The sequence below is a fragment of the Hyperolius riggenbachi genome, chromosome 12 (assembly GCF_040937935.1).
Source record: "Hyperolius riggenbachi isolate aHypRig1 chromosome 12, aHypRig1.pri, whole genome shotgun sequence".
Lineage (NCBI taxonomy): Eukaryota > Metazoa > Chordata > Amphibia > Anura > Hyperoliidae > Hyperolius > Hyperolius riggenbachi.
Window position 1 is genome coordinate 49,014,294 of NC_090657.1, and position 413,932 is coordinate 49,428,225.

The 413,932-nt window shown below is 46.8% G+C and overlaps 2 protein-coding genes across 4 annotated transcripts; both read left to right on the top strand.

Annotated features, from left to right (window-relative positions):
* The first annotated feature begins 7,123 nt into the window (after positions 1–7,123).
* ANKRD60 (ankyrin repeat domain 60) lies at positions 7,124–320,712 on the top strand. Of its 2 annotated transcripts, XM_068264080.1 has the most exons (7): positions 7,124–7,273; positions 188,559–188,718; positions 189,721–189,826; positions 190,682–190,764; positions 302,644–302,774; positions 316,131–316,296; positions 319,550–320,712. In XM_068264080.1, the coding sequence occupies exons 3-7, from the start codon at positions 189,765–189,767 to the stop codon at positions 319,975–319,977; spliced, it is 870 nt and encodes a 289-aa protein (XP_068120181.1). In that variant the 5' UTR covers positions 7,124–7,273; positions 188,559–188,718; positions 189,721–189,764; the 3' UTR covers positions 319,978–320,712. The 2 variants fall into 2 exon arrangements, with proteins under 2 accessions (XP_068120181.1, XP_068120180.1); XM_068264079.1 differs by lacking the exons at positions 7,124–7,273; positions 188,559–188,718; positions 189,721–189,826; positions 190,682–190,764 and adding an exon at positions 297,727–298,129.
* Positions 320,713–329,167: 8,455 nt separating this feature from the next.
* On the top strand, positions 329,168–363,458 carry LOC137541088 (7-methylguanosine phosphate-specific 5'-nucleotidase A-like). 2 transcript variants are annotated; one of them, XM_068262228.1, is made up of 10 exons: positions 329,168–329,437; positions 330,909–330,951; positions 338,793–338,891; positions 339,666–339,735; positions 339,828–339,874; positions 346,990–347,075; positions 351,878–351,967; positions 355,446–355,608; positions 358,259–358,459; positions 361,578–363,458. In XM_068262228.1, exons 3-10 carry the CDS (start codon positions 338,823–338,825, stop codon positions 361,686–361,688), a joined length of 837 nt encoding a protein of 278 aa, XP_068118329.1. In that variant the 5' UTR covers positions 329,168–329,437; positions 330,909–330,951; positions 338,793–338,822; the 3' UTR covers positions 361,689–363,458. The 2 variants fall into 2 exon arrangements, with proteins under 2 accessions (XP_068118329.1, XP_068118328.1); XM_068262227.1 differs by lacking the exon at positions 330,909–330,951.
* Positions 363,459–413,932: the final 50,474 nt, after the last annotated feature.

Sequence of the window (413,932 nt, forward strand, 5' to 3'; positions counted from 1 at the left end):
ACCTGTGGCTTCCTCCAGCCCCATAAGTATGGTTGTGGCCCTCACTTTCCTCCCGAGTGTCTCCGTTAAGCCGCAATCTTCTCTGGTATTTGGCTCAGTGACGTCAGCTGGGAGCCTTCTGCGCATGTGCGGACCTTCTGCGCAGGCGCAGAAGACCCTGGCTGATGTCACTCAGTCAGACTGAGCCTGACTGAGCTGAATATCAGGGCTTGATTGCGGCTGAACGGAGGATTCTGTGAGGACTGCGGGAAGAGGGCAAGGGACACATCCATGTTTATGGGCTGGAGAAAGCTCTGGGTAAGAAAAAAAACGGCCACTTGACTCATCTCTGAGTCTCTTTATAGTTCTTCTTTAATATCATGTCAAGCAACGAATTGTATCTCAGTTCTACAGTGGTTTTTTGTTTTATATTGCTCTTGTTTTTCTCCCTTTTGGGGGGGTTGTGCTTATGTGGCATATCATTTATGCAAGCTGAAGATCCAACAATACTGCCAGCAATTAAATATGCATAAATTCATTGCGTTAAATGTCTGAGTAAGCCATTAATTACCAGTGAGGTTTCAGTAGGTATGTGTCTCAATAATATCCTCTGCACATGCCAGGGTTGTGTGCAGATAACAAAGAACGCTGAATTATTAATTTCATTGCTCAGTGGTTGACAAATGTAATCCCGACACAGATTGCACTTTATAGTAGTTTTGGGGAGGATTAGTGTTTGTAAATTGCAGTAGATGACATGACGAAATTCAATTGCTTTGTTCATGACTCGCTATGCAGGTCAGAATGGAGAAAGTGACTTGACCCCAAAGAAATAGGGATTTTCCATAGGATCATCTAGCCACATGCAGACCAGAGATTGCATTTTTCCAGAAGCTCTATCTTGTATAAGTTGGAAAATTGCTTTTGGACATCTTTATGGAATTGTAATAGTTTACTTTGCGCACAGTTTATGCGAGGTCCCATTGCAACTTACTCTATAGCTGAGGTTATTTCAGTAAACTCCTTTTAGCTCTTACCTTCGTCACATTTTGTATAGAGTTAAAGTATTTATTATTATTGATCTACAAAGCGCCAACATATCCCGTGGTGCTGTACAAAGTAAGAAACAAATGTGGGGTACAAAATAATACAAGCATGGGGTACTAAATCAAAGGGCAAAGGGATAAACCAAAATACGGAGTACAGAGTTGATCCAAAATACAGAATCGGTACAAAATACAAAATTGGTAATTACAGGGATAAAATTAATATAAATATAATGTGTAGCAAATTCCAAGACACAAAATGCTGAGAGAACCCTGCCCTTGTGAACTTACAATCTAAAACGGATGTCAAACCGGTCCTACGAGAGCCGAGATCCTCAGACATTTTTGACACAGCTCAAATGAATTGAAGGGTCTGAATCAGGAAAGGTGTGGTCCATCAGGTAGAACACATTCTTCTCTTTCTGAGTCCGTCCTAAACACTGGCATGGATCTGGCCCTCCAGGCCTGGAGTTGGACACATGTGATCTAAAAGAATGGGGGGAGGGGGGGCAAGAGGTGGGGTAGTATACAATATTCATACTAATATTCATACCTAGTATACAATATTCACACCCAGTTTTAGGTTTCCTAGTAGTAGGAGTACAACTTGGCCATAGGTCAAAAGGGAGATGACCTAAGGTAGAGCGTATGCTTGAAGGATTAAAAAAAGTAAGTTTTGAGGGCACGTTTAACGATATAAAAGGTTGGAGAGTGATGGATGTGTTGTGGCAGGGAATTCCAGAGGAGGGATGAAGCACATGCTAAACCTTATATATGTGAATGCGAGGAAGTGATTCTAGAGAAGGACAAATGAAGGTTGTGCAGATCTGAAATTGCGGTCGGGTTGGTATCTGGAAACTAGTGACAAGAGATGTACAAAGGAGAGAGATTGTGGAGAGCTTTGTAGGTTGGGGTTAATGAACTGCATCCTTTGGTTAATTGGCAGAGAGGAGCAGCAGAGGAAGAGCGAGAAGAGAGATGAATGAGACCACCAGCCGAGTTCAGTATACCTCACTGCAAAAAAAAAAAAAAAGGTTTCAAATTACTCAGGAGCCTGTGTTCAAGATTAATGTTATGGCAGGCATACATTTCATAATGTATGCTTGACCAGGGAAATTATCAGTTTTACCACTGTCCACTTCCTATATCGATCAGATTATGTGCAAGTTAACTAAGGCAACTGCCTTGGGCATTGTGGAACCATCCAGCAACAATGAGGCCCGTTGTGAGGCTCATGGATACCTGCAAGGGGCCTCCTGAACTGCAGAATGGTAATTTGAGTGTAGGTGTAACTCGCTTTTCCACATTCCACTGATGCAAGCCACCTTATTCCTTAGCACCCCCATCCTCATGGCTCCAGTGCCGTCATCTGCAGGCAGGTCATGGGCACATCTGGTTACCTACTACAAGTGGGAGTGGGGGCATCTGTCTACTTACTACTTTCTGTGGGTTCATAGGACTACCTAATAATGCTTGTTGGGGGACACAGCTGTCTACCTAATATCTAAGTACATAAACAAAAGAGAGGGAGCACCGTTTCCAAAAAAGAGTATGCAGCGTGCCCAAGGTCTCTCCCCAGTGCCTCCTGGGAAGTGCAGTCCAGATAAAACAGAAAGGACCGGCACCGCTGTCTTGTATCAAAGCTCTTTTAATAGCACCAAAGTGGCAGCAGTGACAGACTGCTGTTTCGGTTTACACCTTTATCAAACTGCTCAAAGCCATAAAAATTGTGACAAGACAAACACCTTTAAATACCCCCTTCCTGTATGGGAGGGGCCCCAGAGCGGACCTGAGAGTGAACTTCAATGGTAATATGCAAATATGCTCATGTTTCATGCACACTGAAAAAAAGTGTAATACCTGAATTAGCTTGTACACCACACCCCCAAGCTGGGATGGATGGATGGATGATCACTTCCAAAACAGGGAAACACTTTCTCCTCCTGTCCTTCCTCCAGCCAGCCACTCACAGCTGTGCAGGCAGTGCTCTGACAACTTCCAGGTCAACCCGGAAGTAGTCAACACATTATGGTCATTGGAGTGATCAGGTTGCAGCATTACCAAAAGTGTGGAGGGGCCCCCGTTCGAGCCTGGATGAGTTCGTATCGCAACTGCACAGTGCCTGCCCCTATATTCGGTTTACGACGCATAGTGACCCCAGTAGTGTCTCCTTTTTGGACACTCGAGTCATTTTGCAAGATGGTCACTTCGAGACGGATTTATTTGTCAAAGAGACTGATAGGAACTCCTTGTTGCACTATAGGAGTTTCCACCCCGACGGCACCAGAGATACTATACCACTAGGGCAGCTTAAGAGAGTGGCGGACATTGTCACAGATACTGAGGTCAGGGAGAGGAGACAGGAAGAAATGAGGAGTAAGTTTAGGGCCCGGGGTTACCCTGAAAATACGTTCCAAACTGAGAAACGTGATAGAATAGGTAGAAGGAGAAGCCTTAGGTTACCTTTCGTATCCACATATAATACCTGCAGTAACATGATTGCACGTACAATTCGCAAACATTGGCACATTTTGAGTGAAGGATTCCCATCGATTCCAGAACTACGATATCCCCCGTTGATGTCCTTTAAAAGGGCACCAACAGTTCGGGACAAAATTACTAGGAGTGGGGGCCCTGTTGGGGACACGGGCAGAAGGGGCATGTACCCTTGTTTATCATGCCACATGTGTGGACATGTTATCAGGGGGGACACTTTCTGCCATCCCTCAACGGGTGTCCCCTTTAAAATACGTGGCCGATACGATTGTAACTCTCGGTACGTCGTATATATGATTAAATGCCCATGTGGTTTTGGCTATGTAGGCAAAACCACTCAGCAACTTAAAGAGGAACTGTAACGACAAAACGGCCCCTGGGGGGTACTCACCTCGGGTGGGGGAAGCCACAGGATCCTAATGAGGCTTCCCACGCCGTCCTGCGTCCCTCGGGGGTCTCGCTGTAGCCCTCCGTACAGCCGTGACGCAATATTTACCTTCCTGGCTCCTGCGCAGGCGCTCTGATGCCTCTCGGCGCCGAAGTAGGCGGAAATACCCGATCGCCGTCGGGTCTGCTCTACTGCGCAGGCGCAAGTTTCCGGCGCCTGCGCAGTAGAGCTGACCCGACGGAGATCGGGTATTTCCGTCTATTTCCGTGCCGAAAGTCGCCACAGCGCCCCCGCTGGAGCCAGCAAAGGTAAATATTGAACTGACAGTCGGCACAGTCGCCGGCTGTTCGGAGGGCTGCGGCGAGACCCCCGTGGGACAGAGGACGGCGTGGGAAGCCTCATTAGGATCCGGAGGTTTCCCCCACCCGAGGTGAGTACCCCCCAGGGGAGGTTTTTGTTGTTACAGAGTCTCTTTAAGGAGCGTTTCTCGTCGCATAAATCGAATATACGCGACCCGAATTGCACTTTGGCGGTAGCGCAACATTTTCATTTGCATAAACATGCAGTGTCACAATTGCGCATAATGGCAATCGATGGGGTCCCGGATACTTGGAGGGGCTCGGATAGGGACAAGGCCTTACTTAAAAAGGAGGCCTTTTGGATCAGGAAACTGAATACTTTTGGAGTGGGTGGTTTAAACCGCGAATATGATCTTTGGGCTGGTGCACACCAAAACCCGCTAGCAGATCCGCAAAACGCTAGCAGATTTTTAAACGCTTTTTTTTATTTTTATGAGGCGTTTTGCTAGCGTTTTGCGGATTGCTGCTGCGGTTTTCAGTATAGTAGATTTCATATATTGTTACAGTAAAGCTGTTACTGAACAGCTTCTGTAACAAAAACGCCTGCAAAACCGCTCTGAACAGGCGTTTTTCAGAGCGGTTTGCGTTTTTCCTATACTTAACATTGGGGCAGAAACGCATCCGAAATCCAAAAAATGCCTCACCCAGGCATTTTTCGTTTCTGCAAAACGCCTGCCGCTCTGGTGTGCACCACCCCATTGAGATACATTGACCAAGCAGATCCGCAGCCGCAAGCGGATCTGAAAACGCGGAAAAAGCCGCTCGGTGTGCACCAGCCCTTAGTTTTTGTATCTAGTGACATCAGAACCTCCTGAGTTAATCACGTTTTCATATGTTTATTTTATGCTCTTTTTCCAGATTTTGCTTTTAATGTCCACCCTCAGCGAACCAGGTAGGAGAACAACACTGCTTTTTGTATTCTTGATGCGACATTTTTGTCGCACTTAAAATATACTTAAACTCATTGTCTATGCGAATTATTGACTGCATTAGAATTTTTGCACACACTGACATCTTGTAGCTTATTCTTGAACTTTTCATTTTTTACTGCAGGGTGCAACTTTAATGTCGCACCGACCTTTAGTGAGCCATCTCGTGGCCACTTTTGGTAATACTGCAACCTGATCACTCCAATGACCATAATGTGTTGACTACTTCCGGGTTGACCTGGAAGTTGTCAGAGCACTGCCTGCACAGCTGTGAGTGGCTGGCTGGAGGAGGGACAGGAGGAGAAAGTGTTTCCCTTTTTTGGAAGTGATCATCCATCCATCCATCCATCCCAGCTTGGGGGTGTGGTGTACAAGCTAATTCAGGTATTACACTTTTTTTCAGTGTGCATGAAACATGAGCATATTTGCATATTACCAGTGAAGTTCACTCTCAGGTCCGCTCTGGGGCCCCTCCCATACAGGAAGGGGGTATTTGAAGGTGTTTGTCTTGTCACAATTTTTATGGCTTTGAGCAGTTTGATAAAGGTGTAAACCGAAACAGCAGTCTGTCACTGCTGCCACTTTGGTGCTATTAAAAGAGCTTTGATACAAGACAGCGGTGCCGGTCCTTTCTGTTTTACCTAATATCTAAGGGCACACCTAGCTAGTAGCTACCAAATACTACAATCTGAAGACGTGTGTGTGTGGGGGGGGGGGGGGGGAGGGGTATACATGGTTTTCTATTATTGTTGTCTGAGAGCTCACAGGGCTCAATAATATAGACAACTGGGCAGCTGGAGTTGCATCTGGTTACCTATAGCTGACATTTTGGGGCGCATGACTACTCAGTTATTTTATTTGGTGGAACATGGTCACTTAAAGCCGACCCAAACCAAACATTTTTTTAATCCAAAATATTTAGTTGCAGCACTCTGACTCATACAAAGATAAATAAACACTCCTTCAAGCCTATGAGCAATTCAGTGCATGCTTTTCACCCTTCTCTTTCCATAACTAGGGTTATACAGGGGGGCAGCCATTAGCAATTCCTCCTTTGCTGGACACCTTCTACTCCACCACTTTGCTGGATTCTGTCCCGGCAATATGAAAGGAAGGGAGGGGTTCCTCCAATAAATGTAAAATATGTTATATTTGTCATCATGCAGCTGAAAAAAGGCTGCTATTTATTATTATAATTTAGAAAATACATTTTATTTCTGAAATCTTGTATTTTTAATTTGGGTCCACTTTAATTTAGCGGAACATGGGCATTTAATTCTTGTATATTGGGGCATGCAGCTACGCAGCTACGCAATTCCTTTATCTGAAGTATGTGGCTTCTTAGCTGTTGCATCTGGAGACACATGGCTGGTTGGCTGCTTAATTTTGTATGTGGAGGGGCACATGGCTGCTTAATTATTTTATCTAGAGGCACATAGCTACTTCAATGTTTTTTATCTAGGGTGCCGTGGTTACTGACTTTCTGGCTAACTTTAACCTGTGCCTAGTAATGCCTCCTCCTTCAACGTTAATGCCTTAAAAACAAAACAAAAAAACATTTTCTGATGCATAACTAAAATGTCCTTTTACCACTAACCTCATCCTTATAGCCTAACCTTGACCTCTGGGTTTCAATCCTTTTACTTGTGTGATCATATTCCCTAGCAGGTAGTTGTTATCTTCACCAATTTTTATTTATTATTTAATCGCTCAGCCTCCTGTGGCTACTTGTTATCCTGTACTTTGAATGCTGCAGGTAGGAATGGCCAATATGGATCAATTGCAGTTACTAATATTATTGTTGCAGACTGTATTATGTGTGTACACTGCCTATACTGTACGTAGTCTAACCCTAACCTTCCTCCTTAAAGGAAACCTAAATTGAAAAAAAAATGCCCATTTACTTACCTGAAGTTTCTTCCAGCCTCCTGTAGTCTTCCTGGTCCCTGCGGCCCGGCGTGTGGCCAGGCGACTCGTCAGTAGGCCGGATTACAGAGGGGGACAGTGGAAGAATGGTTGGGCGTGGAATCACTGCGATAGAGCAAGAGGGCTTCAGAGGGCTGGAAGAAGCCCCAGGTAAATAAATGGGTAATTTTGGTAATGTTTACTTTAAAGAGGAACTCCAGTGAAAATAATGTAATAAAAAAAGTGCTTCATTTTTACCATAATTATGTATAAATGATTTAGTCAGTGTTTGCTCATTGTAAAATCTTTCCTCTCCCAGATTCACATTGTGACATGTATTACATGGTGACATTGTTACTGTGGGCAGATTATGGAGCTGTTTCTAGCTGGTCTGGCTTTAACAGACAGCTATTTCCTGTCTGAACATTGTTACATTGTGACAGTTTGCCCAGAGTACCGTACGGTACCAGAGCCTCTTGTGGGAGGGGTTTCAGCACAAAATCAGTCATACAGCGCCCCCTGATGGTCTGTTTGTGAAAATCATTATTTTTCTCATGTAAAAGTGGGTATCAGCTACTGATTGGGATAAAGTTCAATTCTTGGTCGGAGTTTCTCTTTAAGGTTAGCCCATCCTTGTCAGTTGTACCCTCCCTTAATGTTAAACCTTTTCCTGTGTTAAATTCCAAAAAATATTAATATATAGCCCCCACTCTATCCTCTAATCCTAATCTACATATTTGATTCCTAACCCTAACCTCGCCACTTTACATTAAGGTCTTCCTGGCACTTTACTTTTTGTTAGACATTTAACAATATTATTACCTTAAACTGCAGTATAGTAAAACAACCACAAGACGTCACTTTGTATAAATTGTGATGATTACCTTTATGGAATTGTTATTTCCTGTATTCTTTGTCCTCTCTGTTCTAAGTAAACTGCGTTTCCTGATGGTGGTGTATGATATATCTCTGCATGTTATTTTTCAGTAGAGAGTTCTAATTTGTTATACTGAGTGCCTATCTGAGCATATTCCTACCCTATTCTCTAAACATAAGTCCGCAAAACTACGGCAAACACTAACCGATATTCACCACTTGTAGCCTTCAATTTCAGAGCAGTGATTTTGCTGCATGCAGTGATGGGCAGATATTTTCCGTGATCACGGATTAGCCGTGATTCATGAGTATTTCTCCACTATTTGGCTTCGGTATTGGATGCCGTGATCGATTCTGGATCACGGAAATCGGCCACGGAAATTCCGTGATTACAAATACTCGGAATGCAATCACTGTCGTGATCGCGGGGATCCTGTTAAAGAACCAACGGGGAGCCTTGGAGCCAAAATTTAGAGATGTTTTTCAGCTTTACACTTTAGTATAGCTGAGAATCTCGTCCTATGCGGACGTATATAGCCGCTGCCTCCCGCTGTCCTCCCCACCCGCCTTCTCCTGTCACCCTCACCTAGCCTGGCACCTGGTTCACCTATGGGTGCGCCAGGTGAAGGCAGGCGGGGAGGATAGTGGGAGGCAGCGGCTATACATCCGCATAGGACGATCTCAGCTATACTAATTAGTGTAGCTGCGCGAGGGGCGTCAAGTGTGCCGTCGGGGTGGCAGAGATCTTCAATCAGGTTAATGAAGATCGCAAGATTAGAGGATATTGGTGTGGGATATTTCCGAGGATATTGGCGTGGGAACTTTTTTTTTAAAGGTACAGGTAAGTATTTATGGTTAATTTAGAATAATAAAATATGTTTGTTGTTGTGTTTTTATTTCATTTAACCCTTTGCGAAAATGGGTAAGGGATACTTTGTACCCCTATACTCATTTCTCCTGGGAGGGGGGATGGGCATCTGGGGGTCCCCTTCTTAAAGGGTACTCCCAGATGCCACTATGAACCCTTCCAGGAAGTCGTCGCCCTCACCTCCTCCTGGGGCACTGGAGGTGGGGAAGAGCCCCTTGTCCATAGATTGGACATGGGCTCTGGGGGGGAGGGGAAGGCTTAGGCGCCATACCATTGGCCATGCGGGCTGGTATAGCTCAGGGTGCGAAGCCCCAGTCAACCGGGGCTCCACATTCTGGCTATCCCAGCCTGCATGGGGGACAAGGGGCTTCAGAGGCCCTGGAAAGGGGGACCCCACCTCTTCTTTTTTTTTTCCTTTTTTTCTTTTTGAAATTTCCCACTATCAGCACAAAAAAAAAATTTTTTTAAATATTGTTTCCCGCTATCTTTTTAACATATGCTGCAAATTTGGTGTCGCTAGGATGTAAGGGGCCTTTGCTATTAACTGCTAAAGTTGGCGGGAATTGTTTCACTAAGAACTGTCATTTGCCGCATTTAAATGTATACTTTTTTCCTTTAAAATTTTAAAATCGATTTTCTTGAAAACTATAAGGTCTTTTTGAAAAAAAATATCTTCCCTCTTGTTCCCACTGTTCTTCTTAACATATCTGGCAAAATTTGTTGCTACCATGTAAGGGGGCTTTGCTGTTAATTGCTAAAGTCGGCGGCTTTTGGCGGCTTTTTAATCACAAATATTTTTTTGTTTGAAATTTTAAAATCGATTTTCTCAAAAACTAAAAGTTGTTTTGTTTTTTTTAAGTTGTAGCCACATCTCACCTTTATAATCCATGCAATTTTGGTGATTGTAACATGTATGGGGGCTTTGCTATTAGCTAAAATGCTTGTCTGTGATCATGGCTGTGAAATTTAGTGATTGCCTCATTCACAGGAAAAATACGTGTCCAATACGTGAGTCCATTCCAAATCCGGAAATTAATCACGCCATTTCCGGATTTTTTTTCAACCACGGCCGAATAGTTGAATCCGTGATTGGAGGGTATCCGGGCATCACTAGCTGCATGTAGCTGAACACTGGCGCCAAAATTAACCATCCCGAGTCCAATATGTTCTGGGCTGACTTATGCAGTGCTGTCATTGCCACTTTTAATTGTCTTGTAGCAATTGGTAAAAATCAATCCAACATGGGTAAGTTCCAATGGAAGATTAATGTCTGCAAAGTTAGACTGTAATCCCATCTAACCATAAATGAATGTAACAGCCGATCATCACCTTATGCCTCAACAAGACCTTACTTTAAAATGATTGAGAATTTTAATCACTAAGTGTTTAGCATCTTGGTAAAATAACTATGTTTACTTTTTAATTGGTTCAATGTCAGAGCTTATTGAGGCTGACTCATACAAGCCTGCTCAGTGAAATAGCGCAAAGTATAATAGGCAAAGTGCAGCCGTCCGAAGCAGCTAAAAAAAAATCCGTGACAGATAAGCAATGACTGTATATTAGATTTGCCTTCCAGAATAAACCATTAAAGTGGACCCAAACTAAAAATACAAGATTTCAGAAATAAAATCTATTTTCTAAATTATAATAATAAATAGCAGCCTTTTTTCAGATGCATGATGATTTATTGGAGGAACCCCTCCCTTCCTTTCATATTGTCGGGACAGAATCCGGCAAACTGGTGGAGTAGATGGTGTCCAGCAATGGAGGAATTGCTAATGGCTGCCCCCAGTATAACCCTAGTTTATGCAAAGAGGAGGGTGAAAAGCATGCACTGAAATGCTCATAGGTTTGAAGGAGTGTTTATTTATCTTTGTATGTGTCAGAGTGGTGCAACTAAATATTTTGAATTAAGAAAATGTTTGGTTTGGGTCCGCTTTAACTGTGTGATCATTTTATGCTGGCTTCTTGTGCTGTCGTCTTAAACAGAAGAACTAGGAGCATTTTTTGTTTTTTTGGCCAGACACTCCTCCCGTAAACATTCTCATTACCTAATCCACCTGCTCTTTCTCTACATTTGCAAAGAGATACTTAGAGTTTGGAAGATAGTAGACCTTCTGCCATGAAATGGGTCATTTCAGCGCCTGGCATTCAGCGCAGAGCACCAAACCTGATGCTGTCATAGCACCAGTGCTATGCTGCACTCCCCACGCAAGAGTAATTTGGGGATATGGCCAGTGGCGTAGCTAAGGAGCTGTGGGCCCCGATGCAAGTTTTACATTGGGGCCCCCCAAGCACTCTATATATAACAATTGATACGGAGCACCAAAACCTGCCAAGGACAACCACAGTGTCAGAGGACCAAGAAGGGGATGGGGAACAGTTTATTAGTGATCACTACTATTCAAACTATCTATAGAAGTGATTATTGCCAGCACAGGACCAATAGAGAGCTAATACTGTAGTTGAGAGAGGGCCCTTTGGGGCCCCTCTGGCCCAAGGGCCCCGATGCGGTGGCTACCTCTGCACCACCTATTGCTACGCCCCTGGATCCGGCGTTTGCCAAACCCCCGAATTACACCTCCCTCCTGGTTGCTATAACTCGAAGAGGGAATAGTATTTAAGGCTGCTAGGGATTTGAGCGGCAGCAGGGTGAGCAGTCATTGGGCTCACCCTGTGCCCAGCTCACTGGCGGCACCATAATACGTACGCCTTCTGTCAACCTTTGAACGCGTAACATTAATGATCTTATCTCACTGTATAAAATGACATTTTTGAGTCAAAATTGCCCCCAAGGCTAAACGGCGCAGATCTAACCTCAGAAGACCCTGAATAGAGTTACTGACTGCTTCCTCTGGTCATAGAAGCAAGCATAAAAAGGGAAGGTCTCTCTTCTTACTATGTGTTTCCTACCTACAGAAGACCAGGTTGATGGGGGGTGGGGGAGTGAGAAGCTTGACTTCTTCTGCGTGTCCTCCTTCTTCTTCTCCTCCCCCCTTTATCATCTTCTCCTCTTTCTCCTCCGGGTCCATCTAAAAATGGCGCAGGGAGAAAAATGGCGCACCGTTCTGCCGATAAATGTATCATAAAACGCTATTTACCGAAAATACATTAAAACGGTAAATAGCGTTTTATGCTACATTTATTTCAGCACGGTACGCCATTAAAGCAAGCAAGGGGCTGCGGGTCGCTAGTATAGGCAGCGGGTGTTGGGGGAGAGAGGCAGCGGGGGTTGGGGGAGAGAGGCAGCGGACACTGGAGGGCATAGGCAGCGGACGAAGATGTGTTCAATATGCATACATTACCTTGTCCCGGGCCGCCGATCGCTCCTTCCCTCCGCTCCTTCACTTCCTAGTTTGTTTGCTGTAGTCCTGCAGCCGGCCAATCACCATGCGGAGAATGAAACCGCATGGTGATTGGCCGGCTGCAGGACTACAGTAAACGAATGGAGGAAGTGAAGGAGCGGAGGGAAGGAGCGATCGGCGGCCCGGGACAAGGTAATGTATGCATATTGCACACATCTTCGTCCGCTGCCTATGCCCTCCAGTGTCCGCTGCCTCTCTCTTCCCCCCGACCCCTCTGTCCTCAGAAATTTTTAAGCTTTATAACGCTATTTAGCGTTATAAGTGTAAGGCACACTGCCTGCGCCATTTTTTAACACTTATAACGCTAAATAGCGTTATATAATGCAAGTCTATGGGGCGCCCTTCTTATTCATCTGGCGCTGTGCGCCATTTTTAACTGTCCCGTTCTCATCCTTCTTCTTTTTCATTCTTCCTCTTTCTCTATCTTCATCAATGGAAATGTGTTGAAGCTCCAAACGATCATAGAGCCACTGATGAATACCTTGGTGCAACAATGCATACTCCTAATACACTTCACCTTTACCCATTACTTGGTGTTGGGATAAGAAAAGACACTGGATGTGATTACTGTTCATTACACGTCTATACTGCACTATAACTGTCACTTGTTGTACTGTAAGTTGGTGTTTTGTATTTTGCCCTCACAGGCAGTTGTTAAAAAAAATCAATAAACTGTTTTGTTGAAAGAAAAAACAAAACAAAACCTATGGGTTTCACCTTAATGACAAGAACCTTTTGGCCCATATTCAGTTCACTTTTTCTCCGAAGTTTTCTCCTAGAAGATCATGTTTCCTCTTCTGTTTAAAATAACTTTTTGCCACTCGGCAGTTGAAAAAGTACCCAAAAAGTAGGGGAAAAGTACTGTAACAATGATTGACTATTTTCTTGCTTGCTGGTGGCTCAAAGACAGTATTAGTCTGCAAATGGCTAAAAAGCGATCTCTGAAATGCTAGCAAACCACCAGGCAGTCATCATTTCTAAATGAAGTTAAATCTAATTTTAGTGCATTACTGGTCAAACACAAACTGGCTTCCTTGCAGTAATTTCAGATGAATGCAAATGTGTCTATTGATACTATACATGTGGATATAGGATCACACATACACTGGAATCTGCTTACAAACATATATAAAAACAATACCCTATAAAATGAGCAGAGTTGCTCATAAAATACGCTAGCGCGAATCTTAGTGTTGTAGTCCGCAACTACGCATCGTAATTCATAGACCAAGTTTAAAAACGTTGCGTACATATTTCCGCGTAGTTGTAGTCTCTCTATGCGAAGCTTCGCCCGCTACGCGTAGTTGACGTATGTAGTGCGGAGTCAACTACGCATGCGGTAACTGCGTCTATACGGGTCATTGCGCATGCGCAGAAATATTATTGCCCTTCTATACGTATAGAATTCCGCATTGGAAGGTGATATGTACGCATATATTCGTTCAAACAGGCGCATAGTTAGCGGATTATTGCAGACATTTTTTCCGCATAAGTGCATAAGCGTCCGCATCAACTACGCTTCGCACTATGCGAAGCTTCCGTATTTTAACGCGTAGTCTACGAAATGCAAACATAGCAAAGCTGCTAGTTTCGTAGCCGTAGTTTGCGAAGCGTATTCGCGGAAAACGCGTAGTTCCAGTGTAGCGAAGTTGGCTGACTACGACCATCCCTGAAAATGAGCTCTCTAAAACAAGTAGTATTTTTTTTTCCTAATTGTACATCAGTATAAGTTATGTCCAAGATACAATATCATATTGTCATCACTATAGCCTTATGAGATGTATCATATTACAACATGGGCAACAAACGTGCAACCCACAGTCAAATAAAAGCCATAAGGTTAAATTCATCTTCTATAAAGACCACATTGCAGAATGCAAGAAGGTGTTCAGAGAAGAACTGTAACCAAGGATTGAACTTCATCCCAGTCAGTAGCAGATACCCCCTTTCCATAAAAATCTTTACCCTTTCTCGAATAAATCATCAGGGATGTCAGTATCCCTGATATTGTGGTAAAATCCCTCACACAGCGTGACATCAGGACCTAGGTTCTGACAGTTTCCTGTCTGTGAACCTCGTTGCATTGTGGGAAATAACAGCTGCTTCTAACTGCCAAGCAACCAGTATCTCCCTCTGTGCCTATGTATATCTATTAAAAAAAAACTGCCATTTATCCTATGTTAGGGGGTGTGGCTATAAATAATGACAATTGGTGCTGTCTAGTTTTTTTCTTGTCTAAAGGATGACGTGCAGGTTGATTGTTATTAAAACAATATATACAAATTATATGGAGAATATCAATCATTTCTTGATCTCTCCTCTATTTTTCAACTTCTTACTTTGCAATATCTCGATTTATCTTTTCCCCTTTTTGCTAAAGTTCCTTTTTATAGGACACCTGAAGTGAAAGGATTATGGAGGCTGACCCATTTATTTCCTTTTAAACTACGCAAAATACCAGACTGTCCTGCTGATCCTCTACCACTAATACATTTAGACATAGCCCCTGAACAAGCAAGCAGGTCAGATGACCTGAAGTCTAACTAGATTAGCCATATTAGTGTGATTCAGACACTACTGCAGTCCAGGAGATCAGCAGACAACTGGTATTGTTTAAAAGTAAAAATGGTTGTAAAAAGTAAAAAATGGATAGCTCTCACAATGTGCTCCAAGTCTGAGGTGCACAAGCAACAGACTTTGTATTTTTTTACCCGAAGAATCAGGTCAGGCCTTCAAAACGTGTCGTCCTTTGAGTGTCCAATCATTTGAATATTTCTTACTATCCTTCTTTTACCGAGGTAAGAATGTTTATTTAATGCAGCTTCCCAGCTGTTCACAATTATTTGGGGTGCCTCCTCCTATTTCAGATTAAAATACTTAAAATGAGATAATATGGTAACTTTGCTGTGGATGTCCTTTAACCACTTGAGGACCGCAGTGTTAACCCTCCTAAAGACCAGGCTATTTTCAATTAAATAGGCCACTGCAGCTTTAAGGCCAAGCTGCAGGGCTGCACAACACAGCACACAAGTGATTTCCACCCCCCCCCCCCCCCCCCCCAAAAAAAGTTTTTGGTTTTTTTTCCCCAGAAATATTTATTCTTATCTATTTTCATTAAATATAAGTTTTTTTATATTATCCCTCTCCCTCCCGTCCACCCGCCGCCAGCCAATCACTGCGATCGGCTGTCATAGTCTTCAGCCTATGAGAGCCGATCGCTCTCTGGTGCCCCAGGGGGACTGCCGTGTCCTGGCTGTCCCCAGTACAGCACTGCTGCGGATCGCAGCGCTGTACAAAGTAATTAGATGGCAGTTTCAACGTCTAACAGTCTCCCGAGCGGCGATCGCCGCTCTGAGACTGAAGGCGGGGCGCAGCTCCGCCTTCCGAGCAGGAGATGCGCGCGCAGCCTGTGCGTAATCTCCTGCTAGCCCCATAGACGGCCGTTCACGCCAATCGCCGTGGAGCTGTCCTGGGGCTGCCGCACTGCTCACTCCAATTGGCGTGGAGCAGTCGGCAAGCAGTTAAGGTATTCTTCAATTTCAAATAATATACAACTACATTAATGTATTTAGCTAAAATAGCAGGCCTCAGCACCAAAGCTAAAAATACTTATTTGAGTGTTTTTTGTCTGTCTGCAAAATCACCACAGGTTACTATATCAGGCATCTGTAGACTGCTGATCCCTCTTGAACCAGAACCATGGTGGCAACCTAAAACTGCATCACATGGCAGCAGTAGTCTGGCACTGAAGCAACATTTACTCCGTATGGGATGGGCAGCTGGACTGGTTTCTGTGGTGAGTGATCCTCAACTGCTGGCCTTTGCCCAGGGCTGGATTTCTGGAAAGGCCACAAAGACCCAGGCCTTGGCCTGCTGTAGCCCAAAGTGGCACCTGGACATGAAAGAGGATTTGCTACATATGAAAGAGGAGGCAGAAAATGGGGATGAACGCATGAAAAAGGGAAACTGATGCCTAAGGGAGCGGTTCATGAAAGAGAGGAGCTGCTGTACATGGATGATGCACTTGGAAGAGGGTCTGCACATGGAATGTGAGGGTAACTGCTGCACATATAAGAGAAGCCACAACATACCGGGCCTAGGGGTACAAAAAGTGTAAATCCGGCCTTGCTTTTGCCTCACTTATCAGTACTTTCAATATAGTGGATACCTGGTGCTATAAACAGACTTTCCATGCATATATTTTACTTTTATTTCCCTACCTAGTCTTGATATGATCCTTATCTCCTAATCCAGTATCTACCCACAGCTGGTCTCACTCTCCAATCATTCACCCTGCGTCATCAGCTTGGAGTTGGGTGAGAGTCGCTTTATTATGGTTGGAGAATGGAGCTTCAATTTCTTTCAGGTTAATGCTAACCCCTGATATCACAGAAATGGCAGATGAGTCATGGGGTCCCTTTTCAACATATCATTTGTTGACCCTATGGTAACAATTTGGGATGTGCTCAAAAGATGACCTACCTACAAAGCTTGCTTGTCCAGACTGAGGGAAAAAAGCAAATTGAAAGTTGTTTTTTTCTTAAGCAAGATAAATGTATAGTTTGTTTGTTTTTTTCACACCACATCTGTTTTCTTATGAATAAACTAATCTAATACTGTCATATAACCCTTGTTTATGCATACAGAATGAAGATTGTGTGTTCATACTGAATGTTAAATAAATAATATGGTTAATTTACAGATTTATTTGTTACATATGTGTTGAATTGATTTCTCAATTCCGTGAGAAGAATCTGTAAACGCATTCCTATTTTACGTTTTTCAAAGATCCCTATCTTCTCCTCTGGTTAGTGGCTGCCATCTGCTCGTTTCCTTGTGGCTAAATGCTATTCTGCTACCATGCAGAAAAGCTTTTGACCTTTCTGACATTTTTTTCCATAGATTCATTGGCGCATTTGAGTCGTACCTGAAGTGACATGATGAGATAAGCATAGGTACATATAGTACTAGCCCTACTAATACATTTTCTGAAGTTCCTTTCTTTTTTTCTAGTACGGAAAGCATTAAAAAACTAGAGGCGTTACCTATGCAAATAGAGCTTGTCTTAACAGCTTGTCGAATTCAGCCCACTTCCTGAAAAGTAAAAAGAAGCTCTGTGAAGGAAATAGGCTAGGAATATATGATTAAATGGATTCTGATAAGATTTTTCTTTAGAAAAGTTAAAAGGTTCAATACTTCTGTTTCTTTTTCAGCTCAGCTAGGCAGAGTTTGATTCTAAACAACAGCATGACGGTCTGATGCAATCTTTAAGCCATGATACTGAAAATAAAAATATGAGTCTCTGCTTTGTCACTGATGTTATATTTTATTATAAATATTGTACAAATAATTATTTATCTCATAAGTTCATTTTCACTTCAAGTTTGCTTTCACCTATTGGCTATAGCTTATAATTTTATTTTTATTTTTATTTTACATATATTTTTTTTTAATACATGTGTGTGTGTGGGGGGGGGGGGGGGAGGGGGGCTGATCGAACACACACACATGGAGGGGAACTCGCTCCCCCCCTCCAGCAGAGTTGCAGCGGACGGCTGGGGATTTTACTACTTCCCGATGTGGAGGGAAACTCTGCATGCCGCTAGCGCGGTCTAGTCAGTGACGTCACTAGACCAGGCAGTGGCATGCAGAGTTTCCCTCCCGTACCAGGAAGAGGTAAGCTGTTCGCTGGCGGCTGCCACCTGACTCTGCGCTCTGAGTCTGGAGGGGAAAGCGAGGAAGGGAAAGCAGGAGCCGCAGGTGAGGGAAGGGGAGACGTCCCCCTTTCCCCGCTCTTGTGTGTGCCCGCTCCCCCTTCCAGGGCAGGCTACCTAAACTGGGGGCACCTGTATACCTACTACCTAAACTGGGGGCACCGATAGACCTGGCTATTTATACTGTACTTATACTATTTATTTATTTAAGTATTTATATAGCACCAACATATTACGCATCGCTGTACAGAGTATGTATTGTCTTGTCACTAACTGTCCCTCAGAGGGGCTCATAATCTAATCCCTACCGTAGTCATTTGTGTATGTACAGTATGTATTGTGTAGTATATGTAATGTAGTCTAGGGCCAATTTTTAGGGGGAAGCCAATTCACCTATCTGTATGTTATTGGTATGTGGGAAGAAACCGGAGTGCCCGGAGGAAACCCACGCAGACATACAAATTCCTTGCAGATCTTGACCTGGCTGGGATTCGAACTGGGAAACCAGCGTTGCAAGGCGAGAGCACTAACCACTACGCCACCGTGCTGCCATACTACTGTACTATATTGTACTGCCATCTTCAGCAGTACTTCACAGAGTACAAAGTCATGTCACTGACTGTCCTCTGAGGAGCTCACAATCTAATCATGCCATAGTCTAATGTCCTACCATAGTATTATGTATTTATATAGCACTGGCACACAGATCAGGTAAAAAGAAAATAATGGGGGGCATATAGGGACATATTTAAAAAAAAATCCATATAGTTTGGGGGCACTAACTATTTTTGGCATTTTTTAATTTTTGGATTTTGAAAATCCCTTTGATAAATGAAAAAAAAACAATCTGAGCTGATCTAATTTTCTTATCCTTTCCTCTTGCAGCAAAACAGCAAATCTAACATCTGAGAATGTTGATACAGCTGTCTGACACACTGGAGTGATCTAGACATTGACAGTGAATGACTAAAGAAAAAAAAATGATAATGATGTTTTAGTTAACGCCTTATCTGCTGATTATTTAAGGTGCGGCTAGCGCACCTGATAAAAGTCGGTGCTGCTATTTCAAGATATTTGTTAATGCTTTCATTTAAATTGCCTGGAGTCTTTTTCTTCCCAAGGGATGCCTTGTAACAAGCTACACTTGCCGAGAGCGACACCGTGCATACAAAACTACTATACAAGAACAGTGGGTCTAATAATCTAGTTACAGTGGGGAGATAGAGGGGGGGAAATCAGTAATACATATATATTACAAATTTAAAGACCTTGGTGCTTGAAGATATAACGCGATGGTGAATATAAAGACGATGTACAAATGATTTTTCAAGTCCTCAAAATGTTATTAATACATGTAGGAAGAAACGCTTCAATCACTTTTTTTTCCCTTTTTTGAAAGTCGTGTCGCTCCCATGAATGCCCCAGATGACAATAGAAACTCCAGATCACAATGGATGCCTCCATAGCTGTTAATGATTAGGATGCTAAAGTTGGTGCGAACAGCTGCATAACCAACTATGAAAAATATAATCTCTGGCAAGTACTGACTAGCGATGGCCCGAACGGTTCCAGGCGAACTTTTGGTGGGTCGCGTTCGCCAGCGAAGGCAAACTTTTGCGGAAGTTCGGTTCGCCCCCATAGTGCGCCATTAGGGTCAACTTTGACCCTCTACATCACAGTCAGCAGGCACATTGTAGCCAATTAGGCTACACTCTCTCCTGGAGCAACTCCCCCCTTATAAAAGGCAGGCAGCGCTGGCTTTTACACTCACTCGTGTACCTGCATTAATTAGTGAAGGGACAGCTGCTGGTAGACTATCATAGGGAAAGATTAGTTTGGCTCTTGTAGGCTTGTTAGCTTGCTACTGGCTGATTGTTATTGCTAAAATAGCACCCCTCAATAGCTCTTTTGAGAGCTAATGTTCTCCTGATGTTTTTTTTTTTTTTACAGCCCTATCTGTTGCAGCTGGACCTTGGTAATTGCTATTACTGTGCCAGACAGGCCCTGCCTAACTATCTATACTGGGACACCTACCTATGCCTATATGCGTACCTACCTATCTATAGTAGGGCACCTACCTATGCCTACCTACCTATACTGGGACGCCTACCTATGCCTAGCTAACTACTGGGGCACCTACCTATGCCTATTTTCCATATACTGGGACACCTACCCATGCCTACCTACCTATACTGGGACTCCTACCTATGCCTAGCTAATTACTGGGGCACCTACCTATGCCCATCTACCTATACTAGGACACCTACGTATGCCTACCTACCTATACTGGGACTCCTACCTATGCCTAGCTAACTACTAGGGCACATACCTATACCTATCTACCTATACTGGGACACCTACCTATGCCTACCGACCTATACTGGGACTCCTACCTATGCCTACCTACCTATACTGGGACTCCTACCTATGCCTAGCTAACTACTGGGACACCTACCTATGTCTATCTTCCTATACTGGGACACCTACCTATGCCTACCTACCTATACTGGGACTCCTACCTATGCCTACCTACCTATACTGGGGCACCTACCTATGCCTACCTACATACAAGAAGATAATAAGTTTGTTGCTTCATTGTGGACAGACCAAATTTGATCAGCTGGACAGTCACTGTTGTTCTATCATTGAGCTACCACAGCCCGGCGACCATATGGGCTTGAAAACCGCCACGGCCTGCACTCTCGTCATGGTGCGCACCAGTCCAGCACGGCCGTCACTACGCAAACAGCTGTTTGTGGTGCGTTACACAGTGCGTTTGGTGTATCAGTGTGAAGCAGTACTCTAATTACACTGCCTGATTGATGTATACACATGCAAGATGTTTTAAAGCACTTTAGGCCTGCAATTTAGCATTCAATGTGATTTCTGCCCTTAAAACGCTGCTTTGCGTCAAATCCAGATTTTTCCCCGGGACTTTTGGCATCTATCCCACTCATCCATGCCCCCCCCCTCCAGGTGTTAGACCCCTTGAAACATCTTTTCCATCACTTTTGTGGCCAGCATAAGTGTTTCTAGTTTTCAAAGTTAGCATCCCCATTGAAGTCTATTGCGGTTCGCGAAAGTTTGCGCAAACCCAACCATTCGTGGAAGTTCACGAACCGAAAATGGGAGGTTCAGGCCATCTCTAGTACTGACATCATTGGCCATCATCACATTGAATCTATGCATTGCTGAATAGTTTTTTCATTAAGATTCTTCATGTTAAAGTCTAGCCGCAGTCAAAACTTATTTTTAATATTCGATACAGTGAAGATGACAAATTCAGAAAAAAAGTTAGTACGAATGGGCAGAAGCTAAATCAAGTTTAGCCTGAGGCAAAACTGAAACTGAGTGTTACTTGATGTGGGCCATGGGAGTTGGGGCAAACTCACCTTGATCGCCACCTCTGGTGCCTGCGTTCCATGCCTCTATACATCCTCTCAAAACTTCCTCCTTCATTCCAGCGGTTCTGGAGGTGTGTTTAGCTTCTAAGGGTACAATGGTTAATTTGCATATATTCAGTAGAGATGGGGGTTTGGGGGTTCGCGTTCGCCTGCATCAGGCGAACTTTTGCGGAAGTTCGATTCGCCCCATAATGCTGTATTGAGCAAAATTTTTTGCCTCCATTTCACTGTCAGCAGACATGTTATTGTCAAACACACTGCTTTCAGTGCTAGAGAACCCGCCCACCCTCCCTTCAAGCTAGGTCCTTTATACCATTTGACTCAGTTGTCTGGCTACACTAATTAGTTATGGGACAGCTGCTACACACTCTGCTAGGGAGATTTTAATTGGCCTCCCTCCTCCCTTCTCTTCTACCCTTCTACCCTTCTACCTATTCCCTCCTCCCTCCTACCGGAGGGAGGAGGGTCTCTTCTGCCAGGGAATTATACTATTTTAAAAACCAGTATACATCATACCATAGCTGGGAATACATACATGAGTATACATCATACCATAGCTGGGGATACATACATGAGTATACATCATACCATAGCTGGGAATCGAACCCAGATCTCACTGTGTGGTGGGCATGTCACCCTAAGCACTGTACCACTACAGAAGTAAGTGAAGCTAGCCTAAAATTTAACATTTATGCTCAATGCAATAGAACCATTAGGTTGCTTAAAGGAGAACTGTAGTGAGAGGTATATGGAGGCTGCCATATTGATTTCCTTTTAAGCTATACCAGTTGCCTGGCAGCCCTGCTGATCTATTTGGCTGCAGTAGTGTGAATCACACCAGAAACAAGCATGCAGCTAATCTTGTCAGATCTTACAAAAATGTCAAACACCAGATCATACCATAGCTGGGAATCGAACCCAGATCTCACTGTGTGGTGGGCACATCACCCTAAGCACTGTACCACTACAGAAGTAAGTGAAGCTAGCCTAAAATTTAACATTTATGCTCAATGCAATAGAACCATTAGGTTGCTTAAAGGTTGCCGGTAGGAGGGAGGAGGGAATAGGTAGAAGTGTAGAAGGGTAGGAGGGTGGAGGGTGGAGGGAGGAGGGTGGAGGGTGGAGGGAGGAGGGTGGAGGGAGGAGGGAGGAGGGTGGAGGGAGGAGGGTGGAGGGTGGAGGGTGGAGGGTGGAGGGTGGAGGGAGGAGGGTGGAGGGTGGAGGGTGGAGGGTGGAGGGTGGAGGGTGGAGGGTGGAGGGAGGAGGGTGGAGGGAGGAGGGTGGAGGGTGCAGGGAGGAGGGTGGAGGGTGGAGGGAGGAGGGTGGAGGGTGGAGGGAGGAGGGTGGAGGCCAATTAAAATCTCCCTAGCAGAGTGTGTAGCAGCTGTCCCATAACTAATTAGTGTAGGCAGGCAAATGGTATAAAGGACCTTGCTTGGAGGAGGGAGGGTGGGTGGGTCCTCCAGCAGTGATGTGTATTTCACTAAATTAGGTGTGGCTCCAGGTATTAGAGCTTTTGAAACATGTTTTCTATCATTTTTCCAGTTGATAGAATTTTTTTAAACTTTCAAAGTTCGCCTCCCCATTGAAGTCTATTGCGGTTCGCGAACTTTTTCGCGAACCGAACCTTTCGCGGAAGTTCGCGAACAGGGTTCGCGAACCTAAAATCGGAGGTTCGGCCCAACTCTAATATTCAGCAGTGATGCTCTGGGAGACATCTCAAGCTCACTCCAACTTGAATTATCGCAAATTCTTTCTGTTTTAGGAAAGCAAACTTTTGTTTTTACAAACGGAAGGAGGAAGGGTACTTGCTTATTATACTTTCTGAAGAGTTTGGCAGTTCCTTGTTTAAGTTTTGTTTTCTCCACTACCAAGATTTTTAACCCTTTTTGAAAAGCTGAAAGTCCTGGCTTTCCATTACACCGGGTCCCGTGTCAGTGTAATGCTTGGTTGCCAGGTTAAAGGGTTTTGAAGGAGGGGTGACCCCTGCATCTTGGCTGCAGAAGTACCGGACAAACCCGACATTGATGATTAGCAGCACCCCCGAGAGGTTATCTTCTGTCGCAGGGGTCTCATTACAGAAGACGAAGGAGCGGACAAGCTATACACCCTCCTGACCTCTCTCTGTATGTTACTGGCCAGGGCTATAGACTATAATAAGATGAAGGAGCAGCCCAGCTATACAACCCTCTTTACCTCTCAAGATGCAGGGGACACCCCTCGTTCAAAACCCTTTTATTTAACAATGGAGCATTAAACTGACACTGAATCTGGTGTAATGGAAAGCCAGGACTTTCAGCTTTTCAAAAAGGATTAAATCTTGGTAGTGGAGCAAACAAAACTTAAACAAGGAACTGCCAAACTCATTAGACGGTACAATATGTAAGTGCCGGAGGAAGTATCTGGAGCAGAAGAAGAAAGTGTTGGGAGGATGTAAAGCGGTGAGGAGAACTGGTGCCAGAGGCGGTTACCCCCCTTCCCAAAGCCTGCTTCAACTAACACACAGTTTGTTTTATCTCGAGTGAATTTTGGTATTGCCTTATTAAAGAGACACTGAAGCGAAAAAAAAAATATGTTATAGTGAATTGGTTGTGTACTATGAATAATTACTAGAAGATTAGCAGCAAAGAAAATATTCTCATATTTTTATTTTCAGGAATATAGTGTTTTTTCTAACATTGCATCATTCTGTAATATGTGCAGATTACACAACACTCAGCATTCAAAATGATTCTTTCAGAGCAGTCTGTGAACTAATGACCTCTCCTTTGGCAGAGAAAAAGTAAATAGTTCAGGAACAGTTGAGATAATAAAAGTCAGAAAACAGCCCTCTCCACGACTTTGAAAGTCGTAGAGCTTAATCGCTTTTTTGCATAGAGACAACAACTGGAGTTTCTTAACTCTTCCCGTACTGGAAACAATTAGACTGATGTATCTGATCTTAAGGTTTTATTTCTTAGCTGTACTACACATACAAATCATAATATCATCATTTTTTTTTTTGCTTTAGTGTCTCTTTAACGATTTGTTGCTTCTGCTTGTGCCATTGTTTATGATAGCATGCAAAAGTAGCATTTTGTTTCTCTACATTTTTCCTAAAAATCAGACAGATTGTTGTTTAGTTGTTATATCAGTCATTTGTAAATTTAAATGCTTCGACGCCTAGGTCACTATTTATAGAATGTGATTGTCATGATATAGCAGCTAGTTATGAGGTTGGGATAATACAGGAGTATATTTCCATTTTTCTATCTGCTGTATATTATGTATGTCAGCCAGTCTGGCTTTGAGGCTGGTTTCACAGTGGGACGTTACAGGCGCACATTAGAGCAGCCTGTAACGCAGCCCACCACACAGTAATGAAAAATCAATGGGGCTGTTCACAGTGCCGACGTTGCGTTACATTGTAACGCTGCGTCACAAGGCAACGTACTGCATGCAGTACTTTAGACGCGGCTGAGCCGCGTTAGACTGCTTGCACATGCTCAGTAACGTTGGGGAGGAGCGGAGAGCGGCCAGGCACATGGCTAATTAATATGCACTGCACGTTGTGACGTGCAGTGTTTACTTCCTGGAGCGGCCGCTCTGTGCAGCGATTGGCCGGCGGGACTACGTGATGCCGCATGCGCACAAGAGTGCGCATCACGGCATCACTGACGCCAGAGTGAGCTGCACAACGCGGCTCACTCTGACGTCCAGATCCAGAACCACCAGGCGTTCCGTTAGGGGGACGTTATGCGACCTTAACGCCCCCTCTAACGCAACGTCCTGGTGTGAAATTAGCCTGAAGGTATTGGCAGCTAGCTTCCTGGAGTTCTGTATATACATGTGAATTAACTCTATCTTTGTCTGCTGCCAATTAGGGAACACTTAGGAGCAGGGAATGCTAAATGGATTTGCTAGCCCCTGGCAAGGAGATGGCTACTTAGTCAATAGCCAGTCAAATCCTTCCCTTTGATATGCTAGGAAAAAATGTCACCCATGTGTTGTCACCTGTAACCGGGAGTAAGGAAGTCTTTTGTTGTGCGTGTGCTATAATACACTTTCTACATGTGGAAGTAGATCTCTGGGAATCAAATTATATCTGGGGATGTAATTAAAACTAGTTCCATCCCGTCCAAACAGGCTTGCAGCCTCAAGGAAAATATTCCACCATAAAAGGCAGGGGGCAGATACCTAAAATCAGTCCACTCCTGACGGTAGCTAAATCTAAGCGACTCCTGGTCCAACCAGAACTGTGTCCGTCCACAAAACCCAAGTCCAAGGTTCTTCTATCTTGAATTGATCCCTGTTTTATTGGGTAAGCAAATCGCCTTGTGTGTATCTTTGTAGCTTGTATTTTGTAACTATTACTGTTCTTTGTACATCTTTTGTATATATTATTTTCTGCATTGTTCCACTTTTTTTCCTGGAATATTAAATCGTTATTTAACCTTCTTGGCGGTAACCCCGAACGTAGTTCGGGGTAAGCCGCCGGAGGGTGCCGCTCAGGCCCTGCTGGGCCGATTTGTTTAATTTTTTTTTTTGCTGGACGCAGCTAGCACTTTGCTAGCTGCGCCAGCACCCCGATCGCCGCCGCCGCGCGCCCGATCGCCGCTATCCGGTGCGGCGCGCGCCCCCCCCCCCCCAGACCCCGTGCGCTGCCTGGCCAATCAGTGCCAGGCAGCGCCGAGGGGTGGCCCGGGACTCCCAATGACGTCCCGACGTCAGTGACGTCGGTGACGTCATCCCGCCCGTTGCCATGGCGACGGGGGAAGCCCTCCAGGAAATCCCGTTCTTTGAACGGGATTTCCTGATCGGAGATCGCCGAAGGCGATCGAAGAGGGCGGGGGGATGCCGCTGAGCAGCGGCTATCATGTAGCGAGCCCTGGGCTCGCTACATGATATAGAAAAAAATAAATAAAAAAAAACCTGCCGCGCTGCCTCCTGGCGTATTTTTTTATACCGCCAGGAGGGTTAATAAGTTTGACTTCTGCTGTACTAAACTAACACTCATAGCCTAGAAGAGACTGAAGTGTAACTGTGTACAAGTCCATGCCTGATTGTATGATTAAGCAACCCTACCGTATAAGATTGTAATTGCATTGTGTGTATGGGGCACTTCTGCGCTCGACAGCAGAGTGGGAAGTCCCGGAGTGGCTAACAGTATCGTTCGGAATGACTGTTAGTGGTTTTGCTTCACTACAGTGTAAGATTACAATTGTGCGTGTGTGTGGGGCGTTTGTCATACGTTGGCCTAAAGTGCGCAGCTGACCCAACGTACGAAAACGCCAGTGCGAGTAACTCGACAGCAGAGTGAAAGTGTCTAGCAACAGCTAGTGGTGGCAGTGAGAAGTGTTCTGAGGGGTCACAGCCTTGTTTTAGCTTGACTAAGGCTGCTTCCCCTCTCGATCTGGTAAAACCCGCAGTCGGGAACCGTATACGCAGGCGTGCCGCAGGTCGGTTCCTGACATAATTGGCTGGTAGTGGTGGGAACGGTTAGTACATTAGTACACAGTTTAGCTCGCTATTCTGAGTACTAAAGGCTGGAAGCTTGCTAGAAGCGACTAGCCTACAGAAGTCTACTCAGTGCAGAATCTATATACTTTTTTTCACAAAGGTACACACTTGGCATTTTGCTTTCCCTTCCCCCTTTTTCTTTTTATTTTGCAACACGATGGCTCAGAAAGCATCCAGCTATGCAAGGCAAAGCAAAGAAATACTGCTCAACCTGTGTGAGCACAAAGGCATTGAGACGGCGAGTGGCCAGACTAAGGAGCAGTTAGTTCGTGCCCTCGGAGTATGAGGCAGAGCAAGCCCGTGCTCCAACGCCAGCGGATACAGCTCACAACACGCCAGAGGAGGAATCGCTCCCACTGCAGGATGCGAGGGGAGACGATGTCCTGGAGGATCCACCGAACACGAAGATGACATCTCTGGAAGCCCGACCTACAGCTACTAGGTTCGGCTGAGCCCGAACTGCGCCTAAAGCTGATCCTGGAACATCGGCAAGCAGAGAGGGAAATACGACAAGCCCAGAGGGAACAAGCTGCACAGCGACTCCAGGCTGAGAGGGAACAAGCTGCACAGCGACACCAGCTGGAGCTGGCTAAACTTCAGCAGCAGAACCGGTCTGCTGGACCCGCAGAACGCAAAGGTGAGCGAGTCCACAGAATCCCCCTGGATAAGTTCCCCGCTATGAACAAGGACTCCGACATAGACACTTTCTTACAGGGGTTTGAAAGGACTTGTCGTCAGTATGGGGTGCCCCATGAGCAGTGGGCAAGGTATCTCACACCAGGGCTGAGAGGCAAGGCCCTGGAGGCGTTTGTGAGTCTCCCCCAGGAGGAAGAAACAGACTTTGAGGCAATTAAGAAAGCCATCATTGCGCGATACCACCTCACGCCAGAGATGTATCGCAAACGTTTCAGGACAGTGCAGCGAGGTCCTAATGACAGTTACCTGGATCATGCGTGCAACCTGCGCACTGCCTTCCAGGAGTGGCTAAAAGGACTGTCAGTTGAAACCTTGGATGCCCTGCAGGAACTGATGATAAAAGACCAGTTCCTCCACACTTGTCCTGTTGATGTCCGGCTGTTTGTGCTGGCTCGAGAACTAGTGTTGGGCGAACACCTGGATGTTCGGGTTCGGGAAAGTTCGCCGAACATGGCCGCGATGTTCGGCATGTTCGGGCCGAACCCCGAACTCCCCGAACATCCCGCTTTTGGGGGCCCTATGGGGTCGCAGGCATAAGGGAGGAGCATGCCCCGATCGCGGGGGGGGGTCGGAAATTCCCCCCACCCCCTCCGCTAGCGCTCCCCCCTCTGCCCGCTTCCCCATACAAAAGTTTAAGGAAGTAAAACAGTACCGGTGGTAGTGGGTGGCTGGCAGTGGGTGGCACTATGAAGTGAGTGACTGAGGAGGAGGAGTCCGGAGAGTGACGCGTTGAGGGAGGCCGGGCAGCGGGCGGTTCAGCAGTAGTACCGTACTACTGCTGAACCACCCGCTGCCCGGCCTCCCTCAACACGTCACTCTCCGGACTCCTCCTCCTCAGTCACTCACTTCATAGTGCCGCCCACTGCCAGCCACCCACTACCACCGGTACTGTTTTACTTCCTTAAACTTTTGTATGGGGAAGCGGGCAGAGGGGGGAGCGCTAGCGGAGGGGGTGGGGGGAATTTCCGACCCCCCCCCCGCGATCGGGGCATGCTCCCCCCTTATGCCTGCGACCCCATAGGGGGGCAGTATTCGGCTGAACAGGGCCCTGTTCGGCCGAACTGGGGCCCTGTTCGGCCCTGTTCGGCGGCCATTTAGTAGTTCGGGGCGAACCCGAATTTAAAAGGCCGAACACCATCAGGTGTTCGGCCGAACGCGAACATCACCCGAACAGGGTGATGTTCTGCAGAACCCGAACAGTGGCGAACACTGTTCGCCCAATACTATCGAGAACCAAAGACAGTGGATGAGGCTGCGGAAATGGCCGATTCCTACACAGCCCATAGAGCACCCGAGTCCCGGAGAACTACTCCATCCAGCTGGATGGGAGAACAGATTGCTAAACCTGTTTCACCCAGCACCCAGAGGAGGCAAGCACTGCTGTCTCCTGGATTCCAGCAACCAACCACTGACACTCGGAAATGCTTTGTATGTGACAGGGTGGGTCATATCAGCACGACTTGCCCAGAGAGGAAGAGGGAGGCCCCAAAATCCAGTGAGGCCTTAAACCCCAGTGAAGTCCCAACTGCTTTGTGGGCTACCAGAAATGCCACTGGCTATGCAGAGAATCTGCAGCTGGTCACGGTTGGGGTACAGTTGCCACTGGGCTGAGAGACACTGGAGCAGAAGTGACTCTCATACATCCCCAGCTTGTGAACCCGGAGCAGTACATACCTGGGAAAATGATTGCTGTCAGAGGGGTTGGGGTTGTCACCCCAGCCATACCCACCGTCTTGGTCCACCTGGATTGGGGGGCCGCAGTGGAATGAAGGAAGTTCGGGGTAACTGAAAAAAATCCCCACCAACGTTTTGCTGGGTACTGACCTGGGATGATTAGTAGCCCGGTATGAGCCTAATCCAACCCCCGTGGAGCCCGCCTCCCCAGCAGAAATTCAGGACTCTTGCAAGGTACTGTTTGATAACTCTGTGTAAGTGGGGGGTGCTGGTGGGCCCCCCGGGGCTACGGACTGTATACTAGGAGGAGCCAGCCCTAGTGATTTTCCAGTGCCTAGGCCTGGAGTGAGACATGTTGATACAGAAAATGCAGAAACTGATGATGTCATTTATGACGCACGGACTATCGAGGCGATCGATGCAGGAACTGTTGATGCTACTTGTGAAGTGCTGAGTAGCACTGTGTATAATACTGCAGATAATGTTGATGTGGAATGTGATGTTCTAAATGTCAATATGTGTAAGGCGGATAATGTTAATATCATATGTGTTGTGCTACATAATGATGCTTGTCCTGTGGACACTCCGTCGGCTGCAGGAGTAACCAGCAGTGGTCGCTGGGCTGCAGCAGGTGGACTGCCCACTGAAGGGGCAGACGGCACCAGGCCAGATCTTTCCCCTTAAGATGTTGTTGAGATCAAATGTAGGAGCAATAATATGTGTGATGCAGACACTCCCTCCACTACAGTGGTAACCAGCAGCGCTAGTGGGTCTACAGCAGAGGGACTGTCCACTGAAGTGACAAATGTTGCTGGGTCAGTAACATCCACTTCGGAACCTGGCCCTGAGAGCCCAGGAGCCTCTCCGTCTGCAGCCTTCCTGGAATGTGTGACAGGCAGCACTGAGCTCTCTGGGGCTGTTCGATTTGACAGCAGCCTGGAAGAGCTTAGGGGTCGGGCCAGCAGGTCACCAGCTGGGAGGGGTGGGCTGAGAGGGTTCTGGGAAGTTATTCCCTCGGAGCTGTCGGAAGTGGAGGAGGCAGACCGGCAGACAATCGTTCCCCAAAGGGACCGAGAGATAGCCCCTGCCACTACAGAGAAAGTGTGTGTAGCGACGGTTGGTACCCTTCCCCAGCTGTAGCACTGTCTCTATGGTCGCGAACTTACGGTCGTCACGGACCCTCATTCCCCTGCTTGGTAACGTCAGGTTGCCAAGGGCAATGACACATTGCAGCAACCTGACCTAGCTTTCCAGTCATGTACCTGGAAGCTAACTGACAGGTGGGGAACCCTCCTGAGATTGCTAAGGGGTTACCCCACCAGGCCAGGGCATCAGTGTTGGCTTTGGCAGGACAATTCATTAGAATCATCTGCCAGCGTCATCTGGAAGAGGGGGTGTGTCATGATATAGCAGCTAGTTATGAGGTTGGGATAATACAGGAGTATATTTCCATTTTTCTATCTGCTGTACATTATGTATGTCAGCCAGTCTGGCTTTGAAGGTATTGGCGGCTAGCTTCCTGGAGTTCTGTATATACATGTGAATTAACTCTATCATTGTCTGCTGCTAATTAGGGAACACTTAGGAGCAGGGAATGCTAAATGGATTTGCTAGCCCCTGGCAAGGAGATGGCTACTTAGTCAATAGCCAGTCAAATCCTTCCCTTTGATATCCTAGGAAATAATGTCACCCATGTGTTGTCACCTGTAACTGGGAGTAAGGATGTCTCTTGTTGTGCGTGTGCTATAATACACTTTCTACATGTGGAAGTAGATCTCTGGGAATCAAATTATGTCTGGCGATGTAATTAAAACTAGTCCTCCCCCCCCCCCCCCCCCCGTCCAAACAGGCTTGCAGCCTCAAGGCAAATATTACAGCATAAAAGGCAGGGGGCAGATACCTAAAATCAGTCCACACCTGACGGTAGCTGAAGCTAAGTGACTCCTGGTCCAACCAGAACTGTGTCCGTCCACAAAACCAAAGTCCAAGGTTATTCTATCTTGATCCCTGTTTTATTGGGTAAGCAAATCGCCTTGTGTGTATCTTTGTAACTTGTATTTTGTAACTTTTACTGTTTTTGTACATCTCTTGTATATATTATTTTCTGCATTGTTCCACTTTTTTTCCAGGAATATTAAATCATTATTTAATAAGTTTGACTTCTGCTGTACTAAACTAACACTCATAGCCTAGAAGAGACTGAAGTGTAACTGTGTACAAGTCCATGCCTGATTGTATGATTGAGCAACCCTACCGTATAAGATTGTATTTGCATTGTGTGTATGGGGCACTTCTGCGCTCGACAGCAGAGTAGGAAGTCCCGGAGTGGCTATCAGTATCGTTCGGAATGACTGTTAGTGGTTTTGCTTCACTACAGTGTAAGATTGCAATTGTGCATGTGTGTGGGGCGTTTGTCATACGTTGGCCTAAAGCGTGCAGCTGACCCAACGTACGAAAACGCCAGCGCGAGTAACTCGACAGCAGAGTGGAAGTGTCTAGCAACAGCTAGTGGTGGCAGTGAGAAGTGTTCTGAGGGGTCACAGCCTTGTTTTAGCTTGACTAAGGCTGCTTCCCCTCTCGATCTGGTCAAACCCGCATTCGGGAACCGTATACGCAGGCGTGCTGCAGGTCGGTTCCTGACAGTGATGTTCCCCTGAGACCCACAGTGGTAGTTTTAAGTGAACAGATCCTTGGACCTCCCACAGTTGTCTGCCAATCCTCAACTGAAAAGGAGGCAGACCCTCCCAAGCTAACCCCTTTTTATTTGATAGCTAATATGGAAAAGCATGGCCCTTACGCTCTATCTGACCACTTTTCCTAATAACCACTAGCCCACATTGATGTACACAAGGCCGCATTTATACTTTTTGTGTGCCTAGGCCAAGTTGCGGCTCTCCTTTTATGTGCTGTAATGCCTCCCATTCCATGTGCAGCCCCCTCTTCCATGTGTATCATGCATCTATGCAGCCCTTCTCTTTCATGCACAGCTCTTTTAGGGATCACTTTCCCTTTTTCATGTGTTGCTCCCCATTTTCAGCCTCCTCTTTTATGTAGAAACCCTTTTTAATGTTCAGGTTCCCCGCTTGGGCAGCAGCCACCCAACGCCTGGGTCTTTGTGGCCGTTCCAGAAATCCAGCCCTGGATGTAGTACAGTAAAGTGGTTGGCATTTTGGGGTGCAGAAGCACATTATTTATTTTTCCTCCATTTTTTTTTATGTGCACTATCACATTTACCATTAGATTTTTGGTCCCAGGTGATTACATTTCTACATAAATAAATGTGATGTCCATTAGAGAGAAATCCTGAGATCTGTCTAATAGGATTATATCTGATGACTCCCTGTCAAAACATACTATGGGGTTGATTCACTATAACAAATAGCATGCCTTATCAGTGTTAACATGCCTTATCAGAGTAGCATAGCGAGCGCTACAAACTTATGCATGCTAATTGGCAATGACGAGAGCTCTACTTGTCCTGCCCTGAGCCCCTGCGGGTCCAATCACTTTAAAGGACATTATCCCCACACTTTGATTGGCCCAATAGGCTGCCTGTCAAATGACACCACAAACACATAAATCCTTTAGCCCAAGTGAGGGTATAAGTCACCATTGTGCATGAATCTTCAGACCAGAAGGAAAATGTCTTACCAGCCCACTTGGAACCCAAACTATAAGGTTGTCTATGAAAATAACAGAGGCGCCCAATAAAAACAAGTGTTGGTTTACCTCGGAGAAGACAACGTGTTCAAGAGTCACAGTTTAATAATAAGCACCTTTCCTCATTGCTCATACAGCTTCATTGAAAGGCACATGAAGCTGTCCTGAGAAAGTGGAGTGTATGCCGTGAAAGGTTGTCTACATTGTGCTGCCATTATTTTACTGTGAATGTTGAACAAGATGTCTTCTTAGTGGTTAACCAACACTTGCCTTCCTTTTAAACTGTGTTTAAGTGTTTTGTTTTTATTGGGTGAATGAGTTCCTCTGTTTTTTTTTTCATATAGTTAGTCACCCTTGTTGGGGCGGTTAATTTTTTTTTTTTAATTTCCATCCTATTTTGAAGAATCACCACCCTCCCCATACAAGGCTGAGTGGGGACAGTACTTCCCCGCATGCGATCAGAGTGTTTGTTTGGACTATGAATGCTTGATATACTACACTAGATTGGGCTCCCGGTGTTCCTGTACTTTTGTGTTTGGGGCAGGGTTCCTCTTTTCCAGTATGAGGTTGTTTCATAAAGCAATGCCTCAATTCTGGGTGCTTATCTCCACAATGCCATCTGTTCTTCCTCCGCTGTTAATCCTTAGCAAATATACTCTGCTGGATATAAAAGTAGAGAGTGGGTGAGGGAGTGTTCTAAGCAGGCATGTAACAATAGCCCCACAACCCCGTGTGAGCCTTTGAGGGCCTGTACCTCCTCCCTCTCCCCACCCACATGCAGTGTAACGCAGCTGAGCACTGTGTAAATATAGTTACCTGCTCTTGCCACATCACGTCTCCTCCTCCTCCCAGCAGTCACTTGCTCTATGCTGCCCCCACTGGCTCCCGATTTACAAGACATGCCTCGGGAGGTGAGCGTTCAGCAGAGTGAAACTGCCTGGACTCGAGAGAGGCCCGACGAAAAGAGAGCAGGTAAATATTTTTACACAGTGCTCCACTGCACTCACACTGCCTCTTCGAAGAAGAGGGGAGAGGTGCGTTGTGCTGCCGGGGGCCCCATGATGGTTTGTTTGCAGGGGGGGGGGGCAAAGAGCAGTGTTTATATGCCCCTGTTCTGAGTGCAGACTGATACGTTTTTGTTCCAAAAGAATACAATTATACAAAAACAAACACAAAAGTGTCTCATTCCAGGACTCTAGAATTTCTAGAAAGTGCCCTACAGGGCCATTTTTAACCAAAGGCATTCCAGGCCATTGCCTGGAGTGCCATTAGCCCTGGGGGGCGCCATGTCCCTCGATTAAATCCTGCCCCCAAATAAAACCCCACCTCCAGTGGGTGTTTGAACAACCACTGGCTCCCTCTTTCCCCCTCTGTCCCACCCTATCTCCCCAACGTGCATCCCTCTTTCCCCCTGTCCCTCTCTCTGTGCCCCCTTCTGTCCCCCTGTGCCTCTTTCTGTCCCACCCCCTTCTGCACCCGACCAGCTCAGTGTGTAAGTGCAGAGTATAGGGCAGCAGAAGCTGTGTCTCACCTTCCCGCTGGAACCCAGGGCTGTGCCTCTGCGACCATCCTGTCTGTCTTCTGCTCCCTCTAGTGCTCCTCACTCTTCCTATGTCGTATGTAATCACGTGACATACCGAGTGCTAGGCCAAGCAGTGAGTGGACAGGCGTAAGCTTAGCATTGGACTCTGGCAGGAAGGTGAGAGCACAGCTTCTGTTGCACTATACTCTGCATTTATACACTGGCCTGGAGTAGTGTAGGAAGGAGGTGTGCAACAAAATGCGACAGGATTGGCAGGTTGTTTGTATCTCAGGGACTCCCTGTATTATGCATCTACCTTAGACGGCACATGGTTTATATTACTAGTGTATGTGTATGTGAGGGTTTTTTTGGGGGTGGGGATGGGGGGGGGGAACCCTGGATTTCTTGCTTGGTGTGACAAAAGGCTAGAAACTGTCCTGGTGCTCTATAAAGTATGAATCTAGCGCTGCCTGGTTTTTATTACTTGGTAGGCGGTGGATGAAGTTTACTCAATAGAAACTTACACCCTCACCAGCGCTAAGGGATTTATGTGTTTCTAAAATATTATTTAAAGGGATACTGTAGGGGGGTCGGGGGAAAATGAGTTGAACTTACCCGGGGCTTCTAATGGTCCCCCGCAGGCATCCTGTGCCCGCGCAGCCGTTCACTGATGCTCCGGCCCCGCCTCCGGTTCACTTCTGTAATTTCTGACTTTAAAGTCAGAAAACCCCTGCGCCTGCGTTGCCGTGCCCTCGCTTCCCCTGATGTCACCAGGAGCGTACTGCGCAGGCACAGACCATACTGGGCTTGTGCTATACACTCCTGGTGACATCAGCGGGAACGAGGACACGGCAACGCAGGCGCAGGGGTTTTCTGACTTTAAAGTCAGAAATTACAGAAGTGAACCGGAGGCAGGGCCAGAGCATCAGTGAGCGGCTGCGCGGGCACAGGATGCCTGCGGGGGACCATTAGAAGCCCCGGGTAAGTTCAACTCATTTTCCCCCGACCCCCCCTACAGTATCCCTTTAATTTATGTGTCATATTGACTTTTTTTTCCTCCATCTTCCGTTTTGAAATTAGCCAAAAGTTAAATATGAATTGCTGGGAAATTGCTAGCCTGTTCTCCAATTCAAGTTAGAACAGTAAACACCAGAAGCAGTATCATAAGTAAACACAATTACCAAGGTCCCAATGCCCAAAACATATCTCATGAGCTACCTCACATTATTATTTTCTCATCTTGTTATTAAAATTACTTTAAAGACCTTGCAAGCATAACAAAAAGTTGTTCTTGACTAATGTAGTGTGATATTACTTTTCTTTTCACACTTTCAGGACATTTCTGCTTCCTCAGTACTTCTAAGGAACTACAGTATATAGAAAATGTGTAGAAAAAAAAAGATTTATAGTGTACTGGTTAAGGGCTCTGCCTCTGACACAGGAGAACCGGGTTCAAATCTTGGCTCTTCCTGTTTAGTAAGCCAACACCTACTCAGTAAGGAGACCTTGGCCAAGAGTCCCTAACACTGCTACTGCCTACTGAGTATGCCTTCTGCAACTCTGGCGCTTTGAGTCCGCTAGGAGAAAAGCACAATACACATGTTCTCAGGGCCTGTTCTCTCATGAAGCAAGGTAAAAAATTTGCATCAGGTGCAGAGATTACAAGGGCAGCATGTTTGTACTGTGTTTACATTAACAGCATCCCGTCAGAGTAGAAGGAGAAGCTAGAGGAGAGAGAGAGTTGAAGAGGTCATCATTGGGAAAAGCAGCTTGTTGTGCCGTGTGAGAAGTCTGACAGTGAGTGAGGAGGGGGGCGGCAAAAGAGGAGGAAAGGTAATTCTGTGTCTTGTCAGTAGTCAGGGCCATACTGCAAAGAAAGGCACCTAGATGAATGTAAATGTATATAGATGTAAATTTACCATCTCATTATCGAAACACTACCCTAAAGATACCTCCAACCTGCCACACAGTGAGGAGAGCTACCAGCCATCCGCTCCACTAAACAGGCATGAATATCTATACAATTGTATAAATGATCTATTTCTTAGTACCGTCTTCATGTATAAAGACTTAAAAAAAAAACACCTAGTGAGAGGGGTATGAAGGCTGCCATATTTATTTTCTTTTAAACGATACCACTTGTCTGGCGATCCTGTTGGTATTTCTTGCATCAGTAAAGGATGGGCTTTAGCATCAGGAGACCATCAAGAGGGCCTTTGGTATCACAGAAAAATAGGAAAAGATGTCTGTTGTGGGTCCATGAATGATGAAGTTGATCATTTGAGGACTGGAAGAAAGTAGCCTGGTTCAATGAATCTATTTTTTTGCTCCATCATTCAGATGGCAGGATCAGAATATGGCACAAATAGCACGAATGAATGGACCCTCCTGCCAAATTACAACTTTTGAGGCTGGTGGTGGTGGAATTATGGTGTGGGGAATGTTTTCCTGGGGTACACTGGGTCCCCCACCTTACCTCAACATCATTGCCAATCACGTGCACTCGTATATGGCTATAATGTTCCCTTACGGAGATGGTCACATTCAGCAGGACAATGCATCGTACCACCCTGCTTGATCAGTATCATATTGGTTTGAGGAACATCAATCAGAGTTTAACCTGCTTCAATGGCCAACTCAGTCCCCTGACCTCAATCTTATTGAGCATTTGTGGGATAAAGTCAAAAGATCACCATCCAGTCTGACCCAACTTAGAGCTGCCATTATGCCAGCATGGGCCAACATTCCTCAGCAATGTTATCAGCATCTTGTTGAGACAATGCAAAACAGAATATCGGAATATCGACTTTAGTACAAAATGATATGTAAAATGTCTTATCTTTACTCATGCCATCTTATAACCAAATACCATTCAGGGCTCAAACCCACTAAAGCAATTTTGTGAGCGTTTAGGGAGCGATTCAAAATGCTAGCGATTTCCCTAAATGCTTAGCTAATGTTAATGAATGGACGAAATTCCACTGGATCGATTGCAATTGCCAAAATCACAAACGCAGGACATGCAGCATTTTTACCATTTAGCGTTAGCATTTCTATTGCAGAAATGCTAACGCTAAATGGTAAAAATGCTGCATGTAAAGTATGTAAACGCTGGCATAATCGCTCATTCAAACCCAGTGGTGTTCCTACTGTAGGGCGCAGGGGGGCGTGGCGCACCGGGTGACAGACAGCTAGGGGGGTGTCACCACGACCGCCCACAGCAGCAGAGCAGGAGGGGAAAGCAGCCCTAGAAGGAGGGGCAGTGGGGGCAGCAGTGGGGAGGGAGGAAATATCCCCCCCTCCCTCACCTGGGATCCCTCCTTCTGCCTATCTCCCCCTCCATAGATTACCGGCGGCAAGTGCAGGGGCGTTGAAGAGGCATGCAGAGAATTACTCACCACTTCCGCATTCCAAGCGCTGGCAGCGTCATGTCGTCACAGATCTCCGCCTTCAATGCCGCCCACTGTGCTTCCTGATTAGCGGAAGCACAGTGGGCGGCATTGAAGGCGGAGATCTGTGACAACATGACGCTGCCAGCGCTTGGAACGTGGAAGTGGTGAGTAATTCTGCGCATGCCTCCTCGCCGCCGAGCTCGCACTTGCCACCGCTAATCTATGGAGGGGGAGAGAGGCCGAAGGAGGGGTCCCAGGTGAGGGAGGGGGGGGATATTTCCCCCCTCCCCACCGCTGCCCCCACTGCCCCTCCTTCTAGCACTGCTTCCCCTCTCCTGGGGCATCTATACTGGGGGCAAGTGTACTAGCTATACTGGGGGCAACTAAACTTGCTATACTAGGGGCAACTAAACTAGCTATACTAGGGGCAACTAAACTAGCTATACTGGGGCAGCTATACTAGCTATACTGGGGGCAGCTATACTAGCTATACTGGGGGCAGCTATACTAGCTATACTGGGGGCAGCTATACTGGGGGCTGCTATACTAGCTATACTAGGGGCAGCTATACTAGCTATACTGGGGGCAGCTATACTAGCTATACTGGGGGCAACTAAACTAGCTATACTGGGGGGCAACTAAACTAGCTATACTGGGGGCAACTAAATTAGCTATACTGGGGGCAGCTATACTAGCTATACTAGGGGCAGCTAGACTAGCTATACTGGGGGCAGCTAGACTAGCTATACTGGGTGCAGCTAGACTAGCTATCCTGGGGGCAAATATACTAGCTATACTGGGGGCAACTAAACTAGCTATACTGGGGGCAACTATACTAACTTCATTGGGGGCAACTAGTTTCACTGGGGGCAACTATACTAGCTCCACTGGGGACAGCTATACTGGGGAAAACTGTACTAGCTATACTGGGGGCAACTATACTAGCTATACTGGGGGCAACTATACTAGCTATACTGGGGCAATTATACTAGCTAATACTTTAAATTACAGTTAGCTCCGCCCTCATCCGGTCATGACCACGCCAATTTTTTTGCCGCGAAGCACGCCGCAGGTTGTGGCCACGCCCATTTTTTTAGGGGGGGGGGGTGTTTTAATACTCAGCACCGGGTGCCAAATGCCCTAGGTACGCCACTGTCAAAACCTACACAGAACGATTTTGCTAACGTTTTTACGTTACTGCACACTGTAAAAAAACGTAAATTAATTGGAAGTATCAATCAGAATTAAAAACGCTAATTGCTACACAATCGCTGGCAAAACGCTTACACTTTTTAAAATCGCTAACCAAATTGCCAGAAAACGCTCATGAAATCGCTTACAAAAGGCTCATACAAAACACTAGAGACTGCGATTAGCATTTTGTAGTGGATTCCAGGCCTCAAATGGACCTGAACTCTTGCACAGGACTGCAGAAATACATAGAGAAATGCACCCGGTGTGTATTAAAGAAATCATCAGGCAAATCATCAAAAAAAAAAGCTTTACTCACCTGGGGCTTTCTCCAGCCCCTAACAGCTGACTGTACCACGCCGACCGCTCATCTCTGCGGCACCGTCCAGGTCTCTGTGCTGGACCGGGATGGCGGTGCAGAGCGGAGCAGTCCCGGTAAAGCTTTTTTTTTGATGATTTGCCTGTTAACTCCCTTAAAGGGACACTTAAGTCAAACAAAAAAAATGAGTTTTACTCACCCAGGGCTTCCAATAGCCCCCTGCAGCTGTCCGGTGCCCTCGCCGTCTCCCTCCGATCCTCCTGGCCCCGCCGGGAGCCACTTCCTGTTTCGGTGACAGGAGCTGACAGGCTAGGGACGCGAGTGATTTTTCGCGTTCCCAGACACATTAGCACCCTCTATGCTGCTATACGGTATATGATATATGCTATAGCAGCATAGATGGCGCTATTGTGGCCAGGAACGCGAAGAATCACTCGCGTCCCCAGCCTGTCAGCTCCTGTCACCGAAACAGGAAGTGGCTGCAGGCGGGGCCAGGAGGATCGAAGGGAGATGGCGAGGGCACCGGACAGCTGCAGGGGGCTATTGGAAGCCCCAGGTGAGTAAAACTCATTTTTTTTGTTTGACTTAAGTGTCCCTTTAAGAAAGGCCACATACACACATCAGACCATAGTCTTTGGAAAATGAAAGATCACAGACCAATCTTACCATCCTTCCTGTAGTATAAGAGCCATACTCTACACAGTCTTTTCTATGGAGCTGAACTCCACATCAGGAAAAAATCTTTGCAAGATGCTGCACACACAGATGCTGTACAGACACAAAAGATCAGTATCTGCAAAAGATCTGTTCCTGCCAAAAATCCATTTCTGCAAATTGCATTCATAGTCTGTGAGATCTGCAGATCATCATACACACATGATTTAACTGACATTCATCTGCAGATCTGCAGATCTGAAAATCCATCCTGGTGGATCTGATCTGCAGATGAATGTCAGTTAAATCATGTGTGTATGATGATCTGCAGATCTCATAGACTATCATTGCAATTTGCAGGAACGGTTCTTTGGCAGGAACAGATCTTTTGCAGATACTGATTTTTTGTGTCTGTACAACGCATGCAGTAAAAAATGGCGCAGGGGAAAAAATGGCGCACCGATACAGACTAGGGACAAAGTTTTGCAGGTTCGAATCTGCTCTTCACTGCCTTTTATTTTAAAAAGTTACAATAATATTACAATAGTGCCGTTTTCTTAAAAAAAAAAAAAAAAAAGGCAGTGAAGAGCAGATTCGAACCTGCAAAACTTTGTCCCTAGTCTGTACCCTTAGCGCTGTGCGAAGTGAGCTGCAGGAACTTGTTAGAAAATAGTAATTAACTACTGGTGTCCGTAGTAGCAAGTGTCTGTGGAACGTCTGTGCCTCTGCCCTCCTCCTTTGTGCTCCTTATTGGCCGGGCGGACTGGGGAAACATCTACCGTAGCAGAGGCTGCCTCGGATTCCTCTGTTGCCATGGATTTGGACGCTAGCAAGGATTACCGGGAACGTGAGGCTGTAGCTGTAGTGAAGCCCCTCTGCTTTTTCTAACGGCGCACCGATCCGCCGATAAATGTATCTTAAAACACTATTTACCGTTTTAATGTATTAACATTAAAACGGTAAATAGCGTTTTATGATACATTTATCGGTGCGCCATTTTTTCCCCTGCGCCATTTTTTCCTGCTCCCTGTACAACATCTGTGTGTGCAGCATCTTGCAAAGAAGTCTGTCTGATGGGGAGTTCAGCTCCATAGAATAGACTGTAGAGTATGGCTCTCATACTACATGAAGGGTGGTAAAATTGGTCTGTGATCTTTCATTTTCCAAAGACTATAGTCTGATGTGTGTATGTGGCCTTTGGCTTGCTTAATTCCTCATCATTTGCATCTAATCACAAATTCTAATCTGATCTCTCCCCGTGTCACATGTCTGCCTATGCCAGAAAAGGCCATTTGAAAATACAGGATGTTAACAATATGTCTGCTTCCATGAATCAGGAAGTAGTGTTGGGCGAACATCTAGATGTTCGGGTTCGGGCCGAACAGGCCGAACATGGCCGCGATGTTCGGGTGTTAGACCCGAACTCCGAACATAATGGAAGTCAATGGGGACCCGAACTTTTGTGGTTTGTAAAGCCTCCTTACATGCTACATACCCCAAATTTACAGGGTATGTGCACCTTGGGAGTGGGTACAAGAGGAAAAAAAAATTTAGCAAAAAGAGCTTATAGTTTTTGAGAAAATCGATTTTAAAGTTTCAAAGGGAAAACTGTCTTTTAAATGCGGGAAATGTCTGTTTTCTTTGCACAGGTAACATGCTTTTTGTCGGCATGCAGTCATAAATGTAATACATATAAGAGGTTCCAGGAAAAGGGACCGGTAATGCTAACCCAGCAGCAGCACACGTGATGGAACAGGCGGAGGGTGGCGCAGGAGGAGAAGGCCACGCTTTGAGACACAACAACCCAGGCCTTGCATGAGGACAAGAAGCGTGCGGATAGCATGCTTTGTACCACCATGCAGTCATAAATGTAATAAAGATAAGTGGTTCAATAAACAGGGACCACGCGGCAACGCTAACCCAGCAGCAGCACACGTGATGGAACAGGAGGAGGCGCAGGAGGAGAAGGCCACGCTTTGTGAGACACAACAACCCAGGCCTTGCATGAGGACAAAAAGCGTGCGGATAGCATGCTTTGTACCGCCATGTAGTCATAAATGTAATAAAGATAAGAGGTTCAATAAACAGGGACCACGCGGCAACGCTAACCCAGCAGCAGCAGCAGCAGCAGCACACGTGATGGAACAGGAGGAGGCGCAGGAGGAGAAGGCCACGCTTTGTGAGACACAACAACCCAGGCCTTGCATGAGGACAAAAAGCGTGCGGATAGCATGCTTTGTACCGCCATGTAGTCATAAATGTAATAAAGATAAGAGGTTCCATAAACAGGGACCGGCAACGGTAACCCAGCAGCAGCAGCAGCAGCAGCAGCACACGTGATGGAACAGGAGGAGGCGCAGGAGGAGAAGGCCACGCTTTGTGAGACACAACAACCCAGGCCTTGCATGAGGACAAAAAGCGTGCGGATAGCATGCTTTGTACCGCCATGTAGTCATAAATGTAATAAAGATAAGAGGTTCCATAAACAGGGACCGGCAACGGTAACCCAGCAGCAGCAGCAGCAGCAGCACACGTGATGGAACAGGAGGAGGCGCAGGAGGAGAAGGCCACGCTTTGTGAGACACAACAACCCAGGCCTTGCATGAGGACAAAAAGCGTGCGGATAGCATGCTTTGTACCGCCATGTAGTCATAAATGTAATAAAGATAAGAGGTTCCATAAACAGGGACCGGCAACGGTAACCCAGCAGCAGCAGCAGCAGCACACGTGATGGAACAGGAGGAGGCGCAGGAGGAGAAGGCCACGCTTTGTGAGACACAACAACCCAGGCCTTGCATGAGGACAAAAAGCGTGCGGATAGCATGCTTTGTACCGCCATGTAGTCATAAATGTAATAAAGATAAGAGGTTCCATAAACAGGGACCGGCAACGGTAACCCAGCAGCAGCAGCAGCAGCACACGTGATGGAACAGGAGGAGGCGCAGGAGGAGAAGGCCACGCTTTGTGAGACACAACAACCCAGGCCTTGCATGAGGACAAAAAGCGTGCGGATAGCATGCTTTGTACCGCCATGTAGTCATAAATGTAATAAAGATAAGAGGTTCCATAAACAGGGACCGGCAACGGTAACCCAGCAGCAGCAGCAGCAGCAGCAGCACACGTGATGGAACAGGAGGAGGAGGCGCAGGAGGAGAAGGCCACGCTTTGTGAGACACAACAACCCAGGCCTTGCATGAGGACAAAAAGCGTGCGGATAGCATGCTTTGTACCGCCATGTAGTCATAAATGTAATAAAGATAAGAGGTTCCATAAACAGGGACCGGCAACGGTAACCCAGCAGCAGCAGCAGCAGCAGCAGCACACGTGATGGAACAGGAGGAGGCGCAGGAGGAGAAGGCCACGCTTTGTGAGACACAACAACCCAGGCCTTGCATGAGGACAAAAAGCGTGCGGATATAGCAGCAATGCTTTTTGCCGCCATGCAGTCATAAATGTAATACAGATGAGAGGTTCAATAAACAGGGACCGGAAACGCTAAACCATCCCAGATGTTCATCGGTCATGTTACTTGGTTGGGGTCCAGGAGTGTTGCGTAGTCGTTTCCAATCCAGGATTGATTCATTTTAATTTGAGTCAGACGGTCTGCATTTTCTGTGGAGAGGCGGATACGCCGATCTGTGATGATGCCTCCGGCAGCACTGAAACAGCGTTCCGACATAACGCTGGCTGCCGGGCAAGCCAGCACCTCTATTGCGTACATTGCCAGTTCGTGCCAGGTGTCTAGCTTCATGCCCGGTTTCAGGTCCAGCGGTGCCAGCCACAAATCCGTCTGTTCCTTTATTCCCCTCCAAATTTCCTCCCCTGTGTGCTGCTTATCCCCAAGGCAGATCAGCTTCAGCAACGCTTGCTGACGCATGCCAACAGCTGTGCTGCACTGCTTCCACGATCCTACTGCTGCTGGTGCTGGGTTAGCGTTTCCGGATGAGGTACAGCTTTGAGATGCGTTGGAGGAGAAGGAGTCAGAGATGGTATATAGTCTGGCTGAGCGAGCGGTGTACTACTGTTCCCAGCAGAATCAGAGTGGCAGTAAACAATGGTATATAGTCTGGCTGAGCGGTGTACACAGAGTGTCAGTAAACAATGGTATATAGTCTGGCTGAGCGGTGTACACACAATGCTATATAGTCTGCTATATAGTGTCAGTAAACAATGGTATATAGTCTGGCTGAACGAGTGGTGTACTACTGTTCCCAGCAGACACAGAACAGTACACAGAATGCTATATAGTGTGGCTGAACGAGCGGTGTACCACTGTTCCCAGCAGACACAGAACAGTACACAGAATGCTATATAGTGTGGCTGAACGAGCGGTGTACCACTGTTCCCAGCAGACACAGAACAGTACACAGAATGCTATATAGTGTGGCTGAACGAGCGGTGTACTACTGTTCCCAGCAGACACAGAACAGTACACAGAATGCTATATAGTGTGGCTGAACGAGCGGTGTACTACTGTTCCCAGCAGACACAGAACAGTACACAGAATGCTATATAGTGTGGCTGAACGAGCGGTGTACTACTGTTCCCAGCAGACACAGAACAGTACACAGAATGCTATATAGTGTGGCTGAACGAGCGGTGTACTACTGTTCCCAGCAGACACAGAACAGTACACAGAATGCTATATAGTGTGGCTGAACGAGCGGTGTACTACTGTTCCCAGCAGACACAGAACAGTACACAGAATGCTATATAGTGTGGCTGAACGAGCGGTGTACTACTGTTCCCAGCAGACACAGAACAGTACACAGAATGCTATATAGTGTGGCTGAACGAGCGGTGTACTACTGTTCCCAGCAGCGACACACAATGACTGGGGGGGACCCTGGCTAGCGTGGCTGGAGCGCGAACTACCCTGCCTGCCTACCCAAAGCTAAACCCACAGACAAATGGCGGAGATATGACGTGGTTCGGGTATTTATTTACCCGAACCACGTGACAGTTCGGCCAATCAGAGCGCGTTCGGGTCCGAACCACGTGACCCGTTCGGCCAATCACAGCGCTAGCCGAACGTTCGGGGAACGTTCGGCCATGCGCTCTTAGTTCGGCCATATGGCCGAACGGTTTGGCCGAGCACCGTCAGGTGTTCGGCCGAACTCGAACATCACCCGAACAGGGTGATGTTCTGCAGAACCCGAACAGTGGCGAACACTGTTCGCCCAACACTATCAGGAAGTAGAAACAGTGCAGATTTATTGCAGGATTTGTATCAGCTGTAAAAAAGATTTTTGTGTTTGTTTTTGTTTAAGGTTATTATGATGTTGTGTATCTTTTAGAGCAGAGAGGATGTTCTGAATTCAGGTCCGCTTTAAATGTTCTACCCCTACCCTTTAGATTGTAATCCTCTGACAGACACCAAACCCACATTTGCACGATCTTGTTTTGTCGTTAGATCCTCTCTTCTTCTTCTTTTTTTTTTTTTTTTTAATGTCCTTGTATGTTAACCCATTTATCTATTGTGCAGCACTGCATAACATGTTGGTGCTTTATAAATACTAATAAATGTTATCCATGTATCCCCTGTATGACATGCATTGCAGTATATAATTGCCTTCTTAAATAACAAGGTATCTGCAATAATCCTGCAAGTTGGATTCCCCATGATGTATCGCTCTCAAACATGCAAATCATTTCTTTATGCACCTAAACCCAGGCACACCTCCAGAGCCGCTGGTGTATAGTGAGCTCACAGATTATACATCTTTCAGAGCCACACCAATCCAACATGCCAGCAGTTCTGGATGTGTGCCTGGCTTTCAGGGTCATACAGAGGATTTGCATATTTGGGAGTGATGCGTCATGGGAAACCACACTTGCTCACTTAAAGAGACTCTGAAGCGAGAATAATTCTCGCTTCAGTGCTCATAGTTAGCAGGGGCACGTGTGCCCCTGCTAAACCGCCGCTATCCCGCGGCTAAACGGGGGTCCTTTCACCCCCAATCCCACCCCCGCAATACTTGGTCGTAGACTTGGTTGTGAAATGAGGCAGGGCTAACGGCTGCAGCCCTGCCTCCAGTCGCGTCTATCAGACGCGCATCGCCGCCTCTCCCCCGCCCCTCTCAGTGAAGGAAGACTGAGAGGGGCGGGGGAGAGGCGTAGGTACGCGTCTGATAGACGCGCAGGAGGCAGGGCTGCGGCGGTTAGCCCTGCCTCAATGCGGAAGAGATTCCGCTCTGTACGGTGGTGGGTTTGGGGGTGAAGGGACCCCCGGTAAGCCACGGGATATTGGAGGTTTAGCAGGGGCACACATGCCCCTGCTATCTATGAGGTCTGAAGCGAGATTTATTCTCGCTTCAGACCAGTGGCGTAGCTAAGGAGCTGTGGGCCCCGATGCAAGTTTTACATGGGGCCCCCCAAGCACTCTATACATAACAATTGATACGGCATGCCAAAACCTGCCAATGGCAACTACAGTGTCAGAGGTGCAAGAAGAGGCTGGGAAACAGTTTGTTAGTGATTACTACTATTCACAGCATCTATAGAAATGATTATTATGAGCACAGGACCAATAGAGAGGTAATAATGTAGATGAGAGAGAGCCCTTTGGGGCCCCACTGGCCCAAGGGCCCCGATGCGGTCGCTACCTCTGCACCCCCTATTGCTACGCCCCTGCTTCAGACTCTCTTTAAGGCTCCCAGCATACTGCATGCGATTCCGATTCCGCTTTTTAATCGGTTTTTACTTCCGATTCCGATGTTTAATCTTTACTGCATGCTGAATTTTTTGATCCATGTTTCTGTTGAATGTATTCAGGGAAAATCGGAATTGAAAATCGATATCGGAAATGGAATCGGAATCGAAAAACAGATTTGCTGTGGGCAGGGAGCCTAAAGCTGAATTATTGCAAATCCCTTTTTGTTTCAAAAAGGCAAAATTATATTTAGCATGTTTTTTTTTTAGTAAGAGGGCTTTTCGTTCTCTTTTAGCCCCTCACACTCTCGTAGTGGTTTTGGGTCACACTAAGCTGGGTACAGGGGTGTAGCAAATAGCAATAGCCATAGCAGCCATAGCAGCTGTAATGGGGCCCTAGAGCAGTAGGGGCCCAGGTGATACTTGATGTATTCATTAATTGCTAAATTGCTTTCCAACCTCTGACTTTGTCTCAGTGTTTATGAACTATGTGTAGTGCTGATTGCATGGCAATGTAAATTGCCTAGTCAACTCATATCCATAGAGTTAGGGGCGGGTGGTATTGGTCAAGAGTGCCTATATCTGAGGGCCCCATGAAAGTTCTGCTATGGGTCCCCATAATCTCTAGCTATGCCACATATGAGGAACCAATGTTTTTTTTTTTTTTTTTTTTTTTTACTTTTCAAGAGCTATATAAGTCGGTTTTCAGCTCCTGATATATTCATGCAGAAGAGGCAGTTGCACAGGCTGTGCCTTTAGACTTTAGACAAATAGTATTTTAACCTGGAGTTCTGTTATAAGTTGACAAAGCAGCTGCTCGCGTTATATGGAAATGTGAATCTGCTAGACGTTTCAGACAAGAGCTAGAAGTGTTCTTCGATTGTTCAGTCCCCAGGATCCCGTTATCGAGCCGACTCTCAGGGTATAGGCTCCGTGACATTTCACACTGTTTGCCTCTTCTGTGAAAGCTAAAAGTAGACACCACTGGCCTCTCCATTTCATTACGGAACAGACGATGCGCTTTCCTTCGCTTACAATAAATTGCCTTGCATTCACTATAGCTTAGCCATAACCCAAGCAGTAGAGTAGAAAAATAGCATATTCATATGCTAATATACTAATACATACCTATGTGCTCTACATGACAATGCTGCCTATTCATGGTAGAAAAAAATCGGATTTATGCTTATTTCATACCTATCAAGCCTTATTCAGGTGCTTTTGGGAATTTAACTTTTCCTTTATTTGGTATTATTAAATCTTAGATAATTATTTATTTATTTGGTGTTTTATTTCTTTGCTTGGAGTTTTAATTCTATAGTATTTATATTTCTCATTTATTTGATATTTTTAGATATTTTTTTTGTTTGGTTTTTTTGTTCAGAGTCTTTTAATCTTTCCCTAGTTAAATGTATGTATTCTTAAAGAGACTCTGAAGCGAGAATAAATCTCGCTTCAGAGCTCATAGTTAGCAGGGGCATGTGTGCCCCTGCTAAACCGCCGCTACAGCGCCGCTAAACGGGGGTCCCTTCACCCCCAAACCCCCCACTGCAACACTTGGTCGCTCCTGGAGGCAGAGCTAACGGCTGCAGCCCTGCCTCCCAGCGCCGTCTATCAGACGCGCATCGCCGCCTCTCCCCCGCCCCTCTCAGTGAAGGAAGACTGAGAGGGGCGGGGGAGAGGCGGAGATACGCGCTGACAGACGCGCGTGGGGCAGGGCTGCGTCGGTTAGCCCTGCCCCAACCAGGAAGCGCTCCCCCGCTGCACCGAGGAGATTTGGGGGTGAAGGGACCCCCGTTTAGCAGCGCGATAGCGGCGGTTTAGCAGGGGCACCCATGCCCCTGCTAACTATGAGGTCTGAAGCGAGATTTATTCTCGCTTCAGACTCTCTTTAAAGACACTGAAGCGAAAAAAAATATATGATGTAATGAATTGGTTGTGTAGTACAAATAATTACTAGAACATAAGTAGCAAAAAAAATTCTAAATGTTTTTTACAGAACAGGCAGTCAACTTTTGACCTGAACTGTAATCTGATCTGCAAAAGAAAAAACAATACAGTTAAGATAACAACCTTCAGAACACAGAGCTCTCTACAACTTTAAAGCCCAATCTACACGATATGATTCTTTGTACAATTTGATTACGATTCTATTTACGATCTGATTAAATCTGACATGTCCGATAGGAATTCGATTCAATTCAGTTTGATTTGCCATTGCAAAACAGTGGCAAATCGAATTGAATCGAATCCAATCCCAATTGGACATGTCGGATTTAATCGAATCATAAATAGAAATCGTAATTGAATCGTACAAAGAATCGTATAGTGTAGATGGGGCTTTTAAGTCATGAAGCTCAATGGCAATTTGCATAGATAACAAGTGCAGTTTCTTAACTCTTCTTGTACTGGAAACATTAGCTCTGCTCCTAATGCTTTATTTCATAGCTGTACTACACATACAAATCATTATATCATAATTTTTTTCCGCTTCAGTGTCTCTTTAAGTCATTTAGGATTTGTGTTTGCAATATATTAAGAAAACTTTAAAAAATGCCAATTTCCCTTCTTTAGGAATTGAAAACCCAAAAGAAATAAACTTGCCTAACATCTTTTTGCTTGAATAACGTTCAATAATAATACATTATTATTAGCTTCCCTGCAGTATAAAGTTGAATTAATATTGCTTTAAGGAAAAAATCTACTGCTTTTAGTCAAATGTATTCATTTATTAAAATCTTTGCAAGTTTACAAAGTAATGTTTTTAATTGTTGGTATCAAACTGTGTTTTGCAAATCAGTGTTTAACCTCTGTCATACCAAAGTGCTCTGCCCCCTTAAAGGGAACCAAGTGCCACTATTTTTTCTGCAGTTTGTCCTGGTTTCTACTAGCTACCGGTGCTGCCATGTTCCCCCCTTCCCTTCTAGCTGCCCATTATTTATACTGGGGAAGGTGTGAAGATTGCAACTGTGGCTTCTCCAAAATCCTTGAAGCATGGTGTGTTTTCTCTCCTCCACCCCTGCTGATAAAAGCTTTTGTTTGCTGTCTGCTAGTGTGTGTGCAATTAAATAATTACCTCAGCCTGAAATTTCTGTGGTCCGGCAACCCTCGGAAGGTAATAAAGTAGCCACTTGTTTAGTCTGGCATTTATGAACACTTGACTTTTTCCTCTGTAAGACAGTCCACCCTGCAACCCTGTATTGATCTGAGACAGGTCTATGCACTTTGAGTCCTATGGGAGAAAAGCACTTTACACAGGTTATTGTATTGTATAGTTACCTAATGAAAGGTGAGTTAGCAATGGCGCATGCACGACTTCGTGGCAGGAGCGCATGGAATTTGTGGAGTTAAGTCTACTGAATGTTTAATCCTAACATGGCGTAGATTTAAGTATCATCTGTCTGGAGGAGGTCAAACAAGGTCCAGCCATATGACTGAAGGTGCTGCACAAGCAAAATTATTGTCACCTGTACAGATCGGGACATGATCCCTCGGGCAACATTTTGGAACTAAGTGCTTTACAGCCTGGAGGAGGAGGAGCCTGGAGGGGAGAAGGTAGGACAAGAGAGGTATTGAGGAGAACAAATGACTCGAGATGTAGTTGGCCAAGATGATCTGGCATTTTTAATCTCCTAGCAATGCACAGAGCCACCGTATACATGCAGTGGCGTAGCTAAGGAGATGTGGGCCCCCATGCAAGTTTAACAATGGGGCCCCCCAAGCACTCGATACATAACAATTGATACGGCGCACCAAAACCTGCCAATGGCAACTTCAGTGTCAGAGGTGGAAGCAGGGGATGGGGAACTGTTTGTTAAAGGAATACTATTGAACTTAACCCATTTCTGTCAGTAGTATAAATCAAAATTGCATTAACAGCTAGTGCAAACACAGCATATCTTTTTGCTGTGCAATGTTTCTATTTCTTTTAATTTACCTTTTAAACGGATCCCCTGACAAGCTGACGGCGTCGGCTAATGGGGCAGCTCATTATGTCAGAGGGGATTCCTTTTTACAGTGCCGTAGTGTATTATACTATTTTCACGTTTCCCCATGCTATTCATTATTATTCATTACCATATTCTAGGTTTCCCCAACACTATTCAGCATGCCAGGCATCTGTCACCGTAGCCTGCTATGAGGAGCGAGAGACAAACGCTCTCGCTCCTATTCTGCCCAGCTAATCTCCCCAGAACCAGAAGGAGACTTCCGTGTGTCGGGCTCTGGCTGCCGCCGCATTAGTTGTGTTGTCATCGCTACGCAACGGCAACCATATACGCTGGAGGAGGGCGCATCATTGCTCCTTCCCTTCGGCTCCTGCTTCTGATACGCAGCGATGACAAAACAACTAATGCGGCGGCAGCCAGAGCCCGACACACGGAAGTCTCCTTCTGGTTCTGGGGAGATTAGCTGGGCAGAATAGGAGCGAGAGCGTTTGTCTCTCGCTCCTCATAGCAGGCTACGGTGACAGATGCCTGGCATGCTGAATAGTGTTGGGGAAACCTAGAATATGGTAATGAATAATAATGAATAGCATGGGGAAACGTGAAAATAGTATAATACACTACGGCACTGTAAAAAGGAATCCCCTCTGACATAATGAGCTGCCCCATTAGCCGACGCCGTCAGCTTGTCAGGGGATCCGTTTAAAAGGTAAATTAAAAGAAATAGAAACATTGCACAGCAAAAAGATATGCTGTGTTTGCACTAGCTGTTAATGCAATTTTGATTTATACTACTGACAGAAATGTGTTAAGTTCAATAGTATTCCTTTAATCATTACCACTATTCAAAGTATCTATAGAAGTGATTATTACCAGCACAGGACCAATAAAGAGCTAATACTGTAGTTGAGGGAGGGCCTTTTGGGGCCCCTCTGGCCCAAGGGCCCCGATGCGGTGGCTACCTCTGCACCCCCTATTGCTACGCCCCTGTATACATGCTAGATTTTCACTGGCGGTGGCACAACTGATAACCATCTACAGAAGCATGTGAACAAGGCTTTAAGGCTGGTACACACCATGCAATTTTTAATTCAGTAATCACATCAATACTCAGATCTGACATCGATTATATATATATAGTGTGAGAGAAATGCTGGGTTAGAGGTAGAAGGTGTGTATATTTCTCCCAGATTTCTCTCTTATATATGTTAAAACTCCAGGGCAGCAAGCATTTCAGCAGTGAAAGGGTGTTCTTTCACTGCATTTGGCTTTTTGGAAAAGCCAGAAAAAGGGGCCCTGGAGTGAATGGAAGTGAGCGGGGTGGGACTTCCATTCACCAGGCTATCCAGGCTTTGAAGAAGCCTGGCTAATTAATTGCCTCATTAGGCTTCAGGGGAAACCCTTTAAAGAGACACTGAAGCAAAAAAAAATGATGATATTATGATTTGTATGTGTAGCACAGCTAAGAAATAAAACATTAAGATCAGATACATCAGTCTAATTGTTTCCAGTACAGGAAGAGTTAAGAAACTCCAGTTGTTATCTCTATGCAAAAAAAGCCATTAATCTGTACGACTTTCAAAGTCGTGGAGAGGGCTGTCTTCTGACTTTTATTATCTCAACTGTTAGGGAACAGTTTTCTTTTTATCTTCTAGAGGAGAGGTCATTAGTTCACAGACTGCTCTAAAAGAATCATTTTGAATGCTGAGTGTTGTGTAATCTGCACATATTATAGAATGATGCAATGTTAGAAAACACACTATATACCTGAAAATAAAAATATAAGAATATTTTCTTTGCTGCTAATCTTCTAGTAATTATTCATAGTACACAACCAATTCATTATATCATATTTTTTGTTTCGCTTCAGTGTCTCTTTAAATATGGTGTCTCCAGTGTTAGTCTCTCTCTCTTCCTGGGATCTGCCTGTCTGCAGTAAGGAGAGAGCCAGACACAGTGAGTAACCCAAACTTAAAGGGAAGGTTCAGGGAGGGTGGGTAAAAAATAAAAATCAATTTCCACTTACCTGGGGCTTCCTCCAGCCCGTGGCAGGCAGGAGGTGCCCTCGCCGCCGCTCCGCAGGCTCCCGGTGGTCTCCGGTGGCCGACCCGACCTGGCCAGGCCGGCTGCCAGGTCGGGCTCTTCTGCGCTCCAAGGCCCGGAACTTCTGCGTCCCACGCCGGTGCTCTGACATCATCGGACGTCCTCAGGGCTCTACTGCGCAGGTGCAGAACTACTGCGCATGCGCAGTAGAGCCCGGAGGACGTCCGATGACGTCAGCGCGCCGGCGTGGGACGCAGAAGTTCCGGGCCTTGGAGCGCAGAAGAGCCCGACCTGGCAGCCGGCCTGGCCAGGTCGGGTCGGCCACCGGAGACCACCGGGAGCCTGCGGAGCGGCGGCGAGGGCACCTCCTGCCTGCCACGGGCTGGAGGAAGCCCCAGGTAAGTGGAAATTGATTTTTATTTTTTACCCACCCTCCCTGAACCTTTCCTTTAAACATACTGTTTGTAGAGCTGGATGCTAGATCCTCTCTATTGCATAGAGAGGGAATCTATGTATGTTAGTTAGAGCCGGACAGGCTAGGGTTTATTTTTATGTTTTATTTTTGTTGTACTCCTGTGTTTTGGATATGTAAATAAAGCTGATGCTATCAGCTTAAAACTTGGTCTGCTGACTGAACTGTTGTTTCTGAGACCAAACTGGTCCCTGCAATCTGCCTAAATCCCCTGAGACTACACAAATAGGACTCGTTCCCTTACAATATATATATATATATATAAGTTTGCTAGCATACACACGTATGCAGTTTCTTAAAATTGTGATCCGATTTCTTATCAGTTTTCCATTTGGAAATCAATTGAAAAAAATTATCGAAATTATGTACACACGGAACAACATCCAGTATTTTGATCAAAACATTTTCAGCATGTCCAATCTGCTTCTGATCAAGAAAGGGGTTGATTTTGAGCTTGGTATCGGTCGATGGCAGGGCCGAATTTACCATAAGGTACTGTAGGCACGTGACTACAGGCACCTTATGTGGCAGTGGCGGCTCCCATTTTTTCCCAAATATCCCCTCTCTCAGCAGATCCGGAGGGTGATGTCACTCACCACCCAGCTCCATTTCAGCAGCCGCAGGCAAGTAGTTAGGGGAGGAGATCTGAGGCTTAATCAGTGCCTCCTATGAAAGTGAGGGTAGCGTGTAGAGGTGTAGCGAACTGTTCGCCGGCGAACGGTTCCAGGCGAACTTTGGGGGTTCGCGTTCGCCTGCACCAGGCGAACTTTTGCGGAAGTTCGATTCGCCCCATAATGCGCTATGAGGGTCAACTTTGATCCTCTGCATCACAGTCAGCAGGCACATTGTAGCCATTCAGGCCACTCCTTATATAAGGCAGCCTCCGGCGGCCATTACAGTCACTCGTCTGCCTGCTATTAGACAGACTAGGGAGAGCTGCTGCAGACTTGTTCTTCTAGGGACAGATTAGTTAGGTTCTTGGCTGCTTAGCTTGCTCCTGGCTGATTGTTATTGCTTTTATAGCACCCCTCAATAGCTCTTGTCAGAGCTCATCTTGTACTTTTTTTTTTTTTCTGTGTGTCAAACTGACACTTTTGTTGCATGCACAGCATTGCTAATTGATAGTGTGTGTGCCACTGCCAGCAGCCCAGCACATTCAGTGACTACCTGTGTGTGTGACAGGGAGCTGCACATTGTACTACCCAGTACTGCATATACCCCGGTACCTGTTGTGTATACTTAACCCACCTCATCACTGCATATACCTAGCGTTGTGTTGAGTGAACCCAGCTCACTGCATCTAAATACCTGTTGTGTTGAGTGAGAACCCACCTGGCCACCTCACTGCATCTAACTACCGGTTGTGTTGAGTGAGAACCCACCTCACTGCATCCTAAGTACCTTTACTGTTCAGTGGACCCAGCTCACTGCATCTAACTACCCAGTACCTGTTGTGTATACTTAACCCACCTCATCACTGCATATACCTAGCGTTGTGTTGAGTGAACCCAGCTAACTGCATCTAAATACCTGTTGTGTTGAGTGAGAACCCACCTGGCCACCTCACTGCATCTAACTACCGGTTGTGTTGAGTGAGAACCCACCTCACTGCATCTTAAGTACCTTCACTGTTCAGTGAACCCAGCTCACTGCATCTAACTACCCAGTACCTGTTGTGTATACTTAACCCACCTCATCACTGCATATACCTAGCGTTGTGTTGAGTGAACCCAGCTAACTGCATCTAAATACCTGTTGTGTTGAGTGAGAACCCACCTGGCCACCTCACTGCATCTAACTACCGGTTGTGTTGAGTGAGAACCCACCTCACTGCATATAGCTAGCATCCCCCCGAGATGGACAAAATTGACAAACCAGGTAGAGGAAGAGGTAGAGGCAGGCCCAGAGGAAGGCCACCAGGCACCGGCAGGTCTGTGCGAGGTGGTGTTGCTCTGATTTCGTGCGGACCTGCCCCAAAATACAGTGCTCAGAAGAAGGCACGTGCCATCACTTCCCAAAATCGTGAGGAGGTGATTGAGTATTTAACACAGAACACCTCATCACCCGCAGCCACCAGCACTACAACAAGCACCACATCCACTGCATTTGACACTTCTCAGGAGTTATTTGGTGGTGGTGGTGAAATCACTGATTCCCAGCCACTTCTGCCACAACAACAAGAAGGCGCAGGTACACCACCTCATACGTCTGAGTTAGGTGGCGATAATATGGACGTAACGTGTGTGGATGGGGATGATGGTGGACCACCTGAAGTTGGTGCACTTGAGGAGGTGTCTGAAGAAAGCACAGCTGGCCAGGAGGATTATGATGACGATTATACGGATACCACATATGTTCCCGGTAGAGGAGATGACCAGGGAGACAGTTCAGAGGAGGAGTCAGAGAGGAGTAGGAGGAGACGACTCCATGATAGAAGCAGAGGGAGCTCGTCCTCAGAAACAGCTGGGGGCAGTGTCTGGCGCCATTTATCGCCAGCTATGGCCAGCCAGCACACATGCCCTTCAACGTCAGCTGCTGATGCTACCGTAGCGCCATCAGCCCAGGGGGGCTCAGCGGTTTGGAAATTTTTTCACATGTGTGTCTCAGATCGGAGCAAAGCCATCTGTTGTCTCTGCCAGCAAAAATTGAGCCGTGGAAAGGCCAACTCTCATGTAGGGACAACTGCCTTACGAAGGCACCTGGAGAGAAGGCACAAACAGCTATGGCAAGAACACCTGAGAAAAGCAGCACCCCTCAAAAGACAAGCCACCCTCCTTCTCCTCTTCCTCCTTCAGGTGCATCGTCTTCATCCACTTTCTCCCTTACACCTTCACAGCCACCCTCCTCCACACCGCCTCTTCCCTTCAGCGGTTCCTTCTCCTCTGCCCACAGCAGTACCCAGCTGTCCGTGACGGAAGTATTTGAGCATAAGAAGCAAATGTCTGCCAGTCACCCTCTTGCCCGGCGTCTGACAGCTGGCGTGGCGGAACTATTAGCTCGCCAGCTATTACCATACAAGCTGGTGGAGTCGGAGGCTTTCCGTAAGTTTGTGGCCATTGGTACACCGCAGTGGAAGATACCAGGCCGCAATTATTTTTCACAAAGGCCATACCCAAACTGTACCGTGCAGTTGAGAGGCAAGTGGTGTCATCTCTGGCACACAGCGTTGGGTCAAGGGTCCACCTGACCACGGATGCCTGGTCTGTCCAGCACGGGCAGGGCCACTACATTACATACACAGCCCATTGGGTCAACCTGGTGACCGATGGCAGCAAGCAGGGAGTACGTGGCTGCGCAGCAGACCGACTTGTCACACCTCCACGGCTTACAGGCAGGCCTCCAGCCACCTCCTCTCCACCTGCTACCACCGCTTCGCTGTCCTCATCCTCCTCCTCCTCCTTGGCTGGTGCCACGATCTCCTCTCCAGCTACACAGCCCCAGCACCCCAGGGCCTATGCTGCATGCCAGGTACGACGGTGTCACACAGTGTTAGACATGTCTTGCCTGAAAGCGGAGAGTCACACTGGAGCAGCTCTCCTGGCTGCTCTTAACAAATAGGTGGAGCAATGGCTGACCCCGCACAAGCTTGAGATCGGCAACGTGGTGTGTGACAACGGCAGCAATCTGATTGCTGCGTTGAATTTGGGAAAGCTGACACACATACCCTGCATGGCACATGTGCTGAATCTGGTCGTGCAAAGATTTGTGTCCAAGTACCCAGGCTTAGAGGACGTCCTGAAGCAGGCCAGGAAGTTGTGTGGGCATTTCAGGCACTCTTACAAGGCCATGGCACGCTTTGCGGACATTCAGCGTAGAAACAACTTGCCAGTGAGACGCCTGATTTGCGATAGCCCGACTCGCTGGAATTCCACCCTGCTGATGTTCTCTCACCTGCTAGACCAGGAGAAAGCCGTCACCCAGTACCTGTATCATTACAGTACAAGGACACAATCTGGGAGGATGGGGATGTTGTGGCCCAACAACTGGACACTGATGCGAAATGCATGCAGGGCCATGGAGCCCTTTGAGGAGGTGACCAAACTGGTAAGTCGCGATGAGGGCACCATCAGTGACTTGATCCCCTACGCCTACTTCCTGGAGCGTGCCGTGCGTAGAGTGGTGGATACAGCTGTGCAGGAGCGTGAATGAGAAGAGTTACGGCAGCAGGAGTCGTGGGAGCCATTTACACACGAACCCGATGTTCCCACAACACCTGCGGCAGCACAGAGGGGTGAGGAGGAGGAGGAAGAAGAGGAGTTGTGTGGGGAAGGAGAGGAGTCAGACTCTGATGATGGTGATGATGAGGAAGGTGTTTCTGTGGAGGAGGAAGAGGTGGCGGAAGAAGAACAACCGCGGCAGCCGTCACAGGGGGCTTCTGCTGCTTCACGTTCCCGTGGTATTGTTCGTGGCTGGGGGGAGGAAGAGGAGTTGCGTCCCGTCACTGAGGAAGAGCAAGAGGAGATGGAGAGTACATCTGCATCCAGCTTCGTGCAGATGTCCTCTTTCATGTTGTCCAGCCTGTTGAGGGACCCCCGTATCAAAAAACTCAAGATGAATGACCTGTACTGGGTGGCCACGCTACTAGACCCTCGGTACAGGCACAAAGTGGCGGACCTCTTAGCAACTCAACAAAAGGCGGAAAGGATGCAGCACTTGCAGAACAAGCTGTCGATGATGCTTTACAATGCATTTAAGGGTGATGTGGCTGCAAATCGCAATCAAGGTACCACTGGCAGTAACCCTCCTCCTCCCAAGTCCACGCAGGCAAGGACAGGACGCTCCAGCGATCTCAGGGTGATGTCGGACATGCGGACGTTCTTTAGTCCAACTCCTCGCCATAATCCTTCCGGATCCACCCTCCAACAACGCCTGGAGCGGCAGGTAGCCGACTACCTGGCCTTGAGTGTGGATGTAGACTCTGCGAAAAGCGACGATGAACCCTTGGACTACTGGTTGCGCAGGCTTAACCTGTGGCCAGAGCTGTCCCAATTTGCCATACAACTTCTCTCTTGCCCTGCCACAAGCGTCCTGTCAGAAAGGACCTTCAGTGCAGCTGGAGGCATAGTTACTGAGAAGAGAAGTCGCCTAAGTAACGACAGTGTTCAGTACCTGACCTTTATCAAGATGAACGAGGAATGGATCCAGGAGGGCTACTGCACGACCGAAGACTAAGTCAGTCCCCACACACAGCATCTCTGCCTGCAGGCCGCTTGACTGCCTTCTCCGCCACCACCAACAAGGTCCAGGACTCTAGGCGGATTCCTGAATTTTTAAGGCCGCTGCTAGCAGCGGCCGCTACACTAATTTTTCTGGTGCGTGTACATGCCTGCCTAATTTTTCTGGCTGCACTGCGGGCGGCTGCAACAACAAAACAAAAGGCATGTACATGTGCCCATCCCCCTTCATGATCATTACCTTGCCGCGGTGAAGGAGCTTGCGCATCACAATGAAGCAATGACCGCCGGCTATTTGAGTGTCTCGGGTGGGGGTGGCACACAAAAGATAATAAGGTCGTCGCTTCATTGTGGTCAGACCAAATTTGATCAGCTGGACAGTCACTGTTGTTCTATCATTGAGCTACCACAGCCCGGCGACCATATGGGCTTGAAAAACGCCACGGCCTACACTCTGGCCACGGTGCACACCAGTCCAGTACGGCCGTCACTACGCAAACAGCTGTTTGCGCTGCGTTACACAGTGAGTTTGGTGTGTCAGTGTGTAGCAGAACTCTAATTACACTCCCTGATTGATGTATACCCATGCAAGACGTTTTAAAGCACTTTAGGCCTGCAATTTAGCATTCAATGTGATTTCTGCCCTTAAAATGCTGCTTTGCGTCAAATCCAGATTTTTCCCCGGGACTTTGGGCATGTATCCCACTCCGCCATGCCCCCCTCCAGGTGTTAGACCCCTTGAAACTTCTTTTCCATCACTTTTGTGGCCAGCATAATTTTTTCTATTTTTGAAAGTTCGCATCCCCATTGAAGTCTATTGCGGTTCGCGAACTTTTCCGCGAACCGAACCTCCCGCGGAAGTTTGCGAACCCGGTTCGCGAACCGAAAATCGGAGGTTCGCGACATCTCTAGTAGCGTGGTGGATGGTGTGGGTATTGCATTCTCCCTGCAGCGGTGTATCAGCTGCAGTGCACTGCCATTTGCCGCCTGCTCTTCTCATCTTGGGGGGGTGGGGGAGGGCTTGAGACAATGTAAGGTTTTGACTTAGTTGCGTGTAGCCCCACCATGTGTAGCGCTGCCACCAATTGTGTGCAGCCTTTTTTGTAAGATAACTAGGGCTATATATATATATATATATATATATATATATATATATATTCATTTGTTTTATTATTAAATTAGAGGGGCCTTGTACTACATTAGAGGGGCTTTGAATTACACAGAGTGGCTAGATTAATTTACATTAAACTCTTTAGGTGATATAAGAAAATAAGGGCCGAGATTGGGTGTGTGGCCTGTTGAGGGGCGGAGTTTATAGCGCTAGCATTTCTGTGCCTACATGCTCCTGGAGTGTACATCCTACATCCGGCCGTGGTTCAGTAGGTTGTATTTGTATTTTTTTTTTTGCCCTACCTTTTTCTTGATCGGACACAGAGATGGATTAAGATGTAGTGGAGCCCTAGGCAAAGTAGTAGATTTGGGCCCCCCTTGGGATCCTTTTGGTAAGCTGAAGTGGAGAACGGTCAGAGAAAGTGGCTGTTGGGCCCCTTGACGCCCACTAGGCCCAAATCGCCTTCCTAGGTTGCCTTGTGGAAGATCCTACTCTGACCAGACATATCAGAATCTGAAGTAAAATTGCATGGTGTGTACCAGCTTTTAAGGTAGCCATACATCTAGCAATGATGGGCAGATTCGACCAAGAGACAAATCTCTCTCTAACCGAATTGAATTAGAGAGAGATCTGTCTGCTGCACGTACACCGCAGGCCAATTCCCGATCGATTTTCGCATGAAATCTCTTGGGAATCGGCCTTGTGACGCCACTGCTCACGTCATCCCTAATGTGTAATGTGCCCTCCCCGACCCCTTCCCCGGTGCTTTATACAGTACCTGTCCTCTGCTTGTCCCCCGCAGGCTCCATGCACAGTCCTAATTCCATACACGTACCCCGTGTGGCTGCCTGTGTGTATGTGGGTGCGTGTGATGCCACACACTCGCCTACCCCCCCCCCCCCCCCCCCTCCGTTACTCATGTATGGCGCTCGGAGCCAGCAGAGGACAAGTGGGTACCACGGACAGGTAATGTATAGTGCAGTTGAAACCGGGGGGGGGGGGGGGGAGGGTTTGGCGGCTACACTACACATTAGGGGCACAGCATCTGCGGTCTCATGGCATTCGTCGCTCATCCCGATATCGCTCTTCGTTACCGCTGCGCGGTAGCAAGTCGGCTCTACATCTTGCAGCATGTCTGAACAACTAATACAACCAATATCTGCCCAAAATTGGTCGCATTGTCGATCGAGCATGTACTTGGCGGCACCGATTTTCATCCGATTAGAACAGTCTAATCGGATGGTCCGCCAAGTCACCTTATATATGGGCACATTTAGTTTGCAAAGCCTCAGAGGATCCAAGTAACAAAACACGGCATAAGGCAGGTCTTTACATTATTGCAGTGAGATTGTGTCAAGTTGTCTAGAGATGGCTCAAACCTCAGATTTTGGGTCCGCGGACTCGAACTCCCGCAAAAGTCCACGGACCGCCGAACTCAGGCAAACCGCAATAGACTTACAATGGGCAGGCGACCTTGAAAAACTACAAACATTGTTTCTGGCCACAAAAGTGATCAAGGGGTCTAACACCTGGAGGGGGCATGGCAGAGTGGGATACACGCCAAAAGTCCCTGGGAAAATTATGGATTTGACGCAGAGCAGGGTTATAATCCCTAAAGGGCAAAAATCACATTGCATTCCTAAATTGGAGGCCTAAAGTGCTTGAAAACATCTTGCGTGTGTATACATGGATCAGGTAGTGTAAGTAGTGTACTGCTTCACACTGACACACCAAACTCACTGTGTAACGCACCGCTAACAGCTGTTTGTGTAGTGATGGCCGTGCTGGACATAAAATTTCAGGAATCCACCTGGCGTCCTGGACCCTGTTGGTGGTGGCAAAGAAGGCAGACAAGCAGCCTGCAGGCAGAGATGCTGTTGGGGACCGACTTAGTCTTTGGGCAGGCAGCAGCGGCCTGCAGGCAGAGATGCTGTGTGGGGAATCACTTAATCTTTGGGCAGGCAGTAGCCCTCCGGGATCCATGCCTTATTTATTTTTAAATAGGTGAGTTTCTGAAGACTTTTTTGACCTAGGCGACTTCTCTTCTCAGTGACAATGCCTCCTGCTGCGCTAAAGGTCCTTTCTGACAGGACGCTTGAGGCGGCGCAAGCCTGACTTTTCACCGTAGTTGTAAGAGATACTCAACGGCTTTCTCCTGTTGTAGCAGGAGGTCAAACATGAGGAGCGTTGAATTCCAGTGAGTTGGGCTATCGCAAATCAAGCGCCTCACCGGCAAGTTGTTTCTCTGCTGAATATCGGAAAAGCATGCCATGGTCGTGTAGGAATGCCTGAAATGCCCACACACCTTCCTGGACTGCCTCAGGACCTCCTGTAAGCCTGGAAACTTACACACAAATCTTTGTATTATAAGAATCAGCACATGTGCCATGCAGGGCACATGTGTCAAATTCAAAGCCGAAATGAGATTGCTGCCGCTGTCACACACCACGTTACCGATCTCCAGTTGCTGTGGGGTCAGCCACTGATCCACTTGTTTGTTCAGAGCGGCCAGGAGTGCTGCTCCAGTGTGACTCTCAGCTTTGAGGCAAGACATGTCCGAGATGGCATAAAACGGTCGTACCTGGCATGCGGCATAGGCCCTGGGGAGATGGGGGTGTGCAGTTTGAGAGGACGCAGCAGTACAGTACCACTCAGCCAAGGAGAAGGAGGATGACAGTGAAGAGGATGTAGTAGGAGGAGAAGAAGAGGGAGATGGCAGCAGGCCTGCCTGCAAGCCGTGGAGGTGTCACCAGTGAGTCTGCTGCACAGCCAGGTACTCATTGCTTGCCAACGATCACCAGGTTGACCCAATGTGCCGTATAAGTAATGTACCTGCCCTGACCGTGCTTTGCAGACCAGGCATCCATGTTCAGATGGACCCTTGACCTAATGCTTTGTGCCAGAGATGACACCACTCACCTTTCAACATCACGGTACAGTTTGGGTATCACCTTTTTTGAGAAATAATTGCGACCTGGTATCTTCCATTGCCGTGTCCCAATTGCTATAAATTTTTGGAAGGCCTCGGAGTCCACCAGCTTGTATGGTAACTGCTGGCGGGCTAACAGTTCCGCCAAGCCAGCTGTCAGATGCCGAGCAAGGGGGTGACTGGCAGACATTGGTTTCTTCCACACAAATATTTCCTTTACGGACACCTGGCTGCTGTGGGCAGAGGAACAGGAACCGCTCAAAGTGAGAGGCGGTGTGGAAGAGGGTGGCTGTGAAGGTGCAAGGGCAGCAGAGGATACAGTGGCTGAAGATGCTGCACCTAGAGGAGGCAGAGGGTGGCTTTGTGTTTCAATGCTGCTTTTCCTCATTAGCTCATCCCATTGGTGTTTGTGCTTATTGATCAAGTGCCTTCGTAAGGCTGATGTCCCTAGGTGGGTGTTGCTTTTTCCACGACTCCGTTTTTGGTGGCAGAGAGTACAAAAGGCATTGCTGTAATCTGAGGCAGAGACACAAAAATAACTCCACACTGGTGAGCTGTGGGTTGATGGCATTTGGGTGGTGGTGGCAGCAGCTGACATTGGCTGGCTGTCCCTAGGTGGCAATACATGCTGCCAGACACTGCCACAAACTGTTTCCGACGAAGAGCTCCCCCTGCTTCTTACAGAAACTCATCTCCTCCTACTCCTCTCAGACTCCTCCTCTGAACTGTTCCCCTGGTCATCATGTCTATTGGAAATGGGACCCACGTGACATCCATGGCAGGATCATCATCATCATCATCCTCCTCCACAGCTTCGCTTGTATCACACACCTCCAAAACTGCACCAACAACAAGTATTTCATAATCCTCCTCACACCTTACGTTCATAGTGACTCCTTACTCAGACGTACAAGGTAGTGTAAAATCCTTAGTGCCTTCATCTTGTAACAATAATGGCAGTGAATCAGTTATTTCCCCACCAAATAACTCCTGCGAACTCAAATGGAGCGGATGTGGTGCTAGTAGTAGCAGTGGCTGCTGCCGGCTGAGTGTTAAGTGGTGTGCCTGCATCAGAGCAGAAGGAGGAAGATCTATCACGGATCAATGTGGAAGCTGAGGAAGATGAGGTGTTCTGTGTTAAATAGTCAACTATGTCCTCAGAATCTTGGGGGTTGAGGGTACGTGCCTTCTGAACACTGTACTTTGGTCGAGGGCTGCAAAAAATCACGTCAGCATGACCTCCAACAGACCTGTCGGGTGGCCTGCCCCTGCCTCTGCCTGTTATTTTTTCCATATTGGTGTATGTGTGTGTGTGTGTGGGGGGGGGGGGGGGGGGTTATGCAGTAGTAATCACAGTGTGTGTAATCACCAAGAGGCTCATAATCAGTGTTAAATACACAGCAGCTCTGTGTGTGTGTGTGTGTGTGTGTGTGTGTGTGTGTGTGTGTGTGTGTGTGTGTGTGTGTGTGTGTGTGTGTGTGTGTGTGTGTGTGTGTGTGTCATTGAGCTGTGTACTTTAACACACACAGAGAAATGTCCTATATAGTACTTTTAATCACAATTACAGTTGCAAGCTAAGCACTGCTTATGATGATAGACAGTGTGCTGGATTGTAATAGACAGAAGCTATTAGTAGAACTGCAAGGCCCAGCAATGACTGTGCCCTGCCCTGTATGCAGTGCCTGACACACACACACACACACACACACACACACACACACACACACACACACACACACACACACACACACACACACACACACACACACCCTCAAAAGGGTTTTTGTTTTGGGGTGGTTTCAGCAATAAAGAACAGCCTAGCTAACTGTCCCTGTCTCTCTGTGGGTTGTATGCAGTGTCACCCACAAAGGGAACTATGGTATAGTATGTTCAATCACAGATACAGTGGAAAGGTATGCACTGGTATAATAGAGAGTGCTGTCACACAGGTACAGAGGAAAGGTATGCACTGATATAATAGAGTGTGCTGTAACATAGGTACAGAGGAAAGGTATGCACTGGTATAATAGAGAGTGCTGTCACACAGGTACAGAGGAAAGGTATGCACTGGTATAATAGAGTGTGCTGCCAGTGGTGGAACTACAAATCCCATGTGGCCTGGCTGGCAACTGTCTGTGGGCTCTATGTATATACAGTGTCACCCACAAAGACAGCTATGCTTTAGTAAGTTAAATCACAAATGCAGTGAAAAGATATGCAATGGCATGGTAATATAGTGGTGAGACTACAAATTCCAGCTAGCCTGTCTGGCAACTGTCTGTGGGTTCTATGTATATGCAGTGTCACCCACAAAGACAGCTATGCTTTAGGAAGTTAAATCACAATTGCAGTGAAAAGATGTGTGGGCCTGGCACACTACAGAAAGGCCCAGCTGTGACAGGGCTGTATGTATGCCTGTGGTCACACACACAAAATAAAAAAGATCAGAAGAATATTAGCTCTCAAAAGAGCTTTTTGTGGGGTGCTTTCAGCAACAAGATTGAGTGAGGAGCAAGCTATCACCAGCCTAACGCTTTCCCTATCTCCAAATGTCTCTCCCTTCCTCTCACTATAGCAAGATCAGCAGAGTGAGAACATGGCCGATGCTGTAGCCAGCCCCGTTTCTTGCCCCATGCGGAGCGTGCCGCCGCCCGGGGCGCTGTTGGGAGGGGGGCGCTATAATGGAGGGGGGAGCCGGAGCCGCGGGGAGGGCAGCCCGACCTCTCCCTCCCTCTCCTCTCCCGGGCGCCCTCCGTGCTCCCCCCTCAGATGCAGAGTCCGTGAGCAGCAGGGAAGCGCTGTTTACAACTCACCGGCTGCCTGACTCCAAGCGCTGCTCTGTCGCCGCTGGTCTCCTCTCTCTCTCTGTATACGTACTGATACACGCTGCTTCCTGTAGCCGGAAGCAGCGTGTATCAGTATGTATACAGAGAGAGGAGACCAGCGGCGACAGAGCAGCGCTTGGAGTCAGGCAGCCGGTGAGTTGTAAACAGCGCTTCCCTGCTGCTCACGGACTCTGCATCTGAGGGGGGAGCACGGAGGGCGCCCGGGAGAGGAGAGGGAGGGAGAGGTCGGGCTGCCCTCCCCGCGGCTCCGGCTCCCCCCTCCATTATTGGGGGCATCTACCTATCTAACCTATTCTGGGGGCACCTACCTAATCTAACCTACGCTGGGGGGCAGCTGCTAATCTAACCTACGCTGGGGGGCACCTACCTATCTAACCTACACTGGGGGGCACCTACCTAATCTAACCTACACTGGGGGGCAGCTACCTATCTAACCTATACTGGGGGCAGCTACCTAATCTAACCTACGCTGGGGGGCAGCTACCTATCTAACCTATACTGGGGCAGCTACCTAATCTAACCTACGCTGGGGGGCAGCTACCTATCTAACCTACACTGGGGGGCACCTACCTAATCTAACATTTGCTGGGGGGCAGCTACCTATCTAACCTACACTGGGGGGCAGCTACCTATCTAACCTACACTGGGGGGCAGCTACCTAATATAACCAACACTGGGGGGGCAGCTACCTATCTAACCTACACTGGGGGGCAGCTACCTAATCTAACCTATACTGGGGGGCAGCTACCTATCTAACCTATACTGGGGGGCACCTACCTAACCTATACTGGGGGGCACCTACCTAACCTATACTGGGGGGGCAGCTACCTTATCTAACCTATACTGGGGGGCAGCTACCTAATCTAACCTATTCTGGGGGGCACCTGTCTAATCTAGCCTATACTAGGGGGCACCTACCTAATCTAACCTATACTGAGAGGCACCTACCTATCTAACCTAGGGGGGGGGGCGCAATTTTTACACCCTCGCCCTGGGTGCATTTTAGCCTAGAAACTGCACTGGCTGTAGCGTTTTTATAGGGGAGGGGGGGGGGGGGGTCCGTGGGTGAATGCAGGCTGATTGGCTGCCATGTGTCTGCTGACAGTGATGTAGAGGGTAAAACTTTAGCCCAATGGCGAGGTATAGGAGGCGAGTCAAACGTGCTATGTGTCCGCTACCTGCCACAGGTGTGGGTAGCTGATATCTGCGTGGATTACCCGCCGGGCGATCCGTTCGGGCCATCTCTAAAGCTGTCAGCTCCTCAAAGCTGAATTCCTAAGATAAGAGTAATTGAATTTGAATTACAATATTTGGTAAATGCCTGTCTGCTTTAAAGCGGATCCAAGATGAAAAACAAACCATAACAAGTAACTTGTCTAAATATCTTATCTTAAGTTTAGATAGTTTACACAGCAAATCTAGCTGCAAACAGCTTCAAAAGTTTGATTATTTATTCCTGTGATACAATTAGGGCAGCCATGTTCTGTTTGTCACATTGTCACAGGCTGAGGGCTGGAGATGCTATCGGCTTGCATGTGTGTAAATTCAGTCCCCTCTCCTCCTCCCTCCTCCCCTCTGCCTCTGAAATCAATGGCTAGAAAACGCCTCCTCCTCCTGCCAAGACTGAGCTCCTATAAGCCCTTGCTACAGTACCAAGGCACAAAAGGAGCTGTGGACCAGGCTTGTTTAGTTTATAGGGAGTATTAAAACAAAACAAAAAAGTATTTGGCTTGAGGAATGCCCTATAAACTATATAAAAGGAACATAATTATGCAATGAGTAAAAGTTTATCTTGGATCCACTTTAACCACTTGATTAATCTCAGTTTTAAATAACAACAGAAACAACCAGATTGTCCATTAAAGGAAAGATAAACTGTCATTGAAGAACATTTGAAATATATTAGTTCTTCACAAACTGTTTTTTTAATTTAATGTTATTAAAAATTACCTTTCCGTTTGTAGCCAGCCATGATTTTCCATACATGGTAGATGATTTAAAATATGCATATGAGCAATTAGAACCGCCATATAGTTTTTGTGAATTATTAGCAGTTCATCTCCAGACAAACACAGGTGCCACATTCATTACACATGGGAATTATGGTACATATGGACTGAATGTAGGCAGAGGCATAACCACTAAAAAGGAAAGTTCCCTAAAGATTAGTGATGACGATACATTTTGCATAATCATAATTTTGCAACGTTATTCGCAATTATGATGCAAATTACGCTTCCCCCCAGGATACATTTCTTTAGGCGCTGTTCTCCCTAGATATGGCTCTAGACGTGCATCAGGGAGCTGCCAGGAGTTGCACTGTATGGCCAGGCTGAAGAGAGAAGCAAAGAGGACATGTCGCTAGCTCCACTGACAGATAATGCATGAGGCTTCTGCTGCCATGTGCTTTCATTCTGGCTGATCCAAATTTTTGATCCGGGGGGGGGGCTTAAGGGGTTTAGCAGGAGGCCTGGCTGGCTAAGTTTAGCTGTCAGGCCTGCACTGAAAGCTATCTGGTCTAATTTCTGTTAGTGAAGATGTTTTATTATTATTTATTATTTTTGTAGTATTTACATAGCGCTGACAACTTCTGCAGCGCTGTACAGAGTTTATCGACTGGTCACTTACCTGTCACTTAGAGGAGCTCACAGTCTAATCCTTATCATCGTCATATGTCTGTTGTAGTCTAAAGACAATTTTAGGGGAAAGCCAATGCACTTATCTGTATGTTTTTGGGACATGGGAGGAAACCGGGGTGTCGGAGGAAACCCACACAGACACGGGAGAACATACTAACTCCTTGCAGATGTTGACCTAGCTGGGATTCGAACCGGGGACACAGTGCTGCAAAGCAAGAGTGCTATCCACTAAGCCACCATTTTGCCCGTGAAGATACAGTATAATGTCAAGGAAAAACTGCAGCCATCCTTTAGAGACCAAGGCTGGTCGTAAAGTTGCATTTTTCAGTAGGTGGTAAACAATGATAGTTTCCACATTTTCAATAAATATCACAGATTTCTGAAAATGTCAGAGGCACATTGTGCATTGCAGAAAAGCTGTGCTCATAAATGTAATGGTTAAGTCGCCATGATACAGCCTTTTAAGTTCCCTGATTCTCCTTCCCGGAATAATTTCTCGAGGTTTAGAGTGAGCAGACAATCCCCGATGATACAAGTTTATGACTCGTCATCTGTGAAGGTAAAATTGCCCGTTTCAGTGCTTCGTAAATGTTCATTATAACCGCCTTACCACCAGCAACATTATTTGGGGGGTCTACTTCTATTTCTTTCCCAGGGAAGTGACATTCACCAATACTTTTTAGATTATGAGATCAGCCTTATATTATGGAGATAATATACGACCTATTCACGTCACGTCAATGGTTGCAGTCACGTCTTATAGTATGGAGACATCTGATTACAGAGGAATGCCTGATCTCAATTTATGCAGCATATATGAACCTAGTGAGGTTATTATATGTGAACTATTGTTTAGAATCGGTTATGTCTGCATTGCGCTACGGAAAACTGAATTATGTTGTGTGCCAAATCTGCTTGTATGAAAGTATTTACGGTAATGATAGTCAAAAACAAATCCTCTGACCTCTCCTCCTGTAAAGCAAACCTGAAGCCCAAAAAAATTATGATATAATGAATTGTATGTGTAGTACAGATAATGAATAGAACATTAGCAGCAAAGAAAAGGGTCTCATATTTTTAGTTTCCGTTATATACCTTTTTTTTTTAGATAACATTTCATCATACTGTCACAGTTGCAGTTTTAAAACCACACACTGTCTCTTAACCATTTCTGCCACCCGGACGTGAAGCTCTACCGATGATCCTCTCCGCTGACCTAATGATCCTCTGTAGTTTGTGCCGGTCGCTGGCGGTGGCTCCCACATACCAGACCAAGATGGCGGAGCAGAGGATCGATTCAATGGTGGCAGTGTAAAAGCATGTTAGAATCTCCTGTGCCATGCCAAACTTCCGCAGTTGGCGGAGGAAGAAGAGTCTCTGCTGGGATTTCCGTTGGGTTGACGTGATGTTGACCCTCCAGCTGAGGTTGCTGGAGATGGTGGTGCCCAGCAGGCGAGCGCAGGGTACTCTGGCTACCTCGGTGCCGTCAATGTAGATGGGGGGGAGGGAAAGGAGCCGACTTCCTAAAGTCAATTATAAGTTCAACGGTTTTGGCCGTGTTGAGCACCAGGCTGTTCTCCTTGCACCAGTGGCATAGTCTTTCCACCTGTTGCTGGTAATCCTGGATGTTGTCCTTGGTGATGAGGCCAACAATGGTGGTGTCATCCACAAATTTTATGATTTTGACAGAGTCTACCATAGATTTACACTCATTTGTGTAAAGGGAGAAGAGCAGCGGGGACAGGACGCAGCCCTGGGGTGCCCCTGTGTTGGTTATCACTTCACGTGAGTAGATGTCCCCCAGCCTGACAACTTGGGATCTGTTAGAGAGAAAGTCAACGATCCATAGACGTCGGGTGGGGTGGACCCCAAGTGTGGCCAGAACATTCTGAAGAGTGCGTGGGCATATAGTGTTAAATGCCGAGCTGAAGTCTAATAGCAGTACACTGGCATACACGTCCTTCCTGTCTAGATGGTTGTAGATGTATTCCAGACAGATGTTTAGGGCATCATCAGTGGACATATTTGCCCTGTAGGCGAACTGGAGTGGGTCTAGTAGGGGCACGGTGGATAGCTTGAGGGTGGATAAGACCACTCTCTCTAGGGACTTCATGATAACGGACGCCAGGGCCACAGGCCTGTAGTTATTGAGGTCAGAGATGCCTTGCTTCTTAGGAACAGGAATGATGGTGGACCTCTTGAAGCACGCAGGGACCTTGCCCTCTGTCAGTGACCTGCTGAAGATGGTGGAGAGGATGGGGCAAGTTGCTCCGAACAGGATTTGAGGCAGGCTGGGGACACGCCGTCGGGTCCCGAGGCTTTCCTGGAATTTAGCGTGGACAGGAGGTGACGAACGTCTGCCTCCCTCAATTCCAGAGAGAGTGAGTCCCCACTTGGGTCGCTGTGTGCAGGGGCTTGGGGGGAGGAGGTGGTGGATGCCCCCCAGGCTCAGCCTGCCTTTCAAACCTGTGGTAGAATTTGCTAAGTTCTTTAGCTAATTCAGGGCTGGGTGTAAAATGTTGCGGGGGAGGCTTGTAGTTGGTGGCAGCCTTAAGCCCTTGCCATACAGCTCGGGAGTTGTTCGAGCGCAGGTTCTGCTTCATCCTCTCAGCAAACTCCTTCGCGGCTCTTAGCTCTAGCTTCAGAGCGTTCCTCGCCTTCCTGAATTCCTCCTGGTTTCCCTCCTTGTGAGCCGCCTCCTTGCATTTCCGCAGTAGCCGTAGCTTATTGGAGAACCACGGTTTGTTATTCGGGTAGACCTTGAAGGATTTGGTTGGGACACAGGAGGCCTCGCAGAAGCTGATGTATGAGGTGACGTTGTCCGCCCACTCGTCCAGGTCTGGAGCTGCCAAGGATTCCCAGTCTGTGCAATCAAAGCAGGCTTGAAGGTGGAGCTTGGCCTCGCTGGACCATACCTTGGAGGACTTCACGACCGTTTTTTCCGAATCCAGGATCCTCCTGTATGTGGGCATGAGATGAACAAGGCAGTGGTCGGAGGAGCCAAGTACCACCCCAGGGATAGCCTTGTAGGCATTTTTCAGTGGCGTGTAACAATGATCAAGGGTGTTCAGGCCTCTGGTTGGGCAGGCAACATGCTGATGGTAACATGGCAGCTCTTGTCGAAGGTTTGCCCTGTTGAAGTCCCCCATGACTATGAACAGTGAGTCTGGAAGGGATATTTCCCACTGCGAGATGGTGTCGCTGAGGGTATTCAGGGCAGATTTTGTGTCAGCATCAGGGGGAATATACACTCCGACAAGGACATAGGAGGAGAACTCCCTTGGTGTACCATTCACCGTTTATTGTCCTTCCTACTTGTTTTTTTCTATATATTTTGGTGATTGGACATGACCAATAAGAGATAGAATTTAGTAGACTGTGTATTGCTGTCTGATTTTAGGAGGTATACCCGGTTTATTTGGGTTAAATCTGGATTTAGATATCCTGCAGACGCTATCCAACAGTCAATCTGCATATACTTGGAGTTGGTGCTGGTTGAGCATGCTGCAGTGGGAGAAGCTGGTCACCCAGGTGGAGCAGGAGTGCTCCCGCACACAGTAGAGCAGGAATGCCCGACAATTAATCAATGGGGGCTTTAAGAAATTGAATCGATTATACGAACAAAAATCACGATTATGGTGGAACATTAAGTACAATTGCGAATATTTAAATGATCATTTTGCACCCTTGTGGTTATGCTTCCAGATCTTCCCGCATAGGAAGAACCTATCAGCAGAGTTTAAGAAGAAATGGTAGACTACCTTTGAGGCTTGTGCAAATGTTTGTTTGACTCTCATGAATGAATTAGATGAAGAGGAATTAAAAAATATTGAAAAAGAAATTATTAAAGTCACTGATTCTTTATGTTTATGTAGTGACGACCCCCTCTATGAAAGGCGTAACAGTGAACTTACCAGCCATATTAAACATTTTAATCAGGAGTTAGTGATCAAGAGGGATCAAAAAATCCTGAGAGACAGGCTTGCTTATAAACTTGGAACTGCATACAGATGGGGCTTTAAGCCAATACAATCTGGAGGAAGCCTCATAAGCAAAAAAGACTGGGACAACCCCCGTCGTCCAGTGCAGGGGAGGAATCAGAAGGATCACAGGGATCCACAGCCAGCGTTAGCTCGGCTAGCTCTGCCTCCCTTAGCTCTGTATCGACCAAGGGACAACCTAAAGTTTATAATACTCGATCCCGTCCAGATGCTAATGTACCTAGTAGGACAGATAAAATCAATAAACGTAGTAACAGAGGCAAAAAGACTACACCTGCTGCGCAATGTCTAGACGATGTGGATGCGGGGAGAGTGGACGAGGGGCAGAGGGATGGTGGAGGTCTTGGGGCCTGTGCCTCCACACCGTCTTCTTCCTCTGGCAGTTTTTTAGAGTAACATCACAGCAGCCGACTGTCTGTGCACCCCCTGGTGGCACCTACTCGTCTGATCTACAGGTGATCAATTTGACAGGGGAGGTAATTCCCAAAGTTATGAATGATGTCCTTGCTCGTGGGTTGGGCTTTTGCCCCACCCACAGTATTGACAAATTTGAAGTTCTAAACAATCTTCATTTGTTCGGTGGAAAGATACTGTTGCGATCATTGTGTGCACAGACAGACGGTGGGCGTCGTCGCGATATATCGCGGCCGATTCAACATAGCCTATCCGAGACCGAACAGCAAGCATTACAGGATTTATATGACCTGTTAAATTTGGAAGATGAAGTGCCGGGGGTTGATGACTTAGGTGCGGTTGTGGGGGCCCCCATGGTGTCCGCCCCTCGTCTCCTCCCACCTCAGATTAATAGTGAATTTTTTAATAGAAAGTCTCAGAAATATCCCCCCCCTGTCTCTGAATTCAAATCTACAGACTTTTGTGGCCTCTGTTGAGAGAGAATTAATGCAATTACACGGACATGTTGGTCCAGCTAATCTCACAGAGGATGAAATCCAGGCTTTAGAGGCCTTGCAAAAACACGATGACTGGGTAATTAAGCCTTCGGATAAGGGCGGTAATGTGGTAGTGATGTCAAAGTTGGCCTACAAGGATATGTGTGCACAAATTTTGTCACAACGTGAATGCTATGTCAGGGTCTCGGCGTCCTCGGTTGAGCGTTGGCGGGAGAGACTGTATGCCATCTTAGATGGGGCACTGCACAATGAGTTAATTTCTAATGAAATGTATGACTTTTTGAAAGTTCTTCCTAAGGTGCATAAAAGGTTATTGAATCCACAGGGACACCCAATCGTGTCGGGTTGTGGCTCCTTAACTGAAAAAATCAGTGTTTACATAGATAAGCACTTACAACCTCATGTGCAGTCTCTTCCATCTTATATTAGAGATACTTCTCATTTTCTTAGAACTATAGATGGCGTGCAGGTCCCGCCCGGTACTCTGCTCGTTGCTTTGGACGTCGAGGCCCTGTATTCGTGCATACCACATGAGCTTGGTCTTCAGGCAGTTGGCGGTTTCCTTGCTGAGCTGGGTCTGGAATCGGCCATGCACAATAGATTCCTTTTACGTTACTGGAATTTTTGCTAACAAACAATATTTTGTCTTTGATGGCGACCACTACCTCCAGGTGCAGGGGGCTGCGATGGGGACGATGTGTGCCCCGTCGTATGCTAAACTGTACCTGGGGGAGTGGGAACGCGAATTTTTCGCAGATGAGGCTCTCTCGGTGTACCTGTGCCAGATCTTGGTCTGGCACAGGTACATAGATGACATCTTCGTACTGTGGACTGGAAGTCGTATGGACTTGACTAAATTTGTGGAATGTATAAACACGAATTGTCGTAATTTTAGATTCACAATGAATTGCAACTATCACGAAATCCCGATCTTCGCGTGAATTGTGATGAGTCGGGTTTGATCAGCACGGGACTGTTCAGGAAGGAGACATCCACAAATGCCCTATTAAAGGCAGACAGTTGCCACCCTAAGCACACAATTAAAGGTATCCCTGTGGGCCAATATTTAAGGATCCGTCGTAACTGCACTAGGGATGAATCCTTAGTGCAGGAGGCTGGTCAGCTACGTGCACGCTTTCTAGCACAAGGTTATGAGGATAAAATCTTGACAGGCTTATCAAAGGGGAGAGTGACAGAGAGAAATTACTCAATACAAATAGGGTGAAAGGGTCTGGTCAACAGCAGACCAGATTCTGCACCCGTTTTTGTATGTAACATAAGGAAATTGCACAGATATTGGATAAGTATTGGTACATACTCTGTAATGATTCGCGGTTGTCGCTTCATGTTCCACCACGACCCGATATCTCTTTCAGGAGGGCCCCATCTCTGAGGGACACTTTGGTAAAGAGTCATTTTGAGGACACCTCACGACCACATTGCCGGGTCCTTGGGACCTAGACTTGTGGGGGGTGTAGTTTTTGTAGATTTATGCATGTGGGGGCGTCTGTGGTGCTCCCGGACGGGAAGCAGTGGAGACTTTTGCATTTTGTTAACTGTACCACGAGATTTGTGGTTTATTTACTTTTATGCCTCTGTGAGGCTTTTTACGTAGGAAAAACAACACGTGAACTCAGAGAGCATATCTCGGAGCATGTTAAGAGTATAAGGAAGGTGAACTTCACTGCTCCCGTCGGGGTACAATTCAGACAATACCACAATGGTGACCCTACGGGACTTAAATTTGTGGGGATTGATCGTGTTCATGGATCAATAAGAGGAGGCAATCTTGATAGATTGCTATGTCAGAAGGAGTGTCGTTGGCAGGGGCGCTTCTAGCCATCTTGGCACTCCAGGCGAGAAAACCTGTGGTGCCCCCCCCCCCCCCTCCCCCCATGGTGCCCTGACACGCTCCTCCATCCTCCCCCTTGTGGTGCCTCCCTATGAAAATAATCGTGATGCGGCTGCGTTTCACTGGAAAATAATCGTAATTCAGTTGCCACCCTGCTCTGCATGCCGCAGACCCCGCAGGCTGAGTCCTAGGTTTGAACATTGGTTAGGGCAAAATCTGCATGGAGTTACTATCTTCCCCAGGAATTAATTTAGGCACTTCATATTCCCCAACATCCCTAAAACACACTAATAAGTCAACTGGTTTCCCCCCAAACAATCCTATATTGAAAATATTAGACTTTAACTATGGTGGGATTAGATTGTGAGCTCCTCTGAGGACAGTCAGTGACATGACTATGTACTGTGTAATGGGCTGCAGAAGATGTCCGTGCTATATAAATACATAATAATAATATAGTAGGACATTAGACTGTGGCTATGGTAGGATTAGAGTGTGAGCTCCTCTGAGGACAGTCAGTGACATGACTATGTACTCTGTAAAGTGCTGCAGAATATGTCACTGGTATATAAATATACAGTATAATAATAATATGGTAGGACATCAGACTATGGCTATGGTAGGATAAGATTGTGAGATCCCCTGAGGACAGTCAGTGACATGACTATGTACTCTGTAATGTGCTGCAGGAGATGTCAGTGCTATATAAACACACAATAATAATATGGTAGGACTTTACACTAGGACTATGGTAGGATTTGATTATGAGCTCCTCTGAGGACAGTCCGTGACATGACTATGTACTCTGTAATGTGCTGCAGAAGATGTCAGTGCTATATAAATACATAATACTATGGCAGGACATTAGACTATGACTATGGTAGGGTTAGATTGTGAGCTCCTCTGAGGACAGTCCGTGACATGACTATGTACTCTGTAATGTGCTGCAGAAGATGTCAGTGCTATATAAATACATAATACTATGGCAGGACATTAGACTATGACTATGGTAGGGTTAGATTGTGAGCTCCTCTGAGGACAGTCAGTGACATGACTATGTACTCTGTAATGTGCTGCAGAAGATGTCAGTGCTATATAAATACATAATAATAATATGGTAGGACATTAGACTATGTCTATGGTAGGATTAGATTTTGAGCTCTTCTGAGGACAGTCAGTGACATGGCTATGTACTCTGTAATGTGCTGCAGGAGATGTCAGTGCTATATAAATACATAATAATAATATAGTAGGACATTACACTAGGACTATGGTAGGATTAGATTATGAGCTCCTCTGAGGACAGTCCGTGACATGACTATGTACTCTGTAATGTGCTGCTGAAGATGTCATTGCTATATAAATGCATAATAATAATATGGTAGGACATTAGACTATGACTATGGTAGGATTAGAGTGTGAGCTCCTCTGAGGACAGTCAGTGACATGACTATGTACTCTGTACAGTGCTGCAGAAGATGTCAGGGCTATATAAATACAGAATAATAATATGGTAGGACATTACACTATGACTATGGTTGGATTATATTGTGAGCTCCTCTGAGGGCAGTCAGTGACATGACTATGTACTCTGTAATGTGCTGCAGAAGATTTCAGTGCTATATAAATACATAATAATAATATGGTAGGACATTAGACTATGGCTATGGTAGGATTAGATTGTGAGCTCCTCTGGGGACAGTCAGTGACATGACTCTGTACTCTGTAATGTGCTGCAGGAAATGTCAGTGCTATAAAAAAATAATTATCACTTGTATATGAACAATTATCCATTATTATACCTTTGTAAGATCCTTATAAACCACTGTGAGATCTACAATTACCAGCATTTCTTTGTGAAGATGAACTATAATTCCATACATGACACATACATAATCACAGTAGGACATGCTGGTACCTGTAGTTCCCCAGTGTGCACTGCAGTCTATGATTTGGTCAAGGAATAGGCAGCCTGTCTGAGCAGCACCTTATACAGCAAGTAACTATATTCACATCCTGATGACCTGGTCTCCCACTGTGCTTCCCCCTCCCTGAGCTGCAGCCAGAATTTAACCTTTTGTGTGCTCAATCAGTGACTAAAGCTTTTCATTTAGCTAGTTGACCTGCTATTCACACAGCACCTTATCAGTGTGGAAGCCATCACATTCAGGTGATGGGGTCTGGTGAGGAAATACAAATGTCCCTAGTGCTGCAAAGGACAAACAGTATGGCTGGGGAGATGGTCTGGGCCCATTAACGTAACTGTCTGGGGATTGATTTTCTCACTCCTGGCATGTCTTGCATGCCTTGTTATTACCTCCTCCAAGGCTCCAACAGACATGCTCTTCTGCTGTTTTTACTTTTCCTCTTTGGCACAGGGAGGGGCGGGAGCCTCCAGCAGTCACACATACACACTCTAGATCCCGAGATAACACATTAGGGAATGCCGTACAAAGTGTTGTAGACAAAAGGTTTGTAGATTCCTTATTTGAGGCTGAGCAGTAGAGGCTTTCATTAGAACTTTTTATCTCCGTTCCCTGAGTTTTCAGCCTCTAGGGACAGGAAAAATAAACTTTTTTTTCCCTCAAAGCCGCCCTGCAATAAATCTGGCGCTCTAGGCAATTAGCTGGTCAGCTGGTCTCTAGGAGCGCCTCTGGTCGTTGGGTTTTTAATTTGAGAGCTACTCCCCCCTAGTGTTGGGCCGAACAGTTCGCCTGGCGAACCTCTCTGGGCCTCTTACTACTTCCGGGTCGCAATGACCCGGAGTAGTACGCCTGCGCTGCCCGGCGGAGCGCGTCCTAGATCGCGCTCCTGTTGCCGGGCACTCTCTGCGCATGAGCGTGACGTCACGCACATGCGCAGAGAGTGCCCGGCAACGGGAGCGCGATCTAGGACGCGCTCCGCCGGGCAGTGCAGGCGTACTACTCCGGGTCATTGCGACCCGGAAGTAGTAAGAGGCCCATGGATTTAGAGATGTTTGCCAGCGAACGGTTCGGGAACCGTTCGCCACATCTCTACTCCCCCCCCCCCCCCCCCCCCCCCCCCCTGGATTGAATGAAATTGAGGGCTTTGCCCCCTTTCTTCCATTATAGACAAGCTACTTCATCCAATAAGAGGGTATGGGCAGGCATTAATATGTTATTCGTCCCTAAACACATGCTGCAATTGAATGGTTAATCGCACAGGCATACACCGCCTCTGCTAGACTGAAAAATGCATGCGCTGCATCCAAGACAAGTGCTAACATTTATTAAACTAGGAGGAACTTTAGCTTCCAATATGGTTTACATGCAAAGTATATTATACTAGACACTTGCGCCACGGTGAGGCAAACCTCCGGGCAAGTGACCTAACCTAAATTTAAAACCTTGGGAGCAGCTAAGCAAAAAAAATGTGTAACTTACATTTCGTTGAACAGCGAGGAGAAGGCCAGCGCATACCACTAATGCTGCATCCGAAATGACCACCAGCTCAGTGTGCAGCACCTAAATAGATTTTCTGCACACTTTGCATTCAATTCAGGTGCAAATCATATGCAAATCTGCTACTACTTATTATGCAAACAGAAAACTCAGGAGGAGGGGCTGGGAGCAGCTAACCTGACAGTGCCTCCCTAAACACATGCTGCAATTGAATGGTTAATCGCACAGGCATATTGGAAGCTAAAGTTCCTCCTAGTTTAATAAATGTTAGCAATTGTCTTGGATGCAGGGCATGCATTTTTCAGTCTAGCAGAGGCGGTGTATGCCTGTGCGATTAACCATTCAATTGCAGCATGTGTTTAGGGACGCGCAGCCTTTCCCCCACCTATTCTTAACTTTGTAACTATGTAACTGTCAGGTTAGCTGCTCCCAGCCCCTCCTCCTGAGTTTCCTGTTTGCATAATAAGTAGTAGCAGATTTGCATATGATTTGCATCTGAATTAAATGCAAAGTGTGCAGAAAATCTATTGCCGAGGAGATGGGGGGCGGGTGGGCTCTGACGTCAGCTGAGCGTACTTCCTGTCGCTTCCTCCGCCCGCCGGAGTGTTGTGGGCGGATGTGGAGCGTGTGAGGGGGGACTTGCTAGGGCTGGCGCTGGGCTGGCGGCGTAGGGGGGCGGAGTCATCGGCATGTTATTCCGGATAGGATACGAGGGCTCTCATAAGCAGCCGGCTACTGATTGTGGTGAGCCACGCCTCCTGAGGAAACAAGCAGACGCTCGTGAAACATGTCGAGGCTGTAAGTGGCATCACCGCTTGTTTGCTTGGCTGCCCGGCCACCCCATTACACTGGACTCGGTGCTACCCAGCATGTCTCCGCCTCCATCTATGGAAGGAACCACCAGGATTACACGGCAGCCTGCCTGAGGACATTAACCTCCCTGGCGGTAAGCCCGAGCTGAGCTCGGGCTATGCCGCGCAGGGAGCTATCTCAGCCCCTGGTGGGGCGATTTTCGTCATGTAAAGTGCTGTGCGCGCAGCTAGCACTTTGCTAGCCGCGCGCACAGCTCGATCGCCGCCGCTCTGCGGCGATCGCCCGCACGCAGCGGCAGAAGAGCCCTGCGCTGCCCGGACCAATGAGTTCCGGGCAGCGCTATGGGCTGGATCGAGTGCGCCTGACGTCAGGACGTCGGCTGACGTCCATGACGTCATGCCGATCGTCGCCATGGCGACAGGAGAAGCCAAACAGGGGAACGCGTTGTATACGCGCTCCCCTGTTTGCCATTGATGCCGGCGACGATCGCACTAGAGGGCCACATGTGCCCTCTAGTGGTGTTTCATGTAGCTACCACTCTGGTAGCTTTACATGAAACAAAAAAAAAATTTAAAAAAAAATGATTTTTTTTGCCAATTTTAAAAAAAAATTAACCGCCAAGGAGGTTAAGCAGCAATTTGTGGTGAGCAGTTTTCATCAATATATGCCAGCAAACACTGGAACTGGTTATACTGAGCTCATGTTGTTGAGCTGCTCTACTTGCTTGTGCCTTAGACCAACGGACAGTGCTTTGACTCCTGAACTTGCTGTGTGCTAACTACAGGCCTGCATGCGGCAGTATTGATTTGCTGATTGCTACTTTGCTTTACACCACTCGTGGCTGTGTTATCTGATGTGATAAGGAGCCTGTTATTTGTCTTATGGAGCTCTAATGAATGGACTGCTTGCACAGCAACCATTACGCTACACCGCTCGGCTGTGTTATCTGATGAGAGAAGGAGACTGTTACTTGTCATACGGAGCATTAATGAACAGACTGTTTGCATAGCAATTATTATTCTACACCGCTTCTGCTGCTTTTTGGTTCTAGCCACCATTCTGCTACAACGCTATGGACCAGTGTCCGGACTTACATATTGAGATCAATAGGTTGCAACCTGTATAGATACATTTGGTGCCTTTTTGTTATTTGGAGCTCCATTAACATTCTACCAATATCATTACGCTCTGTGTCGCCCGGTATATCTGGTTTGGGTATGTGTGGTTGAATGTTGAGTCTGCCGTATGGGTTGTGGGGGTCAGCGAGGGTGGCAGTTGGGATATGTGGCCAAGCTTTTTTAGATATGTTTTTGATACAATAAAGAATTATACGATATTTACAAATATGTGTACGATTTTGTTCATTGGTGTGTACCATTCACCGTTTATTGTCCTTCCTTCTTGTTTTTTTCCCTTAGTGAGTATGCATTGAGACAGGCATAAGAGCATACATTTAGAGCATAGGGACAATAATTAAGAACTGTAAAACTCGTGTTTGAGGCAGCACTTCCCACCCAGGGGTGCTGTCCAATGGACTAAAGTGCAGCAGGGAGGACTGTAGTTTAGCAGGAGGACTGCTTGGGGTAAGAAGGTGCTCTTGGTGGATCTGGAGGAGATGGTTCTGTAATGGCGGCCCAATGGGAGCAACTCAAAGAAACGACTGCCTGGGTGGTAGGGGTTGTGCAAAATCCTGGTGGCCTTCATCTTCCTCCTAGCAGTGTGGAGGAGGTCTAGAGGTGGCAGGGTGATCTGATGATCTTTTCCGCAGCACTAGTTACTTTTTGGAGCGGAGGCGTAGCTAGGGTTTTCAGCACCCAGAGACATAGACAGGTTTTGCGCTGCTCCTCCCCTCCGGGACAAAATGGGTGTGGCCATGCATTAGAATGTAGTCGTGGTCATGGAGGGAGTCAAATGTACAGATCCTGTGTACACACACACACACACACACACACACACCACACACCACACACCACACACCACACACCACACACCACACACCACACACACCACACACACCACACACACCACACACACCACACACACCACACACACCACACACACCACACACACACCACACACACCACACACACCACACACACCACACACACCACACACACCACACACCACACACCACACACCACACACCACACACCACACACACCACACACACACACACACCACACACACACACCACACACACACACCACACACACACACACACACACACATATATACAGAGCCATATGTGCCCCCCTTCCCCCTGTTTGGATAGCCAAATGTCCCCCCTTCTTCCATTCAGATAGCCGAATGTGCCCCCCTTTAGAGAGCCAGATGTGCCCCCGTTTAGATAGGCAGATGTTCCCTACTTTAGATAGCCAGATGTGCCCCCCATAGATAGCCAGATGTGCCATGCTTTTTCTGCTGCTGTTAACGTATCTGCACTCCTGTGCAGAGTGAGAGAACCATGGGCACTTCTGTCAGCCAGTGAGCCGCTTCTCATGCATGTGGAGGTGCAGAGTCTGTTCTGAGCGCCCCCTCACAGTGCTGTGCTCGTGGGCATATGTCCCCCTTTGCCCACACCCATAGAAACGCCTCTGCTTTGGAGTTTGTACTTTTGGCTAGAGGTTGCACCTGCATAAGAGTTGATGATGGAGGAGCAAAGGATGTATTCAATAGTAGCTGTATAAAAGCTGGTCAGCTGCTCTCGTGGTATTCCAATATTTTTTAGTTGGTGCAGAAAGAATAGCCTCTGCTGTGCCTTTTTCAGAATCTTGGTAATGTTTTGTCCCCACTTAAGGTCGATCATTATGCAGAGGCACCGAATGCATGGAACGTTCCTCATCCTCAGTCTGTTATGTTTTGGTTTTAAAATGGGAATATGCTCAAAGTCAAACTTTTGCTTTAAAGGATACCCGAACTGACATGTGACATGATGAGATAGACATGTGTATGTACAGTGCCTAGCACACAAATAACTAGGCTGTGTTCCTTTTTTTCCTTCTCTGCCTGAAAGAGTTAAATATCAGGTATGTAAGTGGCTAACTCAGTCCTGACTTTGACAGAAAGTGACTACAGTGTGACCCTCACTGATAAGAAATTCCAACTATAAAACACTTCCCTAGCAGAAAATGGCTCCTGAGAGCAAGAAAAAGGTAAAAAGGGGGAATTTCGTATCAGTGAGGGTCACACTGTAGTTACTTCCTGTCTGAGTCAGGACTGAGTCAGCCACTTACATAACTGATATTTAACTCTTTCAGGCAGAGAAAGAAAAAAAGGAACACAGCATAGTTATTTGTGTGCTAGGCACTGTACACACACATGTCTATCTCATCATGTCACATGTCACTTCGGGTATCCTTTAAAGCAGGGATGGTCGTAATTGCGTCAGTTTACGCAATTACGCTTCACCAAACTACGGCTTCAAAATCAAATATTCACTTCGTATGCATTTCGTAGTTAAAATATGCAATTACGCGTTGTGTATGCGGATGCTTATGCCCATATGCAGAAAATGTTACGCATTAATTCCTCTGTTATTCGATTATACTGGGAACTCTTCTATGCATACATTCCCCTTTCCAATGCGTACATTTGTAAGCATACAATCACACGCGGAAAATTAGACGCGAGTAACGCATTCGTAGTTCACTACGCAATACACATGTTAACTACGCATAATGGGCATAAGCTATGCATAATGGTACTTCGCTACGTGTAAATTCGTAAGCGTAGTTCTGAAACTTCACCTACGAACTACGATGCATAGATGCGAACTACGATGCGTAAATTCGCACTGGCGTAGTTTCTGCTCATCCCTGCTTTAAAGAATTGAAGAAAAGGTTTTCTCAGGATGGAAATTATATATAGGAGTGACCTTGTACTAAAAAACTATAGCTTTAAAAATAATTGAATGGCCTGTTTCCACTTGCTATACAAGCAGAACGCTGTCCTATTAAAAGTATTGATGGAGTCTTAGTGTTGAAGAGCCAGTCGCTCCACAGGATGCACTGCTCTGTAAAGAAATGTGTGGAACAATCCAATAAGTGGTCCTCCACGCTGCACTCTGCAAGTCGCCTGCACGCAGCAAGATAGCCAGCTCACGCCTCTATTCACAAAGAGTGTAATGCTCAAGCATACGAGCAGTGCTCTCTGATTGGATGCTTGAATCACCTGTGAACCCACAGGAAGCCAAATCTGAATACAAAAAATGAGATACTTACTAGATCCTCCAAAGGCTTCCCATGTCCTCCTGGAGACCACCACAGCTGCTCGGGACCCCCTTTATGATTGCAACCACACTCTTCATGCAAGAGCATGGCCATACTGTGCCTGTGTGAAATGGCCATGCCTGAGCAATAGCACCGAGCAGCTCATGTACAAGCGGCTTCGGTGTACTGCGCAGGCATTGCTGTAATCCACCACCTGCAGTACGGCCGCAATCCTGGATAAAGAGGAGCGGGGCCATGTAACATATCCAACAAGTTCTGGGGGTCCATATGTGGCAACAGTAGAGGCCAAGAGGAAATGGGAAGCCTCTGGGTAATCCCTTTTACTAGGTAAGTATCTAATTTTCATCTTTAGGTTTGTTGAGGGTACACTTTAAAGGACAACTGTAGCAAGAGAGATATGGAGGCTGCCATATTTATTTCCTGTCAAACAATACCAGTAGTGTCTGAATCACACCAGAAACGAGCATGCAGCTTATGTTGTCAAATCCAACAATAATGTCAGAAACACCCGATCTGCTACATGCTTGTTCAGGGTCTATGGCTAAATGTATTAGAGGCAGAGGATCAGCAGGACAGACAGGAAACTGGTATTGCTTAAAAGGAAATAAATATGGCAGCCTCCATATACCTCTCACTTAAGTTGTCCTTTAACCACTTGAGGACCCACCCTTTACCCCCCCCTTAAGGACCAGCGCTGTTTTAGCTGATCTGTGCTGGGTGGGCTGTGCAGCCCCCAGCACAGATCAGGGTGCAGGCAGAGCGACCAGATCGCCCCCCTTTTTTCCCCACTAGGGGGATGATGTGCAGGGGGGGTCTGATCGCTCCTGCCTGCCTGGGTGTTGCGGGGGGGGGACACCTCAAAGCCCCCCTCCGCGGCGAAATTCCCCCCCTCCCTCTCCTACCTGGCCCCCCCGGTGATCCGGGCTGCACAGGACGCAATCCGTCCTGTGCAGCCAGTGACAGGACGTCCCCTGTCACATGGCGGCAATCCCTGATCTGCCTTACGGCGCTGCTGCGCAGCAACGCTGTACAATGTAAACAAAGCGGATTATTTCCGCTTGTGTTTACATTTAGCCTGCGAGCCGCGATCGGCGGCCCGCAGGCTATTCACGGAGCCCCCCGCCGTGAATTGACAGGAAGCAGCCGCTCGCGCGAGCGGCTGCTTCCTGATTAATTAGCCTGCAGCCGGCGACGCAGAACTGCGTCGCTGGTCCTGCAGCTGCCACTTTGCCGACGCGCGGTATGAGTGCGCGGTCGGCAAGTGGTTAAAGCAGTAGGATTAGGCATACTATGCCAGGTAAAAAAAAAACACATATATAAGTAGATACATACTTGATCTACTTACATAACACATGTATTATACTGTCCACATTTTGATTTCAATGAAATTTATATAGTAAATGAAGAGAATTCTGTTCCTGGTGGGAACCATGTATTGTGCCTACAGTTTGAGGCTAAATCCTGATGTCATTTCTGCCCTTAACTTTTTTTATTTTCTCCTCAGCCTTGCTTGTGAACACAAGTGATAAAAGAAGCGTGTTTCAGCTAGGCAGCTAGGCAGGGAAATACATGGAAGAGGAGGAATATATTATTGATAAAAAGAACCCCCATCATGCAACTGTTTGGCACTGACTATTAACCACCTTAGCGGTATGGACGAGCTCAGCTCGTCCATTACCGCCAGAGGGTGCCGCTCAGGCCCTGCTGGGCCGATTTACATGAAATAAAGAGCAGCACACGCAGCCGGCACTTTGCCAGCCGCGTGTGCTGCCCGATCGCCGCCGCTCTGCGGCGATCCGCCGCGAGCAGCGGCGAAAGAGGGTCCCCCCAGCCGCCTGAGCCCTGCGCAGCCGGAACAAATAGTTCCGGCCAGCGCTAAGGGCTGGATCGGAGGCGGCAGACGTCAGGACGTCGGCTGACGTCCATGACGTCACTCCGCTCGTCGCTATGGCGACGATCTAAGCAAAACAAGGAAGGCCGCTCATTGCGGCCTTCCTTGTTTATTCCGGGCGCCGGAGGCGATCAGAAGAACGCCTCCGGAGCGCCATCTAGTGGGCTTTCATGCAGCCAACTTTCAGTTGGCTGCATGAAATATTTTTTTTTTTATTTAAAAAAAACCCTCATGCAGCTGCCCTGGCGATCTTAATAGAACGCCAGGGTGGTTAAAGGGCCAGTGCTCCTAAAGTATGTGATAACTCCAAACCATAACAGCAGAAAATGTTTTGAATGCAGGATTAGCATCTTTATCACTTAATACACTCAAACCGATTGCTGTTGAAATTTGATTTTTATGGTGACAATCCTGCTTTAAAGCGTACCTCAGATGATTTGAAAGTAACATTTTCATACATACCTGGGGCTTCCTCCAGCCCCCTTCAGCCTGATTGCTGCCTCGCCATCCTCCTATGAATTTTTACTTTTTAATCATCTCTCAGGTTTCCTTTAAGGACTCCACACAACCTGAGACCTTGCCAAATTACAATTGGCTTCAGTTTGCTGTTGTGCTCCCTGTATTTCTGGTCATTAACACTGTGACTGTTTTTTCAGTGGAGGCATTGTTATGAACATATTGCCCATTTCTCTTAAGGTGCGTACACACATCCAACTTAATGCCTGATTGTTGCTTAAACTGGTCGTTTGAACGACTTGAAGTGCAAACAACAAGTCGTTCAAACGTCATGTACACACTGACCAACAAAGCGGCGGATATCCTAATTTACATGTCGTTTACCCAACTTGATAATGGAAAATGGACTAGATAGAACAATGGACTAGTTTAAACGACTGATCAAATGACTGTATGTTTGAACGTCTATTAGTTGGACAAATGACTAGGAGTCGTTTGTACACACATACGGACCTGACTGTTGTTTGAACAACAGTTGGTCCAACTGATCCACCAAGACAAAGGACAAGTCGGACGACACGTTGGTAGAAAAAGTTGGACGTGTGTACGTACCTTTAAACACGGTTTGCTTCATATCTGTTTCAGATCTTGTATTGGTTGCAGAAGCTTATAACACACATAATCCAATTTGCAACCTGCAACAGCTATCTGCTAATTAAATGATATGGTTCTGTAAAATTAATGAACTATATAGAGGCATGCTGTTACCCAGCGCTTCTGGTCTATATAAAGTTCATATATCTGCAACGAATCACTTACCTATGATGAAAAGGGCTATCAGCATTGTAATGGATATTGTCAAGCTGTGGACAGACTGAAGCCAGCCCTTCAACTAGGGGTGTAATTATACGGGAGTAGCCCCTCCGCACACGGGGGGGGGGGGGGGGGTCAAAGCAGTGGGGGCCCTACTACTAGAGTTGAGCACACATTTTGCATAATCGTAATTTGCAATTTTCGGGTAAAATCAAAATTGATTTTGTTTGTAAACTTAAAGAACAAGCGACACCCATGCTAACCTAGAAAGAAAAAACACATATATAAGTAGATAAATACTACTTCTACTTACATAACAGATGTTTTGTGCTATCCACGTAATGATTCCTGTGAATTTTATTAAGGAAAAGCAGAAAATCCTATTCTAGGCAGTGGCCATCTTGCCAATCAGTGGCGTAGCTAACAAGCTGTGGGCCCCGATGCAAGTTTTACATGGGGCCCCCCAAGCACTCTATACATAACAATTTATACGGCGCACCAAAACCTGCCAATGGCAACTACAGTGTCAGAGTTGCAAGAAGGGGCTGGGGAACAGTTTGTTAATGATTACCACTATTCAAAGTATCTATAGAAGTGACTATTATGAGCACAGGACCAATAGAGAGCTGATACTGTAGTTGAGGGAGGGCCCTTTGGGGCCCCTCTGGCCCAAGAGCCCCGATGCGGTCGCAACCTCTGCAACCCCTATTGCTATGCCCCTGTTGCCAAGCTAATGCTGACATCATATCCTCCCTGACTCTTGTTTTCTCCCCTCCTTTCTCTTGCTCATTGTGTATTCATTCATTCAACAACTGCACTGTCTTATCCTCCAATCGCTGAGTCACCTCAGCCTTGCTTGTAAACACAAGTGAGCAGGTAAGAAACTAGGCAGGAAAGTAAAGGGAATAGGAGGAATACATTATAGATAAAAGAACCCCCAGCATGCAACTGAATGGCAATGGCAATTAAAGGGCCAGTGTTCCTAAAGTATGTGATTACGCCAAACCATAACAGCAGAAAACGTTTTTAAAGTTTTGAATGGATTAGCACCTTTATCACTTAATACACTCAGACAAGTTGCTGTTGAAATTAGATTTTTATGGTGACAATACCGCTTTAATATTGTGCCGACTAGTGGTTAATAGCCAAGCCCCCATGTATGCCATCAGAAGCGGACGGAAGGGGGTGTTCCGGGTGTATGGAACACATCCCCCTGCACCAAGACCGGAAGTCAGGGTATTCGCAAATGTCTCCTCTAAATCTGAGCAGCAGCAGCCACAGATGCGCAGCTGCCGCCTGCTCATATCTGTGTGCTGCGAGGAGGACTCTGACTAGAGCGGGGGGGGCAGAGCAGATACATTACCTTATCGGCGGCGGCGGCGGCCGGTGATGGCATCCCACTGGTCTCCATGGCTACCTTCCGGATGACGTGACGTCACCACGCCATGCAGCGTCCGGCCCGCGCTCCTCCTCCTGGCCATGATTGGACACGTCAAGTCCAGACCGTGGAGAGCATGGAGAAGTGAGGCTTGTTTGGAGTAGTGATGCTGATGAGCTTGGTCTCAGTCCCCTCAGGCAAGTGCAGCCAGGGCGGGGGGAATGTTTGGAAGCAAGCCATTCTGGCTACATATACTGGGACATATTCCCCTGCTGGCTACATATACTGGGCACATATCCCCCTGGCTACATATACTGCGCCCCCTGGCTACATATACTGGGACACATACCCCCTGGCTACATATACTGGGACATATACCCCCTGGCTACATATACTGGGACATATACCCCCATGCCCTGGCTACATACACTGGGACACCCCCTGGCTACATATACTACGGCCCTGACTACATATACTGGGACATATACCCCTGACTACATATACTGGGACATCTACCCCCTGACTACATATACTAGGACACCCCCTGACTACATATACTGGGACACCCCCTGACTACATATACTGGGACATGGGTCCCCTGACTACATATACTGGGACATATACCCCTGGCTACATATACTGGGGACATATACCCCTGGTGACATATACTGGGACATATACCCCCTCCTGGCTACATATACTGGGGACATATACCCCCTGGCTACATATACTGGCCACATATACCCCCTGGCTACATATACTGGGGACATATACCGCCTGGCTACATATACTGGTCACATATACCCCTGGCTACATATACTGGCGACATATACCCCCTGGCTACATATACTGGCCACATATACCCCCTGGCTACATATACTGGCGACATATACCCCTGGCTACATATACTGGGGACATATACCCCTGGCTACATATACTGGGGACATATACCCCTGGCTACATATACTGGTACATATACCCCCTGGCTACATATACCCCCTGACTACATATACTGTGGACATATACCCCCTGACTACATATACTGGGGACATATACCCCCTGGCTACATATACTGGGACATATACCCCCTGGCTACATATACTGGGGACATATACCCCCTGGCTACATATACTGGGGACATATACCCCCTGGCTACATATACTGGGACATATACCCCTGGCTACATATACTGGGACATATACCCCCTGAATACATATACTGGGGACATATTACCCCTGGCTACATATACTGGGGACATATACCCCCTGACTACATATACTTGGGACATATTCCCCCTGACTACATATACTGGGGACATATTCCCCCTGGCTACATATACTGGGGACATATACCCCCTGGCTACATATACTGGGGACATATACCCCCTGGCTACATATACTGGGACATATACCCCCTGGCTACATATACTGGGACATATACCCCTGGCTACATATACTGGGACATATACCCCCTGAACACATATACTGGGGACATATTACCCCTGGCTACATATACTGGGGACATATACACCTGGCTACATATACTGGGGACATATACCCCCTGACTACATATACTGGTCACAAATACCCCTGGCTACATATACTGGCGACATATACCCCCTGGCTACATATACTGGCCACATATACCCCCTGGCTACATATACTGGCGACATATACCCCTGGCTACATATACTGGCGACATATACCCCTGGCTACATATACTGGGGACATATACCCCTGGCTACATATACTGGGACATATACCCCCTGGCTACATATACCCCCTGACTACATATACTGTGGACATATACCCCCTGACTACATATACTGGGGACATCTACCCCCTGGCTACATACACTGGGCACTATTACCTCTGGCTACATATACTGGGGACATATACCCCCTGGCTACATATACTGGGGACATATACCCCCTGGCTACATATACTGGGGGGTACTAGAAGAGGTGCAGGCGGAGCAAAGTTGCACAGTTACAGAGAAGGTGCAGGCGGAGCAAAGTTGCACAGTTACAGAGGAGGTGCAGGCGGAGCAAAGTTGCACAGTTACAGAGGAGGTGCAGGCGGAGCAAAGTTGCACAGTTACAGAGGAGGTGCAAGCAGAGCAAAGTTGCACAGTTACAGAGGAGGTGCAAGCGGAGCAAAGTTGCACAGTTACAGAGGAGGTGCAAGCGGAGCAAAGTTGCACAGTTACAGAGGAGGTGCAGGCGGAGCAAAGTTGCACAGTTACAGAGGAGGTGCAGGCGGAGCAAAGTTGCACAGTTACAGAGGAGGTGCAGGCGGAGCAAAGTTGCACAGTTACAGAGGAGGTGCAGGCGGAACAAAGTTGCACAGTTACAGAGGAGGTGCAGGCAAAGTAAAGTTGCACAGTTACAGAGGAGGTGCAGGCGGAGCAAAGTTGCATAGTTACAGAGGAGGTGCAGGCGGAGCAAAGTTGCACAGTTACAGAGGAGGTGCAGGTGGAGCAAAGTTGCACAGTTACAGAGGAGGTGCAAGCGGAGCAAAGTTGCACAGTTACAGAGGAGGTGCAGGCGGAACAAAGTTGCACAGTTACAGAGGAGGTGCAGGCGGAGCAAAGTTGCACACTAACGGAGGAGGTTCCAGCAGAGCAAAACACAGAGCAGACACAGAAAGAACAGAGCTGCATCGAAAGAGGGCATGTAGAGAAGGAGTCTACTCCAAGACTAGATATAAGCCATGTATTGACCAATATTTTGACAGACTCGGAGAAGTTTGATTTTTTGCACAACTTCTATAAACCACCCGTAGACTTTAAATTCCCTAAGAAATTAATGTATGGAAAACAAATTTCATTATGGGTACCTTTCTAACTACAAATGGCTAGCCTATTCTAAGTGTCTAGATGCTGGTCTCTGTGTTTATTGTTCAATTTTTAGCCCAAAGACTTCGTCAGCAGCAGAAAATTTTGTTTCAGTCCCCTATGCTAACTGGAATAAAATGATCACAGCATTAGATAAACATCAAATTAGTGTTACACACTGTAATGCTGTTGCCATCGCCACCGACTTTGAGAGTGTCTACCAGGGAAAGCAAAAGGCTGTGGATCATTATCTCTGCCAAGAGAGAGCTGCACTGTTTGAGGAGAATAGGGCAAAACTTAAGACCATCATCAGCACTGTAATCTTATGTGGTAGACAAATTATCGCACTGAGAGGACACAGAGACAGCAACAAATGTGAATCTATAAACAAAGGTAACTTCAAAGCCATTTTAGAATACAGAAGTGAAGGTGATTCTGCTCTTAAAGCACATTTGAAAAAGGCAGCAAAAAATGCAACATATACCAGCGCAATTATCCAGAATGAAATAATTGAAATAGGTGGTAACATTTTGACTAGAGATATTGTATCTGATGTCCAAGATTTCTTTAGTGTCATTGCTGATGAAACTGCTGACTTCAGCAATAAAGAACAATTAGTCTTGGTAATTCGTTTTGTGAGTAAGCAGAACTGCATTAAAGAGGAGTTTCTACAGTTTATCGATTGCAGTGATGGTGTTACTGGGCAGCATATTGCTAATCAGATTCTTAGTGGTATTGAAAAATCTGGACTGAATGTAGATAAACTTAGAGGCCAGGGCTATAATGGTGCTGGTTCAATGGCTGGAAAAGTTAAAGGTGCTGCAGCCATCATATCTGCAGCTCATCCTAAAGCTGTATATGGACACTGTTGCTCACATGTTGCAATTATGTCAGCTTCAAGCCTGCCTATAGTTAGGAACATGTTTGGGTTAACAGCTAGGGTACACACATTTTTTGACTCCCATCCAAAGCGACAGACTGCTTTAGAAGCTGCCATCATGACAGAATGTCCTGTAGCACAAAGAACAAAATTAAAGTCACTTTGCCGAACCCGCTGGATAGAGAGGCATCATGCATTAGAGACTTTCTTGGACTTATATCCAGCAATAGTTAACTGTTTTCAAGACATTTATGATCCACCACCTGAGAGTCTTATGTCATGGAGCAGAGACACTGTTGTTGATGCTAAAGCTATCTTTCTTGCCTTGACCACATTTGATCACATCATCGCTTTAACTGTGGTACAGTACTGTATGTCTTACATAAAGGGACTTACTGTATCTCTACCAGTGCTGGGCCGAAATTACGCATGAGCGTAATTACGCATCGTAATTCAATGTAAATTTACGCGTAAGCGTTACGCGTAACTTACGGTCTTACGCGTAATTATTTACGTGTAAGACCGTAAGTGGTATCGTAATTACACTGTCTACCGTAATTGCTAGGCATGCGTAATTTTACGAACACTTACGCGTAATTTTACGCGTAATTACTAACGTAAAATCTTTCATTTTCTAAGAGTAGCCAATCAGTCAACATCCTAAGCAACCAATAGTATCTTCTCCCGCCCTTCAGTATAAGCGTAGGTTTTGACGCATACGAATGATATGTACGCAATAACTGTCACATTGACGGCTATTGCGTACATATCGTCCGCATGCGGCAAAAAATACGCATTAATGGGTATTACGGCACTACGCATAACATCGTAGCGTAAGTGCCTTCATTACGGTATCCTTACGCGTAATTGTGTAAGTTTACACGTAATTACAGTGATGTACTGTAGATAATTTCCTACGCCGTAACCATAATTGCGTAATGTGTAATAGCGTAAAATTACGCGTAATGATCCGTAAGCGTAGATTTTTCCATTACGACCATCACTGATCTCTACAAGCCAAAGCCAATGATATTGTAAAAATTTGTTCAAGCCTTGATGGAGTAATTTCTACTATATCAGCAATTAGAGAAGACATTGACAATGTACATTCAGAACTGTTTAAACAAGCTGTAGCTCTAGCATCCAGATTTGGTGTTACACCATCTATCCCTCGCCGCTGTCCTAAACAAACTCTGAGGAGTAACATTCCTGCTGAAACTACTGAAATTAATTCAGGCTTATCCTCTCTGTTCCATACCTTGATTACCTAATTACCGAATTGAAATCACGGTTTGCTAACCATCAGAAGACATCAATGATGGCACTAACCATTGTTCCATCAGTGATTGCAACAGCTACTGACTTTCCTGGTGAGGGTCTCCTAAACTTCATTTCAAAATATGAAGATGATCTTCCTTCTCCAAGAACATTGCACGCTGAACTGCAGCTATGGAAAAATTATTGGAAGACACAGGAAAATCTTCCTGCTACACCATATGAGGCTCTTTTAAATGCTAATGATTTAGCCTATCCAAATATTACAACACTTCTACGGATTTTATGTGTTCTCCCAGTTACCACATGTGAAGCTGAGCGGAGTTTTAGTTCCCTGAAACTCTTGAAAACTCATCTGCGCAGTACTATGGGTCAAAACAGGATGAATGGCTTGGCTCAGCTTTACATTCATAGCAGTCCCCCAGCAGTTGAAGAAGTCTTAAAATAATTTATGGCATTGCATAAAAAAAGAATGGAACTTGGAACAATAGACTTATAAAGGGAGGGACCTGGCCTAATTGAAATTTCGAGTCATGCTCCTTATACCCATCTTGCTTTCCAGCCTGTCTTAAAATGGCGGATGGCGGCACTCATAGCTCTCTTTGTGCTCCGGAGGATGTCATGGCCGGTTGGATCCAGGATGGGGGCACCGCATCACAAGACTTGTAGTTGAATATGAGAGCTTCTGTGAGTTGGGACCTGGACACATGGGGGTTTCAAGCGGTCCACATTAGACTCTTTCCTGCTTTCCAATTCGTCCTTCAATGGTGGACAGTGGAGCCTGTGAGTCTCTTTGCATTTTGGAGGAAGCCTTGGCGGGTTGGATCCAGTAAGGAGTACCGGTTTGGTCTCACATCTTTGTTTCTGCATGGGTCATCGATGCCGACCCTCTCCTCCTTCTTTGCTCTTTACTTGAATGTTGGACAATGGGCATCCTGCCCTTGTCTCTATTGCTGTAAACATGCATTGCTGAGATACTTTGCATTACTTGCTGGCCTAGATTGCCTACCCATTTCATGTTTGGAATTGTTGTTGCTTCCAGCCGATTTATGTTAATTTATTTTTTTTCGTTCTGTTTTTTGTTTTTTTTTTACACTCAACGATATGTTGTTACTTGAAAAGCATGTTGATGGTTTAACAAATGTCTGTACTGTGGAACTTTTATCTCAAGTTTTCAAGACAATTATTAGACCATTGGTGCCGTCATATGGCATACACGGCTTTATGGGATGATAAGCTGTCTCATAGCTTACTTTCATAATTAATAATGAAGTGTTTGTGTCTATGCATTAGCCATATTTTCTCATATACAGTAACTTCTATATAGTTCTCCTTGCACTTCAATTATACATCAGAGTTGCTGTATCACTGTTTATTGTTTACAGTTCTGAGGTTTATATACAGTTTTGCTTATATACCTGTGAATTACTACTCTTGTAATAAAATTATGCATGTGGGGGTTGTTTTGCAGGGGTTTTGGTTAGTGCCTGTTGACCTCACCTGTCTTCTCTATGATTCAAACCTTGGGGCATTTTACACCGCAAACTCATTGAGTCATTGATTTTTACATGACTGCCACTGACGATGGGTGTTATGCACCGTAGTGGGCAAGCTGTGCCTTTCTTATTTCCTATATACATGAGAATCAGCAAGAACTTACGATGGTTACTTATGGTTTACTATGTGACTTGTATTCATCCCCGCAGGCAATATACCTAAGTAATAATACTTTGGTAGTTATGTTATGGGATCAGACATTACCTCAAGTTTGAGGTGAGGATGTGGGGTTTACCCTTTTTAGGGAAGATACTGTTGACTTACTGTACTCTAGGTGTCTATCTTTTTCTTTCTTCTCACCCTTTCTTTCTTCTTTAGGCCCAGTCCTCTCTCATATACCTCTGCATTGTTAGGTGGGTGTTCTTTCTCCTATTAGCCTATACTTCTACAATGCTAAATATATCTGGTATGACTATGGTTAAATTTATATCATGGAATGTGAGGGGGCTTAACTCTAAAATCAAACATTCACTGGTTGTTCATTTACTCAAGCATATAGCTCTCACATCATCCATTAGGTCATATAGGGTATTGAACAAGGGCACTGCTTCCTCCCAAGCTGAGTGAGATGCCACCAAGGCTTTAATTCAAGGCCAATATATGAATGCTATCAAAGATGCATGGGCACAGTCTCAAATCACCCATCAAAATAAAGAACAAGAGGTCACCAATAGAGGTATGGGTTCTAACATGACCTTAGCCATGAAAACGACTTTCACCATACATAGGCTTTGAGTTAATCCTAGACTTTAACATTTTTTTCTTCTGTCCTGGATCCTACAGTGTGGACTCTATTTTATATTAAAACTATTAGCCACATTCAGTCTCAGGAGGGAACTTCTTCTTTTGGCAATCTTAAATGGCAATTTAACTTGCTTAATTCAGTATGCAACCCCTTGAGATTGAGGATATAGGATAGCTCCTCTTTACACAAGATCTGGAGTAACCCCTGTTGGAAGTATTGCCTTGTGGTAGCTCATTATACATTTTCAAGTTACATAACTGATATTGGATTTGGAGAATGATTGTTGAAGATCTGAGCTATATGGGAGAATAGGAATATGGACCCAGTTGGTCTGTACTTTATCCCAATCCTTGACTGATATGGATCCTAACCATGTGTACACTTGGGTTGGTGGAGGTGGGGTTGCCTATTACTTACCTGTAAGGTGTTGAGGGACTTGGGACTGGATAGTCTTTCTCTTTTTCTTTCTTTTCCTCATTTCTTGGTTACTGACATGTATCACAAGTGAAGATCTTACTAGTACTTAGATGGATTAATGTCTATTTCATGAAAAGTTATAGTATACTGCTGCATGACCACACTTGTTTTCTAATTGGCGAACAGTAACCTACTATTGCTGCTGCTGTTTGGACAGCTTTATTATTATTATTTATCAATATACTCTATGTTCTAAATTGATTCTTATTGTGATTTTCACTGTACATTGTTACTGTTCCTTGCAAAAAAAATGAAACTTCAACTTAAAACAGGGGTCTCAAACTCAATTTACCCGGGGGCCGCAGGAGGCAAAGTCAGGATGAGGCTGGGCCGCATAAGGGAGTTCACGTGTCCCCGCCGCAAAACGAGGGCTGCAGAGCCCCCAAATTGCCCCGGGGGCAATCCGCCGGCATTTCCTGGAAGGGGCAGAGCTTTCAGCTTCAGCTCTGCCCCTCCTGACGTCAATCGCGGCGGATCGCCGCCTCTGCCCGCCCACTCTAAACATAAAAAAAAAAATTGGGAAAATAGGAAAAAATGCCAGGAATCTTCATACAGCCATATTACGGCTGTATAGCGATACCTGGCCAAAGCGCTGCGGCTGCGTATGGACCCCCTGGAAACTCTGTCAGGAAATGTATTGCTCTTTCTTTTGATACATGTAAAATTACACTACCGTTAGGCTTGCTACTAAAAGTGACATTTACCGCATTTAAAAGTATACTATTTTCCTTCGAAACTTTAAAATCGATTTTCTCAAAAACTATAAGGTCTTTTTGAAAAATTGTTTTTTCCTCTTATTCCTAATGATCTCCTTAACATATCCTGCAAATTTAGGGTTTCTAGCATTTAAGGTGGATTTGCTATTAACCATTAAAGTCGGCGGGTTTTTAAATGTGTATTTTTTTCCTTTGCAACTTTAAAATCGATTTTCTCAAAAACTATAAGGCCGATTTGAAAATTTTTTTTTTCCTCTTGTAGCCACTGGGGGCCCATACAAGCTCTGGGGCCTTGGGGCCACAAAATATTGTATCGCGGGCCGCAAATGGCCCGCGGGCCGCGAGTTTGAGACCCCTGACTTAAAATAAGAATTATAAGTCTACAACACTATTTCTTGCTATATGGTGTTTATTTTTCATGATTAGGTTTTATAAAGGAGAACACCAGTGTTTAATTTGGTTTGTCATGCAATACTTTTTTTCCCTTTCTTAAGTTATTAGTTTCAAAATGTTGGTATTGCCTCTTCACTCCATATAGCTCTATAGCAGTTCTCTGCTCTCCTCAAACATCTTGCATCTCCCTTGGAGGAGTGATAATTTATAGTATTTTGATGTACACTGTAGGTGCTTGTAAATTAACTGACAAAACAGTAGAGTAGAATAAGTATTAGTGCTCAAGGCCACAAAGACAGCGAAATCTAACAATTGAAAGATTCCTTATGGAACACCAGCAAGAGAGAGATTACTCTCACACAGAGTTTTGTCTTTAAAATGGTGTACTAAAAAAATTGTTGGAGTTCTCCTTTGCATGTGAGCATTTTATTTCATTCACATGTACTTCTTTTTATTAGAATATCTAATAGGTGTTTAGGTCATTCATGATGTGAATGACATCACTATAGCAATCTTGCAGTCAGAGGGAGAGTAGGCACACCATCTAAGTAAATCAGGGTGCTTGGCAATGTGATGTAGGCAATACAAAGCCGGATTAAGGCTAAATGGGGCCCTAAGCAAAGTAACTGATTAGGGCCCCCCAACATGTCGTAATAGAATCAGAAGATGCAGCTGCACAGCAACATGCTGCACACACCGGGGCAGCCGAGCTACTGGTTGCTATGGGCAACAGCCCGCTTTCCTCTGTGGGTGCACAATGCAGGGAATAGCAGCGGCAAAATGCAGAGTGAGAGATGAATGGCTGGGACATTTGCACTCAGGGACTGGGGCACCCAGAGGTGTCCGAGCCATTAGGCAGCTATAAATTTTCGCCTAAGGCGACAGGAAGAGGCAAGGGCGCTTCTGCACTGAGTAGTGAGAGAAGAAATGCCTCTCAGCTGACTCAGGTGTCAGTTTACACAGCAGCAGCGGGGCTGACTGGACTTCAGCTCAATGATTCAAAGAACCACAGTAATGAATGAGTCAGTGAGAGAAGGCACTCATCCTAGTCAGGGATCCGAGGAGTACAGCATCATCAGCTCCTGAGTCCAACTCCTGAGAATTGAGTCCCTCTCTCTCTGCTACTGCTAACTGCATGGATGTAGAGACTGTGTAGCAGCCAGGCATTGACTTCCCCCCAGGCCGCCTTTCATTCAATGATTTAGGGTTGGTCCTGTGTCTGCTGTATTCAGGTTTGTTGATGTAAGGCAATGTAAAATACTAGGCTAGCTGATAAAAGTGCAATTAGAGGGCTAGGCTAGCTGGTAAATATACACAGCATGATGTAGAACTCGTCTGGAGGGTCAGTGGGAAAAAATCTGTCTGGTCTCTCTCCATTGTTATAATGACTGCATGTGCAGATAAGGTCTTAAACAGGTTGAAAAGTTTTGACAGTCCCTAGACTCCAGGAGGGCTGCTTGCTGACTTGTGTAAGAGATTGGCAGGGACAGCAGTCCTATTACCAGCAACTAGTCTCTGTGTGATGTGGGACTGCAATACAGATAAACTGCTCCATCTCAGGCTATTCTCAGTCTCACTACACTCCTCCTATCTCTGTATGTGTATAGTGTATGTCTAGTGTGTGTGTGTGTGTGTGTTGTGTGTGTGTGTGTGTGTGTGTGTGTGTGTGTGTGTGTGTGTGTGTGTGTGTGTGTGTGTGTGTGTGTGTGTGTGTGTGTGTGTGTGTGTGTGTGTGTGTGTGTGTGGTGTGCAGTGTGTGTACTGTGTGTGTGTGTGTATGTTGTGTGCAGTGTGTGTGTGTGTGTGTGTGTGTGTGTGTGTGTGTGTGTGTGTACTGTGCTGTGCGTGTCTAAAGTGTGTGTGTGTGTGTGTACTGTGTATAGTGTGTATGTTGTGTGCAGTGTGTGTACTGTGTGTGTGTGTGTATGTTGTGTGCAGTGTGTGTACTGTGTGTGTGTGTGTGTGTGTGTGTGTGTGTGTGTGTGTGTGTGTGTGTGTGTGCGTGTATAGTGTGTGTACTGTGCTGTGCATGTCTAGTGTGTGTGTGTGTGTGTGTGTACTGTGTATAGTGTGTATGTTGTGTGTACTGTGTGTGTGTGTGTGTGTGTACACTGTGTGTGTGTGTGTGTGTGTGTGTGTGTGTGTGTATAGTGTGTGTGTGTGTACTGTGTGTGGTGTGTGTGAGTGCATGCCACAATAAGTATATTTTATGGTGAAACGCTCTGCTGCATAACAACTATTTTCTGGTGAACCCATGCCGCAATAAGTACATTTTATGGTGAAACGCTGCTGCATTATGATTTTCGGGGGTCTTGGGGGTGGGGTTCACCACAGGAGCGGTGTTCACCATGAGGGGTGCGGGGTATGGGACTGGGGGCAATCACGGGGGGGGGGGGGGGGGTGCCACAGGATTTCTCGCCTGGAGTGACAAAATGGCTAGAGACGCCCCTGGGGGCACCCCTGTGAAGAGGGCGCCAGATATCACAGCAGCTGCACTTTCCCCCTGCATCTCCAGCCTGGCAATAGCAGAAAGCTCTGGACACCGCCAAACCGGAAGCCGTTCCCCAGACAGAATTACATAACCACCCCCACCACCGAACAACCGATTTCCTCCCAAACTAGACAGCCACCATGCAGCCTCCATCCCAGTGAATACGATAGTCCAGCAGAGAAGGCAACCGCAGCGGGGGAGAAGGACAGCACCAGATGACTCACATTCACCTATTGCGATCCAAGCAATAAAGGTCCCGTCATCCGGAACCCATCTGTCTCCTCTAGAGTGCTGCCGCTCTGTTACTACTACTATTACTACTTCCTGTCTGATCTGAGAATCAAGAAGTTCAGAGCGAGCGGCTGCACTGTAGAAGAGACAGATGGTGTGAGAAAACGCGGAAAAGCCGCCGCGAGTACTCAGAGTAAGGCGGCTGATTCCGCGTTCAACATGGCAGCTGGCGCACATGGGCCTGCATCCACTAGCCTGACGGAGCGTGGAGAAACCGCCGCATGCCCAGTGAACAAGGCGGCGGATTCCGCGTCCGACGCAGCGGTTTGCACGCATGGGTTTACCACTAGCAGTATGGCTGAACGCGGGGAAACCGCCGCATGCTCTGACAGTGGTGCGACTGGCCCCGCGTTCAAACCTACAGATGCATTACAACACATGTCTGGTGTGGCTGGGACTGATGGTCCACACAGGTTCGGAAGGATGCGCGCGCGCGCTGAGAGGCAGAGCCTTTATGGCAGTCAGAAGGGTGTCAGTTGATCTAGCCGATCAGCTGACAATTCTATCAGTTTTCATTGGTCCAGCACTTAGGGGAGGCGCTGGAGAGCGCGTGGGTATATCTACTGGGTGCTGGTCATTTCTCTGGTGTCTGGCGTTGCGATCACTACGTGGTAGCACTCAGACCTTGTCAGTATCTGTGATATTATCTGTGTTATTATCTAGACCAGTTCCTAGGTGTTGATGATCAAGGACCTCACACCTCAGTCTAGGAAAAACTATATATTATCTGTGTTATTGTTTAGACCAGTTCCTGGGTGTTTATGACCAGGGACCTCACACCTCAGACTAGGAATTAGCTTTACCATCAATTTACTCAGACCAGTTCCAGGGTGTTGATGATCAAGGAGTTCACACCCAAGACTAGGCATTGTTGATTATTTGTTATGACCTTCTGCTTTCCTGACTACTCTTCTGATCTCTGATTAGGTACTTCGCTATATCTGATACTCTGTTGCCGAACTCTGCTTGTCTTAGGATTCCGCATCTGTCTCTTGTCTCTGTCCCTGATCTGTCTGTCTGTTGTCGACCCGGCTTGCCCGACCTCGAGAGCTATCTCCTCAGTCAAGAGATAGCTCACAGACCTGTGGGTGACACCCTTCCTTGGTGTCACTCACACTCTGTCCTTCCTACTCCTAGCCTGACCCCTCCCTCGGGAGAGTCTCAGGCTTGTGGAAGGAACGTGTTACAGTGCAGTACTCCTTACTGCTGTGCACCTGCTCCTCAGGTGCAGTCCTCAAAGTATTTCTGTTGCACCAAACACTCTTATTACCCAGGTGTCCAGAGGTTAGAGATATATCTGATTATCGGTGATACTGCAAATCGTCAATAATCAGGTATATATCTGTATTCTCGGTGATACTGCAGATCACCAGTAATCAGACCCTCTCTGTGTTACACCGATCGTTATAGATGGGTTTCAGATGACGGGATCTCTATCGCTTGGATCATGGATAGGTGAGTGAGCATTTGCCATCTGTTGCTATCATTCTTGCTGCAGCTGTGGTTCTCTGTGGGAAGGGAGGGAGGAGTGGGCAGCATCAGAGCGCACAGTAGCAGGAGGGGGATCTAGGAGGAGAGCCTGGCTCTGAAGACAATCAGCAGCGCACGGCATCATTTGACAAGACAAATAACATTTATATCGCGCTTTTCTCCTGGCGGACTCAAAGCGCCAGAGCTGCAGCCACTAGGACACGCCTTATATACAGTATCAGTGTTAGAGAGACTTGCCTAAGGTCTCCTACTGAATAGGTGCTGGCTTACTGAACAGGCAGAGCCGAGATTCGAACCCTGGTCTCCTGTGTCAGAGGCAGAGCCCTTAAAGGGACTCCGAGCAGTGCCTGTGGGTATGCCTTTAAGCATACCCACAACTAATTAATTACATCCTCACACCTACCAGCATGATGTTTGTAATTATATCCCCCTGGGTTCCTTATATTTCATTGCATTGTGCTGAATCGAGCTGCCGACTTTGGAGAAAAGTCGTCCTGTGGCCGCGATTTCAATCGATAAAATAGCGAAAACTAAAAGGCGTAAGGCAACCGTTTATATATCATTGGAAAGAGGAGAAAGAGAGCTTTAAAATGATATGCATCTTTCCATAGTTACTGCACTGCTCAGAGTCCCTTTAACCATTATACCATCCAGCCACCGCTGACAGGATGGCGAGGGCTGGTTTAGGTGCTGATGGGGCCCCTTTGACTCTGAATGGGGCCCCAAGCGACTGCTTTTGTTGCCTGGTTGGTAATCCGGCCCTGAGGTAATACCACTAGTTACCTCCAGGGAATGGGTTGTCAACACACCAATTTCAAAAGTTGCAGAACACTCTTTATTGTACCAGTTCCATGGTTAATCCAATAGTTGTAGAGCCTTACAGGGTCTCCCTTTCTCAAGGCGTGTGGCATATGCATTGGGAAATAAAGACCCTGCGAGGCTGCCAAAATAATTGTCGTATTAACTGTAGAATTTGCACAATGAAGAGTGTGCTGCAACTTGCAACACTAGTAATCTTTATCAAAGACATAGAAAACTAGTATATGTGTGTTTTGATTTACTATGAACTCCATATTGTTCTTAGCCGAGATAAACCTTTCAGGAACCCCCCCCTTGAAAATCCTGGATTTGCCCCTGGCCATCATCACCAAAATTGCTATGTTTGTTAAGGGGAACAGTGGGAACAAGGCAGGAATGTCTCAAAAAGGCCCTGTAGTTTTTGCGAAAACCTATTTTAAAAATGCAAACGAAAAATGTTTTTTTTCAAACTGTCATTTTTCTGAGTTTAAAAACGATTTTTCCTTTGCATATTTACAATCCCTTTTCACAAAAAAAACGACAAGGTCTTTTTGAAAGATGATAGCAAGAATAGGGGCTTGGATATTAACCTCTAAAGTTGGCATTCAATGATGCAAAAATTACATAAAAATGATGTAATATTATGAATGGATTACACAAAATCAGTTGAATGTCTAAATCGTAATTACGTAAGGCTGTAATTGCAAAAATGTATGGAAAATTTAGCAAAATTGTCTATAGCAAATACAGTGGACCATGCTCCAGATCAGGTGTTTTTGTGGCTATGCTTATTACGAATGTGAAGACCATAATGGCCACACTTGTTTTATGACAAGTGCATGACGGGCCCTTAAAGAGAACCCGAGGTGGGAATTTATTATGCTAGTGGGGCACAGAGGCTGGTTGTGCACACTAACACCAGCCTCTGTTGCCCCATGGTGTGCCTCAAAGACCCCCCTGCGCGCTGCTATACCCCCGCAGTGCTGGCGACACACAGCGCGTCGCCAGAACAATGTTTACCTAAGCTAGTGATGGGCGAACACCTGGATGTTCGGGTTCGGGAAAGTTCGCCGAACATGGCCGAGATGTTCGGCATGTTCGGGCCGAACCCCGAACTTCCCGAACATCCTGCTTTTGGGGGCCCTATGGGGTCGCAGGCATAAGGGGGGAGCATGCCCCGATCGCGGGGGGGGTCGGAAATTCCCCCCACCCCCTCCGCTAGCGCTCCCCCCTCTGCCCGCTTCCCCATACAAAAGTTTAAGCAAAGTACCTGTAATAGTGGATGGCCTGGCAGTGGCACTGTGGAGTGAGGAGGAGGAGTCCGGAGAGTGACGCGTTGAGGGAGGCCGGGCAGCGGGCGGTTCAGCGGTAGTACCCTTGTGGTACTTCCGCCCTTTCTCTGACCTCACGCTCGCTGCCCGGCCTCCCTCAACGCGTCACTCTCCGGACTCCTCCTCCTCACTCCACAGTGCCACTGCCAGGCCATCCACTATTACAGGTACTTTGCTTAAACTTTTGTATGGGGAAGCGGGCAGAGGGGGGAGCGCTAGCGGAGGGGGTGGGGGGAATTTCCGACCCCCCCCGCGATCGGGGCATGCTCCCCCCTTATGCCTGCGACCCCATAGGGGGGGCGTATTCGGCCGAACAGGGCTCTGTTCGGCCGAACAGGGGCCCTGTTCGGCCAGGTTCGGCCAGGAATTGAGCCGTTCGGACGAACGCGAACAGTTCGGCCGAGCACCACCAGGTGTTAGGCCGAACTCGAACATCACCCGAACAGGGTGATGTTCTGCAGAACCCTGAACAGTGGCGAACACTGTTTGCCCAACACTAACCCTAAGCGCTGTCTGTCAGCGCCGCTCCCCCGCCTCCTCCATATCGGCGCTACCCGCCCGCATCACTTCCCTCCAACCAGCGGGAGGGAAGGGACACAGGCGGGTAGCGCAGATAAGGAGGAGGCGGGGGAGCGGCGCTGACAGACAGCACTTAGGTAAAAATTGTTGCCAGCACTGCGGGAGTATCGCGGCGCGCAGGGGGGACATGGAGGCACACCATGGGCAACAGAGGCTGGTGTTAGTGTGCACAACCAGCCTCTGTGCCCCACTAGCATAATAAATTCCCACCTCGGGTTCTCTTTAAGCTGTGAAGTGAACCAAGGGGAGACAGGAAAAGGGGTGTGAACACTTGTGGGTGGTGGCAATAAAGTCTTGCTGGGGGTGGGGGCATGAGTTGTACACCACAGAGGCAGGGAACACACTTGCAGGGCCGTTTTCCCCTGCGTTTCCCAGGTTTCCGTCGGGTTTTGCGGTCGCGTCTAACGCGTGCGTTTTTCCGCGTGCGTTTCTGCGTTTCTGCGTTTGCATGGCATGTAGTCATGCAATGTGCGGAAAAAAGCAGAAAACTGTGCGGCTACAAAACGCGGAAAAAAACGCGAACGCAAACGCGCACAAACGCATGCGGCGCAGCGTTTCCCGAGCTAGGCTATTATTTTCAATAGCCTCTAAAATCGTGCGCGTTTTGCCGTTCGCGGCAAAACGCGCAAAAACGCATGTAGTGTGTTCCCTGCTGTTATTTTTAAGGCTGATGCACATAAGTATGCATAGAGAACTCTCACACTGAGCTTGACAATTATTTCTGGAAGAGTGCAATTTCCTTATAGCGTTGCCTGCAGTTTTGCCATCATCCTTTTCGAGATGTACAACTGAGCACAATTTGCGCTAGATGATAAAGTAGCTACACAGATCACATCATTTACAAGCATTAAGGGGGCACTAAAGTCATTTTTAATTTATCTTGCAGATGCATCATCATGTAAACACATTCATTTTAGCTGGGCTGTCACACAGTTATCATGTAGCAGCTGTCTGTCACTAATAACAGAGTCTGTGTTGTATCTATGTTATGGATTTTCTACTTTTTTTACTTTCTGTTTTCCTTGTGACTTTATGATGTACATGTAATGCTCCCTGAGCTACTGATATTCATTTTATTAAAAGGGCAATTTGCAAATTTCACCACTTTCCAAAAGATGAGAGACAGGGAGAGGAACAGCAGGATGTGGAGAGGAAAGCTAGACAGGCAGGAAGAGGGATGGAGGGGGATGTGGAGAGGAGAGGGAAAAAGGTGGGGAGAGGTGGCAAAAGAGAGTAGAAGGAGACAAGCAAGGGATTTGGAGATAGAGAGGAGAGGGAGTGTCAGGCTTGTCTTGTCAATGACTATAGGTCAGGCTGTATGCCCAGATGACTGACCTGTAGCCCAGCATGTAGCACCTGCACACACTCCTACCTAGCACAGAACTACAATAACCCTGCAGGTAGATGTAGCATACAGACTGACAGATAGTGTTCACCAAACAAAGTAGTATGAGTAATACAAGGCACAGTATTCACAAGTAATATAGTCACCTGAAGGCAGTCCAGATGATGGGCGGACAACTGCAGAAGATAGGTTTAGGCAGTTCAAACACTTTAAAGGTAGCATTGTCGGTTCTAGCCAATGTTGGTTCAGGCAGAGTGGAGAGTGGATATGGAAAGGGGGTGAGGCAGGGGATGTGGAGAGAAGACAGAGACAAGCAGGGGGTGTGGAGATGGAGAGGAGAGAAAGACAAGTGGGGGATATGTAGCGGTAGGCAGGCAGGGGGGTGTGGAGATGGAGAGGGGTGTTGCTAGCCCCAAAAATCAGTGGCACGTGCCCTGGATCTATTTTGCGGTCAGGGAGCTGGCAGCAGCTGGGAGCTGTGGTGAATAGTCAGGGAGCATGCTGGGTGCTTTGATGCCTATGGGGTCATGCAGAAAGCTGTGGTGCCTTAATGGCAGGCCAAGGAAAGGTATGGGTGGGCTTCCAGACAACCTGGCGGCAGGCCAGCCCTCCTAGCAGAAAGCCAGACCAGCCAGCATGGGTGAGAGGGGGCTGCATTCAACATTTTGCTGGGCAGGCTTCTTAGACCGCTGTTAGGTTTGTGTAAATTTGGCTCCACCTATGGAAGTTCAACCCAAATTCTGGTGCATGGCCACACCCATTTTTTTGACTGGAGTGCTCAAAAGTGCCCTGGTTCTCTTAGGATCCTAGCAACGCCCCTGAAAGGGCGATAGGTGGGTATGTGGAGATTGAAAGGGAGGCCGGGGTGTGTGGAGAGGAGACAAAGACAAGCATATAAGGATATGGAGAGGGAGACAGGCAGTGGAGTGTGGAGATGGAGAGAAGAGGGAGACAGACAGGAAGGTGTGGAGATGGAAAGGAGAAGGAGACAGGTAGGAAGATGTGGTGATGGAAAGGTGAGTGAGACAGACAGGAAGGTGTGGAAACTAGAGGAGAGGAGAGGAGAGGAGAGGGAGACAGGCAGGAAGGTGTGGAGATGGAGAAGAGAGGGAGACAGACAGGAAGGTGTGGAGAGGGAGATGGGCAGGAAGATGTGGAGATGGAGAGGAGAGGGAGACAGACAGACAGGAAGGTGTGGAGACTAGAGGGGAGGAGAGGGAGACGGGCTGGAAGGTGTGGAGAGGAGAGGGAGACTGGCAGGAAGGTGTGGAGGGGATAGAGAGACAGGCAGGAAGGTGTGGAGATAGAGAGGAGAGGGTGACAGGCAGGAAGGTGTGGAGATGGAAAGGGAGACTGACAGTGACCCCACTGGTATAAAATAATATGGAATAGGACGATTATGCTGCACTTGAGACAGGGTAATGTGATTAAAACCGTCTCCCAGTTAGAAACAAGATGAATATACCAATTAAACACTTTATCACCTCACATTAAATGCAAATATAGACCTGAATTATTTTATCAGAAATGAATAGTAATTTTTAATTTACCTTTTTTACTCTTTTATTATCTGATCCTACTAACATCTTACTGACCTTGTCCAGATTTTATTATGTGTCTTATTGTATGTAATTCAATTTTATTCAATTATACAATTTTTGCAAACTTATGCATGTTAGACATTGCATAATGTTGTTTTTTTAAAATTTGTCCATACTGTGAACAATTTCAAACTCCCCATTACTGACCTTGTCTGGATTTTTTTTATTATTTCATTATGTGTCTTATTCTATGCAATTCAATGGTATTCATTTATACAGTTGTTGCAAATGTATGCATTTTAAACATCGCATAATGTTATTTTTAAATTGCCCATACTCTAAACCATATCAAATTCATTTGAATTACCTGGCTGGCAAAAATGGTTAATTCATGGACTGGAAGGGGCATTACTTATATAATGGGACATGCAGCTTTAAATCCTTTAACCACTTATCGACCACGGTGAGCCGATCAGCGGACCTAGGTGTTAAGTGGGTTTCCATGGAAATGGCCCTTTCCATGCCAGTTCACGGAGAGTGTCTCTGTGAACAGCCTGCGAGCCTCCAATAGCGGCTCGCAGGCGAAATGTAAACACGCGGGGAAGAAATCCCCGCTGTTTACTTCGTACGGTGCTGCAGCTGCAGCAGCGCCGTAAAGCAGATCGGCGATCCCCAGCCTCTGATTGGCCGGGGGTCGCCGGCATCTGATAGGCTAAAGCCTATTAGAGGCGGTACAGGACGGATCTCCGTCCTGCGCCGCCCATAGCGAGAGGGAGAGAAAGGGAAGGGCAGAGAGGGTGTAAATCGCTGCGGAGAGGGGATTTGAGGAGACACCCCCCCCCCCCGCAGCACGCAGATAGCCGGCGGCAATCAGACCCCCCCTAGTGGGAAAAAAAGGGGGGAGGAGTCTGGTCGCCCTGCAGCAAACCTGATCTGTGCTGTGGGCTGGAGAACACACGCAGCACAGATCAGGGAAAAGGAGCCTGGTCCTTAAGTGGTTAATGTGCAATAAAGCACGTTTTTGTCCAATAAGTAGCAGTATCTGTGTGGAGGATTTATTTCCAATGCAGTCTGCACTATTTTTCCCCTTTATTTTTCCTTACTTAGAGAAGAGCAGCCTTCTGTTTAGTGGAGGGGTGAAGCAATAAGTGGACCAGGAAGTATCCCAGCAGCGTGCATCAGGAAGTCTAGCGGCTCCTTGTGCTGCATGGTTGTCAGCAGCAGTTATCAGGATTACTGGAAGTTATCCCAAGCATTGGAATCTGCGTGGGCGGTGCCAAGAGGTGACCAGTCAGCTCATCAAGTGGTTTGTACCGCTTGTCACAGACCGCTAGGCCGGTCTGCGGGTGGGTCAGTCGATCAGCGTCAGAAATCCTCTTACACGGTCATTTGTTCACGGTCATGAAGGGTAACCCGCGTTCGCAATTTGATGAACTGACTCGCGAAGGGAGCGTTCTGATACCAACCGAATCACTCCACACACATACAATTCAAAGATCTGCCACCAAACGAGTTACACAGCCCGCTACTGTAATTATACTAGGATTTCGAGAACGCTCTATTAACCCTTAGCAGTATGCAAGAATCTGGGTCAGATCGTTATGTCTGGGCCGGGTTCACGCATACGGGTTAAAAATGTATACTTCGATTAAACACAGGGTAGCGATTTCAGGAGAATAGGTACGATTGTGTATGTTCAGCAACAGGTCATAACCGCTAAACGATTTTTAAACGTTTAATAACACAAATGCTTTACATACAGTTATATACACCTATTAACATATAAAACACAGAGCTTAAAAATAAAAAGGAATAAAATCAGAAAGTTCTTACTTAGTTAGCTGAGCAGTCCATTTGAAGAAGGAAGAAAATAGTCCAGTTTAAAAGTAGGCATTCAGGTTAAAAGTCTTTGTACACAACATGCGCCCGGTTCTCCGTGAGCACATGTCTAGACTTCCCTGGTAGATGGAATTTTGAGAACTGAGGAGGAATTCCTTGCAAACGCTTTTTACTGACCAGAGTTTTGGGGCGGTCACTACCTGGAAAGTAGGTGTGTTTGAGGCAGGGTTACCTCCTGGCAGTCAGGTTGCCACCCACAGACTCGGAGCAAGGAATGTACCAATTATTAATAATTTGTGTAATTCCGCCCCAGATGGGTGCATCGCAAATCCGAGACCATATTCATAAGCAGCATGCGACTCTGTATTAAATGAGGCTATACACGCCTAGTCTGTCGCACTCGCTCTACGTAGGCCGAATAAAGTGGTCTCTCTATTGATTCCTGATAGCCAGAAAATTATAAATCATGTGAGTGATAGAACTGATTTCTGGGTATCAGGAAATGTGTTTGTTGTCTTTCTGTGCCAAACCTATTTTGAATTATTAATAAAGTAAATGTTCCCATTGTGTGAAGCTATGAGCTTGGAGGGAAATTTGAGTCTCAACCAGTTTGAGCTGGTTTGGTGGGAACATGAGCTGTGTGACCAAATGGCTTCTGCCCAGGTGGTCTGGCCACTTGTGAATTCTTTCCTGACCTGAACAGGATGTGGGGGAGGGCTGCCCTCTCTCAGTAAGAGAGAGGGAAATTGACATCTATTGTGCATTTACCCAAGACTGACAGGAACTGTGCACGGCCATGCGAAAGTCGATGGCGCTAGCGCACGACTTTTCCGTAATGTTCGTCACACCGCTATTCAAGTACTCTGATTGCTCCACATCTTTGGTCACCAAACCATTGCATAGTTACTCATATGTCCTGTGGAAACTTTCCAGACACAGCCATTGGAGTGTTTAGCCTGCAGTATCACAGTCACTGAGGCATTGGAAGTTTGATTACACACTGTGGAAACATATATTGTTGTTGCAGTTTCTGACACCCCATTGAACATTAAAGGGACGCTGAGCAGACATTAAGATGGGCAAATGAACTTACCTGGGGCTTCCTCCAGCCCTCAGATGAAGTCCCTTGGCGTCCTTTGGGCTCCCTCTGTTCTGCCCCCAGTGGCTCCATTAATCGGCGACTTTGGTCAAAGTCATGGTGGCAGTGCGCATGCGTGGCCCCTCTGTGCACGCATCTCATTCGTGTGCCTGGCACCGTAAGCTTTCTGCGCACGCGTAGTTCTTGATAGAGTAAACTGCGTGTGTGCAAGATGCTTACATTGACGAGCACGCAAGTGAGACAGGTGCGTAGAGGGGCCACGCGCACTGGCCCACAACATTGGCCAAAGTCGCCACTTAACGGAGCCACTGGGGCCAGAACAGAAGGAGCCCAGAGGACGCCAAGGAACTTCATCAACTACGAGGGGCTGGAGGAAGCCCCAGGTAAGTTAATTTTCCCATTTTAATGTCTGCTCTGGTTCCCTAAGTGCCATATTTCATAATGGCGCGCATTGCAAAATACGGTAACAAATAGTGGACACTTAAAGTTTTTTTTATTTTTCCTGTGGAATGGTGGCGGGGGATGGAATGTTAAGGTTCGGATAACATATCCTAGAGCAAGATATAGTTATACCCAATCTAATAAAATACTCTGTATACAGTGAAAACATAAATATGCTGGTTTCACTGTATTATTTTATATTATCTGTATACAGTCAAAACACAACATGCTGGTACCTCTGTATTATTTTATATTATTATCTATTCAAAGGCACATTATACAGAATAGCCACACTATAGCCTAAGTAAGTAAGAGAAATAATTAAATGGGTATGCGCGAGAAATATATATTTAAAGAGAACCCGAGGTGGGATTTAATTATGTTACTGGGGCACAGAGGCTGGTTGTGCATACTAAGACCAGCCTCTGTTGCCCCATGGTGTGCCTCCATGTCCCCCCTGCGCGCCGCTATACCCCGCAGGGCTGGCGACACGCAGCGCGTCGCCAGCACAATGTTTACATAAGCGCTGTCTGTCAGTGTCGCTCGCCCGCATCGGCGCTACCCGCCGGTGTCCCTTCCCTCGCGCTGGTAGGAGGAAAGTGGCGCGGGCGGGTAGCGCCGATGCGGAGGAGGCGGGGGGAGCGGCGCTGACTGACAGCGCATAGGTAAACATTGTGCTGGCGACGCGCTGCGTGTCGCCAGCCCTGCGGGGGTATAGCGGCGCGCAGGGGGGACATGGAGGCACACCATGGGGCAACGGAGGCTGATCTTAGTGTGCACAACCAGCCTCTGTGCCCCAGTAACATAATTAAATACCACCTCGGGTTTTCTTTAAGAAATATTGTTAAAACATGAACACAGCAGGCACAATTATCCCTAAGCCACTGGGCATCCTGTCGCCTAAGTAGTTAGCGATAGAGATGCCGGCACTTGTGGACCCCACAGTTACATAGAGAGGTGTCCACAAGGGTAACAGTAAAAAAAGGGCGCAGGAGGCTAGTGGACAAATCGGGCGCCACCATTCACTCCCATAATACTATAACAAAAACACAGAACTAGAAATCCCCCATATAATGGTAATAAAACCAAGCATTGAACGAAAATATATAAATACACACAGGATGTAAGGAAAGTACAAAATCTTTATTAGGGGGGGGGGGGGGGGGGTAATAAGGATAAAGTAAACAAGTGAGAATTCAACAACCAAGTATATAAAGGGAATTATTCCATTAAGGTGCACACAGTGAATAAAGGTGAATCGCAGTAGCAGCAGAAAAAAAGAGAATATCAGCGCAGGGCTTACCTAGTTTAGGCGGAACTAGTCGGACGGCGCGGACAGCGCCCCTGCAGCCAGTCCTGAGACCCTTTCATCTATATCACTAGGTAAGCCCTGCGCTGATATTCTCTTTTTTCTGCTGCTACTGCGATTCACCTTTATTCACTGTGTGCACCTTAACCTTTTCGGGACCGCCTCTGAGATCCTACGCCGCACTTGTGACTGTTCTAGCCTGATGTGGCGTAGGATCTACGCCGGCCCGCAGTTTCCGCTCCCGACGCGATCGTACGCACCCGGAGGGGGAGATTAAGCTGTCATATGACAGCCGACATCTCCCCCGAGTGATCAGCAGCCATCGCGTATGGCTGCTGATCACGTGATCACTACAATCGCCGTCAGATCGTAGTGATCAGTTTGACAGCTCGGCGGCAGGGGGGAAAGAAGAGGATCCACTCACCTCCCTGCCGTTTCTGCGATGATCGGCGCCCCCCTCTGCTCTGGCCGGCATCTCCGCTCCGTCTGACGTCAGTGCCGGGTCTCGGCTTGATGACGTCATCAAGCCGCGACCCGGAACTGATCATCAGATAGAACGGAGATGCCGGCCGGAGAAGAGGGTCCCGTGCGGCTCATCGCTGGAGCCTGGAAGGTAAGTGAAGGCTGCGGGCAGAAGGGGGGGCACCTGCCACCATGGGGGGGACACAAATCAGGCAGCCACAGACGGGTACCGGCCGCCTGACCCCCCCCAAACGCGCGCACCCCCTTCCCGCGCAAAATGCCTGGTCCTTAAGGGGGGTAAAAATATATATACCTTAGCGAGCTCCACCCCTATATTAACCTCCTCACTCACTGTGGGCTTGCTGCAAATTCAAATGTTACACAAACACAACAGTCTCAAATTAAATAAAAATTTGCGCTGCCTCATAGTCCACTCATGAGCAAAAGTCCTTCACCAATTGGCCACCAGATATACTTCCACTCGTCTTCACATCCCGTGATCCTCAGAGAAGAAAAGAAACAAACGAGATCATCGCATAGACTATCAGTCCAAGCTCGATCCTCCACCAACTAGGCCCCGTGTGATGTTTAGAGGTTAACACCTTCCTCTCGTGCTCCACCACCCGAAGGAACCGCCCTCACCTTTGGTCGTAGCTGCCCAGACCTCACAGACAGCCAACAGCGCATAAGGTAACCACCAGGTCCACGTTTCAACTTGCTTCAAATTATTCCCAATACTCACAATGATTCCAGGTTTAGATCACAGTAAGAGAAATTTTTTTTTGACATATCATTGTGTAGGCTGCTACACATATATTTCCGGGGGGGGAAAACCAATCCCACACTGATTAAACCGTGCTTATGACTCTATGGGGACCACCGCTTCACTCAAAGGTGATCGACCACCTAACAGGACCAAGCTCACCTCTGATACCGGCTGCCCCTCTCACAGACAGCTGTCTAGCTTATTGGTGAGCGATCCTCACAACAGTATTTGGCCAGTGTGTAGTCCTCCAGGACACTCAGTGTATGCACAGCCCACTGCAACTAAACAGGCTTAGATAGTGTAAAACCATTTAATAAGATCACTTAAAAAAGAGTACTACTCACAAGTGTAAAAAGTTTACAGGCATATCATAAAACAATCCTGAGAACGTCTCCTCTGCACACTGCCGCCTTCTGCCTGCTTAGCCACGCCCTACGCGTTTCGTCTTAACGACTCATCAGGGGCTTGCAGTCAGGATTGGCCAGCAGTGTTTAAATACCCTCCCCGTGTGCATACCAACATCAATCCTCAGTCAGGATTGGCCAGCAGTGTTTAAATACCCTCCCCATGTGCATACCAACATAAATCCTCCCCCTAATCACCCCCTTACATAGTCATTACCTCATATCTGGATGATTAAGTATTGCACGTCCGTTGCCAAAGTCTTTACTGCATATGCAGATTCCTCTCTACTCATACCCATCGCGCGCATATGACAGCCGACATCTCCCCCGAGTGATCAGCAGCCATCGCGTATGGCTGCTGATCACGTGATCACTACGATCGCCGTCGGATCGTAGTGATCAGTTTGACAGCTCGGCGGCAGGGGGGAAAAGAAGAGGATCCACTCACCTCCCTGCCGTTCCTGCGACGATCGGCGCCCCCCTCTGCTCTGGCCGGCATCTCCGCTCCGTCTGACGTCAGCGCCGGGTCTCGGCTTGATGACGTCATCAAGCCGCGACCCGGAGCTGATCATCAGATAGAACGGAGATGCCGGCCGGAGAAGAGGGTCCCGTGCGGCTCATCGCTGGAGCCTGGAAGGTAAGTGAAGGCTGCGGGCAGAAGGAGGGGCACCTGCCACCATGGGGGGGGGGACACAAATCGGGCAGCCACAGACGGGTACCGGCCGCCTGACCCCCCAAACGGGCGCACCCCCTTCCCGCGCAAAATGCCTGGTCCTTAAGGGGGGGTAGGTGGCCGGTCCCGAAAAGGTTAAGGGAATAACTCCCTTTATATACTTGGTTGTTGAATTCTCACTTGCTTACTTTATCCTCATTTTCCTTCCCCCCCCCCCCCCCTTTTTTCACCTCATATGTCCTTTTTATTATCACTTGTATTAGACATCATATATATTGTCTATATTGAATTGCACTTGCACCTTATCTGTACTAGTGGCAGTTCTTAAAGGAGAATCTGATATTTATATACATATGTGTGTGATCATCTAGGGATATCTCTTTGCTATACGGTGCCACTGTATTTCAACATTGCTAACACACTCTGGATTTTTCCATAGTGGCACTGTTCTTATTAATTATATATCTTCTGCTATAGAGACCCCTGGGTGAGACACACACAGGTTTATTGTTAATAATTGATACGCAGGGTTTACATTGATTATTGTATATTAGGGGCTTAAGGCCCAGGTCTGGTTGCCTTGTTTTTAAATTGTTTTTTAGACTATGGTTGGCTATGAAAGATTTTGTACTTTCCTTACATCCTGTGTGTATTTATATATTTTCGTTCAATGCTTGGTTTTATTACCATTATATGGGGGATTTCTAGTTCTGTGTTTTTGTTATAGTATAATGTTTTAGGTCGGCGACCTATTTCCCCTAGCCTATTATGGCAACTTTAGTAACATTAGTTACTTAGTTAATGCCTGCTCGCTTGTTTTAGTGTTAAAATTCACTCTCATAATAAATATCGTTTACTGGGCGCCGAACGGGAAAAAAGGGCACCCGAGAATAATAACGTTTTCCAAGGGCGCCTGAAGATTTTTAATGTTTTATAACTGCTTGTGATGATTTACGTTTCCTATTTCAATAAAACATTATTTTAAATGTTATCCCTTACTGTTTGTAAAACATTATTATTCACAAAATAAAGCGATCAGTACGTAACGTAAATTGTAATATATTTTATCCCTTACTGTTTCTAAAACATTATTCTACACACAATACAGTGATCACTAAGGAGGGTCTTAGGTTTAGGCACCACCAGGGGGGTCTTAGGTTTAGGCACCACCAGCAGGGTCTGAGGTTTAGGCACCTCCAGGGGGGTCTTAGGTTTAGGCACCACCAGGGGGGGTCTTAGGTTTAGGCACCACCAGCAGGGTCTTAGGTTTAGGCACCACCAGGGGGGGTCTTAGGTTTAGGCGCCAATACGGGGGTCTAGGGGTTAGGGGTAGGTACAGGGAGGGTTACTTACTAATTTTTTTTTAAACGTTATTATACATTTCACTTTTTAAACGGAAGATTAACGTTTTCACAATTGCCGATTTCATGAACATTATTTAATGATTTATAACTTTATAAAAACGAATATTTAAACGAAATATAGTACATTATATTTTTAAACGTTATCCATGTTTATCGTTTAAAACCCCGTGCCCTTTTTTCCCAACGCCTTTTTTAACGTACGCGTCCACAAGAGACCCTGCACGAGTGCCAGGAGCCTCAGAAGCTATGCTGCTAGTACACTGCTAGTGACAAGGAGCATAGCTAGTATGAATAGTTCGGCAGCAGTGCGAGGGATTGTTGGATGATTGGAACAGTTCCTACCACATCTCTGCAGGAGGCAAATTCTCTCTAAAAATGACAGTAATATTTGTCCGAATTAATGATGATCGTAATCGGCTAATTACGATTACGCAAATGTTCATGTAAAATTTCGCCTATACATAATTATGATTTGTACATTGAATTGATTTTGCAGTCATTCATAATTTCACGTAAAATTTCACATAAGTTTTGCATAATTTTGCGCAGACTTTGGCAGTGAATAGCAAGCGCCCCCACATGCTATTGACACCCAAATATATTAAGAAGAACCGTGGGTACAAGTAAAAAAAAATAATTTTTCTAAAACACCTTGTAGTTTTCGAAAAAATCCATTTTAAAAATGGAAACTCAGAAAAAATGACAATTTAAAAACAATTTTTCAGAGTTTGCATTTTTAAAATCGATTTTTCTCAAAAACTACAAGGTCTTTTTGAAAAAAAAATGTTTTGGGCGTACCCACTATTCTCCTTAAAGGACTTCCGAGGCCAAATGTTTAAAAAAAACATAAAAAAAGTTATATACCTTTTTAACTTTGTAGGACATGGAGGACGCCGTCCGCGCCCTCCGTGCCGTTCTGCCGGGTCCCCGCCGCTCATAGCCCCCCCGGACGGCTCCCGACCCCACGGCCAGGGTCGGGCTCTCTGCCTGTATCAAGATGGCCGCCGGCCCTGGCCGCGGCTGCGCATTCCGCATTGACGCTAGTGCGGCTGCGCAGCTCCAGGGCCAGCCCTCCGATCCACGCATCCTGTTGCATCTTGAAACAGGCAGAGAGCCCGACCCTGGCCGTGGGGTCGGGAGCCGTCCGGGGGGGCTATGAGCGGCAGGGAACCCAGCGGAACGGCACGGAGGGCGCGGACGGCGTCCTCCGTGTCCTACAAAGTTAAAAAGGTATATAACTTTTTTAGTTTTTTTTAAACATTTGGCCTCGGAAGTCCTTTAACATATGTAGCAATTTGGCAATTTTGGCTGCCCAAAATTATGTGAAATTTCACAAACATTACATGAAAAATTACGTGAAATTATGAAATATTACTATTACATACAAAATTAATGACGATTTTCCTTGAAATTTTGCATTACGATTACAATGCTAGATTTCGCATATGCGAAATTTCGGCCCACCTTGGACTGAATGACTGCTCTCCCTGCTGCCATTAAATTCCCTGGTGGTGTTAAAAGGCAATTGTAGTGAAAGGAATGTGGAGGCTGCCATATTTATTTCCTTTTAAACAATACCAGCTGCCTGGCAGCCCTGCAGATCTATTTGGCTGTAGTACTGTCTGAATATCACCAGAAACAAGCATGCAGCTAATCTTGTCAGATCTGACAATAATGTCACATGCGCGCGCACGGAATTGCCCGTGAGAATTAGCTTTGCCTACCTATAAAAGGCAGCCTCTGACTACACACTGTGCTGATACCTCTGTCAGCTAGTGTGTGGTTCTCAGAAACCTGAGCTATTTCCATTGCTTTGTTTGATTACCCGTTGTGACCCGGCTTGCTCCTGACTTCCCCTGAATTGTACTTCTGGTTTTGACTTCGGCTTGTTCCTGGAAATTCTCTGTCTGCTGCCTGCCCTGACCTGGATTATCTCTAACTACGTCTGCCTGCCACCTGTACCGAATTCGGCCTGATAACCGTCCTGCACTTTTGCAGCCTATACTGGACTTGGCTTGCCTTGGCTTCTCTCTATTGAAGACCTGTCCGACCTCCACATTGGGGTGTCAACTGTTCTACGAACCACTGTTGGGGAACCCTGGAGTGCAACCTGGTGGGCACTAGGCAGCTGAAAGTTCATTGTCCCTTGCGGGGCGCTCTTGTGAACACCCATGGTCACTCAGACTCTGTGCTTTAAGGGCTGCCCTAACCTCAGTAGAACGGTCAGCGGAGGACCACCTTACAAATAGTATGGCTGTCCCTGCTGCTTTAAATAAACTTGTTAGCTCTTCAGTCCCTGACTTGTGGGGCCCGAAGGAGCTTGGATCCCTGGAAAATGGCCCAGCTTGACCCTATAGAAGTGCCAAACCTGCTCCAAACAGCACAGATCCAATGTCAAGCAGTGGCGTTTACAGCTAAAGCAAAGACATTAGGCAGTAACAGATTCCACCAATATAAAGATATAGAAATCAACAACAACAACTTTATGTTTAACTATAAATGTCACAAGAAAGCGATATTGCACATCTCTGGCGGTGATTATAAAAGGATCGCTACTAGGCATGATAATGTGATATTGTAATTCAGGATTTCTGTACAGCATCTGGCAGACCTGTCGGAAAAAAAGCCATCTCGTTTCAGATCATAGCAATAGAATCACAAAAGGCGAGGAGTTGTCGCTAGAAACGCTTCCTGCGGTCTTCTGCTCCATAATGACGATGAACCAAACAAATTATTTTTCTTGCTTTCATCCAGTGCAATTCATAACACTTTGGTAATTTTCCCTTATTATGCTGCGGAATGAATAAAGTTTTCATGAGACTGAAGCAGCAAGCCACATCAGGTTTAGTAAACATTGAAAGGAGCGCATATAATAGTCAGTGTTCTGAAGCAATGGCGGTATGAAATAATACAAAATGCAGAATATTGTTGAAGGAATCACCAGCCAAAATATGCTACCCACTGATTTTTCTCTCCCTATGGAGTGTGCTCACTAAATATTGGCAAAATGTATGTGAAGCTACAACAGCACGAGAACATTTTTCCGTACCTCATGCAAACTATGTAACAGATGTTGCGTTGTTTGCATAACTTGCCTTTTCCACATACCACGTTTTTCAGACCATCCAGACTCTATAAGATGCCCCAGGTTTAGAGGATTAAAACCGGGGAGGGGGGAACTGTCACAGTCTGTGGGAAAATCCAATGTTCTGTACCATTCCAAATACACCAATGTGTTCTAAAGCATCCGAATTACCCTGATTAATTGGGAACAGCTGTTTTAATCAACTCAACAGGTGAAAAACATCAGCTCTCTGCAGTTGGTTTGTGGACAGGCATAGCTAAACCAAAGGAACTCAGAGAGGACCTGCAACTGCGCATTGTAGCTGCTCACAAGTCCGGAAAGGACTACAAGACCATTTCTAAATGTTTTCAAGTTCGAGTGGCTACAGTCAGTGTTAATCGGATACCTCATTATCCTATTCAAGTTTGGTCGAATTCGGATAGTAAACGATCCGAATTCACTCGAAGTTCGATATTCGAGTTAATCGAATATCCGATTCAAACTCGGATATCCGACGTCACTATCCGAGTCTGTATTCGAGTAAAATATTCGAGCTGGCCTTAAATAGCTTTTACAACTTGTATTGGAGGTCAATGATGCATGAAACCACCTTTTTTATGAAGAAAAACATCAAGTGATTATGTGGTGATGTAGTAGTTATAAAAAAAAGTATCAATAATAGTAAATTAACTTCATGAAAAGTGTTTGCATTCATGAGAAGGTGTGTCCAAAATGGTTGTAAGTTGGAAGTCTTCATTTACGTCGTCTTCATCTTCTTCTTCTATATCTTCTTCTTCTTCTTCTATATCATCTTCTTTTTCTCCTTCTTCTATATCTTCTTCTACTCGAGAATCTTCTACTTCTTGTATCTTCTTCAATTATCTTTTTCTTCTTCTATATCTTCTTCTTCTTCTTCTATATCTTCTTCTTCTGTATCTTCTTCTTCTTCTATATCTTCTTCTTTGTCTTCTTCTTCTATATCTTCTTCTTCTTCTTCTTCTTCTTCTATATCTTCTTCTTCTTCTATATCTTCTTCTTCTTCGTCTTCTTCTATATCTTCTTCTTCTTCGTCTTCTTCTATATTTTCTTCTTCTTCTTCTTCTTCTTCTTCTGTATCTTCTTCTTCTTCCATATCTTCTTCTTCTTTGTCTTCTTCTATATCTTCTTCTTCTTCTATATCTTCTTCTTCTTCATCATCTTCTTCTATATCTTCTTCTATATCTTCTTCTTCTATATCTTCTTCTTCTTCTATATCTTCTTCTTCTTCTTCTATATCTTCTTCTTCTTCATCATCATCTTCTTCTCTATCATTATATTATGTGTCTTGGTTTTCCTTTCTTTTGTAATATTTTTTTTACTTCATTTGTGGAAATATTTTATTTTAATAACACCATAGTTATATTTGTGTTGATAGCATAATAGATACTAGTGGCACATTGCAAGCGACAGCGCCTTTTTCTGTGTACCCTGGCGGTGGTAAAACACAGACATCAGCAAGAGGAGGAAGTAGTTGCAGCTATTGTAGTGTGGTAATAGCTGGTAGGAGAGTGGGTGGCAGCAGAAAATAGTTCTTCTTCTGTTCTCCCTGGCAGTGGTAGCAGCACACAGACAGCAGAAGCTCAATGCAGCTACAGGAAGAGGAGTAGTGTGTGTCAGGCAGTGTGATGTGACTGACATAATAGGCCCTGGTTCCTAGCGGTGGTACCAGGGCCGTAAATGAACATCATGAGGTTCCAGACAGCGGTCATGAAGCCCACATTGTGTCCAATACACAATTGGGACAGCACAGTTTTCAACCCGGACACCTCTAAAATAATTAAATTTGGGTTTTTTTTGAAATAATGCAGCTATTTGTGAGCGTAAATAGCTGGTGGCGCATGGGCAGCAGCACCTTGTAATGTGTTCCCTGGCAGTGAAAACATACAGACAGCAGGAGGAAATACAGCAGCAGGCAGCGTGAGGAGGTTGAGTGTGTGGCAGACTGGCAGCAGGCAGCAGGCAGGAGGGCAGGCAGCGAGACATAATAGGCCCTGGGTCCTAGCGGTGGTTCCAGGGCCATAAATAAACACCATGAGGTTCCAGACAGCGGTCGTGAAGCCCACATTATGTCCAATACACAATTGGGACAGCACAGTTTTTAACCCGGACACCTCTAAAATATTTTTTTTTTTTCAAAATAATGCAGCTATTTTTGAGCGTAAATAGCTGGTGGCGCATGGGCAGCAGCACCTTTTAATGTGTTCCCTGGCAGTGAAGACACAGGCAGCAGGAAGAAATACAGCAGCAAGAAATTAATGCGTACAATTTTCACAATTTTCTGCATACGGGCATAAGTATCCGCATACACTACGCTTCGCACTGCGCGTAATTGCGTATTTTAACGCGTATTCTACAAAATGCATATGAAGCGAAAATTTGCTTTCGAAGCCGTAGTTTGGCGAAGTGTAATTGCATAAAACTATGCGTATTTCCAGCGTAGCGAAGTTGGCTGACTACGTCCATCCCTGCTCACCTCAGTGGAATGGTCAACGGAGGACCACCTTACAAATAGTATGGCTGTCCCTGCTGCTTTAAATAAACTTGTTAGCTCTTCAGTCCCTGACTTGTGGGGCCCGAAGGAGCTTGGAGCCCTGGAAAATGGCCCAGCTTGACCCTATAGAAGTTCCAAACCTGCTTCCAAACAGCACAGATCCAATGTCAAGCAGTGGCGTTTACAGCTAAAGCAAAGACATTAGGCAGTAACAGATTCCACCAATATAAAGATATAGAAATCAACAACAACAACTTTATGTAATAATAATTCTATTTTAAGGTTTCTCTAGGGTCCCATGCAGCAGGCAGTGCCCTAGGCAGCTACCCACATTGCCTGTACCTGTACCAGACGTATGCATGCATTGTGCTGAAAGCATTGGCACAACTCATATGCAAAACTAGCCTTTTACCATTGTTACTTTTGATAGAATAGAAGATATATGAAACTTTACTTATGACGGTTTAACTATAAATGTCACAAGAAAGCGATATTGCACATCTCTGGCGGTGTTTATAAAAGGATCGCTACTAGGCATGATAATGTGATATTGTAATTCAGGATTTCTGTACAGCATCCGGCAGACCTGTCAGGAAAAAAAGCCATCTCGTTTCAGATCATAGCAATAGAATCACAAAAGGCGAGGAGTCGTCGCTAGAAACGCTTCCTGCGGTCTTCTGCTCCATAATGACGATGAACCAAACAAATTATTTTTCTTGCTTTCATCCAGTGCAATTCATAACACTTTGGTAATTTTCCCTTATTATGCTGCGGAATGAATAAAGTTTTCATGAGACTGAAGCAGCAAGCCACATCAGGTTTAGTAAACATTGAAAGGAGCGCATATAATAGTCAGTGTTCTGAAGCAATGGCGGTATGAAATAATACAAAATGCAGAATATTGTTGAAGGAATCACCAGCCAAAATATGCTACCCACTGATTTTTCTCTCCCTATGGAGTGTGTTCACTAAATATTGGCAAAATGTATGTGAAGCTACAACAGCACGAGAACATCTTACCGTACCTCATGCAAACTATGTAACAGATGTTGTGTTGTTTGCATAACTTGCCTTTTCCACATACCACATTTTTCAGACCATCCAGACTCTATAAGACGCCCCAGGGGGGGGGGGGGAACTGTCACAGTCTGTGGGAAAATCCAATGTTCTGTACCATTCCAAATAGACCAATGTGTTCTAAAGCATCCGAATTACCCTGATTAATTGGGAACAGCTGTTTTAATCAACTCAACAGGTGAAAAACATCAGCTCTCTGCAGTTGGTTTGTGGACAGGCATGGCTAAACCAAAGGAGCTCAGAGAGGACCTGCAACTGCGCATTGTAGCGGCTCACAAGTCCGGAAAGGACTACAAGACCATTTCTAAATGTTTTCAAGTTCGAGTGGCTACAGTCAGTGTTGATCGGATACCTCATTATCCTATTCAAGTTTGGTCGAATTCGGATAGTAAACTATCCGAATTCACTCGAAGTTCGATATTCGAGTTAATCGAATATCCGATTCGAACTCGGATATCCGACGTCACTATCCGAGTCTGTATTCGAGTAAAATATTCAAGCTGGCCTTAAATAGCTTTTACAACTTGTATTGGAGGTCAATGATGCATGAAACCACCTTTTTTATGAAGAAAAACATCAAGTGATTATGTGGTGATGTAGTAGTTATAAAAAAGGTATCAAAAATAGTAAATTAACTTCATGAAAAGTGTTTGCATGCATGAGAAGGTGTGTCCAAAATGGTTGTAAGTTGGAAGTCTTCATTTACGTCGTCTTCATCTTCTTCTTCTATATCTTCTTCTTCTTCTTCTATATCATCTTCTTTTTCTCCTTCTTCTATATCTTCTTCTACTCGAGAATCTTCTACTTCTTGTATCTTCTTCAATTATCTTTTTCTTCTTCTATATCTTCTTCTTCTTCTGTATCTTCTTCTTCTTCTATATCTTCTTCTTCTTCGTCTTCTTCTTCTATATCTTCTTCTTCTTCTATATCTTCTTCTTCTTCTTCTATATCTTCTTCTTCTTCGTCTTCTTCTATATCTTCTTCTTCTTCTTCTGTATCTTCTTCTTCTTCCATATCTTCTTCTTCTTTGTCTTCTTCTATATCTTCTTCTTCTTCTTCTTCTTCTATATCTTCTTCTTCTTCATCATCTTCTTCATCATCTTCTTCTATATCTTCTTCTTCTATATCTTCTTCTTCTTCTATATCTTCTTCTTCTTCTATATCTTCTATATCTTCTTCTTCTTCTATATCTTCTTCTTCTATATCTTCTTCTTCATCATCATCATCTTCTTCTCTATCATTATATTATGTGTCTTGGTTTTCCTTTCTTTTGTAATATTTTTTTACTTCATTTGTGGAAATATTTTATTTTAATAACACCATAGTTATATTTGTGTTGATAGCATAATAGATACTAGTGGCACATTGCAAGCGACAGCGCCTTTTTCTGTGTACCCTGGCGGTGGTAAAACACAGACATCAGCAAGAGGAGGAAGTAGTTGCAGCTATTGTAGTGTGGTAATAGCTGGTAGGAGAGTGGGTGGCAGCAGAAAATAGTTCTTCTTCTGTTCTCCCTGGCAGTGGTAGCAGCACACAGACAGCAGAAGCTCAATGCAGCTACAGGAAGAGGAGTAGTGTGTGTCAGGCAGTGTGATGTGACTGACATAATAGGCCCTGGTTCCTAGCGGTGGTACCAGGGTCGTAAATGAACATCATGAGGTTCCAGACAGCGGTCATGAAGCCCCCATTGTGTCCAATACACAATTGGGACAGCACAGTTTTCAACCCGGACACCTCTAAAATAATTAAATTTGTTTTTTTTTTTCGAAATAATGCAGCTATTTGTGAGCGTAAATAGCTGGTGGCGCATGGGCAGCAGCACCTGGCAGTGGAAACATACAGACAGCAGGAGGAAGTACAGCAGCAGGCAGCGTGAGGAGGTTGAGTGTGTGGCAGAATGGCAGCAGGCAGGAGGGCAGGCAGCGAGACATAATAGGCCCTGGGTCCTAGCGGTGGTTGCAGGGCCATAAATAAACACCATGAGGTTCCAGACAGCGGTCGTGAAGCCCACATTATGTCCAATACACAATTGGGACAGCACAGTTTTTAACCCGGACACCTCTAAAATATTTTTTTTTTTCAAAATAATGCAGCTATTTTTGAGCGTAAATAGCTGGTGGCGCATGGGCAGCAGCACCTTTTAATGTGTTCCCTGGCAGTGGATACACAGACAGCAGGAGGAAATACAACAGCAGGCAGCGTGAGGAGGATGAGTGTGTGGCAGACTGGTAGCAGGCAGCAGGAGGGCAGGCAGCGAGACATAATAGGCCCTGGTTCCTAGCGGTGGTACCAGGTGCCGTAAATGAACGCCATGAGGTTCCAGACAGCGGTCGTGAAGCCCACATTGTGTCCAATACACAATTGGGTCAGCACAGTTTTCAACCCGGACACCTCTAAAATAATTTAATTTTTTTTTTCAAAATAATGCAGCTATTTTTGAGCGTAAATAGCTGGTGGCGCATGGGCAGCAGCACCTTTTAATGTGTTCCCTGGCAGTGGAGACACAGGCAGCAGGAAGAAATACAGCAGCAGGTGTATGTGTGTGTGCCACTTCATGTCCCCCTCTCGCCGACAACAGGGGCCAGGAATTCGCCTTCCACCCAAGCCTGGTTCATTTTAAGAAACGTCAGTCTGTCCACAGACTTGTGAGACAGACGAGATCGCTTCTCAGTGACGACTCCACCGGCTGCACTGAAGCAACGCTCTGACAGTACGCTGGAAGGGGGGCAGGAGAGCACTTCCAGGGCGTACTACGCAAGCTCGCTCCAGATCGGCAGGTGCTTGACCCAATACTCCATGGGATCAACAGGGGCAACGCTGTCAAGCCCGCTGAAGGACCCCATGTAGTCAGCCACCATGCGGGTCAAGCGCTGTCTGTGACTGGAGAAGGATGCTGCTGCAGGCACCTCCTCTCTAGTCCCTTGCAGATCTACACTCATGTAGAGCTCGTTGGTCAGAGACAGCAGGTCTGTGGTGCGCGTGCGCTTGCTGCTGGTGGATGCAGGCACCTGCTGCTGCCTCTGTGCTGGCTGGACAGTGGGGGTGGATGGCTGGGGGAAGGCTTCCTCCAAGCGCTCAACAAGGGACAGCTGCAAATCCCTCATTTGTTGCGCACGGTCTCCTCCTGCAGGCAGGAACTGGCTGAGCTTTCCCTTCAGACGTGGGTCCAGCATCATGCAGATCCAGATGTCCTCCCTCTGCTTCATCTGGATCACCCTTGGGTCCTTGCGCAGGCACCTCAGCATGTGCGCTGCCATTGGGAAGAGTCTGGCCACGTCTGCTGGCACATCATCGGCATCCCCAGAGCCGACAGTGCTGTCCTCCTCATCCTCTGCCTCCTCCACCTCATCCTCTCTCCACCCCCGCACCACTCCAGCTGCGCTCTGCTGCTCCCCCTCATCAGCAGCAAGGTCAGGGACCTCCACCAACTCCAAGCCCTCCTCCTCAGAGGTGGCCTGTGAAGCTGCCTGCAGCTCCTGCTGGTCCAAGGCTGCCGCTCCCTCTTCCAGCAGTGCATACAGGGCCCTGTCCAGCACACACACCATGGGGACCCACTCGCACACCATTGCATGGTCCCTGCTTACCATGTTGGCCTGCAGGAAGGTTGCCAGCACTGAGCACACCTGCTGCATGTGCCCCCAGTCCTCCGTGGAGATGATGGACGGGTGGTTGGTGGCGGCACGCCCAGTTGCAGTGATGGCGGCAACTGTTGCTCGTGCAATGTACTGGCTGACAGCCTGCCTCTGTTCAACCAGATGCTCCAACATCGCCAGGGTGGAGTTCCAGCGAGTTGGAACATCGATCATGAGCCGGTGCTGTGGCAGGTGCAACTCCTTCTGCACCTCTTCCAGGCTCGCTACGGCTGCAGCCGAGTGCCGGAAATGACACACAACCTTCCTTGCTGCCTCAAGGAGTCGGTCCATCCCCTGGTAGGTCCGCAGGAACTTTTGGACTACCAGGTTCAGGACGTGCGCCAGGCAGGGGATGTGGGTCAGGACTCCCCTGCTGATTGCAGCAACCAGGTTTGCCCCATTGTCAGACACCACCTCTCTGACTCTGAGGCCTCTGGGGGTCAGCCAATTCCTCTCTTGCTCTCGGAGTTTGGCCAGGACATGGTTCGCCGTCAGTTTGGTCTTCCCCAGGCTGACCAATTCCAGCAGCGCTTGGCAGTGGCGGGGCTTCACGCTGCTGCTGAGTTGGGGGGTTTGGGCTGTTGTGCCGGAGGATGGAAGCGGATCAGAGGAACCTGCTGCAATTCCGCTGACCCTGCATGGTGGCACCACCCACTGCATTGTTGCTGCTGCTGCTCTGACAGTGCCTGATGCTGCTCCCCCCTCCACACCCCCTTCCACCAAGCTGACCCAATGCGCGGTGAAGGACAGATAGCGGCCTGTCCCAAACCGGCTGCTCCTCGAGTCCATGGTGACGTGGACCTGTTGACCCACTGCGTGATCCAGCCCTCTCCCGACATTGGCCATCACAGAGCGGTGAAGTGCAGGGATGGCCGTCGGCTGGGGATTGGCCAATCGTGGGCTGCACACATCAGGAGCACACGCATGTCACTCCCCTCCTGCACAAGGGAATAAGGCAGGAGTTGGGAGCACATGGCCCATGCCAGCAAGCCGTTCAGCTGACGCACGCGACGGCTGCTGGGGGGCAGAACCCTGACCATCCCCTGGAAGGTGTCGCTGAGCAGGGTCTGGCGACGCCTTTTGCTGGCACGAGAATCACTGGAGGGAGCAGAGGAGGCCACTGAGGACTGGCTGCCAGAACGAGTTGCAGAGGGAGGAGGAGCAGTGCGTTTCTGACGCACTCCTGCTGGTGCTGCTGGAGGAGGTGGAGGAGGGCGGGTGGCTGCTGCTGACGGCTTCGCAGTGGTGGCGGGTCTGCCACTGCCAGCTTCCTTCAACTTCATGAACTCCTCATGCTCATGAAAGTGTTTCCCTGCCAGATGGTTCACCAGAGAGGTGGTGCCGTACGCAGAGGGCTCCTTCCCTCTGCTGAGCTGCTGGCGACACTGGTTGCAGGTGGCATACTTGCAATCCACATATGGCAGGGTGAAAAAAATCCAAATTGGGGAGGTGAAGTTTCCCCTTCGGCTCGAAGGTGCTGCTGCCGCTGGTCTTCCTGTGGTGGTTGGGGGGGGGGGGGGGAGTTTCTTGATGCGGCTGGTGGCACTGGCAGAACTCTCCGGATCAGCACGCTGTGTGGCCTGCATACCACGCCCACTTCTGATCCTGCCTATGTCTGCGATGCTGATCCTTCTAGCAAGGCCCGCAGACGCATCCTTCTCCTCCTCCTCAGAGCTGATGACATCCCCAGGATCTGCCACCCAGTCTCTGTCCCTGTCATCATCATCCTCCCCCTCCGCAAACATGTCCTGCTGGGATGACCCCACAAACTCCCCTTCTGCATGCATGGGCTGATGGACACTCACCACTGTCTGACTGTCCAAAGCATCATCCCCCAAAGTGCCCATCAGCATTTCTTCCTCCTCCAATTCTGCCGCAACAGCACTCCATAGCCTCGCTGTGCTTGGGGATAAAAAGGTGCTGAGTGACAGGGTGCTGGTGTTGCCCGCTGGGGCTGGAGAACTGCACTCCTCCTCCTCCTCCTCCCCAGGCAGTGCTGGGCGGCTGCTGCTGCTCTTGCGAACAGGAGTGGTGGCGGGGGTGGAGGACTCGGTTCTAGAACTAATGGTGGCCTGCTCATCCACCATCAGTTCCACCACAGAGTCTGCGTCCTTCTCCTCAATAGGACGGCTATGACCTGGCGGTGGGAGGAACATCTGCGCCACACGCTGCTGCTGTGTCTCTGCAGCATGACTCCCAGCTGTTGGGCGGCCAAGGCGTCCACGACCAGAGGCTAATGGCGGAATAGCCACTGGTGCAGACGCAGAACTGCGCATGGTGGTGGTGGTGGCGCGGCTACCACGACCTCCTCTCTTGCCGATGCCCTTGCTGCCCTTGCTGCCCCTGCCCAAACCGCGGCTGCCAGTGCCAGACATCGTATATTTTTAAGATTATACAAATGAAAAAAAAAAGTTATGTATGTAAAGGCGGGTGGGACAAGTGGGGTACTTTAAGGGGGTGGGACTGGTGGTGGTGGGTGTGTGAGGTGACGGACAGGTGTACTCTACAGCAGAGATCCTAGCTGATGCTGACTGACGGTGTCCCTATACACAGACTACAGTACAGTACAGTACAATTCAGCGAATACACAATACAAGTAATATAAACAATAGGATGGGTGTAGCACTAACGAGAGGGTGCGGACAGCGCAGACGTGCACTGCGCACACAAAGACCCTAGGTAACGTGGTGACGGACGGTCCCTATACACAGACTAGAGTACACTACAGTACTAACTAAACAATAGAAGAATCTAGCTAAACAATAGAACAGGTGTGACTAGATTACAGAGAGCAGATACAGCACAGGTATAGCAGTAAAGCTGGGCCTTGCTAACTACAAAATAGTACAGTACAATAATCTATCTAACACAGAAGTAGAACAGTAGAGAAGGTCAGGTGAGAGCACAGGTAACTAGAGACTAGAGCACAGAGCAGGGCAGGCTGCCTTGCCTAGGCACAGGGCCTAGCTGCTGCAGCTGCAGCCGCAGCAGAACCAGTGACAGTCTCCCTCCCTAGTCCCTAATCACACTAACTAAACTGCCTAAAATACAATCTATCTACAATACAAAGCAATACAGGTGAATAGCAAGTGTTGGAGTGTAAAAACGCTTGGTGTATTGAACAATAAATGCACTACTTGCACAGACAAAAAGCACTGGAGCAGTCTCTCAGTACAGTCAGTCAGTAAGTCACACGCAGGACGAGTGAGGCAACATGGCGCCCGCTATAGAGGGGGGCTTGGCCAGGCTCCCCCTCTGTGATTGGCTGCAGTCAGAGGGCTGGGAGCCTTCTGATTCGCTTGTGAGGACTCGAGGTGACGTCACCCGCTGATGACGCTATCCGAGCTCCGTATTCGAGCTCGGATATCTCCGGATAGCTGATTGCTATCCGAATGCGCTCGGATAGCACAGCCCGGATAGCTAATACTATTCGAGCTCGGTATTCGAGCTCGAATAGTGAAAAAAGAGCTAGGCTATCCGAGTATCTCGGATATCCTAGCTCGGATGAGCATCACTAGCTACAGTGCACAGTATTATTAAAAAGATGTTCCGCACTGTAGAAAATCTCAGAGGACCTGGTCGGAAGCCAAAAGTGACACCTGTGCTGGCCAGGAGGATAGTGAGAGAGGTGAAAAAGAATCCAATGATCACCACCAAGGCCATCTTGGTGAATCTGGGCTCTGCTGGTGGCAATGTCTCAAGGCAGATAATCCAACAGACCCTGCACACTGCTGGGTTCCACAGATGCTGACCAAGGAGGACGCCACTTCTCCAGATAAGGCACACAAAAGCTCCTTTGGCCTTTGCAATTGCAAATGCTCATCTGGACAAAGAAGACTTATGGTCAGATGAAACAAAAATTTAATTGTTTTGGTCACAATGATGCTTGTTTCATTTGTTTCCCACTGTCAAACATGATGGTGGGAACCTAATACTTTGGGGGTGTTTTTCAGCCGATGGACCAGGGAACCTAATCACAGTAAACAGCACCATGAAAAAAGAGCAATACATGAGGATTCTCAATGACAACATCAGGCAGTCTGCAGAGAAACTTGGCCTTGGGCACCAGTGGACATTTGAGCATGACAATGACCCAAAACACACAGCAAAAGTGGTTAAGAAATGGTTAGCAGACAACAACATTAATGTTTTGGAGTGGCGCAGCCAGAGTTCTGACTTTAATCCAATTGAGAATCTGTGGAGGGAGCTAAAGATCAGGGTGATGGCAAGAAGACCCTCCAACCTGAAAAATTTGGAGCGCATTGCTAAAGATGAATGGGCAAAAATACATGTGGAGACATGCAAAAAGCTGGTCTGCAATTATAGGAAGCGTTTGATTGCTGCAATAGGCTTTTCTATTGATTATTAAAGGGGCACTACACCGAAAAACTGTTAAATTTAAAATAAGTGCAAACATATACAAATAAAAAGTACATTTTTTTCCCGAGTAAAATGAGCCATAAATCACTTTTCTCCTATGTTGCTGTCACTTACAGTAGGTATTAGAAATCTGACAGAAGTGACAGGTTTTGGACTAGTCCATCTCTTAATAGGGGATTCTCAGCAAGGCTTTTATTCTTTATAAAGATATTCCCGAAAAAGGATTTAAACAATGATGCTGGCCAGCTTCCCTGCTCCCTACACAGTTTTTTTTGGCAGTTGGACAGAGCAACTGCCATTCACTAAGTGCTTTTGAAAATAAATATATCCCTGAGAATCCCCTATAAAGAAATGGACTAGTCCAAAACCTGTCACTTCTGTCAGATTTGTACTACCTACTGTAAGTGACAGCAACATAGGAGAAAAGTAATTTTTGGTTCATTTTACTCTGGAAAAAATGTACTTCTTATTTGTATATGTTTGCACTTATTTTACATTTTACAGTTTTTCGCTGTGGTGCCCCTTTAAGAAGGGTATGAATCATTTTAGACTGGACACTTTTTGCTCAAATATAAATAAAAGATAAGATTTTTTTCCCCCCCACAATAATGCCTTTTTTACATTGTCTTATTATCTTTTGTGAGACACCCATGTCATTTCCCGTCAAAAAATTACTTGCTGGTTGAATAAAAGTAACGTTAAGTCAAATTTTGCCGGGGGTATGAATAATTATGGCCAGCACTGTGTGTGTATACAGTAAATATATACTAAACCTGATACCTGAGTGAGTGAGTAATCTCTCATTTATGTGCTGCTTGCTTAGGACTCTCCATAGGGAAGGATGGAGAGAGGCGCTTGGCAAGGGGAGTGGTGCTGCCTTTCCATCATCAGACACCTGTAGGCATGAGCCTACAGTGCCTTATGGTAAATCCTGCCCTGCTTATATTGCATAGAGTCAACAGCACAATCAGACACAGCACTGCTCAGTGCAAGTTGCCAGTGTCTTAGATCCTGGCCATGTATTGTAAAGCCAAAACCACTTCAGCATTTCTTTGCCGCCTTCCCTCAAATCTTTCCTATCAACAACAGCATTGTGGGCACTTCTCCCCCAATGCTTCCCCACTTCCGTTCCTCATCTTCCGCAGGTCACTATAATGATGCCTCCCATGGTGACATCTGCAACGGGATGTAGCTGCACCACCTTATCCCCTCCCTTTGACAACTGTTAAAGGGCAGGCATGGATGGCATGGACGGCTCTGACGGAGAACAAGATTAACTCTAAGTTGACTCCTGAAGTTTATGTGTCAATCCTGAAGTCCCCCCCTAAGCCCCCTGGTCTTGAGGGCAGGACGATGGCTCCCATTGTGGCCAATCATTGCACTTGCTCAGTACAACTCAAGCTGGTCCAAAGTGTATTATTCACACTATAAGACGCATCTGGACAGTGTGCTCCGAGGCTCTTAATGTCTCGGGTGAGATCGCCGGCTGTCACGTGATGACAGATGGTGTCCTCCCAATAAACCTAGAGCACCCCCTGGAGGACAGAAGGAAGAAATGCAGCACGGATCTGGATCCCAGGAAGGTGAGTTCTGTGGAGGGCTTCCTAAATTGGGGGAAGGGTCTCTCTGGAGTATGATTAGTTCTGAATTTTAGGGTCTTATAGCAGGTGCATAGCAATAGGGGGTGCAGAGGTTGCGACTGCAGCGGGGCCCTTGGGCCAGAGAGGCCCCGAAGGGCCCTCCCTCAACTACAGAATTAGCACTCTATTGGTCCTGTGCTCATAATAATCACTTCTATAGATACTTTGAATAGCGGTAATCATTAACAAACTGTTCCTCATCCCCTTCTTGCAGGGACGGATCTAGACCAAGTTGCGTCTGGGGCAAGGTCAGGTTTTGGCGCCTAAAGCTCAGGTTTTGGCGCCTAAACTGCCATTCCCCATTCAGTTTTGGCGCCTAAAGGTCAGGTTTTGGTGCCTAAAGATCAGGTTTTGGCGCCTAAACTGCCATTCCCCATCCAAATTTTGCCGCCTTTTTAACAATTCAACAAACTGCGCCTGGGGCAAGAGACCCGTCTGCCCCCCCCCCCCCCCCTAGATCCGTCCCTGCCTTCTTGCACCTCTGACACTGTAGTTGCCATTGGCAGGTTTTGGTGTGTCATATCAATTGTTATGTATAAAGTACTTAGGGGGCCCCATTGTAAACTTGCATCGGGGCCCACAGCTCCTTAGCTACACCACTGTCTAATAGCAATGTTTTTAGGCCATAAAATCCACAACTAATCAGAACACCAAAGAGGTTGAAGCACACCTGAGCTTACAGGAATATGGAGGCTGAAATATTTACTTCCTTATAGACAATATAGGCGTGTGCTGCAGAGGGCTTCCTGACCAGTAGCGTTGAGCAGAAAATTCAATGAATCTGAGAATTTCTACTAAGCAGGAACAAAAATGACATCAGCTGAATGAAACACAGGAGTGATCTGGTGATCTGCAGCGGATACATTTACAGGTGAGCACCCCCAAGCTTTGATTTAGCTGTTGTCATGCTCCCTTATGGTTTAATTCAGTACATTTTAACTCCTCCCTGCTAAGGAGGAACCTTAAAAGTGATGTGATTGACATCAGCTAATCAAGGAGTTTATACACAGATGAAAACGTGCGCTGCCACTAAGCTCTTACTAATTAGCTGCCATTACTCTTTATACAAAATGTGCATGTACTTGGCACCAGTACATCAACCGCCTCAGGGTAACTGGTAATTTTTTGCATCACATGCAATCAAACTTGATACATTTTAAGGTTCTCATAAATGGAATAATTAGACCATTTAATTTATAATTAAATTCATCTACTTTAGAATGAATTAGCTCAATTTCATTTATAGTTTCATCTCTTATACCCTGAGGCATTGGCTACAATAGCAGATTGTTCAATGGTTTAATTATATATCGCTTTTAAATACACCCTGCAGCTACTGGCAAAAGCAGCTTTTCGTGCAGAGATCACCCCAAAGCAATTGCCGGTGTATAGTTAGGTTCAGGAGGGGGCGTGGCACTGATTGGAGCCACACCCTCATACCGGACTACACCTCTGACTCCGCTAGGGGCCTGTGAAACGCGTTGCCTGTGCTTTTGTTATTAAAAATTCTTTGTCTAAGAATTTCATCTCTGAGGTAAGCCACCTCACTTGTTCCTTTTAGTTGGTTTTAACGTATTTTATACAACCAGGGCGCCTCTTTTTCCCCTATATCTGCCTCCGCTAGTCTACAATGAAGAATTGCAGTGAACCTAAATCAGCAGTGAACTCAAATAGGTGAAGATATGTCAATATTGTTTGCACAGATCTTAGTCTTAGTAGCTTTTTGGCTGTTTCAGCCACTGATAAATTCACTCTACTAGTAACTGGCAGAGAGAGGAGAAAGAAAATGGAGAAAGCAGCAGGAGAGGGAGAAAGCAGCAGGACAGTGTGCTTTAAAAGATTTGTCACACACAGACAGGGCTGTTTTAGGCATAGGCAACCCGGGCAGATGCCTGGGGTGACAAATGTAGGAGGGGGCACCACAGAGATAGTCTTAGCACACTGTACTTTATGAAATTCGTATATCCAACTGTTCCACTAAGAAAGGCATGGATGATAAATGTAACACCTAAACGAGCACTGCTGTGTCGATTGTTGCAACTCTGTTTGGATTTCCAGGACAATATTGTAACTTGTAAAGAACCTGGGTGTACATAATCATTATAAGGTTTATAAATACCAAGAAAAAATCAGACTTTATCTCGCACAAAATATCTACAGCCAACAACAGAGCTGCTCAACTCTTCCACACAGTGGAATCACTCTGCAATCCTTCCTGCCTAAAAGCCCCAACCACATACTCCAGGGAAAGGTGTGAAGAATTCTCTGCCTTCTTCACAAACAAGGTGTCTACCATCCGTGCCAGCATTACACCAACTACATCAATTGACCACTGGACGTTGCATATGCCTACTACCGTACCACCATGGCAAGTCTTTGACACTCTGAGTGTAGAAGATTTTGGAATTCTCATTCAAAGTCTCCGCCCCACTACCTGCGACCTGGATCCTGGCCCAACTGGATCCTTAATGCAGTGCCCAGAGCTGATCAGGCCAGCACTTCACAAAATCACTCAGTGCTCCTTGCAAAGTGGTCTTTTCCCAGAAGAACTAAAGAAAGCAATCATAAAACCCCTCCTGAAGAAACCATCACTAGATCCTGATTCTGTAACCAACTACAGACCTGTGGCGAACTTACCATTCCTATCAAAAGTTATCGAGAAAGCAGTCGCCAACCAGCTAGAAGCCAGGCTTACAGATAACAACATCTTTGATACTTTTCAGTCAGGATTCAGGAAAAGGCACAGCACTGAAACAGCATTAGTCCGAGTAATGAATGATCTACTTACTGCAAGGGACAAGGGTGATTGCTCAATTCTGATTCTTCTTGACTTGTCAGCAGCATTTGATACTGTGGATCATGAAATTCTTATCCAGCGACTGAAGAATTACTGTGGCCTAAGGGGTACTGTTCTTAGATGGTTTCAGACCTTCCTATCTGGCAGGACACAGCAAGTATGTCTTGGCACACACTACTCTAATCCAGTGCCACTTGCCTATGGAGTTCCACAGGGTTCTGTACTATCACCATTACTCTTTGCAGCTTTATGCTCCCACTGGGCAAAATAATCCAGAACTATGGCCTAGGATACCATTGTTATGCAGATGACACACAACTGTATCTGTCCTTCAAGCCTGGCACCCAAGACCCATCAGCATCCATAAATGCGTGTCTAGTGGATTTACAAAATTGGATGAACACCAGCTGGCTGAGGCTGAACTCTGACAAAACAGAGGTGTTGGTGGTAGGTGGTCCACACATGATGGATAAAGTTCAAAACGCTCACCACCTCAAACTAGCAATCGGGGGAGATACTGTACAGTATAAAGACTCTGTGCGAAACCTTGGGGTGATCCTGGATGGAAATCTAAAACTCAGACAGCAGGTATCAGCTGTCGTCAAGTCTTCCTTCTTCCATCTAAGAAATATAGCGAAAATCAAACACCTTATCCCAGCTGAAGACCTACCTGCCCTGGTTCACGCATTTGTATCCTCCCGCCTAGACTACTGCAACGCCCTGTTCATCGGATCTACAGATAAGGCTCTGCGCCCCTTACAGCTAGTACAGAATGCTGCAGCCAGACTCCTAGCCAATGCCCCCCGCAGCTCACACATCACCCCAGTACTGCAAACTCTTCACTGGTTGCCAGTAAAATGGAGAATCAATTTTAAGATCTGCCTGCTGACATTCAAGGCTCTACACCACATGGGACCCAAATACATAGCGGATCTATTGGAACTTTATGCCCCTTCACGCACCCTCCGCTCTGCCAACAAGATGAAGCTGGTTATTCCCAGGATACACTTAACATTTGGTGCTCGGGCCTTTTCCTACGCAGCCCCTACTCTATGGAACTCACTTCCACAATCAGTACGAGAGGCTCCTTCTCTGGACAGCTTTAAAAAAAGGCTAAAAACTCACCTCTTTTCCCGAGCCTTTGAGACTGCATAATGCAGGGTCACAGCGCTTTGAGTCCCCAGGGAGAAAAGCGCTATATAAATATTATTGTTATTGTTATTGTTATAAAGTGGATACACACACCCTTCAAAACCGTTATTGGAAGGGTTTGTTATATAGGCTCAGTGAGATGGAGTTAGTGTGATAGATATGGCCTGGTAATAATTTGTTTATCCTTTTACAAACCGATTTTGAAAAAAACAAAACACTTCTTTCCTTCACTCCCGTCACCATGGAGGAAGCCAACTAGCTGCTGCCAACTTCACCTGCCACTTCCTGCCCCCTAGATCCAGTCCTATCCATCTTCCTCCGCCCACACACCTTCCTGATATGGCTCCTGTCATCACCCATCTGTTCAACCTCTCCTTCTCCACTGGCACCTTCCGTTCCATATTCAAACAGTCCAAGGTTCTACCCCTGCTGGAGAAACCTTCACTCGACATCGCATTACCATCCAACTACTGCCATTCTCCCTCCACCCCTTTGCCTCGAAAATCTTTGAACGCTTGGCCCACCAACACTAGACCCACTTCCTCAGTTCCAATTCCTTTTTTGATCTCCTGCAATCTGGATTTCGTCCGGCCTATTCTATCGAAACAGCCCTCAACAAAGTGTTCAATGATCTTGCCCTTGCCAGAGCTGAAGGTAAATACTCCCTGCTCCTCCTGGACTTCTCCTTGGCATTTGACACTGTCGACCTCTCCCTTCTCCTCCATTCCCTGCAGTCCATGGGTGTATATGAACTAGCCTTAGCCTGGATCTCCTGCTACCTCTCCAACTGCTCCTTCACAACATACTTCAAGGCTCCTCCTTCACTCCCACATTCCTCTGTTGGTGTTCCCCAAGGCTCTGTCTGTACTGTTTTCACTCTACACTGCCTTGTTTTGAAAAATCATCTCCTCCATGGTATTCAACTACCACCTCTATGCCAATGACACCGAGCAGAACGTTTTATGACACTGATGCGGGAGAGTAAGCAAGCATAAAAAGGTGAGTCTTGAGGGCTTGTTTGAAGGTTGTGCTATACTCCCCCTTATTGGTGTGACTTACGACACTGAAATACGGACGTATTCAGCATACACCAAAAACATAGCATTTCTGAGTGGTTTGGCGCCCAAGGTATACGGTGTCATGCAGAGCACATGATTAAAGATGCAAGTCCTCTGTTCGATTACCAGACTCGGTATCAGGTGCGTAACTAAACAATACTGAGCACTTCTAATTATTGGGGTCCCCTTAGAGCCCCTCCTACCACTACCATGTTACCCTCTGAAGAAGTGGTCATTGACCACGTAATGCGTTAGGTTTGTGATTCATTTACTTAACGTCTGTTCCTGCAATGCTGATCTTTTTTTTCCTTCCCCTTTGGTCTCTACTGGTAACTTTTTCATATCTCATGTCAATTTTGTGGTTTACTTATGGTGTTATGGTGGCTTTGCACGTAGTTCTCCAAGTTTGTTTTTAAAGGGAAGAATCACGGAGTTGTTTAAAAAAATAAAAATACTAATCCACTTACCTGGGGCTTCCTCCAGCCCGTGGCAGGCAGGACGTGCCCTCGACGCAGCTCTGGAGGCTCCCGGTCTTCTCTGGTGGCTCACCCGACCTGGCCAGGCCAGCTTCCTGGTCGGGCTTCTCCTTGCGCTCCAACGTGCGTCTCAGGCGGTCACGCTGGCGTCATCGGATGTCCTGCGGACTGTACTGCGCAGGCGCAGAACTACTGCGCCTGCGCAGTACAGCCTGGATGATGTCCGATGACGTCAGCGCGACCGCATGAGACGCACGTTGGAGCTCACAAGAGCCCGACCTGGAAGCCAGCCTGGCCAGGTCGGGTGGACCGGGAGCCTCCGGAGCGGCGTCGAGGGCACGTCCTGCCTGCCACGGGCTGGAGGAAGCCCCAGGTAAGTGGATTAGTATTTTTATTTCTCCTTGAACCCTCCCTTTAATGGTTTCTTATAATGAAGATTGCAACAGTCTTTTTGGACACGAAGTACAGTCTGTTATCAAAGTGTATATGTTTCTGCTATAAATAATTATATATTCATTTATTCACCTACAATGTAGCTTTTTTTTTTTTTTAATTGATTGGTTATGTAACTATAATATTATGGGAAAGCATATTCGGTGATGTCCTGGTTATTTAATGGGGATTGCCCCAGTTTGTTCACATAGCATAGCTAATACATTATTTGGGCACAGCGCAGTTGTCCTTTTGAGTTCCTCTTTGTTTCTTCAGTGCAGATGTATATTTTTAATTAGAAGCTGTATTCCATCTTCTTTCCTGCCTTTATCCCTCTCCTCCTTTTCTTATTGTAGCTTTCTCTTCTCGGAGGACCATCTATATTTGTGGAAACATTAACTTTCATTTCTTTCACTATTCCATTCCATTCAGGGTGGCCTTCCTTCTCTTCAAGGCAGTTTCTAGGCTAAATTGCACCCAGGGCGAGGGTGTAAAAATTGTATAGGTACAGTATAGGTAGCCAGGTATAGGTGCCTTCTGTATAGGTAGCTACCGTCTTTCCCCGAATATAAGACACTGTCTTATATTCTTTTTGGGGAGGAAATGTGTGCTAGGGCTTATTTTCGGGGGTGGGAGGGGCTAGACGCTGTGTGTATGGGCAGGTGCGTGGTCTCTTACCGCACCTCCCTTGTGGCTGCGTCCCCCTCCGTTCCTGGTAACTCCTCCGGTGGCGGCGGCATAGTAATCCATCTGTGAGGGCGCCCTGTGACCCTCACGCAGTACGCTAGGCCGGCTCTGCGCTGGCGCTCTCTTCCTGTCATCATGTGCGCCCGGCAGATGCGTCCCAGGCGCACACTGATTAATCAATGTGCGCCTGGGACGCATCTGCCGGGCGCACATGATGACAGGAAGAGGGCGCCAGCGCAGAGCCGGCCTAGCGTACTGCGTGAGGGTCACAGGGCGCCCTCACAGATGGATTACTATGCCGCCGCCACCGGAGGAGTTACCAGGAACGGAGGGGGACGCAGCCACAAGGGAGGTGCGGTAAGAGACCACGCACCTCCCCATACACACAGCGCCCCGCCCCCAGCTAGGCCTTATTTTCGGGGTAGGCCTTATATTTCAAGCATGCTTGAAATATAAGGGAGGCCTTACTTTCGGGGTAGGTCTTACTTTAGGGGAAAGACGGTAGGTATAAGTGCCTTCAGTATAGGTAGCTAGGTATAGGTGCCTTCAGTATAGGTAGCTAGGTATAGGTGCCTTCAGTATAGGTAGCTAGGTATAGGTGCCTTCAGTATAGATAGATAGGTATTGCTGCTGACAGGTATAGGTGCTGCCAGTATAGTTTAGCTAGGTATTGGTGCTCCCAGTATAGGTAGCTACTGTAAGTATAGGTGCCTTCAGTATAGGTAGCTAGGTATAGGTGCCTTCAGTATAGATAGATAGGTATTGCTGCTGACAGGTATAGGTGCTGCCAGTATAGTTTAGCTAGGTATTGGTGCTCCCAGTATAGGTAGCTACTGTAAGTATAGGTGCCTTCAGTATAGGTAGATAGGTATTGCTGCTGACAGTATTGTTTAGCTAGGTATAGGTGCAGCCAGTATAGGTTTGTTGGATATAGGTGCCCCCTGTATAGGTGATGAAGGGGGGAGCTGTGGCCACACTGGGACACAGCTTCGGGGGGCTAATCAGGAAGTAGAGAGAATAAGTGGCTATGCAGACAGAGGGCACTTGAAGTGGGGAGGAACGTGAGTTACTCCTACGGTCTTCTGCTGCATTTACTCTGCCAAGAGGGGGGGGCCATGGAGGGGGAGGGAGAAGTCAGCCCACCTCCTGTGGCTCCTCCCTCCATCACTGTGCCTCCTCCCACACAGCACCCCGGGTGGAGCACCACCTAGCCCGCTTATAGAAACGGGGCTGCTTCTCTTGATTTAATTTTTTGAGCAAACTTCATTTTTGGGGATTTTCCTTCCCCTTACCTTCTCGATTTGACAGGGCCAGATTTTCCATAAGGCACTGTCAGGTCCAGATTTATATCACAGGAGCCTAAAGGCACAAATGTTCTGGCACCCTAGACCTCACCTTCAATGAACCACATGTAAGTGTGGTCTCTGGCCCAGCTGTCATTTCTCTCTTACTTCCCTGGTCCGTGTGTCCCTTAGCAATAGGTAGGCGGAGGTACCCTCAGAATTAGGTAGCTAGTGGTGCACCTGACTGAAGGGAGATCTCATCAGTGGAATGCCAAGAGCTGGATGAGTATCCTTTCATTTATGATCTTCTCAGGACTCTGCATAGGGATGGAAGGTGGCATTAGAGGAGGGAGTGAGCCACCTTTCCATCATCAGGCGCCTGTATGCATGTGCCTACAGTGCCTTATAGTAAATCCAGCCCTGGGCACTGTATTCACATGCCCAAAGGTGCATTATGTGGGAGAGGAGCCCCCCCCCCCCCTCAAATCACTGACATCAGGAGTTTACAGTCTAATCCCTACCTCATATCACTGGCCTCAGGCACACCCTAATCCTAATCTCATGTCACTAAGGATGATAAGAGACAGTGATTACGGTGTAAAGGTGGCCATACACTGGTCGATTTGCCATCAGATCGACCAACAGATAGATCCCTCTCTGATCGAATCTGATCAGAGAGGGATCGTATGGCTGCCTTTACTGCAAACAGATTGTGAATCGATTTCAGCCTGAAACCGATTCACCATCTGCTGAACTGCCGCCTGAATACCCCCCCCCCCCCCCCCCGCATACATTACCTGAAGCCTGGTCCCAGGCATCTTCTCCGCAGTACGGCATCCGCGTATAACTTTCTGTCACTCCAGTGACAGCGGAAGTTCAAATAGAGCGCTCGCTATTTGTACTTTTGCTGTCACTGCAGTGACACAGGAAGTTCTACACGGATGCCAGATGCCAGCCGGAAGCCGGGAGGTGATGCGGAGAAGATGCCTGGAGCCAGCTTCAGGTAATGTATATCTGCGTCGATCGTACGCCACTAGCGATGCGCTCCCTGCCCGCGGGCGATCAACGGTAATTTCCCGCACGGAGCGATCGACGGGACCGATGTATTTCGGGACGAAATCGAGTGAAGTTTAGCGTGAACGATTTGACAGCAGATTCGATCCCAGTGATCGAATCTGCTGTCAATCGGCGGATAATCGGCCTAGTGTATGGCCAGCTTAAGATTCTAAGGACAGTTATTGACATAAGGCAGGGTTTATAGTTCAGAAGATTTGTACTTGAGGTTGTAGCCTGTGCTCAGGGGCGGAGTTTAGTGCGCCAGAACGCCTATGCCTACAGGCCTCTGAGTTGAATATCTGGCCCTGTAATGTGGATTCATATTTTCCAGTTTTTTTTCCCCTGATTAATTTTTTTTTCCTTATTATTGTCTCTCTCGTCTCCACACTCTTGACTGATCTAAATTATTTCACAACACCCTTCGAATTCAGTATTACTTGTTTGATCTCTTTTTATCTTTTACTTGCAGTAATCCTCTTTTCTTCCTCTATTATAGTGTTCTCTATCTTCTCCATATAAAGCCTCAATTCAGGCAAATCCTGGAATGGGCCTAGCTTCTCTCTTAATTAATGTTTCTTCATCTGCATATTGTGTTGCTTTATTATGTTTTGCTGTTATTTATTACATTGTGTCTTGCATATTTATCAAGACTTGCCTGACAAGTACTGTATTTAAAGAGACACTGAAGCGAAAAAAATGATGATATTATGATTTGTATGTGTAGTACATCTAAGAAATAAAACATTAAAATCAGATACATCAGTCTAATTGTTTCCAGTATAGGAAGAGTTGAGAAACTCCAGTTGTTATCTCTATGCAAACAAGCCATTAAGCTCTCCGACTAAGTTAGTGGTGGAGAGGGCTGTTATCTGACTTTTATTAGCTCAACTGTTCCTGGACTATTTACTTTTCCTCTGCTAGAGGAGAGGTCATTACTTCACAGACTGCTCTGAAAGACTCATTTTGAATGCTGAGTGTTGTGTAATCTGCACATATTATAGAATGATGCAATGTTAGAAAACACACTATATACCTGAAAATAAAAGTATGAGAATATTTTCTTTGCTGCTAATCTTCTAGTATTATTCATAGTACACAACCAATTCACTATATCATTTTTTTTTTTTCGCTTCAGTGTCTCTTTAAAAACTAGGCCTCTAATCATACACAGTTTAATTATTATAATTGCATTGTACATATTTATCCACTATGCATTGCAATCAGTGTTGGTGCAAGGTTATGCAACAGGTCTGTGTCTTCAACCATTAAATAAATGAGAAAACTATATTTTTAACCAGTAAGAGATCGAATGTATGGGGTGCAACTCTGTGGAATGCTAAAAGCCACACGATGCAACAGTCACTCACCCTGCATGAAAATGTCAAAATTGAATGAAATGGAGATTTTGTATTGGGTGGGAAATGGACACAATATAACATAACTGCTTGTATAGTAAGTAAGGGAACCAGAGAGGATCAAAGAAAGCTGTTATACATACCTGGGGCTTCCTCCAGCCCCAAACGCACGGATCGCTTCCACACCGCCGTCCTCTGCTGCCTGGATCCGCCGGTACCGGGCCCGTCACTTCCGGCGGACGTGGCCGATTCTCCGCATCACACGGAGCTCCCTCTATACAAGTACGCATAAGGCTGCCTACTGCACAGCCGCATGCGTACGGGTATGGAGGGAGCCCCTGTGATGCGGACAAGTGACAGGCCCGGTACCGGCGGTTCTAGGAAGCGGAGGATGGCGGCGTGGGAGCGATCCAGGCTTATGGGGCTGGAAGAAGCCCCAGGTATGTATAAAAGCCTTTCTCTATTTCCAGGCTCCATTCCTCTCTGGTTCCCTTTAAGCTGTGTACATTCACTCCTAGGATTGACAGTTCTCTATGTTGGTAGTACGATAAGGCAACTTGAGGGACAGTGTGACTGTGCAGTATCTACTTAGTGGAACACACACTTCTCCCTAAGTTACTGAGTGGGCGCTGAATTAATCAGTACTAGGCGCAGTTACAGTACAGCTAGCAACAAACAAGCTGGACAAGCTGGAGGACTGCAAATACACAGACATCAAGCCAACATACAGTATGTTGATTCAGGCATGGTTCTGACCCACCTCTACACATAGCAGTGGCTGGATAGTGCAATGGTTGAGGGCTCTGCCTCTGACACAGGAGACCTGGCTTCAAATCTCAGCTCTTCCTGTTCAATAAGCCAGCACTTGTTCAGTAGGAGACCTTGGGCAAGTCTTCCCAACACTGCTACTGCCTATAGAGTGAGTCTAGTGGCTGCAGCTCTGGTAGTTTGAGTCTGCCAGGAGAAAAGCGCAATGGAAATGTTCTGTGTCTGTATAATGCCTGAAGAAGAAACTTAAGGAGTACCTAAATCAAAAATTACAGTTTGCTTTAAACCTAATAAGTTGCCAAAATATATAAACTCACACATGGTAAAGTGTGATTTTGATGTTTTTCACCCTTCGGGTCCGTATTCCACATATGGTCTTGAAATCCCTGCCCCCAGTGTGAAATTGGGCCTGGGGCATTTTTTTTTCTTTCCAAACCATAGGTGCAAAGGATGCTGGGGGATTGATGTTATAACTCCACCCCTCATATCCATGTGATCTAATCTAAGCAGGCAGTCAGACATCTGAAATAAGAATTATAGCAAACAGACATGATAAGACAGGCTGTTGCAGTTTTCCTGTCTTTTCTCTGTACTACAGTTTGTGAAAAGAGATGTAATTTGATCCAGGAAGGCAGACAGCAGGGGAGGGAGGGGCAGGGGAGGTAACCAGACTGAGGTGGTGGGCACAATGCTTTCAGCTTCAGGAGTGTGAGAGAACGCGGAAAAGCCGCTGCGTGTGCTGACAGCAAGGCGGCTAATTCCGCGTCCAGCGCGGCGGTTTGCACGCAGAAGCATGTGTCTGGTACTGTGAGAGAACGCGGAAAAGCCGCCGCGTGTACTGATAGCAAGGCGACTGGTTCCGCATCCAGTGCGGCGGTTTGTACGCAGCAGCATGCGTCTGGTGTGGCTGGGGCTGTTAGTTCACACAGATTCAGGAATGCGCGCGCGCTGAGAGGCAGAACTTTTATGACGGCCAAGGGGGGGATCAGCTGACCAGGCTGGTCAGCTGACCTCAGAGCAAGTGGCTATTGGTCTATCATTTAGGGGTGGCGCCAGATAGCGCTACTCTATATATAGTTACTGCTGGGCAGTCGCAAGTTGTCTGCCGTTTCGAACATTACGTGGAAGCACTCAGACCATAGTCAGATCCAACAGTGTGTTTGAACCAGGAGGACCTGGGAATTCACACTGACCTAGATTATTACTGTGTTATTATTGTGTTATACTTCAGACTAGTTCCAGGGTGTTGAGACCACAAACCTCACACCCAAGATTAGGGAACTTGGGTATCAATCTGTTATACATCAGACTAGTTCCAGGGTGTAGAGACCACGGATCTCACACCCAAGATTAGGGAATTTGTGTATCAATCTGTTATACATCAGACTAGTTCCAGGGTGTAGAGACCACGGACCTCACACCCAAGATTAGGGAACTTGTGTATCATTCTGTTATACATCAGACTAGTTCCAGGGTGTAGAGACCACGGACCTCACACCCAAGACTAGGCATTGTTTGATATCTGTTCTGACCTATTGCTTTCCTGACTACCTCCCCGCTCGTTGATTCGGTACCACGCATATCTGATCTTCTGTTGCCAACCCTGCCTGCCTTGGATACCGAATTAGCCTTCTGTCTTTGTACCTTGTCTGTCTGTGTGTTGCCGACCTGTCTTGCCCGACCTCGAGAGCTATCTCTCTCCTTTAGGAGATAGTCTTCACATCAGCTAGTGACACCCACCTTCAGGTGTCACTCACTCACTGGTCCTTCCTACCTTCAGCCTGAGACTCCACCCCTTGGAAGATCTCAGGCTGCTGGAGGGTTCTCGTGCTTCTCAAAAGAGCAGTGTTGCCCACACTGCCAAGGACTACCTGCTCATCAGGTGGATTACTCAAAGTAAATACTGTTGCACCAAACACTCACGATATATACAGGTGTCCAGAGGTTAGTACTATATCTGTATTATTGGTGATTCTGCAGATCATCCATAATCAGGTATAGATCTGTATTCTTGGTGATGCTGCAGATCACCAATAATCAGATTCTCTCTGTGTGCTGACACCGATCATTACAAGGAGGAATAAAGAAGTGCTCCTTACAGATGTGAATGCGAGTCTGTTCTATCAAATATGATGTACCAGCTGTAAACTTTATATGTTCATCTAACTGTACACAGTGCGTAGACTACATATATGTATTGCCATTCAGACTTTTTTTGTCTGGAGGTGGTCTTTAAAGTACACCTGTAACAAAAAACTTACCTTGGGAGGGGGAAGCCTCAAGATCCTAATGATGCTTCCCCTGTCCTCCATAGCCTCTGGGATCCAGCACTGGCTCTCAATTCCCCCGACAGGCACAAACAAGCACTGCGTAGGCAATATTTACCTACTGCGATCCAGTGGAAGCGCAGTAGTTGCTTTCCAATGGGCTTCAGCAGAAATAGCCTATCCCGATCGGGTCTGTTCTACTACACCTGCGCCATAGAGCGGACCCGATTTGGCTATTTTCGCCTGAGCCCAAAGAGAGACAAGCAAAAAAAAAAAAATAGATGAAGGCAATTGTTTATTCATGGTGCAGGGCTGCTTTCATCTAGGTCCATGTCACCAAAGGTAGACTCATGCTGCACTGGTCCATTCAGTGTAGGGCACATGCAGCCCCAGACATCTAAGGGCAAGGGCATCACAAAGCCGTTAGTGCTCGATCTCAGGTGGCTGAACTGTCGTGTAACTAGTTAGCATTCAGGGAGTCTTATTCATTATCGGACATTCCATGCAGCTGGAGGGACACGACAGACAAGCAAAGTCACCCAGCACACAGCAGTCAGTATCACAACATGCCATTTAATCCCACTCATTTTTGGCATTTACGTATGAAAAAAAAAGACCTCTGCATAAAATACGTCATTTTTTTGCGGAACATTTTGACCTTGATCCCCCTCCGCCATGCCACTGTCTGAGTTTGGTACACTTTGTTTACCTTTTGTAAAGAAATTGTGGCTGCAGAGCAGTGATGGGCCGAAATTTCGCATATGCAAAATTTCGCATAGAAATTAGCATTTTTGCATCGTAATTGTAATGCAAAATTTCAGGGAAAACCATAATTGATTTCATATGTAATAGTAGTATTTCATAATTTCACATATTTGGGACTGCAATCGTTATCTTCCCGTTTAATTGGTATGCTTGCTGCATACATTGCTACTAAGATTGTTTAATATAAATTTAAGTAGTTCAGCAGTGTTTTTAAATTCCCATATTACATCCTGTGAATCCTTGTGTTCCAGCCCAGTGACCACCAATTATTTATTACAGGCCTGTTTTTTGGTAGCCACTCCCATCCCCAGCTGAACTGTTTTCTCAATTTCTAATTGAGAATCACTTCCATTTCAGCCATGGCAGCTATCATACCTATTTAAACGCTGCAAGAAGGTCACTTGTGGCCTAGGTCATTTGGTGCCATTTAATTCCTAAGTGCCATTTATTACAAAGTGCTTTGCAACAACTTACCAAGAATTTACCAAGAATTCACCCAGGAATTCAAACAGAAATCAACAGCCAAAGGACTCTGCTGGAAACTACTACTCTGCATCCACAACTGCCTCCAATGCTGTTGCTCAAAATGCCACTGCTGGACATATGTTGCACTACCAAGTAGACTCTTTATGTACACAGGTTTGCTTGCACTAACTGCATACTCATATAAACTGTTTAGGAGTTAGAAATTTCCTGCTGATAATCATTGACACTTACCATGTTTACTGCACTTTTTCTTATGTTCTGCCTGTCTGCAAACATCTACAAGTTGCATTGCAATATGCATCCTCCCAGTGTACCTCACTCCATATTCATTTCATCTGCTCTGCTTTGCTCACCTTACTCAGCTTCTCATGAACTGTTAGCTCTCCTGAAATCTCTCTCTCCCTCCAGCAGCTCAAAAACCTCACAAACATTTAAATCCCATTCACATTTGCTTACTCTCTCCCTCCTACTCTTACTTGCTGCTGGTGATATATCGCCTAACCTTGGGCCACAGCCTGCTGCCAGACAAGCATCCCCTGCTGACCCGCTTCACAGCCCTCTGTCCACAAACAACTTCAACACCCATCCTCGCCCCAACCTCATTTCCATCCATCCCACTCACAAGCACATGCTCCCCCTACCCTGCGGTCTCTGGAATGCCAGATCCGTCCGCAATAAACTTACAGAGGTCCACAACCTCTTCCTCTCCAAATCCCTCACCATCCTCGCACTCACTGAGACATGGCTCACCCCCTCTGACTCTGCCGCAGAGGCTGCCCTCTCATACGGGGGGCTTCTGTGGAAGTCACTCACTTATCAATACACCAAGATTTCAAAAATACGTCAGGAGATGAAAAGGAAAGCAATAAGGCTTTATTCAAAAGCTTCACATGTATACATGGAGAAACCAGGTAAGCCAAGTAAAAAAAGATTCTGGCAGTTAAGGTTTCTGAAGGCACTTCCGCTGTGTACTGATTCTTATACCACAAATTACGTAGTCATGATGAGCTTTACTAGTCCAATAATAAATGCATGACACCGAGAGTTTTTTCTTCATTGCACAGCAGGGTGGAGTTTTCTCATAGCTTAGCACCTGGTGTTGTTTTTCGCACGTAGTCCAAGTTCTCAAGGATGCTTCTAAGATTTCAGCTCGTGAGAATGGAGACATCCTACGCAGTGCCAGGCACAGCACATCTGTGGAATTTCCTGAAAAGATAAAGCCACACACAGTACTTGCTCTTGACTACTCATTTTCAGCAATAGAAGAATCTGAGGCCAATGTTAAAGGGTAACTCTGTTCATCTGTATTACATTGGCCTTATTAAACACTAGTGTCACCTTATATCTATTAGGTGCAAATCTATGAAACTTGGATTAACATACAGTTATGACATTACCATACCCCCCTGTTGCACATATATACGTATAAGGTGGCAAGGGGTTCAACTACATAGACTTGAAACACTTCTTAAGTAATGTAAGCTAGCAGTTGCTTTCTTTGTAGCCTTGTAGCATTGCAAAGTATATATGTATTTATATGACGCCTAATGCTTCTAGTGTACTATCTTATCCACTATCAGACAATCTACACAACTGAGAAGTAAATTTTTGGGAATTTGTGCTTCCCCATAAAATTGTCCTCCTCCTCACTGTCATTGTATTCCTCATGTTGGAATGAAAACATGGCTGCATCAGTTTTTTGCTTTATGAAACTGCCCAAGTATTTCCGGGCCAGGGGTATGACACAACAAGCAAAAAAACTGAACATGAGTATCACAATAAATATCATGATACCAACATTTTTTAGGAAACCCTTCCAGTCTCCAAACCAGTCATTGAACCATTTTGTAAAGGAATCTGATACACCAGAGTTTCTTTTTAACTCGTCCGATAGGTCAGTCAGTTTCCTCAAAGCTTCTGTCACCCGTCCATCAGGGCCAGTTTCACTGGGAATATAGGTACAGCAGGCCCCACCCAGTCCCAGAAATTTGCAAACTCCTCCTTTCTCAGCAAGCATCATGTCCAGGCTCATTCTGTTCTGAAATGTCATTTTGGAGTTGGGGCCTAACTCATTAATTATGCCCTGCAGTGCATCACGTGTGAAATTTACAAATCTTTGCTGATTGTAATATATGTAGTTTATCCACTCCACATTTTTGTTAATAGTGATCTGTGGAATTAAAGACTCAAACCCTGCCCACACTGGGTTTCTGGCTTTAAATTCATCTGGAACCCCTCTGGGGATACTTATTGCATCCAAATAAACATGTGGGTCCAGGTTACCTTTAAGTTCTCTCTTAAAGATCTTGTGGGCTTCTTTTTCAAAATCTTGGTCACTTTCTCTAAACATATGTATGGGCATAATGAGTTTGGCCAGTGCACAGTGACCTTTCCACACTGGTGGCAATCTAGGACGTAATTTAAGATCACCGCACAACCAGTAGATATCACCAAGGGAGTGTGTCTGATGAAATAGTAGGAAAGGGTCTGCTTGTTTCATTACAGCACAGTAACCAGGGGGAAATTCACCCACATCTACTCCACCTGAATTCGTACTGTTATAACAGGTATAGTTTCCCTTGTACACAGTTGCTGAGTGGTCTATTTGATCGGGGGTACCTTCCTTCAATGGGTATCGGTCTATCCACATTTTACAGAGTGGATCTGTTGTGGCTGGGGTTTGACCCTTACTCCTATAGAGTGACAGAAAACATGTCTCACCCCCTTCTGGAAGGGGAAGTGGCACAGTGCCAAGGTGTGGCCTTGCTCCTGCACATACATAACAATCTGACATATTGTTTTGTTTGGCTGTGTACCTCATCCATTCAAGCCACATGTTAGTATCTGAATATCCTGTCTCCATGGCAATGGTCTCCTCAAATGTAGGGTTAGCCAGGGCCTGTACCCATGGTTCCTGATCTTCATGCTCCATGACTTTGAACTCAGGGTTTTTTTACATGTCCCTGAGCGAAAACTTCCCCAGAGGCCCCCCTGTATACCCTGGGACATGCATGCCTATCACATATGTTCCTGCATCTCCAGGGCTTAGGTTTTCTATATTCAGGGTCAGGCGCTGGGAACTATCTATTTGTCTTCCGGGCATACAGGCTCCCCCAGCTGTTGTTAAGGTCATCCTTGAGCGAAGGGGCACCCCATTTTTGTCCACCCGAGTCATGGCAGGATCAGGTCTATATCCTCAGTCAGTACCTGTGTTCCAGGCAGCTGCTTTCCAAGAACTACATTTATACCCCCAATGGTCATCAGTCACGCAAATGAAAAATTGTCCTTTTTCATAAAGGCTGCAGTGCCAATTACAACGTTGCACAACCTGGCAGTAGTCAAAGGTGTAAGTCGCCACTTGTATTTGTGAAGAGTTATACCAGAACACTAAGCTCTGGTGTTCTCTTGTTACAGCAACCTGGCCTCTTCGCATCAGTTCTACATTTATGGCATCCCGTTTAACTCTTGGTCGGTTGAGAGTTATATTATCAGTTTGTGGAAAGGCTGAAGGAGGTGTTTGGAAATGCTCTAGGGCTCCTAACGCCATCCACAATGTCCCAATGAAAAGCATAGCAATAATGACTCCCTTTCCACCTGGAGTGTTAAAGTATCCTGTATCCAAGATCCCCATATTTTTTTTTTTTTTAAAGACAAGAACTCTGAGAATTAAACGGGCCCCCAACTCTCCCTAATCTAGCTCCTCAGTTATCCTGTTCAGGGCTTGTGCCCGCTTTGAATAGAGGAAAATCTCTAATATTACCTCCACCCGCTGTGACGTTGTCTTGACTGGAGCTCAGGCAAATGTTCCTCACACTCCAGGGCCCAGGAGCGTACACCTCCCGTCACAGGATGCTGTCTATTCTGTCCCTGAACCGGGAATGGGTGCCCTTTTGCAGTGAGTTAAATGTATCCACGAACTTTTTTCGGCTATTCTGACCGCTGTGGGTGTGGCCAGCAACACCTGGTAAGGACCCTCCCACCGTGGGGTGTTCCAATGTTTTCTTTTAATTATTTTGACCCAGATCCAATCTCCTATATTTACAAGGAGATCCTCACTTACATTCGGCTCTTTTGGAGGGTTCCCCGGTACATGAGATCTTTGTTTACAGGTGCGTCTTAAGTAGTCTGCAAGTTCCCACTCCTCAGGGGGATCCCAGATTACATCAAAAGCCGGGATTCTGTAGGATCTGCCAAACACAATTTCATATGGTGACAACTTGCCTTTCACTGTTACTGTTCTCATACTTAGCAATACCAAGGGTAAACACCATATCCAACTCTTCCCTGTTTCCGCCATAGCTTTAGTAAGCTTGTTTTTAATTGTACCATTTGTTCTTTCCACAGCTCCTGCTGACTGTGGGTGATAACTACAATGGTGTCTAACGTTTATGCACAAAGTAACTGTCAACTGTTTAATGATATCATTCACAAAATGGCTACCATTGTCACTGATGATTTTTTCTGGTATTCCCCATCTCGGAATAATATCTCTTGTCAGCGCTTTTGCAACTGTGAGTGCATCAGCTTTTGCAGTGGGAAAGACTTCCACCCACCCCGAGAATATATCTAGCACCACTAGAGCATATTTCTTTCCCTCTGCAGGGGTGAGTTCAATGTAATCCAGTGCAATGGTATGAAAGGGGTAATATGGTGTAGGTGTTTTACCAATAGGTGGCTTTAATCCCTTTCCTGTGTTGTGCTGAGCACATACAGTGCATTGTGAGACAAACTTCTTAAAAAAGGTGCTTATGCCCGGACAGTAAAAATATTTGGTGGCTATAGCCATCATACCAGCCGTTGAGACATGGGTGACCCCATGTAACACAAGAGCCAATAATCTGTACAAAAGTCTGGGAAGGCATAAGGCATTATTGACACAGAGGAGGCCGCTATCATTAACTGTTGCATGTGCTCTTTGCCACTGAGACTTTTCAGCTGCTGGTGCATTGCTCTGGAATTCCACTAAGAGATCAGTGGTGATCGCTGCAGAGGATGGAATGATGAGAGGGGAGGGGGCTGATGGCAGAGGGGGATCTGTGTCAGGGAGTGAAGGGGAGGCGGCAGCTGTGGTGGGCAGAAGGGATGGGATGTGATGGGATGGCTCAGAAGTTGGGAGAGAACGTAGCGCCGCCAATTTCGCCTCAGCATCTGCAAGATTGTTGCCACGGGTAACGTCAGAGTCATCACGCATGTGTGCCATGCATTTTACCACAGCTACCTGCAAGGGCAGCAGTATACTATCAAGGAGTTGTTGCAATAAGTCTTTATGACGGACTGGTTTTCCAGCCGCAGTTAACATGCCACGGTTCCTCCACTGTGCAGCGTAGGTATGACAAGCAGAGAACGCATACTGGCTGTCAGTGTAAACAGTGAGAACTTCACCCTCGTGCAGCGCACAGGCTCGAGTGAGTGCATGAATCTCTGCAGCTTGTGCGGAGTAGGAGATTGGTAAGGGACCAGACTCCAAAACAGTATCCAGGGTAACAACAGCATATTCCACTCTGTTCACTCCTAAGGCATCTTTGGAGGCAGAGCCATCGACAAAGACAAGTGTACTTCCGGGTATTGGTTCGGACCTCAGGTCTTCTCTGGGCAGAAAGACCTTTTGTGACTCTGTGACACAATCATGCTGAGGCTCATCACACTCTGCAGCGGGGGTCGGGAGTAAAGTTGCTGGGTTGAGTGTGGTACAGCGTTTCACTGTAAGGTGAGGCTGACCCAGCAAAGTGGCAGTGCAATACAAGTGACGGACAGGAGTAAGTAACGTCATTTTATCCTGCAACAAAAGAGCATGCACTGCGTGGGGAACAAGAACCTCTAGTGGATGGTAGAGGACCAGGGTGGCCGTTATGTCGACAGCCATCGCAGCAGAAATAACAGATTGTACACAGGACGGCAAAGCACATGCAACCTGATCCAAAGGCTTAGAATAAAAACCTAGCGGCCTCTGTTTGTCTCCCCAAGTTTGTGTCATCACAGCTGTCATGCATTTATCTTTGCAATCAACATACAATTAAAAAACCTTCATGTAATCAGGGAAGGCTAAAACCAGGGGATCTTGCAGCGCAGACTTACACCTCTGAAATGCCATAGTCAAGTCATCTGTCCAGGTGACTTTGTCAGTCATTGCCATTGGGTCAGTGTGGATGGCAGGTTTTGGTATATTTTGGATAGCTCGTACCCGCGTATCCTCAATAGTACGTCCTGCACCTGAAATGAGTTGTCCTTTTTATTTAACAGTGGGCTGACAGAACTGTAGTTTCTTACGTGAGGCCTTGTTGCCCTGTTCTGCTAAGAAACAGAGCAGTTACACTGTGGGTTGCAGACACCTCTTCTCATCTGGTGCACCTTTATACAAATCATTGACATAAATGAGGAGTCTGCAATAGCAACTACAATTACCTCCTCTGAATTTGGTATCAGGCCCACGTCAGTGTCAGATTGTGCCCACAGCTTGTCTGGGACACTGGACAACTCATGTCAGGACGCATCTGCAAAGTCAACATTGTCAGATTCTTCAGGTCGTTTAGTCAGGTGTATCAGCATTCCCGTGGTCTGAAGGTGGCGTGGGCTGTAAATGCCCTCACTACTTCCTTCTTTTCACTAGTTCAATAGAATCCCGGCCGTATCCCAACGTCCCCACTTCGGTTTGTACAGTGAAGCATGAGGGGCGGAGTTCGGGACAGCAAACAGCTCATCCTGCAGGATGCCGTCTGTCTCAACACTGTCCCAGCCTGGGATTGAAACCTCATACAGAACATAACCTTCTGCATTTTCCCATAGTCCGGTGATCTCTACACAGACTTGTCTCCTCATTGGGAACTTTTGCTCATAGTCCAAATCCCTGCGTCCATTTGCTATGTAATGTGTGGTGACGTGTGCCACACATACTACCTCCTAAAGTGTATCAGCTGGACCGGCATCCTGCTGCATCCAGTTCAGGAGTGAATTTGGCAGAATAATACCGTACCAATGCACGTCAGGTGCGTCTGCCATAGGAGCACGATGGATCTGCAGTGACTCTGGACCGGGAGCAATTGTCAACTTTAAATCACCAATCAAGTCTCTGCCACACAGATTAATTGGGCCCCTTGCAGAAATTATAAAACTGCAAAACACAGCTCTGCCTGATTTTTTATCTTAAACCTGCAACGGTTTAGTAGTTGGGGACACTTCAAACCCACCACCGGCATTCCGTGTTACAACTGTACCCAACCTTTCCCACGGGATATTTAAACCAGTCCCGAGGACAGACCTACATGCACCAGTGTCAACCAAAACTTGATTCTAACACTCGATACAGACAAGAGGATTTCAGGCTTTTTTGTGTCAGCATAATCAATCTCAATCATAACAGTGTCACGGCTCAACTCTTCCCTGCCTAGTCATGCAGACTGGGGTTGTTACTTGGTTTGGTTGGCCGTGTTCTCTGGGCAGTCTCGTGCAATGTGATCCCAGTTTCCACAAATGAAACATTCCTCCCTTTCTCGTTTTCCAGCAAAGTCACGCACAAATCTACGTGGACGGGGACGGGGACGCGAGACATCTCCGCTGCATGCACCCTCCCCTCCTGCGCCCTGGTTGCAGGTGAACAAGGAATAGGAGGCTGCTGCAGCAGGATGTCTCTTCTGTCCCCGCATCTTTTTTTTTATCTGAATTTTCTCTTCATGCCTGGCATATTCCAAAAACTCTGTCACACTGCACGTATGCCATGTAATCAATTTTTTATGGATTGTCCATTGTAATTCTTCCTTTAAAGCCCTATCAATTTGTGCTTTGAGCTGTTGTTCCCATGGTGAAGTGCCATCAAGCACTGCAGGTTTCTGCAACCCACTATATTTTTCAAAAGCATCCATGACCCGTGCTGCCAGATCATCCACACTTTCGTTTGCTTTCTGGGAAATCATAGAAAGCTTGGTAAAATCTGGGGTGATCTTGTAAAATGTTATCATTCGTTGGATCAATTCATCCCACCTGGTGGTTAAGGTTGTGCTATCCCACCCCAACTCCGCAAACGGGTCAGTCACAAGTCGTCCAGGCCCCCAAGCACTCCAATTACCCTCTACATTAACCCATCCAGTTCCACAGACTCCTCTCACAACTCTCTCACATTCAGCGGCAGTCAGCTTAAAACTCTGTCTTAACTCAGTCAGTTGTTTAACACATTCAACCACATCCTCTCTCGGGCTAGGTATAGTCTTAATTGCATTCAACATGTCATCCTCTGTCCAGGGTCTGTAAACATGTATGGTTTGCCCTGCTCCGTTTGGGAGCTCTATCATAGGCATTTGCATTGCGGGCTTAGGGTTGCACTTTTCAGTAGGCACTGAAATGGTCACTGCTGGCTGTCGCAATGCAGTGGAAGATGGGTAAGGTAATAGGGCAGAATCCGGGAGCTGTGACATGGCTGCCATCGGGTGCATAAAGATGGCACCTGGATTATAGGAAGGAAATTGAGGGTGTGGAAGTGGTGGGTAAATGTTGGTATATTTCGGTGGGGTCTGAGATGGCTGTTCTTCACTATTTGCACTTATTCTCAGATCTCCCGTTGTCACAGCTAACTGATGAACCTCCTGTTTGATGTTCGAGGCTGAGGATGCTCTGCCTCGGGCTTCTGATGTTTTTCGTTCCCGCAACTGTCTATCAGACGTTGTCACCTCAGTTTGTCTATTAACAGGTTTGGACTTTGTGGGCTCACTTATGTTTCCTGTACTTGAGGTGCGGGCTGTAAGTCCTGACTTGTGGTCTGGAGCTCGCTGAGGGGATTGGGATCTCTGCCTTTGTGCTGCTCCAGCTCCATGCACATCTCCACTTTCACTTTCACTATAGCTCTCACTCGCTTTCTTCCCAAAATAAAAGGAGCACAGCTCCCTATTACGCTTGTCAGCTTCATCTCGCCATTCTCTCGCCAATTGCAAACCATATTTATTCTGCAAAGTTAATTTCCCTTTACTTCTCTCCTCTATAGCCTTTATCAATGCCCTGCATTGTTTTGGGTGCAAATGACCCGGGAATTTGAACATCTCATGCCAGACCTCGCATTTCTCTGTTAAGCGAGGGTCTTTACGATGCATGAGAAGTTCATCATCTGTTGCACGGAGAAGTTGAGCTTTAGTTGCATTTTGCCCCATCCTGCCTAACAATTCTATTCCGGGGCACCTGTGATCTGTTTCCTATGATATAACTACTCAGCCGCCGCTGCCCCCCAGTGCACCGATACTGTGCTGGGGCCGACTTGCTGAATAGTATGCTTCACTGAATGCCGCTGTAACTCGGGCGCGCTTTACGAGAATTACTACCCAGCCTAGCAAATCAGTGATGATAACCACGGCTATTATCCGGCTTGCACTTAAGCCCTGAATCCAACCCGGCTTTGGTAGCCCTGGATTAAATTTGGCTTGCATTTAAGCCCTGAATCCAACCCGGCTTTGGTAGCCCTGGATTAAATTCGGCTTGCACTATGAGCCCTGGATTACTTTTGCCCTGTGGCTATTACATGGTATCCGCTGTTTCTCCTCATTCGGTCACTGAGGATCTATTCCACCTCGCAGATACCATGACTGACAATTGGTAAAATTGTCAGCTTTTTTACAGATCACAGGTATTCCCCGGCTAACTGAACCGTCATGCAGTACTTGAATAAAATCAAATATCTACTTACTTTTTGATGCACCTTGATAGCTCTCAGTGTTGACAATCAATGTAATCCTCTCAGTCCGTGGCCGGCCACACATTCACACACAAACATACTAAAAAGAAAAAAAAAGGTAAAGCCCTCTGCTCTTCAAAGCATCTCCTGAAATCCTGGTTCTTGGATTCGAGTTCCGTCCCGTCTGGGTATAGCACTCTGAAAATTTGCCCCTGTTTACAGGGAATTTTTCACCCTGGAGGACTTATTTTGTTGGGATGACTGGGATCATCACCCCCAGTTTTCAGAGATGCACCCCAGGCCAGACAGAATCAATTTCGGTTCGAAGGACCATATGTGGAAGTCACTCACTTATCAATACACCAAGATTTCAAAAATACGTCAGGAGATGAAAAGGAAAGCAATAAGGCTTTATTCAAAAGCTTCACATGTATACATGGAGAAACCAGGTAAGCCAAGTAAAAAAAGATTCTGGCAGTTAAGGTTTCTGAAGGCACTTCCGCTGTGTACTGATTCTTATACCACAAATTACGTAGTCATGATGAGCTTTACTAGTCCAATAATAAATGCATGACACCGAGAGTTTTTTCTTCATTGCACAGCAGGGTGGAGTTTTCTCATAGCTTAGCACCTGGTGTTGTTTTTCGCACGTAGTCCAAGTTCTCAAGGATGCTTCTAAGATTTCAGCTCGTGAGAATGGAGACATCCTACGCAGTGCCAGGCACAGCACATCTGTGGAATTTCCTGAAAAGATAAAGCCACACACAGTACTTGCTCTTGACTACTCATTTTCAGCAATAGAAGAATCTGAGGCCAATGTTAAAGGGTAACTCTGTTCATCTGTATTACATTGGCCTTATTAAACACTAGTGTCACCTTATATGTATTAGGTGCAAATCTATGAAACTTGGATTAACATACAGTTATGACATTAACACTTCACCTCAGTCACACCCCCAGACCAGACAACAGGACCGGGGGAGGGGTGGGTCTGCTCCTCTCCCCATCCTGCACATTCCGTGTCCTCACTCCACCTTCCTCTCTACAATTCACATCATTTGAGGCCCACACTATCTGCCTCTACAATCCCCTCCCAGCCATTGTTGCAGTCTTATACCGCCCACCGGGCTCCACACGACAATTTCTCGACAACCTTGCCTCCTGGCCCCCACACATCCTCTCCTCTGACCTCCCCACCATCATCCTCGGGGATTTCAATATACCCATCAATGAACCCAAGAACTCTGTTGCGACCCGGCTACTCACCATAGCCAACTCACATGGACTAGTACAACACACCAACGCCCCCACTCACACTGCACGTCAAACTCTCGACCTTATATTCACTAAATCCACCACCATTGCAGACCTCGACATCGCACCATTTCCACCCTCAGACCATTACCTTCTCGCCTTCAACCTCCTCACGGAAGGCACCTCCAAACTACCCGCCCACCCACCTGGTCGATGGCAGCGAGACCTACGCAAGCTCAACCCTGGCGTCCTTGCTGACTCCCTCCATGGCCTATCCTCCACTCTCCCCACCCTAACCTGTCCTAATCTTGCTGCAGCTCAGTATCACCAAATTCTCTCATCAGCCCTAGAGAAAGCTGCTCCACCAATATTCCGCCGCAACCGACCCCCTAACCGCCAGCCCTGGCGCACTACCCATACTCGCAACCTCCAGAGGAAAACACGCGCCACTGAACGAAAATGGCGGAAAACTCGACTAAACCAGTATTTACTACAGTACAAGACTGGCTATGATTAAGGGCGTGTAACGCCCGAAACATGTCAGCGTGTGGTGATGGATTTTAGCCTGTCATGTGTTTGATTCAATAAAGGTATTTCGACTCTACCTACATCGTGCGGAACTCACTTCCTACAGATCAGTACAAGACTAACCTGCAGCAGTTACACACTGCCCTTGCTCATGCGAAGCAGGAATACTTTACCAAGCTCATCGGAGCACAAGCTTCCAATCCCCGGCGTCTTTTTAGCACCTTCAACTCCCTGCTTAAGACCCACCCCCCCACCTTCTGTTTCCTCCCTCTCTGCCACAGATTTAGCCACCCACTTCACCAACAAAATAGTCTCCATCCGTCAGGAAATATCCAATCTTCAATCTTTACCTCCCACCTGCTCACAACCTACTCCTTCTCCACCCTATCCTCCCCTCACCTCCTTCACGCCTACTACCACTGAGGAGGTCAACCACCTACTGCAGACTTCCCATTCCACTACCTCCCCCCTTGACCCTATCCCTTCTGATCTACTTCAGCCTCACTTCACGGATCTGGTCCCAGTCCTCACTACCATGTTTAACCTCTCCCTATCCACAGGCACCTTCCCCTCAGACTTCAAGCAGGCCACTGTACTGCCTCTGCTCAAGAAACCCTCCCTCGACCCCTCGCTACCCTCCAACTACCGCCTGATCTCCCTCCTCCCCTTCGCCTCAAAACTCACCCAGTACCTCAATGCCAACTCACTACTAGACCCACTGCAATCTGGATTTCGGCCTGCCCACTCAACCGAAACGGCTCTCACCAAAGTGGTCAATGACCTTGCCTTAGCTAAAGCTGAAGGTAAATACACCATTCTCCTCCTCCTTGACCTTTCAGCAGCTATTGATACAGTAGATCATCCCCTACTCCTCCAGTCCCTCCAATCCATGGGCATTCACGATCTCGCCCTGACCTGGCTTTCATCCTACCTCTCCAACCGCTCCTTCACGACCTCCTTCAATGAGTCCTCGTCCACCCCCAACCACCTCTCAGTGGGAGTCCCCCAAGGCTCGGTCCTTGGCCCCCTACTGTTCTCCCTATACACATCCTCCATTGGCAAGGTTATCTCCTCCATGGGTTTTAACTATCATCTGTATGCAGATGACACCCAAATCTATCTCCACACCCCTGACATATCCACCACTACCATGGACAAGGTCTCCTCCTGCCTATCTGCCATCTCCTCCTGGATGTCCGCTAGGTTCCTGTGATGTATGCACAGTCACCCACCAATTCCTGTTCCCTTTGCTGCAGTTTACCATAAAGCCTCAGACCCTGAGGGAATCCTGAAGACAGTCAGAACTGCAGGCAAAGTAACCTTTTGGATTGGTTGGTGAGTCCACACACAGTCCAATTTCGATTGTATATACAATCGATACAATCTGTGCTCTCATATAGAGGCCAGGTCGCTGCCACCAATCCGCAATAAAAGCGTGCGAATGCGCTAATTCTAACTCTAGCTAAATCCTGTAGAAAAAAGGGTTAATTAGACAACCTTTCTAGAGATAGCGAAACTAACAATATTTAATATCAAAACAGTTATGGTAACATGTCTCTCTGAAGATGTGAATTCTTTTGGCGGAGATTTGTTTCAGAACAGCACTTAGACGAACGATTTTTAAATCGTTTATTTAAAGAAATAATGCAAAACAAAATATAGCAATAGAAACAATTTGATACAGAAATAATAAGAGTTCAATATGAAAATAATAGCTGATTACAGTCTGAGCAGTTTGTCAAGTTACCGTGTCCTTTGCGGTAGGTCCCACAGAGATATATAGTCCAATTCTGGAAAGTTCTGTGGAATAGGTATTAATCCTTTTATCATCCAGCCCAAATCCGTGATGGTACAGGATGGCTGGGCAAAAGACTCTCCCTCCAGGCTGAGTGTCAGTCAGTTTTAGCTCTTTCTCTGCCAGGGGGTGGAGTTGTAAAAGGAGATGTTTCCCTGCTTAACAATCTGACCTCAGGCTGCTGAAGTCCGCCCCTATTGTCTGAGGGACAGAATTGGCAGTTTCTCCAAGTATGCCATAACTCAGCGGATATCTGACATATCATATAAAACCCAACATTTTACATTCCGTCAGCATGCGCTGAACCAATCGATATCAAACTCGCTTGGAGTGCCACCTTCCCTGCCTATGTAATAGATATCTCAGGCTGTGAGATGACTAGGTGGTCGGTTAACGTCTCAGAAGGTGTGCTGCTCTATTCGCATGGCGTACTGTGAGTTGTGGACCGCTGGGCCCAAACGGTTCCGCAATATCCATCGAATTATGGACTACTATGAAATGAGATATCAAAAGCTCATTAAGCCAGAGACATGTCTCTGGGTGTTCTCAAGACAGGCAGGAATGTCACCTAATGATTTTACAATGCGTTCCTGTATCCTGCTTCTTATCAGCAATTCTTCGTAGTAGATCTGTGAGCTATGTGAATGCTCTGGTTTCTTGGGTTTTATTGGGGATCGTCAGGAAGTGTAAATAAGCACTCACATTCCTCATTGCAGGGCTGGTGAGCTGGAAGAACACTCATTTTTTTCTAAAAGCAGGCTAATGCATTTAAAGGGGTACTCCAGAACCGATTTTGTGCGCAATTACATGCGCTTGCCGCAATGGCGTTCGCGGAATCGTGACAGTTCCTAAAACTAAATCTAGACAAAACGGAATTTATGATCTTCCCACCCTGGTCATCCCTGGACCTCCCAGATGTGCAGGTCACTGTTAACCACACTACTATTCACCCTACCTCTCAAGCCCGCTGTCTAGGTGCCACCCTGGACTCCGCACTCTCCTTCACTCCCCACATCCAAAACCTCACAAAGTCCTGCAACTTCTACCTTCGTAACATCTGTAACATTCGCCCTTTCCTGACCCCTGCCACCACCAAACTCCTCATCCATGCCCTCATAATTTCCCGCCTCGACTACTGCAATGCCCTTCTGTCTGGACTCCCTAAGACCCGAATAGCCCCACTGCAGTCCATCATGAATGCGGCTGCCAGAATTATCCACTCCTCCCATCGCTCCACCAGGGCGGCTCCCCTCCGTGAATCCCTCCACTGGCTTCCTATCCAGTCCAGAATCAGATTCAAGATATTGTGTCTGACCTACAAATCCATCCACAAAACCTGTCCAACCTACATTTCTGATCTTACTCAGAGATACACACCAAGCCGCTCACTCCGCTCCTCCAATGAACTTCGCCTGACCGTCCCCCGCATCACCCAGTCCCATGCACGCCTCCAAGACTTCTCAAGAGCCGCTCCGACACTATAGAACTCCCTACCTCCACCCATTAGGGCAGCCCCCTCCTTCAACACCTTCAAGAAGGCCCTCAAAACTCACCTTTTCACTCTTGCCTACCACCCCTCACAATTGCTCTAAACCCACAGCCGAACTCTGGTCCCCTACCTCTCGTGTCCCTACCTCTCCCTCTAGATTGTAAGCCTTTGGGCAGGGTCCTCACTCCTTTTGTGTCCTACCTGATCATGCACCTCTATTACTGTGCACCCATGCTATGCATTTGAGTGAACCTAACTTGCCTAACTCCATGCTCCCATCCAGTGACTGACTAAGCATTACCTTGTACTCATACTGTGCTGTGTGATCTGGTTTTCTTGTATTCCTGTATTGTCATATTGCTGTTTGTCACCCCTAAATATTGTCTGTAACCTAAATTAATGTCCAGCGCTGCATAATATGTTGGCGCTTTATAAATACAACAAATAAATAAATAAATAAATAAATATTTTTTGTGTAATTCGGGCGCAATTTCGCGAAATTTTGTGCCGACTTTGGCAGTTAATAGCAAAGCCCCCATATGTGCTATTGCTACCAAAATTAGTACATATGTTAAAGAGAATATTGGGTACAATTTTAATACATTGTAGTTTTTGAGAAAATCGATTTTAAAAATGCAAAGAAAAATGGTTTTTAAACTGTCATTTTTTCTAAGTGTAAAAACCATTTTTTCTTTGCATTTTTAAATCGATTTTCTCAAAAACTATATTGTCTATTTGGATAATTATTTTTTTCCCTTGTACCCACTAATCGCTTTAACATAGGTAGCAATTTTGGTGTCAATAGCTTGTATGGGGGCTTTGCTATTAACCTCCAAAGTCGGCACAAAATTACATGAAATTTTGCAAAAAATTACGTGGAATTTCGCTAAAAATTACGCGAATTTTAATGCAAAATTATGAATGACTATGAAATCAATTTAGTTTGCAAATCGTAATTACGTATAGGCGTAATTGCGAAAATGTATGCAAAATTTTGTGAAATCGTAATTTTACTGATTACGATCATCTATGCCCTGAAGGTCTCAGAAGTTCGCCCTGCCATGAAAGTCAATGAGGCTCACCGCGAACTATTGATTCACAATCATGACTACTAAGAGTAGCTTAGGTACTAGTGGAGCCTAAAGATCAGGACCAGGGTCAGCACTGCCATTGAAGCAAAGGGCATTCGCCCAACCCTCCCCCCCAAACCTCTCCTGGTGACACAAATGCCGCTTAAACTGGCCCTGATCAGCACAGGAGGCCAGTTGAAAGTCCTACAGAAACAGGCCTGGGACAGCAGCTGGTGGAGTCACAGCTGGCACCATAGATTGGTCTTGACGGCAAACCTTGAAACCAGAGCTCATGGGAAACTTGTCTCATATGAACACATCGCAAACGAAGCGACTCAAACAAGGATTACAAATAATAGAATGGAGCGCAACTGATGAATACAAATAATGCCACACACTTCAAGCACAGAATATACAAAAGCAAGAAGAACATATCTATGAAAAATATTTACCCTTTAATATTAAACGGCTGCTATAGATTATCTGTTCATTTCATCTATCCTGTGTAACCTATATCATTTCATGACTGACATATGCTAGACCTGTATCAGCTCGAGGATTGCTCTGTTCAGCTTTTATTAATTCTTCATTCCCATAGTTCCTCTAGAGATCAACAAAACTGATGAACTGGAGTATAAATATGTATGGGCAATGGTGATGTGGAACAGAAGCATCAGCAAAATGAAAAGGTCTTTGCATCACCGTAATAAACACATTCGACACTTACATGTGGTCATTTTCAGAGTCAGAGAATATTATCAAGTTACAACATACATCATGACAGGTATATGGTTGTCCAAGCTGATCATTATGTTTCTGTACAGCTCTGAGCACAAGCATCTACGTTCATTGTGCAGCTGTTAGAAAATACTGAACACACGGGGTGAAGTACCCAACTTTCATGGGGGGCCTACCCATGTCAACAACATGCAACATCAGTGTTCAGTGGTTGTATCTGGATAGAAGCTCTACCATGAAGAACTGGGTTTTGGTACCCAGAATGTTGGATTAGAGCTTTTTCATTCTGTTGAGATCTTACACATTCTTTTCTGACTGCCATATTTTTTAGAATCAGAATCCGTTGATTTTGCCTAGCACAAGGTGAGCTGCACCCGGCATTATTTTTGGCACATAAAGGGTCTGTGATGGTACGGTAAACAGTAAAATATAAATAGGTACAGCATAAACATAGAGTAGGCGTATACACCCGAGTAGACCACAGTGGAGAAGGGCCAGAGGGGGTGGTCTGAGTGCTATGTGAGCAGAGTAGCTATGTATCCAAAGCACTTGACTGCTCTGTAGCGATTCAGACGCCCTGCAGTGTGCCCTTAAGAGAAAGAGAGAGAGAGGAGGGAGAAAGAATACAGCAAGAGAGAATGGAGAGAGAAAGTAGAGGAGAGAAAAGAGAGAATGAGAAAGAGAGATGAGAGGGGGATGGAGAGAAAGAGCACACATAAGAGAGAAGGAAGGAGAAAGAGACAGTGAGAGACACTTGTGAGCTGCTAGGTGATTGGCTGCACTGCGGCTACACTAAAGAGGAAGTGAAGAAAACCTGTCCCACCACCAGAATATGATATAGTATGAAGTACCCATGCCACATTTCTCTGCACCCCAGGACTGCGACCCCTCCCCCCAATGCAAGGGGTTGCGGAGGCTATTATTCTGCCCCTAATCCTGATACCATGTGGAGGAGGAGGAGGCAAAGCTGGTGGCTTCGATGCACGGCCTGAGCACCAAAACTAGGGAACACCGTAGCACTAATGTTATAATGGGAGGGCATGCAAAGATAATTTGGAGTTCTGGCAATTGCCGGACCCCCAATTACATCTCCCTCTGAGTTGCGATGACTCTAGCGGGAATAGTATTTTATGCCAGATTTGAGCGGCAGCAGGGTGAGCGGTTATTCATCTCAACTTGCGCCCAGCTCACCGGCAGCGTACAAATACATACGTGGGAGTGGAACCTGCCATAGTTGGGCCTGGGAAATAAAACATCTTAATCTCACCAGATCACCACAGCATGTATTCATGTGTAACACAGCAGTATGGAATACAATATTTTACATAAAGGAAACTGGCAGAATTCCCGCTCATAGCACTTTATGGAATGATTTCACTGGTGTTGGCGCACACATGCTCTTTAACCCTAATTGTTCAAAGAACAAAACCGTTAATTAGCATTTGTCATTATGTGAAGTGTATGTAATACAGGCTTGTCTGAGCATGAGGCAGCCCTGACCTATAATAATATGCAAATCTGTGGAGATAATAGATGCTTTCAGTGACAGCTGATATTGCTTTTTACATCCCGTTTCGCTTTCTAAAAAAGCCTTTCACAAGCAAATTAATTCATTAGCAAAGTACAGTCTGATTTATGGCTACCTTTGTTGTAATTAATCACAGCCATCGCAAATGAATAGTCATCAGCCAAACAAGCTTCTATTAAATCTGTCCCTAAAACTAGTCATACATGGGTAAAATTACAACACGGATCAGAATGTGATCAAATCCGCTGGAAAAAAATCAATGTATACTATGGCATCCTTACAGCAAACCTGTGAAGGAAAAGTTAGATACTTACCTAAGTAGTAGAGAGACTAGTCTAGATCACAGGTGTCAAACTCATGGCCAGATTCCAGGCAAGGCCGCAAAGGCCATGGCCTAGAGCCCCAGGAAAGCAAGGGGCGGGCCGTAGTTGCAATTAGCTCTGCCGAACATTCGCCCTGCTTCAAAGAGATCTCACATAGCGGTTGGTGGCTAACAACAGCTGCCTATCACTCACCAACTGTGCTGCTCACCAAGGAGCTTACAATCGAATCCCTGCCATCATGTCACTAACTGTCCTCAGAGGAGTTTATAATGGTATCCCTGTCATCACTTCACTGACTGTTCTCAGAGGAGCTTACAATCTAATCCCAGCCATCATGTCACTAACTGTCCTCAGAGGACTTTACAATCTAATCCCTGCCATCATGTCACTAACTGTGCTCAGAGGATCTTATAATGGTATCCCTGTCATCACTTCACTGACTGTTCTCAGAGGAGCTTACAATCTAATCCCTGCATTCATGTTACTAACTGTCCTCAGAGGACCTTATAATCTAATCCCTGCCATCATGTCACTAACTGTCCTCAGAGGAGCTTATAATGGTATCCCTGTCATCACTTCACTGACTGTTCTCAGAGGATCTTACAATCTAATCTTTGCCATCATGCCACTAACTGTCCTCAAAGGAGCTTATGATGGTATGCCTGTCATCACTTCACTGACTGTTCTAAGAGTACCTTACAATCTAATCCCTGCCATCATGTCACTAACTGTCCTCAGAGGAGCTTACAATCTAATCCCTGCCATCATGTCACTAACTGTCCTCAGAGGACCTTACAATCTAATCCCTGCCACCATGTCACTAACTGTCCTCAGATGAGTTTATAATGGTATCCCTGTCATCACTTCACTGACTGTTCTCAGAGGAGCTTACAATATAATCCCTGCCATCATGTCACTAACTGTCCTCAGAGGGAGCTTATGATGGTATCCTTGCCATCACTTCACTGACTGTTCTCAGAGGAGCTTACAATCTAATCCCTGCCATCATATCACTAACTGTCCTCAGATGAGCTTATAATAATGGTATCCCTGTCATCACTTTACTGACTGTCTTCAGAGGAATTTACAATCTAATCCCTGCCATCATGTAACTAACTGTCCTCAGAGGATTTTACAATCTAATCCCTGCCATCATGTCACTAACTGTCCTCAGAGGATCTTTTAATGGTATCCCTGTCATCACTTCACTGACTGTTCTCAGAGGACCTTACAATCTAATCCCTGCCATCATGTCACTAACTGTCCTCAGAGGAGCTTATAATGGTATCCCTGTCATCACTTCATTGACTGTCCTCAGAGGAGCTTACAATCTAATCCCTGCCATCATGTCACTAACTGTCCTCAGAGGAGCTTACAATCTAATCCCTGCCGTGTTGGGGGGAAGTTTAGGATGCTGTTGCCAGGGGGCAGCTGGCGATAATGGGACTTGGGCAGTAAAAAGTACAAATCCGGCCCTGGTGAAACTCAAGGCCCGCAGCCTGAATTAGGCCCTCCTTGCCATTTTATGTGGCCCTCGAGAACTCCAAGTCATTGTAAGTAAAAGAATAACAGCACACTGCCTTCCCATTTAGAAGAGCACACCAGTGACAGTGTTTTTGGTTGAAACATTGTCAGTTTGTACTGGAGTGCAGCAACAGCCCACGGCATCCCCCCCCCCCCCCCCAGCAAAATGACTGTGGGGCCTCCTACCTGGGATTTAAACCCCTTCATGGTTGGCTGGTGAAGCACACACACCTACACACTTTTTCCCCATCACTATCTCTTGTCCTAAGTTTTCTACTAGTGACATGTGACATGATGAGATAGACATGGGTATATACAGTGCCTAGCACACAAATAACTATGCTGTGTTCCTTTTTCTCTTTCTCTGCCTGAAAGAGTTAAATATCAGGTATGTAAGTGGCTGACTCAGTCCTGACTCAGACAGGAAGTGACTACAGTGTGACCCTCACATGCACTTTGCTAGCAGTAAATATGTTGCCTCCTGTGCTACATCTATGAATGTAAATCAAATGAGGAAAGACATATAATGGGCAAACGAATTCAATTTATAAATAAATAGTGTAAAATGTAAGGCATTTTATTTATGAAGTTACAATCAGTAAAGCCCCTCCTTCTGCTTAGGACTATCTAGAGTGACGTTTCTTGCACCTCACTGCATCTTATGCAAGTAGACTATGTGCACAGAGCTGAGACAGTTCTATGGTACAGCAGCTCACTGGAAGCTGATGTGTGAAATTGCACAAGCTGCTTTCTAGATGACGTTAAACACTTCAGCTGTAGAAAGGGGCAGCTCTGCTCACACATTGCATTGACATTTAGAACCATGGATTCTGGAAATGGGCACTCATCAGCACTGTGACTTAAAGGGGCACTACAGCGAAAAACTGTAACATTTAAAATATGTGCAAACAAACAGTATACAAATAACAAGTACATTTTTTTCCAGAGTAAAATGAGCCATACATTACTTTTCTCCTATAATGCTGTCACTTACAGTAGGCAGTAGAAATTTGACAGAAGTGACAGGTTTTGGACTAGTCCATCTCTTCAAAGGGGATTCTCAGCAAGGCTTTTATTCTTTATAAAGATATTCCCGAAAAACGATTTAAATAATGATGCTGGCCAGCTTCCCTGCTCGCTACAAAGTTTTTTGGCAGTTGGACAGAGCAACTGCCATTCACTAAGTGCTTTTGAAAATAAATATTCCCTGAGAATCCCCTATAAAGAGAAAGACTAGTCCAAAACCTGTCACTTCTGTCAGATTTCTACTACCTACTGTAAGTGACAGCAACATAGGAGAAAAGTCATTTATGACTCATTTTACTCTGGGAAAAAAATGTACTTCTTATTTTTATATGTTTGCACATATTTAAATTTTACAGTTTTTTGCTGTAGTGCCATTTTAAGAGATCTGTGTGGTGCCCTGTACACAACTGATAGCTTATGTCAATGGTTCCGGTGATTATAACAACCCTAGGTTCATTTAAAAGACAAAAGGAGACCAGGAGCCCAATGGTGCAGAATCGTGCAAGATGCAGGAAAGCAAATTGCTAAGGATATACTGTATATACTCACAAAGGCGGGTTGCAAATCCTTGCAACCACCGTCAGAGCAGGCGGGAAATTAACCTTCCCCACTCGGGTTTCCCAGGTCTGTGACAGGAACTGGCCGGAAGAAGTTCTTTAGGACAACTAAAAAACTGTCACATCTAAAAGTGGTATGACAAGACACTTAAAACAGGGGTGGAGGCAGGGCCGGCCCGCCCATGAGGCGGGGTGAAACTTTTGCCTCAGGCGGCGCTTCTGGGGGGGCGGCACCCGCCCGTCCGTGGGTGTGGGGGACCGCCCGAGCTGGAGGGAATAGCGGGCAGCAAGGGGGTATTGGGCCTAGCGGCGAGGAGGGGGGTTGGACCCCCCCCTCCCTCGCCTGGGTCCCCCATCCTCCGCTCCCCTCCAGCTTTAAAAAGTTCCGTGCTGGCTGCAGCTATGTGTAAGAGGCAACGGGCGGGGATCACTCACCTCTTCCTCGTTCCAGCTTGCGCTCCAGTGACGTCACTTCCTGCGGTGTAGCAGGAAGTGACGTCAGTGGAGCGCAGGCTGGCCTGGAACGAGGAAGAGGTGAGTGATCCCCGCCCGTTGCCTCTTACACATAGCTGCAGCCAGCACGGAACTTTTTAAAGCTGGAGGGGAGCGGAGGACGGGGGACCCAGGCGAGGGAGGGGGGGGGTCCTGCCCCCCTCCCCGCCGCTAGGCCTAATACCCCCTTCCTGCCCGCTATCCCCTCCAGCTCGGGCGGTCCCCTACACCCACGGCTTGGGGGGGGGGCGGGGGGCGGCGATTTCTTTGAAAATTGCCTCAGGCGGCAAAAAGTCTAGGGCCGGGCCTGGGTGGAGGCGCCCAATGCATAAAAGATAGGCTAATAAGCAAGTAACCTTATAAACAGAGAGGGAATCTTACCTCTCTTGAAGAATTTGGAGCAGTTTATTGAAAAAAGTTTTTTTTATTCAAGCACATAAAATTAAGAACGCGTTTCGCAGGTACTTGCCCGCTTCTTCAGGTCAGTGAAAAAAAACAAACAGGTGCCTTAACTGCTATGGCTGTATAGCAAGCATGAGCGCCTCTCTGGCTACTCAGCCATAGCAGTTAAGGCACCGGTTTTTTTTCGCTGACCTGAAAAAGCGGGCAAGTACCCGCGGAACGCGTTGTCAATTTTATGTGCTTGAATAAAATACCTTTTTTTCAATAAACTGCTCCAAATTCTTAAAGAGAGGTAAGATTCCCTCTCTGTTTATAAGTTTAATAGCTTATTAGCCTATCTTTTATGCATTGGGCACCTCCACCCCTGTTTTAAAGAGACACTGAAGCGAAAAAAAATATATGATATAATGAATTGGTTGTGTATTATGAATAATTTCTAGAAGACTAGCAGCAAAGAAAATATTCTCATACTTTTATTTTCAGGTATATAGTGTTTTTTCTAACATTGCATCATTCTATAATATGTGCAGATTACACAACACTCAGCATTCAAAATGATTCTTTCAGAGCAGTCTGTGAAGTAATGACCTCTCCTCTATCAGAGAAAAAGTAAACAGTTCACTTCCAGTTGAGATAATAAAAGTCAGATAACAGCCCTCTCCAAGACTAACTTAGTCGGAGAGCTTAATGGCTTGTTTGCATAGAGATAACAACTGGATGTGACAGTTACGTCCTGCAGTAAATGAAGCCGCTGCGCACTCGCGCACGCCCCTGTCGTTACTGCCTGTGCATGTGTGTATCCCAGTTAAAAGTGAATGACTGCTGTTCCTTGAAAGTGTCACAATAAAAAGTGTTTTTTTTTTCCACCTGTGGTTACGTTTTAGACCCTACCTTACCTAATTAATTAACCTCCTTGTGTCTAGTGTTGGGCGAACACCTAGATGTTCGGGTTCGCGAACGTTCGCCGAACATCGCCGCGATGTTCGGGTGTTCGCGCCGAACTCCGAACATAATGGAAGTCAATGGGGACCCGAACTTTCGTGCTTTGTAAAGCTTCCTTACATGCTACATACCCCAAATTAGCAGGGTATGTGCACCTTGGGAGTGGGTACAAGAGGAAAAAAAATATTTGAAAAAGAGCTTATAGTTTTTGAGAAAATTGATTGTAAAGTTTCAAAGGAAAAACTGTCTTTTAAATGTGGAAAATGTCATGTTTCTTTGCACAGGTAACATGCTTTTTTTCGCCATGCAGTCATAAATGTAATACAGAGAAGAGGTTCCAGGAAAAGGGACCGGTAACGCTAACCCAGCACCAGCAGCAGCACACGTGATGGAACAGGAGGAGGCGCAGGAGGAGAAGGCCACGCTTTGTGAGACACAACAACCCAGGCCTTGCATGAGGACAAGAAGCGTGCGGATAGCATGCTTTGTACCGCCATGCAGTCATAAATGTAATAAAGATAAGTGGTTCAATAAACAGGGACCACGCGGCAACGCTAACCCAGCAGCAGCAGACGTGATGGAACAGGAGGAGGCGCAGGAGGAGAAGGCCACGCTTTGTGAGACACAACAACCCAGGCCTTGCATGAGGTACCGCCATGCAGTCATAAATTTAATAAAGATAAGTGGTTCAATAAACAGGGACCACGCGGCAACGCTAACCCAGCAGCAGCAGACGTGATGGAACAGGAGGAGGCGCAGGAGGAGAAGGCCACGCTTTGTGAGACACAACAACCCAGGCCTTGCATGAGGACAAGAAGCGTGCGGATAGCATGCTTTGTACCGCCATGCAGTCATACATGTAATAAAGATAAGAGGTTCCATAAACAGGGACCGGCAACGCTAACCCAGCAGCAGCAGCAGCACACGTGATGGAACAGGAGCAGGCGCAGGAGGAGAAGGCCATGCTTTTTGAGACACAACAACCCAGGCCTTGCATGAGGACAAAAAGCGTGCGGATAGCATGCTTTGTACCGCCATGCAGTCATAAATGTAATAAAGATAAGTGGTTCAATAAACAGGGACCACGCGGCAACACTAACCCAGCAGCAGCAGACGTGATGGAACAGGAGGAGGCGCAGGAAGAGAAGGCCACGCTTTGTGAGACACAACAACCCAGGCCTTGCATGAGGACAAGAAGCGTGCGGATAGCATGCTTTGTACCGCCATGCAGTCATAAATGTAATAAAGATAAGTGGTTCAATAAACAGGGACCACGCGGCAACGCTAACCCAGCAGCAGCAGACGTGATGGAACAGGAGGAGGCGCAGGAGGAGAAGGCCACGCTTTGTGAGACACAACAACCCAGGCCTTGCATGAGGACAAGAAGCGTGCGGATAGCATGCTTTGTACCGCCATGCAGTCATAAATGTAATAAAGATAAGTGGTTCAATAAACAGGGACCACGCGGCAACGCTAACCCAGCAGCAGCAGACGTGATGGAACAGGAGGAGGCGCAGGAGGAGAAGGCCATGCTTTTTGAGACACAACAACCCAGGCCTTGCATGGGGACAAAAAGCGTGCGGATATAGCAGCAATGCTTTTTGACGCCATGCAGTCATAAATGTAATACAGATGAGAGGTTCAATAAACAGGGACCGGAAACGCTACACCATCCCAGATGTTCATTGGTCATGTTACTTGGTTGGGGTCCTGGAGTGTTGCGTAGTCATTTCCAATCCAGGATTGATTCATTTTAATTTTTTGTCAGACGGTCTGCATTTTCTGTGGAGAGGCGGATACGCCGATCTGTGACGATGCCTCCGGCAGCACTGAAACAGCGTTCCGACATAACGCTGGCTGCCGGGCAAGCCAGCACCTCTATTGAGTACATTGCCAGTTCGTGCCAAGTGTCTAGCTTCGATACCCAATAGTTGAAGGGTGCAGATGGATTGTTCGACACAGCTACGTCATCTGACATGTAGTCCTTGACCATCTTCTCCAGGCGATCGGTGTTGGAGGTGGATCTGCACGCTTGCTGTTCAGTGGGCTGCTGCTGCATGGGTGTCAGAAAATTTTCCCACTCCAAGGACACTGCCGATACCATTCCCTTTTGGGCACTAGCTGCGGCTTGCGTTGTTTGCTGCCCTCCTGGTCGTCCTGGGTTTGCGGAAGTCAGTCTGTCGGCGTACAACTGGCTAGAGGAGGGGGAGGATGTCAATCTCCTCTGTAAAGTCTCCACAAGGGCCTGCTGGTATTCTTCCATTTTGACCTGTCTGACTCTTTCTTCAAGCAGTTTTGGAACATTGTGTTTGTACCGTGGATCCAGAAGGGTATAAACCCAGTAATTGGTGTTGTCCAGAATGCGCACAATGCGTGGGTCACGTTCAATGCAGTCTAGCATGAATTGAGCCATGTGTGCCAGAGTCCTACCAGAATCCTCATCATCCTCTTGTGAGCGTTGTGATAGTTGTTGTGATGCATCATAGTCGTCACCTTCCTCCTGGTCTGCTTCTGCTGTGCTGACCATTCGCGCTGAATTGTGGAAGTCCAACGTGCACCACTCTGGCCCTCGTCAGTGGTGGCATGAAATTCCTGCTCCAACTCCAGCTGTTCCTCCTCCTCTTCTTCGTCATAGCTGCTGGGGCCAGCGTTCCCTGAGGCGGATGGCCTGATGTTGGTACCATCACGCTGATCGTTTTCTCCTTCAGATTCCCCCAGTTGCATCATGACAGCTGTTTCCTTGATTTTCAACATTGACCTCTTCAGTAAACATAGCAGTTGTATGGTAATGCTGACTGAAGAGTTGTCACTGCTCACAAGCAACGTGGATTGCTCAAAATTTTGGAGGACTTGGCAGAGGTCCAACATGTTGGCCCAATCGGATCCACAGAAGCTTGGCAGCTGTCTGGATGCGCCTCGGTACTGCGCCGTCATGTACTGGACCACTGCACTCTTCTGCTCACAAAAGCGGGCTAGCATGTGCAGCGTAGAATTCCAGCGCGTAGGGACATCACACAGCAAGCGATGGTGGGGGAGATTGAAGCGCTCCTGCATCTTGGCGAGTGCCCCCGAAGCAGTACTGGAATTTCTACAATGTTTGGCCACTCGACGCACCTTCAACAGAAGATCGGCCACGCCTGGGTATGTCCTCAGGAACCGCTGAACTACTAGGTTCATCACGTGCGCCAGGCAAGGGATGTGTGTCAGCTTAGCCAACCTTAAAGTGCGAATGAGATTACTCCCATTATCACACACAACCATGCCCGGTTTCAGGTCCAGCGGTGCCAGCCACAAATCCGTCTGTTCCTTTATTCCCTTCCAAATTTCCTCCCCTGTGTGCTGCTTATCCCCAAGGCAGATCAGCTTCAGCAACGCTTGCTGACGCATGCCAACAGCTGTGCTGCACTGCTTCCACGATCCTACTGCTGCTGGGTTAGCGTTTCCGGATGAGGTACAGCTTTGAGATGCGTTGGAGGAGAAGGAGTCAGAGAGGTAGGTGCTGCTGTTGTTATCCAGTGGGAGGGACGGCGGTGCAGCTGTTTGCGGCGTGGGCAACACCCGCGCCGTAGCAGGTGAGGAATTGCTGCCAGGCTCCACAAGGTTCACCCAGTGCGCGGTAAGGGAGATGTTCCGACCCTGGCCGAACGCACTCGTCCAGGTGTCAGTGGTGAGGTGAACCTTGCAGGCAACGGCATTCTTCAAGCTTTGGGTTATTTTGCTGACCACATGCTCATGCAACTCAGGCACTGCAGAGCGCGCAAAGTGGTAGCGGCTGGGAACCACGTAACGTGGGATGGCCACTGACATCATGCCCTTGAAGCTGTTTGTCTCCACCACTCGATATGGCAGCATTTCGCAGGCCAGAAGCTTGGCTATGCTGGCTGTTACTGCCACGGCCCGGGGGTCATTTGCTGGCAATTTCCTCTTGCGCTCAAACATCTCCGACACAGACAACTGAACCGTAGCGCTGCACACGGAAGGGCTGTTGGTTGTTGTGTTTGATGAACACTGGGAGACCTCAAGAGCACTACTCCGGAAAGTGACAGTGTCAGCGTCGTCTGATGTTTGTGAATGTTGTGAACCACGCAATGGCTGGGCTACTGCTGCTGCTGAGGCGGGTCTGGTGGTGAGTCTGGTGAACCCAAGGGAGGCAGTGTTGCTGGTACCCTGTCCTGCCGCGTTTGCCCACAGAGTGGGATGTTTGGATAGCATGTGGCGGCTCATGCTGGTGGTGGAGAGGTTGTTAATACTTTTCCCCCTGCTCAGGCGGGTCTTGCACACCTTGCAAATCGCCATGGTAACATCCTCAGTGCAGTCTTCAAAGAAAGCCCAGACTTTGGAGCACCTGCCTTGCTGGCGATTTCTGTTTGCTCCTCTTTTGCCTCTCACTTGAACTTCCACGCTTGTGGTGCCTGAAATTGCGCGCCGCCTACCTTGTGGCACAAGGCGAACTCGTGCAGCAGTGGGTTCTTCAACAGACTCATCTGTGCTGCTGCTACGACGGCGATGTTCTCGTTCACAAACAAAATCTGGGTCTCTGTCCACATTGTCCATACCCTCCTCTTCCATCTCCTCAAACTCGTCATATGTCATTGTGGGGGGCCGCCGCCGTGGAGTAGAGCTCCCCAGAACAACCTCTGCGCAGCTCACTCCAACGTCATCTTCCAGATCTTGTCGGCCGACCTCCTGCAATTGCAACCCCTCCTGCCCAACTTGCTCTGGGATTTGGGTTTCCGAGTCCTCCTCGGACTCGCCTTGTATTTCAGTGCGCGGTGCATTTCCCACAGTTAATGGTTGTGAATCTGGGCACAACATTTCTGGCTGTTCCTCCATTGACCTTTGAAAGGTGGAAGTTTGTTGGGCTGGGAATAGCTCCTGCGAATAACCCATTGTGTCCTGAGGTAATTAATCGGACTGGTTATCTGGCAGTTGTGTGCGTGGTGTCGCTGCCGGTTGTGTCAGCTTTGTGCCCACTGGCTCCTTGTAACTGTCTGAGGACTCGGACCTCGTGCGTGATGTGCTGGTGCTGCTTAACCCACTGCTGGACGCTTGAGAGGTCATCCAAGTAATTATCTGGTCCTGTTCTTTTGGATTTGTGAGGGTTGTTGTCCTGGACAACATGGGCGGTATTGAGTGGGTTTTCTTGGGTGCTCCCCTGTGGCCTGTACGTGAACCGTCAGGGGAAACACCTCTTCCCTTGCCCCTCCCTCTTTCACCGGATTTCTTCCTCATTTCACTTATCCTTACAGTACACGCTGACTGGCAGCAGTACAGTGGCAGTACAGAAATGCTATACAGTACCACTATTCCCAGCAGCGACACAGAGCACAATGCTATACAGTGGCGGGTGAGCGGTGTACCACTATTCCCAGCAGCGACACAGAGCACAATGCTATACAGTGGCGGGTGAGCGGTGTACCACTATTCCCAGCAGCGACACAGAGCACAATGCTATACAGTGGCGGGTGAGCGGTGTACCACTATTCCCAGCAGCGACACAGAGCACAATGCTATACAGTGGCGGGTGAGCGGTGTACTACTATTCCCAGCAGACACAGAGTGGCAGTAAACAGAATGCTATATAGTGTGGCTGAGCGAGGTACACAGAGTGGCAGTAAACAGAATGCTATATAGTGTGGCTGAGCGAGCGGTGTACTACTATTCCCAGCAGACACAGAACAGTAAACAGAATGCTATATAGTGTGGCTGAGCGAGGTACACAGAGTGGCAGTAAACAGAATGCTACATAGTGTGGCTGAGCGAGCGGTGTACTACTATTCCCAGCAGACACAGAACAGTAAACAGAATGCTATATAGTGTGGCTGAGCGAGGTACACAGAGTGGCAGTAAACAGAATGCTATATAGTGTGGCTGAGCGAGCGGTGTACTACTATTCCCAGCAGACACAGAACAGTAAACAGAATGCTATATAGTGTGGCTGAGCGAGGTACACAGAGTGGCAGTAAACAGAATGCTATATAGTGTGGCTGAGCGAGCGGTGTACTACTATTCCCAGCAGACACAGAACAGTAAACAGAATGCTATATAGTGTGGCTGAGCGGTGTACCACTATTCCCAGCAGCGACACACAGCACAATGCTATACAGTGGCGGGTGAGCGGTGTACCACTATTCCCAGCAGCGACACAGAGCACAATGCTATACAGTGGCGGGTGAGCGGTGTACTACTATTCCCAGAAGACACAGAGTGGCAGTAAACAGAATGCTATATAGTGTGGCTGAGCGAGGTACACAGAGTGGCAGTAAACAGAATGCTATATAGTGTGGCTGAGCGAGCGGTGTACTACTATTCCCAGCAGACACAGAACAGTAAACAGAATGCTATATAGTGTGGCTGAGCGGTGTACCACTATTCCCAGAAGCGACACAGAGCACAATGTTATACAGTGGCGGGTGAGCGGTGTACCACTATTCCCAGCAGCGACACAGAGCACAATGCTATACAGTGGCGGGTGAGCGGAGTACCACTATTCCCAGCAGCGACACAGAGCACAATGCTATACAGTGGCGGGTGAGCGGTGTACTACTATTCCCAGCAGACACAGAGTGGCAGTAAACAGAATGCTATATAGTGTGGCTGAGCGAGGTACACAGAGTGGCAGTAAACAGAATGCTATATAGTGTGGCTGAGCGAGCGGTGTACTACTATTCCCAGCAGACACAGAACAGTAAACAGAATGCTATATAGTGTGGCTGAGTAAGGTACACAGAGTGGCAGTAAACAGAATGCTATATAGTGTGGCTGAGCGAGCGGTGTACTACTATTCCCAGCAGACACAGAACAGTAAACAGAATGCTATATAGTGTGGCTGAGCAAGGTACACAGAGTGGCAGTAAACAGAATGCTATATAGTGTGGCTGAGCGAGCGGTGTACTACTATTCCCAGCAGACACAGAACAGTAAACAGAATGCTATATAGTGTGGCTGAGCGGTGTACCACTATTCCCAGCAGCGACACACAGCACAATGCTATACAGTGGCGGGTGAGCGGTGTACCACTATTCCCAGCAGCGACACAGAGCACAATGCTATACAGTGGCGGGTGAGCGGTGTACTACTATTCCCAGAAGACACAGAGTGGCAGTAAACAGAATGCTATATAGTGTGGCTGAGCGAGGTACACAGAGTGGCAGTAAACAGAATGCTATATAGTGTGGCTGAGCGAGCGGTGTACTACTATTCCCAGCAGACACAGAACAGTAAACAGAATGCTATATAGTGTGGCTGAGCGGTGTACCACTATTCCAAGAAGCGACACAGAGCACAATGCTATACAGTGGCGGGTGAGCGGTGTACCACTATTCCCAGCAGCGACACAGAGCACAATGCTATACAGTGGCGGGTGAGCGGTGTACCACTATTCCCAGCAGCGACACAGAGCACAATGCTATACAGTGGCGGGTGAGCGGTGTACCACTATTCCCAGAAGACACAGAGTGGCAGTAAACAGAATGCTATATAGTGTGGCTGAGCGAGCGGTGTACTACTATTCCCAGCAGACACAGAACAGTAAACAGAATGCTATATAGTGTGGCTGAGCGAGGTACACAGAGTGGCAGTAAACAGAATGCTGAGCGAGCGGTGTACTACTATTCCCAGCAGCGACACAATGACTGGGGGGACCCTGGCTAGCGTGGCTGGAGCGCGAACTACCCTGCCTGCCTACCCAAAGCTAAACCCACAGACAAATGGCGGAAATATGACGTGGTTCGGGTATTTATTTACCCGAACCACGTGACAGTTCGGCCAATCAGAGCGCGTTCGGGTCCGAACCACGTGACCCGTTCGGCCAATCACAGCGCTAGCCGAACGTTCGGCCATGCGTTCTTAGTTCGGCCATGCGGCCGAACGGTTTGGCCGAACACCATCAGGTGTTCGGCCGAACTCGAACATCACCCGAACAGGGTGATGTTCTGCAGAACCCGAACAGTGGCGAACACTGTTCGCCCAACACTACTTGTGTCACCTGCCGCCTGTAAGATGCGATTGCTAGGGCAACACTTCAAGGACCCAACGCTGTAGAGATGCATCGCTAAGCTGTTGCCTAGCAATGTATTTGTACAGCATTGGGGTCTGCAAATTGTGCGCCATAGCAATCACATCCAGTCACTACGGATGCACAGACTGGTGATAATTGTACACTACATGCACAACTGGGTAGGAAATATGGAATATATGTGGGATCATTTTATTCAGGACGAGCCAAATATTGTATTTTGAGTTATTTAATAACGATGGCATTTGTCATGTGAAAATTAGGAAGGGTGAAACATAAACAAAAATTGTATTTTCTGCATTTTCTCATATTTTTTACCTCGTAAAATGCCTATAATTAAAAAATTGTTGGAAAAAAAATATTGCCTAAAGAAGGCTTTGATTCTCCCAATAAAAAGAATACAGGGAGTACAGAATTATTAGGCAAGTTATATTTTTGAGGAATAATTTTATTATTGAACAACAACCATGTTCTCAATGAACCCAAAAAAACTCATTAATATCAAAGCTGAATATTTTTGAATGTAGTTTTTAGTTTGTTTTTAGTTTTAGCTATTTTAGGGGGATATCTGTGTGTGCAGGTGACTATTACTGTGCATAATTATTAGGCAACTTAACAAAAAACAAATATATACCCATTTCAATTATTTATTTTTACCAGTGAAACCAATATAACATCTCAACATTCACAAATATACATTTCTGACATTCAAAAACAAAACAAAAACAAATCAGTGACCAATATAGCCACCTTTCTTTGCAAGGACACATTCAAAAGCCTGCCATCCATGGATTCTGTCAGTGTTTTGATCTGTTCACCATCAACATTGCGTGCAGCAGCAACCACAGCCTCCCAGACACTGTTCAGAGAGGTGTACTGTTTTCCCTCCTTGTAAATCTCACATTTTATGATGGACCACAGGTTCTCAATGGGGTTCAGATCTGGTGAACAAGGAGGCCATGTCATTAGTTTTTCTTCTTTTATACCCTTTCTTGCCAGCCATGCTGTGGAGTACTTGGACGCATATGATGGAGCATTGTCCTGCATGAAAATCATGTTTTTCTTGAAGGATGCAGACTTCTTCCTGTACCACTGCTTGAAGAAGGTGTCTTCCAGAAACTAGCAGTAGGACTGGGAGTTGAGCTTGACTCCATCCTCAACCCGAAAAGGCCCCACAAGCTCATCTTTGATGATACCAGCCCAAACCAGTACTCCACCTCCACCTTGCTGGCATCTGAGTCGGACTGGAGCTCTCTGCCCTTTACCAATCCAGCCACGGGCCCATCCATCTGGAGATATTGTAACTGTCCTCGGATCCTTGAAAGACTTTAAGAACATACCGCTGGTACAAAAATAACTTTCTTTATTGGTAACATCATCAGGATAGGGAATCAGGAATAAAGATGATCACAGTTTTAGTAATATTGGTGGCTGAACATGGTAGAATGTGATCTTAGCAGTTTCAAGTGGTAGAAAGCGATTTCAAGCATAGAAAGCGTAGAAAGCAGTAGAACTAGGGGCAAACATACAAAACAGTATTCAGTATAGACTCTAACATATAACCACTAACATTGTCATTAGCAGCATGAATCAGTACACATAAATCAAGATAGCTCACCTATTTTAGCCTCATAGGATCTTAAGGGCAGTTTCTCTGCTCTGTCTCTCTCATAAGCTCTGAAGATTCTGTCTGTAAGATGGCTGCTGGCATGTCTGGATAGAAGATTCTAGAAGATCTCAGAGTGAGGCTGGGTTCTGATTGGACTAGAGTGTCAGGTGACTGGAGTACTCAGATTAACCCTGTAATGTCCTGTGCTTAGCTAGCTATATTGTAGCTGATGCTGCAGGCTGTTACTCTACACACAAATGAACTTTAACAGCAGGCTAACTTTTCTGCTTATCATACAACAGACCTATATAGGTATATATATATATATTGTTCTGTACTGCATACTAGCACTAAATTGCTATAAACCTCTCTTATTAGCAATGACTATGAATTATGCTGTTCAGATGTTTGATTGGCTTGGGCGGGCAGCTACACTCCCACCAAATTACCTCTAATTTATGCTTTAATTGTTGAGTTGGGTTGCATAAATTAAGGGAATTTTACTTCTTCCTTCTTGCTAGGCATTTTGGAATGGCCTTTATTATTCTCGATAAGAACAACTAATTTTTGGATAGGACGTTCTAGTATGAGTGGAGTGGTGAGACGTTCTCCTCTCTTACTTAATTTGGAATCTCCCATCTGTAATTTCACTCTTCTCACCATTCCATCTTTGTCTTTCTGGACTTCAAGAACTTTAGCAATTCTCCATCGATTTCTGGGTATGTCCTCTTCTTTGACCATCACTATGACGTTTATTTGAACATTTTTCCTAGGAGTATGCCATTTTTGTCTGAGTGTGAGATTAGCTAGGTACTCCTTTTTCCATCTGTTCCAAAACTGTTCGGTCAGATATTGTACACGTCTCCATCTCTTTCTGGCATACAAATCTTCCTCCAGGAACTTGCCAGGCGGTGGCTGTATGGGGGTGGACTTTAGGTGAAGCAGATGATTTGGAGTCAAGGGATCCAAAGTTGTTGGGTCATTGATATTATCAACTGTCAGTGGACGACTGTTCACGATTGACATAGCCTCATAGAATACAGTCCTCAGAGAGGCATCATCAATTCTTCCAGCACTCTGCTTCAGTACTGAACTCAGAACATTCCTTACAGTTCTTATCTGACGCTCCCAAACACCTCCTGTATGGCTTGCATCTGGAACATTCATGCAAAAGTCACATTGTCTCTCTGCCAGAAATATGGCTATCCTTTCTTCGTCTACTTCTTCTAAAGCTTTTCTCAACTCATTCTTAGCTCCAACGAAGTTAGAACCTTGGTCAGATCTGATTTCTCTTACGGCACCTCTTATGGCTATGAAGCATCGAAGGGCATTGATGAACACATCAGTTGACATATTCTCTAACATCTCTATGTGGATTGCTCTGGAGCTTAGACACGTGAAAAGTAAACCATATCTTTTGTGCTCCTTACGGTCTTGCTTGGTGTAGAAGGGACCAAAACAATCCATGCCACAATAAGAGAAGGGTGGCGATGGTTCCACACGATCAATGGGTAAATTTGCCATTCTTTGGTCTTCTGTCGGCCTTCGAGTCTTCCGACACACTACACACTGTTTTATGTGTTTAGCTACAGTTGTACTGCCATTCACAATCCAGTAACCACAATCTCTCAAATAGCTCAAGGTTAGACCTCTGCCTTGATGTGAGGACCTTGTGTGATGATGATCAATTATCAGGCTTGTAAGAGTAGAATCCTTTGGAAGAATCACTGGATGCTTGACTCTGAAAGGCAAAGATGCATTTTCCAACCTTCCTCCTACTCTTATTATACCATCCTGTAGGATAAGATTAAGTTGATGCAAAGGGTGGTTGTTGGGAAGCCTTCCAGGTTCTTGACTGAGCATCTTCAATTCTTCCTTGTAAAATCTCTTATGAATGAGTTTTATAACTGTATCCTCAGCTCTCATTCTCTCTTCAACGTTCAAGGGTTCGACCTTCTTAGTTCGTCTTGCCAGACGCTGAATTCGTGCAACTACATTTACTACTGTAGTCCATTTAGAGAATCGGGATAGTCTTTCGAGCATGTCATCTTGGCACTTGGCTGTTGTGTTTAAGGCTTGAATGACTTTCACTTCAGGATCACACATTGATAGCTCTAGGAAACCTTTCTTAGGTACTATTTTCCTTTCCCATAGGAACTTTGGGCCTGTGAACCAGTTTGAGTCCTTCATTTCTGAAACTTTAAGACCTCTTGAAGCATGATCAGCTGGGTTCTTTTCTGACTCAATGTAGTACCACTGGTCTGGATTAGTAATTTCTCTAATTCTTTGAACTCTGTTCGCCACAAAGACATGAAATCTTCGAGCTTCATTATTTATGTAGCCTAGAACCACCTATGAGTCTGTCCAAAAGTACTCTTCATCTATCTTGAACTCTAATTCATCTCTCAGGAACTTGCTCATTGAAGCAGAAACTACAGCAGCTGCTAGTTCCAGTCTTGTTATTGTGAGAACATTGATAGGTGCAACTCTGGTCTTGGCCATGACAAGGGAGCAATGTACCTTTTCATCTCTTATCACCCTGATGTAGGAACATTGGCCATAACCGTAAGTACTAGCATCTGAGAAGTGATGCAGTTCAATTCTGTCATACTTTCCAAAGTTGTAGGATGCGAAGCACCTTGGTATTCTGACCCCTTTAAGATCTGGCAAATCCTTAATCCAACTCTCCCACCTTGGCCTCAGTTCTTCTGTTATAGAGTCATCCCAACCTAGCTTCTGCCTGCACAGCTCTTGGAGTATTCCTTTTCCTCTGAGGATCACTGGGGCTAAGAATCCCAATGGATCATACACAGAAGCTACCATGGAGAGAATATTACGTCTTGTTGCTGCTTTCTCTTTAATAGAGACCTTAAAGAAGAACTCATCCTTTTCAACATCCCACCTCAGGCCAAGTGCATTCTGGACTGGAAGATCATCATAGTTGAGGTCTACATTTTCCATTGCTGATGCACGTTCAGATTCACAAATGGATTCCAACACTTCTCTGTTGTTTGAGATGAATTTGTGAAGGTGCAGATTTCCCTTTGTGCACAACTCTTGGGTTTCTTTCACTAATTTGATCGCTGAGTCAGCAGATTCCAGGCTTATAAGTCCATCGTCGACATAAAAGTTTTTCTTAATGAAGTTTGCTGCAGATGGATAACTTCTTTCGTTTTGACTGGCAAGGTGTTTCATACCATAATTGGCACAACCTGGGGATGATGCTGCTCCAAACAGATGAACTTTCATGCGATATTCTACAGGCTCTGTATTAGTATCTCCATTCTCCCACCATAGGAACCTCAGGAAATCTCTATCTTCTTCTTTCACGTGAAACCTATGGAACATCTTTTCAATGTCACACATGACAGCAATAGGGTATTTCCGAAATCTACAGAGAACTCCAGACAGCATATTCGTGAGGTCTGGTCCCATTAGCAGATAATCGTTCAATGCAACACCATCATACCTTGCTGAGCAGTCAAATACCACTCTGATCTTGTCTGGTTTCTTCGAGTGATAGACACCTTGATGTGGAATGTACCAAACTTTTCCCAGGTCTGGTTGATTGTCAGCTCTTTCTGCATCTCCGTCTTGGATGATGCCTTCCATAAACTTAAAATAGTCACTTTTGAATTTTGGCTCTCTTCCCAGCTTCCTCTCCAAACGTCTTAGTCGTACCAAGGCAAGATTCCTATTGTCTGGAAGGTAAGGGTGTTTTCTGAAAGGTAAGGGCATCTCTAAATGTCCTTGTTGGTTTTGCTCAATGCCTCCTTCCAAGATGTGTAGGAATTTTATATCTTCTTGAGATATGCTCCTTTCTTTTGAGCTGGTGTCTGCAAAGTCAGACTCAAGAATCTTGATTACTGTAGCAGGACTTGGAGTTAGTGACATCTTGACAGATATGCGATGACATAACCCGGTTACTTGTCTTGAGCATGCAGCCTGTTGTGGCCCTCCGACAATGCTCCATCCTAAATCAGTTTTGATGGCATATGGTTCATCATCCCCTCCTGCAATTATTTGTCGTGGCATCAGTGCTTTAGAACAGTCATAACCTATCAGGAGCCCAACACTGTACTCCTTCAGAGGGGGTATTTTATGAGAGATGACTGATAGGTGCTTCCACTTTTTAGCTGTTTCACAGGTAGGTATGTGTTCACGATCAAGGGGTATGAAGTCTCTTGTATAGACCGGAGGTAGATCTATTCTGACATCTGAGCATAGTCCCTTGACTTTTAGTCCTGTGACTCTTTGACTATCTTCCAATGAGTCTTTTCCCATAATTGTTGAGAGCTTAAACTTCACTGGCTCCATGGCTACTTGCAATTTCTGACAGACCTCTTGGTCAATAAAAGTGTTACTGCTTTGTGTGTCTAGTAGTGCATAAGCAAGTACCTCCTTACTTTCTGTTCCTGGAGATGAGATACACACTGGGATGATCATTGAAGTATTCTTGCTCTCACTTTCAACCATACAGCAGGATAGTGTGGATACGCTTTCTCCCTCAATTGGAGTACTGGGTGTTGAAGCTTTATCCTTCTTTGGGTGCTCCTCATGTAATGGGGTTGGGTGACGTCCTTTACAAATGCCACAGGTGGCTCTTCTCTTACAGTCCTTAGCACTGTGTCCCTTTCGTAGGCACCCAAAACAGAGCTGGTTATCCAGTATGAATCTTTTCTTCTCCTCTACAGACCTTTCCTTCATTTGTTGACATTTGTAGATGGAGTGGTTCTCTCCACAGAACATGCATTGAAGAGGTGTGTGACTATCCATCTGTACTTTCTCTCTGTTCTTCACATCAGTGACCTTAGGCTTACTCTCCTTGGTATCATTGCCTTTATCCACTGCATTGACTGCAAATGAAGTTGCCTTTGCACGCTTTACCTCTCTTGTTGGCTTTCCTTCCAAAGGTTTCAGAATGTGGAGGGATGACACTGGATTGCATGCTATGCGTGCTTCTGTATTGACAAACGAAGAAAACTCTTCAAAGCTGGGATACTCCTTGCCTTGGTCTAACTGTTTAGTTACATGACGATTCCATCTTGAGGTCACCCAGTCAGGTAGCTTAAGTAACATTTTCTGATTTTCTTCACAGTCATTCAGTACTTGCAAACCCTTTACGTGTGGAATGGCGTTGCTACATGCTTGCAGGAAGTCACCATACTCTCTAAGCTTAACATACTCTTTAGCGCCTATCTTTGGCCAACTGTTAAGTCTTTCTCTGAAGGCTCGCTGTACTACAAAGGGATGACCATACCTTGCATTCAGTTTTTCCCATGCTTGTTTGTAGGCTTCTTCATCTTTCCTGTAGAAGCTACCTTCAAGAGCACTCTTTGCTTCTCCACTAACATACTTCTGTAGGTAGAACAACTTGTCTGCTGAATTGGGGCAGCGACGTGCAATAAGTGCTTCAAAGCTTGTACTCCACTCTATGAACTTCAGTGGGTCTCCTGAGAATACAGTAGGTTCAGGAGTTGGAAGTCTTGTAAGAACCATTGTCTCATGTATAGCTTGGGCAATAGCTGCAACATTTTCTTGGTCACTATGATGACTTGTGGGGATAGAACGACAGGAATCTGTTCTCTCACTGCACACGGATTTAGATTTCTTTCTATTTTCCTCAGTGAGGACAGAAGGACAGGGATCTGTTCTCTCATGTAGTGCTGCTCTGGATCTATCACAATTCTCCTTTATTTCCTCCTCAGCATACACCCTACGTTTAGCTTCCATGACCTCAATGTCTCTTTGGTTTTTCAACCTTTTTAATTGTAGACGTTGTGCATCGATTGCAGCTTCCATCTCAATCACAGCCTTTTTAGCGGCAAGTTGTGCACATGCTTCTACCCTTTTTGGCTGAGGTACTTGTGCACTTAGATAAGTGGCTAGAATGTTTGCTGGAAGAGGTTGCTCTTGAAACTGTAGATCCATATACAGACTTGGCATAATCCCTTTTATAAAGCTGTAGTAGCCTTGTCCTCTCTGTCTCTGCATCAAAGTCGGTTTCAATTGATCGTATTCTCATAAGCCCTAATAAATCTGCTGTTATTGCAGTGCAGGTGTCAATCTTCCTCTTAATGTCCTGGGAGGGTGCTGTGTGTGACCTTAGCTCATCATATATTGTCTTCATATCTAACTCCTGCTTCTGTACAGCATCCATCATGTTGGATAATTCATCCTCTGCACACTCTAGCTTTAGCTTCATGCGAACCTCATTGGTGTGCGTCTTCCATTTTATGTACATTTGGTTGAATTTCCTTTCTCTTTGTGCAGACTCTTGTTGCATATATTCTAGCATTTTGGGGGTGAGTCTTCTCTCACGAGATGACTGTCTCAACTGGCCTATCTGTTCTGAGACTGCCTGAGACTCCCTAAGCTCAACTTCTAAATTCTCTATCTTAGACAGGTACTCTTTTAGGTCACAATTTATCCTTTCTATCTCTTCAGGATTTGTCTCTGCCTCTAAGGTTTCCCTCAACTCTAATACCTTCTGCTGTAAGGAATATCTCTCACTATTTAACTCTTCACCCTCTAACAATGGCATTGAAATACTATAAACAGACATTTTGACCTGAAATAGTTAAATAGCAGTTAAACACAAAGGAATAATAACTTTTTTCAAATACACATAAAGTCCTTATAATGCAAATGTCTCTTGATGTGCCAAATTCAGCACATAATCATCAATAAGGAATAAACAGGAAACTCTGACCTTATTATGAAGAGCAGGATACAGTGACTTGACTGCTGATTTAATATTAGTGTCTCTTTTGAAACAGAAGTTAGGATTCACTAAGGATCAGTCTTTACAGATGTAGATGCAAGGTGAGGGACTTTGACTTGCTTGTAGTTGCTTACAGGATGCAGACTGTCTGTGTCTTTACTTGCAGAGATGCAGCTGTGAGGATTGTTGCTCTGATTGTGTGCAGTTGCTCGAGGTAAATTGCAGCATGTGGTTGTTTCACTCTGTGCGTTGGCGCGCCTGTCGATATGTGCACTCTCACTGTGGCAATGTTGTGACTCTGAAGGCCGCAGGAAAGGCATACATCTACTTGGGTGCAATACTTGGCTCTATTTCTGCTTCTACTGTGGTGTTTTGTGAACTCTGTGGCCACAGGGAAGGCAGGTTAGCTTTAAAGTGCTTTTTGACCTTTTGTGCGCTGTCACTTTAAGGGCTTTGCAATTACACTCTGAGGCACACTTGGTATGGCTTCTGCTCTAGCTCTGATGAGGTGCGTCTTCTCGCCTCCTCAGAGGGTAATAGTTCTACTGTAACTGTCCTCGGATCCTTGAAAGACTTTAAGAACATACCGCTGGTACAAAAATAACTTTCTTTATTGGTAACATCATCAGGATAGGGAATCAGGAATAAAGATGATCACAGTTTTAGTAATATTGGTGGCTGAACATGGTAGAATGTGATCTTAGCAGTTTCAAGTGGTAGAAAGCGATTTCAAGCATAGAAAGCGTAGAAAGCAGTAGAACTAGGGGCAAACATACAAAACAGTATTCAGTATAGACTCTAACATATAACCACTAACATTGTCATTAGCAGCATGAATCAGTACACATAAATCAAGATAGCTCACCTATTTTAGCCTCATAGGATCTTAAGGGCAGTTTCTCTGCTCTGTCTCTCTCATAAGCTCTGAAGATTCTGTCTGTAAGATGGCTGCTGGCATGTCTGGATAGAAGATTCTAGAAGATCTCAGAGTGAGGCTGGGTTCTGATTGGACTAGAGTGTCAGGTGACTGGAGTACTCAGATTAACCCTGTAATGTCCTGTGCTTAGCTAGCTATATTGTAGCTGATGCTGCAGGCTGTTACTCTACACACAAATGAACTTTAACAGCAGGCTAACTTTTCTGCTTATCATACAACAGACCTATATAGGTATATATATATATATTGTTCTGTACTGCATACTAGCACTAAATTGCTATAAACCTCTCTTATTAGCAATGACTATGAATTATGCTGTTCAGATGTTTGATTGGCTTGGGCGGGCAGCTACAGATATTTCTTGGCCCAGTCTTGACGTTTCAGCTTGTGTGTCTTGTTCAGTGGTGGTCGTCTTTCAGCCTTTTTTACCTTGGCCATGTCTCTAAGTATTGCACACCTTGTGCTTTTGGCCACTCCAGTGATGTTGCAGCTCTGAAATATGGCCAAACTGGTGGCAAGTGGCATCTTGGCAGCTGCACGATTGACTTTTCTCAGTTCATGGGCAGTTATTTTGCGCCTTGGTTTTTCCACACGCTTCTTGCAACCCTGTTGACTATTTTGAATGAAACGCTTGATTGTTCGATGATCAAGAAGCTTTGAAATTTTAAGAGTTCTGCATCCCTCTGCAAGATATGTCACTATTTTTGACTTTTCTGAGCCTGTCAAGTCCTTCTTTTGACCCATTTTGCCAAAGGAAAGGAAGTTGCCTAATAATTATGCACACCTGATATACGGGGTTGATGTCATTAGACCACACCCCTTCTCATTACAGAGATGCACATCACCTAATATGCCTAATTGGTAGTAGGCTTTCGAGCCTATACAGCTTGGAGTAAGACAACATGCATAAAGAGGATGATGTGGTCAAAATACTAATTTGCCTAATAATTCTGCACTCCCTGTATATGTATCAGTTTAATGGCATCAGTATTAAAAAAAAAAGTTATTGCTGTATCAAGACAGCTGAAATGCCAAAGTTGTCAGGAATCTCAGAGCTGGTTCAGGCGTCTGTCTGCATTTTTTTTATGTTGTTCAAGCGCCACGTTCCCGATGTTGTTCTATGGGAGAGTTTTTGCGATCTCGTTTGTCAGCGTTACCGATAGTTTTTGTAAGAGTTGCGGTTGATAGTGTTCTCTGAGACATCGCATACGGCTTCTGGTGGCGGCTGCATTCAGTGAACGACAGTAGCAACCGCTTGAAATCGTTGCTAACAGCGCGCAAACGTTTTGGTTGTCTGTAGTAGGCGTACTGGAGGTATGCACTTGACAGGAAATGGACCATAATTCATAGGGAAGGGAGTAGACAGGAAACAGACCACAATCCTCTGGGATAAGGCGAGATGGCGACCAATGCTTCTTTAGAGAATGCTGTGGAGCTGTGCCAACTGTTGGACCAGATCCAGGGCAAGCCAACAATCTGGGACACAGGCAGTGCAGAGTACAGCAACAATGTACAGAAAAGCAGGGCATGGGAGAGTGTGTGCGTGGATTTTTTTCCCTGGATTAGCTGCAGAGATCTCCAGGCACCAGAGAAACAATGAGTGAGTACCAGCTCTCAGGTCATGCCATGTGCAGACTTGGACCTGAACTGTTTAGCACTGTAGATGTGTATTATAGCCTGTGCAATCCCCTGTAGTGGTGGACCAGAATAGTTGTGCTGGGCAGACGGAAAACTAATCACTAAGTAACTAATCACAAGTTGTAAAATGACCCCTCAGCTGAGTCACCTGACTGCCACAACAAAGAGGATAAAGAGGATGTTAAAGGGAACCTTAACTGGTGGGGGGAAAAAAATCACTTACCTGGGGGCTTTCCCAAGCCTCCTGCAGCCGTCCTGTGCCCGCGCCGGTCCTTCGGTGCCCTCCGGTCTCCCTCCGCGTCTAAGTTTCGTTTTTGGACTACTGCCAGTCGTCCTCGGGCAAATCGTCCTCTTCTTCCGCATTCCCCGTCGTAAAGAGCCGTAAAGCGCGTCCGCATGATGCGTTTGGCGTCATGCGGACGCGCTTTACGGCTCTTTACGACGGGGAATGCGGAAGAAGAGGACGCTTTGCCCGAGGACGACTGGCAGTCGTCCGAAAACGAAACATAGCCGCGGAGGGAGACCGGAGGGCACCAAAGGATCGGCGCGGGCACAGGACGGCTGCAGGAGGCTTGGGAAAGCCCCCAGGTAAGTGATTTTTTTTTTCCCCACCAGTTAAGGTTCCCTTTAACAATATGTCTGCTGCTTTTCTTGTAGTGTTTAGAGGTGGTTCGGTGTTCAATTGTGCTTTTATTTTAATTTATTTTTTATTGGGGGGGGGGGGGGGTTAATGTCAGGACTGTGACATATATTTTTCAAATATCATATTGAGGAATGCCTTTTTATTTGTATTTACAGTGGCCATTATTAAGAAAAAATGGAAATCTTTGAGAGATCATTTCCAAAAAGACTTGAAGGTGCAGCGTTCTTCAAAAAGTGGACAGGCTCCATCCAAGTACAAGTACCATCCTATGTTTGACAGCTTGCTGTTTCTGATCCCTTTGCTAGAAACCAGAGAGTAAGTATTTTTGTATTGTAATTTTTTACCCCACCTTAGAAAGGAAATCTGACTTCAGATGGATATGGAGTCTGCAACATTTATGTCCTTGTAAATAATGTCACTTGCCTGTCAGTCCTTTTTACAAAGCCTACAGCTAATCCACTACAGCTTGAGATCAGATGCATGCCTGTGCACAGCCTATGCCAAAAAGTATTGCATACTTAGGATCAGGAGGACTGACATTGTTTACAAGGAAATAAATGTCAGCCTCGGGCGTAACTATAAATCATTGGACCCCCCTGCAATACTTTAGATGGGGCCCCCTCCTCTTCCTCGCTTTCTGCACAGGTAAACTGAGAACCAAAGTTATTCAATTAGCTAGTGCACACTTGAATGTGTTTTCCTCATGCAGATAAAAATGGACAGCAGTGAAGCACTGCATGCATTTTCTCTATCAATTACATTAGCTTCTGTGATAAAACGTGTATGTTTTCACACATACAGACACATATGGTGTGCAGAAAACACAAACAGAAAACCGACAGATAAGTGTGCTCCCAGCCTCAGCTTATTACACTCACTCTGCCCATCTATGATGGAGCAGAAATGGCTCTGCAGACTCCTCCAGCATCACTACAGTACACAGCACTTGGGAAGGGGTAGAGAGGATGGGGGCTGGGCGTTGTACACAAGACCTTGCTGAACACTGAATAGGGACTGTCTACAAATTTTAGTCTACAAAACTTTGTATGATTCGTTATCAGTGGCTGAGCAGATGCAGTCATTAGAACAATTGTGTAGAGAGCAGAAAGTGTTTTTTCTCTCCGTGCCCTTAGTTGTCAGTCTCTTAGGACAGGGAAAAGAAACTGCTTTTAGGAGCCCCCTGTGGCTTTTGGGCCCCCTGCTGCTGCATCCCCTGCAGGGTCTATTGTTACGCCCCTGGTCAGCCTCCATATCCCTCTCACCGTAGCACCGCTGATATTATATTTTAATACATGTTGTTGTTTGTTATTACTATAGGACTTCAGGCAATGTGAGGTTGGTTCGACAGGAAGAGGAAGAGCATGATAGTGGGTCTTCGGGACAACCCGAAGAATCATTTTCAGGACAGTCAGCAAATTCATCGGTACGTGATGGTGGTGTTGAGGACAATTCTGAGTGCTCCTCTGTGAACCAAGATCCTACTGTAGTAATATTTCTCCTCAACCTATCTCTCCTCAGCCAACCTCACCTGTTTGTGTTAACCAATGTAAAAAAAAGAAGTAGAGCTGCTGCTCAAACAAATACAGAGAACAATAATGAGGACGTGATTAAAATGAATGATAAAGCACATGTCTACTTGTGTAGAGAATGCAATGAGACCTAAAGATGATATAGCATATTTTATGCAGTCTCTGGAATGGGATGTACGTAAAGTACCAAAGCAAAAATTGGGGAAGTTAAAAATAGATTTGACTGAAAATAGTTGATTTTTTTCTTGACCCTGATGTTCCTGTACAGAGAGAACAGGCCACCCCCCTCCCCCCCCCCCCCCCCCCAATATTTTCAATCTCTCCAGCAATCAATGCAATCTTCCCAACCCCCACCATCTCTGTATCCTTTCACTACATCCTCCTCTCAACCTGCATCTTTTTCCTACAGTAACTATCAGGCCCAGTCTATTTCTTGCTTGCAACCAACGGCAAGTAATAATGTCCGATCCCAGCGTATCTCTAGTCACACTGCATCTATGGATTTTGGTGCAGCAGAGGCCTGGCCCTTAGGCTCTTCCTTACAAATGTTGTCCAGATCCTCAACTCCTTTCATTGAAGATGTCTAAGTGCGGGTGTTGCAGTAGTACTGTTCAATGTAAAAAATAGATTGGTAGTTTGTTATATATCATATTGATGAGCACAACCGTTAGTTGGATATACAATTTTCCATAATATTTTTTTACCTTTATCTTCTTCTACTGAACCTCTGCCTGAAATTTCATCTATAGGTCAAGAACAAACCTACAGTACAACTGGTGTTTCCGGTTACAGTACAACCAGCGTTTCAAACATTGTTGTGTGATATGTCCAGGTTTGCCTCATGCTTGCATGAACCACACTACCAAGATAGGGTAACTGGTACAGCACAGAAAGAAAATCATTAATATTTTTTTTTCCCCCCAGAAGACTAACAAATGGTCATATTTACACCAAGTGATGTGTATAGCACATTGTACAGTGCAAACCAAGCATGTAAACATACCTTCAAAAATTTCCATTTCTTCTTAGCTTTGTTCATAAGGAGTAAATGTATGTCATAGTGGTGAAAAATGCCATGTACTTAACCCCGGGCTTCCTCTATCCTCTAGCACATACATGTCAGACTCTCGCCCGTGGGCCAAATCTGGCCCTCAGAGCCATTAAATTTGGCCCTCAAGTGGTTTCCCCACTTTGCATTATGTTTGGCCCACTCTAGACCACCAGGGAAGCTATATTGGAGGCGAAGTCCTAGATCACCAGGGAAGCCATATGGGGGAGGTAGGTGGAAAGCACTAAACACTAGGGAACTTTACAGGGGAGGGTGAGGGCCACTAGACACCAGAGAACTATATAGGGAAGGGAGGAGGGACATTAGACACCTGGGAACTTCATAAGGGAAGAAGATGGCCACTACACATTGAGGTTGGCCCGCGAATAGGTCCCAGTGTACAATTTCGGCCCACTTTGTATTTGAGTTTGACATCGCTGCTCTAGCAGTAGATCTGTCCCCTGCTGCTGTGGTCACGTCTCTGCGGCGAGGACAGATCAGCTGCTAGGGGGTGGAGGAAGCCCCGGGCAAGTGCATGGCTATTGTTGTCCACTATGACAGTGAAGAAAAAGATGTCTGCCTTGAATTTGGACAAACCGAATATGAAAGGTGTAATCCACATTTACAATCAAACATGTATGTTGTTAAAGTGAATGTGTACCGTTTTATATTTTGTATTTTTGTATAGGGGACCACTTACCGTATTTTTCGGACTATAAGACGCTCCGGACTATAAGACGCACCTAGGTTTAAAGGGAAAAAACCAGGGGAAAAAAAAAAAACTAAATCTAGGTGCATCCTTGGTCCAGGAGTCTCCTATAGACCTTTAACCTTCCCCTAAGATGTTTCTATCTACTAAGTAATACTGGCCAGCTACACTAACCACTTCTGCCCCCACCAACTACATTAACAACTGATGCATCACCCCCAGCTACACTACACTTCACTAACCCCTGATGTACCCACCCAGCTACACTACACTACACAAACCCCTGTAACCTCCCCCTGCCTCCAACCTAGCTACACTAATTTACCACCATTACAATTAAACTGAGGGCTCACCCCTTCGTGGCAGCAAAGTTATCCAGAGGTGTTCCATCGCAGCATAGCAGCAGCTGCTGCAATGATCTGTATGCTGTTTCCATTGTCCAAACTTCTCCCCGGAGCGGCGGCAGTGCAATCAGCGTTTAGGACTTCTTGGGTGGCATAGCAGCAGCCGCTGCAATCATCTGCGATGCCTGTGTGTGCTTGCCAGCGTGTCCCCCGAGCGGCTCCAGCAGCAGCGTGATTGTTGTTTACTTCCCGGGAGGCATGGCAGTAGGTCCAAATAATTTCGCTTATGCATGCGGCTCTTCTTTCTTTTTCTCCCCGCATGAGCCGCGCGTCAGTGTAATCCGGGCACAGCGGGACATCTTCAGCCACGTTATTGTCAGCGTCTGATAGAGACCTCTGAACTGCTTCCTTATTGGCGCCCTCTGATGACCTGCGTCGCACGTGCGCCGGGGTCATGTGGCAAACCAATAAGGAAGCAGTTCAGAGGTCTCTATCAGACGCTGACAATAACGTGGCTGAAGATGTCCCGCTGTGCCCGGATTACACTGACGCGCGGCTCATGCGGGGAGAAAAAGAAAGAAGAGCCGCATGCATAAGCGAAATTATTTGGACCTACTGCCATGCCTCCCGGGAAGTAAACAACGATCACGCTGCTGCTGGAGCCGCTCGGGGGACACGCTGGCAAACACACACAGGCATCGCAGATGATTGCAGCGGCTGCTGCTATGCCACCCAAGAAGTCCTAAACGCTGATTGCACTGCCGCCGCTCCGGGGACAAGTTTGGACAATGGAAACAGCATACAGATCATTGCAGCAGCTGCTGCTATGCTGCGATGGAACACCGCATGGACAGGTATATTGTTACATTCGGACTATAAGACGCAGTAACTTTTTCTGCCCACTTTTGGGAGAGAAAAAGTGCGTCTTATAGTCCGAAAAATACGGTACCTCATTGCCCTCTATTGTTCTGTCCCCATTTTGTTGGTTTTACTGAAGGCTGGCCCCCAAAATCTACGTTTATATTTTTTTACCAGTTTGGTCGAATATTATGGCTAGAGAGAGGAGGCAGAGCTTCTTTTCCGTGCTCTGTCACTCCTCCGTCATCTCCGCCCCTTTGCTCCGCCCTGTCAGTCGCGCTCCCGCTGATGCGTGGCTCCCCTGCTCTCATTGATGTTCGTGCGTGGCTCTCTGCTGTTCGATAAATGTGAGCGTGCGCGCACTGTCTCACGGCCGCGCACATGACAGTCTCCATTGTCTCGCTCTATTTTATCGGCGCTTGAGACTAGGAGATTTTGGGAAGGAAGAGGCTGCCGACCCGGAAGATGAAGCAAAGGTCGGCAGCCATCTTGGATTTATACCGAGAGGGTTTGGGGCTATATTTCACGAACCGGGGGCGGTGGTGCGGCGAAAATAAGGAGAGGTACAAGTATTTTCATTTTGGAAAACGGACATGTCATTTTAAAAAAAAAATGTATATGCGATTCCCAATGGCTTTAAGAAGATATAACATATGGATTGTATATTTTTGCAAATGTTGTATTGTTATTACAATTTTATTGTGATATTTCTATTGTTGAAAATTAAACGATTCACAAAGTTGTACTATATTTTGCTAAATTGCAATAAAAAAAAAGTTCTGTGTACTTTTAAATTATTTACTGAACACACTTTTTTTCACTAAAGTTGGGAAATATTAATAAAAGCCTGTGAATTACAAAAAATCTAATTTTGGTGTACTGGTATGGAATTGAACCATCTTCAGACACAAAATAGTTTGCAAATCTTGTACGCACATCTCCTGCTTCATTGCATCCTCTCACAGAATTTGTGTCGGTATCTGTGAAAGGATTATCGGGGACCTCTTCTGAATTTATACCTTCCCTCATACGTACGAAATTATGTAGAATGCATGCCGCCTTCACAACATTGTCCACATTTTCTTGTGTCATCACTAGGGTGGTGTGGAATACCCTCCATTTGTTAGATAGCATGCCAAAGGCACATTCTACATACCTTCTTGCTCTGGTGAGGTGGTAATTTAAAACACGTTTGAGGATGTCCAAATCTCTTTGAGGAAATGGCTTCATGAGGTTTGTATGTATAGCAAAGGCCTCATCTCTAACGAGCATTTGTGGAAAAGATTCTCCGCCCTCAACAATGGGACAGAGTGCGGGGAGGTTCAACTGTCCTGCATACAGTTTTCTTCCAATACTTGAGGATCTGAAAATATGGGAGTCTGCGTAACTCCCATAGAACCCCACATCCACTGCTGGAGAAATACTTCTTGTAATTGTAGTAATTGTAGTATTTCAAACCTGATCCTGTAGGTAGCTGAATACGGATGTGCTTTCTGTCTACGGCACCAACACAGTTTGGAAATAGAGATGGCCCGAACGGTTCGCCGGTGAACGGTTCGTGGCAAATTTCGGTGGTTCGAGTTCGCACGCGAACGCGAACTTTATGGCGGTTCGATTCGCCTCCTATACTACATCATTAGGGTCAACTTTGACCGTCTACATCACAGTCAGCAGGCACAGGGTAGCCAATCAGGCTACACTCCCTCCTGGAGCCATTCCCCCCCCCCCCCTTATAAAAGGCAGGCAGCATCAGACATTGGACTCACTTGTGTGCCTGCAGTAATTAGAGAAGGGAGAGCTGCTGCAGACTCTCATAGGGAAAGCTTAGTTAGGCTCTTGTAGGCTTGTTAGCTTGCTCTTTGCTGATTCTTATTGCTAAAGAAGCACCCCTCAACAGCTCTTTTGAGAGCTAATCTTATTCTTGTGATCTATTTTTTTTTTTTTTGTGTGGGGCCCACTTGCATTATATTTAGCCCTGTCAGTCAGTCGCAGCTGGCCTTTGGTGTAATTCCTACTGTGCCACATTGTTAATACCACCAGTCATTGCACCTGTTCACGGCGGTACGTGTGTGTGTGTGTGTGTGTGTGTGTGTGTGTGTGTGTGTGTGTGTGTGTGTGTGTGTGTATGTGTGACAGGTGCACATTTGCAATGCCCATCACTGCATATACCTACCTGTTGTGTTCAGTGCACCCACCTACCTACGTGAGCGCACGCATTGTTAATACCAACAGTCATTGCACCTGTTCATGGTGATACCTGTGTGTGTGTGTGTGACAGGTGCACATTTGTAATACCCATCACTGCATATACCTACCTGTTGTGTTCAGTGCACCCACCTACCTACGTGAGCACACGCAGTGTGATATACCACTCCGTGCATACCTGTTAACTGCACCTGTGTGACTGCACATTGTATTAATCAAGTCAGTGCATACCTTTCACTTCATTTCCCCCCCCCCCCCAATATGGGCAAAATAGGCAGAGCCAGAGGCAGGCAACCCGGCAGGTCTGTTCGAGGTCATGCTGTCGTGATTTTGTGCGGCCCTGGACCAAAGTACAGTGTTCAGAAGGCGCGTGCCATCAACCTCCAAGATTGTCAGGATGTATCTTTCTCAGCTTCCGCACGGAATCGTGACATATTTTCCTCCATGTGTGTGTGTGTGTGTGTATGTGTGTGTGTGTGTGTGTGTGTGTGTCAGGGGCGGAGCTTGGGGGGGTCGGGGTAGGACAGGTGCCCCCGGGCGCTGGATCCCTAAGGGCGCCCAGCGCAATGTCCTTTTTTTTTTTTTTTTTTTTAAACAAAATCTTCTCCCTTGCTTGGGAGTCAGGGGCAGGCTCACACGCGCCACCGCGCAGCGTCCAGAACATGTGGAACGCAGAGCCAGCCGCCTGAGCCAATCGCTGGTGAGGAGGAGGCTCCGAGGCTGGCAGGGAAGTGTGTGCGAGTGTGGAGGGGGCGGGGTAGAGCGGACCAAACAATCTGAGTTGTCTCTGCAGCTGCTGCTTGCCCAATGCTACAGGTGTAGGAATCAGTATAGCAGCCGAAGCGGCTGCTATGGAGCTACAAGGGGGCCTCTTGTGTGATGTGGGGGGTCTGTAGCGGGCTCCGAAGTGAATATCAATTATCTGTATTAACGGTAGGAGCTACGAGCTGAAGTCTCCACTCTCCAGCGTGCACACAGGCTCAGGCTTTTCCACCCCCCTTCCCTCCTCCCATCTGTGTTTCCTCACACAGCATGTAGCCGTGCACAGAAGTTCAGAAAACCTGAGGTTCAGCGACTGGCCCCAGTGAAGATAGTACTCAGCGGCTACTTGATTTATGGCCTGACTTGTCAGGTCAGTGTCTGTGTGTCAATGGAGCAGGGGGAGGGCAGGGAAGCAGCCCGGACAGCACAGGAGTGTCTCAGTGAGTCTGTGATTCACTGTGCAGAGGTGATCATATTCACTGGGCCTGTGTGCAGTTCATGTGCAGAGGTGGGAGACACAAACCATCAGCACTGTTTTTCACAAAATGGGGGAAAAAGAGTGCCCTGTATGCTGTATGTAGGTAGTCAGTCAAATAGTGTCTACTGCCTAGACTTCAGAGTAGTATTGCCATGTACAAACAGGGGCGGAGCTTGGGGGGGTCGGGGTAGGACAGGTGCCCCCGGGCGCTGGATCCCTAAGGGCGCCCAGCGCAATGTCCTTTTTTTTTTTTTTTTTTTTAAACAAAATCTTCTCCCTTGCTTGGGAGTCAGGGGCAGGCTCACACGCGCCACCGCGCAGCGTCCAGAACATGTGGAACGCAGAGCCAGCCGCCTGAGCCAATCGCTGGTGAGGAGGAGGCTCCGAGGCTGGCAGGGAAGTGTGTGCGAGTGTGGAGGGGGCGGGGTAGAGCGGACCAAACAATCTGAGTTGTCTCTGCAGCTGCTGCTTGCCCAATGCTACAGGTGTAGGAATCAGTATAGCAGCCGAAGCGGCTGCTATGGAGCTACAAGGGGGCCTCTTGTGTGATGTGGGGGGTCTGTAGCGGGCTCCGAAGTGAATATCAATTATCTGTATTAACGGTAGGAGCTACGAGCTGAAGTCTCCACTCTCCAGCGTGCACACAGGCTCAGGCTTTTCCACCCCCCTTCCCTCCTCCCATCTGTGTTTCCTCACACAGCATGTAGCCGTGCACAGAAGTTCAGAAAACCTGAGGTTCAGCGACTGGCCCCAGTGAAGATAGTACTCAGCGGCTACTTGATTTATGGCCTGACTTGTCAGGTCAGTGTCTGTGTGTCAATGGAGCAGGGGGAGGGCAGGGAAGCAGCCCGGACAGCACAGGAGTGTCTCAGTGAGTCTGTGATTCACTGTGCAGAGGTGATCATATTCACTGGGCCTGTGTGCAGTTCATGTGCAGAGGTGGGAGACACAAACCATCAGCACTGTTTTTCACAAAATGGGGGAAAAAGAGTGCCCTGTATGCTGTATGTAGGTAGTCAGTCAAATAGTGTCTACTGCCTAGACTTCAGAGTAGTATTGACATGTACAAAATTATTCAGAATGGTGTTTTCAATGATTTGGAGCAAAACTTGAATGTTACACATGCTGATTGTGTGTGTGTGGGCTAACACACCCTTCTCACCACCTCTGCCGCATAGCGCTCCATTCTACTGATATCAAAAGTATTGGAGAGCTGGAACATGATGTGGAGTGCAAGGGGCAGAGTTAGTGACAAGGGTTTGTTAACTTCCCCCTGCCACAATCCGCATGTGTAACATTCAAGTTCTGCTCCAAATCATTCAATACACCATTCTGAATAATCACAAACATGACTCCAGGGTCTCCTGGCTTTTATTTTCCTGACCAGCAGGGGCGCCTCTAGGCATAGGCAGTACAGGCCATTGCCTGGAGTGACATTGGTCCTGGGGGGCGCCATGTTGCAGAATTAAGCCCCACCCCCAAATTAAGCCACACCCCTGTGGCTGTTCTATTACTTGCTTCTGCTGAATCTACTTAGCGTAAGTTGCAGGCAGCTGACACCTCTGTGCCATGTCCATCCTTCTTTCCTCCTTTGTGCCATCTCTGCCTCCTTCTGTGCTCTTTGTGCCTCCTTATGTCCCCTTTGCCTTTATTTGTCCCCTTGTGCTACCTCTGCCCCCCTGTTCCTCCTTTAGTCCCACTCTGCCTCCTTCTGTCTTCCTGTGCCTCCTTCTGTTTCCCTTTGTGCCTCCTTCTGTCTCCATGTGCCTCTTCAGTCCCCATGTGCCACCTCTGTCCCCTGCATCTTCCTCTGTCCCCATGTGCCTCCTTCTGTCCCCATGTGCCTCCTTTAGTCCCCCTGTGACTCCTTCTGTCCCCCTTTGTGCCTCCTTCTGACCCATTGTAGAGGGTGCCAGGCCGACCAGGCATGAGTGCTGTGCAGGGAGGACCGTGGTCAACCCCCGCCAGATGTTGTGTCCCCAGATGGTGAACAGGCTTGCAGCTTCAAATAGACTCCGCATCAGTTCACTAGCCAACAGCCTGTAAGCTCACTTCTGCAGCCTTACATTACGTGTATTTTCTGGTGAAACACTGCCCGCATTGCGAATTTTCTGGAGAAACACTGCCGCATTATAATTATTTTCATGGAAGGGCGCCATGGGGGTGGGGGTGCCGTCATGGGGGTGGGTGGGGGCGCCACAGATTTTCTCGCCTGGAGTGACAACATGGCTAGAGGCGCCCCTGCTGACCAGTCCCCAGAAGCACCCGCAGCTGTGAAAGAGAGCATTTTCACTGGGCCTGTGTGTGTGTCCCTGGGACAGTATGGGCTAGTGCACACCAAACCCCTCTATCAGATCCGCCAAATGCCAGAGGTTTTTGAGGCAGATTTCAGAGCGATTCCTAGTCATGTTTAGGCCGGTTACACATTACAATGCATGCAGGAGAACGGCTCCTGCACGCGTTGCGGCATGTCGTCTGGAATCTACGGTGCGACGCTGAGTAGTGGCGGTAGTATCAATTAACCCGACGGGGAAACGCCGATTCACGACTATAAAATGCGCTGGGATGCGTCATATCGAAACACAGTTTCGAGTGTGAAAGGTAAAATGAAAGTCTGGACTTATAGACTTTGCGTTAAAACGCTGAAAAAGGGCTCTGGTGTGAAAGAGCCCTTGGAGAGATTTTCTAAACATGCCTAGCGTTTTTTGGAGCGTTTTTGTGTAGCAGATGTCATATTGTTACAGTAACTGAACAGCTACTGTAACAAAAACGCCTGAAAACTACTCTGATCTGGCGTTTTTCAGAGCGTTTTGCGTTTTTCCTATACTTAACATTGAAGGCCGAAACGCCTCAGAAATCCAAAAAATGCTGCAGCCCGGGAGTTTGCGTTTCTGGAAAAAACGAGCCGTTCTGGTGTGCACCAGCCCATTTACTTTCATTAGCCAAGCGGTTTTCCCCCTGCAAGCGTTTAAAAAAAACGCTGCAGAACCGCTCTGGTGTGCACCAGCCCTATGTTCATGATGTATAATGTACCTGTGCTTTACTCTTAACATTTTCTGCACACTGATTCCAAAAGCATCCGTTCCATAGCTTGCTAATATTGTTAAATCTGTAAGTGCCCTCCTGTCTTCAGCCACACTCCTGCTCCACAGTTGCAGCCATGAATGAGCACATTTGTACTCAACATGTATGAGTTCATGAACTGCATATGCTCTGTAAAAAGAAGCGCTTGCACATCTTCTTTTGTTTATACGTGAAAGAGGAGTTCCTTTTACTGAGCATGCACAGTTAGTGAACCCATGCATGCTTCGTACAAATGGGCTTATTCACAGCTCAGACTGTAGTGCAGGAATGGATCTGAATATGGGAGGGCATTTACAGGCAGTCAAGAGAATCGAAAATAACAAGAAATGAGAGGCATTCTGGAGGACACAGAGCGCACAAAGGTAAGTACCCTTAAAGAGGCACTTAAAGGGAAGGATCAAGCAGCGCTTAAAAAAAATAAATACCCAAATCCACTTACCTGGGGCTTCTTCCAGCCCGTGGCAGCCAGGCTGTGCCCTCTGCGCCGCTCCGCAGGCTCCAGGTGGTCTCCGGTGGCAAGCCCGACCTGGCCAGGCCGGCTGCCAGGTCGGGCTTCTTCTGCGCTCCACAATGCATGTCATTGGTGCGCGCTGACGTCATCCGACGTCCTCCGGGCTGTACTGCGCAGGCGCAGCAGTTCTGGCACAGCCTGGCTGCCACGGGCTGGAGGAAGCCCCAGGTAAGTGGATTTGGATATTTATTTTTTTAAAGCGCTGCCTGAACCTTCCCTTTAAGTCATGAAAAAAAGAGTTTTACTCACCTGGGGCTTTCCTCAGTCCCCTGCAGCCGATCGGTGCCCTCACCGTGTCTCTCTGATCCTCCCGTCCCCGCCGGCGACCACTTCCGGTTTCGCCGTCAGGACCCGACATGCATGGGAACGCGAGTGATTCTTCGCGTTCCCAGCCAGGCCAGGAGGTCGCAATAGCAGCATAGGGGGCGATATTTTGGCTAGGAACGCGAAGAATCACTCCTGTTCCCATGCCTGTCGGGTCCTGACGGCGAAACCGGAAGTGGTCACCGACGGGGACGGGAGGATCAGAGAGACACGGCAAGGGCACCGATCGGCTGCAGGGGACTGAGGAAAGCCCCAGGTGAGTAAAACTCATTTTTTTTTTTCATGACTTAAGGTTCACTTTAAAGGGTCACTTAAGCCACCTGAAAAAAATGAGTTTTACTCACCTGGGGCTTCTACCAGCCCCCTGCAGCTGTCCGGTGCCCACGTAGACTTGCTCCGATGCTCCTGGCCCCGCCGGCAGCCACTTCCGGTTTCGGCAACAGGAGCCGACAGGCTGGGTATGCGAGTGATTCTTTCGCGTTCCTGGCCTTAATAGCACCCTCTATGCTGCTATAGCATATAGTATATAGCAGGGGTCGGGAACCTATGGCTCGCGAGCCATATATGGCTCTTTTCACCACCGCATGTGGCTCTCTGGCTCGCTAAAAGACGTGTGACAGAGCGGCCAGAGAGCCTGTGTTTACTTTTAGTCAGCGCGCCGCCTCCGTGCCCGGCCTTTACATTTGCATGCGTGCCTCCTTCATCGGCACCGCATCCCGCCTCCCCACACATTGCACGCTGAGCGCCGCCTCCTCCAGCCGCCACGGCCAGCGTACTGTAGCTCCGTCCCCACGGTGACGCGGCGTGCAGGGACTGGAGGCCTGAGAGTGTTGCGGCCAGTTACGTCAGCCGAGCCTGCGCTTTGGAACTCCGCGGTGAAGCTGACTGGAAGCTGCGTGGTCTGGTAAGTGTGAACCGCTGTCTTTCTTGCATTTCCTGGTGAAAAGCTGTCTCTTATGTACATTTACTGGGGAATCGCTGTCTGTCATTATGTGCATTACCTGGTGAAAAGCTGTCTCTTATGTGCATTTACTGGGTAAAGGCTGTCTGTCATTTTGTGCATTTACTGGTGGAAGGCTGTCTGTCATTATGTGCATTTACTGATGGAAGGCTGTCTGTCATTTCGTGCATTTACTGGTGAAAAGCTGTCTCTCATTATGTGCATTTACTGGGGAAAGGCTGTCTCTTATGTGCATTTACAGGTGACATATTGTACAGTTCTCATGGAAATTTCATTTTAAAATATGTCGTGTTTATGGCTCTCTCAGCCAAAAAGGTTCCCTGCCCCTGTTATATAGCATATAGCAGCATAGAGTGCGTGTTGCAGCTTAAACGTTTGGATTGAGTGCATACCTGTCTATGGACTGCTGTGTATTTTGATAACGCTTGGACAGCTCATTGCTATACAGGAGCAACTTAAGTCTACTCCACTGCTGCTTTTTTGTGTCATGTAGCCTTTTGCTTATTTCTTTGTATGACTCTCAGCTGGAGGAGCTCACAATATAATCCTACCATAGCCATAGTGTAATGTCCTCAGTGTTCTCCTCAGAAATTTTTTCCTGCCGGGTGGCATGAAAAAGTAGGCGGGTGAGCCGACATGAAAGAATGCAGGGTCGGTGCTTCTCTGCACATTTCTGCTTACAGCAGAAGTGGAGTTGAACCGATGACAGCCGGGTGCTCATCAAAACTAGCTGGGTGGAGCACCAGGCTAAAAGAGCCTGGGGAGAACACTGGTCCTACCATATTATTATTATTATTATGTACTAGTAGACCCAGCCCGTTTAAAAACGGGCTCTAGGTCTACAGCCGCCGCCAGTGCGCATGCGCGCACACGCTGCACATGCGACCGCCACACGCAGCGTGCGCGCCCGGTGTAGGCGCGCACCCGCCCACCTCGCTCGCCCGTCCAGCTCCCTGGTCCCAGCTGTCAGTTACTGCGCACATGCGCAGTAACAAAAATCCTGGGACACGGACAAAACTGCTGGATGCAGCGACAGTCAGCTTTTATTAGGTAGGATTTATATGGCACTGACATCTCCTGAAGCACTTTACAGTGTACATAGTCATGTCACTGGCTGTCCTCAGAGAAGCTCACAATCTAATCTCTGCCATAGTTATAGCTCCACCCAAGCCATGCTCACATTATGATGCATGGTAATGCCCATTTTTTTGTGTGTCGCAGGACTGTCCGGGGTAGGGCGCAAAAACTTTCTTTGTCCCCGGCCGCTGAAAACCCTAGCTACGCCTCTGGTGTGTGTGTGTGTGTGTGTGTGTGTGTGTGTGTGTGTGTGTGTGTGTGTGTGTGTGTGTGTGTGTGTGTGTGTGTGTGTGTGTGTGTGTGTGTGCGTGCGTGCGTGCGTGCGTGCGTGCGTGCGTGCGTGCGTGCGTGCGTGCGTGCGTGCGTGCGTGCGTGCGTGCGTGCGTGCGTGCGTGCGTGCGTGCGTGCGTGCGTGCGTGCGTGTGCAGCCCTTAACCAAAGTACAGTGTTCAGAAGATGGAACGTGCCACCAACCCCCCAATATTGTCAGGACGTAGTTGACTATTTAACACAGAACACCTCATCTTTCTCAGCTTCTTCACGGAAGTGTGACATATCTTCCTCCTCCTTCTCTGATTCTGGCACCCCACTTAACACTTAGTCGGCCACCACCACCAAAGTGCCATCACCCCAGGGTTCAGCGGTGTGGAAATTTTTTTGTGTGTCTGCCTCTGATCAGAGCAATGCCATCTGTACTCTCTGCCACCAAAAATTGTCCTGTGGAAAAACCAAGACCCGCGTAGGGACAACTTCCTTACGAAGGCACATGATGACAAAGCACAAACTGTTATGGAATGACCACCTGAGTAAAAGCAGCACACAAAAGCAAAGCCACACCGCAGTGGAAGATACCAGGCCGCAATTATTTCTCAAATAAGGCGATACCTAAACTGTACCGTGATGTTGAAAGGCAAGCGGTGTCATCTCTGGCACACAGCGTTGGGTCAAGGGTCCATCTCACCACATGGTCTGCAAAGCACGGTCAGGCCTGCCCGAAAACTAAGTCAGTCCCCACACACAGCATCTCTGCCTGCACACCGTGCCATTGCCTGCCCCAAGACTAAGTCGCTCCCCACCCAGCATCTGTGTCTGCAGGCCGCTTGACTGCCTTCTCCGCTACCACCAATAGGGTCCAGGACTCCAGGTGGATTCCTGAATTTTTAAGGCTGCTGCTGACAGCGGCCACTATAATATTTTTCTGGTGCGTGTACATGCCTGCCTAATTTTTCTAGCTGCACTGCAGCTGCAACAACAAAACAAAAGGCATGTACATGTGCCAATTCCCCTCTGTGATCATTACCTTTCCAGGGTGAAGGGGCTTGCATACCACAATGAAGCAATGACCGCCGGCTATATGAGTGGGCACACCCACGATACTAAGGTCGTTGCTTAATTGTGGACAGACCAAATTTGATCAGCTGGACAGTCACTGTTCTGTCATTCAGCTACCTCAGCCCGGCGACCATATGGGCTGGAAAGCCGCCATCACATGCACGCTCGTCATGGTGCGCACCAGTCTAGCACGGCTGTCACTTCACAAACAGCTGTTTGCAGTCACTGCATACCTTTAACTGCATCTTTGACTGCATATTGTATCATACCTGGCAGTCAGTGCATACCTTTCACTTGAATGGATGGCAGACTTGCCCTCCATAACAGATTCTCGTTAAAGGATTTAAAGTTGATTCATCTCATATACAGCAGGGCCTCGAAAGTCCTCCTGTATTGTTATTTTTGGTCACTACCTCAGGACGTGCATGCCATGTCTGCAGCCTTCCTTGGATGTGTGGTAGCCATTCCTGCTCCTTTGCCCACAGCATGCCTGCTGCCTTCCTTGGATGTGTGGTGATGGTAGCCGTTTCTTAGGCTCCCACTCCGGACCGTAATCGAACCAGGATTCCCCGGCCATTACCCGTGGTCACCATGATACTGAGAAAGTACAATCGAAAGTTTCACACTGTTGAATGAATGGCAGACTTGCCCTCCATAACACATTATTGGTAAATGCTTTCGATTTGGTTCGTCTTGCGCTGTGTCAAGGGTCCATCTGATCACAGATGCCTGGTCTGCAAAGCATGGTCAGGGCAGGTACATTACTTATACAGCAAATGGGTCCTTACTTGAATGTGTGGTGGTGGTAACCGGTTCTCAGGCTCCCACTCTGGACCGGAATCGAACCCTGATTCCCTGGCTAATACCCATGGTCACAATGGCAGACTTGTCCTCCATAATAGGTTCTTGTTGAAGGTACTGAACAGCAAGTAGAAAATGTAATAAAAAAAAATAGATGTAAGCTTTAACAATGGTAGAGAAAGAACCATCGAAAGTTGATAAGGCAGTCAGAGCAATCTCGCCATGGTGCGCACCAGTCCAGCACGGCCGTCACAACACAAACCGCTATTTGTAGTGCGTTACACAGTGAGTTTGGTGTGTCAGTGTGAAGTAGTGCTCTAATTACACTCCCTGGTTGATGTATACCCATGCAAGATGTTTTAAAGCACTTTAGGCCTGCAATTTAGCATTCAATGTGATTTCTGCCCTTAAAACGCTGCTTTGTGTCAAATCCAGATTTTTCCCTGGGACTTTTGGCATGTATCCCACTCCGCCACCTGGGGGTCCAGGTGTTAGACCCCTTGAAACATGTTTTCCATCACTTTTCTGGCCAGCTTCGTGATTTTATCAATTGCCAGATGCCATGGGTGATTTATCTTCTTGAATGTGGTTGCTCCAAGAGATATGTTGGTCAAACTAAAAATCCTCTTAAGTTTAGAATTCAACAACACCGTTCTAACCTCAAATTGGCATTTAGGGATTATCAAGATAATAAAGTTCTAACTACTGTGGCAGCACACTCTCTGACATGTTCCTTAAGTAAGGTAGAAAGATAAAAGGTCTATGGATTACAGAGATTACAACCTAACATTAGAGGAGGAAACCATATTACTAAAATGTTACAATGGGAGCTACGCTGGATGCATAAGCTAGGTACGCGGGTCCCAGTTCGACTGAATGAGGATTTTAATTTGGGCTGTTATTTACCACAATAAATTATATGTCTTTCACTTTTGTGGAGCTTTCTCTATGTGGGGATTCATGCTTTTTTAGATCTGCCCTTCTAAAGTGTTCTATGCTCTACGACCTTAAAGAGGAGCTGTTAGGTATAAGGTCTCAGAGAAAATAAACACATATATCAGTAGCTAAAGATTGGCTGTACTTACATTACATATGCATTTCACTGTCCACGTTTGGATTTCACAGAATTTGTATATAGTATATGCAGAGATAGATGCTCCTGACAGCTCATGGCAGGCTCCATGTTTTTCTGTCAAATGTGTCGTCATGTCCTGCCTGCTTCCTGATCACAGATAAGCTCCTACTTGAACAACACAGTGTGCAGTGAATATTAATGAGCCATGTGGCTAGGAACAATAGCTGACTCCTGCAGTGTACTCTGCCCGGATATTTATCAGTGCTACGAGCTGGACTGATTGGAAGCTCCTGTACCGTCTCATTAGCAGCCGAGGGGAGGGCCCCAGAATGCTTTGCAGTTTAGTATGCGGCTTGCGTCCTTATGGGTCTATAACAGACTTGCTGATAAGCACACATCAAAGGTAACTGAGATTTTTATCTTCACTAATTGCTTTATGGCTTCCTTCTAAACTGTTTAACACAGGAGAATAGAGGTTTACATTAGTTTCTGCAGCCTGACAGTTACTCTTTAAGGTGAGGAGGTCGGACTGTTATGTATTTTGAGTGTGCACTCTTTGGTTTGTAAGCATTTTCTTTTTGAATAGGGCTTTTTGATAATTGACACTTTAGATTACCTGACCCTCATTTTGTGAGTAGATTGAGGTCTTTGTCTATTATTCCACGGTCCGAGGTAAGAGGACTGGTCTTGCTTCTCCACTCCTCTCTCTTTTTCTAAGAATTGTGTTCCTAGTATAGGGGATCTTTGTCCCTTATTTTTATTAGATAACATCTTTATTCATATATTTTGTTTTTATTGTTTGAATCTAGGATCAATTCGACTATGCCTTTGTGATCAAAGTGTGGGATTTGGATCATTATGGTTATCTGGGATGGAAAGACCCTCCTATATGGATTGTCTGGATTGAAAGGACTTTACTATATGGATATGGAAGATCTTATGTTGTTTTATTTCTATTTGATTATCCTTAAATTTGGACTTCATTTATTATGAGGGCTATCCTCTGGAATACTTTGTACCCTTATTTAGGAATTTAAATGTATAGAGAGATATTCTCAGTGTGGAATAACAATGTATTATCTATATAAAATATTTATGTTACTCCAGATACTTATAAAAACAAAACAGAGGACACCAAGAGCCCAATAGTGCAATATTGTCTGGTAAGCTCAATATATAATGTAATGTCAAAGGTTCTTATACTCACAAAGGTGGGTTACCATCAGGTAACCACTTGACAGGCAGGTGGGGAGTATTAGTACCTGACCCCACTCAGGTATAAAAGTCGCTCTCTGTAGATAGGAAAATGGGGAAAGAACCCCTCCACCAGGGGTGGACTTAATCGTGCTGTAATATGTACGAACAGAGGCGCCAAGCAGAGTAAAACAATGTTCTAAAAATAATAAAAAGAAGGAAGTCGAGGTGGACTTACCTCCCTCTGGTAGTGGACATATACTCAAAGGCAGAGTAAAAATTTACAATTTATTCACAGCTCCATAAAATCGCAACGCGTTTCGCGGTCAACAGTCCCGCTTCATCAGGCGGATCGCTCAAACTCAGTCTTATCACGCGAACGACAGTCTGTACACACGCCCGATTTAGCAGGCGAACGACTGAACGACAAGACGTTCAAACGACACGTCGTTCGTGAAAATCAGACGTGTGTTTGTGCCTTAAGGCTTGAATGTGTGGAATGTGCAGGGCTGCTTGTGATTGGATAGAAGCGATACACACCCTCTGCAGGCCCCCTGCACACTCTGCATGACTCACACACTCTGTTTATGTGAGCCTATCACAAGCTGGTTAGTTTGTTTGTAAATACTGCCTAAAACTGTTAATTACAAGCCAGGATTGCAGTGGCAGAAACAGCACAGAGGGGCACAGGAGAAAATAAGGAATAGAATGGTATGCTTTTTAGTGTAAGAATATTAGAGTACAGATTCTCTTTAAACCGCGCCAGCTTCCTTTTCAAATTATCCCTTGGCAGCTTCGGCGGAACTAGTGGGACAGCGTGGGTAGCGCTGTGCAGCCATTCCTGGTCCGTTTACTTTTTACATTAGGTGAGTCTTGTATCTCTTCACCTTCTCTGCTAACTTATTGCACCTTGGGCGGTTTATAGACTTGCTGTCTGCCGCCATTACTTTTCACTAGCTGCTCTTTTTTCTTCATGTCATTATATTTGTTCACTGCTGGGTATTTTTGTATTTATGAATTTGCACATTTTTTGCTTTTTTTGAATACATATGTTTTTGGTGTGCCCTATGGGCCTTCATTAAATTTTTTTTTTTTTTTACTTTATGTATATTGATTGAAAGTTTTATTCATGTATTTTGCACTTTAACCACGGTGAAGATTTGTACAATAGAGTACTGGTTCAATTTTTTACATAGCACTGGCACTTTATTATTAGCACGGAGTTGTTTGAGATATTCATATATTTATATTTTGTCGTATACTCCTCCTGGGATATTGTTCTGTGAAGCAGAAGTCTCTAGTTTCATATTATTGTTTACAAAATTGGGACACTGCTACATATTGAATCACAGGGATACCCAGGAGAACCATTGATTCATTATTGTTACTACACTCGACTCAATTATTACCGTTGTTATTTAGGGACTTGTGTACCAGGTCTGGCTGTCTGTTTTTAATTGTTTTTATTTTTTAGCTGGTATAAATAAAGATTTTTCATGGATCTTGGTGTCTTGAGCTCTTTCTAAGTAATTGCTTGTTGCTAGTCATCATATTATAAGGGAGGGGGTTCTTAGTTCCTTTTGCTGTGAAATCCAGATTTTTCCCTGGGACTTTTGGTGTCTATCCCACTCATCCATGCAAAAATCCAGATGTTAGACCCCTTGAAACATCTTTTCCATCACTTTTCTGGCCAGCATAAATGTTTCTAGTTTTCAAAATTCGCCTCCCCATTGAAGTCTATTGCGGTTCGCGAAAGTTCGCGCAAACTCAACTTTGGCAGAAGTTCACGTTTGCGGTTCGCGAACCGAAAATCAGAGGATTCGGGCCATCTCTAAAAAGCCTATGAGAACGGACACTGTCTGTTCTCACTAGGTTAGTCACATCCGCATTGCCCATTTTCCTCACATCTACGCCACCAACATGATGTAATACTCGTGTGTCCGGTCACCCATCACCGCCGCTGGGTTCCTTCTAAACAGCCCGGTGGTTGGGAATTCTCCATTGAGCTGCAGCAGATCAATGGGAATCATCAGCAACTGGGAGAATTCTCATTGTTTATGTTGGACCAATGAGAATTTTCCCTGTTGCTATGGAGACTTGGCCTGTTGCAGCCCCGTTTGAGAAATCCTGGAGGGGGCCGGGCGAAACACGTCACATGATATATTGGTAGGTGAACAGAAGCGCCAGAAGGATAAAAGTACATAAAATTTTTAAAAAATTGCTGGGAGGAAGTGGTGGACTCGCCTCCGTTAAAGCAGACACCAAGGAATGTAAATATATAGATATACACATTTATTGAAAATACCCCAAAGATGCAACGCGTTTCGCGGGCACAGCCCACTTCTTCAGGCAATAAGCAGGGGATAAACAACAGCAATTCAGTTATAGCAAGCAGAGCACCTGGGTGCTAGAAAGGGAAACTTTGACAGAGGTGCTCTGCTTGCTATAACTGAATTGCTGTTGTTTATCCCCTGCTTATTGCCTGAAGAAGTGGGCTGTGCCAGCGAAACGCGTTGCATCTTTAGGGTATTTTCAATAAATGTGTATATCTATATATTTACATTCCTTGGTGTCTGCTTTAACGGAGGCGAGTCCACCACTTCCTCCCAGCAATTTTTTTAAAATTTTATGTACTTTTATCCTTCTGGCGCCTCTGTTCACCTACCAATATATTTGAGTCCACCCCAGGTGGAGGGGTGATCTACCCCTTTTCTTCCTATCTACAGAGAGCGACTTCTTAATCCTGAGTGAGGACAGGTCTAATCTCCTCACCTGCCTAATGAGTGGTTACCTAGGTGGTAACCCGTGTTTGTGAGTATTACCATCTCACTGTTTCATTTATCCAATCAATTTTGACATACTACACCATATTGGGCTCTCGATTTCTCTTCAACTTACGTCACATGATATGGCCCAGCCGGTCAGCTGATGCTCTTACATTGTTGCTTCCACGCTGGTCTGGACATCCGCCCCAGCGTACTATTTGCTCAAGGCATTCATCGGCACAAGTTACACTATCCGGAGATTACAAGTGTGGACCACTGCAATCTGGACACAGGAGGCGAACAGGAGAGTTCCTTGAGGAGCCGAGCCCAGCGGTGGTGAGAGCCTGCTCGGGCGATGTGTGTCCTTTGCTGCTACACGTATGTGATGCATTAGTACCAGTGGCAGACACAGCCAGCAGTGGGCCCCTGTGCAAAATTGTAATTGTGGGCCCCCTACGACCTGCGGCGCGCGCAGCGCGTCGCGGCAAAATATGGGCGTGGCTACAACCTGCGGTGCGGGAAGCGTGCCGCGGCAAAAAATAGGTGTGGATAGAACCTGCGGCGCATAGCGCCGAGGCAAAAAATGGGCGTGGCAATGACCGGATGAGGGCGGAGCTAACTGTAACTTAAAGCGAACCCGGGGTGAGGGTTTATTTCCTTTTAAACAATACTAGTTGCCTGGCGGCCCTGCTGAACTATTTGGCTGCAGTAATAAACTGAATTACACCAGCAACAAGCGTGCAGCTAATCTTCTCAGTTCTGACAATATTGTCAGAAACCCCTGACCTGCTGCATGCTTGTTCAGGGTCTATGGTTGAAAGAATAAGAGGCAGAGGACCAGCACGGCAGCCAGGCAACTGGTATTGCTTAAAAGGAGAGAAATATGGTAGCCTCAAGATTATTCTCACCTCAGGTTCCCTTGAAAAGTGCAACGCAAAGACAGTGGGCCCAAGTTTTGGTGACCCTTTCCCCAGAAAATTCACATAATTGTGCAGGTTTTCTCAAGAAAATACACATCATGTCGGCAGATATGCCCAGAAAATACGTGCAATCAAGTCGGCAGATATGCCCGGAAAATACGTGCAATCAAGTCGGCAGATATGCCCAGAAAATACGTGCAATCATGTCGGCAGATATGCCCAGAAAATACGTGCAATCATTTCGGCAGATATGCCCAAAAAATACGTGCAATCATTTCGGCAGATATGCCCAGAAAATACGTGCAATCAAGTCGGCAGATATGCCCAGAAAATACGTGCAATCAAGTCGGCAGATATGCCCAGAAAATACGTGCAATCATGTCGGCAGATATGCCCAGAAAATACATGCAATCATGTCGGCAGATTTGCGCAGAAAATACATGCAATCATGTGGCAGACCTGCCCAGAACATACACCTGCTAATATAAATAAAAAAACAAAAACATTTACTCACCTGCAGCAGCAGACCTCCTGTCCCAGCCTCCATCCGGCGCGCAGCTCCCATGGGTGGTTGGGTGGATAGGTAGCCTGGTGGGTGGGTGAGTGGGTGGGTGAGTGGGTTGGTAGCCTGGTGGGTGGGTGGGTAGGTAGCCTGGTGGGTGGGTTGGTAACTAGCCCGGTAGGTAGGTAGCCTGGTGGGTGGGTAGGTAGGTAGCCTGGTGGGTAGGTGGGTAGGTAGGTAGCCTAGTGGGTGGGTAGCCTGGTGGGTGGGTTGGTAACTAGCTCGGTAGGTAGCCAGGTGGGTGGTTAGGTAGGTAGCCGGGTGGGTGGGTGGGTAGGTAGGTAGCCGGGTGGGTGGGTTGGTAACTAGCCCGGTAGGTAGCTGGGTGGGTGGTTAGGTAGGTAGCCGGGTGGGTAGGTAGGTAGCCGGGTGGGTGGTTAGGTAGGTAGCCGGGTGGGTAGGTAGGTAGGAAGCCTGGTGGGTGGGTAGGAAGCCGGGTGGGTAGGTAGGAAGCCTGGTGGGTGGGTAGGTAGCCGGGTGGGTAGGTAGGTAGGAAGCCTGGTGGGTGGTTAGGTAGTCGGGTGGGTAGGTAGGTAGGAAGCCTGGTGGGTGGGTAGGTAGCCGGGTGGGTAGGTGGTTAGGTAGCCGGGTGGGTAGGTAGGTAGGAAGCCTGGTGGGTGGTTAGGTAGTCGGGTGGGTAGGTGGTTAGGTAGCCGAGTGGGTAGGTAGGTAGGTAGCCGGGTGGGTAGGTAGGTAGGTAGCCGGGTGGGTAGGTAGCCTGGTGGGTGGGTAGGTAGCCGGGTGGGTAGGTGGTTAGGTAGCCGGGTGGGTAGGTAGCCTGGTGGGTGGGTAGGTAGCCGGGTGGGTGGTTAGGTAGTCGGGTGGGTGGTTAGGTAGGAAGCCTGGTGGGTGGGTAGGTAGCCGGGTGGGTAGGTAGGAAGCCTGGTGGGTGGGTAGGTAGCCGGGTGAGTAGGTAGGAAGCCTGGTGGGTGGGTAGGTAGCCGGGTGGGTGGGTAGGTAGGTAGGAAGCCTGGTGGGTGGTTAGATAGTCGGGTGGGTAGGTAGGTAGGAAGCCTGGTGGGTGGGTAGGTAGCCGGGTGGGTAGGCGGTTAGGTAGCCGGGTGGGTAGGCAGGTAGCCCTTTTAGTAGCTATCCGGGTGGGGGGCCCGACTCCCATCCTCCCTCCCTCCCTTCCTTCCTCACCTCGGAGGGCCCCCCTCCCGATATGCGCGGCGGGAGAGCGAGCGGCAAATACAGGAAGTCTTCGGCTCTCCAGGCAGACGCTAGAGGGCTCCGCCGCTTGGTCTCCAATATGTCTCCAAGTTGGAGACATATTGGAGACCAAGCGGCGGAGCCCTCTAGCGCCGCTCTTTGCCGCTCTGCCGCCGTGCATACCGGGAGGGGGGCCCCCGAGGTGAGGGAGGATAGGAGTTGGGGCCCCCCGGGGGAAAAATAATAAAATATATATATATTAAAAAAAAATACTTAATGGGCCCCTGAAGAAAACGGAACTTCAGGGGCCCTCGTGCGGCGGCACGGCCTGCACGGCCGTATGTCCGCCACTGATTAGTACATGCTTTGCTGCAATGAAGGCACCTGTCACTTATAGTGTTATCCATGCCAAAGCGCTTGGTTGGCACATGAGTTTCACAGTTGAGGCAGTGGGTATTCTGCATTATGCTTCAAATGACTCTGTCTTGGATGACATAGCCATACACCCGAATGGACAGTAAATAAGTACTTGTACACTTATACACTGAAGTAATAATGTGAATACATACTGGGAAGACAGACTGTGTTGTATGCACTCCTTGCATCTATAGTCATTATATTGTGAAGTCTAGTGGAATGTTTGCAGTGGTGGTCTCACCAACATTCCATCTATAATGAATTCAGCAATTTGATCTTGACTCAAGCTAGCTAGCGATGTGCGGTTTGTGTGTGGATGCGTGTGAAGTCAGCTGACCAGGCAGAATTACACGGCCGTGTAATCGTTTTTAAGGGGGGGAAAGGGTTTAATCTGTGTGGTTGTTTGTGAGGTTCAATAAACTTTTCTGATATCTGTATGCGGACTCCTCCTATAGTATTTTTTGTAGGAACCTGGTTGTAATAGGAGGTAGCTCCCCGTACTTGGGTTACGGATTATATACATTATCTTCTAGCGCTCCCCATTCAATAATTTTTTTGCAGCTTATGGAGAGCCTTGCTTCTGCCGGCTTCCAGGCTGCTGAAAGGGCCAAGCGGCGGCAGCGAGACAGGTGAGCGGTGATGTGAACGGGCCGATGGAACGGACCCAGAACAGTCTGGTATTTTGCTCAAGGCGGAGGCAGAATAGACGGAATGCATCCACCTCGCGGTTACACTACACTATACTTTCAATTATCTCTCAATTTATCTGCATCAGAAAACATTACAGAAAGAACATGATTCAGCGCTGCACAGAAGATGCAAAGACTTTCTGGTTGGAAATGATTTGTATTCAATGCACAAATTCCGCTTGCTTTCTGTCAATTAAAATGCTGAAATGTTTTTTCAATAGGATGATTCATATCCCCATAACCAGCGTTCAGCATTCTGGGTGCTTCTGTGATTAAGTTAAACCTTCAATTTGCAACCTTTCGGGAGGTAATGAAATGCCCCAGGGATGTAGCCAAGAAACTTGACAATAATTACCAGCAACTATGCATAAGCTTTAATTCACACCTTTCAACACGCCCGCTGCAGCAGAACAGCCAACGTATAGCACTGCAGATTGGAGTTTGTAGAGCTTTTCTTTATTTACGGTTTCGAACACTGGGGCGCTGCAAATGAGGTACAGAGAAACGGAATCAATTCTGTCAAACCTCTTGGGTGCCTAGCAAATGCTTCTGGTATTTATGCCTTCAAAAAAAACCCATACTTTTTAAACAGTCCATAAACATCGGAGGTTATTGACTATGCATGACCTGCTCCTCTGAATTTCTATATCTTTTCATCTGTACTGCTTGTAACTGAGATTGGGCAAGCATTCCTAATTATACAATGGTGATGTAAGGGGGAGCCACACAAAGGTTACATATAAATTTGCGGATCAGTTCATTTCGGCGCGTGGCTCTGAGAGCCGGGCGCCGAAACTGGGCGGCGTCATAGCAGCAATGCTATGATTCGCACCCCGCGTAGCGGTAATTCGGGACTCTGGCGGCTGCCAGACCCTGAATTACATCTCCCTCCGAGTTGTGACAACTCTGAGGGGGAATAGTACTTAATGCCGCCTTGGAGTTTAGCGACAGTGGGGAAAGCCATCATTCGGCTCTCCCCGCGCCGTACTGAGCGGCGCCGACATAATATGCACCCATAAATTTGGCACCCGGTAGCTTGGCATTGGCACAGAGCAAAAGCCTTATACACATGCTAGGTGACCGATAACGACCACCTTTGCCAAGACTCCAGCTTGTGTACAGTGACCCCCGATGCTCGCCGACACCTGGGCTAGTAATCAATCTTGCGGATTGATTCACCTAAACATCGGGCAAGAGCATTGTCTTCCCTACTCACCCTGCTGGCTGCATGACCTCCCTTCCATGCCGCTCAGCCAGCCCTCCACCTACCTGCATAGCAACAGAACAAATCGCTAGCCTGCAGGCTAGTGATGCATGTACAGTATCGGCCCTACAATGCCTCATACAAATGTATCATGTATCTGTGTATATTCGACTTTTGAAATAATCCTCTGGAAGGAACTATTCTTATATGCCAAGATTTTTTATGTTACATTTTAACTTATGTTTATTGTTACAGCAGGTTTTTTTTTTTTTTAATACGCTAGGGCTACATGACAGAATGGAGGTTCCCTTTCTAGCACCCATATTGTGGACAACCTTGGTGGAATCATTTGTCACATGATCCCTTGGGAATACGTTTTTTTTACATTTTCCAAAAAACTTACAAAACACCGGCCCCTTACTAATTGTATTGAATTTACATGTTAACTGATTGGAATTATTTGCCCAAGGGAGCCTAACTGCAGTGCTGACAATAGCTAGCTTGTTTATAGTATTTCGCAATGAACGTCAAATTGATTTGATTGTGCAGAAATGGACTTACTCTATTCTTTATTGTGAGAGCTGGAAGGTTAATTACAGTCCTGCCAAGAGGGATATTGAACCAGTCGATAAACATGGTTATTATCCTGTCAGGCATCAGAAATAACAGACGGGCATTATGCTGCATAATTCGTATTTATCGCACAAAAATCATTTTATTATTTAAGCCTGGTTCTCGCATTCCCCATCATTTTTGAAATTAATAAAGGCAGGTCTCCATTATATTGCACTTGTTCCAGCAAAGCTAGGAATTATCCCTGGACTGAAGTAGACCTGTGGTACATAGTAGATTAGTTTCTGCTCTTCATGTCTTAGTCAATAGTCAATGCATATCTGCCATAGAGGAGTGCTCTCAACCCCTTCCTTCAGTCACATGATAAACTGTCTGCCATGTAACCTAGAACCCTCATTTAAAGGGGCACTATGGTGAAAACTGTAAAATGTAAAATATGTGCAAACATAGACAAATAAGAAGTATGTTTTTTTCCAGAGTAAAATGAACCATAAATTACTTTTCTCCTATGTTGCTGTCACTTACAGTAGGCAGTAGAAATCCGATAGAAGCGACAGGTTTTGGACTAGTCCATCTCTTCATAGGGGATTCTCGGGGATTTACTTATTTTCAAAAGCACTTAGTGAATGGCAGTTGCTCTGTCCAACTGCCAAAAAACTGTGTAGCAAGCGAGGCCAGCATCATTGTGTAAATCCTTTTTAGGGAATATCTTTATAAAGAATAACAGCCTTGCTGAGAATCCCCTATGAAGAGATGGACTAGTCCAAAACCTGTCACTTCTGTCAGATTTCTACTACCTACTGTAAGTGACAGCAACATAGGAGAAAAGTCATTTATGGCTCATTTTACTCTGGAAAAAAAACTTACTTCTTATTTTTCTATGTTTGCACATATTTCAAATTTTACAATTTTTCACCACAGTGCCCCTTTAACCTCTTAAGGACCCACCCTTTACCCCCCCTTAAGGACCAGCGCTGTTTTAGGTGATCTGTGCTGGGTGGGCTCTGCAGCCCCCAGCACAGATCAAAGGGCACTCAGAGCGATCAGATCGCCCCCCTTTTTTCCCCACTAGGGGGATGATGTGCAGGGGGGGTCTGATCGCTCCTCCTGGCTGGCATTTTGCGGGGGGGGCACCTCAAAGCCCCCCTCCGCGGCGAAATCCTCCCCCTCCCTCTCCTACCTGCCACCCCCGGGAGATCTGGGCTGCACAGGACGCTATCCGTCCTGTGCAGCCAGTGACAGGACGTCCCCTGTCACATGGCGGCGATCCCCGGCCGCTGATTGGCCGGGGATCGCCGATCTGCCTTACGGCGCTGCTGCGCAGCAGCGCCGTACAAATGTAAACAAAGCGGATTATTTCCGCTTGTGTTTACATTTCGCCTGCGAGCCGCCATTGGCGGCCCGCAGGCTATTCATGGAGCCCCCCGCCGTGAATTGACAGGAAGCAGCCGCTCGTACGAGCGGCTGCTTCCTGATTAATTAGGCTGCAGCTGGCGACACAATACTGCGTCGCTGGTCCTGCAGCTGCCACTTTGCCGACGCACGGTATAAGCGTGCGGTCGGCAAGTGGTTAAAGAGAGTCTGAAGTGTTTTTTTTCCCCTCTTTTTATTAATCAGTCATCTTCAGCATTAGGATACAAGCTGATTCGCTGCATCCCTGCGGCAGAACGAGATATTTATCCCATTGAAATAAGGAGGCAAAAATTCCATGAATTTTGAAGTCGCAGATTTTGCTGCCGGTAGAGGCAGAGCAAGGGTCGGATTTACCATAAGGCACTGTAGGCACGTCCCTACAGGCGCCTGATGATGAAAAGGCAGCTCACTCCCCTCCAGCAGTGCCTCCCTCCCTCCTTCCCTATGCAGAGTCCCAATGAGAGTGTAAATAAGAGGTCTCTGCATTCTACTTACGGGATCTCTACTCAGTCAGGGGCACCTCTAGCTACCTAATGCTGAGGGTACTCCTGGCTACCTAATTCTAAGGGGCACCTGTAGTTACCTGTGATGGGCAAGGGAAGTAAGGGAGAAGTGACATCCAGCACACTTGTGGTGCGGTTCAGCAGGGGTTTGTAGGTTCATGGCGGGCGAAATCTAAGGTGCAAGAACATCTGTGCCTATAGGCTCCTCTGAGGTAAATCCAGGCCTGGGCAGAGCTGTGCGCAGTAGCTCTGCCCCTTATCCGGTCAATCTTCGCCTCTCTCCGCCCCTCTCAGTCTTCTTTCACTGAGAGGGGTGGGGGGAGGCGGAGATTGACTGGATAAGAGGCAGAGCTACTGTGCACAGCTCTACCTCTACCAGGCAGCAAAATCTGCGACTTCAAACTTTGTGGAATTTTACCCCGTTATTTCAAGGGGATAAATATCTCGTTCTGCCGTAGACTCTCTTTAAAGCCTACCTGAAGCAACCTGAAAGATAAACGATACTTACCTTAGTAGAGGCAAGCCCCTGGAGATTCCAGAGGCTTCCGTGATCGTCCTGTGGCCCACCGTTTCAGCGCAGGGTCCCTCTAAGCATATTAGATGAGCTTCTCAACTATGCTTTCGTAGCCTTGCATACATTTGTGTACAAGCACAACCGTACTGCACAAGGACAGGTACTGTGTGCCTGCGCAGTAGCATGAAGTCGCTTTTGCATAGCTGTTTCTTCATGTAGGAGTAGCAACATGCTACTGCGCAGGTGGGCTCTGTATTCGTACACAGATGGGAACATGGGTATGACCAAGACAATGGTCTTGGGCAGCAGTGAAGGCAGGGGTGGGGTTGTGGAGGATCGGAGAAGGCTCTGGAAGATCCAGAGACCAGACTCTTCCATCTCACTTTTTTGTTTACTTTAATAGTTGCTCTTCTAGTGCCACGTGTTTTTGTATTCGAGGTCTTTTTTAAAAGTTAAAGAACAACTGCAGTGAGTATGGAGGCTGCCATATTTATTTCCTTTTAAACTATACCAGTTGCCTGGCAGCCCTGCTGATCTATTTGGCTGCAGTAGTGTCTGAATCACACCTGGAACATGCATGCAGCTAACCTTGTCAGATCTGACAATAATGTAAGAAACACCTGATATTCTGCATGCTTATTCAGGGTCTATGGCTAAAAGTATTAGAGGCAGTGGATCAGCAGGATAGCCAGACAACTGGTATTGCTTAAAAGGATATAAATATGGCAGCCTCCATAGCCCTATAGCTTCACCTGACCTCAGGGCCGGTTTCAGACTTTTTGCTGCCCGAGGCAAACTTGTGAGGATGCAAACCCCCCCCTCCCCCCCCCCTCTGATTTGGAATGATCACACAGAACCGGACAATTTACTCTGCTTCATTTAATGTTCGCACAGGCTGAAGCTCAACACAATAGCACACTGGCTGGTTGTGAGTCTGTGCCAAACAAACTGCTCACCCTCAGCCAGTTGGTCGGCCTCCATTCCTCCTCAGTCAGGACAGCAGTGCCACCTCCTCCCTTCTGCTGCGCAAATCAAATGACACACTGCTGCTCTCCCACCTCACCCCTTCACACTCACTGTCAGACTCCTCACACAGCACAACAAGCTGCTTTTCCCCAATGATGACCTGTTCTCCTCTCACTTCTCCTCCTGCTCTGACTGAACGCTGTTAGTGTAAACACAGTACAAACATGCTGCCCCTGTAATCTCTGCACCTGATGCAAATGTTTCACCTTGCTTCATGAGAGAACCAGGCCTGGCTGTTCTTTAACTTCTTCTGACTAGACAAGAGACCTGTATAAGGAAAACTAGGTCCCAGTTTTCAATCGCCATGTCAGGGGACTTTACTCTTGTAATGTTTGAAACTTGTTCGTAGCAACAATAGACCAACAGTCCAAATCGCTACCAGGTGGATCACTAGAAAACTAAAAGGTTTCACTGTAATATTTGTATTTTTATTCTGATTCCAACTCAGTAGTTATATTTTTTATTCTAGCAAAAATATATATTTTTAAATAATGTATGTATTTTTTTTTAGCACAAAACACAAAAAAATACAACTTGTAAGCTAAAAATAAACTATAAAAAACAGTATGCAATCCCATTACTAGCCTATAAATATAACATCACTGGACCACAGGGTTCCTTACCCCGCCCTCTCATCACAGATGACTAGTTGCTTCCAAACATGTACTAATGGCTTGTGACTGTATTTAGCATTTAATTACCAGCATGCATTTGTTGATGGTATTCTAGAATGCTCACACTCACCAGTCTCCCCAGCCCCTCTGGCACTTAAGCTAGCATGCTGCTTTCTAAATGCGGCTGCCTGCAAATAATGACATTGCTCTGCATGGAGATATTTACAGAGGCTAATTAAATACTTGTAAATAGGGAAAAGGAAACTGTGCTGTAACAAATTAAACCTCAATTTCCCTTCCCCCATTGAACAACACATTGATGGTTGTCTATAGATTACACAAAGCAACAAGCGCAGGTGAATTCTGACAGCGAGTCACAACGTGTCGCATATATCGAACAGGAAATAATATCAGAAATGGGATAAAGATATTAATGCACGTTGGTTGGCTTGGTCAATTAATCATTCAAGGCAGGCTTTCATTTGTTAGCGCTGTCCTTCTATGATGTGTATATTTTTTTTTAGTAAGACATTTGTTTCCGGAATCAGTCTGAGATTGGCTGTTCTTTGAATTTTGTCCATATTGATTTATACTGGCATTTCAGAGGTGGTGGATTGCTGGCTCCTTTTTCCTGACTATAAATCTTTGTAAATGTCATGTGTGTTGCTTTCAACATATGTTGTAGCCAGGGGCGTAACTAGAAATCACTGGGCCCCCCTGCACAACTTTGAATCCTGCACACTGAATAGGGAATGGCTACAAATCTTTGTCTACAAAACTTTGTATGATTAATTAGCAGTGGCTGAGCAGATGAAGTCATTAGATCAATTGTGCAAAGAGCAGAAAGTTTTTTCTTTCCATGCTCTCACTTGTCAGTCTCACAGGATGTGGCCCCCCTGTGACTTCTAGGCCCCCCTGTGGCTGCATCTATTGCAGGATCTATTGTTACGCCCCTGGTTGTAGCTGTTGGCAGACATGTATTTTAATATGTGATATACTTAAAGTGAACCTCCAGACTAAAAATCGACTCACCAGCACTGAAAAGGCCTGGTGTTTCTTTAACAGTTTCACAGCATCAGAACTTTGTTTCTCTTATACAAGCCTCATTTTTAGCTGCACAGAAGAAAACTGCCCGGGCAGTTTTCCCCTATGCTGTGCAAAGCATGATTGGATTTTTGATTATGATGTTCTCGTTCTGCTGTTTTGGTGCAATTTTTTTTTTAAACATTTTTCATTTGACATTTGAAGCCGGGAGGGTTTATCAGGACACAGGGCAGTTGGAACTGTGTCTCCTGCTCCTTGTCACCTCCTTTCAACCAAAAAGATGGCTGCCCCCATGAATCACAAACATTTGCTTGTTCTTTTAAAACAGGATGGGTAAAAGATTACATTACCTATCTATTCTAATTAACATAACTAATGTAACTTAATAACAGTATGTTTGTTTAGGCTGAAGTTCCCCTTTAAAGAGAAACTGTAATCAAGAATCGAACGTCATTCCAATCAGTAGCTGATACCCATGCTGATTCCCCATGAGAAATCTTTACCTTTTCTCGAATAGATCATCAGGGGTGGGGGGGGGGGGGGGGAGGGGGTCTGTATGGCTGATATTGTGGTGAGACCCCTCCCACAGTGTGATGTCAGCACCTAGGTCCTGACATCACACTGTGGGAGCCTCTTTGCATTGTAGGAAATAATAACTGTTTCCAACTTCCAAGCAACCAATATCATCCCTCTGTGCATATGTATGTCTATAAAAAACAGCATTTTAGCCTATCACATTATTAAAGCGGTTTATAACCCTGACATAATATTCAATAAAAACATGTTTTCCTACTTTTTATATGCCATATGGTTATCATATTTGCTTTTGCGCAGAAGTATTATTCATGTAGAAATTATACGTTCCCAAAGTACACTTTTTTTGCTCTGAAAGCTGACTTTGAATTTTATTCATAACTGCTCAACTGCTCATAACTGCAAATAACGGTTCATCTTCTAACATAAGCAGAAATGCTTTGTGATTGTCTCACTGTCTTCAGTAGAGATTGCAGTGTCAGAGAAGGGTTTCTTTACATTTCTCACTTGATACAATGAAACACAAGATAACATTATCTCTAGTTGGTATTGGTCCAGCTTTCCCTGCAGGGGGAGCTTCGGAGGCCTGTGTTTAACCCTTTGAATGCTGTTCTAGTAAGAAAAAAATGCTGGTTGTATATAATATGCTGTAAATAATCTATTAAAGCAAAGAAGAAATGCTGGGTTTCATTCCGCTTTAAGGTATGTTTATAAATAATAGCAGTTGGTGCTGTCTGTCTTTTTTCATGTCTGCCAGTAGTAAAGATGATTATGGGCAGGCTGATTGTGGATCAAACAACATGAACAAATTATGGGGAATATCAATCATTTCTTGATCTTTCTTCTATGTTTTAACTTCTCATTTTGCAATGTATTGATTTATTTTTACCCCCTTTTTGCTAAAGTTCCGATTTAAAGAGGACCTGTAGTGAGAATAAAATAATTAATAAAATGTTTTAATTTTTTACCATATTAATTTATCATTCTTTTCTCCCCCTGATTTACATTATGAAATTTATCACAGGCGGCGACATCTTTAGTCCTGTCAGGTGGATCACTGTGGAATGTTTGTTTCCTGAGAGTTCCAAAGCCAGTAAAATAAATACTTGGTCTCCAAGACTGCTCTGGGAGGAGAATTCCACCTAGCTACACAGTGACATCACTGGGAGGGCAGTGCTGCACACCAATATATAGCAATATAAATCTATAGGAAGTGTTTCTGATGCTAAAACCAGAAACATTACTGTGCTGTCTGTCCACAGCCAGATTCTATTAATCAGTATAATTGAACTCTACTTCCTCTAGTGGACACTTTCAAAATAGCATTTGTTCCTTGCTGTATTATCCAGAAGTCATGTGACAGGAAGGAAGTAGATGCTCTGTGAACAGGAAGCAGTTTGTGGTACAGGCCCATCCAGATTCCCACTGTGCTGTTGCAATCCACATCCATCTATCTTTCATCCACACCAATCTAAGCATCGTTGGTATGTCAAACCTCATCTTTTAGCTATATCTGCAATGTAGAATGCATATTTGTTGTATACGTGCATTTGTTAGAGCTTTATAGCTAGGCCATAGCTCATGTATGTTGGGAGATGCCTGTCACATGCTCTGAGATCTGTGCATTTCTACTGCACTCAGATCCATTCAGCATGCTGTTATGCATGTTCTGATCCATAGTTCATGATGTGATAGTTTCCTCATCTGCAGCAGCATTCTATGTTGTACAGTGTATTCTCATGCATTGATGTTTGATAGATGCTGTATTGTATGAATCCACACTCTTGCATTGCATGCATGGTCTGATACTAAGCTTTTATTTGCATTTACAGTTTTACCTTCTTTTGATCATTTACATTAAACAAGTTAGCGGAACTTACACAGTGTGATTATTGAAGGGCGAGTAAACTACCTGTCGAATTATTCTTCACAATAAGGGGAACAGGACAGTAAAACAACGGCTTCCACGGAGAAGGCCCTTGAATGCGATAGAGCAAGGCAAGCAGAATAAGCACTTCATCCGGGTGCAGCAACACTGCACAGCATCACTGTGCAGCCACAGCTTCTACTCCAGAGGGACTGAAGGTACCGTCTCATAGACCCACACCTAGCAACACAAAGATGTCTGAAGTTTCACACAAGACAAGATCCAGAGTGTCACTCTCATCCAGACTCTCACATCGATCCCGTGCTTCTGAAGCTTCAGCACTAGCCAGAGCCGAAGCAGAGGCCATGAAAGCACAGATAGCATTTGCAGAACAAGAAGCAAAGATAAAGCAAGAAAAGGCATGTCTAGAAGCTTCACTAGAAGTATTCAGCTTGAAAAAGTCAGCAGCTGCAGCAACTGCAAAAGCACAAGTATTAGAGGCTGCATTAGAAACTGACAACCACTTTAACGACAAACAAGACATCCAGTCTGACTTACAGCAAGAAGCTGCAATACGGCGTGCTGAGGAATACGTGAGAGAACATTCACAGATACTCCATCAATCTGATCCAATCGCAGAAGATGGAAACGAGTACCCACACAGCAATGCAAGCTTTCCACTTCAGCAAAGTTTCCATCAGCAGAACGCTTCTTGCCAAAACCCTCCCTTTACTGCAGACGCATCATGTTATGCCCCTCCAATGAGAAACTCCAGAGGTCAGATCTTCCAGGAAGATCCTGCGATGAACAGCAAGCGATGTGACACTCCATGCTACTGCTCAGATCCACCTGACGGCTACAGTTATCCTAGACCTCCAGTGAAAAAAGGGACTTATACTCCTTCATCAGATGCGAGAATGATACCACCAGCTAATCACTATACAGACTCACTAGCTCATAACCAAGTCACATCAGATCTGGTAAGATATATGGCAAGACGAGAAATCCTTTCTAAGGGACTTGTGCAGTTTGACGATTTGCCAGAGAACTTTAGAGCTTGGTGGGCTTCATTCAGAAATGCTATAGCAGATCTTAATCTCTCTTACAAAGAAGAAATAGATCTTTTGGTGAGATGGTTAGGCACTGACTCACGCAAGCAGGTAAAACGCATACAAGCTGTACATGTGAACGACTCCAGAAAGGGTTTGCGGATGGCATGGCAGAGACTTGACGAGTGCTATGGGGCTCCTGAGATTATAGAGGACTCTGTGGAATAGAGTAGACAGCTTTGGGAAAATCTCCAGTAAAGACCACATCAGGCTCAGAGAGTTAGGAGACCTGCTAATGGAAATGCAAGCTGCAAAGGAAGAAGGTGACTTTCCAGGTTTAGCCATTCTTGATACAGCTAGAGGTATAAGTAACATTGTTCAAAAATTGCCAATTTCCCTACAAGAGAGGTGGATGACTCAGGGTTCCAGATACAAAGAACTGCACCGAGTGCTTTTTCCACCATTCTCTTTCTTTGTGAGTTTTATTACACAACAAGCAAAGATGCACAATGACCCAGGGTTCATCCTGTCCCCTCAGAGCTCTGATTGTCAGAGACTAGAGAAACACCATCACAAGAATGCTACTCATAGAACTTCTGTCTCAAGACTGAGACTTCTCCAAATATACCATCACAGAAAGAGCCTTCCCATGCCAAGACAGTGAACCTTGCCCAAGGTTGCCCCATTCATCGCAAGCCCCATCCTTTGCATGAATGTCGTGGCTTCAGGGTAAAGCCTTTAGTCCAAAGAAAGGCCTTCCTGAAGCAAAATAACATTTGATACCATTGCTGTGCATCAACTTCACATTTTTCAAAAGACTGTGATAAGACTATTTGTTGTACTGAATGTGATAGCAATAAGCATATGTCTGCTATGCATCCCGGTCCCGCTCCATGGACTGTGAGGGCTAAAACAGAGGGAGAGCATGGCGGGGAGGGACAGGAAAGTAGCTCAGCACCAGATGTGTACTGAAGTTTGTAGAGAGAATCCACAAGGCAGGTCATGTTTGGTCAATGTGTATCCTACAGGGCATAGGGAAAGAGCTATCAAAGTTTATGCAATCTTAGATGACCAGAGCAATAGATCTTTGGCAAGACCAGAGTTATTTGAGCTTTTTGGGTCAAAAGGTCACCAATTTTCCTATTCCCTCAGAACATGTGCAGGAGTGATTAACACTACTGGGAGAATGGTACATGGCTTTCAGTTGGAATCCTTTGACAGAAAGGTGTCCATTCCACTACCCACGCTGATAGAATGTGATGAAATCCCAGATGTTCGATCAGAGATCCCAACTCCAGAGGTTGCACTTCATCATACACATCTGAGACAGTTAGCCACTCAGATACCTGAGCTCGATTCTAATGCCTCCATTCTCCTGTTGCTAGGCAGAGATATTATTAGGATCCACAAGGTCAGGGACCACATTAACGGGCCACACGACTCTCCTTACGCCCAAAGATTAGACCTGGGGTGGGTTATTGTGGGCAATGTATGCCTAGGTGGGGTCCACAGACCAGAGACAGTGCATAGCCTCTATACCAACACCTTAGACAATGGCAGGAGATCGCTGTTCACACCTTGCCCAAACTACTTCACTGTGAAGGAAAGCTTCAATACAAGCACACCCTTGACCCTGCAGACCTCATCTGTATGGAATTCCTCTTGTACGGAAGACTGTCTTGGGCACAAAGCCTTTGAAATTACCAAAGAAGATGAGAAAATGGCTCCTTCCCATAGTGAGCTTGCTTTCATGGAGATAATGAAGAGCGGTTTCTACAGGGATGAAGACAACAGTTGGGTTGCTCCACTGCCTTTTAAAGCACAGAGACAACGGTTGCCAAATAACAAAACATAGGTTTTGCACCGATTCAGGTCTCTTCAAAAATCCTTCAAGCAGAAGCCTGACATGAAAGAACATTTCTTTGCCTTCATGGATAAAACGATACAGAATGGCCATTGTGAAGTAGCGCCACCCCTTGATACAGAAGAGGAATGCTGGTATCTGCCTCTGTTTGGGGTATACCACCCGAAGAAACCCTTGCAAATCAGGGTGGTCTTTGATTCAAGTGCCCAGTGTGGTGGGATATCTCTGAATGACATCCTTTTAAAGGGTCCAGACCTCAACAACAATCTCTTAGGAGTATTACTTCGCTTTCGAAAGGACGCCATTGCCTTTGTGGCTGACATTGGTCAAATGTTACATTGTTTCCTGGTTAGACCTGAAGATAGGAACTTTTTAAGATTCTTCTGGCATAAGGATAATAACTAGGGATGGGACGAATCCACAATTTCTTCGAATCCGAATCCGGATCCGAATCTAAAAAGGTTCTCGAATATCTCGAACCTTTCGAATCCCGAATCTAACGAATCCTGCACATAAAAATTGTGCGATCCGTGGTATAGTTGCCCGCAGTATAGGTACCCAGGCACAGGTAGCGAGGTAAAGGTGCCTTCAGTATAGCTAGCTAGGTATGGGTGCCTTCAATATTGGTAGCTTTCAGTATAGGTAGCAAGGTATAGGGGCCTTCAGTATAGGTAGCAGGGTTTATGGGCCTTCAGTATAGGTAGCAGGGTATATGGGCCTTCAGTATAGGTAGCAGGGTATATGGGCCTTCAGTATAGGTAGCAGGGTATATGGGCCTTCAGTATAGGTAGCAGGGTATATGGGCCTTCAGTATAGGTAGCAGGGTATATGGGCCTTCAGTATAGGTAGCAGGGTATATGGGCCTTCAGTATAGGTAGCAGGGTATATGGGCCTTCAGTATAGGTAGCAGGGTATATGGGCCTTCAGTATAGGTAGCAGGGTATATGGGCCTTCAGTATAGGTAGCAGGGTATATGGGCCTTCAGTATAGGTAGCAGGGTATATGGGCCTTCAGTATAGGTAGCAGGGTATATGGGCCTTCAGTATAGGTAGCAGGGTATAGGGGCCTTCAGTATAGGTAGCAGGGTATAGGGGCCTTCAGTATAGGTAGCAGGGTATAGGGGCCTTCAGTATCGGTAGCAAGGTATAGGGGCCTTCAGTATAGATAGCACAGTACATGTGCTTTCAGTATTGGTAGGTAACTAGGTATAGGGGCCTTCAGTATAGGTAGCAGGGTATATGTGCCTTCAGTATAGGTAGCAGGGTATATGTGCCTTCAGTATAGGTAGGTAGCTAGGTATAGGGGCCTTCAGTATAGGTAGTAAGGTACATGTGCCTTCAGTGTAGGTAGGTAGGTAAAGGGACCTTCAGTATAGGTAGCAGGGTATAGGGCCTTAAGTATAGGTAAGTATGTAGGTAGGCAGGTATAGGTGCCTTTAGGTAGGTAGGTACGTATAGGGGGCCTGTAGGTAGGTATTGAGGCCTGTAGGTAGGTATAGTGGCCTGTAGGTAGGTATAGGGGCCTTTAGGTAGGTAGGTAGGTATAGGGGCCTTTAGGTAGGTAGGTAGGTACGTATAGGGGGCCTTTAGGTAGGTATAGGGGGCCTTTAGGTAGGTGGGTATAGCGGCCTGTAGGTAGGTAGGTAGGTATAGCAGCCTGTAGGTAGGTAAGGATAGTGGCCAATAGGTAGGTAGGTAGGTATAGTGGCCTGTAGGTAGGTAGGTAGGTAGGTATAGCAGCCTGTAGGTAGGTAGGTATAGCAGCCTGTAGGTAGGTAAGGATAGTGGCCGGTAGGTAGGTAGGTAGGTATAGTGGCCTGTAGGTAGGTAGGTAGGTAGGTATAGCAGCCTGTAGGTAGGTAGGTATAGCAGCCTGTAGGTAGGTAAGGATAGTGGCCGGTAGGTAGGTAGGTATAGTGGCCTGTAGGTAGGTATAGTTGCCTGTAGGTAGGTATAGTGTCCGGTAGGTAGGTAGGTAGGTATAGGTGCCTTTAGGTAGGTAGGTAGGTATGTATAGGGGGCCTGTAGGTAGGTGGGTAGGTAGGTATTGAGGCCTGTAGGTAGGTATAGTGGCCTGTAGGTAGGTAGGTATAGGGGCCTGTAGGTAGGTATAGTTGCCTGTAGGTAGGTAGGTATAGGGGCCTTTAGGTAGGTAGGTATAGGGGCCTTTAGGTAGGTATAGGGGCCTTTAGGTAGGTATAGGGGCCTGTAGGTAGGTAGGTATAGCGGCCTGTAGGTAGGTAGGGATAGTGGTAGGTAGATAGATAGAACCCCCCTCCCCCGCCAACCCCCCCACGGCCCCCTCCGTCCCCCGTGCCTCCTCCGCTCACCCCTGCATAATCTACTCACCTTTCCCGTGGAGCGCAGAGCGGCAGACCTCTTCATTACTTCCCTGTTCCCTCTAGTGGCCGGACCGGCTCTTACTAATGACGTCATTGTAAGAGCCGGTCACTAGGGGGAACCAGGAAGTCGGCGAGAGGTCTGCCGCTCTGCGCTCCGCTATGGATAGGTGAGTGGATGCGGGCAGGGGGGGCGAGCGGAGGAGGCGCGGGGGGGTCGGAGGAGGTCGGAGGAGGACGAGTGCGAGCGGCGGATGCGCGGCGATGCGGCGTCGGGATTCGGCGGATTCGTGTAGTGGAAAATGGCGTCGGGATTCGAATCCACGAATCTCGAATATTTCCTAATATTCGAGGGATTCGTGGATTCGCCGGATTCGTCGTCCCACCCCTAATAATAACCCAGCAGAAGATGCCATCGAATGGCGGATGAAAGTGCATATTTTTGGCAACAGCCCCTCACCAGCAGTAGCCATTTTTGGCCTCAAACTCGCAGCACGCGAAGCAGAAAGACAGTTTGGTGCAGATGCAAGAGAATTTGTGGAAAGGGACTTTTACGTTGATGATGGACTAAAATCTCTTCCGACTGCAACACAAGCTATCAACCTCTTGAAGAGAACTAGAGAGATGCTGGCATGTTCCAACCTTCACCTACATAAGCTAGCATCAAACAGCAGAGAGGTCATGATGGCCTTCCCTTCAGAAGATCAGGCAAGTGACTTAAGGGATCTTGATTTCAGTGCTGATGCATTACCCATTCAGAGAAGCCTTGGCATTAGCTGGGACCTCAAAAAAGATGTTTTGACATTCCGAGTATCACAAGAGAAAAGACCTTTCACTCGTCGCAGAGTCCTCTCTACCGTGAACAGTGTATATGATCCTCTAGGTATAGCCGCACCAGTCACCATAAGAGGAAAACTTATTCTTCATTATCTCACTGCAGATAGTCAAGATTGGGATGCACCTCTATCTGAGGAAAAGAAACAGCAGTGGGAAGATTGGAGAGAATCCCTACAGCAGTTGAGACATGTTGAGGTATCCAGACCTTATGGATCGATTTCCTGCTCTAATGCTCAGTATAAGGAACTTTGTGTATTCTCAGATGCCTCTGTCCAGGCAATAGCAGCAGTAGCCTACTTAAAGGTTGTCGATGCTCAAGGAGAAGCTCACATTGGGTTCCTCTTAGGAAAGGCAAAGCTAACCACACGTCCAGAACTCACCATCCCACGGCTGGAGCTTAGCGCAGCTGTCCTTGCTGTGGACATTGCTGAATTCATCACCACAGAAATCGACTTGAACATAGACACCGTTAGGTATTTCACTCGAAGTAAAATCATTCTGGGCAACATTTTACGACAAGGAAAACGCAGTCATTATCCCAGGTCGACACCCCATTGCCCAATTACACAAGGTAGAAGCACAAGATTGTCCTGAACACTACAAAGCTTGGCACCTCTGCAGAGGACTGCACCTTATTGAGTTCCTCAAGGCCAGAGCAGTCATCGTGAAAATTGTACAAGAAGAAACCATTACTAAGGACATTCTTTATACCCAGGCACGCACCAAGTATGGCATGTTACTGAGAGAGCGATTGCTAGAGTAGAGGTGCCAAAGAAGCGGCTACCAGACAGGCCTAAAGTTCAGCCAGGTGACGTCCTTTTCAAAAGCCACCAAACTAAGAAGACTAAGTGGCCAATGGGACGGGTTACAAATCTTCCCCTCACAAAGATTGCAGCTGGGGTAGAACTCACTAGAGAGAGAAGTTCAGGTTTGTTCACTAGTCCAGTAACAGAACTTGCCTTGGTCCTATCTCCTGCAGAGTAACTTTCAGTGGTTTGTTAAAGTGTGGTATCTTATAGATACCAGGCGGGGAGTGTGCTGTCTGTCCACAGCCAGATTCTATTAATCAGTATGATTGAACTCTACTTCCTCTAGTGGACACTTTCAAAATAGCATTTGTTCCTTGCTGTATTATCCAGAAGTCATGTGACAGGGAGGAAGTAGATGCTCTGTGAACAGGAAGCAGTTTGTTGTAAGGCCCAGCCAGATTCCCACTGTGCTGTTGCAATCCACATCCATCTATCCTTCATCCACACCAATCCAAGCATCGTTGGTATGTCAAACCTCATCTTTTAGCTATATCTGCAATGTAGAATGCATATTTATTGTATACGTGCATTTGTTAGAGCTTTATAGCTAGGCCATAGCTCATGTATGTTGGGAGATGCCTGAGATCTGTGTATTTCTTCTGCACTCAGATCCATTCATCATGCTATTATACATGTTCTGATCCATAGTTCACAATGTGATAGTTTTCTCATCTGCAGCAGCATTCTATGTTGTACAGTGTATTCTCATGCATATGATGTTTGATAGATGCTGTATTGTATGAATCCACACTTTTGCATTGCATGCATGGTCTGATACTATGCTTTTATTTGCATTTACAGTTTTACCTTCTTTTGATCATTTACATTAACCTCCTTGGCGGTAATCCCGAGCTGAGCTCGGGGTATGCCGCCGGAGGTCGCCGCTCAGGCCCTGCTGGGCCGATTTCCATTCTGAAAAAAGCAGCACACGCAGCCGGCACTTTGCCAGCCGCGTGTGCTGCCCGATCGCCGCCGCTCCGCGGCGATCCGCCGCGTGCAGCGGCGAAAGAGGGTCCCCCCAGCCGCCCGAGCCCAGCGCAGCCGGAACAAACAGTTCCGGCCGGCGCTAGGGGCTGGATCGGGCGGCTCTGACGTCAGGACTTCGACTGACGTCCATGACGTCACTCCGCTCGTCGCCATGGCGACGAGGAAAGCGATCGAAAGTACGCTTCCGGAGCGCCCTCCAGTGGGCTTTCATGCAGCCAACTTTCAGTTGGCTGCATGAAATATTTTTTTTTTAAATTAAAAAAAACCACATTGCAGCCTCCCTAGCAAAATAAATAAACCGCCAGGGAGGTTAAACAAGTTACCGGAACTTACACAGTGTGATTGAAGGGCGAGTAAACTACCTGTCGAATTATTCTGCACAATAAGGGGAACAGGACAATTACTGTAAAATAGGGTATCTAGAATAATACCATTATCATGAAAAACTGTCACATTTACAGCAGTCCCCCATAGGTAAGTAAATGCCTGCTTTACCCCCCAAAGCCCACACATTTACAAACGTCCCTTAGGTCAGGGGTCTCAAACTCAATTTACCTGGGGGGCTGCAGGAGGCAAAGTCAGGATGAGGCTGGGCCGCATAAGGAATTTCACAATCGCGGCGCATCGCCGCCTCTGCCCGCCCCTCTCACTCTTCCTTCACAGAGAGGGGCGGGGAGAGGCGGCGATCTGTGCGGCGATTGACGTCAGGAGGGGCAGAGCTGAAGCTGAAAGCTCTGCCCCTTACAGGAAATGCTGGCGGATTGCCCCCTGGGCGATTTGGGGGCTCTGCAGCCCTCGTTTAGTGGCGGGGATGCGGCGGATTACTTGGGAGCACTGAAGCGAACTATAAAGAAGCTTTTGCCGGCGAGGGCCACAAAATATTGTATCGAGGGCCGCAAATGGCCCGCGGACCGCGAGTTTGAGACCCCTGCCTTAGGTGGAGGTTCATTTGACATTTTTGTTTTTTTAAATGGAGCTCAGTTCCCTAAGGGCTCAAACCCACTAGCAGCCTTTTCTAAGCACTAGTGGTGTGAAAAAGCTCTTGCTAATGCAATGCTATGGGAGATTTTTATAAAATCACACCGCTCAAGTGGGACCACACCCATAGTATTCATCTTTAACTGATTCTGATAGACCTAAACGAAACTGGGACTTGAGTACTGAGTCCTTCCAGTCCAGATCACCAGACCAACGACGGAAGTCAAGGACATACTCCTCTACGGACCTTCGACCCTGACGAAGGGCACGTAAGGCGGCATCAGCTGAGGCTTCTTTACTGGGATCATCATATAATTCAGCCATTTCTTCAAAAAATGATGTGGAAGTCTGTAAACACACATGACCCTGTTCCATCAGTCGAAGGGCCCAGGCCTGCGGTTCCCCTTGAAGAAGGGATATGATAGCACCAACTCGAATGCCTTCATCAGCGTAAGTTTGGGGTAGCAAGGAGAAGTGCAGATAGCAAGCACTCCTAAAGAGTCTAAACTTGCTTCGGTCACCGGAGAAGCGTTCCGGAAGAGGCAACTTAGGTTCAGGAGCAGGTGGCTCAGGATTTGCAGGTAACTGAGCCGGACTTGCAGCAGGAGCTGGAGCTGGAGCTGAGGCAGAATCAGCAGCTGTCCCAGGAGCCGGTAGATTAGCAAATTGGCCACGAATCTCAGCGCATTCTCTCTGGACCATTTGCATGGACAAAGTCAGTTGTTGCACCAGATCGCAGAGGGCATCAAACGGAGTTCGCTCTCCGGAGCCGTCCATGATGGCTGTTAGTTACTGTTAAGGTTGCGGGATAGGAGCTGTTGACTGCCCCACTGTGATACGGACTACCCAAGCACAGAATCTAAGTGACCACGGGTCTTCACCCACGATCCCTTGAGGGGGAAGCAGGACCACAACCCTTTGAGAAGGGAGTGGAACTTCGCTGCCTAGTGCCCACCAGGTTGCGCTTAAGATAATCCCGCAGTGGTTTGGAGAACAGGGGATGACTCGATGTGGAGAGCCAGGCAACAGAGTATCGATGTCGAAGTACAAGCCAAGGTCAGGGCAGGCGGAGATCTGGAAGGTCGGAGACAGGCTGGAGGTCAGGGCAGGCTGCAGACAGATGTAATCGATAATACAAGCCAGGGGTCCAGACGGGCAGCAATCGGGAGTAGTCGGGGTCACAAGCCAAAGGTCAATACCAGGAATACAACAGAAGATAAATAGCAGGTTCACCAGGTACAAGCTGCAAGAACTAACTGCACTGCTCTAAAGGGCAGAGCTGTTTAAATATAGGCTTGGGCGCCCAAATTAATGCATGCACGCAGCGCAGAGCGCAAGTGCGCGCAACCTTATGCGCACACTGCGCATGTGCGTGACCTTGAGCGCGCATCACACAACGCTGTGAGCACCATGACAGGATGCAGGGACTATAAATCCCAGCGTGCTCGCTCGCGCGCATTAGGGCGTGCCCGCGGAGACAACCAAGACGATAAGCATGACACTTCCCGACTCCAGATGGCAATCAGATAAAATCCCCGGATCAACACCACTGGGCATTACCTAGTAATTGTAGCCATGGATGTCTTTGATCGCAAGGAAAACCTCTAAGCTTCCTTTAAATGCAGATATAGAATTTGCCATAACTACTTCCTGTGGCAATGCATTCCACATCCTAATCACTCTTACTGTAAAGAACTCTTTCCTAAATAAATGGCTAAAACATTTATCCTCCATGCGCAGATCATGTCCTCTAGTCATTTGAGAAGGCCTAGGGACAAAAAGCTCATCCGCCAAGCTTTTATATTGCCCTCTGATGTATTTATACATGTTAATAAGATCCCCTTTAAGGCGTCTTTTCTCTAGACTAAATAAACCCAGTTAATCTAACCTTTCTTGGTAAGTGACACCTTCCATCCCTCGTATCAATTTTGTTGCCCGTCTCTGCACCTGCTCTAAAACTGCAATAAATGTCCTGTAATGTGGTGCCAAGAACTGAATTACATATTCCAGATGTGGCCTTACTAGAGCGTTACACGGGGGCAATATTATGCTAGCTGTTAGTGAGAGGTTGATGGTACCACAGCTTAAATCTGTGATGACATTTTGTCTCTAACAGCTTGTTTAATAAGAGCCAGAACTGTAGAAGAAACGTTCCTTTTGTTCTTTGAATTTTATTCATAACACCTTTCACAGACAATCTTTTTTGACTTCTCATCGACCTCCTGCCACACATCCAGCAACTAGATTTTCCTGGTCTAGTGTGGGGAGGCAAGTCACAAGCAGTTTTAGAAGATCAATTGATCTTGATCTACACTCTCCTAAAAGATTATTAGGAACATCATACTAATACGGTGTTTGACTCCCTTTCGCCTTCAGAACTGCCTTAATTCTATGTGGCATTGATTCAACAAGGTGCTGAAAGCATTCTTTATAAATGTTGGCCCATATTGATAGCATCTTGCAGTTGATGGAGATTTGTGGGATACACATTCAGGGCATTAAGCTCACGTTCCATCATATCCCAAATATGCTCTATTGGGTTGAGATCTGGTGACTGTGGAGGCCGTTTTAGTACAGTGAACTCATTGTCATGTTCAAGAAACCAATTTTAAATGATTCGAGCTTTGTGACATGGTGCATTATCCTGCTGGAAGTAGCCATCAGAGAATGGGTACATGGTGGTCATGAAGGGATGGACAAGGTCAGAAACAATGCTCAGGTAGACAGTGGCATTTAAACGATGCCCAATTGGCACTAAGGGGCCTAAAGTGTGCCAAGAAAACATCCCCCACACCATTACACCACCACCAGCCTGCACAGTGGTAACAAGGCATGATGGATCCATGTTCTCATTCTGTTTACGCTAAATTCTTACTCTATCGAGACTCATCAGACCAGGCAACATTTTTACAGTCTTCAACTGTCCAATTTTGGTGAGCTCGGGCAAATTGTAGCCTCTTTTTCCTATTTGTAGGAGAGATGAGTGCTACCTGGTGGGGTCTTCTGCTGTTGTAGCCCATCCTTCTCAAGGTTGTGCATGTTGTGGCTTCACAAATGCTTTGCTGCATACCTTGGTGGTAACGAGTGGTTATTTCAGTCAACGTTGCTCTTCTATCAGCTTGAATCAGTCGGCCCATTCTCCTCTGACCTCTAGCATCAACAAGGCATTTTCGCCCACTGGACTGCCGCATACTGTATGTTTTTCCCTTTTCAAACCATTCTTTGTAAACCCTCAAAATCGTTGTGCATGAAAATCTCAGTAACTGAGCAGATTGTGAAATACTCAGACCGGCCCATCTGGCACCAACAACCATGCCACGTTCAAAATTGCTAAAATCACCTTTCTTTCCCATTCGGACATTCCGTTTGGAGTTCAGGAGATTGTCTTAACTAGGTATGATTCCGTTCCGCCGGAAATCACGGATTCCGTCAGTGTTAAACAACGTCGCTATGAAAATTCCGCCGGATTTGTACAAAATTCCGCGGAATTCTGGATTCCGTCGGAAAAAATGAAAAAAATCACTAAATTAACCTTGTTCATCCTATATGGTGGCCCATAGTCCCTATTAACTATTCCCTTAGTCCTTTTCTCCCTCCTTCCTCCCTTTCTCCCTATTCCCTCCTCCCGGAGGAAGGATGGTCTCATCTTCCAGGGAATTGTAATATTTCAAAAGCCAGCTTACATATCGTGGCTGGGAATTGAACCCAGGCTGGGCTGGGAATTGAACCCAGGCTGGGCTGGGAATTGAACCCAGGTCTCAGTGTGTGGTAGGTAACTCACTTAACCACTATACAACCACCAACACTACATGCTGAAGCCAGCCTAGCATGTACCATTATGATCAATCCAAGAGAAAAATTAGCTTGCTTAAGAATTTGTAGCATGTCAAAAGCCAACTCGCATTGGCTGGAAATTGAACCCAGGCTGGGCTGGGAGTTGAACCCAGGTCTCAGTGTGTGGTAGGTAACTCAACCACTATATCACGAACACTACATGCTGAAGCCAGCCTAGCATGTACCATTATGATCAATCCAAGAGAAAAATTAGCTTGCTTAAGGATTCGTAGCCAGGCATGGCCTTGCCCTTTGTGTTCAACAGTTGTCCGAAGAGAACCCCAGATAGCCATGTAGATTCATCTCTCTCTCTCTCTCTCTCTCTCTCTAGTAGGGATGGTCACCACTTTCCGCGGAATTGTATTTTCCGGAATTTTTAGGCGGAAATTGGTCATTCCGTTCCGTTTGGTCGGAACGGAATTGCTTTTTCAATCTGGCAGAATTCCGAAATTGCCTGTGAAATTCTGCTGGTATCCGTTGATGATTTTAAGCTGAAAATTCACTTCAATGGCATCAAGTCCTAGAGAGAGAGAGCGCTAATTTTTCTCTTGGGTATATCACAATGGTACATGCTAGGCTGGTTTCAGCATGTAGTGTTGGTGGTATAGTGGTTAAGTGAGTTACCTACCACACACTGAGACCTGGGTTAAATTCACAGCCCAGCCTGGGTTCAATTCCCAGCCAATGTGAGTTGGCTTTTGAAATGCTACGAATTCTTAAACAAGCAAATTTTTCTCTTGGATTGATCATAATGGTACATGCTAGGCTGGCTTCAGCATGAAGTGTTGGTGGTATAGTGGTTAAGTGAGTTACCTACCACACACAGAGACCCGGGTTCAATTCCCAGCCCAGCCTGGGTTCAATTCCCAGCCAATGTGAGTTGGCTTTTGAAATGCTACGAATTCTTAACCTCCTTGCCGGTTTTCCCGACCTGAGCTCAGGGTAGAAAAAACAAGCTATTAGCGGTGATCCCGAGCTCAGGTCGGGGTATGCATTGCAGAGCTTTACTTGAAGTTGTGGAGTCCCGCGCGCGATCTCGCTGCGCAGCGGGACTCCAGCCTCTCTCCCCGGCAGTGTGGGGTCTTTCCCTGGCCGCCGGGATCCCCCATGTCCCCGCTATTCTTCCGGGGACCCGGCAGCCAGTTGGAGCAGCGGAGCCGTGGTGGCAGCAGAGCAGTGGTGGCAGCGTGACGTCATCGGGGGCGGGGCTAATATTAAAAACGAACTTCTCTATATTAGAGAAATATAGAGAAGTTCGTTTATATGCATATTAGCGCCATCTTGTGGGCAAAGAGAAAACTGCAGCACAGGAGCCCAGGAAGGTACATTTTTTTTTTTTATTTTGCTGCAGATCTCCCTGCCAGAATGATTTTTTTCAGGTTTTAGGGTCTGAAAGAGTGACAAAAAATTGCACCGCTTTTAGACCCTAAAATCTGGAAAGAATCAGACCGCCAAGGAGGTTAAACAAGCAAATTTTTCTCTTGGATTGATCATAATGGTACATGCTAGGCTGGCTCAGGAGGGCACAAGAGTGTCACACTTCCAGGACTCACCTCCAGCAACTGGCTCCATTCAGTCCAGGAGAGCAGCACCTGGGGCATAATTTAAAGGGCCATTACCATTTTGTTGAGCGCAAGTTTACTTTGTACGTTCTTCGCTTTTTTTCTACCACACACTGAGACCTGGGTTCAATTCCCAGCCCAGCCTGGGTTCAATTCCCAGCCACGGTACGTAAGCTGGCTTTTGAAATACTACAATTCCCTGGAAGAGGAGAGAATAGGGAGAAAGGGAAGAAGGAAGGGAAGAGGGAGGAGGAGGGGAGGGAAGAGGGAGGAAGGGAGAAAAAAGATAGGAGAGGAAATAAATTTGAATTCCGTAAAATTCCGCGGAATTAAAAAAATTTCTGCAGAATTCCGGTTTAGAGCTATAGGAATTCCGTTCCGACCGCCGGAATCGGAATTGGCCCAATTCCGGCTGGAATCATGAAATTTAGAATTCCACGGAATCCAGCGACCATCCCTAGTCTTGACCAGGACAACACCCCTAAATGCATTGAAGCAACTCCCATGTGATTGGTTGATTAGATAATTGCATTAATTAGAAAATGAACAGGTGTTCCTATTTATTTATTTATTGTATTTATAAAGCACCAACATATTACGCAGCGCTGACCTAATAATCCTTTAGGTGAGTGTATATGATGATCTTGAAGGAGACCTTCTCAAACTTCTTCTAACTGAAGAGCATGATCTCAAGGAGAAGCACAATGAGCTACAGATTGTAAGACTTTGGGACTTCTTGACCTTTCTCCAGAGTGATAATGTTATCACTGTTATACATGTTATAAAGGGCTAGAGGGGCTGAAAAGAATGCATATTAGTATTCACACACCTAAATAACCCTCCTGAGAGTCCTGAGCGTTTTGTAAACAAAAATAATTCTCTATGGCCAAGGCAATTTCAGTACGGTCAGATTGAGATGCTAGAAGATGGTCCTTCTGTTGCCAATTGCCATACTGAAAAGGACAGCCAACGTTCTGGATGGTAATATAAACTGAATTGTGGTCCGACCAAGAACAGTAATCAATGAAGAAGTCAGAAGCATTAGCTGTGAGGTTAGGGGATAAATAAATATAATCCAACCTGGCTTTAGATTTCCTAAAATGTGATTAAAACATGAACTCTTTAAAGCCCACATTAAAGGCACACCAGACATCAATCAACTGATTAGTTGATTATAACTTTGTTAACCTTCTAGGGAAACATCTAGCAAAGGGGGATAACATACTTCTGTCATATGTGGCATTTGCAACCACATTAAGATCACCAGCCACAATTATATCTGAAGAATTATTTTTTTCTTGGAAAAAGTTGGTCATTTGGAAAAGGTTTCTTTTGGAAGGTTGGACATTTTCCATGCATGATGTGCCTTTCTTGCAAAAATATTAAGACACCGCCCAGCTGCTTATAGTTTGTGAAAGCTTTGTGTCTTTTGCAGGGTTAATTAAAGCGGACCTGAGATTCACTTACCTGGGGCTTCTCCCAGCCCCCTGCAGCCGTCCTGTGCCCATGCTGCACTGGAACGTTCCTCCTGTCCCCCGCCGTGACTCACTTTCTCTTTTGTCGGTCGTCATCCATTGTGCTTGTGCGACATGTCCTCGTTTGAGCTCCTGTCACCAGGAGCTTCCTGCGCCTTCGTACTGCGCCTGTGCAGGACACTCCCGGCTACGGGAGCACGAACAAGTGGCCATTGACTTGTATGTCAGCGATGAAGAAACGGCGCCGTGGCGGGTACAGGATGATCTTTGAGTACCGGTGTTGGACAGAATAGCTGCAGGAGGCTGGGACAAGCCCCAGGTAAGTGAATCTCTCTCTCTTTTTTTTTTTTTTTTTACGCATCTTCAGGTCCGCTTTAAAGCCCTGCACGTTATGTGTAATAAGCTTAACGTGGAGAGTCCACGCAGATCTGTGCTGCGTGGGCTCTCCAGCTCACAGCACAGAACAGCAAGCAGCCAGGGTGACCAGACTTCCCCCTTTTTTCCCCAGTAGGGCGATGTTCTGCTGGGGGGGTCTGATCGCCGCCGGCTATTTTCTTTCAGCGGGGGGGGGGGGGGGGGAGCTTCTCAAAGCCCCCCTCCGCATTGATTTTCCGCCTCCTCCACCTTCCCTCCCTCCCCTCCTCGTTGTGGGCGGCACAGGACGGCGATCCATTCTGCGCCACCTCTGATAGGCTTCAGCCTATCAGATGCCAGCAATCCCCGGCCAATCAGAGGCCAGGGATCGCCGATCTCCTTTACGGCGCTGATGCGCCGTATGATGTAAACAGCGGGGATTTGCTCCCCGTGTGTTTACATTTACCCTGCAAGCCGAGATCGGACACTCGCAGGTTGTTCACTCGAACGAGCAGCCGTTTCCATGGAAACACCACTGCGACCTGCGTCCGCCTATCGGCGGACGTTGGTCGTTAAGTGACCCAAATTAAAAATACAAGATTTCAGAAATAAAATCTATTTTCTAAATTATAATAAAAAATAGCAGCCTTTTTCAGCTGCACGATGACAAATATAAAATATTTTACATTTATTGGAGGAACCTCTCCCTTCCTTTCATATTGCCGGGACAGAATCCGGCAAACTGGTGGAATAGCAATGGAGGAATTGCTAATGGCTGCCCCCTGTATAACCCTAGTTATGCAAAGAGAAGGGTGAAAAGCATGCACTGAAATGCTCATAGGCTTAAAGTGAACCTAAAGTCACTTAAAAAAAACGAGATTAACCAGCTGAGCGGTCTGGACGAGCTCAGCTCGTCCAACACCGCCAGCGGCTGCCGCTCAGGCCCTGCTGGGCCGATTTTAACGAAATAAAAAGCAGCACACGCAGCCGGCACTTTGCCAGCCGCGTGTGCTGCCTGATCGCCGCCGCTCTGCGGCGATTCGCCGCGAGCAGCGGCGAAAGAGGGCCCCCCTAGCCGCCTGAGCCCAGCGTAGCCGGAACAAAAAGTTCCGGCCAGCGCTAAGGGCTGGATCGGAGGCGGCTGACGTCAGGACGTCGGCTGACGTCGATGACGTCACTCCGCTCGTCGCTATGGCGACGATATAAGCGAAACAAGGAAGGCCGCTCATTGCGGCCTTCCTTGTTTATTCTGGGCGCCGGAGGCGATCGGAAGATCGCCTCCGGAGCGCCCTCTAGTGGGCTTTCATGCAGCCAACTTTCAGTTGGCTGCATGAAATAGTTTTTTTTTTATTTAAAAAAAACCCTCCCGCAGCCACCCTGGCGATTTAATCAGAACGCCAGGGTGGTTAACTCACCTGGGGCTTCCCTCAGCCCCCTGCAGACGATCGGTGCCCTCGCAGCTCCGCTCTGATGTCCCAGGACCCGCCGGCGAGCACTTCCGGTTTGGCCGTCACCGGCCGACAGGGATGGGAACGCGAGTGATTGTTCGCGTTCCCAGCCTGTATATCGCCCCCTATGCTGCTATTGCGACCTCCTGGCTCTCCAAAGGGGCGCCCTACTGTAGCCGAAGGTAGCCAGATAAAATATGGGCTACAAAGGGGTGCCCTACTGTACCTGAAGGTAGCCAAATAAAATATGGGCTACCAAGGGGTTCCCGCTTGTAGCCGATATCAAAACTTTTCACCACCTTGTAGCCCATAATTGCAGAAATAACATTAATGTCTATGGAGGCGCCTTTTTCATACAGGCGGCTCAGGAGCCCTTTTCAACTGATTCCCCCTGGCTATCTGTACTGAAGAAACTAATTCTGGCTATTTAATGTAGGGTGGGGGTCCAAATTCCACATCGGGGCCCCAAGGTTTGTAGCTACGCCACTGTCAATCCACATACACACAAATAGACTGAAAACTATCTTTTTCCCAGCTGCCATAAACTTGTTAAACTCTGAATCTTCTCTGTAGTAATTAACTGAGTACAACTTGATTAAATATTTGAAATACCTGGCATGCTTGTATGATTTCTCCATTTCTACCTTTGTTACTATCACTTTTTGGTCTCTACCAGGGGCGTTGCTAGGTCCCTGGGAGATCCGGGGCACCCTTGGGCACCAAATGGGAATGAATGTGCGCCGCGGTGAAAAATGGGCGCGGCCATATCTTTGGAAAGTGGGCGTGGTTATGGGTGGGGTCAAATGTACATGAACATAGCAGTGGTGTAACTTAAATATATTAAATAGGCAGTATTTCACGTAAATAAGCCCCTCACCTGGATTCTGTCTTGTCTTCGGCAGGCTGGCCTGTGTGCTGTACTCTGGCGGTTATGCTAGGCTCGCATGCTCTGTGTCTGGTTGCCACCGATCTGAGGTTTGAGTGTAGAGGCAGTGGGGACCAGGAGCCGACACACTGCGGGGGGAGGGCAGTTTCTAGGCTAAATTGCACCCAGGGCGAGGGTGTAAAATTCTCCCTGTCCCCGGAGCCAGGTAAAAGTCACCCCCAGTAAAGGTAACCAGGCATAGTTATTATTATTATTATTTAGTATTTATATAGCACCGACATCTTCCGCAGTGCTGTACAGAGTATATATAGTATTGTTGTCACTAACTGTCCCTCACAGGAGCTCACAATCTAGTCCCTACCATAGTCATATGTCTGTATGTATTGTGTAGTGCATGTATATTTTAGTCTAGGGCCAATTTAGAGGAAGCCAATTAACGTATCTGTATGTTTTGGGGATGTGGGAGGAAACCGGAGTGCCCGGAGGAAACCCACGCAGACACGAGGAAAACATACCCCATATAATTGCCACAGGTATAGGTTAGATAGGTAGGTGCCCCAGTACAGGATAGATAGGCAGGTTCCCCCAGTATAGGTTAGATAGGCAGGCGCCCCCAGTATAGATTAGATAGGTAGGTGTCTCCAGTATAGGTTAGATAGTTAGGTGCCCCGAGTAAAGGTTAGGTAGGTAGGTTCCCTCAGTATAGGTTAGATAGGTAGGTGCCTTCAGTATAGATTAGATAGGTAGGTGCCTCCAGTATAGGCTAGATAGGGAGGTTTCCCCGGTATAGGTTAGATAGGTAGGTTTCCCCAGTATAGGTTAGATAGGTAGATTTCCCCAGTATAGGTTAGATAGGTAGGTTTCCCCAAGTTAGATGGCTAGGTGCCTTCAGCGGCAGGGGGAGTGGGCACAGGTAACTTTAAACTCACCTTCCTCCGCGATTCCCGCACAAAGCCTCCAACTTCTTGCTACTTCCTCCCCCGGCGTCCATCCATTGGTAACAGTGCCTCCTGTGATGACATGTGGTTATGTCATCACAGAAGGCACTGTAAACAACGGATGGATGCCGGGGGAGGAAATAGAACGAAGCTGGAGGCTTTGTTCAGGGATCGCAGAGGAAGGTGAGTTTGTAATTACCTGTCCCCGCTGCTCCGCCCAGCGTTCCCCCTCCTGTCGCTCAAACTGGCCAAAACGACGCAAGGGGAGGATCCAAGGCACCATGGCAACAGGTTCGGTGGCGGTGCCCCGGATCAAACCCACTAGCGACGCCACTGTTCCCTACATGCACCGCGGGGATGTCATAAAAACAAATTTTGTTGTGTTACAGAATGACAATAAAGTGCTTGAATTGAACTGAACTATTATAACCCTTGAGAGATGGGTCCCAAGGCCCTGAAGAGGACCAAGGGGAGGCAAGGGAAGGGGTGTGAACATTGGGGGGAGCCCAATCAAAGCTTCGATGGAAGTCCCCATGAATTGTAGTTACACCACTGACTGGGCCAGAGCATTTTTAAAAAAGGACTAAAGGATTTACTATTTAAATTCCCCATTCACATATTAATAAATCTCCAGTGGTGTAATAACCAACGATGCTGTGGTTTCCTGAGGGCACAGGAAGCACTCGCATAAAGAGATACACACAGACAGCACATGCACAGCACATGGGGCCACTTGAAGTACATGGGAGCCTGATGAACCATAATGGCTCTACGATCAGGGGAATTACGGGAAATTCATTGTGAATAGCAGCAAACCTTATTGAAGGCAATCTCTACCAATATTAGATAAGATCATTCCACAGCACAGCAAATGCTAGCTTCATGATGAAATACTTCTCATAGTACATCACCGAATTATAAGACAAATGGGCAGAGCGTGCCAATGCGATGTGATACAGGATTAAGTTAACTGTACTGCCGAAATCAATTTAGAGGAAATAATGTAGAATTCACTTGGAGACATGAAAGGCGCACGGAAGCGATACAGACTTCGCGATATGCAAGTGGCAGGTCAGGATTTCCATAATGGAACGCGGGGAGGAAATTAGATTGGGAACGTGAAACATTTGGCTATTTATCTTATAAAAAAGCAACAGATTTCTTTTGATTCTCTCAGTACAGCACAATAGCGCAGCAGATGCAGTGTCTTGCTGTACGATAATATGTTTTGATAAGATGTGAATTTCCAAGTAATTGTGTGTGTGTGTTTCTACCCCCCTCTCTCTCCCAGTGGATCATTTTTACCCTTCACAGGCAGGTCAAACAGAGCATATTCAATATTTCATTTCCCTTGCATCTCTCGCATGCTTTCAGATGGAAAGGAGCAGCTAACATCTGCTGGTATTCCCGCGGGTGAGAGGGGATTAGTAATGAAGAGGTGGATGATCAGGGATATTTTCCCAACCCATAAACGTAGCAATAACCGAGTCATTGACTGCAATGCTTTGATAATGTCTCCGGTTGTAGTTGTTTTATTTTGCATTCTTGCGCCACAATGACCAAAAAAAGAATATATTAACCACTTTACCCCCGCGCGTACGTATTTCTCCGCCCCTTTTTCCATCCTTTAAAAACCAGGGACGGAGAAACACGTACTTTCCGCGTTCCCGACGCTGCCCGCGCTCCCGCTCGTAAACACGCCGCCCGCCGCTAGTAAACACGCCGCCGCCCGCTCGCCCAGAGATCAATGAACGGGAAAATCCATTCCCGTTCGTTGATCTAAGCCCCGCAATGATCAGCTGCTCTCCTATGGGCAGCGCGATCATTGTGAGAAAAAACTCACGTGTCCAGCCTCCTTATTCTTCCTCCAAGCTTCCGGAAGGAAGCTTGGAGGTCGCATTAAAACAAAAAGTTACTGTGGCCATCTTGTGGCCAAATAGTAAACTACACCCTACACATTTTTCACATACAAATAAATGACTTTTACACATAAAATTAACTCATTACCTCCCACACTCCCCATTTTTTTTTTTTTTTGTAATTAAAAAAAAATTAAAAAATGTACAATTAAAAAAAATACATAAATAGTTACCTTAGGGACTGAACTTTTTAAATATTTATGTCAAGAGGGTATAACACTGTTACTTTATAAACTATGGGCTTGTAATTAGGGATGGACGCAAAACTGAAAAAAATGCACCTTTATTTCCAAATAAAATATTGGCGCCAAACGTGATAGGGACATAATTTAAATGGTTTTATAACCGGGACAAAAGGGCAAATACGTTTCATGGGTTTTAATTACAGTAGCATGCATTATTTAAAAACTATAATGGCCGAAAACTGAAAAATAATTATTTTTTCCCCACATTTTTCCTATTTTCCCATTAAAACACATTTAGAAAAAAATTATTCTTGGCATAATGTCCCACCTAAAGAAAGCCTAATTGGTGGCGAAAAAAACAAGATATAGTTCATTTCATTGCGATAAGTAATAATAAAGTTATAGACGAATGAATGGAAGGAGCGCTGAAAGGTGAAAATTGCTCTGGTGCTCAGGGGGTAAAACCCCTCAGTGGTGAAGTGGTTAAGGCAGGAGAAAGTTTGAAACTCGCTGCAATCAGAGATCAATTCAATGACTCCCACAGTATAGTGATGTCACGAACTGGTGAACAGTTCACTATGTAGCTACTTTCGGGTTGGTGAGGTCGGTCAGTAGTGTGCAGGCACTGGCCCGGTGAACACTAAGAATCCAGCGCAGGAGACTTGGGCGCAGCTGGCGCCACCATAGGCCGTAATAGGAATTACGGCTATAGCAGCGCACAGAGTGTAACTTCAGAAGACGGAGCTGAAGTTAGATTTAAAACACTGTAATATCGGCTTCCAGCAATAGCTGGAAGCCAAATTACATCATTCCCCACTATCCATGGCAGCCTGGAGGGGGAATAGTAATTAACGCCGCCGGGATTTGTGCAGAAGCAGAATGAGCCATATACCGGCTGTATCCTGCGCCCGAGTCTCCCACGCCGATTCATCTCGTACGCTGGCCCGGTGGTGCACATCCTTGATCCCGTACTCCACCCATGACGGCACGATTACTCGTGCTTCACGTAGTCCTGATTTCAGGCGCAGAGCATTGCCCGGCCAGGGCCTGTGCACTACTGACGGACCTTGCCGACCCCGAAGTGGCTACATGTGTGCCAGCGAACAGTTTGTAACATCATTACCGCAGTATAGGTAGCCAGGTCTGATTATTATTATTATTTAGTATTTATATGTCACTGGGCGAGGGGCGTGCGTTATGCATATGACCCTGTTGGCGCATCTGCCGCAGGGTGATACGATTGACGTTTTATGTGTTGCGATGTGACAGGGCGGACATCGTACTGTAAATGCGCAGGCTAGGTGTGAAACAGGTCTCAAAATATATAGACTACAGCCTGCATCCTTTCTTATAGGTGCCTTTTTTTTCTGTGTTTATGCGTTCATGCACAGTGTGTAAAAAGTGTGACTTTCAATACAAAAGGAATACATTTTGTTGTTTTAACACAAAATGAATGACTTCTAATTAAAAAAAATAAATAAAAAAAATAAACATCATGGTGGTTTACAAAAGAGCTAGCCTCTCCCAGCAGAGCAGCTGATACTTTCCCGGAAGTTCGATTCGCCCCATAATGCTCTATTGAGCAAAACTTTGTCCCTCTACATCACAGTCAGCAGGCACATTGTTGCCAATCAGACTGCACCCACTGGTGGAACCTCACCCCCCTTATACAAGGCAAGGTCCTTGAGCCATTTCACTCACTCGTCTGCCTATACTAATTAGTTAAAGGGCAGCTGCTAGGGAGAGTTTAATTAGCCTCTTGTAGGCTTCATCTCCCTCCACCTCCCTCCTCCCACCTGCCTCCTCCCACCTATTCCCTCCTCCCTGAGGCAGGAGGGTCTCTACTGCCAGGGAATTCCAGTATTTCAAAAGCCAGCTTACATACCGTGGCTGGGGATTGAACCCAGGTCTCAGTGTATGGTAGGTAACTAACATATCCATTATACCACCAACACTATTAGCTGAAACTAGCCTAGCATGTACCTTTTATGCTCAATGGAAGAGAAAAATTAGACAAGACAAATAACATTTATATCACACTTTTCTCCTGGCGGAATCAAACCGCCAGAGCTGCAGCCACTAGGGCATGCTCTATAGGCAGTAGCAGTGTTAGGAAGACTTGCCTAAGGTCTCCTACTGAATAGGTGCTGGCTTACTGAGAAGACAGAGCCGAGATTTGAACCCTGGTCGCCTGTGTCAGAGGCAGAGCCCTTAACCATTACACCATCCAGCCACTGCTTAAGGATATGTAGTCAGGCATTACCTTGCCTGTTGTGTTCAATAGTTGTCAAGAGAAAAATTAGACAAGACAAATAACATTTATATCGTGCTTTTTTCCTGGCGGACTCAAAGCGCCAGAGCTGCAGCCACTAGGGCACGCTCTATAGGCAGTAGCAGTGTTAGGAAGACTTGCCTAAGGTCTCCTACTGAATAGGTGCTGGCTTACTGAACAGACAGAGCCGAGATTCGAACTGGTCTCCTGTGTCAGAGGCAGAGCCCTTAACCATTACACCATCCAGCCACTGCTTAAGGATATGTAGCCAGGCATGGCCTTGCCTTTTGTGTTCAACAGTTGTCCAAAGAGAACCCCAGATAGCCAGGTAGATTCTCTCTCTCTCTCTCTCTCTCTCTCTCTAGTAGGGATGGTCACCGCTTTCCACGGAATTGTATTTTTGTGCGTAAATGGATTGAGCATAAATGGTACATGCTAGGCTGGCTTCAGCATGTAGTGTTGGTGGTACAGTGGCACTGTACTACATGCTGAAGCCAGCCTAGCATGTACCATTTATGCTCAATCCATTTATGCTCAAAAATACAATTCCGCGGAAAGCGGTGACCATCCCTACTAGAGAGAGACATGAATCTACCTGGCTATCTAGGGTTCTCTTTGGACAACTGGTGAACACAACAGGCAAGGCCATGCCTGGCTACATATCCTTAAGCAGTGGCTGGATGGTGTAATGGTTAAGGGCTCTGCCTCTGACACAGGAGACCAGAGTTCAAATCTCGGCTCTGTCTGTTCAGTAAGCCAGCACCTATTCAGTAGGAGACCTTAGGCAAGTCTTCCTAACACTGCTACTGCCTATAGAGCGTGCCCTAGTGGCTGCAGCTCTAACGCTTTGAGTCCGCCAGGAGAAAAGCGCGATATAAATGTTATTTGTCTTGTCTAATTTTTCTCTTGACAACTGTTGAACACAACAGGCAAGGCCATGCCTGGCTACATATCCTTAAGCAGTGGCTGGATGGTGTAATGGTTATTTGTCTTGTCTAATTTTTCTCTTGGATTGAGCATAAATGGTACATGCTAGGCTAGTTTCAGCTAGTATTGTTGATGGTATGATGGATATGTTAGTTACCTACCATATACTGAGACCTGGGTTCAATCCCCAGCCACGGTATGTAAGCTGGCTTTTGAAATACTATAATTCCCTGGCAGATGAGACCCTCCTCCCTCCGGTAGGTGTGGAGGGAGGAGGGAGGAGGAGGTATTAGAACCCTTGAAACATGATTTCTATCATTTTTCCAGCCAGTAAATTTAAAATTTTGAAGTTCGCCGTCTAATAACCTTGTGCAGCGCTGCAATCTACAGCCGCGCTGTACTGGGGACAGCCGTGTGACATTGCTGTCCCCTTTAGGGGATCATAGGTGATCGACTGTCATAGGCTGAAGCCTGTGACAGCCGATCTCAGTGATTGGCTGGCGGAGGGAGGGAGGGCGGGTCTGGTAAACCAAAAAAAAAAAAAATAAGCAAGAATATTACAAAATAAATACAAAAAATATTTGTAAAAAAACAAACAAAACTAGGGGAACGATCAGACCCCACCAGCAGAGAGCTCTATTGGTGTGGAGAAAAAGGGGGGGGGGGGAATCCCTTGTGTGCTGAGTGTGCCGCCCTGCAGCGAGGCCTTAAGGATGCAGTGGCCAATTTCATGAAAAACGGCCTGGTCTTTAGGGGGGTTTAACACTGTGGTCCTCAATTGGTTAAAAGTAAATATGGCAGCCTTCATATCTGTCTCATTACATCTGTCCTTTAACACACTCTAGCATTCTCATTTGGCTCCCTTTGTTACCGCACTGCAACAGCGCGAGTTAAATGCTGTGAGGTGCACTTTTGATGCAGCGTAACGTAAATATCCCTCATGCACGCTATGTGCTAATGCCAGCATGCATACCTAAGCTGATATTTCACTAGCGCGGTTGCTACTATGTCAATTCATGTAGTAGTGGCTGGTGCTTTCATTAGCCACGCGGTAGTGACTTATCTCTACCGCGATACTTCACTAGCGCGGCCGCTACTATGTTAATATAGTAGCAGAGGCGCTAGTGAAGTATTGTGGTAGCGGTAAGTCACTACAGTGCAGCAAATAAAAGCATAGGCTGTTGCTTAGGTATTAGGGATGGTCGGAAATGCCAATTTCCGATTCCGCGGTAATTCCGCATTCCGCCATTGCCAAATACCGATTCCGCTTTCCGCTACCAATTTCCGCATTCCAATGCGGAATTTCCGCCGGAAATCGCGGAAATTCCGCCCGACTTTAATATCGATTTCCTCAAAAACTATAAGGTCTTTTTGAAAACTTTTTTTTGCATCTTGATCTTAATAAACCCTGAAATTTGGTGTTTCTAGGACATACGGGGGCTTTGCTATTAACCGTTAAAGTCGGCGGATTTTTCCTGTAATGTAAATGCAGAGAATAGACAGAAGCAGATTTTCTGCTTTTTACATTACAGTAAAAATCCGCCGACTTTAGCGGTTGATAGCAAAGCCCCCGTAAGTCCTAGAAACACCACATTTTCAGGGGTTATTAAACTGAATCTTGTGAACAGGATGAAAAAAAAGTTTTCAAAAAGACCTTATAGTTTTTAGAAAATCAATGTTAAAGTCAGGCAGAATTTCAGCGATTTCCGGCGGAAATTTCCGCGATTTCCGGCGGAAATCCGCCTAGCGCACTTGCATTACCGATTTCCGCATTCTGATGCGGAAATGCAATTTCTGATCGGAATTTCGGAAATTGCATTTCCGCGGAATCCGAATGAGCATCCCAATTAGGTATGCACGCAATGCTGCTACAAGCGCATAGTGTGCAAGAGGGATAATGAAGTTGCGCTTCTTCGGTAGCACACATCACAGCATTTAACTTGCGCTGTTACAGCAGGGTCACCATAACGAATCTACCCCTTTGTGATTAAAGTGAAACAAATCCATTTATTATGCCATAGACTTTCACCAAAGGGATTTATATATAGTTCTTAGATGATGTCACACTGACTTCTTTGAATTATAATTTCATGGCCCTGTGTGAATGTTCGGGCTGCGGACGTAAAACGCAATTACCTCAAGTTATACATTTCACACTACAGCACGTATTTCCTTTTTATTATGAGAAAATTGATGGGCTGTTGGCAAAGAACTGAGCATTACTAAAATGACTTCATTTTAGTTAAAGCTGTGAAATTTCAGGTCTTACAAGAAAATCCATGTAGCTGCGTCAGCGGTAACTACTGAGCACTTGTCTTTGTGAATGGCTCATTTCCGTTGATCGACAATCGGCCAGGAATCCATGAAACGAACAAGCTCAGTGACATTTGGAGTCATTCGCACAACTAAGTGTTCCAAATAGACACACTTGACCTATACAACTTACAAGCTTCAATAAAAAAACATATTCTCCTACCCGTTTCCTGCATTGCCAGAATGATGTATGCAGTGTAGATTATCTGAAATGGCCTTCAGGTGTAAACCTACAGGCAGATATTCAATTATTGTGGTCAGTTCCATCATCTATGGTCAGACTGAGCAAGGATTGTATGCAGTGGCGGACTAAGGGGATGGCAGCAAGAGCTGACCGCTCTGGGTGTCACCGTGACAGGGGGTGACACCTGAGACCACCGCTGGAGTCCAGCGATTTCCGAACCTCCTGTCACCATTCAGCTCTCCCCCTAGTGCTGGCATCCACGTGATGCCAGAAGACATGCCGAGAGCTGAGACAGGAGGACGTATCTGTGGACTCCAGCGGTGGAGCTGGTGAGTTAACGTCATGGCTTGCTTCCGCTTGCAATACTCTGCAGTAACAGAGTGTTAGATGAAGGTAGGCTGAGGGCAGAGCCTAAGACATAGACAGGGTGGGGGTACTACAGAGTCTTCATTGCTGATTGAGGTACCCCCACCCCACCTATGCCTTAGACCAGGCATGGGCAAACTTGGCCCTCCAGCTGTTGAGGAACTGCAAGTCCCATAATGCATTGCAGGAGTCTGATAGCCACAGTCATGACTCATAAAGGTAAATGCATTGTGGGATTTGTAGATCCTTAACAGCTGCAGGGCCAAGTTTGCCCAATGCCTGCCTTAGACTCTGCCCATCTTCACCTAACACTGGCTGGGTCCCCACATGTGCCTAATGCTAGCCTAACCACATACCTACACCTAACACCTCCCCCTATACCTACACTTAACACTAACCCCCCCGCCACCACATACACCTAACACTAATCTCCCTGATACCTACACCTAACACTACTCTCCACTATACCTACACCTAAAATTATCCTCCCCCCATACCTACACCTAACACTACCCTCCCTCACCTATGCCTAACAATAACACCTCACTTGGGGGGGGGGTTGGGGTGTCTTTCAATACCTAGCACCGAGTGTCAAATGCCCAAGGTATGCCACTGCCCCTCCTTGATGTATTACAGGAGACCATCTGAACATATTCGACAAGCCTTATCAAATATGTTCTCGTGGCCACACTCCCTTTCGTGTACAAGCGCAGCCACACTGCTCAGGCACAAGTACCTACCTCCCAACTTTCTGAGATAAGAAAGAGGAAAATTTAAGACATGCCCCTGCCATGCCCCTAATCAAATCCCCAGCGCACCCCTAGCCACGCATTCCAAAAAGGTTTCATAAGAAAAATATGTTGTTTTATCATTTAAACCACAATATTCCTTTCTATTCTGGTTCATTATCCTTCATATTAACATTTGAAAAGAAGAAATATATCGATTCAAAGGATAGGAATAAAGTTTAGAGTCAATTAAACACATTTTCCAGTAGATAAAGTACATATATTTACATAGATCTGTACATCGGTCCTGAAAGAGGGACAGATGAGGGGGAAAGAGGGACAGAGGGACTGGGTTCCCAAACTGGGACTGGCCCTCCAAAAGAGGGACAGTTGGGAGCTGTGCAAGTACGGCCTGCACCTGTGCAGAAGCACACAAGCTGCTTGTGCATGGCAAGGACAGGAGTACGGCCTCAAAGTAGAAAAATCGGGTCCCAGTGAGCAGTGGTGGGGTAGAGAAGGATTGGAGAAGCTTCTGGTTCAACCAGAGGCTTCCATCCACTGAGGTAAGTATCTAACGTGCCTCTTTTTTCCCCCACGTTTGCTTTAGGGTGTTACACTGCATCAATTGCATTGCAAAATAATCCTGCATGTCACTTCACTGCCTATACAAGTCTATGGTACATCTTCAAGATCCGCACCATCAGATAATTCACTTTATTTAAAGGTAAAATTTAAAACATGATAAAACGCATGGGTCACACTAGATATCTAGTGTGTGACCCATGCTTTTTATCATGTTTTAAATTTTACCTTTAAATAAAGTGATTTATCTGATGGTGCGGATCTTGAAGATGTACTGCTGATTGCTCTTAAGGCTCATACACACATCAGACCATAGTCTTTTAAAAATGAAAGACCACAGACCAATTTTACCACCCTTCATGTAGTATGAGAGCCATACCTACACAGTCTATTCTATGGAGCTGAATTCCCCATCACATAGAAATCTTTGCAAGATGCTGCACACACAGATGCTGTACTCATTCAAAAGATCAGTATCTGCAAAAGATTTGTTCCTGCAAAAGATCCGTTCCTGCAAATTGCATTCATAGTCTATGAGATCTGCAGATCATCATACACACCTTGTTTAACAGACATTCATCTGCAGATCAGATCCACCAGGATGGATTTTCAGATCTGCAGATGATTGTCAGTTAAACAAGGTGTGTATGATGATCTGCAGATCTCATAGACTATGAATGCAATTTGCAGGAACGGATCTGTGGCAGGAACAGATCTTTTGCAGATACTGATCTTTTGTGTCTGTACAGCATCTTTGTGTGCAGCATCTTGCAAAGATTTCTGTCTGATGGGGAGTTCAGCTCCATAGAATACACTGTGTAGGTATAGCTCTCATACTACATGGAAGGGGGTAAAATTGGTCTGTGATCTTTCATTTTCAAAAGACTATGGTCTGATGTGTGTATGAGGCTTTACTCCAGAGTGGATCCTTGCACGTCATATTTAAACATTGGTGCATGAACATTTCTACCATTATACAAGTCTATGGGGCTGTTCACATCTCTGTGTTGCAATGGATCTTGTTTTTCTAACTTGCGGCTTGAGGCCTTGTATTAAACTCTATGTCCAGTCTCCATTACAGTTCACACTCATTAGAACGCGTGTGTCCACTCTCTGGTGGCAGACTACGATAACATTTTTGGGGAGACCAGAGAAATCTGATCGGTGTTTCCCCCTGATTGATAAATTTGAAAAATCTTACCAATATACCATACGATTTTTCCAACACGTGATCCATCTTAGGGCCGGTTATGGCAGGCGGCTTCCAGCTTCTCCTCTCGTGTCGTCTGGCAGCGTCTCGTTCGGGGGCTTTTCTGCAGCGATCGTCCGCGTCTGCTGCGATCGCCGGTTTTCATCCAAGCAAGGGGACATAAAGACGTGGCGGTGAATCGACCCTAGAAGCCGTATGAGGCGTCCAGGGTCGCCTGAAAGGATGGGGAATATCGGGATCGGAATGCCTCATTCGCGTAATCGATGCTAATCGCACAATGTTAAACTCTCCCATTCACTTGAATGGGAACGTTTAACCGATGAGTCATGGACGCTTGTCAGTAAACGCCGCCAAGCGTCCATGCGAACCGGCCCTTAATAATACAATAAATGTGAAAGTTTGGATGTTTGTTACTCAATCACACAACAATGGCTGAACGGATTTGAATGAAATTTGACACACATATAGTACATTACCTGGAAAAACGTATAGGATACTTTTTAGTTTAGCAACTCTCCGCAATAAAGACCGTCACGGTGGATCAGATTTTGAAAATCCACAATCTTTTGACTTCCCGTTCACGCCCGTCATGAAACGTCACATGATGTCGCGCATACCCGCCGGCAGGAAGATGGATCGGGGAATGCTCGTCGTCGAGAGACATCGCTGGATCTATCTTCCTGCGTTGCTATGGCGAGTATTCAGCTTGCTAATCCAGTAGATGCCAGCAATCCGCCAGGCGGAAGGTTACCGGCATCGTGCCCCCTTCCCCATCCATTATACTGAACAGGCATGCTTGGACAGGAAGTATGATAATCAGTGCAGAAAGGCAAATCATTTTGTAAACTGTCCATACATCTTATCCTCACAAGTTATGCGCAGTTTTTCATTTTGCAGTCTTGTAAATGAGTGCGATCAATAAAACAGAAGAGTCATTTAATTACATTTCCCAGTATTCATTGCAGTAAAATAATTTCGGAGTCATTTAACGTCTACCAGCATCTGCTTAAACAAATAAAGAAATGAGCGCGAGTCAATAAGGAATATTTACCTTTTTAAAAACGATGGCTGTCTCTTGTCTCTTAAAGAGACTCCGACCAGTACTGCAAATTACTTAAAGGGGAGGTTCAGGGAGGGATAAAAAAGAATAAAAATCCACATCCACTTACCTGGGGCTTCCTCCAGCCCGTGGCAGGCAGGAGGTGCCCTCGGCGCCGCTCCGCAGGCTCCCGGTGGTCTCCGTTGGCCGACCCGACCTGGCTAGGCCGGCGGCCAGGTCGGGCTTCTTCTGCGTTCCAAAATGCGCCTCACGGTGGCGCGCTGACGTCATCGGACGTCCTCCGGGATGTACTACGCAGGCTCAGTAGTTCTCTTTTGGGCTTGATTCACAAAGCGGTGCTAACCTACTTAGCATGTCTAAAGTCTTTAGACGTGCTAACCAGGGTGCTAAGTAGGTTAGCACCGGATTTCTCAATCAGATCGCGCACAAAGTTTTACGCGCATAAAATTTTGCTTAAGCTTGTTTAGACGTGCTAAGGGGGTTTTCACAGGCGTGCTAACAGTTAGCACCGCTTTGTGAATCAAGCCCTATGTTGCTGTCACCTTAAGTAGTCAATAGAAATCTGACGGAACTAGTCCATCTCTTCATGGGGGATTCACAATATTTCATTTATTCTTTACCAAAGCACCCCCTGGAAAGGATCTTTATAAAGATGCAGCCCCCCCCCCTCCATCTGTTTGCACACTTTTTTAGCAGTTGGACTGAGCAACTGCCATTCACTAAGTACTTTTGCAAATAAAGAAAACCCTTAGAATCCCCCATGGGGAGATGGGCCAGTCCAAAAGCCGTCCGTCCTGACAGATTTCTACTACCTACTGTAAGTGGCAGCAACATAGAAGTAATTTCTAGCTCATTTTACTCTGGGAGAAAAGTACTTTTTATTTATGTGTTTTCATGTACTTCACATCCTAACTACTTGCCGACCGCCTAACGCCGATCGCCGTAAGGTCTTGCGGGCCTGTTTTGCAGGAGAACGCGCGCGCTGATGGCGATCACCGCTAAGAGACTGTTAGACGTCATCTAATTACCCCGTACAGCGCTGCGATCTAAGGCAGCGCTGTACTGGGGACAGCCGTGTGACACGGCTGTCCCCTCCAGAGGCTCAGGGGTAATCGGCTGTCATAGGCTGGCGTGGGAGGGGGGAATACAGAAATATAACAAAAAATAGGGAAAATTAATAAAAAATAATAAATTAAATATTTACAGTAAACAAACAAACAATCTTGGGGGCGAGCAGACCCCACCAACAGAAAGCTTTGTTGGTGGGGAGAAAATGGGGGGAGGGGAATCACTTGTGTGCTAACATGTGCGGCCCTGCAGCGAGGTCTTAAAGCTGCAGTGATCTATTTCTTGAAAAATGGCCTGGTCTTTAGGGGGGTTTAACACTGCGGTCCTCAAGTGGTTAAAGTTTTTGATGATAGTGGTCAAACAGCACATTCAGGGCAGTTACAGGGCCTCTTCCTGCCTCTGAGCTGGGCTCTCTCTCCTCACCCACCTCTCCCAGCCACGCATCCGCATATGTAATGAGAATTTATGGTAATCTTGACTTTCTCTTCAGGTTCAGCCCACAGAGGAAGTAACCACTCATCTGTCATCACAGGAGGAACTTTTCAGCCTGTCTGCTAGATCTGGCAGGGACAGGTCTCAAAGCGTAGTTAAAAGGATGGCTGACAGTCTTCTGTATGAGATCTGATCTGAATACACTGAAGCCTCTAAATCAGTTTGCTGGCTCTAAATAGCTTCCCTTTGCTGTACAGAATTACTGTCAGAGCTCTGACAGAAAAATGCCCATCGTCCCTGAACAACATCTGGAGACCTGTCCCCCGCAATATCTGACAAATAGGCTGAAAAGTTCCTCCTGGCATGACAAATGAGTGGTGAATCCCTCTGTGGGCAAGAGCTTTTTGGGGAAATCGAGAACTCAAACGCTCATTACAAATACTGGTGCATCGATGATTTACTGATCCTGAGAAGGGTGAATGAGAATGGGGAACCCAACTTACAGACAGGGGGAAGCCATATTACTGCCTTGAATGCACTGACTCTAGAGGTCATTAACACTTTAACAGGGCTGAGGAAGTGTGCCTTCCCCAGCCCGGCAGGCTTGGCAGGGTATACAGAGTGGGCGGCAGGGAGCTTTCATAGTTACATGTCCTGACGGCTGGATCGGCTTCTTCTTCTTCTTCCTCCAGGGTGGCATTGTAATCCCGACATGTCTTCTCGGTTCTGATCACATGATATGACGTGATCGAGATCCAGGTTCAGGAGACCATGTAAGCAGGGGCGTAACAATAGACTCTGCAAGGGATGCCTTCGCTGGGGGCCCAGAAGCCACAGGGGGCCCGTGAGGGAAAAGTTTGAGAGACTGACAGCTAAGGGCATGGAGTGAAAAAACGTATTCTGCCCTCGCACTATTGTTATGTTGACTTCATGTGTCCACCACATAGATAAGGACTCATACACACTTTGGAATTTGTACTCTGTCCCTGCTCCCTAGGGTTCATAAAAAACATCTGTCTCACACTGCTGCTAAGTTCTGATGACTCCATGTACAACCTAACAAACAAAGGAGTCACATTTTGAAAAAAAGTTGTAGACTTTCCCTTTTCAGCAATCACTTCGAAAGAATTCCTAGATTCTCGCATGGGCTAATGACCTTATGGCCTCTAATTACTTTTACAACACAATGGAGTGGAGATTGAGGTCTTACTGTTGCTGCTTCATTGAGAGCTTGTTGTCTCATGTAGTAAAATAATACGGCTGTGTGTGTGTGTATGTACTGGGAGCAGAGCTGCAACGAGGGACTTGTCAGCTGCAAGGGGCTGGAGGAAGCCCCGGGTAAGTAGATCTGGGGGTAGCATAGATTGTCTGACGTTTCCTTTAAGTCTAGGTGTTTTTATCTGCATGGGGAAAACACATTGGTCCTCAGTTTTCCTGTGCAGAAAGCAAGGAAGGTGGGGGGCCCCATCCAAAGTTTCACAGGGGGCCCAGTGATGTCTAGTTACGCCCCTGCATGTAAGCATTATAGCGCCACCCGGTGGTGGAAATGGGGTGATGGAAGAATCTCTTCCATCAACCCTCTTCCACCAGCCACCCGATAATGTTGACATGGACTCCCGGACATATCATGTGATCGGGACTCAGACGACCTGTCAGGAGTTCAGAGCCGCCCATGGAGGGAAAGAAGAAGCCGTCCGGAACAGGTAACTATAACTGCACCCCTAGTCAGGGGCAATACTGGCCCCAAAGATCAGTGGCACAGGCCCCGGATCTATTCTGTGGTGCCCAGGCAGAGTAGGCTGTAGAGCCTCAATGGCGGGCATGCTGGATGCTGTGGTGCATCAATCAGGGGTATGTTGGATGCTGTGGTGCCTCTTTGTAAGCAAAATGGGTGCTGTGGTGCCTTAATGGGGGCATGCAGGGAGCTGTGGTTCTTCTATGGCAGGGGTAGGGAACCTTGACTCTCCAGCTGTGATAAAACTACAAATCCCAGCATGCATTTGCCTTTATTAATCATGACTGTAGCTGTCAGGTTCCTGCAATGCATTGTGGGACTTGTAGTTCCATAACAGCTGGAGAGCCAAGGTTCCCTACCCCTGTTCTATGGGGTCATGCTGGGAATTAAGGTGTCTCCATGGGAGGGGATCCACTAGAAGGCCAGGGAATACTTTGGGGTAGCTGCCAGATAACCTGGGGGCAGGCCGCCTGTCCAGCAAAAAGCTAGACCAGCCAGCACAGAAGCCAGGTAACTCTGCCTAATGTTTAAATGACACTGCCTATTTATATGTTTTGTTTTTGTGGGCAGGCCTACTTAGACTGCTGTTAAAGAGAGTCTGAAACGAGAATAAATCTCGCTTCAGACCTCATAGATAGTAGGGGCACGTGTGCCCCTGCTAAACCGCCGCTATCCCGCGGCTAAACGAGGGTCCCTGTCCCCCCAAATCCCCTCCGTAATGCGGGGGAGCGCTTCCTGGTTGGGGCAGGGCTAACCACCTCAGCCCTGCCCCACACGCGTCTGTCAGCGCGTATCTCCGCCTCTCCCCCGCCCCTCTCAGTCTTCCTTCACTGAGAGGGGCGGGGGAGAGGCGGCGATGCGCCGCTGACAGACGCGAATGGAGGCAGGGCTGCAGCCGTTAGCCCTGCCTCCAGGAGCGACCAAGTCTGCGACCAAGTGTCGCAGTGGGGGGTTTGGGGGTCAAGGGACCCCCGTTTAGCGGCGCTATTGCGGCGGTTTAGCAGGGGCACACGTGCCCCTGCTAACTATGAGCTCTGAAGCGAGATTTATTCTCGCTTCAGAGTCTCTTTAAAGGGAGCCTGTACTGAGTAAAATTATTTAAAATAAACACATGAGTTAACTTCAAATGAACAATACATAGTTACCTTGCTATTAGTTCCTCTCAGAAGCGCACCATTTTCTTCTGACAGTGATCGCTTCGAGTTCTGACAACATTTTGTAGTCAGTTGCTGTCAGTTATAGCTGAGAGGACAACTGATGTGCCAAGTAATGTTTATGTTTTCCTATGGCTCAAGTGGGGGATATGACAGTTTAACAGTGTGCTGACCAGAAAGCTGTTATGGGGTAATGGCCATTTTCAAAATGGAGGACAGAGAATTCCCTTGATCACAGTGGACAAACATGACACAGGAAAGGAGAAAGAGATTGAGGAGTAGACTACACGGGAGTTAAGTATGACCTGTGTTTGGTTATTTTGACTTTTAATTTTCAGTTCAGGTTTTCTTTAAGTTCATGTAAATTTGGTTCCACCCACGACCATACCCACATTCTGGTACTTGGCCACACCCATTTTCCGTTTGGAGTGTCCAAATGTGCCCCGGATCTCTTAGGATCCTAGCAACGCCCCTGCCTCTAGTACAAATACATTTGCTCTTGTTTCTATATCGTGTCATCATTGAGGTAAGCCACCACCTCTACCCCCTTTTGATTTTACAGTTTAAAGAGGAACCAAGACCAAGCTGCATTTGGTGTTCACTCAAGCCTACGCCTGTGGATCATGGACTTTCTCACCAACAGGTCCCAAGTCGTCAGGCTAAACAACATCCGCTCCCAAGCAGTGACAACGAACACAGGGGCACCTCAAGGCTGCGTGCTGTCTCCGCTACTGTTCTCCCTCTACACGAACAATTGCAGATCGGAGGCAGACTCAGTCAAGGTCATCAAGTTCGCCGATGACACTACCATTGTTGGCCTAGTCACCAAGGATAATATCCAGGAGTACTGTCAGCAGGTGGAGAGAATTTGCAACTGGTGCAAGGAGAACAAGCTGGTACTTAACACAGCAAAGACTGTCGAGCTAATCGTGGACTTCAGGAGGTCTGCTCCCACCCCACCTCCAATCTATATTGATGGCACCGAGGTGGCCAGAGTGCCCTGCGCCTGCCTTCTGGGCACTACTATCTCCAGCGATCTCAGCTGGAAGCCCAATATCACGGTCATCCAACGGAAAGCACAGCAGAGACTTTACTTCCTCCGGCAGCTAAGGAAGGTCGGCAAGACCCAAGAAATTGGGTCATGCCGACTACCCAATCAAGATGGCGCCGCACCGGTAGCCAGGGCCGCAGGGCTCCGGCTTCTCTCTCTATTCTCTGTCCTTTTTCTTAACACTGGTGCCCCCAAATCCCCCGTAACCTATCGGAGAGGATGTGGGGACACAGGAGGGCTATTTCACGTCGCTCAGTCATCAGCCGCAGGACTGCTGCTATAGACAGCTGATCGGGCTAGTCCACGTGCCATGATCTGTAACCCCACTACCGCCGCCCAGACTACACCACGCCGCTGAGGGGATCAAGAAGTGCGGCCAACCTGTTATTTCACAGATGCTGCACATCGGCATCTCTGGTTCCTGGACTCTCCATCGGCTCACCGTATGGGGAAGTGACGCGGCCCCTGCACCATTCACCGTGGCTCCTGGAAAGGATCTAGCCGCTGTTCCAGCCTCCTCTGCCGCTTCTACCTTTCCAACCTAAACTGGGACACCATCGGCTCTCTACGTGGGGAAGTGATGCTGGCCCCCTGTACCATCCTCAGCGGCTCCCAGAGAGGACCTAGCCATTGCTCCAGCCTTTTCTGCTGCTTCTACCTGGCACTCCGACCCCACCTGGGACATGGGGCTGCCCCCTGCAGCTGCTTCAACGACCACAAACAAGACCTAGTGCGCCGTACGAGCAGCTCTCCATCACCTCTGCCGAGACCGGATCAGCCTCTGCCCTATCCACAAACAAAGTAGGCTGATGATCCCCGCACAGCCTGATCCCTTAAAAGCAGCAGCCCAGCATGCCCCTGGAACCCACGCTCTCCTTCACCGCTGCTAGGGACACATACACCACACTACAACGTGGGCCAGAAAGTCTTGCGCTGCCCCTCAGGCCTGGCCTACTGTGCCTGCAGTCCCATTGTTGGTCCCTAGGACTCTGGTCTGTGGCCGCAAACTAGACAGCATGGCCCTAGGAACCCATGCCCTCCTCCGCCGCAGACAGTATCCCATCACCACAGGCACAACATGAGTGCCAGAAGTCCTGCTGTTTACCACCATGTCGGGTCTCCACTGCACGGACTCTAGGCCTCCAGAATGGTGATCGCATTGACTAGGCCGCATGGACACTGGGACATTTAAACAGGCCATCAGCCAGATACAGCACTGCTGCCACCACCAAAGAATGTCTCTCCTTCTCTCTTCTCTTCTCTCTGCTCTTAGGCCTTCTGCTCTCCTTTTTTCTCTCTCTGCTCTACTTTTTTCCGAGGTCGTGGCGGAGTAGAAGCTGGTCATAATTTCAGAATCCTTTATTTCGAGTCACTGAGTCAATCCTCTGCTCTTCCATCTTGGTCTGGTATGCTGGCGCCACCGCCAGCGACGAGTCCAAACTACATCATCAGGTCGGCGGAGAGGGTCATCGGGCGGCGTACATCAAAAAAGGGCGTCGGGAAAAAAGGGCGCGTGGTGTAAACGATAAACAGTATTATCGTTTATTGAAATATTGTGTAGAATTTCGTTTACAAATAGTGTTTTAAGAATTTATAAATCACTAAATAATGTGTATGAGATCGGCAATTCTTAAAACGTTAATCTTCCCTATTTGTAAACTGAAACTTATATTTACTTTAGTTAAAAACCCTCCCTGTACCTATCCCTAACCCCTAGACCCCCTGTTGGTGCCTAAACCTAAGACCCCCCTGTTGGTGCCTAAACCTAAGACCTCGCTGTTGGTGCCTAAACCTAAGACCCCCCTGTTGGTGCCTAAACCTAAGACCCCCCAGTTGGTGCCTAAACCTAAGACCCATCTGTTGGTGCCTAAACCTAAGACCCCCCTGTTGGTGCCTAAACCTAAGACCCCCCAGTTGGTGCCTAAACCTAAGACCCCCCTGTTGGTGCCTAAACCTAAGACCCCCCAGTTGGTGCCTAAACCTAAGACCCCCCCTGGTGGTGCCTAAACCTAAGACCCCCCAGTTGGTGCCTAAACCTAAGACCCCCTATGGATAATAATGTTTTACAGACATTAATAAATAAAAAATGTAAATAAAAAAATGTAATACATTTTTTCGGGTGGATAATAATGTTTTAGAAATGTTTTAGAAATAGTGATTTAGTATCTTTATAAACGTTATTCGTCACGGGCTCATTTTGTAAAGTTAAATCATCACAAACATAGTTATAAATCCTTAAAAATCTCCGGGCACCGTTTGTTAAAACGTTAATAATCTCCGGCGCCTTTTTTTCCCTGTTTGGCGCCCATTAAACGATATTTATAATGGGAGTGAATGGGGCGCCCTTTTTGTCCACTTGTCTCATGCGCCCAAATCTCCTGCTTCCCATCGGGCGCCCCCTCCCCTCACTTGCACTACTGCACAACAAGAGACTGAAATCTAGGGCATTGAGGATCGCCAATGATCCCTCGCACCCAGGCCACCGTTACTTCAGGTTGCTCCCTCTGGGCCGGATACTTCGAGCCTTCCCCACAAAGACCGCGAGACACAGAAACTCCTTCTTCCCATCGGCTGTCAGCCACCTGAATTCCCTCCACTTACTCCCATCAGTGCAAGCCCAAACAAGCTGGGGGGGCGGCTGCACCACGCCCGATCAGTCAACTGAAGCAACCACCTCACAAGGCTAACTGCTGGTCATCTTTAGGTCACTAAATGAACTCTGATGTACGTATGATGTAAAACGCACAATGTAATGTAATCTATCTCTGTCGCTATGCAATCTTCTCTGTCTTCTTCCTGAGCTATAGGTATGTTCCAAAAATAATTCCGGGCATGATTGCTCATGCTTGGCGAAATAAATGATTCTGAGTCTGATTCATCATTGAGATAAGCCACCACCTCTACCCCCGTTTGATTTTACAGTTTAAAGAGTAACTGTTAGCCCCCAAATTGAAATTTAAATCTGTATTGCAATGTTTTATTTAGTATTTCAGTGAACCAAAAAGCCAATACAGAACTTTAAAATCAATCTAATTTTTTTACAATGTAACCTTTTTCCCCGCTCCGGACGCAAAGCCGCATATCTGATACTGCTTAGCATGCAGAGCATGCCTATGTCTGCCCGACCCCCCTCTCCCCACCAGGACCAGGTGCCAATATATTCTCCCCAACAAATAGAGTTGGGCCGAACCTCCGATTTTAGGTTCGCGAACCTGGTTCGCGAACTTCCGCGGAAGGTTCGGTTCGCGTTAAAGTTCGCGAACCGCAATAGACTTCAATGAGGATGCGAACTTTGAAAAAAAAAATAATTATGCTGGCCACAAAAGTGATGGAAAAGATGTTTCAAGGGGTCTAACACCTGGAGGGGGGCATGGCGGAGTGGGATACATGCCAAAAGTCCCCGGGAAAAATCTGGATTTGACGCAAAGCAGCGTTTTAAGGGCAGAAATCACATTGAATGCTAAATGACAGGCCTAAAGTGCTTTCAAACATCTTGCATGTGTATACATCAATCAGGTAGTGTAATTAAGGTACTGCTTCACACTGACACACCAAACTCACCGTGTAACGCACCGCAAACAGCTGTTTGTGTAGTGACGGCCGTGCTGGACTGGTGCGCACCATGGCGAGAGTGCAGGTTTTGGTGGCTTTACAGCCCATATGGTCGCCTGGCTGATGTAGCTGAATGACAGAACAGTGACTGTCCAGCTGATCAAATTTGGTCTGACCACAATGAAGCAACGACCTTATTATCTTTTGTGTGCCCCCCGAGACACTCATCTAGGCGCCGGTCATTGCTTCATTGTGATACGCAAGCCCCTTCACCACGGCAAGGTAATGATCACGAAGGGGAATGGGCGCATGTACATGCCTTTTCTTTTGTTGTTGCAGCTGCCCGCAGTGCAGCCAGAAAAATTAGGCAGTCATGTACACGCACCAGAAAAATTATTACAGCGGCCGCTGCTAGCAGCGGCCTAAAAAATTCAGCAATCCGCCTGGAGTCCCGGACCCTGTTGGTGGTGGCGGAAAAGGTAGTCAAGCGGCCTGCAGGCAGACATGCTGTGTGGAGGGACTGGGAGCGACTTAGTCTTCTTGGGGCAGGCCAGGCAGCCAGTCACAGGGCGTGCAGGCAGAGATGCTGTGTGTGCGGGGACCTGCCGGGTGGCCTTCCTCTGGCTCTGGCACTACCTCTTCCTCTACCTGTTTTGTCCATATCGGGTATGCACGGAGTGGTATATCACACTGCGTGCACTCACGTAGGTAGGTGGGTTCACTTAACTGCACAGGTATGCGCACTGATGCGGTGGGTTCACTGAACAGAACAGGTATACAGTGGCGGGTTCACAGAACAGGTATGCAGTGGCAGGTTCACTGAACACAACAGGTATGCAGTGGCGGGTTCACTAAACAGGTATACAGTGGCGGGTCCACTGAACAGAACAGGTATGCAGTGGCGGGTTCACTGAACACAACAGGTATGCAGTGGCGGGTTCACAGAACAGGTATGCAGTGGCAGGTTCACTGAACACAACAGGTATGCAGTGGCGGGTTCACTAAACAGTACAGGTATACAGTGGCGGGTTCACTGAACACAACAGGTATGCAGTGGCGGGTTCACTGAACAGGTATACAGTGGCGGGTTCACTGAACACAACAGGTATGCAGTGGCGGGTTCACTAAACAGGTATACAGTGGCGGGTCCACTGAACAGAACAGGTATGCAGTGGCGGGTTCACTGAACACAACAGGTATGCAGTGGCGGGTTCACTAAACAGTACAGGTATACAGTGGCGGGTTCACTGAACACAACAGGTATGCAGTGGCGGGTTCACTAAACAGTACAGGTATACAGTGGCGGGTTCACTGAACAGAACAGGTATGCAGTGGCGGGTTCACTGAACAGGTATACAGTGGCGGGTTCACTGAACAGAACAGGTATGCAGTGGCGGGGTCACTAAACAGGTATACAGTGGCGGGTCCACTGAACAGAACAGGTATGCAGTGGCGGGTTCACTGAACACAACAGGTATGCAGTGGTGGGTTCACTGAACAGGTATGCAGTGGTGGGTTCACAAAACAGGTATGCAGTGGTGGGTTCACAGCACAGGTATGCAGTGGTGGGTTCACTGAACAGGTATACAGTGGCGGGTCCACTAAACACAACAGGTATGCAGTGGCGGGGTCACTAAACAGGTATACAGTGGCGGGTCCACTGAACAGAACAGGTATGCAGTGGCGGGTTCACTGAACACAACAGGTATGCAGTGGCGGGTTCACAGAACAGGTATGCAGTGGTGGGTTCACAGAACAGGTATGCAGTGGTGGGTTCACAGCACAGGTATGCAGTGGTGGGTTCACTGAACAGGTATGCAGTGGTGGGTTCACAGCACAGGTATGCAGTGGTGGGTTCACAGCACAGGTATGCAGTGGTGAGTTCACTGAACAGGTATGCAGTGGTGGGTTCACAGAACAGGTATGCAGTGGCAGGTTCACTGAACAGGTATGCAGTGGTGGGTTCGCTGAACAGGTATGCAGTGGTGGGTTCACTGAACAGGTATGCTGTGGTGGGTTCACAGAACAGGTATGCAGTGGCAGGTTCACTGAACAGGTATGCAGTGGTGGGTTCACAGCACAGGTATGCAGTGGTGGGTTCACTGAACAGGTATGCAGTGGTGGGTTCACAGCACAGGTATGCAGTGGTGGGTTCACAGAACAGGTATGCAGTGGTGGGTTCACAGCACAGGTATGCAGTGGTGGGTTCACAGCACAGGTATGCAGTGGTGGGTTCACAGCACAGGTATGCAGTGGTGGGTTCACAGCACAGGTATGCAGTGGTGGGTTCACAGCACAGGTATGCAGTGGTGGGTTCACAGAACAGGTATGCAGCCAGACAGGAACAAGTTAAGCCTAACTAATCTTTCCCTGAGAGACAGTCTGCAGCAGCTTGCCCTACTCTCACTAACGCAGGCAGCACACGAGTGACCGTAATGGCCGCCGCTGCCTGCCTTATATAAGGGGGGGGGGGGGGGGGGCTCCAGGGGCTAGTGTAGCCTAATTGGCTACACTGGGCCTGCTGACTGTGATGTAGAGGGTCAAAGTTGACCCTCCATGTGCATTATGGGGCGAACCGAACTTCCGCAAAGGCTCGCCTGCGGGACGCGAACGCGAACCACTGAAGTTCGCATGGAACCGTTCGCAGGCGAACCGTTCGGCCCAACTCTACCAACAAACAGCTGACCGCTCTGACACGGAGACAGAGCGGCAGCACTTCCAGCACCGTCACCGCAGAGCAGCCGCCGCCGTGCATCTCTCACATGTGATTCTCTCACATGTGACTCGGCGGCGGCTGCTCTGCGGTGACGGCGCTGGAAGTGCTGCCGCTCTGTCTCCGTGTCAGAGCGGTCAGCTGTTTGTTGGGGAGAATATATTGGCACCTGGTCCTGGTGGGGAGAGGAGGGTCGGGCAGACATAGGCATGCTCTGCATGCTAAGCAGTATCAGATATGCGGCTTTGCGTCCGGAGCGGGGAAAAAGGTTACATTGTAAACAAATTAGATTGATTTTAAAGTTCTGCATTGGCTTTTTGGTTCACTGAAATACTAAATAAAACATTGCAATACAGATTTAAATTTCAATTTGGGGGCTAACAGTTACTCTTTAAGGAGGAACTCCAGTGAAAATAATGTAATTAAAAAGTGCTTCATTTTTACAATAATTATGTATAAATGATTTAGTCAGTGTTTGCCCATTGGAATATCTTTCCTCTCCCTGATTTACATTCTGACATTTACCACATGGTGACATTTTTACTGCTGGCAGGTGATGTCAGTGGAAGGAGATGCTGCTTGCTTTTTTGGCAGTTGAACCCACCTGTAAACAGCTGTTATTTCCCACAATACAATGAGGTTCACAGACAGGAAACTGTCAGGACCACGGTCCGGACATCACATTGTGGGAGGGGTTTCACCATAATATCAGCCATACAGCGCCCCCTGATGATCCGTTTGTGAAAAGGAAAAGATTTCTCATGGGAAAGGGGATATCCGCTACTGATTGGGATGAAGTTTAATTCTTGTCGCAGTTTCCCTTTACAGCTTGGTTAACACATAAAAACATGTCCAGTCCTGTCTGGACAGTTGGCATTAGTTCTGTATGCACAGACTTCAGGGGCATAGCAATAGTCATAGCAACTGCTATGGGGCCCTGGAGCAGAGGGTGCCCAGATGGTACTTGATGTGTTTTTCCTATGAACTTTGTTTTGTTGCTCAACCCTCTGACTTTGTTTCACTGTCCATGAACTACTGTATGTACAGTGTTGAATGCATGAGAATGTAAACTGACCAATCAACTCATATTCATAGGGTAGGGGCAGGGAGCATTGCTCAAGAGTGCCTAGATATGATGGCCCCACAAAAAATGTTTCTAAGGGGCAGAGCCCGGCCGAGGCAGAGGCGAGAGAGGCTCCAGCCTCAGGGCGCAGTGTAGGAGGGACACACAACTCACTCAGCTATCATTCCCCTATTGTGTTTGAAGCAGAAAGAAATAAGAAAAGGAGATACATGGCAGTGACAGCAAGCCAGATACTAGAGATTAAGGTTTTGGGGGGCTTGTGGTGCCTCTTAGTCTAATAGCAATCAGTGTGTGACGGCTGGGGTGGGAGGGATGGGGGGGGCACACTTTGGTGTCTCAGCCTTGGGTGCTGGAGGACCTTGTCCCGGCTCTGCTAAGGGGCCCCATAATGTCTAGCTACGAACACTGACCGGCCATGATGTGAAGGGGGAGCGGATTTCACTTTCTGTCTATTCCAGTTCAGCCTTCCTAATTCCACTTCCTGTAAATCACAAAAAAGTCAAGTTTTCTCCACTGACAAGGAAAACAGCAAAAGGGGACTAGTTATCTGTCAGAGACAAAATACATTGGATGGATTGGTGTGTGATGGATGAGATGATGTTATAATTTTGCAGGTCAGAACTGGCTTTGGATAGAATGCAGAAGTTTTTGCAATGTGTAACCTTTCCTCCTCCTTGATGCCCCGATTTAGTCAGCCTGTGCCTCTCTCGTACCAAACGCAGTTAAACATAAGAGACACGTGCTAAACCTCCCAGAACAGAGGTAACACAGCTAACCTTCCCTCTAGCCATGGGGTTAAAGGGACTAAGATGCCCCTCAATTACTTCATGTCAATGCAAGGATACAAGCAGAAAGATCACAGCAGAGATCATCAGGAGTAATATGGGGTGAGTTGCTTTAGCTGCAGTGATCAATTATTGTCATGAGAAGATAATGGAATGAAAACTGCTGCACTTACACTTCATGCCTTCTAGGGTCAGGTCAGTCAAGCTCTAATTTAGAAGACCTTCAATGAAACTTCAGATAAACAGCTAAATAAGCAGTTTGTGCTATCTAAGCAAGCCAAGACAAGCAATGCGGGCAAGCTAGCAGGGGCGTAACTAGAAATCCCTGGCAGGGACGGATCTAGACCAAGTTGCGCCTGGGGCAAGGTCAGGTTTTGGCGCCTAAAGGTCAGGTTTTGGCACCTAAGCTGCCATTCCCCATCCAGTTTTGGCGCCTAAAGATCAGGTTTTGGCGCCTAAACTGCCATTCCCCATCCAAATTTTGCCGCCTTTTTAAGAATTCAACAAACTGCGCCTTGGGCAAGAGACCCGTCTGCCCCCCCCCCCCCCCCCCCCAGATCCGTCCCTGATCCCTGGGCCTCCCTGCAAAACTTTGGATGGGGCCCCCTCCCCCCCTCGCTTTCTGAAAAGGTACACTGAGAATCACTGTTATTCATTTGGCTAGCGCACACCTGAAGGTGTTTTCCCCATGCAGATAAAAACAGACAACAGTAAAGCACTGCACACATTCTCTCTATCAATTACATTAGCTTCAGTGATAAACTGTGCATGTTTTCACTCATACAGACACACATGGTGTGCAGAAAAACGCACACAGAAAACCAACAGGAGTGAGCTCCCAGCCTCCGCTTATTACACTCACTTTGTCCACCTCTGATGGAGCAGAACTGGCTCTGCAGCCTTCTCCAGCATCACTACTATACATAGTAGTTGGGGAGGTGGTGGAGAGGCTGGGGGCAGGGCTTTGTACACAAGACCCTGCTGAACACTGAATAGGGACTGTCTACAAATCTTTGTCTGCAAAACTTTGTATGATTCCTTATCAGTGGCTGAGCAGATGCAGTCATTAGAACAAGTGCAGAGAGCAGAAAGTTTTTTTTTTCTCTTGGTGCCCTCAATTGTCAGTCTCTGAGGACAGGGAAAAGAAACTTCTCCCCCCAAGGGGCACCCTGTGGCTTCTGGGCCCCCTGCATCTGCATCCTTTGCAGGGTCTATAGTTACGCCCGTGCAAGCTAGGTTTTGCTACAAACTCAGAAGTTGATGGTTGCAGCCCCTGTAGCCCAATGAGTCTGATTAAAGTGGACCTGAACTCAGAACTTCCTCTCTGCTCTAAAATATACGCAACAGCATAGTAACTTTTAAAGAAAACATTTCTTTGTTACAACTGATACAAATCCTGCAATAAATCTGCAGTGGGTCTACTTCCTGCTTTCATGGAGACAGACATAGGACATCCTGTGTTAACCCTATGTTGTTGTAACAACATGTTTGCTGTGTCTACCAAGGACTGCCGAGATTCTTGAGCTCACACAGCTGAGAGATCAAATTACAGTTGTGATTATTCACAGATAAGGGGGGATTAGACAGGCTAAATTCTCTAAATACATACAGGGTGCATTTTTGTATGGTTTTCTTCTGTCCTGTGCAAGAGTTCTGGTCCACTTTAAAGGACAACTGAAGTGAGAGTTATATGGAGGCTGTCATATTTATTCTCTTTTAAACAATACCAGTTGCCTGGCAGCCCTGCTGATCTCTGGCTAGAGTAGTGTCTGAATCACACACCAGAAACAAGCATGCAGCTAATCTTGTCAGATCTGACAGTAATGTCAGAAACACCTGATCTGCTGCATGCTTGTGCAGGGTCAATGGCTAAAAGTATTAGTGGCAGACGATCAGCAGGATAGCCAGGCAACAAAGATTTATTAAAAGGAAATAAATATGGCATCCTCCATATCCCTCTCACTTCAGTTGTTCTTTAACTACCTGTAAATCTCACAAGTGAGACAAAATGATCCTTCACTTTGGCTTACCTATGAATATATTAAGGCCATTAGGGACTATGTGTTTTGTGGTACAGGCTTCTGCTTTGTATTTACAGGGGCCAACTGCCAAGTGTTAAAATGCTGTAGAGGGGCAGATGTTCACCTCTGAACCAATGTCATTACCCTGTGATAGGTCACCTGCTATCCCTCTATGTCTTCTTCCACCAATGGATTTTCTTGGTGGGACCTTTATTTGAACCTGCTTCTAAGCATCATGTGGCAGACTGTGGCCGATTTTGAGCTGACTGCCCACCCTCCTTTTTTACAGATAAGTGATTGTGATAGTCTTCTGTTTCATTTGATGGACAGCTTTTGGACAGGCAGAGGTGTATCTACAGGGGTGCAGGTACGGCATGTGCCATGGACGCCTCTTACAGGAAGCACTGCTCCATAGCATCCTTGGTGTTCTCCATACAGATTCTATTTTTTTCCGGGGGACATTCTGCTGCCTGGTTACATCTTTTGGGAGGGACAAGCTGCCTAACTGTTATTTGAGGGATATGCATAGGCTGAACTATTGCACTACTCCGTCTTATAGGCAATGCTTCACTTTAACAAATTTAACCGAGACTACATATTAAAATATTTGGATGGGCTCCCCCTGTGTACAACTTACCTGATCAGCTGTAATACATTCACAGGTGAAGCTCCGCCCTCCACCTCAAGTAAGCCGTCTCTGCCATGTTTCTGAAGTCTTCTGAAGTTCTTGAGAATCCTCCGACTGCAATGCTATGGCCCTCCCCCAGCTCAGCAGCCACCAATTAAGCAGCGGATGCCGAGCTGTGGATGGGCTGTGGCAATGCAGATGGGGGTGGTGGCCAGAGCTTCAGCAGAAGAGGGCTGAGTGATCACATGAATAAATGAATTATAGCTGGCCAGGTAAGTAATTAATCCTGAGACCCCCAATCCTGCATCGAGACACAGCCTGGCATGACAGCAGAGGGGTGTAACTACGGGGGAGCAGTAGAGCTGTAAGGGGGCTCCAAGCCTCCAACTGTTGTACACTCCCTTCCATAAAGGGCTCCATCCTTCAGATCAGGTGGTTTTGTGGCTACACTTGTTATGGGTATGAAGATCATCATGACCACACTTGTTTTATGACCCTTGTAAGATGGGCCCCCATGTGGTGAGTGTCACCAAAGGGAGGCAAGGGAGGGGTTTAAAACATTGGGGGGCCTATCAAAGTTTTTCTGGGGCCCCATGACTTGTAGTAATGACCCTGCATGACAGACTCTGTGTTTTATACTGGAGCTACTCTTTAACTAGTTCCGGACCGAGGCAGTATGAATCTACGTCCAGCAGGTGGTGCTGCGGCTCTCACTGGAGGTAGATTCAACGTCCTAATGAATCATGCATTCGCGCTGCTCTGCACCCACCACAATTCGCTCGCTCTGCTGTCTTTAAGAAGATCAGGAGCCGCTTTCATTGGCTTATGACCGCGTGATCACGGAGAGCCAATCACATCGGCTCCCATTGATAGACAGCGTCAGGAGCCAATGAAAGCGTACCCTGACCGACCGACAGCACTCAGCCGTATAGACGGCAGAAATAGGTACCTGCAGTGATGAGACAGGGTCGTGACCAGCAATAGCGGCAGGTATGTGCGGCAATTCCATCGGGAGGCTGCGTTTTACCGTACCAGCAGTCTCTGATCCTTAACCTTCCTGGCGGTTGATTTTTTGTGCCAAATTGGCAGAAATCTGTTGTTTTTTTTTTTTTTTTTTTATTGTTTCATGTAAAGCTACCAGAGTGGTAGCTACATGAAACTCCACTAGAGGGCGCATGTGTCCCTCTAGTGCGATCGTCGCCGGCATCTATAGCAAACAGGGGAACGCGTATATAACGCGCTCCCCTGTTTGGCTTCTCCTGTCGCCATGGCGACGATCGGAATGACGTCCTGACCTCAGGAGCCTCAGATCCAGCCCATAGCGCTGCCCGGAACTCATTGTTCCGGGCAGCGCAGGGCTCTGGCGGGGGCCCTCTTCTGCCGCTGCGTGCGGGCGATCGCCACAGAGCGGCGGCGATCAAGCTGTGCGCGCGGCTAGCAAAGTGCTAGCTGCGCGCACAACACTTTAAATGGGGCGAATCGCCCCACCAGGGGCTGGTATCTTCCTTGCGCGGCATAGCCCGAGCTCAGCTCGGGCTTACCGCCAGGAAGGTTAAGGGGGCAGAGACTGCTGGTACGGAAGTGGTTAACCCATCTCTGGCAAAACAGTCCCATGTGGCAGCAGCTTGATTGAGTCCTGCCATGCTAGGGCTACTAGTATAGCTTTGGAGTAAAGCCACTGCTCTGAGGTCACTAACATTATATGACTTCAGTACCGCAGCCATCCAGCCTCATCTGTGCGAATCACAGCAGCCGCAGTACAGAGCGCTCAAATTACCCAGTCTGACAAAATAGTGCTTTGCTGGATGCGAACATATCCAATGATCCTATGAAATGGAAAATTCACAGTACATGAATTTCTCTAGCTGCCACAGTCAATTGAACAGTGTTGCCTGTACACTTTTTTTTTTATGTTGTTTATCATTAGATTTGCAAAACAAGTCCTGTCAGTTCTACAGAATTTCAGTTTACATAATAATGATAGTCTATCACGTGACTGAAGGTGGTCATACATCTAGTGGTTTTGCGGCCCGATCGACCATCAGAGTCAATAACTGTATCAAATTGGATGAAAATTGGTGCCACAACAAGCATGCACGATTGACTATTTGACCGTTTTCAGGCCTGATATTGTGGCAAAACCCCTCCCACATTGTGAGGTCAGGACCTTTGTCCTGACAACTTCCTTTCTGTGAACTGTGTTGCATTGTGGCTGGATAGTGTACTGGTAAAGGGCACTGCCTTTGACATGGGAGACAGGGGCGGACTGGCCAGGGAGGAAGGGGGGCAATCTCCCCCCAGGCCACCTTTCATTCAGTGATTTAGGGCCGATCAAATCAAATCAAATCAAAGATAGCTTTATTGGCATGACCAAGATTCATTACAGGTATTGCCAAAGCAAGGGGAAATAGGGGACATGGGAGGGGGTGGGGTAGGGGGACAATTGCTAAGCAGTCTGTGGACATTTTTTTTTTTTAGGTTTACAGTTCTGTTATGTTCCTCTCAGTCTGTGGCATGCTGTGACATAGTGTGCAGCGATTGTCACTGTGGATTCCTCTTCTCCTAGTAGGATATATGTTTTTCTCTCATCTTCTAGTGTGAGAAAGTCTGGGAATAGTTCCAACAATTTCTTAAAGTAAGTGTCTCTGGTTGCAGTATATTTGGGGCAGTGCAGCAGGAAGTGGCTTTCATCCTCAAGGGTCTTCTGCTCACAGTGTTGGCATAGTCTCTCCTCCCTGGGTTTGTACGTCTGTCTGTGTCTCCCAGACTCTATTTCGAGGTTATGAGCACTCAATCTGTAGACACTCAGGATTTTCCTCTCTTGAGAGTTTTGCAGCTTTTCCAGGTATGGGGCCATTTTATATTCTCTTTGTAGAGACTGGTATATGGTTAGCTTTTGTGACTGTTTTATTTCACTCCTCCATTTTTCCACATAGTCTTCTTTGCTCTTAGCTGTGGTGTGTTTTATCTGGACTTTTGTTATGACCTGTGGGTCGGGGGTTGGAGGGAGTATAGAGCTGACCACGACTTTCAGTGCACATGGCTTTTCTTGGTCTTCATTGTGCAGCATAACTTTGTAGTGGGGTGAGTCAGGGCTGCTGCTCTGTAGATGGGCCCAGAAGGACAACACTCTCTTCTGTATCTCAAGCAGTAATGGGAATCTCTCCAGCTCAGCTCGGCAGGCATTGTTTGAGGTACTCTGATGGACATGGAGATGGTGTTTGCAGAACTCCAGGTGGAATATTTGTGTTGGGCTCAATTCCCATTTTGATTGGGCTGGGTAGGTGGTGGGGCCCCATACTTCACTTCCATACAGTAGGATTGGGGTGATGACACTGTCAAAAACCTTCAGCCAGACCTTTACTGGTGGTTTGAGGTGGTACAGTTCTTTCCTGATGGCATAGAACGTTCGGCATGCTTTGGCTTTTAGGGCCTCCATGGCTGACTTAAGGCTTCCTGATTGGTTGATTTCCAGACCAAGGTAGGTATATTTATCAGTTCTGCTGATTTCACAGTCATTGAGTATAAAGGATGGGCTCTGGGCTGACCTGTTTTTCCTCTGGAACACCATGGTTTTGGTTTTCTTTAGATTAATGGGGAGTGCCCATGTTGTGCTAAATTTCTCCAGGGTTTCTAGGCTGTCTTGTAGACCTTCTTTAGTTGGTGATAGCAATAAGAGGTCATCTGCATACAGTAAGAATTTCACTGTTGTGTCATGCAGGGTGAGTCCTGGTGCTGATGAAGCCTCTAGGGCCGAGGCTAATTTGTTGATGTATATGTTGAAAAGTGTTGGACTCAGGCTGCAACCCTGTCTTACCCCCCGACCCTGGATGAAAAAATGTGTTCTTTTCCCATTTACTTTCACACTGCACTTGTTTCCAGTGTATGAGCTCTTTATGACATCATATGTTTTCCCTCCTACTTCGCTCTCTAGGAGTCGATCTGGTGTCTGGTGTATTCAGGTTTGTTGTTGTAAGGCAATGTGAAACTCTAGGCTAGCTGATAAAAGTGCAATTAGAGGCAAGGCAAGCTGGTAAATATACACAGCATGTAACAGAGCTTGCCTGGAGGGTCCGTGGGCAAACATCTGTCTTGTCTCTCCCCATTGCTATAATGACTGCATGTGTGTATAAGGCATTTGTCAAGTTGAAAAGTTTTTGACAGTCCCTAGATTCCAGGAGGGCTGCTTTCAGACTTGTGTGAGAGACCAGCAGGGACAGGAGTCCTATTACAGGCAAGTAGCCTCTGTGTGATGTGAGACTGCAATACAGATAAGTTCTCTGCTCCATCTCAGGCTATTCTCAATTTCTCCACTCCTCTCTCTGGGCTAGTGCACGCCAAAATCACAATAGCAATCGCTAGCAATTTGTGTGTGCGATTTTGTGAAGAGATTTTCAGAGCGATTTTTGAATAAATCGCTCCAAAAAATGCAGTGTGTTTGCGATTTTTAGTAAATCACAACGCTGCTGTGGGAACACCCACATAGGGTAACATTAGCCAAGCGCTTTTCAAATCACTGTCGATTTGAAAAGTGCTCAGAAGCCCTCTTGGTGTGCAGCAGCCTCCCTCATTCACCTTTCCTTTCCTCTTCCCCTAGTGCTGGCTGTAGCTTCTTGTGTCATACAGGAATGCTAAATAAAAGTGCGATCCTGGTGAGGAAAATTATTGATATTATTATTTAGTATTTATATAGCGCCACCATCTTCTGCAGCGCTGTACAGAACATATTGTCCTGTCACTTAACTATCTTCTTCCTTCTCTTTCAGCTTTTCTCCCCTTAACGTTTCTCCCCTTCTCTGCATAAGCAATTTTACCGCGATCTTGATTTTACCATGATTTTAATGTAAGTCAATGGGAGCCCTTTTTAAAAAGCTCTCAGAAAGTTCTGATGGCTAAAAAGTGCTCATAAAAGCGCTTATAGTGTGTCTGAGCCCCTAGTATTTGTATGCTGCGGGTAAGTTGGGCGCCGGGAGTGCCGAAAGACGGCTCTTCCTGTTGCCACTAAACTCCCTGGCGGTGTTAAATACTATTCCCCCTCCGAGTCGCTGCAACTCAGAGGGAGGTGTAATTTGGGGTACAGTGATCACCAGAGCCCCGAATTTCCCTTACGCGCCCCGCGCAGCATATTATTGCTGCTATGGGTCTCCTAGTTTGGGTAACCGGTGCTGAGCGCCGTGCACCAAAACCACCTGCTTTGCCTTCTCTCTCCAATCTTGTTATTAGAAACCATAATCCAAAGCTGGCCATACATGCATCAATTGTTACAGACAGATTCTTTCACTATGATCGAATCATAATGGCTTTTCCACCTGTCAGTACTGAGTATGGATGTAGCCTATAGGGTTTCATACTATAGTGAAGTGGGTCGTGGGCAGGCAGTGAGTCACTGCCACTGACCACCAATAAAAAGCAGGTAAGCAAGGCATGGATGTGTCTGGTAAAGGGGGAGGGGATATCCAAGGTGGAAGAGGGGCATATATGAGGGATTAGTAGAGATGGTGGCGAAGGGGAGGACATAAGTGGGGGGGGGGGGAATGAGCTTTGGGGAATTAAGGAATTAAAGAGGCCATACATCTGTTGACATGACAGCCGATCGACCATCCGTTTTGATATTATCGAATCAGATAAAAATTTTGGGTGGAAATTGGTTGAATGTTTCAATCCGAGATGTTGGGAAATCTCAGGCCAATGTGGTTGTCAGGTGCGATAATCACGGCATGCAATAACCACGAATGATAGACAAGACGTAAACCCCGGCCGTTGTCCTTCAAAATGTGTGTGCACCCGTTGCCTATATTTCCGCATTGGTGCTCCACGTGACTACTGGCATATACGACGTGGGATGCGTGTGTGACGTCACTTGGGTTGGGGCTGCCATGATAACGGCCTCTGGTTTGTGTTTCCCCCTAGGCCAAAAGGTCCCAGTCCTCCCCTGATGGGAGACCAGGGTTTGAACCAGGGTCAGTACCTATTCAGTAAGGAGTTCAAGGCAAGACTCCCTAACAGGGGGCCTCTTGAGTGCTTCCCAGTGGCTTCAGCTCTTGAGCGCTTTGAGTCCGACAGGAGAAAAGCGCTATGTTTGGATTATTATTATTATTATTATGGCAAATAACGGCTGTTTCAAAATGCCAAACAACCAGTATCTCCTCCTCTGCATATGTATATCTATAAAAAAAAACAACCATTTAGCCTATCGCATTGTTAGGGGGTGTGGGTATAAATAATGGCAGTTGGTGTTGTATGTTTTTTTCATGTCTGCCAGTAGTAAAGATGATGACGGGCAGGCTGATTGTGGATCAAACAACATGAACTAATTACATGGCGAATATCAATTTCTTGATCTGACCTCTATGTCACTGTCAATGGCACAATCATTCATCCAACCACAAAAGCTCGCTGCCTGCGTGTGACCCTGGACTCGGCCCTCTCCATCACCTCCCACATCCAAACCGTAGCTAGGGCCTGCTATTTCCACCTACGTAACATCTCCAAGATCCGCCCTTTCCTGACCCCAGACACTGCCAAACTCCTTGTCCATGCCCTCATCATCTCCCGCCTGGACTACTGCAACTCCCTCCTGTCAGGCCTCCCTCAAAACCGCATAGCCCCCCTACAATCCATCATGAACGCAGCAGCCAGACTCATCTACTCCTCCCACCGCTCTGTCTTCACGACTCCCCTACGCAAATCCCTTCATTGGCTTCCAATTCACTTCAGAATTAGCTTCAAGGTCCTATGTTTGGCCTACAAATCCATACACAAGTCCTGCCCAAGCTACATCTCTGACCTGGTCAGCAGATCTACACCTGGCCGCCCAGTTCGCTCCTCCAACAACCTCCTCTTAACCACCCCACGCATCTCGCACTCCCATGCACGACTGCAGGACTTCACTAGAGCTGCCCCCATTCTGTGGAACTTTCTCCCACTGCCCATCAGGCTCGCTCCCACCTTTAACACCTTCAAAAAAGCACTCAAAACTCACTTCTTCAAGGAGGCCTACATCAACTCAACACTGGCCTAATCCTTTCTGCCAATAACTTCTTGCTGCACCCCCTCCTTTTGTGTCACCAACCCCTCCCTCTAGATTGTAAGCCTTTGGCAGGGCCCTCTCTCCTTGTGTATCATACTTGACTGTGTGCACTTTACCCAGAATTTGGAACTTGTTACCACTACCACTCCAGTTTATGATCTGGCCAGGCCCGTTTCTAGCGCCGTGCGGCCCGTGCCGCCGCCCGGGGAGCTGTTGGGAGCTGGTGGGAGGTGGCCGCTGTAATGGAGGAGGGAGCCGGAGCCGCAGGGAGGGCAGCCCGACCTCTTCCTCCCTCTCCTGGGCCGCCCTCCGTGCTCCCCCTTCAGATGCAGAGCGAGCAGCCAGGGAGGAAGCGCTGTATACAACATACCTCTCTGCATTCCAAGCGCTTTTCTCTCGCCGCCGGTCTCTTCCTCTCTGCCGGCTATACGATGATACACATGCTGCTTCCGGAAGCAGTGTGTGTATCATCGTATAGGCGGCAGAGAGGAAGAGACCGGCGGCGAGAAAGCAGCGCTTGGAACGCAGAGAGGTATGTTTTATACAGCGCTTCCTCCCTGGCTGCTCGCTCTGCATCTGAGGGGGGAGCACGGAGGGCGGCCCAGGAGAGGGAGGGAGAGGTCGGGCTGCCCTCCCCGCGGCTCCGGCTCCCCCCTCCATTATGGGGGACAGCTACCTATCTAACCTACCCTGGGGGGCACCTACCTAATCTAACCTACACTGGGGGGCAGCTACCTAATCTAACCTATACTGGGGGGCAGCTACCTAATCTAACCTACGCTGGGGGGCACCTACCTATCTAACCTATACTGGGGGGCACCTACCTAATCTAACCTACACTGGGGGGCAGCTACCTATCTAACCTACACTGGGGGGCACCTACCTAATCTAACCTACGCTGGGGGGCAGCTACCTAATCTAACCTATACTGGGGGGCACCTACATAATCTAACCTACACTGGGGGGCACCTACCTATCTAACCTATACTGGGGGGCACCTACCTAATCTAACCTACACTGGGGGGCAGCTACCTATCTAACCTACACTGGGGGGCAGCTACCTATCTAACCTACACTGGGGGGCACCTACCTAATCTAACCTATGCTGGGGGGCAGCTACCTAATCTAACCTATACTGGGGGGCAGCTACCTAATCTAACCTATGCTGGGGGGCAGCTACCTATCTAATCTATACTGGGGGGCACCTACCTAATCTAACCTACACTGGGGGGGCAGCTACCTATCTAACCTACACTGGGGGGCAGCTACCTATCTAACCTACACTGGGGGGCAGCTACCTAATCTAACCTACGCTGGGGGGCAGCTACCTAATCTAACCTATACTGGGGGGCAGCTACCTAATCTAACCTATACTGGGGGGCACCTACCTAATCTAACCTATACTGGGGGGCAGCTACCCATCTAACCTATACTGGGGGGCAGCTACCTATCTAACCTATACTGAGGGGCACCTACCTAATCTAACCTACACTGGGGGGCAGCTACCTATCTAACCTACGCCGGGGGGCAGCTACCTATCTAACCTATACTGGGGAGCAGCTACCTAATCTAACCTACGCTGGGGGGCAGCTACCTATCTAACATACACTGGGAGGCAGCTATCTATCTAACCTATACTGGGGGGCAGCTACCTAATCTAACCTACGCTGGGGGGCAGCTACCTATCTAACCTATACTGGGGGGCACCTACCTAATCTAACCTACACTGGGGGGCAGCTACCTATCTAACCTACACTGGGGGGCAGCTACCTATCTAACCTACACTGGGGGGCAGCTACCTAATCTAACCTACACTGAGGGGCAGCTACCGATCTAACCTACGCTGGGGGCACTTATCTAACCTGTATTGGGGGCACCTACCTAGCTAGCCTATACAGGTGGCAACTATACTGACTACCTATATTGCAGGCACCTACCTAAATAACCTATACTGGGGGCACCTACCTATCTAACCTATGCTGGGGGCAACTATTCTGGCTACCTATATTAGAGGCACCCACCTAGCTAACCTGTACTGGGGCACCTACCTATCTAACTTATACCGGGGGCGCCTGCCTATCTAACCTATACTGGGGGCAACTATACTGGCTATCTATACTGGAGGCACCTACCTGGCTAACCTATAGCGGGGGCAACTATACTGGCTCACCTATGCCTGGCTACCTATACTGGAGTACCTATTCTTGGCTACCTATACTGGGGGGACCTATACTAAGTGCAACTAGACCTGGCTAACCTATACTGCGGGCACCCATACCTTGCTCGGGGGGGGTGGTGCAATTTTTACACCCTCGCCCTGGGTGCATTTTAGCCTAGAAACTGCACTGGATCTGGCATTGTACTACTGTCTGCATTGTGTTGTGTATCTTATTGCTATTACCTGTATTGTTGTATCTATTGTCTATTACCTGTATTGTTCTGCCACCCCTGTTATTGTCTGTAACCTTATTTATTGTACAGAGCTGCGTAATATGTTGGCGCTATATAAATCTAATAAATAATAATAATAATATTTTTTTTACCTCTCACTTTGCAATGGATTGATTTATTTTTTCCCCTTTTCACTTAAATTCCTCTATAATGTGACATCACACATGTACCATGTGCTATACAAGGCAGCCATCTAGAATTTGAATGAGGAAATAGGAGAAGCTGGACACTCCCAGCAACTGGAACAGGTGAGATTTTAATACACGGGGTTGGAGGTGGGGTAGAGTGACCAGACGTCCCGGATTGCCCGGGACGCGCCCCGGATTCGGGGTCCGCTGTCCCAGGCTGCATGAGGTCCCTGGAAACGTCCCGATTTTAGCAGCGGGACGTCCCGGCCTCGGGACTCTGGTCACTTTATTGCATGAACTGGCAGCGGCGTGTATAGACGCTGTGCCAGTTCATTGCCCTCAGCCCCGCTCCAGCCTCCTTATTGTCTTCCAGTGTTCCGACACCGGCAGCCGAGCAGGGCTACGGCAAGATAGCTGCCGAAGCCCTGTACTGGAGACTATTTGTGTCTCCAGTACAGGGCTTCGGGCGCCATCTTGCCGTAGCCCTGCTCTGCCTGTCAGCGCGGGAGACTGCAGGAGGATCGTCTGGGGGAGATGCGCGCCAGAGGAGTCTTCTGCCATGTGAGTAAATGCTTTTTTTCCCCCAGGTGTTGCCCACAATGCGTTTATTTTGTGCTGACATGTTTGCCCTCAGTGCGTTTATTTTGTGCTGACATGTTTGCCCTCAGTGCGTTTATTTTGTGCTGACATGTTTGCCCGCAGTGCGTTTATTTTGTGCTGACATGTTTGCCCGCAGTGCGTTTATTTTGTGCTGACATGTTTGCCCGCAGTGCGTTTATTTTGTGCTGACATGTTTGCCCGCAGTGCGTTTATTTTGTACTGACATGTTTGCCCGCAGTGCGTTTATTTTGTACTGACATGTTTGCCCGCAGTGCGTTTATTTTGTGCCGACATGTTTGCCCACAGTGCGTTTATTTTGTGCTGACATGTTTGCCCGCAGTGTGTTTATTTTGTGCTAACATGTTTGCCCGCAGTGCGTTTATTTTGTGCTGACATGTTTGCCCGCAGTGCGTTTATTTTGTGCTGACATGTTTGCCCGCAGTGCGTTTATTTTGTACTGACATGTTGCCCGCAGTGCGTTTATTTTGTGCTGACATGTTTGCCCGCAGTGCGTTTATTTTGTGCTGACATGTTTGCCCGCAGTGTGTTTATTTTGTGCTGACATGTTTGCCCGCAGTGCGTTTATTTTGTGCTGACATGTTTGCCCGCAGTGCGTTTATTTTGTGCTGACATGTTTGCCCGCAGTGCGTTTATTTTGTACTGACATGTTGCCCGCAGTGCGTTTATTTTGTGCTGACATGTTTGCCCGCAGTGCGTTTATTTTGTGCTAACATGTTTGCCCGCAGTGCGTTTATTTTGTGCTGACATGTTGTCCACTATGCGTTTATTTTGTGCTGACATGTTGCCCATTGCGTTTATTTTGTGCTGACATGTTGCCCACAATGCGTTTATTTTGTGCTGACATGTTGCAATTGCATTTATTTTGTGCTGAAATTTTGCCCACATTGCGTTTATTTTCTGGTGTCTGGGGTAACTTTTGCTGCATTTATTATTTAATGGTCATAGTTGGCTATGTTTGCTTCTTTGGGGTTACGGTATACTATTAAATAGCATCACACAGTTTCTGCACATCCATGATGCGAAACCTCGTCTGACCACATCATGGCGTAAACACTGCTTTCTCATGCCTCGCTGTTACATCATTATGTTCGCCCCGCCCATACAATGTCATGGCCACACCCATTTTTCGGCACCGCCCCCCTATTTTTGTGGTGGTTAAAAGGAAATAAATATGGCAGCCTCCACATCACCCTCACCTTCGGTTCACTTTAACCCCTAAATGACCACCTCACGCCAATTGGCGTAAACGCGGCAGCTCCCCTAGGACCACGTAACGCCAATTGGTGTCAAGTCCTGGGGACGGAGATTGCAGGGGATCGCGCGTGCGATGCGCACGCATCCCCGCTTGAATGACGGATCTCCGCCTTGACACTCGAGTATCCCCCTGGGAGGCTCAGAGAGTGATCGGCTCTCATAGGCTGATGTCTGTGAGAGGCGATCGCTGTGATTGGCTGGCGGGGGAGGAAGGAAGGGGAGAATTAAAAATAAATAAAACATAGCAAAAATGTGTATATATATATATATATATATATATATCAACAAATAAATATATAAACATAACAGCGGTGATCAGATCCCACCAACAGAAACTTGTGTGCTGCTTTCTATGGCTCTGCAGCAAGTTCTTAAGGCTGCAGAGCACTGAAGTGTAAAAAAATAGCCTGGTCACTAGGGGGTGTAAGCCTACGGTCCTTAAAGAGACTCTGAAGTCTCCAAAAGTGAGGTTTTTACTTTAAAAACCTCATTAACATTATTAAAGTGTAGAGAAACCGAGAGCCCAATATAGTGTAGTATGTTAAGCATGTTAAGCATAAATGAAGTAAAGGTTATCGTGAGAAAATTATACTCACAAACGTGGGTTACCACAAAGGCAACCACTGTATAGGCAGGTGAGGAGATTAGACCTGTCCTTACTCAGGATTAAGAAGTCGCTCTCTGTAGATGCGAAAGGGGGTAGATCACCCCTCCACCAGGGGTGGACACGGTATAGCAGTAGGAGAACAGAGGCGGCAGCAGGATAAAAGCAGATAAAAACTTTAAAATTTGCTGGGAGGAAGTGGTGGACTTACCTCCATAAAGCAGACACGAAAGACTGTCTGAATAGTAGCAATCACATTTATTAAATAGTACCCTAAAAAAGTGCAACGCGTTTCGCATGCCCAGCCTCTTCATCAGGCAATAAACGTGGGGACAAAACAGAATTTCGGCAATAGGAGGTGTAGCGGCTCAGTTACAACTGAGGCGCTACACCTCCTATTGCCGAAATTCTGTTTTGTCCCCACGTTTATTGCCTGATGAAGCGGGCTTTGCCTGTGAAACGCGTTGCACTTTTTTGGGGTACTATTTAATAAATGTGATTACTATTATACAGACAGTCTTTCATGTCTGCTTTATGGAGGTAAGTCCACCACTTCCTCCCACCAAATTTTAAAGTTTTTATCCGCTTTTATCCTGCTGGCGCCTCTGTTCTCCTACTGCTATCATTAACATTATTGCCCCTTTTAAATCGCTGCATCCTCGCGGCTAAAAATCACCCCTAACTCGCCCTGCAAAATGCACGACTTTCTTGGTCGTGGATTTTGCTGCCGCCTCTATACGCGCCAATCAGCACGTATCTCCGCCTCTCCCCCACGCCTCGCAGTGAAGGAAGACTGAGAGGGGCGGGGGAGAGGCGGTGATCCGCCCTGATTGATGCACATAGAGGCAGAGCTGCAGCCAAATGCTCTGCCTCTATGCGGAAGAAGCCCGTGATGTACCCCCGAGAGTTTGTAGTGATTTAGGGTGTTTTCAGCTGCGGGGATGCAGCGATTTAAGAGGGGCAATAATGTTAATGAGGTTTTTAAAGTAAAAACCTAATTTTTTGGAGACTTCAAAGTCTCTTTAAAAGGTTAATACCTATAGGTATTAGTAAATAACTGCAATGTTGGTCTGGCATTTTTCAGTTGTATGAATCATGATGTCAGTTTGCAGTGGAGGCGTGAAGGAGTACGTGAAAGGTCTCTTCTGTGAGCCAGGCTACGTAGAGAGGGCTGCGCAGCTGTGTGTCTACAGTACACTAATATTAGTAAATAGATCTGCAGGGAACCTGCAGTGGACCAGAATACATTTTCCGTCCACGCACTCTCTTACTGATAGACTGCGGGATGAAAGGAAAGAAGAGATTCTGATTTGTACTATATATCAAAGCCATGCGCCACTCTCTTCAGCGCAGAAAATAAATTACTGCACTCTGCTTCAAACAAGGTCATTTTTTTTAAACTAGGCAGAAATCACCCCAGCCAATTCATCCTCATTTCTCTATTTCTAAAGGAAACCTCAAGTGAAAAAATAGGGAGGGTGTCACTGCTGAATATGTTGTTTTTGTGTTGATCTCATCAGGGGAAAATAACTACAGTAACTACTAGACTGATGTATAGAGATGGCCCGAACCTCCGATTTTCGGTTCGCGAACTTCCGCAAAAGTTTGGTTCGCGCGAACTTTCGCGAACCGCAATAGATGTCAATGGGAAGGCGAACTTTGAAAACTAGAAACATTTATGCTGGCCACAAAAGTGATGGAAAAGATGTTTCAAGGGGTCAAATAGCTGAGTTTTTGCATGGAGGAGTGGGATAGATGCCAAAAGTCCCAGGGAAAAATCTGGATTTGACGCAAAGCAGCGTTTTAAGGGCATAAATCACATTGAATGCTAAATTGCAGGCCTAAAGTGCTTTAAAACATCTTGAATGTGTATACATCAATCAGGGAGTGTAATTAGAGTACTGCTTCACACTAACACACCAAACTCACAGTGTAACACACCCCAAACAGCTGTTTGTGTAGTGACGGCCGTGCTGGACTGGTGCGCACCATGGCGAGATTGCTCTTCTTCAGTGATATCAGGTGATGTCTGACTGCCTTATATACTTTCGATGGTATTTTCTCTACCATTGTTAAAGCTTACATTTATTTATTTGTTTTTATTACATTTTCTGCTGGCTGTTCAGTACCTGTAACGAGAATCTGTTATGTAGGGCAAGTCTGCCATTGTGAGTGACCACGGGTAATGACCGGGGAATCAGAGTTCGAATCCGGTCCGGACTGGGAGCCTGAGAACCGGCTACCACCACCACACATCCAAGTAAGGACCCATTTGCTGTATAAGTAATGTACCTGCCCTGACCGTGCTTTGAAGACCAGGTATCTGTGGTCAGATGGATCACACCAGATCACACAGCACAGTAGGAGTACAAGGTAATGCTTAGTCAGTCACTGGAGGGGAGCATGGAGATTAGGCAAGTTAGGTTCATTTAAATGCATAGCATGGGTGCACAGTAATGGAGGTGCATGATCAGGTAGGACACAAAAGGAGGAGGACCCTGCCCAAAGGCTTACAATCTAGAGGATGCAGTGAAAGGTATGCAGTGACTGCAAACAGCTGTTTGTGTAGTGACGGCCATGCTGGACTGGTGCGCACCATGACGAGAGTGCAGGTTATGGCGGCTTTCCAGCCCATATGGTCACCGGGCTAAGGTAGCTGAATGACAGAATAGTGACTGTCCAGCTGATTAAATTTGGTCTGTCCACAATGAAGCAAAAACCTTATTATCGTGGGTGTGCCCCCCGCCACCCTCCCCCAACCACCCCCCACCCCGACACACTCATATAGCCGTCGGTCCATCGGTCATTGCTTCATTGTGGTAAGCAAGCCCCTTCATTGCGGCAAGGTAATGATCACGAAGGGGAATGGGCACATGTACATGCCTTTTGTTTTGTTGTTGCAGCTGCAGTGCAGCCAGAAAAATTAGGCAGGCATGTACACGCACCAGGAAAAATTAGTATAGTGGCCACTGCTAGCAGCGGCCTTAAAAATTCAGGCATCCACCTGGAGTCCTAAACCATGTTGATGGTGGCGGAGAAGGCAGTAAAGCGGCCTGCGGGCAGAGATGCTGTGTGGGGAGTGACTTAGTCTTGGGGCAGGCAATGGCACGGTGTGCAGGCAGAGATGCTGTGTGTGGGGACTGACTTACTCTTCAGGCAGGCCTGAGCGTGCTTTGCAGACCAGGCATCCGTGGTCAGATGGACCCTTGACCCAACGCTGTGTGCCAGAGATGTCACCACTTGCCTTTCAACATCACGGTACAGTGTGGGTATCGCCTTTTTTGAGAAAAAATTGCGGCCTGGTATATTCCACTGCAGTGTGTGGCTTTTATTTTGTTTGCTGCTTTTCCTCTGGTGCTCTTCCCATAGCAGTTTGTGCCTTTTCTCCATGTGCCTTCGTAAGGCAGTTGTCCCTACGCGGGTCTTGGTCTTTCCACAGCTCAATTTTCGGTGGCAGAGAGTACAGATGGCATTGCTCTCATCTGAGGCAGGCACACTAAAAAAAATGTCCAACCTGCTGAGCCCCCCTGGGGCGATGGCACTATGGTGGCATCAGCAGCTGACATTGAAGGGCATGTTGGCTGGCTGTCCATAGGTGGCGATACATGGCGCCGGACACTGCCACTAGCTGATTCTGATGACAAGCTCCCTCTGCTTCTTTCAGGAACTCGTCTCCTCCTACTCCTCTCTGACTCCCCCTCTGAACTGTGCCCTTGGTCATCTCATCTCTTAGGAACCCACGTGGCATCCGTATCATCATAATCCTCCTCCCCAGCTTTGCTTGCCTCACCTCATAAACTGAAACAACAGCAGGTACTTCATCATCCTCTTCCTCACACCTAACGTCCATAGTGTTGCCTAACTCTACATATGAGGTGGTGTAACTTGCTTAGCGTCATAGTGCAGCTGTCACACACACAGGTACCGTGAACAGGTATGCAGTGACTGGTATTAAAAATGTGCAGCTGTCACACCCACACAGGTACCGTGAACAGGTATGCAGTGAGTTGTATATAATATAACACTGCGTGCTGTCACGCAGGTGCACTGAACAGGTATGCAGTGACTGGTACCAATACAATGTAGTCATTCTCCTTGGCTGAGTGGCAGTTCAACTCTACTGGTGCTGCAATCTCCTCGTCAGATACACAGCCCCAGCTCCCCAGGGCTTATGCTGCATGCCAGGTACGACGGTGTCACGCCATCTTAGACATGTCTTGCCTCAAAACGTAGAGTCACACTGAAGCAGCTCTCCTGGCTGCTCTGAACAAACAGGGGGAATAGTGGCTGACCCCACATCAACTGGAGATCGGCAACGTGGTGTGTGACAATGGCAGCAATCTCATTTCGGCTTTGAATTTGGGAAAGTTGACACATGTTCCCTGCATGGCACATGTGCTGAATCTAATAATTCAGAGATTTGTGTGTAACCCATGCTGTACCCATGCTTACAGGACGTCCTGAAGCAGTCTAGGAAAGTGTGTGATCATTTCAGACGGTCTTACACGGCCATGGCACGCTTGGCCGATATTCAGTGGAGAAACAACTTGCCGGTGAGGTGCTTGATTTGCGATAGCCCGACTCGCTGGAATTCAACGCTCCTGATGTTTAACCGCCTGCTACAACAGGAGAAAGCTGTCAACCAGTATCTGTACAACTACAGTAAAAGGGCAAGCTCTGGGGAGATGGGGTTGTTCTGGTCAAAGTACTGGACACTCATGCGAAATGCTTGCAGGCTCATGCGGCCGTTTGAGGAGGTGACAAACATGGTGAGTCGCAGTGAAGGCGCCATCAGCGACTTGATCCCATATGCTATCTTCCTGGAGAGTGCCATGCGTAGAGTGGTGGATCAAGCTGTGGTGGAGCATAAACAGGAACAGGATCAGGATGAAGAGTTGTGGGATCAATTTCCAGCAGAACCAGATGTTTCCTCAACACCTGCGGCAACACAGAGGAGGGGGGAGGAGGAGGAAGAGTCATGTGGGGAAGAAGAGTCATGTGGGGAAGAGGAGTCAGATGAGGAAGGTGTTTTGTTTTTTTGAAGAGGAGGCGGAAGAATAACTGCAGCAGGCGTCTCAGGTGGCTTGTGCTGCTCAAGTTTCCCATGGTATTGTTCGTGGCTGGGGGGAGGAGGAAAACTTACCTGACATCACTGAGGAAAAGCAAGAGGAGATGGATAGTACGTCTGCATCCAAATTTGTGCAGATAGCGGCTTTCATGATGTCCAGCCTGTTGAGGGACCCCCGTATAAAAAAAACTCAAGGGGAATGACCTGTACTGGGTGGCCACGCTACTAGACCCTCGGTATAAGCATAAACTGGCTGAGATGTTTCCAACTCACCAGAAGGCAGTAAGGATGCAGCACTTGCACAACAAGCTGGCAAGTATGCTTTACAGTGCGTTTAAGGGTGATGTCACGTCACAGCACAACGGAATAAAGGTACCACTGTCAGTAATCCTTCTCCCATGTCCACGCAGGCAAGGACAGGACGCTCCAGCAATCTCATGGTGATGTCGGACATGCGGACATTCTTTAGTCCAACACCTCGCCTTAGCCCTTCCGGATCCGCCCTCCACCAACGCCTGGACCAGCAGGTAGCCGACTACCTGGCTTTAAGTGTGGATGTAGACACTATGAGCAGCAATGAACCCCTGGACTACTGGGTGCGCAGGCTTGACCTGTGGCCAGAGCTGTCACAATTTGCCATCCAACTTCTGTCTTGCCCTGCATCAAGCGTCCTGTCAGAAAGGACCTTCAGCTCAGCTGGAGGCATTGTCACTGAGAAGAGAAGTCGCCTAGGTCAAAAAAAGTTTTCAGTACCTCACCTTTATCAAAATGAATGAGGCATGTATCTCGGAGGTCTACTGCCTGCCCGAAGTCTAAGTCAGTCCCCGCACACAGCATCTCTGCCTGCACGCCGTGTGACTGCCTGTCCCAAGTCTAAGTTGCTCTCCACACAGCATCTCTGCCTGCAGGCCACTTGATTGCCTTCTCCGCCACCACCAACAGGGTCCAGGACTCCAGGCGGATTCCTGAATTTTTAAGGCCGCTGCTAGCAGTGGCGCTAACAAAACCAATAACAATTTTTTCTGGTATGTATACATGCCTGCCTAATTTTTCCGTCTGCACTGCAGCTGCAACAACAAAACAAAAGGCATGTACATGTGTCAATTCCCCTTTGTGATCGTTACCTTGCCGTGGTGAAGGGACTTGCGTATCACAATGAAGCAATGACCGCCGGCACACCCAAGATAATAAAGTTGTTGCTTCATTGTGAACAGACCAAATTCGATCATCTGGACAGTCACTGTTGTTCTGTCATTGAGGTACCTCAGCCCGGCGACCATATGGGCTTGAAAACCGCTATCGCCTGCACTCTGGACATGGTGCGCACCAGTCCAGCACGGCCGTCACTACACAAACAGCTGTTTGCGGTGCGTTACACAGTGAGTTTGGTCTGTCAGTGTGAAGCAGTACACTAATTACACTACCTGATTGATATATACACATGCAAGATGCTTTAATTTAGGCCTCCAATTTAGCATGCAATGTGATTTCTGCCCTTAAAACGCTGCTGTGCGTCAAATCCTGATTTTTTTTTCCCCCGGGACTTTTGGCGTGTACCCCACTCTGCCATGCCCCCCTCCAGGTGTTAGACCCCTTGAAACATCTTTTCCATCACTTTTGTGGCCAGCATAATTGTTTGTAATTTTCAAAGTTCGCCTCCCCATTGAAGTCTATTGCGGTTCACATGAACCTCGAACTTTTGCAGAAGTACACGGTCGAGGTTCGCGAACCTAAAATTGGAGGTTTGATCCATCTCTATAATTAACAACTTGCCCCCAAAAAAACATAATTGAGCAGGCATGTCCCACAAAGGTCCAGAGAATAAGAGGATTGGTTATGTCTACAGCATGGTAGAAACACAAAAAAATAATTTAAGTGCCCACAAAAGCTACCTACAGATACTGAATTAGGCTAGGTCCACACTAGACACAGATGCAGGATGGACACTTCAGTCCGGATCCGGGGAAGATTAGGGGAAGTACCACCGTACTGCAAACTGATGAAAGTGCATCAGTTTTGCATCAGTTTTGTATCAGTTTCCGTTCAGGTTTTTCCCTGACAGAAAACGTCTCTATCATTAGGAAGGAGTGGGAGGATTTTTTGGGCCAATCATAAAGCTCAGGCTATCCGTTTTCACATCCGTTTTTTGCCTGTGGAGCTGGAGATGCGTTTTCTCATTGCTTTCACTACCCCTGCGTGTATCCGTGGTCCTGATCCGTTGCGTGAAAATGCAGCAGGTCCGGACCTTCCGTTCAGGTTTTGAAAACGGATCCCCGCAAACGCAGACGGATCCGTTTTTTACTTGGGTGAGGCTGGCTGCTATTTTAAACATTAGTATCCGGGACTCCGTTTTTCATCAGGTTTGAAAAACGCAGCCACGGATACGTTTCCGGACCTAGTGTGGACGCAGCCTTACTGTCACCTGGAACTATCAACTGGTGAATATTGGGACATTTTGGGAACAATTACTGAACAGGAATGCTACTTGGTTACAGCCAAACAGTTTGCTTTGATCGCTAGAGATAAGAAGGGATAAGCAGTGGGACAAGCAAGCGAGCTGTATTATGCAGGTGGAAAAGAACAATGATAAATAATAGTGCGTATTTATTATTTGATAGCCAGTGACAGACAGACAGAGGTGGCTTGTTAGCGCTCTTTCACACTCGGAGCTGATCTGTGCGTTTTGACGGATCGCTCCTAGTTTGCGTTTAGAAAGGAAACATGAAAGTGTATTATGCCGGGCATACACGGCACGTTTATGCGCCGGTACCGAGCCAGCGGCTCAATGCCGGCGCATCACCACTTGTGCGCGTAGATCGATCCCTGCTCATCCCCACGGGCATCCCTTATCGGCCGCTCGATTCCCCGCTATTGTCCGCCCGCGGGGATCAAGCAAGGAAACCGATGACCTGCCGGATATTATCAATCGAGCCATCAGCATTAGATTTTCATGTTCAGTTTCACATTAAACGAAGCGCTCTAGAGCGTTAAGCTACAACGCATCTGGGAGCTTTGTAACATCCAGCTACGGTGTTTTCCCGTCGGGTGAATTATGACGTGTGCACGAAATCGGGTTCATGCATGCGTTGGCTAATGTGAAAGAGCGCTCAGCAATGCCTGAATAAAAAATGTTAATGTGCCTTATACCCGTGAAGGGCTATAGTACCACAGGACTAAGGAGGTCTCCCAAATAACAATCACTGCATTCAATGAATTTATGGTCCAGGATATACACCACCTTCCTGCCAAAAAACTTTACCCCACGGAACAACCATCTGCAGCAAACATCAGCTTTAGGTACTATTTACACCTAATGTGCTGCGTCGCCCTGCCGCGTCACAGAGCATCCCATTTGCGAAAATGGGATGCGACGTAACTCAATTCATTAAGTGTAAATAGGGCCTAAAGGCTGGAGCACAGTTGTTTGTGTCAAAATGAGTTTTCCCCATGTGTGTTTCTGCGCTGTCTCTGTTTTTGGAATTAAGATTTGTATGCGTTTGCATTTAAAGAGAACCAGAGCAGAAGCACCCTCATGTATTTTACCATATATATCAATGGGAACATGACCGTAAACACCTACTCTGCTCTTTGTTTCATTCTTCACTGCTCAGTCTTCTTGTTATCAGCTCTGATAAAGTCCCCGACTGAGCATTCGGTCTGGCTTTGCATGGGAATGATTACAGCTGAGTCAGTCTTCTGTGATGTCTGCCCCCCCCTCCTTGTGGCTTTGCTTTCCTGCTATGTATCCTCGTAGCAGGAAAGCAAATCCAGGAGGGGGCGGGCTTGGGCTTGAAAAGACATCAGAGAAGAATGATTTAGCTATAATCATTCCCAGGCAAAGCCAGAATTAATGCTCAGTCTGGGATTTTATCAGAGCTGATAACAGGCAGACTGAGCAGTGAAGAATGAAACAAAGAGCAGAGTAGGTGTTTACTGTCATGTTCCCATTGATATATATGGTAAAATACATGAGGGTGCTTTGTCTCTGGTTCTCTTTAAATAACCTGCCTTTTTTAATCAGGAAAATACAGTGTAATATTAATTTTTATTAAAAAAAACAAAAAAAAATATGCGAAACGCATAGGATTTGTGCAGACATCAAAAAAGGGTGCCTGGAATTTTTGGCTCCCAGAAAACCCAAAAGCAGAATATCGATACAGATATGCTACTATTAAAGTGTAAAAAGGGATCTCAAAATATAGGTAATAAATACCAATCTTTTATTATAGCTAAACCTAAGCTTATTCTTTCACTACTGATGCTTAACGCTAAGCTCCCCCCCCCCCTCCCCCCACAGCTAACCTTAACCCTTCCTACCCCACGCCTAACCGTATATGTCTCCACCGCCGCAAAACCCTGCACCCACAGCTAACCGTAAGCCTTCCTCCCCCACGGCTAACCTTAACCACGTCCACTGCCGTTAAAAAATTAAAAACATAAAAACCGTACATTTTCGGTTGCTGCCATATGGGCCCATTAAATTTATCGGAAAGGAGGGGAAATTCAGGTGTTGGCAGCAAATATTGAAGTCAGGGCCTGCTGGGGCACAAGCCCTGACTTCCAACGTTTGCTGCGGGCACCTGAATTTCCCCTCCTTACCGATAAATTTAATGGGCCTCAATGGGCAACCGAAAATGTACGGCTTTTATGTTTTTAAGTTTGTGGCAACTTCTGCCGCTAGAGTGACGCCCAAACTTCCTGCTTACGATTTTGTCCCCCATAGGAAACCATTGTATGCAAATCACATAGGATTCACATACTCTGTGGGAAACTCCAGTAGCGGTATTAAAAAGGTACACAGCAAATCGCAAAGAGCTGCTATTAGCAATGCAGACCATAGACTTCCATTATGTGTGATTACACGTGCGTTTTCCACTCTGCAGTGAAACGCACACGATTAACTGCATACCTCCCAACTTTGTGAGAGGAGAAAGAGGGACACTGAAGCCACACCCCTAACCACGCCCCTGACACACCCCTAGTCACGCATACCATAAAGATTTCATAAGAAATATATGTTGTTTTATAATTCAAACACTGGTCCTCTCTATCCTGGTTCATTTTCCTTCATAGTAACATTTTAAAATGAGTAATATATCAATTGAAAGGATGGGAATAAAGTTTAGAGTCAATTAAATACATTTTTAGTAGAGAAATCTATATATTAACATAGAAAGAGGGACAAAGTCCTGAAAGAGGGACAAATGAGGAGGAAAGAGGGACAGAGGGACAGGGCTCCTAAAGAGGGACTGTCCCTCCGAAAGAGGGACAGTTGGGAGCTATGTAACTGCTAGTTCATATGGATGGTTCTATGATCATAATCAACGGCCAAAATGCAAGTTGTTTAAATGCTGTCCATTCGGATGGACAGCCATCAGTGCGATTGCTTTCCGCCGGTTACGATGCTTTGCACAAACGCCACATTTTGATCCCAATCTTTCACAGTCATCTGTCTAGAGCTTAGCCGATTGGATCATTTACTGCCATGCTTCTGTGTCACCCTGCGGGGATGAAAAAGGTGTGTGCAAGGAAGCACCACCAAAATCCTACTAATGCTTTTCTGCATGCTTGCAGAATAGCATTTGATATGAGATGCCCATCTGAACCAGGCCTGATGGAAATCAGTGGAGAGATTTTGTACTGAGCGCAGTATCTGTACTGCATCATTCATAAAAGCAGTTTTACTCAGTAGCAGTAAAGGCCCTGTGCACACCAAAACCGCTAGCAGATCTGCAAAACGCTAGAGGTTTTTGAAGCAGATTTCAGAGCGATTCTAGGCATGTTTAGAGACGTTTTCTAAACATGCCTAGCGGTTTTTGGAGCGTTTTTGTGTAGCAGATTACAAATATTGTTACAGTAAACCTGTTACTGAACAGCTTCTGTAACAAAAACGCCTGGAAAACTGCTCTGATCTAGCGTTTTTCAGAGCTGTTTTCCACTTTCGCATACTTTAACATTGAGGCAGAAATGCCTGAGAAATATAAAAAATGCTGCAGGACAGCAGTTTGCGTTGCGAAAAAACGAGCCGCTCTGGTGTGCACCATCCCATTCACTTTCATTAGCCAAGCTGTTTTCCCCCTGCAAGCGTGTTAAAAAAAAGCTTCACAACCACTCTTGGGTGCACCAGCCCTACGATATTGGGAATGAGTGCTCAGCATGTGTGCAAGTGCGCCATCTAGTGGTTTTGAACTCTTAAGACGGCAGAAAACTTGCTTGCAGTAATTAATTTCAGCTTTCTTTTAAATACGCATAGTCATGGCCTGCTGCATTCTTACAGATTGTGGAAGCATCTCTCATAGAGACCTATGGTAGAAATACGCGTACGTTAAAAAAGGGCGCTGGGAAAAAAGGGCGCCGGGTTTTTAACGATAAGCATGGATAACGTTTAAAAATGTATTGTACTGTATTTCGTTTAAAATTAATGTTTTTTAAAGTTATAAATCATTAAATAATGTGCATTAAATCGGCAATTGTAAAAACGTTAATCTTTCGTTTAAATACTGAAACGTATATTAACGTTAAAAAAAAAAAAATTACTAAGTAACCCTCCCTGTACCTACCCCTAACCCCTAGACCCCCCTGTTAGTGCCTAAACCTAAGACCCCCCCTGTTGGTGCCTAAGTAACCCTCCCTGTACCTACCCCTAACCCCTAGACCCCCCTGTTAGTGCCTAAACCTAAGACCCCCCTGTTGGTGCCTAAACCTAAGACCCCCCTGTTGGTGCCTAAACCTAAGACCCCCCTGTTGGTGCCTAAACCTAAGACCCCCCTGTTGGTGCCTAAACCTAAGACCCCCCTTTTGGTGCCTAAACCTAAGACCCCCTGTTGGTGCCTAAACCTAAGACCCCCCCTGTTGGTGCCTAAACCTAAGACCCCCCTGTTGGTGCCTAAACCTAAGACCCCCCTGTTGGTTTTTTCGTTTAAAAATAATGTAAAAAAAATTGTACTGTTTTTCGTTTAAAAATAATGTTTGAAAAAAAATATTGTACTGTTTTTCGTTTAAAAATAATATTTAAAAATGTATAAATCATTAAATAATGTGTAATCATGAGAAGCAGTAATAAAACATTAAGTCTCCGGGCGCCGCTTTTAAAACGTTATTTTTCACCGGCGCCCTTTTTTCCTATCGGGCGCCCATTAAACGATATTTATTATAGGAGTGAATGGCGGCGCCCGATTTGTCCACTAGCCTCAGGCACCCGAATTTACTGTTTCCAGAAATACACCCACGCTGGGCGCCATGAGAAAATGCAGCGGACACTGAACTGGTCTGCTCTGCTCTGAGCCAAACAGACTGTCGCAAGTGGAAACAGAGTCTTACAGATTACTGGGTGATGAAATGGAGACCCAAAACCACCAGGATTTTTTTTTAGATCGCCAAATTATTGGCTTATTCAGTCACTTTCTTAACGAGATGCATTATGGGAGATACAGTAACACAATCTATGATAGTGGTTTGGGTTGGTCATTGTGTGAGCCAACACTGCAGATCACTAGATGACAATATAGGACACCCGTACTTATGCTAGAGACCATCTTATGCAGACCATCACTAGTAGAGATGAGCCGAACTATTTGCCCAGCTAAGCCCTTATTAGGGCTGATACATTGTTTTTCTTGCTACTGTATTGCTCTTCTGTGGCCAGTGCGCAAGTTAGCTGTTGGAGACAGGTCTGCTGGTCCTAGTAGTGCACCGACCATAACCCAATAGTCCTTCACACCACTACTGGCATCTAGTATCCACTGCTGCCCCCTTTATAAGGCCTCAGAATCAGTGGTGTTTTTTTTTGTCACTTACAGTGGGATGCAAAAGTTTGGGCAACCTTGTTAACAATTATTGCACACTTTCTGTAAATCCAATAAACTTCATTTCACTTCTCAAATATCACTGTGTGATATCCGACCTAATAAAACCCCTATGTCTCTGTGTCCCATGTCCGTGTGTGTGTCCGTGCTTTGCGCTACTGCGCATGTGCCGCACGGACAGCCTTGGGACAGGGAGCAGGACGGGCCAGGTGGCAGGCCAGGCGTGTGTGCGCATGCATGCGCACTGATTGTGCGGCGGTGGTGGCGGTCAAAGGGGAGGGAGGGGAGGTTCCGACACAGACCTAGAGCCTGTTTTTGGTTTTAAATGGGCTTTAGTTTAGTTAAATGGGCTTAGGTCTACTAGTATGATATATTTAACTGACTTTTTTACAGTAACAACCAATGATTTATACCGGAAAATCATGTTTAACAAGGTTGCCCAAAGTTTTGTATCCCACTGTAAGGCCTGGTTCACATTAGCGTTCTGAGCCAAAAGAATCCGGCAAACGGATTCAGTCTCCGCTTCCCCGGATCCGTATGGCTCAGTCCGTGGCCCGGTTTACATAATGAAAACGGATCTGATCAATGATTGATCGGATACGTTTTCACTCAGCAAATACATACCTAATTTTCAGTAGTAGCAGTGGAGGCTTCCTCTTCTTCTGCTGTGACTACATGACGCGGAAGAAGACGGAAGCCTCTACCGCCGGCTACTACTGAAAATGAGGTATGTATAAACCCTCCCTCACCCACCCGCCTGGCTGCTGAACCCTCCCCTCATTTTCAAGTCGCTAGATTCGCGTCGGCACATGCCGTCCATCCCTCGTGGAACGGTCCGTTTCTTCACTAGTGTGAAGAAACGTTCCGTTTCCCATTGCCCCAATGCTGCAGTATTTTTTGTCTGGATCCGTTTCGCTGGGCAGAATAGTCTGGAAAATTAGGGCCTGCCACATTTTTTAGATCCGTGGATTGGAACGTACGGAATGTATCCATACCAACGGACGCATGTGAATGGATCCATAAGTTAACATTGGATCCATTCACTTCCGTTCCGTTTGTACAGTATACGTTACGGTCCCGATCCGCAAAAAAACGCGAATGTTAACCGGGCCTAACTGACATGGAACTACCTCAGCCTGGCCGTAGAGTCTGGAAAACCGCGATTGCCTGCACTCCCACGATAGTGTGCACAAGCATGGCGGCCACTACACACCACTACACAAAGATTGTCGTTGAGAGGATTAACATTTATGTCCAGGAGGTGTCAACCAGTAAACACATGATATGCTCATCTGACATATTCACTAAAGGTCTTTGCGGTTGTTTGCGGACTGCGGTGCGTTAAACATGAAATTTTGTCTGACACTGTGAAGCGGGCGTAATTCTTACACTACCTGACAGACGTTTTAAAGCACTTTATTCCACCAATTTAGGAATGTACTGTGATTTATGCCCTTTAGAGATGAAAACATGACTCAATTACGTAATTTTTAGTGGGACTTGCCATGGATCCCATCCAAGTTCTAGGCCCATAACCCTCCTGGCGGTTAATTTTTTTTTGCCATATAGGCAAAAATCCTTTCTTTTTTTTTGTTTTTTTTTGTTTTTTTGTTTCATGTAAAGCTACCAGAGTGGTAGCTACATGAAACACCACTAGAGGGCGCATGTGTCCCTCTAGTGCGATCGTCGCCGGCATCAATAGCAAACAGGGGAACGCGTATATAACGCGCTCCCCTGTTTGGCTTCTCCTGTCGCCATGGCGACGATCGGAATGACGTCAGCCGACGTCCTGACGTCAGACGCCTCCGATCCAGCCCATAGCGCTTCCCGGAACTCATTGGTCCGGGCAGCGCAGGGCTCTGGCTGGGGGGCCCTCTTGCGCCGCTGCGTGCGGGCGATCGCCGCAGAGCAGCGGCGATAAAGCTGTACGCGCGGCTAGCAAAGTGCTAGCTGCGCGTACAGCATTTTAAATGGAGCAAATCGTCCCACCAGGGGCTGAGATATCTTCCTGCACGGCATAGCCCAAGCTCAGCTCGGGCTTACTGCCAGGAAGTTTAAAACAACTTTTCCATCACTTTTGTGGCCAGAAACAGTCGCCTTCGCTATTCGAAAATCTGAAATCTGATATTCGGCTCATCATTAATCACCTGTCTGCTCAGGCAATGAAAATACAGTTTTAAAAGGACTGTTGAGGATGTTGTAAAGGTGCCCATACATCTATCAACTTGGTGGCCTATAGACCATTCAATTCAATAATCGAATGAAAATCTGTGCCGCCGAGTACAGGCCCGATTGACAATGCAACCAATTTCGAGCCGAACATGTCGATCAGACATGCTGCAAGATGCCGGGTCGTCGTGGTCGATCAGGTGCACGGTGGTAACGGCAAACAATACAATATCAGGATGAGCGGCAAACATGGTGAAATCTCCAACACTGTCCTCCCTAACGTGCCCCCCTGGTGAACACCAGCAACCACGTGAGGTGAGTGTATGGACGGAGGACAGAGCCAGCTGCGGACACAGACAGGTAATGTATACTGCACTGGGCACTGGGGGGGCACAATAAACATTGGGGGTCAGTGAGGGGGCAGATGTGGAGTCACAAGGCCGATTCTGGATTGATTTCAGCATGAAATTGATCTGGAATCGTCCTGCAGTGTATGGGAAGCTGACAGATCTCTCTCTAAACAGATTCGATCAGAGAGAGAATTGTCTCTTGGTCGAATCTGCCCATCATCGCTAAATGTATGGCTACCTTAAGACGCTTAGCAAGTAAGCAACAAAGGGAATGAAAAGTGCAGTAAGCCAAAAAAAAAAAAAAAGCTCTAATAAGTATTTACTGTTTATCTTCACTTTCAATAAAGATGTTTGATAGCAAAAAAAAAAAATAAAAGAAAAGGAAAAAAAAAGAAAAGTTCAGTAAGCCATACTATAGAATGGTTAATGCTTGCGCTAAGCAACAATGAGCTAAGTTATGTGAAGCTAGGAGAGCCAGACACTGTGGCTGAATACAATGGGCGGTGCTGCCTAGAGGAGAACAAAGCCAAGCGTCCTCGTGGTTGCCTAGCAACACTTCCTCCTGTGTAAAGGAACTTTCTTTCTGCCACATTCTGCTGACATGCAATTCTTGTCCAGGTTCTGATGGCTCAGCAGTGGAAAATGAAATCTGGGACCATCACCCAGCGCGACAACCAGTTCAGCATCAAAGTCATTCTGCAGGAAACCCGGGAGAAGTTTCCTGTGCCCGGCTGCAGTCAGCATACCAAGGTGGCAGAACTGAAAGAGAGGCTGGAGCTGATAGCAGGAATCCCCATTCATCTTCAGAGATTATCCTACATAGATGAAGGTAGAGTGACCAGATTTTTGTGGGTCCAACCTGGGACAGGGAGGGGGGGCGCGGGGAGGGGGGGGCGTTGCGCGCAGCCAGCCGCGGCGAAAAGTGGGGAAGACTGAGGAGCGCAAAGCGTTGAAGACCGGGGGGGCTGCGCCGCGGCGAAAAATGGGCGTGGCCATGACATTGTATGGGCGGAGCTAACGCAATGATGTAACAGCGAGGCATAAGAAAGCAGTGTTTACACCATGATGTGGACAAACGAGACTTTGCATCATGGGTGTACAGAAACTGTGTGATGCTAATAGTATACCGTAACCACAAAGCAGCAAACATAGCCATCCATGACCATTAAATAATAAATGCAGTAACAGTTACCCCGGACACCAGAAAATAAACACAATGGGCAACATGTCAGCACAAAATAAACGCAATGCGGGCAACATGTCAGTATAAAATAAATGCAATGCGGGCAACATGTCAGTACAAAATAAACGCAATGCGGGCAAACATGTCAGTACAAAATAAACGCAATGCGGGCAAACATGTCAGTACAAAATAAACGCAATGCGGGCAACATGTCAGTACAAAATAAACGCAATGCGGGCAAACATGTCAGTACAAAATAAACGCAATCCAGGCAACATGTCAGTACAAAATAAACACAATGCGGGCAAACATGTCAGTACAAAATAAATGCAATGCGGGCAACATGTCAGTACAAAATAAACGCAATGCGGGCAAACATTTCACCAGAAAATTAATGCAATGCGGGCAAACATTTCACCAGAAAATTACTGCAATGCGGGCAAACATTTCACCAGAAAATTACTGCAATGCGGGCAAACATTTCACCAGAAAATTAACGCAATGCGGGCAAACCTTTCACCAGAAAATAAACGCTATGCGGGCAAACATTTCCCCAGAAAAGAAACGCAATGCAGGCAAACATTTCCCCAGAAAAGAAACACAATGCGGGCAAACATTTCCCCAGAGAAGAAACGCAATGTGGGCAAACATTTCACTAGAAAGTAAACGCAATGCGGGCAAACATTTCACCAGAAAAGAAACGCAATGTGGGCAAACATTTCACCAGAAAAGAAACGCAATGCGGGCAAACATTTCACCAGAAAAGAAATGCAATGCGGGCAAACATTTCACCAGAAAAGAAATGCAATGCGGGCTAACATTTCACCAGAAAAGAAAGGCAATGCGGGCAAACATTTCACCAGAAGAGAAACGCAATGCAGGCAAACATTTCACCAGAAAAGAAACGTAATGGGAGCAAATTTCATCTGTAAAAAGAAGAAAGCATTTACTCGCCTGGCAGAAGTCTCCGGCCTCTGGCGTGCTGCTCCCGGGACCACCTTCCTCCTGCTCTATAGACGCCGCTGCCAGTTCATGAGGATAGAGTGACCAGAGTCCCGAGGCCGGGACGTCCCGCTGCTGAAAGCGGGACGCTTCCCGGGACCTCATGCAGCTTGGGACAGCGGACCCCGAATCCGGTACGCGTCCCGGGCAATCCGGGACGTCTGGTCACTCTAATGAAGGTGACTGGGGGAGAGGGAGGGCTTTAATCATGTATGATTATCAGGGGCAAACCCAGGATTTTCAAGGGGGGGATTCCTGAAAAGTCTCCCTCAACCACGCACAATACAGTATAATAATTTGGTAGGACATCATGCTCGGTAAACCTAATTAAATTTTTCATCTGACTGACAGGATCTGGCATTTATTTCCTAAATGGGATCAATCAGGAGCAGTTTGGATGCAGATAATAATGAGGACAGCAGACATTGCTAATGAAGGGGGAAGTGAAGCATTCACACAGCAGGGCACAGGGGGGGGGGGGGGGGGATTCTAAGCAGCTGTAATCCCCCCCTGCGTATGCCTATGCGATGCAGGTCACGTGATCGGGAGGCACGTATGCTTCACAAAGTGAGGAGATGTGAGGCAGCGGGCGGGGTAAGGGAAGCATAGTCCCATAGCACCACTGCGCTAATACTGCATCTCTTGCTCCTTCCGGGGAAGAGGAGGGGGGGGGGGGGGGGAATCTGTAGGAAGGCCAGAATAATTTTAAATATGTAAAGGCTACAATTATCACGAATGTACGTCATTATTAATTCATAGCTCCTAAATGTCCCTTTTTCACAGGGATTGTCCCTCTTTGGGAACTAAATCCCTCTGTCCCTCTTTCTTCTTTATGTGTCCCTCTTTCAGGACTGATCTATGTAAATACATGTATTTTTCTGCTGAAATAAGTTGTTTAATATACTATAAATGTTATTTCTCATTGTAAATTGATATATTTCTTATTTTTACATTTTAAAATGAAGGAAAATGGCTGATGATGGAGAGGAACAGTGGGGTCTGAACTTATAAACTCTTTCTGGTATGCATGACTAGTGGTGTGATGGGGGCATGTTAGAGGAGTGGCAGGGGTGGGCCTTAGAGAGACTCTGAAGTCTAAAAAAAATCGCTGCTTTTACCTTGGAGTCGTCTTAGGCAATAATGTCATAGCTGAACGGCCGGATTCTCGGGGCACGAGGTCTTAATCCCCCCGAAATCCCAGAGGGAAGATTTGGAGATCGCTTCCGAGGCAAAGCTTTGGGCAGTAGCTCTGCCTCTACTCGTGTCAATCTGCACGGAACCCCCACCTTCTTTCACTGAGAGGGGCAGGGAGAGGAGGCGATCAGTGCAGATTGACTGGACTGGAGGCAGAGCTACAGCCCAAAGCTTTGCCTCCCCCGGGCAGCAAAATCCATGACTTTGATTTTTGTCTTCGGGATTATGGGGGGTTAAAACCTTGTTGTGCCGTGGGGATGCAGCGTTTCAGCTCTGGCATTACTGCTGAAGAGGATTTTAATGTAAAAAGAGCGATTTTTTTTTTGTTTACGCTTCAGTCTCTCTTTAAAGTGTCCCTCTTTCTCATCTCAAAAAGTTGGAAGGTGTGCCAATTCGTCGGGAGATCGAGCATGAAAAATGTGGTCATTCATACTTAAGTGCTGTGTGATTTGCTATGAAGTTTGAAAAACCTTCCTGTGAATAATTGCAGCTGATGACCGCACGCGAAAGTTGCAGTGAAGCGCTGCGTTAACAATGTCTGAATATCGCATTATCAGCGCACCACAATTACAATTTTTAGTGTGGAAGGACCCTTAGGGCTGGTTCACACTGGGTGGTTTCAGTGTTTGCTGATCACTGGCGACCAGCAAAGCACTGTGACATATAACATATGTATCCCTATGGGATCATTCTCACTGCAGCATTTGCGATTTGCATTAATTGCAAACGCGCTGCATGGAGAATTTGGGGAGCAGCCGGAATGTGATTCTTCTATTGAACAGGAAAAGCAAATCCCTGGAACATTGCCCAATTTTTGTGCTGCAAAATCGCGACCCAAGTGTGAAGGAGCCTTAGATTTGATACACCAAATAATGGTCAGACAACCCTAGAATGTGCATTCACCATGTGATGTCAATGGATGGAGAGGATATACAAAACAACTAAAAACTAGCAAAAAAAAAGTGCGCTGATAGAAGGTGTTCTATAGGTTAACCCATGGTAGGGATTATTTACAGGGAAGAAAACAGGTTGTTGACCCAATGAGCAAATGTTACTGAAGCTAGAAAACGATTTTCCTTCCCTAAGAGGTAAAGAATGAGCATATGGAATGCAACAGTTAACAATATAACGACTTTATTGTAGCCAACTCAAAAATTAAAAGCAAGGCGAACACCGCCCAGGACCTATCGTCCCAATTAGAGATAAATATACAAAGAGGAAGCTATCTCACATATATGGTAGTATAAATTGACTGGATCAATTCAATAAGACACTATATATATATATATATATATATATATATATATATACATATATATATATATATATATATATATATATACATATATATATATATATATATATATATATATATATATACATATACATATACATATACATACATACATATGGATGGGGAGGAGTCAGTTTGAGCAAATGGATTGCAGCAGTAATAAGCAAAACAATACATTTTTGAAAGGATACCCGAGGTGACATATGACATGAGATAGACATGGGTATGTACAGTGCCTAGCACACAAATAACTATGCTGTGTTCCTTTTTTTCTTTCTTTGCCTGAAAGAGTTAAATATCAGGTATATAAGCGGCTGACTCAGTCCTGACTCAGACAGGAAGTGACTACAGTGTGACCCTCACAGATAAGAAATTCCAACTATAAAACTCTATCCTAGCAGAAAATGGCTTCTGAGAGCAGGAAAGAGCTAAAAAGGGTCAATAGTTCATAAATTCTAGCTCTGGCATACGTCAATGAATGTGTCATTGCACAAATACAATAAAACAGTTAAAACGTAAAAAGTAGATTTAAACATGAAATAAAACTGTGGAATATCTTAAAAAGTCATTTTTAGTAGGAGGAGGATAGATACAATTGTTTATTTCATTAGTTTATTTTTGCTTCATGTGTCCTTTAAGCTGATGGTGGTTGCATTACTTCTTCTTACAGGCGATATGCCAGACAAATCTACATTTAAATTTAATGGAATCATTCCTGGAGGGAGTGTCTGCCTGAGCATCTGGGCACAGGACGGTTGGAGCGATCTTGTTAAAGCTGCAGCTGAAGGAAACTTAGAAAAGGTTGGAAACAATTGATTATTAGTGATTCTTTTAGAGTACTGTCAATGCTATTGGTTTATTGAATGGGAAGATTGGACATATCAGGTCCAATCTGAACAGATAACTTTTTAAAAGGACCCTGAGGTGTGAGACCTATGGAAGCTGCCATATTTCTTTACTTTTAAGCCTCATCTACACGGGTAGATGAGGCTGCGATCCGGCGGCTCGATTAGCCGTCGGATCGCCTCTTCCGCGTCCCCGCTTGCCGTGCGTGCGCCGCATTCGATTCCCTGCTCGTCCCCGCCAGCGCCGCTTATCTTCCGCTCGATTCCCTGCCATTGTCCCCTCGCGGGGAGCGAGCAGGGAATCGGCGGAAGCAAGATCCGTCCTGTCGGATCTTATCAATCGAGCCGCATCAGCGTCTCGATTGATAAGGAACATCGCGCCCGCATCTACGCGTGTAGATGCGGCTTCAAAGAGAACCCGAGCTGGGTTTGAACAATGTGATCTGCATAGTGAGGCTGGATCTGCCTATACAGCCCAGCCTCTGTTGGTATTTGGTATTCCAAACCCCCCTAAAGTCCCCCTGCACTCTGCAATCCCTGATAAATCACAGCTGTGCTGTCGACACACAGCGTGTCGCAGCGGCTGTGTTTTTCTCTATAGTGTCAGTATGCTGCTCTCCCCACCTCTTGCAGAACTCCGGTCCCCGCCTGCCTCCCTTCCCTCCTCGCTGATTGGAGGGAAGGGACGAGGGCAGGGACCGGAGCTCTGCAGGAGGCGGGGGAGCAGCCGAGACTGACACTATAAATGTAAACACAGCCAGCACAGCACGTGGCTGTGATTTATGTCTGATTGCAGAGTGCAGGGGGACCTTAGGGGGGTTTGGGAGACTAACAGAGGCTGGGCTGTATAGAGGCTGAATGTGATCTGTATTTAGATCACATTCTTCAAACACACCTCGGGTTTTCTTTAAATAATGCCAGTTGCCTATGGCTTAAAAAGAGTACCTAAATTATAAATTACAGTTTGCTTTAAACCTAATAAGTTTCCAAGATTAGACATATAAAATCACACATAATAAACTGTGATTTTCTCACCCCCAGGGTCCGTAATCCACATATTATTATTGTTTATAAAGCGCCAACGTATTCTGTAGCGCTGAACGAAGTAGGAAAAGAAACAAGGGTTCCATAATGATACAGACAATGATATACATCAAATATAGACAATGGTACAAAATACAGAACTGGTGGTTACAATGACAGATGTAACATGATGTATAACCGAGTACAAGCTATAAAATGAACAACAAATTCCAAGACACAAAACGGTGTGAGCGCCCTGCCCTTGCAAGCTTACAATTTAAAGGAATTGGAGGGGGGAGGGGAACAAGAGGTGGGTAAGTATGCAGTATACAAGAGGCGGTGCATGTTTAGGTTATTAAGGATTTAAATGAGACGCAAGGTCGAAGGGTGAATGGCCTAAGTTGGAGCATATGCTTGTCGGAAAATGTGAGTTTTGAGGGAGCATTTTAAGATTTCAAAGGTGGGAGAGTGACAGATGTGCTGTGGAAGGGCATTCCAGAGGAGGGATGAGGCACGTGAGAACTCTTGTATATGTGAATGCGATGAGGTAATTCTAGAGGAGGATAAAATAAGCTCATGTACAGATCTGAGATTACAGTTGGGTTGGTATCTGGAAACTAGTGAGATGTACAGGGGAGAGAGATAGTGGATGGTTTTGTAGGTCCTCTAGTTCATTGGTAACCAATGAAGAGCTTGACAGAGAGGAGCAGCAGAGGAAGACCGAGAAGAGAGATGAATGAGACGAGCAGCTGAGTTCAGTACAGATTGGAGGGGTGCCAGTTGGTTAGTTGGAAGTCCAGCAAGCAATAATATATTACAATAGTCCAAGCAAGATATAATAAGAGCATGTACTAACATGTTAGTTGTGTCCTGGGTGAGAAACGGTCGGATGTGTGCTATGTTTTTGAGCTGGAGATGACAGGAGCTGGTTAGGGAGTTAATGTGAGGAATAAATGAGAGAGAAGAATCAAATATTACCCCTAGATACCGTGCTGTGAGGACTGAAGTTATAGGGGTCAGTAGCGTAGCCAGAGCCGGGACAAAGTCCTTCAGCACCAAAGGCTGAGACACCAAAGTGCGCCCTTCCATCTCTCCCACCCCAGCCGTCATACACTGATTACTACTACAAGAGGCGCCCCAGGGCCCCCAACACCTTAATCTAGTTATCTGGCTTGCAGTCACTGCCATGTATACCCTTTTCTTATTTCTCTCTGATTCAAACACAAAAGGGGAATGATAGCTGAGTGAGTTGTGTGCCTCCTCCTACACTGCGCCCTGAGGCTGGAGCCTCTCCTGCCTCTGCCTCGTCCCAGCCCTGGGCGTAGCTAAGGAGCTGTGGGCTCCGATGCAAGTTTTACATTGGGGCCCCCCAAGCACTCTATACATAACAAATGATACGGCGCACCAAAACCTGCCAATGGCAACTACAGTGTCTGAGGTGCAAGAAGGGGATGGGGAGCAGTTTGTTAATGATTACCACTATTCAAAGTATCTATAGAAGTCATTATTATGAGCAATTTGATCCATGCAGGCAGAGAGCAGGAGAGGGAACCACACAATGCTGAGGGTGTACTTCAGCAAGGCTTCAGCTTCAGGAGAAATAAGGCAGTGCTACTACAGATATAAATGTGAGTCTGTTCTATACACTATTATGTACCAGATGTAAACTTTATACGTTCATCTAACTGTACACAGTGCATAGACTACATATATGTATTGCCACTCAAACCTTTTTTTTTTTTCCGGAGGTGCACTTTAAAGTAATAGAGGCAGAGGATCAGCAGGACAGCCAGGCAATGTGCATTACTTAAAAGGAAATAAATATGGCAGCCTCCATATCCCTCTTACCTCGGGTTCTCTTTAAAACATTCCCACAATTATTTGAATTACTTCTTGATTGTTTTAAAACCAGTAATTGCATTAAAATGTACACATGTGACATCAGCATAAGGCCTGGAACCCACTGCAGTGCTTTTTTGGGCGTTTAGAATCACCAGCGATTTCCCTAATCACTCTACCAATGTAAATAAATGTAAAAAATTCCACAGTAGCGATTACGTTTAGCAAAATCGCAATCGCAGGACAGGCAGCATTTTGGGAGAGTTTGCGCTCCAATGTAAAGTATTGAAGCAATGGTTAAAAGCTTCTGAATCACTACACATAGAGATTTGTATATGATTTTAAATTACTGCAAACTGTAACAAAAATGTAAATAATTAGAAAGGACCAATCGGAATTAAAAACCCTAATCACAAATCGTTGGCAAAAAGCTTACACTATTTTTAAAATCGCTACCAAAATCGCCGGAAATTGCTCATGAAATCGCTTACAAAATGCTAATTAAAACGCTAGCGGTTTGCGACTTGTATTGGGTTCCAGACCTTAGGCCTGGAACAAAGCGTTATCGTTAATTGCAATCGCTAGCGGTTTTAATGAGCATTTTGTAAGCGATTTTATGAGCGTTTTCTGGCGATTTTTGTAGCGATTTTAAAAAGTGTAAGCGTTTTGCCAGCAATTGTATAGCGATTTGCGATTAGCGGTTTTAATTCTGATTGGTCCTTTCAATTAATTTTTTTTTTTTACAGTGTGCAGTAATTTAAAAACACTAGCAAATTTGCAGTGTAGGTTTTGACAAGCGATTACGCCAGTGTTTATATACTTTACATTGCAGAAACGCTAACGCAAAATGCTAAAAAAGCTGCATGTCCTGTGTTTGCAATTTTGATAATCGCAATCGTTCCAGTGGAATTTGGCCCATCCATTAAAGAGATCCTTAAAGTGAACCTCCGGACTAAAAATCGACTCAGCAGCACTGAAAAGGCCTGGTGTTTCTTTAACAGTATCACAGGATCAGAACTTTGTTTCTCTTATCCAAGCCTCATTTTTAGCTGCACAGAAGAAAACTGCCCGGGCTTTTTTCCCCTGATGCTGTGCAAAGCATGATGGGATTTCTGATGTTGTTGCTCTCGTTCTGCTGTTTTGGTGCAAATTTTTTTTTTTTTACATTTTGAATTTGACATTTGAAGCCTAGTGTGTGCAGCTGGGAGGGGTAATCAGGACACAGGACAGTTGGAACTGTGTCTCCTGCTCCTTGTCACCTCCTTTCAACCAAAAAGATGGCTGCCCCCATGACAAAGATGGCAGCCCCCATGAATCACAAACATTTGCCTGTTCTTTTAAAATAGGGTGGGTAAAAAATTATATTGCCTATCTATTCTAATTAACATAACTAATGTAACTTAATGACAGTATGTTTGTTTAGGCTGAAGTTCCCCTTTAAGTAAAAAAAAAAAAAAAACTTTTACTCACCTGGGGCTTCCAATAGCCCCCTGCAGCTGTCTGGTGCCCTCGCCGTGTCCCTTCGATCCTCGTGTCCCTGCCGGCAGCCACTTCCGGTTTCACCGTCAGGAGCCGACAGGCTGGGAACGCGACTGATTCTTCACGTTCCCAGCCACAATATCGCCCTCTATGCTGCTATATGCTTCATGCTATAGCAGCATAGAGAGCGATATTGTGGCTGGGAACGCGAAGAGTCACTTGCGTTCCCAGCCTGGCGGCGGGGACAGGAGGATCAGAGGGACACGGCGAGGGCACCGGACAGCTGCAGGGGGCTATTAGAAGCCCCAGGTGAGTAAAAGTCTTTTTTTTTTTTTTACTTTAGGATCACTTTAACATTAGCTGAGCGTTTAGGGAAATCGCTAGCATTTTGAATCGCTCCCTAACTGCTCAAAAAATCGCTCTAGTGGGTTTCTGCCCTTAGACTTACTGAAAGGTGGGCCATGCAAGTTCAATTTTTGCTTTTTCTTTGATCAGAGAAATCTGATTGATTTTTCCGTTTGAATGTAAAAAATGAAATTATAACATACACTTATGATCAATTTGTCCAAAAATGTAAAACACAAAAACAAATAGAACATTCATTTTTTTTATCTTCCTATATCTATCTATCTATCTATCTATCTATCTATCTATATGTCTGTCTGTCTAATCCTCGGGATCAGTGAATAATGGCGCACAGTGCCGGATCAGTGAATAATGGCGCACAGTGCCTATGCATAGAAATGGCGCCGCATTAAAAAGATACGCTTATCGCTATTTATCGTTAGTACTGCATAATAATGGCGCACAGGGAAAAGAAGAAGAAAAACGGCACACAGTAGCGTTATTTATCAATAGTGGCACACACTAACTTTATTTATCAATAGTGGCACACACTAACGTTATTTATCAATAGTGACACACACTAACGTTATTTATCAATAGCGCCCTACATAAGCCAAACTGCAGAAGTTATTTAACTGCAAAACGATGAATGGATTTAATGTAACACTGTCAAGGTTAGGGTTAGGCACCACCAGGGGGGTCTTAGGGTTAGGCACCACCAGGGGGGTGGTTAGGGTTAGGCACCACCAGGGGGGTGGTTAGGGTTAGGCAGCACCAGGGGGGTGGTTAGGGTAGGCACCACTAGGGGGGTGGTTAGGGTTAGGCAACACTAGGGGGGTGGTTAGGGTTAGGCACCACCAGGGGGGTGGTTAGGGTTAGGCACCACCAGGGGGGTGGTTAGGGTTAGGCACCACCGGGGGGTTTAGGGGTTAGGGATAGGTACAGAGAGGGTTCTGTGTGTTAACGCTAAATAACAATAAGGCTTTAACGGTAAATAACAATAAGGCTTTAACGTTAAATAGCGATAAGCGGCAAACGGATTAGCGGCAACACTGTGCGCCATTATTCACAGGCGCCATTTTCAGATGGATGCCTAATCCTCACAGCATCATAGTGGAATAATGATGAGGCCCCTCTCTGTAAAACTGTCGGCAGTGACTGGCCATTCAGATCACTGCCGCCATAATCAGGGCCGGGCCGAGGCATAGGCTGGAGAGGCTCCAGCCTCAGGGCGCAGTGTAGGAGGGGGCGCACAATTCATTCAGCTGTCATTCCTAATTGTGTTTGAAGCAAAAAGAAATAAGAAAAGGGGATACATAGCTGTGACTGCAAGCCAGATAACTAGATATTAAGGTGTTGGGGAGGTTGGGGGCCCTGTTGCACCTCTTAGTCTAATAGCAATCAGTGTGTGACGGCTGGGGTGGCAGGGATGGAGGGGCGCACTTTGGTGTCTCAGCCTTGGGTGCTGGAGGACCTTGTCCTGCCTCTGGCCATAATCCACCTAAAAACCGACTCATTAAGCATCTCATGGCGGTAAATTTATCCTTAAAGAGTAACTGTTAGGCATAATATGTTAAATCTATTCTCTCTTTTAGCCTATTACATACACAAAAAGGATTGTAATAAGGCAATGCAAAAACTTAAAATCCTTCTTACTTTTTTTCCTGGGAGGTTTTTCTCTCCCCATGCCTGCAGGACGCAAGCCGCAGAACAGAAATGACAGGCAGGCTGATTGGCTGAAGCCTCTGTCAATCACCGCTCTGCTCTGCGATTGGCCGCCTGCTCTCCCCTTGTCTGCAGCGGTGTAGCCGCTGTAAGAGCGCACGGAGGGGGGCTAGAGGCTATCTCCTCTCACTGTCCTCTGCCCCCCTCCTCCAGTGTGATGTCCGCGCCCCCCTTCTGCCCTTCTGCCGCCCGCCGCCGCCGCATTATCCTTCTTCCCCGCACAGAACTTTGGGGAAGGATAAAGGCAGCGCACAGACTCCAGGAATAATGTTCCCAGGCGCTGCAGTTCCCCCCATACTCTCTGCACTGCCGCCGGTGGTAGTGCAGAGAGTATAGGGGGGAACTGCAGCGCTTGGATCTATTGTTAGGCGAGTCTTTGCCAGCTGCAGCTTTTCCTCCCCGCTGTGCTGGGGATAAGTGCGGGGAGGAGGGGGGTGCGGGGAGGGGGAAGAATATACCCGAAGGAATCAAGATGGCCCCTGCCATGAAAAGGATGACCCTTTATTTGTACTATCAAATTATATTGAAGGAAACCGAGGACAGTGCAATACATCAGTTATGTAAGTAGAGGAAGTATTTATCTACTTACATATGTGTTTACTTTGATGGGCATGTTTTTGCTAATAGTGCCTCTTTAAAGCGCCGCCAATCAGCTCCTCGTGGTGACTAATCAAATCACCGCCGACAGCGTCCGCTAAAAACTGCTCACTCACCACACAGGGCGTATGGTAAACCAATCACTGGGGCGCCTACAACGTCCACCAAAGCATGCCTTGTTCCAAGCGCCATCTAGTGGATAAAACAATTATGGCATCAAGCAAAACTAGTAACTGTTGAAATTGTGAGCAAAAATATAAAACAAATGCTCATACAATATACAGTAATCCTTATCTCAATCTCCAATTCCGCCATAGACCCTGCACACTTCATGCTGTTTTGTGAAGAAGGAATAAAGTATTGCTATTAAATGGTGCAGATCCTTTTGTGAAGAAACTATTTGAAATTCCTGTTGGCTCAAAGGGAGGGTTCCTGCACATTTACCATACCCATTATTGCTTAACCTTCTGTTATTACTCAGAGCAGGATCAGGCAATCTAGGCAGGCTCCTGGGGGATTAGTGGGTGTCAAGCATCCCACCTGCCACCTTCTCTGACCTCTTTGCTTCATCTGACCAAAAGGACCACAAGGGGCCCCCAAATTTACTACTTTGTCTCGGGTCCCCATTACATCTCAAAGGGGAACTTCAGCCTAAACAAACATACTGTCATTAAAGCAGGGCCCCCAACTGTCCTGTTTTCGTCGGGTCCCGATTTTGGGGGGCTGTCCCGCCCCCTGGTCCCGGCCGCTGGGGAGAGAGGGGGAAAAAGCTGATCGAGGCACCAGCCCGGTATGCGGCATGGATGGCCGCCGCCGCCATTGACCTTCTCCCTCCCACCCTCCTAATATGCCCCCCAGTGTCCCCTTCCCCCCTTCCCGGGATCCCATCTGGTCTTCTTGCTTCCTGTGACGTCACAGGAAGCGAGAAGACCAGATGAGATCCCGCTACGGCAGTGGTAAGAGTTACAGCCCGCTCCGCTGCCCATTTTACTCTGCAGGGGGAAGGGGGACACTGGGGGGCATATTAGGAGGGAGGGAGGAAGTTAATGGCGGCGGCGGCTATCCATGCCGCATACCGGGCTGGTGCCTCGATCGGATTTTTTCCCCCTCTCTCTCTGCCCACCCACGGCCACCCTCACCCCCATCCCCACTCACTGGCACCCTCACAGCGCCTCCCCACCCACTGGCACCCTCACAGCGCCTCCCCTTTGGGAGTAATTAAACACTAATTAATTGTTTAAAAAAAAAACTTGTTTGTGGGGTGGGCGTGACTAGGGGGTTGGGGGTGTGGCCATGGGTGTGGCCTAAGTGTCCCGTTTTGTGACATTCAAATGTTGGGAGGTATGTTAAAGGGACACTGTAGGGGGGTCGGGGGAAAATGAGCTGAACTTACCCGGGGCTTCTAATGGTCCCCCGCAGACATCCTGTGTTGGCGCAGCCACTCCCCGATGCTCCAGCCCCGCCTCCGGTTCACTTCTGGAATTTCTGACTTTAAAGTCAGAAAACCACTCCGCCTGCGTTGCCGTGTCCTCGATCCCGCTGATGGCACCAGGAGCATACTGCGCAGACACAGACCATACTGGGCTTCTGCTATACACTCCTGGTGACATCGGCGGGAGTGAGGACACGGCAATGCAGGTGCAGTGGCTTTCTGACTTTAAAGTCAGAAATTCCAGAAGTGAACTGGAGGCGGGGCCGGAGCATCGGTGAGTGGCTGCGCCAACACAGGATGTCTGCGGGGGACCATTAGAAGCCCCGGGTAAGTTCAGCTCATTTTCCCACGACCCCCCTACAGTATCCCTTTAAAGAGGAACTTCAGCCTAAACAAACATACTGTCATTAAGTTACATTAGTTATGTTAATTAAAATAGATAGGTAATATAATCTCTTACCCACCCTGTTTTAAAAGAAGAGACAAAAGTTTGTGATTTCATGGGGCAGCCATCTTTTTCATGGGGGCAGCCATCTTTTTGGTTGAAAGGAGGTGACAAGGAGCATGAGACACAGTTCCAACTGTCCCGCGATCGGCGGCTCACACGCTGTTCACGGAGAAAGCCTCCGTGAACTAGCATGGAAAGGTTTCCATGGGAAACCACTAACGACCTGCCGACGCCTATCGGCGTTAGGCGGTCGTTAAGTGGTTAATGGACATTCATCTGTAGATCAGACAATTATCTGCCGATCTGAAGATCCAACCTGGTGGATCTGATCTACAGATAATTGTCCGTTAAACAAGGTGTGTATGAGATCTGCAGATATCTGTGTAGAGTATGGCTCTCATACTACATGAAAGGGGGTAAAATTGGTCTGTGATCATTCATTTTCCAAAGACTTTTATCTGACATGTGTACCCACCTTTAATTTCAAAATTACTCCCCAAAATCGCTGATCATTTATACTTCCAAGCTGCAGCTGCTCAACCTGCACCAATACAATAGAGATGATGGGCAGATTCAACCAAGAGACAGATCTTTATCTAATCAAATCTGATTAGAGAGAGATCGGTCGGCTGCCATACTCCACAGGTTGATTCCCGATAAATTTCTTCATGAAATCGCTCGGAAATCAGCTGCGCCCGTTGCCTCGTCGCTGCCCCCCAATTTAAATGTACTCCTGTGTGTGCATTTATACATTACCTGTCCTGTGCCGCCCACCGCGTTGCGCCCATCTGTCTTTGGAAACCCCCGCAGATTATTGTAGGTAGGTAGCCAGGTCTAGGTGCCCCCAGTATACGCTAGAGAAGTACAGGTGTCCCCCAGGATAGGCTAGTTAGGTACAGGTGTCCCCCGGGATAGGTTAGATAGGTGCCCCCCAGTATAGGCTAGATAGGTGCCCCCCCCAGTATAGGCTAGGTAGGTGCCCCCGAGTATAGGCTAGATAGGTGCCCCCCAGAATAGGCTACATAGGTGCCCCCCCCCAGTATAGGCCAGGTAGGTGCCCCCCAGTATAGGCTAGATAGGTGCCCCCCCCCCAGTATAGGCTAGATAGGTGCCCCCCACTATAGGCTAGATAGGTGCCCCCCACTATAGGCTAGATAGGTGCCCCCCACTATAGGCTAGATAGGTGCCCCCCACTATAGGCTAGATAGGTGCCCCCACTATAGGCTAGATAGGTGTTCCCCAGTATAGGCTAGCTAGGTACAGGAGCCCCGCTGTAGAAGTTAGCTAGGTGCAGGGGCTCCTGTACATTATAGGCAGCATTAGTGATGTAAGGCATAGTGCCCCCCACCCCCGATCTCCCCTCTAATGTCCCCGGTGTAGCTGCTGCCTTGCTAGATACATACTGAGCATCGTTCCAGCGAGCTCCCCATCTGTCTTCTCAGTTCCGCATATCTTCCGGTATGCGGAGGATGTGTACTAAAGTCATGTGACGTCTGATGTCAGACGTCACATGACTTCAGGCCTTCCCATACCGGAAGATATGCGGAGCTGAGAAGACAGGCTGGGGCGCTCGCTGGAACGATGCTCAGTATGTATCTAGCAAGGCAGCAGCTGCATCGGGGACATTAGAGGGGGGATCGTGGGTTGGGGGGCACTATACCTTACATCACTAATGCTGCAGATAGTGTACAGCAGCCCCTGCACTAAGTTAACTTATACTGTGGGGCTGCTGTAGCTAGGGAAACCCCCTGAGCGGCATGCCTGACACTGTGTCGAGCTTACCGCTTTCAGCAAAAATTCCTTGCCCAACACAGTGTCGGGCATACCGCTCAGGAGGATAAACAAACAAATTTGCACCAACACAGGAGAATGAGAACAACAACAACATTAGAAATCCCTTCATGCTTTGCACAGCATCAGGGGAAAAATGCCCGGGCAGTTTCCTTCTGTGCAGCTAAAAATGAGGCTTGGGTAAGAAAAACAAAGTTCTGATCCTGTGAAACTGAGAAACACCAAGCCTTTTCAGTGCTGCTGAGTAGATTTCTAGTCTGGATGTTTACTTTAAGTCATATCTGCATACACAACATGATACATACATAGACATATGACTCTGGTAGGATCTGCCTTGGCCCAAGCTCCTTCTAACATGTGAATGTAGATAAGACATGAGACAGCAAATAGAGCAACAAGTGTTTATTAAAATAAGCTAAGACTATATAACTGTATACGCGTGTATATAATAAATATATTACACACACGTATACTGAAGCAAGGAGAGGTAAAAATAAAATGGAAGGTGTGACGCTTGACAGCCACTAGTCCCCCGGGAACCTGCCTAGGTAGCCTGATCCTGCTCTGAGTAATAACAGAAGGTTAAGCACTAATGGGTATGGTAAATGTGCAGGAACCCTCCCTTGGAGCCAACAGGAATTCAAATAGTTTCTTCACAAAAGGATCCACACGGATTAAAAATCAATACTTTATTCCTTCTTCATAAATACATAAAACAGCATGAAGTGTGCAGGGTGTATGACGGAATTGGAGATTGAGATAAGGATTTAGAGTGGCTGGATAGTGTAATGGTTAAGGGCTTCGCCTCTGACAAAGGAGACCCGGGTTTGAATCTTGGCTCTGCATGTTCAGTAAGCCAGCACCTATTCTGTAAAGAGTTCTTTGGACGAGACTCCCTAACCCTGCTACTGCCTACTGAGTGCGCTCTTGTGGCTGCCTCGCAAGCGCTTTGAGTCCGAGGAGAAAGGCGCTATACAAAAAATAGGAATTATTATTTATATATTCTTTGCATTTGTTTTATATTTTTGCTTGTGATTTCTCTTTTTTTCCACTAGGTGGTGCTAGTAATGTACATTTTATCAGAGACACCAGACCGACTTTGTAGGCGATTTGGTGTTTTGCCTGATGCCATCATTTATCTGTCCACTAGATTGGAACAAGGCTTTAGGTGGACGTTGTAGGCGCCCCAGTGATTGGTTTACCATCACTGGGACGTCATATGCCCTGCGTGAGTGAGCAGTTTTTGAGCGGACGCTGTCGGCGGTGATTTGATTGGTTGGTCACCGCAGGGAGCTCTGATTGGCGGCGCTTTGAAGATTGGTGGCTGTTTTTGCTGCGGAAAGGTACATAGTCGGCATGGTCACCTGGGTGCTGCTTTAACCATGGATATTATTTTGCAGATATGGTTCGCCACCGTGGGGCCTCAACATTATATTCCACTGTGATGTTGTAAGTTGGAGGCTTATTTACATAAGAGCCATTAACATTTACATATGAGTGGATATACTGTACATAAACATTGCTTATTCTATGGCAGCAATTATATAGTACGCGCTTGCCCTCTACTGGTGGTTTTTTGTTTGGCAGTAGAGGTCTGTTTCTGTTTTTCAGTTCCCCATCAGATCCACTCCTTGGGTAAACAAGGATGGGCATTTGATCATGAATTGGGCATTTAGTTAGATGACTGGAAGAAGAATCAAGAGATTTAAAATGCACTAGTCATAGACTCAGCACACTTCATTTTGTTTTATGTGTTTATGAAGATAGAATAAAATATTGCTTTTAAACGATGCCTTTTGTGAAGAAATGATCCTGCTCTGAATGTACCGGTATGTATCGTAGTCACTCTAGGGCCAGTTTTAGGGGAAGCCACTACACTTATCTGTATGTCACTTAACTGTCCCTCAGGTGGCCACAATCTAATCTCTACCTTATGGTGGCCACTCATGATCCAATCTTTTTAATCCAATCTTACCAAATCTATGTAGTAGAGGGGTAAATTAGTGAATATACTGAATGGTTACTTCAGACAAGTTACCTTATATTACATAGAAATTGTAAGATTGGGTGAAAAGGATTGGATCATTAGTGGCCCCCTTCATTCTTATCATATGTCTATGTATGTATCGTGTAGTGTGTGTAAGTATCCCATCATCTGTATAATTTTGGGATGTGGGAGGAAACCGGAGATCCCAGAGGAAATCCATGCAGACATGGGGAGAACATACAAACTCCATGCAGATAGTGATAGGACCCAGCGCTGCAAGGCAAGAGTGCTAACTTCTATCCCACCATGCTCCATGTTTAGTTTATACTGCCATTTGTTTATAAAGCCCGTGCAGCTATAGCCGTTCTATTTCATCCGAGACAACACAAATAAAAATGTGTATAGATCAGGCATGGGCAAACTTGGCAAACTTGGCCCTCCAGCTGTTAAGGACTACAAGTCCCACAATGCATTGCAGAAGTCTGACAGCCACAGTCATGACTCATAAAGGCGAATGCATTGTGGGACTATAGTTCCTTAACAGCTGCAGTTCCAAGTTTGCCCAGGCCTGGTATAGATAGTACGAAACCCATATGGAAGTATTTCATGTTTCATTGTTTCTATTTATACTTTTTTTTTTTTTTAGCTGAAAAGTTTAGGGGTCACTGCAGACTCCGGTTATAACACACAGAACTCCTTGAGGTTCAGTATGAAGCAGAGGAATGAGTGGGTGGCTTCAAGAGCCAGCGTGGCCCTTTACGTGGCTGCACATCGTGGTCACCTCAGTATGATACGCTTCCTTTTAAAGAATGGTAAGATGCTTTCAGCATTCAGCATTTTTTCCTGTCGTGGCTCAGGGCCAGGATCATTGATGTATGACAAGATGTCTACCTCAGTTGGTAACCCTTTGGGGACAACATAAGGGGAAGCTCTTCCCGTACCCCATGGCAATTAAATGACATTAAAGCTATGGCTATGCTACTACTGTTCATGGAGTGCTTTGGGTTTTTACTGTGCGGATCAGGTCAGTTCAGTGCAGGTGTATTGGGTGCCAGTGTTCAGTTACAGCATTACTTCTGGTAATGTGGTGGTGGTATGAGTACTTAGATTAGTAACCAGAGGTGTGGAGTTGGATGAAGCCAGGGTAAGGTGTCAATAAGTAGGAATAGTATTAGGGGAGAGGGTAAGGGATATTGGTAATAGAGATTCGGTTTAGGTGTCAGAAAAGGAGCTTTTTTATTTACGAGGGTATTAGGGTTAGGAAGGGGGTTTTCTGCAGTAATTAGGGGTTCTGGTGTTAGGTATCAGGAAGGGGGAAGTCATTTATCTCCTTGGCGGTAACCCCGAGTCAGACTTGGGGTGGAAAGAAAGAAGCCAAGAGCGGTAATCCCGAGCCTGACATGGAGTAGCTGCTGGAAGGTGTATGCAGAGCCTGCCTGCAGCGGGCGTTTCAACTCTTCAACTCACCTCCCCCTATATAAATACGCCAGCAGCCATTCTTCTTCCGGTCATTTTAGGCTCTGATCCCTTTGGAGAGATCGCCATTTGTCACATGACAACAGACGGTGATCTTACTATAGGGGTAGCGCACCACCCAATGGACGGAGGGAGAATTGCAGCGCTGGATGCAGTGGAGGTGAGTAAATGCTGGGCTGCCGCAGCTCTATCTAGCAGCATGATTTTTTTCCTGCTTTCAGGGTCTAAAAGCTTCAGAAAAAATTGCACCGCTTTTAGACTCTAAAATCTGGGTACCACTAGGGAGGTTAAAGCGACTCTGTATAAAAAAAAAGTTCCCCTGGGGGGTACTCACCTCGGGAGGGGGAAGCCTCAGAGTCCCAATGAGGCTTCCCCCTCCCCTGTAGCTGCAGGCAGTGCAGCGCTGGCTCCCCCAAAGTGTCCTGGAATCCTCCCTCAACAAGCATGACAAGCGCTGATAAGCGCTGATTTATTTACCTCTCCTGGCTCCAGTGTTTAATGAAGAGGGGAGGAGGCAAAACAGAAAGCAAACAAGCGACGGGCATTCTGTGGCATGGGAGACAAGAGAATGTGCTCGTTAGTCATTCATTGTGAGGGAAGCTGTACACACACTAGATTCTAAGCTAAGGCAGCCTTAAACGATCTGGGTAAGCAAAAAAAGAGAATAATCCCCAAAACCACCACCAAATACTATTCCATAGCTAAGTTGTGGTATGATTGTAAAGCATGTAGCCAAAATATCACCAAAGCCAACTCGATTAAATACCATATTGTACACGGTAATTCCAGTATGGAATATTGCTGTGGCCAAAATAGAAGCGGACTACAGCACAGTCCCCAGGATCCGGCACCGGCGGGGATCGCCTGATACCTGTGCTTGCTGGTTACTTGAGCAATCGACTGAAATAGCGCAAACTTCCTCCCTTAAAGAGAACCCGAGATGGGATTTAATAATGTTAGTAGGGCACAGAGTCTGGTTGTGCACACTATCACCAGTCTCTGTTGCCCTATTGTGTGCCCAGGGCCGGCGCTACCATAGAGGTAGAGGAGGCAGCTGCCCCAGGCCCCAGAGCTTGTAGGGGCCCCCAGTGGCTACAAGAGGAAAAAAAAATTCAAATCGGCCTTATAGTTTTTGAGAAAATCGATTTTAAAGTTTCAAAGGGAAAAAAATACACATTTAAAAATCTGCCGACTTTAATGGTTGATAGCAAATCCACCTTAAATGCTAGAAACCCTAAATTTGCAGGATATGTTAAGGAGATCATTAGGAATAAGAGGAAAAAACAATTTTTCAAAAAGACTGTATAGTTTTTGAGAAAATCGATTTTAAAGTTTTGAAGGAAAAAAGTATACTATTAAATGCGGTAAATGTCACTTTTAGTAGCAAACCTAACGGTAGTGTAATTTTACATGCATCAAACGAAAGCGCAATAAATTTCCTGACAGGGTTTCCAGGGGGTCCATACGCAGCCGCAGCGCTTTGGCCAGGGCCGCAATATGGCTGTATGAAGATCCCTGGCATTTTTTTCTATTTTTCCAATTTTTTTTTATGTTTAGAGTGTGGGAATTTAAAAAAAAAAAATTATGTGGGGTCCCCCCTCCTGAAACTTTTTAACCCCTTGTCCCCCATGCAGGCTGGGATAGCCAGAATGTGGAGCTCCGACCGATTGGGACTTCACACCCTGACTATACTAGCTGCAAAAAAGGTCCCCTAATGCCGATTTTTGTTCCGGGGTATATGTTGTGGGGGGCCCGTCAGGTTTATTTTGCCCTGGGGCCCCATTGTTGCTTAAACTGGCCCTGTGTGTGCCCCCAGGACCCCCCTGCGCTCTGCTGTCCCCTGTAACAAAAACCGCCGTGCTAGTGACACACAGCGTGTCGCCCGCAGGCTGTTTACCTATGTGGTGCCTGTCACCACCACTCCCCCGCCTCCTCTATATCGGCGCTTCCTGATTGGAGAGAAGGGACGCGGGCAGGGTGCGCCAATATAGAGGAGGCGGGGGAGCGGTGGTGACAGGCACCACATAGGTAAACAGCCTGCTGGCGACACGCTGTGTGTCACTAGCACGGCGGTTTTTGTTACAGGGGACAGCAGAGCGTAGGGGGGTCCTGGGGGCACACCGTAAGGCAACAGATAGTGTGGTGATAGTATGCACAACCAGACTCTGTGCCCAACTAACATTATTAAATCCCACCTCGGGTTCTCTTTAAATACTTACCGAGCCTGAAGTGATGTGTAGCAGCCTTCCTGTACCTCCTCGCGTGCTCCGAGCAGCTCTCTGGCTTCCCCAGTGCATGGAAGGCGGAGTGTCAGCTGACCTTCATTGGGTCAGGTGACATGCCACCTTCCCTACATGGACGCCAGAAGCCGCTAGGAGCCCGCGAGGAGGTACAGGAAGGCTGCTACACATCACTGGAGGCTCAGTAAGTATTTGACTACCCGCCAGCCCCCACAAAGAGGTTCCAGTGATCCCTGAGGCATGCTGGTTAGTAGAGATTTCCGGTTGGCTGAATTACAGATATCAGAGACTCTGCTGTATTATGGTTCTTATTTGGAATATACATTAACACCTTTTTTTTTCAATTTAGGAGCCAATGTATTGGCAAAGACTCGACTGGGCAACAGCCCTCTTCATGTGGCATCCGCTATGGGCAAGTGTGACTGTGTGGATGAGCTGTTAGCCAATGGAGCACAAACACAAGACACTAATGTAAATGGGCACAATGCCCTGAGTCTGGCACGGCTATGGGGGCAGAAGAAGGCTGAGCGCCATCTCTTCCAGTTCCAGTGGCGGGAACGGGCCGCCTCTGTGTCGGTCAGCGCTCACCTAGACCCTTCAGAACTTTTTGCGCATCAGAAGTTTGACTCAAAGCTGAAAACCTGGAGGAGTGGCTCTCACGCCAAACGTTACATGGCCAATCTGGTCCAGTATAAAGAATTTGTAGGATCGGGTTTAGGTGCCCCAAAGAAAACTACCGCTGCAGCCACTGCCAAATCTCAAGAATCCGAGAGATAAAAAGTGTAATTTTTGTTTTCAGATGACGGGGTTTGCGCAAAACTGCCACTACTTGTGAGCTAATGAAAAAATGTAAACACCACCATAATACTTGCCACCATGGATGAGAAAACATAAACTGATTTGTATACTGTATATAGAAAAGACATCCATATTGGTAAAGAATCATAAAAAATCTAATATATAATTTTTTGGGATTTCAATAAAGATTTTGTTCCTATTGGCTAGCGTTCGTTTTTTTTTTTTTTTTTTTTAATTACCTCCCAATATAGATGTATTTTCTATATACATAATCGGGTTTGCACAAAAGTCACACATGCTGTGGCCTCAGATGACAGCACCTTAGCCACTGCATGATATGCAGTTTCACTGAACCTTAAAGTGGACCTGAACTCTTGCACAGGACAGAGGGAAAACATAGAGAAATTCATCCTGTATGTATTTAGAAATTTAGTCTATCGAATTCCCCCACACTGTAATTTGATCTCTCAGCTGTGTCACCTGGCTGCCATGGCAGAGCAGCTAACTGGTAAACACAGGATGCGAACTGTATGTCTGATTCCATGAAAGCAGGAAATAGACACACTGCTTATCTTTTAGAGCAGAGAGGAAGTTTTGAGTTCAGGTCCCCTTTAAATATACCTTTACTGTATGTCCATAACCAGAATACACTCTAAAAAAGGAAATGTAACAAATAATAAACAGATCTCAAATGAAATCTGCAAATTATAAAAATGTAGTTTTACTCCACTTTCTTGAAAAACACCCATATGTACCTGATTGGAAATATTTCAGCAGACATTATATTACAGCAGGGTGCATCTCTGCATTATATCTGCAGGGCAGCACAGATGCGCTGGGTATGTTTGCACATGCATTGTGAATACAACCTTGATATTCTGATATCCCTCTAGATATGAATACTCTCTTCTGCCTCGTTCACATCAGGGCCGTTTCTGTGCGCTTTTTACAGCACACTGCCCTGTGCGATCAGCAAGGTATTTATTTTCCCATGTAACTAAATGTAGCTGGTTCACATCTATGCGCTGCGCTGAGCAGCGTTACAGAAACGTAGGGTTGCATTCATTTCTGTGCGTTGAGCTGGAAAGCGCACATCAATGCAAGGGAATGGATGCGCTTTTTTAGCGCATAGAAGCGCATAGAAGCGCATGCGTTTTTTACCAATACTTGGAGAAAAAATACATTTACATACAAAAACAAAGTTTTATTGACAACTGCTGCTGGTACAACAAGCAAAACGTGCTTTAAAGAAGCACAGCGCAACGCACAGAAACGCGCACTAAAGCGCGCACAAGCGCATGCGTTTTTTACCACGCGCTTTCACACGTTTTTCAGCGCAGCAGATGTGAACGAGGCACTGCAGACAAATTATGGATAGTTAGTTGGGGGTGCAAAAATAAACTAGAGTTGTTCCACTCATTATACAGTTACCTTAAATGTGGCCATGTCTGCAAGTAAGCATGATTTAACTTGTCTAGAATATCAAAGGTGGCTGCAAACTAAGCTGAAAAGGTCATATTAGTAGTGCTTTGACTGAAGTCTGCAGCTTTGGTATTGAGTTACCAGGTTCCTGCACTGATTCGACCAAGCGAAAGGTTGAGCGGATCTTACTTTAAAACTTGTGTGACCATACTGGACATGCACTGCATTGTGACCAGACAGGACAGGGGCCACACTGTGACCAGACAGGACAGGAGCCACGCTGTGACCAGAGAGGACAGGAGCCACACTGTGACCAGACAGGACAGGGGCCACACTGTGACCATACAGGACAGGGGCCACACTGTCATGGGAGGACTGGCCAGGGGGGAAGGGGGGCCCCCAGGCTGCCTCTCACTTAATGATTTAGGGCTGGTACAGTGCCTGGCGCTTTCATGTTTTTGTATAAGGCAATGTGAACCATTGGGCTGGATGAGGGAAATAAAAGCCCAATTACAGAGCAATTAGAGGGCGGGCAAGCTGGTAAATATACACAGCATGATGCAGAGCAGAGGCTTGCCTGCAGGGTCCATGGGGAAAAAAAATCTGTCTAGTCTCTCACCATTGTTAAAATGACTGCATGTGCACAGCTACATAGGGTATTGTCTAGGTTGAAAAGTTTTTAACAGTCACTAGACTCCAGAAGGGCTGCTTGCAGGTGAATTCTGATGATAAATTCTGAACGCGACGGAAACCCCGGCCGTTGTAACTGAAAATGTATTATGTACCCCCCGGTGCCAGTGCATTATACTTTACCTTTCATGCTGTCCCTCAAGTGTTCTTACTGTATTTCCCATGTGACTACTGGCATATAGCACGAGGGGCACGTGTGTGATGTCATTTGGGCCTGGGCTGCCATGATAACGGGCCTCTAGTTTGTGTTTTCCCTCCAGGCCAAAAGGTCCCAGTCCTCCCCTGCACACTGTGACCAGACAGGACAGGGGCCACATTGACCAGACAGGACAGGGGCCACACTGTGACCAGACAGGACAGGAGCCACGCTGTGACCAGGGAGGACAGGAGCAACGCTGTGACCAGAGAGGACAGGAGCCACACTGTGACCAGACAGGACAGGGGCCACACTGTGACCAGACAGGACAGGGGCCACATTGACCAGACAGGACAGGGGCCACACTGTGACCAGACAGGACAGGGGCCACACTGTGACCAGATAGGACAGGGGCCACACTGTGACAAGACGAGACAGGGGCCACACTGTGACCAGACGGGACAGGGGCCACACTGTGACCAGACAGGACAGGGGCCACACTGTGACCAGATAGGACAGGGGCCACACTGTGACAAGACGAGACAGGGGCCACACTGTGACCAGACGGGACAGGGGCCCCACTGTGACCAGACGGGACAGGGGCCCCACTGTGACCAGACGGGACAGGGCCCCCACTGTGACCAGACGGGACAGGGGCCCCACTGTGACCAGACGGGACAGGGGCCCCACTGTGACCAGACGGGACAGGGGCCACACTGTGACCAGACAGGACAGGGTCCACACTGTGACCAGACGGTACAGGGGCCCTACTGTGACCAGACACAACAGAGGCCACACCGTGACAGGACAGGGGCCACAATGTGACCAGACAGGACAGGGGCCACACTGTGACCGGACAGGGGCCACACTGTGACCGGACAGGGGCCACACTGTGACCAGACAGGATAGGAGCCACACTGTGACCAGACAGGACAGGGGCCACACTATGACCAGACAGGACAGGAGCCACACTGTGACCAGGCAGGACAGGGGCCACACTGTGACAAGACAGGACAGGGGCCACACTGTGACCAGACAGGACAGGGGACACACTGTGACCAGACAGGACAGGGGCCACACTGACCAGACAGGACAGGGGCCACACTATGACCCCTGACTTAACAATGGCTTCATGGTGACCAGACAGGACAGGAGCCACGGGGTGACCATACTTTACAGGGGGTGAACTGTGACCAATGACTGAACAGATTTGAGCAGGTGACAGGAGGTGGCAATAGCAGATCACAGGATGCCTGTCAGAGCAGAAAGCACGCTAGAGCTCTGGATCCAGTCCTGAACCTCCACGAGGCCACACTTTCTCTACTCCACTATTTTATTTAACTTAATTTGTTGTGTGTGTCCAAATTGGGTATAACCTCTCCACATTCTGTTGGAAATGAAGAAAATTTGGCACTAGTCTTGTTTAGGGGACCCAGTGGGAATCCTCATAGACCAGCGCTGCACACTCACTTTACAGACAAATTACAGAGCTTTGGCACCATTAAATGCCCGGGCAACCTGTGAGCTGGCGAGGGTCCTGGCATGCAATCTTCACTATCCAAGTGTACATAGAGTTAAGGGGCTCATACACTGGTCGATTTCAGCCATCGATCAATTCTATTGAATCAGCCGATCGATTGATTTGCAGCCGATTTCGATGGATTTGATCTATCTGACAGGATGGAAAATCTAGGCTGATCTGCTGCTGGCAGCAGATCGATGGCCCATAGAGTTGCATTGGATCTAATGGTCCAATAATGCATTTAGATCGATTTTCAATAGATTTCCAATAGATTTCATTCTGAAATCTACAGGCACCTGACAGAAATCTATCTGATGGTCGAATCTGCTGTAAATCTATGGGCCTGATTCACAAAGCGGTGCCAACAGTTAGCACGCTAGTGAAAAGCCCTTTATCACGCCTAAACTCAGTTTAGGCATGATAAGTTTAGGCGTGATAAGTTTAAGCACCAACTGGGTTAGCACCGCAGTGCACAGCTGATCAAAAGTTTTACGCTAGCAAAGTCTGGTGCACTTCGCATAGAGTTTAATGGCGCTGCTTTGCATGCGGGACTTTGCGCGCGATCTAAACTTATCATGCCTAAACTTATCACGCCTAAACTGGCTTTTCACCAGCGTGGTGCAATGGTTATCACGCCTAAAGTGTCTAACTGGGTTAGCACCGCTTTGTGAATCGAGCCCTATAAGTGTATGGCCACCAAAGTGTCCCAGGGTAAAAATACTAAGGAAAAAAGAGTTTGTTTTCTTAAAACAGAAAGAATTTGCGATAATTCAGGTTGGAGTGAGTTCCGAGATGTCTCCCAGTGCACCACTGCTGAATATATGCAAATTAACCATGACTTATTGACCTTGTCCTACCTCTTCCTTGTCCTCCTTTATTGCTGTAATAAGCTTATCAGTGAATTCCTTACAAGGTACAGACAAGACAGACACTGTCACTTCCATGTCTAAAAATTAACTCTTTCAGGCAGCAAAATAAAACAAATAGCAGAGCCTGGTTATTAATGTTTTGCATTGTACATACACATGTTCATCTCATCATGTCATATATCGCCTCAGGTACACTTTAAAATCAATAAATAAAAAAATTAAAAAATTGAATTTTATCCTATATCACCACTGTGAAGTGCTTACACAAGTTCTGGCACAGGTTTTGTTTTTGTTTTGTTTTTTTGTTTTGTTTTTTCAAATTACAGGTAATTGAATTTTATCCTATATCACCACTGGGTAGAGTGTTTGTACAAGTTCTGAGGAAAAGTTTTTTTTTTTCTCACTCATCAAGAAATCCTCCAATAAGGAAGCAGAAACTAAGCAGAGCGCTTGGTAAGGTGGCAGCCGCAGAGGGAACTCTGGCATTCTGGTGCCCCATATTCGCTAAGTATCGGGTTTTTTCATTTTTTACTTTACAGATTTTGTTAGGGAACTTACTTGGCAACAGGATTATGTACATTTTAAACTGAACCTGAACTGAATAAAATTATTTAAAATAAACACACGACGTAGCTGCAAATGAATATTACATACTTACCTCACCGTCAGTTCCTCTCAGAAGCTCACCATTTTTTTCTTACAACGATTCCTTCGAGTTCTAACAAGAGTTTGTAAACCCTCATACTACATGTAAGTGGAAAAATTGGTCACTGATTGGCACACAAATTAATCCCCTCCCCCCTTCCTGCCCACCAACAGAGCTTTATGTTAGTGGGCTCTGATCGCTGCTGCAGGCAGTGTTTTGTTTTAATTAATTTATTTGTATCTTTATTTTAATTAAAAATGCATATTTTGTATTTATTCTCCCCCCCCCCCCCCCCCCCCCGCCAGCCAGTGACAGCGATCGGCTGTCATAGGCATCAGTCAGATTGCTCTTAAAGGGGAACTTCGGCCCAAACAAACATACTGTCATCAAGTTACATTTGTTATGTTAATTAGAATAGATAGGTAATATAATCTCTTACCCACCCTGTTTTAAAAGAACAGGCAAATGTTTGTGATTCATGGGGGCTGCCATCTTTGTCATGGGGGCAGCCATCTTTTTGGTTGAAAGGAGGTGACAATGAGCAGGAGACACAGTTCCAACTATCCTGTGTCCTGATAACCCCTCCCAGCTGCATGCGATAGGCTTCAAATGTCAAATTCAATATGTAAAAAAAAAAAATTGCACCAAAACAGCAGCAAGAGAACAACAAAATCAGAAATCCCATCATGCTTTGCACAGCATCAGGGGAAAAAAGCCCGGGCAGTTTTCTTCTGTGCAGCTAAAAATGAGGTTTGTATAAGAGAAACAAAGTTCGGATGCTGTGAAACTGTTAAAGAAACACAAAGCCTTTTCAGTGCTGCTGAGTCGATTTTTAGTCCGGATGTTCACTTTAAGCCTCCCCAGGAGACAGCCAAGTGACACGACTGTCCCCAGTACAGCGCTGCCATAGATCGCAGCACTGTACAATGTAAATAGACGGATTCACCGTCTAACAGTCTCCTGGGAGGCTGATAACGGAGCGGAGCTCCATCATTCAAGTGGAGATGCGTACACATCGGCGCGCACAATCTGCAAAGCCCTGCCCCAGGACTTGATGCTTTTCGGCGAGTGTAGATTAGTGCTGTTATATAAGGCAGGGGTCACACTTGGGAGAATCTGCAGCGTTTTGCTGCAGTTCAAAAATGTAAAAACTGAAGTTATAATTGTCTATAGTGTTGCTGCATTTTTAGAAGGTATCTGCAATTCTGCATAGCGATAAAAAAAAGGTACTAATAGCTGCTGTATAAAAAAAAACAAAAAAAAACCTAATTTGTTAAAACGCACCGAAAAACACACAACATGGGTAATAGTCTGCGGTTCCCGCACGCACAAGTGTGGTCCCTTCCTCACGCAATAAAAAATTCCAGTTTTACTTTTAGGCCTCGTTCCCATTAGGCAACACATATGGCCATGCGTTCAGGACGCAAGCGCACGCCATCCGCATTGCCGTGCGTTGTGCTGCTGATCCCATTCATTATTGTGAATGGGATCAGCAATGCACTTTGCCAAAAATGCATGCGGCAGTGCGATAGCATAGTCTGAATGTCAGAAGTGCTCTCTATGCACTTCTTCTGATGTTCTTGCTGATCGCACACCATACGCGCTGCCGAAGTGCGCATGGAAGCGTGTATAGTGTGAATGAGGCCTTAGTATGCAGTCAGCTAAGAATTTTCAAGACTGACAGAAAACTCAAATTGCTCTTCACAAACATAGCAGCAATAGTGCCTTTCTGAAAATGAGTTACACAGGACAGGGGACTCAACATCAACATCTGTGTGCACTTTTAAAGAAAACCTGAACTGAAAATTAAAAGACAAAATAAACGGACACCGGTCATACTTACCTTCCATGTAGTCTACTCCTCAATCTCTTCCTCCTCTCCTGTGTCCTGTTTCTCCACTGTAATCAAGGGATTTCTCCGTCCTCCATTTTGAAAATGGCCATTACTCCATAACAGCTTCCTGGTCAGCTCACTGTTAAACTGTAACATCGCCCACTTGAGCCAAAGGGAAACCTGGACGTTACCTAGCACATCAGTTGTCCTCTCAACTATTACTGACAGCAACTGACATATAACTGACAGTAACTGCATACCTCCCAACTTTTTGAGATGAGAAAAAGGGACACTTAAGCCATGCCCCTGCCACACCCCTGGCCACGCCCCCAGTCACGCATACCATAAAGATTTGTTTTATAATTTAGACCACACTGGTCCTTTCTATCCTGGTTGATTTTCCTTCATAGTAACATTTTAAAATGAGTAATATATCAATTTAAAGGATGGGAATAAAGTTTAGAGTCAATCAAACACATTTTTTAGTAAAGAAATATATATATTTATATAGAAAGGGGGACAAAGTTCTGAAAGAGGGACAAATGAGGGGGAAAGAGGGACAGAGGGACAGGGCTCCCAAAGAGGGACTGTCCCTCCGAAAGAGGGACAGTTGGGAGCTATGAGTAACTGATATATTTTAGTTCTGACAAAATGTTGTCAGAACTGGAAGGGATTATTGTCAGAAGAAAATAGTGAGCTTCTGAGAGGAACTGATGGCAAGGTAACTATATAATGTTCATTTGAAGTTACCTCATGTGTTTATTTTAAATAATTTTACTCAGTTCAGGTTCCCTTTAAGGTTGGAACCCACTTTTAAATTCCGTCAGCGCTGTGTGCAGCAATTCCTAGGGCAATTGCGATTGTGTTTTACACCATTTTGAAGTGCTGTACAGTAAACTGTACAGTGCTGCCGATTAGTGTTTGTTTTCTTCGTTTTAGTTCCGTCCGGGTTCCCCACCCTTTAGAGCTGGTTCACACTGCAAGAGCTTTTTCTAAGCGCTTGTGATTTTGAAAGCTCTTGCTAATGTAATGCTATGAGTTTGTTCTCACTTGAGCAATGTGATTTTGTAAACATCATCCATAGCATTGCATTGGCAAGAGCTTACAAGCTCTTGCAGTGTGAACAAGGCCCTAGATACATCAGTAAAGCAGTTTCTGGAATTAGCAATCCAAAAACGCTGCCAAAATCGCCCTAGCAGGTCCCATTCCTTGGGGAGTTTTGTGATTCGATTCCAAACACTTGAGAATTGCATAAAGTTATGGACGCTACAAACTGAAGGATTTTTTCAATTGCAAATTCCGGTCCTACTGCATTTTTCTTTCATTGAGCTACAATACAAAGTCTAGGCACACAGGTTTATCGTTTAGCAATTGTGATGTATTGCGATTATTTTATTTTTTTTTTTTACAATCAAACTTATGCAATCCAAAATATATTTCTTCCCGTTTTACTTTTTGTTATCCTGTAGCAAATCCCAATCTCGCCATACCTCGCGGTATCACACGAAAATCACAGCAGTATCGTGGTAGTGGAAATAGAGAGAGAAACTATCGCATTGTTGAACAATTGCGTTTCTCAGTGGAAAAGGGTCCTTTTTGGCAACAAACTGAGTCTTGTCACCCAGCTTTTGTTAGGAGCAGCATGGAAGGCTATTTTTTATATGCACATAATAACAAATGTTTGCAATTAATCAGTGGAAAGCAGCATATAGAATTAGATTTTTAACTTTTGGATTGCCTGGTTAGCATCCTTATTTGTTGACCATGTGAAAATAGAGAATTGATTTTTGATTTTATGCCTAACAGTTACTCTTAAAAAAAGTGAAAATTCCTAATAAACGAATTACCATAATTACAAGTAGAGTTCTGGAAAAACAAGAGTATGGAAACAAAAATAAAAAAATTGTTTCATATTCACACTATATTTGGAGAAAATAAATTCATATGTTTTTCCCACCAACAAAATGGCGCCATCCTGTCCTGGCGACACAATGCAATATGAATGGGGATTGGCTGAGAAGCTACAAACTTGTTAGGCCGTGACCCGGAAGTGCTTATTCTGCACCGGATGAGTCATTTTCCCGGTAGCTGTGCATATACGTATATGGGACGGGAGAGTGTATGCCACCTGTCAGTGAGCAGCCATACACACGCCTGGCCACTAGAGGGAGCTGGGGGCATTCTGCAGCAGCATGGTCATCATATGGACAGGGCAGATCATACAGTAAGGTTTCTGCACTGATAGCAGCAACCTGGAAGTACTGTATACAAAGTATCTGATTCATCATCACCCGCAGCTGCAGAGCTAGGAAGGATGATTGTGAGTATATGCTGTTTAGCCTGTAATAGCTCAGATCTGAAGATCTGCACATCTCTCTAATGATCAGTCTGGGGTGTGACCCTGATCAGTTATATTGGTGAGGTCCATCAAAGATCTGACTACCTGCTGCAGGCTTCCAGATATGGACTCATTCATTAGGAACACAAGATTATGTGAAGGCATTTTGGCTGCAATAGTGGCTGATTGTGTCACCGTACTGAAAATGAATAATAACTTATTTTTGTACAATATTTATACATGATTTAGCCAGTGTGTGCCCATTAAAAAATCTTTCCTCTCCCTCATTTACATTCTGAAATGTTTCATGGGAGGTAACATCCTTAGTGCTGTTAGGTGCAGCTCTGTGGAATTATTGTTTAGTATTTATATAGCGCTGATATCTTCTGCAACGCGTTACAGAGTATACTGTGTATATTTGTCACTTACTGTCCTTCAGAGGGGCTTACAATCTAATCTCTACCACAGTCATACGTCTATGTATGTATTATTTTGTGTATGTATTGTATTCTGGGGCCATTTTTATGGGGAAGCCGATTAACTTATCTGTATGTTTTTGGGATGTGTGAGAAAACCAGAGTGCCCGGAGGAAACCCACACAGACACGGGGAGAACATACAAACTCTGTGCAGATAGTGCCCTGGCTGGGATTTGAACTGGGGTCCCAGTGCGGTGACCACTACGCCACCGTGCTGCCCGTTTGTATACTGCATGTTCCAAATCCAGTAGAAAATATCTGGCCTCCCTGAACACTGTGGGAGGAGAATTCTGCTTAGCTAAACAGCCTAGGCTGTGACATCACTGGGAGGGTGGGGTTACAGGCCAATAAACAGCAATACTGTATAAAGATATAGGAAGTGTTTCTAATGCTGAAACCAAGATTATGTCAAAGTGTGTATCCTGAATAATTTACTGCGTTCTGCTATATACAGTTCCTCTTTAGTGATACATTCACAGGGGCAGTCCAGCCACCAAGCAGTCATTTGCTGTATAAAGTATTACTGTTGCATGTCACATCAGATGGGCATTTTGCTAACTGCTCAGATATGATGTGTTCCAGGCAGCTAAAGCATATATGTCTAGCCATTCTATCGAAGTCCTGTTGCTCTATGCCACTTTCTTCCAGTCCTCCCTCTGGCTATGGAGTAGGGCTTCTCTATCACTGGATAGCTAGCAATAGAAGCCAGAGGAGGCGTGTCCTGGACCTCCGCAGTGACACACTGTTGCATAGAGGTCTAGGCCCTGGAAGAAGGCGGCTGGCACAGTCACATGACTGTCGCTTTGGATTACACAAGAAGGTATTAATTGCCAATGATTTTATACTGTGATAATAAAGATTTGGTGCTAGATTGATTTACCTGTTTGATGCCAGGAAGTTCATTTTAACCTAGTGGCAATGTTTTTGCACAGGACTGTTTCTTTATGTATTATAACTGAATTGTTTTTATTGCAGACACAACTAATCAAGCTTAAAGAGGAACTCCAGTGAAAATAATGTAATAAAAAAAGTGCTTCATTTTTACAATAATTATGTATACATGATTTAGTCAGTGTTTGCTCATTGTAAAATCTTTCCTCTCCCAGATTCACATTCTGACTTGTATTACATGGTGACATTGTTACTGTGGGCAGATTATGGAGCTGTTTCTAGCTGGTCTGGCTTTAACAGACAGCTATTTCCTGTCTGAACATTGTTACATTGTGACAGTTTGCCCAGAGTACCGTACGGTACCTGAGCCTCTTGTGGGAGGGGTTTCAGCACAAAATCAGTCATACAGCGCCCCCTGATGGTCTGTTTGTGAAAATCATTATTTTTCTCATGTAAAAGTGGGTATCAGCTACTGATTGGGATAAAGTTCAATTCTTGGTCGGAGTTTCTCTTTAAAGAGGAGCTGTTAGGTATAAGGTCTCAGAGAAAATAAACACAAATATCAGTAGCTAAATATAGGCTGTACTTACATTACATATGCATTTCACTGTCCACGTTTGGATTTCACAGAAGTTTTATATAGTATATGCAGAGAATGATGCTCCTGACAGCTTATGGCAGTGTCCATGTTTGTCTGTCTCCTATGAAGCCAAATGTGTCGTCATGTCCTGCCTGCTTCCTAATCACAGAAAAGCTCGTACTGAATAACACTAGTGTGCAGTGAATATTAATTAGCCATGTGGCTAGGAACAATAGCGGACTCCTGCAGTGTGCTCTGCCGGGAGATTTATCAGTGCTGTGCGCTGGACTGAGTTACATGCTTTTGTTACTTGACCCTGTAACTTCTCATTAGCAGCCGAGGGGAGAGCCCCAGAATGCTTTGCAGTATGGTATGCGGCTTGCGTCTGCTTGGGTCTAACAGCTTTGCTGATAAGCACACATCAAATGTAAGAGAGATTTTTATCTTCACTAATGCCTTTTTGGCTTCCTTCTAAACTGTTTAACACAGGAGAATAGAGGTTTAAATTAGCTTTTGTAGCCTGACAGTTACTCTTTAAGTTACATCAACCCCATTAGTGCTCCTGAATATACCAATTAATTGAAAATATGATTAGATGTACTCTTTTAATATATTTTCATTAGATTCAGGGCTAGTTCACAGTGCTCGGTTGCGTTGCAGTATAATTCTGCATGTCATCGCTCTCTGCCCATGCAATACTATGGGCCTGTTCACTGTACTGCATTGTAACTGATCATGTTATTCCAACTCGCTGAATGGAGGCTTTCTCTTAAATTACACCTGATGCAAAAAAAAAAAAAACCCACAGCCGCGCAGGTGCAGTAGAAGCTCTCCACTCCGGCGGAAATAGCTGAGCGGACCCGACGGGGCTTGGCTATTTCTGCCGGAGTCCAATCAGAAAGCTTCTACTGCGCTGGGTTGCGGTAGGTAAATATTGCAGCACGTGGAGTTCGAGGCTTCCAGCGATGGATGCAGGAGGCTACAGAGGAGGCTTACCCCTCCCGAGGTAAGTATTCTCTAGGGCAGTGGTTCTCAACCGGTGTGCTGCGACACATTCATGTGTCTCGGCAGCAGCGGGAATGTGTTGTCGCGTTCCCCTGCTCTGCTGCTTGTCAGCTCTGTCTGACACTCAGTGTATTAGATCAGTGCTACAAGAAAATGGCCACGGACGTCCGCATTTGTGGACATAGTCGGCCATTTTTTTGTAGCACTGCGCTAGCTACTCAGAGCGAGGGCGGAGACCAGAGCGAGGAGGGAGCCAGAGATAAACACTTGTAGCAGAGAGGGAGGAGAGGACCGGATATACCATAAAGGACTGAGGTACGAGCCTACATGTGCCTGCTCCTGCAAAAAGGCAGTATCCTTCCCGAGTGTCTCTCTCCGTGTTACAGCCAGCATATGCGTGGCAGACACATTGCTGCAGCTGTGCTGTGGCTGGGAGATTCGAGCAGTGTACAGCCAGCCGCTTCCTGCTACCTACATTGGGGCAGCTCTATTACCTGCACCGGGGCAGCTCTATTACCTGCACCGGGGCAGCTCTATTACCTGCACCGGGGCAGCTCTATTACCTGCACCGGGGCAGCTCTATTACCTGCACCGGGGCAGCTCTATTACCTGCACCGGGGCAGCTCTACTACCTGCACCGGGGCAGCTATACTATTTATACATATGTGATGTGTCACGGATATCTGAGTGTTTGGCATGATGTGTCACGACTTCAAAAAGGTTGGGAACCCCTGCCCTGGGGGATGTTTTTTTTTTTTTTTTCATTACAGATGCCCTTTAAAGTCTATGTCCAGTCTCCATTGCCGTTCACACTCATCATAATGCATGCGTTATGCAACTGGCCACAGTGAACCTAGCCTTAGTGTACTTATCGACTCTAATGTCTAATCTATTAAAATATCTAATGCTAATACTGTACATCTAATCTATACTGTACAATGTGTGGAAAATCAGGTAACTGTTCCATGTCTTCCAGGTATGGATTGTTTTTCAGGTCTAATTTTTTTGCATCTGTGAACATCAGATAAAATTCTGGCACAAATCTTGTCTGGATTCTCCAGAGGCTTCCTGTGTCCTCCGGTAGACCGCCAGAGTTTGTCGGGACACTCCTTTAAATGGCAGCCGCGCTCCTTCATGCATAGCCGTGCAGTATGGCTGAGCAGTAGCTTCGAGCTGCTAGTCCACAACTTGCTTCGCTCGTGTATTAACAGGGGCGTGGTCACGTTACATATCCAACAGGCTTCTTGTTGCATATTCCAGGGCTTGCACATGGCAACGGTGAGGGACAGGACGTGGGAAGCTTCCGCAGGATCCAGATGCTTCTTGGGTAAGTATCTGTTTTTTCTCCCCTTATGCTCGCCTCGGGCATACCACTTGCTGGCCTCAGGAGTCCCCAATGCATAATTAATGTGATCAATTGGCTGCAAAATGTTTGACTAGCACTAGGCTAGCTAGTACAAGTGTCCAGCTCCCCCCGATTGCCTGCGCCCCCCCCCCCCCCACCGTTAATACATTACCCAGCCTGGATCTAACACTCTGCACAGCCTCCCCGCACAGCTCTGGTCTCACTATGGGGAGGATCGCATGACGTCGGCAATGTCATGTGTGATCCTCCCCATAGAGAGACCGGAGCTGTGCGGGGAGGCTGTGCCGATTGTTGGATCCAGGCTGGGTAATGTATAAACGGGGGATCAGGGGGTGCTGGACACCTGTACTAGCTAGCCTACTGCTAGCTAAAGGTTTTACAGCCATTTGATCACATTAATTAACCCTGGGGACACAAACGAGCAAAACCTCCTGAGCGGCGTAACGCTGAGGAGGTTAAAGAACAACTGACCTGAGAGCAATATGGAGGCTGCCGTATTTATTTTGGTTTCCAATTGCCTGGTGTCCTCAGTCCTGCTGATCTTTCATGCATCAGTGGTGGCTGAATCACACATCTGAAAAACGCATTCCGCAAATGCAGTCACACTTAAAGGGCCACTATTGCATAAAAAATGGTGTACACATACTTATAAGAAGTACATTTCTACCAGATTAAAATGCGCTATAAATTACTTTTCTCCTATGCTGCTTTTGCTTACAGTAGGCAGGAAAAATCTGACAGATTTTGGACAAATCTATCTCCTCATGGGGAGGTTCTTAGTATCTCCTTTCTTGTCGTCAAAAGCAGTCCCTGGAAAGAATCTGTACAAAGATACCTGCCAGCCTCCCTTATCACAGCACACTATTTTGGAAGTTGGACTGACCGACTGATGTTTAATAAGTGCTTCTGAACATAAAGAAAACTCTGAGAACCCCCATAAAGAGATGGACTAGTTCAGATTTTTACTGGCTTATGAAAGCAGCAGGAATATGAGATAAAACTAATGTATATCACATTTGAATGTAATGGAGAAATGTACTTGTATGCAAACACGAGTATTTTAAATTTTTTAAATGTTTCATGATGGTGGTCCTTTAAAGGGACCCTGAGCTCAGGCTCAAAACGGAATTTGAAATTATTTGGGGCTTCCCCTAGCCCCCCCAGCCCGCAAGGTCCCCGGCATCCTTCTGTCACCACGCATCATCACGCCAGCCGGCGTAAGAGTCCTGTGCATGCACAGTTCTCTAAAAGTGAAGCAGGCATGCGCAAGACTCTAACGCCGGCTGGCGTGATGGCGGGGCGGCATGCATGGCCAACCTCAGGCCAAAGTCGCCGATTAACAGAGCTGCCAGCGGGACCGAGAGAGGAGCCAGGAGGATGCCGGGACACCTTGCAGGTTATGTATATGGAGAATGCAATATTTATTTCCTCCTTAATAATACCAGTTGCCTGGGAGCCCTACTGATTTCTTACTGCAGTAGTATTTGAACGGCAGAACCGAAACAAGCATGCAGCCAATCTTGTCAGAAACATCTGATCTGCATTAGGGTTGCAACAGTATGAAATTCCACAGTATGATAACCATCTAAAAAAATACCATGGTATTACGGTATTATACAATTAATTGGACCCGCCCCCCACATAAAATAATGTGCCCCACTCCCTCGGCATACATATGATTAAACCGCCGGGAGATTTGTGGCGCCGGGTAAAACTTTAAAAAGGCTCACCTGGCTCCTGCAAAAGTCCTGGTGTTCGGGATAGGTGTAGCCAGTAGTAGGTGCTCGCAGGATAGGTAGCCAGGGATAGGTGTAGCCAGTAGTAGGTGCTCGTAGCATAGGTAACCAGGGATAGGTGTAGTCAGTAGTAGGTGGCCACAGCATAGGTAGCAAGGGATAGGTGTAGCCAGTAGTAGGTGCTCGCAGGATAGGTAGACAGGGATAGGTGTAGCCAGTAGTAGGTGCTCGTAGCATAGGTAACCAGGGATAGGTGTAACCAGTAGTAGGTGCTCACAGCATAGGTAGCCAGGGATAGGTGTAGCCAGTAGTAGGTGCTTGCAGGATAGGTAGACAGGGATAGGTGTAGCCAGTAGTAGGTGGCCGAAGCATAGGTAGCCAGGGATAGGTGTAGCCAGTAGAAGGTGCTTGCAGCATAGGTAGCCAGGGATAGGTGTAGCAAGTAGTAGGTGCTCACAGCATAGGTAGCCAGGGATAGGTGTAGCAAGTAGTAGGTGCTCGCAGCATAGGTAGCCAGGGATAGGTGTAGCCCGTAGTAGGTGCTCGTAGCATAGGTAACCAGGGAAAGGTGTAGTCAGTAGTAGGTGGTCGCAGCATAGGTAGCCAGGGATAGGTGTAGCCTGTAGAAGGTGCTCGCAGCATAGGTAGCCAGGGATAGGTGTAGCCAGTAGTAGGTGGTCGTAGCATAGGTAACCAGGGATAGGTGTAGTCAGTAGTAGGTGGCCACAGCATAGGTAGCCAGGGATAGGTGTAGTCAGTAGTAGGTGGTCGCAGCATAGGTAGCCAGGGATAGGTGTAGCCAGTAGTAGGTGCTCGCAGCATAGGTAGCCAGGGATAGTTGTAGCCAGTAGTAGATGCTCGCAGCATAGGTAGCCAGGGATTGGTGTAACCAGTAGTAGGTACTCGTAGCATAGGTAACCAGAGATAGGTGTAGTCAGTAGTAGGTGGCTACAGCATAGGTAGCCAGGGATAGGTGTAGCCAGTAGTAGGTGCTCGCAGCATAGGTAGCCAGGAAAAGGTGCGGCCAGTAGTAGGTGCTCGTAGCATAGGTAACCAGGGATAGGTGTAGCCAGTAGTAGGTGCTCGTAGCATAGGTAGCCAGGGACAGGTGTAGCCAGTAGTAGGTGGTCACAGCATAGGTAGCCAGGGATGGGTGTAGTCAGTAGTAGGTGGTCGCAGCATAGGTAGCCAGGGATGGGTGTAGCCAGTAATAGATGGTCGCAGCATAGGTAACCAGGGATAGGTGTAGCCAGTAGTAGGTGGCCGAAGCATAGGTAGCCAGGGATAGGTGTAACCAGTAGTAGGTGGCCGTAGCATAGGTAGACAGGGATAGGTGTAGCCAGTAGTAGGTGGCTGCAGCATAGGTAACCAGGGATAGGTGTAGGCAGGATAGGTGCCCACAGTGTAGAGGGGGGAGGGGGGACACAGCGGCAGGGATAAATAAATAAATACTCACTTGCTGGCGGGTCCTGCACGCTGTACTGGCTTCATTCTTCTTCCTGTTTTTACATTCCATTTCCTTGTAACAGCGTCCAGGGAGCGCAAAAAACAGGAAGTAGAATGAAGCCAGTACAGCGTGCAGGACCTGCCGGCAAGTGAGTATTTATCCCTGCCGTTGTTCGAGCACCCACTGCTATGTCGCCCCGCCCCCAAAAACCGGTGAAACGAGATTGTGCATGGTATAATTACCATGCACAATCAAACCGTCTCATACTGGTATACCTTAGCAATCCTAATCTGCATGCTTGTTCAGGGTCTATGGCTAAAAGTATTAGAGACAGGATCAGCAGGACAGCAATGCAATGAGCATTGTTTAAAATGAAATATGTCAGCCTCCACATAGCTCTCCCATTAAAGGACAACTTAAGCAAGAGGGAGATGAAGGCCGCCATATTTATTTCCTTTTTAGCAATACCATTTTCCTGGCTATCTTTCTGAGCCTCTGCCTCTATAATACAATGTGCATTAGAGTATGGGTGCAATGTGCATTAGAGTATGGGTGCCCGTACTGTAATGCACATTGTTACAAGGCACTGTGTATTGACCTGAGGAAGCTGGCTAGTACCTGTGAAACGCTTTTTCTGTCTGTTTTGAATAAAAAACAAATACATTCCAGTTGAACTGGTGTCCTATCTTCTGGAGATGTTGGAGAACACCCCCTTTTATGATCCCCCCCCCCCCCCCCTCTAATTTGTCCGTCTCCATCTCCACAAATTCTTAGTAAATCGGAGCCCCTGTGATAGCACTGCATAATGACTGTGGCTGATACTCTCACAAGATTCCAACCTTCTACACAGTTTTGGATGGCTACTAGTGGGGTCATCACCTGTGTTTTTTCTTATAGCCCCCAAAGAACCTGGAGGTTACATTTAGGGCTGTGTAGTCGGTACAAAAATCATCCGACTCTGACTCCAGCTACCTAAATTTGCTCCGACTCCTCGACTCTGACTCCTTGGTCTAATTTTTACAAAGGCTATAGATTTGGTACAAAAATCATCCGACTCCTCAGTTTATGAAACCACCAACTCCGACTCCAGGTACCCAAAATTGCTGCGACTCCGATTCCACAGCCCTGGTTACATCGCTTTATTGTAGTTTTCCTCTGTATGCCATAATAAATGTCTCGCCATCTTGTTACAAGACCCCTTAAAGGATACCCGAACTGAAATGTGACATCATGAGATAGACGTGTATGTACAGTTCCTAGCACACAAAAAACTAGGCTGTGTTCCTTTTTTTTCTTTCTCTGCCTGAAAGAGTTAAATATCAGGTATGTAAGTGGCGGACTCAGTCCTGACTCAGACAGGAAGTGACTACAGTGTGACCCTCACTGATAAGAAATTACCCTTTTTTTTAACCTCTTTCTTGCTCTCAGAAGCCATTTTCTGCTAGGAAAGTGTTTTATAGTTGGAATTTCTTATTAGTGAGAGTCGCACTGTAGTCACTTCCTGTCTGAGTCAGGACTGAGTCAGCCACTTGCATACCTTTATATTTAACTCTTTCAGGCAGAGAAAGAAAAAACGGAACATAGCATAGTTATTTGTGTGCAAGGCACTGTACATAAACATGTCTATCTCATTATGTCACATTTCAGTTCGGGTATCCTTTAACACCTTGTTTTGTGGTATGGAGAAATTATCTGGGGTGTGTGACATTGCCTGTTTAGGTTGGGAGTTGCTATAGCTATTGGGCAGAACCATGTAATAAATTGTTTATTCATAGAATAGAGCAATGTTTAGCTTTAGTTGATAATGGCCATTATTTCTGTGAATGATTGACAGATACCCGAACTAAATAAGGAAACCGTTCGTATGAGAGACCCACAGCGGGTGCAGCAACTAATCGTGGCGCTACAGAATGGAGGAAATCAGAAATTACAGGTTGGTTTTGCTGAAGGATGACAATGTACCTGTGTTTTCCCGAAAATGAGCCCTCCCTCGAAAATGAGCCCTAGCTGTATACAGATAGAAAATCGAACACTATGCTAGTGCAAGGGGCGGTGTGCAGTCTCTTACCGCGCCTCCCTTGGGGCTGCACCTCTCTCCGTTCACCTGTAAACAGCTCCAGTATCCTAATATGGTCGGCGCCCTTTGACTTGGTCACACTCACAAGTCTGCACAAAACAGGAAGTAAAATATAATGCAGTCATAGGGCTTGATTCACTAACTAGAGCAGCGCAGCTTAGTTTGAGCAGCATGTGTTAAAATCCTCAGTGCACATTACGGGCTGTGTAGCGTGCACTGCTAAGTTATGCACACTCCTTGTATTTAGTGTCTGCTCCTTTCCTCCCACCCTGTCACTGGCTTCCTATTGGTCCAATCAAAGTGTGGGTTATCACGCCCTAAAATGCTACAGGTCACGACAGGGCTCAGGGCGCGAGTAAAGGAGCAGCCACTAAATACAAGGGAGCCAACTAAGTAGCGCACGCTACACAGCCCGTAGCGTGCGTGAGATTTTAACTTGCGCTGCTCAAACTAAGATGTGCTGATTTAGCAGCCCAGCTTAGTTATTCAAGCCCACTCAGCTTATCTGGTTTACTGTAGTGACACATGAATTGTACAGGGTGGGCGGTTCCTTACATCCATAAGGATTCTGGCATGCATACGCAGAGATGAAAATACCCATTCATTTATTTCTGGTATCTTTTTCTGCAGGTCATTTCTGACTTTGACATGACACTGAGCCGCTTCCAGTACAATGGTGAAAGGAGTCCCACCTGCTATAGTGAGTATGCAGCTGTTGCCCCCTACTGGTCTGCTGTGATATCCCCTAGATAATAACGCTGTCGGCCATCTTATCCCATCTCTCCTACACAGATATTATTGATAACAGCAAGATCATTAGTGAGGACTGCAGGAAGAAGGTGGGTGGAAGAATTACACATTATACCTTCAGCAGCTAATAACAAGTGCTTCCTTTTATTTGTTTTGTCAGCATGAAAACAAGATTCTAATTGGTTGCAGCACTAATGTTTTTCTATCCTGAACAACCCTAACTGCAGGTCAGCTTTTGCTGCAATGCAGAGGCTGGTGTGTTGTCGGGTGGGTGTGGCCTTGCATACATGGCCACACCCCTGCCCACACATATAACTGTAAGCCAGTCTCTGCTGCAATAAGGAATGTGTGGGGCAGAAAATTCTTTACTTAAAGGGGAACTTTGAGTTGCATATTCCACTTCCCTCTAGTATGGTTGTTCAGAACAACGGCACTTCAAAACTAACCACACAGAGGTTTCTTTGCAATAGCAGGGCACTCCCAGGTCATAGCATGTGGTGCGTTTTTGAGTCGTTTGCACCATCCCCTATGGAAATGAGACGTACGTTAGGCCTGAACATTACATCAAATTTAAACCAAAATTGCGATCACCAAGAACACAATTTTGGAATCGTCAAAGCGGTGATTATCGTGATGACGTCACTTTTGCATGGGGAAAGTTTTGAAGTTGCTATCCCGCGGCTAAACGAGGGTCCCTGACCCCCAGCAATCCCCTCCGAGCAGCAGGGGATCTCTTCCGGATTGAGGCAGGGCTAACCGCCGCAGCCCTGCCCCGCGCACGTCTGTCAGCGCGTATCTCCGCCTCTCCCCCGCCCCTCTCAGTCTTCCTTCACTGAGAGGGGCGGGGGAGAGGCGACGATGCGCCGCTGATAGACTCGACTGGAGGCAGGGCTGCAGCCGTTAGCCCTGCCTCTAGGAGCAGCAAAATCTACGACCAATTTGGTTGTTGATTTTGCGGGGGGGGTTTGGGGGTGAAGGGACCCCCGTTTAGCCACGGGATAGCGGCGTTTTAGCAGGGGCACACGTGCCCCTGCTAACTATGAGCTCTGAAGCGAGAATTATTCTCGCTTCAGTGTCTCTTTAACCACCCTGGCGTTCTATTGAGATCGCCAGGGTGGCTGCGGGAGGGTTTTTTTTTTTAAATTAAAAAAAACGATTTCATGCAGCCAACTGAAAGTTGGCTGCATGAAAGCCCACTAGAGGGCGCTTCGGATGCGTTCTTCTGATCGCCTCCGGCAATCAGAAGTAACAAGGAAGGCTGCAATGAGCAGCCTTCCTTGTTTGGCTTTCCTCGTCGCCATGGCGACGAGTGGAGTGACTTCATTGACATCAGCTGACGTCAGCCGCCTCCGATCCAGCCCTTAGCGCTGGCCGGAACTATTTGTTCCGGCTGTGCAGGGCTCGGGCGGCTGGGGGGACCCTCTTTCGCCGCTGCACGCGGCGGCGATCAGGTAGCACACGCGGCTGGCAAAGTGCCGACTGCGTGTGCTGCTTTTTATTTTATCAAAATCGGCCCAGCAGGGCCTGAGCAGCACCCTTTGGCGGTAATGGACGAGCTCGTCCATACCGCTAAGGTGGTTACGGTACTTATTCTCTACATGTGTGCAGTAGAGGTAAGGGACTCAATCACAATAAGGCCCAGTGCACACCGAGCGGGTTTTGGAGCGATCTGCCGGCCGCATCCGCCTGGAAAAATGCTTGGCTAATGTATTGCAATGGGATGGTGCACACCGGCGGTTTGAGGTTTTTGACAAGCCGCAAACGCGCCTCCTGCTGCGCGTTTGCGGTTTGCTAAAAAACCTCAACCGCCGGTGTGCTCCACACATTGAAATACAATAGCCAAGCGTTTTCACTGGCGGATGCGGCTGGTGGATCGCATACAAAATCCGCTTGGTGTGCACCCGGCCAAATATCTGCTCTCTGCTCCCAAAACCGCTAGCGTTTTGACGATCTGCTAGCGGTTTTGGTGTGCACTGGGCCTAACACTTTCCTTCCTTAGCATCCAGTGAGTACTTCCTTGTTTACTAGCTCCCACCACGTGACGTGTGATGCGGCGGACGCACAAGGAAGTACTGAGGCATCGGTAGTCATAACTACCGCCACGATCTCCCGTCTTCTGCCACGCCGATGCCATGTAGGAATTTGGCGAGCAGGCATGGATGCCGCACGGAGAGCTGGCCAGAGGCAGGTTATATTGGAGGCACAGAGAACGGGCATGGAGGCGGATGTAGCGGCGACATGGAGGTGAATGATTGGCGGTGGCATTGCGGGCAGGCACGTGGGCAGATTATTTCCTGCATGGAGCCGGTCTGAGTGGCCGATGAATTTAAATCCCGGGCACAGATGTGTGGCTAAAGTGGGGGCACCGCATGAGGCTGGTGGAAGAAGGAGGCGAAAAAGGTGATGTGAAGCAAAGCACACGGACAGAGACCCAAGGAGGCAAAGAGTAAGGAACGGTTTTGTGGGTGTTTTTTCAATTTGTGCACTACTTTTTGCTACCTTCGGACTATAAGACGCAGGGACTTTCTCCCCACTTTTGAGGGAGAAAAAGTGCGTCTTATAGTCCGAAAAATACGGTGAATAGTACATCAGTGGACCTGATGGAAAACTGCAGCATTTTCAGACAATTAGCATATATGCATATTTATCAAAGTGGATAGCCAATCACAGCGCTATCATTATAGTTTAGAGATTTGTAAATAAATAAATAAGCCCATGGCAGCTAGGAAACGTATGTCCAGAGAGCCCATCTCCAGAAATACACGTCACTCTCTGAAATTGATTGTGAATTGGCCTGCGGTGTACAATCTATGGCTCTTAATGCCTTATACATGTGGGAGTGTTATGAAATTTTAGGAATTGTGTGCGACAACATATCCTTCTCTTTAGTATGTTGCTGAGGAGTTCGGAGGATAAGGCTCTTTTGCTTCATGCCAGTTCTGTAGTCAGTTAGTACACTCTGTTGGTGTTGATGGAACAGTCCACATTCTTTTGAGCTATTGGTGCTGTCAGAGGTGGTAGGCGTGCCAGCATCTGGGCACATCACCATGAGGGCTCATTTCTCTCCAACCTACCTGTGTTTCCCCGAAAATAAGACCATGTCTTATATTAATTTTTGCATCAAAATATGTGCTAGGGCTTATTTTCAGGGGATGTCTATGAACACACACGTTCCTTTGCTGTGTCCTCCTGGCTTCCTCACTGTGCCACCTCTACTTCTGCTGGATCCACCTCATGTCTCCCTATGTTCTCCGTGTCCTTCTCCATTCCCTGTCCTCCTGTGCCCTCCACTGTCCCCATGTCCTCCGCTGTCCCCTGTCCTCCGCTGTCCCCTGTCCTCCTGTGCCCTTCGCTGTCCCCCATGTCCTTCGCTGTCCCCCATGTCCTTCGCTGTCCCCCATGTCCTTCGCTGTCCCCCATGTCCTTCGCTGTCCCCCATGTCCTTCGCTGTCCCCCATGTCCTTCGCTGTCCCCCATGTCCTTCGCTGTCCCCCATGTCCTTCGCTGTCCCCCATGTCCTTCGCTGTCCCCCATGTCCTTCGCTGTCCCCCATGTCCTTCGCTGTCCCCCATGTCCTTTGGTTGTCCCCTGTCCTCATGTCCTTCTGGTGTCCCCCGTGTTCTCCAATATCCCCCTGTATCCTCTTCTTTCCCTCAACTCCATGCTGCTGTGTCCCCGAGCTTCACCCTATGGGGAAGTAGTACGGCAAATTGTGTTTCTGGCCTCCAGTAAAAACACAAGTTGCCATACTCTTTCCCCTTACTGCTGCTTGGACTTACTTTCAGGGTAGGGCTTATATTTTGAGCATGCTAAAAATTCTTGCTAGGGCTTACTTTTGGAGGATGTCTTAATTTCAGGGAAAGAGGGTACATGTCCATTTGGCCACCCATCTGGAGAAGGAGAATAAGAGGTGAGAGAAGGATCTGAGAAAGGCAGAGGAAAGAGATAGGAGAGGATGATTAGCAAGTAGACAATGCGAGTAAAGGAGTGAGAGAAAGAGAGATGGAGGGATGACGACCCACAGATTAAGAATTAAAAGCTTATGTGGGAGCTGCAGTTTTTTGTGCTGTCACTTGTAGTTACTCAGACACCCCTTTCTCCACCAATCCAATTCTGGTGTTTTGTGGTGGCTGCATGGGCAAACAAGGCAATGTCCGAGGGTCCCAGAGCCTGTAGGGTCGTCCCCCCACCCCCCCAGTTAATGTGTGGCCGTTCGGCTATTTGCAGAATGGGTCACGCTGTGGAGGAACACAGGAACATGTATTCTCTCCAGTGCTTGGTCCTGGCTTCTTCAATCTGCCTGACCGGTTTCCATGGCTCCCGGCAGCAGCGGCGTTGCTATCCCTGTGACGCAGCCATGTCACGTCAGTGCGTACATGCCTGTATGGAAGGAAGAGGCACCAGGGATAGAGGGGTCTGTGCATGCTGCAGAGGGAACAAGAGCAGTCTCTGACCCAGGTAAATGACAGTTAGCTTTTCTGCTGTTCACACTCTGCATTTAGAAATAAAATAATGGGGATGCCCAAATATGTGCCGGGGCGGGTCTTAAAAGATACTCTGTCCACCATTAAATTAATGCACAGGCAGGGAGACAATGCAAGGGGAAGGGGGGGTATGGTGCACTTTGTACGCTTTGGATGGCTTATAGCCTGGTACACACTTTTAATTATGATTGCCAGTCACTGACCAAATTCACAACCTTTAAGTAGTAATGAGAGATTACCTACACGATCTGCTCATAGTATTCAATATTTATTGACCCCTATACTACATGAGTGGTGAAACTGGTCAGCTATTGGCCAATCATAGCTGAAAGTGTACCAGACTTTATTGTAGCCAAAGGACCAAGGTGGTCACCTAACTTTGTACAGTCCTGGCCAAAAGTTTTGAGACTGTCAAAAATATAAGTTTTCACAAAGTTTGCTGCTAAGCTGCTTTTAGATATTTGTTTCAGTTGTTTGTGACGTAGTGAAATATAATTATAAGCACTTCATACTTCAGGCTTTTATTGACAATTACATGAGATGTATGCAAAGAGTCAGTATTTGCAGTGTTGGCCCTTCTTTTTCAGGACCTCTGCAATTCGACTGCACATGATCTCAATCAACTTCTGGGCCAAATCCTGACTGATAGAAACCCATTCTTTCATAATCACTTCTTTGAGTTTCTCAGAATTAGTTGGTTTTTCGTTTGTCCACTCGCCTCTTGAAGAATGACCACAAGTTCTCAATGGGATTAAGATCTGGGGAGTTTCCAGGCCATGGACCCAAAATTTCAACGTTTTGGTCCCAGAGCCACTTGGTTATCACTTTTGCCTTATCACACGGTGTTCCATCGTGCTGGAAAATGCATCGTTCTTCACCAAACTGTTGTTGCTGTTGGAGGGTGTTTTGGTACCATTCTTTATTCATGGCTGTGTTTTTTTGCAAAATTGTGAGTGAGCCCACTCCCTTGGATGACAAACACCACACATGAATGGTCTCAGGATGCTTTACTGTTGGCATGACACAGGACTGATGATGGCGCTCCCCATTTCTTCTCCGGACAAGCCTTTTTCCAGATGCCCCAAACGCACCTTGAACCCAAACCGAAGCTCTGCATACACACCAAAAGGTGCGTTTGTAGTTCCTGGGGGGGCTCAGCGCATCTCTGATGGAGGCCATTCGGAGGCGGCCTGGTGTTGCGCTGATCCACCTTTTGCGCAATTTTCAATTTTATTTGATTAGCCGCACCCAGGCTATGCATATACATAGGTTAGGATTTAGTTAGTGTTAGGCCCCTCCCATGGAGGATTGACTTCTTCGCAGTGGGAGGGACGAGTGCTTAATAGGTTGCATGCAAGCTGTTAATGGAAACCAACATCCTCCTCTAGTGGTAGACAGGTCATGTGTATGCTCGGTGTGTATTCGACCCCACAAGTGGGGCTTGCACTCTTTTGCAGGTAGGCACTAGTCTGTTTTTAAGTAGCGCTGCTCATTTCCTTGCTATGTACTAATGTAATTCGTTTTTGGTCAGCTGCTCCCACTTAACAGCCATGCTTTTGGTGTATATGCAGAGCTTCTGTTTGGGTTCAAGGTGCGTTTGTAGTTCCTGGGGGGGCTCAGCGCATCTCTGATGGAGGCCATTCGGAGGCAGCCTGGTGTTGCGCTGATCCACCTTTTGCGCAATTTTATGTTTTGTTTTTGGAGGGGGGTGATTGACTTAACTTTTTCTTTATCTTGTGTGCAAAGACATGCAAGAAACATGAGGAAACGTCTACTTGTTTCGGATTGTAGTGATTTCATGAAAGTTTTCCTCATGTTTTGTGCACTTATTTGTATATAAAAAGATAAACAAAAAGTTAATGTTGAATGGTTTCAGGATAATAATAATAATGACATGTTTGTTGCTACATATGTATTTATTGAAGTATTCTGGGCTGCTTTATTGCTATGTATTCTATGAAATAACAAGCATCCACTCCTGAGTGAAGTGAACCCTGCAATGGACCTCCTTAGTGGTACATCCTACATATACTATGCAGATACGCTATCACTCCTGCACATGTGACCTGAGCCCAACAGCATGACACAGTAAAGAGGTTTTTAGCAGGGCTGTGGATCGGGTACAAAAATCATCCGACTCCTCCGTTTATGAAACCTCCGACTCCAGGGACCCAAAATGACTGACACCTCGACTCCGACTTCTTAGTCTAATACTTACCAGGGCTGTGGATTTGGTACGAAAATCATCCTACTCCCGACTACGACTCCTCAGTTTATGAAACCACAGACTTAGACTTCAGGTACCAAAAATTGCTCCAATTCCACAGTACTGGTTTTTAGTATTATGAGACTGATCCAGATAGACCTTATGTAATGCTAGGTGCACACTCAGATTTTCTGGCAGATTTACTGTCAGATTGATTATCTCCAGCATGTCTTATCTGACTTCTGATCGATCTCCGACCGTTTTCCGATAGAAGTGAACAGAAAACAGTCGGAAATCGATCAGAAAATGGTCGGAAATCAGTTCGGAGATGTTGGAAATAATCGATCTGACAGTAAATCTGCCAGAAAATATCAGTGTGTGCCTAGCATAAGTTATGTTTTATTCATGATGTGTTAAAGTGGTGAAAAAAGCAATCCAGTAGCTGAAAGCTTTCTGTTATAGCCATATACTGTATACTGTTGTTTACATGACACATGTGGTCTTGTTTCTTCAGTTGAAGGATCTTTATAACATCTATTACCCTCTTGAGATTGACCCCAATCGGACCATCCAGGAGAAGTACCCGCTGATGGTGGAATGGTGAGAGCCAACCTTGTGGTGTTCACTAAAGGGCTTATGTATAGAAGATTGGTAAAAGCACACTCTGTTATGCCTGTGAAATAAATGAATGCTGCACATTGCAAATAAAGGTGCATACGTGTCTGCTTCACGGTTCACAGACAGTAAACTGTCAGGACCATGGTCATAACATCACACTGTTGGAAGGGGTTTAGCCACAATATCACCCATACAGGCCCCCCTGGTGATCTATTAGAGAAAAGGTAAAGATTTCTCGTAGGTAAGGGGGGTATCAGCTACTGAATGGAATGAAGTTCAATCTGGTTAAAGCTCCTCCCACTTGTGAGACCTTTAGTAATCTAAAAGTGGAATTTTAACCCAGGATTGAACTTCATCCATAAATGCTGTTATGACATTTGTTTTTCACACCAAGGCAAAGCAGTGCCCCATTCCGTCCTTGGTTTGGTTACTGTGTATCACAATATATAACGATACGCCACCTAGTGTATTGGTTAGTAATAGGAAAGAATGTCTTGTTATCTGACAGTCACTAATGCAGCACATTATAAAGATGTGTATTTTAATTGAAATGAAGTAGATCTGCCTAGACACCTATTTGTGTTCTAGAAGACATGACTTACAGGTGTGTTTATACTTACCTGGGGCTTCTTTCAGCCCTATGAGGTGTGTGGGCTTCCTTGCCGTCCTGTCCCTTCACTTTTTATCCCCCCCGGTTAAATGGGGTTTTTGCGCATGCGTGGCCTTGCCACACACTCTCCTGTGTCTGGGAGCGCTCTGCCTGCGCAGTACTACTGTGCAGGCGCAGAACGCTGCCAGCTGTGGGGGTGCACAGCCTTGCATGCGCACAAGAGCACGGACGGCCAGTTTACCAGGCGGGAGAACAGAGAGGAAGCCCCAGGTAAGTATAAATACACCTGTAAGTCATGTCTCTGGTTTCCTTTAAGCCTTGTACATACGCTAGTTGTCCATTTTACTGCATCGCAAAACTGACAGTGAACAGCTCCTATTTTACATATCGAAGCCATTCACACTTGTCGGTCTGCAACTGATCCATCCATCCTTGCGATAATCCTCGGTAGGCGGATTTTTCCCCATATAGCCTATGGTGGTAACACATCTGCTCTGGGCTCCAGACAGACCATCAGAGCTCCCGCTGGCTGCAGATGGGAACCGGGCCTGAATGTCAGGATATTTTCTTCCCCACATTAGAAGTGATTTGTTGTGCTAATAAGGACTTTGAAGGGACAATAAGCAGTCAGGTAAGCAAGATAATATTGAAAGACCTGCAAGAGCTCTGAGGAGCATTAGAAGCATCAAACAGTGACCAGAGCACAGTGCAGCTAGTTAGCTTACTATCAGTATAAGCACAAAGTAATAGCTTATACTGCATATACCATGTGTATGCATGGCCGTTCTAAAAATGGCCCTTAAATCAGCAGAGCAAGAACACTTCATTTTTGTTTTTAACCAGGGGGCCATTTTATGTCCTTTGTTAAAATCCTGTAACAAAGACAACAAAAGGATTTATACTTACTTGGGGCACCTTCCAACCCCCTGCAGTCTGTGGGCTCCATCAATGTCCGGTCCCCTCCATCCTCCTGCTGACAGCCCCGATAGTCACAGACCAGGAGCATTCCATGTCTGTGCAGTTACTTAAGGCTTGCAACTGCGCAGGCACTGAATGCTCCCGGCAACAAGGAACTTGACCAAGGAGGCCCGGCGAGTCAGGGACTTTACTGGGTCTGACTGCAGGAGAATAGATGGAACCAGATGGACACTGAGGGATATGGAGGATGACATATTTATTTTGTTTTAACCACTTTAAGACCACATCACACCGATCGGCGTAAAGTCCTGGGGGAGTGTTTTGCAGCGGATCCGCTCCGCCTTCAGTCTCCCAGCGGCGATCGCCGCTAGGAGATTGTTAGACTACAAAACCGCTGACTTTTAGCTTGTACAGCACTGCGATCTAAGGCAATTCTGTACTGGGGACAGCCGTGTGACACGGCTGTCCCCTCCATTGGCTCGGGGGTGATCTGCTGTCATAGGCTGAAGCCTATGACAGTCGATCACAGTGATTAGCTGGCGAGGGGAGGGAGGGAGCTAGAGGAAAGAAAAAAGAAACACAAATTTATTACAAAAATAAAGAAACCAGTATCTATAAAAAAAAAAATTAATAAACATTGTGGAGGGGGGGTGATCAGACCCAACCAACAGACAGCTCTGTTGGTGGGGAGAAAAGGGGGGGGGGGGGTGAGGAATCACTTGTGTGCTGAGTTGTGCGGCCCTGCATCGAGGCCTTAAAGGGACGGTTCAAGCAAAATAAAAAAATGAGTTTCACTTACCTGGTGCTTCTACCAGCCCCATGCAGCCATCCTATGCCCTCGTAGTCACTCTCTGCTGCTCCAGTCCCGCGCTGGCAGCTTGCCGACCTCGGAGGTCGGCTGGCCGCATTGCGTACATTTTTACGCATTCCCGCTAGTGCAGGAGCATTAACACATACATTTTTACGCGTTACTGGTTCAATGCGTACATTTTTACGCATTGAACCAGCAATGCGTAAAAATGTATGTGTTAATGTTCCTGCACTAGCGGGAATGCGTAAAAATGTACGCAATGCGGCCAGCCGACCTCCGAGGTCGTCAAGCTGCCAGCGGGGGACTGGAGCAGCAGTGAGTGACTACGAGGGCACAGGATGGCTGCATGGGGCTGGTAGAAGCCCCAGGTAAGTGAAACTCATTTTTTTATTTTACTTGGACATTCCCTTTAAAGGGGAACTTCAGCATAAACAAACATACTGTCATCAAGTTACATTAGTTATGTTAATTAGAATAGATAGGTAATATAATCTCTTACCCACACTGTTTTTAAAAGAACAAGCAAATGTTTGTTCATTCATGTGGGCTGCCATCTTTGTCAGGGGGGCAGCCATCTTTTTGGTTGAAAGGAGGTGACAGGGAGCAGGAGACACAGTTCTAACTGTCCTGTGTCCTGATCACCCCTCCCAGCTGCGCACGCTAGGCTTCAAATGTCAAATTCAAAATGTAAAAAAAAATTGCACCAAAACAGCAGAACGAGAACATCAAAATCAGAAATCCCATCATGCTTTGCACAGCATCAGGGGAAAAAAGCCCGGGCAGTTTTCTTCTGTGCAGCTAAAATTGAGGCTTGTATAAGAGAAACAAAGTTCTGATGCTGCGAAACTGTTAAAGAAACACCAAGCCTTTTCAGAGCTGCTGAGTCGATTTTTTTTTTGTCTGGAGGTTCACTTTAAGGCCGCAGTGGCCAATTTAGCTAAAAATGGCCTGGTTTTTAGGGGGGGGTTAACACTGCGGTCCTCAAGTGGTTAAACAGTACACATTGCCTGGCTGCCCTGATCCCCCGCCTCTAATACTTCAGCCACAAACCCCCAAACAAGCATGCAAATAAGATGTTTGACTGGATTTACTGCATGCTTGTTTCAGGTGTGTGATTCAGACACTGATGAAAGATCAGCAGGACTGCCAGGCAACTGGTATTGTTTAAAAGGAAATCAATATGGCAGCCTCCATATGCCTCTCACTTCATTTGTCCCTTAAAGGGACACTTAAGTCAAACAAAAAAAGAGTTTTACTCACCTAGGGCTTCCAATAGCCCCCTGCAGCTGTCCGGTGTCCTCGCTGTCTCCCTCCGATCCTCCTGGCCCTGCCGGCAGCCACTTCCTGTTTCGGTGACAGGAGCTGACAGGCTGGGGACGCGAGTGATTCTTCGCGTTCCCAGACACATTAGCATCCTTTATGCTGCTATATGATATATGCTGTAGCAGCATAGATGGCGCTATTGTGGCCAGGAACGCGAAGAATCACTCGCGTCCCCAGCCTGTCAGCTCCTGTCACCGAAACAGGAAGTGGCTGCCGGCGGGGCCAGGAGGATCGGAGGGAGACGGCGAGGGCACCGGACAGCTGCAGGGGGCTATTGGAAGCCCTAGGTGAGTAAAACTCATTTTTTTTGTTAAGTGTCCCTTTAAGCACACAAACACTTTAAAGGTGTTTGTGTGCTTAGCGTTGATAGGCAGATTCGACCAAGAGACAAATCTCCCTGATCAAATCTGATTAGAGAGAGATCTGTCAGCTGCCCATACACCGCAGGCTGATTCCCGATCAATTTCATGCTGAAATCAATCTGGAATTGGCCTTGTGCACCGCACCCACCCTGTCCCCTAAAGAAAGATCCTCCGTGTCCAGTGTAAAGTATACATTACCTGTCCGCGGCCTGCGCTTATCCCACACTGGCTTCCGGTATTTCTGACGTGTGACGTCACACGTGCGCCCTTACTAGAGAACCACATGGGGCGTGCGTGTATGGACAGCGGAATACTCCCGGAGCAGCGGAGGGACAAGTGCAGGCCGCAGACAAGTAATGTATACCTTTCACAGGGAACCGGGGGGACATCATTCATTGGGGTGACAGCGCCGGGGGTTTCATTGCATTTGTCAGTTGTCGCAAAATTGCAGGCCGTTCCCACCCCCATCCGCCCAACATCTTGCAGAATGCGCGGTCGACAATGTGACCAATTTTCTTCCTGAAATTGGTTGCATTGTCGGTCGGACATGCACTTGGTGGCACCAATTTTCATCCAATTAATTTTATTAATTGAATCGGACGGTCGATTGGCCACCAAGTCGCCTGATGTATGGCTTCCTTAGGTCGCTATTTTATATGGCATTTGATGACTGCTGTATGATGCGTAGAATGATGTTGTCCCATAGCAGCTGTTTCTGATCCCAGTGTTGTGTCTTCTGACTTGCTGTTTTGTCTCTCAGGTGGAGTAAAGCGCACACTCTTCTCTGTGAGCAGCGCATTGAGAAACAGAAGCTAGTGCAGGTCGTGAAAGAGTCACGGGCCATACTGAGGTAATACTGCTTAGATCGGCCAGTACACTCACACTTTCAGTTTCGCATATATCCTGGATGGTTTTATCTCCCATTGGCTTCTTCTGCCTCCATTGAAGATATCTGCCGTTCTCCAGTCACCAGCTATGGCATCAGCATGTCTGTATTATTAGTCCTGCTTCACATCAGTGACTTGGCCTTAAAGTGAACCTGAAATGAGTAAAATTATTAATGTAATATTCATTTTCAGGTACATCATGTGTTTATTACTTACCCTGCCATCTGTTCCTCTCAGCTCATGATTGTCTTCCTTACAGTTCTGACAAAACTGAAATATATCAGTTGCTGTCAGTTAAAACTGAAAGGACAACTGATGTGCAAGGTAATGTTTCCCCATGGCTCAAGTGGGCAATATTGCAGTTTAACTGTGTGCTGACCAGGAAGCTGTTATGGGGTAATGCCATTTTCAAAATGGAGGACAGAGAATTTCATTGGTCAAAGTGGACAGACAGGACGTGGGAGAGGAGAGAGATTGTGTGCATGTTTATTCTTAGCAATAAACTTAAAGCAAACCTGAACTGAAAATTAAAACTAAGAAAATGGTAATCGTAGTACTTAGTGGAACTGACCATAACTAACATACAGATCAGCAATCTTGCTTTAGGTCTGTGGTGAATAAGAGTGTCGGGCTCTTCTTGAAGGTTGTATTTGTGACACCAGGCACAGTTAGTATAGAGCGGGAGAAATCCTTCATCCTGCACTATGTATATCTATATACAGTCTGGAACAGAGCTCTGTAACACTTCCAATAGGCTAGGGAGTTATGAGACGCATCAGACCGCGCCCTAAGCTGTCTGCTGATTGGCAGAGCAGGAGGGAGAGATTTCTTCTACTCTATAGACACTACACTCAATTACTGGGCCAGGCGGGGAAATTAGCAGCCCCATGACAGGACTTGATATTATACAATATTTACTAGCCTCAATCTGTCTTTATTACTTTCACCCTCTTGCTAAAATGGTTTATCTCCTCTTTAATATCAGCCTGCTTTTCCCGATCATCCTTAAAGGGACACTTAAGTAAAAAAAAAAAGAGTTTTACTCACCTAGGGCTTCCAATAGCCCCCTGCAGCTGTCCGGTACCCTCGCCGTCTCCCTCCAACCCTCCTGGCCCCGCCGGCAGCCACTTCCTGTTTCGGTGACAGGAGCTGACAGGCTGGGGACGTGATTCTTCGCGTTCCCAGGCACATTAGCACCCTCTATGCTGCTATATGATATATGCTATAGCCGCATAGATGGCGCTATTGTGGCCAGGAACGCGAAGAATCACTCGCGTCCCCAGCCTGTCAGCTCCTGTCACCGAAACAGGAAGTGGCTGCCGGCGGGGCCAGGAGGTTTGGAGGGAGACGGTGAGGGCACCGGACAGCTGCAGGGGGCTATTGGAAGCCCCAGGTGAGTAAAACTCTTTTTTTTTTTTTTTTTTTTTGACTTAAGTGTCTCTTTAAAGCTGCAGTGGCCAATTTAATGAAAAATGGCCTGGTCTTTAGGGGGGGTTTAACACTGTGGCCCTCAAGTGGTTAAATGTCACATCTCCCACTGTCAGCAGATCACTTTACATTTCTCCCCCTTCCATACTCTTGCTCACCTTGCTTCTCATGTTTTTCTTAATAGTGACTACAGTTAGAAAGGTCTGCAGACCCATATACATATACAATCCAGAAATGTCAGACCCGGGTGCACGGTCTAGTAAATCGGGCTCAATGCCCCAGCATACAATTCAAGAAAAATTGACCTGCGCACCATTTGTAAGTTGCTAAAAGGTTTGTACCAAACACACTATTTACATGAAAGTTAGCAAAACAGCATCCAAAAACCGAGACCTTATTTTACAGTGTAGTGGTCACCCAATACAAAACAAAAGCTATCATCAGTTGTAAAGGAGCAATTTAGCATATCAGTAGGGTAATATGGACTTTGCTTTTGCGGTCACCCTGCTATAATCATTCATCAGATCGTGCTGCTCAGGCTGTACTTTGTGCTATATGTACATTCATGATGCTTCATGCGCTCCTCTCATATGCTATATTGCTCCTTTGCAACTGATGTACAGCTTTTGTTTTGTATTGGGTGACCACTGTGTGACTACATTGTAAAATAAGGTCTCTGTTTTTGGATGCTGTTTTGCTATTTTTTGTGTAAATAGTGTGTTTCTTGAATACAAACCTTTTTGCAACTTACAGATGGTGTGCAGGTCAATTTTTCTTTAATTTCTTAATAGTGACACCACACTCTTATCTCCAAACACAAATCTACACTTAACCAACCGCACCTTCATTATCTGCCTCCTCCTCCTCCTGCTTGCTATCATACTGCCTACCACTTCTGTATTATGTACCAGTGTCTGTATTTCAGGTATGTGCCAGTGTCTGTAGTATGTGCCAGTGCCTGTAGTATGTGCCTGTAGTATGTGCCAGGGTCTGTAGTATGTGCCAGTGCCTGTAGTATGTGCCTGTAGTATGTGCCAGGGTCTGTAGTATGTGCCAGGGTCTGTAGTATGTGCCAGTGCCTGTAGTATGTGCCAGTGCCTGTAGTATGTGCCAGTGCCTGTAGTATGTGCCAGTGTCTGTAGTATGTGCCAGTGTCTGTAGTATGTGCCAGTGTCTGTAGTATGTGCCAGTGTCTGTAGTATGTGCCAGTGTCTGTATTACAGGTATGTGCCAGTGTCTGTATTATGTACCAGTGTCTGTATTATGTACCAGTGTCTGTATTATGTACCAGTGTCTGTATTATGTACCAGTGTCTGTGTAAATGGCAATTGTAGATGAAGCCGGCACCATCCATTAATCTCAATGCTCTTTTATTGATAAGATGACATTACAGTATAAAAAGCGACGTTTCAAGGCTTTACGCCCCTTTCTCAAGCTGAAGCTGTATGTCAAATGTCAGTTACACAATCTCAAAGTATGGCTTGTTTATATAGTACACATGGTTACGAGATAGCCAATCATACTCAAATATTCAAACTCTCCAATCATAATAGCCCCATAATAGGTCGGGCTATTATGATTGGAGAGTTTGAATATTTAAGTATCATTGGCTATCTCGTAACCATGTGTACTATATAAACAAGCCATACTTTGAGATTGTGTAACTGACATTTGACATACAGCTTCAGCTTGAGAAAGAGGCGTAAAGCCTTGAAACGTCGCTTTATATACTGTAATGTCATCTTATCAATAAGAGAGCATTGAGATTAATGGATGGTGCCGGCTTCATCTACAATTGCCATTTATACTGACTGGTCCTGAGTGCTGCTGGACCGTGGCCTGGCACATCGTTGAAACAGCATAGAGGAGTGCTTCACAAGACATATAGCAACCAGTGTCTGTGTAATGCACCCTTGGCTATTACTCTGCACAGTACCATGATAGATGATGAGGTGATATGCATCATCAATAATAATAATTCCCCACTCCTGTTCTTCTCCTGTCTTCCTCCAGGGAAGGTTTTCAGCTGTTTTTTGACACCCTGCACCAGCGTGAGATTCCGCTGTTCATCTTCTCGGCTGGCATTGGGGATGTTCTGGAGGAGATCATCCGCCAGGCAGGAGTCTACCATTCCAATATTAAGGTGGTCTCCAACTACATGGACTTTGATGAGGAGGTAAGTGTAATGCAGAGCCCCCCACAGAGCTGATCAATACGAATAAATAAATACAAATAAAATAAAAGTAAAGATCTCCATAACAAAGTTTAAAGGAGTGGACACGTTTTGAGCTCTGAGAAATACAGCAGAGTACCCGGTATCTGGCACTGGCAGGGATCGCCTGATGCTGGATACATGTGCTTGCTTAAGCAACCAGCCTAAACAGCACAAACCTCCCCCCTGAAATACTCACTGAACCTCCAGCTATGTCTTGTAGTCTCCCTGCAGCTTTCTGTCATCCTCTGCATGTAAGCCAGCGTGTCACATGACCTGCATTGGGTCAGGTGACACGCCAGCTTCTTTACCTGGCGCTGGAAAGCTGCTAGGAGCTGCAGGGAGGCTACAAGACATCGCTGGAGGCTCAGTATTTTAAATGCCTCTAAAACCCCCTGAAAGAAGGTCCCCGTTATCCCTCTGGCTTGCTGGTGAGTTGAGACTTCCAGGTTCCTGAATTCTGAATAATGGGGACTTTCCAGGGGTGCCCAATAGGTTGATCGCGATTTACCGGTAGATCGTGACCGCCTATTTGGTAGATCGGGGTCATGTAACATTTTGCGGCTGGCAGCTGGCAGAATCTGCTGCCAGCCGCTGGCCAATTAGAACAAGAGGCGGAGAGGAGAAGGGTGGTACAGCGGGAGAGGACGCGGCCGCGACGTCATAGCTGGGGGCGGCGCTGGGCCTGGGCGCAATGCACGCTGCTCGCCGCCCCCTTTACTCGCCGGACTCCGGAGGCACTCGCAGCGCGGCTGATGGAGGGAAGACCAGGAGGAGCCCCAGACACCGCCGCTGGAACTGGAGGGAGGTGAGTGGCCCCTACGCCTACCTACACTATACCTGGCTAACTATACTTAAGGCACCACACCTAACTACTCCATACCTGGCAACTAAACTGAAGGTCCCTGCACCTAACTACACTATACCTGGCTAACTATACTGAAGGCCCCTGCACCTAACTACACTATACCTGGCTAACTATACTGAAGGTCCCTGCACCTAACTACACTATACCTGGCTAACTATACTGAAGGCCCCTGCACCTAACTACACTATACCTGGCTAACTATACTGAAGGCCCCTACACCTAACTACACTATACCTGGCTAACTATACTGAAGGCCCCTATACCTATCTACCTATACTGAAGACCCATATACCTGCTACCTAAATGTTGGTAGATCTCCTGGGCTCTGCAAATTTTAAAGTAGCTCGCGAGCCAAAAAAGTGTGGGCACCCCTGTTGTCGAGTAATTTTTACACTTGTCCATCTGTAAACATTGTTGGATTTGCAGCTCCACCTTCACACAGTGGGAAGGAGCGTAGTCCTAGCCTAGAACAGAGCAACAATATGGAGACTTTACCGAAGTAAGCAGGATCATTTGTGTCTGGTGACTTCATAAGGGATTATTTTAGGGAGTTTTTTGTTTTTTAGCTGGGCCTGGGCTTTTCAACAGATGTGATTTTCAGTTTTACTTGAAACAGTATAGATCCAATTTAAAGCACATCTGAAGCAACTGTGGAAAAAAAAGTTATATTACTCACCTATGTAGAGGGAAGGCTCTAGATCCCATACAGGCTTCCTGGTCATCTCTCCATGCCCTTGGTTCACCATTGTCCCCTGTTGAAATGCTGTGCCTCCGAGACTCTGTGTGTGTGCGTGCGTGCGTGCATACATGCACGCACACGCACGCACACGCACACACACACACACAGTACAGACCCACTGTTCTTCAAAAGTAGTCAAGGACACAAATACTTCTGAAGCAGGCATATTCGACTAGTTGGCCCAACTGGGAGACAGCAGTGGAATGAGGGCACGGAGAGAGGACCGGAAAGGCTCTATGGCAGTTATGGCTAACCTTGGCACTCCAGCTGTGGTGGAACTACAAGTCCCATGAGGCATTGCAATACTCTGACAGCTCTAAGCATAACTCAGGGAGGCAGAGGCATGATGGGATTTGTAGTTCCACCACAGCTGGAGTGCCAAGGTTAGCCATCACTGCTCTATGGGATCAAATAGATTAGTTTCTGTCTTCTATTTTTAGAACACACTAACTCTGTATCTCCATCTGGTGGCCAAAAAGTAAAACCACAACCAAATACCCTATTATACACCTTCCCATAGAAAAATGAAATTTTCATTATTTTTAAAAACCCTTGGAGGTGAAGTGGTTAAGTTACACATTCAAAAGTTATGTAAGGAGCAGAAAGAGCCAGAGATTATAACCTAGCACTTGTGAATAGCAGCATTTAGAAAATAATTGCAATATTGAATTAAAACCATTACATTTCTTAATAAGCTGTGGGCTCTTTTCTATGACTGGAAATGCACTTTAAAGTATACCTTGCACAAGAATACATGCTACTGGTAGCAGATAAGACTGCATCATAAACACACACGTCCATTATCCCTTTAGTGCAGCTCCTGTGCTGATGAGAAGAACTATTGTTCAGATCACTTTCCGTTTATACAGACTAGACATAATATCAGTTAGTGAGACACTTGACTCTGGATGACACTTTTGGATGACAGGATGGAATGTCATCAAGTACTTCATGCTGGAAATGTGTGATGTATACTTTATGTATGGATGTGTTATTTTCCCTCTTAGGGTTTCCTAACTGGATTTAAAGGAAAACTCATTCACACCTATAACAAGAACAATTCAGTCTTGACAGACACGGAATATTTCCAGCAGATCAGCCACCGACATAACATCCTCCTCCTCGGAGACACGCTAGGCGACCTCACAATGGCAGAAGGAGTCACCAATGTGGAAAATATCCTCAGAATTGGCTTCCTCAATGACAAGGTGAGGATATGATGTATCATATAGATTATAGAACATGATGCTGTATCTAGCATATCTAGTATGTATTTAAAAGCGGGATTGTCAGCAACAAAATCAGATTCCATTCACCCACTGCTCTGTGTTTATTATGTAGTCTACAACCTGACCCTGCATTGCAAGCATTCCAATATAATCATAAATGTTTCTGCAGTCAGAGGTAGTAAAGAAGGAAAATGTCTGGAACGTTTTTCTCTTTATTTACTAAAAAAATTCACCAAAATCACAACGTAGACAGTGCTAAATGGAATGTGTAAGGGACTACTAAAGACAAAAAAAAAAGCCCTCTTACTAAAATGTTAAGCAAAACAAAAGTTTGCCTTCTTAAAACAAAGTATTTGTGATAATTTTAGTAAGGGGGCTTTTTGGTCCTTTGTAACGTCTTAAACACTCCTAGGAGTTCTGGTTCACCATGAGCTTGCTGGGTAGTCTGTAACTCTGGGTGTTTCAAGTTTTACTCCATAGAGCCATATTAATTCATGTCATGCACTGATGAGGATCAAACAATCTGAAACAGTCTGTATACATGTTGGATGATTGTGGCTCTGTACAATTAACAAGCTGACACATCATTGCATTCCAGCGGTTCTGAAGGTGTGGCTAGTTTACAGGGACAACCAGGGATGATTTGCATATTCCGCAGTGATGCATTGTGGGAGACCTCATATGCTCACTCCAACCTGAATTATCACAAATACCTTCTGTTTTAAGTTTTTCCCTGGGATAATTTGGCTGTCTGGGCTGCTATAAACTGTCCTGAATGGACCATGAAAGCCGCTCCTTGTTTGGCTGTACTGCTGATACTGTGGCTATAACACAGAGGTGACTATTTATAAAGTGGCGAAAGATCGCCGCTGTATAGCTTGCCCAATTATAACTGTTCATCACAGAATTCCATGAAACAAAGAAAAAAAAATGCCCATGAATACGTTTTTAGCAGTGTTTAACTCTGTTACTATAAGCAGTGAGTTTCCGGCTTTCCATTGGCTTGAATGGGTCACATGATTGAGGACTGAAAAAAAAACAAGAGGATATTGTGTTATTTCATTGGGATTCACAATTGGCAGCCCCGTGTGGGAGGGGCTAGCAGTCATTGTGAATCTTTATGTGGAAAATGAGACTTGAGCCCATCTTGTATTGTGGCCACCCTTTACTCCCTCACACCGCTGCTTCCTTTGGCCTCCTGTCACCATTTCTAGTCATGCTCAAAGAGATGCAGATCATTTCACCTTGTGTGCAATATAATGCAAACTGTAGGCAGTACGATACTCAACCAGCCACATGCACTTCCGTGCAATTGTGATCCAAAGTACATTCAATTTGCACACATGGTGGAATTATGTAATATGAATGAAAAGAGCAGTAAGCACTAGTTGTGGGTATAGCACAGCACTGAGCCCAGTTCCTCCTGTGTGGGAAGTGCTCTTGCTGCCTCTGCAGTTACTCAGCACTGATTTGCAAGTGAACAAATATAACCCATTGGGAGAAGGGCTAATTCTTCAGGGGAAGCACTTGTATTCTACAATCACTGAGGAAGGCAGATGCAGGAGAGACCTCCTTCCTACGCCCGATATACACCATTCACAGAGTTAATGAAACCTGAAATGAGACAAAAAAATTGCATACCTGGGGCCTCCTCCAGCATGCTTCAGGCTGATGGCTCCCTTGCTGTCCTCCTGGGCCACCTGGCTACTCCGATAGTCAGCACGGTAAGTCCCGCAGTCAGTGTTCCATGTGGCCAGACTGCGCATACGCCAACTCACCCCAACCGGTGGATTTACCGTGCAGGCTATTGGAGGATCGAGGCGGCCCAGGAGGACAGGGAGGGAGCCACCGGCCTGAAGCGCGCTGGGGGAAGCCCCAGGTAAGTGTCATTTTGTTCATCTCGGGTACACTTTAAAGTTGCCTACGCACCTCATAACGTGTTTGGCCAATTTTACCACTTCCATGTAGTATGAGGCCCAACAGATTATTTTTTGTAAACTTCAAGTTTTATTGAAATTTTTCAAAATAAGTTTACAAACATTTATGCAATAAGTTGAGCAATGACATCGATCAATGAGATAAATTGAATATGCATACCATTGCTGAGAAATAATAACAAGGAAAAACAATACAAGTAGAGAAAGACAATTCAAGTAATCATACAGAACTTTCCCAGGACGTCCTCAGGACAGCAACCCTGAGACTTGTCTCCCTGCAAATGTAACTGGACAGGAAGCTAGTTATGCTGGGGATACACTGTACGGTTCTGTACCGTGTATCGACTAGCTGATCCGGCCAGCTGATAATATTCAGCTGGCCCGATCATGCCGCTCGACCCGCGCCCGCTCGATTCCCGCCGGCGGATAATGCAGGGAATCGAGCGGCTGACAAGGACCGCCGGTGGGAATGCGGCTGGGGTCGATCCGGCGGCTAATCGAGCCGCCGATTGACCTGTCTAAGCCCACCATTAAAAGATTAGCATAATCAGTAGGCAGGCAGGCAGGGTATATAACTTCAGTACATTCATACCTCTTCAGTTGTTTCCTGGCCAGCTGGACGCTAGGATGAAGAGGGAGAGACCAGCCAACCATGCTAAATTGCAGGAGCTGATTTCTAGTTTATAAATAAAAGGCCACTTCTAGCATTTTAGGTCAGGGCTGGTTGTTTTAGGTCTTCTGTGTTTAGTTCCAGTCATAGTAGATCCAAACACCACAAATTGTGCATTATCCTTTACATTGCTCAATTATCTAACCACTAGTAAAAAGGCCCGCCCGTTAAAGATCACAGCCGCTACCCCCCGCAATGTGCGCACATACACGTCCCACTTGCTCGTTCCCCCACCACTGTCTGAAGTATATGCCCACAGGGAGCTGCTTGCTTGGCAGTTGGAAAAAGCTGTTATTTCCCACAATGCAATGAGAACCTCTGTGAACCACACACAGCAAACTGTCAGATCTGGCCCTGTGTCCTAACTGCCCTGGCTGCGCACATGCTCAGTACAAAAAAGCCAGGGACACACAACCATTCAGTTGATGACGCAGGGACACTTGCATTTTATTGTATAGGATTAATTTTCTTCTCTCTCTCTCTCTCTCAGGTTGAGGAGCTGACGGATCAGTTTCTGCAGTCTTACGACATAGTGCTTATCAGAGATGAGACACTGGATGTAGTGAATGGCATTCTTAATTTCATTGGCAACAAGAACTAATCAGTCCCTTTTAACCTCAGTCCTTCTGATCCTCCAACCTTGTCAGATTCCATCCAACTGTACAGACCTCTTCACCGGATTCCAAGCTCTTCTACAGCTAACAAATACCTTGCAATAAGGACCACTTAGTATCTCCCCCTTGTTAGGTTTTTTTTGTTTGTTTTATTATAATACTACAAGATCTACTTATGAGAGTTAGCATATGTTTGTTTGCAGTGGGCATCGCTGCTTTTTTATACTTTGCAGCATTGTTGTGGTTAGTTAATGCTGCCCAGCATAGCTGGGAAAATATATCCAAGTATTTACTTAGGTTTTTTTTATGAAATGGTCCTCAAGTGGAAGTAGACTTGCCATTACTGAAATGCCAGTTTTCCTGACTGCATTGCTTTGAAGGACAGATGCGTTTACAGCATGAAATATACATTTCCCGATCTGTAATTTTATATTTATTAAAATGTTGTTAGTCCTTTTGCTGGCTCCTATTGCCTGAAATGAGTATAAGGCAGCTATCGCCCTTCTCCGAGTTTGTGCATGCGTCATTAGAAAGGGAAGGTTCCACTGCCTGCCAGCTGCAAGTCGGTTTTTCACAGCTGGACATCTGTGATGGGAAGTCTACCCAGCAACAAGTGATGGCCTGCACTGACTTTTTACTTGATTGGCCAGTATTCACAGCACTGTTCAGTGAACAGCAAAATGTTAAGAGAACTTGATCAGGAAGTAAAGAGACTATATTCTCTGTATAGAAAAGGACCTGTATCAGTTCTTGACTAAGATGGTAATCTTTAATTATTTCTTACCAACTGCTGACCAATCAGGAAAACTTTGCGCACAGCTACTGGAAGGTGGGGGTCGTCATCCGTGGAGGAGGTATTGCCTTTAGCACAAATGGAACAATATGTGGCAGTTAGGGTTTGGTTCCAGATTTAGGGAAGCAGTACTGGTGAGGAATTAATGGCAGCCAAATGGGTATTAGAGATCAGGAACGTGAAATATCAGCACCTGATCTATAAATACTTCTTCCAGGTGATTTGCAGATGATCAGCATTACAGCCAAGGAACAGTATTTTGGTAAATATGGCGGCCTCCGTAGCTCAGTATTGACAGGTGTACTTTACAGGAAACCTGAGATGAAGAACACCTCAGTATTTGTACTTATCTGGGGCTTCCTCCAGCCACATGTAGTCAGTCTTGGCAGCTTATATTCTGTCCAGCCCCCTCTGTTGCGCTGCTGTGGGGCTTGCAATCCTGCAGGGTCATAGACTGCTGCACATGTGATTCTGGCTGTGCACACCATCTGATTGTGCACCTGTTGTCGGGAGCATTCTGCGCAAGTGCAGTTAGTCTTTGTGAATTGCAGATGTACAGAACACTTCCGGCTACAGAAGCGTGATCAGGGGGTGCACAGGGTCAGGAATGCACATGCACAGTGGCCTGTGACTGGGCCAGGTCAGGAGTTTATCGGGCCAGACTGTGGGAGAGAGGAGGAAACTGGACAGAATCTGAGGGACCAGGAGGACTACGGGGGACTGCAGGAAGCCCTAGGTAAGTATAAATCCTGAGGTGGTCTTCATATCATGTGCACTTTGAAGAGAATGGTTGTTATAAAGTGCAGGGGGAACAGGACCACTGCAGTGATTTGCGGTTAGAGTTGTAAGCATTGAATTTATGTTTATGGGGTTATAGTGTTTTATACAAACAGGTAACCTGTATAAAGAAGAAAATGTACGCACAAGAGATTTCCTTCTGAGAATAAAACACACATTACCTCCACTGAGTGATTTTTGTAATAAGTGTTGCAGCTTTAACCTGCCCCCAAACAAGCATTTCTAATAATACAGATCTTTGCTGTGCATTAGCTCTTGACTTGCTTGAAATCACTTTTCCTTTATAGTGTAGTGGTAAGGCCTCTGGCACAGGAGACCAAATCTGGGTTCAAATCTTGGCTCTTCTTGGTCAGTAAGCCAGCACCTATCCAATAAGGAGACTTTGGGCAACACTGCTACTGCCTATATAGCACACTCTAGTGGCTGCTGCTCGGGTGCTTTGAGTCCACCAGGAAAAAAGCGCAATATACAGTCAGAGCTGGTGCACGCCAGAGCGGTTCTGGAGCATGCAGGGGGAGAACCGCTTGGCTAATGAAAGTGAATGGGCTGGTGCACACCAGAGCGGATCGTTTTTTTTCACAAACAGAAACTCAGGGGCTGCAGCACTGTTTTTTGATTTCTGAGGCACTTCTGCCTCAATGTTAAAGGAATACGTAAGTGGAAAAAAAAAAGATTTTTACTCACCCGGGGCATCCCTCAGCCCCCTCGCACACACACTGTAGCAGCATAGAGGGTGATATGTGGAGAATCACTCGCGTTCCCAGCCTGTCGGCGGCTGTCGCCGAACCCAGAAGTAGCCGCCGGCGGGGACAGGACGATCGGAGCGGGGCTGCGAGGGCACCATACAGCTTCAGGGGGCTGAGGGATGCCCTGGGTGAGTAAAGATCATTTTTTTTTTTCACTTAAAGGGATACTGTAGGAGGAGTCGGGGGAAAATGAGATGAAGTTACCAGAGGCTTCTAACGGTCCCCCGCAGACATCCTGTGCCCGTGCAGCCACTCACCGATGTTCTGGCCCCATCTCAGGTTCACTTCTGGAATTTCAGACTTTAAAGTCTGAAAACCACTGCGCCTGCGTTGCCATGTCCTCGAACCTGCTGATGTCACCAGGAGCGTACTGTGCAGGCACAGACCATATTGGGAATGCGCCGTACACTCCTGGTGACATCAGCAGGAGGGAGGGCACAGCCCTTTAAGTATTCCTTTAAAGTCTAGGAAAGTGGAAAAATGCTAAATCAGAACGGTTTTCCAGGTGTTTTTGTTACAATAGCTGTTCAGTAACAGCTTTACTGTAACAAAATATGAAATCTGCTACACAAAAACATTCCAAAAAATGCTAGGCATGTTTAGAAAACATGCATAGAATCGCTCTGAAATCTGCTTCAAAAACCTCTACTGTTTTGCGGATCTGCTAGTGGTTTTTTGTGTGCACTGGGCCTACATGTTTTGTGTCTTGTCTTGTTATTCAGTTGGCATTGTCCATGTCAGATTCTATGTGACCACACACTGCCACTAGTGAGGCTGTCTAAAGCAATGCTTTACTTCACAACTGGTAACAATATGCTCTCTTCTGTTTAAAAAGGAACCCTAAGGGCTAGTTTACACTTGCCGCTTCTCCTCCATTGCCCCGCGATCACATTTGTTCCGTGTTTGCAATTCAGCGGCAAAATCTCACAATTTAAGTGCAATTTGCGCTTGTGATTCCCATCAATAGAACGAGAATCACATCGCCATCACCCCAAAGACACTGCATGCAGCACTCTTGCGATTGATTGAAATAGGTAAATGCCGCAGTGTGAAGAATATTTAGATAGGGATACATTAGTAGCAGCGCTTAGCTGATCGCAGATCAGTAAAGCGCTGAAAAAGCGTCAAGTGTGAACCAGCCCTTGTTCAAACTGAGCACAGCCTACAAAATAACCTTCCTGTCCAAAGCAGATGATGGCTTACTATTTACACTTCTCCGCCCCATCCCACAAAATTATAGCACTGGCAACATCTTACACACACACAATGCCAAAGAAAAAAAAAAAATCTCACTGTAAAGGCTCATACACACATCGGACCATAGTCTTTGGAAAATGAAAGATCACAGACCAATTTTACCCCCTTCCATGGAGTATGAGAGCCATACCTACACAGTCTATTCTATGGAGCTGAACTCCACATCAGAAAAAAAATCTTTGCAAGATGCTGCACACAAAGATGCTGTACAGACACAAAAGATCAGTATCTGGAAAAGATCTGTTCCTGCCAAAGATCCATTCCTGCAAATTGCATTCATAGTCTATGAGATCTGCAGATCCTCATACACACCTTGTTTAACAGACATTCATCTGCAGATCAGATCCACCAGGATGGATTTTCAGATCTGCAGATAATTGTCTGATCTGCAGATGAATGTCAGTTAAACAAGGTGTGTATGATGATCTGCAGATCTCATAGACTATGAATGCAATTTGCAGGAATGGATCTTTGGCAGGAACAGATCTTTTGCAAATACTGATCTTTTGTGTCTGTACAGCATCTGTGTGTGCAGCATCTTGCAAAGATTTTTTTTCTGATGTGGAGTTCAGCTCCATAGAATAGACTGTGTAGGTATGGCTCTCATACTACATGGAAGGGGGTAAACTTGGTCTGTGATCTTTCATTATCAAAAGACTATGGTCTGATGTGTGTATGTGGCCTAAGGCTCTATTGAGATGGGCGACTGAACTGTGTCATTGCCGAGCAGTTAAGCATCCCGTCTGCTGCTCGCCAGTGCAATTTAAATGCATTTGGCACGAGTGCTAACATGCGCTTGGCTGGTGCGGAGAGCAGCTGACAGGTGGTGAGTTCACTGTCTATCAGTTGCCTGTGTAAAAGGGGCCTTAGATAAAGATTTAAAAAAAAAAAAAAACTCAATGCTGCCTGCATAATACACTCCCCCCCCCCCCCCCCCCCAAAAAAAAATACACACAAAACAAACCAATGCCTATAGCACTGGCAACATATGTTCCATCCCACCACCCCAAAAAAAAAAAAAAAAAAAACACAGCCATCGCCTCCTTAATAAATTTCACTCTGAAATAAGCCTGCTGCCTTTGAATCAGAATTGGTGCATCCTGTAAGATGTTACCACCAATGCATCACTGCACAGGAGGACCACTGGTGACGTTTCTGACACTTTGTGGTTTGATGCCTGGAAGCAGAATCAGTGATCAGGACAGGGATGGGCTTTACTCTACACTAAAGTGCACTGTGCTGATTATGAGACTGTTTAAAATCGTAGAAAAATCACGTGTGATGTAATTATAAATATGTTATGTAACATATGTTAAAGCAGTTTGGTCAGATGATGGGATGTGGTTTGTCACCTGGCTGCATAATCTGCACATGCTCGACAAGCTCTGCAGATGTTTGTTTTCTTTTCGGCCCACTCTATACCACCTTAGAAGCTATAGGAGAAGCCCTAGATCACCAGGGAAGCCATATAAGGGAAAGCACTAGACACCAGAAAACTGTATTGGGGGGGGGGGGGGAGAGGGTTACTAGACACCAGTCAACTCTATAGTTAAGAAAAATGGGGGGACTAGACACAAGGAAACTGTATGGAGGGGGGGGGGGGGGGGGAGGTAGCCACTAGACACTAGGGAACTGTACAGGGGAAGGGAGAGTTGCCATTGGACACCAAGGAACTGTATAGGGTAGCGAGGGGTCCATTAGACCTCAGGGGACTTTATAAGGGAGCTGGCCACTAGACATTGAGATTGGCCCAGGACTCGGTCCCAGTGTTCAATTTTGGCCCACTTTGTATTTGAATTTGACACCCCTGCGCTAGCGGCATCTCACGGAGTACAGAGGGATCAGTGTGTATGTCGGGCATAAAGCTTGTGGTCATCAGAGAAATGTTTGTGAAAACCTCTGTTCAGGTAGGCAGTCAGTGGATTATGAGAGTGAATTAGCGGGATTGCTACCCGTAGAATAGCGGTAGTCAGTAACATACAAATAATTTATGCAAATCATACAGAACTAGGCAAATTTTGTATGAAAATGTATGCAGCTTGAGTTGGAACTACTAAATTTGCATAATTTTGTATTAGGCCAGGGTCACACGTATTTGAATCACACGCGTTTTAGAAAACGCATGAAAAACGCACATGATAGGCCGCACACAAAAAAATTGGAATGCGGTTTTTAATGAGTTTTTAGATGTGCTTTTAACCTCCTTAGCGGTATGGATGGCTTATTTCGTCCATAACTGCCGATTTGCATAATTGTGTTTTTAAAACACGCAGCAAGCACTTTGCTTGCTGCGTGTTAGGGACAATCGCCGCCGATCCGCCGCGTAACAGGCGCCCCCCCCCAGACCCAGTGCGCAGCCTGGCCAATCAGTGCCAGGCACCGCTGAGGGTTGGATCGGGGCTCCCTGTGATGTCACAACGTCGATAACATCATTCCGCTTGTTGCCATGGCGATGGGGAAATCCCGTTCAGAACGGGATTTCTTTATGGGCATGCGCGCCGGCGGCGATTAGAGGGGTGGGAGGGATGCGGCAGGGAGGGGGTAATCATGTAGCTAGCGCTAAGCTAGCTACATGATTAAAAGAAAAAAAAAAAATCAAAATACTGCGCCGCAGTCTCCCTGGCGATCTTAATAGAACGCCAGGGAGGTTAAATCGCTCAACAAGTTCATTCTTTTTGCATACTGCATTCAATGCTTTTCTATGGTGAAAAAGTGCAAACTGAGGAAAAAAGCAAAAAAAAAAAATCCAAAGCAGACAACTGATGATTTTCTGCATGGACATGTGTGATCTTAGCCTTTATTCAGAATTATTTCCATTTCATTGACTATCCCAACTTATAAGGCCAGGGTCACACTTAGTGGAAAACACATGCGATTCTGCTATGTGCTATGGGGAAAACTCATAAAATTCTGCTAAGTGTGACCCTGGCCTAATGGAATGAGGTGAGTTTACATAGAATGAGAAGGTTGCATACAAGGCTGCACATGGCACAGGTATTTCTGCTAATGGCAGCAAAAGATAGGTGGAAAAAAGAGATACATAGAGGTTATCTCTACAAAGATGGCTGTTCTACATTAGCTCTCAATTCTTGTTTAGGCCCTGCAAAGTTCTGGTCTAGCTCTCCTGGCCTGCAAACCCGTGTTGCTGCGTGTGCTAGGCCAGTGTTTCTCAACATTTTATTGGTATGTACCGCTATTAAAACCCTGTACTCACCAAGTACCCCCTAGCATAGTAAACATTATCACAGGTAACCCTTGACAAATATATATTTATTCCTAGTACATGATACTTGGTTCCTAAACTATTTCCAAGCATTTATTATTGCTTTTAATTAGCTAAAATACACATCCGTGTTGTTTAAATAAGATTTATAATTTTCTTAAACTCTAAATTTGTTGTTCTTGGTTAAAGTGTACCCAAACCAAACATTTTTTTAATTAAAAATATTTAGTTGCACCACTCTGACACATACAAAGATAAATAAACACTCCTTCAAGCCTATGAGCATTTCAGTGCATGCTGAAACCATCAGAAGTACTCCCTGGGGTACGCGTACTACACGTTGAGAACCTAAGTGCTAGGCAATGGGGCCTAGCACACTTACCATGTCGCATTGGAAGTGTCTGATCCGCCACCGAGCTGTTACAAAGTCAACGTTACAATCTGACTTCTGCAACGACGTAGCGGCAGAAGTAATGTAAGTCAAAGGGTGATGTAGAAATTTTAAACATGTTGGCAGTCCGGTGCACATGTGCTGAACAATGGGAAAACCAGGGAATCCCAGTGACGTTCTTTCCTATCCAGCAGGAAGAATGTCACTGGGCGAGTGGCGTGCCGGGGGCTCTCTGCATATAACTCTGTTGACGCACTCTGCAACGGGGCTGGGGCATTGCACCACAAATGCACAGGCCAGGTTTAAAACTGGCCTTAGATGGACAGCTGCTCTCCTGTACCAGGCGGATGCTTGGTAGGGCGCTGGGTACTGAAGCTGGACAGGCTGTAACACCCCCCCCCCCCCCCCCCCCAAAGAGTCACATCTGAGCTACCGTAGTGCTCAGATGTGACTCCATCAAATCCCATATTTTATTATGAGCAATTTGCTGCACAGAGCTGATGTCCTTCATTGGGGAGATTGATTTCATTTTTATTTCCAAAATTGGAGTTTTGTGATAATGGATGCTTGCTCTAGAAAGTTCTGGACCTCAAACTGCACTACAGGTTCTTCTTCCAATGGGACGGGGGACCCAGGCACAAAACAGGAACATATGGAAGAGCCCAGACTTTGCACAATCTAAAACCTTTAGACCGATCTTAAAATACTTGCAGCTAACTGCCTGCCAGTACTATACATCTGACCTTCTAGAGCTTGAGGGGATCTACTTGCAGAAAATACCCAAATCCAGGTGTGTGACTCTCCAATCAGACCACAGCCTGTGACTGCTGCGAAAGGTGCTTCAATGAAGTACTGAGTCAACAGAATACTTGAGTCACTGACATATTTAGGTTATTTTTTTGTGCTAAGATGGTGAAAATGGCTGTAATCCTGTTTTTACTTATGTTATAAGGAGCATGAGAAAGGGAAAAAAATGTTTCAGGTCAAAGAAATCTAAAATTGCAAATAAACCAGCGAAAAGCAAAAGTGGTGCAGCATAAAAAATGGAAAGTTCATCACTGAAGGTAGAAACAGGGGTGTTATAAGCTTGTACTGGAGCGATCTATGATTCTGATTCACTGCTTCCTTTGTGTCCACCTCAGATATCATTTATATTACTGGTCTGCAGACATGGACAGCCTTACTGCAATATACCCATATGATATGAGCTCTTCTTTTCCAGAAGAGACCACGATTACCAAAATGTATGAGTGCTTCTTTCTTGAGAAGATACAGTAGCTTGGAGCTGAAAGATTGGACTGCCTTTGTTTTCACATGGGTTCAAAGCCGCCTACATTTATTTATTTGGTGGTCTTTTCTGAGCTGGGTCTTTTAAACATTACAATGGACAGTTGTAGAAAACCTTAGAATTTATCTGTGGGAAATTTGAGTTCATTTTCCGTTGCGTGAGTGTTGCATTTATAACCATGGATAAATTATTTCAATTGGAATTAGGACAAAGGTTTGTGTGCATAAGGGGCAGTCAATTTAATATGAATGATAACACTTCAGTATTCCCCAAAGAGCAATCTGTATGTCAAGTATGATGGACGAAGAGATGTGTTCATGACCAGAGCTGGTGGCTCAGGTGATTGGAGGTCTGACCTGCTGTGCTGGAGACCTGAGTTCAATCCCCTAACTAGGCAAGTTTAACTTGGAGGAAATAATGTACTTAGGTACATTATTAGTTGGGCTACCTACCTACCTAAGTGGTAGGAAGGAGACGTGTGTGAGGTGAGATGGGGGGGGAAAAAAAAAAAAAAAAAAAGGGGAAATTTTTTACTAAGTATGAAAGTGGGCTGTCTTGAGTAAGACAGCCCACTCCAAATATTGTCAGATGGATAGACCACATAGGCTGGGGTGAAGGGAAGAGGCCCCATGCTATCTGGTGTCATTGACATATGTTACAGGCACCCCTCTCGTACCTGGGACTCAGGAGCTGTGGTGGCTTGTCCATGGGCCACAAGGTCTTCACTCAGAGGCGTGGATCTCAGGTGTCTCAGCAGAGCTGTCAGAGTCCAGGATTGAACTCAGGTTTCTCAGCACTGCTGTCAGAGACCTTTACCTCTGAGCTATCTCCTTCTCCTGAAAACATGTGCTCGTCCATTATATTTCACAAGTAGACTAGCTTGACAAAGAGATAACAAGAATCTACACCAGGATTGAACTCAGGCTCTCAGCACTGCTGTCAGATACTCATACGACTGAGCTATCTCCTTCTCCTGAATACATGTGCCCCTCCATTGTATTTCACAAGTAGACTAGCTTGACAAAGAGATAACAAGATTAGAGCAAGAATGTCCACCAGAATTGAACTCACGCTCTCAGCACTGCTGTCAGATACTCATACGACTGAGCTATCTCCTTCTCCTGAATACATGTGGTCGTCCATTATATTTCACAAGTAGACTAGCTTGACAAAGAGATAACAAGATTAGAGCAAGAATGTCCACCAGAATTGAACTCGCGCTCTCAGCACTGCTGTCAGATACTCATACGACTGAGCTATCTCCTTCTCCTGACTATTTGTGCTCGTCCATCATATTTCACAAGTAGACTAGCTTGACAAAGAGATAACAAGAATCTCCACTAGGATTGAACTCCAGCTCTCAGCACTGCTGTCAGATACTCATACGACTGAGCTATCTCCTTCTCCTGACTATTTGTGCTCGTCCATCATATTTCACAAGTAGACTAGCTTGAACTCCAGCTCTCAGCACTGCTATCAGATACTCATACGACTGAGCTATCTCCTTCTCCTGCCTATATCTGCTCGTCCATCATATTTCAAGAGCACAAAGATTTCACAAATTAAAATAGAATGCTCAGGACTAGAACCAGAGTCTCCAGCACACTGCTGGAACATCACATAAATACTAATGCTCTGCACCAGCTCACCAACTGGATATTAGCTCTGAGGATTTTTTTCATGTTATCTCTGACTCGAGAGTGTCAAATGAATTAATGCCTGCACTGGGATTTGAACCTGGATCTTCAAAAGTAGTCTGTAAACATTCGCACTCTAACACTCAGCACCACATACCAAGCAACTTTAATATTTAGTAGATAACTAAACATGCACTGCCTGTATGTATGTATACTGCACACTTCCCCACCTCTTATTTCCCCCCATTCCTTTAGACTGTAAGCTCGCAAGAGCAGAGTTCTCTCACCCCCATCTGGATAGTGTAATGGTTAAGGGCTCTGCCTCTGACACAGAAGACCTGGGTTCATATCTCGGCTCTGCCTGTTCAGTAAGCCAGCACCTATTTCAGTAAGGAGTTTCTTGGGCAAGTCTCCTTAACACTGCTACTGAGTGCGCTCTAGTGGTTGCCTCGCAAATACTTTGAGTCCGACAGGAGAAAGGCGCTATACAAATTTCTACAATAATTATTATTATTTTGCGTCTTGGAATTTGATGTTCATTTCAAAGCTTGGACTCTGTTATTCATCATGTTACAGCTGTCATTGTAAACACCAGTTCTGTATTTTGTACCATTGTCCATATTTGATGTATATCATTGTCTGTATTATTATGTACCCCTTGTTTGTTTTCCTACTTTGTACAGCACCATGGAATATGTTGGCGCTTTATAAATGAATAATAATCGTGTATACCTAGTACTAAGGCACTCATACACTGGCAGATGGTCATCAGATAGATTCCTCTGTGATCAGAGTGATACATTGCAGCTAGTGTAGTGCACACAGATTTCAGCATGAAATCTGCAGGAAATCTGTGCAGCTCCCTCCTCCTGTAATGTGTACCCCCCTCCTGTGCACAATGACATGCCTATGTACCATTATGCTGCAGCTACTAGCCCCCCAGCAAAATACCGCCAGGCTAGCGCCAATCTGCTTGTCACTAGCCTATTTACCTGCGGTTTGTCAGGACTACTTGTACCACTTATCACAGATGGCCTGCACCTCCAATTTTAGGTTCGCGAACTTCCGCAAAAGGGTCAGTTCGCGCGGACTTTCGCGAACCGCAATAGACTTCAATGAGGATGCGAACTTTGAAAACTAGAAACATTTATACTGGCCACAAAAGTGATGGAAAATATGTTTCAAGGGGTCTAACACCTGGAGGGGGGCATGGCGGAGTGGAATAGACGCCAAAAGTCCTGGGGAAAAATCTGGATTTGACGCAAAGCAGCGTTTTAAGGGCAGAAATCACATTGAAAGCACTTTAGTCCTGCAATTTAGCATTCAAACATCTTGCATGTGTATACATCAATCAGGGAGTGTAATTAGAGTACTGCTTCACACTCACACACCAAACTCACTGTGTAACGCACCGCAAACAGCTGTTTGCGTAGTAACGGCCGTGCTGGACTGGTGCGTACCATGGCGAGAGGGAAGGCCGTGGTGGTGTTCAAGCCCATATGGTCACCAGGCTGTGGTAGATCAGTGATAGAACAACAGTGACTGTCCAGCTGATTTTGGTCTGTCCACAATTAAACAACGACATTATATTCTTGTATGTAGGTAGGCATAGGTAGGTGTCCCAGTGTAGGTAGATAGGCATACGTAGGTGCCCCAGTAGTTAGCTAGGCATAGGTAGGAGTCCCAGTAAAGGTAAGTAGGTGTCCCAGTATAGGTAGGTAGGCATAGGTAGGTGTCCCAGTATAGGTAAGTGGGCATAGGTAGGTGCTCCAGTAGTTATCTAGGCATAGGTAGGAGTCCCAGTATAGGTAGGTAGGTGTCCCAGTATAGGAAGATAAGCATAGGTAGGTGCCCCAGTAGTTAGCTAGGCATAGGTAGGAGTCCCAGTAAAGGTAGGTAGGTGTACCAGTATAGGTAAGTAGGCATAGGTAGGTGTCCCAATATAGGTAAGTAGGCATAGGTAGGTGTCCCAATATAGGTAAGTAGGCATAGGTAGGTGCTCCAGTAGTTAGCTAGGCATAGGTAGGAGTCCCAGTATCGGTAGGTAGGCATAGGTAGGTTCCCCAGTAGTTAGCTAGGCATAGGTAGGAGTCCAAGTATAGGTAGGTAGGCATAGGTAGGAGTCCCAGTATAGGTAGGTAGGCATAGGTAGGTTCCCCAGTAGTTAGCTAGGCATAGGTAGGAGTCCCAGTATAGGTAGAAAGGCATAGGTAAGAGTCCCAGTATAGGTAGGTAGGCATAGGTAGGAGTCCCAGTATAGGTAGGTAGGTGTCCCAGTACAGGTAGATAGGCATAGGTAGGAGTCCCAGTATAGGTAGGTAGGTGTCCCAGTACAGGTAGATAGACATAGGTAGGAGTCCCAGTATAGGTAGGTAGGCATAGGTAGGAGTCCCAGTATAGGTAGGTAGGCATAGGTAGGTGCTCCAATAGTTAGCTAAGCATAGGTAGGAGTCCCAGTATAGGTTTGACACAAAACAGCGTTTAAAGGGCAGAAATCACATTGAATGCTAAATTGCAGGACTAAAGTGCTTTCAAACATCTTGCATGTGTATACATCAATCAGGGAGTATAATTAGAGTTCTGCTTCACACTGACACATCAAACTCACCGCAAACAGCTGTTTGCATAGTGACGGCCGTGCTGGACTGGTGCGCACCATGGCGAGAGTGCAGGCCGTGGCGGTGTTCAAGCCCATATGGTGGCCAGGCTATGGTAGCTTAATAATAGAAAAACAGTGACTGTCCAGCTGATCAAATTTGGTCTGTCCACAATGAAGCAACGACCTTATGCCCCAGTAGTTAGCTAGGCATAGGTAGGAGTCCCAGCATCGGTAGGTAGGCATAGGTAGGTTCCCCAGTAGTTAGCTAGGCATAGGTAGGAGTCCAAGTATAGGTAGGTAGGCATAGGTAGGTGTCCCAGTATAGGTAGGTAGGTGCCCCAGTAGTTAGCTAGGCATAGGTAGGAGTCCCAGCATCGGTAGGTAGGAGTCCCAGTATAGGTAGGTAGGCATAGGTAGGTGTCCCAGTATAGGTAGGTAGGCATAGGTAGGTGTCCCAGTATAGGTAGATAGGCATAGGTAGGTGCTCCAGTAGTTAGCTAGGCATAGGTAAGAGTCCCAGTATAGGTTTGACACAAAACAGCGTTTAAAGGGCAGAAATCACATTGAATGCTAAATTGCAGGACTAAAGTGCTTTCAAACATCTTGCATGTGTATACATCAATCAGGGAGTGTAATCAGAGTACTGCTTCACACTGACACACCAAACTCACTGTGTAACGCACCGCAAACAGCTGTTTGCATAGTGACGGCCGTGCTGGACTGGTGCGCACCATGGCGAGAGTGCAGGCCGTGGCGGTGTTCAAGCCCATATGGTCGCCAGGCTGTGGTAGCTCAATAATAGAACAACAGTGACTGTCCAGCTGATCAAATTTGGTCTGTCCACAATGAAGCAACGACCTAATGCCCCAGTAGTTAGCTAGGCATAGGTAGGAGTCCCAGTATAGGTAGGTAGGCATAGGTAGGTGCCCCAGTAGTTAGCTAGGCATAGGTAGGAGTCCCAGTATAGGTAGGTAGGCATAGGTAAATGTCCCAGTATAGGTAGGTAGGTATAGGTAGGTGCCCCATTAGTTAGCTAGGCAAAGGTAGGAGTCCCAGTATAGGTAGGTAGGCATAGGTAGGAGTCCCAGTATAGGTAGGTAGGCATAGGTAGGTGTCCCAGTATAGGTAGGTAGGCATAGGTAGGTGTCCCAGTATAAGTAGGTAGGCATAGGTAGGTGTCCCAGTATAGGTAGGTAGGTGTCCCAGTATAGATAGATAGGCTTAGGTAGGTGCCCCAGTAGTTAGCTAGGCATAGGTAGGAGTCACAGTATAGGTAGGTAGGCATAGGTAGGTGTACCAGTTTAGGTAGATAGACATAGGTAGGTGCCTCAGTAGTTAGCTAGGCATAGGTAGGAGTCCCAGTATCGGTAGGTAGGCATAGGTAGGTGTCCCAGTATGGGTAGGTAGGCATAGGTGGGTGTCCCAGTATAGGTAGATAGGCATAGGTAGGTGCCCCAGTAGTTAGCTAGGCATAGGTAGGAGTCCCAGTATCGGTAGGTAGGCATAGGTAGGTGTCACAGTATAGGTAGGTAGGCATAGGTAGGTGTCCCAGTATAGGTAGGTAGGCATAGGTAGGTGTCCCAGTATAGGTAGGTAGGCATAGGTAGGTGTCCCAGTATAGGTAGGTAGGCATAGGTAGGAGTCCCAGTATAGGTAGGTAGGCATAGGTAGGAGTCCCAGTATAGGTAGGTAGGCATAGGTAGGTGCCCCAGTAGTTAGCTAGGCATAGGTCGGAGTCCCAGTATAGGTAGGTAGGTGTTCCAGTATAGATAGATAGGCTTAGATGGTGCCCCAGTAGTTAGCTAGGCATAGGTAGGAGTCCCAGTATAGGTTTGACGCAAAGCAGCATTTTAAGGGCAGAATTCACATTGGGCTTGATTCACAAAGCGGTGCTAACCTACTTAGCAACCTGGTTAGCACGTCTAAAGACTTTAGACGTGCTAAGTAGGTTAGCACCACTTTGTGAATCAAGCTCAAAGTCTTTAAACATGATAACCAGGGTGCTAAGTAGGTTGGCACCGAATTTCTGAATCAGATCGCGCGATAAGTACAGCGCGCAAACTTTTGCACGAGCAAAGTCCTATGCGCGCGCTAAGTCCCATAGGCTTTAATGGGCACTTCGCACAGAGCGCCCTGCGCTGTGTGCAGTGCGTGTGTAAAGTTGTGCGCGCAAAAAGCTCGTTTAGACGTGCTAAGGGGGTTTTCACAGGCGTGCTAACAGTTAGCACTGCTTTGTGAATCAAGCCTATTGAATGCTAACTTGCAGGACTAAAGTGCTTTCAAACATCTTGCATGTGTATACATCAATCAGGGAGTGCAATCAGAGTACTGCTTCACACTGACACACCAAACTCACTGTGTAACGCACCGCAAACAGCTGTTTGCATAGTGACGGCCGTGCTGGACTGGTGCACACCATGGAGAGAGTGCAGGCCGTGGCGGTGTTCAAGCCCATATGGTCGCCGGGCTGTGGTAGCTCAATAAAAGAACAACAGTGACTGTCCAGCTGATCAAATTTGGTCTGTCCGCAATGAAGCAACGACCTTATGCACCAGTAGTTAGCTAGGCATAGGTAAGAGTCCCAGTATAGGTAGGTATGCATAGGTAGGTGTCCCAGTATGGGTAGGTAGGCATAGGTAGGTGTCCCAGTATAGGTAGATAGGCATAGGTAGGTGTCTCAGTATAGGTAGATAGGCATAGGTAGGTGTCTCAGTAGTTAGCTAGGCATAGGTAGGAGTCCCAGTATAAGTAGGTAGGCATAGGAAGGTGTCCCAGTATAGGTAGGTAGGCGCCCCAGTAGTTAGCAAGGCATAGGTAGGTGTCCCAGTATAGGTAGGTAGGCATCGGTAGGAGTCCCAGTATAGGTAGGCAGGCATAGGTAGGTGTCCCAGTATAGGTAGATAGGCATAGGTAGGTGTCTCAGTATAGGTAGATAGGCATAGGTAGGTGTCTCAGTAGTTAGCTAGGCATAGGTAGGAGTCCCAGTATAAGTAGGTAGGCATAGGAAGGTGTCCCAGTATAGGTAGGTAGGCGCCCCAGTAGTTAGCAAGGCATAGGTAGGTGTCCCAGTATAGGTAGGTAGGCATCGGTAGGAGTCCCAGTATAGGTAAACAGGCATAGGTAGGTGTCCCAGTATAGGTAGGTAGGCATAGGTAGGTGTTTCAGTAGTTAGCTAGACATAGGTAGGAGTCCCAGTGTAGGTAGGTAGGCATAGGTAGGTGTCCCAGTATGGGTAGGTAGGCATAGGTAGGAGTCCCAGTATAGGTAGGTAGGTGTTCCAGTATAGGTAGGTAGGTGCCCCATTAGTTAGCTAAGCATAGGTAGGAGACCCAGTATAGGTAGGTAGGCATAGGTAGGTGCCCCAGTATTTAGCTAGGCATAGGTAGGTGTCCCAGTATGGGTAGGTAGGCATAGGTAGGTGTCCCAGTATAGGTAGATAGGCATAGGTAGGTGTCCCCGTGTAGGTAGGCATAGGTAGGTATCCCAGTATAGGTAGGTAGGGATAGGTAAGTGTCCCAGTATAGGTAGATAGGCATAGGTAGGTGTTTCAGTAGTTAGCTAGGCATAGGTAGGAGTCCCAGTATAGGTAGGTAGGCATAGGTAGGTGTCCCAGTATAGGTAGGTAGGCGCCCCAGTAGTTAGCTAGGCATAGGTAGGTGTCCCAGTATAGGTAGGTAGGCATAGGTAGGTGTCCCAGTATAGGTAGGTAGGCATCGGTAGGAGTCCCAGTATAGGTAGGCAGGCATAGGTAGGTGTCCCAGTATAGGTAGGTAGGCATAGGTAGGTGTTTCAGTAGTTAGCTAGACATAGGTAGGAGTCCCAGTGTAGGTAGGTAGGCATAGGTAGGTGTCCCAGTATGGGTAGGTAGGCATAGGTAGGAGTCCCAGTATAGGTAGGTAGGTGTTCCTGTATAGGTAGGTAGGTGCCCCATTAGTTAGCTAGGCATAGGTAGGAGACCCAGTATAGGTAGGTAGGCATAGGTAGGTGCCCCAGTAGTTAGCTAGGCATAGGTAGGTGTCCCAGTATGGGTAGGTAGGCATAGGTAGGTGTCCCAGTATAGGTAGATAGGCATAGGTAGGTGTCCCCGTGTAGGTAGGCATAGGTAGGTATCCCAGTATAGGTAGGTAGGGATAGGTAAGTGTCCCAGTATAGGTAGATAGGCATAGGTAGGTGTTTCAGTAGTTAGCTAGGCATAGGTAGGAGTCCCAGTATAGGTAGGTAGGCATAGGTAGGTGTCCCAGTATAGGTAGGTAGGCGCCCCAGTAGTTAGCTAGGCATAGGTAGGTGTCACAGTATAGGTAGGTAGGCATAGGTAGGTGTCCCAGTATAGGTAGGTAGGCATCGGTAGGAGTCCCAGTATAGGTAGGCAGGCATAGGTAGGTGTCCCAGTATAGGTAGGTAGGCATAGGTAGGTGTTTCAGTAGTTAGCTAGACATAGGTACGAGTCCCAGTGTAGGTAGGTAGGCATAGGTAGGTGTCCCAGTATGGGTAGGTAGGCATAGGTAGGAGTCCCAGTATAGGTAGGTAGGTGTTCCAGTATAGGTAGGTAGGTGCCCCATTAGTTAGCTAGGCATAGGTAGGAGACCCAGTATAGGTAGGTAGGCATAGGTAGGTGCCCCAGTAGTTAGCTAGGCATAGGTAGGTGTCCCAGTATGGGTAGGTAGGCATAGGTAGGTGTCCCAGTATAGGTAGATAGGCATAGGTAGGTGTCCCCGTGTAGGTAGGCATAGGTAGGTATCCCAGTATAGGTAGGTAGGGATAGGTAAGTGTCCCAGTATAGGTAGATAGGCATAGGTAGGTGTTTCAGTAGTTAGCTAGGCATAGGTAGGAGTCCCAGTATAGGTAGGTAGGCATAGGTAGGTGTCCCAGTATAGGTAGGTAGGCGCCCCAGTAGTTAGCTAGGCATAGGTAGGTGTCCCAGTATAGGTAGGTAGGCATAGGTAGGTGTCCCAGTATAGGTAGGTAGGCATCGGTAGGAGTCCCAGTATAGGTAGGCAGGCATAGGTAGGTGTCCCAGTATAGGTAGGTAGGCATAGGTAGGTGTTTCAGTAGTTAGCTAGACATAGGTACGAGTCCCAGTGTAGGTAGGTAGGCATAGGTAGGTGTCCCAGTATGGGTAGGTAGGCATAGGTAGGAGTCCCAGTATAGGTAGGTAGGTGTTCCAGTATAGGTAGGTAGGTGCCCCATTAGTTAGCTAGGCATAGGTAGGAGACCCAGTATAGGTAGGTAGGCATAGGTAGGTGCCCCAGTAGTTAGCTAGGCATAGGTAGGTGTCCCAGTATGGGTAGGTAGGCATAGGTAGGTGTCCCAGTATAGGTAGATAGGCATAGGTAGGTGTCCCCGTGTAGGTAGGCATAGGTAGGTATCCCAGTATAGGTAGGTAGGGATAGGTAAGTGTCCCAGTATAGGTAGATAGGCATAGGTAGGTGTTTCAGTAGTTAGCTAGGCATAGGTAGGAGTCCCAGTATAGGTAGGTAGGCATAGGTAGGTGTCCCAGTATAGGTAGGTAGGCGCCCCAGTAGTTAGCTAGGCATAGGTAGGTGTCCCCGTGTAGGTAGGTATGGATAGGTAAGTGTCCCAGTATAGGTAGATAGGCATAGGTAGGTGTTTCAGTAGTTAGCTAGGCATAGGTAGGAGTCCCAGTATAGGTAGGTAGGGATAGGTAGGTGTCCCAGTATAGGTAGGTAGGCGCCCCATTAGTTAGCTAGGCATAGGTAGGTGTCCCAGTATAGGTAGGTAGGCATAGGTAGGTGTCCCAGTATAGGTAGGTAGGCATCGGTAGGAGTCCCAGTATAGGTAGGCAGGCATAGGTAGGTGTCCCCGTATAGGTAGGTAGGCACAGGTAGGTGTTTCAGTAGTTAGCTAGGCATAGGTAGGAGTCCCAGTGTAGGTAGGTAGGCATAGGTAGGTGTCCCAGTATGGGTAGGTAGGAGTCCCAGTATAGGTAGGTAGGTGTTCCAGTATAGGTAGGTAGGTGCCCCAGTAGTTAGCTAGGCATAGGCAGGAGACCCAGTATAGGTAGGTAGGGATAGGTAGGTGTCCCAGTATGGGTAGGTAGGCATAGATAGGTGTCCCAGTATAGGTAGATAGGCATAAGTAGGTGTCTCAGTAGTTAGATAGGCATAGGTAGGAGTCCCAGTATAGGTAGGTAGGCATAGGTAGGTGTCCCAGTATAGGTAGGTAGGTGCCCCAGTAGTTAGCTAGGCATAGGTAGGTGTCCCAGTATAGGTAGGTAGGCATAGGTAGGTGTCCCAGTATAGGTAGGTAGGCATCGGTAGGAGTCCCAGTATAGGTAGGCAGGCATAGGTAGGTGTTTCAGTAGTTAGCTAGGCATAGGTAGGAGTCCCAGTGTAGGTAGGTAGGCATAGGTAGGTGTCCCAGTATGGGTAGGTAGGCATAGGTAGGTGTCCCAGTATAGGTAGATAGGCATAGGTAGGTGTCTCAGTAGTTAGCTAGGCATAGGTAGGAGTCCCAGTATAAGTAGGTAGGCATAGGAAGGTGTCCCAGTATAGGTAGGTAGGCGCCCCAGTAGTTAGCAAGGCATAGGTAGGTGTCCCAGTATAGGTAGGTAGGCATAGGTAGGTGTCCCAGTATAGGTAGGTAGGCATCGGTAGGAGTCCCAGTATAGGTAGGCAGGCATAGGTAGGTGTCCCAGTATAGGTAGGTAGGTGTTCCAGTATAGGTAGGTAGGTGCCCCAGTAGTTAGCTAGGCATAGGTAGGAGACCCAGTATAGGTAGGTAGGCATAGGTAGGTGCCCCAGTAGTTAGCTAGGCATAGGTAGGTGTCCCAGTATGGGTAGGTAGGCATAGGTACGTGTCCCAGTATAGGTAGATAGGCATAGGTAGGTGTCCCCATGTAGGTAGGCATAGGTAGGTGTCCCCGTGTAGGTAGGTATGGATAGGTAAGTGTCCCAGTATAGGTAGATAGGCATAGGTAGGAGTCCCAGTATGGGTAGGTAGGCATAGGTAGGAGTCCCAGTATAGGTAGGTAGGTGTTCCAGTATAGGTAGGTAGGTGCCCCAGTAGTTAGCTAGGCATAGGTAGGAGACCCAGTATAGGTAGGTAAGCATAGGTAGGTGCCCCAGTAGTTAGCTAGGCATAGGTAGGTGTCCCAGTATAGGTAGGTAGGCATAGGTAGGTGTCCCAGTATAGGTAGGTAGGTGTTCCAGTATAGGTAGGTAGGTGCCCCAGTAGTTAGCTAGGCATAGGTAGGAGACCCAGTATAGGTAGGTAAGCATAGGTAGGTGCCCCAGTAGTTAGCTAGGCATAGGTAGGTGTCCCAGTATAGGTAGGTAGGCATAGGTAGGTGTCCCAGTATAGGTAGATAGGCATAGGTAGGTGTCCCCGAGTAGGTAGGCATAGGTAGGTATCCCAGTATAGGTAGGTAGGGATAGGTAAGTGTCCCAGTATAGGTAGATAGGCATAGGTAGGGGTTTCAGTAATTAGCTAGGCATAGGTAGGAGTCCCAGTATAGGTAGGTAGGCATAGGTAGGTGTCCCAGTATAGGTAGGTAGGCATAGGTAGGTGTCGGTAGGAGTCCCAGTATAGGTAGGCAGGCATAGGTAGGTGTCCCAGTATAGGTAGGTAGGCATAGGTAGGTGTCCCAGTAGTTAGCTAGGCATAGGTAGGTGTCCCAGTATGGGTAGGTAGGCATAGGTAGGTGTCCCAGTATGGGTAGGTAGGCATAGGTAGGTGTCCCAGTATGGGTAGGTAGGCATAGGTAGGTGCCCCAGTATAGGTAGATAGGCATAGGTAGGTGTCCCCGTGTAGGTAGGCATAGGTAGGTATCCCAGTATAGGTAGGTAGGGATAAGTAAGTGTCCCAGTATAGGTAAATAGGCATAGGCAGGTGCCCCAGTAGTTAGCTAGGCATAGGTAGGAGTCCCAGTATAGGTAGGTAGGCATAGGTAGGAGTCCCAGTATAGGTAGGTAGGCATAGGTAGGTGTCCCAGTATAGGTAGATAGGCATAGGTAGGCAGTGTTCTCCCCAGAATTTTTTTCCAGCCAGGTGGCATGAAATATTAGCCGGGTGGCATGAAAAAGTAGCCGGGTGGGGCAAGTTGAAAATGCATGGCAACAGTGCTTACAGCATAGGAGGAGGTGAGCCGATGACAGCCGGGTGGTCACCAAATCTAGCCGGGTGGAGCACCCGGCTAAAAGAGCCTGGGGAGAACACTGGGTAGGTGCCCCAGTAGTTAGGTAGGCATAGGTAGGAGACCCAGTATAGGTAGGTAGGCATAGGTAGGTGCCCCAGTAGTTAGCTAGGCATAGGTAGGAGTCCCAGTATAGGTAGGTAGGCATAGGTAGGTGTCCCAGTATAGGTAGGTAGGCATAGGTAGGTGTCCCAGTATAGGTAGATAGGCATAGGTAGGTGCCCCAGTAGTTAGCTAGGCATAGGTAGGAGACCCAGTATAAGTAGGTAGGCATAGGTAAGTTCCCCAGTAGTTAGCTAGGCATAGGTAGGAGTCCCTGTATATGTTGCACAGTGGCTGTATTATCTCTATTATATGATCTAATTTTCTTTCCTCTGTCGGCTCTGTCGGGCTCAGGCACTCAAGCTGGAATGTGCTGTTCTGCTTGTGATTGGATAGAAGCTATACACACCCTCTCCAGGCCACCTGCAAGCTCTGTATGAGTCACACACTGACCTACTCTCAGCCTATCACATGCCATGTCTTGTTTGTAAACACTAAAAACAGGCTATTACAGCTAAAACTGGCAATTACAAGCCAGAATCACAGCAGGGAGTTGCAGAAACTGCACCGAGGGGCCCAGGAAAACATAATGAATAGAATGGTATGCTTTTTATCGTAAGAATTTTAGAGTACAGATTCTCTTTAAGATCCTTGATGACTCTGCGTCTTGTACTGCAATCACTTGACTTCCTGTTCATGCCCATGGTGTGACGTTGCAAGCAGGAAGAGGAATCGCTGAATGCTTGTCGTCAAGTGGACGTCGCTGGACCCGTCGGGTGGTGAGTACTCCGCTTTAGTGTCATTTGGCTGCACTATTTGTTGGCAGGAGTTTGGATTATGTGTGCATGTAAGTGGTATTTCTTCCTTCACCTTATTTGACCAGAAAAAGACACATTGGTGATGAAATGTCTAAAATACAAAACGTTGTCCAGTTGAAACTGCTTTAGTTTTCTTATGGTAAATGAAAACTTTAGTAGAGTTAGGCTCAGTTCCCACTTCTCGCAAAAAACGCTTTAGCAAGTTCTGCTCAGCGCAGGAAAATGGATCCTAATGTTAAAAATAGGATCCATTTCCACTTGTAAACGGGTCTGTTAACCGCATTATGGTAAAAACGTAATGCAGAGTCCGGGACTTGCTGCAGTTTTCCAGAACAGGCGGGTAAATGTACGCAATGAAAGCCTATGAGAATGGACAGTGTCCGTTTTCACTAGGCTGGTCGCCGAGTTCACTTTGATCGCCACCTTCACATAAATACTCATGTGTCTCCCGGTTCTGCTGCTGTTGACTCCTCCTCTCAGTCCCGGGAAACAGATTGGAGCCAGGCCGAAGGATGGGATCCCCATACGGTTGCAAAAGACCAATGGGAAGCCTCAGCTATGGCTGATTCTCATTGGTTCATGGTGGACCAATGGAAATTATCCCTGCTAAGGAGAATTGGTGAATTATTATCCCATGGAAAGCCCCATCCCTCCTGATGTCCTTAGTAAGGGGTCCTTAGTAAAGGACCGAGTGGAAGACTCAACAGCGGTGAAACACGAGTATCAGAGATCGCAATCAAAGTGGATGTTCGAGTGCAGCAGATGAAACGTGCAACAGAGCGAAGCTTACCGTCCCATTTATGCATACGCTGCATGTGGGAAACAATCTGATGGACATTATTAGCGCTAGAACAAATCATGGCTGCACCATAAAGAGGAAACGGCAAAAGCTGGTAAGACTGATGTCTTACTAACCCTACCCAGGGATGAATGGCTGGAAGTATGTAGTTAGCAGCACAGGCATTGGCAGGCCGCGGGCCCCGTGCTGTAAATGACAGTCTGGTGCTGTGCAGTGGCGCCGCACATACACTCAGCCGAGATGTGATAACTACTCGCTCTCACTACTGGAACTGGCTGTGTTCTCTTAAGCTATACATGTCAAACTCCGGCCCAGGGGCTAAACCTGGCCCTCAGAGCCATCAGATCTAGCCCTCAGGTGGTTTCCTCCTTTACATTATGTTTGGCCCATTCTAGTCCACCAGAAAAATTATAATGGAGATGAAGCCCTAGATCACCAGGGGAAAGCACTAGACAAGGGAACTGTATATGGGAGGAGGGCGGTCACAAGACACCAGGTAGCAGTATAGGAGAGGGAGGGTGTGACGCACACGGTTCCCGAGAAAACCGCGCGTGCGCCATTCAAGTCACAAACGCACTTGCAAGTTTCATTGCAAGCAACCAGAGTGACATTTTTGGGGTTAAATACCCTTTTTTTTTCTCTTCCCCATGGCTCTCTGGTAGCTTCTAATTACAGCTCTTCTCACCTATGTGTGAAAGCGGTTCCCAAGCACCCCTGGAAAGGTTTTAACTCATCAATCAGAGATTAGGTGGACTGAAGATAATAAAAAGCCCCCTTCTCCAAACTGGAAGGAACCGATCACAGCAGGGGGTTCTCTCAGGATTACCTCAGCTGAAGGAACAAAGAGAATCCATATCCCAGCTGACCCCCATGTGGCCCTGAGATACCCAAAATTGATATGTTCTCCATATTTCCTTCATAATTCATGGCATAGCAAATCTCTATGCCCATCAAATCTGCACAGGTTGTGGGATTCCGCAGGACGCTGGTTCTGAGAGGTTTACGGACCAATTGGACTCCCAGATCTAGCGTAAGACTGTTTTAAAATAACCCTCTAATACCCCAGGGGTCTGATCCCCCAAGTTTGGTATCAACGTTCTTGATAAATTCTGACAAACCAAAAAATGTTACTAGATTTAACAGAACCTGTATGGTTTGCAGATTAGCACACCTATCATGATTCAGGTATATTCCTGTGTCCATGAGAGGGGCGGGCATATCTCCTGTTCCAAAGAGGTGTGTGATCCACACCCCCTAACCCCTCCTTGCTGGAGTGGGGGCTATAACTACAGAGAGCCCAGAAACTCTGGGTCCTTTACCTTTAATCTGACGTCGAATTATCAAATCGACCAGCCCGCAGGACACGGGCCAAAACCGACATCTTGGACTTTATGCCAAAGACTTGCGATTGCCGCATGGACTACCACTAACGGTATTTGAACTGTATATCCAGATATTCTGTTTCTTTTCATTACTCCTCTCTCTCTATCAAATCAATCTGTTCTAAAGTAAGCTGTGTGTGTATGTAGTTTTAAAATAAAACTAACGATTTTTATCGTTCAGTCTTGTGCCTGATCTGGTCATCTGATTGCTGCTATAATGAATCTGCCCTCTGAAGAGTCAGTCATACTACCGCATTGTTTTATTATTTGCTTATAAATTGTTGATTTGCTATCTAGGTTGTAAATAACCGTTTCTTCCTTTTAGGATTAGCTAGTACCAGATTTCCTGTGCGAAATAATAATAACTTTAGTTTCTCGATTGTAAATACAATTCGAGATTGCATCATATATGGACCCAGTAACCTTTCTTTAAATGTCACATTGCTCACAGTCTTTAAGCCTTCGGAAGTGACTATTCCCCGAACGGTGAATGGAGCATGTCGAACGTGATTGGGCTGGCTACCGTATTTTGATAGCGCTGGGGTCTCTTCGCTCCTGGCAAAACGAAGAGTGGTGGCAGTGTATTTACCCAATTTTACAGCGCGAAATCGATATTTTTAGTTTACCGATTGTACGTACAACTGGGATTGTACATGTATGGGCACCTCCAACCGATCTTAACCGTTTACTATGCACACAATGAATTTGCAAACCGGCAGTCTCTAGTGCATGAGACCTGCATGGCAACAGTGGCCTAGTAATCCGGGATTGGTGGATAATTGTCCCGTTACATATTGTCGTCAGCTGCGCGATCAATCCTTATCGTCAGTCTGTTCACCGTATTTCCTGCGTATGCTAACAGGAGCAGATTAGACGGGTTTGGCACGCTCTGTCGCATTAACCTTTCTCCCTCTGACGATCCAGCAACCGGTCTCGTTGTCCGTCTCCACCCATACTTCCTGCGTACGCTAACGGGAGCAGATCTCGACGGGATCGCAGGGCTGGATTGTCACAGAGGGGTGCACTAGACACCAGGGAGCATGATAAGGAGTCCACTAGATGCCAGGGAACTGTATAGGGGGGGGGAGGACCAGTAAACATCAGGGAACTGTATGGGGGAGGGATCACTAGACACCAGGAATCTGTACGGGGGAAGAGGGGGGAGTTAGACATAAGGGGACTCTATAAGGGATGGAAGAGAAGTAATAAGCCTCGATCACATCAGGGCCATTTCTGTACGCTTTTCACAGCGTATTGCCCTGTGCGTTCAGCAAGGTATTGATTTCCCCATATAATTAAATGTTCCTCGTTCACATCTATGGGCTGCGCTTAGCTGCGTTACAAAAAAATAGTGTTGCATGCATTTCTGTGCGTTGAGCTGTAAAGCGCACATCAATGCAAGTGAATGGGTGTGCTTTTTTGGCGCATAGAAGCGCATGCATTTTTTAACCCTATTAAAAAAAAACTAATTTTCATATCAAAACAAAGCTTTATTGACGACTGCTACAATAAGCAAAACATGCTGAAAAAAAAGCACTGAAACGCGCACTAAAGTGCGCACAAACACATGCGTTCTTTATCATGCGCTTTTACACGTTTCTCAACGCACCCAATGTGAATGAGGCCTTAGACACCAGGGAACTTTATAAGTTGTCCTGAGATTGACCCACGATTTGGTCCCAGTGTTCAATGTCAGCCCACTCTGTATTTGAGTTTGACACCCCTGTCCTAAGCCCTACACATAGATGGCCAATGATCAAAAACAATTTCTGCCCTAAAATATTATATAACACTCATCCTGCCAGTGTTTCTGCCTGGCCACAGTAGATTCACTCCTTACTCATTATTTTATGGTGGACGTATGTGCTTAAAGACTATTTATACAGCATGGATAAATCTTTCTCCAGTCACTCCAGCGGCCTCCAGAGCGATCTGCAACACCCCAACTGCAAGACTGCGTCCAATTCTGGAAAACAGAGAGGAATGCTATTATACAGCAACTGTACGAGAGCACAAAACCTGTACTAGTATAAAGCTATATACACATTTGTCACCCACAACAATCACAAAATACCGGCTCAGACAGAACATGTGGTCAGCCAAAGGCGTAACTATAGGGGGAATAGTCTCTGCCAGGGCCGTTCTTAGGCATAGATAAACATCCTCTAAAATTCCAATTCCAGCATTATTTGTAACCAACTGCAATACATGTTTGTTGAGGTACACACACACTCTAGACTTCCCTTGGCTGAAACCACCATTCATGATCATCATAGCTTGAAAATCTAGCGTGAGCATGTGCTCCCCGACATCACTAACTGCCCAACCCCCCATATCACCCACCCCCAGTGATTTAGTGGGATGGACTGGTCCTGCCTGACAGCTTTTACTCCTTCAGGCATTTCCTTTCAAGCAGAGTATGACTGGGTCCTCCTTCCCGCTCCATAGAACAGAACACCTTGCCCTCTTAGGAGTGAAGCAACATGTCTGCACAATGCTAATTCCTAAACTGCTGCGCTGAACAATCACTAACAATCATTTTAGGTGACAAATATTCAAGGTACTGTAAGTACTTAGATTTGAGGTGTATGCATTATTTCTAAGATCACTTATAATTATTTGGACCCGTGGACCCCCTTTGTAGCCGTAATAGGTGGCCGCAGCATAGGTAGCCAGGGATTGGGGTCGCCAGTAGTAGGTGGCCACAGCATAGGCAGCCAGGCATAGGTGTAGCCAGTAGTAGGTGGCCGCAGCATAGGTAGCCAGAGATAGGTATAGCCAGTAGTAGGTGGCCGCAGCATAGGTAGCCAGAGATAGGTATAGCCAGTAGTAGGTGGCCGCAGCATAGGTAGCCAGTAGTAGGTGGCCGCAGCATAGGGAGCCAGGGATAGGTGTCGCCAGTAAGTACATATTATTAGGGCATCAGTGTGAAAGCGCCTGAGTTTTCGGCTCTCCAAATGATCATTCATAAAATATGAAAAATCTGTGCTCTGAAGTCTCTCATTTTCGTGTTCTGTTTATTGACCTGCAGGTGATTTACTACCCACTCGGAGCCACAGCTTGTTCCGCCCCCTTGTAAAGCGTTATGGGCGAGATATCCGGGTACACCGGCTAGGATGTGCTACCCCCGATGCCGGAATGAAAGCGAGAAGGGCATAGGACTGCGCGTCATGGAGAGCAGCCGATCGCCTCCCATGTCCGCAGTGTAGCCGCTATGCAAGCCAGGAGTGGCTGCCCTGCAAACGGGCCGCGGCTCCCAGCTGCAGCGGCTACACAGTCCTCTGCTCTTCTCCTTTCATCCTTTCCGGCGCCAGAGTTTCCTAGACTGTGTAGCCGGACATGTTGGGAGCGAAACATGCAGCAGCTCCTAGCGGGCCAAATGGGCAGCGGCTTCAAGGGGGCCCAACATGCAGTGGCTACAGAGTGCCCATGGGAGCCATGGGACCCGTTACACTCTCCAGCGAGCAAGAGTGTTTGGCAAACCGGTCAGCAGGTTTTTGCAAAAGAAGATGGTGGTCACCGGTGTACAGCGCCGATAAGGCGCGGTCATGTGCCCTTCTTCCACCCAATGCAATTAGGTGCCGACATTTCTCCAGGGCTTATAAAGGCAGCGGCTCTTCGCCGGTGTAGCGGCTGCATGTTGGGCCCCCTTGGTCGCTGTGTAGCCGTTGCAGCTGGGAGCCTCAGTCCATTTGGCCCCCTTGGAGCCGCTGACTTTTTCGACTCCTTGGGTGATGTGTTGCCGCTACGGCAAGGATGGGCCTATGTAGCCGCTGCAGCTGGGAGCCACATACCATTTGGCCCCTACAAAGCCGCTGACTATTTGACCCCTTGCGTGATGTTTAGCCGCTGCGGCTAGAACGGGCCTGTGTAGCCGCTGCGCCTGGGAGCCGCAGCCATGTCCACCCTACAGAGCCGCTGCCTGTTTCGCCCCCATAAGTGGTGTAGCCGCTACTGCTAGGACGGCCCTCTGTAGCCTCTGCATCTAGGACCCGCAGCCCATTTGCACCCTTCTGAGCCACTGCCTGTTTCGCCCCCTTAAGTGATGTGTAAATGCTGCAGCTAGGAAGGCTTCAGCTGGGAGCAGCAGACCATTTGGCCCCCTCGGTGCCGCTAACTGTTTTGACCCCTTGGGTGATGTGTAGCCGCTGCGGCTAGGACAGGCCTGTGTAGCTGCTGGATCTGGGAGCCGCAGCACATTTGCACCTTACAGAGCCACTGCCTGTTTCGCCCCCTTGGGTGACGCGTAGCTAGGAGCCGCTGCCCCCGGCAGCAGAAAGGATGAAAGGAGAGGGCAGAGAAACGCTCATCAGTACAAGCCACGAGCTGTGCAGCTGCTACACCGGCGAAGAGCCACTGCCTTTATAAGCCCAGGGCAAATGTCAGCGCCTAATTGCATTGGGAGGAAGAAGGGCACATGACCGCGCCTTATCGGCGTGGGACACCGGCTACACCGGTGACCACCGTCTTCTTTCGTAAGAACCCACTGCCCAGTTTGCCAAACCCCCTTGTTCGCTGCAGAGTGCAGCGGCTCCCATGGGAGCTCTGTAGCCGCTGCATGTTGGGCTCCCTTGGAGCCGCTGACCATCTGGCCAGCTAGGAGCCGCTGCATGTTTTGCCCTCTACATGTCTGGCTACACGCTCTAGGAGATGCTGGAGAAGGGCAGAGGACTGCACCTCACTAGAACCAGCTGCTAAACTGGCGAGGTGCCACTACACTTTTACTGCGGGAGCTATGTAGATCCAGGGAACAGGGAGCCGAGCTTCTGATCTAGCCGATATGCACAGTCAGGAAACACGAAGCCGCACAGATAACGTGCTGTGTGACGACATGATAGGTGTTTAACAGTTGAAAGATTAGTTATAATAAGTCGGTTCAGGTTGAACCAAAAATGCGTATTGGTGTAAAGCATGGACGGACAGATGTAAACTAAGTCTAAATGAACTGGTTCGGTAGCCAGTAGTAGGTGCTCGAAGAATAAGTAGCAAGGGATAGGTGTAGCCAGTAGTAGGTGGCTGCAGCATAGGTAGCCAGGAATAGGTGTAGCTAGTAGTAGGTGGCTGCAGCATACGTAGCCAGGGATAGGTGTAGTCAGTAGTAGGTGGCTTCAGCATAGGTAGCCAGGGATAGGTGTAGCCAGTAGTAGGAGGCTGCAGCATAGGTAGCCAGGGATAGGTGGAGCCAGTAGTAGGTGACTATAGCATAGGTAGCCAAAAATAGGTGTAGCCAGTAGTAGGTGGCTTCAGCATAGGTAGCCAGGGATAGGTGGAGCCAGTAGTAAGTGGCTGCAACATAGGTAGCCAGGGATAGGTGTAGCCAATACTAGGTGGCTTCAGCATAGGTAGCCAGGGATAGGTGTAGCCAGTAGTAGGTTGCATCAACATAGGTAGCCAGAGAGGTGTAGCCAGTAGTAGGTGGCCGCAGCATAGGTTGCCAGGGATAGGTAGCTTCAGCATAGACAGCCAGGGATAGGTGTAGCCAATACTAGGTGGCTTCAGCATAGGTAGCCAGGGATAGGTGTAGCCAGTAGTAGGTGGCATCAACATAGGTAGCCAGAGATAGGTGTAGCCAGAATTAGGTGGCCGCAGCATAAGTAGCCAGGGATAGGTGTAACCAGTAGTAGGTGCTCACAGCATAGGTAGCCAGGAATATGTGTAGCCAGTAGTAGGTGCTCGCAGCACAGGTAGCCAGGGATAGGTGTAGCCAGTGGTAGGTGGCTTCAACATAGGTAGCCAGAGATAGGGGTAGCCAGAATTAGGTGGTCGCAGCATAGGTAGCCAGGAATAGGTGTAGCCAGTAGTACGTGCTTGCAGCATAGGTAGCCAGGGATAGGTGTAGCCATTAGTAGGTGCTCACAGAATAGGTAGCAAGGGATAAGTATAGCCAGTGGTAGGTGCTACTGCATAGGTAGCCAGAGACAAGTGTAGCCAGTAGAAGGTGCTCGCAGCATAGGCAGCAAGTAGTAGTTGCTCGCAGTATAGGTAGCCAGGGATAGGTGAAGTCAGTAGTAGATGCTCGCAGCATAGTTAGCCAGGGATAGGTGTAGCCAGTAGTAGGTGCTCGCAGCATAGGTAGCCAGGGATAGGTGTAGCCAGTGGTATGTGGCTTCAGCATTAGGTAGCCAGGGATAGGTGTAGCCATTAGTAGGTGCTCACAGAATAGGTAGCAAGGGATAAGTATAGCCAGTGGTAGGTGCTACTGCATAGGTAGCCAGAGACAAGTGTAGCCAGTAGAAGGTGCTCGCAGCATAGGCAGCAAGTAGTAGTTGCTCGCAGTATAGGTAGCCAGGGATAGGTGAAGTCAGTAGTAGATGCTCGCAGCATAGTTAGCCAGGGATAGGTGTAGCCAGTAGTAGGTGCTCGCAGCATAGGTAGCCAGGGATAGGTGTAGCCAGTGGTATGTGGCTTCAGCATTAGGTAGCCAGGGATATGTGTAGCCAGTAGTATGTGGCTTCAGCATAGGTAGCCAGAGATAGGTGTAGCCAGTAGTAGGTGGCCGCAGCATAGGTAGACAGGGATAGATGGAGCCAGTACTAGGTGACTATAGCATAGGTAGCCAGAGATAGGTGTAGCCAGTAGTAGGTGGCTTCAGCATAGGTAGCCAGGGATAAGTGTAGCCAGTAGTAGGTGCTCGCAGCATAGGTAGCGAGGGATAGGTGTAGCCAGTCGTAGGCGCTTGCAGCATAGGTAGCCAGAGAGAGGTGTAGCCAGTCGTAGGTGCTTGCAGCATAGGTAGCCAGAGATAGGTGTAGCCAGTAGTAGGTGGCCGCAGCATAGGTAGCCAGGTTATAAGTGTAGCCAGTAGTAGGTGACCGCAGCATAGGTAGCTAGGGATAGGTGTAGCCAGTAGTATGTGGCCGCAGCATAGGTAGCCAGAGATAAGTGTAGCCAGTAGTAGGTGCTCGCAGAATAGGTAGCCAGGGATAGGTGTAGCCCGTAGTAAGTGCTCGCAGTATATTTAGCCAGGGATAGGTGGCTTCAGCATAGGTAGCCAGTGATAGGTGTAGCCAATACTAGGTGGCTTCAGCATAGGTAGCCAAGGATAGGTGTAGCCAGAAGTAGGTGCTTGCAGCATAGGTAGCCAGGAATAGGTGTAGCCAGTAGTAGGTGGCCACAGCATAGGTAGCCAGGGATAGGTGTAGCCAGCAGTAAGTGCTCACAGAATACGTAGCCAGGGATAAGAATAGCCAGTAGTAGGTGGCCGTAGCATAGGTAGCCAGGGATAGGTGTAGCCAGTAGTAGGTGCTCGCAGTATAGGTAGCCAGGGATAGGTGCAGCTAGTAGTAGGTGCTCGCAGCATAGGTAGCCAGGAATAGGTGTAGCCAATAGTAGGTGGCCACAGCATAGGTAGCCAGGGATAGGTGTAGCCAGCAGTAAGTGCTCACAGAATACGTAGCCAGGGATAAGAATAGCCAGTAGTAGGTGGCCGTAGCATAGGTAGCCAGGGATAGGTGTAGCCAGTAGTAGGTGCTCGCAGTATAGGTAGCCAGGGATAGGTGCAGCTAGTAGTAGGTGCTTGCAGAATAGGTAGCCAGGGATAGGTGTAGCCAGTAGTACGTGCTCGCAGAATAGGTAGCCAGGGATAGGTGTAGCCAGTAGGTGGCCGCAGCATAGGTAGCCAGGGATAGGTGTAGCCAGTAGTAGGTGCTCGCAGCATCGGTAACCAGGGCTAGGTGCAGCCAGGATAGGTGGTCGCAGCATAGGTAGCAAGGGATAGGTGTAACCAGTAGTACGTGCTCGCAGAATAGGTAGCCAGGGATAGGTGTAGCCAGTAGTAGGTGGCCGCAGCATAGGTAGCCAGGGATAGGTGTAGCCAGTAGTAGGTTCTCGCAGCATCGGTAGCCAGGGCTAGGTGTAGCCAGGAACAGGTGCTTGCAGCGTAGGTAGCAAGTAGTAGGTGCTCTCAGTATAGGTAGCCAGGGATAGGTGCAGCTAGTAGTAGGTGCTTGCAGCATAGGTAGCCAGGAAAAGGTGTAGCCAATAGTAGGTGGCCACAGCATAGGTAGCCAGGGATAGGTGTAGCCAGTAATAGGTGCTCGCAGCATAGGTACCCAGGAATTGGTGTAGCCAGTAGTAGGTGCTTGCAGCATAGGTAGCAAGTAGTAGGTGGCCGCAGTATAGATAGCCAGGGATAGGTGTAGCCAGTAGTAGGTGGCTTCAGCATAGGTAGCCAGGGATAGGTGTAGCCAGTAGTAGGTGGCTTCAGCATAGGTAGCCAGGGATAGGTGTAGCCAGTAGTAGGTGGCCACAGCATAGGTAGCCAAGGATAGGTGTAGCTAGTAGTAGGTGGCTTCAACATAGTTAGCCAGAGATAGGTGTAGCCCAGGATGGGCAAACTTGGCCCTGCAGCTGTTAAGGAACTAGAAATCCCACAATGCATTTGCCTTTATGAGTCATGACTGTGGCTGTCAGACTCCTGCAATGCATTGTGGGACTTGTAGTTCCTCTACAGCTGGAGGGCCAAGTTTGCCCATGGGTCAATGATAAGAATAAACATACAAATATCCAGGCACATCGCCTCTAGTTAGGACATTAAATAAATTTTTAGGGAAAGGGAGGTGCTGAAGGGGGTGTGGCTAGAAACAGCAAAAATCAATTAAGTTAATTGATTTTTCCAAGTTTGCCCATGCCTGGTGTAGCCAGTAGTAGGTGCTTGCAGCATAGGTAGCCAGGGATAGGTGTAGCCAGTGGTATGTGGCTTCAGCATTAGGTAGCCAGGGATATGTGTAGCCAGTAGTATGTGGCTTCAGCATAGGTAGCCAGAGATAGGTGTAGCCAGTAGGTGGCCGCAGCATAGGTAGCAAGGGATAGGTGTAACCAGTAGTAGGTGGCCACAGCATAGGTAGCCAGGGATAGGTGTAGCCAGCCAACAGGAAGTAGAATAAAGCCAGTACATCGTTCAGGGCGGAGCTGGCTGCCCGCAAGTGAGTGTTTGTATCCCCACCGCTGTTCGTGCACTCGCCGCTGCGTCGCATCCCCGCCGCTACGTTGCCCTGCCCCCCCCCCCCCCAGTTGCCCGTCATCTAAAACCGGTGAAACTAGATTGTGCATGGTATGATTACAGTGCGCGGTATATCATCATACCGGTATACCGCGGAAACCCTACTACACACATGTATTCAGATCTGGCCAAGACAATTTGATTAAAGTGAACCTAAACTGACGGAAAAAAAAGATGGGTGTAACTTTCCTTGAGCTTCTACCTGCTCCCTGCAGCCGCCCTGTGCCCACGCCATCACTGAGCGATCCTCCAGTCCCATGCAGTGACCCTCTTCTGACCAACGGACTGGCAAGTCGACAGCCATTGCGCATCCTCGATCACGCTCCCGTCTACCGGAGCGCAATCAGGAGGTGCACTGACCAGGCTGCACATCCAAGTGACAGAAGGTCGCTGAGGACAGGCGGATCGTTCAGTGACGGCACAGGCAGAGGGAAGCTACAGGGGGCTGGTAGAAGCCCCAGGTAAGTTAAACTCGTTTTTTTTCATTCAGTATAGGTCTACTTTAAACTACAAGTAGATAATTGGTCAGAATGGGGTGGGTCAGAGAAATAACATTACTGGTCCTGCTTTTACTTCTTCAGATGACTCTGCGCGGGGCAAACTACCTAGCGTATTCTGGTAGGAGTGTTGTGTGTCTGCTCTGTTATCATAAAGGTTGGATCCAAGCAGGGGCCCTGGTACAGTTGCTGTATTAGCTTTTCATTGGAACTATTCTGGTAATGATCACCTGCTTATGTGTTTTCAGCAGCAGTAATCAAACTGTTGCCCTCCCATGCTTACACCTCTGTGACACTGCAGCTGTCCTTAGCAGGTTTCCGTGTTACATATCAATCAATGTGTACAGAGTGCTTGAGGGGACAAATGTAAAACTTGCACCGGTACCCATAACCTCTCCGTTACACCCACATCTAGTGAAATCACTATGAATGAGAAGTGTATTCAAATAGTGACTTACCTACAGTCCTGCAGAGAATACAGGTGGAGACGGGGTAGATGTTTCCACAGACCCAGAAGTCATCACCACATTGGACGTTTTACATATTTACAGTGGGTTTCAAGCCTGCACCAAAGATAATAAGAAAACACCAGTCTCAGCCAGCATAGAAGCATTCCTACAAAACCAGCACAAAACAACATGCTATACATATTTATAAGAGTTGACTGAAAAGTCCACAGGCTGAGATAGTAGTGATTTGGTTAGGATGGGCTTAGCATGCTATATGTTTTTATTGCACGACTGCCAAATTTCAATTGTCTCACGTGTGGTTTATTTTCTTATGAAAAATAAAAAGGGTTTCATGGTCCATAGTGTTTTCTTTGTGTGTGAGGCTGCAGACATTTGGATCACACAGGATCAGTAGAAATGAACACATGCGACTAATTGGACGCCGCCAACAGAAAATACCAGAGCGGATATTTTAGCTTCCGGTAAATAGCGGCCGCCCAACTGCCAGTATTTTGCGGCGCCCCCAACCATCTAATGCCTAACCCTCCTACTACCGCTACACCTAACACTAACCCTCCTACTACCGCTACACCTAGCACTAACCCTCCTACTACCACTACACCTAACACTAACCCTCCTACTACCGCTACACCTAACACTAACCCTCCTACTACCACTACACCTAACACTAACCCTCCTACTACCGCTACACCTAACACTAACCCTCCTACTACCGCTACATCTAACACTAACCCTCCTACTACCGCTACACCTAACACTAAGCCTCCTACTACCACTACGCCTAACACTAACCCTCCTACTACCACTACACCTAACACTAACCCTCCTACTACCGCTACACCTAACACTAACCCTCCTACTACCGCTACATCTAACACTAACCCTCCTACTACCGCTACACCTAACACTAAGCCTCCTACTACCACTACGCCTAACACTAACCCTCCTACTACCACTACGCCTAGCACTAACCCTCCTACTACCACTACACCTAACACTAACCCTCCTACTACCGCTACACCTAACACTAACCCTCCTACTACCGCTACATCTAACACTAACCCTCCTACAACCACTACACCTAACACTAACCCTCCTACTACCGCTACATCTAACACTAACCCTCCTACTACCACTACACCTAACACTAAGCCTCCTACTACCACTACGCCTAACACTAACCCTCCTACTACCACTACACCTAGCACTAACCCTCCTACTACCACTACACCTAACACTAACCCTCCTACTACCGCTACACCTAGCACTAACCCTCCTACTACCACTACACCTAACACTAACCCTCCTACTACCGCTACACCGAACACTAACCCTCCTACTACCACTACACCTAACACTAAGCCTCCTACTACCGCTACATCTAACACTAACCCTCCTACTACCACTACGCCTAACACTAAGCCTTCTACTACACCTAACACTAACCCTCCTACTACCGCTACACCTAACACTAACCCTACTACCACTACACCTAACACTAAGCTTCCTACTACCGTTACACCTAACACTAAGCCTCCTACTACCGCTACATCTAACACTAACCCTCCTACTACCACTACACCTAACACTAAGCCTCCTACTACCACTACGCCTAACACTAAGCCTTCTACTACCACTACACCTAACACTAACCCTCCTACTACCGCTACATCTAACACTAACCCTACTACCACTACACCTAACACTAAGCTTCCTACTACCGTTACACCTAACACTAAGCCTCCTACTACCGCTACATCTAACACTAACCCTCCTACTACCACTACACCTAACACTAAGCCTTCTACTACCACTACACCTAACACTAAGCCTTCTACTACCACTACGCCTAACACTAAGCCTTCTACTACCACTACACCTAACACTAACCCTCCTACTACCGCTACATCTAACACTAGCCCTACTACCACTACACCTAACACTAAGCGTCCTACTACCGTTACACCCAACACTAAGCCTCCTACTACCGCTACATCTAACACTAAGCCTCCTACTACCACTACATCTAACACTAAGCCTCCTACTACCACTACACCTAAAACTAACCCTACTACTACCGCTACATCTAACACTAATCCTCCTACTACCACTACACCTAACACTAACCCTCCTATTACCACTACACCTAACACTAAGCCTCCTACTACTGCTACACCTAACACAGCCTCCTACTACCGCTACACCTAAAACTAACCCTCCTACTACCGCTACATCTAACACTAACCCTCCTACTACCACTACACCTAACACTAAGCCTCCTACTACCGCTACACCTAACACTAAGCCTCCTACTACCACTACACCTAACACTAACCCTCCTACTACCACTACACCTAACACTAACCCTCCTACTACCACTACACCTAACACTAACCCTCCTATTACCACTACACTTAACACTAAGCCTCCTACTACTGCTACACCTAACACTAAGCCTCCTACTACCGTTATACCTAAAACTAACCCTCCTACTACCGCTACATCTAACACTAACCCTCCTACTACCACTACACCTAACACTAAGCCTCCTACTACCGCTACACCTAACACTAAGCCTCCTACTACCGCTACACCTAACACTAAGCCTCCTACTACCGCTACACCTAACACTAACCCTCCTACTACCACTACACCTAACACTAACCCTCTCACTACCGCTACACCCAACACAAACCCTCCTACTACCACTACACCGAACACTAACCATGCTACTACCACTACACCTAACACTAAGCCTCCTACTTCCACTACAGCTAACACTAAGCCTCCTACTACCAATACACCTAACACTAACCCTCCTAACGCTAAACCTAACACTAACCCTCTTACTAACGCCACCTAACACTAACCCACCCACTACCGCTACACCTAACACTAACCCTCCTACTACCGCTACATCTAACACTAAGCCTTCTACTACCACTACATCTAACACTAACCCTCCTACTACCACTACACCTAACACTAACCCTCCTACTAACACTACACCTAACACTAACCCTCCGATTACCACTACACCTAACACTAACCCTCCCACTACCCCTAGCACTAACCCTCCTACTACCGCTACACCTTACACCAACCCTCTTACTACCGCTACATCTAACACTAACCCTCCTACTACCACTACACCTAACACTAAGCCTCTTACTTCCACTACACTGTCTATGCCCTTCTACAGTTCTTTTGTGTCACCAAAATGTATAGTCTGAACGAGGCCTTAGAAAGTTCCCTGGTGTAAAATGCCCCCCTCCCCTATACAGTTCACTGGTGTCTAATGCCTCCTCTTTCCTCTATTCAGTTCCCCGGTGTCTAGTGGCCCCCCTCACTCCCTCCTTGCCCTGTACAGTTTCCTGGTTTCTAGAGGGCCCCCTCCCACCCTTAAGCAGTTCCCTGGTGTCTGGGGGTCCCCTCTTGCCCCCCTACACAGTTTCTTAGTGTCTAGTGCATTCCCCCTCCCCATATGGCTTTCCTGGTGATCTAAGCCTTTACCTCCAATATAGCTTCTCTGGTGATCTAGAGTGGACCAAACATAAGTAAGGGAATCACTTGAGGGCCAAACTTGATGGCACTGAGGGCCAGATTTGGTCTGTGGGCCGGAGTTTGAGCTGTAGGATCTAAGCTAAGTGCATTGTTCTCTTACTTGCCCGCCTGCTCCGTGCTGCTCTGTTTATGCCAAGCCATCAGCCCTCCTTACCCTTCTATAAGAACAAACGTATTGCTACCCTGCAGGCTAGTGACAGGTCTGTACAGAACTCTGCCCCAAACAGTCGCCCAAGTGAACTAATCCCCAATCCCTGGGGAGGACAGTTCTCATACATGTGTACAAAGTGTTAGTTGTTAAAGGTAATACCTACATGAACTTTTGTTGCAGGTCTTCAAATCTTCTCCATGACTAACAACAGACCTCAACTCACTTGCTGCAAGATTTCTGTGACCCATCTAGCAAAACAGCACAAAGGACAGAGAGTAAAAATACTTCATGTTGTAGTCTCCTGTGCATGCAGGAACCAGAGGGCGCCTTCCTGGAGACTGAGCACCTTTTCTACCTAGAGTTCCCACTAGTGACAGGGGTGTGCAGGTCCAGTTTTACCATAAGGCACTGTAGGCACATGCCTACAGGCGCTTTATGATGGAAAGGCAGCTCACTGTCCTCCAGGGGGTGTAACTACATATCACGGGGGCCTCAGAAAAACTTTGATGGTGCCCCCTACAGTTCACACCCAATCCCTTGCCTACCCTTGGTGACCGTCACAGCCTGGGGGCCCATTTTGCAAAGGTCATAAAACAAGTGTGGACATCATAATCATCACACCCACAACACAAGTACAGCCACAAAACCACCTGATCTGAAGGATGGACCCCTTTATCAGAGGGAGAAGTAGTAGTTGGGCCCCCTTACAGCTCTGGGTCCCCCTGCAGTCGTAGGAGATGCTTCCCTGTAGTTACTGCTCCCCTTCCCGAGCTCCTCCCTCCCTCCTTTCCTATGCAGAGTCCTGATGAGTGTAATGAGAGGTTACTCACCCACCTATCAGCAGTCCACTGATGAGATCTCCCTTCAGTCGGAGGCACCTCTAGCTACTTAATGTTGAGGGTTCTACTGGCTACCTGATACTAAGGGACACCTACACCTACCTATGCCTGGCAAGGGAAGTGACAGCTGGGCCAGCCAGCACACTTGCACTGCAGTTCAATGGGCATTTTCAGGTTCATGGAGGGTGAAGTCTAGGGTGCCAGGACATCTGTGCCTATAGGCTCCTGTGAGGTAAATCCAGGCTTGGGCGTCTGTCTTTTGCTGCGGGATTAAGCTTCCGAATCCCTGTAGCTATGCCATGCACGGCTATGGGGAATGCGTTGTCCAGAATTCTGAAGCATTGCTTCTGTTTTTTTCATGCACACAAACTGGGAAGCAGACCATTGATTTTAATAGGCTGCAATTCTGGATTTAGATTTGTGCATGTGAAGTCAGGCACAAAAAACGCTAATTGAAACGGGGGCCTTAAGGTATTCATTTTTTTATGCTTCGTTTTACTCAGAGATGGTCTTCCATACCTGTTTTTTCTCAGAGACAATGTTGTCCTCAGTGTATCTTGTTTCCAGTGAGCCAGGCGCTGCATCCAAAGGTAATGATGTAGAGTGCCACGGCAGAGGTTTGTCCCAGAATGCCAGTGGGTTGAACTTTGTAGTGCAGTCTGGGACAGGAGGAAGAAGAGGAGACTGGTCAGGTGATCACACTTTTCTAGATATTTAGAAATATGCCCCTGCTGACTATAAGCACTGAAGCTAGATTTATTCTCGCTTCAGTGTCTCTAAGTGTTTGGTAACTTTGCGGTAATTTGTCGGTAATATGTACGGAAATAAAGCTTTTATGACCACTGTACGGCAGCCCATATGCTTGCCGCCCATTACACAGAGATGACCCAGGAAAGCCTGTCACATTTACAGTGGGACCTCAACTCTTGCACAGGACAGAAGGAAAACATATATAAATGCACCCTGTATGTATATAGAGAGTTTAGCCTGTCTAATTCCCCCACCTCTGTGAATAATCACAACTGTAATTTAAGCTCTCAGCGGTGCCAGCTGGCTGCCTCAGCAGAGCAGCAAATTTGTAAACACAGGATGTTAATCCTACGTCTGTTTTCATGAAAGAAGGAAGTACACACACTGGAGATTTTCAGCTATAACAAAGAAATGTTTTTCTTTAAAGATTATTATGCTGTTGCTTATCTTTTAGAGCAGAGCGGAATTTCCTCTTTGGCATCTATAAAATCATCTAAATTACTACGATTTCTGAAAGTGCACCTTGAGATTAGACACACTTGTCTTCTCTGCCTCCCATGTACAATGGACATAAACTCAAAACAAGCTCAAAAGGCTCCATCCTAAAGGCCAACAGCAGAGAATTGAAAATTATCACCTGCCATTTGTAGGTGATAAAAAAATCCTTAATTAACACCAACTAGTCGCACACGGATTCAACTGAGAATCTCAAACTGGAAATAATTACCTCACTTTTACTGCAAGAGGTAATTTAAGGAGGAAAAAAAAAATTGTGAATTTCAAAAAGGAAATATTTTGGTTGGTATTTATCACTACCTAAATTACCTCATACGGTAACTCATTGTGAATAGAGCCCAATCTGTTCATAGCATTCAGTGGCCTCGATTCACAAAGCGGTGCTAACCCAGTTAGAGACTTTAGGCATTATAACCATTGCACCACGTTGGTGAAAAGCCAGTTTAGGCGTGATAAGTTTAGGCGTGATAAGTTTAGGCGTGATAAGTTTAGATCGCGCGCAAAGTCCCACACGCAAAGCAGCGCCATTAAACTCTATGCAAAGTGCACCAGAGTTTGCTAGCGCAAAACTTTTGATCAGCTGTGCACTACAGTGCTAACCCAGTTGGTGCTTAAAAAAAAAACTTATCACACCTAAACTTATCATGCCTAAACTGAGTTTAGGCGTGATAAAGGGCTTTTCACCAGCGTGCTAACTGTTATCACCGCTTTGTGAATCAGGCCCAGTCTGTTGACTTTCATACTTCATGGAGGTGGAAAAATTGGTAAATTATCGTCCAATCAAAACTGGATGTGTGTATGCACCCTAAAGCTATGTACACACATGCGCCTTTAACACCGGATAATGATGGTTTAAGCTGACGATCATTATTTGTGTACAGTGGCCGCAGATCGCTATTGCTCGGGCATCATTAATGATCCAACCTGTAGGATTTTTAACGACTCCGATGTCCAAGCACGACCATTCGCAATGCTTTTTACTAATGCTTATTACTAGCCCCGCCCACCAATTAAAGGGACTCCGAGCAGTGCAGAAACTATGGAAAGATGCATATCATTTTAAAGCTCTCTTTCTCCTCTTTCCAATGATATATAAACCACCACCCTACGTCTTTTAGTTTTCCCTATTTTCGCGATTGAAATTGCCGTGGCCGCGATTTCGGTCGCGAAAATAGAGAAAACTAAAAGGCGTAGGGCAACGATTTAGGTGTCATCAGAAAGAGGAGAAAGAGAGCTTTAAAATGATATCCATCAAGCCATAGTTATATTGTATTACACAGGACGACACTTTCCCCAGTGTCAGCAGCTCCATTCTGCTGAATGCAGCTGCTGACTTGGACAAAAAGTCGCCCTGTGTAATACAATTTAACTATGGAAAGATGGATATCATTGTAAAGCTCTCTTTCTCCTCTTTCTGACGACACCTAAATCGTTGCCTTACGCCTTTTAGTTCTCTATTTTCGCGATCGAAATCGCGGCCGCGGCAATTTCAATCGCGAAAATAGGGAAAACTAAAAGGCGTACGGTGGCGGTTTATATATCATTGGAAAGAGGAGAAAGAGAGATTTAAAATGATGTGCATCTTTCCATAGTTTCTGCACTGCTCGGGGTCCCTTTAAAGCCCGTCCGTCATCCGCCGATTGTTGTCCCTCCGCCTTCCTCCATAGCAACAGAGCACATCACTAGCCACAAGGCTAGGAGCATGTCTGTACAACATCGCTCCCCAAATTGTTGCCCGAGGGATCGTTTCTCCATCTCTTATGGGCGACAATTCTCGCATTTGAGTACGTTGCTTCAGTGTATTGAAGCCATAGCAGCCACCTTGTGGAATATGATCCAGCCCTACACACTTCCAGCAATACTCCCCACCTCCCCTTCCCAAACGGCACCATATCGCTCAGCATCGCCCCATACACGAACCTCAGGTATAATATCGCTCAGCATCGCCCCATACACAGAGCTCAGGTATAATATCGCTCAGCATCACCCCATACACAGACCTCAGGTATAATATCGCTCAGCATCGCCCCATACACAGACCTCAGGTATATCGCTCAGCATCGCCCCATACACAGACCTCAGGTATATCGCTCAGCATCGCCCCATACACAGACCTCAGGTATAATATCGCTCAGCATCGCCCCATACACAGACCTCAGGTATAATATCGCTCAGCATCGCCCCATACACAGACCTCAGGTATAATATCGCTCAGCATCGCCCCATACACAGACCTCAGGTATAATATCACTCAGCATCGCCCCATACACAGACCTCAGGTATATCGCTCAGCATCGCCCCATACACAGACCTCAGGTATATCGCTCAGCATCACCCCATACACAGACCTCAGGCATAATATCGCTCGGCATCGCCCCATACACAGACCTCAGGTATAATATCGCTCAGCATCGCCCCATACACAGAGCTCAGGTATAATATCGCTCAGCATCGCCCCATACACAGACCTCAGGTATAATATCGCTCAGCATCGCCCCATACACAGAGCTCAGGTATAATATCGCTCAGCATCGCCCCATACACAGAGCTCAGGTATAATATCGCTCAGCATCGCCCCATACACAGACCTCAGGTATAATATCGCTCAGCATCGCCCCATACACAGAGCTCAGGTATAATATCGCTCAGCATCACCCCATACACAGACCTCAGGTATAATATCACTCAGCATCGCCCCATACACAGACCTCAGGTATAATATCACTCAGCATCGCCCCATACACAGACCTCAGGTATAATATCACTCAGCATCGCCCCATACACAGACCTCAGGTATATCGCTCAGCATCTCCCCATACATAGACCTCAGGTATAATATCGCTCAGCATCGCCCCATACACAGAACTCAGGTCTAATATCGCTCAGCATCGCCCCATACACAGACCTCAGGTATATCGCTCAGCATCGCCCCATACACAGACCTCAGGTATAATATCGCTCAGCATCGCCTCATACACAGACCTCAGGTATAATATCGCTCAGCATCGCCCCATACACAGACCTCAGGTATAATATCACTCAGCATCGCCCCATACACAGACCTCAGGTATATCGCTCAGCATCGCCCCATACACAGACCTCAGGTATATCGCTCAGCATCGCCCCATACACAGACCTCAGGTATAATATCGCTCAGCATCGCCCCATACACAGAGCTCAGGTATAATATCGCTCAGCATCACCCCATACACAGACCTCAGGTATAATATCACTCAGCATCGCCCCATACACAGACCTCAGGTATAATATCACTCAGCATCGCCCCATACACAGACCTCAGGTATAATATCACTCAGCATCGCCCCATACACAGACCTCAGGTATATCGCTCAGCATCTCCCCATACATAGACCTCAGGTATAATATCGCTCAGCATCGCCCCATACACAGAACTCAGGTATAATATCGCTCAGCATCGCCCCATACACAGACCTCAGATCTAATATCGCTCGGCATCGCCCCATACATAGACCTCAGGTATAATATCGCTCAGCATCGCCCCATACACAGACCTCAGGTATAATATCGCTCAGCATCGCCCCATACACAGACCTCAGGTATAGTATCGCTCAGCATCGCCCCATACACAGACCTCAGGTATAGTATCGCTCAGCATCGCCCCATACACAGACCTCAGGTCTAATATCGCTCAGCATCGCCCCCTACACAGACCTCAGGTATAATATCGCTCAGCATCGCCCCATACACAGACCTCAGGTCTAATATCGCTCAGCATCGCCCCATACGCAGACCTCAGGTCTAATATCGCTCAGCATCGCCCCATACGCAGACCTCAGGTCTAATATCGCTCAGCATCGCCCCATACACAGACCTCAGGTATAATATCGCTCGGCATCACCCCATACACAGACCTGAGGCATAATATCGCTCGGCATCGCCCCATACACAGACATCAGGTCTAATATCGCTCAGCATCGCCCCATACACAGACCTCAGGTATAATATCGCTCAGCATCGCCCCATACACAGACCTCATGTATAATATCGCTCAGCATCGCCCCCTACACAGACCTCAGGTATAATATCGCTCAGCATCGCCCCATACACAGACCTCATGTATAATATCGCTCAGCATCGCCCCCTACACAGACCTCAGGTATAATATCACTCAGTATCGCCCCATACACAGAGCTCAGGTATAATATCGCTCAGCATCGCCCCATACACAGACCTCAGGTATAGTATCGCCCCATACACAGACCTCAGGTATAGTATCGCCCCATACGCAGACCTCAGGTATAATATAGCTCAGCATCGCCTCATACACAGACCTCAGATATAATATCACTCAGCATCGCCCCATACACAGAGCTCAGGTATAATATCGCTCAGCATTGCCCCATACACAGAGCTCAGGTATAATATCGCTCAGCATCATCCCATACACAGAGCTCAGGTATAATATAGCTCAGCATCGCCCCATACACAGACCTCAGGTCTAATATCGCTCAGCATCGCCCCATACACAGACCTCAGGTATAATATAGCTCAGCATCGCCCCATACACAGAGCTCAGGTATATCATCGCTCAGCATCGCCCCATACACAGACCTCAGATATAATATCACTCAGCATCGCCCCATACACAGAGCTCAGGTATAATATCGCTCAGCATCGCCCCATACACAGAGCTCAGGTATAATATCGCTCAGCATCTCCCCATACACAGACCTCAGGTATAATATCGCTCAGCATCTCCCCATACACAGACCTCAGGTATAATATCGCTCAGCATCTCCCCATACACAGACCTCAGGTATAATATCGCTCAGCATCTCCCCATACACAGACCTCAGGTATAATATCGCTCAGCATCGCCCCATACACAGACCTCAGGTATAATATCGGTCAGCATCGCCCCATACACAGACCTCAGGTATAATATCGGTCAGCATCGCCCCATACACAGACCTCAGGTATAATATCACTCAGCATCACCCCATACACAGACCTCATGTATATCGCTCATTATCACCCCATACACAGACCTCAGGTATAATATCGCTCAGCATCACCCCATACACAGACCTCAGGTATAATATCGCTCAGCATCACCCCATACACAGACCTCATGTATAATATCGCTCAGCATCGCCCCATACACAGACCTCAGGTATAATATCACTCAGCATGGCCCCATACACAGACCTCAGGTATAATATCACTCAGCATCGCCCCATACACAGAGCTCATGTATAATATCGCTCAGCATCGCCCCATACACAGACCTCAGGTATAGTGTCGCTCAGCATCGCCCCATACACAGACCTCAGGTATAATATCGCTCAGCATCACCCCATACACAGACCTCAGGTCTAATATCGCTCAGCATCGCCCTATACACAGACCTCAGGTATAATATCACTCAGTATCGCCTCATACACAGAGCTCAGGTATAATATCGCTCAGCATCGCCCCATACACAGACCTCAGGTACAGTGTCGCCCCATACACAGACCTCAGGTATAGTATCGCCCCATACGCAGGCCTCAGGTATAATATCGCTCAGCATCGCCCCATAAACAGACCTCAGGTATAATATCGCTCAGTATCGCCCCATACACAGACCTCAGGTCTAATATCGCTCAGCATCGCCCCATACACAGACCTCAGGTATAATATCGCTCAGTATCGCCCCATACACAGACCTCAGGTATAATATCGCTCAGCATCGCCCCATACACAGACCTCAGGTATAATATCGCTCAGCATCGCCCCATACACAGACCTCAGGTATAATATCGCTCAGCATCGCCCCATACACAGACCTCAGGTATAATATCACTCAGCATCGCCCCATACACAGAGCTCAGGTATAATATCGCTCAGTATCGCCCCATACACAGACCTCAGGTCTAATATCGCTCAGCATCGCCCCATACACAGACCTCAGGTATAATATCGCTCAGCATCGCCCCATACACAGACCTCAGGTATAATATCGCTCAGTATCGCCCCATACACAGACCTCAGGTATAATATCACTCAGCATCGCCCCATACACAGACCTCAGGTATAATATCACTCAGCATCGCCCCATACACAGAGCTCAGGTATAATATCGCTCAGCATCGCCCCATACACAGACCTCAGGTATAGTATCGCCCCATACACAGACCTCAGGTATAGTATCGCCCCATACGCAGACCTCAGGTATAGTATCGCTCAGTATCGCCCCATACACAGACCTCAGGTCTAATATCGCTCAGCATCGCCCCATACACAGACCTCAGGTATAATATCGCTCAGCATCGCCCCATACACAGAGCTCAGGTATAATATCACTCAGCATCGCCCCATACACAGAGCTCAGGTATAATATCGCTCAGTATCGCCCCATACACAGACCTCAGGTCTAATATCGCTCAGCATCGCCCCATACACAGAGCTCAGGTATAATATCGCTCAGCATCGCCCCATACACAGACCTCAGGTATAATATCGCTCAGCATCGCCCCATACACAGACCTCAGGTATAATATCGCTCAGCATCGCCCCATACACAGACCTCAGGTATAATATCGCTCAGCATCGCCCCATACACAGACCTCAGGTATATCGCTCAGCATCGCCCCATACACAGACCTCAGGTATATCGCTCAGCATCGCCCCATACACAGACCTCAGGTATAATATCGCTCAGCATCGCCCCATACACAGAGCTCAGGTATAATATCGCTCAGCATCACCCCATACACAGACCTCAGGTATAATATCACTCAGCATCGCCCCATACACAGACCTCAGGTATAATATCACTCAGCATCGCCCCATACACAGACCTCAGGTATAATATCACTCAGCATCGCCCCATACACAGACCTCAGGTATATCGCTCAGCATCTCCCCATACATAGACCTCAGGTATAATATCGCTCAGCATCGCCCCATACACAGACCTCAGATCTAATATCGCTCGGCATCGCCCCATACATAGACCTCAGGTATAATATCGCTCAGCATCGCCCCATACACAGACCTCAGGTATAATATCGCTCAGCATCGCCCCATACACAGACCTCAGGTATAGTATCGCTCAGCATCGCCCCATACACAGACCTCAGGTATAGTATCGCTCAGCATCGCCCCATACACAGACCTCAGGTCTAATATCGCTCAGCATCGCCCCCTACACAGACCTCAGGTATAATATCGCTCAGCATCGCCCCATACACAGACCTCAGGTCTAATATCGCTCAGCATCGCCCCATACGCAGACCTCAGGTCTAATATCGCTCAGCATCGCCCCATACGCAGACCTCAGGTCTAATATCGCTCAGCATCGCCCCATACACAGACCTCAGGTATAATATCGCTCGGCATCACCCCATACACAGACCTGAGGCATAATATCGCTCGGCATCGCCCCATACACAGACATCAGGTCTAATATCGCTCAGCATCGCCCCATACACAGACCTCAGGTATAATATCGCTCAGCATCGCCCCATACACAGACCTCATGTATAATATCGCTCAGCATCGCCCCCTACACAGACCTCAGGTATAATATCGCTCAGCATCGCCCCATACACAGACCTCATGTATAATATCGCTCAGCATCGCCCCCTACACAGACCTCAGGTATAATATCACTCAGTATCGCCCCATACACAGAGCTCAGGTATAATATCGCTCAGCATCGCCCCATACACAGACCTCAGGTATAGTATCGCCCCATACACAGACCTCAGGTATAGTATCGCCCCATACGCAGACCTCAGGTATAATATAGCTCAGCATCGCCTCATACACAGACCTCAGATATAATATCACTCAGCATCGCCCCATACACAGAGCTCAGGTATAATATCGCTCAGCATTGCCCCATACACAGAGCTCAGGTATAATATCGCTCAGCATCATCCCATACACAGAGCTCAGGTATAATATAGCTCAGCATCGCCCCATACACAGACCTCAGGTCTAATATCGCTCAGCATCGCCCCATACACAGACCTCAGGTATAATATAGCTCAGCATCGCCCCATACACAGAGCTCAGGTATATCATCGCTCAGCATCGCCCCATACACAGACCTCAGATATAATATCACTCAGCATCGCCCCATACACAGAGCTCAGGTATAATATCGCTCAGCATCGCCCCATACACAGAGCTCAGGTATAATATCGCTCAGCATCTCCCCATACACAGACCTCAGGTATAATATCGCTCAGCATCTCCCCATACACAGACCTCAGGTATAATATCGCTCAGCATCTCCCCATACACAGACCTCAGGTATAATATCGCTCAGCATCTCCCCATACACAGACCTCAGGTATAATATCGCTCAGCATCGCCCCATACACAGACCTCAGGTATAATATCGGTCAGCATCGCCCCATACACAGACCTCAGGTATAATATCGGTCAGCATCGCCCCATACACAGACCTCAGGTATAATATCACTCAGCATCACCCCATACACAGACCTCATGTATATCGCTCATTATCACCCCATACACAGACCTCAGGTATAATATCGCTCAGCATCACCCCATACACAGACCTCAGGTATAATATCGCTCAGCATCACCCCATACACAGACCTCATGTATAATATCGCTCAGCATCGCCCCATACACAGACCTCAGGTATAATATCACTCAGCATGGCCCCATACACAGACCTCAGGTATAATATCACTCAGCATCGCCCCATACACAGAGCTCATGTATAATATCGCTCAGCATCGCCCCATACACAGACCTCAGGTATAGTGTCGCTCAGCATCGCCCCATACACAGACCTCAGGTATAATATCGCTCAGCATCACCCCATACACAGACCTCAGGTCTAATATCGCTCAGCATCGCCCTATACACAGACCTCAGGTATAATATCACTCAGTATCGCCTCATACACAGAGCTCAGGTATAATATCGCTCAGCATCGCCCCATACACAGACCTCAGGTACAGTGTCGCCCCATACACAGACCTCAGGTATAGTATCGCCCCATACGCAGGCCTCAGGTATAATATCGCTCAGCATCGCCCCATAAACAGACCTCAGGTATAATATCGCTCAGTATCGCCCCATACACAGACCTCAGGTCTAATATCGCTCAGCATCGCCCCATACACAGACCTCAGGTATAATATCGCTCAGTATCGCCCCATACACAGACCTCAGGTATAATATCGCTCAGCATCGCCCCATACACAGACCTCAGGTATAATATCGCTCAGCATCGCCCCATACACAGACCTCAGGTATAATATCGCTCAGCATCGCCCCATACACAGACCTCAGGTATAATATCACTCAGCATCGCCCCATACACAGAGCTCAGGTATAATATCGCTCAGTATCGCCCCATACACAGACCTCAGGTCTAATATCGCTCAGCATCGCCCCATACACAGACCTCAGGTATAATATCGCTCAGCATCGCCCCATACACAGACCTCAGGTATAATATCGCTCAGTATCGCCCCATACACAGACCTCAGGTATAATATCACTCAGCATCGCCCCATACACAGACCTCAGGTATAATATCACTCAGCATCGCCCCATACACAGAGCTCAGGTATAATATCGCTCAGCATCGCCCCATACACAGACCTCAGGTATAGTATCGCCCCATACACAGACCTCAGGTATAGTATCGCCCCATACGCAGACCTCAGGTATAGTATCGCTCAGTATCGCCCCATACACAGACCTCAGGTCTAATATCGCTCAGCATCGCCCCATACACAGACCTCAGGTATAATATCGCTCAGCATCGCCCCATACACAGAGCTCAGGTATAATATCACTCAGCATCGCCCCATACACAGAGCTCAGGTATAATATCGCTCAGTATCGCCCCATACACAGACCTCAGGTCTAATATCGCTCAGCATCGCCCCATACACAGAGCTCAGGTATAATATCGCTCAGCATCGCCCCATACACAGACCTCAGGTATAGTATCGCCCCATACACAGACCTCAGGTATAGTATCGCCCCATACGCAGACCTCAGGTATAGTATCGCCCCATACGCAGACCTCAGGTATAATATCGCTCAGCATCGCCCCATACACAGACCTCAGGTATAATATCGCTCAGTATCGCCCCATACACAGACCTCAGGTCTAATATCGCTCAGCATCGCCCCATACACAGACCTCAGGTATAATATCACTCAGTATCGCCCCATACACAGACCTCAGGTTATAGAAACAGCAGAAGATCACCGGTTGAACTCGATGGACGTATGTCTTTTTTCAACCAAAATAACTATGTAACTATGTATACCAGGTGACAGGCCCAAGACTCAGGTCAGGAGGCCTCTGTTACACATATCTCCAGCATTGTTGCTAAGGGCTCATTCACACTACTGAACGCAAGCACGAATGCGATTTTGTGCATGTGTCTCCATCGCAGGGAATCGCAGCATCACATCGAGGTGTCTTAAAGCGCAGACATTGGCAGCAGCAACACAATAGATCTCATTGGGAAAACCTGTTCATCGTGTGATAAGTTGATCCCAGACTTGTTAAATCGCAACGCCTGAGAACACACAGCTGTACAGTGAATAGTAACATGAAAGTCTATGGACCTTCCTGTTATCATGTGGATCGCACACTATGTGCAGTGCATCAAAACTGACAGCACAGCACTTAGTGTGACTGAGCCCCAGGAAGAATTGCAGGTGATGTTTTATGGCTCAGCAGCTGTGCAACTTGGATCTGAGGTCTGTAGTGTGATACAGCTCTACCAGTAAGGGCTGTTTCACACTAGGCGCTGCACCGTGCGTTTTGACGGATCGCTCCTAAGATGTGGTTAGAAAGGTAACATGAGACTTTAATGTTAACTGTCACATTAGACGAAGCATTCCAGAGCATTACATTTTAACGCATCTGGATGCTTCGTAATGTCCAGCCGCAGCGTTCTCCCGTTGTGCGAATTACAACTACCGCCGCTAATCAGCATTGCACCGCAACTTCCAGACGTCACGCCACAGGTCATAATGTGCACACAAAATCAGTTCCTGCACCAGTTCTGTGAGGTGAAAGAGCCCTAATGATTGCTAGAGTTCAGTGAAAGTAACAGACCAGAAGATATGGAGGTGAGCCCAGAGTTACACAGCCCTCCTATAAGCTGAAGTGGATTGTGTTATCAGTGTAAGGATAGTCCAGCAGGATGATAGGTCCCCAGTAACAGCATAAAGCTAATGATTGTAAACCTGGTTGCAGAAACATTAAATCCTTGCATAAAAGCTGTGCTTACCATTTATACAGTAACAGTATATATATGCTGTGCCTAGTATTAATCTGCTATTAATATACAGCATATAGATAACAGTATAGTGAGCAATGCTATGGCATACAGATACATTACATACAGCACTGGCCGGGTGAGCTGGAGGCACGAGGCATCTCTGCTGCAGGAGAGGTGACCGGAAACACGACCTCCGCGAGGACACGCAGCGCTCGAGCGAATAACAGCCGGAGAAGGAGGACGAGTCTCCGCACTTGCTGCACAGCTGAGTGACGAGGAGGAGGAGAGTCCCGCCTACCCTCTGCAGGCATCACACGGAGCAGCCAGGATCCAGGAGCCCGTATGTAAGATGGCAGCACTGTGTGCGGAGCTCCCTCTTGTGGCCGGAGTGTAAAATGTCCATTGCACTTGTGTGTGGAGCTCCCCCGTGTGGCCGCTATAGAATGTCTTATTGCTGTACAGGAAATAGATGCTGTTAGGAGCCAGTTCTATGGGAGGGCTGTGAGAAGCTTTGTGTGTATATTGGTGGTCTGGGGAATGCCGTAGTTAGGCTGCTGGAAGGGCTGCAGTATATAGATGCAGGAGGCTACAGAGTGAGCTGCACGTGATCAGGGGCGCTGCTGCTGCACATGGCAGGCTGCTTAGCTAACCACAGTGCGATAGGGGGGGCGCACTGTGCTTAGCTACAGAGTGAGCTGCACGTGATCAGGGGCGCTGCTGCTGCACATGGCAGGCTGCTTAGCTAACCACAGTGCGATAGGGGGGGCGGTTACTTATCAGAGCAAGGTGACTGCTGGGTGCATCAGTGACTGCAGGATAGGCCAGTGTTGTTGGGGTGGGTCGTAGTGGCGGTCACTGCAGGGAAGAAGTACTGTCCACAGCAGGCTGCCTGTGCAGCTCATACCGACCCCCACACTACAGGTGGGAGCCTCCCAACCTTCCTGATACTACCTCTGTAGTATGGCTACAGGGCCCTCCCACTGAGCAGACAGGTGTGCTCTCCCCGCCAGCCAGCACATCATACCGGGGCAGTGCTTTTCAGCGCTGCTATATTTGGGCGCAGCCGGCGCCTCCATAGACTTCAATAGGAATCATTCCTATTGAAGCGCTCAGTGAGTAACGTCGGCTCCGTCAGAAGACAGAGCCGAAGTTGCTTAAAAACATAATAATTCGGCCTCCAGCAATCGCTGGAAGCCGAATTATTTCATTCCCCCACTATCCATGTCGGTCTGGAGGGGGAATAGTAATTAAATC

Bases quoted from the DNA above. Each gene is read 5' to 3' on its own strand.
- LOC137541088 (XM_068262227.1), top strand. The intron at 347,076-351,877 runs GTGAGAGCCAAC...TTTGTCTCTCAG, and splicing joins TACCCGCTGATGGTGGAATG to GTGGAGTAAAGCGCACACTC. The intron at 358,460-361,577 runs GTGAGGATATGA...TCTCTCTCTCAG, and splicing joins TTGGCTTCCTCAATGACAAG to GTTGAGGAGCTGACGGATCA.
- ANKRD60 (XM_068264079.1), top strand. From the start codon at position 297,925: ATGGCTCAGCAGTGGAAAATGAAATCTGGGACCATCACCCAGCGCGAC. The intron at 298,130-302,643 runs GTAGAGTGACCA...TTCTTCTTACAG, and splicing joins ATTATCCTACATAGATGAAG to GCGATATGCCAGACAAATCT. The intron at 316,297-319,549 runs GTAAGATGCTTT...TTTTCAATTTAG, and splicing joins ACGCTTCCTTTTAAAGAATG to GAGCCAATGTATTGGCAAAG.